This window comes from Loxodonta africana, chromosome 3 (genome assembly GCF_030014295.1).
Source record: "Loxodonta africana isolate mLoxAfr1 chromosome 3, mLoxAfr1.hap2, whole genome shotgun sequence".
NCBI classification, from domain to species: Eukaryota; Metazoa; Chordata; class Mammalia; order Proboscidea; family Elephantidae; genus Loxodonta; species Loxodonta africana.
In genome coordinates this window covers 196,955,923-197,532,638 of record NC_087344.1, presented here as the reverse complement: position 1 = coordinate 197,532,638, position 576,716 = coordinate 196,955,923, and the positions used below count along the sequence as shown (strand labels likewise).

The following is a 576,716-nucleotide window of genomic DNA, read 5'->3' as shown; positions in this document are numbered from 1 at the left end:
CTCTAAAACTTGGCCTTCAACATTGAGTAGCTAAAGCAAAAGGAAGAAATGATGAGGTAAAAGAGCTGAATAGAAGATTTCAAAGGGTGGCTTGAGAAGACAAAGTAAAGTATTATGATGATATGTGCAAAAAGCTGGAGATAGAAAACTGAAAGGGAAGAACATGCTTGGCATTTCTCAAGCTAAAAGAACTGAAGAGAAAATTCAAGCCTCTAATTATAATAGTAAAGGATTCTATGAGGAAAATATTAAACGATGCAGGAAGCATCAAAAGAAGACGGAAGGAACACACAGAGTCACTATACCAAAAAGAATTGGTCGACATTCAACCATTTCAGGAGGTACCATATGATCTGGAACCAATGCTACTGAAGGAAGAAGTCCAAGTTACACTGAAGGCATTGGCAAAAAACAAGGCTCCAGGAATTGATAGAATATCAACTGAGATGTTTCAACGAACAGATGCAGCACTGGAAGTGCTCACTCATGTATGCCCACAAATTTGGAAGGAAGCTTCCTCGCCAACTGACTGGAGGAGATCCATATTTATGCCTATTCCAAAGAAAGGTGATCCAAGTGAATGTGAAAATTATCAATCAATATCATTAATATCACACACAAGTAAAGTTTTGCTGAAGATCATTCAAAAGTGGCTGCAGTAGTATATTGACAGGGAACTGCCAGAAATTCAAGCAGGATTCTGGGGAGGACACGGAACCAGAGGTATCATTGCTGATGTCAGATGGATCCTGGCCGAAAGCAGAGAATACCAGAAAGATGTTTACCTGTGTTGTATTGACTATGCAAAGGCATTCGACTGTGTGGATCATAACAAATTATGGATAACATTGTGAAGAATAGGAATTCCAAAACATCTTATTGTGCTTATAAGAAACCTGTACATAGATCAAGAGGAATTAGTTAGAACAGAACAAGGGGATACTGCATGGTTTAAAGTCAGGAAAGGTGTACGTCAGAGTTGTGTCCTTTCACCATATGTATTCAATCTGTATGCTGAGCAAAGGATCTGAGAAGCTGGACTCTGTGCGGAATAGCAGGGCATCAAGACTGGAGGAAGACGCTTTAACAACCTGTAATATGCAGATGACACAACCTTGCTTGCTGAAAGTGAAGAGAGCTTGAAGCACTTACTGATGAAGATCAAAGATCACAGCCTTCAGTATGGGTTACACCTCAACACAAAGAAAACAAAAATCCTTACAACTAGACCAATAAGTGACATCATGAAAAATGGAGAAAAGAAGTTGTCAAGGATTTCATTTTACTTGGATCCACACTCAACACCCATGGAAGCAGCAATCAAGAAGTCAAAAGATGCATTGTATTGGACAAATCTGCTGCAAAAGACCTCTTTAAAGTGTTGAAGAGCAAAGATGTCACCTTGAAGATTAAGGTGTGCCTGACCCAAGCCATGGTGTTTTCAATAGCCTTATCTGCATGAGAAAGCTGGACAATAAATAAGGAAGAAGAAGAATTGACACGTTTGAATTACAGGGTTGGAAAAGAATATTGAATACACCATGGACTGCGAAAAGAATGAACATATCTGTCTTGGAAGAAGTACAACCAGAATGCTCCTTAGAAGCAAGAATGGCAAGACTATGTCTCACATACTTTGGACACGTTATCAGGAAGGATCAGTCCCTGGAGAAGGACATCATGTTTGGTAAAGTAGAGGGTCAGCAAAAAAGAGGAAGACCTTCAATAAGATGGATTGGCACAGTGGCTGCAACAATGGACTCACACATAACAACAATTGTGAGGATGGCACAGGACCAGGCAGTGTTTCGTTCTGTTGTATGTAGGGTCGCTATGAGTTGGAACTGACTCTATGGCACCTAACAACAACAGCAACAAAGAGCTTTGTAACACTTACCTGAGCAGGGCAGAGGCTAGGCTGAGGGGCTGAGGGCCAGTGAGAGGCCTGCCTGTTGGCACGGCTGAGAAGAGGCTGTCCTGATCGAAGAACTGTATCCTGAGCATTTCTTGATCCTGAATTGTAACCTGTTACTTCCCCAATAAGCCCCATAACTGTATGTATGGTCTGTGAGTTCTGTGTGGCCATTGTAATGAATTATCAAACCCATCAGAGAAGTAGAGAGTGCCATGGGAGGGACAGCTGGTGTCAGAATTGGTAAAAGATTAGAGAGAGGAGGTATGTCTGACCTCTGGCTCATAAGAATCAGCCTTGGGATGTTGACCTTGATTCTCCTTCCTCCTTGTGAAATTAGAACAGGTCAGATGCTCCTCCATGCCATTTTTACAGTTGGTGTCAGAAGCAGAACTCATTGCAATGGCTCCAGACTCATAGAAGCATGGGACTTTGAAAGAAAAAGAACAAACGGGCGTTAGAAGTGAAACTTTTAATTCTTGGATGGTTACTTTGGTTGTTATCTGTAATGACTGAAAGGAAAGTAAGAAATGTTATGCTCCAGCTGTGTAGAGAAAAGCCACATCTGGAGTGGCTTTAGGCAAAAGCCAGGCTGGTTAAAGAAGATGATTGATAGGGGGCCAGTGCCTTCTGGTCCACCCAACCAGAGGTCTAAGGCTATATACATATGAACGGGAAGCTAGTCAAGGTGTGGAGAAGACAAGATGAAACTGGAATGTTTTAAAAAGGGTTCCATGTTTATCTGAATGTACCATGGACATTGAATGTTTCTCATACCTAGTATTGTAAAACAGACCTAACATACGATGGAAATGATTATTGGGTATTACAGATAACAAAGAGCCTGTAACTCTGCCTTCAGCCAATACTTAATTGGATATGCTAAATAGGGAACTAGGATTTGCTCTACAGAAACACAGTCTGTTTGTTTCAATCCAGTGGCCCTGTGTATACAGTATTGGGGGCTTAGGTGGAAAACCTGAGCCCTACCCAGAATCCTTCCAGTCAGGAAATTTGCATTTGAAAAGACATGTAGACTCACCCAGAACTGCTGAAAGAGCAGGAAATTTGCATTTGAAGGAAGGACCTGGAGGGAAAAAAAATGACTGTTTTCCTTTTTGAATCTTGAGCAAGCAGTTGGATGCACTGAGGCAGGAAAAGTCAGCCCCCATCAGAAAAACTTCCTTCCTGGACCGAAAGTTAAAGGGAGCCAGCAAGCAGACAGAGTGTAACTCACTACCACCAAGAAGAAGAGATGGGAGTGGAAGAGTGCTCGCTTGTGGTGATCACCTGGGGCCATGAAATGAGTAGAAGTAGGGGAGGAGCAGCAATGAAAAGATGGGCTGAGTTTGGACATGTTCCATTGGCATCCCTTGACCTAGCCCACAGGGCTAAGGATCAGAGACAGAGAGAGAGAAGGGGCTGGCTGCTCTGATGTGCGGGCGGTTGTGTGGACTCCTGAGTTTACCGGTGCTATCCATTGACCTAACCCACAGGGGCTAGGGATGAGCTGACCAGAACCTGACCGAATGAGGAGAAAGATGTTTGACACTGTGAGCTGGTGTAGAAAAAAAAAAAAAAAAATGGTGTAGATTGATGAAATTTGATGGCTTTCTATGAACTGGACTTTGCTTATGGATGCAGATGCTCAAAGTTCCAACTGGTACAGAAGATTCTTCAGATCAAGGAACATGCTTGTCTTTTCAGAGCACTGGTTAGATAGGGACAGGCAATTTAGAAATTGACTATGTAAAATGGGGAGAGATAAAGACATGAAGTGGATCACTTACACACTTTCACGGATGTGCTTACACTCAGAATGAGGGGACAAGGGAGGATCCCCACAGAATAGATTCCTCTTTTCTTGACAGGTCTGGGGAAGAGAAAGCATTATATGATTCAGCTGTGAGTGTTGATTGTTAACAGGGTTATTTGTGGTGGTAAAAACTGTAATTATAGAAGCTGTAAGTGTGAAAGAGTGGACTTTTGGGAAGGTATTGCTGGATTCCGTTACAGTGGCCAAATCTAAAGTCGCTTAAAGGTTTTGTTATGCTGATACCTCGTGAGGCTCAGAGCAAAGGAATAATCTTTTCTCAGTTAAATTTTATCAGACAATAGAAAGAGTGAAGCTGAGAATGAATTTTGGAGAACCTGGCCAGATCAGATGGACACCAGCAGCAGACCTGAATGGCTGGTACCTGAGTAGCCTCACCCTGAGGACTCTTTGCTTTACTGAAGGACTAATGGTTAATGACTGTTTTGGACTGGTGAAGTTATTAGGAGGGAGAAGTTATCTTGCAAATATGAAAGAACCATGGCTAGAAAAGCCAGGGGATGGCCTGTGGTGCAATGGATTTCTTTTATATGGCCTTTCTCATCATGGTCTTTTAAACTCCACCAAATGACTGGGTGGGACTATGAAAATGAGGTGCTTGTGGCCCACCAAAGAGATTGGATAGCTTGCTAATAATGCAAATAAGGTGCATGGCACTCTTGCAGGGGTGGGACCATGCAAATAAGGTGTATGGAACACTAATGAGGGAATTGGTCAGTTTTGCCACCTCTTGAGGCTTAAAAACTGCCATCCAGAGGCAGACAGGGGGCACCTCACCACCAACAAGAAGAAGAGATAGGAGCAAAGCACATCCTCTGGGCCCAGGGTCCCTGCACTGAAAACTTCCTAGATCCAGGAGACAAAGAGACAGATCTGTAACACTGGAGACAGAGTGAGAAGTGGTGGCAGAAAAACGGAGGCAGCAGAACCAGGAGACCTGCACGAGATGTCAGTGGGGGTGCCAATCCGTGGAGCAAGAGAGCTGAGTGTCTTTGGGCGGAGTCTTCCTGGCAGAATGGGGTGCCTCTGGGCACTTGTTGGTGGAGCTAGGCTTGCTGACTCATAGAGCAAGAAAGCTGAGCACCTTCGGTCAGGAGGCTTACTGATAGAGTAGGATGCCCCCAGGGCAATTACTGGCAGAGCTAAAGAGCTTTGGAATACTAGTCTGAGCAGCGCAGAGGTCAGACCAAGGAGCCAGGGGGCCAGGAGGCCTGCCTGTGGAAATGTCTGAGTAGCGGCTCTCCTGATTGAAGAACTGTATCCTAAGTATTTCCTGATCCTGAATTGTAACTTGTTACTTCCCTAATAAACCCCATAACTGTGAGCATGATCTGTGAGTTCTGTGTGGCCATTACAACAAATTAGCAAACCCGGTAGAGAAGTAGAAAGTGCCATGGGTGGGGTGGGGGTGGCTGGTATCAGAGTTCATAAAAACGCTGAAGAGAGGAAGTACGTCTGACCTCTGCCTCACAGGAATCAGCCTTGGGCTGATCTGGATTCTCCTTCCCCCTTGTGAAGTTAGAGGAGGTCAGATGTCCCCATTACACCATTTTTTTACAGTACCCACCCTCTCTGAGCCTGTTTTCTCACCTTTAAATGGGGATAATTCTACCCAAACACTAAGCTCAATGGAAGAACTAAAATAGATAATACAAAAATGAAATCTATGAAAAACTTCAGCTAATGGGAACAAGACAAGGATGTTTGCTCTCGCCACATCTATTCAACACTGTTTTGGTGGTCCTAGCAGTAATAAAATTAGGAAAAGAAACAAAAGACATAAAGATTGGAAAGGAAGAAGTAAAACTGTCTTAATTCTCAGACAATGTGATCATCTACATATAAAGTTCTGGGGAATCTATACAAAATAAACTAAAACTAATAAACAAGTTGCAGAATACATGCAGAACATACAGGAAAAAATGATGTTGGTGGGAACCTCAAAAATCCAAACAATAGCCAGATCATTTAGATACCAAAAAGAATCTAAGACCAGCTGATCATGGCATGTACTCCATAACCCGTTTCATAAGCATCGTGTTCACTTTGCTTCGCACATGGAATATTAAAGGAAAAATTTAAGTCTTTTGGATGAGCAAATATATTTGTGAGATAAGCTAATTTGCACAGTCTGTTTCAATCATGCAAATTTATGAATTGATGGGTTCCTTCTGGAAGTCCTGCAAGAGACAGCTTTTCCTTGCAAAAAGCCAATGAACGACAGTACTAAACCAATGTTTCTTGTGGTTATTACCTATTTCTTCACAAGTCTGAGGGGAAAAAAAAGTCAAGAATTATTGACCTGCCCATACTATGATTGACAATTTTAAAAAATTGGTTAAATCTCATACAGTTCTCCAGTGGGAAGGACTTCCGTGTGTTTACATCAATAAATGAATTTTGCTTTTGTTAACAATAGATTATATATGAGAAATGAGTCTTCTTATTTATTTAACTAATAATTGAGCACTTATGAAAGAGAGATTTGAATGTTTTGCTGATAAGGATGCAGGAACTCATACGAGAAGCCATAAAAGTGATCTACATGGTCTCTAACATCACTAATTTTATATAACAGAAGTTTCAATTACTAGAATTGGAAACATCTGTATACTTCCCTGATCATAGTCTCTCTGTATGATACGCATTCTGACTATGATAGATTTTCTCGGCTCTAACTGCTTCAGCCTTATTCTATGTAAAAATCAGAGAAACCAAAGCTGGTTTTTTTTATAATTTTTATTATGTTTTAAGTGAAAGTTTACAAATCAAGTCAGTCTCTCACACAAAAACTTATACACACCTTGCTACATACTCCCAATTACTCTCCTCCCAATGAGACAGCCCACTCCCTCCCTCCACTCCCTCTTTTCTTGTCCATTTCACCAGCTTCTAACCCCCTCTACCTTCTCATCTCCCCTCCAGGCAGGAGATGCCAACACAGTCTCAAGTAACCACTTGATCCAAGAAGCTCACTCCTCACCAGCCTTCCTCTCCAACCCATTGTCCAGTCCAATCCATGCCTGAAGAGTTAGCTTCGGGAATGTTTCCTGTCCTGGGCCAACAGAAGGTCTGGGGACCGTGACCACTGGGGTCCTTCTAGTCTCAGTCAGACCATTAAGTCTGGTCTTTTTATGAGAATTTGGGGTCTGTATCCCACTGCTCTCCTGCTCCCTCAGGGGCTCTCTGTTGTATTCCCTGTCAGGGCAGTCATTGGTTGTAGCCGGGCACCATCTATTTCTTCTGGTTTCAGGATGATGTAGACTCTGGTTCATGTATTTTCAATCGCATCATATGCATGTGAAAGCTGGACAATGAATAAGGAAGACCGAAGAAGAATTGATGCCTTTGAATTGTGGTGTTGGCGGAGAATACTGAATATACAATGGACTGCCAGAAGAAAGAATAAATCTGTCTTGGAAGAAATACAAGAAGTACAACCAGACTGTGTCTTACATACTTTGGACATGTTGTCAGGAGGGATCAGTCTCTGGAGGAGGACATCTTGTTTAGCAAAGTACAGGGTCAGCGGAAAAGAGGAAGACCCTCAATGAGGTGGATTGACAGAGTGGCTGCAACAATGGGCTCAAGCATAACGATTGTGAGGATGGCACAGGACCGGGCAGTGTTTCGTTCTATTGTGCACAGGGTCGCTATGAGTCAGAACCAACTTGAGGGCACTTAACAACAACAATAACAACTGGTCATGTGCCCCTTTCTGTCTCTTGGGCTCGTAATTACCTTGTGTCCTTGGTGTTCTTCACTCTCCTTTGCTCCAGGTGGGTTGAGACTCATTGATGCATCTTAGATGGCCACTTGCTAGCGTTTAAGACCCCAGATGCCACTCTTCAAAGTGGGGTACAGAATGTTTTCTTAATAGATTTTATTATGCCAATTGACTTAGATGTCCCCTGAAACCATGGTCCCCAAACCCCTGCCCCTGCTACACTGGCCTTCGAAGCATTCAGTTTATTCAGGAAACTTCTTTGCTTTTGGTTTAGTCCAGTTGTGCTGACCTCTCCTGTATTGTGTGTTGTCTTTCCCTTCACCTAAAGTAGTTCTCATCTACTATCTAATTAGTGAATACCCCCCTCCCACCCTCCCTCCCTCCCTCCTCTCGTAACCACAAAAGAATGTTTTCTTCTCAGTTTAAACTATTTCTTAAGTTCTTATAATAGTGGTCTTATACAATATCTGTCCTTTTGCAACGGACTAATTTCACTCAGCATAATGCCTTCCAGGTTCCTCCGTGTTATGAAATGTTTCACAGACAGAAACCAAAGTTTCGATATGTAATTATATTTTATAACACACATTTGAAAAGATCTGTTCAAATAAAAATGTTTGCCCATTTATCACCTAAGATTATCACATACATCACCAGTAGTGTGCATACAAACTTGGGAAACATTGATGCAGTGGAAAAAGCACTATAATTGAAGTCAAATTCTCTAAATTAAATTATGGTTCTGATGCTTATAGTTACATGACTTTGAAAAGTCACTTAACATCTTTGGGCTTCAGTTTTATCATTTTTAAAAGGAACATATGTAACAAAAAGCATATTTGGTAATTATCAGGAACACCACCATATAACTAAATGTTGTTGTTGCTGTGTGCCGTCAAGCCGATTCCAGCTCATAGTGACCCTATAGGACACACTAGAACTGCCCCATAGAGTTTCCAAGGAGCAGCTGGTGGATTCAAACTGCCAGCCTTTTGGTTAGCAGCCTGAGCTCTTAACCACTTTGGCACCAGGGCTCCATATAACCAAATACTGTCACATACCTCGAGGCCAGCGTCTGCATTTGCATTTACCTACAAGCCAAGTGGAATCCAACGCAGTCTGAATAAAATTTTCCTAGTAGTTCAACTAGAGAAAAATTGGGGGAGAACTGAGTCACCTCAGGGCACACAGTAGCACAGGCATGCTGAGCTCAAAAATAATCTGCATTTTAGACATCAGCTATATTCAGAAACTTCACTTCTTTTAAAACGTGAATAATGCATGTGCCCAAGGAAGATCTAAATAATATTGCAGCATGCATTATCATTGCCAAAGAAAAGTTTTCTTTAAACTTGGATTCATTTCCTAGCCCTGCTGTAACAGATTACCACAAACTTTGTGGCTGAAAACAATGAAAATTTATTCCCTCACAGTTCTGGAGGCCAGAAGTCCGAAATCAAGATGTAAGCAGGGCTGGTTCCTTCTGGAGGCTCTGAGAGAAAATCCATTCTGTGCCTCCCTCCTCGTTCCTCGTTGCTGCCAGCCGTCCTTGGCTTGCAGCTGCATAACTTCTTCTCCATGTGGCCTTCGCCTCTGCATGTCTGTCTCTCATCCTCTTTCTATAAGAACGTTTGTCATTTATGATTTATTATAATCCAAGATGATCTCAACATCCTTAATTACATTTGCAAAGACCCTTTTTCCAGGTGCTGGTGGACATATCTTCTGGGAAGCCACCATTCAATCTACTATGTAACTATTAAAAGAATTCAATGTGATCACAATAACAGCCATGGATCAGTTGTCATTTTGACATTAGGACCATATTAGGCTTTATTAACAACACATTAAAAACCAAGCAATGTCACTTAGGGGATCTCTGGGTGAATGTGGACCCTGAAACCTCATAGCAGCACTCTATATGATCTACATTACACTTACATTTGACTTTCAATATGAAAATATAAAATTAGAAATTCTGAAAGGAAAATTTAGATATCACTGCATTTTTCTCATCATGACATCAGTGCTGTCACAATGACAGATCTACCCTGGTCCTACTCTTAGGATTCATACAGATCATGTACATGTAGGATATTTTGGTAAGACACATATATCAACATGTGATTGATACAGTCACCAGTAGAGATAAAGAGTAGGCTAAGTATGTGACCAGGAAAAAGAAAATTACTATAGCAAATTATGATTAGATATCAGATCTTTAAGACAATATCAAAGGTAGACAGTCTGCATCTTTATGATGATAGGAGTTTGCTGGTTCATTCTTGGACCTCAAAAGACACATGATTACAGCCCTAGAAGAGGAAGCAAGACCCATCACAGCTGTGATGAATGGAAATCTGGGCTTATTCACCTAGACCTTATGTATTCACTCCATCGCTAAGAATGCTTTTAAAGGCAGAGAACAAAAAACCCTCACTCATTTTGGCTTAAACAAAAAGGATTTGTATTTTTCCCTGTATTAAGATGTTCAGAGATTGGAAAGCTCCAGGGCTCCAACTCTTCTTCTCTGTGACTCTCCTGGTAGCAAGACGGCTGCAAACATGGCACCAATCACAACATTCAGAGAGAGAAAAGAGGTTGTCTCTCCTAGTGTGTCCTCCTCAGGAGTGAGAAAAACTTTCCCGGAAAACATTCAGTAGTGCCCACCAACAACACACTTAATTGGTCAAAACTGGGTTGGTCACATGATCACCCAATAAAAGACAGGCAAGGAAAATATGACTAAAACAAGTGGCTTAAACCAATCAGTATTAAACTCTGAGCAGGGATGGGGTTAGCTTCTGATAAGTTACTTGGAAAGAGATGAATAACTATGAGCAAGAAAGAAGGAAACTGATGTAAAAAAAAAAAAAAAACCTGTTGCCATCCAGTCGATTCCAACTCAGGACTCATAGTGACCCTATAGGATGGAGTAGAACTGCCCCATAGGTTTTCTAAGGAGTGCCTGGTGAATTTGAACTACTGACCTTTTGGTTAGCAGCCGTAGCTCTTAACCACTACACCACCAGGGTTTCCAAATTGATGCTAGGCAGGCATAAATGAATGAATGAATAAAATCATGTCTGCCAATTACCAAAAGGCATGAACTGGCCTTGAGAAGATGGTAGTTGATCAGTTGAGCACTATGGAGATTTAGCCATATTGTTTTTCATGTCTGGGAAGATCATCTGTTTTCTAATAATAAAGTGATTCCTTGCATTTTTTTATAATTCCATTTTATCTCCACTCTTGGTTTATTATACTATATATCTTAATATTTTTTAAGTGGTTGCTTTATAGCTTACAATATTTCTAACTCATCACAATGTACTTCTAAAATATTATACAACTTCAGGTATAACGTAAGAAATTTACAACAGTATACTTAAAATTTCCACTTCCAATCTTTGTGTTATTGTTTTATTTTATTATACCAGTTGCCACTGAGTTGATTCTGACTTATAGTGACCCTAAAGGACAGAAAAGAACTGCCCCATAGGGTTTCCAAGGAGCGGCTAGTAGATTCGAACTGCTGACCTTTTGGTTAGCAGCTGTACACTTAACCACTGCACCACCAGGGCTCTGTATTTTATTATACTTATAAAGCCCACAACACGTAGATATATATTTTTTTGCTTTGAACAGTCAATTATCTTTTAAAGAGATTTTAAAATAAGAAAAAAGTCTCTCATTTATTGATATATTCACCATTTCTTGCTCTCTATTCCTTTTTCTATATCTGGCTTTCCATCTGGTATCATTTTTCTTCAGTCCAAAGAACTTCCGTTAGTATCTATTTTAATGTAGGTCTGCTGGCAACAAATTTTCTAAGCTTCTGCTTGTCTAAAAATATCTTGATTTTGCCTTCATCTTTGGAAAATTTTTGGCATATGTAGAATTCCAGATAAGAGATCTAGATAAATGTTTTTTTGCTTGTTTGTTTTTGGTTTTTTTTTTTTTTTACTTTCAGAACTTTAAAGAGGTCATTGTCTCCTTGCTTGCATTGTTTCAGATGAGAGATTTTTCTTATTTTTGTATTCCTGTATGTGATCTTTCTTTTTTCTTTTCCTGTTGTTTTGTTGCTTTTAATATTTTCTCTTTATTACTGGTTTTCAGCAATTTACTACTATGTTCTTTAGCTTGGTTTTCTTCCTGTTTATCCTGCTTGGGGTTCATTTAGGTCCTTAGGTCACTGAGTTTGCAGTTTTCATCAAAATAAAAATCCAGCCCCTGTATTTTAAAATAGTCTTCTGCCCCCACCCTAGGACTTCAATTACGCACATATTATGTCACTTTATATTTTTGGACAAGTCACTGTGGCTCCATTTATTGGTTTGTATTGGTTTGTTTGTTTTTCAGCTGTTTTCTCCTTTTGGTTCAGTTTCGGTAGTATGTATTGCTGTGTTTTCAAGTTTACTAATCTTTTGTTCTGAAATTTCTAATCTGCTGTTAAGTCCATCCAGGAAATTTTTCACTCTGGATATTGTATTTTTCATTTCCAATGATTCCATGAGATTCTTCTTTTCATATCTGTCATTTCTCTTCTCATATTCATATTTTCCACAAAGTCTTTTTAAGACTCCATTTCTTGTTTCTTTTCTCTCTTTCTTACTTATTGATTGATTGGTTGATGAATTGATTGGGGCAATGTATTTTTTTTATTGTTGTATGAATGTGGAATCCTTGATTGACTTTTTTATTAATTTTATTCTTGTTATTATTGCGAATATACACAGCAGAACATACAGCAATTCAACAATTTCTATACGTACAATTCAGTGATATTGATTACATTCTTCAAGTTGTACAACCATTCTCACCCTCCTTTTCCAAATTATTTCTCCCTTAACATAAACTCACAGCCCTCTAAGCTTTCTATCTAATCTTTTGAGTTGCTGTTATCAATTTGATCCCATATAGATCGTTCTTAAAAGAGTGCAATGCTCAAGGCAGACTTTTTTTCATTAGTTAAGCTAAATTATTGCTTGGTTTTAAGAAGACTTCGGGGATATTTTTGGTTTAAGGTTTAAAGATTATATCAGGGCAATAGTTTCAGGGGTTTATCAGCTCCCATGGCTCCAGAAAATCAGGATGCCATGAGAATTTGAAATTCTGTTCTGCATTTTCTCCTTTTTGATCAGGGTTCTTCTACAGAATCCTTTATCGAAATGTTCAGAAATGGTAGCTGGGCACCATCCAGTTCTGATTTCATGGCAAAGAAAGCAGTTGTTCATGGAGGCAATTAGCCACACATTCCATATTCTCCTCCTATTCCTAACTCTTCTTCTTCCTCTGTTGCACCAACCAAAAAAAGACCAATCGTTGTACCTTGGATGGCAGCTTACAAGCTTTTTTTTTTTTTTTAATTGTGCTTTAGGTGAAAGTTTACAGCTCACGTTAATTTCTCATAGAAAAATTTATACACATATTGTTATGTGACCCTAGTTGCTATCCCTGTAATGTGACAGCACACTCCCTCTTTCCACCCCAAGTTTCCTGTGTCCATTCAACCAGCTTCTATCTCTTTCCACCTTCTCAATCCACTTCCAGACAGGAGCTGCCCGTTTAATCGCTTGTATCTACTTAAATTAAGAAGTACACTCTTCATAAGTATTATTTTATGTTTTATAGTCCAGTCTAATCTTTGAAGAGCTGGCTTCAGGAATGGTTTTAGTTCTGGGTTAACAGAAAGTCTGGAGCCATGTCTTTTGGGATTCCTCTAGTCTCAGTCAGACCATTAAGTCTGGTCTTTTTATGTGAATTTGAGTTTTGCACCTCACTGTTCTCCCGCTCCCTCAGGGGTTCTCTGTTGAGTTCCCTATCAGGGCAGTTGTTGGTGGTAGCTGGGTACCATCTTCTTGTCTTAGGCTGATGGAGTCTTTGGTTTATGTGGCCGTTTTGTCTCTTGGGCTAATATTTTTCTTGTGTCTTTGATGGTCTTTGCTTCAGTTGCATTGGGACCAATTAATGAATCTTAGATGGCCACTCACAAGTTTTTAAGACCCTAGACACCACACACCAAAGTGGGCTGCAGAACATTTTCTTAATAAACTTTGTTACGCCAATAGACCTAAATGTCTCCCCGAACCATGGTCCCCAGGCCCCCACCCCTGCTACTCTGTCCCTCAGAGTGTTTGGTTGTATTCAGGAAACTTCTTAGCTTTTGGTTTAGTCCAGTTGTGCTCAATTTCCCTGTATTGCATGTTGTCCTTCCCTTTACCTGAGATGATTCTTAGAGGCAATCTATATTCTTTCCGTTAAAAGTTGAATAAGATTTCCCACTGAACCCTTGGCTGAATACTAAGCTTTACATAGGAAGACTAAAACTCCTTAAAAAAAACAAAACAAAACAAAAAACTCCTTAAGACTGTGCAAATAAAATTTTTGGAGAAAGAACAACAACTGGAAAGATATAAAATGAGCAATTCTCAGTGCTCACACAGGATAGGCAAATTTCTGACTGTATTTATAGTAAACTAAAACCCAAAACCATTGCCACAGAGTTGATTCCAAGTCACAGCAACCCTATAGGAAAGAGTAGAACTGCCCAATAGGGTTTTCAAGAAGTGGCTGGTGGATTCAAAACTGCCAACCTTTTGGTTAGCAGCCAATCTCTTAACAACTATGCCACCAGGGATCCATATTTATAATATCTGTTAAAAAAAAAAAAAAAATTGTCATCTAGTCGATTCTGACTCATAGCTACCCTACAGGACAGAGTAGAACTGCCCCGTAGGGTTTCCAAGGAAAGATTGATGGATTTGAACTACTGACCTTTTGGTTAGCAGCCAAGTTCTTAACCACCATGCTGCCAGCGCTCCATATTTATAATGTTGTTGTTGTTAGGTGCCGTCAAGTCAGTTCCGACTCATAGCGACCCTATGCACAACAGAACGAAACACTGCCCAGTCCTGCGCCATCCTTACAATCGTTGTTATGCTTGAGCCCATTGTTGCAGCCACTGTGTCAGTCCACCTCGCTGAGGGTCTTCCTCTTTTCCGCTGACCCTGTACTTTGCCAAGCATGATGTCCTTCTCCAGGGACTGATTCCTCCTGACAACATGTCCAAAGTATGTAAGAAGCAGTCTTGCCATCCTTGCTTCTAAGGAGTATTCTAGTTGTACTTCTTCTAAGACAGATTTGTTCATTCTTTTGGCAGTCCATGGTATATTCAATATTCTTCACCAACACCACAATTCAAAAGTGTCAATTCTTCGGACTTCCTTATTCATTGTCCAGCTTTCACATGCATATGATGCGATTGAAGATATTTATAACAGCTGTTTGAAATTTTCCTGTCTACTAACTCCATCATCTCTGCCATTTCTAAGTCTCTTTCTATAATTTTTCTCCTGGTGATGTGTCACATTTTCCTGCTTCTTCACATATTTAGTAATTTTTTATTAGATGCTGGACATTGTGGATTTTATATCGTCAATTGCATTTTTGGAGTCTTCTTTTAAAGAAAGTTTAATTTTGTTTTGAGAAGCAATTACTTGCAGATCAGCTTGATCCTTCTGACACTTGTTTTTAAGCTTTGTTAGGGTGAACCTTGAATATGTTTCATTTAATGCTATGCTGCTAAATCTTTATCAACCAGCTACCCAGGGGAGAAAAGACCCTTATTTGTAGTATTTACTGATTTCTTTGATGTAAATACCACCACAATGACTGATTTCCAGCTACCAAAGTGATGTCACTGAAAGTAGAGTTGGGAAGAGGTGTGCACAGTTGAGTCTCACAAGCCAAAATGAGCCAGCTCCAACACACAATTGTGTTTACTCTGTAGTCTAGTTTAGACCTACTTTTAATGTATGACCGTTTGGGGGTCTCTATTGAATGGTGTTCAGATAGGTTTATCTACTCTAAATGGTCAGAAATTGAACATTTTTCCATCCTGTGTGAGCGCTGGGAATTGCTCATCTTACATCTTTCCAGTAGTTGTTCCTTCTGCAAAAATTTTATTTGCACACCCTTATGGAGTTTTATTCTACCTACGTAAAGCTTAGTATTCAGCCAAGAATTCAAGAGGAAACCTTATGCAGATTTCTGGATCTTTTTCTAGGTATAGCTCCCTTCTCTCTGGTACTCTGCCTTGCAAATTCAAGCTGCTTTGGCCCCCTGGAGGTCGCTGGGTGGCAAGAATGGTACTACTAACATAAAGGTTGGCAGTTAAAACCCATCCAGAGCTGCTACAGAAGAAAGGTCTGACTATCTGCTTCCATGAAGATTACAGTCAAAAAAAAACCTTTATGGAGCATTTCTACTCTGTAACATATGGAGTTGCCATGAGTCAGAATCAACTCAAGGGCAACAGGTTTGTTTTTATTTGTTTTTTTGGCCTCCCTGAACACAACCTCTGTCCCCTCAGCTCAGTGAAATGGCTATGATCTACTTGAGTTTCCACGTCTGAGTCACATTCCGGAAAGTACCTTTAGGCAGGTCTAACCTTGTTTGTTTCCTTTCTCTCAGAGATCATAGTTCTGTGCTGCCTGTTGTGCAATGCCTGAAAGAGTTATTTCATATATTTTGTCCAGTTTTCTCATTGTTCATGGTGGGAGTGCAAGTCTAGTACCAGTTACTCCATTGTGGCCAGAAGAGGGAGTCATCTTCAGTTACTGTTGAAGTAAAGCTGATTCCTTTCTTATAGGGACACGTCATATTTCTAATTTCATGTTTTCCTTTTCCAAAGGAGCTTATCTTATTTCCGTTTCCACAGAAGTCATCGGCTTGCTGCTCTTTTACCCTACTTTGCTTTTGTGGATGGATTTCCCATACACCCTGGAATGGACCTTGTGAGAGCAGCGTTCTGAAGCTTTCATCTGGCTTTCTGTCTCTCTGAACATCAGAACATTGATTGCTATACTCAGGCGAGGACCATTGGATCCAAAATTACCCATAACGGTATCTAAAGGGGCTCTTTACCTCAGAAGATTATGAAAACAGTGTAAGGACTAATCGAAAGTAACTGAAGTCACACCAACAAATGAAAATGAAGTACAATTATAGTTAGTTAAGCATAAAATAAAAATGCTTAACATTTGATTTTTTTTATATTAACTTCAAAGTCTTTCTAATGAGGAAAGTGACAGGGCAGGTGGGGGAAGGAATCTTTAACTAAGCATGCCTAGGAGGTTTATCTATGTTCTGGTACAATCTGGATTTTCCTATCCTTGTATTGTTCGGGCGTGACTGATCCCCTTCCAAGCGGACCATGCTGTTCTTGCTCCGTATGAATCTGTACTGGAATGGAGGTATCTATCAGTCCCTTTCTTACAAGATGCAGAAGTATTTTTCAGGCTTGTCTGAAAAGTTTCATCTATATTTATGATAAAGCCTTTAATAGCCAAAAGATATCAAGACAAGGCCTTGCTCCCTCTGGAGGTTCTAGTGGAGAAGTCATTCCTTGCCTCTTCCAGCTTCTGGTGGCTGCTGGTGTTCCTAGCCTTGCGGCCAAAGAACTCCAGTCTTCAAGGCCAGCATCTTCAAATCTCTCTCTGATCCATCTTCACATCTCCTTCTCCTCTGTGTGTGTCAAATCTCCTCTGACTCTCTCTTAAAGGACACTTGTAATTACACTGGCCCCACCTGGATAATCCAGGATAATCTCCTCTTGTCAACATTTTTAATTTAAACACAGCTGCAGAGATCCTTTTTCTAAATAAGGTAACATTTACAAGTTCCAAGGACTAGGGCATGGATGTCTTTTGGAAGGCCATTTATCAGCCTACTGTATGCGGGAGGCTTCATGTCTGTGTGTAGTCCCTCAATTATTGCTGAATTCTGTGAGACAAGACTTCTGGCCATGCTGCGGCACTTTGGAGATGACTTCTAAAGAAAGAAAAGTCCCAGGAAAAAATTAATTGAATAGAAATATGATGGTATAGGGACTCTGGTGTGAAAATATTAGGTAATATCCTTCCTAACTACAGTAACTACGGGTTTTTCTTTTCATTCATGCCAAGCCCACCCTGGTCTCTGTTTGTTACATGATCTTCATTTATTCTAGAACTGTTCTGCACAGCCTCATCCTTAAAAGACCCTAGATCAAGAAGACAATGCCCATGTTGTTGTTGTTGTTAGGTGCTGTCGAGTCGATTCCAACTTATAGCAACCCTATGTAAAACAAAACAAAAACACTGCCCAGTCCTGCTTCATCGTCACAATCTTTGTTATGCTTGAGTCCACCATTGCAAGCCACTGTGTCAATCCATCTTGTCAATGGGCCTTCCTCTTTTTCTCCTGACCCTGATGTCCTTCTCTAGGGACTGCTCCTTCCTGATAACATGTACAAAGTACCTGAGAAGAAGTCTTGCCATCCTTGCTTCCAAGGAGTACTCTGGCTGTACTTCTTCCAAGACAGATTTGTTCATTCTTCTGGCAGTCCATGTTACATTCAATATTCTTTGCCAGCACTATTATTCAAATGCATAAATTCTTCTTCAGTCTTCCTTATTCATTGTCCAGCTTTCGCATGCATACGAGGCAATTGAAAATATCATGGCTTGTGTCTTCAAAGTGACGTCTTTGCCTTTCAACACCTTTTCAGTAGATTTGCCCAATGCAATACATCCTTCGATTTCTTGACTGCTGCTTCCAAGAGTTGTTGATTATGGATCCAAGTAAAATGAAATCCTTGACAACTTCAACCTTTTCTCCATTTATCATGATGTTGCTTATTAGTCCGGTTGTGAGGATTTTTGTTTTCTTTATGTAGAGGTATAATCCATACTGAAGACTGTGGTCTTTGATCTTCATCAGTAAGCGCTTCAAGTCCTCTTTACTTTCAGCAAGCAAGGTTGTGTCTTCTGCGTATTGCAAGTTGTTGAGTCTTCCACCAGTCCTGATGCCATGTTCTTCTTCATATACTCTAGCTTCTCGGATTATTTTCTTAGCATACAGATTGAATAAGTACAGTGAAAGGATACAACCCTGATGTACATGTTTCCTGATTTTAAACCACGCAGTATTCCCTTGCTCTGTTCCTCTCGGTCTAAGTACAGGTTTCTCATGAGCACAATTAAGTGTTTTCGAATTCCCATTCTTTGCAATGTTATCCATAATTTGTTATGATCCGCACAGTCAAATGCCTTTGCAAAGTCGATAAAATACATGTAAACATCTTTCTGGTATTCTCTGCTTTCAGCCATGACCCATCTGACATCAGCAACAGTACCCTTCATTCCACGTCCTCTTCTGAATCCAGCTTGGATTTCTGGCAGTTCCCTATCAATGTGCTGTTGCAACCGTTTTTGAATTATCTTCAGCAAAATTTTACTTGTGAGTGATATTAAAGATATTGTTTGATTAATTTCCCCATTCTGTTGGATCATCTTTCTTTGGAATGGGCACAGATATGGGTCTCTTTCAGCTGGTTGGCCAGATAACTCTCTTCCAAATTTCTTAGCAAAGACGAGTGAGCTCCTCAAGCACTGCATCTGTTTGCTGAAACATCTCAATTTGTATTCCATTAATCCCTGAAGCCTTATTTTACACCAATGCCTTCAGTGTGGCTTGGATTTCTTCCTTCATACCATTGGTTCTTGATTATATGCTACCTCCTGAAATGGTTGGATGCTAACCAATTCTTTTTGGTACAGTGACTCTGTGTATTCCTTCCGTCTTCTTTTCATGCTTCCCACATCATTCAAAATTTTACCCATAGAATCCTTCACAATTGCAACATGAGGCTTGAATTTTTCCTTCAGTTCTTTCAGGTTGAGAAATGCTGACCATGTTGTTCTCTTTTTGGTTTTCTAAGTCCAGGTCTTCGCATATTTCATTATAATGTTTTACTTTGTATTCTTGAGTTACCCTTTGAATTCTTCTGTTCAGCTATTTTACTTCATCATTTTTTCCATTCACTAGCTGCTCCATGTTCAAGAGCAAGTTTCAGAGTATCTTATGACATCCATTTTGGTCTTTTCTTTCTTGTCTGTCTTTTTGATGATCTGTTGCTTCCTTTCATGTATTATGTCCTTGATGTCATCCCACAACGCACCTGGTCTTCGGTAACTAGTGTTCAACGCGTCAATCTATTCTTAAGATGGTCTTCAGATTCAGGTGGGATATACTCAAGGTCATATTTTGGTTCTTGTGGCTTTGTTTTAATTTTCTTCAGCTTCAACTTGAACTTGCACATGAGCAATTGATGGTCTGTTCCAAAGTCAGCCCCTGGTCTTGTTCTGATTGATGATAGTTCTATATCCACACTGTTTATTCCCTCTTGTACTGTTCTGATGTTGTTGTCATTTAAAGATTGATGCCTCCAGTTCCCTGTTGTAAATTTTTTAGTTTTGTTTTATCCTTGAGAGTTCATTATCTAGGTTGCTATCTGGCTAATGCTGTCTTACATGCTAGATTTGAGTTAATGCCTGATGTTGTTGGTTCTCTAGCTGAAGGATTCCCTTTAATAGTTTTGTGAGTTTGGTTTGGTTTTTATGTATTCTTTTAATTTCTGTTTATCTGGAAATGTCCTAATTTCACCATCATATTTGAGTGAGAGTTTTGCAGGATATATTTTTCTTGGTTGGCAGATTTTTTCTTTCAAGATTTTTTGTATGTCATCCCATTGCCTTCTTGCCTGCCTGGTTTCTGCTGAGTAATCAGAGCTTACTCTGTTTCCCCTTTATTGTTTCTTTCCACAGATGTAGTCGATTTGACTCCTGTGTTTTCCATTTGGTGAGGTCCACATGTATAGTCACCATTTATGTTGTTGAAAAAAGGTTTTTGCTATGAAGAAGTTGTTGACCTTGCAAAATTCTGTCCTTCAACCTCCAGCGACATTTCTATTACCAAGGCCATATTTTCCAACTATTGATCTTTCTCCTTTGTTTCCAACTTTTGCATTTCAATCACCAGTAACTATCAATGCATTTTGACTGCATGTTTGGTCAATTTCAGACTGCAGACGTTGGTAAACATCTTCAGTTTCCTCGTCTTTGGCATTAGCAGTTGATGCGTAAATTTGAATAATAGTCATACTAACTGGTCTTCGTTGTAAGCATATGGATATTATCACTGACGGTGTTGTACTTCAGGATAGATCTTGAGATGTTCTTTTTGATGATGAAGGTAATGTCATTCCTCTTCAAGTTGTCATTCCCAGCGTAGTAGACCATATGACTGTCTGTTTCAAAATGGCCAATACCAGTCCATTTCAGCTAACTAATGCCTAGGACATTGACCTTTATGCATTATATTTCATTTTTGACAACTTCCAGTTTTCCACGGACTTGGTACAGTCCATATTCTGATTATTAATGGATGTTTGCAGCTGTTTCTTTTCATTTTGGATGGTGCCACATGAGCAAATGAAGCTTCCAAAAGCTTGACTCCATCCACGTCATTAAGGTCTACTCTACTTTGAGGAGGAGCTCTTCCCTAGTCATATTTTGAGTGCCTTCCAACCCTGAGGGGCTCATTTTCTGGCATGATTTCAGACAATGTTCCACTGCTAATCATAAGGTTTTCACTGGCCAATTTTTTTAGAAGTAGATTGCCAAGTCCTTCTTAGTCTCTCTTAGTCTGGAAGCTCAGCTGAAATTTGTCCACCATGGGTGACCCTACTGGTATTTGAAATACCAGTGGCATAGCTTCCTGCATTACAGCAACATGCAAGCCAGTACAGTACGACAAACTGACAGACATCTGTCTTTTCATCCATTCCAGGCCCACTCTAGTCTCTGTTTGTTACATGGTCTTCATTTATCCTAGAACTGTCCTGCACAGCCTCGGCCTCAAGAGAACTTAGGCAATGCCCATAATCACCATTAATCCCCTGAGAGTTTAAGTGAGGGAAAAAAAAAATAGAGAAAGCAAAAAAGAAAGACTCTGGGGCACAGATGGATAGAGATGAGAGAATAATAAAAGAAGAAAACTAAAGGAAAGAAATAACTCCATCTGTAGGGGAATAAACCAGAAAAAAAAAAAAAAAAAACCCACTGCCGTAGTCAGCCAATAAGTGAAGAAGCATTTAGCAGGAACACAAAAGGAAAGCAGGAATGCAAACAGAAACCTGTATACCAATGTTTACAGCCACATGTTTCACGATAGCCAAAACATTGAAACAACTGAAATGTCCATCAATAGAGGAATGGATAAAAAAAACATGGTACATACATACACTGGATTACTACTTAGCCAAAACAAGAAATGTAGTCCTGATATATGCCACAACACGGCCAAACCTTGAAAACATTATGCTCAGTAAAATAAGTCAGTTGCAAAAGGACAAATACTGTACGGTTTCACTTATGTGAAATAAGCAGACATGTAGAAACCAATTATTAGTGGTTACCAGAGGTGGGAGGGAGGGGAGAAGGGGAGTTTTTACTTAGCAGGTATGGAGCTTATGTTAATGGTAGTAGAATAATTTGGAAAAAGATAGCGAGAATGGTTGCACAACTTAAAAATTATAATCAATGTCACTGAATTATTGTTATTGTTGCTGTTAGTCGCTGTTGAGTTGATTCTGACTCACGGTGACCCCATGTGTGCAGAGAAGAACTGCCCCACAGAGCTCTCTAGACTGTGACCTTTCAGAGGCTGATCACGGGGCCTATCTTCTAAGGCACTTCTGCGTGTGTTTGAACCACCAACTTTTGGGCTAGTAGTTAAGCTGTTACCCATTTGTGCCATACATGCAGAAATTGTTGAACTGGCGTATGTTTTGTAGTGTATATTTTCACCACAAAAAAAAAAAAAATGAGCAAGCATTAATGAACAACACAATACGATGTACTGGGCCTTGTTGAGGGAAACAAAACAAGCATGATATCATCCTTGCCTTCAGAGAACCTTCAATTTAGGATGACAAAAATGTACAACTATAACTATAAAAACCAAAACCAACCCCCCTGCCGTCGAGTTGATTCCAACTCATAGCGACACTCTACTATATGGTATTTTAATATAAGAACCATACGAAAGGGCCAAAATGATGTGCAAATTTAAAGGGAAGTTCACACCTAGCTAAATGGATCAGGAAAAGTTTCATGAAGGAAACATGTTGAGTGATACCTAGAATTAGTATAGAAGAAAGACTTTGAAGTGGTTCTTTCTGGTTTGGCTCCCTGCTGAGAATTTGCATTTCCACCCCAGATATACTGAATCAGAATCTACATTTTACAAGATCCCCAGGTGATTCTTATGTACCTTGTTCAAATATGGATTTACATGTTACATGGTCTTCATTTATTCTAGAACTGTTCTGCACAGCCTCAGCCTCAAGAGAACCTAGGCAATGCCCATAATCACCTGAGAGTTTAAGTGAGGGGAAAAAAAAAAATAGAGAAAGCAAAAAAGAAAGATTCTGGGGCACAGACAGATAAAGATATAGAAGAGATGGAAGAATTCACAGGGTTGTGTGGCTGAGGCCTCTATAAAGCCTTTGGTCTATAGTGGCCTCAGCTGAGAAAGCTCTCAGTGCAGTGGGGCAGGCAGTCTCTGGGTCTTTACAATTTCTCCTGCATTCCCCTACAGCAACTATTTCAGACCTTCCTTGAGCTACCTCCCCTCCAATAATTCTCAACAGAGGACTATTAGCAGGGACATTTCTGTCTTCATTGCCTAGTGCTGCTGTAACAAAATTACTACCATAAGTCGTGGCTTTAAAGAACAGAACTTCATTTTCTCACAGTTCTGGAGACTAGAACCCTGAATTCAGAATGTCAGCTCTAAAAAATCAAGGTCCTTCTTTGTCTCTTTCAGCTTCCAGTAGCTGCCAGCAGTCCTTGGTGTTCCTGGCCTGTAGAAGCATCTGCCTCTGTCTACACATGGTATCTTGCCCTGTGTGTCTCTTCTGTTCTTTGTATAAGACACCACTCAGAAAGGATTAAGTTCAGGACCCCCCCTACTCTGGTATGGCCTCATTAACATAACAAAAGAAAAGCCTTGTTTCCAAACAGGTACAAGGGTTAGGACTTGAGTATATATTTTGGGAGGACACAATTCAATCCATAACAATTTCCACTTTCTTTCTTCCATCTATGAGCCTACCTGCACCATCCTGCATCCCCCCCCACTTCTCTCCCAGCTCAGGGAGAAAGAGGTGCTCCTCTTTCTGTGGAAGGTCAAAGAACGACCACTTCACACCACGCTTTGAATTACATCTCTTTCCACCTCGTTAGGGACTTTGCTCTGTTCTAAATTCCCACTCTCTCTTATGTGAAGTGGTTAAGAGAATAGGCTTAGAGTTGAGTAGCTTGGGTTCAGATCTCAGCTCCACTCCCTTCTAGTTGTGACCATGAATATGCTCCCTCTATGAGCCTTGGCTTCCCTAACTGTAAAATAGGAATAGCAACAGCATCTAAGGAGCCCTGGTGGTACAGTAGTTAAGCGCTTGGCTGCTAACTGAAGGCGGGCAGTTCGAACCCATCAGCTGCTCCACAGAAGAAAGATGTGGCAGTCTGCTTTTGTAAAGATTACAGCCTTGGAAACTCTATGGGGTAGTCCTACTCTGTCCTACAGGGTCACTATGAGTTACAATTGACCGAACAGTAATGGATTTTTTTGGGTGAGCCCTGGTTTCCCTATTTGTAGAATGGGCTCGGCCATAGTATTTATTTTGCAAGCTGTTGAGAGGACTAAGTTATTACCTGTAAAACAGAGTGGAGTCCCTGGCCCTTAGAAGGTGTTCAGTGGGTGCCAGTATCTATCTTCAGCCTCCCCCTCGGTGGGTTCTTTAACCTATACCTCAAAAAATGTTCAAGCCACTTCTATCTATCAAAATAAAACTTCTCTGACCATCTCCTTCACAATTGGCTCACTCTCTCTCTACTTCTCTTTCTAACCAAACTTCTCAAGAGTGGTCCATGCAGGTAAATGTAGCGGCTTGAGCCACAAGAAGGGAAGCTGAGAGCGAGCATTGGACTTTATTTGGCAGGCTACGGGGACCTGCTGACTTCTGGCAGAGAAGTGGCCCTGTCAAAACTGTTCTTCTTCAGGTAGCGATGTGTGGCTGAGAACTCGTTATTATCTGGGAGAGATGAGCTTATGAGCCAAAAAGAGGCAGTGGCAAGAAAGGGAAAGATCTGTAAAAATCAATACGTCAAGTTGACAGACCTTGGCAACTGATGGGATGTGGGAGAAGAGAGAGAAGGAATTCTTCATGATGACTGCGAGGGTTCTAACCTGGTGGCTGCCTTCACTTAAACAGGGAGTGAGGAGAAGCTGGCCTGAGGATGGCTGATGAGCTGGCACTGGGACCTGCTGGGTTTGAGAAATGACACCAGACACCAGATGTCACTATACTCCCAGCTTGAAAATTGCAAAGCTGCCACTGAGCAACCAAAGGACCAGGGAAGACTATAATGATTGTCACCTCCTGGCTCCGGGCTGCTGGTCTAACTTCCTCTCTCCTGCAGGGCTGGCACAGAAACACCACAAGCATTAGAGATTCAAGGTGTGCTACCCATATCCTGCATTGCTGACGGCTTCTTAGGAGCCATATGCTCTGAAATTCCACTACTGAAGAACCAGTCCTTTGGGCTTTTAAGGATTTTGATCTTGGGGAAGGTAAGACCTTAAACCTGTGGTCACAAACTCATATGCCTTCAGGGGCCTGGTAGTATTGCAGGGAGAGGTGAGGTCTGTGGCAAACTGTTTAACCAGCTGCCCTTGAGTTGATCCCAACTCATGGCAACGCCATGTGTGTTTAAGAAGAACTATGCTCCACAGGGTTTTCAATGGATAGTTTTTCAGAAGTAGATCTCCAGGCCTTTCTTCTGAGGTGCCTCTAGGTGGACTCCAACCTTTCCGTTAGTAGCTGAGTGTGTTAACCGTTTGTACCACCCAGAGACTCCGTCATAACTAAAGACACTCAAATTCACAAATTAAAAACAGACAAGCAAAAAATATCACTGTGCTGGCCTAATTAAATACATCTGCAGCCCACCACTTTACAACCTAGGCCTTATGGCTTCTCACCCAAGGGAATGTGGACAGATACCTGACAGCAAAGCCTCGAATGTTTGGGAGACACACAAGGAGGGGGAAGGTCTTAGAAGTGGGATAAATTGAGACTTGGCCTATGAGGTCTTCTGTATACACGATTTGTTTCTCTCCCCTTTAAAGCACTCAGAATGCCCAGAGTTGGAGCACTCAGTGCTGGAGGCTCAGGGAGGCCAGGGCTGTGCTCTGTCCTCATGGGACCACAGGCCATTGGAGTAGATGATCTGGTTCAGTGGTCCCCAGACCACAGGCATTTGTGATTTCATATATCACCTGTGATCACTTAGCCCTTTTTGAAAAACAGATTCACTTTTTTAAACTCATTCTAAGCAATATCTATAAAATAGCAAGTTGTATGTGTTAGTTATTTTTTTTTTTTTTCCTAACACACTTTAAAACACAAAAATATAATCATTAAAATTACAAACAAATCTCTGGGCACCCCCTAAAATAGTCTCAAGGATCCCCAGTGGTATGCATGTCACATGCTGGGAAGCACTGACTCGAACCCCTCATTTCATGGGTGAAGACACTAAGAGAGCCTGAATGTAGCTCAGTGTTTGATAGTGCTGGCCCTAGAATAAACAAGTCTCAGTTTTAAATCCAGACTTGTGGCCTTGGTCAAAGTACTCACACTTTACAAGTTTCTGTTTTTTCCAACAATGAAATGGAGAAAGCAGCACCTGTCTCCCAGAGTTGCTTTGAGAATAAGCGAGAGCAAGTGTAAAGCACTCAGTCAGTGGTGCTTCGTGCCTGCTGCTGTCATTGCTTAGCTTGTTCCCACCCCAGAGTGAGCCAGTGGCAGGGCTGGGACCAGGATCCTCCCTCCTGCTGCCTAAACCAGCATGCGTGCTCCACAGGGAATAGCCCATCACCTCTGACAGACCAGCCAAATTCTCCTGGAGAAAGCCACCTGGCAGCCACTGCTGCTCCCTCTCCTCCGACCCACCTTCCAGGTATAGGCTGCACAGGATGCCTGGTGCAAGTAAGGTGTTAAAAGTTAAGGAAATCCAGAATACACAGGAACTGGGGGATGGGTCATGAAAAGCACAGAATGTCTGCCCTTCTCATGTCTCAAATATTCAACATTTTATAGAGCCACGGATGGCTTTACAAAAATATACAAAACAACTGTTTTCTGCGGGTACCCACAATCAGGAAACCTTGGTGGTGTAGTGGTTAAGAGCTACAGCTGCTAACCAAAAGGACAGCAGTTTGAACCCACCAGGCCCTCCTTGGAAACTCTATGGGGCAGTTTTACTCTGTCCTATAGGGTCGCTATGAGTGAGAATCGACTCGACGGCAACAGGTTTGGTTTGGTTTTTTGGTTTTACCCACATTCAAGCCAACTGTGTTGTGGAATGCACTACTCAAAGTCCAGTAAATCAAGCTGGTTGGCCTTAGCAAAGAATTCAGAATGTTAGGGCTGAAAAGACCACCTTTTTTTTTTTTTTACTTGGTAAATTTTTTTCTTTTTTTTAATCGTACTTTAGATGAATGTTTACAGAACAAACTACTTTCTCATTAAACAGTTAGTATACTTATTGTTTTATGACATTGGTTAACAACCCCACAACATGTCAACACTCTCCCTTCTCAACCTTGGGTTCCCTATTACCAGCTTTCCTGTTCTTCTAGTCCTTGCCCCCGGGGCTGGTGTGCCCCTTTAATCTCATTTTGTTTTATGGGCCTGTCTATTCTTTGGCTGAAGGGTGAATCATAGGAGTGACTTCCTCACTGAGCTGAAAAGGTGTCCGGGGGCCATGACCACCCTTTTCTAATCACTTATTGTTGTTGTAATGTGCCACTGAGTTAATTTCAACCTTATAGGGCAGAGCAGAACTGCCCCCATAGGGTTTTCAAGGAGCAGCTGGTGGATTTGAACCACCAACCTTTTGGTTAGCAGCCTGAGCTCTTAACCATTACACCACCAGGGCTCCAGAAATCACTCAGTCCAACCTATTCTCTTAGCAAATAGACAAAACTGAGGCCCAGGACTTTCCAGAGAAGCCAGTGACTTCCCAGGTTCACACAGTTGGAGTGGCAGCGCTGGGATGAGACACCGGGTCTGCCAGACCGAGACACCTCACTGCCCACCGCTTCCGTAGTAGGTTATTTTTTCATAGTGACACTTTTGTCAAGTGTCACTGTAGCATGTACGTGGTTGGAAAGCCTTAAGTAGTAGACTTCTAGAACAAGAGATGGCATGTAGGTGAGGGGCTGAAGTCCGGTTTTAAAAAGCTAAATGTTGGGAGGAAAGGGTATGAAGAACAGCATAAGCTTGTGATCAGACAACTGAGATCAAATCTAGTTTACCACTTGTTGTTGCTAGGTGCCATCAAGTCAGATCCGACTCGTAATGGCCCTGTGTACCACAGAACGAAACACTGCCCGGTCCTGCGCCATACTCACAGTCGTTGTTATGCTTGAGCCCATTGCTACAGCCACTGTGTCAGTCCATCTTGTTGATGATCTTCCTCTTTCTTGCCGACCCTCTACTTTACCATGCATGATGTCTTTTTCCAAGGATTCGTCCTTCCTGATAACATGTCCAAAGTACGTGACACGAAATCTTGCCATTCTTGCGTCTAAGGAGCACCCTGGCTGTACTTCTTCCAAGACGAATTTGCTCATTCTTTTGGCAGTTCATGGTATATTAAATATTCTTCGCCAACACATAATTCAAAGGTGTCAATCCTTCTTTAGTCTTCCTTATTCATTGTCCAGCACGTGAAGGGATTGAGAATACCGTGGCTTGGGTCAAATGCATCTTAGTCCTTAAAGTGATATCTTTGCATTTTAACACTTTAAAGTAAGTCTTTTGTAGCAGATTTGCCCACTTACCACTTACTGATTGTGTATTGTTGCCCTAGGACAGGTTGGTCAATCTCTCTGCTTCAATTTCTGCAGCCTGTGAGTAACAACACCCACCCTGTAGGATCCCTGTGAGGATGAGAGGAGATGCTTGTGCGGACCATATGAGGTGCTCAATCTGTTCAGCACCCCAGGGAACAAACACTTTATATTGCATGGTGCCCCCAGGGCTATGCAAAGGCAATGTGGAAGGGGACACTCTGAAAAAAATCCTGTAAAGGAATGCAATGTTTGAACAGCACAGGGTAGTTCAGGAACCACACCTATCATTTCGCTTTCAGATAACAGAGCTCTAAAGGGTGGCTCCTGGTGGGAAGGAAAAGTGGCAGGCAGAACCAGCCGGAAGCATGGTGAAACTGTTGAGAGGAGAAAAGGTTAGGAATGAGGGGGGCTCCCAAGATTAATTGAAACAAGCTTGAGCTGGATTTTCAAACGGAAGAAAGCAATTTTTTTAGAGGAAGGGGGAACAAGGAATGTCCGCAGGAGCTGGAAGTCTGAGGCGGTGCCGCCCTGTCTGAATCGCCATAGCTGCTATTTTAGGTGGCTCTCTCCTTGGATGAGAGTGTTGGCTCTCAGAGAACATAGCTGAGTTTCCTCCTGTCTGGAGCGAGGGGTCTCTGGGGTTTTCACTCAGGCCTGGATGTCAGGCTGTACTCGCGGCCTCACTCCGCTCCAGCAGCGCTCCGGATTTTTCCAAAGGAGCCCCGTCCCCTCTGCGCTCCAGGCAGCATCGCCCCGCGCAGCTCAGCCGCCGGACGTGCCTGGGCTGCGCTGCCAAAAACAGCAACAGGCTGGCACTGGCTCCAAAGCCCATTCTCCGAGAACACTTCAGGACGCGCTCAGGCTTTTGAAAGCTACCTGTTTAAAGTTTAGTCCCTGGAACGAAGCAAACCATCAAAAGGAAAAAAACTCTTCTACCTAAACTACAATCTGCAGACAGAAGGAGCGGAGAATCAAAAATGGTAGTTTCCTTTTTCACATAGGGAAACTGAGGCACAGAGAGAGTTCCTGCCAAGTTCACATAGTGAGTCAGAAACATTTAATAAATGATTACTATTTTGTCATTTATTCAACACTCAACAAATATTTGTGAATGTGACAAGCACTGACAAACATTTTACATACATCTCTAATCTCCACCCAGGGGTGGATTATCCAACAGAGAAGGTAAGCACAGTGTTCACCTTGCTTACCAGATCGTCTGTAGTAAACAATTTCATATTTTTTCTCCACATCAAAGACTCTATTTCTAGGCGTCGCTGGCATCTGTCTCTCTCCCAAACACACAGCACTTTCCTATGGAATCAAAGCCTCTTTTCAAATTTACAATCCCTGACAGGGGCGGATGACACCCCGTAAGCAAGGTAAAGGGTAAGCACAGGCGTACTTGTGCTTACTTACTATCTGTAGTGAACAATTTCACATGAGTTTCTCCATACCTTTGATGTGAAATTGTTCCCTATAGATGATCTGGTAAGCAACATAAGCACCATGCTTATCTCGCCTATTGGATAATCCGCCCTGTCTCCAGCACAGCAACTTGTAGAGAAATTAGAAAACTGAAGCTTAGAAAAGAAACCCTTGCCCAAGATCACCCACCTGATGAGTGGCGGAATTAGGATCTGAGGTTCCGAAGCCCCCACAAAGCTCAGATGAGAATCATCTCTCCTGTTCTCAAGTAAATCTTCACTTTTGCTTCAGTGCCTGGGTTTTCTCTCAATGCTAAGTCCAAGCCTTACCCTTTATTGGGAAACCCTGGTGGCGTAGTGGTTAAGAGCTACCATTGCTAACCAAAAGATCAGCAGTTCGAATCCACCAGGGGCTCCTTGGAAACCCTATGGGGCACTTCTACTCTGTCCAGTAGGGTCGCGATGAGTTGGAATGGGTGGGACCCTTTATTGAGCCTTCTGTGAACTTTATTTTCTTCATTATCTTTAGCCTAAAAATAGGAGGCGGTTGTTCGTTTCTGTAAGGATAAAGAATGGAACATGTGGTAAGCGCATAGTAAGCAGGGGAGGGTATTTGGATGATCCCCATGTTAGGATGAAGAAACTGAGGCTCACAGAGGGGAAGTGACTTGCCCAAGGTCAACAGTAAAAGTATTGTGGTGTCAGGATCCCACAGCCAGTCTGTCTGACCCCAAAGCCCATGCTCCCACCATAGTTGCAGGCTGCCTGACAACACTAAAATTATATCCATGCACCACGGTGAATGGAGAAAAGTATTCTGGAGAACAAATGTATGGATTAAACATTATCAGTGGCTAATCTACCAAATGAAATATCAACATCGAGCTTCACGTTAAATTTATTATTCAGGCTATTGACTGTAGGATGGGGAGGAGTCACAACTGGACGAGATCCAAGCCAAGCTGGAGGAGCAGAAGATGCCACCTGGAAATGTGGATACACAGGTACATTGCCCATGACACCCTTAGACACTGATTCGGGTTACCTCTTATAGGCAGGCATTTTCGCTTTTCCAAAAGATAATTTATGTTAAGTGAGTTTATCTTTGGAAGTATCAGGGAGATGGACAGAGAGCCAGCCATCGTGTAGAATATAGTGGGCACCCATTGATTGGTCTGGTCTGGCAGCACCTTCCTGGGAACTGCCCCTTTTCCTCAAGTTGCTTCCAAGGAAACTTCCCCTACTTTAGATCGTTGGTTCAGGACTGGGCATCTTGTTGGACCAGAGTTTCTTCCCTGGACATTTGGACTTGGGCCTGATGAGGAGAAAGCCTCATTCTCTCTTCAAGTAACTATGGACTGGACACCTTCTGTTTATTGTGTGGACCAGAGAAGTTCGTGACTCAAGCCAGTCCCATCTTGAGGCCCAAGGACATTAGGGCCTAGGAATCTGTGAGACACTCCTATATCACTATAATAAAGTCTTTTCCTATGCCTTCCCCTCTTTTTTTTCCCCTCAGCCTGGAGAAAGTGGCTTTGTTACTTACAACCAATAATCCTAACTAATACTCCTCCTCCCCTCTTACCCCCAAATCCAAAGAGTCAATCCTGTCAATTCTACCTCTTGTTTCCATCCCTTTCTCTTCATTTCCATGTCACTACCTTCACCAAAACCTTTCCATCTCCCCCTGAGGTCACCTTTTAGCAAAACAACAGAGTGGCACATCAAATAAAGGATATTACCTGTCAGTACACTGCTTCATTAAAAAACTATCTGTATCAGTGGTGCAGTGGGTAAAGTGATTGACTGCTAACCAAAAAGTCGGTGGTTCAAAACCACCAGCAGCTCTGAGGGAGAAAGATGTGGCAGTCGGCTTCCGTAAAGATTTATACCTTTGGAAACCCTATGGGGTCACTATGAGTCGGAACTGATTTGATGGCAGTAGGTTTGGCTTGGTATGAGACCAAAAAGTCAACATTCATTCTAAAGCAACAATGAGAAGATAAAAGGGTAGAGAAATTAGACTATTGGCAATGGAATGACCAGAACGGAATTAAAGAGAATGTTGGCACATTGTGAAAATATAACTAATGTCACTGAAAAATTTGTATAAAAATTGTCAAATGAGAACCTAACTTACTGTGTAAACTTTCACCAAAAACACAATAAAATATTATTAAAAAAAAAAAAAAACTTTCCATCTCAGAGGGCCAAGATGGCGGAACAGCCAGATGCTACCAGGGATCCCTCTTGCAAGAAAGACCCAAAAAATCAAGTGAAATGATTATATTTATGACAAGCTAGGAGCTCTGGACATCAAAGGCAAAGCTAGAAAATGGACTGAGTGGCAGGGAGAGGGAGAGACAATTCAGAAGCGGAGAGAAGTTACGGGACCTAAATTGCCAGGATATCTGGCACCAGCCCCAGGAGTGACTGCAGAGGGCTGGTAGTAGTGTAGTGTTCAGCTACAGTTTCCTCAGGGAGAAGCAGCTAGCTACACAGCCTACTCACACCTCCAGAACCAGAGCAGAATAGTGCTCTCGGAAAAGCTAAGTACTTGCGTATATTTTACCATGCCCCTCCCCGCCAGCCCCCAAGCCGGCGTCAGTGGCTGTTGATTTCCCTGGGCCTGAAATAGGCCCATTTGAGTGCCCTGAGCCATGCTCCCAGCCTTGGTGAAGGAAAAAATTCACAACTGGAGAAAAAGATAATTTGCCAGGTCCACTAACCTGGGGAGCTCAGGACAGAAGTGGCTCCTGTCCAGGCATAAGCGCTCCGTGGACTCTGACTACCTTTCTTCCCTGCATTGACCTGTGTGGGCCTATTTCAGGAGAATAGGCCCTTATTGGCAGATGGCAACTGTTTCAGCCGTACAGTAGAAAGGTGGGTGTTTGGTATTTGACATGGCTTAGCCTATTAAACAGAGTCCTCACCTTCCCACATCAGGGGCCTAAGGACTGGTGGCTCCACTCAGGTCACCCAGCCACCTGCAACAGGGGTCCAAGGATAACTGGTACCTCCCAGTCCTTACAACCAAAAGCACTGGGTGCCCATGGTCCATCTGCAGAACCCACCCACCTCTGCGCTCTGGGGAACAAGGACACGCCTTCCTCACAGACACTCAGGGGACAGTGCTCAGCCCCCTGCCTTGTTCAGGATGTAACTCCCTGCTGAAACCAGATACTGCTTGTTGTTGTTGTTGTTAGGTGCTGTTGAGTCGGTTCTGACTCATAGCAACCCTATGCACAACAGAACGAAACACTGCCCTGTCCTGAGCCATCCTTACAATCATTGTTATGCTTTAGCTCATTGTTACAGCCACTGTGTCAATCCACCTTGTTGAGGGTCTTCTGCTTTTCTACTGACCTTGTACTTTGCCAAGCATGATGTCCTTCTCCAGGGACTGATCCCTCCTGACAACATGTCCAAAGTATGTCAGATGCAGTCTCACCATCCTTGCCTCTAAGGAGCATTCTGGCTGTACTTCTTCTAAGACAGATTTGTTCATTCTTTTGGCAGTCCATGGTATATTCAATATTCTTCACCAACACCACAATTCAAAGGCATCAACTCTTCTTCCATCTTCCTTATTCATTGTCCAGCTTTCACATGCATATGATTTGATTGAAAATACCATGGCTTGGGTCAGGCACACCTTAGTCTTCAGGGTGACATCTTTGTTCTTCAACACTTTGAAGAGGTCCTTTGCAGCAGATTTACCCAATAAAATGCATCTTTTGATTTCTTGACTGCTGCTTCCATGGCTGTTGATTGTGGATCCAAGTAAAACGAAATCCTTGACAAATTCAATCTTTTCTCCATTTAACATGATGTTGCTCACTGGTCCAGTTGTGAGGATTTTTGTTTTCTTTATGTTGAGGTGTAATCCATACTGAAGGCTGTGGTCTTTGATCTTCATTAGTAAGTGCTTCAAGTCCTCTTCACTTTCAGCAAGCAAGGTTGTGTCATCTGCATAACACAGGTTGTTAATGAGTCTTTCTCCAATCCTGATGCCCCGTTCTTCTTCATACAGTCCAGCTTCTTGGATTATTTGCTCAGCATACAGATTAAACAGGTATGGTGAAAGAATACAACCCTGACGCATACCTTTCCTGACTTTAAACCAATCAGTATCCCCTTGTTGTGTCTGAACAACTGCCTCTTGATCTATGTAAAGGTTCCTCATGAGCACAATTAAGCGTTCTGGAATTCCCATTCTTTGCAATGTTATCCATAGTTTGTTATGATCCACACAGTCAAATGCCTTTGCATAGCCAATAAAACACAGGTAAACATCCTTCTGGTATTCTCTGCTTTCAGCCAGGATCCATCTGACATCAGCAATGATATCCCTGGTTCCACGTCCTCTTCTGAAATCAGCCTGAATTTCTGGCAGTTCCCTGTTGATATACCGCTGCAGTGGTTTTTGAATGATTTTCAGCAAAATTTTGCTTGCGTGTGTTATTAATGATATTGTTCTATAATTTCCACATCCGGTTGGATCACCTTTCTTGGGAATAGGCATAAATATGGATCTCTTCCAGTCAGTTGGACAGGAAGCTGTCTTCTATATTTCTTGGCATAGATGAGTGAGCACCTCCAGCACTGCATCTGTTTGTTGAAACATCTCAATTGATATTCCATCAATTCCTGGAGCCTTGTTTTTCACCAATGACTTCAGAGCAGCTTGGACTTCTTCCTTCAGTACCATCGGTTCCTGATCATACGCCACTGCTTGAAATGGTTGAACATAGAGTAATTCTTTTTGGTATAATGACTCTGTGTATTCCTTCCATCTTCTTTTGATGCTTCCTGCATCTTTTAATATTTTCCCCATGGAATCCTTCACTATTGCAACTCGAGGCTTGAATTTTTTCTTCATTTCTTTCAGTTTGAGAAATGCCAAGCACATTCTTCCCTTTGGTTTTCCATCTCCAGACAGACTAGGAAGAAGGACCTGGTAGTCTACTCCTGAAAAGCATTAACCAGTGAAAACCTTATGAATAGCAGCAGATACCGGTACCTACACCAAATAGCCCTGCCCCTCTAAGATTGTAGGACAGAGCCTGTACCACACATTTGATGATCAGCTACCTGGACACCTGAGCTGAATTCATACAAGAAAACTGAATGGACTCCTAGACTGATATACCTGAAAATGGCTGTAGCCACCTGGTGACAGGACATTAGAGCTTCAAAGGTGATCAAGCTAGCTCACTCAAGCAACCTATTTAGACATATCAAAACAAAACACAGCAAGAAGCTAGGATACACTAAGCAAACGTAAAATGAACTAATACAATAACTTATAGATTACTCAGAGACAACAGTCAATATCAAACCACATAAAGAAACAGACCATGATCACTTCGACAAGCTCTCAAAAGAAAGAATCAAGGGATCTTCTAGATGAAGGTGCATTCCTGGAATTACCAGATGCAGAATACAAAAGATTAATATACAGAACTCTTCAAGACATGAGGAAGGGGATCAGGCAATATGGAGAATAAGCCAAGGAACACACAGATGAAGCAGCTGATGAAATTAAAAAAGTTATTCAAGAACATAATGAAAAATTTAATAAACTACTACAAGAATCCATAGAGAAACAGCAATCAGAAATTCAGAAGACTAACAATAAAATCACAGAATTAGACAACTCAATAGAAAGTCAGGGGAGCAGAATTGAGCAAGCAGAAGGCAGAATTTGTGAACTTGAAGACAAAGCACTTGGCACCAATATATTTGAAGAAAAATCAGATAAAAGAATTTAAAAAAATGAAGAAACCTTAAAAATCATCTGGGACTCTATCAAGAGAAATAATCTACGAGTGATTGGAGTACCAGAAGAGGGAGGGATAACAGAAAATACAGAGAGAATTCTTGAAGATTTGTTGGCAGAAAATTTGATATCGTGAAAGATGAGAAGATATCTACTGTAGATGCTCATCGAACTCCACAGAAGGTAGATTTTAAAAGAAAGTCATCAAGACATATTACAATCAAACTTGCCAAAACCAAAGATAAAGAGAGAATTTTAAGAGCCACTAGGGATAAACGAAAAGTCACCTACAAAGGACAGTTAATAAGAATAAGCTCAGACTATTCGGCAGAAACCATGCAGCAAGAAAGCAATGGGATGACTTATATAAAGCATCAAAGGAAAAAAATTCCCAGCCAAGAATCATATATCCAACAAAACTGTCTCTCAAATATGAAGGTGAAATTAGGACATTTCCAGGTAAACAGAAGCTTAGGGAGCTTGTAAAAACCAAACCAAAACTACAATAAATACTAAAGGGAGTTCTTTGGTTAGAAAATCAATAATATCAAGTATCAACCCAAGACTAGAACACTGGACAGAACAATCAGATATTAACCCAAACAGGGAAATCACAACAATAAATCAAGATTTAAAAAAACGCTCACAACAGGGAAACAGCAATGTTATTATGTAAAAGAAGACAACAATAACGTAATAAAGAAGGACGAAGAAATGTAGTCATAGATCTTTCATATGGAGAGGAAGACAAGACAATATAAAGAAATAAAAGTTAAGTTTAAGCTTAGAAAAATAGGGATAAATATTAAGGTAACCACAAAGGAGAATAATTATCCAACTCATCAAAATAAAATACAAGAAAAAAATAGAGACTCAGCAGAAACAAAATCAACAATGACCAGTAAGAGGAAAAGACAATATATAAACTACTCAGCAAAAAAAATTAAGTAGGAAAAAGAAAGTGTCAACAACACACAAAAAAAGACATCAAAATGACATCACTAAATTCATATGTATCCATAATTACACTGAATGTTAATGGACTAAATGCAAAGATAAAGAAACAGAGAGTGGCAGGATGGATAAAAAAAACACGATCCATCTATAGGCTGCCTACAAGAGACACACCTTAGACTCAGAGACACAAACAAACTAAAATTCTAAGGATGGAAAAAATGTATCAAGCAAACACAATCCAAAAAGAGCAAGCATGACAATATTAATTCCTGACAAAATAGACTTTAAAGTTAAATCCACCATGAAGGATAAGGAAGGACACTATATAATGACTAAAGTGACAATATACCATGAGGATATAACCATATTAAATGTTTACGCACCCAATGACAGGGCTGCAAGATACATGAAACAAACTCTAACAGCATTGAAAAGTGAGATAGGCAGCTCCACAATAATAGTAGAATTCAACATACCAGTTTTCGTGAAGGACAGGACTTCCAGAAAGAAGCTCAATAAAGACACAGAAAATCTAAATGTCACAATCAACCAACATGATCTCATAGACATATAGAGAACACTCCACCCAACAGCGCCAAATATACTTTCTTTTCTAGAATAGACCACATATTAGGTCATAAAGCAAGCCTTAGCAGAATCCGAAACATTAAAATATTACAAAGCATCTTCTCTGACCATAAGGCCATAAAAGTGGAACTCAATAACAAAAAAAGCAGGGAAATGAAATCAAACACATGGAAACAGAACAATACCCTGCTCAAAAAAGACTGGGTTATAGAAGACATTAAACCAAACCAAACCAAACCAAACCAAACCCACTGCCGTCGAGTCAATTCCGACTCATAGCGACCCTATAGAAGATGTTAAGGGTGGAATAAAGAAGTTCATAGAATCCAAAGAGGATGAAAACACTCCCTATCAGAGCCTTGGGGACACACCAAAAGTAGTGCTCAGAGGTCAATTTATATCAATAAATGCACGAATACAAAAAGAATCAAGGGCCAAAATCAAAGAATTATACCTATAACTTGAACAAATAGAAAGAGAGCAACAAAAGAAACCCTCAGGGACTAGAAGAAAGGAAATAATAAAAATTAGAACAGAACTAAATGAAATAGAAAACAAAAACAATTGAAAGAGTTAGCAAGACCAAAAGCTGGTTTTTTGAAAAAAATAACAAAATTGATAAACCATTGGCCAGACTGACAAGAGAAAAACAAGAGAGGAAGCAAATAACCCGATTAAGAGATGGGATGGGTGATATTACAACAGACCCAATTGAAATTAAAAGAATCTTATCAGATTACTATGAAAAATTGTACTCTAACAAATTTGAAAACCTAGAAGATATGGATGAATTCCTAGAAACATACTACCTACCTAAACTAACACGAACAGAGCTAGAACAACTAATAAGACCCATAACAAAAGAAGAGATTGAAAAAGTAATTAAAACAAAAAACTCCGAACAACAAAAAAGAAGCTCTGGCCCAGATGGCTTCACTGCACAGCTCTACCAAACTTTCAGAGAAGAGTTAACACCACTACTACTAAAGGTATTTCAGAGCATAGAAAAGGACGGAATACTACCAAACTCATTCTATGAAGCCACCATATCCCTGATACCAAACCAGGTAAAGACTCCATAAGAAAAGAAAATTACAGACCTATATCCCTCATGAATGTAGGTGCAAAAATTCTCAACAAAATTTTAGCCAATAGAATTCAACAACATATCAAAAAAATAATTCACCATGACAAAGTGGGATTCATACCAGGTATGCAGGGATGGTTCAACATTAGAAAAACAATTAATGTAATCCATCATATAAATAAAACAAAGACAAGAACCACGTGATTTTATCAATTGATGCAGAAAAGGCATTTGACAAAGTTCAACACCCATTCATGATAAAAACCCTCAGCAAAATAGGAATAGAAGGAAAATTCCTCAAGATAAAAAAAGGGCATTTATACAAAGCCAACAGCCAACATCACCCTAAATGGAGAGTCTGAAAGCATTTCCCTTGAGATCGGAAACCCGACAAGGATGCCCTTTATCACCACTCTTATTCAACATTGTGCTGGAGGTCCTAGCCACAGCAATTCGGCTACATAAAGAAATAAAGGGCATCCAGATTGGTAAGGAAGAAGTAAAAGTATCTCCATTTGCAGATGACACGATCTTACACACAGAAAACACTAAAGAAACCTCAAGAGTTCAGCAGAGTATCGGGATACAAGATAACATACAAAAATCAGTTGGATTCCTCTACACCAACAAAAAGGACATTTAAATGGAAATCACCAAATCCATGCCATTTATAGTCAGCCCCAAGAAGATAAAATACTTTGGAATAAATCTTACCAGAGACGTAAAAGACCTGCACAAAGAAAACTACAAGACGCTACGGCAAGAAACCAAAAGAGACCTACATAAACGGAAAAATATACCTTGCTCATGGATAGGAAGACAACATTGTAAAAATATTTATTCTACCAAAAGCCACATATATATACAAGGCGATTCCAATCCAAATTCCAACGACATTTTTTTAATGAGAAGGAGAAACAAATCATCAACTTCATATGGAAAGTGAAGAGGCCCCAGATAAGTAAAGCATTACCGAAAAAGAAGAACAAAGTGGGAGGCCTCACTCTACCTGATTTTAGAACCTATTATACTGCCACAGTAGTCAAAACAGCCTGGTACTGGTACAACAACAGATACGTAGACCAATGGAACAGAATTGAGAATCTAGACATAATCCATCCACATATGAGCAGCTGATATTTGAAAAAAGACCCAAAGTCGGTTAAATGGGGGAAAAGACAGTCTCTTTAACAAAATGGTGCTGGCATAACTGGATATCCATCTGCAAAAAAATGAAACAAGATCCGTACCTCGCTCCATGCACAAAAACATACTCAAAATGGATCAAAGACCTAAATATAAAATCTAAAACGATAAAGATCATGGAAGAAAAAATACGGACAATGCTAGGAACCTTAATACATGGCATAAACAGTATACAAAACATTACCAACAATGCAAAAGAGAAACTAGATAAGTGGGAGCTCCTGAAAATTAAACACCTATGCTCATCCAAAGACTTCATCAAAAGAGTAAAAAAGATTACCTACAAACTGGGACAAATTTTTAGCTATGACATTTCCCATCAGCGTCTGATCTCTAAAATCTCTGCATGATACTGCAAAAGCTCAACTACAAAAAGACGAATAACCCAATTATAAAATGGACAAAGGATATGAACAGGCATTTCACTAAAGAAGACATTCAGGTGTTAACAACAGCAAAAAAAAAAAACTCCCAACACCAAAAAGAAGCCCTGGCCCAGATGGCTTCACTGCACAGCTCTACCAAACTTTCAGAGAAGAGTTAACACCACTACTACTAAAGGTATTTCAGAGCATAGAAAAGGACGGAATACTACCAAACTCATTCTATGAAGCCACCATACCCCTGATACCAAAACCAGGTAAAGACTCCACAAGAAAAGAAAATTACAGACTATATCCCTCATGAATGTAGGTGCAAAAATTCTCAACAAAATTTTAGCCAATAGAATTCAACAACATATCAAAAAAAATAATTCACCATGACCAAATGGGATTCATACCAGGTATGCAGGGATGGTTCAACATTAGAAAAACAATTAATATAATCCATCATACAAATAAAACCAAAGACAAGAACCACATCACCTTATCAATTGATGCAGAAAAGGCATTTGACAAAGCTCAACACTCATTCATGATAAAAATTCTCAGCAAAATAGGGATAGAAGGAAAATTCCTCAAGATAATAAAGGGCTTTTGCACAAAGCCAATAGCCAACATCATCCTAAATGGACAGAGTCTGAAAGCATTCCACTTGAGATCAGGAAGCAGACAAGAATGCCTTTTATCACCACTCTTATTCAACATTGTGCTGGAGGTTCTAGCCAGAGCAATTAGGCTACATAAAGAAATAAAGGGCATCCAAATTGGTAAGGAAGAAGTAGAAGTATCTCTATTTGCAGATGACATGATCTTATACACAGAAAACCCTAAAGAAACCTCAAGAAAACTACTGAAACTAACAGAAGAGTTCAGCAGAATATTGGGTTACAAGATAAACATACAAAAATCAGTTGGATTTCTCTACACTAACAAACAGAACATCGAGGAGGAAATCACCAAATCAATACCATTTACAGTAGCCCCAAGAAGATAAAATACTTAGGAATAAATCCTACCAGAGATGTAAAAGGCCTATACAAAGAAAACTACAAGACACTACTGCAAGAAACCAAAAGAGACCTACATAAGTGGAAAAACATACTTGCTCATGGATAGGAAGACTTAGCATTGTAAAAATGTGTATTCTGCCAAAAGCCATCTATAGATACAGTGCAATTCCAATCCAAATTCCAACATTTTTTAATGAGATGGAGAAACAAATCACCAACTTTATATGGAAGGGAATGAGGCCCCAGATAAGTAAAGCATTACCGAAAAAGAACAAAGTGGGAGGCCTCACTCTACCTGATTTTAGAACCTATTACACAGCCACAGTAGTCAAAACAGCCTGGTACTGGTACAACAACAAATACATAGACCAACGGGACAGAACTGAGAATCCAGACATAAATCCATCCACATATGAGCAGCTGAGTTTTGACAAAGGCCCAAAGTCAGTTAAATGGGGAAAAGACAGTCTTTTTAGCAAATGCTGCTGGCATAACTTGATATCCATCTGCAAAAAAAAAAAGAAACAAGACCCATACCTCACATCATCCACAAAAACACACTCAAAATACATCAAAGACCTAAATATGAAATCTAAAACAATAAAGATCATGGAAGAAAAAATAGGGACAATGCTAGGAGCCCTAATACATGGCATAAACAGTATACAAAACATTACTAACAATGCAGAAGAGAAACCAGATAACTGGCAGCTCCTAAAAATCAAACACCTATGCTCATCCAAACACTTCACCAAAAGAGTAAAAAGATTACCTATGGACTAGGAAAAAGTTTCCAGCTATGACATTTCTGGTCAGCATCTGATCTCTAAAAACAACATACTGCAAAAACACAAGTACAAAAAGACAAGTAACCCAATTAAAAAATGGGCAAAGGATATGAACAGGCACTTCATTAAAGAAGACATTCAGATACCTAACAGATATATGAGGAAATGCTCATGAGCGTTAGCCATTAGAGAAATGTGAATCAAAACTACAATGAGATTCTAGCTCTCTCCAACAAGGCTGGCATTAATCCAAAAAATACAAAATAATAAATGTTGGAGAGGCTGTGGAGAGACTGAAACACTTACACACTGCTGGTGGGAATGTCAAATGGTACAACCACTTTGGAAATCAATTTGGCACTTCCTTAAAAAGCTAGAAATAGAACTACCATATGATCCAGCAATCCCACTCCTTGGAATATATCCTAAAGAAATAAGAGCCTTTACATGAACAAATATGCACACCCATGGTCATTGCAGCACTGTTTACAATAGCAAAAAGATGGAAGCAACCAAGGTGCCCAACAAAGGATGAATGGGTAATCAAATTATGGTATATTCACACAGTGGAATACTACACATCGATAAAGAACAATGATGAAAACATGAAACATTTCATAACATGGAAGAATCTGGAAGGCATTATGCTGAGTGAAATTAGTCAGTTGCAAAAGGACAAATATTGTACAAGACCACTATTATAAGAACTCGAGAAATACTTTAAACAGAGAAGAAAATATTCTTCGATGGTTACGAGAGAGGGGAGGGAGTGAGGGAGGGGCTTTCACTAATTAGATAATAGATGAGAACTATTTTAGGTGAAGAGAAAGACAACACACAATACAGGCGAGGTCAGCACAACTGAACTAAACCGGAAGCAAAGAAGTTTCCTGAATAAACTGAATGCTTTGAAGGCCAGTGTAGCAGGGGTGGGGGTTTGGGGACCATGGTTTCAGGGGACATCTAAGTCAATTGGCATAATAAAATCTATTAAGAAAACATCCTGCATCCCACTTTGGAGAGCAGTGCCTGGGATCTTAAACGCTAGCAAGTGGCCATCTAAGATACATCAATTGATCTCAACCCACCTGGAGCAAAGGAGAATGAAGAACACCAAGGACACAAGGTAATTACAAGCCCAAGAGACAGAAACGGCCACATAAAGCAGAGACTAAATTAGCCTGAGGCCAGAAGAACTAGATGGTACCCGGCTACAACTGATGACTGCCCTGACAGGGAACACAACGGAGAACCCCTGAGGGAGCAGGAGAGCAGTGGGATGCAGACCCCAAATTCTTATAAAAAGACCAGACTTAATGGTCTGACTGAGACTAGAAGGACCCCGGTGGTCATGGTCCCTAGACCTTCTGTTAGCCCAGGACAGGAACCATTCCCAAAGCCAACTCTTCAGACTGGACTATGGGATAGTAAATGATACTGGTGAAGAATGAGCTTCTTGGATCAAGTAGACACACGAGACTATGTTGGCATCTCCTGTCTGAAGGGGAGATGAGAGAGTAGAGGGGGTCAGAAGCTGGCCGAATGGACATGAAAAGAGAGTGGAGGGAGGGAGTGTGCTGTCTCATTAGGAGGAGAGCAATTAAGAGTACATAGCAAGGTGTTTATAGATTTTTGTATAAGAGTCTGACTTGATATGTAAACTTTCACTTAAAGCACAATAAAAATCAAAAAACAAAAAAAAACCTTTCCATCTCATACCCAGATTTCTACAACAGCCTCCAAATCTGTCTCCCTTCCTTCAGCCTGATCCTCCAAGCCACTCTCTGGACTACTCCCAGGGCCATCCACTGGAACTCAAGCTTAATTATCTCCCTTCCTTCGGCCTGATCCTCCAAGCCACTCTCTGGACTACTCCCAGGGCCATCCACTGGAACTCAAGCTTAATTATCTCCCTTCCTTCAGCCTGATCCTCCAAGCCGTTCTCTGTACTACTCCCAGGGCCATCCACTGGAACTCAAGCTTAATTGTCTCACTTCCTTGCTTACAACATTTTCATGTCCCCTCCTCAAAGCCTTTGGCTTAAAATTCAAACTCCCCAGCACAGTACACCGGCCCTTGGGATCTGGCCCCGCTGATCTAACCTCTTGCTAATTTTCTCTTCTCCTTTCTCCACTGTAACCCCTGTGCTCCAACTTTACTGGCACTTTCCAATAACTCATCACATTTTTTCTTGCCTCTGGGCTCTGCCTGTCCTCTCGCAATATTTGTGCAGTCAGCTTCTATTCATCCCCAAGGGTCATGAGTAAATAGGAGTCCTCAGATCTCATTTCCAGGCCAAATGATGGTAAACCTCGGACTTGGCCTTCCTTTCTCCGCTCCCCCTCCCTGGGGATGTCCCATAAACTTGCCCTCCTGACTTCCCTGGGTCTTTCCACTACCACTTCTTAGCAAAACCTGCTCTCGTAGAGACCTGTTAGCAGTTATCTCTTCCCTGGTACAGATTTAAGGGAGTTCCTGGGTGCTCCAAACAATTAAGGTTCTTGGCTACTAACTGAAAGGTTGGAGGTTTGATTCCACCCAGAAGAACCTCAGAAGAAAGGCCTGGCAATCTACTCCTGAAAAACCAGCCATTGAAAACCCGATGGAGCATAGTTCTACTCTGACACACATGGGATCACTATGAGTTGAAATTGACTCCGCAGCAACTGTTTTTGTTTGTTTGTTTTAATGGATTTAAGGCAAAGAGTTACCTTTCCCAGGAGTACCTGCATTTAGACTCATTACTGAAGGCAATGAACTTTAAGAATTGAGCCTATTAAAGGAGTATTGGGCATCTGTGAGAAGGCGGGGGTGGCACGTGAATACCCTGAAAAGTCACAGCACACAATCTGTATCAGGGCTTCCCTGTCTATGAGCATGGGGGTCTCTTGGAACTAGGAGAGAAAGAGAGAGATAGATAGATAGACAGGTAGGCAAGTAGATGATTGATAGATAGATGGATGGGTGGGTGGACAGGTGGACGGGTGGACGGATGGACAGACGGACAGATGGACGGACGGACGGACAGATAGATAGATACAGAGAAGAGAAATACAATGGTATGTATAAAGCAACAGGCTGTGCATTGTACGCAGTGATCCTGGCCTATCAGCTCAGCATACAGTGGTTGCCAGGTGTGTCCTCCACAATTCTAGAGGACTCTATTCACATGGACTAGGGTGGGAATAACATCTCCTTGAGTTGGGCCATGCAGCAGCCTTGGGAAATTCCTTGGGAAAGGCAAAGGGTCTCTGTCCACCTACCCCTCCTTTGGTCACCACAGGCCAAAGAGGGCAGAAGCATTTCCCTGCTGAGTCAGGGCAATGTCATGTCCAGTGCAGGCCTCTGAGATGCCAAGTGGTCTGCAAACAGAGAATCATGGTTATCACTTTGTCTTTCCCTCTGCAGTCTACTCTCCACCACCAGAGTGATCCATGTCATCTGCAAATCTGACTACATCATTCTCCTGCTCAATGGCTTCTTGTTGCCTACAAGGCATGCTCCCAGCTCTCTGGCGTGGCACACAGGGACCTCAAGATCCAGCCTCTGCCCCCCAGCTTCATCTCCCATCACCCCTTGCCTCGTATTGTGAACTCCAGCCTCTGCCCACATCACAATGTACATATCTCAGTACCCCAGTTTCTGAGGCCCCCTTGGCCTGGAATATCCTCTTCTCCACACCTTCTTCCCCTGATCCCACCTCCCTGCTCCCCTTGTCCCTTAGTCACCACTGTCCTTTACTTCATCCCCGTAGGCTCTGCTCAGTTGTCATCTCCTCCCAGAAGTTCCTCCAGAGCACCCTGCCACCATCCTTCTCCCACAGACAGCCAGGCTGGGTCCCTCTGACCTCTGGGCACCCTGCTAATGCAGCTCCAGGCTATCTGGTACTAGTCTGTTTATGTTTCTCTCTCAGGGGACTGTGAGGTCCTTGAAGGCAGCATTAATGTCTTATTTGTTTCCTTGGTATCTAACACAGTACCTGGCTTGTAATTACTATACTCAACACATGCCAAATGAACAGATGAATGAATGAGTGATTAATTGAAGTAAATAGGCCATGACCTCAAATGTTTCCAAGGCCCATCTCGATTCAAAAAGTATTTTCAAATTCTAAATCACTCATACCTTACCTAAATCATCATCATAATACCCCATTGCAGTCGAGTCATTCTGACTCATAGCGACCCTATAGGACACAGTAGAACTGCCCCATAGGGTTTCCAAGGAGTGGCTGGTGGATTTGAACTACTGACCTTTTGGTTTGTAGCCAAGCTCTTAACCACTGCTCCACCATCATAATAGCTGACATTTATGGAGCACCTACTGTGTGCCAGGTAACATGCTAGAGTCTTTACACATGTTATTTAATCCTCAGGACAATCTCTGAGGTGGGTAATACTATTATTCCCATTTTATAGATGAGAAAACTAAGAGAAATTAAGCCACTTATGCAAGTTAATCCAGTTTGCCTACGGTGAAGCCAGGATCCAAACACAGGCAGTCTGACATCAGAGTCCCTGCTTGTAACCAGTATGTGATAAACCAACCCAAATGCATGGCCGTAGAGTAGATTCGGACTCACATTCGACTCATGGGATAGAGTAGAACTGCCCCCGTACAGTTTCCACTGCTGTAAATCTTTGTGGCAGCAGACTGCCATGTCCTTCTCCCACTGAGGGGCTGGTGGGCTCCAACCAACAACCTTTCAGTTAGCAGTTAGCAGTCAAGTGCTTTAACCACTGTGCTACCAGGACTCCTCCATTATATGATAACCCCAAGACCAAACCTGTTGCCGCAGAGTCATAGCCACCGTACAGGACAGAGTAGAACTGCCCTACTGGGTTTCCAAAGAGTGGCTGGTGGATTTGAACTGTCAACCTTTCAGTTAGCAGCTGTAGCTCTTAACCACTACACCTCTATACTACCTCCTTATTCCAGAAAGGATGGAAGTTGACTAAATCTTGATGGCCTCTCTTGCTTTACTCTCTTTCATCTCTCTCCCCAGACAGCAAGCTGACCTTCCTACCGGAAACCTGGAACATCGATCCCCATGGAGCAGGCGTTCTCTGGGATGCACCAGCTGCAGCGCCTGCCTCTCCAGTGCTGGCCAAGAAGTCTGGCCACAGAGGCCCAGGGGCCCAGCATTCACAACACCCTGCTTCCACAGCCTCGGCCCACATTCTCCGGTGAAGGTGTCTGAGCAGAGGTGCTTCAGAGACAGGCCTTTGGAATGAGTGCCCCCAAGAACAGGAACAGAGCCAAGACTGTGCTCTGGGTCTCTCTCCCTGATATCAGAGTCACACAGAGGAGGGGGGAAACATCAGGAAAAAGCAAGCTCCATGTCAACTGATTAGTGGAGGGTTGGAAAGATGTTAAAAGATAATACATTTCTGGACACGTTGAAACCATCACAGGGAGAGTGGCAGGAGTAATGATCTTTTGTGGAGGACATAGAAAATACAAGAACATAGAAATGTAGGCGACATTTTTTTTTTTTTGCTCAGAATCCAGAGACCCAACAACGTCTTTACTGAGTATATAATATGTGCTTGATAAACACATATCAAATTTACTTTAATTTGCTTGAAACCTACATTTTATTATGTAAAGCTTGGTTTAATAAAAATAATTACCATGGTTGGCATATTCAGACAAGTAAGTGTCCTTAACACTGGGAAAATTCAGGTAAGAAAAAGCTTTTTTCTTTACTAAAAGTATCCTCGGGAAAAAAACATTCTTTGGCACCCTTCCCCAGGATGACACATTTCTAATCTTTACAACATGAGCTCCTAAAAGGCAGACCTTGCCTTCTGCATCTCTGCATGCTCCACAGGGCACAGAGTGCCTGGCTTATAATATACATTCAATAAATGAGTTAAATTGAATTAAAGGAGAGAGAGGCTGTAGAAGATCAAAGGCAAAATAAGAAGGCAGCAAAGCAGAGTGAACAGGGGAAAAAAGACCTCATTCTCAGCTGTGCTTTCCATCACCCCTTTCCAGCATTTTATGGCAGTTCCCTGGCAGGGCTCCCACCCTGCGTGGAGCTGGGGAAGGGAGATGGCAGAATGATGTTGCTCCTGGGACTGTGCGCTGCTCTTTGATTCTGCGGCTGCGGGGCAGGTGCATTTGCTAAATTACACACCAGGGTGACAGGTCATTTCTAGCCACCCCATCCCCACCTGGCAAATGAAGCCTTGGTTTTTGACAGACAGGCAGACTTTTCAGAGCAAAGCCAGGAGGATCCCAGATAAACTGGAAAACAGATGCTCTTGCCAGTAGCGAACTTGGCTGGTGAACGGATGCAGCAGCTGAGGAACTAGCAACAAGAATCCAGCAATCTGCTGGCCAGCCAAAACTGGGGAAGGTCCTGGACCTCAGGTAGCTGAAGGGGCACACATCGGGCTTTCTGAAAGCCTGTTCTTCAAATATTTCCACAGTAAGTTGGAACCTGCTTCCTCATTTGTGAAAGGGGATGATATCACCTACTTCAAGGGTGTTTTGAGCATTGAATAATGTCTGAGACATGGTAAGCAGTCACTATAGAGTAACCATCATAAATATCATTGTCTCGGTGCCTCAATGACTTTAACACCAACTCATGGTGACTCCAAGTGCGTCAGAGTAGAACTGTGCTCCCCTGGATTTTCGATGGCTGACTTTTCAGAAGTAGATTACCAGGTCTTTCTTCTAAGGTGCCTCTGGGTGGACTGGAACCTCCAATCCTTCAGTTAGCAGCCAAGCACATTATCCATTTGAATTACACCAGAGAATCCTTCATCTGTTAATCGGGGAGAGAAATGCTTATTTTGCACTAATATGCTGAGGCTTGAGTGAAGTAGGGTCTGTAGGTTCTTAACAAAGGATGCATGGAGCTACAGTAAATCAACATGGTTGTTCTAAAGCCAAACCAGGCTCAGCTCAGGATCTTCAGGTCAGGTTACCAGGCTGGCAGGTGGGAGCAATGCCAGGGGCAGTGAGTGCATCTTGACTTCTGAAAGGTAAAAAAAAAAACTATACAAACCCATTGCCATTGCATCAATTCTGACTCATAGCAACCCTATGGGATGGAATAGAACTGCCCTATAGGGTTTCCAAGGAGCAGCTGGTAGATTCGAACTGCTGGCTTTTTGGGTAGTAGCTGAGCTCTTAAGCCTTTGCACCACCAAGGGAAAAATATCTCTCAAGAAATGCTTGTATATCTGATGAAGACATGTGGGATGGGCGCCATCACCATTAACTGCCTGAATGATCACACACCGAAAGGGTTAAGCAGTGGATCAATATCAGTATGGAGAAACTTTTTCTATCACGAGTCTAGAGCTCTGGAATCTGGCAACGTCCATATCAATATGGCTTTTTTAAATTAATAATTTAAATTAACACAGAAACTGTGCTTATTGAATTTAGAAATCACCCAAAACTGGGATGAGACCAAAACAGTGATTGACAAAACAGCAGGATTTCAAAAGGATGAAAAGAAAAGCCAAAGACACGATATTCAGTGAATAAACATGTAAAGGCTTGTACGTGGGCTAAAAAAAAAAAAAAAAAGCATAGCTGCAAAGCATAGGATGGAAGAAATAAGCATAACAGTTCATGTACAAAAAAGAAAAAGCTACATGAAAAAAATAAATCAATATGAATCACTGGCACAATGTGACTGCCAAAAAAGCTAAGGTAGCCTTATGCTTCATTAATAAAAGAACAGTGCCCGGAAAAATAGAAGAAATGATTTCAATATGCTCTAACATCTACTCAAACTGTAGCCTTTCTAGAGAAAAAATAACCGGAACAATGGAAAGTCTGGAAAGCCATATGGTTTGAGAAACGGGGATAAAATGGAGAGAAAAGGTGAAGAAAGTAAGCACAGTTAACTTGAGAAACAAGACACCTCTTAAGGTGGAGAGTTAGAAGGTATCTTCTTTCTATCTTAAGTAGAGAAATCTCTTTTGGGAAAGGTCTTAGACATCATCTGCGTAGGGCCATAGGACTGGACTATTGGTGGACTTTAAGAGGAGATATATTTCAGTTCAATAGAAGAAAGGACTCATAGTCATGAGATGGCCACCACAGCTCCAGGCATCATGACCGTGATCCAAGATGCTAAGTGGGGGAAGGATGGCACCAGAAAGCTCCTTTCTCCTATTTATTTATTTTATCAGGAAGCAAAATACTTCTTCCAGAAATAATTCATTCAAAATCACATGGCTACCCCTAGCTGCAAGGGAGACTGGGAAAAGAGAATGGCAAATGGGCAGCTGGGCCTGGCTTAAACCAATTATGATTTAGGTTTAAAAAAAAAAAAGGCCAATACCCTAAGAATAACGGGATGGAAAATAGAAGGAGCTTGGGTCCTTAATGACATCATTGAGCTGCTAAACCAAATTTGAAACTGCCCATCTCTAGTGTTCTTGAAATGGGAGAAAAATAAGTGCTTATTTGATTACTTGTTACTTGCAGTCAAATGCACCCTAAAGGATACAAAGAGGGTATTTATGAAGATAATTACGAGTACATCCAAGACTTCAACTTCCCTTTCCAGTTTATTTTCCACTATTCTTTTGATTATATTCCATTTTCTAGTAAAATAGCACTATTTGTAGTTCCCATTCATTCAAGCGATATTTACTGAGTGTCTGCTTTGTGCCAGGCACTGGTTATAATAGTGGATAAAACTAAAGTCCCTGCTCGTATGGAGTTTACAGTTTAGTGAAGAAGACAGGGACTGCGGAAACAATCCACAAAAGAATATAAAAATGCATCTCCCATAATTCTGTGGTACATAGTGATATGGAAGCATATAATAGAGAAACTATACTGCAAAGAATGGGAATTCCAGAACCCTTAATTGCGCTCATGAGGAACCTGTACATAGATCAAGAGGCAGTTGTTCGAACAGAGCAAGGGGACACTGAGTGGTTTAAATTCAGGAAAGGTGTGCATCAGGGTTGTATCCTTTCACCATACCTGTTCATCTGTATGCTGAGCAAATAATCCAAGAAGCTGGACTATATGAAGAACAGACATCACAACTGAAGGAAGACTCATTAACAACCTGTGTTATGCAGAGGACACAACCTTGCTTGCTGAAAGTGAAGAGGACTTGAAACACTTACTGATGAAGATCAAAGACCACAGCCTTCAGTATGGATTACACCTCACCATAAAGAAAACAAAAATCCTCACAACTGGACCCATAGGCAACATCAGGGAAAAGACTGAAGTTGTCAAGGATTTTGTTTTACATGGATCCACAATCAACAGCCATGGAAGCAGCAGTCCAGAAATCAAAAGACGCATTGCATTTGGTAAATCTGCTGCAAAGGACCTCTTCAAAGTGTTGAAGAGCAAAGATGTCACCTTGAAGACTAAGGTGCGCCTGACCCAAACCACGGTGTTTTCAATTGCCTCCTATGCACGTGAAAGCCAGACAACGAATAAAAAAGACCGAAGAAGAATTGACAGCTTTGAATTATGGTGTTGGAGAAGAATATTGAATATACCATGGACTGCCAAAAGAATGAACAAATCTGTCTTGGAAGAAGTACAACCAGAATGCTCCTTGGAAGCAAGGATGGAGAGACTACGTCTCACATACTTTGGACATGTTGTCAGGAGGAATCAGTCCCTGGAGAAGGACATCATGCTTGGTAAAGTAGATGGTCAGCGAAAAAGAGGAAGACTCTCGATGAGATGGATTGACACAGTGGCTGCAGCAATGGGCTTAAGCGTAATGATTATGACAATGACTCAGGACTGGGCAATGTTTCATTCTATTGTACATAGGGTTGCTGTGAGTCAGAACTGACTCGACGGCATCTAATGACAACAACAACAACCCTTGTGGTGGAGTCAGGGAAGGCTTGTCTGAGAAATTAACACCAAGCTGAGATCTGAATCTGCACATTCAGGGTGGTGGCTCAGTGCACGGCCTCTCTCTCTCTGTATATCACTGTTTTGTTGAAATTTCCCGATCACTCCAGTCCCATCTCCACCGTCACTGTTGTGTGAGATCCTTACTGACCTTTCAGTTATACGTGACCTATTTGTCCTTTGAGCCCCGTTGGATGTATATTCTCTTATTCTGTTTTGTAATCCACTTACCTCCTCACTCCCTCACCCCTCCCGGAAGATATAAACTATCTCATCTTTCCATTAAATGTCTAGGAACCTACCTTATTGTCTTGCACTTGGCCAACAGTCTGCATTTATTTTAGTTGAATTTTAAAAGTACATTTTATAAATATTTGCCACCACCTAATTCCAGAATAGATTTGATAGTTTGATGGAGAAGTGTGTGCGTGTGTGTGCGAGAGAGAGACACACACCCCCAAGCCCAGATGCCCAGAACTTTGTCTGAAAACTGGGATTTAAAACTATTAGAAATGCATTAAAGGGTTATTATTATACTTCTGTCAACTATCCTCATTTATATAAACTGAAATCTCTTTATATTATTACTTAGATTATTACAGTCCTTATTCCTTATCATAGGAGGCAAGGTGCTTGAATTCCAAGGATGCAGGATACCTTTCCCATCTCTGGAGGGGCCTGGCCCTGTTCAATAGTTCCAAGGCAAGAGGCGTCCTGGGAGGCACAGTGCCTTTCCTTACAGATTTGTTGATCTTGACCGTATGTCTACAAGAGTCACTAATTAAACAACATCGTAACTTAATCCCAGACTCTTATAACTGATCCAGTGACAGAGACCCTGAGATTTGCCCCGAATCATGACGATAAGAGTCGTTCAATAATTTGATTATCGGGTAGTAGATTCCCCCGTGGACACGTGTTAACTGTCAGAGATTTACAGCCATGCTCCTTATATTTAATATTTAGACAACACGGGAACACCCCAGCAGGGAGTTCAATAGTTATCCTCTGGGTGGAGGTATTACCAGGTTCTAACGCTGTGGCGGACGAAGCAAACGACCAATGGCGCAAAGTTCAAAGCTGCCACAGATCGAGCCACGGAAAAGAAATCCCCAGGAAGAGCAAACGCTCCTTCTCTCTTGCCTCGGGTGCAACAATAGGGGATGTATTGGCTCGGGCTTGGAGCGAGCCGAGGAGCTTGCCTTCCAACTCAGAGTAAACTCGCTCCTCTTGGCGAGGATGAGCACAAGGAATAGCCAAAGTTCAGGGCGCCCCATTCGGGGTAACTTCTCGCCGCTCACCATTTGCGGTCAGATGAAAGGACAGTGGCGCGGGTCCCACGTCACCCCCGGCTGGCGCGCGCGGCGGCTGAGCCCGAGTGGGGGGCGGGGTGGGCCGGCTGCCTGCCGGGGCCCCTGCGCGCTTCGCGGTCCTCCTCCTCCGCGCCGTCACTGGCTGCATCTCGGCTGCCCGGCACAATAGAGGCCCCGCCCCTGCCTCCGCCGCGAGCGCTCCGCGGCGACCCAGTCCAGCCGCTCGCCGCCCGCGCCGCCGCCGTCCGTCCCGCGCCCCGCGCCCTGCGCCCGGTCCCCGTGCAACCCGAGGCTCCTCGCCGCCCGCGCGGGCGCGCGCTGCCGCCTCCGCCTCCGCCCGGGCCCCATCCACCTGAGCCCTTTCCTGGGGTGCAGGCGCTCGGTTCGCCGGTGCCGCCTCCGCCTTCCCCTTCACCTCCTCCTGCCCCGCGCCCCGCTCTCCGCTGGGGCTGCACAATCGGAGTTGCTCGTGTCGCGAAGGAGATGCCCAGGGTCTCTGGGGCGCACCCTTCTGCCTCGCTTATCCGCACCCAGCTTTGGAAGGTGCTCTGAGCAGCCACTCTCGGGGTCCAACCAAGACACCCTCTGGCCTCAGTCCTTCCCAAGACCCCCGACTTCAGCCGTTCTCAGAAGGGGCCGAGCCCCCTCTTGTCGCGTCCCTCATGGCCAAGCCTCTGCTGCTGGTTCTCTACTTCGCTTTGGTTGTGGCTCAAGGCTGGGGGTCCAGCACTCCCCGCACAGGGACGAGCGAGCCCCCAGACGTGCAGACGGTGGTTCCCACGGAGGATGCGACTCTGCAAAACGAGGCGGACAACCAGGAGAACGTCTTATCTCAGGTAGGATGCGAAGCCCACGCCCTCCCCTCCTGCTCCGGGTGGTGGCAGGAGCCCCAAGATGGTCCTTGCTGAGAGGTTTTATTTATTTTTTGTGGGGGGGCTGGGGGGGGGCGCCGAGGCAACTGTTTCTTGGTCTGTTACCAAAGGGAAGGGCACTTGCTTTTCACTTGTCAGAATATTTTCTTACACGGAGGGACATGGGCCCTCCTCTCAAAATTATGGGGTCTTTCAAGGTCGTGGAATCAGGAGAAAGGAGAGGTGGAAGGAAAGACTCCACACAGCTCCCTGGGCAGAAAGAAAGAAAAAAAATCTTTGTGGTTAAAGGGTTGTGAAAAGTAGGGTCATCTCTTGTCTCTGCGGCTGTTTGTCAGGACTGGAATGTGAAAACAGGCGGCATGTTGGACAAAAGGCAGATGGTGTGGCCCATGGGGAAATACATCATGGCACAGGGTGAAACACTGGGCAGAAGCAGGGGGCGAAGACACAACAGCAACGTGTGATGAATGTGAGGTGCCCCCCCAAACAGATGGTTTGATGGATGAGACTCTGACACTCCATGTGTTGGGGAGATAGAACGGAAACGCAGGTCTACTCTGGTCTGGCAGACTGTCCGTGGGGGCTGAGTGACAGGTGATAGTGACTGGCTCTGTCATGTGCCAATTTACAAAATACCTTCACGTGTTTGATCTGACTCAGTCTTCAACACATCCTTAAACCCATTCTATAGATAAGGACAGTGAGGCTTGGCACATTAAAGTGCTCCAGTGGTGGGCAGAGCCAGGGCTTCTGATAGTCTTCAGCCCAGATGGCGTGACTGCAAGGAGCAGTTGTCTTTGGAGTGTTTATTTCATGGTCATAAGAGCAGGTGTGATGATGAGTGGCAGGTGTCACCCTAATTCTGAGGATGAAGGATGGCCAAGGAAGGCTCCCAGAGCTCTGCCTGCATCTCCGTTAAGCCCTCAGACTGAGCCTTGTCTCTTTCCTGCAGAGGGAATAATCAGCTACACTTTGGGGTTGATCAGATGCTGGTCTCCTCACCCTTCCTTTAGGTAATTATGCTAATATAGGCCCTATATTCACCTATACCCTCTCATTGACCCATAAATCAAAAAGACATAAAAATCGCCCACATTGGGGCTATGGAGCACCATCAACGAAAGCCTTCCTGAAACCCGTGCCTCCTAAAAGGAACGAATCCACCCAGGGTCTCTGAACAGGGTTGTGTAGGAATCTAGGCAGAGTTGCAGAGAGCAGACAGTCAGGATTTACTGTCAGCCCGTAAAGAGCCACTGCTTAAGTCACCCTGAACTAAAACTCCTTCTTCCATTCTGTATTTGACAACAGTCCTCAAACAAATAGTAGAAGAAACTCAACCTTTGCAAGGAAAACGTGAGAAGCCTTCTTCTCCCCAGGCAGCATCCCAGGAAGATTTCCGCTCCAAACAGCTCAGTGCCTACTTGCCAGGGTCATTCGTCAAAGGAAGGAACTCTTCTCTGTGCCTGAAAGGGAAGCCTAGGCTACCGGGATGCAGGGCCCTGTTGGAGAGGAGCCTTTCCCCCAGCAAGTGCCCAGGGCGGAGGCTCCAGAAAGCCTGGCTCTTGTGTGTTTTCATGCCCGCAGAGGCTGGCAGGGGAAAGCGCTCAGAAGGAAATGTTTAGCATTGTAGAAGATGCAAGCACTACCAGTTTGCTCTCCTGGGTTTGGCCTGGGGTTTGTGTTCAGAAGCTGTTCTTGGAGCCGAGTGAACCTTTCTCTGAGTAAACCTTACTGACTCCTGAGCCAGTCTCTCTCCTCCCAACTCCCTTTTTCCAACCCCCTTACCCACGAAATACCAAACCCATTGTCATTGAGTCGATTCTGACTTACAGCAACCCTATAGGACAGAGTAGAGCTGCCCCGTAGGGTTTCCAGGGAGCGGCTGGTGGATTTGAACTGCCGACCTTTTGGCCAGCAACCAAACGTTTAACTGATATGCCACCAGCACCCCCCTTACATCTCCAAATTCAACACATCCTTCAAGGCCTAGATCTAATGCTGCTTCCTTCGCGAAGTCTTCATGGTCCACTCTCTGCCCATTTGAGCTCCCACTGCATTTTATCTCTGCCTCCCTGGGCACTTACCACTCACTCCTTTGAGTGACTGTTGGGTATCTCTCCAGTGCTGTAAACTCCTGGAGAGCAGACTCTCTGCTCCATCTCTTTACCTCTCATAGCACCTAGCACAGTCCTGGCACATAGTTGGAACTCAGTTTAAGTGTTGAATGAATGAATGAGGATAGAAACAGGTCTTCAATTTTGAGTATCAGCTTTCCAGTCCCTCCTTCAACCCCTGTTCCTTTCTCTTTTTTAACTGAAACCTGGATTGTAGTGAAGGCCAGGGTTATTGGAGGAATGATGGGTCTCATCTGTTTTTTCCTTTAAATGATGAAAGGCTAAGGCCCCTTGAGAAATACACAGCTTTCCAAGACAAACCAAGAGAGCTAAACTCTGAGTGCCTTCAAGGAAATGTCAGAGTCAGCAGATTTTGTTGTGATGACCTATTCGCTCCATGGCTCAGAGCTGCCTGAGGTCTCTAGCTATGCAGGACGTGTGATGGAGTGAATGGAGAACCTTCTTCAGGAGCCGAGCTGACGCTTGTGTCTGCATACCCTCAACCCTCAACCCTTTCTTTCTCTGTCCAGTTGCTGGGGGACTACGACAAGGTCAAGGCCGTGTCAGAGGGCTCGGACTGTCAGTGCAAGTGTGTTGTGAGACCCCTGGGCCGAGATGCCTGTCGGAGAATCAATGAGGGGACCTCCAGGAAGGAAGACTTCTACACCGTGGAGACCATTACTTCAGGTTCATCCTGCAAGTGTGCCTGTGTGGCGCCCCCGTCCGCCCTCAATCCCTGTGAGGGAGACTTCAGGCTGCAAAAGCTACGGGAAGCAGACAGCCAGGACTTGAAGGTAGGCCAGTATGGGGCGTTGCCTTGGGTGAGATGGCCCTTTATACTAGCTAGGGACCCAGGAGGCCAGTAGGGGCTTTGCTGGAGACCACCGTGAGGCTTTGAATAGATGAGATGCATTTTAGCCTTTAAAGAGTCCAGGCTCTGGACCCTAGAGTGTTGTGTGTGGATCCAAGGCTGATGATCTGACAAACTGGTCATTTTCGTTCTGTGCCTGAAGGGGATACCTAGAGCAAAGTGTACCTGCCTCTCCTTATGGAGCCAGGGAGGCCAGGCCTGTGAGCAGTTGGCAGGCCCAGCGAGCCGAAAGCACTCAGTGTTCTCCAGGAGAAGAGCTGCCATGATTTGCTGTCAGCCCAGCATGTACCTTGGAGAGGCGAGAGACATACAGAGAGGAGTGAGCTTTCAGTGCTCAGCACCAGAGCTGGGGTGGCCCAGGTGGACTGAGGCCTGCTCTAGGCCCTCCATCAAGCTGTGATATGCTCCATAGGGCCCCACCTGGGGCAGCCCCATTGGTTGGCTTAGGGGATTATATAAGCCTGCACTTTCCTCTTCACGTGCCGTGTGGGGTAGTGGAATGAGCTTGGTTTTGAAGTCAGACAGACAGGTTCAAATTCTCACTCTGACACCACTTCCTGAGTAATCCTGCTCAAGTTATTTAACTTGCTTGACATCAGTTTCCTTGGGTAAAATGTGGGAATAATAACATCTACCTTATGGGGCTTTTTTGAGGATCAGTGAGATGACAACTTTTGAGTACTTGGCACAATGCCTGTCATATACTTGTTGTTAGGTGCCATCAAGTCAATTTCAACTCATATCAACCCTGTGTGACAGAATAGAACTGGCCCATAAGGTTTCCTAGGCTGTAATCTTTATGGAAGCAGATCATCAGGTTTGAACCCACTCATTGGCTCCGCAGGAGAAAAGACCTGGTGATCTGCTCCTATAAAGATTAAAAAAAAAAAAAAAATTACAGCCTAGAAAATCCCATGGGGGCAGTTCTACTGTGTCACGTGGGGTCACTATGAGTTGAAATCAACTCAACAGCACCCAACAACAATAGTTCGATGAAGATATCTAAAACTGAGTTGATTTGTTCTTGTAGAAGTCTCCCATTATCTTACCTAACTGTTCCAGAAGGCAGAACCAGCTATGCCATTGTGCTTGTCTATGTGACCACCTACACAAATGACAGTTTCTGAGGGTCCACCTCTCAATTCCTGGCTAGTGACTTCCCTATCGAGCCTCCAGACATGGAGATCTGAAAAGAAACGCTTAGCCCTGTGGTCTTTCTGCCCCAGCCCTGGACTACTAACTCTCTGTTTTGTTTCATAGCTCTCCACCATCATAGACATGCTGGAAGGAGCTTTCTATGGCCTGGATCTCTTGAAGCTGCATTCGGTCACCACCAAACTGGTGGGGCGAGTGGATAAGCTGGAGGAGGTAAGGAAGAGTCTGGGTTTCCATATCTTTGTCTTCATAAGGCCAAAAAGTGGATCAGACTTCCTACAATATTTTTTCAGAAAACAAGTTCACTCTTACTAGACTTAACCCATTCTATTCTTTGGAAAGGAAAAATATACATAAAACATTGACTCAAAAAAATGATGCCAAATTGTTGGAAACAAAGGGAATCCATGAAATATAAATGTGAATAACTTCATATATATATGTGTGTGTTTACATAGCCTGTAAACCAAACCCGTTGCCACTGAGCCGATTCCGACCCTGTAGGACAGACTAGAACTTTCCCATAGGGTTTCCAAGGATTGGCTGGTGGTTTTGAACCATGAACCTTTTGGTTAGCAACCAAGCTCTTAACCACTGCGCCACCAGGGCTCCATATCACCAATATATTTCTATTTTTACCTTGACTTCCAGGGAACTCAGCACCAAATGAAATGTAAAAGTTCAGTAACAAGTCATCTTCTTCCTGAGTATATGGTTGCTAATTTCCTGTTCTGGTTTTTTTTTTTTTTTTTTTAACTCTTCTGGTGCACGCCTTTGTGTGCATGTGTGTGTATAAAAATACAAATTTTTATAAGTACAAGTAATTTGTAAAAATACCACCACCCAGCTCAAGAAATAGAGCCACATGATATTTGGTCCCTTGATTGGGGGTTTAGAGTCATGGTTTCGTGGGACACCCCAGAGAATTGGCCTAATAACATGTTTAATGCCTCTGTTCTACCTACTAGCTCATTGCGTAGTGCCTAGGGCCTTAAAAGCTTACAAGCGGCCATCCAAAGCACAACAATTGATCTCTATTCGCCTGGAAAAACGGTGGCGTAGTGGTTAAGTGCTATGGCTGCTAACCAAAGGGTCGGCAGTTCGGATCCACCAGGTGCTCCTTGGAAACTCTGTGGGGCAGTTCTACCCCCTCCTATAGGGCCACTATGAGTCGGAATCGACTCGAGGGCACTGGGACTGGTCACCTGGAAAAACAGAGGAAGAAGGACAATCAAGAATAGGAGGAGGATATGGAATGTGTGGCTAATTGCCTTCTTTGCCATGAGACCAGAAGAACTGGTTGGTGCCCAGCTACCATTACTGAACGTTTTGACCAAAGAGTCCATAGAAGAATCCTGATCAAAAGGAAGAAAATATAGAACAAAATTACAAATTCTCATGGACTCCAGACTTTTTGGAGCCACAGAGGGTGGATGAACCTCTGAAACTATTGCCCTCAGATAATCTTTAAATTTTGAACCAAAAATATCCCCTGAAATCTTCTTAAAACCAAACATTAGTGTAGCTGAACTATTTTTAAAAAGGCCTGCCTTGAGCATTATGCTTTTTTAAGAACTATATGAGATCAAATTGGCAACAGCAACTCGAAAGATTAGATAGGAACCTTAGAGGGCAGTGAGCTTATGTTAACGAGGGAAGAACAACTCAGAAAAGGAGGATGAGAGTGGTTGCACAACTCAAAGAATGTAATCAGTGTGGCTAAATGGTACATGTAGAAACTGTTGAATTGGTGTATGTCTTGCTGCATATATTCTCAACAACAAAATAAAATTTAGAAGGGGAAAAAAAGAAATAGAGTCACATCAACACCCTATGAGCCCCTCACATGCCGTTTCCTACTCACGGTGCCCCCCGAGCCCATCAAAGCCACTATCCTGACTTTTATGTTAATCCTCTTCCTTGCTTTTCTTTATGATTTTACCATCTAAGTGTTCGCCCCTAAATACAATAGTTTTGTTTGTTTTAGAAGTCTAAATATACAGACTTCCAGAATATGTACGTGTATGTGCATGTGTGGTGGGGGTAATGCATCTCAAATCTATTTTGGAATAAGAAGAAATAAACATTATTACAGTCGAAGCTCTGAGAGCCGGAACTCGATAGGACTTATGCCAGTTGCCACTGGGGATGTGGGCAGAAATCTATATAAAAAAGAGGGATGGGAATCTTGGTCTTTTAAGTGTGGCTTCGGAATGAAGAAATTAAGGAGGGCAGCAAGTTTAAGGAATATGTCACCTGGCTCTGGACGCTGGTTCTTTTCTAAGTTTTCAGTCATAGGAAGTACAGTGGGAAAAACTGGTGCTAAAATTTGGGTCAGAGATAGCACAAGAGAGCTACTTAGAGCCTAAGTTGTATGTGGCAAGTGCTTATCCTAGCAGTGGATTATCAGGCCAGAGCCCTCTCAAGCTTGTCCATTGCTGTGTCAAGCCAGAGCCCTCCAAGGCACCAAACTCTCCTTTGTACACCGGTACCAACAGGCTGGCATGTTCCTCCAACCTGCCTGTGATCTGGTGGAGTTTGAGGAGGGGCACTTCTGTTTGTTGCCAACCTCCTGTTTATAAGAAGTATCACCCACGCCATTTTCCATGAGCTGTAAAGCAAACCCATGAGATGCAGTTATTTAGAAGTGGAAAACAGGTTTCTGGAGCTTTGTTTTGCTTGTTTTTTTTTTTTTTTTCTCTATAAGAACCTGAAATTGATTAAGATGTCAAGTTGGGAGACAGGGTAGTTTGGATGAGAACTTTGAAAGGCTCTTTGGCCATCAGCTGGATGTCAAAAATGTGCTTTTCTTGAAATTCTCACATATTGCATCTTTCAGTCTGGGGCCTGTGCAACAACGAGAGGCACTGCCACACTGGGTATAGGAAGCAGAGCAGCCTTCTCACTGGCTGCCACGGTGGCCCCTGAGGCTGTCTGCAGTAAAGTGAGAGGACAGTCTTGCAATGACAGAGTGTTTGAAGGAAAAGGGGGTTTTGATTGTGATATATACCAATATCTGGGAATGAATAATAAAAAAGAAACTGTTGGCTGCTTAATTAAGAAAGTTGTATTGGATGGAAAGACCTAGTTTTTCATATAACAGAATGAAGTGAAGACCTAAACCCAGCATTGCTTACTTGTTGTTAAAAAATTACTTGCCATCAAATTGGCTCCAACTCACGGTGACTTTATGTATCACAAGACTAAATGTTGCCTGGTCCTGTGCAATCTTCACGATCGTTGGTGTGTCTAAGTCCGTTGTCCTGGCTGTTGTGGCAATCATTGAGGGTTTCCTCGATTTTGTTGGCCCTCTACCAAACATAATGCCCTTTACTAGTGATTGGTCTTTCCTGATGACATGTCCAACTGTTTACTTAAAAAAAAAAAAAAAAAAAAAAGGAAAGTGATTGGTCTTTCCTGATGACATGTCCAACTGTTTACTTAGCTCCCTGAAATAACAGAGCCCTGTTAAGGCAATGCCTGGCAACAGGAAAGTCAAGGGAGAAAAAAGTAAGAAACTCAGGGGCTAGGGAGAGCTGTGACTGCTTTAGAGCAAATGAGGGGCAGCCCCCTATTACCAAATACCACTCTCAGCCTGAGGCCTCTGCAGTATGCAGTGTTCCTGCTCCAGTGACACCTTATCACTTTGATAAGGGCCTTGTCATCGTTCTACCAACTTATTACTTGAAGTGACAATGTAGCCTGCCTGTTCGCTGTTTCAAGTCTGTGATTTATTTTCCTAGTGGTTTAATTAGAAAAAATAAAGAAGGTTTAATTCCTCCCTCTCCCCGCAAAAAAAAAAAAAAGAAAATACTTTGAAACAGTTAACTAAGACAAAGCACTTGGGTTATGACCAAGGAGTGAGTGGGCCAAACAGTCCCAAGTTGCTTTGCCAAGAGAGCTGGGACAAAGATGACAAAGCATTGCAGATGCGAGGATTGGTTTCAGCACACTCCTTCCACTCCTGAATATGTTCCGAGCAAGTGAGCACCAGTTTCTTTTCCATTTTTTAAGGCTTGGCTCCTCCAATGGTGTGATGAAATGTTTTCTGAATATGGCCATTTGCTCTGGGACAGTTGGCAGGGCCACAGTCACTTCAGGTTACAAGGTCTGATGAGAGGGCTCAGGGATCTAGACACCCAGCTCTGTGGACAGGTCAAAGTCGGGCTCCCTGAGAGACCCAGGCCATCAGCACCTTGAGTCCCCTTCCCCAGTGTCAATGGCCAGATGATGAGATTGGGAATGGCCAACATCATTGTGGTACAGATGGGGAGTAGCCTACCCACCGACTTCGTGTGCTCTTGGAATGCTGCCTCATATTTAAAACCACCTTCTGACCCTTTCAGATGAGTTCAAAAGGAATTAAATCAGAGTCTAACACTAGAAAGTACCTCTGTTTCCCTTGGCCCCCAGAAATGTTCAAACTTGCCATGCCTCTTTGTAAGAGGATTGCATTCCCATAGGAACAGGGGTGACTGCCACCTCTTCTGCTTTCACCCAACCTTGGCAGCAACATGGGTCTCATTCTGTCTGGTGAATGCAACCTGGAAAAGATAGCGCCGGGATAAAACATGGAGCTCCTCAGCCACTAAAAAGGCATGGGTTGAGCTCTTCAAGGGCCACAACCTGTTTTCCATCCTAGCCCAGCAGCTGAGCCCTCCCTGCTGACAAAGATAGGCGTGTGGGTGAATTTGCAGAGTGGTGTCGTCTGTGCAGGCGCACAATCACTGGCATTTTGCCAAAATAATCTTGGTTACATCTCTTTCAAAACTATGGTATGTTTAGTAGCAAAACCCAGACATTTATAAAAATAACAATCCCCTATATTTGTATAACATTTTTCTCTTTTTAAAGCATTCCATATACACTAGGCCACTTGTTCCTGTGAGCAGGGCAGGGTGTAAGGCCTAAGGAAATTAGGTGACTTGCCTAAGATGATGGTGCTAGGGAGTGTAGGGCTGAGCTCAGGCATTCTGGTACCTGGTCCAGGGCTCTCTCGAATCAACCCTGTAATTTTCCTTGAATCACTGCTGTCTGCCTTGCAATCATTAGTTTTTCCTCAACATAATAGCTCTTCTAAGAGAATTTCTGAGCAGAACCATGGAATGTCCCATAAATCCAGTTAAATGGGATTAAAGTTGAGTTAGGGAAGGTCCCAGCTAGGGACAAGCTTGGGCTCCTGTTACTAGGGTCAGTGAGAGGTTTCCCAAAACCAGGGTGCTATGATATGACACGAAAGTCTTCAGGTAAGTCACAGGCTCCTGGGCCCATAGAGCAAAGCACGGTCTCTCAGCTTGAGGTCCAGCCCCCCATCTCCTGGCTTGTGCATACTGACTCTGTCTGACTCTGTCTGGAGTCTCAGTAATTGAAAAGGCAGAATGTCAGATAGATGGAAAAAACACTGCTTCTCCAGACTGGCTCTGCAGGAAAAGTGGAAGTGAAATTTTGCTCCTGGTCCTTGGATATTCTTGAATCCCAAGGGGAGTTCCTTGGAGGTCAGACAAAACAAAGGGGGTCAGATTGGAGGGGCATTTTGCCCAAAGTAAGATCAGCGCTTGGCAGTGTAAGCAGGCGTGCTTCCGTACACCTACCTCGTGTATATAGGAGGATGTAGGAATGGAAACTCCATTAGCAGATGAGAGAGGAAGGAAGGAGAGAGAAATGGAATCTGAACTGTTCACAGGCTCACATCTTGTAAAAATCAGCTTCAGGAGTCTTGCTTAGTGGAGTGATTTTTGTTAAACTTTTAAATTGTGAAAAATAACAAATACATAGAAGAGTGCATAAACAATGTATGTACAATTTACCACATTGTTATAAAATAATACACAACTAACACCCAGCTAGAGAAATAGAGCAACAGCAGCACCCCAAGAGTTCCCCACACCCTGTCTCCGAAGGAGTGCTGTCCTAACTTTCATCTTAATCATCTTCCTTGCTTTTTATTTATAGTTTTACCACCTAAGGCTGCATCCCTACATACAATAAGTTTGCCTGTTTTTTGACCTTTAAATATATAGACTCTGACAGAATTGTGTGTTGAGCTTCTTTCACTCAACTTTCTGTTTTTAATACTGACCTATGTTATTTGTCTTGTAGTTCCTTCATTTTTATTGCCATGTAGTTCTTTTCTACTGACGATGGGTTTGGGGGTTGTTTCCAGTTTTATAATTCATAATAGCCTCCTTGGGAAACCCTGGTGGCGTAGTGGTTAAGTGCTACGGCTGCTAACCAAAGGGTCAGCAGTTTGAACCCGCCAGGCACTCCTTGGAAACTCTAGGGGGAAGTTCTACTCTGTCCTACAGGGTCGCTATGAGTCGGAATTGATGCGAGCACTGGGTTTGGTTTGGTTTGGGTTAATAGCCTCCTTGAACATCCCTGTATGTGTACCCCGGCACATGAATACATACAGTTCGCTATGGTGTATGACTAGGAATGGAACTACTAGATCACTAGCTATGTTCGTCTTCAACTTTAGGAGGTATTGCTAAACTGTCTTCCAAAGTGCTAGTAACAAGTGTATGCTCCCTCCAGCAGGGGTGTGAAAGTTCCTGTCAGTCCACACATATTTTCACCGATACTTGGTATTGTCAGACTTTCTAATTTTTGTCAGTTTTGAGGCTGTGTCATTTCACTGTGTTCCAAGAACTTAACCCCCCAAACATCTTGCCTGTCCACCTAAGACAGGCATGAAATTCCATGGACATTCCTTTAGAACTGGTTCAGGAAGAAGAAACACCTGTGGTGATCAGCAGTCCAAGAACCTTTCATGTGGCGGACCCAGGCTGATCCTCTCCAGAGAAGGGGTGGGAAGGGAGAGGGGTACAGGAAGTATGGGTGTGTGTTGGAGTTGGGTGGGGGGTAGTGTGCACAGAGCATAGGCACCAGGAAAGATGGGAATTAGAAGCCCAGAAAGAGCCCTTAGCTTCCAAAGGGAAACCCTATCTTTGCATATAGGCCTGGCTATGAGACTGATTCAGCTCAAGAAAGGACTTTCACCCTGAGCTGAGTGTACCCAGAGACCCAGAGATTTGTAAGCTGCTGTCTTAGTCACCTAGTGCTGCTATAACAGAAATACTGCAAGTGGATGGCTTCAACAAACAGAAGTTTACTCTCTCATGGCCTAGTAGGCTCAAAGTCCGAATTCAGGGCACCAGCTCCAGTAGAAGGCTTTCTCTCTGTGTTAGCTCTGGAGGATGGTCCTTGTCATCAATCTTTCCCTGGACTAGGAGCTTCCCAGGTCCAAAGATGGACGCTCCTGCTCTTTTTCTTGTTGGTATGAGGTTCCCCACCTCTCTGCCCTCTTCTCTCTTTTATATCTGAAAAGAGATTGGCTCAAGATACAATCCAATCTTGTAGATTGAGTCCTGCCTCATTAACATAACTGCCACTAATCCCATCTCATCAACATCGTAGACATAGGATTTACAACACATAGGAAAATCATGTCAGATGACAAAATGGCAGACAATCACACAACAATAGGAATCATGGCCTAGTCAAATTGATACACATATTTTTGGAGGACACAATTCAATCCATGACAGCTGCTCAGGCTTAAAAATGAGTTCTGAGGGCAGCAGAAGCAGAGGCATTGGGTACAACACCATGTTGCTTCAGGAGCAGAATTATTACCAAAGTAGGAAAAAAGGACAACAGAGGGATGGATCATTAAAATGATCTCTTCTAGTAACAAGGCCTTAGCTAGATTAATGCATTCCCAATGCAGTTTATGCATGCATTTAATTTGCATAAAAATGCAAATCTTTGTGAAGAAACTCGCCAATCCCACTTAGAGCTGCAAGACACCTGTAAGCATTTATAAGTACTTGAACATGCTCTGACTGTGTACACGTGTGCCTTTGTATATGTGTGGGTGTGTGTCCCATACTGTTAAAATAGATGCATGCTTACAAGCTTCCTGCACGGTGATTTCTGTTGCCGACGCCCTGCTCCCTCTGCCTTCTTCTGGTGTTTATGACTCTTCCTTTCTCTCACACCTGCCTACTGGAGTTTGCAAACCTGGTCCGTGAGCATAGTTGGGCACCAGGGAACCTTGTGTGTCAGCTGCAGCCTTTCCTCCTGCTAATGTTGCATCCATGTAAGAGTTAAAGTCTATGAGGAGAGATTTACCAGACCTGGGAGGGCCCCTCCCCAGGATGTGCGGGCACAGGCACTGCTAAGGGCATCTCCCCTGAACCTGCAGATTTGGTGGCTTCTGTTTCTGATCTGGAAGGCATGACCAAAGAGCATTTCTGACTCTGGGGGTATATCTTTTTCACCATCGAATCGGAATTGGAAAATGTAACTCTCATTTGTGCAGGCCTGGCTGTAGGTTAAAGAACTTGTCTCCTCCAGGCTTCTTCTACCACCCACCCTCTACTCTCACCAAGACACCCCACGTGCTCACTCCCTCTCCCAATCAAATCTGCTTTCATGGAGTCATTTCATTCTTTTCCTTACTTAAGTGTGGCCTTGGAGAGGAGTATCAGGCACCCTGTCTGTCCCCAGTGTCCTCACTGGGGAAAAGGAGAGGGTTGGATGATATTCTAAGATACACATTTCAGTTCTAACATTATTTAATTCTTTTTATATCTTAATGAGTTCAAGCCAATATAGTCTCCTGGGGTTATAAATATTTCAAATCTGTTTCTCACTGTAGAATGAAAGACTTTATTCTTGGCTAAAGGGATTTGAGATCTAAGAGTCAGCCCTCCATATTCTGGCCTGAGAATGGCTTATGGGCCATGTGAGGGAGTTCGTGGCCATATTTCAAGGGGTAAGATTACCCCTTATATAGAAATTCATTGTCAGTGGCCCGGGACTTCTTGCTCTTTATTGTCTACTGCTCCTTCCAGACCGTGGACTCCTGGAGGGCAGCTTGGCTGTAAAAATGGCATGGCAGAGATGTCTGGCCTCCTCTAACTTCACAAGGGGGAAGGAGAATCAAGATCAACAGCCCAAGGCTGAACCTTATGGGGTGGAGGTCAGACATACCTCCACCCTGCAACCTTTTTGCCAAATCTGATACCAGCCGTCTCCCCCATGGCACTCTCTATTTCTCTGCTGGGTTTGATAATTCAGTACAGTGGCTACACAGAAATTACAGACCATACTCATGATTATGGGGCTTATTAGGGAAGTAACAGGCTACAATTCATGGTCAGAAACGACTTAGGATACAGTTCTTCCATCACTACAGCTTCTTCTCAGCCATGCCCTCAGACAGGCCTCTCTATGGCCCTTGTCCATTGGCCCCTCGGCCCCTCTGGCCCCTCAGGCCTCTTGTGGTGGCCTGGCCTCTGCTCGGGCAAGTGTTACAAAGCTCTTTAGCTCTGTCAAGTGCCCACAGGCACCCCACTCAGCCAGGAAGCCTTCTGCCTAAAGGCACTCAGCTCTCTTGCTCCATGGGCCAGCACACCCACTGGAGTCACCTCACTCTGGGGGCCAGGAAGCCCCCCGCACCCTCTTGCACTGGCCTTTTGGTTCTGCGCTGCCAGTTCTGTGCCCCATTTGCTGTCACTTCTTGCCATCTTGCACTGTCTCTGGTGTTATAGCTGTCTCCTGGGTCTAGGAATTTCTCAGCACAGGGATCCTGGGTCCAAAGGATGTGTTCCACTCCTAGCTCTTCTTTCTTGGTGGTAGTGGGCCCCCTCCCCATGCCCCTCCACATGCTTCTCTCCCTTTTATCTCTTGTAAGATAAAAAGTGTGACTCAAGGACGTGACTTGAATAAAGGTGGTAAGGGTGGTGACTGGGGTAAGGGTGGTGACTTGAGTCACACTCTCTAATAAGGCGGTGATGGAGGATACATCCCACCCTAACCTTTCCTTATTAACATAACAGACAGCTGTCTCCCAAATGGGACCATAACCACAGGCATAGAGGCTAGGATTTACAGCACATCACAAATGGAGAATAATTACATCAGATCACAAAATGGGACATGACAACATCATTGCATAACTGCGAAACCACTGAAAATCATGGCCCAGCCAAGTTGACACATAGCCTTAACCATCACGGGTTACATATATCTTATTTGCATAGTCCCACCCAATCATGTATTATAATGACATGTGCAAAGAGCTGGAGATGGAAAACCAAAAGGGTAGAACACGCTTGGCATTTCTCAAGCTGGAAGAACTGAAGAAAAAATTCAAGCCTCGAGTTGCAATAGTGAAGGATTCCATGGGGAAAATATTAAAAGATGCAGAAAGCATCAAAAGAAGATGGAAGGAATACACAGAGTCATTATACCAAAAAGAATTAGTCGATATTCAACCATTTCAAGAGGTGGCATATGCTCAGGAACCAATGGTACTGAAGGAAGATGTCCAAGCTGCTCTGAAGGCACTGGCGGAAAACAAGACTTCAGGAATTGATGGAATATCAATTGAGATGTTTCAACAAACAGATGCAGTGCTGGAGGTGCTCACTCATCTATGCCAAGAAATATGGAAGACAGCTTCCTGTCCAACTGACTGGAAGAGATCCATATTTATGCCTATTCCCAAGAAAGGTGATCCAACCGGATGTGGAAATTACAGAACAATATCATTAATATCACACGCAAGCAAAATTTTGCTGAAGATCGTTCAAAAACGGCTGCAACAGTATATCAACAGGGAACTGCCAGAAATTCAGGCTGGTTTCAGAAGAGGACATGGAACCAGGGATATCATTGCTGATGTCAGATGGATTCTGGCTGAAAGCAGAGAATACCAGAAGGATGTTTACCTGTGTTTTATTGACTATGCAAAGGCATTCAACTGTATGGATCAGAAACAATTATGGATAACACTGTGAAGAACGGGAATTCCAGAACACTTAATTGTGCTCATGAGGAACCTTTACATAGATCAAGAGGCAGTTGTTCAGACACAACAAGGGGATACTGATTGGTTTAAAGTCAGGTAAGGTGTGCGTCAGGGTTGTATTCTTTCACCATGACTGTTTAATCTGTATGCTGAACAAATAATCCGAGAAGCTGGACTATATGAAGAGGAACGGGGCATCAGGATTGGAGGAAGACTCATTAACAACCTGTGTTATGCAGATGACACAACCTTGCTTGCTGAAAGTGAAGAGGACTTGAAGCACTTACTTATGAAGATCAAAGACCACAGCCTTCAGTATGGATTACACCTCAACATAAAGAAAACAAAAATCCTCGTAACTGGATCAATGAGCAACATCATGATAAACGGAGAAAAGATTGAAGTTGTCAAGGATTTCATTTTACTTGGATCCACAATCAACAGCCATGGAAGCGGCAGTCAAGAAATCAAAAGACGCATTGCATTGGGCAAATCTGCTGCAAAGGACCTCTTCAAAGTGCTGAAGAGCAAAGATGTCACCCTGAAGACTAAGGTGTGCCTGACCCAAGCCACGGTATTTTCAATCACATCATATGCATGTGAAAGCTGGACAATGAATAAGGAAGACCAAAGAAGAGTTGATGCCTTTGAATTGTGGTGTTGGCGAAGAATATTGAATATACCATGGACTGCCAAAAGAACGAACAAATCTGTCTTGGAAGAAGTGCGGCCAGAATGCTCCTTAGAGGAAAGGATGGCGAGACTGCATCTTACATACTTTGGACATGTTGTCAGGAAAGATCAGTCCCTGGAGAAGGCAGAGTACAGGGTCAGCAGAAAAGAGGAAGACCCTCAACAAGGTGGATTGACACATTGGCTGCAACAATGAGCTTAAGCATAACAATGATTGTAAGGATGGCTCAGGACCAGGCAGTGTTTCGTCCTGTTGTGCATAGGGTCGCTATGAGTCAGAACCAACTCAACGGCACCTAACAACAACAACAACAACACCCAATCATTATGTGGGAGCCACAAAGACAACGGCTAGAAGGGCCTTATTAAGTAATTCCCTGCACCACACTGGGTCTGAGTCACTTTTGTTCCTTAGGTCTTAGCCCAACACCTGCTGTGGAATAGATGCTCAACAGCTGTTTGGTTGGGTGAGTGATTGAATGCCACAGCTGGCAGCCTCTCTGAACCGAGGCCGATCTCTGTTGGCTGTGGTAAGAGGGATTGTGTCGCGCCTGCTTGTCCTGCCATCAGGAGCACCTGCCGTGTCCAGCTGTTCCCCCAGGTGTCTTACCAGGACCTGGGGGCAACTGTTGTCTGAGGTGGCTATCCCAGACCATCTGGTCTTAGTCGTGTCCTGGAGTGCTCAGAGGGAGAAGGGCAGGGCGAGATGACCAGAACTCCAAGCCCCTCCACCATGGTCCAGTTACCCCCTCCTCAGTCACACGGGAGCTCCCTTCCTCTCTGCCCTCAAGCTTGCCATCTGCATCTGAGCCCCTGTGTCCCTCCAGCCACCTACTGGTGGGGCCTGACACCCCCAGGCCCTCCCAGGCAGCCCTAGCGTATATGGCAGTACATCCCTGCTGCCTGACTCGGGGCCGAAGTTTGGTGAGGCTGCAGCTAGGTGAGGTGTGTGTCTGTTGTGTCTCTTCCCATGAATACCAGCCTTGAGCTTTCGCCTTCCTCCCTGCCCCAGCCACACCAAAATTTAGCTCACCCTTCCTTTTCTACGTGTATATCTGCTGTGGAGACTCCCGGGGCTGGTCCTGCTCCGGGTTCAGCTTCACTTGACAGGCTCTGTTTTATGCCAGGCACTGTGACCTGTGTGTCACCTTACCCATTCCCCACAGCAAGTCTGCTGAGGAAGGTCTAGTGATTCCTTTCTTTCTCTAACCCAGGCCAAGAGAGTCTTCATCACTTGCCTTATGTGGTTATGTGATTGGGTGGGGGGGGGAGGGGTTCTACACCTGGCTTCTGGAGCCCAGCACCTGCCCACCATGCACATTCCTCTCCTGATTCTGGTTGGGAGAACGAGGCCATGCAGTGCCACCAGTGGCTCTGCACCATGGTCCCTTTGCCCACCAGTCCCAATGGCTTTGGCTTAAGCCACTACCCGATCTCACCCAGGCACACCCACATTTGTTCAACAGCTGGACAAGGTCAGGACGCAGTCTCTGCCCATGGAGCCCATTCCCCTGGTCTGTATACCCGGTTGTTTTGGCCCTCTGAGGCTCAGTAAAGCCAGGCTCTGCCATCTGTGCCTACAAGTGCTGGTGGCCAGCAGTGCCCCCGACTCCACCTGCATGCTGGTTCCCCACTTGTCCGGGGACCCTGCCTCATTTGTGTGCTTCCTCCTGCCTCGTAGCCATGTATCCAGCTGTACTCAGCACTGGACACTTGTCCCCATCTGGCAATGTGGGTTGCTGTTACCACGCACCCCTCAATCCCCAGCTGCATGCCCCTGCGGCACGCAGCACTTGTCCTATGAACACCCCTCAGGGTCCTTGGCTCTGTCTAGCCTAATGACTCATGACACAATTGTCAGCTCTTCATTTGCTCTTCCTCCCTCTTCTTTACTGGGCCAGGATGCTTGGCAGAGGCTTGCTCCTGCCAGATAGGCACTCTTCCAGCCCCCTCAGCCACATTGGCAGCACTGCTCACAAGCCACGTTGCATACACCATAAATGTCGCAGTTGCAGCTGTACCCCAGGGAAAGAGCCTGAGGCATGAGCTCATGGGTTCACCCTTCTGCCAGGGCAGGACTGAGAGCACCCTGTGTGGGCGGCATGGCCTGCACCTCCTGAGAAGAGCCCCACAAGAGGTCCTTGTGTGAGGAAAGCAGAGCTGGGAGGAGTGGGGGGCTCCACGAGGCCAGCACCCCCAGGGCTGGGAGTGGCAGGGGCAAGGAGGGGCAGCTGTTGCAGCTGCTCTGGGGACACCAGCTGGCTGGGCCGTGTGGGCTGATGGGGTTATGCCGCCACCAGCCTGCCGTTTATTCAGGCAGCTGGCAGGCTTTGTCATTCCCGTGAGGGTTATAAACTAGGTTGCTCCTCTGGGCTCTCAGTGCCAGGCCTGCCTCACACCCTCCTCTGTGGAAATCCAGAACCATGGCTCCTCACTGAAACCAGAAAGGGAACTTTGAGATTTAAAAATCAGTGAGAAGGGGGCCCTCAGGGACCTAAAAACTTCAAGACCTGGGGGCAGGAGCTAAATCTAAGGGGCCACCACTTCTCCTCACAGTGACTGCGTGTGGCCCATGATGACTGTCTCCAGGTGTTCAGGGATCAGGCACAGTCTTATTTTAAATAGTAAAGATATTTAGGTCATCGTTTCATAACATGGAGGAATCTGGAAGGCATTATGCTGAGTGAAATTAGTAAGTTGCAAAAGGACAAGTACTGTATAAGACCACCATTATAAGAACTCAAGAAATAGTTTAAGCAGAAGAAAATATTCTTCGATGGTTATGAGAGCGGGGAGGGAGGTAAGGAGAGAGAGAGGTATTCACTAATTAGATAGTAGACAAGAACTATTTTAGGTGAAGGGAAAGACAGCACACAATAGAGGAGAGGTCAGCACGACTGGACTAAACCAAAAGCAAAGAAGTTTCCTGAATAAATCGAATACTTTGAAGGTCAGAGTAGCAGGGTTAGGGGTTTGAGGACCATGGTTTCAGGAGACATCTAGGTCAATTGGCATAATAAAATCTGTTAAGAAAACATTCTGCATCCCACTTTGGTGAGTGGCGTCTGGGATCTTAATGCTAGCTAGTGGCCATCTAAGATGCATCAACTGGTCTCAACACACCTGGAGCAAAGGAGCATGAAGAGCATCAAAAACACAAGGTAATTATGAGCCCAAGAAACAGAAAGGGCCACATAAATCAGAGACTACATCAGCCTGAGACCAGAAGAACTACATGGTGCCTGGCTACCACAGATGACTGCCCTAACAGGGAACACAACAAAGAATCCCTGATGGAGCAGGAGAGCAGTGGGATGCAGACCTCAAATCCTCATAAAAAGACTAGACTTAATTATCTGTCTGAGACTAGAAGGACCCTGGAGCTCATGGTTCCCAGGCCTTCTGTTAGCCCAAGGCTGGACCCATTCCCAAAGCCAACTCTTGGACTGGACTATAAGATAGAAAATGATACTGGTGAGGAGTGAGCTTCTTGGCTCAAGTAGCCACATGAGATTATGTGGGCAACTCCTGTCTGGAGGTGAGATGAGAAGCCAGAGGGGGACAGAAGCTGGCTGGATGGATATGGGAATACAGGGTGGAGAGAAGAAGTGTGCTCTCATTAGGGGGAGAGCAACTAGGAGTATATAGCAAGGTGTCTATAAATTTTTGTATGAAAGACTGGCTGGATGTGTAAACTTTCACTTAAAGCACAATAAAAATTTTTTTTAATTTAAAAAAAAAAAAAAAAGATGTTTAGACCAAGCTACCAAGTCCACCTATCAGCATTTTCTAGGGCAGCCCTACGCTTATTGCTGGGAGCCCCCAGGTGGCATAAACAGTTAAGTGCTCAGCTGCTGTTATGGATTGCATTGTGTCCCCCCAGAAGTGTGTTGTAAACTCTAATCCCTACACCTGTGGATGGAGCCCTGGTGGTACAGTGGTTAAGCATTTGGCTAGTAACCAAAAGGTCAGCAGTTTGAATCTACCAGCCCCTCCTTAAAAAAAAAAAAACCATTGCTGCCATCAAGTCGATTCCAACTCATAGTGATCCTATAGGGCAGAGTAGAACTACCCCATAGGGTTGTCCAGGGAGTGCCCAGTGGATTCAAACTGCTGACCTTTTGGTTAGCAGCCATATCTCCTAAACACTATGCCACCAGGGGGAAACCCTGTGGGACAGTTCTACTCTGTCTTATAGGGTCACTATGAGTCAGAATCCACTTGAAGGCAACAGGTTTTATACCTGTGGATATAATCCCATTTCGGAATAGGGTATTCTTTTTTATGTTGATGAGACCATTATCAGTGTAGGGTGTATCTTAAGCCAATCACTTTTTCGATATAAAAGAGCAGGAAACCCTCGTGGCGCAGTGGTTAAGAGCTACAGCTGCTAACCAAAAAGGTTGGCAGTTCAAATCCACTAGGTGCTCCTTGGAAACCATATGGAGCAGTTCTACTCTGTCCCGTAGGGTTGCTATGAGTCGGAATTGACTCGATGGCAATGGGTTTGGTTTGGTTTGGCAAGGCACAGAAGAAAGCAAGAATAGGGGAAAGAGATGCCATGTGGAGATCTCCAAGGAATGCCAAGAAGAACCCTAGAGAAGCCGAGTCAAGGATCTTCCCCCAGAGCAAACAATGAAAGCCTTCCCCCATAGCCTGGCACCCTCAATTCAAACTTCTAGCCTCCTAAACTGTGAGAAAATAAATTTCTGTCTGTTAAAGGCGCCCATTTGTAGTCCCCAATTTGCGACGGGGTTCTGTTCTGACACCTCATTTTTTTTTTATTTTTAGTTTTCACTATTATTGTCTTTTATTATCAGTATCTTTATAAATCCAATCCGTGTCTGTCTTTGGGGATTGGAAGCATTACATATAAACTTACAGGTATGATGACATTACTAAATTACATGCTGCAATATAGTATGTAGTACATATTACTGATGATAAGATGTACCCAAAAAAATCCAAAAAACAAAAAACCACAGACAGTAAGAAGTGCAGGTTGTCGTCATTTGAGTACATCATAAGTCAGGGACTACCTGTGTTTCTGTCACAGCAGCACTAAGAAACTAAGACAGCTGCTAACCAAAAGGTTGGAGGTTCAAGTCCACCCACAGGTGCCTCAGAAGAAAGGCCTGGTGATCTGCTTTCAAAAAATCAGCCTTTGAAACCCTGTGGAGCACAGTACTACTCTGATATACATGGGGTGCCCTGAGTCAAGTCCATTCCATGGCAGCTGGTTTTGGTGGGCACACCTCAGTTCCCACCTGGGAGAAGCACCGTCGACCTTACTGAGGAGCTGCACCTGCCTCGGCCGTGTCACCCTAGTTTAGTTTCTTCACGGACTTGCCACTGGTTGATGCTTTCTTGTTTGTTTCTCCCTTTCTTCCCCCCCAATGGAGGGTAGTCTTCATCAGAGCAGGGTTCTCCTTGGTCTTGCCTGTGGACCCCTCAGCACCTAGAATGGAGCATATTACTGCATTAATGAAGAACGAAGTAACACATCACATCCCTGCCCCTTGTGGTGCAGCATTGCTGCCGGGTCTGAGAGCTCAGGGGGAGGCCCGGGATGTGGCTCTTCACAAGTGCTTGTGGACTCGCAGAAATGCTTGAATCTCACAGAGCCACAGCAGCTTTTCCTGCCAGCCCCAGAAAGGACTTGGCTTCTGGAAAACCACCTCTCTCATGCATCTCTTCCACTCTTCAAGCCGCTATACCCCAGCCTTCCTGTGTTTACAGCAGAGTTCCTCGAACTTTAATCATGTGGATGCAAACCTTCTGGAGATGATGTTAAAATGCAGGTTCCAATTCAGCAGGTCCAGGTGGGAGAGAGTCTGCATTTCTCGGAAGCTCCCAAGTGAGGCTGATGCTGCTGGTCCGTGGACCACAGCTGAAGTAGCAAGGATTTATGAGGGTCCAGCATTTCTACAAGGAAGCCCTGGTAGCGCAATGGTTAAGTGCTTGGCTGCTAACAGAAAGGTCGGTAGTTCGAACCCACCAGCTGCTCCACAGGAGAAAAGACCTGATGGTCTGTTCCTCTAAAGATCACAGCCTTGGAAATCCTCTGGGGCAGCTCTACTCTCTTCTGTAGGGTCACTATGAATTGGAATCGATTCAACAGCACACAACAACAACATTTCTCTTTTTCTCTGCATATGTATTTCCTCCATCATATACCCTGAGACCAAGCTACAGGTGTTTACTAGGCTCCTGTAAAAATGGTGTGAGACCAAGCTACAGGTGTTTACTAGGCTCCTGTAAAAATGGTGTAGGGGCTGTGTCTGACCTCCTCTAACTTCACAAGGGGGAAGGAGAATCAAGATCAACAGCCCAAGGCTGATTCGTATGAGGCGGAGGTCAGATGTGCCTCCTCTCTCATCCATCTTTACCAATTCTGACACCCACTATCCCTTCCAGGGCACTCTCTACTTCTCTGCTGGGTTTGATAATTCATTGCAGTGGTCACACAGGCAGTACTCACAATTATGGGGTTTGTTAGGGAAGTAAGAGTCACAATTCAGGCTCAGGAATTCTCAGGATACAGTTCTTCCATCAGGATAGCCTCTTCCCAGCTGTGCCTGCAGGCACGCCTCTCTGGCCCTCAGCCTCGGCCATGCTCAGGAAAGTATTACAAATCTCTTTTTAGCTCGGCCAGTAAGTGTCCAGAGGCACCCCACTCCGCCAGTAAGCCTACTGCCCAAAGGCACTCAGCTTTCTCACTCTGTGGGCCAGGAAGCCCAACACTCGGTCACCTGCCATGGTTTCTCTGCAACCGCACCTTGAGCTGTCTCCGGTTCCAGGAGCTTCTCAGCGCAGGGATCCTGGGTCCAAAGGACACACTTTCCTCTCCTGGCTGTTCTTCCTTTGTGGTGGTGAGATCTTCTCTTTCCTGCCTCTAGGGTCGCTATGAGCCAGAATTGGCTCGACAGCAATGGGGTGGCATGGCTCATTTCAAGCCCAGCAGGATGGCAAAAACTGACCAATCTTTTTGGTATCACACAGTCCCACCCAATCACTTGGGTGGCAGTTACAAGACTGGCTAGAAAGGCCACACAAAAGTGATCCATTGCACCACAGCTCCCTTGATGAGCTCAGTGCTGCTTGAGAACTGGCTGACTGACAGGACCCTCTCCCGGAGTTCTAAAGGGCCCAGCAAGGGAACTGAAGAAGCAAGGGCCGGGAGACTGGGGTTCAGCTCTGCCATTTTGTTTTATGATTTTATGACCTTGGACAAACCACATTCTCACTCTAGGCCACACCCTCCTCATCTGCAATATAAAGGGCTTGGGCTTGAGTTCTGGTTTCTATCCCAGCTATAACAGTCCATGAAAAATAACAGCCACTTAGTTTGTTCCAGGCACTTCTGCACATACAATTCATCTAATCCTCACAGCAACTCAGAGCGACAGTACTAGTATTATCTTCATTTTACCACTGGGGAAAATGAACCACAGGAAGTTTAAGTAATTTGTCCACAAGTCTCACATCTAAGCAATACTGCCTTTAGATGTTAGGCGTTGAACTTGACTGCTCCTGACAGCACCTATCAGGAATGACTGCACGCCCAGTAAGGCTACTGGTTCTGGGTATTCTTGAAGCAAGACCTCTTTCTCTTGAGCTTTAGCTCGCACTGTTAATCCTGTACAATTTAGTCAGGCTGGCTTAGCCTGGGCCCTGTGGAACACATCGAGCCCTCCCGGTGCAGAATCTGGCGTGCAATGAAATGCCATAAGGACAGCATGACCAGTGGTTCTGGTCCATTTTAACAAGCACCTAGAGGGCTCTCTGGGCAGGCCCCGTAGCAGCCGCCGGAGCCGCGGTGTCTGGCTGTCATGGTTGACCTGGATACTTACGTGTCCCCCTGGCTGAGAGCCACCATGGCTTCCCTCTTGGGCATTTGTGGCACTTCACTAGGCTGCGGGGCTGTGCCTGGCATTGTCTGAGCTTTGGCACTTCCCATGTCTGTTTTGTTAAAGGAAGATGGAAAGCGAAGACTTCCTCTGCTTTACGCGGTTGCTCCCTCTGGCAACCTCGTGAACAGGACCCAGAGAGGAAAATCACATTTAAAAATGCAGATGCTTATGAAAGCCTGAGAGTGGACGCCAAAGGTAGAGAGTGTTAGATCTCAGTGTAGCGAACTTCTCTAGAAATAACTCTAGGAGTAAGGGCATCTTTAAGCCTGTGCACAACCTTCCCTGATTCAAAGCCTGCTCAGCATTCACCTTCGCAGAAGTGCCTCGGCTACTCCCAGCCCACAGCGCTCTCTCTGCTCCCTGCCTCAACTCACTCACTTGGCACTTACACAGCCTGACATGGTTGGTCATCTCCTTCCCGCAGTGCGCTCCCTCTCCCAGGTACAGTTGTCACCACCTTCCCCAGGACAAGATCCAGGGTAGTTAGAGCCTGTCTCTCTGCCACAGCACACCTTAGAAGCAGGAACTGCTTCTCAGTGTTGTTGGCTGGAATATGGCTCTGGGCCTTTCTGGTATAAACCAGGCCTGGGACACGGCTCTTTTGCCAAGTGGGGGTCATTTAGGGAAACTTTTTTTGTAATAATTTTATTTATTTTGTTGTGGTTGAGAATATACACAGCAAAACATATACCAGTGCAACAGTTTCTACATGTACCATTTAGTGACATTGATTACATTCTTCAAGTTGTGTAACCATTCTCACCTTCCTTTTCTGAATTGTTCCTCCCCCCTTAACCTAAATTCACTGCCCTTAGGGTTGCTATCTAATCTTTTAAGTTGCTGTTGTCAATTTGATCCCCTATGAATAGTTCTTAAATGAGCATAATGCTCAAGGCTGACTTTGTTTTACTAGTTAAGCAAACTTCTGTTTGGTTTTAAGAAGATTTCAGGGGATATTTTTAGTTTAAGGTTTAAAGATTATCTCAGGGCAATAGTTTCAGGGGGTTATCCAACCTTCATGGCTCTAGGAAGTTTAGAGTCCATGAGAATTTGAAATTCTGTTCTACATTTTCCCCCCTTTTGATCGGGATTCTTGTATGGAATCCTTGATCAAAATATTCAGTAATGATAGCTGGGCACCATCCAGTTTTTCTGGTCTTATGGCAAAGGAGGCAGTTGTTCATGGAGGCAATTAGCCACACATTCCATTTCCTCCTCCTGTTCCTGACTCTCCTTCTTCCTCTGTTGTTCCAGGTGAATAGAGACCAGTTGTTGTGCCTTGGATGGCTGCTTGCAGAGTTTTAAGACCCCAGGCACTATGCATCGAACTAGGAGGTAGAGCAGAAACACTAAAGGATTATGAGGCCACGTAACTGGGATGTCCCATGAAACCATGACCCTGAACTCCAAACCAAGATACCAAACCCCATGAGGTGTTTGGTTGTACATAAGTAGCCTCAGCAGCTACTCTTTTGTTGTTGTTGTTGTAAATATATCCATCACACAGCTGTTGCCAACTCCACTTTTTACTGGCATACAACGTATTGACAGCAATTACAATAATCGACTGTGCAACCCTACCCTTCAACAACTTGATATTTTCATCACCATTAACCACCTCCCCCCCACCTTTTGCCTTCCTCCCACCCAATAACCACTAATAAGCTTTGTTCTCTATACATTTGTGGGTAGATAGGAAAGTCTGATGCCAGCCTATCAATTTTTTTTACATGAAAATGATGCTCTTATAGTGCTGGGGAATAGATTGAGCTCACTAGAGAAGTGAGTTAAGTAGATTTTTTTTGGCAACCTCTTCTAAAATTGTTTAGAAAATCCTTCTTTCATTAACTGAACTACCGGTTCACATGTACAGGGTGCAAGTGGATGGAACTTTTTGTCAAGTTCTTAATCGCTGGATAAGGGCTGTCTTAGTCGTTAGTGCTGCTATAACAGAAATACCACAAGAGGATGTCTTCAACAAAGAGAAATTTCTTCTCTCACAGTCTAGTAGGCTACAAGTCCAAATTCAGGTCATCAGCGCTAGGTGAAGGCTTTCTCTTCTTGGCTGTGGAGGAAGGTCCTTGTCATCAATCTTCCCCTGGTCAGGAGCTTCTCAGCACAGGGATTCCAGGTCCAAGGATGTGCTCTGCTCCCGGCACTGGCTTCTTGGTAGTGTGAGATCCCTGTGTCTCTCTGCTTGCTTCTCTTTTTTATGTCTCAAAAGAGATTGGCTTAAGACACTATCTAATCTTGTAGGTCTCATCAATATAACTGCCACTAATCCATCTGTAGGGTCGTAGGGTCCTATCTGTAGGGCTGCTATGAGTTGGAATTGACTCAGTGGCAACGGGTTTGGTTTGGTTTTTAATCCATCTCATTACATCATGGTGATAGGATTTACGACACATAGGGAAATCGCATCAGATGACACAAAGGTAGACAGTCATACAATACTAGGAATCATGACCTAGCCAAATTGACAGACATTTTGGGGGGCCCCAATCCAATCCATGACAAGGGCAATCTGTGTACAAATGACAGAAAAGGAGCTAGGTGTCCTATAGTCCCTGGGTGATGCAAAAGGTTAACACATTGAGCTGCTAACCAAAAGGTTGGAAGTTTGAGTCCACCCAGAGGTGCCTCAGAAGAAAGGCCTGGTGATCTAGTTCCAGAAAATCAGTCATTGAAACCCCTGTGGAGTACAGTTCTCCTGTGACACACCTGGGGTCACCACGAGTCAGAGCTGACTCCAGGCGTGGCTGGTTGGAAGGTGGCATTGGGCATTTCCAGCAGTGGGCTGTAGTGGAGTGGGCTGCTCAGCAAATGTAGCCTGGAGGCCTGTTCTCAGTCCTGAGCACAGAGCTGGGCACACTTTGGGGCCCAATCCCACGATGACTGGCTTTTCAGCCTGCCTGTCGCGTCTCCATGCTCTGAGCCTGGCTGCCAGCTGCCAGCTGCCACCTGCCTGTCCTCAGAGCACTTTAACCAGTCTTTATTTTAAATCTTTTCTCAGGAAGTTTCTAAAAACCTCACCAAGGAAAACAAACAAATCAAAGAGGACATGGAAGAAGTTCAGACCGAGATGAACAAGCCAGGCAAAGAGAACTGCACCACGAACGTCCTAGATAGTATGCCAGACATCCGGGCAGCCCTGCAGAGGGACGCTGCGGCCGCCTACACCCACCCTGAGGTACAGCCCCCGCCTCTGGAGCCTCTGATCACAGCTCCGGACAGCCTGATACCACGTCTCACCTTTGCATAGAGCTTTTCAGGTTCTGGTCCTTTCCTAGTCATGATCTCATTTCATCTATGCGATAGTCCTGTAAGTTTGATGGGGCAGGAAGTGACCCCACTCTACTTAACGCTGGAGCCAGGACTCAAACCTGGGCCTTGTGAGCCTTAGTCCCCATTCTTTCCATCATCCGCCATTGCACCTCCGTGAGCATCCCTTGTACTTACAAATAAGGGGTGGCATACTGCTAGCTTCTCTGGGTTCACACCTGCTGCCCTGGAATAGTTACTGATAGCACCCTCTCTCATGCTCAAATAACATCCAGTTTGGACAATAAGTTATATGGTCTCCCCCCATTTATAAGGCACTTTATAATTTACTCTGCACTTTCATAACCATACCATGTGGTCTTCACCACAGCTCTGAAAAGCAGGCCAGGCAGAGACCAGTCCTCATTTTAGAGATGAGGGAACAGACCCCGATATGCCCATGGCCTCCCCTGCTCAGCCAGGAAGTAGTGGCAGAGGGCCTCAAACCTCTGCCTCTTCTCACCCAGCTATGACCCTTGTTACCCACGGATGGAGTAGACGCTGTCTGATGTGATTTGAGAAATGCCAGGAGACCAACTTGCTTAAAAATACCTCCCCACTGGGTTCCTGTTTCTTTTGGCTCCAGTTAATACGTTACGTTTATGTGCCAACAGTGAAATGTGTTACCATTGAATGCGTTGGGTTCTCCCCTAAATCGATGTCCAAGAAACGGACACTAATTTGGGAGATAACCCAAAAGAATGGCAGGGGAAACAGGTAAATTTTTATGTCAGGGCTTGAAGAATATGGGATGCTAATTAGCAAGACAGGTGCAAATGGAGTGTTATAAAAGGGGTCCCTGGGCAACCGGAGCATAGCAGCACTTACAAGAGGCTTTGCTTACTTTGAGGAGCCCTGTCAGTGCAGTGGTTTAAGGGTTTGACCACTAACTGGAAGGTCGTCAGTTCTAACCCATCAGCTGCTCTGCAGGAGAAAGATGTGGCAGTTTGCTTTCATAGAGATTAAAACAAAACAAACAAAAAACCCATACCCCTTGCCATCGAGTCAATTCCAGCTCACAGCAACCCTATAGGACAGAGTAGAACTGCCCTGTGGGGTTTCCAAGGTGGAAATTCTCATAGAAGCAGACTGCCGGACCTTTCTCCCGCAGGGCAACTGGTGGGTTTGAACCACCGACCCGTCAGTTAGCAGCCGAGTGCCTAACTAGTGTTCCACCAGGGCTCTTCTTCCATAAAGATTACAGCCTTGAGAACCCTATGGGGCAGTTCTTCCCTGGCCTATAGGGTCGCTATGAGTTGGAATCGACTCGATGGCAATGGCTTTGGTTTGTTTTTTGCTTAGTTTAACTGGTTGCCGAGGTTTGGTCGTGGACGGCACAGCTGTGGCACGCTGGTACTGGGGCGTGGGTTTCAGGTGTGCCATTGAGGGGTGCCCTCAGTCTTGGGCAGTTGGACTTGGCATGGGTTGAGCGGAGCCTTGGACACCAGTGCTCCTGAGCTGGTTTCTCTGTATGCCATGATGTGAAAAAACACTGGGAAGCGTTGCTGTGTGGGACTCTGTGCCTGGGTCTTAAGAATTGGGGTAAGAGACGAAATAAGGCTGGTGTGTGGGCTTGGGACATCTGGGTAGAGAAACTCATCAGAGTGGTACCAAGCAGGCAGCAGCCGTGGGCTTGGGACATCTCAGGCGCGTGTGTTCTGCAAAGCAGGATAGTAGACTGATTAGGACTTCAGAGGCAGAAAGCACTGAAACAATTATGGCACCTCCCACTCCAATATGCAACTCAAAATAAAAACTATTCCAAACCATACAATAAGTATAAGGAAGGCCACTCATTTTCTGGCTTTTCCCATGATGACTACTTTGATGGTTTGGGGAAATATCATATTCCTTCAAAAATTATTTTTATTCTCTTTTTTGAGTGTCTCTGACTTGCTGGCTACCGAGGGTGTGTTTAGTCTACTTAGCAGGCCATCCCTGAGTGTTGGGCTCATAAACCAAAGAGCCAGAGAACTTTGAGCTGGAAGGGAATCGGGGGCCCCCGCTCATCATGCCTGGGGCACCACGTAGCTCATCACAGGCCATCTGCCATCCTTGGCCTGGCCAGCTGTCCAGTGGAGCCGGGTGTTGTTCCCTGCCCTCTCTGGCTTCCAGGTTCCCAGCCGGCGAAGCTTGAGGCTCCATCTGCTGTCTTGATGACATATTATGTGGTATGTTCAGGAACCCAGTTCAGATTTCCTGAGGGCAAACAGCAAACCAAATCAGACACACCGAACATGTTTTCTCCTTGCTCAGCAAAGTCCTTTCGCCTCCTCAAATACCCATTCATCATCCTGCTGAAGTTAGCACAATCCGTCCAAGCCGGGTGGTGGGAGGGCCAAGGGGCAGGAGGGCTGAGAAAGGGGGACGTGGTGACAGAGACCCAGGGGGAGGCTCTTCTTCTCCCTTTTCATTCCTCTGTCTCTTCGGTGAAACTTGGATGCCGAAAAGGGGCAACTGGGGTGTATGGGTTTGGTTGTTTATTTTCAGGGTTTTTGTAGATGAGGTCAGGGGTTTCTCAGAATGGTGAGTGGCAATTTGTTGGAGGCGTCTCTCCAAGAAGGCCTTTGCCCAGAGGCTGGCAAGGGGCCCTGGGGGCTGGGTTGGAGTGGAGAGGGCAGGGTGGGAGCGGGGACATCATGATGCCAGGAGTTTAAGTCATACAGCTGGCTTTTGGATTAACAGAAGGGAAATCAAAGCTTGGTGAGGGCTGCTGCTGCCCAGTGCAGCCTGTCTCCAGCGGATCCAAGGAAATTATATGTTCTCTGGCAAAGGCTGCCCATGGTCTTGCTCCATCTCCTTGGCTGGGAAAAAGAACTGCAGTTCCTGCCTGTCCCTGGGAGACTGGAATTAAAGACAGCTCCTGGGGTTTGCCATGAAAAAATGACAGCCTGCTTTTGCAATGCAAAGGGAAACCAGGGTTGGGCAATTGGATGCCTGCGGTCAAGGGCTGTGGCTGGGGGCCTCTTGTCAGCCTCCCAGGTAGCTTTCCTGGGAAGTGAGGGATCTCCCAAGTCTGCTGGACAGTAGCCAGACCGTGGCCCTGAGGGCCTGGGGAGGCAGGCAAGTTTTTGGATGGAAAACCAGTCAGTCCCATGATCACACTGTGGGAAGGGTGGCCTAGTGTAAGGAAGAGCACCAACTCTGGGTCCACTGAATAGCCATGACTTAATTAATACGCCTCTTGGCCACTTGATTGACTGTCAACCAAATTACTAAGTCACTCTGAGCCTCTGTTTCCTCATCTGTAAAATATTGTTATTGTTTTGGGGTATCGTTGAGTCAAATTTTGACTCATAGAGACCCCATGTGACAGGGTGGAACTGCCCCATAGGATTTTCTTGGCCGTAGACCTTATGGAAGTAGATCACCAGGTCTTTTTCCTACAGAGCTGCTGGTGGCTTTGAACTGCCAGTCTTTTGTTAGCACCCAAGCACTTAACCAACTGTGCCACCAGGGCTTCTGTCTATAGAATATGGAAGATAATATCTACCTTGGCCAGGTTGTTGTAACTTGTTGCCATCTAGTTGATTCCGACTCATAGCCACCCTACCCTGTAGGACAGAGTAGAACTGCCCCATAAATTTCCGAGGCTGTGATCTTTATGGAAGAAGACTGCCACGTCTTTCTCCTGAGGTTGTTAAAAGGGTTAAAGACAATATAAGGACTATGTCTGGCCATAATAAAAAAAAAAAATAGATGCTCCCTAAAATATCATCACCACCAGCCAAGTATCCCCTCCACCACTAGTTCAGGTCACCTCACCAGCAAGAAGGGAATTGAGGGAGGGGCGGGAAGCAGGAGTTGGGGGCTCTCCAGGGCAGTCAAGCACGTCTGTCTGTTACTTTAGGCAGGTCTTTGGTCCCAGCCAGAGGACACTGGCTTCAAGGAGCCGGTTACCACTGTGTGCTAGGGAGCAAGGGATGCGTATTTAGGAACTGCCATGTCTGTTGTGCCATCTGGACAAACCCTCTTGTCACGGGAGAGTGAATTGAGACTTGGGGGTGTGGTTGAGAGTGAGGAAGCAGAGTTTCTCTGGGCCAGATTTTAAAGGTCAAAACAAGAGCCTAGGTTTGTTTCCCCCTGGGCAATGTGAGAAAGTTGGCCACTATCGCAGGGCCCCTGCCAGCTAACAGTCAATGACCCTGAAGGTCCTGCTCTGTCCCTCAGGGCACTGCGCATCTGGGGACAGAGGTTTTGTTCCCAAGTGGGCTCTGCTGACGGGGGGGTTTCACCAAGGTCTAGAATTACAGCCTTTAGGATAGCTTACCAGCTTCTCCTGGTGAGAAGAGGGTTTTTTGTGGCTTAGATGGCTTTGTGGTTGGGTCATCTGAGTCATCATTAGGGCAGGGCCAGGCCCCTTAGGTGCCCACACAGTTTCCATATGGAGCCACTGCCCCTATGGGTTGCCTGTGGGGCCCCTGACTTTGAGAACAGTCAGCTCACAGGCCCTGTGTTCAAAGTTGTCTGATTTCAGAGGTGGGTGACAATGATCCTGGGAAGGGAGCATAACTGGACGGGCCAGGGAAGGACCCACTGACTGGATACACTGTGGACACAGAAGTCAGTCTTTGAGCAGCGGCTCTGTGGAGGACAGGGTGGCCAGTCCTTCTCCATGATCAGAATTGTCACTGTGACACCAAGATACCCAGATGCCAGGTCATGGGCCTGCGTATTTTAAAGTATCATTTGACTGGACACAGTCACAAATGTAGACAGTTCCTTGGGATTTGTTATGATTCAGCAATTCAGTTTAACAAATCTGAAAGAGGATCCACCCAGGGGAATCAAAGACGAATGCGAAGTGGTCTGTGCCCTTCGAGCTTCTCACAGGCTAGAGATAACCACATCCTTAAAGAATGCCTGTGGAAGGCAGGCGGGGACGGGTGCCATAATAGAGGCTAAGCGTTCACATCTTTCTCCACAGAGTGGCTGGTGGGTTTGAATTGCTGACCTTTTGATTAGCAGCCCAACACTTAACCAATGCGTCACCAGGGCTCCTTATAGAAAGAGTATATATAAAAAAAAAAGTAGGCAGTAAAAATAAAACCTTGTTCCTATCCCTGTGCCTCATTCATCCACTTCTCATCTCATCTGCCCCGCAGATAACATTGTTATTAATGTATATAGTTTTCTACATTTTAACAGTGAATATCTAGGTAAATATGAACATATTTAATTATTTTACACCTTCTTCCCACAAAGAGTAGCATAGAACGCACAGCAAAGCTTTTTCCACTTAATAATATAGTTCATATTTATTTCCATGTAAGTACTTAAATTTCTCATTCTTTTATTTATACCCGTTCTAAGTGCCTTACGTACAATAGCTGTATTTATCCTTTTCCAGTCCTGTGATGGAGAAACTATTTTTATCATCCTCATTTACAGATTAGGAAACTGAGGCAGAGAAGTTATGTAAGCTGTTGTTGGGTGCTATCCCGTTGATTCTGACTCACAGCGACCTCATGTGACAGAGGAGAACTCCCTCATAGGGTTTTCTTGGCTGTAATCTTTATGGCCACAAATCTTTCTCCCACAGAGCCACTGGGTGGGTTTGAACTGGCAGCCATTTGGTCAGCAGACGAGCATTTAGCATTGCACCACGAGGGCGCCTTTGTAAATGGCTTAGCTGCTGTTGCTTTATGGCCTTGGCTCCAACATGGTCCTCCTTGGCCACACCCTCTGTGAGCAATGACCTGACCTTCCCTTGTGTCCCCCCGGGAGCAGTATGAGGAGCGGTTTCTGCAGGAAGAAACCGTGTCCCAGCAGATCAACTCCATCGAGCTCCTGCACACGCGGCCCCTGGCCCCTCCGGAGGTGGTGAAGCCACAGCGGCCCCTGCAGAGGCAGGTCCACATGAGGGGCCGACCAGCCTCCAAGCCCACTGTCATCCGGGGCATCACCTACTACAAAGCCAAGGACCCTGAGGAGGAGAACGAAATTGAAGAGCAGCGTGAGTTGGGGTCCTCAGGGGTACCCTGGAAACAGGGCAGGGAGGGTGTCACCATTTGGACCAGAGTGTGGTAGAGATGCACTTCCTGAGAGCCACAGCCCCTTCTGCAGTCCAGCAACTGCTGTGGCCCCTCAAAGTCGTGAGGTGACCTGACTCCGTGCCAAGCTGCAAGTTATCCAGAGTTCTTGCTGAGTGGCCTCAACTCGCTTAACCTCTCTGGGTTTATAGAAGACCATGTGGCAGAGCATGCTGAGCTGCGAGGGGCTTCAGTGCCCTCCACTCCAGCCCTCTCATTTGCAGATGAAGACACCAAGGCTTGGAGGGGGAATGACTTGCTCAGGACCACACAGTGGGCTTCCCTGCCTGTTCCTCCCTCCTAAGGACCTGGGCATCCAGTCCAAGGCCTCCTGTTACCCATTTCCTTTTCTCTACCCTCCTTTTTTCACAGAAGATGAATTATCTCTTTGCCCATCATCTTCATCTTGTTTCCTTGACACTGGCTCTGCCAGTGTTTCTCCTCACCACTTCTTCCCAGATAGCCACTTGGCTCACCCTCTCACCTTCGTTAAGCCTCTGTTCTTATGTCCCCATCTCAACCAGTGCCATCCTGACCACTTACTACTGCAAGTTCCCCTTCCTCCTGAGTTCTCTGGACCCCCTTTAGCCCCCCTCTACTTTTTCTTTTTCTCCATAGCACCTTCAATTTATTGTTTAGTGTCTCCTTCATGAGACAGAAGCTCTGTGAGGATGGGGATTGTTGTTTTGCTCACTGATGTTGTGTGTGCTCCACAAGTATCTGTTGAATGAGTGGATGACTAACTTCCTCCCAGCCATCAAGTTTTATAGCCCATGACCCTGCATCCTCCAAGATGGCTACCAGTGACACCTGAGTCCTGGGTTGAGTACAGCAACGGTCTATCCACACATAGCCTCCAGGAAATAGTTGCCTTCTATCCACGCACCTTCTCACCTTCTTCTTCTAGCCCCTTTCATTCTAAAATCTCAGCTGGGCTCTATCTCTAAAGTGGGCTGTCATGTTGAGAGTGACACGCTCTTATTAACATGCCATATGCCATGCACTTTTGGTCACCTGAAGGTTGCCCCTCTCCCCGTGCTACAAATGAACCCTGTGTTTGTTTCACAGAAGATGAGTCTTTCAGCGGTGACAACGGAGTGGATTTGCTGATTGAAGATCAGCTCCTGAGACACAACAACCTGCTGACCAGCACCACCCGGAGGCCAGCAACCACCCATCACAGCACTGCTGTGACAACTGACCAGGGCACTCAGGCCACACCCCTGTCTTCAGCACTGCCGCAGGCCTCCACCTCCGCACCCAGCGTCACTGACCCTACTCTCCCTGCCTCGGATGAACAATCCTCAACAACACCCCAAACCACCTCTGTGATGCCAGATCCCACAGAGGAGGCTGTCCTTACACCTTCCACTCAGGGACCAGCTACCACTGTGGCACAGACAGCTACCCAGCCACCTCCAGCTTCAACTTCCCCAGCAGTGGTTCCTGGGGACGCATTTATGGAAGGTACCCTGGTGGCCCCCGTACCTCCCACCACAGTCAGGATAGACTCGCTGAGGAAAGATACTACTGCCTGGCAGAGTCCAATCCCTGCCAGCCCCACCCTGAGCCCTGAAGAGGAAGATGATATCCGGAATGTCATAGGTGAGTCAATCCCACCTGGCCTTAGGGCTTCTAGTCAGTTCAGTTGCATCCGCTGAGATGCTGCCAGGGACATCTGAGTCCTGGGAACAAGTTGAAAGCAGAAGGAGGAGCTAGATGGTTAAATTTCTTCATAAAGAAAGAAACGGAATTACACCTTTTAGTCAACAGGATGGTGTTCAGTATTTGAAAGGTGTACAATCAGCCTTAACATCTAGGGTTTAGTATTCAAAATGTTCCAGTGACAAGACAGAGAACCTCTTTGTATGTCTATGTAAGTATATAAATATATGTAAAGTATGTAGATAGATAGAAATAAATTAATGGAGCCAAGCTCTCACTGTCATTAATTAACTTGAGATGTGTTGAGTGCTTTCTGTGGACTAGGCTTTATGGTGAGTGTTAGGGTATTTGAAGATGACTCGGTCAAGTTTTCTACAGTAAGTTTACCAGGCCATGATACAACAAAGGATTCTTATTGGGGAAAATTCCGGAATAATGGCAGAGTGGGAGCAGGGCATAACCCATGCAGTGGGCCCAGGAAAAATCTCATGACCCTGGCCCTGGAGAGCATGGGAACACTGTGTATCATGTGATAAGTACCATAATAAAAGAATGGAGAAATAGAGAAATGCAAGAGAGAACACTAGCTTGAACAGGCAGCTGGGAAGGTTGAGGAAGCTTTTCTGAACAGGTATCCTTTGAGTTGGGTTTTGAAGGATGAATAGGAGTTTTGTTACAGAAACATGGAGAATGCAATTCTGGGACCTACATGGCCACAAAATGACCCTGAGAACAGTTTAACATGAGAGTGCGGGAAAGACAACTAGAAAATTAAAATGGGAGTTAGCTACAAAGTTCTCTTCCAAAAAAGTTAAACCTAGCAGCACTCATTAGGTCTCCATCAATAGTGATTGAAAACAAATACTATTAAATAATAATTTTATCAAAATACTTTTTGAAAAATACACTTGATTTGATAGAGAACATGATTTGCCTTCTACATCTTCCTGTCTTCCTATTCCCCATTCCCTTGGCAGTCTGGTTCTCTGTCCCTCCTCAGAGTAAGGTGTCAACTACTGCCAGAGACAAAGTGGTGGAAGGAACACCTGCCAGGAGCCAAACACCTGGGGTAAGGCCTGGTCTCTGCCACTGAGAGCTCTGTGACCTTGGCCAAACCCCTTCCCTTCGCGTAGTCTCTGTTGAAATGAGAAAAATTTGCTAAGGATGGTCTCCTCTGTACCACTCTATGGCTTTCTGCGGTAACTTTAACAAACCATGCTATAACAAGGGATCCCTACTGGGGAGAATTTTCTAAATAATGGCAAAGTGGGAACAGAGGAAACAGGGCAAAATCTCATGATCCCTGGCCCAGAGGAAGCTGAGCAAGAAGGCAGTTCTTGGCCCAAAGAGGTTGGGGTTGGAACAGAAGAGTCTTTTTTCCTTTCTTTTCCTTCTCAGCAAACTGGCCATAGAGTAGAAAGCAGATTTCTCAGTGCATGGATGATCAAGTTTCTGAAGCTGTTGGTCCTGCTCAGTTTCCACAGAATTCCCTGGGGTCTGAGCAGAGGCCCCCACTTCTGCACTGGCTCTGAAAGACCTGGGCTTTGCGCTCTTGGGAACACAGCCCCTGGGCCCAGTACTCCACCACCCCCTCTGCCATGGAGTAAGCTTCCCAGGGCCCCCATATCTCCACTGCTTCAGCTGTGCTTCACTACCACCCCTTTGCAGGTGCTGCAGTACTAGCAGGGAGCACCCACACACCTTGCATGTCCGCAAGTGATCATGTTTTCCAGCCTGGGAGCCTCATCCATCAGCGACTTCCTAGCCAGGACTGGAGTTCTCCACTGTCTCCATAGCCCACCTCCAGCCTGGGTTCCAGCACCCAGAGCCTCTCCCCAGCCTGCCTCCTCTGGGTTTTGCCACCAGCAAGCTCCTCTGGTACAACTCCTGACATGTACTTTTCTGAGGTTATTCAGACTCGCCCCCTTCCAGTAGCCTGACTGAGATGCTGACGCCCAGGCAGGAGAAATCCTTGTCCTGGTAGTCATTTACCTGGTGGTAGGAGCTGGGGTGGGAATGCATTTTCTCTTGATAGTCAATATTCTGTTTAACTAGAATTACATCGTCATGTAGAAAATATGAAGTTCTATGTCTCGGTTCCAGGTTCCACTTAAAGACTAGTCTGTAGAGTTTTTCAGAAGAGCTGGCATCCTTGCCTCTTGCATCTACTGCAAAAAACACAGGAACATGGACCCCGATGTAGTGTTTTCTTCAGATACCAAGGGGGTGGCAACATGAATGAACCTTGAAAATACGCTGAGTGAAATGTCAGTCTCCAAAGAGCAAATACTGTGTGCTCTCATTTAAATGAAATATGAAAATATATGCAAATCAAAAGTTATTAGTGGTTACCAGGGTATGAGGCGAAATCAACTGCACAGCAATGGGTTACCAGGGTAGGAAGGAGGCAGAAAGAGGAATTTTTTGCTTAGAGGGCATTGAGTTTATTTTAATGGTGGTGTAATAATTTGGAAAAGGACTGCAAGAATGACTGCACAACTTCAAGAACGTAAGCAGTGTTACTGAGTTGTGTGTGTAGAAATTGTCCAGTTGGCATCTGTGCTGTACATATTTTCACCACCATTTTAAAAAGAAGACGAGAAAAGGGAGTTGCTCGGAGAACAAGAAAGGTGTGGCTGTTCAGGAGATGTGGAATTTTGGAAAGTTTGTTTTCGGGCATCATTTGTAATCCTTTATCGCTGCCAAGCGCCTCCCTCTGGCTGGTAGCAGATGTGAGTGGGATTTCCTTATGGGAACCTTCCCTGCAGATCCCTGACTTCCCTACCTGGCCGCGTAAGACCATGACGGGCCAGCATGTCCTGTCCTAGTCGCCAGTTCAATAAAAACCACTTGGCTGAAACAGACACAGGCTACTGACTTGCTGCCTGCAAAAGCTGTTTGATAAGTCTGGCAATTTTGACTTTAAGCTGTTTCAGATGTAGTTTTAAAAGGGGGTTGCTTTTAAAAGGAACATTTGGTCCCGGGATTTCCAAACGTGGTTTTTGTCTCCCGTTATCCTCAGGGGATTTATAAAATTCTCAGAACAGCTTCAAAACCAAGTGAGTTAGAATGTGTTTTTGGTTGTGAGGACAAACATTTGGCTATAGGGGAGCTGTAGGATGGGGAAGGACAGACACAGGCAGCCATGGAGCCAGGGTGTGAAAGGAAGGGAGCGGTGCTCCGTCACCCGGCTGCTCAGGCTGCTGCCTGGGACTAAAACGTGTGCCTTGTGGTCAAGGCTTTGCAGACTCCTACACTAATGACTGCAATTACTGCTTCTTTCTCTCTCTTTTTTTTTTTTTTTAGTAGAGGCTGGTTTGGGGCAAGGGGTGGGGAGAGCAGACAAAGGGGACAGTCAGGATTATGACAATACCAGAGAGAGCCCTTCTCATAACTGGAGTCTAGGAAATATCCTGACCTGTGAAGAATGTCTGCCCTAAAAAGCATTCGACCTCACAGCCCCCCGGGCTTGGCCGGCCACCCGGCTGTGGGCGAGATGGCTGGCTCTATCTGCTTCGTGTCAGGAGGCTGGTCTGAGCCAGCTTGAGGACGGTGATGCCAACAGGGACAAGGCAGTGTTCCCCAAAGCCTCCTCCACGCCCAGACTTGGAACCAAGGATTTTCCAGTTGGCTGTCCCTCCACTTGACAGGCATCCCCCATAACTTCACAAACACGCTTCGGTCTCTGCCCTTGTGCTGGCTCATCAATCCAGTCCCTCAACGCACTTAATTCAGTTGTCTTATAACACAGGAAGCCCTGGCCCTAGATATGAGACTATAAATGGGAGACATTCCCTGTAAGTGGGTAAGAAATCAAGTCCAAGCCTTTTCTATAAGGATAACAGGTTCACTCCTTAGCCCATTCAGCACTGCTCTGGGCTGGGCTGTGAAGGTTCACAGTGTGTAGGAGATGGTCACTTCCAATAAAGGAGCTAACTCTAAGGGGAGTCCTGGGTGGTACACATGGTTAAAATGCTCAGCTGCTACGCTGAGGGTTGGAGGTTGCAGTCCACGCAGAAAGGCCTGGTGATCTAGTCCCCAAAAAGCAGCCACTGAAAACCCTGTGGAACACAGTTCTACCCTGACACGCCCGAGCACGAGTTGGAGTCGACACAAAGGTAACTAGCGGCAGTACGAGGAGGCAGGCAGGTGAGCGGAAGGGGCAGCAGAGCCTGTGCTTGGGCCGGCAGATGCGTGTCAGTCCTAACCCCACGCTCCGTCTTCATCATGAACTCCAGGCTCTTGGAGCAGACAGGGACTGTTCCAGCGGAGCAGACAGCATGTGCCAAGGTGTGTGGGTAGTTGGAGGTAGCCCACAGGAACTGGCATGGGGTACATAACGAGTGTGCCGGAAGGAATTCGGAAACCCTGGTCAGGGTGTAGTGGTTAAGAGCTATGGCTGCTAACCAAAAGGCTGGCAGTTCGAATCCACCAGGCGCTCCTTGGAAACCCTATGGGGCAGTTCTACTCTGTCCTATAGGGTCACTGTGAGTCGGAATCGACTCGACGGCAGTGATTTTGTGTTTTGGAAGGAATTCTGGGATCAGGAGGCAGGGCCCAATTACAAAGGGAATGAGAAGTCGGACTTAATTCTAATAGTGAGAGAGTCTAAGCAGAGAAATACTATTCAGATTCTTCAACTGAAGAAAAGTGTTGAGTGTTGTCGATGTGCAGGTGCTGTAGGTGTTGGGAATACGCAGCCCCAGAGCTGCGTACAATCTTGTATCTGAGACGGATACGTAATTTCAACTCAGGGTGGTGAGCACTGTGGTGGAGGAATGTGTAGGGTACTGTGAGGTGCTGTGGGACTGAGGGGATGGGCTCTGGCAGCCTGGGATTCTCTTTTGGAAGGAGATGCTGACCTAGCTGTCTTGAAGGCTGAGGCAGAGAAGGAAGGTGGCATTGACCTTGGAAGGACCAGAGCCAATAAAAGCACCATGGCTGGGGCTGGCTACATAATTTGTGAGGCCCAGTGCAAAATGAAAATGCAGGGCTCCGTGTTCATACAGCAAGGGAGAAAGTACCATTAAAGGTAGTGAAATATAAAGCTTTTTCTTTTCTCCTGTGGTCTCTTGCTCAACTTGTTATGGTGTTTTTTATTTGCTATTTCATGCCATTGTAGGTAAACAAAAATTTAATTTTGCCATTCATCTTTCTAATGTGTAATGCCAATTTTAAATGCAAATATAAAAGCATTTAATTTGTGTGTAGAATCACTGAAGTTACACAATCCATATTTCTTAGCTCTCACCAAAAAAAAACTAAACCCATTGCCGTCGAGTTGATTCCAACTTGTAGCAACCCTAGAGGGCAGAGTAGAACTGCCCCATAGGGTTTCCAAGGAGTGCGTGGCTGATTTGAACTGCCAACCTTTTGGTTAGCAGCTGAACTCTTAACCACTATGCCACCAGCACCTACACGCATATGTATTTTGTCCTTACCAGGACAATGGAATCGCTGCTGAAAACTGACTCAGCTGTTTTTATTTCATTTCTTGAACACACATTCTACTAATACTCTACCTTTGGCTTACTGATTAGTAAGGAAGAACTGAAAGGAAAGGAACTATGGGTTGCCCTATCTTTCCCTTTCCTTCTATGTCAACACTATCAGCCCAAGCGGTTGCCTAATACAGGGAAGTAATGGCACACAACAATGATGACTTAAGAAAGGATATGATAGGGTTCCTCGATCATTTGTGTTTCTGAGAACGTGATTGACTTCTTTCTGTGTTCAAAGCAATCTCCGGTTCTGATGGAAAGTGTGTCCTCTGGGTTGTCAGTCCCCCCTTAGGGAACTTAGAGGTAATACACTTACCTTGTATTCACTTTGAGTGATACTGAACTCCCACCACATAGCAAGTCCATTCGGAGTTGTGTGCTGGTGGGACATGGCAAATGCTCTGTGCAAATGTTATATGCAAATGATCTATGCAAAGGACAAGGAAGGTGGACATGCATAAGATGTGTTCTCCTCTGCTCATGTGCAGACTCCATTGTCTCATCAGACTTCATTTATAAAACACAAGTTCGAAGATAAAATTACTAAAAATTTCAAGACAACAACAGCAGAGCATTAAACCAAGCACGGGCCCTTCTGAGCTTGGGTCCCCGGTGACTGCACAGGTCACATGCCCATGAAGCCTTCCCTGAGCGTGGGCACCGTGGGGAATACAAGCAGCTCGGTATGAACAAGAGACCTTAAGCTGGCAACCTGAGGGCTGAATTCATCTCAAGATTTGTTTTTACGTTTTTTAACTTGAATGCACTCAGGTCAGGCTGCTCTTCCAGTTCACTACAGTCTCTGTTGCTGCCTGTTAGCTCACACCTCAGCCTGCTTCACTTGTTTTCAGTTCCTTCCTGGGCCCTGGAGACATTTGAGTTGGAGACCTGTGAATGAAGGTAGATGGCAAGAAGTAAGAATGGAGATCAGGAGGGGCCAGTGTGCTAGGCTAGGGACTTTGGGTTTCACCTGCAATAGTGATGGTACATTATCAATGGATTTAAGTGGGTGCCCATTATGGAAAGGCAGCTCAGTAACTACTGGGTAAGACAGGTTGACAGAAGACAGAGACAGGTGCCAGAGAGAACAACTGGTATAATGGGAGTGGTCGAGGCAAGAGGCAGTAAAGTCTAAAGTCATAGAGGTAGAGGGACGGGGCAGAGATGAAGAGGTAGGAGACAGAATGGCTGTGACTCAATGACCAGCTGAGTGTGGGTGGAGGAGAAGGGGACATCAGGGATGATGCCCAGGTTTCTGGCTTGGTTAGTGGGTGGTGTGCCATGCCTTTCTCTAGAACAGGAAATACAAGAGTAGTAGTCAGTGAACTGAAGCAAATAAATTCCACTTTAATTGTGAGTTTGAGGAATCTGTTAGGACACCCAGGAGAAAACCATCTAGTAGGTAATTGGATGAACAGCGCTCAGAAACCAGATCTGCACTGGAGACAGACACATCTGTGAGTCAAGGGTAAAAGCTGAGTTTGCCTAGTAAGTGTGGGAGCAATGAGAAGAGGCTAAAAGTGGAGCTCTAAAGAATGACATTTAAAAGTTGGGGTGGGGATAGGAGAGGTCAGCGCAACTGGACTAAACAAAAAGCAAAGAAGTTTCCTGAATAAACTGAACACTTTGAAGGCCAGCATAGCAGGGTTGGGGGTTTGGGGACCATGGTTTCAGGGGACATCTAAGTCCACTGGCATAATCAAATCTATTAAGAAAATATGCTGCATCCCACTTTGGAGAGTAGCGCCTGGGGTCTTAAATGCTAGCAAGTGGCCATCTAAGATGCACCAATGGGTCTCAACACACGTGGAGCAAAGGAGAATGAAGAACGCCAAAGACACAAGGTAATTATGAGCCCAAGAGACAGAAAGGGCCGCATAAAGCAGAGACTACATTAGCCTGAGACCAGAAGAACTAGACGGTGCCTGGCTATAACTGATGACTATCCTGAGGGAGCAGGAGGGCAATGGGATGCAGACCCCAACTTCTCATAAAAAGACCAGACTTAATGGTCTGACTGAGACCAGAAGGACCCCGGTGGTCATGGTCCCCAGACCTTCTGTTAGCCCAAGACAGGAACCATTCCCAAAGCCAACTCTTCAGACAGGGATTGGACTGGACTGGACTGAACTGGGTAGAAAATGATACTGGTGAAGAATGAGCTTTTTGGATCAAGTAGACACATGAGACTGTGTTGGTACCTCCTGTCTGAAGGCGAGATGAGGGAGTAGAGGGAGTCAGAAGCTGGCCGAATGAACACGAAAAGAGAGAGAGCAGGGAAGAAGTGTGCTGTCTCATTGAGGGGGAGCAATTAGGAGTATATAGCAAGGTGTTTATAAATTTTTGTATGAGAGTCCAACTTGATTAGTAAACCTTCACTTAAAGAACAAAAAAAAAAAAAGAAGTTGGGGCGGGGGCACAGTTCCAGATCCAAAGAGAAGTTCAGCTACACTAAAAGGACTGGACAACATGTAGGCATGGAACATTTGAGGAGCAGTCAAGTTGAGGGGTTGAGAAGTGCGTAGGCATTACGCATGAGTAGGGGAGCAGATGTGTTTGTGGAAGAGGCTCGCCAAGCAGCCTGAGAACAGCAGAACGGAAGGGAGGGTCTTGTTTGCTGATTAATTTTTTTTAAGGTGGGTGAGATTTGAGCAGGTTTATATGCTAAGGGGAATTTGAGACCTTGCTGACCTTTGAAGAAAGGCCAGCTTACCTCCCAGGACTATTGAAGATTCAGTGAGTTAACACCTAGAAACTCACCAGCATCTTTTGCAACCCTGCTTTGGGGAAAAGTTCTAAGATGAATTGCAGGCAGCACTGTCTCTTCTCTTAGAACTGCCTCCCATCTTTCTCTCATTACTCTTGACGAGGAGTAAACATGCAGAGTCTTCTTTCAAAGGCTGACGATTTGCTGTCAAGGGTAGGAGCAGCTGAGCAGCCCCAGATTCTCAGGTTGTGGAGATGGATCTGGGCCTCAGGGTTTGCTGACCTTCCGTTCTTATCCTTGTCAAACGCTACAAAGCCACGCTCACCTTTCCCACCGTTCCTTCCTGGGCTTAACCTCTCTGGTGCTAGCAGGTATTTGCTCTACCTGAGGGCATGTGGAGAGCGGTGCTGAGGTCCTGGCTAATGGAGACTGCGAGGCTGTAAGCTGGGACTCCCCTCTTCCTGCAGAAATAAGGATGCTGACCCTGACCCAAGAAGCTGGCTCCATTTGTATTAGTTTCCTACGCCTGCTGTAACAAATTACTACAAACCTAATGGTTAAAGCAACAGAAATTTATTCTCTTAGAGCTCAGGAGGGCTAAAATCAAGGTTTAGCTGGCTGGTTCCCTCTAGAGTCTCCAGGGCAGAATCCGTCCCTGGCCTCTTCCAGCTTCTGATGGCTGCCAGCATTCCTTGGTTTGTGGCTTCAATCATTCTAGTCTCTGCTTCCATCATCACATCACCTTCTTCTGTAGTCAAGTCATCCTCTGGCTCCCTGTTGTAAGGATACTTTTGATTGCATTTAGGGCCCACCTAGACAATGCAAGCTAACCTCCCCATATACAAAGTTCTTTTGCCATGTCATTGCTACCTGCTGTTAGTTGGCCCCCAACTCATGGCAATCCCGTGCACAACAGAATGAAACACTGCCTGGTCCTGAGCCATTCCCACGATCTGTTGTGGATCAGACCATTGTGATTCCTAGAGTTTTCATTGGCTGATTTTCAGAAGCACATTGCCAGGCCTTTCTTGCTAGTCCATCTTAGTCTGGAAGCTCAGCTGAAACCTCTTCAGCATGATAGCAATATGCAAGCCTCCACTAACAGATGGGGGTGGCTGTGCTTGAGGTGGATTGGCCAGGAATTGAACGTGGGTCTCCCGCATAGAAGTCAAGAGTTCTACCACTGAACCACCAGTGCTCCCCTTTTGCCGTAGAGGTAATATTCAGAGGTTCCAGGGACTAGGACACGGATATCGTTGGGGTCTGTTATTCAGCCAAGCCCCACCAGCATCAAGTGGATTCTCCAAGCACTCCTGTGAAGTAGGCAGTGCGTAATGTTATACCGAGGAAGTTAAAGCTCTGTAAGGTTGTGGAGGCAACACAGTTCTTGGAGTCAGAACTGTTATTTTAAATTGTGTTTTAGTTGAAAGTTTACAGTGCAAATTAGTTTCTCCTTCAAAAATTTTTTCACAGATTGTCTTGTGACATTGGTTGCAATCCCCTCACTGTATCCGCACCCCAAGTTGCCCACGTCCATTCGTCTAGTTTCCCTGTCCTTCCTGCCTTCTCATCTTTGCTTTTGGGCAGGTGTTGCCCATTTAGTTTTGTATATTTCATTGGACTGAGAAGCACGTTCCTCATGTGTGTTATTGTTTGTTTTATAGGCCTGTCTCATCTTTGGCTGGAAGGTGGACTTTGAGAGTGGCTTCGGTTCTGAGATAGCAGGGTATCTGGGGCCATAGTCTCAGGGGTTTCTCTAGTGTGTTATTTTTTTTGTGGATTTGAATTTTCTTCTACATTTTCCTCCTGCTGTATCCAAGCTCCTCTATGGTGATCCCTGTCAGAACGGTCAGTCGTGGTACCTGGTCACCATCTAGTTCTTCTGGGCCCAGGTGGGTAGATGCTGTGGTTCCTGTGGTCTGTTGGCTAATGTTTTCCTTGTGTCTTTGGTTTTCTTCATTCTCTTTTGCTTCAAACGTGATGAGACCAATAGATGTATCTTCCATTGCCGATCCCAAGCTTTTAAGACCCCAGACACTATGCACCAAAGTAGGATGTAGAACAGTTTCTTTACGAGCTATGTCAGCTGACTTAGATATGCCCCGAGTCCATGGTCCCTGGCTTTGCCTTGGTCAAATCGTGCTGACTTCCCCTTCATTGTAGTTTTGATTTACATTTCTTTAAAAGCTAATAATCAGGAGCATTTCCTCATGTGTCTGTTAGCCACCAGAAATCTTGTTTCGTGAAGTGTCTGTTCATATCGTTTGCCCATTTTTTAATTGGATTATTTGTCTTTTCTTTGTTGAAGTTTGAAGTATTTTATAGATTTTAGAGATTAGATCCGTGTCAGATATGTCATAGCCAAAAATCTTTCCCATTCTGTACGTTCTCTTTTTACTCTTTTGAGGAAGTCTTTTAATTAGCCCAAGGGTTAATTTTTAGGAGGTTCTAGTTACCTAGTTTATCTTCTGGTGTGTGTGTGCTGTTAGTTATGGTTTATATTGTATTCATGCCATGTATTAGGGCCCCTAGCGTTGTCCCAATTTTTTTCTTGCATGACCTTTATCGTTCTAGGTTTTATATTTAGGTCTATGATTGATTTTGAGTTAGTTTTTATGTACTGTGTGAGGTATGGGTCCTGTTTTATCTTTTTAAAGATGGACATCCAGTTTTGCCAGAACCATTTCTTAAAAAGACTCCTTTTTTCCCCAATTTAATAGACTTCGGTCCATTGTCAAAGATCAGCTGATGATAAACCAACCAAAAAACCAAACCCACTGCCGTCGGGTCTATTCTGACTCATAGCGACCCTATAGGACAGAATAGAACTGCCCAGTAGAGTTTCCAAGGAGCACCTGGCAGATTCGAACTGCCGACCTTTTGGTTAGCAGCTGTAGCACTTAATCACTACGCCACCAGAGTTTCCAGCCAATGATAGGTGGATGGATTTACATCTGGGTTCTCAATTTTGTTCCATTGGTCTATGTGTCTGTCATTGTACCAGTACCAGGCTGTTTTGACTACCATGGCTGTATAGTAGGTTCTGAGATCAGGTACCTCGAGGCTTTCTACTTCGTTTTTTTCTTCATTACTGCTTTGCTTATCTGGGGTCTCTTTCCTTTCCATATAAAGTTGGTGATTAGTTTTCCATCTCGTTAAAGAGTGCTGTTGGTATTTGAATTGGGCTTGCATTGTACCTGTAGATAGCTTTGGGTAAAATCGACATTTTCACAATGTTGAGTCTACCTATCCATAAGCATGGTGTGTTTTTCCATTTATGTAGGTTTTAGTAGCGTTTAGTAGTTTTCTTTGTATAGGTCTTTTATGTCCCTGGATAGATTTATTTCTAAGTATTTTATCTTTTTAGGGGCTATTATAAATGATATTGTTTTCCTGATTTCCATTTTGAAGTTCACTTTGTTGGTGCGTAGGAATCCAACTGATTTTTGTATGGCGATCTTGTATCTTGCTACTCTGCTGAATCTTCCTATTAGTTCCAGTAATTTTCTTGTAGAATCCTTGGGGTTCTTTATGTATACTATCATATTGTCTGAAATAGGGATGCTTTTACTTCTTCCTTTCTAGTTTGGATGCCCTTTATTTCTTTTTCTTGTCTTATTGCTCTAGCTAGGGCTTCCATCAAAATGTTATATAGGAGCTGTGATAAAGGGTATCCTTGTCTTGTTGCCGTTTTCGGGGGGAATGCTTTCCGCTTCTCTCTGTTGAGAATGGTGTTGGCTGTTGGTTTTATATAAAACCAAAACCAAACCCAGTGCCTTCGAGTCGATTCCGACTCTTAGCGATCCTATAGGACAGAGTAGAACTGTCCCATAGAGTTTCCAAGGAGCACCTGGGGGATTCAAACTGCTGACTCTTTGGTTAGCAGCCGTAGCACTTAACCACTACACCACCAGGGTTTCCTGGTTTTATATAGATGCCGTTTATTATGTTGAGGAATTTCCCCTCTATTCCTATGTTACTGAGAGTATATATCAGGAATGGGTGCTGGACTTCATCAAATGCCTTTTATGCATTGATTGAGATGATCATGTGATTCTTTTGTTCTATTTACATGGAGAATTACGTGGATTGATTTTCTAATGTTGATCCATCCTTGCATACCTAGTGTGAATCCTACTTGGCCGTGGCATATTATCATTTATATGATGTTGTATTCTATTGGCTAGAATTTTGTTAAGGATTTTTGCTTGTATATTCATGAGGGAGCACTGGTGGCACAGTGGTTAAGAGCTCAGCTGCTAACCAAAATGTCGGCAGTTCAAATCCACCAGCTGCTCCTTGGAAACCCTGTGAGGCAGTTCTACTCTGTCCTGTAGGGTCGCTATGAATCAGAATCAACTTGACGGCAATGGGTTTGGTTTGGTTTTGTGGTATATTCATGAGAGACATTAGTTTGTAGTTTTCTTTTTTTTTTTCTTTTGCCTGGCTTTGGTATCAAGATTATGCTGGCTTCATACAATGAATTTGGGAGTATTCCTTCCTTTTCTATATCCTGAAATAGTTTGAGTAGTACTGGCATGAGCTCTTTTCTGAATGTTTGGTAGAATTCTCCAGTGAAGCTGCCTGGGCCAGGGCTTTTTGTTGTTGTTGTTGTTGGAAGTTTTTTTTATTACCTCTTCAGTCTCTTGTAATGTGTCTGTTCAGATTTTCTCTCTCAGTTTGTATTAGTTTAGGTAGGTAGTGTGTTTCTAGAAATTTGTCAGTTTCCTCTAGGTTCTCAAATTTGTTGGAGCACAGTTTTTCATAGTATTCTTTTATGATCCTTTTCATTTCAGTTGGGTCTGTTGTAATGTCCTCCATCTCATTTCTTATTTGAATTATTTGCTTCTCCTCCTGTTTTTCTGTTGTCAGTTTGGCCAGTGGTTTTTCAATTTTGTTAATTTTCAAAGAACCAACTTTTGGTTTTGTTCATTCTCTCTGTTGTTTTTCTGTTCTCTATTTCATTTATTTCTCCTCTAATCTTTATAGTTTCCTTTCTTCTGGTGCCTATGGCCTTCTTTTGCTGTTCTCTTTCTATTTGTTTGAGGTATAGGGTAACATTTTTATTTCGGTCCTTTCTTCTTTTTTGATGTTTGTGTTTATTGCTATAAATTGACCTCTGGGCACTACCTTTCCTGAACTTTCAAATGGAAAGGAAGTCAAGGTTATATCAAGTAATAAAACACTGGCTCACACTTAGAGATAAAGGTAAATTTGAGGATAACCACAAAGAAAGTTAACAAACCTATTCATCAAAATAAAAAACGAAAAGAAAAACATAAAGACTCAGTAAACACAAAACCTATAATAATGAAACAGAAGAAAATCCACAAACAAAAGGAACTCAGCACAGGAAAGTAAGAGGAAAAAGAAAGCATCAGCGCCACAAAAAAAAAAAAAAAGGCAGAACAAATATCAAACGATGTGCTTTCATTCTCATTTGATTCTAGGAAATTTTGATTCTTTCTTTGATTTCTTTTATTACCCAGCTGTTTTTAAACAAGGTATTATTCAGTTTCCATATATGTGATTTTTTTCCCTTGGTGTTCCTGTTACTGATTTCTACTTTTATGCTGTTATGATCAGAGAGAATGCTTTGTATTATTTTGATGTGTATTTTATTGAGGGTTGCTTTGTGGCCTAAAATGTGGTCTATTTGAAGAATGTTCTATTTGCATTGCAAAAGAATGTATATTTTGCTGCTGTTGAGTGGAGTTTTCTATATATGTCTATGAGGTCAAGTTGGTTGATTTTGGTCTTTAAATCTTCTGTATCTTTGTTGAGTTTCTTTTTACATGTTCTTTCCTTTATCGAGAGTGGTAAAGTGGAACTATTTCTCTTTTCAGTGCTGTTTAGATTTTGGTTTATGTATTTTGCAGCCCTGTCTTTGGGTATGTAGACATTTATTAAGGTTATGTCTTCTTGGTGGATTGTCCCTTTAATCATTCTATAATGTCCTTTCCTGTCTTTTATGGTGGATTTTGCCTTAAAGTTTATTTTAGCTGAGATTAGTATTGCCAGTCCTGCTCTTTTTTGGTTTTTGATGTATTTTTTCCATCCTTCGATTTTTAATATACTTGTCTTTGTGTCTAAGGTGTGTCTCTTGTAGATAGCATATTGATGGGTCGTGTTTTTTTTAATCCATTCTGCCACTTTTTGTCTCTTTATGGGTGCATTTAAGCCACTTACATTCAATGTGATTATCAATAGGTATGAGTTTATTGCTGTCGTGTGTGGTTTTTTTTTGGTGGTGCTGATGTTTTCTTTTTCCTATTACTTTCCTGTACCAAGTTCCTTTTGTTTGTGGATTTTCTATTCTTTCATTATTACAGATTTCGCATTTACTGAGTCTTTATGTTTCTCTTTTTTTATTTTGATGAATAGGTTTATTAACTTTCTTTGTGGTTATCTTGAAATTTACCTTTATCTCTAAGTTCAAACCAGTCTTTTATTACTTGATATCGTCTTGACTTCCTCTTCATTTGAAAGTTCTGTACTGACACCATTTACCCCTTTTTCTTGATTTGATATTGTCATCAGTTACAGATTGGCGTCTCTGGCTCGCTGTTTTAAATCTTTTAGCTTTGTTTTATTGTTGAGAATTCTTTACCTAGTTTAGTGTCTGGCTGATGCTGTCCTGTGTCCTAGACTCAGGTTGTTGTCTGATGTTGTTGATTCTCTAACCAAGAGGCTCCCTTTAATATTTCTTGTAAGTTTGGTTTGCTTTTTATGAATTCCTTAATTTCTGTTTATTTGGAAATGTCCTAATTTCACCATCATATTTGAGAGAGTTTTGCGGGATATATTATTCTTAGTTGGCAGTTTTTTTTCTTTCAGTATGTCATCCCATTGCCTTCTTTCTGCTGAGTAATCAGACCTTACTCTTATTGTTTCCCTTTTGTGAGTGACTTTTCATTTTTCTTGAGCTGCTTTCAGGATTCTTGCTTTGTCTTTGATTTTGGCAAGTGTGATTACGATACGTTTGATGACTTTCATCTGGGGTCGATCTTTGGGGTTCATTGAGCTTCTTGGATGGTCAGCATTTTGTCTTTTATTATATTTGGGAAGTTGTTTGCCAGATAATCTTCAGCAGCCTTCTCTGTGTTTTTTGTTTTCTGTCCCTATTCAGGAACTCTGATCATGCACAAATTTTTGCTCTTGTTTGTGTCCAACGTAGCTCTTGGATTTTCTTCATTCTTTTCTCTGATTTTTCCTTAAACAAATAGTGTCCATGGATTTGTATTCAGTCTCACTAATTCTGTCTTCCGTTGTTTCAAATTTGTTCCTAAAACCTTCTATTGAGTCGTCTTATTTCTGAAATTTTGTTGTATATCTTTTGGATTTCTAGTTGCTGTTTTCATAGGATTTCTAATTATTTATTTTGACATTTTGTTCTTGAATTCTTCTATTGCTTTGTCTGTGTTTTCCTTGATTTTGGCTATGTTTTCATTGGTCTTGAGTGTGTTTTCCATGATTCTGTCTATTTTTTCCTTGTTTTCTTCTGTGTTTTCCTTGATCTCTTTCCTAATCTCTTGGAGAGCCTTAAATATTAGTCTTTTGAATTCCATAGCAGGTAGTTCCAATGCCTTTTCTTCTACCAAGAGGTTATCTGATACTCTATTATGGGTATCTTGCTGGAGGCATCTTGTCCTACTTTTTTTTATATGTTTTGTTATTGTCTGCTGTCTCTAAGTCATTAAGGTATTATTTTCTTTATTTGTTGATTGTATGTTCATTTGTTTCATACTGCTTTTTCGTTTCATTTTCATATGTCAGTTCAGGCAGACCAGGCATGCTTTGCTCCTTGCTTTTCTGTAAGCACGATAGTTCTCACCACCTTGTCTGGGTAGGCAGGACAACCGGCAGAGCCTACTTTGCTGTGCACTGGTTTGGTGAGGTGGCTGAGCGCAGGCAGGGCAGGTGCTGTCTGCCTCCTGATGTTGGTCCAGCGGTGTGGGAAGTGTTCATAGCCTCTCACATGATAGGCAGGGGTGTCAGATGAAGAGTGGTATGGGCTTGCTTCCCACCCTTGAGCAGATGATCAAGTAGCAAGAGGGGAGGAGTGGTGCAGACCTGCTGTAAAAGTCAGCCTGAGCACTGGGGGTGCTGTAGCCTTGGCAGCATGGCAGGGGCTGGTGGGAAGAGGGGAAGGTGGCATACAGGGCTTGGTTGGAGGGAAAAAGAAAAGAAAAAAGGAAAAAATAGCAGTGCAGCAGGGAGCTGGTGGGTGGGGGTGGGGCAGACCTGGGGCCTAGTGGGAAGGGGGGAGTTGGTGTAATTGCCTAGGTGAGAGGGAGAAAGAAAAATAAAAAGGAAGAAAAAAATGGCAGTGCAGTGGGGCTTTCAGGTGGAGCAGGGTGGACCTTGGGCAGTGGCAAGCTGGTGCACTGGTGGCATTTTATCTGTGGTGGTGCAGCAAGGGGCAGTGGGAAGGGGGTGGTATACGGGGAGAAAGAAAAGTCAGAAAGAAAAAAAGACCCCCCAAAATGGCAGCATGGTAGGGTCAGTGAGTGGGGGCAGGGTGGTCCGGGGGCCTGTGGGAAAGGAGGGAAGTGGCTTACAGGGCTAGGTGGGAGGGAGAAAGAAAAAAAAGGGTGGTGTGGCAGGAGTCAGCAGAAAGGGGGGTGAGATGTGTATGGGGCTAGGTGGGAGGGAGGGAAAAAAAGAAAGAAAAAAAGTCCACAAAGTGGAAGGAGGTGGGGCAGGTTCAGAGGGTTCTGGGAGCTTGTATTGTGGACCCTGGCAGTAGGGGCTGCTGGGATGGGGCGGAGGAGGGGGGCGGTTCCTGTGTATACTTACCGGAAGAATGAGAAGTGGGAAAGCATGTTTCTCTGGTTACCAGATGCTCTGTCTCCTGTTGGGAGCTCCGTGAAGTTGCCTTCCCATACATCCTGCCCAGGGTCATTGCTAGCTATGTTTCAAGATGGTCACACTGTGCCTTGTTAGTTGGCAGGCGTCCTCCACTCAGTAGCTCTCCCCGTTCTCTGTTTTCCATTAGTTTCTTCTACCATTTGGTGTTTTGATCTGGTTCTTTATCCCTTCATTTGATGCTCAGGGATCCAGGACTGACATTTGTATCTGTTTTACTTAGTTTTTCTGGTCTTTGCGACAGAGGGATGGCATGGTACATCTGTCTAGGGTGCGGTGTTGACTCTGCCTCAGAACTGGGTTTTAATTCTATAGTTTTGCCATTTCCTGAATGTAAGACTTCAGGCAATTTTCTCCTCCTCTAACCTTTTTGTTTCCTCATCTGTAAAATGGAGACAATAATATCTACCTTGCAGGGTTGTTGTAAGGAATCATGAGACAGTGTACATAAAGCATTAAGCAAACAAAAACCAAAAAGCCAAATCAGTTGCCATAGCATTGATTCTGACTCATGGTGGCCCCATGTGTTTCAGGGTAGAACTGACCTCTGTAGGGTTTTCATGGCTGTTAGCTTTCAGGTACAAATTGCTAGGCCTTTCTTCTGGGGCTTTCTCTGAGTGGGTTTGAACCACCAACCTTTTAGTTAGTAGCCCAGCGCTTAACCATTTGTGCCACTCAGAGGTGTCATTCAGGACCCAAGAAATCAAAGTTGTTGCTACGGTCATTATTCTGAGGATTCCAGAGACCTGCCCAAGACAACACAGTCAGTGGCAGGGCTGATACCACTGGCACTAAGCCCAGGGCACATTCTGCTACCAACCTTAGGGCCGTGTCATTGTAGAGTCTTGGTGCTGAGATGGGGCCCTGGGGATATCTGGGGGCTTCTGAGAGCAGCCCAGGACATCAAAATCCAGATGAGACCTGGCTTCTAGGAGCCTGTCTGCAATTCCTGGGTCTGGTCACACCAATACTATCCCCAGCCCTGACAGGTATGAGGAGCTGAAACACCTCACCTCACATGGGCATTTGTGGGGCTTTGGGGCATAGGCTGAGGTGCATTTGACAGGGAGTTGGTGTCCTTGCTGGGCTTTGACAGGAAAGGGGACATACGAAGATGCCCTCTGCATGGTAGGGCTCACCTCAGTGCAGATGGAGAACGGCTTCTCCATTAGCAGCCAAGCCACACTCAGTGGCCAGAAAGTGAGATATTTTCCGTCAGGCCTCTGCTGCTGCAGCTCAGACAGAAACTATTTTATTGTCTGAACAGATGAGCTCAGTTGTGGGGGAATGAGGCACTGGCTGGTAGGTACTGTTGTTTGCCTTATGGAGACTGAGTTCCTCCCTGCTCTGTCAGACCCAGACCTAATAAACCCCACATACAGCTGTGTAAACCCTGTCAACTGCACCCAACTATGGGCTTGCCTGGAAAACAATGTTTTTCCCACTTCCGCCCACTCGCTGCCCCAGACCCAGGGCCAAAGGCATAGCTGCAGGGCTTGGACTCTTCCTTGCCCACTTCTGGGGGAGCAGAAGGATGGCAGAGGGAACAGGTTTGAGCCATTTGGAAATAGGGGGTAGCCTGGAGTTGGAGAACTCTTAGTCCGAACTGTAGGCCTTTGCTACTTTAGTCCCAGGTAAGTGTCAGGGCAGTGGTGTCACTAGGGTTGGTCTTACCCAGTGCGGTAACTCATGGTATCACCCTCCCCATGCTAATTGCCACAATATTGTAGCCAAAACACCAAAAAAATTGGCAAAATCAGCAACAATAAAACACTAGCAGCAACGAAAACAACAGCATGTGCTTATAGTGTGTGTAGATGAAACCACATGATTCAAGGCATCGTTGTAATTGGGTAATAATGACAGCTCTAACCAGAGCACATTAGAAGGTTCAAAAAGTAAATTAGCATGAGTTTTTCGCCTTGTAGGTAAAAACCTACAAGGGCTTATGAAAAAAAGGCTTGTGGTTGTAGCTAACTATAGCAGATATTTCTGCTGAAACACTGCACAAAAATTTTATAGACAGTCATTTTGGTGTTACCCCCTCAGACAGTGTCACCCAGTGTGGTTTGCACATCTGTACAGCGGGTCTTGATGGCAGATGCGGAGGGTCCTGGTCCCAGCTGCCAGGATATGCTGGAGGAGGTCCCAAGGGCGGAATTCGTCTGCCTCTTCCACAACCCCCTCCATTGCCCTCTTCCCATCTCCTCCATTAACCCACTAGCGCAGGGACAAAAGAACATGTGTCCTCAGTCATGTGTGACTTGAAAATCATACAGAGCTATGTTCAATAGGTGTATACTATTGCAGGCTTTAGTCTTGGTCTAGTACTCAGAGTCATTCTAGTGGTCTTTTAGGGGCTCTGCTGGGCACCAGGTCACTCATAGTCACAGAGAGCCACTCGGAAGGGCACTGCTGAGTTCCTGCCCCATTAAAGCATACCTGACTCTTGAAGGAGCCAGAGTAAGCTCCTTGATGCAGGAAACTTGGTCTCTTGCCCTGCAAATCCCTGGCTGGGGCCCTGGCATCCTGCTCCAGGTTGTGAAGACATGGGCTTGAAGACAACTCTCTAGGACCCCGCAGCTGGGCCCCAGGAATGATATCCACTGCACAGTCAGGACTGGTCTCCACTATGACCTGGCCCCAAACTCCCACAGACAAGCCCCTCTGGGCAGCACAGAAGCTGGTGGAGGTTAGTGACCCTGGTTAGACCAGGCAGAGTCCTCACCATTGGTCACACTTCTCATCCACTGTGTATTCACCCACTATCAGAACTTCTGCTGAGTGCCCACTCTGGTGCCGGTTTGTGTCCTGAGCATCGAGAATGCAAAGAGGAAAAGCCACAGACCCTGCTCCCCTAGAGCTTATGCTATGGTTGTGTAGTGGATGTGGAGGGAGGAGAGATAGCAAGAATCCTTGAGATGTAAGACGACACATCCTGTAATAGAGGTACATTCACAGTGCTGTGGGAGCAAATAGAAGGATCAGTTGGCTTTTCGGAGGAAGGTGTAGTGTCAGAAAATAGAGGATTTTGGATTTTAGGTCTTTGAGGCACGTTTGTAGGATTGAGAAGCCAGAAAACAGCCAGAGCAAAGGCATGGTGGCATGAAAGTAGAACAGGGTGGTGTCATGGATTGAATTGTGTCCCCCAAAAATGTGTATCAGTTTGGCTAGGCCATGATTCCCAGTATTGTGTGGTTGTCCTCCATTTTGTCAGGTGATATGATTGTCTTATGTGTTGTCAGTCCTAACCTCTATGATGTTAATGAGGCAGGATTAGTGGCAGTTATGTTAATGAGGCAGGACTCAATCCATAGGATTAGGTTTTATGTTGAGTCAATCTCTTTTGAGATACAAAAGAGAGAAGCGAGCAGAGAGGACAGGCGACCTCATACCACCAAGAATGAAGAACCAGGAGGGAAGCACATCCTTTGGACCCAGGGTCCTGGCACTGAGAAGCTCCTGGACCAGGGGAAGATTGATGACAAGGACCTTCCCCCAGAACCAAAAGAGCAAGAAAGCCTTCCCCTGGAGCTGAGGCTGGCACCCTGAATTCAGACTTCTAGCCTCCTAGATTGTGAGAGAATAAATTTCCATTTGTTAAAGTCATCCACTTGTGATATTTCTGTTACAGCAGCTCTAGATGACTAAGACAAATGGGGACACTGAATAGCTCTGTAGGAGTACAGTATGGGTAATAGGAGTAGCAGGAGATGATGCTGGAAAGTTTTAGAGGGATCAGGTTATACAGGCCTGTTAAAGCTGCCAAAGAGTTCAGACTCTAGGTAGGGGAGCCAGCAAAGTTTTAAAGGGTGGGCATTATTAGATGGCTTTTTTGTACGATCATCCCAACACCACCATCTGCCTCTTCTCCATCAGGAAGGTGCAAGGACACCCTCTCCACAATCACCGGGCCGACCACCCAGAATACATATGGGCGGAATGAGGGGGCCTGGATGAAGGACCCCCTGGCCAAGGATGAGCGCATTTATGTGACCAATTATTACTATGGCAACACCCTGGTGGAGTTCCGGAACCTGGAAAATTTCAAACAAGGTATGTGTTGTGGTTCCAGCTCGAGGCTTCTTCCCTTCATGACTGTCCTCTGTTTTGACATGACCAGGTCTCTTTGGTGGTGACAGTAGATGAGAAGGGCAAAGACCTTCTGATGGTGAAAGGACCTTCCCTGGTAGAAGGAGGTCCCCCTTCTGCCCCTCTCACATTCCTGCTCTCTCATCTCTCAGCTCTGCCCCTCCTTCCAGCCCTGGGAGATGGGACAACCTGAAGTCCAGCCCAGAAGGCAGAAGGGCTGCACCACAGCAGTAAAACATCCTACTTTCCCATAGCTCTTGACCATTTGCAAGCCATGCTCATGTATATTAATACACTTGATCCTTGAAACAACTCAGTGATGCAAGCAGGAATTATTTCCATTTGACACGTGAAGATGCTAAGGGTCAGAATGGTTAAGTGATTTGCTACACAAAACTAAAAAAATATCGGGGCCAAGACAGACCCAGGTCTCCAGATTCCTAGTCAATTGCTTGTCTCATCCCTCTAGGCTGCCCCTCACTCTACTGCCAGGTTGTCTCTGCAGCATTGCCCTGAAGCCTCCTGCCTTCTCACATCCCACAGGTCGCTGGAGCAATTCCTACAAGCTCCCGTACAGCTGGATTGGCACAGGGCACGTGGTGTACAATGGCGCCTTCTACTACAACCGGGCCTTCACCCGAAACATCATTAAGTACGACCTGAAGCAGCGCTATGTTGCCGCCTGGGCCATGCTCCATGACGTAGCCTATGAGGAGGCCACCCCCTGGAGGTGGCAGGGCCACTCCGATGTGGATTTTGCTGTGGATGAGAATGGCCTGTGGCTCATCTACCCGGCCTTGGACGATGAGGGCTTCAGCCAGGAGTTCATCATCCTGAGCAAGCTCAATGCCGTGGACCTGAGCATGCAGAAGGAAACCACATGGCGCACGGGGCTCCGACGGAACTTCTACGGCAACTGCTTTGTCATCTGCGGGGTGCTGTACGCCGTGGACAGCTACAACCAGCGGAACGCCAACATCTCCTACGCCTTTGACACCCACACCAACACGCAGATTGTCCCCAGGCTGCTGTTTGAAAATGAGTATTCCTACACTACCCAGATAGACTACAACCCCAAAGACCGCCTGCTTTATGCCTGGGACAATGGCCACCAGGTCACCTACCATGTCATCTTTGCCTACTGACACCCCTGTCCCCCACAGGCAGAAGCTGCAGAGGGGCCACTAGCACCTTGTATGTATGTTTGTGAGTGTGTGTGTGTAGATGGGTACGCATTGTTTTTAAAATATATATATTATTTTGTATAATATTACAAATGGTAAAATGACAAGCTGGGTCTATTTTTTTTTTTTAACATGGATTGTAGATCAATCCATATGTGTATGTGCTGGTCTCATCCTCCACAGTTAATATTTTTGTGCAGATTTCTTCTTTTGACCAGTGACCATCTTCCTTCTAACCCCTAACCCCTCTGGCTCCCAGATCTCAAATGTTTAAAGTTTTCTTCATTTGGGCCTTGCAGGCAGACAACACCAGGAGCAGGAGTGAAGGAAGCAAGAAAGAAGTACTAAGTGGTGGGGAAAAAAAAAAAAAAAGTTTTATGTATTGGAGAAGTTTTAAAAAACCCAGAAAAATACCTTTTTTTTTTTTAATAAAGAAGAAATTTAAAATCACCTAAAAATGCTTTCTTGCTTATCACTGATATTCCTAGTCATGTGTTTAATCCAGAGGGCTGCACGGTGCGGTGTTCCACAGGGCCGTTCGGGGCACTCCACTGTGTTACCGTGCGGCTGCTTCCAAGGAGCTTCCCCACTCCTCCTGATCAGGGCTTTCCATGTGGACGATTTGTGATGAGCTGACCACTGTCCTCTCTTTGATTTTGTGATCTTGACCCTTTCAGTTCTCTTCCACCGTCAAGCCAGCTTCCTTGCTCTGTTCTGCTTTTTTTTCTGGTCGTTTCACCTAAGACGTGGGAACCTGTTCATTCCTTAGTCTGGCTTGGTATATCCTGGTGTCAGGCACTGTATTAGTTACCCGTGGTTGCTGTAACAAATTACCACAGACTGTATGACTTAAAGCAATAGGTTATTCACTCACAGTTCTGGAGACAGAAGTCCAAGTCAGTATCACTGAGCCAAAATCAACGCGTCACAAGGCTACCCTCCCTCCAGAGGCTCCAGAGGAGAATCCATGCCTTATCTTTTCCACCTCCTGGTGGCTGCTGGCATTTCTTGGCTTGTGGCCATATCGTTCCAGTCACTGTTTCCATCATCACACTGCCTTCTCCTGTGTGTGTCTGTGTCACATCTGCCTCTGCCTATCTTATAAGGACACTTGTAATGGCATCTAGAGCCTACCTGGATAATCTGAGATAATCTCCTCATCACAAAATCCTTAATTTATTCACATCTGCAAAAACCCTTTTTGCAAATCAGGTAACATTGATAGGTTCCAGGGATTAGGGCCTGGAGGTCAGTGTTCAGCCCACTGCAGGCACTGTTGAAAATACAAAGCTGACTCTAACCTTCTTCCCGCCCTTCCTTAAGATTTAAAATTCTCCCTTCTCTCTCCCTCTGTCTCTCCTCCCTATAATCTACTCCCCTACCTCATCCTGATCTTTACCTCATCCTGATTTTTACCTCATCCTGAAGATTCATCCAGGCTTTCCTTCCTGCACCTTCCCCTCCAGGAGTGGGCCTGAAACAAGGACCCTGAGGGAAGTGCTTAAGGACAGGGAAGAACTGCGCCTTCCCGTGCAGGGCTGAGACTTCTGTGGTGCCTGCTGTCCACAGCGTGATTTTTGCTCCACATTAGACAAAGTGGCGGACAGAAAATCTGAAAAGCCCTCAACAGGCTTCTGAGGTGGTAGGAGAGGAAGGACCAGGTGTGAGGATGTGGGAAGAATGGCACTTCCCTTTGTTCAGGGAGCAGCTGCTGCTTGGGGAGCCCTCTGTGTAGCCCCTAGGCTCCCTCCCCGCCCACACACACTCCCCATTCAGTCCCTGAACTGCCTGCATCTCCCCACAGGGGTGGATGCGCTTTAAATTTTCACATATTTCAAATTTCAAACATTTTCAAATAACAAATACCCAAATGGCTTCACTTTGTGTTGGGGCTGTTTGGGTCAAATTCTCCTCAGTAGGTATAAGTGCCTGTCAGGTTGGGTGGTGGGAGCGTTAAAAGGAAGGAGATGGTACATCCAGGGCATAAAAGAAGTTTGGTGGATGAAAGTGGCCGTAAACCCATTACTGTCGAGTCGATTGTGACTCATAGTCATAGACTCATAGCGTCTGATAGACTCATAGACTCATAGCGACCCTATAGGACAGAGTAGAACTGTCCCATAGAGTTTCTAAGGAGTGTCTGGTGGATTTGAACTTACAACCTTTTGGTTAGCAGTGGTAGCTCTTAACCACTATGCCACCAGGGTTTCCAAAAGTGGCAGTAGAGCTGCCATAGCTGAAGGAGGAAGACCCCTCCCAAAAATCCTAGGCCTTCTGTCAGGCCCTGGGTTGGAAACTGAAGCAGCCACCCAAGCCTGAGCCCTGGACAGGGCTGCTCTGAGGGGTTGGCTAAGCCACTAGGAAAGCCATTGGTGGGGAACAGAAATGGTATCTTACAGAAAGGCTGTCTTGATTTATCATCTGTCTGCCTATATAAAATGACATATTTAGCACTTACCAGATTCCTGGGCTAGGCTTGTCCTACCAGCCCCTCATGGGGCTCTTGATGTCAGTTGCCCAGTAGCCAGTGCAGGACATTCGTCCCTTAACCAGCTGTGTCCAGCCCCCAGCTCAGGCTCTGTGCTACTGTTCACTCGATGCTGGAGCCTCCAATGTACCCATTCTTCAGGTCTCTGATTAAGCCCCTACGGGCTGGGCTAACCTGCTGCGTCCAGAAAGGCCTCAGACCGCAAGGTTCCAGGGCAGGGTGGTCTATGAGGATAGGCCTCAGGAATCAGCAATCAGGGTCAGGGCTCAGTCAAGCCCCAGCTCTCTTGCAGAATAATTGGTTCCGGTTTTGGGAGGCCTGGCTGGCAAGCATGGGTCTCAGAACACAGGCTATGCCTCAGGGACAGTCAGACCAGGGCTGGGGAACTTGAAGGCTGGAGGGGCACAGCAAAGGTCAGGCAGGCAGTATTGACTAAGCCAAAGCGGGCAGCTTCCCTGACCTCCATGGCCAGGATCTGTGGGCCCTGGGACGAAGGCGGTCAGCGTGTAAGGCGGGCAGCTCTTCACCCCACGGGGCTGCAGGCAGCCGGGGTGTGGCTGACTCCAGGATCAGGCTCCAGCCTGAAGACTCACGTGGTCACTTTACTGAGCATCAGTTTTCCTGTTGTAGCTCCTCTGAGCCTCCTCCAGGCCCCCTCTGTAGCATGCTCTCACATCCTGATCCTCCAGTTTGGAAGGTATGTCAGGCAACTCCCACTGCTTGGAGTACAAAGAGCTGGGATGAGGAGCCGCCCCACCTGTTGGGAATGCCAGGCCCCTCAGCTCCTCAGAATTGCCAAAAGTCGAACTGCCCTTCAGGCCACTTGAGGAACTGCTGGACGGGCACCTCCCCGGCTCCCTGGGAGGAGGAAGCCAGAGGAAGAGGTCGCTGAGGCCTGCAGTGAATGACTGCAGGCCTGAAGCTGGGTGGTCGGAAATTATTTCCTGAGCACATCTCCAAGTAGTTTTCTCATTATGGGATTAAATTCAGGAAACATCAACACCTAGAGAATGAGTTTCTCAGAAGACTGAAGAGGAGGAACAATAGGCAGTTGTGCTCCACCAGTTGGTGCGGGCCTGACCCGAGACCCGAGACCTGTGACCTAACCTTCTCAGCCTCATTATCTCATCTGTAAAATCAGGGGCTATTTTCTGGCTCTCATATTTGCTGACTGGGTCTTCTCCAAGTTTTATAGCCCCTTGCCAAACTTAGAGCATTTTAACTGCTTGCCACTAATAATGAGGGGAAGTATATGTACTTATTTACTTTTTTTTTTTTTTTTTTAACTTTTAGAGTACTTCCCAACTGTCTAATTTCAAAAGTAGAGGAAAAGAAAAAAATGACTAACAATTTTCCTTCGGCTCTTTTTGCATTATTTGTACGCTTATTCATTCAGGAAATATTCATGGAGCCACTCTTTGGATACTGATTGAAAAAGACAAAGTCTTGCCCTCAGGAAGTTTATGTTCTAGTGGGGGAGAAAGAAAAGAAGCACATTTATGTATATGGTATGACAGCTGGAGGAACCTGGTGGCCAGAGAGGTTAAACGTTAGTGGGAGTTTCCACCCCCCAGCGGATCTGTGGGAAAAAGATGTGGCAGTCTGCTTCCATAAAGATTAGCAACCTTGGAAACACTACTGGCAGTTCTACTTGGTTCTGTAGGGTTGCTGTGAATCGGTATCAATTGTACAGCAGTGGGTTTCATTTTTTTTTTTATGATCAAACCCAAACCCGTTGCAGTCCAATCAATTTTGACTCATAGTGACCCTATAGTACAGAGTAGAACTTTCCCATAATGTTTCCAAGGAGCAGCTGGTGGATTCGAACTGCTGACCTTTTGGTTAGGACCCGTAGCTCTTAACCACTGCACCACCAGAGCCCTTTTTTTTTTTTTAATGACAGCCAGCAATAAAATAAGGCACGAAAAGGATGTACAGAAAGATAGGAGGGGACGGAGTTGACTTTTGTATACGCAGCTCAGAGAAAGCCCGTTTAATAAGGTGCCATGTGAGCAGAAAAAAAGATGGTGAGGAGCTAAGCATAAAAACTATCTGGAAGCAGACCTTAAAGGGCAAAAGCCCTTAAGAACTCCCTCCTGATTGTGCCACCCCAGAGGTCTCACTGACTCTTGGTGAGGCTAGTGGAAGTAAATGAATTAGTGAATACCAAACCAGCTCTAGGTGTCTGAAGACTCAATGTTTTTATCACTCTGCCCACGTGCATTTCCATGACTGAGCGCAAAAGCAGCAGCGTTAGTATTGATTTCAAGAGTTACAAATAAATTTTAGCAAGTAGTTAAATTTGCAGATATAGAATCAGCAAACAATGAGAATGACTCTACCAGCAACCATCCCAGGACACTAGGCAGTGAGAAAATTTATTCTGATGTCACTTAATATTCCAACACAGCTGAACACAATTGGGTGACAGCAGGCAGGTCTTCTTCAACTACTACCACTCGGGAGAGAAGGGTTGTTTGACATAGGAAACAGTCTCCAAGGTCTGGGCGTTTGTGTGACCTAGTATAAGTCACTTAACTTTTCGCAGCCTGGCCATTATCTGTAATATGGGAAAAGAAACGCACTCCACCCATAGGGAAGGTAAATTCAAGTAAGAAGCAAGCAAAGCAAGTAAAAAACTAAATGAAAACACTGTCCATTTTCACTGTCTAAACCTAAATTCCTTATTTTTATTCCCCAAACCAGCTCCTCCTCCTTTGAACTTCCCTAATGGTCTCCTGGTCCCCTGAGCTATAAGCTTGGGCGTCCCCTTTTTACTCCTTTCTCTCTGGTTCTCCACAACAGCTTAGCTACCAAGACCTCAGATATTCCTCCCCTCCTATTGGCACTACGGGAGGCAGTGGACTGTAGTAGAAAAACCCCAGTTCTGCCGTGTCTGGCTGTGTAATCTTGAACAAGACACTTAACTTTTCTGAGCTTCCTTTTCCTCACGTGTAAAATGTAGATCTGTCTTTTAGGCTGTTTGGGGATTTAATGAAATAACATATAAAGCACAATGCAAATAATAGGCACTCAAAATTTTATTTTAGTTTTTTTTTTTTTTAATTGTGCTTTAGGGAGGCGGGCACAAGATAACAGAGTAGTCATAAACCTGCCGTGGTCCCTCTTAAAACAAAGACCCAAAAAAACAAGTGGATTGATTGTATATGACAATCTAGGAGCCCTGAACATCAAAGGCAAAGTTGAGGAATCGGATTGAGCGGCATAGACCTGTGAGGGCCCATTTCAACAGCGTAGGCCCTCGTTAGTACAATACAGCAGGGTATACACCTGAAGTCTAACTTCAACAGTTTAAGCTATGTGGTGGAAAAGCAGCTTTGTGATGTTTGACAGCACTCTGCCTATTAAACAGGATTCTCACCTATCTACCTCAGAGGCCTGAGGACTTGTGGCTTCAGCCACACCATGTAGCCACCCTTGACAGGCATCCAAGGATAAGTGGTGCCTCCCAGTCCTTACAGCCAACAGCACTGGATGCCCATAGTCCGGCTGCAAAATCCACCCACCTAGGTGCTCTAGGGAACAGGGACATGCTTTCCTCACAGACACCCAGGGGCGGTTGTCAGTCCCATCTTGCTCAGTATGTGACCCCCTACTGCAGCCAGATTCCTGTCCCTACACCAATCGTCCCTGCTTGTCTAAGTCTGTAGGCGAGAACCTGCACCACACACTTGGTGACCAACTACATGGACACCTGAGCTGAATCCATACAAGAAAAGTAAATGGACTCCTGGACTCAAATACCTAGTAACAGCTCTAACCACCTGGTGACAGGACACTAGAGCTTCAAAGGCACCAATAATCAAACTAGCTCACTCGAGAAGCCTATTTGGGCATATCAAAACAAAACAAGAAGCTAGGACACAGTAAGCAAACATAAAGTAAATAAATACAATAACTTATTGATGCCTCAGAGGAAATAAGTCAATATCAAATCACATAAAGGCACAGACTGTGATAGCTTCAGCAAGCTCCCAAGGCAAAAAATCAAGAAATCTTCTGGATGAAGAGAATTTCCTGGAACTACCAGAGGCAGAATACAAAAGATTAAGATACAGAACTCTTCAAGAGATCAGGGAGGAGATCCGGCAAAAGGCAGAACAAGCCAATGAATGCACAGAAATAGCATTAGAGGAACTTAAGAAGATTAGAGAAGAGCATAATGACAAATTTAATAGGCTGCAAGAATCCAGAGACAGGCAACAAACAGAAATTCAGAAGACTAACAGTAAAATCTCAAAATTAGACAACTCAATAGATAGTAATTAGAGCAGAAGTGAGGAAATGGAGGTCAGAATTAGTGAGACTGAAGATAAAGCACGTGACACCAATTTATTTGAGGAAAAATCAGATAAAAGAATTTTTGAAAATGAAGAAACCCTAAGAATTATGTGGGACTCTATCAAGAGAAATAACTCTACGAGTGACTGGAGTACCAGAACAGGGAAGAAGAACAGAAAAATGAGAGAATTGTTGAAGATTTGTTGGCACAAAACTTCCCTGATATCATGAAAGATGAGAAGATATCTATCCAAGATGCTCATTGAACCCCATACAATGTAGATCCCAAAAGAAAGTCACCAAGACATATTATATTCAAACTTGCCAAAGCCAAAGATAAAGAGAGAATTTTAAGAGTGGCTAGGGATAAATGCCCCAATGTGTCTGTCAGTTTGTCACACTGTGGGGGCTTGTGTGTTGCTGTGATGCTGAAAGCTATGCCACCGGTATTCAGATACCAGCAGGGTCACCTGGAGGACAGGTTTCAGCTGAGCTTCCAGACTAAGACAGACTAGGAAGAAGGATCCGGCAGTCTACTTCTGAAAAGCATTAGCCAGTGAAAACCTTATGAATAGCAGCGGAACATTGTCTGATATAGTGCTGGAAGATGAGGCCCCCAGGTTGGAAGGCACTGAAAAGCTGACTGGGGAAGAGCTGCCTCCTCAAACTAGAGTCAACCTTAATGACGTGGATGGAGTAAGCTTTCGAGACCTTCATTTGCTGATGTGGCAAGACTCAAAATGAGAAGAAACAGCTGCAAACATCCATTAATAATCGGAACCTGGAATGTACGAAGTATGAATCTAGGAAAATTGGAAATCATCAAAAATGAAATGGAACACATAAACATGGATATCCTAGGCATTAGTAAGCTGAAATAGACTGGTATTGGCCATTTTAAATCAGACAATCATATAGTCTGCTATGCTGGGAATGACAACTCGAAGAGGAATGGTGTTGCATTCATCGCCAAAAAGAACGTTTCAAGATTTATCCTGAAGTACAACGCTGTCAGTGATAGGATAATATCCACACGCCTAAAAGGAAGACCAGTTAATACGACTATTATTCAAATTTACACACCAACCCCCAGGGCCAAAGAGAAAGAAATAGAATATTTTTATCAGCTGCTACAGTCTGAAATTGATCAAACATGCAATGAAGTTTTGCTACAGTCTGAAATTGATCGAACATGCAATCAAGATGCATTGATAATTACCGGTGATTGGAATGTGAAAGTTGGAAACAAAGAAGAAGGATCAGTAGTCAGAAAATTTGGCCTTGGTGATAGAAACAATGCCGGAGATCGAATGATAGAATTTTGCAAGACCAACGACTTCTTCATTGCAAATATCTTCTTTCACCAACATAAACGGCGACTATACACATGGACCTCGCCAGGTGGAACACGCAGAAATCAAATTGACTACATCTGTGGAAAGAGATGATGGAAAAGCTCAATATCATCAATCAGAACAAGGCTAGGGGCCAACTGTGGAACAGACCATCAATTGCTCACATGCAAGTTCAAGCTGAAACTGAAGAAAATCAGAACAAGTCCACGAGAGCCAAAATATGACCTTGAGTATATCCCACCTGAATTTAGAGACCATCTCAAGAATAGATTTGACGCATTGAACACTAGTGACCAAAGACCAGACAAGTTGTGGAATGACATCAAGGAAGCAAGAGGTCACTGAAAAGACAGGAAAGAAAGAAAAGACCAAGATGGATGTCAGAGGAGACTCTGAAACTTGCTCTTGAGCATCGAGCAGCTAAAGCAAAAGGAAGAATTGATGAAGTAAAAGAACTGAACAGAAGATTTCAAAGGGCCTCTCGAGAAGACAAAGTAAAGTATTATAATGACATGTGCAAAGAGCTGGAGATGGAAAACCAAAAGGGAAGAACACACTTGGCGTTTCTCAAGCCAAAAGAACTGAAGAAAGAATTCAAGCCTCGAGTTGCAATAGTGAAGGATTCCGTGGGGAAAATATTAAATGATGCAGGACGCATCAAAAGAAAATGGAAGGAATACACAGAGTCATTATACCAAAAAGAATTAGTCAATATTCAAACATTTCAGGAAGTGGCATATGATCAGGAACCGATGGTACTGAAGGAAGAAGTCCAAGCTGCTCTGAAGGCATTGGCAAAAAACAAGGCTTCAGGAATTGATGGAATATCAATTGAGATGTTTGAACAAACAGGTGCAGCGCTGGAGGTGCTCACTCATCTATGCCAAGAAATATGGAAGACAGCTTCCTGTCCAACTGACTGTAAGAGATCCATATTTATGCCTATTCCCAAAAAAGGTGATCCAACCGAATGTGGAAATTATAGAACAATATCATTAATATCACACACAAGCAAAATTCTGCAGAAGATCATTCAAAAATGGCTGCATCAGTATATCAACAGGGTAAAAGCTGCCAGAAATTCAGGCCGGTTTCAGAAGAGGATGTGGAACGAGGGATATCATTGCTGATGTCAGATGGATTCTGGCTGAAAACAGAGAATACCAGAAGGATGTTTACCTGTGTTTTATTGATTATGCAAAGGCATTTGACTGTGTGGATCATAACAACCTATGGATAACACTGCGAAGAATGGGAATTCCAGAACACTTAATTGTGCTCACAAGGAACCTTTACATAGATCAAGAGGCAGTTGTTCAGACAGAACAAGGGGGTACTGATTGGTTTAAAGTCAGGAAAGGTGTGCATCAGGGTTGTATTCTTTCACCATACCTATTTAATCTGTATGCTGAACAAATAATCCGAGAAGCTGGACTATATGAAGAAGAACGGGCATCAGGATTGGAGGAAGACTCATTAACAACCTGTGTTATGCAGATGACACAACCTTGCTTGCCGAAAGTGAGGAGGACTTGAAGCACTTGCTAATGAAGATCAAAGACCACAGCATTCAGTATGGATTACACCTCAACATAAAGAAAACAAAAATCCTCACAACTGAACCAATGAGCAACATCATGATAAACGGAGAAAAGATTGAAGTTGTCAAGGATTTCATTTTACTTGGATCCACAATCAACAGCCATGGAAGCAGCAGCCAAGAAATCAAAAGACACATTGCATTGGGCAAATCTGCTACAAAGGACCTCTTCAAAGTGTTGAAGAGCAAAGATGTCACCCTGAAGACTAGGGTGTGCCTGACCCAAGCCATGGTATTTTCAATCAAATCATATGCATGTGAAAGCTGGCCAATGAATAAGGAAGACCGAAGAAGAGTTAATGCCTTTGAATTGTGGTGTTGGCGAAAAATATTGAATATACCATGGACTGCCAAAAGAACAAACAAATCTGTCTTAGAAGAAGTACAGCCAGAATGCTCCTTAGAAGCAAGGATGGTGAGACTGCATCTGACATACTTTGGACATGTTGTCAGGAGGAATCAGTCCCTGGAGAAGGACATCATGCTTGGCAGAGTACAGGGTCAGTGGAAAAGAGGAAGACCTTCAACAAGGTGGATTGACACAGTGGCTGCAACAATGAGCTCAAGCATAACTAAGATTGTAAGGATGGCACAGGACCGAGCAGTGTTTTGTTCTGTTGTGCATAGGGTTGCCGTGACTCCGAACCAACTCGACGGCACCTAACAACAACAATAACAGGGATAAATGTAAAGTCACCTACAAAGTATAGTTAATAAGACTAAGCTCAGACTATCAACAGAAACCATGCAAGCAGGAAGGCAGTGGGATGGCTTATATAAAGCATTGAAGGAAAAAAATCGCAAGCAAAGAATCGTATTTCCAGCAAAACTGTCTCTCAAATATGAAGGTGAAATTAGGACAAATCCAGATAAATAGAAGTTTAGGGAATTTGCAAAAACCAAAACAAAATTACAAGAAATACTAAAGGGAGTCCTCTGGTTAGAAAATCAATAACATCAGATAAAAACCCAAGACTAGATTACAGGACAGAGCAACAAGATATCAACCCAGATAGGGAAACCGCAAAAATAAATCAAAGCTAAAGTGCTCAAAACAGGAAACAGAGATGTCATTATGTAAAAGATGATAACATTAAAACAAAAAAGAGGGACTAAAAAATGTAGTCATGGATTTTTCATATGGAGACAAGTTCAAGGCGATATAAAGAAATAAAAGTTTGGTTTAAACTTACAAAATTAGGGGTAAGTATTAAAGTAGCCACAACGGAAACTAACAATCCTACACATTAAAATAAAAAACAAGAAAAACATTAAGACTCAGCAAAAACAAAATCAACAACAATGAAAAAGAGGACAAGACAGACTACTAAAAAAACTACTCAGCACAGAAAATTATGTGTAAAAAAGAAACTATAGACAGTTTATATAATCATTATATAGGACACTACATAATGATTAAAGGGTCAATATACCAGGAAGATATAACCATAATAAATATTTATGCACCCAATGATAGGGCCCCAAAATACATAAAACTAACTCTAACAGCAATGAAAAAAGAGATACACAGCTCCACAATGATAGTAGGAGACTTCGACACAACACTTTCAGTGAAGAACAGAACATCCAGAAAGAAGCTCAATAAAGGCACGGAAAATCTACATGCCACAATCAGCCAACTTTATCTCACAGACATATACAGGACATTCCACTCAACAGCAGCCAAGTATACTTTCTTTTCAAATGCGTATGGAACATTCTCCAAAAGAGACCACATATTAGATCATAAAGCAAGGCTACACTGAATCCAAAACAACAAAACATTGCAAAGCATCTTTTCTGACCATAAAGCCATAAAAGTAGAAATCAGTAACAGAAAAAGCAAGGAAAAAAAATCAAACACATCGGAACTGAACATCTTGCTCAAAAACTACTGCATTATAGAAGACATTAAGGATGAAATAAAGAAATTCAGAAAATCTAATGAGAATGAAAACACTTCCTACCAGAACCTTTGGGACACAGCAAAAGCAGTGCTCAAAAGTCAATTTATAGCAATAAATGAATAACCTAAAAAGAAGAAAGGGTCAAAATCAAAGAATTATCCCTACAACTCAAACAAATAGAAAGAGAGCAGCAAAAGAAGCCCTCAGGCACCAGAAGAAAGCAGATAATAAAATTCAGAGCAGAATTATATGAAATAGAAAACAGAAAAACAATTGAAAGAATTAACAAGACCAAAAGCTGGTTCTTCAAAAACATCAACAAAATTGATAAACCATTGGTTAAACTGCCAAAAGAAAAACAGGAGAGGAAGCAAATAATCCAAATAAGAAATGATGCAATAGACCCAACTGAAAAAACTAGAGGAAATGGACAAATTTCTAGAAACACACTACCTACCTAAATTAACACAAACAGAGATAGAACAACTAAATAAACCTACAAAAGAAGACATTGAAAAGGTAATTTAAGACGGCCCAACAACAAAAAAGTTCTGGCCCTGGCAGCTTCGCTGCAAAATCTACCAAACTTTCAAAGAAGAGTTAACACCACTACTACTAAAGGTATTTCAGTGCATGGAAAAGGATGGAATACTCCCAAACTATTCTATGAAGCCAGCATAACCCTGATACCAAAACCAGGTAAAGACACTGCAAAAAAAGAAAATTACAGACAAATATCCCTCATGAATTTAGATCCAAAAATTCTCAACAAAATTCTAGCCAATAGAATTCAACAACATATCAAAAATAAATAAATAATAATTCACCATGACCAAGTGGGATTCATGCCAGATATGCAGGTGTGGTTTAACACCAGAAAAACTATCAATGTAATCCATCACATAAATAAAACAAAAGACAAGAACCACATGATCTTATCAATTGGTGCAGCACAGGCATTTGATAAAGTCCAACACCCATTCATGATAAAAACTCTCAGCAAAATAGGAATAGAAGGAAAATTCCTCAACATTATAAAGGGTATTTATAAAAAGCCAACAGCCAACATCATCCTAAATGGAGAGAATCTGAAAGCATTCCCCTTGAGAACAAGAACCAGAGAAGGATGCCGTTTATCGCCATTCTTATTGAACATCTCTAACCAGAGCAATTAGGCTAAAAAAGAAATAAATTCCATCCAAATTAGTAAGGAAGAAGTAAAAGTATCTCGATTTGCAGATAATATGATGTTATACACAGAAAACCCTAAAAAATCCACAAGAAAACTACTGGAACTAATAGAAGTGTTCAGCAAATTATCGGAATACAAGAAATACAAGATAAACATTTAAAAAAATCACTTAGATTCCTCTACACCAACAAAGAGAATGTCAAAAAGGATATCACCAAATCAATATCATTTACAATAGCCCCTAAGAAGATAAAATACTTAGGAATAAATCTAACCAGAGAGGTAAAAGACCTATACAAAGAAAACTACTGCAAGAAACCAAAAGAGACCTAACTGCAAGAAACCAAAAGAGACCTACATAAGTAGAAAAACATACCTTGTTCATGGACAGGAAGACTCAACATGGTGATGTCTATTCTATCCAAAGCGATCTATAGATACAATGCAATGCCAATCCAAATTCCAACAGCATTTTTTAATAAGGTGGAGACGCAAATCATCAACTTCATATGGAAAGTGAAGAGGCCCTGGATAAGTAAAGCATAATAAATACTACTGAAAAAGAAGAACAAAGTGGGAGGCCTCACACTACCTGATTTTAGAACTTATTATATTGCCACAGTAGTTAAAACAGCCTGGTACTGGTACAACAACAGATACATAGACCAGTGGAACAGAATTGAGAATGCAGACATAAATCCATCCACATAAGAGGAGCTGATATTTGGCAAAGGCCCAAAGTCAGTTAAATGGGGAAAAGACAGTCACTTTAACAAATGGAGCTGGCATAGCTGGATATCCACATGCAAAAAAATGAAACAAGATCTATATCTCACACCATGCACAAAAACTAACTTAAAATGGATCAAAGACCTAAATATAAAATCTAAAACAATAAAGATCATGGAAGGAAAAATAGGAACAACACTAGGAGCCCTAATACGTGGCATAAACAGTATACAAAACATTACTAAATACAATGTACAAACACCAGAAGAGAAACTAGATACCTGGGAGCTCCTAAAAATCACTTATGCTCATCCAAAGACTTAATAACCCAATTAAAAAATGAACAAAGCACATGAACAGGCACTTCACCAAAGAAGACATTCAGGTGGCTAACAGATACGTGAGGAAATGCTCGCTCACGATCATTAGCCATTAGAGAAATGCAAATCAAAACTACGATGAGAAAGGCAGGGCCAAGACGGTGGAGTAGTCAGAGGCTTCTGGTGAACATTCTTACAACAAAGACCTGAAAAAGCAAGTGACTTGATTACATTTGTGACAAGCTAGAAGCCCTGAACATCAAAGGCAACGTTAGAAGATGGACTGAGCAGCAGAGGGAGGGAGAGATGGTTCAGAAGCAGAGAGGAGTTGCCAAACCTGGATCGCCGGTATCCCTCAGGCACCATTCCCAGGAGCGTGTGTGGTGGGCTGGTGGTAGTATTCGGCCACAGTTTCCTCAGGTAGAAACAGGCAGCCGCAGAGCCTACTCACACCTCTGGAACCAGAAAAGAACGGTGCTCTCGGCAAAAGCTAAGTACTTGTGTATATATTACCATGCCCCCAGCCCCGAAGCCGGTTTCAGTGGCTGTCGATTTCCCTGGGCCTGAGACAGGTTCTGTTGCGTATACTGAGCCATTCTTCCGGCCTTGGAGAAGGAATAAATTTGCAACTGGGGAAAGATAATCTGCCAGCTCCACTAACCTGGGGAGATCAGGACAGAAGTGGCTCCTGTCCAGGCATAAATGGTCCCTGGACTTTGAATATTTTCCCCTCTGCATGGACCTGTGTGAGCCAATTTCAGAAAAATAGGCCGTTGTTGGCAGACTGCAACTGTTTCAGCTGTGTGGTAGAGAGGTGGGTGTTTGATGTTTGATACTGCTTTGCCTATTAAACAGGGTCCTCACCTACCCACATCAGGGGCCTAAGGACTCTTGGCTTTATTCCGGTCACCCAGCCACCTGTGACAGGGGTCCAAGGATAACTGGTACCTCACAGTCCTTACAACCAAAAGCACTGGGTGCCCATGGTCCTTTGCAGAACCCACCCGCCTGTGTACTCCAGGGAACAGGAACACACTTTCCTCGCAGACAGTTGGAGGACAGTTGTCAGCCCTCTGCCTTGTTCAGAGTGTGACTCCCTGCTACAACCAGATACCAGCACCTACACAAATCACCCCTGCCCCCCTAAGACTGTAGGACAGAGCCTGAACCACACACTTGATGACCAACTACCTGCACACCTGAGCTGAATCAATACAAGAAAACTGAATGGATTCCTAGGCTCATATACATGGTAACAGCTCTAGCCATCTGATGCCAGAACGTTAGAACTTCAAAGGTGAAAATAAGCAAGGTAGCTCACTCAAGCAACCTATCTGGACATATCAAAACAAAACAAGGCAAGAAGCTAGGATATGGTAAGCAAACATAAAATAAACTAATGCAATAACTTATAGATGGCACGGAGGCAACAGTCAATATCAAAACACTAAAAGAAGCAGACCATGATCACTTCAACAAGCTCTCAAAACAAAGAACCAGGGGTGCTGTGGATGAAGGTACCTTCCTGGGTTTACTGCATGCAGAATACAAAAGATTAATATACAGAACTCTTCAAGACATCAGGGAGGAGATCAGGCAATACTCAGAAAAAGGCAAGGAATACACAGATAAAGAAGTTGAAGAAATTAAAAAGGTTATTCAAGAACATAATGAAAAATTTAACAAGCTGCAAGAATCCGTAAAGAAACAGCAATTAGAAATTCAGAAGATTAACTATAAAATTACAGAATTAGACAACTCAGTAGAAAGTCAGAGAAGCAGAAATGAGCAAGTGGAAGGCAGAATTGGTGAGATTTAAGATAAAGCATTTAGCACCAATATATTTGAAGAAAAATTAGATAAAAGAATTAAAAAAAATGAAGAAACCCCAAGAATTATGTGGGACTCTATCAAGAGAAATAACCTACGAGTGATTGGAGTACCAGAACAGGGAGGGACAACAGAAAATGCAGAGAGAATTGTTGAAGATTTCTTGACGGAAAACTTTGTGATACTGTAAAAGATAAGATATCTATCCAAGATGATCATTGAACTCTACATAAGGTAGATCTTAAAAGCAAGTCACCAAGGCATATCATAATCAAACCTGCCAAAACCAAAGATAAAGAGAGAATTTTAAGAGCAGCTATGGATAAACAAAAAGTCACCTAAATAGGAGAGTCAATAAGAATAAACTTGGTCTACTCGGCAGAAACAATGCAAGAAAGAAGGCAGTGGGACGACTTATATAAAGCATTAAAGGAAAAAAAATTGCCAGCCAAGAATCATATATCCAGCAAAACTATCTCTCAAATATGAAGGTGAAATTAGGACATTTCCAGATAAACACAAGTGTAGGGAATTGGTAAAAACCAAACGAAAACTACAAGAAATACTAAAGTGAGTTCTCTGGTTAGAGAATCAATAATATCAGATATCAACCCCAGACTAAAACCCTGGACAGAGCGATCAGATGTCAACTCAGATAGGGAAATCACAAAAACAAATCAAGATTACAAAAATGCTCAAAACGGAAACAGCAATGTCATTATGTAAAAGAAGGCAATATTAAAACAATAAAGAAGGACTAAGAAATGTAATCATATCTTTGACATGGAGAGGAAGACAAGGTGATATAGAGAAATGAAACATAGGTTTAAACTTAGAAAAATAGGGGTAAATAGTAAGGTAACCACAAAGGAGACTAACAATCCTACTCATCAAAATAAAATACAAGAAAAAAAATAGAGACTCATCAGAAACAAAATCAAATACAATGAATAAGAGGAAAAGACAATATATAAACTACTCAGCACGAAAAACATTAAGTGGGAAAAAGAAGCTGTCAACAACACACAAAAAAAGATATCAAAATGACACTACTAAACTCGTAACTCTCCATAATTACGCTGAATGTAAACGGATTAAATGCACCAATAAAGAGACAGAGAGTAGCAGAATGGATTAAAAAAACACGATCTTTCTATATGCTGCCTACAAGAGACACATCTAAGAGACAAACAAATTAAACTCAAAGGATGGAAAAAATATATCAAGCAAACACAATCAAAAAAGAGCAGGAGTGACAGTATTAATTTCTGACAATATAGACTTTAAAGTTAAATCCACCACAAAGGATAAGGAACGACACTACATATAGTGACTAAAGGGACAATATACCAGGATGAGATAACCATATTAAATATTTATGCACCCAAGGACAGGGCCCCGAAATACATAATACAAACTCTAACAGCATTGAAAAGTGAGATAGACACCTCCACAATTATAGTAGGAAACTTCAACACACCACTTTCAGTGAAGGACAGGACATCGAGAAAGAAGCTCAATAAAGATACGGATGATCTAAATGCCACAATCAACCAACTTGATCTCATAGACATATATAGAACATTCTACCCAAGAGCAGCCAAGTATGCTTTCCTTTCTAGTGCACATGTTTAACATTCTCTAGAAGATCACATACTAGGTCATGAAGCAAGCCTTAGCAGAATCCAAAACATCAAAATGTTACAAAGCATCTTCTCTGACCATAAAGCATAAAAGTAGAAATCAATAACAAAAAAAGCAGACAAAAGAAATCAAACACTTGGAAACTGAACAATACCCTGCTCAAAAACAACTGGGTTATAGAAGACATCAAGGATGGAATAAAGAAAATCATAGAAACCAATGAGAATGAAAACACTTCCTATCAGAACCTTTGGGATATAGTGAAAGCAGTGCTCAGAGGTCAATTTATATCAATAAATGCACACATACAAAAAGAAGAAAGGGCCAAAATCAAAGAATTATCCCTACAACTTGAACAAATAGAGAGTAATGAAAGAAACCCTCAGGTACCAGAAGAAAGCAAATAATAAAAAGTAGACCCAAATTAAATGAAATAGGAAACAGAAAAACAATTGAAAGAGTTAAAAAGACCAAAAGCTGGTTCTGTGAAAAAATTGCTAAAATTGATAAACCATTGGCCAAACTAACAAAAGAAAAACAGGAGAGGAAACAGATAACCCAAATAAGAAATGAGATGGGTGATATTACAACAGACCCAACTGAAATTAAAAGAATCATATCAGATTACTACGAAAAATTGTACTCTAACAAATTTGAAAACCTAGAAGAAATAGATGAATTCCTAGAAACACACTACCTACCTAAGCTAACACAAACAGAGCTAGAACAACTAAATAAACCCTTAACAAAAGGAGAGATTGAAAAGGGAACTAAAAAAACTCCCAACAAAAAAAGCCCTGGCCCAGATGGCTTCACTACAGAGTTCTACCAAACTTTCAGAGAAGAGTTAACACCACTAACACTAAAGGTATTTCAGAGCATAGAAAAAGACAGAATACTCCCAAACTCATTCTATGAAGGCAGCATATCCCTGATACCAAAACCAGGTAAAAGCACCACAAGAAAAGAAAATTACACACCTATAACAAACCAAACCCAGTGCCATCAAGTCGATTCCTACTCATAGCGACCCTATAGGACAGAGTAGAACTGCCCCATAGAGTTTCCAAGGAGCACCTGGCGGATTTGAACTGCCAACACTTTGGTTAGCAGCCGTAGCACTTAACCACTATGCCACCAGGGCTGCGAAACACACCTATATCCTTCATGAATTTAGATGCAAAAATCCTCAACGAAATTCTAGCCAATAGAATTTAACAACATATCAAAAAGTGATTCACCATGACCAAGTGGGATTCATACCAGGTATGCAGGGATGGTTCAACATTAGAAAAACAATTAATGTAATCCATCATATTAAATAAAACAAAACACAAGAACCACATGATCTTATCAATTGATGCAGAAAAGGCATTTGACAAAGTTCAACACCCATTCATGATAAAAATTCTCAGCAAAATAGGGATAGAAGGAAAATTCCTCAAGATAATAAAGGGCTTTTATACAAAGCCAATAGCCAACATCATCCTAAATGGACAGAGTCTGAAAGCATTCCACTTGAGATCAGGAAGCAGACAAGAATGCCCTTTATCACCACTCTTATTCAACATTGTGCTGGAGGTCCTAACCAGAGCAATTAGGCTAGATAAAGAAATAAAGGGCATCCAGATTGGTAAGGAAGAAGTAAAAGTATCTCTATTTGCAGATGACACGATCTTAAACACAGAAAACCCTCAAGAAAACTACTGAAACTAACAGAAGAGTTCAGCAGAGTATCGGGATACAAGATAACATACAAAAATCAGTTGGATTCCTCTACACCAACAAAAAGGACATTTAAATGGAAATCACCAAATCAATACCATTTACAGTAACCCCCAAGAAGTTAAAATACTTGGGAATAAATCTTACCAGAGACGTAAAAGACCTGCACAAAGAAAACTACAAGACACTATGGCAAGAAATCAAAAGAGACCTACATAAGTGGAAAAATATACCTTGCTCATGGATAGGAGGATAACATTGTAAAAATATTTATTCTACCAAAAGCCACATATATATACAAGGCAATTCCAATCCAAATTCCAATGACATTTTTTTAATGAGATGGAGAAACAAATCATCAACTTCATATGGAAAGTGAAGAGGCCCCAGATAAGTAAAGCATTACCGAAAAAGGAGAACAAAGTGGGAGGCCTCACTCTACCTGATTTCAGAACCTATTATACTGCCACAGGAGTCAAAACAGCCTGGTACTGGTACAACAGATACATAGACCAATGGAACAGAATTGAGAATCTAGACATAATCCATCCACATATGAGCAGCTGATATTTGAAAAAGACCCAAAGAGTTAAATGGGGGAAAAGACAGTCTCTTTAACAAAATGGTGCTGGCATAACTGGATATCCATCTGCAAAAAAATGAAACAAGATCTATACCTCACTCTATGCACAAAAACATACTCAAAATGGATCAAAGATCTAAATATAAAATCTAAAACGATAAAGATCATGGAAGAAAAAATAGGGACAATGCTAGGAACCCTAATACATGGCATAAACAGTAGACAAAACATTACCAACAATGCAAAAGAGAAACTAGATAAGTGGGAGCTCCTGAAAATTAAACACCTATGCTCATCCAAAGACTTCACCAAAAGAGTAAAAAAGATTCCCTACAAACTGGGAAAAATTTTTAGCTATGATATTTCCCATCAGCGTCTGATCTCTAAAATCTGCATGACACTGCGAAAGCTCAACTACAAAAAGATGAATAACCCAATTATAAAATGGACAAAGGATATGAACAGACACTTCACTAAAGAAGACATTCAGGTGCCAACAAATGCATGAGGAAATGCTCCCAAGCATTAGCCATTAGAGAAAAGCAAATCAAAACTATAATGAGATTCCATCTCACTCCAACAAGGCTGGCATTAATCAAAAAAACACAAAATAATAAATGTTGGAGAGGTTGCGGATAGGCTGGATCACTTATACACTGCTTTGGGGAATGTAAAATGTTACAACCACTTTGGAAATCGATTTGGTGCTTCCTTAAAAAGCTAGAAATAGAACTACCATACGATCCAGCAATCCCACTCCTTTGAATATATCCTAGAGAAATAAGGGTCTTTACACAAACAGATATATGCACACCCATGTTCTATGCAGCACTGTTTACAATAGCAAAACGATGGAAGCAACCAAGGTGCCCATCAAAGGATGAACGGATAAATAAATTATGGTATATTCACACAATGGAATACTACGCATCAAGAAAGAACAGTGATGAATCCATGAAACATTTTATAATGTGGAGGAATCTGGAAGGCATTATGCTGAGTGAAATCAGTTGCAAAAGGACAAATATTGTATGAGATCACTATTATGAGTACTCAAAAAATAGTTGAAACAGAGAAGAAAATATTCTTTGATAGTTACTAGACGGGGCAGGGAGGGAGGGAGAGGGGTTTTCACCAATTAGATAGTAGATAAGAACTATTTTAGGTAAAGGGAAAGACAACACACAATACAGGAGAGGTGAGCACAACTGGACTAAACCAAAAGCAGAGAACTTTCCTAAATAAAATGAATGCTTCAAAGGCCAGAATAGCAGGGGCGGGGATTTGGGGACCATGGTTTCAGGGGACATCTAAGTCAGTTGGCATAATAAAATCTGTTATGAAAACATTCTGCATCCCACTTTGGAGAGTGGCTTCTGGGGTCTTAAATGCTAGCAAGTGGCCATCTAAGATGCATTAATTGCCCTCAACCCACATGAAGCAAAGAGAATGAAGAACACCAATGACACAAGGTAATTATAAGCCCAAGAGATAGAAAGGGCCACATAAACCAGAGACTACATCAGTCTGAGACCAGAAGAACTAGATGGTGCCTGGCTACAAACAATGACTGCCTTGACAGGGAACACAACAGAGAACCCCTGAGGGAGAAGGAGAACAGTGGGATGCAGACCCAAAATTCTTGTAAAAAGACCAGACTTAATGGTCTGACTGAGACTAGAAGGACCCCTGTGCCCATGGTCCCCAGACCTTCTGTTAGCCCAAGACAGGGACCATTCCTAAAGCCAACTCCACAGGTAGGGATTGGACTGGACTACGGGATAGAAAAAGACACTAGTGAGGAGTGAGCATCTTGGATCATGTAGACACATGAGACTATGTGGGCAGCTCCTGTCTGGATGGGAGATGTGAGAGGGCAGAGGGGGTCAGAACCTGGCTGAAAGGACACAAAAATAGAGAGTGGAGGGAAGGAGTATGCTGTCTCATTAGAGGGAGAGCAACTAGGAGTATCTAGAAAGGTGTATATAAGTTTTTATATGAGAGACTGACTTGGTTAGTAAACTTTCACTTAAAGCACAATTAAAAAAAGGAAAAAAAAAAGCCACAATGAGATAACTTCTCACCCCAACAAGGTGGGCATTAATCCAAAAAACACAAAATAATAAATGTTGGAGAAGTTGTGGAGAGACTGGAACACTTTTACAATGCTGGTGAAAATGTAAACTGGTACAAGCACTTTGGAAATGGATTTGGCGCTTCCTTAAAAAGCTAGAAATAGAACTATCATTTGTTCCAACAATCCCACTCCTTGGAATATATCCTGGAGAAATAAGAGCCTTCACACAAATAGATATATGCACACCCATGTTCATTGAAGCATCTTTTACAGTAGCAAAAAGATAGAAGCAACGAAGGTGTCCATCAAAGGATGAATGGATAAACAAATTATGGTATAGTCACACAATGGAATACTCTGCAATGATAAAGAATAATGACGAATCCATGAAACACCTCATAACATGGATGAATCTGGAAGGTATTATGCTGAATGAAATTAGTCACAAAAGGACAAATATTGTATAAGAGCATTAATATAAGAACTCAAGAAAAGGTTTAAACACAGAAAAAAAATTCTTTGATGGTTATGAGGATGGGGAGGGAGGGAGAGGAGTATTCACAAACTAGATAACAAATCAAGTCAGTGTCTCACACAAAAACCCAAATACACCTTACTACACACTCCCAATTACTCTCCCCCTAACGAGGCAGCCCGCTCTCTCCCTCCACTCTCTCTTTTCAAGTCCATTTCATCAGCTTCTAACCCCCTCCACCCTCTCATCTCCCCTCCAGGCAGGAGATGCCAACATAGTCTCAAGTGTCCACCTGATCCAAGAAGCTCACTCCTCACCAGCATCCCTCTCCAACCCGTTGTCCAGTCCAATCCATGTCTGAAGAGTTGCCTTCGGGAATGATTCCTGTCCTGGGCCAACAGAAGGTCTGGGAGCCATGACCACCAGGGTCCTTTAGTCTCAGTCAGACCATTAAGTCTGGTCTTATGAGAATTTGGGGTCTGCATCCCACTGTTCTCCTGCTCCCTCAGGGGTTCTCTGTTGTGTTCATTGTTAGGGCAGTCATCGGTTGTAGCCAGGCACCATCTAGTTCTTCTGGTCTCAGGATGATGTAATCTCTGCTTCATGTGGCCGTTTCTGTCTCTTGGGCTTGTGTCCTTGGTGTTTTTCAGTCTCCTTTGATCCAGGTGGGTTGAGACTCATTGATGCATCTTAGATGGCTGCTTGCTAGTGTTTAAGACCCCAGACGCCACTCTTCAAAGTAGGATGCAGAATGTTTTCTTAACAGATTTTATTATGCCAATTGACTTAGATGTCCCCTGAAACCACGGTCCCCAGACCCCTGCCCCTGCTACGCTGGACTTCGAAGCATTCATTTTATTTAGGAAACTTCTTTGGTTTTGGCTTAGTCCAATTGTGCTGACCTCCCCTGTATTGTATGCTGCCTTTCCCTTCACCTAAAGTAGTTCTTTTTTTTTTTTTAATAATTTTTATTGTGCTTTAAGTGAAAGTTTACAAATCAAGTCAATGTGTCACATGTAAGCTTATATATACCTTACTCCATACTCCCACTTACTCTCCCCCAATGAGTCAGCCCGCTCCCTTCTTCCAGTCTCTCCTTTCGTGAGAATTTTGCCAGTTTCTAACCCTCTCTACCCTCCTATCTCCGCTCCAAACAGAAGATGCCAACACAGTCTCAAGCGTCCACCTGATACAAGTAGCTCACTCTTCGTCAGCATCTCTCTCCAACCCATTGTCCAGTCCCTTCCATGTCTGATGAGTTGTCTTCAGGAATGGTTCCTGTCCTGGGCCAAAAGAAGGTTTGGGGACCATGACCGCCCGGATTCCTCTAGTCTCAGTCCGACCATTAAGTCTGGTCCTGAAGTAGTTCTTATCTACTATCTAATTAGTGAATGCCCCTTTCCCACCTTCCCTCTCTCCCCCCTCTCGTAACCACGAAAGAATGTTTTCTTCTCAGTTTAAACTGTTTCTCAAGTTCTTATAATAGTGGTCTTATACAATATTGGTCCTTTTGCAACTGACTAATTTCACTCAGCATAATGCCTTCCAGGTTCCTCCATGTTATGAAATGTTTCACAGATTCCTCACTGTTCTTTATCGATGCATAGTATTCCATTGTGCTAATATACCATACTTTATTTACCGATTCATCCTTTGATGGGCACCTTGGTTGCTTCCATCTTTTTGCTATTGTAAACAGTGCTGCAGTAAACATGGGTGTGCATATATCTGTTTGTCTGAAGGCTCTTATTTCTCTAGGATATATTCAAAGGAGTGGGATTGCTGGATGGTACGGTAGTTCTATTTCTAGCTTTTTAAGGAAGCACCAAATCGATTTCCAAAGTGGTTGTACCATTTGACATTCCCATCAGCAGTGTACAAGTGTTCCAGCCTATCTGCAACCTCTCCAACATTTATTATTTTGTGTTTTTTTGATTAATGCCAGCCTTGTTGGAGTGAGATGAAATCTCATTGTAGTTTTGATCTGCATTTCTCTAATGGCTAATGATCACGAACATTTCCTCATATGTCTGTTAGTTACCTGAATGTCTTCTTTAGTGAAGTGTCTATTCATATCTTTTGCCCATTTTTTAAGTGGGTTATTTGTCTCTTTGCAGTTGAGTTTTCACAGTATCGTGTAGATTTTAGAGATCAAGCGTTGATCAGAAATGTCATAGCTAAAAACTTTCCTAGTCTGTAGGTGGTCTTTTAACTCTTTTGGTGAAGTCTTTGGATGAGCATAGGTGTTTGATTTTTAGGAGCTCCCAGTTATCTAGTTTTTCTTCTGCAATCTTAACGATGTTTTGTACGACAGTGGTTGGGTTTATACTGTTTATGCCATGTATTAGGGCTCCTAACGTCCCTATTTTTTCTTCCATGATCTTTATTGCTTTAGATTTTATATTTAGGTGACAAGAATTATTTTAGGTGAAGGGAAGGACAATACACAATACAGGGGAAGTCAGCACAACTGAATCAAAAGCTAAGAAGTTTACTGAATACAACCAAACACTTTCAGAGACAGAGTAGCAGGGCGGGGGTCTGGGCACCATGGTTTCAGGGGACATCTAGGTCTATTGGCATAACAAAGTATATTAAGAAAACATTCTGCATCCCTCTTTGCAGAGTGGTGCCTGGGGTCTTAAACGCTAGAAAGCAGCCATCTAAGATACATCAATTGGTCTCAACCTACCTGGAGCAAAGGAGAATGAAAATCACCAAAGACACGAGGAAAATATGAGCCCAAGAGACAGAAATGGCCACATAAGCCAAAGACTCCATCAGCCTGAGACTGGAAGAACTAGATAGTGCCCAGCTACCACGAATGACTGCCCTGACAGGGAACACAACAGAGAAAACCTGATGGAGCAGGAGAAAGGTGGAATGCAGACCTCAAATTCTAGTAAAAAGACCAGAATTAATGGTCTGACCAAGGCTGGAGGAACCCCAGAGGTCATGGCCCCTGGACTCTGACAGCCCAAAACTAAAACCATTCCCAAAGCCAACTCTTCAGACAAAGATTAGACTGGAGTATAAGACATAAAATGATATTGGTGACGAGTGTGCTTCTTAGCTCAAGTAGACACCTGAGACTATGTGTGCAACTCCTGTCTGGAGGCGAGATGAGAAGGCAGAGGGGGACAGGAGCTGGTTGAATGGACACAGGAAACAGGGTGGAGAGAAGGAGTGTGCTGTCACATTGTAGGGAGAGCAACTAGGGTCACATAACAATGTGTTTAAGTTTTGGTATGAGAAACTGACTTGAATCGTAAACTTTCACTTAAAGCACAATAAAAAAAAATTGTGCTTTAGGTGAAATTTTATAGAGCAAATTAGTTTCTCACTGAACAATTAATACACATATTATTTCGTGACATTAGTTGCCAACCCTGTGATGAGTCAATACACCCCCCTTCTTGACCTCACTTTCCCCATTTCCATTTGTCCAGCTTCCTGTCCCCTCCTGCTTTCTGGTCCTTGGCCCTGGGCTGGTGTGGCCATTTAGTCTCATGTATTATTGTTTGTCTTTTGGCTATTTCAGTTTTTATTTTGAAAACTTCCAGTCATTCAAAAGAAGAGAGGAGTATAACGAATCCCCATATTCCCACCACCAAGATTTAAAAGTCATCAACATTTCATTACATTAGCTTCATCTGCTTTTAATTTTTTTGTTAAATATTTTAAATTAAATCACAGACATCATGATGTTTTACCCAAACACTTCAGTAAAGCATCTCTCAAATGAAGGATATTTTCCTACATAACCTTACACTATTGTTAAAAATAAAATTTTCATAATATTAAGTTTGTATATGAACTCACCAGCTTTATTTTTTAGTTCATGAACAGGGGAAACTCTGGTCTGGAAGTGAGATAAGATTTCTGAAGATTAAAAAACCTACAAGGACTCTCATATCCCACCCCATCAACCTTGCCACGGAAACAGGGCCAGAACAGTGTTTTCATAATAACAAAAACCAAAGTAAGCCCATTGCCTTTGAGATTTTGACTCATAGCGACCCATTTACCCTAAAACACAGCTTCCGGTCAGACCCTGGAGTCTCTGTGTCCAGGAGAATGAAAATCGTTTCTCACTGTTATCAACATAACAAGATTAACGTGGCTCATTAAAATCAGTTAACACTCAGCCCATAGTAAATTTTCCCAAATGTCTCAAAACTGTCTTGTACAATTGAGTCTTTGACTCAGGGTCAATCAATAAGAGTCAAAGACTCAATTGTACAAGACAGTTTTGAGACATTTTGAGTCACCCATTTATGGTTTTAACTCTGATTTAGGAAATAATATTGGAGTCATTATGTCCTAGACCATACAGAATGTGACCCAGCTGGAGCTGGACTCACAAGGACTCACCAGGACACATCAACTGGGCCCTAAAGACAATAGCTAGGACAATCTTGGAAAATATCTTTCAGGGAATCTTTCACATAAATTAATCAAACAGAACACAAAAGACTGTCTGGTCTTATCTTTTTCTCCCAGCATTCAGTGAATAGACAATTTGTTGGACCAATGAAGACCCTCCTGACTGTTACTGAAACCTGTACCAATGATTGTTAAGAAAGACAATTCAAAATGTAGGATCACAGTTTCTTCAACTGGTGAAAAGTTGAAGTTCCAGATGGTTTTCCCCATTTGTGATGTTACTATATACTGATGACTCTGTAATATTCCTTGGATTCAGGCAGACATGGCTGTGGCAGCATGCTTGTCAATTTCCAACTTTCGCCTTTTTGAATACATGCCAAATAAAACTTTCTTTTTGCTTTACTAAACTTTGTGATTTTTTACCCTACAACACCTCTTAAGTCGTAGTCTCTCTCTCTCTCTTAATAAACATTTTGGAATAATTTTAGATTTACAGAAAAGTTCCCCTATACTCTTCACCCAGTTTCCCCTAATGTTGTTATCTTACATAATGATGCAGTCAAAACTAGAAAACCAATATTGGTACATTAAAACCCAAACCAAACCCACTGCTGGCAAGTCTATTCCAACCCACAGGACCCTATTGGACAGAGTAGAACTGCCCCATATGGTTATTGGTACTCGCTGTTGTTGTTGTTAGGTGCCGTCGAGTCGGTTCCAACTCATAGTGACCCTACGCACAACAGAACAAAACACTGCCTGGTCCTGCATCACCGTTACAATTGTTGTTATGCTTGAGCCTATTCTTCCAGCTGCTGTGTCAATCCACCTTGTTGAGGGTCTTCCTCTTTTCCGATGACCTGTACTTTGCCAAGCATTATGTCCTTCTCCAGGGACTAATCCTTCCTGACAACATGTCCAAAGTATGTAAGACGCAGTCTCACCATCCTTGCTTCTAAGGAGGATTCCGGTTGTACTTCTTCCAGGACAGATTTATTCGTTCTTCTGGAGTTTCATGGTATATTCAATCTTCTTTGTCAACACCACAATTCAAAGGCTTCGGTTCTTTTTCAGTCTTCCTTATTCATTGTCCAGCTTTTACATGCATATGATGTGATTCAAAATACCATGGCTTCGGTCAGGCACACCTTAGTCTTCAAGGTGACATCTTTGCTTCTCAACCCTTCAAAGAGGTCTTTTGCAGCAGATTTGCCCAATGCAATGTGTCTTTTGATTTCTGGACTGCTGCTTCCATGAGAGTTGATTGTGTATCCAAGTAAAATGAAATCCTCGACAACTTCAATCTTTCCTCCATTTATCATGATGTTGCTTACTAGTCCAGTTGTGAGGATTTTTGTTTCCTTTATGTTGAGGTGTAATCCATACTGAAGGCTGTGGCCTTTGATCTTCATTAGTAAGTGCTTCAAGTCCTCTTCACTTTCAGCAAACAAGGTTGTGTCATCTGCATATTACAGGTTGTTAATGGGTCTTCCTCCAATCCTGATGGCCCGTTCTTCTTCATATAGTCCAGCTTCTCAGATTATTTGGTCAGCATACAGATTGAATAGGTATGGTGAAAGGGTATACTATTGCAACTTGAGGCTTGAATTTTTTCTTCAGTTCTTTCAGCTTGAGAAATGCTGAGCGTGTTCTTCCTTTTCGGTTTTCTATCTCCACCTGTTTGCACATGTCATTACAATACTTTGTCTTCTCGAGCTGCCCATTGAAATCTGTTCAGTTCTTTTACTTTATCATTTCTTCCTTTTGCTTTAGCTGCTCAACATTCAAGAGCAAGTTTCGAGAGTCTCCCCTGATATCCATCTTGGTCTTTTCTTTCGTTCCTGTCTGTTCAATGACGTCTTGCTTTCTTCATATATGATGTCCTTGAAGGTATTCCACAACTCGTCTGGTCTTCGGTCATTAGCGTTCAACAGGTCAAATCTATTCTTGAGATGGTCTCTAAATTCAGGTGGGATATACTCAAGGTCATATTTTGGCTCTTGTGGACTTGTTCTGATTTTCTTCAGTTTCAGCTTGAACTTGCATGTGAGCAATTGATGGTCTGTTCCACAGTCAGCCCCTGGCCTTGTTCTGACTGATGATATTGAGCTTTTCCATCATCTCTTTCCACAGATGTAGTCAATTTGATTTCTGTGTGTTCCATCTGGAGAGGTCCATGTGTATAGTCGCTGTTTATGTTGGTGAAAGAAGGCTTTTGCAACGAAGAAGTCGTTGGTCTTGCAAAATTCTATCATTCGATCTCCGGCATTGTTTCGATCACCAAGGCCAAATTTTCTGACTACTGATCCTTCTTCTTTGTTTCCAACTTTCGCATTAATCACCAGTAATTATCAAAGCACCCTGATTGCATGTTAGATCAATTTCAGACTGCAGAAACTGATAAAGATCTTCAATTTCTTCATCTTTGGCCTTAGTGGTTGGTGCATAAATTTGAATAACAGTCGTATTAACTGGTCTTCCTTGTAGGTCTATGGATATTATCCTATCAGCATTGTACTTCAGGATAGATCTTGAAATGTTCTTTTTGATGTTGAATGCAACACCATTCCTCTTCAAGTTGTCATTCCTGGCATAGTAGGCTATATGATTGCCCAATTCAAAATGACCAGTACCAGTCCACTTCAGCTCACTAATGCCTAGGATATTGATGTTTATGTGTTCCATTTCATTTTTGACAATTTCCAATTTTCCTAGATTCATACTTCGTACATTCCAGGTTCTGTTATTAATGGATGTGTTAGACTGTTTCTTTTCATTTTAAGTCATGCCACATCAGTAAATGTAGGTCCCGAAAGCTTGACTCCATCCACATCTTTAAGGTCTTTGAGGAGGCAGCTGTTCCCCAGTCATCTCTTGAGTGCCTTCCAACCTGGAGGGCTCATCTTCCAGCACTATATCAGACAATGTTCTGCTGCTATTCATAAGATTTTCACTGGCTAATTCTTTTCAGAAGTAGACTGCCAGGTCCTTCTCCCTAATCTGCTTTAGTCTGGAAGCTCAGCTGAAACCTGTCCTCCATGGGTGACCCTGCTGGTGTCTGAATACCAGTGGCATAGCTTCCAACATCACAGCAACATGCAAGCCCCCACGGTATGACGAACTAGTTTAGTATTAACCAAACTCCACCTGAGTCTCTTTTAATCTAACATAGCCTCCCTCTACCTCTCACCCTTTGTTTCATGTCATTAACTTGCTGAAGAACGTGTTGGTTGTCCTGTGGAATGTCCACCTTATTATGGTTTTATCTGATTGCTTCCTTCTGGCTTTGTCTGTTGTCATTTATTCCTCTCTCCACTATTTTTCCTTTGAACTGGAAGTGAGAACTAAAGACTTGATTAGATTCAGATTAAACATTTCAGGCATGAAGACTTGGTGCTCAATATTTTCCCTATGTGCCCTCCTTTCCACTGCCCTTCTTCAGTATCACCACTCTATGATGCCACGCTGCAAACACATCACACCTGCTGTATCTGCCTCCTGAGTTACCTCCCACTCCCACAAACCTGTGGAGCCCACGGCTGATTGAGCCCAGTGTTGCTTTGATCATGTCTCTGTACCTGTCATGTTGAATAAGCGTGCCCTCTGGGTTGTAATCCTCAACCAACTTTATTTTTTCCTAATATCCCTCTGTATTAGTTTCTAAGGGCTGGTACAAGAAAACTGCACAAAATGGGTGTCTTTTAACAAGGGAAATATATTGTTTCACAGTTCTGGAGGCTAGGATTCTCAATTCAGGGCAACAACAGGGCCATGCTCTCTCTGTCTGATCTAGGGGAGGATTCTCCCCTGTCTCTTCGAGCTTATGGTAGCCTCAGGCACTTCTAGGTGTCCCTTGGCTTGTAGATGTATTTTCATCTGTATCTTTTCTCTTTTACAAGAACAACACTCAGGTGGGATTAGGACCCACCCTACTCAGATATGACCTCATGTTAACTAATAACATCTTCAAAGATCCTATTTACAAAAAAGATTCACAGGTACTAGGGGTTAGGACTTTAACATAATTTTAGGGGGACACGACTCAACCCATAACACCCTCTATATTTATTTGGTGGACCTAGTTCTTTTCCGCTTTTGAATGAAAATTTGGGCTTTCCCTTTGACTTCTCTGATAACTCTGAGGTAATAAAAATCCTATGGTTAAATTAAAAAACACAGATTTATTTGAGTAGTTATAATGTCCAGTCAGTTTTAATCAAAATTCTGAACTTAATTACAGGTGGTCCCTCCTCCTTCCATTCCTGCGCCCTCATCCTTGCTCGGGCCTGTTGAAGGCAGGAATCTTGCTGCCAGTGAGGCAGAGACGAGGTTCATCTACTCTCCCAGACTGCTAAACTTAGTGTCTGCCCCTCTGGGGTTGAACTGGAGAGAGAGAAGAGGAAAGCGGGCAGGAAAGTTCTTACTTCCGTGATAAAGTCATGTGTCCTAGCTCTCTTGGTGGGTATTTAAAACTGTCTCTTGGATACTTTTATAGGTTCTTGGAAGAACACCCACCCCCACCAGTCTTTTTGCTAGGGATGGTTCATCATTTTCTTTGCACATGGACTAAAGAGTCTCTATTCTGGTTGGTTGCCCAACCCTTCCTCAGCCCCTAGGAATCTAGTGATACCTCTGGCTGCATTCTGCTGAAATCTCTTTGCCCTTCTTCATGGCCACTTGGATGGACCTAAGATGACCCCATGCATGATCCACATCTGGCCCACAGAAATTTTTCACACATTATTTATTCTGACAAAGCCTGGCAAGAGTTTCCCAGTTAATCTTTTCTTTATTTTATTGAAAAACAGCCAGATAGCCCATTATCTCCTTTCAGATCTCCCAAGTAGGAGTTAGTCAGGTCCACTGTGACCCCCAAACTACAAAGAACAGAGTAAGTGCCCCAAGTGGTCTACTTCAAGCCCTCTTCTCTTTGCCTTGAGGTGAAGGGCAGGACTGCTCCACCCCGGGGAGAGTGGTGGGACTCATCCCAAAGCTCCCTGCAAATAAATCCTCTTAGAATAAATTCCAGCTCTCCATTCTTTTACACTTTTACTGTGGATGCAGAGTTTAAAATTCTCTAAACATTTCTGGCTGGAATCCCTGGTGGCGTAGTGGTTAAGTGCTACAGTAGCTAACCAAAGGGTCAGCAGTTCTAATCTGCCAGGCACTCCTTGGAAACTCTATGGTGCAGCTCAACTCTGTCCTATAGGGTCAGGACAGCACTGGGTATTTTTTTAAACATTTCTGAATACCTCCTTGGTGAATTCGGCCTGTGGTCTGGCCCCTCCTTTGGAATGTTTAATCTATTGTCTCCTGAGGCCTCAGCGGAAATTCCCCCTTTCACATCCTATAACACTTAGGGGGTTCCCTCCTCCTGGAATGCCCTTCCCAGCCACCACCCTCCTTCTTTCTCTTCTTGATCTCTTATTCTGTCTTCAAGGTCCAGCTCAAACCAAGTCCTGTCCAATTCCCACTTAATACCATGTACCATACTGGCTACATTTGCCTTTTATTGCATTTATTTGTGAACAGGTCTCATCTCCTCAGTGAGATTTCTCTCTTTCCCAAAGGGCAGAGGCTGTTTCTTACTCACATGGGATTCTTGTGAATGAATGAATGAGGAATTCATTTTGGCCACATGAAAGTCAAGTTCAAATCAGTGATTTCACAAGCTGGAAGCTGACCAACACCTCAGGCCTTCCTGTGGAGCTGTTCTCAAATACTGTTTGTAGGTTTCTCAAAGTTAAGCCCACAGACTCAGTATGATACTCCAAAGATCAGGTGAACTATAATGTGGTTTTGAAACTTTGCTTAGTTAAAACTCAAAGAAAGCAGATTCCTGGACATTCTAAGTGAGGGTCCCTGCAGGGGTCAACAGTGCCCATCCACTGGCCCTCCTGGTCCCTTTCATCCCACCTTGTCAAGGCCTCAGTGAAGATAATGGGCTTCTTTCCCTATTTAGAACCAAGAAACACAGGACTATGTCCAGTTTCTCAAGCAGCTGCGAAATTAGCAGGAAATAGGGCCATCTGGGGTTTATATTGAGCACCAAAAAAAAAAAGTCAAACCCCATACCTGTTGCCATCGAGTTGATTCTGACTCATGGTGACCCCATGTGTTTCAGGGTAGACCTGCCCCATAGGGCTTTCTTGGCCATAATCTTTGTGAAAGCAGATTTCCAGGCCTTTCTTCCATGGTACTTCAGATGGGTTCAAACTGCCAAACTTGAGGTTAGTAGTCAAGTGCAAACCTTCCGAGCCACCTAGGGACCTTTTATGAGCACAGGAGAGAAATATTCTGTTCTGAAGCATTGATCCTGGGTAGGTTGGTGGGTGACCTTAGCCCTAGTGACTTCCCTTGGCTACACATGTGCACCCACGGTGTCTGGAACATCCCCCCACCTCCTCCACTATCTGCTTATTTTCTTAATCTCATTCCTCACTCTTGTGAAATCACAAAGGGACATCGTCTTAGTTTCTTAGTGCTGCTGTAATAGAAATACCACAATGAGTGGTTTTAAAGAACAGAGGTTTGTTTTCTCATAGTTCAGGGAGCTGGAAGTCCGAGTTCAGGGGACGGCTGTCTCTCTGTTATCTCAGGGGGAAGGCTTCTGTGAGTTTCTGTAGACCTGGCATTTTGTGATTCCTTGGTGATCTCCATGTGGCTGGTATCTCCCCCCTCCCCACATTGTGCCTACTTTTCTGTGCCTAATCTGCTCTTTTTGTACCCTCAAAAGTGAGTAGGCTTAAAACACACCCTACACTGACCTGTCTCCAGTAGCACAACAAAGAAACCCTATTTTCAAATGGGATCTCATTGACAAAAGGAGCCCCGGAGGCACAGTTGTTAATCTCTGAAAGATCAGCGTTTGGAACCTACCAGCTGCTTCATGGGAAAAAGATGTGGCAGTCTGCTTCCGTAAAGATCACAGCCTTAGAAACCCTGTGGGGCAATTCTACTCTGTCCTGTAGGGCTGCTATGAGTAGGAATCAACTCGGCCGCATGGGATTTGGTTTTTGTTTTTTACATCCACTGGTATAGGGATTAAGATTCCAACACATGTTTTGGGGGGACACAATTTAATCCATAGCAGGCACCAATAGAGGGTCTTGGATTCTGACTTCCCAAGAAGGTAGCTCGGTATGAATATTTGCTTTCTGAGAGCATTCTCATATTCCACATGAACTAATTCACATCACATGGCTAAGAGTCCTTTGCTGCAAGCAACAGAAGTCGACTTTTGCTAGCTTAAGCAAAAAGGGAATTTATTGGAAGGATACTACTAGAAAGTTCAGAAACTTAAAGGAAACCTGGTCAATCAGGCATGGGAAGGAGAGAACCTGGGCAGCTCTAGGGTACTCAGTAGCAGAACACTGTGAGTTGTCTTTTGAAGGTGCCCTTATGGGGGGACTGCTTAACCACCTGCAGTGCCCAGGTGTCTCCACTCAAGATACAAATTTCCAGGAGAGAAAGTGAGTGAGCTTGGGTGCCCAGCCTACCTTGGTAATTAGGGTGGGATTCTATGATTGACAGCTCAAACCTAATCACATCAAGTCAGGAAGAGCCATTCCCAGATGAAGAGCTGCTGAGCAGACAAAAAGAAAGAAAGAAACAAAACCAGCTGTCCACTACAAAGGTTTTCTTTAATAGCAGCCTCTACTCCACTAACATATTTGAATTATGATTCAATTTTCCAAAGCCCAGTTTATACTTGACTGTATGTGTAACTAATCAAATTTCTCTTTTCATACCAGCTGCTGGAAAGCTTAGGGCCAAATCATGGCTCATCCATGGCAAGCATGTAGGATTTCTATGGTATCCGTGTTGTCTTTGCCTCCTTCCTCCTGGTTCTATTTTATATTTTTGATGCTCCTTTTTCTTTCTCTCTAATTTGCCATTGTGGTGTATCCTGTGATTTTTTTTTTCTCCCTGGAATAAGGCAGAGTATTATTATAAATGAACAGATTATCTGCGACTCTGCAGGAATGCATTATGGTGTAAAACAAGGTCATCTGTACTGGCAGCTTTCCCATTGGAAGGTCTTTTTGTCTGGAAGCCAAAGGTTACAAAGACATCATGGCATGGTATCCCTGGAGTTCTCTACTTTTAAGGCTTTCCCAGAGTCATTAGATGCAAACAAGTTGCATCAAACTTTTACTGCCTAGTACTCCTATGTTTAGGGGAATGCAACTTGACCTATGATAAAACGAAATATCTGTAACAGGTCAGTTTATGAGAGAGAGAGCACACACAGGGAAGTCGGCTGAACCAGCTTGGTGTATGGCCCTGCTCTGGGGTTATTTTCTGTGTGGCCTCGGCTGAGCTCTCTCTTCCTGGAGGAGATTGCCTGACCTGAGAGCACCAAGGAAAATTTGGCAGTGCCTGGGGGAGTTAAAGTGCAGCCAACGATAACAGGTGCCAGGAACGGGCCGAAAAACTCTGGTGAACTTTCCAGAGTCACACAGCAACTTCAGTTATGGTTTGGAGAGGCAAGGCTGGGTTGGAGAGAAAAATGGGAAATCGGCCTGCTGCCCTCAGAAGGACTCCAGTTCCACCCTCCAAATTCTGTGGAAAGCTGGCTTTTCCCCACCTGAGTCCAGAAGCTAGGAGAGGCCCAGGGGTCGTGTTCTCATCAAGCCCTCTTGGCTGTAAAGAATATGAACAGACTCAGGCCATCTCAAGTAGAAGACAAATGGTTGTAAGAATATGAAAGACGGCCCGAGTATTCAGTGAGGCATGGCTGTCCTTCAGGGACTAGGACAGGAAATAAAGGACTGTGTCGATCTCCATTCCTCAGGGGCCCTCAGAGACCTTTCTCACTGCTTCTCTCCACTTACTCATCCTACATATGGCCCAACATGGCGGCAGAGCCGCAGTGAGCTCTCTGATCTTGAGTACCATGGTTCACTGTCTCTGTGTTTACTTGTTCAAACTCTCCACTTGGCCCAGCTCATCCATTCATACTGAGCAGTGAGTGTCTGGCCAGCATGTGGATAGACCATGTCCACCTCTGGTTCAGCCAGTTATGGTGTAAAAATGGTGTTGGGGCAGTGTCCGACTTCCCCTAACTTCATGAGAGGGCAGAAAAATTAAGATCAACCTCCCAAGGCTGATTCCTATGAGTTGGAGGTCAGACATGCCTCCTCTCTCCACCATTTTTATGAATTCCAACAGTAATTATTCCTCCCATGGTACTCTCTACTTCTGTGCTGGGTTCGATAATTCATTACAATGGCCACACAGAACTCATGGACCATACTAACTATTATGGGGTTTATTAGGAAACCAACACGTTACAGTTCAGGCTCAGGAACACTCAGGAGACAGTCCTTCCACCAGGACAGGCTTTTTTCATTTGTGCTAGTAGGCACACCTCCCTCTGGCCCTCAGCCTCTGCCCTGTTCAGGCAAGTGTTACAAAGCTCTTTTAGCTTTGCCAAAGAGTCTCCAGAGGCACTCAGCTTTCTCACTCCGTGGGCTGCGATGCCCACCACACCGCCTCCTGTGGTCATTTCTCTGCCACCACTTCTCAAGCTCTCTCTTTCTCTTTCTCCTGATTCCAGGAGCATCTCAGCACAGGAATCCCAGGTCCAAGGACATGCTCCACTCCTGGCTGTTCCACTTTGGTGGTGGTAGGATCCTCTCTTTCCCACTTCTGGGATGGCTCACCTCAAGCCCAGTGGGATGGCAAAATTGACAAATCCCTTTGGTAGGCCACAATTATCCTATCTTCACAGTCTCATCCAATCATCTGGGTGGGAGTTACAAGACTATGGTGAGAAAGTCCACACAAAATGATCCATTGTACCTCATATGGCTAGGAGGAAAGGTCATATAGTTTCCTAGGCTCACATCAGTCGATGTTGAGTCCACTCCAACTCATGGTGACCCCCTGTATTTCAGGGTAGAACTGTGCTCCATAGAGTTTTCAAAGGCTATGATCTTTCTGAAGTAGATTGCCAGGATTTTCTTCCATGGTACCTCTGAGTGGATTAAAGAGCCAACCTTTCAGGCTCGATAAATGTTAACTCCATTAGAGGGTGTCAATGCCGAATTTCCCTTAGTCAAAGGGCTACTGAAAGACCCTCAAGACCTTCAGGGTTTAGATATGCACCTGTCAGGGGTGCATTGGAAGGGATTCCTGAACCCCAGGTTCACTGGGCTCAATGCATCTGAGGACCATAGATGTATTCTGGTCACTGAAGAACAGCAAAGCTCTGTGACTTCCCAGGAAATACAGGTTCACTGTTTTCAGATTGACACCCGTGTATTCCTCCTAGGTAACTCCTCAGAGCTTGAGACAAGCGATCTAAGTTCAAGGAACCATTTGGTTTTATTCAAAACCAATCTCAGCATCAAGGTGGTGCTTTGAGATTCAGAAAGTTGTCCTTCAGCGGTTTTCCTTCTCCCTTGACACAATAGGCCTTTGCCACAGGAGGCTGCACTGGCCCCTCAGTGCACCTTCCCTACCTTGCTCAAGCTATCTGTCTTAGTCACCTAGTGCTGCTGTAACAGAAATACCACAAGTGGATGGCTTTAACAAAGGGATGTTTATTTTTTCACAGTAAAGTAGGCTAAAAGTCCAAATTGAAGGTGTCATCTCCAGGGGAAGTCTTTCTCTCTTTGTCGGCTCTGGAGGAAGGTCCTTGTCCTCAATCTTCCCATGGTCAGGGAGCTTCTCAGGTGCAGGGGCCCCGGTGCAAAGGACGCACTCTGCTCCTGGTGCTCTTTTCTTGGTGGTATGAGGTCCCCAACCCTCTGCTTGCTTCCCTGTCCTCTTGAGAGAAAAAAGGTAGTGCAGGCCACATCCCAGGGAAACTCCCTTTACATTGGATCAGGGAGTTGACCCGAGTAAGGGTAATGTTACAATCCCACCCTAATCCTCTTAACATTAAATGGCAGTCACAAAATGGAGGACAATGACAGAATCCTGGGAATCATGGCCTAATCAAGTTGATACACACATTTTTGGGGGGACATAATTCAACCCACGACACTATCCCTTCCCCAGCAGTTGTCTTTCCATCACTACTGATCGAATTCTATTCTTTCCTCGAGGCCTTTCCCAAAGCCCATCTCCCACAGGAAGGCCCTCCTGGAGTGCCATCCTCTCCTCCCGCTTCTTCTCCACGCCTCAAGGGCCTCTTCACCTGTGTCTTAGCACATATTACCTCTAGCCCGCCTCAGAGTTACTCTTGCCTGTGTGTTTTCCTCCCTAGACTGGTTGTTGCTGGAGGACATCTCTGGGCCCCTAGCAGGTGTCTTAGTTATCTAGTGCTACTATAACAGAAATACCAGAAGTGGGTAGTTTTGGCAGACAAATTTATTCTCTCACAGTTTAGGAGGCTAGAATCTAAAATCAGGGTGCTGGCTCAAGGGGAAGACTTTCTCTGTCGGCTCTGGGGGAAGGTCCTTGTCATCAGTCTTCCTCTGGTCTAGGAAATTCTCAGCGCAGGGACCCCAAGTCCAAAGGACACACTTCACTTCTGGCTCTTCTTGCTTGGTGGTAATGAGGTCCCTCTCCTCTCTGATTGCTTCTCTCTTTTATATCTCAAAAGAGATTGACTCAAGATATAACCTAATCCTGTAGATTGAGTCCTGCCTCTTTAAAACAGCTCTCTCTAATCCTTCCTCATTAACATCATAGAGGTTAGAATTTACAACACAGAGGAAAATTACAACAGATAACAAAATGGAGGACAACCACACAATACTAGGAACCATGGCCTGGTCAAGTTGACACACATTTTGGGGGGACACAATTCAAACCATAACACAGAGCTCAGCCACGGCCTGGCTCAGAGTACATGGACTAATGTGCTGATGTGTGGACTGCCACCAGCTCCGGTCTAGTCACACAGAAGGGCTTGGGGCCTACCTAATAGCCCCTGGAACGCTCCAGACTCCAGTGGCCCCTAGCTCACCCTGACCCTTCCAGCCCTCTTTGCAAGCAGAGACTTCTCCTCCCTAAAGAACTTACCCCATGCTGACTCCTCCTCACAATGGTCATTTCTGTTACGGAGGGGCTGTTTCCCTCGGCTTGCATTTTCAGAACAGAGAGGGCCTTCACAGGGATGCCCTGGGGGTTACAGCTTTCCTGCAGGACAGCCTGTCCTGCCCACTGAAGCTCTTCAGGCTCTTCAGGAGATGGCCTCCGGTCTACTCCCCTAGCTTCTCTCCTCTCCTCTGAAAAACAAGGGCCAGTGACTTAACTCCTGGGCTTTGCTGACTTCTAACTCTGGGGAAGCCGGTCCACTTCTGGTTCCTCAGACGGCCAGGTCCAGTGGTCAGGATGGATGGGAGGCTGAGCAGAGAAGGGAGGCCTGCCAGGGTGTGCAGAAGGGAGGTTCTGGACAGCTCTCCAACAGGAAAACCGCTGACTGGAAATTCTGAGGGGTGCAAAGGTGGCTCCCAGTCACAGGTTCAAAGTTTTATTGTGTCAATCCCCAAAGCACCTCAAAACTAGCTGGCAAGACCTTCCAGGGGCAAGGAGAGCTTGAGCAAAGTAGGGAAGGTGCACTGAGGGGCCCATGTAGCCTCCTGTGGCAAAGACCTGTTGTGCCCACGGAGAAGGAAAACTGGCTGGTAGACAACTTTCTTCATCTCAAAGCACTTTGCCACTGGTTTTAAATAATCCCAAATGGTTCCTGGATCTTGAATAGCCTCTATCTCAACACTCTCAGGAAAGCAGCTGGGGTGGGGAGAGCACCAGTCCCAGAATGGGTGGTGGGGTCTCTGTGCCTGCTCCACCCTGTGCCATCTCACTAGCAACGACGGGGACCTGCTGCCAGGCTTATGATGATGTGCTGACAATGGGCGTCAGCTGCCTCCTGCGACGTGGTTGGTAGTTTACCTGGCAGCTGGAGGGTTACAATCATATCTAGTCCTGAGAGGCCTCCTGAGCCTGCACAAAGTAGGTGGAAAAATCTTTCCTCCAGGAATTTAAGAGCATGTCTAATTGTTCTTGGTTTTGTCTGGAATTTTTTTTCTTTCTGTGACGCAATATTTGGATAGCTTTCCCTGAGAGAAGCCATAAGGGTACGATCTAAGAATCAGGGGCTGGTGCCAGGCTTTGGATAAGGTACCCCATCCCCCACAACACACACAGAAGCAGAGGCCCAGGTTTGAGATCTGTGGAAGCCCCATCCCGGGCCTGTCCACCTGTCCTGGGGGCACTGCCATTGCAGTCCATGCCCCTCAGAGAAGGAGGCTTCTAAGAGGGAGCGTCTAGCTTCCCTACCTCAGGCTCCTTCCTCTTGGCACTCTTCAAAGCCTGGAGGGGAGAGAAAGTTCAGGAGCAGGAACCTGCTGACATAATGTTCTGTCACTCTGCCTTGTCCTTTCCTGAGAGGGTGTTGTAGGCCAGGAGCAGGCCAGTCAGCCCTCTTGTGGGAACCTCTCCAACACCCGTGAGCCCAGAGCTGGGTGGGTTTGGGTCCACACTGAGTTTGTCTGTTCTTATTTTCTTAGGACTTGATTCCCTTTCTCCCTCTTGGCTTATCTTTTCTTCTGTTGCGTCAGGCTTCTTCTGGGTCAGCAGTTGTCCTCTTTCACCCATTCCTCATGCCAACCTAAGCCCTTCTCTCCTTTCCTCTGCACTTCTCACATCTTCGTTTTTTCCCTCAGCTCTCCAGAGGCCAAGAGGCCTGCGAGTGGAATCTCCCTCCCTTGTTTTATCTGGACTGGGGCCTCGCCCTCCCCTCTCCCTTCTCTCCTTTTCCCTTCCCCGCTTCTCCTCTCTTCCCTGCTCCCGCTCCTTCCAAAAATATGCTATTTAACAGAAAGTTCCATTTTCACAACCGTGGTTATTTTCCTGCATTTCCCCAGTTCTAACATCGCACAGGAATGTCTGACATCATCCCCACAAGTGAATCCAACGTTCGCCAGCCCTCGCCCCCACCTCTCTTCTCTTCTCTCTTTACCAGCAATCTGCTAAGTCTTGACTTGGTCTGATTATGCAAACGCTTTTTTTTTTTTTCTCATCTCTGGAACCCTGCCCCACCCTCAGCCTCTAGGGTTGTATTGCCCCATAAAAGTCAGAATGCCGCTGGCTAGTTCACTGGTGCCTAAACTTTGTTGCACGTTAGAATCGCCTGGGGAGATTTTAAAAATCCTTTGCCCAGGTCCCACTCCACACCAATTAAATCAGAATGTCTGGGGGTGGGAGCCAGGCATCGGTGTATTTTAAAGATCCCTAGGTGATTCCAGTGTGCGGCAGAGTTGGGGAACCACTGACATGGTTCTGTCCTGAAGGGGGTCAGAGCCTGCAGCCAATCGAATAAACCTCTGCAGCCCAGGGCACAGACCTGTCCTCAGAGTCCTGAAGGAGAGAGACAAGGTGGCAGGTCCCATCTCCTCAGTGGGGCCAGGAGCATTCCCTCTGGGGTGCCCCCTGCCAAGTGCACTTGGGCACTCTCCTAGCCATGGATGAAGCCCTACTCCAAGAAATGGATGGCGATCCCAGGAGTCCACCCTCCTCTGCAGCAGAAGGTGCTGGTTCAGGGCAGGACCTCTCAGCAGCTCAGTCCCGAGGTGAGCTAGGATCTCTCAGGTAGCCAGTGGCCAGTTCTGTCTCTCTTTCCTGGCTGCGACCCTGAGCCCTGGGTGGGCTCCTGACTTGGCTGAACTCGTGTGTCTGATTAAGGGCACAGTGAGATTTCCACTCTCGGCTGGCAGCCCTGATTCCCCGCCCTTGGCTGGGAGTGTGGCCACCCAGGGCGGCAGGAGACCATGTGATGCAGCAGAGATGGGAGGCTGTGGGTGCTCAAGATGGGACCTCTGTGGACTATCAAAAAGGGATTCCCCAAGAGAAAACTCTTTACTCTCTTTCCCTAAAACCCCAGCGATGGCAGCCATGTGATGCCTCCATCTCTCTTCAGTTCCGGTCTCTGCAGGAAGTCTCCAGCCTCTCTGCTAAGCATCAACCAGAAGTGGTTCTCAAAACTATCAGAATCCCCTGGAGGCCTTGTTGAAACAAATTGCTGCCACCTTCAGAGTCTGATTCAGTCAGTCTGGGGTTGGGCCACAGAATTTGCAATTCTAACAAGTTCTGTTGCAGTCTGGGGACCACACTTGCAGATCCGTAGTCTACATCCTCTTTCAGGTCCTCTTTCAATTTGCCACCGACAGAAGTCAGAGGGAAAAAGCAATAGGAAGAAATAAAGGGGGAAGGGGAAAGCTAAATATGTGTTGTCTGATGGAGGATGGCAGGGTTCTTGTCTTCTGTTTCCTTCACCATCCTGCCATCGCACTACAGCGCCTTGTGTCCTCAGTCCGCAAGCACCATGAATCTTCGCATACAGTGGTGTAGCTAGTCCATGCAAACACAAGTGGCAAAGGCTGTCTATCATGAACACTCCTGGAAGGACGATCTATGTCTGTGGCTTTTGAAAAGTTCAATAACTCAACTCCAAAAACGATTATTGATTTAGCCTAAAATGCCCAAAACCCCACGTCCAAAGTACTAAAAACCAGAAAACCAAACCCATTGCCATCGAGTGGATTCCGACTCATAGCGGTCCTATAGGACAGAGTAGAACTGCCCCATAGGGTTTCCAAGGAGCGGGTGGTAGATTTGAACCACCGACCTTTTAGTTAGCGGCCAAGCTCTTAACCACTGTGCCACCAGGGCACTGGGGATAAAATAGTGAATTAGAGGCTACAGGTTCCAGGCCTCGTGGTGCATCCTGTCCTACAGGGATGACAGACATAAAACAAGTAATTGTAGAGGTGGTGAGAGTCATGAGAGAAGTCAAGGTGCTGGTGTGGGAGCATAAATAAATAAGTAAACAAATAAATCTAAGAGTAGCGTTTCCTTCCTCGGACTAGTTTGTTGGTTCTGCTAACTTTATACCAGATTATAAACCTTGGGGAGGTGGAATTAGCCCCATCCGTGCTCCTAGTTGGAAGGTGCTCCTAGTTGCGCTCACCTGGGTGGTGACCCACAAAGCCATTTAAAAGAAGAGGTTAAACGCTTCAGCATCTTTCCTGCTCATGCTGTTTAAATTAAGATGAATTTTCAGTTCCCCCAGCCGAGGATTTGGTGGAAACAGTCTGGCTGGTGGTATGGGGGTAGCTGAAATTCTGTCTTCCTGGAGGCTGCCAGACTGGAGGGGGCAATGCGTTGGTCTGATGTGAAATAAGTAGCTCAGCTGAGAATTCCAGCAACTCCAGCAAACCAGAGACAGTGTGGTGAAATGCATCCTGTTATGTCCTGGGACCAGCAGCCAAGTGAGTGGGTGAGCTCTGTGGCTACGACAAAGACACTGGCCAATGAATTCCCCATCCCAAAGCTCTGCTGAGAGTAGCTTGTGTCTAATTAATGTTTATTCTTCAGGCTGACCAGAAATCCTACCCTCTTCTGGAAATTACCGTTACTGTCTGTGAGGACAGAAGGGTGACCACATAGAGCCGTGGAAGAGGATTCCTTCACATGTCTTTGAGGACAAGGACTTTGGTTCTGCCTTATAGTTTCTCACAGCTTAATGGTGCTGTCTGAGCTTGGTATAGCACTTGGAAGCTGTGGCAAAGGTTTAAGTTCTGGGGCCACTGCTCTAGCCCACTGCCCAGGCAGAAATGAAGCCCCAGATTCCAAGCTCCTTTGTGTGCCCAGGCAATGTTGCTAACCCTTGAGGAAGTCAAGCATGACACCTCGGAGATGAGCATCAGGGATGGCTTTTGCAGCTCTCTGTTCTGCCTTGGTAACTAGTTGATGTTCACGGAACTATGGGCTATGCCTATAAACAAATGAAAAGAATATTTTTCAGTTAGTTGTAGAAGGTCCTCTCATGTAAAGCATGAGTGATAGGAGTGATAATGCTGCAAACTCTGGAAACCCTAGTGGCATAGTGGTTAAAAGCTATGGCTGCTAACCAAAAGGTCAGCAGTTTGGATCCACCAGGCACTCCTTGGAAACCATATGGTGGCAGCTCTACTCTGTCCTTTAGGATCGCTATGAGTCGGAATCAACTTGACAGCAATGGGTTTTTTTTTTTTAACACTGCAAATAATTTAGCTTACGAGAGGATCCATTTATTAATATGGTATGTTGCAGTGATTTGAAAGATACGTCTTTCACTGCTGGACCAAAGTGTTTCGGTTTTGGAGCCAGAGATGAGAGACCTCTTTTATAAGCATCTCTCACCTCCTCATAGTCCAAGTCCAGAGTCCACATAAGAACTTAATTCTCCAGTGTGAACTTTATAAAGACAGTAGAGTCTATGATCACAAAAGTAAGCATGACATTCAACCCCTGGGGATGGGGTTGAATGTCATGCTTGGGCTCTTGGACATGAGCAGCGTGGGAGGGTTGGCAAAGTTTGGGGCCTTCATCTAGGGGAGGGCTCAGCTTGTCTTCACTCCACTGGGTGGGTCCAAGATGAGGCGTCCAAGGGGATAGGTCCAGGCAGAGAAGCGGGGCAGCAGCCCAGGATGGACTTACCACGCAGTGTGCATCGGCTATTTGCTTTCTGAGGGAATGAGTCGTTCCCAGAAAACCTACCAGCACTGTTGGGCCTTGTATCTTAGCTATGGCCCCCCCTCACGAACATGTTTCCACACCCTGGATGTAAGTGATGTGTGCATTGCTTTCTTCCTCTCTACCTTGTCTCCTGTTCCCATCCTTTATGGCTTTAAAGGGTGAGTGGCGATGTAGTATAGAAGAAAGAAATAAAATCAAGATAGACGATTTCAAACCTCAGCTCTGCTAGGTATTAAAAAAAAAAAAAAAAAAAGGTACTAGTTGTGATTAATTTCACCAGCGTGAAATGACTAAATGTGCCTGCCCGTTTAGTCATCTGTAACATGTGGATGGTGGTATCTGTATTATAAGTCTGCTGTAAAGCTTATGTGAGCTAATGCTTGTAAATGCTTAGCACAACGTCCAACAGAAGTTAGGTCTTCAATAAACATCAGCTATTATCAGTAACTGAACTAAGAAGGGAAGGAGTCTCTCCAGCAGTTGTATAGATCTCACTAATGAATGAGATGAGTGAAATATGCTTCCTAGGGTAAGCAAAACATCAGAAGTGACCTAAATTTCTAACAAAGGAGGAATAGTTAGATAAATTGCAGAGCAGATGCTAGAACAGCCCTCCATTTATAGCACTGTGCATTGTGTAACCCAAATGTTGGCTGTGGTTATCCTTTGAAATTCAAAAATTGGCTTCAACTGAATGCCACATACAGCGGGAAGTCCCAGTGGACAATCCCATAATGATTTGGTGGCACAGGGTGGGGGAATTATATTCATTTCTGTTGCCTCCACTGACTCTTCAGTTTATGAATTACATTGCAGTCTGGTTGGAGTGCTTTTTTCTTCACTAGTTATAGCACACTGAACCCCAACGCCATTCCTTCATTCCGCAGAATAACACTGACACAAAGCTATGTGTGCAGCAGGCTTTTACTGAAAGTCTGGGACAACAGAGAGGATTTACATTTTAGCACCACATTTATCCCAGCTTGTAAAAATCCTTTTGTTATCCTGCCACCAGGGAATTCGGTTTCTCATGAGCCGCCTCTCTGGATACTCCAGCCTCCAGTCATATGGCTTCAGTCCAACTTCCTCTTCTCTGCTGTTCAACGCCTCACCCTCCAACCTCTAACTTCTTCTGCAGATGATTTGGGGTCTCCTTCTAAAAGAGAGGGTCTCACTTTCTAAAGAAGTCTATTAAGTTCTTTTCTGAAACAAATGTAGTTTTGCTGCTAAAGAACCCTGATGTTACCCTAATTTTGTACTGACATATGCACTTACGGACCTGGCTCAGCAGGTTGGCAGTGAGCTCCTTTAGAGTAAGGACTTATGCTGGACCAATGCCTTGGGAGGCAGAACAATATAGTGGTTAAGAATCCATGTGCTACTATTCACAGTAGCCAAAACGTGGGAACAACCTGAATGTTCATCGACAGAAGAATGGATAAACAAACTGTGGCGCATACATACAGAGGAACACTGAGCCATAAAGAGAAATGAAGTCCTGATGCATGCTACAACATGATGAACCTTGAAGACATTATGCTGAGTAGAATAAGACATTCACAAAAGGACAGATATTGTATGGTCCCACTTCCGTGAAACATACAGAACAGGCAAATGTATAGAGATCAAAGTTTATTAGTGGTTACCAGGGGCAAGAGGGAGGGGAAGAGAGGGAGTCATTGCTCAGGGGCAGTGAGATTCTGTTCAGGGCGATGGGGAAATTTGGAAACTAATAGCAGCAATGGTTGCACAATGTGATGAATGTATTTAATGTCACTGAATTGTATATGTAAAAAAAAAAAAAAAACTGAAATAGCAAATGTTTTGTTATATACATGTATACTTACCACAGTTTTAAAAAAGAATCCATGTGCTGGAGCTAAATTGCCTGTGTCGTTAGTTACAGTCAAGTCAGCCTTTAATTCATGGTGACCCTGTGCACAACTGAACAAAAAGCTGACTGGTCCTGTGTCATCCCCGTGATCAGTTGGGGATTGGACCATTGTGATCCATAGGATTTTCATTGACTGATTTTTGGAAATGGATCACCAGGCCTTTCTTCCTAGTCCATTTTAGTCTGGAAGCTCCACTGAGGCCTGTTCAGCATCATACCATCATGCAAGCCTCCGCTGACAACGGTTGCTGGAGGTATGTTGGCCAGAATTGAACCTGGGTCTCCCGTATGGAAGGCAGAAAGTCTACCACTGAACAACCACAGTACCCATACTACTTACTAGCTATGTAGTTGCTTAGGAAAAGGGTTGTAGGGAAGATTTAAATAAGCTAATAGAGGTAATGCACTTCAACAGGAGCTGAGGCATTCGCTAGGTGCTCAGTAAATGCCTTCATTACTTACTCCTAGATGGCCCCCGGGCTGCCAGCCTGCAATGACAGGCTCCATGCACGATGAACTTGCCATTCCAAGCTGGGAAGAGGCCTTGGGTGAGACTGGATGTATGACTGAGTAACCCTATTTCCTGGTGTAGGACAAATGGGTTTTCAGGCTTTTTTTTTTTTTCTTAATTAGACTGTAGTTCAAATACCTTGACACAATACAGGAAGTCTTCACTTAACCAGGCTGGAGAAAAGAGCAGAAAGAGTTCAATAGTTCAGTCTAAAGGGTAACAGGCCACAAAACAATTTCAGGCTTCCTTTTTTTTCCCATTACTAACGACTTAATGTTGAAGATTCATTTTGGTACGTTTTTCCTCTTTTATATATAGAGCAAAACAGGACAAGTTTAAAAATTCTTTATTTGATTTTTAGACAAAGAACAGGTATTGCATTATAAAGATTTGCTTGAAAGGATAAAATAGTCTGTTGTCCTTGTTTCCTTACATATTTCAAACCAACATAAATATTAACAGAGAGAGTGGTGTAGCTTTCCTTTGCATCTTTGACACATTCTTAATTTCACATGGACACAACCTACGAGAGCAAATCCTAGCGAGATGGCCCCTCAAACACAACCGTCTCCTCAGATTCCCTCGGCTCCGTGGCTAAAGGACTGTTGGTCTGAGTCAACCGTCCTTGCCAACATCATAAGAACAAGAAACGAGCATCTCTAAGGCCAGTAGAAGTGCATAGTAGTTTTCATCTAAAGATCTGTTTTAGAGAGAACATCTACTCCATCCAGGTGACTGGCCTGGAAATCAGGGCTGAGTGTGAGTTAAAATGGCCTAAAATATATTTGCTATGAAAATCAACCCACTAATCTCAGTCTGGGATTAGCATACCGGGTGGTATGCCAAGTCTCCTGGTTTATTTAACTAATGCTCACAAACTTCATTGGGGCAAACAACACAATGGTTTGGTGTTTGTGGATCTTGGCAAATGATAAACTATGATTTATTTATTCCTTGGTTCCCAAGCCTTGGCGCCCTCGTGGTACAGTGGTTAAGAGCTTGGCTGCTAACCAAAAGGTCAGCAGTTCCAATCCATCAGCCACTCCTTGGAAATCCTATGGGGCAGTTCTACTCTGTCCTATAGGGTCGCTATGTGTCAGAATTGACTCGATGGCAATGGGTTTGGTTTGGTTTTTTGTTCCCAAGCCTACTACTGATATAATTAAAAGTCTTTTAATGTGCTGAATCCTTAAAGCTTGAAGTTAGTAAACCACTCATTGAAAATGGTCTTCACCACGTTACAGTGGTTAGCCATGACATGGTTCATTCATAGGATCAGACCTCCACACCAGATACCTTTGTTTTCATAATTCTAATGCATCTGACAGATAACACAGATATTAGAACCACTGAAAATCCTAGGTTTGTCCAAAATAAACTTTGATTTAAGCTTTAAAATATAAGCTAACAGTATACACTCCTAATTTCTTTTTCCAGGCAGGAGAAAGCTGCATTTCTTTATATGCATAGTATTCTTTTAGACTCCAGAAACATCTTTTTGCATAGTTCAGTATTCTGTTTCCTAGAGAATTAAAAATTAATTGCAACCCTCCACTTCTGGAGAAAAACAAAACAAAGCCCCAGGAATTCCCCCCTTCCAAAGATGTTATTAGGGATAGGAATGAAAATATCTTACATTTCATTCTCTCTTTTAGGCTTTAATTTTGTTTCTAAAATAAAAGTTGTACTTTGCATTCACAGTGGTAACAATGATCCTAAGTTTCTGTGCGTTAAAATGACTCAGGATTGAGGAAAATATCATTTTGGTAAGGAATAAAGAATCCATGGATGGCAATAAGTTTCTCCCAAATTTGGCAAGAAGCAGAGAGAGGTGAATAGTATGAAATAGCCAATAGTATGGAAAGTCTCATTTGAAGTTCAGTTCCTACAAGCCCGCTGAAGGAAGCCGAGTCGGCCCATCAACATGCAGTGGAAAGAGGGCCTTTGTGGACAGAAAGCTTCCGTGAGGTCAGGCTGAGCGGGGCATCCCATCTTAACTCTGGCTTTTAGGGTTGGGAAAGTAAAAGTGGTCACTTCTACTATGTTGTTGAAAGTGGAAGTTGCTTTGAAATTTTTCACTGTGTTACAAAGTCGGATACAAATTTATTTCCTGTGATGTTTCTGCTGCTTCAAAATCTGAGTTTAGTAAAATGGCAAGAATCACGAAATAGTCTGGAAGTCCCAAGCAGCCTCGTAGTTCTTGCTTTATTCACTCTATATGTCACAGCAGTAGGGCCTTGTCCGAATCTCACTGCTGTGACAGCTGGGGATACACGCCCAGGAAGAAGAATCAGGACCATATCTCTTTAAAAAAAATGACAGGAAAATCAGTTTGCATCCCAAGTTCCTTGTGTTTCTAAGTGATGTTTATTCAGAGCATGCAAGAATGACTCATGTGACATTGTTGCTTTCAAATACCTCCATGTTTACTTGATTAACAAGAAAAAGGCAAAGAAATGCCAGCTTTGAGCTAGAGCTTAAAAAAAAAAAAAATTAGAAGATGCTCTGAGCTTTTATGATCACGAGGGTTTTTTTTTCTTTTTTTTTTTTTACTTGTGAAAACACACACTCCTCCCAACAAGCTAAAGTTTCTACACTACAAGGATAGCAAACAATACATTTGTTCCAAGATCGATCCTTTTGCAAACTTCTAACTTTGGAAGGAGGCCTTGCTGGGTCCCTGTACTGCTGGGATGCAGACGGGATGTGTTAACGCCCAACGGGAAGAAGCTCTGAACATCTCACTCCGCAGTTAGCGTGAAGAAATACCCATTCGCTTACATTAAGGCTAAAACACGAGACTTGAAACCAGGCAGAAAACCTGTTTCCCTCAGTTTCCGCCACCGCCTCCCAACAGTGTAGAATGCTACAGTGGTCAGCCCAAAGAGCATTCGGCTGTCTAACAACACGCAGGCTGCCTCCTCCATGAGTTTATCTAATTTTCTCACAAGTATGCAAAATCCCACCTAAAAACTTAATAAATTAAAGAAATATATATATGTATATATCCTCCCAGTCTCCTAGTTGCAACCTCAAAAAGCAATCCTGCCCCAAAAAATGCAACCAGAAGGCAAGCTTAATTTATTAACCTGGCACAGCAATTTTCCATTTCCTAAAGGGCCTTGTGCTAGCACACAAACATTACAATAAAAACTTACTATCGTGTCAAAGGATTAATAATAGTTTTGATAGCAACTTAAAAAACAGAATACTTTGCACTTGTTAGTTGCCTTTCATTCACTTACTTCCTGACACTTTATCCCAGGGGGAATTCCATTCCCTCCTCCAAAAAGATCACTTCAGGAAAGCTAATGACAGCGAGCGGGTCAGCCCATGAAACGAGGAGGCAAGTCTCCCACGCTGCTTCTGATGGCCACTTCACAGCTACCCTTAACTCTACCACTGGGCCCTTCTAGAATCCACCTGCTCTTCAGCTGTGACTCCTTCCTAAGCATCAATCATGCTTTCACCTGTAAAAGAGGCATTAAGGTTGGCTAACGTGACATAAAGGAGCCCTGGTGGTGCAGTGGTTAAAGTGATCGACTGCTAACTGAAGGGTTGGGGGTTCAAACTCACCAGCAGCTCCCTGGGAGAAGGACGTGGCAGGCTGCTTCTGTAAAGATTACAGCCTTGGAAACCCTATGGGGCAGTTCTACTCTGTCCTATAGGGTCACTATGAGTCAGAATCAACTCAAGTACAGTGGGGCTAAAATGACATAATTGAAGTTGTCAGAATGACGAAATGGTAAAATAGTCACAGAAAAAGCCAGGAACGGAGGGATAAAGAAAAGTGCAGTGCTAAAAATAAGAAGTCCATGTAATGGGCTCTTCTTGTGTGGTTCAGTGCAAAGGAGAGGAGGGAATCTCCATTTAGAGTCACTCCGGGCACAGTGATCACTTCTACAGGCAGTTCCCGGTTCCGAAGGAGATTCGTTCCTGTCTCTCTTTAAGCTGAATTTGTAGGTAAGTCAGTGCTATATATTTTTCCTTTCTATGCAGACAGAGCCCTGGTGCATATGCGTACGGAGCCCTGGTGGCATAGTAGTTAAGAGTTTGGCTGCTAATCAAAAGGTCGGCAGTTTGAAGCCACCACCTTGAAAACCTTTGGGGGTAGTTCTACTCCATCCTATTTGGTTGCTCGGAGTCAGAATCAATTCAACAGCAACGGGTAAGGTAGAGGGTATGCATATAAAGAAGAGCCCTGGGGGCGCAGCGGTTAAAGCAATGGACTGCTAACTGAAAGCCTGGTGGTTCTGAACTACCAGCTGCTCTGCAGGAGAAAGATGTGGCAGTCTGCTTCCGTAAAGATTTACAGAAAACCAAAGCAAACCCAGTGCCGTCGAGTGGATTCCGACTCATAGCGACCCGACAGGACAGAGTAGAGCTGCCCCATAGAGTTTCCAAGAAGTGCCTGGCGGATTCAAACGGCCTACCCTTTGGTTAGCAGCCATAGCACTTAACCACTACGCCACCAGGGTTTCCAAAGATTTATAGCCTTGGAAGTTCTAGGGGGTCCCTGTGAGTCAGAATCAACTTGCCAGCAGTGGGTTTGTTCTTTTGGGTATGCACGTAAAATACTTAAAAAAATACTTCCAAACCACACAATGTTTTCATGAGTGTCACAAAGTAGTGTGTGTGTTCGTTATTATGAACCATTTCATTTAACTCAAATTTTTAATATAATAGGTTTTATGGTAGTCCACTCTTAAGTATGAGTTGTCAGTAAACCGGACATTCGTAACCTGGGGGAATGCCTGTATTGTGATAACTTACGACAGTCCCAGTCAATTAGCAGTGTGGGGACAACCAAGTTGCCACTTCCTACTACCCAGGGTCACAGCGTCTTGTTTGGCTGCTTTACATTACAGAATGAGAAGGCGCCGGGCCAGGAGAATGTATTCCCTCTAACCTAAGGTCTTCTAGGCATTTGCCTTCTATTCCTTGGTGGCCATCAGAGAGGTAAGAGTGGTCCTCAGGGAAAACGGTTCTTGATGGCTCTTGTTTGAGGTCACCCAGGAGAGCCAAATCAGGGGGGAGAGCTGCACTGACTCAAAAACGGTTTGTCCATGTGGACAGAGAGGAAGGCTAACGAACACTCAAACTGCAGATGACCAGGTAACGGAGCACCCCCCACCCACCTCACCACTGCTTCCCCCCGCCTCACAGAAGTCACACTGATTTCCTTGGAAAGCGTCACTAGATTCTGCAGAGAGGCGTCCCCATCCAGAGAGTCAGAAGCTTTGGAGAGTCTTCAAAATCACTCAGGAGCCAGGCCTGATTTCACAAGCAGAGGACTAACCAGCTGCGTGTAACCCTTGAGAGGCTGATATAATCTCCCCATACTTGTCTTGCAGGGAGGAAGAGGAACGACTCAGGCGGGGTGGAATGGGAAGGGAAGGAAGCCGGCAAAGGCAGCTCCCATTCGGGTGGGAAGCAGTGTTTTCAGAACGAGGTCTAACAAGAAACTGACAAGTTCTGCGAGAGGAGAGGGAAGAAGGCTCACTTTATATTTGAAGCTAGAACATCAGTGAGGGCAACGCTGCCTGGGATCCATTTCTATGAATTCACCAAACTAAATATAACTTGTCTACTATGAAGAAACCCTGGTGGAACCCTGGTGGAGTAGTGGTTAAATGCTACAGGTCCTAACCAAAAGGTCGACAGTTCAAATCCACCAGGCACTCCTTGGAAACTCTGTGGGGCAGCCCTACTCTGTTCTATAGTGTCTCTATGAGTCAGAATCGACTCGACGGCAACGGGTTTGGTTTGGTTTTGGTTTACTATGAAGGAAAAAGCAGGCAAAGTACAATAAAACATAAGGAAACATGGTAGTTGTTCTTTACATGGGTGGACAGAAGAGTTAATTCTTCCACTCCCTTTTCAGTGGAGAAACTGAAAATTTCTGCCACATTTGAGACTGCACCCTCTCAGCAGGAATCCAAGCTTGCCTGCCTGCCCTCTCTTAAGGAATACTCGTGCATTCTGAAAAGAAGTTCTTGCCTTGCTGAGTGTAAAGTCCTCTCCTTGTCCCTTAGCCGACTTGGGTGTCATCATATGAATAGAAGCTGTGTAGTGGGGTGGGGTGGGGTGGGGCTCACTCTGGCAGCAAAGGGAAGACGAAAGTATATATAGTACTCATACTTGGAGGCCCAGGGTTCTCAAAAATTAACAGCTGCCCTGGTGGCCCAGTGCTTAAAGGCTCAGCTGCTAACCAAAAGGTCAGCAGTTCAAACCCACCAGCCACTCCTTGGAAACCCTATGGGGCAGTTCTACTCTGTCCTATAAGGTTGCTATGAGTCGGAATCAATTTGATGGCACCAGTTTGGTGGTTTTAATCTCAAACTGCAGTTCAAATTCAAACTTTCAATGTTTTTAACACATGTATTGAGGGAGCTATCTCCTCTTTCAAAGCCTCACCACTAACCCTTCCCTTCTATTTCATTCTCTCAAATTTGCTACTTCTCCCCGTTCCCCCAATGTACTTACTTCTATGCAGTGTCAGCAGCATGGGGTGTGAACCACAAATCTCAAGTAAAAGTCAACTGTACCAACTGGGGATTTTCCCTTTTACCTAAAGCTCCAAATTGTTTTGACTCTTTTTGGGGTGTTGTTTTGGCTGCTGTGGTTTTGAAACTTGTCTTCTCAATATAGAATGAGTTTGCATTAAATTAACAAAAAAATTCAGTCAATGGAAACATCTGAGCACTCAAGTACCATACAGCTTTAAATAAAAACCACTTTATCAATAAGTGACATGGCAAAGAAGGGCAGTGGAACTTATCTGAAAGATGACAATTTAAACAAAAAACAAATACAAGGGATAAGCAGCTTACAAAGGTACAGAAAAAAATTTCACCAGGTAACACTGGAAGAGGCAGGGCTGAATTTGCCACTGGAGAAATGCTGTTCACTTGCGTCTGAATTCCAATGCCTTCCAGGTAGATGGGTAGATGGTGAAAAACAAAGCAATTCTTTTTTTCTCTCTCTACCTGGTGAATTCCATTACGAGGCAGTTCTCTGCTTGCCACCGAGAAGGCAGAAAGATGCAATTCTTGCCCCTGTGCTCTGGTTTGGCGGGGTCCCACTCTTAGTTTTCCAGTGTAGCCCAATGTACTATTGTAAAGACTCAGGGATGGTGCTGACTACGTGGGTTGCCTCCGTGGCCGCTGGAGGGGAACCAAAGAAGGTGTTGGTTTGGTTCCTCTGTTGATCTCGGAGGTAAGGAGGAACCGACGAGCTTTTAATGTGGAGGATCCTGGTGTCCATCACCTGACAGTCAATCTGCATCATTACTTCATAATCCTGCCCATTGATCACGTTCTCTGCAGAGAGGAAAATACACAAAGAATAAGCACTCAAAAGAATGTGTATCTCTGCCAGTAGCTTCAACCCCAGAAGGACATAATGAGCTTTAGGGGTATGGACTGTCAATACGCTTTAAAGGGTGCAGACGGACTTCATCAGTCACTATGCAGAGCCACAGCTGGGCTGGAGCTGGGCTGGCTTGTCCTCTCTTCCATTCTAGTTCCCGAACAACCTTCGCTGGCTCAAGACGGGCGAAAGCCCCTGCCAGGGTTAATATCAGAGTTTCTGTTCACAGATGTTACTGTCTCAGATACTTTCCATGCAGTGTATCACATGATCGGGACAAAAGGGACACAAGAGGATTTTACTGGGGAGGAGACGGGGAGAATATTTAACCCTTCCTCTTCCCCTTCAACAATGGGAAGGAATAATTGTCAATAGGATCAACACACCATGTGAATGGTAAGGAGCCCTCTGCCAAGAATGGCTGGCTCCTATTCACTGGTGATATTTCTAAGCTCATTAAGGGACTCCCAACTATGAATTTAAGGGTTTGTCTTGGAGGGTAAGGTACTGTTAAAGACTGACAACAAGTTATACTCTTCCAACAATTATGCTTTTCCCCAGAGATGCTATCACTTCCCTTCCATACTACCAAACCCGTGGAATCAATTCCGGCTCATTGCGACCCTACAGGACATAGTAGAACTTGCCCCATAGAGTTTCCAAGGAGCGCCTTATGGATTCGAACTGCTGACCTTTTGGTTAGCAGCCATAACACTTAACCACGACGCCACCGGGGTTTTCTTCCACACTACAGTAGTCTCTAATTCCAGAGTCCCTGATCCCAGGCACGGAGAGACAAGGACATTTCCAATTTGGGATTAAAGGAGTGCTGTAGGTCCGCTATGTGTTGATGGCTCACAACAACAACATAGGTCTTAGAGGTAAACTAGAGCCTATTTTCAGCAGGGAACCGTTACTCATTATCATGAATTTAAAATATACTGACACATAAAACCACTTGTCACGGAGCTGATTCTGACAACAACCCCGTGTGTGTCAGAGCAGAACCGTGCTCTACAGTGTTTTCAACGGCTGATTTTTTGGGGGTAGATCAGCAAGCCTTTCTTCTGAGGTACCTCTGGGTGGACTGGACCCTCCAATCTCAGTCAGCAGCTGAATGCTAACCATGCCATCTATACAGACACATACTACATTCCATTCCTACTTCCTAAGAAGGTGAAAGCTATTTTCAGGGAAGAGCCAAATTATTTCCTGATTTGTAATTCTGGGTGGTCATTTTCCAACTTGTAGTCAATGAAACTGGGCATAAAACTGAAGAGATGATTATAAATAATGCTTTTGAAATCCAGCTGAACAATCGCAGCAATAGTTAGAAGACGTGGGAGACTTGGAAGAATGCTGCGTAGTCAACGTGGCGTTCCAGTCCGCACTCTGAGCCGTGAATCTGGAGCTGGGCGTGGGGACCGGAAAGAGCAGCTGCTGGCAAAGGCCCGGCCTTGCTACGAAGATGAGATAGAGCCAACCAGTGGTTTTAAAAGTAAACACTTGGCTTCTCTAGAGCAAATAACTGAATTTAAAAGCAGAATTCTTTCTATTCCATTATCTTTTCCTTCGACATTGCGCATGCCAAGATTTATAAATCAAGAGGAGAATACTCAAAGTCTGACATTTGATCTTTAGATTCCTTTGTTATGTTTGGAAAAACTGAACCATAGAGCTTGTCACTTAGGAGTCTAGGAAAGACTTTTGGAGATCATCTGGTCCGGGGTCTAATTCACAGGCTTTGGGAAGTCTCTAAGTTCCCCTGAAATTGTATGCCAAATTTTATTTGTGCGTGCATTTTTCAGGAGAGAGGGTTCAACAGATTCTCACTGGGGTGTGTGAGCCCCAAAATGTTAAGAAATACTAGACAGATCTAACAACCTATCAACTTTAAGTATCCTGAGCAGATGATACACAGGCCGTCCCTAGGTTACCAATGTCCAACTTACGGACAACTTGCACTTAAGAACAGACTGCTATAAAACCTACTATATTAAAAGTTTGAGTTACATACAATGGTTCGTAATAACGAATACACAATTTTGTGACACTCATGAAAACTGTACGGTTTGGAAGTGTTTCTTAAGTATTTTATATGCATAGAAACGTAAAATATATACTATATACTACGACAAACATTTGACTAACTGACGCTAAAAAAGAACTATACGTACCTGTTCCGACTTATCTACAAATTTGACTTAAAGACAGACTTTGGAGTGGATCTCATTTGTAATTCTGGGACCGCCTGTAGTCTATTTTAAAGCCAATGGAAGATTTAATTCCTCCACTTCTATTGGTCAGTTTTCAGTTCCAATGTTTAAAATACTTTCCACTGAAGATAAATTTCCCACTATAAGTCTCGTGGAAACCCTGGTGGCGTAGTGGTTAAGTGCTACAGCTGCTAACCAAGAGGTCGGCAGTTCGAATCCGCCAGGCGGTCCTTGGAAACTCTATGGGGCAGTTCTACTCTGTCCTATAGGGTCACTATGAGTTGGAATCACCTCGACGGCAGTGGGTACAGGTCTCGTAAATCTCTTCCACTACAAGTGAAGCTGGTTACCTCCTCTTCTAGCCTTGCTGGAGATGGTGAACAGCTGGTTGCTGCTGCTGCATGTTTACTAACCCTACCTATTCTTTAGGACCATTGTTGTGGAAACTTAACTCCAACCTTACAAGTCCTGCCCTCTGCGATGACTATCAAATCACTTGCTTATTTTACAGAATTAAATCTGCATGCCTATAGGTTAGCTACTTTCTTCTTTCATGTGTTTCCCAAAAAGTAGCAGGTAGAAGTAAGGCAACCTGCTAATGTGTTTGGAGTCATTTCACTCAGAACACGTGACTGAGTTCAGGTTTCAAGGTGCCATGCGAGCCTTTTCCTTTTGGAACCACGGACTCTCTCCATTTCAGAAAAACTGAAGGACTGTGTGTGCACGCATGTGTTGGGGCACAGAGGAGCAAATAATGGAAAACACATGTATAGGGACATGCAATACACATTACTAATTTTTACTGCTTTCCTGGATTAACTCAGAATCCAGATGACAGCTTAAGATCAAAACTGGCCCAAATCACCTGCAGAAGTCATTAGGGCACACGTGCCTGCTACGTTTCAACTGATAACTGGCACTCTTTGATGCCTCTAAAATCAAGAAGAGATGGAAAACATGGGCATCTAAGTTTGGACATCTTGAGAGAAAACTAAAGCACTGACCTGTCTCTAGAACTCAAGAACCCCTAACTGTGGCTGAAATGGTACTGTCCTTTTCAGCCCAACGAGGAGGGTACGGCTAGATACACTCTTGCTGGTTTCAAAATGGGTACTGTTCTTCATACCTCTGTTTTGAAGGCAACAACTTCTAGGCCGAGAAAACTATGAGCATTGCTAGAAAACTCTACCAGATAGGATGCGAATGCTTTAAGCTGAATTCAGGGATCTGCTTCCGAATGACACATTGTATACTTTACTATCTGGAGCGACCGACATCCCATAGAGTCCCAAATTAGCCATTACCTCTAAAAAATATTTTAAGGGGCCTAGCAACATTCTTTGGTCCATTCCGTGGCACCTTATAAAAGGGTTCTTTGGGCACTTCAGTACTAGCCCCTTGGATGGTTAGGGAGGCAGTGTCACCATTAGTGATGAGGTTCTAATGATTTTAACTGAAGGAGAACAGACCAAGAAACAACTGATGATAACTCATCGTCTTTGTAGGCTCCCTCCACTGGGCTGTCAGGCATCTGTTGACATGGTGTGGGTCCAGGAGCAGCAGACAGGCTCTAAAACACCTCCTGATATGGTGGATGGAACTCCAGTTATTCTTTACTTTAAGGCTTTGAGCTCTGTTAATAAATGACTATCCCTGGAAAGGGCACCTTCAACTGTTGCCTACAATTTGCCTCAGTGTGAACAAAAAATATCAGAGCAGGTTCTAATTGGGGAATAGGAACTTGACTCTGGTGGGCTGGGTGAAAGGAGAGGAAAGGTCCCTGAAGGAAAGCAAAGGCAGGGGTATGGGCAGCTGAGGATGGGCCGCACTGCATACCTTCACTGAGGGAGGACCTGGTTTTCATTGCTAATGTGCAACAGCCTAGAAAAATGACCAAAGACTAAAGCTCAAGGGTTTTCTGACAAGAGTGAAAATGTAAACATCAGACTGAGCATTGTGTGGACTGAGTTGTGTGAAAAGAATGCTGAGCTAATCTTGCAAATGCGTACGTAATGAAAAAAGACTATGATCATTTGGAAAAATAGAAACAAGAAAAGTAAAAATTTTCAACGCTCACCCACCCCCTGCTCACAGCAAATGAGTGGCAGAAAGAATCACAGGCTGCTGTCTTACGTGTTTGAGGTCTTACAAAGTACACAGAAAAAGTCAGAACACTGATCTGTGCCAGGGGAAAAAAAACACTAAAATATAAAATACATCGAATTCAAATATATTAGGCAAATAAAAATGACGAGAGATGATCTATAATGATTTCAAACATGAGCACTAAGATGTGATTCCAAACGCTTAGAAGGGCTGGGGAAGCCAGGAAAAGTGTCTGGATGTTGGTGGTGGAAACATTCTAGGCAACGTGGAACTTTCAACCGCCTGTAAACACACAATAACTGAGTTACGAATGGCCTGCCAAGGGGCTGTTAGGCCGGTCGAGCTGGGAGATGACTAACAACACACAAACCTTGACCATAAGCACAATTAAATATCCAAAAGCTTCACATAAAATTTAATTAAAAAAAGTGACAAGACGTGACCTCTGCTTTACAAAGAAGCAAACATGGTAACATAGATATCCACTCAGAATTAGACATTAATCCTACTGAGACGCTGCTCTGGGTTGGCTGGGCTGGGTCACAGGCAGTGTGGCCAGTGCCTGTGCCTGAATCCAGTGGGCTGTGCTGTGTGTATGTGGCGGGGCGGGGGGGGGTCACTGGAGGAAGATAAAAATCCACCCATTCATGGCCGTAAGAGATACCTTTAACAGAAACACACACGCACAAACAGAAAACAGAAGGGAAAGGGAGGTGGCAACACAATGGACAATGAAGTGGTAAATGTCACATTTCTGCCATGGCTTCTGTGAACCTCCATAAACTGACTCTGTGTGCCTAGCCAATCTTATCCCCTAGGATTTTCAGCCTGAGTCCTGGTTTTAAACATCTTAACATGCCACGTTTTGCATCTCTGCTTGGGAAAAAAATCTCTTTCTCCTCTTGGCATCTCAGTCAAATTCTATTAACCCTTTAAGGCCCATTTCAAGTCCCACTTCCTCTAAGAAACCTTCCTCAAGAACACTGATAGTGATCCCTCCCCTTACAATCAATATGTAAATGTTCCATTTGATTGAATAAGGTTAAGAAAAGAGATTTGGCTCCTTTTAAAAAAATGCCCGGCAAAAGCCAGGATGGGGTGAAATGTCGAGGTGCGGAGGGGGGGCGCTTGGTAAAACCGGAACCACTCACTCATCTGCTGGGAAGAACAGTGAATGAATCAGTAATAGTCATACTGCAGATGGAAACACCATAAGGGCTTCCAACTTGAAGAGCTTGTCTGGAGACACAAGGTAGAACACACGCAGAAGCAAAGAGCGCCTAGCAACAGCCACGCAAGGCGGTTTTGCTTTTTGCCATAAGAAATTAAAAGCAGGGTTTCTCTGACAGGGGTGAGGCAGGTGGGGGGATTTAGAGCTGGGAGTATCCAAAGTCAAGGAGGGAGGGAAGAAATGGAAAAGAAGGAGAGAGACAGAGAAGAGAGAGAGGGGGGCAGACAGACAGACGGACACACATACACACATACACATTAAGTGTAACACAAACCAGAACTGTCTTAAGTATTACAAGGGTGTTATGGACACTGGGCAATGGGGATTCAGATGAGAAACAGAACTTATCTAGTTAGCAGATACGATTTCACACGAAAAAAGATGTGTGTGCCTAAAACAGTGTTTATAAAAACTACCAATCCCTACAGGGTGCCTTTTTAGGGGTCACGAAGACTGAGGGTCCTAGCAGAATTTAGTGGACAGGGCCCAGGAATGCTGAACATTCTATAAAGCACAAGGCAGTACCATACAACAACTGTCCTGTATCTCATATGATAGTCATGTGGGTAAAAAACTCAATTATTATTGTATTAGTTTAGAACGTCACTGTTTTACATTTAAATATAAAGTACTTTTACATGGTTTTTGTATACATTAAATTTCCAGGAATAAAACTAATGAATAATTAAATTTAATAAACATATGGTGCTTCTATGCAGTTAACACTGCCCATCTAATTCTCACAACAGCCTCTTAAGTTAGGTATGATTATTATTATCGCTATTATCGTCCCCATTTTGTAGATGAAATGAAGCGTTTAGCAGCCACTTGGCTGGTAAACGGTGCAGCAGGAGATCCAAACCTAGGCAGTGTGGCTGCACAGTCCATTCTTTAAGCCATTCCGCTCTGCTGGGAATACTGGTATTTTTTTTTTTAACTCAACCAGTAATTGTTTATCATTTCAGAAAACCACAACACCTATGCAAAGATGCTCTTGGTATTTGAGTTGCTATCACAACACACTAATCAGTCTGTATTTACAGCTGATGCACTCATGGTGATAGTATGGAAAGGTGCAAGCATCTGGCTTATTCAATACTTCTTCTAATGCAATAAAAAAACCAAAACCAAACCCAGTGCTATCGACTCGATTCCGACTCATAGTGACCCTATAGGACAGAGTAGAACTGCCCCATAGTTTTGAAGGAGCGCCTGGTGGATTCGAACTGCTGACCTCTTGGTTAGCAGCCGCAGTACTTAATTAACCACTATGCCACCAGGGTTTCCTCTAATGCAATAGACACCTTATAATGTAGGATAAAAAAACCCACTGCCATCGAGTTGATTCCGACTCATAGAGACCCTATAGGACAGAGGAGAACTGCCCTGTAGAGTTTCCAAGGAGGGCCTGGTGGATTCGAACTGCCGACCTCTTGGTTAACAGCCGTAGCACTTAACCACTACACCAAACTGAGCATTATATATTCACTCACTCAACCTTTATTGAACTCTTACCACCTGCAGGCACTGGGGACACATTAGTAAACAAGAAAAAAAAAAAATCCCTGCTCTCATAAAGCTTAAGATAGAGCTTACATTCTTGTAAAAGGAGACAGTAAGAAGGTGGAGACAGAAAATAAGTAAAATATGCAGAATGTTAAATAAGTGCGACAGAGAAAAATGAGGACTGGAAGGTCCTTAAGTAGTGTGTGTGTGGGAAGTGAGGTGGGGAGTGGTGTGCAGTTTTAGACACAGTTACCAGCGAAGACCTCACTGAGCAGATGACCTCTGAGGAAAGACCTAAGGAGGCAAGGGGGCCACGCAGCCGTCTAGGACAGAGTTGTGAACCCGTGTCTGAGGTGCCAGGAGGACGTTATAGTGGAGAGGGCCAGCAAGTCATAGCAAACAGGGTGTGGGCTGACATTTGGCAGGAGAAAAAGGGTTAGAGCTGTAGATATGGGAGACAAGAGAGGTGGGAGCCCTGAGACAAATACTACCATTCTTGGGGACAGAACGATGTGAACACCTGTTAACAAGGGTGGACGTGAAGGAGGAAGAGACCTGGCCTTTTGTAGATCGCAATCCCACGTCCTCTGGGGGCTGTTCCACTCATTGTCGCCCTTTTCCTGTAGGTCCAACTTCACTGCTTCCTGTCTGAGAACAAGGATTATTTTCCCTTGAGGGGGGAGGTGAGGGTGAAGATGGATTTTGATTTTACAGAGCATAGTTATTGGGGAGTGTTTAACTCATATAGCCTCAAACTTCTTGGTAACATAGTGGGTTAGTTTCTCACTTGGGAGTGAGGGTGGCATTTGAGGCTTGTGGACACTTTGCAATCCCCGGAGTGGGGCCATTTTGGATGACAATAATGAGTGGAAAAGGGACCCCTGGAGCTGAGGAGGTCAAGGAAGTGGGAAACTAGATAGTGTCACGGCGGCGTAGCAGGCAGAAAGAAAACCGAACTGAGTCACAAGAACTGAGTTTAAGTTCTGCTTCTGCCTCTAACAAACCTATTTCTTCAATTAGTAACAGAGTTGGAATAGATTTATTCTTTCATCAAATCTTCATTGCTTTTTTGCTTGGCTTTATGGGGGAGAAAAAGATGATACCCTAAAGGAGCTTATTATCTAGCAGGAGAGTGCAAAAGTACCTACAATCTGACGAACTTCTGAGTACTCCAAGTTCTACCTCTGGATCAAGCTGGACCACCACAAGGCTCTTCATTTGAACCAAATTAATTTAACTCTTTGCAGGATCACTTTCATTGAGCTGCATTTACAAAACATAGCTACAAGAGCTATATAAAATGTGCCTATGTTTACTTAAAAATTGTTGTTGAGTGTATAACCTTATTGTGAGAAATCTGTTTTGTAATTTATATAGAGAAAACTTCTGTTTTCAGGAATGAAGGCTCAGAGTCAAATACGAAAAATGAAAAATAACTAGCAAATAATGTGATATTTTTTGGCTTCCTTCCTTTTTTTTCTAATTTTCAACAACAACATGCAATGTTTTTATAGTTGAGGAAAAGTTGCTTTTAATTAAATATACAAACAAAAAGGCAACTAAAATGATCTCTTTGTGAGGATGTTCTACAGCCCTGGAGTCAAGCTGCATGAGCTGGAATCCTGGCCCCGCCCCTTACTAGCTAAGTTACTGTGGTTAACTTTGAACCTCTCAGTACCTTCAGTCGTAGAATGAGGACGGGAAGAATCTCTCTCTCAGGGTTGCTGTAGTGCCTGGCACAAAATAAGCCCCAAATACATGTCAGCTATTATCTTCTTCACTGAAGTTGTTATCATTACTATTCGAATTCTACTTTTTTGTTGTTGTTGTTGTTCTTATTTTCTACTTCGATTTCTATTTGACTATTTAAGATACATAAAATCTTTTGTGTAAAGGGGGCAGGATATAAATTAAGAAATTACATGAATAAACACACTTAAAGGAAAAACCCAAAGTGTTATAAATGTGTCTGTCCAGATGATAAAGCTTGCTGCGGGCAAGCACACCCTGAGCCTGACGTGTGCTGGGTTCTCAGAAAACACCCCTGGGGCTGCACTGAGCACCCCCTGTATCCCGCCCTTACTAGCATCTATGATCTGCTTTCACTCCCTTTGCTTGAGGGGAAGAGTTGGTAAAGGTGCCAACACCCATTTACGTAAGCAATATTAACCAACCAGTTGCCATCAAGTAGGTTCCAAATCACGATGACCCCATGTGTGTCAGAGTTGAACTGCACTCCGTAGGATTTTCAATGGTGGCTTTTTTGGAAGATCACCAGGCCTTACCTCCTAGGTACCTCTGGGTGGACTAAAATCTCCAAACTTTTGGTTAGTGGCTGAGCATGTTAACCATTTACACCATCCAGGGACTCCAAGTAATATTACCCAAAAAACCTGTTGCCGTCAAGTTAATTTCAACTGCTAGCAACCCTATAAGACAGAGTAGAACCGCTCCATAGGATTTCCAAGGAGCCACTGGTGGATTTGAACTGCTGACCTTTTGGTTGGCAGCCAAGCTCTTCAATCACTTTGCCAAGCAATATTAAACCAAAAAAAAAAAAAAAAACCCCGCTGCCATCAAGTCGATTCCGACTCATAGTGACCCTATAGGACAGAGCAGAACTGCCCCACAGGGTTTCCAAGGAGCACCTGGTTGATCTGAACTGCCAACCTTTTCTGGTTAGCAGCCATAGCTCTTAACCACTACGTCACCAGGGTTTCCAGGCAATATTAAACACCAAACCCAGTGCCATCAAGTCGATTCTGACTCATAGCGACCCTGTAGGACAGAGTAGAACTGCCCCATAGAGTTTCCAAGGAGCGCCCGGCAGATTCAAACTGCTGACCCTGTAATTAGCAGCCATAGCTCTTAACCACTACGCCACCAGGGTTTCCAGGCAATATTAGGAAGTATAAATTAAAAAGACTCATTTCTTGTACTAAAAAAAAAAAAAATAACAGAATATATTTTGCACGCTGAAAAAAATAACCTGGCAAATCACCCCCAATTTCCAAACAGACATTTTAGTTTGAAGTTTAATTCAGTTCACTTACTCCTAACCCCTTTTTTTTCTTAATGCTGAAGAACTCTGTGGTTTCATCAGATTACTAAGAGTACATTTAACCCAACTCAATTTCTAACCCTCATTCATTCATTCAACAATTATTTGAGCACCTATTATGTGCCAAACACGGTTAGCGACTCTCATAAGCACTTAGCCCTAATTAGACAGAGGAAGGGTTTTCTAATAGAAAGTGGACACCATGTGATGAGTTCACAGAACGTCAGTCAACACTTGCTGAGTGCTTTAAGAAACCGAGAAGTACAGGAGAAAATGAGGTTTCTTCCCTTGAACAGCTTACCTAAGAGCTGCAAAACAGCAGAATTGCATTTAAAATACTGGTAAAACATCAAACAAGTGCATTTCCTCAGAGAGGCCTTCTCTTACTACCAAAGCTCAAGCAATGCCCTCAAATCCTCTCTGTTGTTTTCCTTCAAGGCCTTTGTCACAATGTGTAATTATACACTGGCTTGTTTACTTGTTTAATAATGTCTGTCTCCTCCACGAGATCACTGGCTCCATCAAGTCAGGAAACGCGTCTGTTTTGCTCACTTTGGCACCCAGACAGTGAAAAATACAGAACACAACCGTCAGTGATAGGAAGGCTGTACTTTCACACTTACTAGTCATGTCATCAGGAAATACTTTGCTTTCTGAAGGTTCCAAAATTCTTGGCCCCAACTTGAGAAGGTGCCACCCTAGAACAGTTCCAGAAATGGTGGTAGCAGCGAAGAATTTCTAACATCCTCAAGCACAATTTTAGATAATACCGTATGAAGGCCTTGCCTCTTAAAGACGGCCAAAGTCATTTTTCTTCAACCTCAAGCTTATCTTTTTAGTTCATAACCACCAAAAACGGCTCTTTTAAAGGCAACCAGATCAAATTCGTCCCGAGAAATTTAGGAGCCTATGCTACAGAGGTCTAGGTTATTTATGCTCAAGTTCCTATTTTCTCACAAGTTCAGCTCCTCTGGGGCTTCTTATAGTCACCTAGGATGAGTTCATGGAATCTGGCTAATTCATTACTGTTCTAAAACTGATGATATTAGAAGACTTGGCTTTTCTCTGGACTGGCTAAGCTCTTTCCCTGAGAATGCTACCCATGACTGTGGGTGTTTTTTTCCTTAGATCAGAGAAAAGAGTAACATTTCATTTATCTCAAACACTTCCTAAAACAGCATTAAATGAAATATGACTAACAGAATTATTATTCATTTTCTTCAAATTGAGTTTCTAATTACCAAACCGACATCTGATTATGCAATTTCAATTAGTGCCTCAAAAACTGAAATCTCTGAACTTCAGGTATCCATGGCAACAAAACGACTTCTGAGAAGGATGGGTTGAGGTTAAAATTATTCTGAAAGATAAGAGAACCAGACCTGAGACTGAGTCATTGTTTAGAGTGTTAGCCTGGGATCATGGGCCCAGCCCGAGGGGACAGCCAGTAACTTTCCTGCTTCTGATACTTAAATCACTGGCACAAAGTACTAGAAAACTTACCCATGGTGGTCACAATCTGAAATTCAACACCCACAAAAACCTGGATGCTCAGAAGCCTTTCTCTAACATCCAGAACCCATGGAACAACTACCCTGCAGGCAGAATAAGAACCAAGCTTCTCTGGAATTACTACTCTTGGGTGAAAAAAGCACTCTTTCGTCTGAAAAAATACAGGGCTCTTTAACTGGCATTTAAGATCAATGTGTAAGAATTATACATTCTTCTCAGAGCTTCAACATGGCTTTCTCTCAGTATTTCTGCCCACTGTGTTGGGCAGACTCAGCTTCTACAAGAATCACTGGCTCAGAATTCTAGAGCAGGAAAGAACCTTAAAGGGTAATGGGGCCTGAGACCACCAAATTATTCTCAGCCTATTAAAAATTTCTGGTATATTCTTTATTCATAAAGTGGAATCTAAATTATTTTGAAACAGTAGTCACACAAGATCAGATATATTTTTTTAAAAAATGAATTCAAAGGCTCTTAACAACTGCCAATAGGTAAAAATGAATTACAAAAAATAGCACCATAATTTTAGCCTAAGAAGCAATAAACTGAGTTTTCTTCTATGTGAGTCAGAAAGCAGCTTGTGTCAGCTCACTGGAGGCAGCTTGCATGTTTTCAGTTGGTTTTTTTATAGGAGGAGTGGTGTCTACCTGTCTGTTTCCCCCCTTCCACACCTGCTCAGGAACAAAGCCTGTTGGAGGGTACACAGACAAGTTAGGAAGTCCCGCAAGCCCCTAAAGCTTCCCTTAGACAACTGCTCCTGAAGCTCAATTTGGACACACTCGTAGGAGGAAATTACACTGAACGTCAGCCCCTTGAAGGTAGGCATTTTTATCTCTTTGTTCACTGCTGAATCCCCAGAACTTGGCACACAGAAGGCACTCAATAAATACTTGTTGAATAAGTGAATGAAAGAGGCTTTGGTTGTGTGGAAATGGCCCCACAGGTCGCTAACTCAAAAGAGGTGTATGCAGGAAGTGCTGTCCTCCTCCGCTACAGCCAGGCAGCTGAACTAGGCAAGAATTAAAGTAAGGCAGCTGCCTCAGGAGAGACAGGCTGTCTATAGGGTCAGTGTGTAACCAGAGAATTCCTTCTCCCTCAAAAGAATGTCGGGGTGGAGGTGGCAGTGGAGTGGAGACCAGGCTCACAGGCAAGTGTCCTCAATGTTATCTGCCACTCTAGGTCTCATTTTCTCTGCTGAAATGTCAGCAGTTCTCAGTCTGCATTAAACTTGGCTGGTTGTCAATCACGTAATTTCAGAAAAGCCTAGACATCAGAGTACATTCACATGTTTACTTCCCTGGGTTACCTACAACTGACAGTTTTGTAGACTACGTAAGTGAAACCAAGAAAACACGTCTCCGTACAGGTGTCTGGATCTATATATAGCTCTATGGCTCCATTTAAGCTTTGCAAATACAGCCCAGCTTACAGTCAAGTTTCATTAACAATAATAAAAAAAAAAAAACCCAACCCACTGCCATCGAGTCAATTCTGACTCATAAAACCCAACCCACTGCCGTCGAGTTGATTAGACTCATAGCGACCCTATAGGACAGGCTAGAACTGCCCCACAGAGTTTCTAAGGAGTGCCTGGTGGATTTCAACTGCTGACCTCCTAGTTAGCAGCTATAGCACTTAACTACTATGCCACCAGAGTTTCCTCATGAACAACAGAGAAGACCAAATACATATCGAGAATCTGAGATTGCTAACTCAATCTCAACCTTAGCTAAAATCTAATCAAGCACTGAGTTATTTAAGATACTACTTTTTAAAGGAATTAGAAATTTTTAATGTATATCTCTTGGACATAGAGGGCTTTTTACAACTAATAGGTTTTTTTTTTTTTTAATCTTAATTAATAGATTCGTGCAGACACCACTCTCAGGCAATATAATCACGGAAGAGAAATAACTAATCATTGCCTAATTTAGCTCAGAAGAACGCCCTGGCAACCTACATCTGAAAGATCTCAGCTAATGAAAACCCTGTGGAGCTCAGTTGTACTCTGAAACACACAGGGTCACCAGGAGTCAGAATCGACTCAATGACTACTGTTTTGGCCTATTTAGACACTCTTGTAAGTGGTGCCCCTTGGTAGTACAAATGGTTTAGGTAGTTGGAATACACCCAGAGGCACTTCATGAAAACGTCTAGTGATCTACTTCTAAAAAGTCAAACCAAAAAAAACCTGTTGCCGCTCGTCGATTCTGATTCATAGAGACCTCATAGGGCAGAGCAGAACTGTCCCATAGGGTTTCCAAGGAGCAGCTGGTGGATTCAAACTGCCGACCTTTTGGTTAGCAGATCACAGTGTTGAAAACCCTATGGAGCATGGTTCTACTCTGAAACACATGGGGTTGCCATGAAATGGAATCGCCTTGATGGAAACCGGTTTGGTTTTTGATTTCTAAATGACTGAAGCTCACTTTGGCATTTTCAATGTTTACCTTACAGATGATGTAATCAGAAAACATTTATTTTTGAAAAAACAGAAGGATTTTCCTCTTTGTTACTACTGAAAACCAATCTAGTAAAGTTGTCTCGCAAGGAACTGAAAAAGGAATGATGACTCGGATAAGAAGTGGTAGAGAATACATGACTGAATAGCTAGCAGGGGTCTCTACCAAGCATAATTAAGGCACTGCTCTGCTGTGAACTGGTATCTCATACCAAAGAAAGTTAGGAATGTTCTGTTATTCTTCTTTCAGATTCTCAAAAGAAATGGCTTAAGGACTGTAGAATATTTCTTACTTTCATAACACAAAATTGTTGCCCTGGTGTTGCAATAGTTAAGCACTTGGCTGCTAACTGAAAGGTCAGTAATTCTAACCCATCAGCAGCTCCATGGAAGAGAAGACCTGGTGGTCTGTTTCTGTAAAGATTACAGCCTAGGAAACCCTATGGGCAGTTCTACTCTGTCCTATAAGGTTGCTATACATGGGAATTGACTTGACAACACACAACAACATGCAATAACTTGGAATACACTATCCTACACATTGAATAACGTTTCCATTTTAAGAATTCTGATACACTATCAAAAAAGTCTACAAATAGCACCACTTACAAATGAACAAATCCGTATCTTCCCCAATAGTTTGAATTTTGAATTATTACAAAATGGGACAGAGACAAGGATCTGTTGCTGTGCTTGTACTCTTATTCTCTGAGCCACAAAAAGGAATTTCTCTTCTGAGCAGGGAAGCGATTTGTTCTCAGTCCTATTTTTAATGGGTTTCTTTCAGAAAATGGAAGTGGTCATATTTAAAAGCTTACTGACTGGGTAAGTCCTAAAGGCCAGAATTCAAATGGTATTTTAGAAAATTAAAAAGTGAATTAACCATAAAATTGCTCTGATTCATAAATGTCACAACTGACTTGCTGGGGAAAGAATAAGAACTGGGAGGAGGGATAACACCCAGGAAGGAAGCCCAGTGGAGAGAAGTCTTTCACTCTCATTTGCTTACAAATCAAAATCACAGGAACAAAAAGTGTTTTTTGTTTGTTTTATAAGAGCTGCCACATTGAAAATTGAAAATACTTAAAGAAAAATGAGCATAATTGAGTAAATGTCACATTCCAGTGCTCTATTCAGCTGTTAAGGTGACAAACACTGCCGAAAACCAAAACCTAGGCGACTCAAAGGCACCTAACAACAGCAGGCTTGCTCCATCCCCCAAGGCCCCTGTGGAATGTATGCAACACACGTTCTGAGAATAGCTTTGAGACCAAATTCCCAGAGATTACTGGTTGTAACTATGATCCTCAAACCATAAAGAGATTCTTTATCAAGGATGTCATTTTGATTTTTTGAACTCCAGAGAATTTCTCACGCTTTCTCATGGAACAATTTCTAATAGGTGTCACAGAGATGGCAAAAATAGTCTTTCTAAAGGAGCCATAGTTGTGCCACAGGAGTGCTAACATCAGAAATAAAATGAAGGCGGATTCTTCCCCAGGCTCTTCCTACATTCCCTCCTGTTTGTTAAAGACTCTGCAGCTTTGAAGTTGTATAATATTTTGGAAGTAGACTGTGATGAATTAAAAATATTGTAAACTCTAAAGCAACCACTTAAAAATATTAAGATGTATAGTATAATAAACCAAAAGCGGAGATAAAATGGAATTATAAAAAAATGCAATAAATCAGTTTATGATTACAAAGTAGACACTCTCCCCAGACATGAAAAACAATTATGGTTAAATCTCCATAGTGTTCAACTGATCAACTACCGCCTTCTCAAAAAAGACCAGTTCAGACATGATTTTATTGGTAATTGGCAGACGTGATTTTATTCATTCATTCATTTATGCCTGTCTAGCATCAATTTGGAAACCCTGGTGGCGCAGTGGTTAGGAGCTACAGCTGCCAACCAAAAGATCGGCAGTTTGAATCCACCAAGTGCTCCTTGGAAACCCTATGGGCCAGTTCTCCTCTGTCCAACAGGGTTGCTATAAGTCATAATCGGCTCAACAAGAACGGGTTTGGTTTTGGTTTTGATAGCAACTCATGTCAATGGTTGGGTGAGAGACAAAGGAAACGTGCTCATAAAAGCAGCTGGCTACTGGCTAAATGTTCCAGGGAAGTACCAGGCCAGGGACTGTGTTTAGCTGAGACATTTGCCCAAATTTCTGATTATATGTGCTCATTCATTGAACTAGCATTCATTCTGCTCCAATTGTCTGCATAACAGTTTTTATCCTTAGGCAGTTTACAATCAAAGTTTGTAGGCAAAATACATTTGGGAAGAAAAGCACTAAGAATGGCCTACAAGATAGGATATGAAAAATTATAGGAAAATATAACAATATAGGTATACAGAATATAAATTAACATATGGTGCTATGAGGAACCTGTGCATAGAAAAACATGCAGTTGTTCGAACAAAACAAGGGGATACTGTGTGGTTTAAAGTCAGGAAAGGTGTGCGGCAGGGTTGCACCCTTTCACCATATTTATTCAGTCTGTATGCTGAGCAAATAATCCAAGAAACTGGACTATAAGAAGAAGAAAGGGACATCAGGATTGGAGGAAGACTCATTAATAACCCATGATATGCAGATGACACAACCTTGCTTGCTGAAAGTGAAGAGGACTTGAAGCAGTTACTGATGAAGATCAAAGACTACAGCCTTCAGTATGGATTATACCTCAACATAAAGAAAACAAAAATCGTCACAACTGGACCAATAAGCAACATCATGATAAACAAAAGATTGAAGTTGTCAAGGATTTCATTTTACTTGGATCTACAGACAATGCCCATGGAAGCAGCAGTCAAGAAATCAAAGGATGCATTGCATGGGGCAAATCTGCTACAAAAGACCTCTTTAAAGTGTTAAAACGCAGAGATGTCACTTTAAGGACTAAGATGCACCTGACCCAAGCCATGATGTTTTCAACCACATCATATGTACAAAAAAGCTGGATAATGAATAAGGAAGATAGAAGAATTGATGCCTTTGAGCTGTGCTGCTGGCGAAGAATATTGACTACACCATGGACTGCCAAAAGAACAAACAAATCTGTCTTGGAAGAAGTACAGCCAGAATGCTCCCTAGAAACAAGGATGGCAAGACTCTGTCTCACATACTTTAGACATATTAACAGGAGGGACCAGTCCCTGGGGAAGGACATCATGCTTGGTAAAATACAGGGTCAGGGAAAAAGAGGAAGACTCTCAACAAGATGGACTGACACAGTGGCTGCAACAATGGGCTGAAGCACAACTATCATGAGGATGGTGCAGGACCAGGCGGTGCTTCGTTCTGTTGTACATAGGGTCACTATGAGTCAGAACTGACTTGACGGCACCTAACGACAACAACATCTGTTGTTCTGTTGTGGAGGATAATTACAATATTTTCCAGAGAAAAGTCAAATCCAAGTAGATGTACTGTAGGGATAGGATGGCTTTTTGGAAACTGCAAGACTTATTTGTGAAATACAAACATATTATCTGGTACAGAGACAAAAGTAATGGTTATAATAAATAAAAGAACTTCTGTCCAAATTAATAGAGCAACCTTTAGTCCAAATGCAAATATAAATGGGTTTAGGGATAAGAGGAAGAAGAGATTAATTCCTTCCAGAAGGCAGGGAAATGATGGAAGAGAAAGGCAACTGAGGGTGCCAGTGCTCTGTTTGCTAACAAAAGTTTTAGCTCACATTACTGATCAAATCCAAACTTTGGTCATTAACTTGTCATTCTTACTTTCTCAAACCTGCTCTATCTGACTATGGTTTGCAGGTTCACCTGCCACAAACCATTGTACAAAAGTATAATTGGACTGGCAATCTTATGATGTTGTGCATTTAATAACTAATGTTTTTAAACATTTATAATGAGCTTGCAAAGCTGCCTCCTGCTCATAAAGGCCTACCCATAATCTCCAAATAACTGCATTTTGCTCTCTATAGAGGGAATTTTTACCAAGGAAATTAACCAGGCTCTGAGATACAATGCAAAATGCTACATTTAACCTTCTTTGCCAAACTGTCGGGATAACTACCAGCCTGAATTTTGAGGCCTGAGAACTTGTGTGTGTGTCCTTAATTCAGAAGGGCAAAGGGTGCAGGGCCATGCTGCAGATGTACTTCCTTTCCTGACCCATGCATCTCTGTTCCCGATTTAGTTCCCAGGCCTTCAGTGGCCTTGCCTTCTGGTTTGTCTGCCCCTTGGTTAACTCTGAGGAAGCAGCGGTTAGGGTTTCCCAGAAGCAGAGCCTGCATGAGATGATCAGTATGTTTGCCGATTTGGCAATGTAACACAGAAGCTGAAAACCCTCCATTTTGCACAAGGTTACGGGGAAGAATCAAACACGTATTGGGTAGTCTATGATTAAAGTGGAGTTGCACAAATACCCATGCAGAGCTCTTCTAAGGCTCACAGCTCATCGGCTAACTCTGCAAAGCCCTGTGTGCTTAGAATTGAGTTAATTAAAAAGAAAACTGGGCACTTCATCCATTTTTGTAATGGATTCAAAGTAAGTTAGAGCTGTGGGAGGCTTTGAAAAGATACAGCCCCTAATTTCACAGGTTAGGAATCTGAGGCTCAGAAAGTATCTGTGTTAATATTTTAAGTCCTGTAGCCCTGTTGTCATTATTCCTGCTGCTTGGAAACTTAGGCCTAAGGAAGGACTAGACTACACCCCCTATGATATAGTAATTGATGAAACAATTGTTTTAAAAGTGTAAACTACATAAGAATTATTCACAATTAACTAGGTTTACTTTATAACGTTGTTGTTGTTGTTCTTAGGTGCTGTCAAGTTGGTTCCGACTCATAGAGACCCCCACGTGTAACAGAACAAAACGCTGCTTGGTCCTGCGCCATCCACAAAGTCTTTGCTATGTTTGAGCTCATTGCTGCAGCCACTGTGTCAACCCATCTCACTGATCTTTCTCTTTTTTGCTGACCCTCTGCTTTTTTTTCTACTTTACCAAGCATGATATCCTTCTCCAGGGACCAGTCCCTCTTGATAACATGTCCAAAGTACGTGAGACAAAGTTTCACCATCCTTGCTTCCAAGGAGTACTCTGGCTGTAATTTCTTCCAAGACAGACTTGTTCATCTTACTTACAACTTTTCCTGGATTTTGGCCCAGCTAAGTTCCAAACTGAAAAAGCATGCAATGTTGGATCAGAAGACCAGTGTTAGTTTTAGCTCTGATACTTTTTGCCATGTCCTTCTGGGGGAAAATCACTTAACCTTTGTGAGTGCAGAGCAGTGAATTTCTTAATATGGCCCTTCTAGCCATAGTCTTTGTGACTCTCACACAATGACTGGGTGGGACTATGCAAATAAAGTGCTTGTGGCCCACCAAGAAGACTGGACAGCTTGCTGCTAAAGCAAATAAGATATATGGAAGCTGATGATTAAGGTTATGTGTCAGCTTGGCTGGGCCATGATTTTTCAGTAGTCTGGCAGTTATGTAATGATGTAGTCATCCTCCATTTTGTGGTCTGATGAAATTGTCCTCCATTTTATGATCTTATATAATTATCCTTCATTTTGTGATGTGTTATAAATCCTTCACTTAACCTTTGTGACTGCAGTGCAGTGAATTTCTTAATATGGTCCTTCTAGCCATAGCCATACTCCCATACAACGACTGGGTGGTACTATGCAAATAAGGTGCTTGTGGCTCATCAAGGGGATCAGACAGCTTGCTGCTAACACAAATAAGATATATGGAACCCATGATGGTCAAGGTTATGTGTCACCTTGGCTGGGCCATGATTTTTCATTGGTTTGGCAGTTATATAATGGTGTAGTCATCCTTCATTTTTGTGGTCTGATGAAATTGTCCTCCATTTTGTGATCTGATGTAATTATCCTTCATTTTGTGATATGTTGTAAATCCTATCCTCTAAGCTTATAGTTGGAAACCCTGGTGGCATAGTGGTTAAGAGCTACAGATGCTAACCAAAAGATCAGCAGTTCAAATTCACCAGGCACTCCTGGGAAACCCTAAGGCAGTTCTACTCTGTCCTATAAGGTTGCTATGAGTTGGAATTGACTTGACGGCAACATGTTTTTTTTTTTTTATGCCTGTGGTTATGGTCCCATTTGGAGGTGAGCTGTTATCTTAATGAGGCAGGATTAGTGTAGGGTATATCTTGAGTCACCACCTTACTAGAGGGTGTGATTTAAGTCACCACCCTTACCACTCTTATTCTAGTCATACCCTTGCACTGCTTTGCTCAAGTAAGGGGAGTTTCCTTGAGGGTATGGTCTGCATCCAATATATATATATGAATGCTCTGGCAAAGCTCTCTCTCTTGCTCTGGATCCCGCATCTGGCTTGTCATCATCTGACCTCTGGTTCTTGGAACCTGGGCCAGCAGTCTATCATCTGACCTGATCCACCAGCCTCCACGGCCTTGTGAGCCTATTGTCTGACCTGCCAATTTGGGTTCGTCAGCCCCTTCAACCATGTGAGTCAGCAGAAGCCTCCAGCCTGACACCTGACCCACAGGTTAGGGACTTGCCAGCCATTTCCTTGATGGTTCATGAGTTTTGTTAGACGTTGCAGAAATTACAGAACCCAAAGACAGGAAAGAGAGTACTGGGGCAAGGAGGGGTAGTTGATGTGTTAGAGGTGATGGAGTGATACAGCAGTCTGGAAAAGATGGACGTTTGGGACATCTTTAACCTCCATCTCATAGGAACCAGCTTTGTGTTGATCCTTCTAAAAGAAATTACTCATTCAGTGACCTTAAATTTTCTAACCATTTGCATTTATCAAATATTTACTTATTATCTACTATGTGCCAGGCTTGTTCTAGGTGGTGGAGATTAAGAAGTGAATAAAACAGACAAAAGCCCTATATTCACGGAATTTGCAATCTAGTAGGAAGGAGGGGGCAGGCAGTCAACAAGAGAAGTAAGTAAATATACGATATATTTGAACATCATAAAGACTAGGGACAAAACTAAAGCATGGAAGGAGGATATGAAATGTTAGGGGCTGAATTAGAATTTTAGAAAGAGTAGTCAGGAAAGGCCTCACCAAGAAGATGATTTTTTGTGAGAACGTGACTTTTTAGTTAAGACCAGACAGAATTGAGGCAGCTAGCAATTGTAGGTATCTGGGGAAAGGGCATTTCAGGCAGAAGGAACAGGTTGTATAAAGGTCCTGAGGTGAGAGTGTGCCCACAGTATCTGAAAATAACAAGGAGGCCAGTGTGACTGGGGCAGAAGACCAATGAGGCGGAGAGTAGGAGGAGGTGAGGCCAGAGAGGGATTGAGGGGACCAGATTCCTTATAGATCATACGGCTTTTGGTCTTTACTTTAGTTAGATGGGAACCAACTGGAAGGTTTAAGCAGGAGAGTCAGGAGCTTACATTTAAGAAGACTTTAACTACTTTCTTACTTATTAATTGCAAAGGGTATGACAACCACCCATATTTCCAAAGTTCCTAAAAATTAAATGTTTGTGGAAGAGTATACAGGCTGTCAAGTGCTATAAAATGCAAGTTACTGGTTTTGTATGAAGTCTGTGTGGCACAGTGGACAGAAGTCAGGCTGTGAAATCACAGACACTTAGAAGCTAGCAAGTTTTTCTAACTTCATCTGTAACACAGGGATATTAATACCTAACTTGTAGGGTTGTTTTGAGAGTCACACATACTTATGTAAAGTGCGTAAGACAGCATGCAACACATACTTTTCAACGTAGCAAGACTGAAAGCAATCATTGCATTCTAGGGCATTGGGAAAAGCCTTGGGAATCAGAAATCCTGGGTCTAGTTCCTGGCCTTCCACTGCCTGATGGTCTTATGGAGAGGAAATCAATTGCATTCTCCATAGGCCATTCATACTCTCCCTTTCTTCAATGCACAGAGGTTACAGTGACTGCCTTTTCCTATAGTAGTGTGAGTGGTAAGGAGTTAATGCTTGTAACACCACTGTACGAGAGGAGATACTGCAGAGTGTTTCTACTGTTAACATAAGTGTGACTAAGACTTACACTAAGGAGACAGTGAAGGAATCCAGAGGAAAATGCCATATTGGAAACAACATGGGATTGATCTATTTATCCTGAAGACATAATCCAGAGTCTTTTGAGTTCCATGACTCAGTATACAAAAGAAAGAAGAAGAAGACAGGCTTGTAGCAGCAGATCTCTGTCACACAGTGAAAAGAGTTCCAGAGAAGAAAATTTGGCAGCTATAAAACTTTCTTTATATCTTCATTTAGTGCTAAGAAAGCACTAGAACATTTGGGAAATTTCCTATCTCTGTTTCATTTTTATGATAAGTTATCCCAATCAGCTTTTTGTAACTTAATACTTCTTACCAGAATACTTAGCATCTCTTCTTTCTGGACTTCTTCAGTGAATACGCTGGGGCCCTTCCTGGATAAGACAATTGGAACCACCACAATAGCTTCTATGGGAGCCAGGCTGAGGGCTGATAACTGGGTTGGGGTATCACTCAGAAAAATGTAGGTCATAAACTTTCTCAAAAGAGCCCACCTTTTTTTTTTAACAGTGGAGAAGGCAAGTCCAGGTCTACACAAATTCTTCCACAGACCAAGAGTGACTTGCTACTTTTACACTGCTATTAGCTCACCTACTCAAAATATCACCAAATACAGAAGGCTACCCTAGACTGCAGCTGGGTGTCACAAACCTCAAACAACTGTAAAGTGCAGTCACCACTTATGTTTATTCTTTAATAGGCATTATGTAATCTTAATGACCACTGCTCGTCTGTCAGTTTGTTGTACCGTGGTGTCTTGTGTGTTGCTATGACGCTGGAAGCTATGCCACTGGTATTTCAAATACTAGCAAGGTCACCCATGGTGGACAGGTTTCAGTTGAGCTTTCAGACTAAGACAGGCTAGGAAGAAGGACCTAATGATCTACTTCTAAAAAAAACTGACCAGTGAAAACCTTATGAAAGGCAGTGGAACACTGTCTGGTATAGTGCCGGAAGATGAGCCCCTCAGGTTGGAAGGCATTCCAAATACAACTGGGCAAGAGCTGCCTCTTCAAAGTAGAGTCAACCTTAATGACGTGGATGGAGTCAAGCTTTTGGGACCTTCATTTGCTGATGTGGCACAACTAAAAATGAGATGCAAACGTCCATTAATAATTGGAATATGGAATGTATGAAATGTGAATCTAAGAACATTGTGAGTTGTCAAAAAATGAAATGGTAAGCAAACAGACTGATGTCCTATGCATGAGTGAGCTGAAATGGATTAGTACTGGCCATTTTGAATCAGACAACCATACAGTCTATGATGCTGGGAATGATAAATTGAAGAGGAATAGTGTCAAATTCATTGTCAAAAAGAACATTTCAAGATGCTTCCTGAAATCAAATGCTGTCAGTGATAGGATAATATCCATACACCTACAAGGAAGACCTGTTAATACGACTACTATTCAAATTTACACGCCAACCACTAATGCCAAAGATGAAGAAACTGAAGGTTTTTCTCAACTTCTGCAGTCTGAATATGATCAAATATGCAATCAAAGTGCATTGATAATTACTGGTGATTGGAATGAGAAAGCTGGAAACAAAGAAAAAGGATCAGTAATTGGAAAATATGGCCTTGGTGACAGAAACCATTCGGGAGATCACATGATGAAACTGTGCAAGACCAATGATGTCTTCATTGCAAATACCTTTCTCAACAATACAAATGGTGACTATACACGTGGATCTCACTGTATGGACTACACAGGAATCAAACCGACTATATCTGTGGAAAGAAATGATGGAGATGTTCCATATCATCAGGCCAGCATCCACTGCAGAACAGACCATCAATTGCTCATATGCAAGTTCAAGTTGAAGAAAATTAAAATAAGTCCACGAGAGCCAAAGTATGACTTTGAGTATATCCTACCTGAATTTGGAGACCATCTCAAGAATAGATTTGATGCACTGAACACTAATGGTCAAAGGCCAGACAAGCTGTGGGATGACATCAAGGACATCATACATGAAGAAGGCAAAAAGTAATTAAAAACACAGAAAAGAAAGAAAAGACCAAAGCAGATGTCAGAAGAGACTCTGAAACTTGATCTTGAAAGTAGAGTAGCTAAAGCAAAAGGAAGAAATGATGAAGTAAAAGAGATGAATAGAAGATTTCAAAGGGCAGCTCTAGAAGCCAGAGTAAACTATTATAATGAAACGTGCAAAGACCCAGAGTTAGAAAACCAAAATGGAAGAACGCACTTGGCATTTCTCAGGCTGAAAAATTGAAGAAAAAATTCAAGCCTCCAGTTGCAATATTCTCTGAGCAAAATACTGAATGACTCAGGAAGCATCAAAGAAGATGGAAGGAATATACACAGACATTGTAAAAAAAAGAACTGGTTGACATTCAATCATTTCAGGAGGTAGCATGTGATCAAGAACCAATGATACTGAAGGAAGAAGTCCAAGGCGTTGTTAAAAAAACAAGGCTCCTGGAATTGACAGAATACCAGTTGAGATGCTTCAACAAATGGATGCAATGCTGGAAGTGCTCGCTCACCAAATTTCTTAAAATTTGAAAGACAGCTACCTTGCCAACTGGCTGGAAGAGATCCATATTTGAGCCCATTCCAAAGAAGGTGATCTAACAAAATGTGGAAATCATCGAACAATATCATTAATATCACATGAAAGTAAAATTATACTGAAGAGCATTCAAAAATGGTTGCAGCAGTCATTGTCAGGGAACTGCCAGAAATTCAAGCTGAATTCAGAAGAGGACATGGAACCAGGGATAACATTGCTGATGTCAGATTTTGGCTGAAGGCAAAGAATACCAGAAAGATGTTTACCTGTGCTTTATTGACTACGCAAATGCATTTCACTGCATGGATCATAATAAATTATAGATAACATTGAGAAGAATGGAAATTCCAGAACACTTATTTGTGCTCATGTGGAACCTGCATATAGACCAAGAGAGAGTCGTTCGAACAGAACAACCGGATACTGTATGGTTTAAAATCAGGGAAGGTGTGCATCAGGGTTGTATCATTTCACCGTACTTATTCAGTCTGTATCCTGAACAAACATTCTGAGAAGCTGGACTATATGAAGAACAGAGCATCAGGATTGGAGGAAGACTCAGTAACAATCTGCAATATACAGATGACACAACCTTGTGTGCTGAAAGTGAAGAGGACTTGAAGTACTTGTTGATGAAGATCAAAGACCACAGCCTTCAGTACGGATTACACCTCAACATAAAGAAAACAAAAATCCTCACAACTGGACCAATAAGCAACATCATGATAAATGGAGAAGACACTGAAGTTGTCAAAGATTTCATTTTACTTGGATCCACAATTAATGTTCACAGAAGCAGTAGTCAAGAAATCAGAAGATATATTGCACTGGGCAAATCTGCTGCCAAAGACCTTTTCTTTAAAGTGTTAAAAAAGGAAAGATGTCACTTTGAAGACTAAGGTGCATGTGACCCAAACCACTGTATTTTCAAATTGCCTCATATGCATGTGATAGCTGGACAATGAATAAGGAAGACTGAAAAATAATTGATGCCTTTGAATTATGGTGTTGGTGAAAAATACTGAACATACTGTGGACTGCCAGAAGGATATACCGTGGACTGCTAAATCTGTCTTGGCATAAGTACAGCTAGAATGCTCTGTAGAAGCGAGAATGGGGAGACTTCGTCTCATGTACTTAGACATGTTATTAACAGGGATTGGTCTCTGAAGGACATCATGCTTGGTAAAGCAGAAGACCCTCAATGAGATGGAATGACGAAGTGGCTGCAACGATGGGCTCAAACATAGCAATCATTGTGAGGATGGCTCAAGACTGAGTGTTCTGTTCTGTTGTACATGGTGGTGGTAGGAGTTGGAACCAACTCAGTGGCACCTAACAACGACAATCTTAACAAGGGGCCCTGGTGGCGCAGTTGTTAAGCACTCAGCTGCCAACTAAAAGATCGGCAGTTTGAACCCACTAATTGCTCTGCAGGAGAAAGATGTGGCAGTCTGCTTACGTAAAAATTACTGCCTAGGAAACTCTATGGGGCAGTTCTACCCTGTCCTATAAGGTCCCTAAGAATTGCAATAGACTCAATGGCACTGGATTTGGTTATTGGTATGTAATCTTAATAAACCTATGAATATGGTCAATTCACCCTTTATTTTTTAAGCAGGGGCTAAAATAATTCAGTATACAGCACAGCAGATCTCAATTAATCGAACATAATAAACAAGGGTATTTTTTAGGTATACAAGGCAGGATTGATGTTCTCCCAGTGGGTGTTTGCTTATATGATCAATATGATTCAGTTACATAAATATTCACTTAGCACTTGCTATGTGTTATGTGCTGGGTGCTGGAGAAACAGAGATGAGTTAAGACCTGACCCCTGATCAAGGCATTTATCATCTAGTAAGAGAGACAGCTATGTAAACAAATACAAAAAAACAAACCCATTGCCATCGAGTCAATTCTAACTCATAGCCACCCTACAGGACAAGTTTCAGCTGAGCTTCCAGACTAAAACAGACTAGGAAGAAGGACCTGACAGTCTACTTCTGAAAAGAATTAGCCTATGAATACCAACAGAACGCTGTCTGATATAGTGCCAGAAGATGAGCCCCCCGGGTTGGACGGCACTCAAAAGATGACTAGGGAAGAGCTGCCTCCTCAAAGTAGAGTTGACCTTAATGACGTGGATGGAGGAGAGTTTTTGGGACCTTTATTTGCTGATGTGGCACGACTCAAAATAAGAAGAAACAGATGCAAACATCCATTAATAACCAAAATGTGGATATAAGAAGTATGAATTCAGGAAAATTGGAAATTGTCAAAAATGTAATGCAACATAAACATCAATATCCTATGCATTAGTGAGCTGAAATAGATGGGTACTGTCCATTTTGAATCAGACAATCATATGGTCTACTATGCCAGGAATCACAACTTGAAGGGGAATGGCATTGCATTCATCGTCAAAAAGAACATTTCAAGACATATCCTGAAGTACAATGCTGTCAGTGATAGGATAATATCCATATACTTTTTTTTTTTTTTTACAAGGAAGACCAGTTAATATGACTATTATTCAAATTTACACAACAACCACTAAGGCCACAGATGAAGAAACTGATGATTTTTACCAGCTTCTGTAGTCTGAAATAGATCAAACACCCAATCAGGATGCATTGATAATTACCGATGATTGGAATGTGAAAGTTGGAAACAAAGAGGAAGGACTGGTAGTTGGAAAATATCGCCTTGGTGATAGAAAAGATGCCAGAGACTGCATGATAGAATTTTGCAAGACCAACAACTTCTTCATTGCAAATACCTTTTTTTCACCAACATGTGACTATAGACATGGACCTCACCAGATAGAATACGCAGGAATCAAATCGACTAAATTTGTGGAAAGAGATAATGGAAAAGCTCAATATGATCGGTCAGAACAAGGTCAGGGACTGACTGCAGAATAGACAATCAATTGCTCATATGCAAGTTCAAGCTGAAACAGAAGGAGATTAGAGTAAGTGGACAAGACCCAAAATACAACCTTTAGTATATTCCATCTGAATTTAGAGACCATCTCAAGAACAGATTTGACGCGTTGAACACTGATAACTGAAGACCAGATGAGTTGTGGAATGACATCAAGGACAGCATACATGAGAAAGCAACAAGTTATTAAAAAGACAAGAAAGAAAGAAAAGACCAAAATGGATGTCAGAAGAGACTCTGAAACTTGCTCTTGAACATCGAGCAGCTAAAGCAAAAGGAAGAAGTGATAAAGTAAAAGAACTGAAGAGAAAATTTCAAAGGGCAGCTTGAAAAGGCAAAGTAAAGTATTACAATGACATTTGCAAAGAGCTAGAGATAGAAAACCAAAAGGGAAGAACATGCTTGGCATTTCTCAAGCTGAAAGAGCTGAAGAAAAATTCGAGCCTCAAGTTGCAATAGTGGAGGATTCTATGGGGAAAATATTAAACGATGCAAGAAGCAACAAAAGAATATGGAAGAAATACGTAGTCATTATACCAAAAAGAACTGGTCGATGTTCAACCATTTCAAGAGGTAGCATATGATCAGGAACCGATGGTACTGAAGGAAGAAGTCCAAGCCGCTCTGAAGGCACTGGCGAAAAACAAGGCTCCAGGAATTGACGGAATATCAATTGAGGTGTTTCAACAAAGAGATGCAGCGCTGGAAGGGCTTGCTCATCTATGCCAGGAAATTTGGAAGACAGCTACTTGGCCAACTGACTGTAAGAGACCCATATTTATGCCTATTCCCAAGAAAGGGGATCCAAATGAATGAGCAAATTATCGAACGATATCATTAATATCCCATGCAAGTAAAATTTTGGTGAAAATCATTCAAAAGTGGCTGCAGCAGTATATCAACAGGGAACTGCCAGAAATTCAGTCCAGATTCAGAAGAGGACGTGGAACCAGGGATATCACTGCTGATGTCAGATGGATCCCGGCTGAAAGCAGAGAATACCAGAAAGATGTTTTATTGACTATGCTAAGGCATTCAACTGTGTGCATCATACCAAATTACAGATAACATTGTGAAGAATAGGAATTCCAGAACACTTAATCATGCTCATGAGGAACCTGTACATAGACCAAGAGGAATTTTTTTCTAACAGAACAAGGGGACACTGCGTGGTTTAAAGTTAGGAAAGGTGTGTGTCAGGATTGTATCCTTTCACCATACCTATTCAATCTGTACGCTCAGCAAATATCCAAGAAGCTGGGCTGTATGAAGAAGAATGGGGCATCAGGATTGGAGGAAGACATCATTAACAACCCGTGTTATGCAGATGACACAACCTTGCTTGCTGAAAGTGAAGAGTACTTAAAGCACTTACTGATGAAGAGCAAAGACTACAGCCTTCAGTATGGATTACACCTCAACATAAAGAGAACAAAAATTCTCACAACTGGACCAAGAAGGAACATCATGCTAAATGGAGAAAAGATTGAAGTTGTCAAGGATTTCATTTTACTTGGATCCACAAACAACACTCATGGAAGCCTCAATCAATAAACCAAAAGAAGCATTGCATTGGACAAATCTGCTGCAAAAGGCCTTTTTAAAGTGTTGAAAACCAAAGATGTCACCTTGAAGCCCAAGGCGTGCCTGACCCGAGCCATGGTATTTTCAATTGCATCATATGCATGTGAAAACTGGACAAAAATTAAGGAAGACAGAAGAACTGATGCCTTTGAATTGTGGTGTTGGAGAAGAATACTGAATATACCATGGACTGCAAAAAGAATGAACAAATCTGTCTAGGAAGAAGTACAACCAGAATGTTCCTTAGAAGCAAGAACGGTGAGACTACGTTTTATATACTTTGGACATGTTATCAGGACAGATCAGTCCCAGGAGAAGGGCATCATGCTTGGTAAAGTACAGTGTCAGCAGAGAAGAGGAAGACCCTCAACGAGATGTACTGACATAGTGGCTGCAACAGTGGGCTCAAGCATAACAATGATTGTGAGCATGGTGCAGGACAGGGCAGTGTTTTGTTCTGTAGTCCACAGGAACTGACTCAATGGCATCTAACAACAACAAAACAAAGTCCTGAGGCAATGTGCTGGGCAAGATGCTGCTGAGTATAAATTGTGAGGTGGTAAGTGATGATATGAGGCTGAAGAGGTGAGATGGGATGGTTCACAAAGAGCTTGGACTTTATCCCAATGGCAATGGGAAGCAATGGAAAGGTTTTAAGGAAGGGAGAAACAGGATCAGATGCGTATTTTATTTAAATAGGCCACTTTGATGGTAATATGGAGGGTAGATTTGATGGAAGATGAAGAACTGATGATTCAACCTTAAATTTTATACGCTCTGACATTGTTTCCTCTGGGATAATAGGTCTATCATCTTTGTCTTGTATCTTCCAGTTAAATATACACAACAAAGATTTTTAATGTATGTCCAACATTGTAAAACATATTCCATCTAACGCATGCGTCACCGTCTATCCTTATTAGGCCTGGTTTGTCTCTAATGAACGTCACTGCTGTATAAGCCCGAGGTGAGAGAAGAATCTCAAAAAGTCAAATATGGCTCAGTCTACTACAACATCTCCTTAAACAAGGTTTTTATTGTTTTAAACATTCAGGAATAGGCTGTTCAATAAGAATTTGGAGAAACAAGGGATTATCAAAGGAATATTAAAGTTTGCCTTTAAAATTCCTACATTGCTTCCTATTTAACTAACTTGTGTTACACTATTAAAGAGCACACATACATATTAAGCCTCTTCTGTGGCTATGGCTTTTCAGAAATTACAAAATTAAAACATAAAACAGTCGTAAGTGCTTTCTATTGGAAGGAGCTAAGTGGTTGAGAGTAATGGCAAGTAGGAAAGAAAATGGAAGCAGAAAGGGAACTATAACAAGGCACCTGGCATAGACTTCTTTTTTTTACTCCTTATGACACCCTATGAAGTACCTATTACAACCCCCAATACTAAGACATAAGAAATCTAAGTCTCAGAGATTTACATAAATTCTGGGGTTTCTTCATTATAACAGCCAAACCTATATTGTAAGTGATATACCATGTGATAGAATGAAATCACCAAGGCCAAAGACTTGAGGGTTAAGTTCTAAGCCCTGAGGTATTTCAATGGTGAGGGCTTGGGAGAAGAGAAACAGTCAACAGATGAGACTGAGAAGAAGCTAGTGACAGATGAAAAAATAAGACGAAACAGGAGATCATAGTGTTTTGGAAATCAAATGAATAAAGTGTTTCAAGATGGTGTCTAACGTTTCTGAGAGTTAAGATGAGGACAGAGAAGAGAACTGTCAAGGATGCAGGTGATGGTAGCTTTGAAACAAGTGGTTTCAGTGGAGCGAATTTATGTAAATTCAGTGGAGTTATGACATGAAAGCCTATTTGGAGTGCATTAAAAAAAGGAGTAGAGAAAGGAAATAGCAAGTATAGATGAGTTTTTCAAGGAGTTTTTGCTAAAGAGAGTAATAGTGGAAGGGAGAGTGGCAGGAGGGGAAACAGACTGTCAAGGGAGGATTTTTTTTTTTTAAAGTAAGTATGATTATTATCAAACTTGCTCTAATTACAAGTTTAACTAAAAAGCAAGAGCTCTGAGATACAGTAGGAAGTACTTAAAGTTTTCTCTGAAAAGGTAAATCAAACTCACATCTTAAAGGAATGACAAGCTTACCTCATAATAAACTGTTTAACTTGAGACCTTAAAGATCACATTAATAGTACAAATGCTACTACAACAATAAAAATGGGGGGGGGGTAGTTTATAGGATTTCTTTCTATTTGGAAATCAGTCCCTGCAATTAAAAAAAAAAAACAAAAAACTCTTCTTCAGAAACTCTGACATGACTTTCTTCTACTAACTTTTCCTCTGTACCTTGTATTTTTGGTACCAATGGATAAAAACTTTGTTTTACTTTTTTCATATGAGAAATATGACTATTTTCTAGAAATTCTGATACTTCTTTCTCTTGGATTCACATCTTAGGTACTGTGAACATCACTAACATTTAGTAGATACGGAGCTGGGGGAAGAATCCAACGGTTCACACAATACTCCATATGTACAGCCAATTGCTCCTTTAGATGTAATTCTAACCTATTCAATTAGGTGAGTCCAGAAGCCAAATCAACAATTGCCATTAGCCAAAAGAGTCCCATAACTTCTATTAGTAGCACAGAGTCTCATGGAATACCTTGAACAAAAATGAGAGCTCAAGGGTTTACATGAAGGATCCACAGACAGTGAAGGAGATGGGGAACATGCATTCTGGGCAGAGGAAACGGTATTTACATACCGAAATACAAAGGTATGTTCAGAGAACAGCAAGGAGGTCACTATGATAAAGAAGAGAAAATGAAGGTGTAGTAGGAGAAAATGAAGGTGTAGTAGTAGAAAATGAAGGTGTAGTAGTAGAAATGAGGTTAAAAAAAAAGCAGCATGTGTGTGGCACGGAGGGATGCGTGGGATCACAAAGTCATGCAAACAATTGTCAGGGCTTTAGCTTTTACTCTGAGTGAGATGGAAAGCTATTGGCAGGTTTTGAACAGAGGAGTGACATGATATTTATGTTTTAAAAGCATCACTGGATTGTTGTGTTTGGAAGAGACTGAAGAAGTCAAGGGTAAAAAGCAGAAGATGTTCTGACACTACTGTGATATCCAGGCATGATATGATGACAGTTTGGTCAGAGGTGATGGTGGACAAAGTCAGAAGTATAATTCAGGATATATTTTAAAGTAAAACCAGCAGAATTTGCTGAGGGATTAGATGTGGGGTGTGTGACAGAAAGAGAAGTCAAGGATGACTCCAAGGTTTTTGGTTGAGCAATCTGAAGGATGGACATGGCATTAACTGAGATGTGAAAACTATAGGAGGAGAAGGTTGGCATTTCCTTTGGATTAGTCAGGTGTGAGCTGCCTAAAAATCATGTAAGTGGAAATACCAGATAGGCAGTTGGATATACGAATCTAGAGCTCAGGGGTGAGGTTGGGTCTGGAGATATAAATCTCTTTTCCACTACGTACTTTTAACACAGATTCAAATGTGAACATTGACCATGTGCTAATAAAGTACACAGCTAACTCACTGTCAAAATTAGGATCCCAAAATAGCTTGACAGGCTAAAAAAAATGAGCAAACCCTAACAAGCTGAAATTTACTAGGTCGATCAAGTAACCCTCTTGAGCATTATTTTCCTAGGTGCTCTATGTGTATTATAAATGTGGGCATGTTATTTATGTGGGTGTATTATTTATAAAAAATATGGTAGATGTTTTCTCTGAGGTCTAAGAAGACAGAATGAGGGCCAATATTTGAAAAGTGCCAATTCTGGAGCAATAAAAAAAAGTGATTTCTAACATTTATAGTTGTCTACAGAATGGACTGTTTCCACATAGAATCAACTCCCTTTTAACAGGTGTTTGAGCATTGCCACTAGTTACTGAGAACCTTTTATGAATGGTTTCATATGCTGGACATATTATTAGGCACTTCATAAAATATATTAAATTATTCCTCATTACAACCTCACAGAGGAAATTACAGATTGGAGAAAAGCGAGCAAACCACACAGGTAAGGAAGAGCTGGTGTTCCCACCTACGTCCATCTGTCTCAAAAAATATACGTGCTTGTGTATAACTCTTTCTCTCTGGATGCTTTTAAGTCCTGTAGGGTCATTATGAGTCAGAATCGACACCATGGCAATGGGTTTGTTTTTTTGGTTTTTGTAGAGAGCTACAACATTTTTATGAGTGGCATGTAGTAATTCTACCTAGTCTAAAAGTACCTGTTAGACTAAAGAGCTTCGTGACAACTTTGTACCAATGACTGAAACCTGTCTGCATCTGTCTTTCTTCACAATTGAGAGCAGCACGCATCAGATTTCTCTGTGAAGTCAGATTCAGGCAGCCCCGGATTATGAATGAGTTCTGTTCCTAAGTGTGTCTTTAAGTTGAATTTGTACATAAATTGGAACAGTTAGGTATGGTTTGTGTCTAATGTCAGTAAGTCAAATGTTTGTCTTAGTATATAGTGTATTTTTCTACGCATAAAAAACATTAAAGAGACACTTCCAGATGTACGAAAACATCTTTAACATAATAATATAGTAGTAATAATGTTTTGATGTCTGTCAAAAAGTAATGCCTGTTTGTTATTACGAATGAATTTTAATATAATAGGTTTTATGGGGTTGGTTCGTAACTACAGGTTGTATGTAAGCTGGACGTTTGTAACCCAGGGACTCCCTGTAATGGAAGGTCACCTGGAAGGAGGACAGGAAGAGAAGTAATGTTATTTCTGGCAAGAAACTTCCTAGAGTGGTTAGCACAATAGGTGGGAACCTAAGAACAAAGCAGAGAACATGAAAGCTAGTCATGACTCTTCCCTGCCCCTAGAAAACATGGGTTATCTTAGGAACACAGGGTTAATGGTCTCAGTGATAGAATGATCTTACTCCTTGGAAAACATGGTATTCATAACATGCTAAGTACCATGGGGAAACCCCGGTGGTGTGGTGCTTAAGAGCTATGGCTGTTAACGAAAAAGGTTAGCAGTTCAAATCCACCAGGTGCTCCTTGAAAACCCTATGGAGCAGCTCTACTCTGTCCTTTAAGGTTGCTATGAGTCAAAATTGACTCGACAGCAACTTTTTTTTTTTAAGTACCATGGGGACATATTTATTCTTTCCATAATCATGTGAAAAATACAGGGAAGAGAAAAAAATCCCTCAATCTTAAGAACAAGGGGAAAAACAAATAGAAGAGAGCTTAGAAGAAGCAAAAAGACACAAATCATAATTACCATGGAAAGAACTTAGAGTTGAACCCACACTCTTGAAACCCACACTCCTGAGAGTTATGGGGCTTTGGACAGAGGGCGTTGGCCACACATTTTCCTTAAAGGGCCTTTGGGGAACTATGTGGTGTACCCAGCAAAGGCTCTGACAACGCTACTAGGCAATGCCTGTGAACTGAGGGAGCCTTGGGGGCGACAGCACACAGGCATATTTCACTTTTAAGTATTCACTCCCTCCTCTAGCTGAGCCCCAATTATCACTGGTTTTCATTCTTTTTTGAAAACAAAAAAAACCTTATAAATTTTATTTCAAAGAAAATTAAAACCTCTACAATAAAAATATGCAAATGACAAATAAAAATATTAGCAACAAATATGATTTTAAGGAGTCAGTATCACTAATATTAAAAAGAGAGCATATAAGTACTTCTTTATATTTTCCAACTTTTTAAATTTTTATTTTGTAATAAGCATATATATAGGGTCGCTATGAATCAGAATTGACTTGATGGCACCAGGTTTGGTTTTTTTTTTTTTGTTTAATGAGCATATACCTTTTTTTTTTCCACTGAGAAAAACAATAAAGCTGTTTTTTATTTTTAAAAAGAAATACTTAACTATGCCCTACTTCCTCCAGCATATAACTCCCAATACTTAAAGGAACCAATGAGTAACTTTAGATCACACCATCACAACCCCAGTAGTTCTCAAAGTTTGATGTGCTTAAGTTTCATCCAGAGATGTTTTATTGTTGACCTCAGGGGTAAAGAAACTTGGCTTGTGAAGAAGTATCTTTTTTTTTTTAAAGTGGTTTTTATTCTTGATAAAGAATTTCCTGCTACTTCTTTAGTTCTTCCTATTTTTATCAAACTATTCTCTATCAGGTTTTGGGTTGTGAAATGTTTCTATTAAAGGGGTATGGAGGAAGGCAGCAACAATTTATTGGCATCATAAGTCAGAGGGAAGATCTGGTTTTTATGTAGCTTTAAAAACCACCGTCGTCGAGTCGACTCATGACAAAAATGATCTAAACTGTTAGGTGGCTCACGAGTGGTGGCTCAGATTCCAAGGAGACCTTGTCTGAAACAGAAGCACCTGCTTGGATGGAACTTTTGCTCTGTGTGGGGACAGAGTCCTCCTTCTCATTAAAAGGACCTGTTTGTGGTATCAACCATTGTGTCCTGACGAGCATTTTTCTTCACAGACCAGCATGTGTTATCCCCACAACGACTGAAGACTAATTAGCTCCCAGCACTTGCCCCCGTGCTCGATCAGTGTTTAGTTTCCAACGTTGCGCTGCGGATCGTTTCACAGAGTTTTCGGGTGGCTCATTTCCATTGTATGTTTCTCATTCGTATTCATGTTACTCCTTAATATACTGGTCCGTATATAAAAATCAAGCCTTTACTTTCCTTATGTGATGATAAGAACTGACATCATATTTTTACAGGTAGTCACACAGATTACTGTGAACCTGTGAGGGAAGTCTTAGTACAAAAGCTGGCCTTAATCAAGGTCTTACTTTCTTTTTTCAACTGCGTTCACTAACTTTCTGCTCTCTGAAACTTATTTTCATGATAGGATCAACGGACTTAAACCCGGGACTGCCAAATTCATCAACTTACAGGACTGGAGGAGTCTTTACCAGACTGACCCACTTACCCACAATAACATCTCTGCGGTCTCTACAATGCCCTCAGCACAGATGGCCGAAGAAAAAATATGTATGAAGAAAACCTCATATACATTCCAGAAAACACAAAAACCAGAATGGCCACAACAACAACAAAAATGGCTTTAAAAGAAAGCCTAGGTTTTGGGTAGGCGATAGAGACAGGCAGAGGAGCTACCCTGACATGAACTCTGAAAAATCCACAAGCCTTCTGTATCGAAAGGTAGAAACAGGAAGAATAGTTCATAATCTAACTGAGAATGCAAAGATAAGTGAATTGCAGTTCAGGAAGGCTGACCCTGTACATTCCTTATAACAGTTAGGTAAATAGAAAGGCTAATAGCAGATGTTTTACATTTAAACTCACAGAGAGATACCTCCCTGTGCTAAGTAGAGATAATCACAGAGTAACCACGGAAACTCCACTGTCCTCCATCCACATGAAATGTGTGTTCATAATGGAAGCATTTCTCATGAGCAAATCTCCAAGGTAAAGCCAATAAAACGGACAAAAGCTACATGCAAAGAGTTGAACGAGGCCCTTTAAAAGTGAGGTCAACTAAATGGTCAAGAAAAGGTAATGTGGTTTTATTTTTTCCCAAGGCAGATTATTTGTCATCTTCTCTAGTGTCCTGTGTTCTGGTTAAGAACACAGTCCTAATCTTTCTTCCTGGTTCAGATCGCTATCACCTCATACCTGAAAGTTCCTAACTGTGGCCCCGGCAAAACCACGTCCAACTCAGCCTCTGCCTAACATACAAGTCATCTTGTACACTGTCAGGAGATTAATCTTTCTCAAACATCGTTTTTATCATGCCCCTTGCCTTTGGTGGTCCCTTCTATATTGTGAAGGGTGGTAAAGAAATGCCTCTGTATGAAAGTGTTGCTGGAGCAAGAAATAAAGTGAAAGAGGGAGCCATATGATGACCCATGGAAAGAGGTTCCCAGGAAGGTGGAAAACAAGTACAAAGGTTCTGAGGCATGAATGAGCAGGCAGGTTGCAGACTAGCAAGAAAGCTTATGTGCTGCAGTGGAAGGAAGGCAGGCCAGTGATGGGAAATGAAGTTGGAGATATACAGATTAGTTGAGCTATAGAGGCTAAGGCTGGGAACGTGGTCTTTGTTACAAATATAATGAGAGTTTTTGAGTAACTCAAAAAACCCTGCTGAATGAACGAATTATTAAAGTCCCTTTAAACACCAAAACCAAGCCCATTGCCATCAAGTCAATTCCGACTCACAGCGACTCTGCAGGGCAGAGTAGAACTGCCCCATGGGGCTTCTAAAGAATGGTGGGTGGATTCGAACTGCTGACCTTTCGGTTAGCAGCTGAGCTCTTAACTACTGTGCCACCTCTCCCTTTAGAACCACTTATTTTGTTAAATCAGGAATGAAGTTTATATGAAGAAAAATATTCTTTTGCATGTGGCACATATTTAAAGTAAAATCATCTTTCCATTGGCCAAAGTTTTCCATTACTAAAACTGAATAGTAGTAGTCTTTCCAAAGTCATGGCAAAAAATGAAGTTACACATAAATTTTTTTCTTCTAATTGTGTCTTAAAATTGAATGCCTTCACTTGATTAAAAAAATGGGTTACTAATAGTAAATAAATATTTACAATAAAATTCAGAATTAAGATTATATATATATTTTTAGGATGAGAAACATGCGTGTAATATATATTTTCTAATAATAAAATTATTACTTGTTTACATGACTGAATTACATATATCAATATTCTAAGAACACAAAAACAACATTTTAGGTGCTCCATGATTGAAAAACAGATTCACCGAGTATGACAGGCAGCCTCGAAAACGAACTCTAGTGATCTACGCATCCTGGTATTCACACCTTTGGCATTCTCTTCCACTGACAGTGGGCTAGACCTAATGGCTCACTTCTATTAAGTAGAATATGGCAAAAATGACAGAATATTGCTTCTGGATTAGGTTACTAAGAGAATGTGGCTTCTATCTTGGGCACTCGCTTGTTCTAAGAAGCCAGTTGCCATATGTGAGCTGCCCTATGGAGATGCCCACAAGGCAAGAAATTGAGGGAGGCTTCTGGTAAACATCAGTGAGTGTGTAGTTACCAGTGCTGCTATAACAGAAATACTACAAGTGGATGGCTTTAAGAAAGAGAAATGCATTCTTTCATAGCCTAGGAGGCTAGAAGTCTGAATTAGGGGCACCAGCTCCAGGGGAAGGCTTTCTCACTCTGTGGGCTCTGGAGGAAGGTCCTTGTCATCAATCTTCCCCTGGCTTAGGAGATTCTCAGAGCAGTGACCCTGGATACAAAGGATGTGCTCTGCTCCTGGCACTATTTTGTTGGTGGTATGAGGTCTCCCTGTCTCCCCGCTCTATTCTCTCTTTTATAGCTCAAAAGAGATTGACTTAAGATACAACCTAATCTTGTAGATTGAGTCATGCCTCATTAACATAATGCCTCTAATCCTCCCTCATTAACATCGCAGAGGTATGATTTACAAGACATAGGAAAATTACATCGGATGACAAAATGGTGGATAATCATACAACACTGGGAATCATGGCCTAGTCAACTGACATACCTTTTGGGGGGACATAATTTAGTCCGCAACAGTGAGGAGCTACAACCCTCAGACCAACAGCTGCCAAAGAACTGAATCCTGCTAACAACCACGCGAGTGACCTTGGAAGTGAATCCTTCTCCAATTGAATCTTCAGATAAGACTGCAGCCCCAGCCCACAGCTTGATCACAACCTCATAAGAAACTTTGATCCAGAGGCACCCAGTGAAGGTACATCTGGATTTATAAATAAAAGAAACCATGAAAAAATACAGTATGTATATTGTTTAATGAGAAGCTAGTTTGCTTCGTAAACCTTCACCTAAAAAGTACAATAGAAAAAAGAAAAAAAAAAGAATAAGGTTTGCTCAAGAAAAAGAAAAGACAACCCACAGAATGGGTGAAAATATTTGCGAATCACCGATCTGATGAGGGCTTGTACCTAGAATGCTCCCACCTGGAGACACATCATTGATTCCATTGAACTAGAAGCTAAGAATGCCACCAGGCCAATTTGGGCTCCTTATATCTCTGGATCAACAGGTGATGAAGGGAATTACTATACTGGCTGGTGTGATTGATCCTGATTACCAAAAGGAAATTGGATTGATATTACATAATGGAGGTAAAGAACAGTATGAATGGCATTCCGGAGATCCCTTAGGGTGTCTCTTAGTGCTACCATGCCCTATGATTAAAGTCAATGGAAAACTACAGCAACTCAATTCTGACATGACTACTAATGGCCCAGACCCTTCAGGAATGATGGTTTGGGTCATCCTACCAGGCAAAGAACCACAACCAGCTGAAGTGCTTGCTGAGGGGAAGTGGAGTACAGAATGGGCAGTGGAAGAAGGCAGGTCTAAAATACCAATTACAACCATGTGACCAGTTGCAGAAAGGAAGGCTGTAATTGTTATGGGTATTTCTGCTTTGTATGTGTACATCAAATATTTTTGTTTTCTTATAAAATGTAAGATGTAAACAGGGCTAGTGCATTTTCAGTTGTATGTGTGTTCATTGTATCATGTTAGGTGCAAGTATGATTTTATAATTGTTTTTACTCAGAGATTATGTATGGTTTAAGGAGATGTATACAGGTGCCAAGCTGACCAGGGGTAGACTGTGATGGTTAAGGTTGTGTGGCACCTTGGTCGGGCCGTGATTCTCTGTGGTTTGGCAGTCATATGATGTTGTGATCACTTCCATGATAAGATCTCTGATATAATGTGATCACATCCATGACAGGCACTGCTGTGAGTAGCCCATCAGTTGAAAGGGAGTTCCCTTGGGCATGTGGCCTGCATCAAATATAAGTGGACATTCTGTCAAGGCTTGTGGGCTTTTGGTTGCTCTAGATCCTACATCTGGCTCCTGTTTGTCTGACCTCTGGTTCTTGGGACTTGAGCTAGCAGCTTACCTGTGGTCTTGCCTGGCAATCTTGGGATTTGTCGATCTTCACAGCCTGTGAGCAAGAGCCCTGCTCTCTGACTTGCCAATCTTGGGTTTCCTAGCCCCTGTGGCTACATGATTCAGGAGAAGCCTCTATCCTGACCCACGGACTTGGGACGTTCTAGCCTCTATAACCATGTGAGCCATTTCCTTGATATAAATCTCTCTCTATATGTACTTATATGCTTTACTGGTTTTGCTTCTCTAGAGAACCCAGCCTAAGATCCAGTGGTTGTGGGGAGGGGAAGATGGGAAGTGAATGCTAATGGGTATGGGGTTTCTTGTCGAGGTGATGAAAATGTTCCAAAATTGATTGTAGTGATGGTTGCACAACTCTGAAAATACTTAAAGAACAACAAATTGTACACTTTAAATTGTACACTTTAAGTGATAATAAATGTGAAGAATCACATTTTTCATACTGAAATAAAACTATTTTTGAAAGAAACAACATTCCAACTCATTATTATAAATGCAATTTAAACATCAAATGTTAAACAAGGTACTGTGGCTTAAAATCTATTTGAGAAAAAGATTATTGGAACTAGGAAAGTAAAAACTCTCATAAAGATAGAAGCCAAAAATAATGACAAATTCAATGAGTATTTCCCCTGTTGCAACTTGAATGCCTAAACCATATTGCGTGGGAAAATACAATTGTTTAAAAAATAATTGGGAGGCAGACATTTCATTCTCTGAGCCCATGGAAACTTACTATCATCAAAAATAAGCTTGTGATTTATCTGCCTTCTAAAACGTGCCATCAATTTGAGTAAAAACATTAGTTGTCAGTAGCCTATCCAGTAGAAGTTACAGAGTTTTGGAACCAGGAGAGATCATCAAAGATCACCAACCTCAACCTTCTCATTTTATAGATGAGGACACTAAGGACAAGAGACATTAAATTACTTGTTAAGGGCCACACATCTGGTGAAGGAATGAGCAGGAAAAGAACTGAGGGGTTTTTGACTTCAAGTCTGAGTTTTTTTCCTGGACATCATGCTGAGACAAATCTTTTCCAGAGAGATGATAGTTCTTATACCTGCACAGAGCAAATGGACCTCAAGTTGACTTATTAACTTTTTAACTTCTGAGAACACAAGCCTTCCACTAACTGTGTTTTTGTCAAATGTTTAGAGAAAACATGTTTTTCTTTTCTTTTTTAGTGGTATAAGGCCAAATTCACTGTATTTCTCCTTTGTGCTGTTGTTTCCTGCTTCTCATCTCCTGCATTTAATTTAGCTTTCTCTGATTATTCAAAATGCCGACAGAAGTTTCTGGCCACTTAGTATCTGACTGTCTTCCTAGGTTTAGATAATCTCCTGCCTTATGAGTCAGAGCTCACCTCCCACGATAAAAGTTGAAAGCACCAGTTACTTTATTCCATAAACTCCTTGTAACTAGGGTATGAGCAAGTGCCCTAGGCTCCGCCAATCAGATTCACCAGCTCCAGACTGCATGACTAAGAAGACTCCAGTCTGGAATGGGTGATGGCTCTGGCAACATTGATATCTAGCTTCAGTGATAACTATTTCAAGAGCCAACTGTGGCCCTGGTTGGGGAGTTGGGTTCAAGATCAGTGATGTCAGTGGTACAAGTTATGTTCTATGACCAGCTCTGTGGTGTAATTGGGGGTTTTGTTTTTTGTTTTAAGGGGCCTCCAAATCTTATTCTCTGGCACTCAAAGCAATTTTGCTTAAGTTACCCAGAGTTAGTTTTTGTTACTCAAAACTAAGAAAACTGACTGACATAAGCTGACAAGTAGCAGCTAAAAAAATAATGCTCTACCATATTGCGAGTTTACCTTGGGCAAGGACTATAAGTAGTGTTCATATTTGTCTCTCTCAGCTCATAAGACAGTGTCTAGCACTTGGCAGGTTCTTAATAAATGTGGAATTGAATTGGCTATATACAAAGGTGGAGCCCTGGTGGCACAGTGGTTAAGAGCTTGGCTGCTAACCAAAAGGTAAGCAGTTCAAATCCACCAGCTGCTCTTTGGAAGCCCTATGGGGCAATTCTACTCTGTCCTATGGTGTCACTGTGAGTCGGAACTGACTCAACGGCACCCGATGACAGAAACAATACACAAAGGTACTACTTATTAGCCACATGCCAAATGAAGCTTCTGGGAAAAAAGGGAGGAGGTAGCATCAACAGGATCAACAGTATATTTACTAGAACATAAGAATAACAAAATCAATCAAACCCAGAGCAGAGGACGGGAGATTTTTCATGTTCATAGCCCAGTTCTTCTATGAAACTTTCTAGCCATCTTAGTCTATGTACAAGCCAGTCTTCCTGGGAAAACACATGGCTACATCTACAGAAATGCAGACAATAAATTCATTAGCCAGAAGAAACTGTTTACTTTTACTATTAAATGGTATGTTTTGTTTGAACGTAGAACTGGTCTGTTGGTCTGGGACAGGCTAGTTTAGGGAAGAGGCTAACACTTGCTTATTAGAAAATTAAAAAAAAAAAAGCCTTTTGTATGTTTAAATGCCAAGGGAAGAAAAAGCAAACTTTGAAATTAATGTCTGCTAAATTTGGATGGAGTGAATTTACCTAATTAAAGCACGTCAGACGCCAAGAAAGCTGTAGCTTAGTCTCCCAATTAGTTTCTCCATACTTTAATACAGTGGTGAAAAGTCTTCTGTTTATCATGGAAGCTCCAGGGAGCTAGCTTCTAAGCAAGTCTACTTTATGACTACAAATACTTCATCTTTTTGTTGGACAAGCCAAATTGTGTGCTTGCTATTAAATATTTACAGCTGAGTGGATCATAAATACAGTAGCTGTTACTCTGAAATTATGGTAACATTAACTGTATTTAGTTCTACTGCCTTCACTTAGTAACAAATTGTGCTTAAGGGAGAAGCTGAAGATTCTGTAAGGCCTACAGAAAACTGACTGCAAAGGGTCATGCTGAGAGGAAAGTTCAGTTATGGTTCTCTTAATTTCTCAGCCCGCTCAGCTGTACCAAAGGGATCATGCCTCTCACAGAGGTGTTGCGAGGCCCAGATGCAATTATGTATGTTAAAGAACCTAGGAATGAGCTTAACATACATGGGAGGTGCTCAAGAAAAGGAGAACCGAATCTGGATATGCATCTTAAAATCATGTAGTAATATAGGCAATTGATGGTTAAAAAGTATTTTGTTAAAAAAAAAAAACCTCCAAAATATTTTAAACTATCATATATTACACCAAATAAACCTTGTAAATGATTAACTTGATTTATTTCTAAGACCTCATTATTTCAAAAGTGTAGCTTATATACTATTTTTACTCATAATTTATACCATAATTCTTACTTCATTTAACCCTAGATGTTACTGGTTGAAAACGGGAAAATTTATGTAAATATCTCACTGTCAATTAGGGTGATCGTTGCTTCAAAAAACTGTAAGGTATGTGGCACTGCTAATTATTTTCTCCTGTATTTGCTAATGCATTATAATTTAGCTTAAAGTCACACAGTAGTCAGTGACAGAGTGAGTCTGTCTTCTATCAGAAGGCAGAAATGTCTTCTAATACATCATGTCTCTCCTTTCCCCTTGTCAATGACTAGGTCATTCTGCTGTCAAATGTTAAAATGACTTAGGTTCTTAAAGAATGTCCTTGGTGGTGTAAACAAATTACATTTCACGTTTAACTACAGTGCTGTGCCTGGAGATCTAAAGAACTGGGTTCCAGCCACGGCTCTGTTGGCGGCTGGTATGGATGTTACCTGCCCCAACTTTTTTTCTCATCCACATCATGGAGTAGTTGTGACTGTAATTTTTCTCCCAGCTCTAAGATTCCTCATGATCTATGAATATCCTGTTCCTCAGTAAGACTATTAACACTCTGAGGGCATGAATCATGTCTTATTCTTCTTTTATAACCTATATATTCCTTAGCATAGCTCTCTACACTGAATATTTTATAAAATTGACCTGTAATTACATTATACTGTAAAATCAAATATGGGACCAGACTGTCACATCTTATAAAAACTAAGCAATGACTGCAAAGTAACCACTACTTAACATTTATAATGGGGTCCTAACATTTTACCTTTTAGTCAAGCAAATGCTTCAATTACCTGTTCTAGGTAATAGGAGGAGCCCTGGTGGCACAGTGGTTAAGAGCTCAGCTGCTTCCCAATCAGTTGGCAGTTTGAATCCACCAGCCACTCCTTGGAATGCTATGGGGCAGTTCTACTCTGTCCTGTAGGGTTGCTATGAGTCAGAATTGAATCAATGGCAGTGAGTTTGGATTTTGGTTGGGTAATAGGAAGCTGGGGGTAATGACTAACAGGATAGTTTCTATGTGAAGTATTCTGTCCTCTAATCTCCATAAACATCAAAATATCACAGACTTCTAGACTTCCTCTTTACACACTGGCTAGCCAACATGGTCCCAATCATCTCCACCTCCTGAAATTCACACCCTTGTGCAGTCCCCTCCTACAAAGGTACCACAGTTAATCTGTGCAAACAATAGCTTGAGGCAGAAAGGATAGTATCACTTCCCACGTTAGGTTTAAAAGACTGTGGTTTCCATTTTGGGAGCTCTCTCACTCACTGTCATGGATCGCTTGTCAACAGCCCCATGGAGAGGCCATCATGGTGAGAAGCAGAACCAACAACCACATGAGTGAGCTTGGAACTGTGTCCTTTAGCTTCATTCAAGTCTTTAACCCCAGACTGACTGCAACCTTACGAGAGATCTGAAGCCAGAGCCACCCTGCTAATGTGCTCCTAGATTCCTAACTCTCTGAAACTGTGTGTGATAACAGACTTTTTTTATTAAATTAAGCTGCTAAGTTTTCTTACCTAGGTAATAGATAACTAATATACACACAGAATCCTTTTTTATATGAAGTGTCATCATTTCTTACCTAGATGATTATAATGCCTTCCTAACTGCTATTCCTATAAAAGCATATTCCCTCTAATCTATCCTGTACATTGATGCCAGAAAAATCTTTCAAAACATGATTCTATTCGTGCCCCTTCCCTGCTCAAAATCTCTCAGTAGTTCCCCATTACTCATAACTGGGTTATTTGTCTTTTTGTTGTTGAGTTATAAGAGTTCTTTATGTATTCTGGATACTAGACTTTTATTAGATATATGATTTGCCGATATTTTCTCCCACTTTTTAGGCTGTCCTTTCACGTTTTTGATAATGTCCTTTGACACACAAAAAGTTTTCAATTTTGGCTAATTTCCAACTTGTCTAGTTTTTCTTTTTTGTTCAAGCGTCCAGTGTCATAACTAAGAAATCATTGTCAAAATTGAGGTCCTGAAGATCTAACCCCCCTCCACGTTTTCTTCTAAGAGTTTTATGGTTGTAGCTCTTATATTTAGGGTTTGACCCACTTTGATTTAATTTTTGTATATGTAATGGATTGAATTGTGTCCCCCCAAAATATGTGTCAACTTGGTTAAGCCATGTGTAGTTGTCCTCCATTTTGTGATTTTCCTATGTGTTATAAATCATAATCTCTGCCTGTGGTTACAAGGATTACTCAGGTCACCTCCCTGATCCAAAAGGGAGATTCCCTGGAGTGTGACCTGCACCACCTATTATCTCTCAAGAGATAAAAGGAAAGGGAAGCAAGCAGAGAGGTGGGGATCTCATACCACCAAGAAAGCAGCACCAGGAGCAGAGTGCATCCTTTGGACCCAGGATCCCTGCGCCTGAGAAGCTCTTCAACCTTGGGAAGATTGAGGACAAGGATCTTCCTCCAGAGCTGACAGAGAGAGAAAGCCTGGAGCCGATGCCCTAAATTTGGACTTGTAACCAAGAAGACTATGAGAAAATAAATTCTTCTTTGTTAAAGCCAACCACTTGTAGTATTTCTGTTATGGCAGCACTAGATGACTAAGACAGTATACGACGTGAGGCAGGGGTACAACTTCATTTTTTGCATGTGCATATCCAGTTGTCCTCCCATTACTCTTAGGATAAAGTCAAAACTCTGCACCATATCTTACAAAGTCTTCACGATCTGGCTTCTACTTGCCTCTCTATCCACACCTCACTGCCTGTCCACTTTAATCCTATTTACTGATTTTCCAAATAGGCTAAGTATTTGTCTGTCTCAGATATTCCTATTTATACCGTTCCCTCTGCCTCAAATGCTTCATCTACTAGGCCAATCTTACTTATTTGTCAAGATTCAGTTCAAATATTACTGTCTATGTATGTTATGTAGGAGTAGGAGTCCCTGGGTGGTGCAAACAGTTAACGCATTCAGTTGATAACTGAAAGGTTAGAGGTTCAACTCCCCCCCAGGGGGTTCCTCAGAACAAAGGCCTACTGATCTACTACCAAAAAATCAGTCATGAAAATCCTGTAAAGCACAGTTCTCCTCTGACACACAAGGGGTCACCATGAGTTGGAATCAACTCAACAGCAACTGGTTTGTGCGTGTGTGTTTATTTAATTACATCTTTCTTGGCTACAAAGCATAGTGCCTGATTCACGCGGCTGTCTTATACATTTAATTTGACAAATATTTTTTGAGCACCTGCTGTGTGTGGTTGTTGTTAGGTGTCACTGCGTAGGTTCTGACTCGTAGAGACCCTACGTACAACAGAATGAAATACTGCAATTGAGCACCGTCCTCACAATCGTTGCTATGTTTGAGTGCATTGTTGCAGACACTGTGTCAATCCATCTTGCTGAGGGTCTTCCTCATTTTTGCTGACCCTCTGCTTTACCAAGCATGATGTCCTTCTCCAGGGACTGGTCTCTCCTGATAACATGTCCAAAGTATGTGAGATGAAGTCTCACTATCCTTACACTTCACCATAATTCAAAGACATCAATTCTTCTTCCGTTTTCCTTATTCATTGTCCAGCTTTCGCATGCATATGAGGTGACTGAAAACACCATGGCTTGGGTCAGGAGCACCTTAGTGCTCAAAGTGACATCTTTACAGTTTCATACTTTAAGGAGGTCTTTTGCAGCAGATTTGCCCAATGTTGCATCCCTGAGCATTGATTGTGGATCCAAGTAAAACGAAATCCTTGACAACTTCAATATCTTCTCCATTTATCATGATGTTGCTTATTGGTCCATTTGTGAGGGTTTTTGTTTTCTTTATGTTGAGGTGTAATCCATACTTCATCAGTAAGTGCTTCAAGTCCTCTTTGCTTTTATCAAGCAAGGTTGTGTCATCTGCATAAAGTAGGTTGCAAATGAGACCTCCTCCAATCCTGAAGCCACGTTCTTCTTCATATAGTCCAGGTTCTCAGATTATTCGCTCAGCATACAGATGGAATAAGTATGGTGAAAGAACACAACCCTGACACACACCTTTCCTAATTTTAAACCATGTAGTATTCCCTTGTTCTGTTCGAACAACTGCCTCTTGGTCTATGTACAAGTTCCTCATCAGCAAAATAAAGTGTTCTGGAATTCTCATTCTTTGCAATGTTATCCATAATTTGTTATGATCCTCACAGTCAAATACCTTTGTATAATCAATAAAACACAGGCAAACATCTTTCTGGTATTCTCTGCTTTTAGCCAAGATCCATCTGATATCAGCAATGATATTCCTTGTTCCACATCCTCTTCTGAATCCAGCCTGAATTTCTGGCAGTTCCCTGTCGATGTACTGCTGCAGCTGCTTTTGAACGATCTTCAACAGAATTTTACTTGGTGTGATATTAACGATACTGTTCAATAATTTCTGCATTCTGTTGGATCATCTTTCTCTGAAATGGGTACAAATATGGATCTCTTCCAGTTGGTTGACGAGGTTGCTGTCTTCCAAATTTCTGGGCATAGACAAGTGAGAACCTCCAGCGCTACATCTGTTTGTTGAAATATCTCAGTTGGTATTCTCTGTGTTCCTGGAGGCCTATGTTAGGCACTGATTTTGTAAGGCACTAGGAATAATGAAGTAAATTAAAGAGTCCCTAACCTTAAGAAGCCTGCAGTCTAGCATGGAAGTTAAGACAATAAACTACTGATTACGAGTGAGATGGTTCTTACAAAAATAAGGGTGTTTAGAGTATTCTGGTTAGAAAAAGTGGGGGTAGGAGGCTAACCTGCTCTATGGGCTTAAGGAAAGCTTCCCTGGATGTTTGATGAGTAACTGATTTAATAAATAACTCTACCAACAAAATGTTTAATCAGAATAAAAACAAGGTCCTAAATTTCAGTCCAGAAATCCAAATCAGCAAGCAAAATGAATGAGTTATGGCTGGGCAGTAGTATAACTGAAAAACATTTATGGACTACACTTGACAGAAAGTACAATGAGACAAATGTGTGATGAAACAGGGGTTGGGGGAAGCGCTTTGGTATCACAAATAGAAATATATTGTATAGAGTTCAGAGATGCCCCATTATGTTCAGCATTCATCAGACCTCTCTAAGACAAGAGAACGACCAGAATTGAGGCATCATAAACCCAGGTCACAAGGAGAAGAGCTTCTGCAAATTGGAAGGTCAGTATCGGTATATGAAGATTCAGAGGAAATAGAGAGTGCAAATAGCTTAAGGTCTGTCATGTGAAGAAAGATTATATTTACAAATAACCCTATGGGAGTAGAACAGCAGGAGAGAATCCAGACACTGGAAGGAAGTTAGCATGAATAAACTTTACTAAAGGCCTTTCTAACCCTGATATTCTATCGCTCAAATATATGAATATTAATGTGTCTCCTTTCTTTGTTCTAGTCTATAGTGATGCCAAGTAGATTGTATTTTCTACAATGTCTTGTCCTATATAGTAAAAAAAAAATAGGTAGAGTAAATCCAAAGAGATAGGCTTTAGGTATCTTAAAAAAAATAAAAAAAAAAAAACGTTGCCGTCAATTCCACTCATAGTGACCCTATAGGACAGAGTAAAACTGCCCCACAGAGTTTCCAAGGAGCACCTGGTGGATTCGAACTGCTGAACTTTTGGTTAGCAGCCATAGCTCTTAACCACTATGCCACCAGGGTGATTATATGGCCTCCTAACAACTCCTTTGCTAACAACAAATTATTTTACAGTTTACATTTGTCTCATCATGTAATATAAATTTTATATTTAAGGAATACATTTGTTTTTGTTAAAATCTACAACAAATCTAGAGGAAAACATCTCTATGAATATTTGGTTGAGTTCAAAGACAACTCTCGCCGAGGTACTGAAAGGATGCCCAAAGCAAAAGTTCTCTCTCAACACATGCACACCTGATTAACAATCAGTGACCCCACAGCAACTAGCGACAACAACAATTCATATCTTCAATTTCAGGGCTCTAGATTCAGAAAAATATAGATTTCTTAGGACTCTCTAAACTTCACTTATAAAAGTCCACTAGGAGGAGTATTTCCCGATGCGAACAAAAATTACAATGTCTTTGACATGCACATCATGAGATGTTGCTGGCCTATCACCCCACCCCTAGTTTGCAGATGTATTAAACAGTAACAACAAAAAATTACGGAAGTGCTCAAAGGAGTATGGAACACTCCACGGAAAGTTAGGATCTCTCATGTCTTCAGTTAGTATCATTGCAAGAGGGAATATACAGAGGAGTTGAACCTGGGCTTACTAAAAAGTTCTTCTCAAAAACAGCAATCAGAGATTATGTGAAACGGTTTACTCTTCTTACAGACTTCACAGTTCCTTATTTCTGGGTACTAAGATAAATTTATTCTGAGGAGTTGGATATGTGTGTAGTAAAGAAATAATTCAGATTTAGAGAGTTAGTAGGAGGTTCAAATCAACTTTGTTGCCTTAAATAGATGCTGTTCTCTAGTTTTTATTAGCTGAAAGCTAAACCATCTGTTTGGGTAGAAACAGATCTGTGTCACAAGGGAGAGAGGGAAAGTGATCTCACTGAAGGCTACTGGGACTCTCTGAAGGTCAACTAGGTACAATGGGCCTCAGCAATTGGCTCCTTCGGGTCAAGGAAATACTAATATCCTAAAAGATGCACACAAACTGGTCTAATCTAAACCTCTGGGGCCTCATGAATGTTCCCATAAATAATTAATAAATCAAATACAAAAAATACAAACTATTCATGGAAAAAATTACCTGTGCAACTGCCAATAAATCTCAGCACAGTGATAAATATTTCAAGTACATAAAGACAGCTCCATCATTAACTGATTTTTTGTTTTTAAAAATCTATTTATTTTCAGGTTTATTTTGTAAAAGAGGTTCAGAAGAAGCTAAGCTAAGTGGGGATAAGCTAACAGTTTGGGAGGAGTTAAAAATGGATACCTGGATGGCTGCAAGAAATAAAAAAAGGAAACAACCAGAGGAAATGAGGGAGGCAGGAAACACCTAGAGGAAAACTATTTTATGTGAATTATAAAAAAAAGCAAAAACTTCCCAACACAAAAATAAGAATATACTATAAATTAAGCATCTCACTAGAAACAGGCTGGAGAGAAAGAAGAGACAGAGATAAACACAAAAAATGCAACACAGAATCCTTACCCTCGAGGTGATGACCTTGAGTACGTAGCATTAAGACGAAGCAGTAAATGAGAGGTGATTACAGTAAGTTGTTGTTCGTTGTCGTGGAGTTGATTACCACTCATGGTGACCTTGTGTGTGTGTAGAGTAGAACTTCTCACAGCGGTGACCTTTCGGAAGCAGATTGCCAGGCCTGGATTCCAAGATGCCTCCGGGTGGGTTTGAACCTCCATCCTTTCAGCTGGTAGTCAAATGATTAACCGCTTGCATGACCCAGCCACTTAAGTATGTTTAGTGGAGGGAAAGATTACTCAACGACCTCCAGCAGTACTCTAGTGGCCCACAGAAGTCAGGCAGAGCTTTATAGGGGTGGGAGGATTTCAGCTGGATCTTAAAGGATGCGTCAGAGATACTCAGGCAGTATGGAGGAAAGAGGGTAGGCAATCCAGAATATGGAAATCGCATGTGAAAAGGCAGCCAGTGTGATCTCTTTAAATATAAATCAGATCAGGTCTTTTCTCTATTTAACCCTCCTTAGAGCCTTCCCACTGCACTGAAAAATCCACTCCTTACCATGGCTTACAACTCTCTCCCTGGTCTGACACCACCTCTCCCTACATCGCCCCAACACCGGCCTTCACTAGCCTTCTGACAGTTCCTATAACACACTATTTGCTGGCTCAGGGGTTCTGCTCTCTTGCTGCTCCCTCTATTTGGAATCTTTCGCATGTAGGCTTTTCCCAGTTGTTTCTTCTCATCCTTCAGGTCTTGGTTTAACTGTTATCTCCTCAAAGAGGCCTTCTCGGATCACCCAATCAAAAGGGGCCCTCTCTACCCCCACCCCCATCATTATAGTCCCATCAAGGCATCTTGTTTATTTCTTTCCCCTAGATTACCACAAGCTGCAATTATTTTGTTTGGATCGTTACTGTTTGTTTTCTTCTACTTGAAGGCTCCAGGAAAGCAGAAAACTATGTATACCTTACTCTGTTGACATGCCTAGTGTTTGGCATAAACTTGTTAGTTGCAGTCGAGTTGGCTCCAACTCATGGCAACCCCATGCATAACAGAACAAAACACTGGCCGGTCCTGTGCCGTCTTCATGATCATCGCTATGTTTGAGTGCATTGCTGTACCTATTGTGTCGATCCATCTCATTATTTCCCTTGTTTTTTGATGATCCTCTACTTTACCAACCACAATGTGTTTTTCTAGCCATCATCGCATCTAAGGAGCGCATTCTAGTTGCATTTCTTCTAAGGCTGATTTGTTTGTTCTTCTGGCAGTTCATGGTCTTCACTAACACTGCAATTCGAATGCATCAAATCTTCTTCCGTCTTCCTTTTTCATTGTCCGGCTTTCGCATGCATATGAGGCAACTGAAATGACTATGGCTTGGGTCAGGCACACCTTGCTCATCAAAGTGATACATTTGCTTTTTAAAACTTCAAAGAGGTCTTTTGCAGATTTGCCCAGTGTAATACATTGTTTGATTTCTTGACTGCTGCTTCCATGGATATTGACTGTTGATCCAAGTAGAATGAAATCACTGACAACTTCAATTTTTCTCCATTTATCATGATGTTGTTTATCAGTCCAGTTGTGGGGATTTTCATTTTCAACATGATTGGCATGAAGTAGGTAATTGGTAATTAAAATTTTTTGAATAAACTAATGAACCTAGACTCAGAGGACCATGAATACAGCAGTCTGGTTGGAACTGAGTTGAAAAGGTAGCTTGTGGACAGCTTGTCCTGGGCCTTTAATACCAGGTGAAGGCATTTGGATTTCATCCTACAGACAATGAATATCCATTGCTGGTTCTTGAGAAGGACAATGATGTAATAAAAGTAGTATGCAAGGATTATTCATTATGGTAGCAGTGTAAAGAGTGGATTATAGTGATTAAGATGGCAAAAATAACAAATTAAAAAGATCAGTTAAGATACTACTGCAACAATACAGACAGGAGGTTAACCTTAGTAACCCAAAGCATGGCCAAGGCAAAGCTAAAAACAAGGAAGACAAGCAATGAGAGGGAGCACAGCTTTTTTCCTTTTCTCTTCAGATACCTACTCTGTATTTCTTGCCCCCACCCCATCTGCATAAGCTTTGCATATTGTAAAAGCATGGGGGTGGTGAACGAGAAGGAATCCAAGACAACAATACAAGAAAGAAGTGGACGCTAACTTACGAGGAGGTTGGGGTATCTAACAAAAGAGGAAAGAGAAAACTGAATTTGTCAGTCACTTGGTGGCACTTTGTTATATGAGTTACCAAAAAAGTCCACTGATGCCTTCTTAAATTCAAGATGCTTGAATCTAACGCTAGTCCTTCCCATCTTAACCATTTTTTTTAAGAGCAGTACTGGTCTCTAAGTGTTCTGGTCTCAAAATCATGGAATCAGCTTTTACTTCTTTGTGCTTCATAAACCATTAGTTGCCAAGTGCTATAAATTTCTCCTTTGAAATTGTTCCTTTCTGTCCATTCCAGGCCTTTAATTACCTCACTCCAAGACTCCTGCGGTGTCTCTGCCTTATCTTCTCTGCAGCTTCAACTCACCCTATGCTTCCTCCTAGCTCATCTCCCTTCCTAGTTTTTTCTATTTCCAGATGACAGCCTGATTAATAGTCTCCTAACAGAGGCTTTGCCATGTTGTATTTATGTTTCATAGCTTAAAGCCACTTCCTTAAGTCATTAATGACCTAAATCATCTGGCTGCATCCCGTGCAATAAACATTTATTCTCATGTTTCTTCTGCATGAACCTTCTCCTTACTATCTCCTCCCAGATACCTTATTCGATCCCAGCTTGGCTCATGACAAAGTGCAGCAGCAATCTGCTGCTGTTAATTTGTCCACCCCATATCCTCACTAATACCAGTTTTTTGTTTTTTTTTTTCCAGATCAGAATGTACCTAGTTAAAACATTACATTTCAGAGTATCCCTGGAAGGTAGGCATAAGCACGTGACACAGTTTATGTCCAATGAGACAGAACTAAAGGTCTGCTAGCAATTTCTGGAAAATGGTTCCTTTCGTGATAGATGCTATGCCTTCCTCCTTTTTCCTGTCTGGAATACAGATAAGATGGCTTGAGCTGCATTAGTCTAGGAAAGGCCATGGAAATTGCAACAACCTTGGTGTTAGCATCCTTAAATTGTCCAACCAACACCAGCAACTGAATTGATTCACTGCTGTGAATTTTTCTCTTTCCCTATATATATGATGGGATTTGAGGAATGGAGCCAAATCTTACCCAAATTTCAAAGATAAATGGGGTCACAGTCTGCCTCCTTTAGGTGGTTGTCGTCTCATTAGAATACTGGCAAAGGTCAGTCCAAGGGTTTAAAACAGAAACTTGGGTCTTTCTTTACAAAAGTGCTTGCTATTGTAGTTAGTATGGTGAATGTTAATTTCCATCATCTTACTTGCCAATTATATAAAATTAATGGACCTGTGTATATGCATTGAGAAAAAAATCTTTTATTCAGATGAACAGTGTGATTTTTCTCCTTTTCTTAGCAGAAATTCTCAGTGTGGAAATTTTACTACTGGTTTTAGTAATGAGTCAAAAGTCAGAGAACTATTTGATTATGCCCTTTTTAAAGAAAAACCAAAGCATGGTTTTCAGAAGACTCCATTCACTCAACTGTCTGTTTGCAGTTATATAATCATGAAATGGAATGAAACGCAATAAAAATGGAAGGCCGTAAATACATTTAAGAAATGAGATACCTGCAGGCTCTGAATGAGAAATTAATTTGTAAAAGTAACGCACAACCCCTAGGTTGCTTAGGCAACCAGCCTGCTTACGCAGAATACGTCTAAAATAGGACAGTTACCAAATAGATGTGTTTTGGGATGATCACTTCAACAAAACTGTGACCATCAAAAGCAGTTGTATCAACAATCTCTTATCATTAAAACCCACACGTTTATTTGGTTGGTTTGCTTCCTGCCCTCGCGTTATGATCTCTCCAACTAAAAACGTGGTTCACGTGCTGGCAGTGGCATTTGTGTATGATTGGTAGTTTCTCTAGACTTCCTTTACCTGGAATTGTTTTGAGACTGAACATAATTACAGCTGAGCCTTGCAGTCATTTGTTCACCTACTTGGACCCTTAATGATAGGCTAGAAATAAAGTACCAGCTTTGTCCATTTTTATTACCTGTCTACCACAGTAACTTAAATTATATGGCACACAGAGAGAAGGAAGCTAGTGAAAAAAAATCAAGGAAAGTGTTGGCCAAATGATGGAATGTGCTGATGGCTGTGTTCAGGCTGTTCATTCCCTGATGAAAGATGTCTGCAAAGTTGCTACCATTAAAAAAAAAAAAAGTCTTCTATGCTCTATCTTGTTGAATTATAATCAAGAGTGAAAGAAAGGAAATGTGTAATTTTACCACAACATAAGTGGAAATCATTTAAAATCAGGAGATGTTGACTTATAGTACTATTAATAGAACTTCCAGAATTCTTTTTAAAAGTAGTAGTAACTTTTAGTTCATTATCCACTGTTCTGCCAATCATGCATCATTTTTAAAAGCCTTTTCAAAGCACACTTAGTACTGTATTTTACTTCAATAATCCTTGATGCGAAGACTTCCTCAGTCATAAGAAAGACAAACTTCTTTTCTTGCAATACTAACATGTTTTTACTCTCTTACGAGATAAAGGAAATTGAATAATAAAGAGAACATAGAATGAAGGGCAATAAATAACAAAAGTAAAAATGGCATGGGTTGGTAATTTCTTAAAGGTATAAATTTCACACCCATGTCCTACACTGTTTACGTAATTCTAATTTAAACTTTTTTCCACAGCTCAAAACCACAAAGTAGAATCATCGTATTATAAAGACTATTTATTGACCTGAGGATACATTACTTTGCTAAAATTGGGAAATCAAGTTCCTCTTCCCAAACATCCCCATCCAGTATACTACATAAACCAATACAATCTGCCTTTCTGTCTCTACTTACTGTCCTTTGCCACCTCTCTAAAATTCTACAGGCTCCACCAAATCAGAGGGACGTATCACCAAATCTAAAACCTGTTTTTCTTTCTTAGTTTTATGTAACTTTTGAACTCAGAAATGACAGAAAATACATTTTATTCAGCTTTTCAACCCTTTCTATTGCTCAGGATAAAAACCCTGATATCGGAGATGTCTTTACAATGTCTTTATCTTTTCAGTGAACAAGTGCCCAAATTTTTCATGCCTATTATACACCTCAGATTATAAATTATATAGTTATCGTATGACTTGTTAAATGCATATGCCCAGTAAGCCAAGAAATCTATTGCTGGGTCTTCCTATAGGTGAGTTTTTGCATGTGTTTTCCTTTGTAGAACAATTATTGAAAAGGAGGTTAATAATTTCAATGTGCTTTTCACTGTGAGCACCAAATCTCAATGTGGTAGAAAGGTAGCCCAGTACACATTTTAATTCTTTTACATTGAAACAAATTAGACTGGAGACCTATTTGGAGTATATAGCAAGGTGTATATAAATTTTTGTAAGAGAGACTGAGTTGAGTTGTAAACTGTCACTTAAAGCACAATAAAAATTAAAAATAAAAAAAAATTAGACTATCGAAAACAGGGCCAAGGTGGTGGAATAGCCAGATGCTTACAGCAATCCCTTTTAAAACAAAGACCAAAAAAAACAAGTGAAACGATTGATGACATTTATGACAAGTTAGGAGCCCTGAACATCAAAGTTAGAAAACGGACTCAGTGGCAGGAGGAGGGGGAGATGGTTCAGAAGCAGAGGAGTTGCCGGACCTGAATCACTGGGATCCCTCAGGCACCATACCCGGGAGTGGCTGCAGCGGGCTGGTAGTAGCGTATGGCTGCACTTTCCTCAGGGAGAAGCAGCCAAGTGCACAGCCTACTCACACTTCCAGAACCAGAGAAGAACAGCGTTCTCAGCAAAAGTTAAGCATTTGCATATATTTTACTGTGCTCCCCCACCCCCCAAGCTAGCCTCAGTGGCTGTTGATTTCCCAGGGCCTGAGACAGGCCCTGTTGACTGCCCTGCACCATTCTCCCAGCCTTAGAAAAGGAATAAATTCACAACTTGGAGAAAAGATAACTTGCCAGCTTCATTAACCGGGGGAGCTCAGGGCAGAAGTGGCTCCTGTCCAGGGTAAACGGTGTGCGGACTGTGAATACCTTTCCCCCCTGCATGGACCTGTGTAGGCCTATTTCAAGAGAGCAGGCCCTTGTTGGCAGACTGCAACCATTTCAGCTGAGTGGTGAGAGGTGGGTATTTGATATTGGACACTGCTTTGCCTTTTAAACAGGGTCCTCACCTACCCACATCAGTGGCATAAGGACTGGTGGCTACACTCAGGTTAACCAGTCACCTGCAACAGGGGTCCAAGGATAACTGGTACCTCCCAGTCCTTACAACCAAAAGCACTGGGTGCCCATGGCCTGTCTGCAAAACACACCCGCCTGAACGCTCTAGGGAGCAGGGATGTGCTCTCCTCACAGACAGTCGGGGGACGGTTCTCAGCCCCCTGCCTTGTTCGAAGCATGACCCCCTGTTGCAACAGATACCGGTACCTACACCAATCGCCCCTGCCCCTCTAAGACTGCAGGACAAAGCCTGTACCACATCTTTGATGACAGGCTACCTGGACACGTGGGCAGAATTCATACAAAAAAAGTGAACAGACCTCTAGACTGATACACCTGATAACAGCTCCAGCCATCTGGTGACAGGATGTCAGAGCGTCAAAGGCGAAAATAATCAAGCTAGCTCACTCAAGCAACCCATTTGGGCATATCAAAACAATGCAAGAAGCTAGGATATAGTAAACATAAAATAAACTAATACAATAACTTGTACCTGGCTCAGAGAAAACAGTCAATATAAAGTTACATAAAGAAACAGATCACAATCACTTCAACAAGCTCTCAATACAAGGAACCAAGGGGTCTTCTGGATGACAGTTCCATCCTGCAATTACCGTATGCAGAATTCAAAAGATTAATATACAGAACTCTTCAAGACATCAGGAACGAGATCAGGAAATGGATCAGGCGATACGCAGAACAAGCCAAGGAACACACAGATAAACCAGTTGAAGAAATTAAAAAGGTCATTCAAGAACATAATGAAAAATTTCATAAGCTGCAAGAATCCACAGAGAGACAGCAATCAGAAATTCAGAAGATTAACAATAAAATTACAGAATTAGATGACTCAACAGAAAGTCAGAGGAGCAGAATTGAGCAAGTGGAAGTCAAAATTTGTGAGCTTGAAGATAAAGCGCTTGGCACCAATATACTTGAAGAAAAATCAGACAAAAAAAATTTTTTAAATGAAGAAACCTCACGAATCATTTGGGACCCTATCAAGAGACATACCTTACAAGTGACTGGAGTACCAGAACTGGGAGGGATAACAAAATACAGAGAGAATTGCTGAAGATCTGTTAGCAGAAAACTTCCCTGATACCGTGAAAGACAAGAAGACATCTATCCAAGATGCTCACCAAACTCCACGTAAGGTAGATTCTAAAAGAAAGTCACAAAGACATATTAGAATCAAACTTGCCAAAACCAAAGATAAAGAGAGAATTTTAAGAGCTGCTAGGGATAAAGGAAAAGTCACCTACAAAGGAGAGTCAATACGAATAAACTCAGACTACTCAGCAGAAACCATGCAGGCAAGAAGGCAATGGGATGACTTATATAAAGCACTGAAAGAAAAAAATTGCCAGCCAAGAATCATATATCCAGCAAAACTGTCTCTCAAATATGAAGGTGAAATTAGGACATTTCCAGGTAAATAGAAGGTTAGGGAATTCGTAAAAACCAAACCAAAACCACAAGAAATACTAAAGAGAGTTCGTTGGCTAGAAAACCAATAATATCAGGTATCAATCCAAGATTAGAACACTAGACGGAGCAATCAGAGGTGAACTCAGACAGTGAAATCACAAAAATGAATCAAGATAAAAAAATGCTCAAAAGAGAGAAACAGCAATGTTATTATGTAAAAGAAGACAACATTAAAACAATAAAGAGAGTAAGAAACGTAGTCATAAATCTTCCACATGGAGAGGAAGACAAGGCAATATAAAGAATTAAAAGTTTGGTTTAAACTTAGAAAAATAGAAGTAAATATTAAAGAAACCACAAAAGAGACTAACTATCCTACTCATCAAAATAAAATATAAGAAAAAAATAGAGACTCAGCAAAAAAATCAAGGGATAAAAAGAAACTGTCAACAACATACCAAAAAAGCCATCAAAATGACAGCGTTACACTCATACCAATCCTCAATTATGCTGAATGTAAATGGACTAAAAGCACCAATAAACAGGCAGAGAGTGGCAGAATGGATAAAAAACACGATCCTTCTATATGCTGTCTACAAAAGACACACTTTAGACTTAAAGACACAAATTAAAAATCAAAGAATGGAAAAAATTTATCAAGCAATCAACAATCAAAAAAGAGCAGGAGTGGGAATATTAATTTCTGACAAAATAGACTTTAAAGTTAAATCCACCACAAAGGATAAGGAAGGACACAATATAATGATTAAAAGGACAATACATCAGAAGGATATACCAAAAAAACCAAACCAAACCAAACCCAGTGCCATTGAGTCGATTCTGACTCAGCAACCCTACAGGACAGAGTAGAACTGTCCTATACAGTTTCCAAGGAGCGCCTGGCGGATTCGAACTGCCGACCCCTTGGTTAGCAGCCATAGCACTTAACCACTATGCCACCAGGGTTTCCATCCAGGAGGATATAACCGTAATAAATATTTATGCACCCAATGACAGGGCTGCAAGATACATAAAAAAAAAACTCTATCGCCACTGAAAAGTGAGATAGACAGCTCCACAATAATAGTAGGAGACTTCAACACACCACTTTCGGTGAAGGACAGGAGATCCAGAAAGAAGCTCAATAAAGACACAGAAGGTCTAAATGCCACAATCAACCAACTTGACCTCATAGACACACAGAACACTCCACCCAACAACAGCCAAGTGTACGTTCTTTTCTAGTGCACGTGGAACATGACCTCATATTAGGTCATAAAGCAAGCCGTAGCAGAATCCAAAGCACTGAAACATTACAAAGCATCTTCTCTGACCATAAGGCCATAAAAGTAGAAATCAATAACAGAAAAAGCAGGGAAAAGAATTCAAACACTTGGAAACAGAACAATGCCCTGCTCAAAAAAGACTGAGTTATAGAAGACATTAAGGATAAAATAAAGAAATTCATAGAATCCAATGAGAATGAAAACACTTCCTATCAGAACCTTTGGGACACAGCAAAAGCAGTGCTCGGAGGTCAATTTATATCAATAAATGCACGCATACGAAAAGAAGGGCCAAAATCAAAGAATTTTCCCTACAACTTGAACAAATAGAAAGCAACCAAAGAAACCCTCAGGCACCAGATGAAGGTAAATAATAAAAATCAGAGCAGAATTAAATGAAATAGGAAACAGGAAAACAATTGAAAAAATTACCAAGACCAAAAGGTGTTTCTTTGAAAAAATTAACAAAATTGATAAACCATTGGCCAAACTGACAAAAGAAAAACAGGAAACAAATAACCCGAGTAAGAAATGAGATGGGCGATATTACAACAGACCCAACTGAAATTAAAAGAATCATATCAAATTACTATGAAAAACTGTACTCTAACAAATTTGAAAACCTAGAAGAAATGGATGAATTCCTAGAAACATACCACCTACCCAAACTAACATAAACAGGGGTAGGACAACTTAATAGACCCATAACAAAAGAAGAAAAGATAATCAAAAAAAACCCAACAAAAAAAAGCCCTGGCCTGGACAGCTTCACTGCAGAGTTCTACCAAACTTTCAGAGAAGAGTTAACGCCACCTCTACTAAAGGTATTTCAGAGCATAGAAAAAGACAGAATACTCCCAAACTCATTCTATGAAGCCAGCATATCCCTGATACCAAAACCAGGTAAAGACACCACAAAAAAAGACAATTACAGACTTATATCTCTCATGAACTTAGATGCAAAAATCCTCAGCAAAATTCTGGCCAATAGAATTCAACAACATATCAAAAAAATAATTCACCATGACCAAGTGGGATTCATACCAGGTATGCAGGGATGGTTCAACATTAGAAAAACAATTAATGTAATCCACCACATAAATAAAACAAAAGACAAGAATCACATGATTTTATCAATCGACGCTGAAAAGGCATTTGACAAAGTTCAACACCCATTCATGATAAAAACTCAGCAAAATAGGAATAGGAGGAAAATTCCTCAACATAATAAAGGCATTTATACAAAGCCAACAGCCAACATCATCCTAAATGCAGAGAGTCTGAAAGCACTCCCCCTTGAGATCGGTAACCAGACAAGGATGCCCTTTATCACCACTCTTATTCAACATTGTGCTGGAGGTCCTAGCCAGAGCAATTAAGCTAGTTAAGGAAATAAAGCGCTTCCAGATTGGTAAGGAAGAAGTAAAAGTATCTCTATTTACAGATGACATGATCTTATACACAGAAAACCCTAAGGAATCCTCAAGAAAACTACTCAAACTAACAGAAGAGTTCAGCAGAGTATCGGCATACAAGATAAACACAAAAAATCACTTGGATTCCTATACACCAACAAACAGAGCATCGAGGAGGAAATCACCAAATCAATACCATTTATAGTAGCCCCCAAGATGACAAAATACTTAGGAATAAATTTTACCAGAGATGTAAAAGACCTATACAAAGAAAACTATAAGACAGTGCTGGAAGAAACCAAAAGAGACTTACATAAGTGGAAAAACATACCTTGCTCACGGATAGAAGACTTAACATTGTAGAAATGTCTATTCTACCAAAAGCCATCTATAGATACAATGCAATTCCAATCCAAATTCCAACGACATTTTTTTAATGAGATGGAGAAACAAATCACCAACTTCACATGGAAGGGAAAGAGGCCCCAGATAGGGAAAGCATTACTGAAAAGGAAGAACAAAGTGGGAGGCCTCACTCTACCTGATTTTAGAAACTATTATACTGCCACAAGCAGTCAAAACAGCCTGGTACTGGTAAAACAGGTACATAGACCAATGGGACAGAACTGAGAATCCAGACAGAAATCCATCCACATATGAGCAGCTGAGTTTTGACAAAGGCCCAAAGTCAGTTAAATGGAGGAGACAGTCTCTTTAACAAATGGTGCTGGCATACCTGGATATCCATCTGCAAAAAAAAGAAACAAGACCCATACCTCACACCATGCACAAAAACAAACTCAAAAGGGATCAAAGACCTAAATATAAAATCTAAAATGATAAAGATCATGTAAGGAAAAATAGGGACAGTGTTAGGAGCCCTAACACATGGGATAAACAGTATATAAAACATTATTAACAATGCAGAAGAGAAACCAGGTAACTGGCAGCTCCTAAAAATCAAACACCTATGCTCATCTAAAGACTTCACCAAAAGAGTAAAAAGATTACGTACAGACTGTGAAAAAGTTTTTAGCTATGACGTTTCCGATCAGCGTCTGATCTCTAAAATCTACATGATCCTGCAAAAACTCAACTACAAAAAGACAAATAACCCAATTAAAAAATGGGCAAAAGATATGAACAGGCACTTCACTAAAGAAGACATTTAGGTAGCTAACAGATACTTGAGGAAATGCTCACAATCATTAGCCATTAGAGAAATGCAAATCAAAACTACAATGAGATTCTATCTCACTCCAAAAAGGTTGGCATTAATCCAAAAAACACAAAATAATAAATATTGGAGAGGTTGTGGAGAGAATGGAACACTTACACACTGCTGATGGGAATGAAAAATGGTACAACCGCTTTGGAAATCGATTTGGCGCTTCCTTAAAAAACTAGAAATAGAACCACCATACGATCCAGCAATCCCACTCCGTGGAATATACTCTTGAGAAAAAAGAGCCTTTACACGAACAGATATATGCACACCTATGTTCACTGCAGCACTGTTTAGGATAGCAAAAAGATGGAAGCAACCAAGGTGCCCATCAACCCATGAATGGGTAAATTATGGTATATTGACACAATGGAATATTACACATTGATAAAGAACAATGATGAATCCGTGAAACGTTTCATAACATAGAGGAATTTGGAAGGCATTATGCTGAGTGAAATTAGTTGCAAAAGGACAATACTCTATGAGATCACTATTATAAGAACTGGAGAAACAGTTTAAGCAGAGAAGAAAATATCTTTTGATGCTTACGAGAGTGGGGAGGGAGGAAAGGAGAGAGGTATTTACTAATTAGTAGAGAAGAACTATTTTAGGTGAAGGGGAAGACAACACACAATACAGGAGACAGACGTCAGCACAACTGGACTAAACCAAAAGCAAAGAAGTTTCCTGAATAAACTGAACGCTTTGAAGGCCAGAGTAGCAGGGGCGGGGATTTGGGGACCATGGTTTCAGGGGACATCTAAGTCAACTGGCATAATAAAATCTATTAAGAAAACATTCTGCATCCCACTTTGGACAGTGGCGTCTGGGGTCTTAAACGTTAGCAAGTGGCCATCTAAGGTGCCTCAAAGGATCTCAACCCAGATGGAGTAAAGGAGAATGAAGAACACCAAAGACACAAGGTAATTATGAGCCCAAGAGACAGAAAGGACCACATAAACCAGAGACTAAATCAACCTGAGACTAGAAGAACTAGATGGTGCCCGGCTACAATGGATGGCTGCCCTGACAGGGAAACACAACAGAGAACCCCTGAGGGAGAAGGAGAGCAGTGGGATGTTTGTAAAAAGACCAGACTTAATGGTCTGACAGAGATTAGAAGGACCCCAGAGGTCATGGTCCCCAGACCTTCTGTTAGCCCAAGACAGGAACCATTCCCAGAGCCAACTCTTTAGACTGGGATTGGACTGGACTATGGGATAGAAAATGATACTGGCGAAGAATGAGCTTCTTGGATCAAGTAGACACATGAGACTATGTTGGCATCTCCTATCTGGAAGGGAGACAGAAGGTGGAGGGGGTAAGAGGATAGCCAAATGGACACAAAAATAGAGAGTGGAGGGAAGGTTTGCGCTGTCTCATGAGGGGGAGAGCAATTAGGAATATATAGCAAGGTGTATATAAATTTCTATATGAGAGACCGACTTTAGCAAACTTTCACTTAAAGCACAATAAAAATTAAAAAATAAAAAAAATTAGACTATCCTTGTCAATTGCTTCTAATCACATAAAAAATTAAAATAGGAAAAGACCTAGAAAAATGATTAAATACTTACAAATGAAAAATAAGAAATCCACTAAAAGAATGATATTTTAAATAACTTCAAAAGAATATATACATCAAAAGAAAAAATCTTTTCACATGACCACAAAGCAATGACCAAATAACATTTACCTTATTTATTGTTTCATTCAACACATACTGAAAAAATTCAAAGCATTGCTGTATACTGTATACTGTTCTCAATGAATCTGCATAACCTTAGAGGGAGGGGTATGATGTTTAAGTATAAAATCTATCTTAAATTCTGGAGTCTAAAGTATTTTCAATAGTCACACATCTATCTTTAACACTGAAATAAACATATAATAATAAATCAGAATATATTTTACACAGTGTATTTAAATTCTCACTCTGCTATACAGCGGTTGTATAAATGGCAAATTATTTTCTTGAGCCTTAATGCCTTCATCTGTAAAATGAACGATAATGCGTAGTTGATTGCATTAGCATAGATACAAAAATGCCTCATCTTGCAATGTTTCCCACGCCAGCCACTGTTCTGGATGCTGGGGAAATACAATGGTAAGCGGTAAACATGGAAACAAGAGTCCTGTCCTCACAGAGGAGGAAAAACTGGCAATGCTGATTGAAAAGGAGATGTAAGAGGAAAACTAGACAAGCCATGGTATCACAAAAGCCTAGAAAATAAGTGTTTAACATGCAATGGAAATGCTACAAATTGTACACAAAGAGACTGACTACAAAGGGGCACGAGAAACTTTCTCAAGTAATGAAAACGTTCTAACATGAATGAGGTGGTGGTTTCATGGCTTCTTATATTTGTCAAAGCTCATTAAGCTATACACATGTAAAACTGGTGAATTTTATTGTATATACCCAGTGCCGTTGAGTCAATTCCTACTCATAGCGACCCTATAGGACAGAGTAGAACTGCCCCATAGAGTTTCCAAGGAGCGCCTGGAGGATTTGAACTGCCGACCATTTGGTTAGCAGCCAAAGCATTTAACCACTACGCCACCAGAGTTTCCATTATTGTATATATGTTATTGTATATACATATATGTATGTTATTGTATGTACATATCTCAAATCTGATTTTTTTAAATGTGTATGTCATTAAAGGTTAAAAAAAGGCAGAGGAGCTGTTCTAGATGAAAGGAAACTAAAGAGGTGTGGTGGATGAATGCAATGTAGAATCTTTGGATTCTGGATTAAAAAAAAGCTATAATGAATACTTGGGGGGTAAATGTGGAAATTATAATATGGGCTATATAATAAACTATATTGTATCAATGTTAAACTTTTTAAAAAGTGTTTTTAAATCATTTTATTATGGTTATGTAGGAGAAGGTCTTTTTCTTAGGAGATGAATGTCCAAGTATTTAGGGGTAAAGTGTCAAGATGTCTGTAACATACTTTTAAAATGGTTCAGAAAAAAATACACGTGTGCATATACGGACATATGTACAGACACACAAATATAGGCATAACAAATGTAGAAAAACATTAATTGGTGAAATCTAGGTAAAGGGTCTCCAGACGTTCATTAAACTCATCTTTCAACTTTTCTGCAGATTTGAATTTTTTTTTTTTTTAATAAAAATTCGAGGATTAAAAAAAAAAGGGAACAGTCAGCCATGTCAAATATTGTTGAGTGCTCAGGTAAGATGAGAATGGGGACACGACTTTTGGCTCTGTCAAGGTATTGGACAATAACGACTCTTTTGCAAAAGCATGTCAGTGGAGTGAAGAAGACAAAGGCTTGGTAAGAGCGGACAGAGGAGAGAATTGGAGACAAGGAAGTGAAGACAGTGAGTACAAGAAACTCTTTCAAGAGTTTTGCTATGAAGGGTAGCAGAGAAATAGGATGTGAAGCAAAGGGAGTCTCCCTCGACCAAAGATAATATTAAGACATTTCGTATGCTGGTGGGAATGATCTAGAAGAGAAGAAATTGATCATGGAGGAGAGAAAGGGCATGATTTCAGAGGCAAAGTTCTTAAAACTGTAAGAGGGGCTGGGATCCAGGTTTCAAATGCAAGGGGTGACCTTAGATGATGATGATGACAATTGACAATGGTAGTAACTCAGCAGTTAACCCAAGAAGAGCTAGGCCCTATTCAGAGTATTTTTACTCATTAAATTCTCACACCAACTCTAAGAGGAGGATACTATTAATACCTCCTTTTACAAATGAGGAAGCTGAGGCATAGAAAAGTCAATTAACAGTTAACTTGCTCAACCACACATATTTAGTAAGTAGTAAATCTGGGATTAGAACCTAATGGAAGAGCCTTCTCTTCTAGTGCAACAAACGGAAGGCAGAGTTTGGGTGTAGATGCAGCTGGGCTGGTGGAACCGGTCGTCAGGTAGCTCTTGTATGATTACATCTATTTCCTCAATGTAGCATTTGGTGACTTCATCAGATGAGGGGGTGTGGAGATTTGAGAAGAGAAGCCGAGAATTCTTGTTTTAGACAGGAGGAAAGTGAATTTACTAGCAATGATTGGCACTGTTGACTGACCCTTTGAAATTAAAGGTCGTAAATTTTAAATGACTCTACTTGTCATGCCTGGATAATATTTTCGAGCAATTTTAGCTGCTTGAGAGTAAACCTAAGATAAGAGGATAGTTTGGTTTAACTACTGTTGGGGTTTTACCAGACAAATGGGACCTAGGGGAGAAAAAGGGTTTGCATTCAGTGGTGATAGTATGGGTTCATGGAATCTAGGCTAGGTAAGGAGAAATATGTGGCCATAAAAGATGTAACAGATGCTGAAAAAGTGGTAGTGTCAAAGGATTGGAGATTTGTGAGGTCAGAGAATAGCTGGAGCACAGGTATTAAAGTAAGAGAGCTGGAAGGTTAGGAAGTAAAAAGGAGTGGGATGTTTGAAGAGAAGATTTCAAAGAGTATGCCTTTTGTCTTAGTTACCTCAAAAAACCCACTAACCCACTGCCTTCAAGTCGATTCCGACTCATAGCGACCCTATAGGCCAGATATCCAGTTATCTAGTACTATTATAACAAAAAATACCACAAGTGGATGGCTTTAACAAACAGAAATTTATTCTCTTACAGTTTAGGAGGCTAGAAGTCCAAATTTAGGGTGCCACATCCAGGGGAAGTCTTTCCCTCTGTGCTCAGCTCTGGGGGAAGGTCTATGTCATCAATCTTCCCCTGGGTCTAGGAATTTCTCAGCACATGGACTCCCAGTCCACAGGACACACTCTGTTCCCAGCTCCTCTTCTTTCTTGGTGGTTGGAGGTCCCTATCTCCGCTCGCTTCTCTCTCCTTTTATCTCTTGTAAGATAAAAGGTGATGCAGACAACACCCCAGGGAAGCTCTCCTCACATTGGATCAGGGCTGTAATCTGATTAAGGGTGTTACATTTCACCTTAATCCTCTTTAACATAATCTAATCTTGCCTCACCAACCACAGGCAGAGATTAGGATTTACAACACATAGGACAATTACATCAAATCACACAATGGAGGACAACCACACAGTACTGGGAATCATGGCCTAACCAAGCTGACACATATTCTGGGGGGACAGAATTCAATCCATGACACCATTACTGATGATGATGAAGTCTAGAGTACAATCATGTGAATGGAAGGGCAAGGTGGCACAGAATAAAAGATGATTGATCAAAAGAGGCCAGAGTACTCAATGCATCTTCTGTGTGGATGTTGAAGTTATTCAGAGAGATGACAGAGGCAGTGGTGGAGAGTCGTTGCTGAGTGCAGGATGACAGCAACAAAGAAGGGTAAGAGGATTAAAGCCTGATGATACACACTTAAAAGATGTTAGCGGAATTGAAGGAGAGATAATTTGAGCTGTAGTGGGGAGTAAGGATGCCACCCATCCTGCCTGCAGGCTCTGAGGCACATGAGGTGGGGAAGAAAAATTAGGCTCCAATTTGGGAAGCATCCGCAGAGCAAGAAGGTAAAGGAACTATTCAGAGAAGAGGCTGAGGACGTAGCAGAGTACTTGACACATGGCATATACTCAACCGATATTTTTTTAATATGAATCTTAATTTTTCTGATAAAAATAGAAGTCTACTATATCCTAAACAGGAAATTAAAAAAAAAGAAAAACAACTTATGAAACAGATAAAAAGAAAATGATCCTCTAATGGTTGTATTTTTCAAATCTAAGAGACTCATCTTCAAAAATTAGTCCTTTGGCCAAAATATGCAAAAATCAAACAGCAGCTTATTGTTTTTGTCTTAATATAAATGTATACCTCACCACTATAAAATAAAATCAGGCATTCTCTTGTAAAAGAACTCGATATTGGAACAAAATCAAATGAATTATGCCTTGATGAAGCTTAGAAGATAGTCCTTCTGAGAATGAGCTGATCAGAAGTTAAATGTGTTCCAGTCCAAGCAGAGAAACCTAGGTAACTCTGAGATGAAACTAACGAAATTTGCTAAATAAATTTTTTGAAGTATAATATAATGTACTTGGGAATATAACATATTGTCCTTCTTCAGGTAATAGTGTGATTACTCCATGAATGGCTTTAGAGGTACGTCTTTAGCGAAGGAAGATACTTCTTTATGTTATAGTTTTATTTCTTAAATTTATTCTGAATGTCTTTGTTAGACTAAGGAAATAATTCTCTTGTGCTTTAACAAAGAACATTCACATTTTATTTTAAGTCTATAAAGCTGCATCATAAGAATTCCTAATAAGCAGTCTTTTTTTTATATGGCTCATAAAATTCTATAGTCTTCTGTGGTCTTAAAATGTATAATAGAATATCTAATACTTGCTCCCTAAGACTAAATCTTATTGAAATTTATCCCGGATCCCAGTGTTTTGTTTTACTCTATTTTATAATTGTATTTAGTAGTTTACTTGTGATCATCAGCCAGAATGTGAGCTGATTCACTGTAGGTTAGTTCAAACAGCGTTTCATTTTCATACACACCATTAGATTCTTATCACTAGACAGAATATTTACCAGTACTTCCATTATGCCAGATAATAGGACTTTAGAAGGATGGCCAACACTCCTGTTTTCAACAGAGTTTAACGTCATATGTCAAAAAAAGCAATTAGCCAGTAACTTACACTGTGCTCATTTACAATACACAGTTGGCATTGGGAGTAAGCTATTTTTGATTCTTCATGAAGAACCCAGCTGAAAGAAATGTCTCCTTCATCGAATTTCCTTAGGACTTTGTATACTCCTCACGGGACTTTCTGTTTGGATTACAGTGATTTCTGTACATGTCTTACCTTTCCTTCTATAAGCTGGTACGCTATTCCTTAAGACCTTTGGATAGCCTCCAAGTACTACAGTATTATTTGTATGTTTTTTAATACCTAGTACTACCAATAGAACAAAATGCAACAGTAACACTATTAATATCAAATTCATCAGCATTATGGATTAAATACAAATAGGCTTCTTTGGTTTTGTCTGGGAATCATATCACCACTTTGAGTTCCAAAAATCTAACCTACCAATCCACCGTCAGAACACAGCGGGGACTTCTTCTACCGCGTGTGTGAGCAGACAGGTCCCTAACAACACGTCTGCACGGCAGTCAGTATGCCAGCGTCTCCCAATTCATAAATACAAGAGAAGTACTTTTTTTTCTTTTAAAAATATGGTAATTAAAAGAAAAGAGTGATGGAATTTAAAAATAGTATTTTTGTGAAAACACTGGAAAATGTTTAAAAAACAATGGCATGGATGTACCTCTGCCAAGTGAACACTTTAAATGTTTCAGTTAATCCACAGAATTTTGGTTAGAAAAGGAATCTCGTGTCATTCAGAAATCAAAATTTCAACTTACCATTTATGTTTACAGCCGGCAAGACAATGGACATCTTTGGTCTTGTGGTCTTATTATGGGTAGTAGCCGGTAACAGCAGATGATCCTAAAATCGACAAAGAACAATCTGTTCATATGTTAGCTCTAGAAAAGGCCAGGTTCAGGGTTTCCAGGAAGCCAACACTTCATCGGTCATAAAAAATGACAGTTTTTATCTGAACGTGACTTAGAGGTAATTAACTACAAATCATCTTAGGATCATTCGCTCATTAATACAACAAACATTTACTAAGTGTCTACCACCACTAGCTACTGTGCAGTAGTCTTGGAATACTCCTAGGCTCTGATAACATATTTTTTTCATCATTCATTCAACAAACTATCAAAAAAGTAGGATTTGATATGGATGAGGGTGATAAAAATTCAATGCAATTTAGCTCAAAGTCAACGTGATTATGAAATTCAACGATCAGCAAAGCTAGGGAAAAAAATCTAGAATGTGAAAATCAAATTGAAATTTATGTACATGATCCGAACTGTGTAGAAAACATTCCCAGTAACTGCTTGCGCTTTACGTAATTCAAGGCAACATTCCCAAGAGAATTAAAACAGAGAAAACAGATGAGTGAAGTTGCTCTGTTAGAATCCCAGCATTGCAGCATGGGAGTTTTTTTGGGAGAGGGGGAAGCACATTGTTAAGACACAAAGCTCACACATTTCTGAGATATTTTGTAAGACATATTATAACCAAGAAAAAACATAATTTGCTGATCTTCATGTCATAAGAATTATAAATAGCTTAACTCCTATAATTAACATACTGTTCCAGGGTCCCTAAAATTGAATAAGTAAACAAACCAAACAAAGCTTGCAAGCCCCAAATTAAGGCCATTGTAAAAATAAACACACTTAAATTCTATCAGTCATGGGTTAAGGTCAGGTTTAGACTTAATTCTGAGTTTCCCGCTGCGGTGCAGATGCCCCGCTAAATGACTTGTTTTAAAACATAATCTTCTGAACATAATGTCTCCTACTTTATATCTTCAATAAATTCAAACAAAGTAGTTACTTTTGCAGCAGGAAGCCAAAAAACATTATTTATGAAAAGGAAGTATTGCATCTTGAATGTACAAATATTACAGTTAACCTGCCTTACCTCTAATTTAAAGGTTGGCAAACTAGGGAAAGAGCCTATAATTTCAAGTGTTTGTTTACCAAGAGGCCCCAAGACCTGAGCAGCAGGGAACCGAAGGTGGTATACTACAGACTCCAGTATCGCTTTACCTTATGTTTTAAAATACACATATGATTGGGAGAACATAGATGCTTCATTTAACATTTATCTTCACTTCCTCAAATTAAATGTTCCTTGAACTTAACAACAATGAATCCTGAATTATTTTTTTGTCTCTAACTCTATTCATCTCTTTTTTAGTAAATCATTATTCCTATTAGTTACATCTTTGAGTGACAAAAACCAAAACCAAACGCGTTGCCTTCGAGTCAATTCTGGCTCATAGTGACCCTATAGAGTAGACTGCCTCATAGGGTTCCCAAGGGGTGGCTGTTGGATTTGAACTGCAGACCTTTCGGTTAGCAGCCAAGCTCTTTACCACTGAACTTTATTTAATCAACCAATACATATTTACTGACTTCTTACCACTCATTTAAAAAACGATTACTGAGCACAGTGCCCTCCATGTATTCAGCACTATAGAAGGTACTTTCTTTTAAAGAATAAAAATCCAGATTTTTACTTTTATTGGAGGAATAGTGCAAACTAAGGCAAAAATAAGCTATCTGTCCCCAATATCTGTTCTCCTTCTTCTGTAACATTAGAATAGAAATAGGACCCCCCTTTTTTTTATATTCAGTTGAGCACAAAGCCAACCAGAATAAAGACTATATTCCTTGGCCTTCTTTGCAACCAGGTGAGGCCATACATGATACTAACTTCTGGTCAATGGGCTGTAACGGGTAGTGGTGCATGCAACTTCTTTAAGGTGGAGGGAGTGGAAGGCACCCCTTGTTCTTCCTGCTAGCTAGAATGCAGATATGACTGCTAGAGCTGGAGCAGCCATCTTGGACCACGATATGGAAACTTTCAGTTGCAGATTACGGCTTAACCAGACAAAGATCTAGGGATCTTGATGATCAAGGAGCTACCACAAAATCCCTAGAACTTATACACGAGAAGGAAATAAAATTATAACTTGCCTAAAGCACTATCATTTTGGATTTTCTGTCACTCATAAAAACCAAAAAACCAAACCCACTGCTATCAATTACGACTCACAGTGACCCTAGCTAAACCTAGTTACTTATTTATAGTATAAATATGTGAAACAATACTAAAGGTATTTAGTCAATAGTTAAATTAATCAAGGACAGCTTTACCATTTTCCAACAAGATAAAAATACTATTTGTTATTTAGCCTTCTTGATACTCTGTTCTCCCCCCTCCCATTTTAAACAATATTAATGAACTGGCAGAGCAAATTCAACCCTGGAAAGGCAGAGGAGCGATTTGATGAATTTGAACAAAATTATTTCCTTGCAATTACGTCCAGCTAAAATAATCCAACTCCATTGCTGGGGTAGGGAGGCAGACAGCTAGTGAATGAGGATAGGTGGGCTCTGGGGTCAGAGATCGAATGACGCCCAGGGAGGGCTTCCAGTCTGGAGAAGCAAACTCAAAGGAGGCAAAGGGAAGGTAGACCACTGTCCCCAAATAGAAGAAGGTGCTCAACTTCAGCTCAGTGGGTAGGATACGACCCAGACAAACTGACAAAGTGGTTTTCTTAAGCCCATTTATTATTTTTTATTTTGTTGTTGTGAATATACACAGCAAAACATACACCAATCCAACCATTTCTACACTTAAATTTAGAGACGCTGACTACATTCTTTGAGTCGTGCAACCATTCTCACCCTCGTTTTTTGAGCTGTTCCTCCGCCATTAACATAAACTACACTGCCCCCTAAATATTTCCTATCTAATCTTTTGAGTTGCTGTTGTCACTTTGATCCCATATTGTTTTCATTTTATTTTATTTGCTTTAGATGAAAGTTTACAGCTCAAGTTAGTTCCTCATTCAAAACTTTATACACATGGTTGCAACCTTCACAATGTGACAGCATTCTCCCCCTTTCCATCCTGGTTCCCTGTGTCCATTCATTCAGTTCCTGTCCCTTACAGCTTTCTCGTCTCGCTTTTGGGTAGGAGTCACCCTTTTGGTCTGTATATTTGATTGACCTAACGTTCCTCACATGTGTTATTCTTTTATAGGCCTGTCTAACCTTTGTCTGGGAAGTGGGCTTAGGACTGCCATCTAAGATACATCTATTGGTCCCATCCTATCTGGAACAAAGGAGAATGAAGAAAATCAAAGAGACAGGAAAATATTAGCCCAGAGGGCTAAAGGACCACATGAACCAGAGCCTCCACCATCCTGAGCCCAGAACGAGATGGTGCCCCGCGACCACCACTGACTGCTAGAACAGAGATCACAACAGAGAGTCCCAGACACAGCAGGAGAAAAAAGTGGAACAAAATTCAAATTCAGAAAAAGAGACCAGGCTTACTGGTCTGACAGACAGCGGAAGAACCCCTGAGGTACAGTCTGCTAATTTAGAACTGAGGCCCATTTATTTTTAATGCTACCTCTTTGGACTTCATATTTCTCCTTCTACTGCATGAGACCCTCAAGACAACTCCCCTATGTGCTCTGCCTCCCCACATAGGCTCCCCATACCCAGCAATGCTCTGCACAGGCACCCTTCCCAAGGCAGCCAGGATGGACAACTCCACCCGCTTTTTCTATAAAGCTTTGTTTGAAGTGGTTATGATAAACTTCTCGCCATTAAGGCTTGGTGCCTGCCACCCTTACGTGATACATACATGGGAGACAAAGCAGACAAAAATAGGCATTTAATAAAAAATCTAACTCCAACAAAAGTTTAAAAAGGAAAGACAAAAACAGAAGAAGGATGTTACCATAAAGATACAAATATTTTGGCACTGTCATTCAAAACTAAACCACTAATTTTAAGACCTCTTCAGCTGGACTACAGAAAAGGCTTTGTAGACCTCAGATACCACCGGATATCTTCAGGGTCAAAACTATGTGGATAACACTTTGTTATTCTTATTCCCAGAAGAAGTCAGAGAAACATTGGGGGAAAACACTCAAAACATTTTCTGTGAGAATAAAGCAACAGTTTTCTAGTGTTGTGCAATACTGTACACACACACACACACAAAATGCTATTTTCACACAGTTCTCACAATGCTGTCTTCCAGGCCATTTAGTTAGAAAAAGCTGATACTAGTGCATAACACAGCATTCAATGTTACCTGTTTCTTCTCTTCTTAAGAAAGCAAAAGTGTTGGAGACTGACTTACCAAAAGAATGGGACCACATTTTATTCAGCTGAAGGTTATAGGTATAATTTACAATGTTGTCAAATGTTGCTTCTATATAATCCGTCTACAGTAGTACCATCTTAACTGCTCTCTACTTAAACTGACTTATTGATCAAATGGCTCACCCCAAAAAACTTAATTGACTTACCATACTAAATGTTCATGACTAGTTGTGGTTTCTCCTAAAATGACTTGTGCTAATTGTATTCATTAGTATAATTTGGTAATTTAACAAAACAGTATGTAAACTGATAAAATATAGTGTGAAAAGAAAGAAAGCGACTTGATAATTTTTTTGTCTCTCAGACTGCAAGACAACCATAAAAGACTAAGAAAAAAAAATCATAATAGCATACACGCAGGTTGCTTAACAAGTATCTCTAAGGTCTTACTCGAAAGTAACTGTAGCTGATATTGGAAATTATGGCTGATGCATTGTAAGTGTAGTGTATGTAAGAAAGGCAACACGAAACTCTAAACAGCGGACCTGGGCTTAAAGAAAAGCCATTGGCCTTGCATCAAAAACTGGCAAATAAATGCACATTTATAAAATAAAATAATAGTTAAGATATGTATCCTTTCAGAAAAAATAAAGTGATCCACTGCTTTAACCAGTTTTTTTAATTAACAGACCATCTATTCGTCCTAACTGTACTGGGTAAGATGGCTTCTCCTGTATTTAGAAACACTGACTTAAAGTCAGAGCCCTTTATCTTTGATAGAAAGGGTGTATTTAATGTCTAATGATGCCCCATAGACGGAGGAACTCAGTCTGTAACAGGCTGCACTTCTGGCCCTGAACAGCTTCCACTTGATTAATATGGACCTCTGTTAGTCAAAAAGTTTTGCATATCAGGTCCATATTAACCACAAATGGTCTCTTACGTTTTATATTTGGCCCATATCTACTGGATTCCAGAGATGGGGTTGGTTTTTCTAACATAAAAAACTTCCAAAACCAGATCAAAGGTTAAACATAGCATCTATCCTTATCTCAAAAATAGCTTGGTATTAAATTTTCTCTGTTCCTATCCTAAGGAGCTTTTGTTTTCTACTATCACTCTAGCACGTTTGCCAACAGTCCTTCAAGCTGCCAAACAAATGGAAGAGCACATCGAACCTTAAAACAAAGAGGGCCAATGCAGCAATCAGAAATAGGCCTTTCAAAATTATTTGTCTAAGTTCGCCATATTCTGAACAAATGTTGTTTTCTAGTAGTTATACTAACTGTTGGTCAGCCACCAAATGTGTCCATTCTCTAAAGCAATTAAAAAGCAAAGGCAATTAGGATATTTAAAATCATTAAAATACACAGGCACTTACACATGTACAAAAATTAAAATTGCAAAAAAAAAAAAAACTAGGGGTAATAAAATTGAGTAGAAAGTAACCATTTAAAAAGAAATATTAAAATGTCTATGATGTAGGACTTCTCATCATCGTAAAAACATAAGCAAAGTACATTACTCACCCCGGAACTAGAAACAGTTAATATAAATAGCTAGTATGAATGCAGTATTTGTGCCACTAATGCACGCAGTAAAACTAAGACCAATAAAAGGAATGTAAAGTTTGCATCTGCACCATCAGTGGGAATGTCAGCCAGAAATGTCAGGCCACAGCAGATGGCCCAAGAGTGAGCCAAGGTTTGCAGTCTGACAAGATGAAAATTTCAACACTTAGTTCAAACCTGATAATGCTGACAAGGTCACCAGAGGAAAAATTAGCTTGAAATCCTAACAAGTACAAGCTCAAGTCTTGTTTTAAGATCCAATTCTCAAAAAAAAAAAAAAAAATTTTTTTTTTTTCTCATATCAAATGCTGCAGGGAGCCCCAAACCTGATCAACTGACCTCGCCTGCCTCTTTTATTCACCCAAAAAGTATTCGTTTGAACTACACAAAACCACTGCAATCTGGTAAGGTTCAACCTCGTCGGTACCTATGCCTCTTTTTTAAAATCAGAAATTAATCTTGAATTTCTTGATCAAAACTGTTTCTTATAAACACTTTCCCGAGAATAAGACAAAGCATTCCAAATCATTCTCTCTTGCTGAGAGTCTTAGGGAAAACATTTTTAAACTAGGTCAGGATTGTTCTTCCCAGAGAAAACTCTGATACAAAATGTTAGTTACATGCTTTGGACAAGTACAAGACCAGGAAGTCTGTGGCCTTGTATTTCATGTTATTTCATTTAATAACTTGAGCTAATCAAAGTTCAAAACACAGTCAGCTATCAAAGAGAGCTTTTTCAAAGACTCAGCAGTACGCAGTTTAGGGAAATAAATTAGGACCCCTGAAACTTGTTATCAGTCATCATTTGTTGAGTGTCAACAGAGTGGCAATCCAAAAAAATGTCTTATTAAGTAAGGAAAAAGATCAAACACTAAAGACAATAAAGAGTTCAACCACATGAGTCTGTCAGACATAATGTTTACAAGATGTTTCATTTTAGAAAATTCATTTTACTCAGGGCTACTGGTAGAAAGTGAATTTCCCAAAGATTAAATTATGCCCTACAGATATGCTACCAACATAAACCATAGGGGAATGGGGGAGAGGGTCTGTGGTCACAGCAAATTGAGCCAATAAAAGGAAATGTAAAGTCTGCGTCTATATTATTAGTGTGAATGGTGAAGAAATCCTGAGAAAAGAGATACTAGGAAATACTTCTAAATTCTTAAATATAAATATGTAACAATTGTTTTTAAACTTTTTGTTGGAAAAAAATGTTGGATTGAAACAAAAAAAACTTACTTCTTTTAAAGTGCTAGGCGAAGGCTATGTAAGAGCTGGGACAAATTGATGCCAGAATAGTCTCAAATGTCACATGTGTGTTAAGCAGCATGGCAGGTGTGAAGGGCACACAGGGAGATATTCCAGCTGACTCTCTCATAATCAATGATTCTACAGCTTTCTGGAGGGGGGGAAGAGGGGCCTCACGTCTTTGATATTTCTAGGCCATTTCTCCTTGCATGATCCTCAGTGTCTGGATATTCTCCCAGGCTCCACAATAGCTCTTGGTCCTTTTTTTTCCCCAAAGTATTCCTGATCTTGGCTTCACACACACAGAAACAGGGAAGACTGTAAAATGTCCCTAAAGTACATTTTAGGAAAAATTGGTCTTGACAAGGCAAACTACAAAGTAGAACAAACAAACAAAAACTACCCATTGCCATCGAGTCAATTCTAACTCATAGCAACCCTATAGGACTGAGCAGAACTGCCCCACAGGGTTCTCAAAGCTGTAATCTTTACGGAAGCAGACTGCCACATCTTTCTCTTGTGGAGCAGCTGGTAGGTTTGAACTGCCAACCCAAAGGCTAGCCGCTGAGCACTTAACCACTGCGCCACCGAGACTCCTTACACAAAAACTGTCCCTTAAATTTCTCACAATGCTCCTAAAATTTTAACCATATTTAGTAATAATCTGATTCATCTACCTTAATAAACAAAAATTTTTCTAGGGATCTTGGGTTAGCAAAATAGCTGAACAAAACACTTGTTTCACATTGGAATCTGGGCCTTATTGCCAGCTGCAATCCTGCTTAAGGATGGAGGTATGATACTATATAGACCTGTTCCATAATCTGTAAGAGTTCTCTCTTCATATCACATAGGGTATACTTTACAGAACCTAGTATAGTTCTCTTCATTCTTATCATAAATAGAACAGCAAGTTTTCAGTTTCCATTCAGTTTTAAAATACATTTTTGAGATATAATGCATTTGTACAAAATAACTGAAAATTCTGTTTTCCTTATGTTTGGTCAAGTACTTACTGTTCTAAGAAAGGATTTCATCTAAACTTCAGGTAGTAATGGCTTAAGAGGCAAACTAAAGTATGCTAGTATTAATTTTAAAATCTACAATAATACATACCCTTCAGCAAACATTTACTCTTATGGGCAAAGAAGTCTGGATCAGAAGGGGACACCGTGCCAGTATTGGGTCCCTCTAAAACAGAAGCTCTTAATGAAGGATACATACCAGAATCACTTGTGGGACTTTATAACATAAATATTAACCCCCCACCTCCCAGAAATTGATGTAAGTCTGAGGTGAGGCCAAAGTTTTGTATTTTTAACAAGGACCCATGGTGATTCTGATGCAGACAGCTCTAGGACCTTACTTTCATGAGGACTGGCCAGCACGGTATAGACAGAGATTGAGAGCATGGACTCTGGAGCTAGACTCTGCCTGGGTTTGGGCTCTGCCTCTACCACCTAATTCTAGCTGTGTGATCTAATGCAAATTCCTTATTCTCTCTGTGCCCTTGTTTTCTCCTTTGTAAAACAGAGATAACAATACCTATTGCATGGATTGTTTATAAAAATCAAATGTTAGTATCTGTAAAGCACTTAGAACAGTGGCTGGCATGTAGAAAGCGCTATTTTAAGTGTTGGATACTTTTTTAAAAAAAAAAAATTTGAGATCTGTCAGGAGACTCCTTGAAGAACTGAAGTGGGTAGCACCGGCATGGATACGGATACGGAAAATACCTAGAGTTTGTTCCCCTAGATTTATTCCCCTCACCCTCATAGCTGAGAGCCACTGTTCCACTGCTGAATAAAGGAAAGAAGGTGAGAAGTACTTATGACTGATCCAAACTCTTAAGTGTAGAAATGAAAGCTCTTTATAATTTGGTCCCTACTGACCTGGCCTCTTTCCATCATGGCTTCTCACTATTCCTTTCATGAATACTAGTACCAACTGTCACACATGATATTCTCTACAAATTCAACCAAGAAAAGAAGTCACCCTCATATTTCACTTCCCTTAGTTTAAAGGATGATGGGGAAAATAACTGAGGTATGAGCATTCAAAGCTGCCACACTATCTTGTTTCTTTCCTAAGGTGTTTTTTGTCTGTTTGTTTGTTTTTTAGTGCTGCTGGATTGTGTGTGTGTGTGACTGGGAGGTAATAAGTAGAAAAGAGATTTCCAAGAAGCTAAATTGGTTTATATCAAAACGGTATGACGCTGTCAGCAGAGTAAAAAGGTCTAGAAGGGTGACAAAGATGGGTAAAGAGGGCCAGCTTAAGCTGTAGCCTTTGTGTAAGAGAAGAGAAACTGAGGCAGTGACTCTATGGTGTGTGTTGGGGTGGGGAGAGGAGGGTGAGGACAGAGGGCTGGAGAAATGAAAATCTTAGGACATTTTGCTGTCGTTTGATTTAGTATTTGCCTTGCAGTATCTTCAAGTGCCTTCATTAAAGGCCTACATGACTTATCAAGTTTTCAAGGTGTTAGGTTTGTATTTCTTGTGGATATGCCCCCATGGCAAAATCAGCCTAAAACAAGCCAAGCTATATATATATATATTTTCAGTTTTATTTGAATTACACAGATAAGGGATATTTTCCTCATGGAGATTCCACGATGGTTTTCTGGCAGAGTAATACCTTTAAAAATCAAATTAAATTCTAGCACGCACACACAAAAAGATCTCACAGGCCTAGTTATTTGAAGAAACTGGACAGTCACTATCTGTGCAACACCTACCTTCTCTGTTCCCTCCCACTGTCGGGTGGGCTGCCTTCCCAAGCCCTGGTCTGGCCTAGTCAACTCAGCTCTTGCTGCAGCCTGAGTAGTTCTTCCCCACTCTCAACTTAGTCTGCTCTCCTATGTGCAGTGTTTTCTCTTTCCCCCTCCGAGAGATCATGTTGTTGCTAATCACCGCCAAGTCAGCCCCAACTCGTGGCGACCCCACGCACAACAGATCGGACTATTGTAGTCAGTGTTTTCATTGGCTGAATTTTCAGAAGTAGATCACAAGGCCTTTCTTCCTAGTCTGTCTTACTCTGGGAGATCTACTAAAACTTGTTCAGCATCATAGCTACACACAAGCCTCCGCTGCCAGGTGGCGGCTGTGCTTAAGGAGCATTGGCTGGGAATCAAACCCAGGTCTCCCTCACAGGACGTGAGAATCCTACTTCTGAATCACGACTGCCCTCTGCAAAGGGTCATAGCTAATCCTAACACCCATCCAGGTCTAGCTGAGACCAATCTCACCTCTAGAAATGTGGTCCTACTATTAGGTTCAATAGTGTTGCTTTTCATTTGCTTCTTGTGGTTTGATCAGGTTGCCATCATGACCCTAATGTAAGTAATAGGGGTCAGAGAGGATATGGGGAGAGACGAGAACATTTAAAGACCTATACAGTAAGTTATGAAGCAGGGAAAATGAAAGCCAAGCTTTTAATCTGGTACACTCAATATTTAATATTCGCAAGGTAAGCCAAGGATCATATTCCTGAGCTTACCAAATAATTTTCATTTTGATCATGTGAATTTCTAATTATTTTCCCCAAATTTTTAAGACTTGGTACTTTGTACTAGCTGTTGATTTCAGCTACACAGCATTCAAATATCTTGTCTATATGGAGGTTTTACCATTTTTCTGGAGGAAATATCTCCAACTACAGAAGTTTGAAAAGGGAAGATATAATTTCTCTCCCACCTCTAACAACTGGGGCACAGACATGAGACCAAAGCTTGGCCAATCAGATACTCCTTTAAAGTCCAAAAGCTTGGGCATTAGTGAATAAAGACTCAGAGAGATTTACATTATTCACAGAACCAGGGCAGGCCACTGGGAGCAGTGCAAGCAGCAGTAGAGGTGTCCACTGGTGTGGTGGTCCTTCTCACCAGAATTCCTGAGCTGAGAAGACAGCTGTATTTTTTGCAGCATAGTCTCCTTTGGTTCCTGATTCTCCAGCCTTCCATGGAGTCTATAAACTGACAAACAGCCTTCTAATAAATTCCTTTGCGCTTAAGTTAGAGCAGGTTTCTATTATTTACAACCAAGAACCATGGTTGGTCTCGTTCTGGAATTTCACTTCTGACATATTTGATATTGCTAGTTAATGTCTGACCTGACAACTTAAAAAACATTAATTTTAATTAGATGAATCATGGCATTATCTTTTTGTTTGCTGTTGTCCTCAAGTCAGCTCTGACTCATGGTGACCTTATATATAACTTAGACAAATAAAAAATAATAGACTGAGCCGTAAATCAATGAACCTCCCTTTCTCCCATTTGATCCACAAAGTAATGAAAATTGACTTCTGTGACCATCACTCTATTGATACTACTCTCATAAATATTATACTCTAATTGTCAAATCCACTTGATTCTTTCCAGCCCCCACCCTACTTTCTCTCTACAACTTTTGACGCTTTCAACTTTGCATCTCCAAACTCTTGGTTCTCATCCTCCCCCAAACTTTTTCTTCCCCTCACTGCCTTCTCTTCCACTCATGTCTCACAATAAATACTGGTTTCTTAGGGTCTGTGATGGTGAAGGATGTGTGTCAACTTGGCTAGGCCATGATTCTCAGTGGTTTGGCAGTTATATAAGGATGTAGTTTGGCAGTTATGATGTAATTTGGCAGTTGTGTAATGAGAGTTATCCTCCATTTTGTGACATAATGTAATCAACTCCACGATGTGATTTGATGTGATCGGCCAATCAGTTGTATGGGGAGTTTCCTCAGAGGTATCGCCTACATCCAATGTATATGGACGTTGTGGCAAAGCTCAATGGCTTTTGTTCACTCTGGATCCTGCATCTGGCTCCTCACCATCTGACCTCCTATTCTTGGGACTTGAGCCAGCAGCCTGCTATGTTGCCTGCTAATCTTGGAATTCGTTGACCTCCACAACCTGAGAGTCAACAGTCTACCGTCTTACCCACCAACCTTGAACTCACAAGCCTCCACAGCAATTGAGCCAGCAGTCTGCTGTTTGGCCTGCCCATCTTGGGTTTGTCAGCTCCTGCAGCTATGTGACTCAGGAGATGCTTCCAGCCTGACCACAGACTTGGGACTTGCCAGCCTCTACAACCCATGAGCCATCTCCTTGAGATAAATGTATATATATACACACTACACTAGTACAGCCTAAGACATTTGGTGCCAAGAGTGGTACCAGAGAAACGAAACTGTAAGGATGAGTTTTCTAAATTGGTTCTCAAATCTGGCTAGTCTTAATGACGATGATTCTGCTTCCAGTAAAGAGGGCACTGCTAATCCATGGCTTGAGGTAGCAATAGAAATACGCAAAATATCACAACCAATAGATCAAGTATTGGTACGAGGTGAGGCTCTGGGTGATCACATGTTTGATACCTTTCCACAATTTTGTCAGAATGAGAATTATAAGGGAGCTGGTTAGTTGGTACTACTTTCACTAGACAAAGTGGTGAAAGAAAGAGAAGGCTTTAGAGTCACAATTCAAGTGCCACATAAATGATCTCAAAGTTTCCACTTGTGCCTTGAAAGAAAGCCTTATTTCTTGCAGTAGGAGAGTTGATGTTGCCGAAAACCAAACCCAGAGTCTCATAATAAGAGAAGCTGAAATACAATACTAATAAAATTCTGAACATTGAATGGTACCTTAATTACAACGCCAACTGAATTCCCATCCTTGAAGGTATATAGTGAGGGTACTGACTGGGAAGAAATGGGATTCTGAAACTAGGGATGAGGACATATGGGCAAATAATCAGGAAGCTGGGGACAAGAAGCCCCTAAATTCCATTGAATCACTCCTGCCAACGGAACTAGCCTTTTCACTTTCCTCTGAAGAGAACACTCCATCTTTGTCTGCTAAGCCCCCTCCCCAGTAAAACCATTAGCCTATTCACCTCCAACTGATGAGAAAAATTCAGCTGTGTCTGAAGAGCCTTTGTCTGAGATATAACCTGGGGCAGTGTCTGAGTCATAGCCCGGGGAAGGGTCTGAGTCACTGCTTGGGCCACTATCTGAGGCTGATGGCTTACATGACACTGCTGAATGTTCTCAAAACACATTCCCATCACCCATTTTTACTTCTAGGTCTGTATAACTAAAGTCCCAGTGAGCCCCAAAAGGTGAAACGAAAGTGTGACCCAGGAGGAGGTATGCTACACCACCAAAAAACTACCTGACTTTTCTAATATGTACAAACAGAAACCTGGGAATATGTATGGGAATGGCTGTTAAGGGTGGAGGATAATGGTGCAAGGAACATAAAGATGGATCAGTCCAAGTTTATTGTCCTACTAAGCACAGATCCTTCATTCAGTGTTTCAGCTTCAAGAAGTTTGGAACAGACCTAATAGTTTATTTGGCTTGGTCACTAAAGCATGGATTACACGGTGGCCTGCACGAAATCAAGTTGAAGTACCAGACCTGCCTTGGTGTACTGTAGAAGAAGGTATCCAAAGGCTTAGGGAAACTGGCATGGTAAAATGGATTGATCAGGTTAGACCCACAGACCCACACATGGAGTGCTCAGAGGACACGCTTTTTGCTACAACAGAGAGGAATAAATTTGTGAAGGGAGCCCCAGCATCCTTGAAAACTACTGTGATTGCTATTTTATAAGTCAGATTGGACAGTAGGAACTCTCCTAACTGAATTAAGACACCTAGCTACAATGGGGCCAGCTGGACCCTGCGGTGGTAGGGGCCGAGTGGCGGCATCCAATCAACAAAGTGGGTGTGGTTACCATGATGGACAGCAGAGTCAAGGCAGTAATCAGAGTAGTCTGACCTGTATGGACTTATGGCATTGGCTACTTAATCATGGTGTCCCTAGAAGTGAAATAGATGGGAAATCTACTATACATTTACTTGATCTGCACAAGCAGAAGAATTCTAGGTCAGGCAAATGACAGTCTAACTCAAATTACCAGAACAGAGAGTCACCGCCACTCCATCAGTTCCCAGGCTTGAGTGAGTTTACAGATCCACAACCACTTGAATGAAGGGGAGGCTGGGTCTCTTTGAGGAAGGACCCCATTACACCTTCAAAAATTTGTACTGTTAATTTTTCTTCCAGCCTTCCCCAAAGGGATCTATGGCCTTTTCTGAGAGTAACTGATCACTGGAGCAAAAGGAAATGATCAGAGCTTTCGGGGATTACTGGATAACGGCTCTGAACTGACACTAGCTCCAGAAGACCCAAAATGTCACTGGCCCAACAGTCAGAGTTGGAGGTGTATGGACGTCAAGTTATTAATGGAGTCTTAGCTCAGGTTCGAAGCACAGCAGGTCCAGTGGGTCCCCCAACCCATCCTGTAGTGATTTCCCCAGCTCCAGAATGCATGATTGGAATAGATATACCCAGCATCTGGCAGAACTTCCACATTGGATCCCTGAGAAGTTGTGTAAGGGCTACAATGGTAGGAAGAGCCAAGCAGAAGCTGTTAGAACTGCCCCACCTAGGAAAACAGTAAACCAAAAGAAACACTACATTCCTGAAGGGATTGCAGAGATTAGTGCCACCATCAAGGATTCAAAAGATGCAGGGGTGGTGATTCCCACCACATCTCCACTCAACTCACCTATCTGACCTTTGCAAGAAATAGATGGATTTTGGAGAATGACAGTAGATTATCGTAAACTTAACCAGGTGGTTACTCAAACTGCAGCTGCTGTTCCAGATGTGGTTTCATTGCTTGAGCAAATTAGTACATCTCCTGGTACCTGGTACGTCGCTATTGATCTGGCCAGTGCCTTTTTCTCTATGCCAGTTTTGAAGGAACACCAGAAGCACTGTGACTTCAGCTGGCAAGCTCAGCAATACACCTTTACTGTCCTACCTAAGAGATATATTAACTTCCTAGTCCTCTGTCATAATTAAGTCTGCGTGAACCTTGACAGTCTTTACTTCCACAATACATCACATTGGTCCATTACACTGATGCCATCATGCTGATTGGACCTAGTAAGGAAGAAGTGTCAATGACTCTGGACCTACTGGTAAGACATTTGTGTGCTAGAGGGTGAGAAATTAATTTAATAAAAATTCAGGCACCTCCCACCTCAGTGAAATTTCTAGGGGCTCAGTGGTGTGGGGCATGTCAAGATATTCCTTGTACAACTAAGCAGACCCATAACAAAAGAAGAGATTGAAAAGGTAATTTAAAAAACTCCCAACAAAAAAAAGCCCTGGCCCGTGTGGCTTCACTGCAGAGTTCTACCAAACTTTTAGAGAAGAGTTAATACTACACTACTACTAAAAGTATTTCAGAGCATAGAAAAGGATGGAATACTCCCAAACTCATTCTATGAAGCCAGCATATCCCTGATACAAAAGCCAGGTAAAGACATCACAAAAAAAGAAAATTACAGACCTATATCCCTCATGAGTAGAAAAAAAAAAAAAATACAGATGCAAAAATCCACAACAAAATTCTAGCCCATAGAATTCAACAACATATCAAAAAAATAATTCACCATGACCAAGTGGGATTCATACCAGGTATGCAGGGATGGTTCAACATTAGAAAAATGATCAATGTAATCCATCATATAAATAAAAGACAAGAATCACATGATTTTATCAATCGATGCTGAAAAGGCATTTGACAACGTGCAACACAGATTTATGAAAAAAACTCTCAGCAAAATAGGAATAGGAGGAAAATTCCTCAACATAATAAGGGGCATTTATACAAAGCCAACAGCCAACATCATCCTAAATGGAGAGAGTCTGAAAGCATTCCCCTTTGGGATCAGGAACCAGGCAAGGATGCCCTTTATTGCCACTTTTATTCAACATTGTGCTGGAGGTCCTAGCCAGAGTAATGAGGCAAGATAAGGAAATAAAAGGCATCCAGATTGGTAAGGAAGAAGTAAAAGTATCTCTGTTTGCAGATGACATGATCTTATACACAGAAAACTCTAAGGAATCTTCTGAAACTAACAGAAGAGTTCAGCAGAGTATCAGGATACAAGATAAACATACAAAAATCGGCTGGATTCCTCCACACCAACAAAAAGAACATCGAGGAGGAAATCACCAAATCAATACCATTTACAGTAACCCCCCAAAAGATAAAATACTTAGGAATAAATCTATTAAGAAAACATTCTGCATCCCACTTTGGAGAGTGGCGTCTGGGGTCTTAAATGCTAGCAAGCATACCCACAGTTAGTAAGCAAAGATGCCAAACTGTTGCTTTCTAAAATGTTAAAAAATAAAATTATCCAGAAAAGCTTTAAAATTTCCCTGAGGTTTTTCCCAACTCTTGCTATTATCTGTGACATTCAAAAGCATAGAAATACAGAATACATACTGAACTAAGAGTTGATAACCAATAAACAGAAAATATGGCCCCAACTTACTTCTTCGATCTTATCTTGTATAATATTCCCTGAATTCTAATGAACTCAAATGATTTCTTTCCTTTTACACCACATTCTTTCCTGTATTCTTGACTTTGCAAAAGTTCCCTGTATCGAGAAGGCCCTTTATTCCGGGCTGTGAACACCTTTTCACCTTACATGCCTTAGCTCTTAAATTTTGTCTTTGAAGGCTGTCTTGATCATCTCTCTCCCCATTCCAAATCTCAAGTCCAAGGTAGGCAATGTTCTTAAAGTCTCCTATCACATTCAAAAAGTCAACCAAAATATAATGGAAATTATATTAGACAAAAGCACAGAATCATAGAGCAGGAGGAGACCTCAGAGATTGTGTAAACCAGGCCTTCATTTTTTCAAAAATCAGGCCCAGCTGGGATTTAGATTCAACTTTGTCAACCACAATTTTATTCTAATATACCAACAATACCCAAATCAAAATAAGTATGTATAAAATGACCAAGAAAAATGGCAATGGGGCCTTTAAAACGGAAAATAAACTTCACTCATGGAAGATAGTTTATCAAATTGCTAAGAGTGCTTACCTGTGTTGGTTTCTGGGATGTCCCTAATAAAAAGAAATATCCAACAACAACTTAACAAACATAATTACCTATCAAGCTATATGTGTCTAAAAAAAACTGTTGCCCCTCTCCTTATATATACTCCTGTTTTTCCTTCTTTGCTGCGTGATCAGGAAGCATACTATCTTTAACATTACTCCAAATCATGTCAGATCAGAATGCGAAATATACTGGGGAAAAGCATCATCATAGATAATCTTTATAGTCTCTGGTTTATGTGAATGACAAATACGTAAATATAAGAAAGCAAGAACTTTAGAGACAGTTGTAAACAAAGGTGAGTTGAGATTCTGTGGCATCCATTTAGAAAACATTGTTTCAATACTACTGACAGGACCCTAAAAATGTAGCTGAATGAACAAGTCTAACAGATACATTAAAATGTTAAAATTGAAGTCACACTGGCGATTGATAATAATCTTACATATTAGTAATTATCCTTGTCTGTTCAAGTCATGAAGAGTGGGCATTGTCTTAGGAATCTGTGAATTTATTATCTCCACGGCTCCTAAGGCCCCACCTTGCTCATGAATAGAATTGTTAGATGATCTTTGTTCACAAAGATAAAATAAATGCATTACTCTAGTGTGAGCAGACGATCAAAGGATGATCTAAGTATGATTTGATGACAACTCTCAGAGTAAAAAACTTCTATAGAAAATAAAAATCACACCAAAATAAAACGGTAAGCTAAAATTATAGTAGTTTTAAACCACTAAACATCAGATAAGTCTGTAACTTAGTTGTTAACTATTTATAAACGACCCAAAAGCAAGTCTAAATCTGGAAACAAAAAACAGCTGCTGATTGCTACCCACATCAGTATTTCCAAAACTATGGCTCAATTAAGACATAATTAAGTATGCTGAAGGAAAAATGAAGAAAATGTCCTGGTCATTCAAGATGAACTGGCTTTAAAAATGACTTCATGTAAGTATATATATATACTTCACATATATGACAAGCAGGAAAACCTGTTTTATATTAAGTAAGAATAACATTTGTTGGTTAATAAGATGGAAGAATAAAGAGTTGACATAGTGCTCTTTCTACTGTAATTTTATACTAGACATCATAAGAATGTTACAAAGAGTGTACACCAACAGTATTCTCAAACATTGGTTAATAATTCATTAATACTAATCGTGAGTGCAAAAACATGAAGAGAGAGAGCTTTATGAACAAATTAACAGATAATAAATCCTCAGGATATGTTCATCAACGGACCAGTTCAATTGAGGGTTTAATGAAATAATACAACTTCTTGACATTACTGTCCCAATAAGAGATCAAGATTGTACCTGAGAAGAAATGTTGAATCAGCCATTAATCTGACAGTGCTTCTTACTGAAGATACTAACCCCCACCTCATAAGCCTCATTATAATGGCTACGAGGTCTCTCTTCACGCCATCTGTTAATTATCATTAAAATATTATTATAAAAATTTAAGAACTAATTTTGAAGTAAATTTAGAAATCAGTGAAGTTTCAAAGAGATTAAACAACATAATTAAGGGAATAGCTGTATTCTGGCATCTATTTACAAAAAGGAATACTACTGTTCTTCCTGTATAAACATACGGTTAAAATATCCAAATTAATTTTAAAGATTAAGCATAACACTACTATGCTAAATCTCGAATATATTTTCTAGGAATAACTTTTAAATTAAACATTTTAAAATAAATTTAAATGATTTCTGAGGTAGATACAGAAATGATAAAAGGAATATGAGTAATATAATATTTCTGACCATGCCAGATTAATTCCGATAGCCACAGCTTTTAACAAAGTTTTCATTTTTCAAATTTGGCATCAATTTTTACATTTTTATTTATGTATTTTTTATTGTACTTTAGATGTAGGTTGACAGAGCAAACTAGTTTCTCATTAAACAATATACATGTTGTTTTGTGACACTGGTTACCAAGCCCACAGCATGTCAACATTCTCCCCTTCTTGACCTTGGGTTCCCCATTACCAGCTTTCCTGTCCCTCCTGCCTTCTCGTCCTTGCCCGTGGGCTAGTGTGCCCATTTAGTCTTGTTTTGTTTTATGGGCCTGTCTAATCACTGGCTGAAGAATGAACCTCAGTAGTGACTTCATTACTGAGCCAAAAGGGTATCCGGTGGCTAAATTTTCCATTTTCTTATATAGCTGAAGATCATTAGTTTTACATAAAACTTTTGCAGAATGTACATGTCTTAGTTAATGCATAAGTTTATGCTTCTATGTGTGTACTTGCAAAGCAAACAATTAGCAAATACTTTAAAATTAAGGAGATGGTCTTTTAATAAACTATAATTATTTGCTCGATTTAATTAAGCTACTCTGACTTCATTTATTGCCAATACCCTTGAATTTCTTTATGAAGGTCTGAATTTCATATTATTATGCTTTCATAAAATCCCAGGCTCATTCAACACTTTCATACATAATATAAAAACATTAATAAAATATATATATATATCATAGTCATAAGATTTAAGTTCAAAATTATTTTCTTTCTAAAAATATAAACAGAAATTATGTTTATAAGTAACATTTTCTTTCTTCCTACCATTGTTTTGTTGTTAAACTTCTTATAATACAGTGCAATGATGTAGAATCAAAAAACAAAAAATTATATTTGACTTACTGGCTTCTTATTGAAAATATCGACCCCCAGCTCATGAGGTTCATAAAAATGGCTAAGTGGTATCTTTCTGTGTCAGCTGTTTGTTAATTATTTAGAAAAAAGAGTTGAGTATTACGCCTCTGCAGAACAGCAACCATATAGTCTGTCAAATTTCTTCTAAGAGAAGTATAGGGAGTGAGCTGTAGTTAATGGGTGTATGTAAGTAATGGGTTCAATAATTCTAGCATAAAACATAGAAAAATAGCAGGGAAATTTTTCACCAATATACGAGAGGCAGAGGAGTAAGTACTGGAGTCTTAAGTTCACTATATTTATTCTATTTATGAAATAATTTTCAACCAGAATGTTTTAAGTCTTTATATTTATTACCAAACAATAGGGAAGATGAAAGGAGAATTGATGCATTTGACTTATGGTGCTGGCAAAGAATATTGTCTATACAATAGATGGTCAGAAGAACAAGTCAGTCTTGGAAGAAGTACAGCCAGAGTGCTCCTTGGAAAAGCGAGGATGGTGAGACTTCGTCTCACGCACTTTGGACAAGCTATCAAGTGGGACAAGTCCCTGCAGAAGGACATCATGCTTGGTAAGGTAGAGGGTCATCAAAACAGAGGAAGACCCTCAATGAGATGGATTGATACAGTGGCTCCAACAGTGGGCTCAAACACAGCAATGATTGTGAGGATGGCGCAGGACAAGGTGGTGTTTCATTCTATTGTACACAGGGTCACTAGGTCTAAAAATGGCATGGCGGAGGTGTCTGACCTCCCCTAACTTCACAAGGAGAAGGAGTATCAAGATTAAAAATCCAAGGGTGTTTCCTATGAGGTGGAGGTCAGACATGCCTCTTTTCTTCGCCATCTTTACCAATTCTGACACCAAATGTCCCTCCCACTGCACTTTCTACTTCTCTGCTGAGTTCAATAATTTATTTTACTGGCCACACAGAATTCACAGTTATGGGGTTTTTTAGAGAAGTAACAGGTTATAATTCATGTTACAATAAACTTAGTTCTTCAATCAGGACAGCCTCTTCTCTGCTGTGCCTGTAGGCATGCCTGTCTCTGTCCTACTAGCCTTTGCCCTACTCAGGCAAATGTTACAAGGCTCTTCTAGTTCTGCTGGTAAGTGCCCAGAGGCATTCCCCACTAAACCAGAGGTCTTAACCACTGTGCCACCAATATCCATATTACATTCAATTAAACACATAATCCTAAACATAACCCTTTTTAAAACACTCCAGTTGCATCTTCTCCACCCCTTGACTATCTTCCCACTTACATGCATATGGCCTTGGGCCCTGACTAGGTGGAACCAGAAGACCCTGGCCCCCTATTAATCATCCCATTTAACCAGCATGGCCCTTGCTGCAAGTCACTTCAGATGCAGCTTTTCTCCCCTCAACTGCAACGTAATTTTCCCTTCAGCCATTACAGGTAACAACAACCAAAGTAATCATCTAAATATCAAAAGTTTCACTTTCCAAGCCCCTCTGTTCTTTCTCTTACAAAGTCCCATGCTTTCATGAATCTGGAGCCACTGCAAAGAATCCCACTTCTGACGCCAACTGTAAAAATGGCATGGGCATGATGTCCTCTAACTTCACGAGGGTTAAGAAGAATCAAGAACAGCCCAAGGCTGATTCCTACTAGGTAGAGATCAGACATGCCTCCTCTCTCCACCATCTTTACCAATTCTAACACCAACTCTCCCTCCCACGGCACTCTACTCTGCCAGCAAGTCTTCTGCCCAAAGGCCCTCAGCTTTCTTGCTCCATGGGCTAGGAAGCCCACAGAAGCGCCCGGAGGCACCCTACTCTGCCAGCAATCCTCCTGCCCAAAGGCCCTCACCTTTCTTGCTCTGTGGGCTCTTGCCTGCTGTTTATCTGTCACTGCTTCTCGCCGTCTTTAGTGTTGAAGCTCTCTCTCTGTCTCAGTCTCCTGGTTCCAGGAGCTTCTCAGTGCAGAAATCCAGGGTTTAGAGGACATGCTCTGCTCCTGTCTCTTCTTTCTTGGTGGTGGTGAGATCCTCTTCCTGCTCTGGAATTGCCGCTCTTTTAAACCTAGCAGAATGGCAAAACTGACCAATCCCCTTGGCGAACCACAATTACCTAATTTGCATAGCCCCACCCAGTGGGTGGGAGTTACAAGGCCATAGTGAGAAAGGCCACACAAAAGCAATCCACTACACTGCACTATGAGTTAGAACCAACTCAATGGCACCTAACAACAACAACCAAATAAAACTTAATAAAGCTAAGAGAATTCCTGAAGTAGCTAAGAAATGATTTAACTTTTAAATACAGAGAGGTAAAGCATTATGCTCATGATCATAGGGACTCAGCTTTAAAACGCATGTTTCAGGTTTTTTCACTCTTTGATCTACTAGGCTATTTCTCTTTAACTCTTGGTTAGAAAAATGGTGATAGAGAATTACTGATGCTCTTAATGGAATAAGAGAGTTGTTTTCAAATGGGCTTGTGAAGCGTGAGGATTCAGTACAGATGTTTGGAATAACTTGCAGCTGTTGCAGGGTGAATAGGCTTAATGAAATCACTGGGAATATTGAGGGAGGACTGCCTGAAGTACTTGAAAGCATTTACATTATTGAGATATGAAAAAAAAATGTATAATTAGAAGCCAGAAAATACTGAAAAGCTTAACTGGCCTTTGTTTCATACTGAGTCAGATTTTCAGAAGTCTCTTATCATTGGACACACTTGCACTTACCCACAGACAAGCTCAGTTGTAGCAAACTGCCTCAATTACCATATGTCGTATAAGAAGAGGTAGAAATAATTTTCTTTTGTTTGATCCAGTTTTGGTCTAGTTCAATTTAATTCAAAATACTTTTCTAAACTTACTGTATATAAAACACCATAAGGGATAAAACGGCAAATAAAAATTCCTCACTGTTCTCAAGAAATTTATAATCTAATAAAGATAATGATACATATACATAAAAACAATACAAAGAATGCAATAAGTAGTATATAGAAGTATTAGCGGAATTTAATGGAATCATGGGAATTGAATCTAGCGCTCAAACGCGGCTCTTTGAGAAGCAGCCTGACTTTGCCTGGAGGAACGTTTAGGCACCAGAAGTACACTATTCTTTTCATCCAGGTAAAAACACTAGCTGCGACGTGATGGATGTAATTAAAGCCACTGAGTTGAACATGTAAAAAGTGCTGGAATGGCAAATGCTTTGTTTTACGTATATATATGCTTACTATAATAAATAAAATTAAAGTTAAAAAAATAGGGACTGGGTAAATGTCTCAATTTTCATAATAGGATGAAAACCTACCATCTATTCAGTTTCTAAAGCATACAGTTGTTATTGTTGTTGGATGCCTTAGCAATACAGAATAGTAGTACTTCAGGATCTCACCAAAAGCCTGGATAAGAAACATAATATTTAGAAGGCTTGTTTAAGGGGTATGCTAGCCTTCCAATTCTTCAGGGAGTCTAAATTCCCAGATCAAGGTGGACTTTCAGAAGGCTTAGGTCACGTAGTTCAGACTATCTTTGAATGGCTTTTACTGAATTGTACTTTATGGACCAGATGATAAATCCAGTAAAATTTTACTAAAAGTGAAAAAGTCTATACTTAATGCTCTATACCAGGCAGACCATTTACTTACCTAAAGATTATGTAAAGAAATCAGAAGCACAATCTCTAAATTTATATGTTAAATGTAACTTTATTTTCTTCATAAAAAATGTCCCTTAATAACTAACCCGCCCCCCCCAAAAAAAAGAAAGAACCCAGGAGCTTCAACACCTCTAGTTCCATATCCACCAGAGAAAGAGTTTTTCTACAGCACCAGTGATGCTGTTTGTTTTGGAGGACTGTGCTACTGGAGTAATGTAGGAGGTTTTATACCACTATAGGAGGTTTTGGCTCAGCTCCAAGACTCATCCCAGTTATCCTAGAAATCTTAGCTCTAGAGCAGTGCTGTGTAATAGAAATGTAACGTGAGCCATATATGCAAACCACATACGCAACTTAACATTCTGTGGTGGTGTTTGTTGTTGTCAAGTGCCGTCAAGTCGGTTTCAACTCACAGCAACCCTATATGTACCATAAAAAGAAACACTGGCAGGTATTGCGCCATCCTCACAATCGTTATGCTTGAGCCCATTCTTGCAGCCACCATGTCAATCCATCTCATTGAGGGTCCTCCTCTTCTTTGCTGACCCTCCACTTTACCAAGCATGATGCCCTTCTCCGGGGACTGATCCCTCCTGATCTCGCCATCCTTGCTTCTAAGGAGCATTCTGGTGGTACTTCTTCCAAGACAGATTTGTTCGTCCTTTTGGCAGTCCACGGTATATTCAATATTCTTCTCCAACATCACAATTCAAAGGCTTCAATTCTTCTTTAGTCTTCCTTATTCATTGTCCAGCTTTCAAATGCTTATGATGCAATTGAAAATACCATGGCTTAGGTCAGGTGCACCTTAGTTTTCAAGGTGACATCTTTGCTTTTCAACACTTTAAAGAGGTCCTTTGCAGCAGATTTGCCAAATGCAATGCGTCTTTTGATTTCTTGATTGCTGCTTCCATGGCTGTTGATTGTGGATCCAAGTAAAACAAAATCCTTGGCAACTTCAATCTTTTCTTCATTTATCATGATGTTGCTCATTGGTCCAGTTGTGAAGATTTTTGTTTTCTATATGTTGAGGTGTAATTCATACTGAAGGCTGTGGTCTTTGATCTTCATTAGTAAGTGCTTCAAATCTTCTTCACATTCAGCAAGCAAAGTTGTGTCATCTGCATAATGCAAGTTGTGAATAAGTCTTCCTCCAATCCTGATGCCCCGTTCTTCATTTAGTCCAGCTTCTCAGATTATCTGCTCAGCATACAGACTGAATAGGAATGGTGAAAGAATACAACCCTGACACACACCTTTTCTGACTTTAAACCACACAGTATCCCTTTGTTCTGTCGGAACAACTGCCTCTTGACCTACGTACAGGTTCCTCATGAGCACAATTAAGTATTCTGGAATTCCCATTCTTTGCAATGTTATCCATAATTTGTTATGATCCACACAGTCGAACGCCTTTGCATAGTCAATAAAACACAGGTAAACATCCTTCTGGTATTCTCTGCTTTCAGCCGGGATCCATCTGACGTCAGCAATGATATCCCTGGCTACATGTCCTCTTCTGAATCTGGCCTGAATTTCTGGCAGTTCCCTGTCAATATACTGCTGTAGCCACTTTTGAATGATCTTTGGCAAAATTTTGCTTGCATGTGATACTAATGATATTGTCCGATAATTTCCACATTCAGTCAGATCACCTTTCATAGGCATAAATATGGATCTCTTCCAGTCAGTTGGCCAGGAAGCTGTCTTCCAAATTTCTTGGCATAGATGAATAAGCACTTCCAGCGCCGCGTTCGTTTGTTGAAACACCTCAGTTGATATTCCATCAATTCCTGAAGCCTTGTTTTCCGCCAGTGCCTTCAGAGCAGCTTGGACTTCTTCCTTTAGTACCATCGGTTCCTGATCATATGCTACCTCTTGAAATGGTTGAACGTTGACTACTTCTTTTTAGTATAATGACTCCGTGTATTGCTTCCATCTTCTTTTGATGCTTTCTGCGTCATTTAATAATTTCCCCATAGAATCCTTCACTATTGCAACTTGAGGCTTGAATATTTTCTTCAGTTCTTTCAGCTTGAGAAATGCCGAGCGTGTTCTTCCCTGTTGGTTTTCTATCTCTAGCTCTTTGCACATCATTATAATACTTTACTTTGTCTTCTCAAGCCGACCATTGAAATCTTCTGTTCAGTTCTTTTACTTCATCATTTCTTCTTTTTGATTTAGTTGCTTGATGTTCGTGAGCAAGTTGCAGAGTCTCCTTTGACATCCATCTTGGTCTTTTCTTTCTTTCTTGTCTTTTCAATGACCTCTTGGTTTCTTCATGAATGACGTCCTTGATGTCATTCTACAACTCATCTAGTCTTCGGTCATTAGTGTTCAACGCGTCATATCTATTCTTGAGATGGTCTCTAAATTCAGGTGGGATATACTTACGGTTTTATTTTAGCTCTTGTGGACTTGCTCTGATTTTCTTCAGTTTGAACTTGAACTTGCATATAAGCAATCGATGGTCTGTTCCATAACTGGCCCCTGCCCTTGTTCCAGCTGATGATATTGAGCTTTTCCATTATCTCTTCCCACAGGTATAGTCGACTTTAATGACGTAGATGGAGTAAAGCTTTCAGGACCTTCATCTGCTGATGTGGCATGACTCAAAATGAGAAGAAACAGCTGCAAACATCTAATAATAATCACGATCTGGGATGTATGAAATATGAATCTAGGAAAACTGGAAATCATGAAAAATGAAATGGAATGCATACACATTGATATCTTAGGCATTAGTGAGCTGAAATGGACTAGTATTGGCCATTTTGAATTGGACAATCAAATAGTCTACTATGCCAGGAATGACAACTTGAAGAGGAATGGTGTTGCATTCATCATCAAAAACAACATTTCAAGATCTATCCTCAAGTACAATGCTGTCAGGGACAGGATAATATCCATAGGCCTACAAGGAAGACCGGTTAATATGACTATTATTCAAATTTACGCACCAACCACTAAGGCCGAAGATGAAGAAACTGAAGATTTTTATCAGCTTCTGGCAGTCTGAAACTGATCGAACGTGCAACCAGGATGCATTGATAATTACTGGTGATTGGAATGCAAAAGTTGGAAACAAAGACGAAGGACTGGTAGTTGGAAAATATGGCCTTGGTGATAGAAATAATGCAGGAGATCGAATGACAGAATTTTGCAAGACCAATGACTTCTTCATTGCAAATACCTTTTTAACCAACATCAACGGCGACTATACACATGGACATGACCAGATGGAATACACAGGAATCAAATCAATATTTTGTAGTATACACAATAAAAAGGTAAGAAGAAACAGGTGAAATTAACTTTAATAATACATTTTATTTAACCCAATATTTTCAAAATATTATCCATTCAACATAATCAACATAAAGATTACTCACATATTTAACTTCTTTTTCATAGTAAGTATTCAAAATCTAGTGTGTATTTTACGCTGACAGCACATCTCAATTCCGACTAGCTACATTCACGGAGCTCTAGAGCATAAACTTTTGTTTGGAAATTATCCTTTCAGGCTTCCTCCACAACAGAAAACTACAGCTCCTCTGTGGCCCCCCTTTATTTTATAGGTTATTAGGAAGAGCACCCATCAGTAATAGTTCTTTGGTGGTGGAGGTTGGGGTGGGGGGCTGGTCAGGAGAGTATGTATTCCTTAAATCCAGATATTCAAAGTGAAATAAACCAATGCTTGTCCTACACCTCTCCAGCCCTGACCTGACCATCTTCAAATGGTCCAAAAGCACCATCCTCCAAATGAAATGACACTGCCGATGGTACAGAACACCTTCTCGGATGGATATGGAACTGGACACATTGAAGCTACTGGGTTGTTTTTTTTTCCTTAAGGGACATTTTTCATGAAGAAAATAAAGTTACGTTTAACATATAAATTTAGAGACTGTGTTTCTGATTTCTTTATATAATCTTTAATTAAGTAAAAATCTTACCACTCATTCTGGTTTAGAAACATTTCAGCTTCTCTTAAATTTCACAGAATAAAATAATATACCCCTTCGAGGGGATGGTATGTTAATTTTAATTTCTAGAACCCTTTTTCATCATAATTTAATTTACTGATAAATTAATAGGTAGTGTAGTGAAAAAAGCCCTAGCCTGAAATGGAAGATGATTTGACTTCTAGTCTGTCACAAACAAGTTGTCTGATGCTATATAACTCTCTGGGTTTAAATTTCTTCATCTATAAAATAAGGGATTGAAAGTGTATCTCTAAATCCTATAATCTAACTTGGAAACAATATATTCAAAATGCTTTAGACTTAATTTTAAGCAAACATTGTTATTTCCAATGTACTACTGTAAAACTTTGTAAAAGAGATTAGAGACAAAGCTAAAATAAATGGCCAAATTGGGGAAGCCACCTAATTCTCTTGATTCTAGGTTGAATTCCCCTTCACCAGCTCTTGCTAGCTTACACCAATAAGTAAAAATAACATTTGATATTTTCTATGTGAGAGAATTCATTAAATCCAGTTTATAGTGAAACATTTTAAATTTGGATGGCTGCCATCAAGCCCCACTGATAAAATTCTGCTCACTCACTTTTAAGAACTTGAAGACTCATGGAAATAAAAACACATTGCTGTCAAGTCGATTCTGACTCATAGCAACCCTATAGGACAGAGTACAACTGCCCCATAGGGTTTCCATGGAGCAACTGGTAGATTTGAACTGCTGACCTTTTGGTTAGCAGCCAAAAGCTTAACCACTGTACCACCAGGGGTCCTCATCAAAATGACGCAAAGAAAAAACATATACAAATGTATACTTGTCTTACACAGAGCACTCATTATTACTGATGAAAACACAAATCATAAAACACACATATATACATGTACATATACATATCCTGCAGCTCACAGATAATTTCAATTCAAGGTGGAAAGATACACATATATGTTGCCAGTATTGTTTTCTAATGCAGAGTACAGGGTGGGTCCCAGCAACTGTTTCTAAAACTGACTGGGTTCTTGGTTTTTTCAAGATGAGTTAAAGAAAAAAATGCAATGTCAATGCATAATAGTATCTTTTAGAAATGTTTAAATGTGTTAAGAGGAAGTAGGATCCCCTCCTACTCAAACCAAATTATGTAAGCAGGAACAATTCATCATATTAATAATTAGTGTAAGACAAAGTAATTGCATTCTTGTACATATTTTATAGAGTAAAAAAAATTTGGGGGGGTAAGCATTAATAAAATGATCACGGGTATACTGCTAAAACTATTATGGAATCCCATATGAAAAGCAGAGTAACTTAATCACCTAGACATTACCACAGATATAGGCACATACCCTCTTGGCTACTTACTTGATCTCTATTTTCCTCAAACTAGTGAAAATGTCTGTCTCAGACAATATCTTTCTCAGTTAGGGAAAAGAGCTTTAAGAATCATTGAAAGATAAGATGAAACCGCGTCGCTGTTGAGTCAATTCCAACTCATAGTGACCCTATAAGACACAGTAGAACTGCCCTATAGAGTTTCCAAGGAGCAGCTGGTGGATTTGAACTGCTGACCTTTTGGTTAGCAGCCAAAAGCTTAACCACTGCGCCACCAGGGCTCCACAAGACAAAAGGGGTTTATCTATTTGCTCTCTGAATTTGGGATATCAGCCAAATGGCATTATAGTATTAGTAGGTCTGATCTAAATATGAAAGCCTATCCTCTACAAAAAGTATGCATGTGCTATGGTGCAATTATGTAAAAACATACATGCATTGTTTAAAGTAAATGAAACATACACATTTCAATAATCTGTGTTAAATTAGTGGGTTATTTATGATTTCTCTTTTTGTTTTTCCAATTTCTGAGTGTTGAGGTAGTCCTTCTGAAATTAAAAAAATATTTTAAACTGTTCCCACAGTTTTGTATTAATGGCTGGGACCACTTGATAAGAATTCTATAGAAATATGTAAACCTAAAGACTACAGAAAAATGTTGCCTCTAACAACCAAAGAATTTAAAAGCTGAAAATTCAGTAATTAAAAAAAATATTAAGCTCAAAAGTTTGAGAATTCTAAAATTAAGCCTCCTCTATGTCATTTATGTGGTTTAAGACAGGTATTTACTTAGTACTAAAAACCAGACCTACTAATTCAAGAGCTTCTAATCAAATTTTAGCTAGTGGCTTTTATGAAATTACAAAAAAAAATAAATAAATAACTAAAGTCATTTAATTAAAAAATGAGTTTTTAAAACCATTTCCAAAAAATAAAACATCAAAACACACATACACTCAGTTTGGCTTGTCTTTTAAAAAGGAACAAAAAAGAGGCTTTAAGTCTCTTGTACTAATAATAGGCAAATGACTTACACTGAATACTATGTTTTGACACCAGTTTCTAAAGTAGGCTTATTATTACAAAAGCTTTTCCAACCGGTCGCAAGAAAGGGAAAAATCACCAAGAGATTAACTTTTGCAGAAGGAAGGGACTTTATGAATGCATTCCAGTTCCAATTTACTTAGATATGGTGTTAGAAGAGGGGAAAAAAATGAAAATACCAAAAATCTTTAACTACAAAGGACATACATGTGTTTCTTAGTAAAAAGCATGTGTGTGTATTAGAGATAATTTATTCCAACCTAGCACAGGGTTTGACAGTTTAAGAGTAAAAGGAACAAAGCAAAAAATGATGTTATATTATGTAGGGGACAGGTATTTTAAACTTTACGTGATTAATGATGGCTGGAAAACTAAGCAACATTTACGCCTCCTTAAAGTGTCCGTTACATACTCCTAATTAAATGCCTGTCAAATGGTATGAACTGATGTAGGGTTTCTGGCACTCTTCTGAATGAGATATACCGCCTTAAAAGGGAAACAAGAGAACTCTTGAAGGAGAATTTGAAGTGCTTCCTATTAGGCAATGTCTTTTTTTTGTTAGAGTTTTTTTTTTTAAGGTCAGAATTGAAAGACCAGGCTTTTTAGTAGTTTCACAACAGAATAAACTTGTTTTACCTCAATATAATTTTTCTGGAGTCTACTCCGAAAATAAAGTTTCAACTAAATCACTTAAAACGTGTTTTTCTAGACTACATAGGTTAGAAGAGACAAATATTCACATCCATTTTAGTAACGATGGAGCCAAGTATAAGACACATTGTTAATACAACTGTAGATAAAATAAAAAACAAGAGTGATTGGAAAAAGAATTTTATTTCTCAAATTAATTCACTTTATCCATGAAGAAATACAGTCTTTCCACTCAGGTGAGACAGATAAGAAAAATGAGAAAGCAAAAGAACCGCTAGGAATCATTAGTTACTCCCCAGACAAGCACTGACACCAACTCACAATGCCTTAAATGGATATCACTGCTGCCTTAGAAAACAGAAAGCTCACCAGCGTGTAGTATAGTTCAAACTCAGAAATATTAAGAAAAAAAAAAAAATGCCCCTCCAAGGAAAAAAAAATCTCTGCTTTACCTCTTAAACAATTCTTGCTGTTATATAGGAAATGTTTTTACAGAAGCTTTTAAAGTCTGTAAAACAAATATTCGTGCTGGTTCTCACTTAGGAATGAAAACACATTGTTGAAGAGAAAATCCTAAAGAAAAGTCTCACTCTAAAGTGATTTCACTCATTAAATGGGGAAATTGGCGCGGGGCGGGGGGCAAAAGTACCAATTAAAACACATAAAACTAGTCATGTTATCACCTTATCTACAGCAAGATCTATCCCACGTGTCTGTCAGTTCGTCATGTGGTGGTGGCTTCCATGTTGCTGTGATGCTGGAAGCTACGCCAGTATTTCAAATATCAGCAAGGTCACCCACAGTGGACAGGTTTCAGCTGAGCTTCCAGGCTAAGGCAGACTAGGAGGAAGGCCCTGGTGGTCTGCTTCTGAGAAGACTAACCAGTGAAAACCTTATGAATAGCAGGGTCACAAGGTAAGCCCCTCAGGTTGGAAGGCACTCAAAATACGACTGAGGAACAGCTACCTCCTCAAAGCAGAGTCAACCTTAATGACGTGAATGGAGTCAAACTTTGGGGATCTTCATTTGCTGATGTGGCATGACTCAAACTGAGCAGAAACAGCTGCAAATATCCATTAATAATAGGAACCTGAGATGTACAAAGTACGAATCCAGGAAAATGGAAATTGTCAAAAACGAAAGAGAACGCATAAACATTGATATCCTAGGCATTAGTGAACTGAAATGGACTGGTATTGGCAATTTTGAATTGGACAATCATATAGTCTACTATGCTGGGAATGATAAATTGAAGAGTAATGGCGTTGCATTCATCGTCAAAAAGAACATTTCAAGGTCTATCCTGTAGTACAATGCTGTCAGCGATAGGGTAATATTCATATGCCTACAGGCAAGACCAATAAATATGACTATTATTCAAATTTATGCACCAACCACTAAGACTTAAGATGAAGAAATTGACAAGTTTTACCAACTTCTGCACTCTAAAACTGATCAAACATGCAATAAAGAAGCATTGATAATTACTGGTGATTGGAATGCAAAAGTTGGAAACAAAGAAGCACTGGTTGTTGGAAACTACAGCCTTGGTGATAGAAATGATCCTGGAGACCACAGGACAGAATTCTGCAAGATCAACAACGACTTCTTCACTGCAAATACCTTTTTTCAACAAAATAAATGGCGACTATACACATGGACCTCACCAGATAGAATATACAGGAATCAAACTGACTACATCTGTGGAAAAAGATGATGGAAAAGCTCAATATCTTCAGTCAGAGCAAGGCCAGGGGCTGACCAGAACAGACCATCAATTGCTCAAATGCAAATTCAAGTTGAAGCTGAAGAAAATTAGAACAAGTCCACAAGAGCCAAAGTACAACCTTGAGTATATTCCACCCGAATTTGGATATAATTTCAAAAATAGATTTGATGCACTGAACACTAATGACTGAAGACCAGATGAGTTGTGGGATGACATTATTGACATCATACGTGAAGAAAGCAAGAAGTCATTAAAGAGACAGGAAAGATCAAAATGGATATCAAAAGAGACTCTAAAATTTGCTCTTGAATGTAGAGTAGCTAATACAAAAGAAAGATACGATGCAGTAAAAGAGCTGAAAAGGAGATTTCAAAAGGCAGTTCGAGAAGACAAAGCATTAAAATGAAATGTGGAAAGACCTGGAGTTAGAAAACCAAAAGGTTCAGCATCTCTCAAGCTGAAAGAACTGAAGAAAAAAATTCAAGCTTAGAGTTGCAATACTGAAGGATTCTATGGGGAAAATATTAGACGATGCAGGAAACATCAAAAGTAGATGGAAGAGCGGCCATCTAAGACACATCAATTGGTCTCAACCCATCTGGAGCAAAGGAGAATGAAGAACACCAAAGGCACAAAGTGATTTAGAGCCCAAGAGATAGAAAGGGCTACATAAGCCAGAGACCACATCAACCTGAGACCAGAACTAGATGGTGCCCAGCTACAACCAATGACTTCCCTGACAGGGAACTGAACAGAGAATCCCTGATGGAGCAGGAGAACAGTGGGATGCAGACCTCAAATTCTCGTAAAAAAGACCAGACTTAAGGGTCTGACTGAGACTAGAAGGACCCTGGAGGTCATGGTCCACAGACCTTCTGTTAGCCCAAGACTGGAACCATTCCCACAGCCAACTCTTCAGACAGGGATTGGACTAGACTATAAGACAGAAAATGACACTGGTGAGGAGTAAGCTTCTTGGCTCATGTAGACAGATGAGACTATGTGGGCAGCTCCTGTCTGGAGGTGAGAAGAGAAAGTATAGGGGAATAGGAGCAGGCTGAATGGACATGGCGAATACAGGGTGGAGAGAAGAAGTGTGCTGTCTCATTGGGGGAGAGCAACTAGGAGTACATAGCAAGGCGTATATAAATTTTTGTACGAGAGACTGACTTGATTTGTAAACTTTTACTTAAAAGCACAATCAAAAAAAAAGATGGAAGAAATACACAGTTACTGTACTAAAAGAATTGGTTGCCGATCAACCAATTCAGGAGGCAGCATATGATCAAGAAGCAATGGTACTGAAAGAAGAAGTCCAAGCTGTACTGAAGTCACTGGCCAAAAAAAAGGCTTCAGGAATTGATGGAATACCAAATGAGATGTTTCAACAAGCGGATGCAGCGCTGGAGGTGCTCATTCGTCTATGCCAAGAAATTTGGAACACAGCTACATGGCCAAATGACTGGAAGAGATCCACATTTGTACCCACTCGCAAGCAAAATTTTGCTGAAGATCATCCACAACAGTTGCAGCAGTACATCGTTGACATGGAACTGCCAGAAATTCAAGCCACATTCAGACGAGGACATGGAACAAGGGTTACCATTGCTGATGTCAGACGGATCTTGGCTGGAAGCGGAGAATACCAGAAAGATGTTTACCTGTGTTTTACTGACTACTGTAATGGATTGAATTGTGTCCCCCCCAAAATATCTGTCAACTTGGCTAAGTCATGATTCCCGGTACTGTATGACTGTCTACCATTTTGTCATGTGATGTGATTTCTCTGTGTGTTGTAAATCCTATCACTATGATGTTAATGAGATGGATTAGTGGCAGTTATATTGATGAGATCTACAAGATTAGATAGTGTCTTAAGCCAATCTAAAAGAGAGAAGCAAGCAGAGAGACACAGGCACCAAGAAAGCAGTGCCAGGAGCAGAGCAGATCCTTTGGACTCAGGGTTCCTGTGCGGAGAAGCTCCTAGTCCAGGGGAAGATTGAAGTGAAGGACCTTCCTCCAGAGCTGACAGAATGAGAGAGCCTTCCCCTGGAGCTGATGCCCTGTATTTGGACTTCTTTACTGTGAGAAAATAAATTTCTGTTTGTTAAAGCTATCCACTTGTGGTTACTTCTGTTATAGCAGCAGTAGATAACTAAGATAACTATGCAAAGGCATTCGACTGTGTACATCATAACAAATTATGGATTACATTGCGAAGAATGGGAATTTCAGAATACTTAATTGTGCTCGTGAGGAACCTGTATGTAGATCAAGAGGCAGTCTTTCAAACAGAACAAGGGGATGGCAACACTATGTCTCACATACTTTGGACATGTTATCAGGAGGGACCAGTCCCTGGAGAAGACATCATACTTCGTCAAATAGAGGGTCAGCAAAAAAAAAAGGAAGACCCTCAAGAAGATGGATTGACACAGTGGCTGCAACAATGGGCTCAAGTATAACAACAGTCATGAGGATGTGCAGGACCCAGCAGTGCTTCGTTCTGTTGTACACAGGGTCACTTATGAGTTGGAACCAACTAGACGGCACCTGATGACAACAACATAGCAAGATCTAAAGGTAATTTTCTTTATAACAAAGAGCTATCTTATCCTATGCCTATAAAGATAACGTGAAAAGGGGGGAAAAAAAGGTGGAGTTACAAAAAAGTTTTAACAATAGATACTATACTCTTATATGCTTACCTAGTTTCAGTGTCCTGTATTTCATAGAAAAGAAAGTTCAGTGGGAAATATATTCTCATCTCTTACACACACAAAAAATTAATTTCTGATAATGTTCCCACAGAAAACTAATTTAAGAAATAATTTGTTGCCTGCAAGTATTACTATAAAATATATTAAAAGGTTAAGGTCACACCTTAAGTATGTATAACCAAACTAAACCCATTGCCATCAAGTCGATTCCAACTCAAAGCCACCCTATAGCACAGAGTAGAACTGCCCCATGGGGTTTCCAAGGAGTGGCTGGTAGATTCAAACTGCCAACCTTTTGGCTAGCAGCCCGAGCTCTTAACCACTGAGCCACTAGGGCTCACAGATATGTATACAGTCTCAAAAATATCATGAGGATTCAGGGCACAGGCTGGTTAGTGAAATGAGAGAAAAAAAAAAAACCTGTAAATTGTACACAGGAATACTCTCATTCCTATACCTAAAAAGGCATCAGAAAGTAATTCCTCACTCTTTTTCCAAATTTGTATTATGTAACTTTCACAGATGGTGTTTTCGAATTAGAAATATCCTCAGATAATACTAACACCAGAACAAAGGCACTCTGAATAAATATATTTCAACTGGCTAAAATATCTGACTCATTAGAAAAGATGAAATTCTGAGCAAAAACCGTTACGCAGAAAGGATTAATGACATTACATCACAAGCAAGATATTCTCTCCAACGCATGGAATGGCTCACTGTGCAGTAATTTACCTTATCTGCAACGAAGGGCTACTAATCTGGAAATGCGAAAAACTTTAGAAATATCAACAGTACAGATCACCGCTGAGAAGACAACAATGGCTTCCCCTCAACTAGGCAGCAAAAGTAGGTGGGGGAAAAAGCCCCAAATTCACATTTTAAAGTCTTTAGATTTGAACAATGACCCATATAATGTGAAAGGGAAACGCTAAAGAAGGCATATAAGAAATATCTTGAGACAAACAGGAAGGGAGTTGAACGTCAATGCATGGGAGAAAAAAGTAAATGTAAAATTAAGCTTAAAAGATTTAGTAGGATCTAAAAATTTTTTTAATGAGATAGATAAACGGATATACAGGAGATGCACTAAAGTGTGTGTAAAGAGAAACTGGAAGGTGCTGAGATGGTAGAAGACTGTGCAAGGAAGGTTTTTCCACAGATTCCTCTTCTTTCTAATGGAGATGTGGTTGTCTACTTCTTCGGAACAATTAAGATCTATTACTCTGTATATGCCCATTTTTCTTACACATCAGAGTTGAAAAATACCAAGGCCATGGGTAAAACTGAGGAAGGGGAAACATACATCTAAAAAATTAAAGTTCAGATAAGCACACGTAGGCCATCATAAAATGTTATAACCAAGTTTTATTTCAATCTGCTAAATTTGAGGCATATAATGACCTGAACGCATCCCTTTACACGCCTTTCTTTGCAAAATACAAATGATGGTAGAAAAGAAGCATTTCCGAGGTTTCAACAAGGTAACACAGAGCGGAATCTTATGAAAAAAGCTTCATTTAACTTTCTCTTAAACTGTTTTTTTTGTTTCATTTTTTTTTTTTTTAGGATAATACCTACGTCACCAATGCCATAATAAAGAAATCTTGGCCAACATTCCTCCACAAAGCTGCTTTTAAAAATGGCAGTCATTTCTCTTTGGACAACCTTACCACCTTCTACCAGATGGTTTGCCTCGATTCTCCTCTCCGAAGGAAAAGCAAATCAAAATTAAACCAAAAGAGGATTCAGGAGAAGGACAGGCTCTATTAGATTCAAACTAAACAGTAACACACATTTCCAGTCATTTCATCACCTGTAAAAAAACACCTGTAGAGTCATTAAAAACAGCCTTCTAGCTGCCGAAACTGCTTGGCCAACTCCTGATGGCAAGGAGGGTGGAGAAAGTTCTCAGTATAGGTTGTCAGTGTTGGTGCTCCGAGGAGTCTTTATCTTCTCGATGTTTTTGAGGATTACATCATGTAAGGTGGCATACTGGTTCCGAACGTGCAGCAGAATCTGGCGCACACTCAGGTACTCGTTTTCGTCGACCTCGGCTACAGTGCGGCGGTAATCTTCCACCTGGGGGTACTTCACGATCTTGGAAACCAGTTTGGCCCGCGTGTTGTAGTAGGTGGAGAAGCGGCGCAGATAGGAGGCCGCCGTGCTCTCCACCGTCCACAGCTGGTCCACCGTGTCTTCCTGGATAGACACCCCGAAGTTGTTGCCATCCTCCACCTTCGGGATCAGCAGCTGCACCCACATCCGTACCGTGTTGCATTTCTCTCTCAGCAGCTCGATCTCAGGCTTTACCCGCTCAATCAGCTCCACCAGATGCTGATTGCTCCTCAAAAGCTGTCCCTCGCCCCCCGGCAGTGCTGGTACCTTGGTCGCGGACTGGGTCTGCAGAGACTGCGGCTCCCGGTTGGGGCCATCCCCCACGGTGTCTGTGGCCGCAGGGGGCTCGGGACAGGGCACCGAACGGATCCTGGACAGGTCTTGCAGGCGGAGCTCCTGGACCCGGCTATCCAGTTCCGACAGCTTCTGAGGGAAGAAGGTGGACACCAGATCCTCGGCCTCCTGGGCGATGCGGGCCCGAAACGAATCCACCTTCCCCTGAACGTCCTGCTCTAGCTTCAGGGGGGAAGCCATGCCCTCCCCCGGCGTCGAGAGTTGGGGCGGAGACGACCTATGTTTTCCTTTTCGGCAGGCCTGGCCTGCACCTCCGCCGCCACGGCCAACTCCCAACAGACCACGCCCTGCCACGCCGGAAATGACGTGCACGAGAGAGGGCGCGGGCGCCCGGCCACGTCCTCGGGGCGGCACTGTGGGACCAGCCAAGGCTCCATGTCGGTAGGCTGCAAGGGGCTGGGTGCTGCAGTATCATAGACAACGGCTCAGGGGAGACCAGGTCTGGTCTAGTTCCCGGAGCCGCCTCTCTCCTACCTACTGGCCTGGCTAGTGGGAAGCCAGAGCAAGAAAGGCCAATTCCAAAGCACTTAATCGATACGCATTGTGAAGACTGAGCAATGACAAATCAGTGTACTTTACATAGAAGTTCCAGGAAATCCGCAGTCCCTGGGTCCAGAACACAGGATCTGTTCTGAAAGGCACCACACTAAATGGGCTCTCCAGAGCAAGGCTCACATTTGGAGAGAGCCTCGGTCATAGTTTTACAGGGAACCAGGACCTAATCCATGCTGTTCCCCTTAGAAAATCAGAAGTAGCTCACTTAACTGGTATTTTAATCAAGTTAGCAGACTTTTGAGATGTTCTACAGCTTACTTCAGAAACCCTGGTGGTATGGTGATTAAGAGTTCGGCTGCTAACCAAAAGGTCCGCAGTTCGGATCCCCCAGGCGCTCCTTGGGAACCCTATGGGGCAGTTCTACTCTGTCCAGTAGGGTCACTATGAGTCAGAATTGACTGGATAGCAATGGGTTTTTTTGGATATGGCTTTATAAAATTCTTGGTCCACAATAGAAATGTTAAACGACTTGTCTTAAAACGCACCCTTTTGGGGGCAATTAACAAAATTTGAATATTGACTGTAAAGTATCAAGGTCAAATTTCCTGAGTTTGATAACTAGTGTGGTTACACATGAGAATATCCTTGTTTTTAGGAAATACACATTATAGTATTAAGGGATAAAGGGGCATGATGTATTTAACCTACTCTCAGATGGTTCATAAAACGTGTGTATAAAGAGAATGATAAAACGTGAGGAGATGGTAAAAACTGATCAATCTGCATAAAGGATATATGGGAGTTCAGTATTACTCCTGTAAGATTTTTGTAAGTTTGAAACTTTCAAAATATGAAGTACAAAAACTCTTTTCCTGAAAGGTTTCCAGAACCATAAAGGCAAAATCTGTAGCCTTCTAAAATTTCAGCCTACTTACTTGTATTTGTTATCCTTCCCCTGAAATGCTCTCCTTTTGTTCTTTGCACACCGTGCACTTAAGTTCTTATACTAGCCGTATTAAAGTTTATTTCAAAAAGGAGTATTCTAAAGATGCTATAATACAGTTTTTTATGTAACTGTCACCTCTATTAGATTGTAAACTCCTTCAGGGCAGGGCCAAGTATCAATTTGTTTCTGCTACATCTACTACAATGCCTCCCATGGAGGAGGTGGTCAATACACGTCTGATGAAATGATCCTGAATAAGATTTTAGCTAAGCATAACTTCACATAATCTAGAACGAATAGGAAAGAATCAGCAAGACAAACGTGTTACACGTTGGGTTCCTGGCAAGCAGACTCTGAGAGATTGCTTACAGAAAGTTTATGAGTATACCTGAAAGTACCTGTGGAAGCGAAAGGACAGAGCAAAGTGAGATGGTGGACTGCAACAAAATCCCAAGAAAGGCCTCAGTTGACCACAAGGGGATCTGGGAATGGCCGTTCAGAGTTGTCCTGAGTTGGAGACAAGGCAATTCCTGAAGAGGGACCTGGGCAGCGCAGCATAGTTTCAACTACACATGTACCGTATTAAGATAATTATACCAACACACTAGCAGTTTATTTAAGTCAACCATGTTTAGCCCCAATTAGGAGTTGGAAATTCAAAGATGGTTTCTGTGCTCAAATCCTGTAGGAATGTAACAAAGAAAGTCTTACGGGAATGTGACAAAGAAGAAAGCAGTAGAAGAAACTTTATTTTCAACAATGTAGGAGGGAAGGGGTGAATGCTGAGTGTATATGTATGTGTATGCGTGGGAAATGAAGGCATTTAGGGAACTGCAGAAAAGTTGGATCGTAAGGGAAAGTAGCAGGAAATGAGGCAGGAGAAGCAAGCAAGGACTGGTTCATGGAGCCAGGGCCCTGTTTGCCCTGCTTATGGAGCTTGGATTTAAGAAAAGAGAATGAAGGAATTTAGGAAAGGGAAAAATACACACGTATAGATGATCTGAATGGTGGAGGTGGATCTGAATAAGCGACTGATTAAAGGAAGAGAGATTGATACCATCATCCAAATGAGAAAGTGTGCCTCATTTCAAGTAGTCGCAATGAGGATGAAAAGAAATGTCAATAGAGTTTTAGGAAGTAAAAACAGTACTCAGTGATAGTTTTGGATAGGGAGAGATAAGAAAAGGAACAATTCAAATATATGTAATTTTTTCCTTATGCAAAGAATTTCTATTTATTCTTAAATTAAGCCTCTTTCAAGAGATGAATTAGATATACATGTATTTTTACACAGATATATTTGCAGTCAAGCTTGGAAATTTAGGGCTATCGAACAGAAAAGGAAAATAAAATCTTGAAACAGGTCCACAATTTTCCCCATTTTCTTTACTACTTTAGAATTACTATGGAAATTTTCTTTTATACAATTACAGTTTAAAAAGTCTTCAAAGGTATATATTTTAACAAATGGTTACTCTATTTTCAAAGAGTAAATATTTCTAATTGCTCTTTTAAAGAAGCGGGGAAGTTTCCACTTAAATCATGAAACTGATTAATACAGCCATTTATATGAAATTATTTTCTTTAGTTGTCTGATGATAGAATATAAAATTCTGAAGAACTTCAGCTGTTCTATTTCCTGGTATGATGTAAGAGTTTTATTTACTCATGTTTCCTGTCCTTGTTACTAAGAGTAGCGGTTGATAGGAAAATAACTGCTCCTAATTTTTCTTCCCCCATCAATCATCAGCAATCAGCAGTTGTTTTAAAAAATTCTTTATGAATTTGTATGCCCAGATCTGCCCCATGAAATTATACTGAGCGCCAGTCAACAGGTGGAGGAAGGCCAGGAACAGCTGTGTATTGTCTTGTTTAGGGGAGTTTCTCCTTTCTCCACAGCCCAGCAGGGTTCATCACGTATTGATGCTAATAACTGACACACGGTTCTTCTTTTAGGAGTATCTACAGATTTACAGATTGATTTATCCTTTAAGTATCTCCACACTCTAAAACTAGGCCCCACAAAGAAGGGATTCTGTGGTCCTATGTGTGAGTTCCACTTAGGAACTGTTGTTGTGTCAACTACTGGACAAAAATGTAACCCCGAGAGAGGGATTGGGATTCAGTCCTTCAAAATACATTTTTCACTGATTGGTCTCTATAAAAGTTAAGAGAAATATAATCAGTGGGGGCTAAAGTCTAGGTAATCTTAAAACTCTGGTGGGTGGTAATATTTATCTCCTTATATTTACAAAATCCTCATCTCCGGGTTTTAAAGGATTTTAAGTTATCTAGCCCAAATGACTTCATTTACCACTCATAAATACTTGCTTGTGTGTATCATAAAATGCTTTTTATTCTTTATAGTATTTACATACACTATACATAGTCTTAGTTTTACAATGCAGTTACTGAGTAGTTAGAGCCGATATCTAAGATAGACAACTGTATCACCTTCCCTTCCTTCATCCTTCCTCCTAGACTGCTGTAAAATAAGAAATGCAGAGACACTCAGTGCCATGTTACTTTGTCAACTGTAGCTGCTAATTCAACGTCTCCAGAACTCAGTCTCCAAATCCAGTATGTAGGCATGCTTTTAGGTGAAGAGGACTGGCAATGCAGCAATGTGCTTAAGGCTATGGAGTTAGCCTAAACCAAAAAACTCAAACCCATTGCCATCAAGTTGATTCCGACTCATAGCGACCCTACAGGCCAGAGTAGAACTACCCCACAGAGTTTCCAAGGAGCGCCTGGTGGATCTGAACTGCAGACCTTTTGGTTAGCAGCTGTAGGCCTTAACCACTATACCACCAGGAGTTAGCCTACCAGGTTCAAATCCTGGCTTTGCCAGTTACTAGCTGTGTGACCCTTGGTAAATTATTTAATCTCTCCGTTCTTCATTTTCCTCATCTATAAAATGAGTGTTATAATAACAGCCATTGCATAAAGGTTGTTTTGAGGATTAGTTAATAATATATAGTTTTATTTAAACAAAGTGGCCTGAACATAGTAACTGCTCCATAAATGTTGGTTGTTATTGATGGAGGTCTCTATATCAGCACTCCAAAATCTCCCCTGACCCCTTGAAATGGGGCAGAACTATGAGTTCTAAACAAACCAACCAAGATGTAATGGTCTTATTCACTACCTTGTTATTTAGTAGTGATGGCTAATTGTGCTACTGAGTTAAATATACGTAATTTTCTAAGAAAACGTTCTTGTAATTTCTGAGATGATCAGTGTTTAGAGACTGTATCACAGAGGTCACAGGTGAAGTAGAGCACGAAGTTCATTGCCTTCCTTGGCTGGAAAGTGCACTCCTGAGGAGAATCCCTCCGGCAACACCAGTGCCGGCTGCTGCAGAGTCTGTTCCAACTCATGGTGACCCCATGTGTGTCAGAGGAGAACTGTGCTCTACAAGGTTTTCAGTGATTGACTTTGGGGGAAGTAGATCACCAGGCCTTTCTTCTGGGGCACCTCTGGGTAGACTCAAACCTCCAACCTTTTGTTAGCATTGAAGGACATTAACCATTTGTACTACCCAGTGGTTCCTTCTGGCGATAGCCATATATTTACTCATTAAGTTCATATTATTTTATCTTACAAATTACATGGTTGGTATATCTTGGAAACAAAGATGTCTACACTCAAGGTTCCTTAAGATCATTGGTTTTAACAAAAAAATCTACTGATTTCTGGGTTCTAGATTTTTAACTTTTTAAGATGCGTTGGCCAGTGACTCTCCATCTAAGACACCAATGGCTTCATTGTTTATAAAATCCCTTTTACTGGGTGAACAATGAATCCTCTAGTTGGTGTTTCCCAAACTGGAGTCCATCAGTTCCCTATAAGTATTGATTTTGATAACAAAAATAACTGCTGTAAGCATATTCTAGATCGTATTATAACATAATTCACTTTTCAGCCCAGCAATTATATTGTTTATGTATGATTATACCAAGTACCAATACTTTAAATGAACAGAGAGGAGCCTATTAGGTAATAGCCTATTAGGTTATCCTTCTCCCCACCCCCAAACAATTGTTAAATCAGACAGAACAAAGGTTACTTAGTGGTTCAAACAGAGAAAACCAAAGGAAGAATTAAGTTATCACATAGTATTCAATAGCATGGAAATGTTTACTTAATAATTTAAAGTAACTGTACCATAAGAGTACTACCTTCTTTTGTTAGTAGTACCTATTTCAGAAAAACATAATCTATTACATAAATTAATACTGGTTTGAATTCTATTGGCTTTGTAACTTTATGTTTAATTTATACAATTATTTAGTTTTTATAGTTGTAGAGCTAGAAGTATAATATTTTTCTAGAGCTTTGTTTTATGTTTATGTACTTAATAAGTGTCATGGATTGAATTATGACCCCCAAAAATGTATGTATCAATATGGCTGGGCCATGGTTCCTAGTAGTGTGTGGTTGTCCTCCATTTTGTGATTGTAATTTTATGTTAAAGAAGATTAGGGTGGGATTGTAACACCCTTACTAAGGTCACATCCCTGATCCAATATAAAGGGAGCTTCCCTGAGGTGTAGCCTGTACCTCCTTTTATCTTACAAGAAATAAAAGAAAAGGGAAGCAAGCAGAGAGGGGGACCTCATACTACCAAGAAAGTAGCACCAGAAGCAGAGTACAGAGCGCATCCTTTGGACCTGGGGTCCCTGCACCTGAGGAGCTCCTTGACCAGGGGAAGACTAGACAAGCAATCTTCCTCCAGAGCCGACAGACAGAGAAAGCAGTCCCCTGAAGCTGACCCCCTGAATTTGGATTTGTAAACTAGCTACTAGACTGTGAGAGAATAAATTTCTCTTTGTTAAAGCCCTGCACCTGTGGTATTTCTGTTATAGCAGCACTAGATGACTGGGACAATAAGCATTTTAATAATAACTCAATGCTGGAGGAAAATTTCTTCTTCTAAAAGGGGAATATAACTCAAGTTTGAGAAACACTGTGCTTGTAAAAGTCCTCCCCTAATTCCTTGCGCAAAGAGCTACAGAACTGTCTTCCTTAAATGTATGTCTGATTACATTTCTGTCTTCTACAGGATAAGAACCAAATTCCTTAAGCATGGGCCACAAGTTCCTTCCTAATTTGGATCCTGCCATCTTTCATCTCCCAGAACCTACTTTACATGCCAACAACAGTTCTCTCCAACTTCTCATGCCTTTGTATTCATACTCACCTCTCTGTGTGAAATTCCACACTGCTCCACCTTCCTCCCACCCTCGACCTTATTCATTCCTCTACAATCAACTTGAGTTGTTCCTTTGAAAAACCTTTCCTGATGCCTTCTCCTCTCTCCTATACGAAGTCCAAGCTCCAGCCATAAGTTAAATAGTGTAATGACATTTACCTCACAGAGTCGTTGAAAGGATTAAATGAAATAGCATATAAAACAGCTATGACAATAAATGCTTCATAAATAGTGGCAGTTTTATTTGTAGTGTCAAAGTATTATGCACATATCTCCTTTACAGTCCTTATCAGTGTTGTAAATTCTGGATTTACAACTCACTTTTCTCCACTATAATAAATTCTTTGAGGACAAGGATTTTATAATAATCATCTACATACGCCCTATGGTAGCAGGGTCTGGTAACAGCAAGTGTTCAATGAATGTTCATTACTGAATGAATGAATAATGAACTAATGAAGCAAAATAGGACAAAATTTTATCAGACAGTACCTGACCAGCAGAAAAGACAGGACTATCAGGAAACGTGTTTTTTTCTCTTTTCCCTTGAAAAACTGCTGAACTGTGCTACATCATGTAAAAGTCCATTCTGGAGCTCTAATTGTCTTTTGGACTGAACTCTTTCGGGATTTATAAAGGAAAGCTACCCCAAAAAACCACTGCCATCAAGTTGATTGCAACCCAGAGCGACCCCACAGGACAGAGCAGAACTGCCTGTAGAATCTTTATGGAAGCAGACTGTCACGTCTTTCTCTCACAGAGCAGCTGGTAGGCTCAAACCTCAGACCTTTTGGTTAGCAGCCTAGCTCTTTTAACCACTGTGCCACCAGGGCTTCTTAAAGGAAAGGTGGGAAATACATTTCTTTTTTTCTCTCATCAGCAGCACGCAGAGGTTTATATTCTGCTGCTCACTCTGGTAATATGTAGATTTCTACGAGTTACAGAGTTGCTCAGTTTTAAGAAACAGCCCTCAGTTAAATAACTGGGGTTCGTCTATAGAACAGCAGTCATGCAGTCCTACGTGTTTGTGCAAAATGGATGTGCTGGGGAGTACTAGCGACATACACACCAGGAGTAAGGGCGATGGTGGCTCTGACTCATGCTCCCACTGGTTATTTATAGCTGCGTATTAGCATGGGATTTGTTTTCTTTGGCAAAAATACAAGATTTCAACCAACTGAGAGAAGAAGATGTAAGAAAATACCTAAGCATAAAACTTCGGCAGCTGAATAATAATCCAACTCAACAGGCTCCCCAGGGGCCGGTGCAAGCTGAAATCAGCCCAGAATTACAAATTTCATGAGCTGCAGATTTTTACTGCTAAGACTAAGCAGTGCTTAACCAAGATTTCATTCCTTTACAGACACTTCCATTTATAATTCCTAAATTCACTAGTTGGGACTAATTTTTTTAGATTAGTGTACAAAATATACACAAAGAGTTTCTAATTTATCTAAATTTCACCAGCAACAGTCAAAAGCATAGTTAAAAAACGTAAGCCAAAGAATTTTTATGCTTTGACCTGAAAAAATGTAATTTCTCAATGTTCATTTAAAATTACTCTGATTTTCCTTCTCAGCACCTATTATAAACTGGTGTTCTGTTATATATTTATCTGTATATTTGTTTAGTGTCTGTCTATATTAAGCTCTGGAAGAGCAAGGGCTTTGTCTGTTTTGTTCATTGCTGGATTTCTTACTGGGAGAACAGCCTGGAACATAGCACTACTTAATAAATATTTTATTGGCTGAATGACGGTAAAATTGATTCAATCTCTTGATTAAATAATAATTCTTTCAGGATAGCTGTAGTTGGAAAAGTTTTTTTTTTTTTAATTATAAAAATCAGGCTTTTTTTAAATTATAAGAATCAGGCAATTATTCAAATAATTAGTTACAACTTAGTATGAATAAAGTTTTTCGGGTATTGAAATCAGTTCTTAAGAGGTTTGAGCAAAGAAACCTTTTATGCTCTAAAGATATTTCCCATTTATGTTTTCTCTTAGAGAACAACAAGAGAGGTACTACGAGGTCAAAAAAGTTGTGAATTTTGGTATTCATCCCTACCATTCACCTTTTTAAATTAGGGGTATTTGTTTCAAAATTAAATCCAAGATTCACATTTTGGTAGATGGAGAATATGTCCCCCTAGCTTTATATTTTAAAATCAGGTCAACTGTACAAAAATGCTATAATACAAATAAAAGTATAAATAAAAACAACTGAGTCTGGACTTATTTTGGTACTAACAAGTATTTTGCATAAGGAGATACTATGCCTTCCCTAATCTAATCGGATCACAAAACTGGCAAAATAATCCTAGGAGGGTAATAGCTTTCAAATAACCACCAATCATATATGAACAGAAATTAGGTTGACTCTTTCTGTAAGGTAGGGTATTCTATACATACTGACGTATTTTATTTAAAAAAATACGCAAGATAACTAAAAAGGTGACCCAAAGCACCTAAACCAAAGTGAATCTGCTTTATCAGAATAGGCTTGAACTGTTTTGTAATTTGAATTCAAATTATTTTACTACTAACCTTTGACCTTAATAACCTATAGATATCAATTATCTATCAAAATGTCAGGTAACAGACTTTTTCTAAAAATAAGAAACAAAGAATTGCAACCTTGTGCAATTAGATCTATTAATAATTACTAAACTTAAGCTGATGTCTTTTAAAATCTATATATGATACTGTGTATAGCTTACTAACAGTTCTAAGAGAACAATAAAGACTTGGTTTGTTCTACAGATGAAAAAAATGTCTATTACATCTTCTGGATGAATACATGATGTATCAGTTGTATCTGCTCCTGAAATTTATATTGATGACTCCTATCTGCCATCAGTATGAAAAGGTGGGATTAAAAACTACATAGTTTCTTTCTACTAAATCCATCAGACTGAATGGCATGTAGTCAACTTGAATAAACTCTTAAAAGAGCTGAAAGCCTGGTATATCTGCTATTCAGTTTTCTATATGTAATCTAAGTATCTAGTTTCATTGACATGTGAAATGAACAATGGATTAGAATCAATTCAAGAAATATTTCAAAGAACTTTAAAATCACTTTTTCTAAAGGTTATGAGAAGAGATTATGGGTTATCCAGGGAGATCCTGCCTATCCTCCTGTTTGGAAGAGTGACTCCCTTTCCCCGCCAAAAGGGGAAAAGAGTAGGCCTAAATTCTCTAAATCAAGCCTTCATAAACCCAGTTAGATAATAACATATAAACCACTGTTGTCAAATCTTGCAGTTTTAATACTCACTCTTTCCAAATGTGCTAATTTTGTCTTCTCTAAGTCTGCTATTGATGAATGATGAGGAAAATAATAGCATTAAAATGAATCTTTATGGGAAGTTGATGGTGGGAGTGGGAGATCATGGATGGTTATGCTACATCTAATGAAAACAAATCTCCGCATCTTGCGAGTTCTTCAGACTCTAGCCTAAGTTTCAAAGGTCAATCCCCTGATAGAGAAATGAACATACGTATTGTTGTTTGGTGCCACAGAGTTCCAACTCACAGCAACCCTCTGTACAACAGAACGGAACACTGCTCAGTCCAGTGCCACCCTCACATTCATTGCTGTTTCAGCCCATTGTTGCTGCTACTGTGTCAATCCGTCTCGTTGAGGGTCTTCCGCTTTTTTGCTGACCCTCTACTTTACCAAGCATGATGCCCTTCTCCAGGGACACGTCCCTCCTGATAATAGGTCCAAAGTATGTGAGACAAAGTCTCACCATCCTTGCTTCTAGGAGCATTCTGGCTGTACTTCTTTCAAGACAGATTTGTTCAGTCTTTTGCAGCAGATTTGCTCAATGTAATACGTACGGTGCTAGTATTCGACTTATTGTTTCACTTAAACTTAACAACCCAGGAAGATGTAACTATTAATATTCCTGTATTAGAGAAAAGGACACTGAACCTCTGAAAAGTATTTCCCTAAAGTCTTTGAGTTTGTAAGCAGTAGAACAATGCTGGTTCAAACCCATGTTTATCTGACTTCGAACCCCAAGATCCATGGTTGCCTATAAAAAATGCTGCATCAGCACCCAAAAAGTTATTTTCTCCACTAAGCTAAAAAGTAATGACTCACAGCTAAGTAGAAAAAAAACTTTTTCCTATCTCTGAATAAGGCTACAAGAGGCTACAGGATAAACTATCTATATCACGTACTATTTTCTGCTCTTTAAGCCAATCCACAGAATATGTGTATATGTATGTATGTATATACACACTCATATATATATATATGTATATTTTTAAAAGATTCTGTCAAGGATCTAATTCCACAGCTCTCTTTTGCTAAACAAAGAAAAGCCACCAGTAGATTCGACAACAAGTAGTAGTAGGAGCCTTATTTTTAGTTCCTCTTTCACTTTTCTGAGTATTTCCTAGTGCTGTGATCTATATAAGCACATGTTATGTGTTAGTTTAGTCTCATCTGGTTTCTAGAATCTTGGTTTGGCAATATCTCCTGCTACCCATTACACTTTTGCTATAATTTTCTACAGTATATATTATGCTTCCAAAGAGTATATAAATAACATTTCATTGGCTAAGTATAAAGACTGGAAATTTGAGGTTGAAGAAGTTCAATCACAGGATTCTGTCTTAGGAAGTTTCAGCAAAATGCACAAACTAACAAAAAACAAGGATAACATGCAGAAAACTGACAGTGTGGTGTAACATTTTTAACATGGCTTTGCTTTAATTCTCCCTTTAAAAGTTGTTGAACTAAAACATGGCATTGAATGTCATACATTACTGCATACCCATATGCAAAAAAATGAACTTTGATCCATTCCTCACTCCATATACAAAAATTAACTCAAAATGGATCACAGGCCTACATGTAAGACCTAAAATTATTAAACTTCTAGAAGAAAATATAGGAGAAAATCTTTGTAACCTTGGGTTAGGCAAAGATTTCCTAGGACAACAAAAGCATAATTCATAAAAGGAAAAAAAACGGCAAATTAGATTTCATCGAAATTAAGAATTTCTGCTCTTTGAAACATTGATAAGAGGATGAAAACACGAGCACGGACTGGGAAGAAATATTACTGTCACATATCAGATAAAGGGCTTGCATCCAAAATATGAAGAAGACCTGGTGGCACTATGGTTATAAACTCAGCTGCTAACTAAAAGGTCGGTAGTTCGAACCCACCAGACATTTGAGGAGAAAAGACCTGGCAATCTGCTCCCTTAAAGATTAAAAAAAAAAAAAAATTTTTTTTTTTTTTTTTTTTTTTTAAGATTACAGCCTAGGAAATACTATGGGGCAGTTCTACTCTGTCCTATAGGGTTGCTATGAGTCAGAATTGTTTTGACAGCATACTACAACAACAACTATAATGTCCAGAATATATAAAGAACTATCAAAATAAAATTATTAGAAGGCAAACAACCCAATAAAAAATGATCAAAGATTTTAACAGGACTTCACCCATAATGATATATGGGTGGCAAATGAGCATAAGAAAAGACGGCCCACATTACTAGTCATTATGGAATCACAAATTCAAACCACAATAACATGTCACTATACATCTACTGTTTTTCTTAGGTGTCGTCGAGTGGATTTTCGACTCAGACCCCATGTGAGATTAGAACTATCCCATAGGGTTTCCTAGGCTGTAATCTTCCTGGAAGCAGACTGTCAGGTCTTTTTCTTGTAGAGCTGCTAGGTGGATTTGAACCACCAACCTTTCAGTTAGCAGCCAAGCACTTAATTATTAGGCCACCAGGGCTTCTTGCACACTTATTCCAAAACCAACCAAACCTGTCGACATCAAGTTGATTCTGACTCAGGACAACCATACAGGACAGAGTAGAACTACTCTATAGGGTTTCTAAGGAGCATTTGGTGGATTTGAAACGCCGACCTTTTGGTTAGCGGCCGAACTCTTAACCTCTATGCCATCAGGGTTTCCTACACACCTATTGGAATGACTAATATTAAAAAGACTAGCCATATCAAGTTGTTATGAGTATGCAGTGAACTGGAACTCTCCTAAACTGCTGGTGGGACTGTAAAATGGTACAACCACTTTGGAAAATAGTTACTTAAAAAGTCAAACATAACACCTACCATATAACCTAGCCATACCACTCCTAGGTGTTTACCCAAGAGAAATGAGAGCATATGATGCCACAAAGACTTGTACGTGAATGTTCACCATAGCTTTATTTGTAGTATCCAAAAGGGGAAAAACAACAAATGTCCACCAACAGATAAATGGATAAACAAATTGGGTTATACCCACACAACAAAGTATTACTCAGCAATAAAGAGGAATGAACTACTGATACAAGCAACAACAGACATGCATCTGAAAATAATTATGCTGAGTCAGAGAAAACAGAGAGTACATAATGTAGCATTCCTTTATATAAAATTCTAGAAAATGTAAACTAAGTTACAATAACAGGAGTAGGTATATGGCTGTCTGGTGACCGGGAAAGCAGGTAGGGAGGGATCACAAAGGGGCATGAGAAAACTTAAAACTTTCAGAAGTGATGGACATGCTTGACTCTGGTGATGGTTCAAGGAGATATACATGTGTCAAAACTTATCAAATGTGCCATTAAATATATGCAGTCTATTACATGTCAGTTATACCTCATTAAAAGAGAGAAACAGAACTTCTGGCAAAGGCAGCTGTTTGATCCCAGGCTTAACCCTTCCCAGAAGCTAAAAACTCATGATAAAGACCATTCTGGGCAAAGCTATGCTAAGAGTTTTAAAATAGCAAAGTTAGAAAGTACGGAATTGCAAATAAGTAGATGAACCATAACTAGCCTCTATGCAGACACACAAACTTAATAAATCAATTCAAACTAAAGTCTGGCTTTTAGATAGCCTGCTTTCTACCAATCAAGTGAATGACAAGCAACCATTTTAAACTGGAAAAAAATCCCAATTTGGAGAAATTCCCTACCAGTTTGTACCATATATAAACTGATCAAAATTGTAATATGATAAGCTCATCTCTTTGGAGAAGAGTCTCTGTTCTCAACAGTTTTCTCACTCAATAAAGCCATTTAACTCCAATTGACCCGATCATGTTTTCCTTCCATAACCTCAATAAAGCTGTTTAAAAAAACAAAAACAAAAACAAAAAACCCTAATCTCTGGTGGGGATGGAAACACACTAAATATGTCGTAACTTTGGCGAAGGGTAAGACAGTACACAATACTGGGGAAGCCAGCACAACTTTTCCAAGGTAAGGTCATGGAAGCTCCATAGACACATTAACTCCCTGAAGGACCAAATTGCTGGGCTGAGGGCTGTGGGGGCCATGGGCTCAGGGAATATCTAGCTCAACTGGCATAACATAGGTTATAAAGAAAATGTTCTACATTCTACTTTGATGCGTAGCATCTGGGGTCTTAAAAGCCTGTGAGCTGCCATCTAAGATACGCCACTGGTCTCACCCCTTCAGAAACAAGGGAGAATGAAGAACCCTAAAGATACAAGAGAAAGATTAGTCCAAAGGACTAATGGACCACAGCTACCATGGCCTCCACCAGGCTAAGTCCAGTACAACTAGATGGTGCCCAATACCACCACTGACTGCTCTGACAAGGGTCACAATAGAAGGTCCTGGACAGAGCTGGAGAAAAATGTAGAACAAAATTCTAACTCTCAAAGACCAGACTTACTGGTCTGACAGAGATTGGAGAAACCCTGAGAGTATGGCCTCAGGACACCCTTTGAGCTCAGTAATAAAGTCACTCCTGAGGTTCACCCTTCATCCAAAGATTAAGCAGGCCCATTTAAAAAAAAAAAAAAATTAGACTAAAGGGGAACAACAGCCCAGGAGCAAGGACTAGAAGGCAGCAGGGAACAGGAAAGCTGGTAATAGGGAACCCAAGGTCAAGAAGGGAGAGTGCTGACCTGTTGTGGGGTTGTTAGCCAGCGTCATAAAACAGTATGTGTACTAACTGTTTAATGAGAAGTTAGTTTGTTCTGTAAATCTTCATCTAAATTACAATAAAAAAATGCATATATATAAGGAAAAAAAAAACAACCCTAATGTTCACCTTAAAAAACACACACACATAGCACTTGTGAGGTGCACTTCTGATTCTACTTGGGATCCAGAGATGGCCTTTAAGGCAACCTGCATGTATAACAAAGCACTGCATAGCATACAGATCTTCACTATCAGTTGTAATTATAAACTATGGTAAAGTATAAGTCTTGGTCTCAAATATCAGAGAACTAACTTCAAACAAGCTGCAAGGTTTACTTTTTACATTAAGAAAATCAGAGCCTTCCAAGTGGTCTAGTTCCCTGATTGCTATGAAGGCTAACTCCTCAGAAGGGGATAAAACAGAAATTCAAGGCAAATGCAGAATATTCAAATATGCCTGATTACAACAGCATAAAATTAGAGCCTATTTTGAAAATGATAAAGAATATGCCAAAATGAAAACAAAATAATATTAGGTTCCAGCTACAAATTCTTGAATATTTTCTAGCTTCCGACAGGTAGAACTGAATAAAAGCGTGAGGGGAGAGAAGGAAGAGAAGAGAAAGAAGAGAACCATGGCAAAAAGATATATTATCACTTTTCCTCACAGCATCTCAAAGATTGATGACAGTCAAAGATTTCAAAGATGAATAACGCTGTTAGCAGAAAGAAAACAAGCTACTGCATAAAGATGTAAATAGTACAGTTGTGCCTATCATACCTTCTGGAATATTTCTGATTTCATGAATGATAATGTAGTAGCTCAGGTAAGGCATTTCAGAGCACTCAGGTCTCAGCTTAGCTGTTAGTCTCCAGGAAGATTTCCCTGCACAGGACAGCCCTTCCCTTTCCCCCATACTAGTTAGAGTGTGTTGTCACAAGACTTCGTATTTACTTCAATCACCACAACCATCATACAGTATTGTATGATCCTGGACAGAACTGGAAAAAACACAGAACAAAATTCTAACTCACAAAAAAAGACCAGACTTACTGGCCTAACAGACACTGGAGAAAACCTGAGAGTATGGGCCCCAAACACCCTTTTAGCTCAGTAAAAAAGTCACACCTGAAGTTCACACTTCATCCAAAGATTAGACAGGACCATAAAACAGAACGAGTCTCAAGGGGAACACCAGCCCAGGGGCAAGGACTATAAGGCAGGAGAGAATGGAAAAAATAATGACGTAAAAGAGCTGAACATAAGATTTCAAAGGGCAGCTCAAAAAGACAAAGTATTACAATGAAATATGCAAAGACTGGGAGTTAGAAACCAAAAGGGAAGAACACACTTGTTATTTTTCAAGTTGAAAGAACTGAAGAAAGTATTCAAGCCTCTAGTTGCAATACTGAAGGATTCTATGAGTAAGATATTGAAAAATGCAGGAACCATCAAGAGAAGATGGAAGGAATACACAGAGTCACTGTCCCAAAAGGAACTGGTCAACATTCAACCATTTCAGGAGGCAGCATATGATCAAGAACTACTGGTACTGAAGAAGAAATCCAAGCTGCACTGAAGGCACTGGAGAAAAACAAGGCCCCAGGAATTGACAGAATACCAAATGAGATGTTTCAACAAACAGATGCAATGCTGGAAGCACTCATTCGTCTATGCCAAGAAATTTGGAAGACAGCTACCTGGCGAACAGACTGGAAGAGATCCATGTTTGTGCCCATTCCAAAGAAAGGTGATTCAGCAGAATGCAGCAATTATCAAACAATACCATTAATATCACATGAAAGTAAAGTTTTTTTGAAGATAATTCAAAAACAGTTGCAGTAGTACCTTGACCGGAAACTGCCAGAAATCAAGCTGGATTCAAAAGAGGACCGGGAATGAGGGATATCATTGCTGATGACGGATGGATCCTGGCTGAAAGCAGAGACTACCAGAAAGATGTTTACCTGTGTTTTATTGACTATGCAAAGGCATTTGACTGTGTGGATCACAACAAATTATGGATAACATTGCAAAGAATGAGAATTCCAGAACACTTAATTGTGCTCATGAGGAACTTGCACTTAGATCAAGAGGCAGTTGTTTGAATGGAACAAGGGGATACTGGATGGTTTAAAATCAGGAAAGGTGTGTGTCAGGCTGTATCCTTTTACCATATTTATTCACTCCGTATGCTGAACTAGTAATCCAAGAAGCTAGACTATATGAAGAGGAAAGCAGCATCACACTGGGAGGACGACTCATTAACAACTTGCAACACGCAAATGACATAACCTTGCTTGCAGAAAGTGAAGAGGACTTGAACCACTTACTGGTGAAGATCAAAGACCACAGTCTTCCATATGGATTACACCTCAACATAAAGAAAACAAAAATCCTCACAACTGGACCAATAAGCAACATCATGATAACAGCGAAGAGATTGAAGTTGTCAAGGATTTCATTCTACTTGCATCCACAATTGACACCCATGGAAGCAGCAGTCAAGAAATCAAAAGACGCGAGGGACGGAGGAAGGGACGGAGAAGGGTATTCACTAATTAGATGTTAGATAAGTTTCATTTTAGGTGAAGGGAAAGACAATACACAATACAGGAGAGATCAACACAAATGGACTAAACCAAAAACGAAGAAGTTTCCTTAATAAACTGAACACTTCAAAGGCCAGTGTAGCAGGGGCAGGGGTTTGAGGACCACGATTTCAGGGGACATCCAAGTCAACTGGCATAATAAAATCTATTAAGATAACATTCTGCATCCCTCTTTGGAGGGTGGCATCTGGGGTCTTAAATGCTAGCAAGCGGCCATCTAAGATACATCAATTGGTCTCAACCTACCTGGAACAAGGAAGAATGAAGAATACCAAAGACACAAAGTAATCATGAGCCCAAGAGACGGAAAGGGCCACATAAACCAGAGACTACATCAGCCTGAGATCAGAAGAGCTAGATCGTGCCCGGCCACAACTGATGACTGCCCTGACAGGTAACTCAACAGAGAAACCCTGAGGGAATAGGAAAGCCGTGGGATGCAGACCCCAAATTCTCGTAAAAAGACCAGACTTAATGGTTAGACTGGGACTGGAGGGACCCCCGGAGGCCATAGACTCCAGACCTTCTGTTAGCCCAGGGCAGGAACCATTCCCAAAGCCAACTCTTCAGACAGGGATTGGACTGGAATAGGGGATGGAAAACAATACTGGTGAAGAACGAGCTTCTTGGATCAAGTGGTCACATGAGACTATGTTGGCATCTCCTGTCTGGAGGAGAGGTGAGAGAGCAGAGGGGGCCAGAAGCTACCCGAATGGACACGAGGAGAGAGAGTGGAAGGAAGTACTGTGCTGTCTTATTAGAGGGAGAGCAATTAGGAGTATATAGCAAGGTGTATGTAAATTTTTGTATGAGAGATTGACCTGATTTGTAAACTTTCACTTAAAGCACAATAAAAATTAAAAAGAAATCAAAAGACGCATTGCGCTGGGCATATCTGCTGCAAAAGACCTCTTTAAAGTGTTAAAAAGCAAAGATGTCACTTTGAGGACTAAGTATGTGCCCGACTCAAGCTATGGTATTTTGAATCACCTCATATGCATGCGATAGCTGGACAACAAATAAAGAATACCGAAGAAGAACGGATATCTTTGAATAACGGTGTTGGTGAAGAATATCGAATATACCCTGAACTCCCAGAAGAGCGAACAAAGCTGTCTTGGAAGAAGTACAGCCAGAATGCTCCTTAGAAGCAAAAAGGGCAAGATTTTGTCTAACATACTTTGAACATGTTATCAGGAGGGACCAGTCCCTGGAGGAGGACGTCACGCTCGGTAAAGCGAAGCATCAGTGAAAGAAAGGAAGGTCCTCAACGAGAGCATTGTTGCAATAATGCGTCTAAGCATAGCAACGATTGTGAGATGGCACAGGACTGGTCAGTGTTTCTGCTGTACACAGGGTCGCTATGAGTTGGAACCAACCTGACGGCACCCAACAAGAACCATAATTCGTCTTTTTTTTTTTTTTGGATTATAAACTAGTGCAGACGCTACGTTTTATTCATCAACTGTAATCCTACATCAGGGATGCTGTTGCTGGGATTTCACTTTAAACTCTCTATGTTGCAAGCTGGCATCTCACTATAGCTTGATACTCCTACTATACTTCTCTGATAGGCTCACTATCCCACTTGCTAAGACAACTGCTTCAGACCTGCGCCTCTCTCCTCAAATTTCCCACACCTTCTCCAATAACCTCATTCTCAGCAGGTGATATCACATTGAGCTTCACTGGGAGAACAGAAACGATTAGACGTTTCTTCTCTTCCTCGCACCAAATCTCCTACCTATGAACCCCCCTTTCCTCTACACAAGAGAAGACAGATTCCACCTTCTACCAAAGAGCAATCCTTCCTCCCCCTTGTGATCTGAATTTCGCCTTCTTGCTGCTTCCCAAGGACTTCATTCCTTTGTATACCCCTTATTCCTACCTACTCGCTCATTTCTTAAAAATACACAGTTATTATCCAGGGTTTTAAAAACCCTCCCTTCTCTTTATTCCTTTTACAGGAAAAATTCTTGAAATAGTTATGTTGTCCTCATATCCTTACCACCTAATCTGTGCTTCATCTAACTTCTACTCCATCTCATCACTGAAGAGCTCTTGTCAAGGATCCCAATGACTTTCATGTCGACACATCCAGCGCATACTTACTTTCATCTTACCTGATCTGTCAGCAGTATTCAGGAGCCAACCACTCCTTCCCTCTTGAAAAGGTCTCCTGTCTGGGCATTCTTGGCTTTCCTCCTACCTTGCTGGCTGCTCCTTTTCAGTCTCCTTTGCGGGCCCATCCTTCTCTAATCCAAGCCCTAATTCAGTCCTGGGCCCTTTTCTCCCTCTACACTCTATCTCTAGTTAATTATATTACTCCAGTGGATTTAAGTACCTATCAGTGGATAATTCCCAAATTCACCTTCTTAGGTCAGATTTGTCCTCAACATCAGTCTCTGACTCTCAGAGCTAACTGGCTAGTTGACCTAGTCCCTTGAGAGTCTCATAGACATTTTAAACTTAATGTTTGTAAAAAGAACTCTCAATTTGCATCCCCAGCCTATTATCCTTCTCCCTCGACCCCAAATCTTTTCCATCTCAATAAATGGTAACACCATCTACCTAGTAACTCAAGCGAGAAATCTGAACACATCTAACATATCTGTAATTCCCACTGATACTATCTGCAAAATATATTTAGAACCCATTTATTACTCCATGGCCTTCATCTATTGCCTGGACCACTGAAAAAGACTTCTAATTGGTCTCTCTGCTCCTAAGCGGTTTTCCTCTAGTCTATCATCTCTGCAGCAATAAAAGTCACCCTACAAACTAATTCATGCTATTCAAATGCTTAAATCCCTTCTTTGGCCCTCAGAATAAGATCCAAACTCCTTACCAGAGCTCACAATGTCTTGTACGGTCTGGCCGCTTCCAAACTCTCCAACCTCATTTTCATTACTCAGCCTCACTCTTCATTCCATTCATTCACTAACCTCCTGCTACACTGTTTTGTTTTGTTTTGTTTTTTTAATACCGCAAATAAAGTTCTTTCCTGACTTAGGGCCTTCATACATGCTCTTTCCTTTGCCTGGAAACTCTCCTCTCCCTGCCTCCACCCCCATGTTTCAGATCTCTTCACTATGCTTATCATAATTTGCTAAATATTTTACTAATTTATCTGTTTACTTATTTTAGTTCTGTTCAGCACCACCAACTAAAACGTAAACTCCATGGGTAAAGAGGCTGTGTCTGTTTTATTTATCATCAGAAACTCATTAAATAGCTTTTGAGTAAATACTTGCTGAATATATGAATAAGTAAATCTTAAGATATAAAGCTTTCCATGACCTAGACCTAGTAACGGATTAATGGAGAAGTTTTGAAAACACATTATTATGGAGTTTAGTTACAGGGACTTCACTATTGAAACTCGCCAAATACAACAAAAACCTAAGTAACACTTTGTGTCTTGTTTTTCAATAATTTTTTTTTAATTTCTAAATTTTATCTAAAACTATTAAAGTTTAATATTGTCTTATAAAATAAAATCCATTTATAATGTATTTTTTCTCCTATATTTAAGGATGAATCACTGACTCAAAAATCCACGACGCTAAAAAAGATAAAATTGATAAAGCAAAGAATTCTGTGGCAGAATCTACTCCAAAGAAACTGGTTAAAACAATCTATAAGAAACAGTCACATGTTGAACACTATCTTGTTTTACAGGTATTAATAATTAATCTTATTCCCTCTGAGCAACAAAGCGTTTCAAATGCTATTCTGGTGCCGGTTAAGCTCTGATGTCATTTTGAGACCAATCATGTAGAGTTGGAAGAAAAGAAACTCAATATTTTAAATATAAACATGATGAGTCCTTTAAAAGTCAAAAATTGTTACGGCTTTTCCAACTAGAAATAAGGAAGCCACTGAGGCATCATCTAACAGGGTAAGTTATCATGATGCTTTGGCCAGGGAAGCACATACAACACCTGAGAGACTAATAAAACCTTGAATAGGTGAACTTAGTCCACGCCAGATGGAAATCACGGTACTGCTACTTTTCAACCATACAATAACTCACCAAATTGAAGTGTTAGCTGCAAACGTGAGAGCTAATATCCTGATTGCAGAATTATGCTTTTATTTCACCAATGGAAGAGTCTACAGACTTGTTTTCCTTGTAGTTAGTAACAAAGAAACGCTTGGCAACAAGCACAAGCGACACTATTCCGTGTTGAGCAACTTTTTTGAATCTCATCGTTTGCCACGGAACAACCGTGTGGATACCGACACTGACGGTGCAGAGGCAATGCCGGGGCAGCAGACTGTATTATACTTCCCTGTGTTCGTCACCGCCCATGTTCACAAAATAAATGAGTGGATAAATAAACACCAGTTTAATTTAAGAACGTCTTCGATGAAGCAATAAAAATTATTAATTTTATTAAATTTTGACCCTTGAGTAGACTTCTTTTTAATATTGTACATGACAAAATGGGAAATATACGTAAAGTACTTCTGCTGCATACTGAGGTACGACGGTTGTCTGGGAAAAATCCCGTTTAACTGTTTCGAGCTGTGAGCCGTACTAGCTAGTTCTTTCATGGAACGCCAATATATAGTTGAAAGAATGACTGACAGAGAAACTGCAGGTATTCAGACTTGGGGATTTGATACTTTTTTTGAAAATGAATTGAGTAAGCTTGCCATTTTAAGAAAATCGACCGATAAAATTTTTGACAATGATAAAATTTGAGCTTTCAAGAGGACTACAAACTTGTATCTGCTACCATCAGCTTAACAATCCTTAAAGTCTTTTCTTATGAGATCTGTGATGGTATCGAAGTGTGATTTTTAAATACCGTATAATGAAATGTACCAGTATTTGGAAGATCTTCATAAGTCAGTGAACCAATATTTTCCCAGTAACCAACATGTGATATTACGAAATCACTTATGGGTAAAAGATCCATTCAAAGTGCAAGATAAACCAATGGATTTTCATGTGTCAGAGAAGGAAAAGTTCACTGACTTAGCTTCCATATTGCAAGGAATCTTTAAGAAACTACCTCTTTTTGAGTTTTGGCGTAGCACCAAAGAAGAATATCCACAATTATCTGCAAAAGGCTATTAAATATTCCTTCTTTATCCAACGTCTTATCTGTGTGAGGCTAGATTTCTTCATATAGTTCATCTAAAAAAGAGGCAGATTAATGCAGATGCAGATATGAGCATTCAGCTGGCTTCCATTAAGCCAGAGATAAAAGAAATTTGCAAAAATGGAAAAGCTGTGCTGCACTTCTCACCAATGTTTCTTTGGGTTTTGGAAAATACTAAAGAATTCTGAAAACAAAAAGTTTGAGAACCACTAATCTGCATCAATCTACGGATCTCCACTCTCTTAGCATTCAGCCGGGTCTTGGGCCTGATGGCAAAATAGGAGCTGAAAGGTCAGAGTTAAACATACAGAAGATGAGTGGATAAATGTCTGCCTACATAACTCTAAGCTGCAATTTCCTTATTTCAAAGTCAAAGGGAAAATTTTTTTAATTATATATCATTCTCTTTTTAGTTCACATTGCTTGTACTTCGACCACAACAAATACTCAGAAGCTACTAACTCATAGCACAGTTTAGACGGAGAATTCAATCAGCCTCTTCAAGGGACTTCAAAGTAAAGATGTGACACCCTCCCTCCAAAGACTCATTCATAACAGAATAAGAGTTATTGCATTTCTACTCAATAAAAAAAAGAATCCGAAAACAAATAGCTGTATAACTTAAACTGAATAAGAGAAGTCTGTTCATTCTGCAGAGCCCTGGTGACACATGGTTAAGTGCTATGGCTGTTAACCAAAAGGTCAGCAGTTCGAATCTACCAGCTGCTCCCTGGAAACCCTGTGCCGACTCGACAGCAATGGGTTTGGTTTATTCTGTATGATATTTTTTAGTTTACTTTTTTGACATTCATTTCTGGGTTTATTATACTCAGACACACTAAAATCCAAACGTGTTGCTGTCGAATCATTCCGACTTATAGCGACTCTATAGAACAGAGCAGAACTGCCCCAGAGCGTTTCCAAAGAAAGGCTGGTGGATTCGAACTGTGGATCTTTTGGTTAGCAGTGGAGCTCTTAACCACTGGGCCACCAGGACTCCATAATCAGACATAAATGACTCGAAATAAATCATTCAAAAGACAGTCCCTGGAAGACTCAATAATTTAAACTGACAAGCTTTACTTGAATACTTTCCATATATAACTACTGTGTGGAGGATAAAATGCTAAGACATTCACATTCTTCTAAGAGGGTATGATAGACACACATCAAAAACAGGCCTCTTTAGCGCATGGGTGGTTCAGTGATAGAATTCTTGCCTGCCACACCGGAGGCCTGGGTTTGATTCCTGGCTCATGCAGCCCACTGTCCCCTCTGGAAACCCTGGTGGCGTAGTGGTTAAGAGCTACACCAGTCAACCAAAAGGTCAGCAGTTTAAATCCATCAGATGCTTCTTGGAAATCCTATGGGGTGGTTCTACTCTGTCCTTTACGGTCACTATGAGTTGGAATTGGCTTGATGGCAATGGATTTGGTTCGGTTTTGGCTATAGATATAGTTATGGAGCGTATTCATTCTGCAGCTTAAGATGACAACACAGTCTGTTTAGCACCCTAATTGAAAGATAATCTTCTCTGTCCATATACTACTAAGATCAGTGTTTCATCTTACAAACACGAAGATCCTAAATCTCCCCTAAGTTTCTCACATGCAAAATGGCACCTCGCCTTTTAAAAATGCACCTGAAATCACTAATTTTCAAATACTGATTTCTAGATTTACCATAGGAAATGGATAGCCTCAAAAAAAAAAAAAAAAAAACTCAAGAAGAGCTGATTCTCTATCACATTATGCTCATACTACAAACTAATTAGAATAATATGATGTCAAATGGACATTCAGTATCCAGTTGCTTCACTTGTTCATTCATTCAATATTTACTGAATACCTGCTACCTGCCTGGCACTATGCTGGGTGCCAGGGATAGCGTGATGGTTAACACAGAGATGATTCTTGCCCTCAGGGTGCTTACAGCCTAGCAGGGGAAACAGATATTAAACAAACAATTACATAATTACATAGTTGGGCATATGCTAAACTCCTATTCTCAGCTAATCATCCATCCTGCTAAGCTACCAGCGTGATTCCCAGCCTATGAATTGGAAACTCCTCAAAGCCTACCCATAAAATGCCCTTCATAGTAGATCAGCAGCAATAGCTTGAAATAATATCACATAATTATTAGCCTTAAGATTTTTCAGGAAAAACCAACTAAGTGTCAGTGTTCAGATTTGCCGGTGGTGTTAAAAGTTAAATAAATCAGAGTCCAAAATGAACAAATCATTGCAAATGGGAGGGCAGGGGATGACATGAGTGTGTCAAACCTTAGTCCTGAGTCAGATCATAAATCATCAGCTTTCCTAATTATAACAGCTGCTTCCTCCATAATTAAATTTTGTGACATCAACAAAAAGTACGTACCAAATTTTGTTTAGATTTAAAATCATTTAATAGGCTATTTTGCTAGTTTTCTGACTTGTATATGAGGAAAAACTCTAAGATGATCTACATAAAAATTAAACTAGAAATTGTTCTATCAACTTTTATACTTTAAAAACCCTTTACCATTATCAAGAAAACAACTATTTAAGATTTAGAAGACTTTTTATGCCTCAGAAAGATTTTAAATATGATTTTACTTTTTTTAAATCTGGCTTTAATTCCATACTCCCTTTCACTTTTCTTTGTAGTCCTACTGCAAATCAACAAACAAAAATTGTTCAATTTTCTGTATGTTTTGCTTTAAACACAAAAACACGAATACAGATGAGGAAAAAACCTTGACTTGTTTTTCTTTAAAACATCTGTCAAGAATAAAACTTATGCTGTATTCTTATATTTATACATATACAAATTAACCACAGGGCCTCTATCTACCTCATACTTTATATCTCCCCTATCCTTGAAAACAGAAGGCCTGGTGGCACAGCAGTTAAGTACTTGCCTGCTAACCAAACGGTCAGTGGTTCTAACCCACCAGCTGCTCCAAGGGAGAAAGATGTGGCAGTTTGCGTCCATAAAGATTTATAGCCTCGGAAACCCTATGGGTGGTCCTATTTTGCCCTGTAGGGTCACTATAAGTTGGAATCAACTTGAGGATAATGGGGTTTTTTTGGATCCTTAAAAAAACCTTAGTTCTCTTCCCTTTAACTGCATTCATGCTATCTCCCCTTCCCTTCAAGGCCAAATTTACCAAACCCAACACTTCATTTCCTTCACATTCTCTCCTAACGGCCTCTACTGTGGATTTTGTTCTGACTACTCTACCGTAACTATAATCTCAAGTTACCAATGACTTCTAAGTTTATACAAGCCAAATGGATTTTCTTCAGCAAGCTCTCTAACATCTGATAGCGCTGACCATCTCCCTTTTGAACTATTCTTCCTTGACGTTCATGTTTTAAAATAAACATTTCTTGATTTGTTTCCCTTCATCTGCACTATATCATTCCAATCCTCCTTCTATATCTCTAATAATTTCTTCTGTTTCCCTGCTGGCTCTTGTTTCTCCCACGCTATTATTTTAAGTAGCATAAGGACTGGTTTTCCACAGAGCTTTATCTGTAGTCTTGTTCTCTTTTGGAAAATGAACCTGAAGAAACTCAAAGTATGTTTTGAACAGACAGATCAATGGAATTAAATTCCAAGTTGACTACTTTGAAACACATGACATTTGGATATAAAAGTCCTAGAAAGGCAATATAGCTAAGTCATTAGGAACACAAGATACTGGAGCCAAGCTGCCTAGGTTACATTCTGTCTCTGTTACCTTGGACAAATCAGTTAAACTCTCTGTGTCTCACGTTCCCTATCTGTTAAGTGAGGATAAGAATTACATTGACCTCATAGGGATATCTTGAAGATTAAAGATTGACAGATGTAAGCACCATACAAGCATTATTAAAAAAATAACAAAACCTCCAGCTCTTAAAAAATCAAACTCATTACTTTGTGGGCACACTTTGTAATTTGACATTTTGTTGTTTCTTTTAAGGTTGTTTTTCAAAACCCTTAAAATGTACTAACTCTACTAGACTGAATGATTTCAGTAACTTCAGTGAGTTTACACAAGTACACACACACAGCTTTAAGAAAACTACAGAATACTAGAGGTAGAGCAACAATTCGAATCTACTTTATCATTGTACAGATAAAGAAACTGAAGATAAGAGAGACTAAGTGCTTTGTCCAAGGTCACAAAGGAAATGCACTGAGTGGCAGAACTGCAAAGAGAATGCAGGTCTCTACAGACTGCATCTATGAGTTGTTTAATTAAAAACATTTTTTCCCACATAGCCATGATGTGAAGAAATATTCTCTCTTAGGAAGCAGTTCTGATTTGGGGAAATATTTTCTTCGCTCTTTAGGAAAAATCTGAAATTTGATGAAAAGAAAACCAGCAGGACTTTAGGCTATCGATTATTAAATCCCACCATTTCTTCAGTGTAACTTCAAAACTCTTTCAGAACTGACTCCATTTCACAGCTAAAAAGGTCCATCTACATCAAAGTAGATTTTTTTTTTTTTCATTTCTTCCTTTGTTTCTACAAATTCTATCTCTAGTAATCTTTTGAACAGCAGGACATAAAAATAAGGTAAAAGGGTCCAATACGCAATTAATGGGTCTGAGCAGTTAACGGCTGTTTAGGTCTTGCTCTGCACAGAGCATGCACTGCACCGGACTCTGCAGAAAGACAAAACAAAACGAACAGACTTGGTCCCCGCCCGGGGGAAACATGCAACCTAAAAAGGGCATTTAAACATGAGGAACATATGAAAAACACATTATAAAATAAAAAAGACTACTAATGAGCAATCGGAAAATTCTCCTGCTCCGATTTGTGCATCATCCTGAGAATTTTGGAGACTTGAAATTATTCATGAGTTTTAACAAATTCTCTGTGTCCACGGCTATTCCATACACAAGTCTAGTTACACAGACTACTGAAAATCGTTTATCAAAAATAAAGCAAGTTACTTTAGAGTTTGCGATTTAAAAGTCCAAATAGCAACATTTTAAATGTTCAGTTTAGCAATCCATTATACAGTCAAGGAACAAATGACTAAATCCCCTAAAACCACACAAAAGTAACTCATATTTAACAAGATTTTCAAGATCAAAAGTTTCTTGTCTCAAGTATCTGGCACACCAGATACAGAATCCATAACAAAGCTCATTTACACAAAAACAGTCTTCTCTATGAGAAGTTCTAGGGCAACAATGATTAAAATAGCGCCGATTTTGGCTAAACTGCTTCCTTTTTAAGACATGGTAAATACACTTTTTTTCCAGCACGTTGGAAATTTCAGATATTGTTTAAAACAGAAACTAGATATCTCAAGGTCTATTTATTCTATTCCGGTTTGAAATCTGGTGCTATATTATAATCTTTCAGACCATTAATCTTCAGTGTTACAAAAGTGTAACCTAATAAAGCAACTAATTTATAACCAAGTAATTAAAAAACAGAAAATTCTGAATTGTTACAAAAATAACTCCAATAAAACTGCCCAGTAGATCTGGCAAAGAAACATGGTTAGCTTTGAAGGGCTAGAGTAATTTTGCCACTTACTAATCTGCAACTTTAATCTGCAACACACACAAAAGGAGGACAAAAACGTAAAGAAAAAAACCACAGTATTCGAGTACATCAGTTATTGCCTAGTTCTACTGGAGTCCCTAGGAGGGGTGAGAATGGAAAAACACTAAACAGACAATAGATAAGCGGTAATTTTGGTGAAGGGTAAGACAGTATACAATATTCTGAGTATTGTCACCAAAAATAAAAAAAGAAGGTAAGTTCTACAAATTAACTAACAAATAAAAATGTATGACCTCCAATTCATAACCAATTTTATATCTTTAAAAAGAAATTTTCAAATGTATATGTGTGTGTGTGTATATATATATACACATATATATATATACACATATATCATTTGAAAATTGAAAATAAATATATCAGCCTATGGAGCACCGTTCTACTCTGATACACATGGGCTTGCCATGAGTTGGCGTCAACTCCATTGCAATTGGTTACTGGTTTCTACTGATTACCATTTCTGTGTCCTTTGTCTCAGTTTTCTCATTCATAAGACGAAGAATACCTACTTTCTTATATGGAAGAAACTGCCAAGATTACGTATGTGAAAGAGATTCATAAGACATAAAGGTCATATACATTAAAGATTTTAGTATTTGAATATAAATGAAATAAAATTAAAAAATGGCTACATAAAGAACATGTTGCTGAGGTAACCATTAAGTAAACCTTAGTTGAGCAGATACTCAGAGCTCTGCTCTATATTTTGTAATGTGCTTTAGACCTAAATGAGAAAGTATACTTTAAATTAAACTAAAAATTAATTAGGAAAGTCTTCCAGAAAAAGGCTTCTTTAAAGTATCTCTTCTGAGATAAGACTTTTTAAAGTGCAACTATCTTCCAAAATTCATTTATTCACTTTTTTTTTTTTCCTCTAGTTAGAGAAAGAATTTGGCTGAAAAGCCTTGAAAGGGGAGATAAGAAAATGGCCAAACTCCAAGATCCATGTGTATGCTCAATTGTGAAGTTTCAGAAACTAAAGACAGAGCTGTATCCTTTTGAAGTAGACCTTATAAACTGACAAATTTCCTTTGATTACTAAGGAATCCTCCTGCTTGTGAATACACACACACACACACACACACACACACACACAACACATAAATTTCTAAGAAATAACATACATCAAGGAATCATCATAGCATCCTTCTAAGCATGAATTAGGTATTAATCTAGGAAATGTCACTGCTACTACATGAAATTCTTTTTTATAGCCATCATGGGAATAAACCTTTGCAAACATTCTGAACAAATAACACCACTAGTCAACTTTTCTACAACAGTCAGTCTTTCCTATAGTTTCTCTTTTAAGTTTCTGTCTCATGCTGGTTGGATCTATACAGACACAAGGCACCATCCCCTCTCTACAAAAGAAGGTGTAAGGTCTAACAACAATCCACCCCCAAACTGCTTCTGCTAAATATTAAAAAATGAGGATGCAAGTACCTCAAATTTCTACCTATCAAAATAGAAAGTTGCTCAAGATTTCCCCCAGATGAATTCTTTAGCTCTAAAGCTTAGGTTCACAGACAGGAAACAAAGCTGCTGCATCTCTGGCTACGGCAACCCTAAACCGTGCAAAAGAGTGGTCCTCTCTAACTGAGCCCTCGGCCAGGACTCAGCGCTGCTCGCATTACTACTTCTTGGATCAGTAAAACAGATTCAAATTTCTTTAAGCAAACAGATGTAAAAATACCTTTTGAAAGATTATGAAAAACAGTAAACTTCCATCACTTGTGACTTCCCTTAGTGAACCACACCTAAAATTACACCGAGCAGTAAACACTGTGTGGCTGGCATTGGGCTGAGTGTCAAGGGTGGTAATAAAGAAGCATACAATGCTTTCTGCCTTTAAGAGGCTGACAAAACAGATGAGAAGGCAAGCTTTGTAGATCAAACAATTAGGGACCAATAAAAGAGAGGATTTAAAACAAACTGGGTTGTGTGGTGCAATAAATAGTTTATTAAGCTCTAAGATCCTACCACAATCATTTTCTAAGAAGAAAGGACCTAGGTTGTTCCTTCTGCATAAAGTTGCTGGCTTACAAAGCCAGAAAACGCATTTCATGAAACCAACTCTACCTTCCTGATCACAAATAAACAGACCATGGATTATGAGCCAAGGCTGCCTAGCGATACTACATAAGGAAAATTTAAATGAGCAACGTGTAAAAAGGACTAAAGTAGAACCACTGAAGCTGCGGCTGAATCAGGAATGTAAACGAGCCACTATCCCAATTCTCCATGAGGACCACTGTACATTCCAGTCTATGAAGCACGGCACAGGACGATGACTTGGCTCCTGAGCCAGTTTCCTGTGCTGCCTCAATTCCCCAAGTATCTTACAATAAGTTCCTATTATTTAAGCTTCTTGGGTATGTCTCTTCCTTACAATCCATGCTATGTATGTGAAACTGCTAATAAATTTTTTATAAGAGACAAGAAGCAGTGACATATCCAAATATAGTACTGTATCTAAAATACATAAAGTACTCGGAGAGAGAGAGAAAACATCACCTCTGAGACACTCATATAGCTATAGCTCAGGTTCTCCTGTTACATTGTGTTTGTATTTGAAACAAATGAAAAGACACTTTCAAGTGTCTACTGTTGATTTGAGGGGCAGGTACTGTCCTATAAAAGAAACAAAATGTGTTCTACAAGAAGGCATTCATCTCATTTGAAAAAGAAATATCAAACAAGAGTAGAGATAAGGGGGACAGTGCTGTCATACTGCGGGGATTGCAACCAGTTTCAGAAAGCAATTTGTGCATAAATTTTTGAATGAGAAACTAACTTGAGCCATCAACTTTCATCTAAAGCACAATTATATATATATATACACACACACACACACATATTTATACATACATATACACACACATATATATAAAAGCAGTACTGTGTTGTGAAGGGGTTTTAAAGTCCGAAGTCAGTTGACTTTGAGATACAGAGATCAACCTGGTAGGCCTGATTCAGTCAGTTGAGTCCTTTAAAAGCAGAAAGTTTATCCAGGTGGCAACCAAAGGGGAAGTCAGAGAGACAAGATGCTGTTGCTGGCTTTGAAGATGGAGAGGGGCACATGAGAAGGAAGCGGTGGCCTCTAAGAATGGACAGCAGACCATGGCTGACAGCAATGAAATGGGGACCTCAGACCTATGGCTGACCAGAAGACTGCCAACAACATGAATGAACTTGAAGCAGATTCTTCCCCAGGGCCTCCAGATAAGGGCCCACTCCAACCTGGTGTTTGGCCTTGTGAGACCCTGAGCAGAGAATTGGACTTCTGACCTACAGAACTATGAGCTAATAATAACCCAAAACCAAAACCACTGCCGTCGAGTCGATTCCGACTCATAGAGACCCTATAGGACAGAGTAGAACTGCCCCACAGAGTTTCCAAGGAGCGCCTGACGGATTCAAACTACCAACTTCTTGGTTAGCAGCTGTAGTACTTAACCACTACACCACCAGGGTTTCCTGAGCTAATAATAGACAAGATAATAATAGTATTATGTTAAACTGAAAAAAAAAAAAAAAGAGTAGACATAGTATGGCAAACTAACATTCACAACCATTTAAATCAAAGAGAGCCTGTTCTTAATGGGAACTTCCTCAGGAAGATGAAGAATTCCTTTTTCTAGATACTAGTGGACAAAAGAGCCACATCTAAGGATGGGATTTCAATGCTTATTGGAGTTACAGATAAAGTATCATTTTCCTCTCTTTCTTCTCAATGTTCTCTTTATACCCCCTTGGAATCACTTTCTTATCTAACTTTGAGCTTTCCTGATTATATTTCTGTCCCATGCTATTGCATTCATTTTGTTACAGTCTTTAATCCACTCCTTCTCTCCCTCCCTAAACAGAACATTATAGAACACATAAAGAAGAAAATAAATATTAAGCTTAATTGAATTTTTTATTAATGTATCAGTTATACCACACTCAAAATGACTTGGAAGTTTGAGAAAAAGTTATTCTCTACCCTAATCCTCTAAATCATACCAAAACAAATCGAGGAGAGGAGAAAAGAGGAAAAATACAGGAAAACATGAATACACAGAACTGAACAAATAGAGGAGGTGATTGTGTTGGAGGCAGAAGTTCTTAAAAGAAAGTCAAAAGAACAGAAAAAAGTTTGAACCTTAGTCAGGATTCCCAGGTTCATAAATATTCTTCCTTGCTGACCTACAAGAGGACCTCAACCATTACTCAAATGTGAGTTTGCCATTCCCAAAGCCAACTCTTCCAAACTGGCATTGGATTGGACTATCAGACAGAAAATGATACTGGTGAGGAGTGAGCTTCTTGGCTCCAAGGAGACACGTGAAACAACTCCTGTTGGCAACTTCTGTCTGGAGGCGAGATGAGAAGGCACAGGGGGACAGGAGATGGATGAACAGACACGGGGAATACAGGGTGGAGAGGAGGAGTGTGCTGTCTCATTAGGGTGACAGCTGCTAGGGGTACAGAGCAAGGTGTGTATAAGTTTTTGTATGAGAGGCTGACTTGATTTGCTAACTTACACTTAAAGCACAATAATTTTTTTTTTTTTTTAAAGTGAGTTTTCTTTGGAGGAAATCATTTCAGCAGCTCAATTTTAATAAGGTTGATGGGTGCAGGAGTGTGGGATACAAGCGAGTGTAAACTGGGGAGAGAGGTGGTATATGAAATAACAGCATAACTAAACAGTCAATGGCTGCCTCTAGTTCTTTAGATACTAAAATACTCTGTTAAATACATATCCAAATATAAAACTATATAGCTTGCTTATTGGCTCTGTTATAAATGTCTGGTTTATGCTAAGTAGCATCTGGGACTCCCGAATCTCTACATCTCTGAGTGCAATTACACAGTAAAATCAATTACAATTTCCTTCTTTCCAGCAATGAAATTAAGAATGTAAGTTGGAGAAAAGATGTACACCGTTCTGCACAAGAAATGATACCACTCACCTTTTTGATGCAACTGTTAGAAGAATATTTTATATTGAAAGATGAAAGAAAAGACCAAAAAAAAAAAAAAAACTGTTAGAAGAATATTTTATATTGAAAGATGAAAGAAAAGACCAAGTATGACGTAATTCGTTGCCTCTCTCCTTTTCATTTTAGCAAGAGCAAAAAGAACCAAAGAGCAGTTCAGCTATTTAAGAACTAAATTCCTGCCCCATGACATAGTTTACAATCATCATGATAAAATTAACTTCCTTCTTCCTACTGTAAAAACAGAACAAAAAAACCATGTGGACTCTCTAACTACCATCGCCTAATTAAGTTCAGGTTTACCCTCACTTTTTCTTGATAAGGTTTACCTTTACATTCCTAGTATAAAACACCAAGATGGGCTAAATCAGTAATTAGGAAGTGAAAAATCAAAACAGAAGTGAAAGATAGTTCTAACAGTTTTCCTGAACTTAAGAAAGACTGGTTTTCTAGAGCATCAAAGAGTTAAGAGGGGGAAAGAAATCAATAATTTCCCAACAGCACTTTTCACAGCAAACTAGTGAGAAACAGCTTTTACAAATGCAAGCACTGGAATACATAATGTTTATAAAAATAGTCTCTTTAAAGTTGGGATTATTTTCTCTGCAGCAAATATTTGTTCTCTTACCTAGAAAAACATTATTAACCATGACTTCAATCCCTCGCTTCACAACTGCTACTTCTAATATATACCATACTGTTTTGATCAAATAATACAGAAGTTATCTTAAATCTAAGCAAACTATTCCACTTTTTGAGTGTTAAAAACATTCTTCTGTGGTAATGTCCATAACGTATACTTTAACACATTCATTTTTAACACCCACCAAGTCTCTTCTTCATAGTGCTTCATTTTTAAAAGTTTGCTTTTTTTCTACCGTAAGCCTAACTGTGCCAACGCTAGGGCATATACTTAGTTCTCATCAGCCGATACAGTTGGAATCTTGCTGAAATTCTGTTCTCAGCTGCCCTCTTGCTGCTGAAAATGAACCTCTGATCCTGGCGCAGTGTAGAAAGAGACGAGTTATGACTGAGAGAAGAAGATGAGCACAGGGAATTGTGTGAAACGGCAGAGACCTGAGATACCATTATTAAATTATTCCAAATACCTGAGCATATTTGATAAATCACTGAAAATATACGAAACTTCCACCCTCCCTAGTCTTCAGGTACCAAGGTTGTCTGGTCCTAAGATCCTGAGCTGACAGATATTTATACCTTAGGAAAAGAATGAGCAAGTTAGAGTGGTGACAAATCATCAGAGAATGAATTTCTTTTCTCCACTTCAGTGTATGCTTATTTCTAAACACCCCCTCTTAAAAAAATAACAAAAAACTTAGGATTCAAACCACGTAACTCGTTCATCTATTCCTGTTTAGCATACAGCACTCTAACAGAGATATTCACATGGCTACTCTATAAACAATATATTTTCATTTTATAGGAAAAGAAGATGAATATAAATAGCTATGTATCTCTTCCAGTTAGTCTAAGCAACCCGAATGTTCAAAAGTGCTCTTGTAAACATTTACTTTTGCATAAGCTGATCGATTATCTAAAATACTCTTCAGCAACAGGAGCAAATGTTTGATGAAGGAGAGACAAAAGATGAACAGCGTCTCAGGAACATAGGTGCAAACATTCCACAATTAATATATTAATCAGCCCATGATTCATATTAAACCTACACTTTAGAACCCCATTTCTCAATCACCAATTAAGGACACCATTAGAAAGCCGAAATAGAAAATGTATAATTTTTTACATCTCCTTTGGTTATAAACAAACAGTATGGCTATACAAATGATAAAGAAAAAAAAATTAGTAAGTAGTTTATCTTTTCTAAATATAAGATAGTAGACGCACATCAATTCTATGTTCACCTTCATAAAGCTGAACAGCTAGCTCAATGCCAAGCCTGTATTACAGAACTCAGACAGTTCCATGCACACACAGGCAGTCCCCGGGTTACAAATGAGATCCATTCCCTAAGTCTGCCTTTAAGTTGAATTTGTAAGTAAGTCAGAACAGGTACATACTTTTCTTATTTGGTGTCAGTTAGTCAAGCTTCTCTTAGTATACAGTATACATTTTACCTTTCTATGTATATAAAACACTTAAACACTTCCAAACTGCACAACGTTTTCATGAGCATCACAAAGTAGTACATGTGAATCATGGTATTTAACTCAAGTTTTTAATATAATACGCTTTATGGTCGTCCATTCTTAAGTACGAGTTGCCCATAAGTTGGATGTTCTCAACCCCAGGGACTTTCTGTAACTTATTTTACATTACTTACTATCATCTCACATCCACAGTATTCAACCCAATGTCTTGTACATATCAGGTACTCAAAAATACTTGCTTTATTCTTTCATCAATGAACTTACCCTTCGAAATGACACAACGTAAAATGTGTCTCCCCTTCTGCGGATGGCTTCAAAGAAATCTTGATAACTTCTGGGTGATGCATAATATACTTGTAGCTCATTTCCCGAGTTCCTGCTAAAGTAAAAAATAGGCAAAGTGTTCTTGAACTAAAGAAAACTGTTCTCTCAAAATACTTCCCATTCCAAAACTATTAATGTCTGAATTATAAGAATCTCTCTCAACCAAGTATCAGTAGTACTTTGGTGATAATTTTTATAATAATACTTTGAAAAGCCCCAAGACCAGGATATTTATAAGATCTAATTACTAAGGCTAAAATTCTCATTTCTGAATTAAAGCTCTAAAATGTACTAGTCAAGTTGCATTGCAAAGCATGGAAAAATAATAAAAGTATCAGAAAATAGGTTGCCACATGAGTTTGCATGTTTCTAAATTCTTTGGTAGTCAAATTTAAGCATGAGGAAAAGTTATTTTTCACCACTCTTATCAAATCTGTGAAGAAACACTTGCCTACAAGGCTCTACGAAAGGTGGAAAGGGCTTTGAATTCCAGTTCTACACCTCAAGTGGGCATTGATGAAAAAAAATCAACCTCTCGAGAAACCTCAGTTTCCTCCTCAAAAATAAAAGGACAATCACATAAACCTACAGGACTGATATGGGGATCAGGGATGTTGTATATGTGAAGTGCCAAGCACATGTCCTGTTACATACAAGTCACTCAACAATTGCTAACCACTGATACTAAAAGTGCCGTATCAGTGCCTTGACAAACTTAAAAACTAAAATTATAACACCTCATACTACACTTACCCCAAAGGATACATTCAAATGGTATTACTATAGTTAATACAATATTTCCAAGATCTCTTACTGTTCAGCACAATAAGCCAACATCTAGAACAGTTAAAGTGATCCTATACTGTTTCGTTCTTCTCTAAAGAGAAAACCTATGTTTCAATCAAACTTGGGATTTTTTTTTTTTAACTTAAAAGGAGAAAAAACTGACCTAAAGGGAAATTATAAATGAGTCATATGTACTTCCATTTGCTCACTAGGCTATTTCTGCTTGTATGTTGAATATAATTCACTATAAACATTACTTGGTTAAGAAATCATATCTCATCATAGCCATGCATCAAAAATATAGACATTTTTTACAAATATACACGTAGTAACTGAAATGAATAAAAACACCTTTCGATTTAAATATTTATACAGATAATTTACATAACACATATAATTTATATGTTATATCAATCTTCATATACATCCCTCCCAGGTGCCGGGAATACTATCTAGCACACAGTAGGTTCTCTGTAAATACCTGTTAAATTAATATATTATCTAATTTAATCATTACATTAACTGTGCAGCCAGAATTTCGTAGATGCGGAAACTTCAACTAAGTTACACTGCTCAAGCCCACAGAGTAAGTAAATGGCAGAATTATGATGTGAACTCTGCCTGACTCTAAAGCTAACTTCTTAAACACAACACTATATTGCCTCCCACATTATCTTTCCTTTTAGTTAGGTGTGTCTCTGTCAACACATTTAAACCTCTCTAACTATAGCAAAAAAAAAAATTTTTTTTTTAACTATAGAACTCTCTTGGGAATCTTTCAAAATCTTAAGTAGTATCAAACAGTAAACAATACCTTTTAAGTCAAACAGCTAGGGTCTGAATTCTGATTCTGCCACTTACTGGTTCTATGATTCTTAAACTGACAAAAAGCAAATGACTTGCCCAGTTTCCGCACATATAAAATAGAGCCACAGTATCTACTTTTCAAATTATTATATGGATTTAAAGATAAAACTCATGCAAAGTGCCCAGCAGAACACCTGGCATTGAGCAGATACGCAAAAGATAATATTCCCTTGCCCTGGGCTCATGAAATAGACGCAAATTAAGGACAGGAGAGCTACGTGTTTTTAAGATTTTCAGAAGGATTATGACTGACCAGTGTTTTGACTAAATTTGTACTTCAGAGATTCTGGAGAGTTAACCTTTTGAAATTACCTGGCTTTACTCCTACTGCTCAGAAATAGTATATGTTCTGCGGACCAATCTACAGTCACAGGTGAGAGTAAACGTAAGATGGAAAGGAAGTAAGAATTTCAACTTTACTAAAATACTGGCTATTTTATTTCCTGGCCAAGAGCTCCACACTCTCTTACCCGATACTAGTGGTTTCTGTATATTGGACAGCCATCAGCTGAGAATTTGAGCCCTGTTCCAAAGCACCCTGGGAGGAAAAAAAGAAAAAAGTTTTATGGTATATACTGAAATTATATGAAGATTTTCCAATACTGACTCAATCTACAGTCTATTAATAAACTCTTACTAAAGTATTCATAGTTTTATCATGAATATTGCATACATTAAGTTCACATATCTAAACACCAACACAAAATTAAAACCTTTTTGGTTACCTTCCAGGCTGAGGGATGTGTCTTATGGAGATTAAGACATTTAAGGCACTTCCCATAAAGTTTAAAGAAATACAGGCATACCTTGGAGATATTGCAGGTTCAGTTCCAGACCACCACAATAAAGTGAACATTGCAATAAAGTGAGTCACACAAATTTTTTGCTCTTTCAGTGCATATAAAAGTTATGTTTACATTATACTGTAGTCTATTAAGAGTGCAATAGCATTATGTCTAAAAAAGAAATGTACATGCCTTAAGTAAAAAATACTTCACTGCTTAAAAATGCCAACTATCATCTGAGCCTTCAGTAATTCGAAATCTTTTTGCTGGTGGAGGATCTTGCCTCGATACTGATGGCTACTGATTAATCAGGGTGGCGGGTGCTGAAGGTTGGGGTGGCTGTGGCGATTTCTTAATATAAGACAACAATGAAGTATGCTGCATCGCTTGACTTTTCCGGTCATGGAAGATCTCTCTGTAGCATGTGATGCTGTTTGATAGCATTTTATCCACAGCAGAACTTCTTTCAAAATTGGAGTCAATCCTCTCAAACCCTGCCGCTTTGTCAACTAAGTTTATGTAATATCCTAAATTCTTTGCTGTCATTTCAACAATGCTCACAGCATCTTCACCAGGAGTAGACTCCATCTCAAGAAACCACTTTCTCTGCTCATCCATAAGAAGCAACCCTTCATCCATTAAAGTTTTATCATGAGATTGCAGCAACTCAGTCACATCTTCAGGCTCCACTTCTAATTCTAGTTCTCTTGCTATTTCCACCACATCTGCAGTTACTTCTCCACTGAAGTCTTGAACCTCTCAAAGTCATCCATGAGGGTTGGAATCAACTTCTTCCAAACTCCCATTAATGTTGATGTTCTGACTTCCTCCCATGAATCTTAATGGCATCTAGAATGGTGAATCCTTTCCAGAAGGTTTTCAATTTGTTTTGCCCAGATCTATCAGAGGAATCATTATCTATGGTAGCCACAGCCTTACAAAATGTATTTCTTAAATAACAAGACTTGAAAGTCAAAATTACTCTTTGATCCATGGGCTGCAGACAGGATATTGTGTTAGCAGTCATAAAAACAACATTAATCTCCTGGTACATCTCCATTAGAGCTCTTGGGTGACCAGGTACATCATCAGTAAGCAGTAATATTTTGAAAGGAGTATTTCTTTTTGAGCAATAGGTCTCAACAGTGGGCTTAAAATATTCAGTAAACCATGCTGTAAAGAGATGTACTGTCATCCAGGCTTTGTTGTTCCATTTATCGAGCACAGGCAGAGCAGATTTAGTATAATTCTTAAGGGCCCTAGGATTTTCAGAACAGTAAATGAACACTGGCTTTAACTTAACGTCTCCAGCTGCATTAGCCCCTAACAAGAGATCAGCCTGTCCTTTGAAGCTCTGAAGCCAGGCATTGACTTCTCCTCTAGCTATAAAAGTCCTAGATGGCATCTTCTTCCAATATAGGGTTGTTTCATCTACACTGAAAATCTGTTGTTTAACTTGTCCACGGTAAGGTCATGGAAGCTCCACAGACACATCCAAACTCCCTGAAGGACTGAATTACTGGGCTGAGGGCTGTGGGGACCATGGTCTCGAGGAACATCTAGCTCAATTGGCATAGCATAGTTTATAAAGAAAATGTTCTACATTCTACTTTGGTGGGTAGCATCTGGGGTCTTAAAAGCCTGTGAGTGGCCAGATAAGATACTCTATTAGTCTCACCCCAGCTAGTGCAAGGGAGAATGAAGAAAACCAAACATACAATGGAAAGATTAGTCCAAAGGACTAACGGACCACAACTACCACAACCTCCACCAGACTGATTCCGGCCCAACTAGATGGTACCCGGCTAACACCACTGACTGTTCTGACAGGAATCACAACAGAGGGTCCCCCAGACAGAGCTAAAGAAAAATGTAGAACAAAACTAACTTTTAAAAACAGACCAGACGTACTAGCCTGACAGAGACTGGAGAAACTTCGAGAGTATGGCCCCTGGACAACCTTTTAGTTCAGTAACGAAGTCACTCCTCAAGTTCACCCTTCAGCCAAAGATTAGACAGGCCCATAAAACAAAACAAGACTATAGATGCAGACCAGCCCAGGGGCAAGGACTGGAAGGCAGATAATAGGGAACCCAAGGTCAAGAAGGAAAAGTGTTGACATATCATGGAGTTTGTAACCAATGTCACAAAACAATATGTGTACTAACTGTTTAATGAGAATCTAGTTTCTTCTGTAAAACTTCATCTAAAGTACAATAATAAAAAAAAAAAAAAAAGAAAGAAAGAAAACCTGTTGCTTGGTGTAGCCACTTTCATCGATTAGCTAGATCGTCTGAATAACTTGCTGCAGCTTCTACATCAGCACTTGCGGCTTCGTCCTGCACTTTTACGTTATGGAGACAGCTTTTTCCTTAAACCTCATGAATCAATCTCTGCTAGGTTCAAACTTTCCTTCTTCAGCTTCCTCACCTGTCTCAGCCTTCGCAGAACTGAAGAGAGTTAGAGCCTTGCTCTGGGTTAGGCTTTGGCTTACAGAAATGTTGTAGCTGATCTGATCTTGTATCCAATCACTAAAACTTTCTCCATATCAGCAAGAAGGCTTGTTTCACTTTCTTGTCATTCGTGTTCGTTGGAGCAGCACCTTTAATTTCCTTCGAGAACTTTCCCTTTGCACTCACAACTTGGCTCTTTGGCACAAGAGGCCTAGCTTTCAGCCTATCTCAGCTTTCAACATGCCTTCCTCACTAAGCTTAATCATCTCTAGCTTCTGATTTAAAGTGAGAGACATGCAACTCTTCCTTCCACATGAACACTTAGAAATCATTGTAGGGTTATTTATTGGCCTAATTTCAATATTGTCCTGTCTCAGGAATAGCAAGGAGAGGGACAGAGAGTGGAGAACAGCTGGTCAGTGGAGCAGTCAGGATATACACAACATTTATCAATGAAGCTCGCTATCTTATATGGGCGCAATCCATGGTGCCCCAAAACAATTACAAAAGTAACACTCAAGATCACTGACCACAGATCACCGTAACAGATAGTTTGAAGCACTGTGAGGATTACTGAAAAGTGACACAGAGACACAAGGTGAGCGGTGCTGTGGGGAAAACGACATTGACAGACTTGGTCTAGGCAGGGTTGCCACAAACTTTCAATTTGTAAAAAACACAGTATCTGCACAGCACAATAAAACAAGGTATGCCTGTAGCCGAAAAGCTTCATCCAAGCCGTGAAAGTATTATGACCAAGCCATATAAATAACAACTTGTCTGTCTAAAATAATTACGTTCTCAATGAAAAGTTCACAATGAAACTAGATCCTATTGTTTACTGAGTTAAACAAAAAGATCATCATGTCTAAATACACTTATAAAGGAGCCCTTGTGGCACAAATAGTTAAGCACTCAGCTCCTAATTGAAAGGTTGGTGGTTGAAGCTCACCCAGCAGCTCTGCAGGGGAAAGACCTGGCAATCTGCTTCTGTAAAGATTACAGTCAAGAAAACCCTATGGGGCAGTTCTACTCCGTCACATGGGGTCACTATGAGTTGGAATTGATTTGATGGCACCCAAGAACAACAACAAGTACATGTTTAGACTAAACCATCATTAAAGAGATGGCACAGATAACTCCTGTAGCAAGAAAACAGCCTAATATGGAGTCGATTCCAGCTTACAGCGACCCTACAGGACAGAGCAGAACTGCCCCATAGGGTTTCCAAGGAATGCCTGGTGGATTCGAACTGCTGACTTTTTGGTTAGCAGCTGAGCTCTTAACCACTGCACCTAGTGACCCACATATGCTACACTGGAAACCTACTTGCCACATACCATCTCTTTTGTACTATGCCTCCTTATATTCCCTGGCAGTTTTGTAAGCTGATCTTCAACAGAGTTTTGGAAGGGTATCAGAGTTCAAGGACACCTTATCAAGTATTATTACATTAAAGAAGTGTCCTTACTATTACCCTGGTCAAGCAATGGCTTAATTAATCATTTAATGATCAGACTCCTGCTATGTTCATTACTGTGTCCATCCATCTATCCTTCAGCAATCTAACTTTTATAGAGCACCTACTACATGCACCTGGGCTACAAAGCTGAACACTATTATGTCTTTGCTCTCAATTTAACTGGGAAGACAGATATGTAAAAACAATACAATGTAAAAATGCTAAAACAGAAGCATGTACAAAAAATTAAGGAAGAAGGGGGCAATTTTGTTTGGTAGATAGGACCAATACACAGAGATGAATACTGGGGCTTCCAACTGCTGGCTCTGTAATAAGTAAAAGGTTTTATTTCACAAAATCAAATGCAGGTCTTGCATACAGCAGGCATTCAATGAATGTTTGTTAAACAATACGGAAAAAAAGTACCAATAAAATGAAAAGAAAAAGAGAAACAAATATACTTAACAGAATACTGTACTTATTGGCATGGTTATTAAGTAAGGTGTAAATAAAACCAAAATTAAATTTAGCTCGTTTATAAATGTAAGGTTTAGAATGAAAAGATTAAACAGCTGAGGAATTTCAAACAATTTCTGCTACTTTGGTACATATGAAATTAATACAGAAGTCTGAAGGAAGCTAGACTTCTTTCCCCAATCTCAAAAACGGGTGGATAGGCTTTAAGGAAAGTTGAGTTACAGAGACATTTTAAAATAAAAACCACTGCCGTTGGGTTGATTCCAACTCATAGCAACCCTACAGGACAGAGCAGAATTGCCCCACAGTGTTTTTGAGGCTGTAAATCTTTACAGAATCAGGCTGCCACATCTTTCTCCCATGGAGCGGCTGGTGGGTTAGAACCACCAACCTTTTGGTCAGCAGCTGAGCACCTAACAACTGTACCACCAGGGCTCCTTACACAGACATTGGGCAAACAGAAATCTGATATGGCATTTACCTGTCTAAGATTCACACAAATTAATAAAGGAATCTCTGAAAAACTGGCCATGAAATTTTGTATTTTTGGCTATATGGATTCATCAAAAGGGCAAATCAACAAAAATGTGAGGTAGATATTTACATAGAAATGACAGGGATGTTAAAATCCTCAACTACGTTACAGATTTGTCTATTTTTCCCTTTAGTTCTTGTATTTTCACTTTGTATATTTTGAAGCTTTGTTATTAGGGGCCTAAACATTTAGAATTTTTCTCTCTTCTTGATGAAATGATCCTTTTATCATTATGAAATTTCCTTCTAGGTTTCTTATAATACCCTTTACCTGAGTCTACTTAACATAGTCAGATTAACACCAGCTTTCTGATGCTTGATATTTGCATGGTATAAATACTTTTTCAACCTTTTATTTTCAACCTGTGTCTATATATTTGAAGATATTTCTTGTAAACAGCATATAGCTGGATGCTGCTTTCTTAAAAATCTAGTTTGACAATCTCTACTTTTTAATTGATGCATTTAGTCCATGAAATTTAATTATTAATATGGTTGGATTTAAGTCTATCATCTTGAAATATATTTTCTATTTATTCTACTTGTTCTTTGTTCTTATTCCGGCTTCTTTTGGGTGAATTACATATTTTTTAGTATTTCATTTTTATTTCTTGTATTAGCTTTTTAGCTGTACTTCTTTGTTGTATTTTTTGGTGGTTGCTCTAGAGAATATACTTTAATCTTTAAGTCACCACAGTTTGCCTTCATATATTATTTGCACAATATAAAAACTTTATAAGAATAACTTTATCTCCCTCCCTCCCTTTGTGTTTTTATTGTCTTAAGTTTTACTTCTATATAACCTATAACCTGTACAATAAATTGTTATTTTTGCTTTAAGAAGATATTTTAAAGACATTTAAATACACACACACATAAAATAAAGATATTTTTAAAAGGCCTCTTCTGGCGTTCTTCCTTCACGCTAATCTGGGGTATTACCTGGTATCGTTACCCTTAGTTTAAAAAACTTCTTTTAGTATTTCTTACAGTGCAGGTCTACTAGGGACAAATTCTCTCAGCTTTTGCCTATCTGAAAATGTCTTTTTCTCACCTCATTTTGAAGGATATTTTCACTAATTTGCCCCTTTATCTATTCTGACAACTCAGAGCCAAGGAAGAAGAACTATGAAATAGGATAAGCCCAATCAAGGATATAATGCTAAGAAATGATAGAAATTTCAAAGAAATGTCAATTCATTAAGTTTACAGAATACCTTATAAGACTTTTGGATCCTTTTAGCACCTGAAAGAGGTGACTATGAGGGAAAAAAAAAAAATGAGGAAAAGGTAGGCTAAAATGAAGAAAAAAGACAAAGCAGAGGAGTTGCAGGCTTTCTACGCTGAGAAAGAACCAGAGGAATTGCTATGTTTAGTACTGACAACAGCACTAACAGAATGATCCTTCCCCTTCTGACTGACCAAGGTTTTCTTTTACCCTGGTCAAAGATAGAGTTATCTCTGTCATTCTCTTTGATGTAACAGATAAGATTCCCACATTTCTGTCAACTGTCTAAGCTTCCTACAGAAAGCTGTACGTCTGAAATAGCAGAAGAAAACTTTAAATTATAAATCCCCTGCAAATGTACAAAGGCTATGACACTAAAACGAAATCATTTTCCTTGCGTTAGAATTCCTTCAAGATTAAAGTACACCAAGCATCCCTCCCGCAGTAAACTCTTCATTCATTTATCCAATAAACAGGAACGAACGCCATGAAAAATTATATCAAAAGATAAAGCAAGAAGCTCACCTAGGCCAAGAATTTTAATGTAGTTTTTCATAAAGTCCATTATACCAGTTGTGTAGGATTATCTACCGGCAATTATCCATTCCTGCCTCCTTCTGTGCTCTTCTGTACAGGAAGGGCTGGAAACCTGGAAATTATATTTCCTGCTCATTTTTGCCATTACAATTCTGGATATAATCTAGGTTCTGCCAGTAAAATCACTTGTGCCAGGTTTGGAAAGCAGAAAGGGAGGTACAGTCCATTTTTTCCCTGGCCAGGGTGGCAGCTGATGTGTTGGCTTTGGCAAATATGAGTTTTGAAGTACCAGACTCCATATTCCAATGTCATGCAGCAGCTCTGGGGCTCTGAGGTACTGGTGGTGTTGGTAGTGATTTCCTATAGCCTCTAACCAATAAAGCTGCCACAGCAGATAAGCAAAAGGTCTAGAAAGGCCCAGGGAGCCACATACTAGATCACGATAGAATAACAGAATGTCAGAGCCTGAGTTCATGTACAGTCTAGAGCGCGTCTAGACTAACCTTCATTATTTTATAGATGAAAACAATCCCAGGATTGTTACAAGTTACTGTTTATTGCTATCCTTTTACTATGCTTTTAAAACACATCATGTACTGCTTCCAATTAGTCTCCAAATAAACAAACAGCTAAGGTGTTTCTACTGGCATATAAACATGTAAACCTGGTGAGATATTTCTGATCCAAAAATAAACCCTCTTTTGGGCTCTGTTTTTTTGGGATCACCCTGAAATAATTTCTCCACCTCCTCATCTATTATTACTTCCTGAATCCATTTCAGTCAGGCTTTTGTCATCATACTCCAATGTAAAGGATTTTGTCAAAATCACTAACTTCCATGATCAAATTCAATGATTATTTCTCAGTTCTCATCTTACTCAGTACCTCTTAGCCTCTGTAACAGTTAATCACTCCTTCCCTGAAAGACTCTGTTTCAGTTTTGGGACACTACTACTCTACAGTTTCTCCTGCCTCACAGCCAGTCATTCCTCTTCCTTCTTAAGTACTGGTTCTTCCTCCTAGTCCCGTCTATAATGCTGGATTTGGCCAAGGGCCCGGTCACCCACTCGCTTTTCTTTCCTCTTTACTTTCTCCGTAGGTAATATTACCCCAAATTAAACCTCCAGTCCCAGCCTCTTCCCTAAACTCCAGACCTGAATATCTGATTGTTCACTTGACTTCTTCTTTTGAATGTCTAATAGCCATGTCAAACTTAGCACGTCTAAAACTCTTGATTCCTGCCTCCAACTCCTTCTTCCCTGACCTTGCTCATCTCAATAAAAGGACTTGCCATTCAACCAGTTCATAAGGTATAGGAATTATCATTGATTGCTTTTTATTTTACATCAGCCATTTCTATCAGCTCTACTTTCAAAATATATTTGGCATCCAAGTACTTTCCTCCACCTCCAAATCTACCATGCTAGTACAGGCCAAAATGATCTCTCACTTAAGACTACTCAAATTACTTCTTAGCTGGCCTCCCTACTTCTACTCATGCCTTCCACCATGGTCTACTCTAAATAGCAGCTAGAGTGATTTTTTAAAAACATAAATCAGATTAAGTCACTTCTCTGTGTAAACCTTTCCATGCCTTCACTCATACCTAGCGTGAAATCCAAAGTTCTCACCTTAGCCCGTGAGGTTCAGCATTATCAAGCCTCCACTGCCTCTCTCACCCCATCGCTTAGTCACTATATTCCAGTCTACTGAACCCCTTGATGTTCCTCAAATATTGAACTATTCCCTCCTGCGTGGCTTTACATTTGGTGTTCCCATTGTCTGGAAGTTCTTTCCCCAGATTTTCTCCTAGACCTTTAAATTGCTACTCCTTCATTTTCTGCCTATGACAGAAGCAATGTTACGTTCTCCCTAAACCCTCTCCTTCTTCCTGAGCACACAGCAATGCTACATTTTCTCAGTCTCCCTCATGGCAGTTTAGCCAATGTGACAGTTTTGGGCAACTAAACATTGGCTAATGTCTAGGCCTGATGCCTACAACATTTCACATAATTTTCCAAGCTGTCTCTTCCCCAACGCTCCGAGTTAGCAGCAAAGGATTTCGAGTTGTTGAAACCACACTTCGGAAGGAATCTGGACCCCTTAGTCACTGCTTGGAGAAAAGCTGTATCAGACTTTGTGTGAGAAAAAAAATATTCCATTAAGCCACTGAAATTCTGGGGCTATATGTTATGACAGCTAACATTAATTACCTAAACAATATCTTACTCAACTGGAAGCTCTTTGAAGAAGCCTTCTCTGACCACCCAATCTAAAATAGTCACTCATCTCTCAATTCAAACTTGTAACCTCCTACCTTGCTTTTTTTTTCTTTAGAGAACTTATCTCTACTCTTGAGTATATCGTGTATTTATTTACTTGTTTGTTGTTTGTCTCCTGCTGGCATATAAGTTCCATGAAGATGGGAGCTTGATACGTGTATGTGTATATACACACACATACGTATGCACGTATAGACACGTGTATACACATATACATACCTACATGAATGGACATGTTTGCATGCAAGCGCACATACACACAATAATCGCAGGGTCTAGAACACTACCTGGCTCTTTATCACCACCACAGGTAATGTTTGGTGAGAGCTTACAAAGTGCTGGTTGCTAGTCTAAGTGCTTTAGAAGTAGCAGTAAATATCTGATGAATGAAGGGATGACTATTAACAGTGCTTTGTGGCAAACAACATCGAGATGAAAGCTCTGCTAAATAAGCTCCCTTTCTTTAATGTTTGCATATATACTTTTCACCCTTTTATTTTCAACCTGCGTCTTTATATTTAAAGTGTATTAACTCACAGTTGTACACATCTAAGTTCACAAATGCCCTCATGGAGATGTGTCTGCCATCATTTCCAAGCCGTCCCCGTGTTTCAATACCCTTTTTTTGAAAAGTTCTGGAGCCCTGGTGGTGCAACAGTTAAGCGCTCAGCTGCTAACTGAAAGGTTGGTGGTTCAAGCCCACCCAGCAACTCTGTGGGAGAAAGACCTGGAAATCTGCTTCCATAAAGATTACAGCCAAGAAAACTCTACGGGGCAGTTCTACGGTTACACAAAGTCGAAATCGACTTGATGACACCTAACAACAGCACCAATGAGAACAGAGGAGATATGCAGTGTCGTTTATTATATCATTTGTGCAAAAAACATCTGATACAGATGTTCACACACAGGAACCTTGGCTTCAAAGCAAATTTGAGGGAAAGAGCGAAAAACAGCACCATGCATAAGCAAGACCTGCTAGTGCTATAAAAGCTGAACTAGTGCTACTGAGCCTGGGAGGCAGGGAAGGAGGGTAGAACTAGTGCTACTGAGCCTGGGAGGCAGGGAAGGAGGGCTGAACTAGTACCACTGAACCTGGGAGGTGGGGAAGGAGGGCGGAACTAGTGCTACTGAGGCTGGGAGGCGGGGAAGGAGGGCTGAACTAGTGCTACTGAAGCTGGGAGGCGGGGAAGGAGGGCTGAACTAGTGCTACTGAGCCTGGGAGGCGGGAAAGGAGGGCTGAACTAGTGCTACTAAACCTGGGGCGTGGGGAAGGAGGGCTGACCTAGTGCTATTAAACCTGGGAGGCGGGGAAGGAGGGCTGAACTAGTGCTACTAAACCTGTGAGGCAGGGAAGGAGGGCTGAACTAGTGCTACTGAGCCTGGGAGGTGGGGAAGGAGGGCTGAACTAGTGCTACTGAACCTGGGAGGCGGGGAAGGAGGGCTGAACTAGTGCTACTGAGCTTGGGAGGCGGGAAAGGAGGGCTGAACTAGTATCACTGAGCCTGGGAGGCGGGGAAGGAGGGCTGAACTAGTGCTACTGAGCCTGGGAGGCAGGGAAGGAGGGCTGAACTAGTGCTACTAAACCTGGGAGACAGGGAAGGAGGGCTGAACTAGTGCTACTGAGGCTGGGAGGTGGGGAAGGAGGGCTGAACTAGTTCTACTGAGCATGGGAGGCGGGGAAGGAGGGCTGAACTAGTGCTACTGAGGCTGGGAGGTGGGGAATGAGGGCTGAACTAGTGCTACTGAGCATGGGAGGCGGGGAAGGAGGGCTGAACTAGTGCTACTGAGCCTGGGAGGCGGGAAAGGAGGGCTGAACTAGTGCTACTGAGGCTGGGAGGTGGGGAATGAGGGCTGAACTAGTGCTACTGAGGCTGGGAGGCGGGGAAGGAGGGCTGAACTAGTGCTACTGAGGCTGGGAGGCGGGGAAGGAGGGCTGAACTAGTGCTCCTGAGCCTGGGAGGCGGGAAGGGAGGGCTGAACTAGTGCTACTAAACCTGGGAGACAAGGAAGGAGGGCTGAACTAGTGCTACTAAACCTGGGAGACAGGGAAGGAGGGCTGAACTAGTGCTACTGAGGCTGGGAGGTGGGGAATGAGGGCTGAACTAGTGCTACTGAGGCTGGGAGGCGGGGAAGGAGGGCTGAACTAGTGCTCCTGAGCCTGGGAGGCGGGAAAGGAGGGCTGAACTAGTGCTACTAAACCTGGGAGACAGGGAAGGAGGGCTTCAGTGGCAGCGACAGCCTCATCAGAAGCAGCAGGAGGTAGCAGAAGTGGCTGAAGCGAAAGCTCCCCAGATCTTCCAGGGAGATAGCAATCCCAGCTAGGGAAGCCTTTCAGCAAATATTCTAAACATTATTGTCGTGGATTGAATTGTATCCCCCCAAAACATCTGTCAGCTTGGCTAGGTCATGATTCCCAGTATTGTATGATTTTCTCCCATTTTGTCATCTGATGTGATCTCCCTGTGTGTTATAAATCCTACCACTACAAGGTAATGAGATGCATCTCTTTTGAGATACAGCAAAGAGGCCAGCGGAGAGACGGGGGGACCTCATACCACCAAGAAAGCAGTGCCAGGAGCAGAGTGCATCCTTTGGACCCAGGGTTTCTGTGTGGAGAAGCTCCTAGACCAAGGGAATATTGAAGACAAGGACCTTCCTCCAGAGCTGACAGAGAGAGAAAGCCTTTCCCTGGAGCTGGTGCTCTGAATTTGAACTCCTAGCCTACTAGACTGCGAGAGAATAAATTTCTCTTTGTTAAAGCCATCTACTTGTGGTACTTCTGTTATAGCAGCAATAGGTGACTAAGACAATTATCAAAGGCAAGTAGAAACATACCTGAAGGATACGGGTTTTCTGTTGATTATTTGTCATTCTTCTCGACTTGGTCCTTTCCACTTCGTGTCTATGAACCCAACCTCGAAGTTCATGATTTAACCTATAAAACAGCTTAATTAATCAAACATATTTCAAAGAAGTAAGTCTCATCCCTTACCTGGAAGTGAATTTAATCATATTCTGCAGGTTCCAAAGAAGACCCCAAGTAGCTGATGACTCAGTATTACTTTTGGATTTGAAAAAGCTAAGACAGTTAATATTAAAAGGTATCTTTAATAAGACATGCATACTTATAGAATACTGTTGTTGTTAGGTGCCACTGAGTCAGTTCTGACTCATAGTGACTCTATGTACGACAAAACGAAACACTGCCTGGTCCCGCGCCATCCTCACATTCGTTGTTATGTTTGAGCCCATTGTTGTAGCCACTACGTCAATCCATCTCGTTGAGGGTTTTTCTCATTTTCACTGACGCTTTACTCTACCAAACATGATGTCCTCCTCAATTATGAATGCAAAAAACAAAAACAAAAACAAAAAAAAACATACCTAATAAACTGCCAAATATAAATATTAGCTGCAAAGATTTTTCCACAAAAAAGGTATTTCCAGTTTCTGCTCTTGGGCGTGTGCACACAAACATCTGAGATACTGGAGAGAATTTAAGTTATAGGACCCCTAACAACAACTGAATGCATGAAAGTCTTTGAAAAACACGGTCTTTTGGAAAAAGAAAAAGAATGAACTAAACTGCCAGGAAAAAATCAATGCACTACAATTCAAATTTTCCAACATTGAAAATAAAAAAAGGCTACTTCAAATATAACTGTCATTTATTTTGCTTACCTTTCAGAGCAGTTGGGAAGACATAAGACTATGCCTATCAAAGCACAGGTGACTACTACCTACCATAAGAACACTGAGGCAGTTTTGGGGGTCAAGGTTAGGATCCAAAATCACAGGAAAAAATTCAAGGGTGAAAGTTGATAAAGAAGGGTACACTAATGGGAAAGTATCTCCAGAATCACATGTCTTCAAATTATCATCTTCCTAATTTGAGGAAAATGGCACCTTCTGCTATGAACGTTACCATCACCAACCCTAACAATTACCTTGAATTTTTATATTAATATTCTATAGTTTTCAAATATTAAAACATATTTAAATATGTAATGCTAATACCATTACTTGAAATAGACTCACTACCATCTCTACCAGGTTGGTGGGGAAACTGAATATACCTATATAATATACCTATATGATACACCTATGGTTCTCCAGCAAGTAATTCAGAGGCTTCTCTCAGCTACTTAGTCAATCTGAACAAATACTGTTCTAGTTCCAAAGCTAAACACAGGAACCCATTCAAATATTCCTGCAATAATCTACAACACTCACCTGAGAGACTCTGTTGTGTTGATCAGGGGCTGACAAGGAGGTGGAGGAATATAGAGTAGTGGCTCCTCAGTGAGAACCATCAGAGCCTTGTCATTTGAAACAGAATGGTCGTACCTGAAATATACATGCACAAGTTTATTCCCTTGAGTCTTAAATTCCTAAGAAAAAGTTTGCTGCCAGAAACTCATTACTACTGTTCACTTTTCCTGGAAATAAAAATACAGTAAATAGAGCATACCCTGAAACAGAAGCAAATACATTAGAAAAGAAGAAAGTATAGACTATAGAGCACAGTCATTTTCCAGTTTTCTACAGAGAGATCATGGTAATTCACATCTATACAGCCACTGGCTATCAAGTAATTATTATGTACCAGACCTGGGGATACAATGATAATACATGGCCCCTGCCCTCAATGAACTCAGAGCAAGGTGTACACATGCTGCTGGAACACAGGATGTGACACAGTAATGGCGGAAGTTAGGAGAAAGACCACCTGTGATAGGAAGGGCAGTATTTATCATGCAACCAGTTTTCGTTTATAATTCTGTTTTCATTTATAATTCCATGATAACAAAGCTGAATTATAACCTTTGAAAAGGTGTGGAGGTGAAAAGAAGCATAAAATATTTGTCAGGAGAAAAGTGAAAGAGCTGAAAAGCTGGATATAAATTTTAGAATTATGTGGCACCTAAATCACTAGGATAATGCTAGCAGGATATTATCCAGTTACTCCATTGGCATCAAAAAATACATGTTCCTAACCACCAAGCTAATTCATATCCTAGGGAATGAGGAATGCTGTGGTAGTAAACTAGCTGGAGGTAGAACAGGGAGAGGAACCTAGAGTTCCACTGTGGCTTTGTAAAATCTGAAATGTTAAAATAGAGATGTCAAGGAGACTATTGGATACATGATTTTGGAGACCCAGAAGAGAAGTCTGGACTGGAAACATAAATTTGAGAGTCAACAGGATATACAAATATGGATTATGTACTAAATTATAGATGAGGTCACCCAGGCAGAAAGAAAACAGAAAAGTTCACAGTACCAAATCTTGAGATTTGGATAGAACAGGTGCCCACAAAGAAGACTGCAAAGCAGCAGCCAGTGAGGCAGGATAAAAACTAAAAAATACAGTAACGCAAAAGGAGAATGTTTCAAGGACGGCGTGATCCATGCAGCCAAATGTCGAGAAGGTCGAGTAAGATTGAGACAAGTTTCCATTAAGTTCGGCAACGCTGAAATCACTGCCATACCTGATGAAAATAATTTTGGCAAAGGTGAAAACCAACTCCGAGGGAAAAATTAGAGATTTTTATGTATGCCACCACACACAGGGAAAAGAAGAAAGAACTGAGGGTTTATAGAGCATTCTTCCCTGCAACTTGGACCAGCAACTTTCCTGATGTCCTCTCTTCTGGCTATTAGGATTGTGTGAAGAAAACAGAGGTGCTGGTACACAGATAATGATGACATTCGGAAGCAGATCAGATTAAAATTAAGTGTTGAGGGGAAAGAAAAGGAAATCTCTCTTGTACTTGGTAATGTACACTTTTCTGAATACCTATAAGGAGAGGCTTCTTGCCATGTTAGAAAGTCAAGAACAAAGACTTGCCATATATGTATTATCTTAAAAATTGTGTCTGTATACTTAAAAATACAAACACTGTAGTCCCATCAGAAAAGCCCAAAACTGCTTTAGAAAATATATTTCTGATTTATGATTTTCTTTCCATGTGATAAACTCTAGTAATGACTTCTACACATCTGTGCTGACTGGCTTTGTTCTATCAGCCAAAAATACTCTTTGGGAAAGAAAAAAAAAAAAATCTGATAGGAGAAACACCAGGGAAGAGACTGGGAGGAGATGAAGAAAAAAGGAAAGAGAAAATCTAAGCCAACGTGCAATCTGGAGACAATTAGACCCACACTAACCCTGAGAAGGTTAGAGTTCTTATAATGCTTGCAAACCATTCTATGTCAATAGAAAACATTTCAGCCAATAAATCAGTACATTAAGGGCCAAGGCTACCAAGCTAGCATGAATGAGAATTCATGGAATAAAGACTGTTGCCTTATATGTAGGCTGACCACCCTTTCCCATTTACCCAAGATTTATGCCTGATGTCCTGACTTAACTATTACTAGGCACTACCTTTCATTCTTCAAAGCATTAGCTGATAAACTATATGGTCATCTTATTTATACATCACACAGTTCTCAGATTGAAAAAATATATGCAGTTAATTATTAAACGACAGGTAAATACGGTATTATAAACTATGGGATTAGAACCAATTCCTTTTTTAATTGAACCAGTTCTTAAAATTCTCCTAAAAAATGAAACATGATATAAAACAAGTTGTATTAAAAATAAATACAGGTGTCATGGCTGAGCATAAATAATCCTAAAATTCAGTTCAAAGCAAATTCTTATTTGGTGCTTTCAAATGTTTCACAAACATTTTTCCATATCTTTTATTCAGTATTTATAATGATTAAAAACAGCATCGAATTAATGGAGTTCAAATCTCCCAAGTTGCTCAGTAATAATCTTAGGTACTTCAAGAGACTTGCATGGAGCCAAGAAGCTATAATCTTTTCTGTTTCTTACCAAGACCAGTAACTCAAATATGCACAGGCAACGCCGACTTGAGGGGGTGGGGGCCGGCAGCAGAGAGATGGCTTGCATCTCATGTGCTACTTTGAAAGCTGATAAAATTACAGCCTGAAATTCACGGAGACCTATGGCATGAACTAATATGATCAGAATACTATGCAGTAAGGTAAGTATGTTACCTTACTCTAATGTACACAAATAAGTGAAGGCTTCTGTTTTTTTAGTTAGTGCAAAATAAACAATACTCTTGTAAAAACAATACTCTTGTAAACAGATGTTACCTGAACTGTAACATCAAGTACCTAACAAAAAACACTTGTTCTATCTTTTAGCAACAAGCTGTGCATACCTAAGCCACACACTTACAACCCTCACAAGTCTAAGGGCTGTTAAATTTTAAATGTGACTTTTGATGGATTGCATGCGGAGAACAGAAGAACTCAAAGTTACGTAACACACAGGGAAAGCCCGAACAAACTACTTAGGGAAATTACAGGCACTATTAAACTCTAGCGATATCAGGGAAACTGTTACATGATCACTGTGATTGCTCTTCCAGGACTATGGCATAACTTTGGCGCATAAAAAAGCTGAAACTTTACGTGTTTTCCAACATTATGACAGCTATCACGTCCTACATTGCATTATAGTTACTACCATATAATTCCTTGGATCGTCCACAGCACTGAACATAGTGCTTTATACACTGCAGGTTCCTGAAAAAAAAAAAATACCAGCCTTTTTTCTAGCACAGCAAGATGGAGATAAGGCTACAGGACTATGACAATAACAAGCCTACAGAACTAGGATAATAATTTCATTCAACAGTATGAGTGTAACAGGATAAAAATCACAAGAATGTCTCCCTTGTGGCCCCTGGCCTGTAGAACCTTAAGAGAGTTAGTAATATACAAATCATTAATGACTTTCAAGCAATGTACAGTGTCATGGCTGCCACGCTATGGACTCCCTTTGCCTTGTTAGTAAAGGACCTGGCTCCATTCAGATCTAATAAAAATTCTAAATAGCACAGGGAAAATATTTACCAAAAAGCATACAGCTTTGAAAATGTTCACTATGATCTTCTTTTAGTTACCGTAAGATAGAAATTGTATTTTTGTACAATTGTAAGTCTTTCGTTATTGATAAGCAATATGGAATTTACCAAGTCAGTATTAAGTTGTAACGGGGGAGGAAGATTCAGGAAAGCTCACAATAAATAAGTATAAGTCATTTTACCTAATGATTGCAAATAGGGTTAACCGTATCAATCAATGGACAAAGTAGCAAATATTAAATACGTTATATGTACAAACATAGGAAAAAGAAAGTAACTATATTGAAGTATTTTACATACAATATAACATTTATATACTGTATGTGTTTCAACATATATATTAATGCATTCAGTCTGAGATTTTAAAGGTCACATCTCTACAAGAATTCTAAAACTGGGAAAGGTTTCAAAATAAATGTATTCATAGGACTGATCTTAACAGTAAAATTTATTAACTGGCCTCAGTAACTTTTCTACTCCACTAGACAAAATTTTGCATGAAAGATTCAGATGTGAAATTACATAATTCTCTATTTTTATTTTATTACATCAATTAGACAGATACATGCCATCTAACCTGTAGCTGTTTTTCCTGATGATATCATCTGATGTGTCTTGCACCTCTTTAGCAGAAAATCCCAAAAGATGCCTCCTTTGATTTGCAGGCTTCACATCAGGATTCACTCTCCTGGAATCCTGCTCCAACATGCTGAAAATAAAAAATATGGGGCACTAATTAAAATAAGTTACACACATGCATGCTATATGTAGCTCTGAAGCAAATCAGAATGTCTCTATAGATCCATGTAACACAACAAGAATGCTAGGCATAGGAACAAGCCAAGCAGTGTATTGATGTGGTCAAATCCCTAGCCTGGTACTCTGGACATATCAAAAACAATTCTAAAAATAATTCTTATAGGTATAAAAGCACCTTATTTATAAACTTTCCTAAAAGGCAGTGTTGTATATGTTTTAAAAACTCTATAATCACGTTATATATACATATAATATAGGAAATAAATATAATATACATTTAAACAAATTTTAAACTCAGATAATAACTGAAATAAGAAGTCTTCTTAGATGCTGCAAACTGATGTTTTCAATTTTAAACTCAGAATAACTGAAATAAAAAGTCCTCCTGAATGTTGCAAACTGATGTTTTCAATGAGGGAATATTTGAAATGAGAATTACTTTCTTTGTCAACAGCCAAATTCATTAGCCTTTCACAATGCCAGAAGGCAGGCTATCAAATAAAGTCAACAAAAATTTATTTTAAAAATATTTCTACTTTTATACACACACCCATGTTTACTGCAGCACTGTTTACAACAGCAACAAGATGGAAGCAAACAAGGTGCCCATCGACGGATGAATGGATAAATCAATTATGGTATATTCACACAATGGAATACTACACATCGATAAAGAACAGTGAGGAATCTGTGAAATATTTCATAACATAGAAGAATCCGGAAGATATTATGCTGAGTGAAATTAATCAGTTGCAAAGGACAAATATTGTATGAGACCACTATTATAAGAACTCGAGAAATAGTTTAAACAGAGAAGAAAATATTCTTTGATGAGAGTCGGGAGAGAGGGAGGGAGGGAGCGAGGGAGCGAGGGTGGGGGCGAGGGAGGGAGAGGGGTATTCACTAATTAGATAGTAGACAAGAACTATTTTAGGTGAAGTGAAAGAGAACACACAATATAGGCGAGGTCAGCACAACTGGACTAAGCCAAAAGCAAGGCAGCTTCCTGAATAAACTGAATGCTTCGAAGGCCAGCGTAGCAGGGGCGGTGGTTTGGGGACCATGGTTTCAGGATACATCTAGGTCAATTGGCATAATAAAATGTATTAAGAAAACATTCCACATTCCACTCTGGAGAGTGGCGTCTGGCGTCTTAAACCCTAGCACATGGCCATCCAAGATGCATCAATTGGTCTCAACCTACCTGGATCAAAGGAGAATGAAGAACATCAAAGACACAAGGTAATTATGAGCCCAACAGACAGAAAGGGCCACATAAAGCAGAGACTACATCAGCCTGAGGCCAGAAGAACTAGATGGTGCCTGGCTACAACCGATAACTGCCCTAACAGGGAACACAACAGAGAACTCCTGAGGGAGCAGGAGAGCAGTGGGATGCAGACCCCAAATTCTCGTAAAAAGACCAGACTTAATGGTCTGACTGAGACTAGAAGGACCCTGGAGGTCATGGTCCCCCGACTTTCTGTTACCCCAAGACAGGAACCATTCCCAAAGCCAACTCTTCAGACAGGGGTTGGACTGGACTATGGGACTGGTGAGGAGTGAGCTTCTTGGATCAAGCAGACCCATGAGACTATGTGGGCAGCTGCAGTCTGGATGGGAGATGAAAGGGGAAAAGGGGTCAGAAATTGGCTGAATGGACATGAAAATAGAGAGTGGAAACAAGGAGTGTGCTGTCTCATTAGGGGAAGAGCAACTAGGAGTATATAGCAAGGTATATATAAATTTTTGTATGAGAGACTGACTTGATTTGTAAACTTTCACTTAAAGCACAATAAAAGTTTTTAAAAAACTTCTACTTTTATTTACATGTAAAACTTTTCTATTTATTTCTTTTTTTCCCACCTTCCCTAATACTTTCATCCATCAAATTATGCCCTCTTGATGGGCACAAGTATTGCGGCAAACAAATACGTATACACACGCATACATACACGGAGAGAGAGAGCGCGTAAGCAAATGTTTCAACCTATTGTTGCAGCTGCCGTTGTCAAACCATCTTATCGTGGGTTTCCCTCATTTTCGTTGACCCTCCACTTTACTAGCTCAAAACTATGAACCACTGTGAGGATGGCGCAAGACTGGGCAATGCTTTATCCCGTTCTACATAAGGTCGCCATGAGTCGTAGCCTACTCGACAGCAACTAACAACAAAAAATTAAGCAAATACTGCAACAGTTATTTAACACTTTTAACTCATTAATCACGTGCTTGGAAACTTGGCTCATCAAAAAGATTTTTTTTTGTGTGTGCTTTTTTCATAATGCCACGCACAGAATTTACACTAGTCATAATCGTGAAATTCAACACAAAGGGAGTCTCCCCAGGGACGCACAAAAGAAGGGATGCGAGATTCTATCTAGAGAGATGAAGTGGAGGAAGAAAGGAAGGGTGATGAAAGAGAGCAGTGAAGGGCCCTCTGGTTCTAAAAGAAAATGACTTCTGTTTTGCATAGTTTGTCTCCAGATTTGGGGGAAGCAGGGTTAGGAGAAAACAGGAAGCAGTTATATATCTCTAGAATATTTTTCTTTTATTTCCCAATTCTCCTCAATTCTCTGCTCCCAGAATCACTGCTACCTAGTGGTTCTCACATGGGATGCCGTAGCACTCTTTCATACCGCACACTCTTCAGAGGTGTACCACCAAATTATGACCACTGTGTAAATTTAATTTTGTTACCACTAAGGCTATATTCTGTTACAACTATATTTTCAGACAGAATGTTTACCTGAGCAGTCACACAAAGTATAAAACTTAACACAAATGATGTCAGAGACCTAGTGGAATGTCTAACTGAAACTTAGGACAACTTAGCCTAGTGACTATTTAAGAAAACAGGAGAGAAGTAGTAAACGATAATAATTTTAAACATCAAACGAAGTGTGTGATGATAACTTTGGAAATTTTTTTTCTTCTTTTTGAAATTTACTTTAAAAAAAAAAAAAACTGTTTACCTTTTAATTCTTTTCAAGTGTGGTGCCAAAATTCTACTTATAAAAGTATGCTAGGAACAAAACAACGTTAAGCGCTTCCCCCTCAGTTTACAGAATCTCATCTAATTCAACCACTCCAGTTCATTAGTGAAATCTCCATGTAACAGCACTCCTGTTTGATGGTAGAACTCCCTCTACGCCTTCAAGGACCAGAAAAAGGAACTCTACCACCGTGTTAAAGAATTTCCCCTTGAATTAAAGGAAAATTTTCTTCCTTATAACTTCTACCTTTTGGTCCTAGTTTTGGAGTCTGGCTACTCAGGACTAGTCTAAGCAAGCCTTTTTCCAAAGACCAAATACATCTAACATCCCTCTATCCTAGGCTTTCTTTTTCAAGGCTCTAGTTTCTTGGTTCTTTCACACATTCCTCTTTGCAGCACAGTCTTAGGTCTTTTCACCATATCTGGTCATTCTCCTGTCAATTCGCTTTTCGGAGGTGGGGCTCAGAGCTGGCCACAGTATTTCTCAGGTAGTATTGGGTTTTATAACCACTGTAGTGTTCTAATGCTATTCTTCCACTAATGCAGCCTAATACCTGTAGGCTTTTTTGGCCGTTACATCACACTCTATTTATGCTGAGCCTGGTCAAATGAAAACCCAAAGTATTTTTCTCACAAGCTGATTTTGCACCATTACCTTCCCTTTCTCCCCCCACCTCTAATTCTGAATTTATGTAACTGGGCCTTTGAATCCAGCTGAATAATTTACATCAATTTCTTTTAAACATCATTTTGCCTACTAATCAGTCAAGAACTTTTAAGATCCTAATTAGCAAAATAAACTATCCTTCCAACCAAGGACCAGCATGTCATTAACATCATCACCTACTGTGTACTAAGGAATGAAGGCTCAAAGGGAATTGAGACTCAAAGAGTTAAAACAAAGTCATGCTCTTAGTAAGTATGAAGCCAGGATTTGAATCCAGGATTGGAACTCTACTACTGCATTCTATTGACAGTGTTTCTGAGAATGACTGACTCATTTATTCAACAAACATGCTCTAAATTCCTGTTATATTCCAGGAACTATATTTGATGCTAAAGATTCCAAGATATAAGTCAATTTACAGTGTCTGTGTGAGAGGGGAACGGACATAGATAAAAGATCCTAGAGTGATCAGTGCCATAATATGGGTTTCTGCAGCGTGCTGTGGAAGCATACAGCCGGGGTACTGTATCTTTACCGAGAGGATCATGAGGTCATCTTAACTATTTTATTCTTAGAAGTGATCCTGACAATAAAATTAACTGGCTTCAGTAACTTGTCTGTAGTAAATAAACTGGTAAAAAAGGAAGATGTGAGTGAGGGATGGCATTTCATGCAGGTAGGATAGCATATGAAAAAGGACATAGGCATAAGAGGGCGTGTTTTGTTTAGGGAAGTGCAAGGGAGAGGTGAAGTTAGAGAGGGTACGTGGGCCGTTATATGCACATGTTAGCACACAGTGGGAAGGGGGTCATCTCAGAGATACAGGGAAAAGAGAGGAGACTATAACACACAAGGCTAGATGCTGGATGGCCTTGTATGTCACACTATCAATAGCTCTAATACTTTATTCTATAAAGGAAACAAAACTGGTATGCTCGTTCTTGTTTTAATTTTGGCTCCCACTTATTGTATCCCTTCCTATACCAGGGTCTTCTCTATGAGTCCCTAGTCTAATGGGGAATCTACCTTCTTTGTTTTAAAAATTGGTACTGTATTTATCTCCCATTTATTTAGTCTACTTACTGATGACCACTGCCAGAAAAACAGCAGATAACCAGAACAGTTCCTCTGTTTTCCTATTTCCTTGGCAGACCCCCTTAACAACACACATGGTCACTTGCCAAGTCAAAGCGACTGCTATGGCTTCTAGGAGCAGCTTCTACATGTTTCTGTCCTTGAATCCCACTGTCAACTAGCAATTAACACATTTTGTTAGCTCCTCTAAATTAGGATGCACCTTCGTCTTGCACAGGGGTTTTCAAAGTGTGGTGCCTGGACCAATCTCACCCCAGGCCTGCTTAACCAGAAACTGTGGGGCTGGAGCCTAACAATCTGTTTAACAAGCCATCCAGGTGAGTGTGATACACACCAACATTTGAAAAACACTGCTCTAAAAATGAATTCTGCTTTTCACAACCTCTTTCCTACCTTCAATTCTCTAAAACTTACATGGTTTTCACAGTGAATCCAAAAGAAGTAGAGAGTCTGGGAAGAGGGACGGGGGAGTTAGAGAGGAAGGAGGGATACAGAAATGCACAACAAAAATGGTCATTTGTATGGTCTATGGGTGACATAAATTAAAATAGTTTTTTTCTGGGTCAGAATTATTAATACTTAAAGTTTTTAAAACCCCTTCTTATTGATCATTGTTATTTCAGTGATTTTACTGCCACTATGAAAACCAGCATTTCAATTCATAATTTATACCTGTGACAAGCAAATGCCCTGAATTCAACGATTGAGTTTAGTCTACTTCATCTGTACCTGGGTGGTGCTATAGCCATTTAGCAGCTACACTTGCTTAAAATCAGTTTTGATGTTAACTGGTTTGGCTCATAAGCAGTCACTGCTTTTCCCTCTCTCCAGGCTGGTAATGATTACCATAGTGCAATGACAGCAACCCCTTACCTACAACGACTTTAGTAACTTTTACCTCTTTATAGTCAAATGATCTTCACAAGATTTCCATTACACAGAGCATAATACAGAGTATGGGGCAAAATTACTCACTGGCCCATAATACATTCTGAAAAGGTATTATATTAAGAAGTTTTGTAAAGAGTCTTTTATAAAGTTTCATTTCTCTTTGGTGGTTGTTATTTGGCCTCCATCCCCTGTTGTTTCATCAGCTGCCATCAAATTGGCCGCCAGCTCATGGTGACCCCATGCACAAGGGAACTGGACTACTGGGGTGCAAACGGTTTTCGCTGGCTGATTTTCGGAAGTACAATCACCAGACCTTTGTTCCTACTCTTAGTCTGCAAGCTCCAATGAAACCTCTTCAGCATCACAGCAACACGTAAGCCCCCACTGACAGCCAAGCTGTAGCTGTGCTTTAGGGGCACTGGTAGGGAAGAGAACCCAGGTTTCCCACAGGAAGGCAAGACTTCTACCACTGAGCTACCACTGTCCTCTCCATACCTACCAATTGCTAATTTAAAAAAAAAATTTTTTTTAATGAAATTTCTCTTAAGCTAAATTACAAATAAGCTGATTGTCCAATTCAGCTCAAAACAAAAAAAACTATAAATGATCAAAACCTTTGAAATGACCTACAAAAACTAATTTTAACAATCTGAATAACTGCAGATTTGTATTTCCCTTGTTTTTATTAATATTTGAAGACAATGAAAGTGCTTTATTTCACTGCCAGAATTCAAGATTGTCTTAGTATAACTGTGACACCACAAATATTGAGAGGAATCTGACAGTCCTTGCAGTGGCCAAATGTAGAAAAGAGTGTGAGAAAATCATGGTTGATATGAACTTTTAGATTCTTGGCATGAGTGTCTCTGCATCACTCAATGTCCTTTTTTGTTAATTAAAAAAAAAATTAAATTTCCAAGAGTGCAAAGACATGACTCAGAGTTACAGTAAGGGTTATTATTACAGTGATCATTTATAGTTCACAAAGCTGATAAAGACACCCTGGTGGCACTACAGTTAAGCGCTCAGCTGCTAACTGGTTCAAACCCAGCCAACAGTGCCACAGAAGAAAGAACTGAAGATCTGTTTCCTAGGAAACCCTCTGGGGGCAGTTTCACTCTGTGACACAGGGTGGTTATGAGTTGAAATCAACTTCATAGCACCTAATAACAACAACACAACAGCAACAATATTGATAAACCAATCTAACCTAACAATACTTATAACAATTAGCTTAAGTCAGGTTCTATTCAGTATTTTTAAATAAACTCATAAAAATTATGAAAACGGAAGTCTGTCTTTCTGATCGGAAACATGCTACTCCAAGAGAGACACAATAATTTTAAGCCACAAAATAATCATTACACCAATAAACCTTGCTTAGATGATGGGCCAATGGGCCTGAAAAGTATACATTAGTAAAACACAAATGATTTCAATTTCCCCCCAAAATCTGGAAAAAGTATCATAAGAACTGTTACTTTTTCATTTATGAAATTCTAAAAGCTAACAACTATTTTAGACTATTCATGATGCCACTTAATCCTTAAAATATGATTTTCAGATACCCAATTTTCATACCAAGTGGCTGAACAAAAAACGGCACACTTCCAAGTCTATTCTATTCATTGCAAACCTGCTTTCTTATGGAACGAGTAGATCAACCTTAAATTCAAGCCATCTCAGCAGTAAGAATCCTAGTGTTTCTCATTCCCAAAGGAACTCCACATGCTACTGTTGCTCTATTGCTCTGGAAACTACACTTGCAAAACTGAAATTATTTTAAGCTGAAAGGAGCATGGAGACGGTCAGGTCTTACTGTGGGAAAAAGCACAAAAGTCAGGCAATCTGGGTACAAGGTGTAACTCTGAGACACCCTGCTTGCTTAGGCTTGGGAAAGTTGGTGAATTTCTCTGAACCTCCAAATCACATGTAAAATAGGAAAGGTAACAAATATTTTATAAGGTTTTTCTAAGACTAAATGAAATGACAGATGTGAACATGGTTTATAAACAAAAAGCAGTGCTGTGTGTCCCAAAGATGACACAGAGCAGTTAAGCGGCACAGCTTGTTTTCCTGCCTGCCAGGACTGGGCTTTTCTCAACATACCAACCAGAGCAATCCTTTTAAAATCTAAGTCAGATGGGTGTGCCTCTCTTCTGCTCAAAACCTTCAGATGGCTCCTATCTACATCACAGTAAAAAGCAAAATCCTTACAATGACCAAGGCTTTATATCATTTGACCCCTCCTTCCATCTTATTTCCCTAACCAGTGGCATCACTGGGGTCGGGGGATGCCCCACCTGACACTGTCAGAGGGTGGGACACCAAAATAACCCCAGAGTCCACAGGTGAGCCTGCGCTGCTGAGCAAAGGGCTGCCAAGGCAGTGGCATCACCAGGGCTGGTATCGCCCTCCCCCATTACCCGCCAGTCAGGGTGCAGGCAACTAGGCCTCAATACCTGCCATTCGGCAGAGAAGAAGGTCTCTGCCTTAGCCAATAGCAGAGCAAAGGAGCTGTGGGAAGGCAGGGCCAGGCCAGGCTTCTCCACCCATGGGAGTGTGGGGGTGGGGTAACACCAATCCTAGTGATGCCACTGTCCCTAACACTATCTCCTACTATAGGGTCTCTATGAGTCGGAATGGACTCCATGGCAGCGGGCTTGAGTTTTTGTTTTGGTACTCTCCTTCTCCTCCTACTGCCCCAATAGCGCACTGCTTAAGAGCTAGGCTGCTAACCAAAAGACCGGCAGTTGGAATCCACCAGCCACTCCTTGGAAACCCTATGGGGCAGTTCTACTCTGTCCTATCGAGTCGCTAAGAGTCCGAATGGACTCCACAGCAGTGGGTTTTTTTGTTGTTGTTTTTTTTTTTTTTTACTCTCCCCCATGTTCACTTTAGCTCCAGCCATACTGACATCCCTGCATTTCACGCAAAGCACGCTTCCAGGCCTTTATACTGGCTGTTCCCTCTGCCAGGAATGTGCTTCCCTCAGATATCCATATGGTTACCCTGTCCCCCTTCCTTTAAGCCTTGGCTCGAGTATCTGCTTTACAATGACCATCCTAAAGGCAGCCCCAATAACCACACTCACACTTCTAAAATTACCCTATTATACTTTACTCCTATATTCAAATCATTTACAATTGTATCATTCTACTGATTATTTTTATTATGTGTCTCTCCCCACTAGGATGTAAACTAGGGTTACAAGGAAACATTCCACTTTTCTTATTTTTTTTAATAACATATAAATGAATTTTGTACACCATGCTGCCTCCTGTCAAGACAAAAATTAAGATCTTCATTTTAGGAAAAATAACCCACAACTCAAGAATGGCAGGTGGTGAATTTATTATTACACCGTCTCCAGGTCCCAGAACAGGAAATTACATTAATTTTCATTGCAACTGAGGCTAAAGAAGGAAAGAATGGGAGTTCTCAAGAGTTCTCCAAATCTTAAAAAAGTTTTTTACTTACTATATACTGAATGGCTAACAATTTGATGATTTTTACAGGCTAGTAATAACGGTGGATAATTTACTGGAGACAGAAAAGTGGCTGAGTGAAGAAATAGATCTTCAAGTCAAGATTAAGGAACCCTCTAAACAGCAGTTTTCAGAGCCAAGGATTACCAGATCCTGGGAAGAAATATGGACTTTACAATGGCAGTTTGTCAAGTGAGCCAATGTGTACAAGGAAACAACGTGAAAGTTTTTCATACATTCAATAAACAATTATTAAGCAAGCATCATTCTCATAGGTGATGCTCATTCTTGAATAGCAGTGGAACATTGTTATACTGTGGGAAGATGACGAGCCTGTCATGTTGGAAGGCACTCAAAATTCCACCAGGGAAGAGGAAGAGCTGCCTCCTCAAAACAGAGCTGACAACCTCAATGATGTGGATGGGGTCAAGCTTTCAGGACCTTCATCTGCTGACATGGCACAACTCAAAACGAGAAGAAAGCTGCAAACATCCATTAATAATTGGAATGTGCAATGTACAAAGCATGAATCTAGGAAAACTCAAAAATGAAACAGAATGCATAAAGATCAATATCCTAGGCATTAGTGAGCTTAATGGACTGATATTGGCCATTTTGAATTAGACAATCATGTGATCTACTATGCAAGGAATGAAAATTGAAAAGGAATGGTGTTGCTGAAAGTGAAGAGGACTTGAAGCACTTACTAATGAAGATCAAAGACCACAGCCTTCAGTATGGATTACATCTCAACATAAAACAAAAATCCTCACAACTGGATCAATGAGCAATATCATGATAAACGGAGAAAAGATTGAAGTTGTCAAGGATTTCATTTTACTTGGATCCACAATCAACAGTCATGGAAGCAGCAGTCCAGAAATCAAAAGACACATTGCATTGGGCAAATCTGCTGCAAAAGACCTCTTTAAAGTGTTTAAAAGCAAAGGTTGCACTTTGAGGACTGAGGTACACCTGACCCAAGTCATGGTATTTTCAATCGCCTCATATGCATGGGAAAGCTGGACAATGAATAAGGAAGACTGAAGAAGAATTGATGCCTTTGAATTATGGTATTGGCAAAGAATATTGAATATACCATGGACTACCAGAAGAACAAACAAAGCTATCTTGGAAGCAGTACAGCCAGAATGCTCCTTGGAAGCAAGGATGATGAGATTTCATCTCACGTGTTTTGGACATGATGCTTGGTAAGGTAGAGGGTCAGTGAAAGAGAGGAAGATCCTCAATGAGATGGACTGACACAGTGGCTGCAACGATGGGCTCGAGCACAGCAACGATTGTGAGGATGATACAGAATTGGGCAGTGTTTCATTCAGTTGTATATAGGGTTGCTATGAGTCGGAACCGTTATGATAGAACCCAGCAACAACGGCATTCTTGAAACCCAGTCGCTATCCAGTGAGGCAACCCAAGCAGCTTGTGGAGAGGACCACATGAAGAACTGAGAATCTCAGCCCACAACCTGGCTCGGGTCCCAGCTGAAAGCCAGCACTTGCTGGCCATGTGAGTAAGGCATTTTGAAAGTGGATCCTCCAACCAAAGCCACACCAGATGACACTCCATGAAGCAAAGAATAAGCTAGCTTTATTGAGCTCTGCCCAAATTACAGATTTTTTTTTTTTTTTAAGCAAAGTAAGTGACTGTTGTTGTTTTAAACCTTTAAGATTTTGTGTGGCCTGTTACACAGCAATAGATAACTGATACACTGTATTTATTAATCTTTGAAAAGTTTGTGTGCGAACAACTCTTTGGAATCGCTTCACTTGAAAAAGGCACTTCTTGATCTTTCTAAATACCAGAATAACATGGGTATAAATTTGAGTGCAATCTCTCTTCTGTTGTACTTGTCATCAAGAGAGTCGATTCATAAAACACCTTCCCCTTTCACAGCCATTTTTAACCTTCAAGGGGACAGGCAAATATACTGGATGAGAAGTCTGAACTCTTCTTTCTGCAAATGCCCACCTCTTTTTTTGTGTGTGTACTTTAAGTGAAAGTTTACAAATCACATCACTCTCTGATACAAAAATTTGTATACACCTTGCTATATACTCCTAGTTGCTCTCCCCCAATGAGACAGCACACTCCTCTCCACCCTGTATTTGCGTGTCCATTCAGCCAGCTCCTGTCCCCCTCTGCCTTCTCATCTCCCCTTCAGACAGGAGCTACCCAAATAGTCTCACGTGCCTACTTGAGCTAAGAAGCTCACTCCTCACCTGTATCATTTTCTGTCTTATAGTCCAGTCCAATCCCTGCCTGAAGAGTTGGCTTTGGGAATGGTTCCTGTCTTTGGCTAACAGAATGTCTGGTGACCATGATCTCTGGGGTCCTTCTAGTCTCAGTCTGACCATTAAGTCTGGTCTTTTAAGAGAATTTGAGGTCTGCAACCCACTGCCCTCCTGCTCCATCTGGGATTCTCTGTTGTGTTCCCTGCCAGGGCAGTCATTGGTTGCAGCCGGAAACATCCACTTCTTTCTCTCTGCCAGAGTGGCTGTTGCTCTATTAGTAGTTAAGACAAGGGCCCCAGAGGCAGACTGCCTGGATGTGAATTCTAGCTCTGCCACATAATTGCTGAGACTTCGGTTTCCTTGTCTGTAAAATGGTGATAAACAATACATACCTGAATGCATTAGGAAGAATAAATGAATTAATTTATACAAAGTGTTTAAGGCTAGTACTTGCCACAGAGCAACTGTTTAATAAAAGCTCAACATAACAAACACACAAAAACACTTACCTTTACCCTGTACGGATGGTATCAATACACAGCCAACCTAGATTATTCTAGAACTAATTATGCTCACCTTTTTAATTCATAGTCTTGTTTCCTGTTTTATTCTCACTTATTTCTCATTTATAAATTTACCAAAAGAATGGAAAGAAAAACAAAAGGAAATAATGCTGCCTTACTGAGAATTTTAGTAAAAGGACTGAGATAAAAACTCAAACTGGCATAAGTTTTATCTGTACAGTCCTTAATTCTAGCTGCTCAGGTCATGGCTTGTGATAAACTGGCTGTGGAGGTGATACACTAATGCCAACTTATGTTCAGAACACACAGATATCAATAAGTATAAATATACAGTATATACCCATAATCAATTCAACCACACTAGCCATAACTCAATTAAAAACAACCTGCAGGAGGACCCTTAAAACAAATGTTTGAAATGATTAGCGAAATGACAAAATAGTCCAAATTTAGAGATTAAAAAAAGGGATCAATTGCAAACTGCCTAGAAACCTAAATGATACATAATAATTACATATACAGTATAGTTTTTCGTACATTCAAAAGTTCCAAAGTTCTATGCCACCTTCATATTAGGCTAGACTATCACTTATTACACAGTAAAGTTGCTTATTCCTTTTATTATTTATGTTTTGCAGAACTTACATAGCATGATTCTGCCTGGATATACTAAGCACTGAAAAGGGTGGCTGAGAAAGATACTTCAGATGAACCATCCACATATTCTATGTTGACTAAGACTGTGGTCTAAAGAAAATACCAAAGTCCTAATTTATACTCATCTGGCCTAGTTTCTCACTGATCTCTCCTCACAAGACAGAAAGCAGCAGAAGTGGCCACACCATCCCCTTTTACCTGCCAAAGTAACATTCAGTGACTTACTAAAGGTAAAAAAGCACTCTTCTCTTCATTATAGCAACTGAAATCTAGGGGAAAAGATAGCCAAGAGATACAAGATAAAGCCACTGAGGTACTCTTTACAAGCTTCCTCATATACAGTTCACATGAAGGCCAAAACTAGAGAAAATCATCAACAGAATTTTCCATACCCTCAAAACCCAGTCTAGTGCTTGATAAACTCTATGCCACTTTTTTCAAACAAAGGATGAAAGCTACAGAGGCCAAAAGATTTTTTTCAAAAAGATAAATAAATTAGACTACTTGGATAAATGACTGTCCTTGGCTCTGCTACCCTTCTGCTCTCCCGGACTCAATAACACCTGGCATTTAGATGTATTTCTTCAGTTTACGCATCACTTTGATAAATGTGGAAAGTACTTTTAGCCAAGAACTTGAATTAGATTTCATTTAAAAATCTGGCTGAACAAAATCATGTATACTTGGTGGTTTGAATTCTGACATTTAAGTTATTCAGTAACTTTTAACCTACTGCCAACAGTGATATCATACAGCAAAATGTGCTCAGCAACTGAATAGGAGAAAAAAAAAAAATTGGAGCCAGATTTGGGGACAGGCTCATCTCAAGATAAGAAGCTAGAATTCTTCCTGTGAAATAATAAAAGGCTGACAAACTTTGAGAATGCTGGAATAAAGATATTTTATTTCTAACCAGTTCCAGACAACTCAAACTCAATGCCATACGCTCTGTGGTCGCCTTTGCCTTAGAACATAGTCTCATATGAAAACCACCGAGTAAGCTGGTCCTTAAGTAATACGGTTTACCCTGCCTCATCCAAGTCTGATGTCTTAAACTACAAAGATTTCAGTCTGTGAGGGGACAGCACCTAACCCACAACAAATAAGGAAAAAGCAACATCAGTTTCAACCATTTAATTTTTTTTTGAAGACCTAGCATATTTAAAACCTCCTTGGGAAGCTGGGCTATTGTTTGCAGAAGAGGAGGATGTTATGGGTTGAATTGTGTCCCCTCCAAAAAATATGTTGAGTCCTAACCCTCTGTACCTGTGTTATGTGACCTTATTTGGAGCTAGGGTCTTTGCACATGTAACTGCATTAAAATGAGGTCATGCTGGATTGTGATGGGCCCTCAGTCCAAGGACTGGTGAGGTCATACTAGATTGCAATGAGCCCTCAATTCAAGGACTGGTGAGATCATACTAGATTGCAATGAGCCCTCAATCCAAGGACTGGTGTTCTAGTAAGAAGGCCATGTGAAGAGAACACAGGGACATACACAATTTGAAGATAGAAGCAGAAATTGGAGTGATATGTCCACAAGCCAAGGAATGCCAAAGATCGCCAGAAACCACCAGAAGCTAGAAAAGGCAAGAAGGCTTCTTCCCTAGGGCCTTCAGAGGGATCAGGGCTCTGATGACACCTTGATTTTGGACTTCTGGCCTCCAGAGCTGTGTGGGAATAAAATTCTGTTGTTTAAAACCACTCAGTTTGTGTTAATTTGTTACCGTAACCACAGGCAACTAATACAAAGGATGAATGTGGTGACCTTTAAAATAGAAAGGGGAAAACATAACAAAGGAATCTATAAACTGCAGTCCTATGTGACAGGAAGTTCTCCTCACAGGGTTATGCTGTCCATAAATTATATAAGGCAGACCTATTAATATAGAGGTATCTGTCTAGAAATTTAATAAAATGTCCCTATGTACATTATCTTCTTCTAATTTAATGGATTGAGCACTCTTGCAATTTCCATAGGGGTTAATGTATGGAAAGAAAGAAATACAAAACTATACACAGGAGTTTTCTACAGTAGTTTTCTGGACATACTTTGGAATCACCTAGGGAAAATGTTTTGTTTAAATTCAAATGCCCCACATCCATCCTAGGAGATTTCATGCAGGGATCCTGAGTCGGGCTCAGTTAGCTCTCTTTTTAAGATCCCACAGTGATTACAACGTGCAGCCAAGGTTGACAACCACTGTGAAAAAATTTAACAAAAAAAGTCATCCAAACAAAACATCAGGCAAATTTTTCAGATAAAACCTGTAATTCCTACCCTTACTCAAAAATCAACAAAGCTGAGAACATTGTAAATCTAACAACAACAGATTGCAAGTAGTATTTAAGATAGATGTTTCTCCAACTGCTCTTAATCACCCAGTCTTATAAACAAACAAGTATTTTTAGCACAACTTGTTGCTGGTTAAGCTTTATGTTGCTAACAGAACCTTTTGAAACTCTTTTCTTTCCATTAAAATTAATCTATTTTTCCTTTCTTTCCTCTTATCTCCACCCACCCCCCTTTCTTAAATTAATTTGACTCTCTCTACCAAGAAATATTTTCACAAGTGTCTGAAAAGAACACTGCTCATGCTCCCCACTCCACCCTATTTCCTAGACCATGGGCTAGCACAACAATGCTATCTGAGATTTACATCAATCTTTGGGGAGTAGAGCAGAGTTAAACTTGGCACAGTAGTTAAGGGCTCAGGCTGTTAACCAAAATATGGGCAGTTCGAATCCACCAGCCACTCCTTGGAAACCCTATGGGGCAGTTCTACCCTGTCCTATAGGGTCGCTATGAGCGGAAATTGTATCAACTCTACAGCAATGGGTGTGGTTTTAGTTTTTAATGCAAAATGGTCTCGAAGTACAAACTTACACACACACAAGCTTAACTCTCAAACAGAAAACATCAACACAGAGTATCGATGAAAACCACGCCTCTGGTATGACCAACATCAAGTGTGATCTTTGAACACTTCTTTAAGGAAGTAGGAACCGAAGAGGAGGAAATTCTAAAGATTAAGCAATTAAGCTCCTTCCCCACAAAGAAAATACGTCTTCCCCGACCTCATAAAATTTAAATGTGGTAACTATCTGTATCCTGTCCAATTTCAACAGTTAGACGATTCAGTGTATTTAGAACAATTATAAGAAGCTATTTTTTATGTTTATAATACAAAAGTATTTTTTTTTTTAATGTTTATAATACAATAGTAGCAGTAATGAGATAAAGAGACCAGCTAGGAAAACTGAAGTATCTTAGAAAATGTACAACCGGAAAAAAGTAAGAAAGTTTAACCAGTCATATAAGGCCCAAGATGTGAAAAGACTTTTTTAAACTTTTTTTTTTAATCCTACTGTGGTAAGCATGTATAACAAAAAATTTGCCATTTCAAACATTTTCAAGCATACAATTCAATGACATCAGTTACATTCACCATGTGATGCAACCATCACCATTATTTATTTCAGAAGTTTTTCATCACCCCAAAACTAAAACTGAGTATCCCTTAAGCAATAATTCCTCATACCCCGTTCCCCTCAGCCCCTGGTACCCCACTACACTTTTGTCTCTATGCATTTGCCTATTCTAGATATTTTTGTTATTGTTGTTTTCATTTTAAGAAGCTTTGTAGATTTTTACGAATATATGCTGTTGAGATCTTCTTTTGAAGAAATAATCTATAATAACCCAGCTCCAGCTTCTAAACTCTGGAATTCCCAAGGAAGGTAAGTCATCTGACGCACAGCCGGTGAGAGGGTCCCAAGTATGAAGGGGAATAAACACCCCTACAAGAATTTCATTGATTCCATACATAGGACTGGGAGTCAACCCTGCGCTGGGTACAGGAAAGGGTGCCTTTTGGTTACGGCAACAAAATGCAGCCCCTCAGCTGTACCTTTCCCACACCTTTTAAACGTCTTCTATTTCCGGAGGACATCAAACACTCAGAATGGAGAAGAGAGGCCAGCTGTTTACACTAAAACATGATCAGGAATTAGCAGCCCCATAAAGGATGCTGAGAACCTTTCTAAGGCCAGACCAATTTCCTGGAGTCAGGCAGTTGGCCTGGGATACCCCAGGACAGAAGAGCTGGCACAAAAGAAAGAAGAACAGGATTGGAGCCAGAAGACTCGAGGTCTGGTCCCAGAGCTGTGAGACCTGGATCAAATCTGCACACTTCTTTCACTTCTATGAGCAAATGTCTGTAAAGTCCCTGCTCTGTTTTAGGCAAAGCATTTTGGCTCAGATGAAAAACTTGTCTATAGCTGCAGCCTACTGTTTCAGCCGTATCTCTTATCATTCCCCACCACATATCTTAAGCTCATTTACACTGAGTCATTCATTTAATCACCTAACCACTCATTCAACAAATATGTATTAAAAAAAAAAATGTATTAAGCAGCTACAATATGTCAAGCCCTAATCTAAAAGTCACGTGTGCTCTGGCCCTAGCTGACAGCTGCTTATTGCTAGTAAAAACCCTCTTCTTTTACCCCTCTACGTACATGTCTGCACACAGAAGTCCCTCTGCCTGGAGTGCCCTTCTCCCTTGTCAGCCTGACAAAAGCCTTCCTCAGCAAGTCAGTGCAACATTTATTATCTACTAGGATTAGGGCCTAGGAAGCCCTATGGGGCAGTTCTACTCTGTCATACAGAGTCGCTATGAGTCAGAATGGACTCGACAGGACACAACAACATATGCTACACACACTGTCAGGTGCTGAGGATATAAAAAAGGAATAAGGCAGTTTCCATTCTTAAAAAACGAAACAAGAGTCTATAGAGACAGATATACCACCAAATAACTAGTAAAACTGGCTAAATGCTAGGTATGTAACAGGATGATTTGTGAATACCAGGAAGAGACAGTACTTAGCACAGCTTAGGGGAGAGTTAAAATTGCTCAATGCCACTTTTGAACTTTGAAATAGCAATTCTTGCTTTTCTTTATAGTCTACCACATAAGTATGCATCCATATTGTATAGATTTTCTGATCTGAGCTTTATATAAATGGAATCATACCATAAATATTCTTCTGGAATTGATTTTTCCACACAATAATATGGTGTACCCTGCAAAGTCTGATAAAAAGCATTTTTATTACCATCACCAGTAATAATTTCATTATAATCTCTTCTTTGATTCATGGGTTATTTAGAATTGTACCTACTAATTTCTAATAGCCTGGGAGTTTTTAATTATCTTTTTACTTTTGATTTAGAGCTTAATTGCACTGACAGTGTGTCCCATATGTTAGGTTCTTTGAAATGTGTTAAGACTTTCTTTATGACTCAGTACAAGATTAATTTTTTAATATTTTCCATATACAGCTGAAAAACTGTATGTATGGATAGATGTAGTGTTCCACATATGTCCACTAGATCAAACTTAATAACAGCAATATTCAAATCTTGTATATCCTTGCAGTTTTTTTTTGTCTGTGTGCTCTACCAATTACTGAGAGGCAGGTATGTTAAAATTTTCCACTGATGGTGGACTGTCAATTTTTCCCTGTAGTTCTGTCAATTATTGTCTCCAAGCTATATTATTTGGTACACACTAATTTAGTATGATTATATCTTCCTGTTAAACTAAGTTTGTGATCAATATGTAGTAGACTTTTTCTAGTAATGCTTTTTTCCTTAAAGTCTATTTGTTTGATATCAATAGAGCTACTCCAGCTCTCTCTTGGCTAGTATTTGCTTTAACCATCCTTTGACTTTCAACCTTTTTGTATCCTTATACTTGTAGGTGCTTCTCTTATAAATAACATAAAGTTGAACTTTGCTTTTATTTCCCCTCCAGTCTGACAATCTTTGCCTTTAGTATAAATACAGAGGTCAGACCATTGTCGCTTATCATGATTACTGACAGTACCCCAGATTCATTTCTGCTATTGTATTTTATAAGTTTTTATACTCTAGTAGTTCCTTTCTCTCTCTTACCATGCTTTCTTTTGGATTAAGTCCCCCAATCCTATCCCATGTATTTTCCTTTCACTAAGTTTTGAAATGATACATGCTAATTACAGTCTGTTAGAAGGTACCCAAAAATTTTAAGATGACGATTTGGAAGATTTCAGGCTATTTATTTTGTAGAATGTCCCTCAACTTGGGTTTATCTGATGTTCTTCATGACAGAATTCAGTTTCTGCATGTTGGTCAGGAATACCACAGAAGCAACACTGTGCCCTTCTCGGTTCATCATATCAGGAGGTGCGAGACGTCAGCACGTCCCGTTACTGAGGATGGAACTTCGATCACTTACTGGGTTGTGGTGCTCTATAACCTCACCTCTCCTAACGTGGCTCACGCTTTCTACCTCTGTCTTTCTGTGTTCTATTCTGTGTAATTTCTTCAGGTCCATATTTCAGTTCACTCTTTAAATGTGCCTATTTTGTCATTTTAACCTCTACACTGCTTTTCTAATTTTAATTTATTAATTATTCTATTTCCATGCATTTTCTCATAATTTCCTGGTCTTTTGTTCCTTTGTCATATTCTAATTCCCTCTTTTATTTGGCACTTTAAAAAATATATATATACATTTTGTAACTGATAATTTAAATACCTCTAGTTTTGTTTTTTTTTTTAGTTTCTCAAAGCCTGATTCTGTAGTTTATTACTCCCTCCAACTCTTGCTCGTGGCGGCTTTTTTCCTGGTCGGAGCTGAGGGCAATGAGCTCATGATCGACTGGAACTTTAACTGTGGCGGTTTTTTGAGGATGAAGGTTTAAAGTGTCTGACTCTGAGAAGAGTTTGCAATTCCTTCTACTAGGCTCCTCCTGGAGGTACCACCAACACAAACACAACGAAGTTTTTGGCTTGGTGTTCTTGGAGGTCACACCAGTAGTGTAAATTCAGGCTCAAACCTGCACAAATTGGGGCTTGTGGTAAGAACTTTTCAGGGAAGCCTTTTTATTTCCCCTCTACTCAAAGGCAAAACCGAGATAGGTACTTACCACACAGTCTCCCTGTGCAGTAGGACAACCTGTTGTTTTTTATGTTTGTTTGTTTGTTTGTTTTAGCAACCAAGAATGTCCTTCTTTGGAAGCACCAGCTTTATTTGGACAGGAAGAGAAGAGTCTCAGTTGCGACATCCCATCTTGTTTAGATCCAGAGCTTTCTTTCCTATCCCCAGACTCTAGACCACCAAGCATCAGGAAATAACTTCAGGATAAGCCCTACTTCCAATGCTAGCTTACACTTATGGGTTCATATTTTTTTTTAAATGTCTGGCCTCCAAAGAAGTTCTTACTTTGCCTACAGTTCAGCTGTACAATAAAAGTTTTTGTTTTTAAATCCAGGTTTTTCTGGTCTGCTGAACTGCAAAGAGTTTCTCTGAACATCTAGCCCACCATATGCTTATGGCTTCCTGAAGAATGGTAGTGGGGAAGAAAAAAAAAAAGCTTTATGATATAATAGAAAAATAGAGTTTGTAAAAGTAATTTTAAAAAAGAGACCTGGATTAAATTTTGGGTTCTTTGACTTTCATAAAATATGACTAATAATCACAGAATCAATCCCAAGAGGGATTAAAAAGGGTTTCCTACCAATTCACGTCTGTCCTGTTTAGCTATTCCCTGCTGCCTGGACTTACTACTTTTGTAGAGCACTCAGGGTGGGCCAGCTCCTTGAATCCTGTGCCAAAAATAACTGGATGCCTTCTTTATCATCCATACAACATCAATAAAGCCAGAAAAATTAAGCCTCTTAAGTCTGTTTAGTTTATTTTCTTTTTCTGTGTGATGACTACTTAGTAACCTGAAACTCCTCGAACGAGTCAGTCTCGCTGCACATTACTTTGACAAAACTCTCTAACTTTAAATGTAAGGCGTATTTACATTTCATCACCAAATGTCTTCAGGAAATGTTTCTTCAGGCATATCTATGTTTGGCAAACTTGTGTGTCTCACATAATTTTTTCACTTGGGTCCATACATTTGGGTCAGGGCAGACTTTAGTCTTTCGTGGGTTTTGATATTTCAGTTTGTGCCAAATTTTGTCTAGAAGAAATAGTTCTCGGTTTCTATGAGTGTCAGAGCCAGTTCTTCCCTATTTCCTTCTTGGTATCTGGAGATATGCCAATTTGTTAAGAGTACATCTATTTCTTATCCTTCTAGCTCTTCTCCTTGTTGTTTTTCTTCAATCTAAGCTTTTTAACATGTTTTCAATTTGAATAGTTCCCAATAGTCCCACAACTTCTTGGCTTTCTGTTCCTGCAGCCTTCGCACAGAGACAGACACAGATTTCCTCTGGTGGTGACTCAACATTTTCAAGTACTTTAACTTTTTCTTATTTTTAAAGGTCCTTTTTATACGGCCCATCTAATAGTTCTTTGTTCATCTACTCTTTCCACAACAGATCGATCGACCTACTCACGGAGCTGAGATTCATCCCCACTGCCCACTTTAGCAGCTGTGAAGATCATTAGTTCATTTAAAATGTGTTTGTCAGGGTCTTTTTTCCCCTCATATCTCTATTGACTCATGAGGGCTTCCAGAACAGAATGTCTCCCCCAGCCCCATCCTCACTTCCTGCAGCATAATCCAATCTTCTTTCCTACTCATTGAGCAAATGCTATTGCATAATGCCTCCCATGATTGCTCTTACCACAGTTCTTTATTCTGTGTTCCCTCAAGAATATGTCCACATCTTTATATGACATCTACATAATTCTTCTTCACACTATAGTTGTTTACATATTCGCTTCTCCTATTAGACTATACTCTATTCATGTTTGCGTCCCTGGCTCTTTGCTCAGAACCAGGCAAAGAGTAAGCGCTGTATAAATATTTGTCATAAGACTGGTTGAATAAATAAACGAGTGCCCCATATAGCTTCATACAGTGTGCGTCAGGGCTGTATCCTTTCATCATACCTATTCAATCTGTATGCTGAGACACGATCCGAGAAGCTGAACCAGATGAAGAAGAACAGGGCTTCAGGATTGGAGAAAGGCTCATTAACAACCTGCATTATGCAGATGACACAACTTTGTTTGCTGAAAGTGAAGAGGACTTGAAGCACTAACTCAGGAAGATCAAAGGCCACAGCCTTCAGTACGGATTACACCTCAACATAAAGAAAACAAAAATTCTCACAACTAGATCAATAAGCAACATCATCATAAATGGAGAAAAGACTGAAGTTGTCAAGGATTTCATTTTACTTGGATCCACAACTGACACCTATGGAAGCAGCAGTCAAGAAAGCAAAAGACACATTGCACTGGGCAAATCTGCTGCAAAAGACCTCTTTAACAATAGATAAGTGGCAACTATGGTGAAGAGTAAGACAGTATACAACACTGGGGAAGCCAACATAACTTACACAAGGCAAGGTCATGGAAGCTCCACAGACACATCCAAACTCCCTGAGGGACCAAATTGCTGGGCTAAGGACTGTGGGGACCATGGTCTTGGGAACATTTAGCTCAACTGGCACAACATAGTTTATAAAGAAAATGTTCTACATTCCATTTTGGTGAGTAGCGTCTGAAGTCTTAAAAGCCTATGAGCGTCCATCTAAGATACAACACTGGTCTCACTCCTTCAGGAGGAAGGGAGAATGAAGAAAACTAAAGATACAAGGGAAAGATTAGTCCAAAGGACGAAAAGGCCACATCTACCATGGCCTCCACCAGACTGAGTCCCGTACAACTAGATGGTGCCCGGCTGCCACCACCGACTGCTCTGACGGGGATCACAATAGAGGGTCCCAGACAGAGCTGGAGGAAAATATAGAACAAAATTCTAACTCATAAAAAAAGACCAGGACTTACTGGTCTGAAAGAGACTGGAGAAACCCTGGGAGTATGACCCACAGATACCGTTTTAGCTCAGTAACGAAGTCACTCCCGAGGTTCACCCTTCAGCCAAAGATTAGACGGGCCCATTAAAAAAAAAAAAAAAAAAGACCTCTTCAATGTGTTGAAAGCAAAGATATCGTCTTGAAGACTAAGGTGTGCCTAACCCAAGGCATGGTGTTTTCAATCGCCTCATATGCATACAAAAGCTGGATGATGAAGAAGGAAGAAGAAATGACGTCTTTGAACTGTAGTGTTGGAGAAGAATGTTGAATATACAATGCACTGCCAAAAGAAGGGACAAATCTGTCTTGGAAGAAGTACGACCAGAATGCTCCTTAGAAGCAAGGATGGCAAGACTATGTCTCACATACTTTGAACCTGTTATCAAGAGGGATCAGTCCCTAGAGAAGGACAACATGCTTGGTAGAGGGTCTGTGTAAAAGAGGAAGACCCTCAACGAGACAGACTCACACAGCTGCTACAACAATGGGTTTAAGCATAACAATGACTGTGCGGATGCCATAGGACTGGGCAGTGTTTCATTCTGTTCTAATTTGGGTCACTATGATTCAGAATCAACTTGAGAGCGCCAAACAACAACATACAGCCTCAGATGAGAAATGAGGAACTAAATCCACATACAGTTTTTGATAAATAGCAAACAGGTCTATATTTGCTCTGAGATGAACCCTGTATTGTCTATACAAGAAAAAAATAATTGGACAAAATGATCTGAGACCTCATGGCTGGGATAAATATAAACAAAAAAACCCATTACCATCGAGTTGATTCCGACTCATAGCAACTCTATAGGACAGAGTAGAACTGCCCCATAGAGTTTCAAAGGAGCACCTGGTGAATCTGAACTGCTGACCTTTTGGTTAGCAGCTGTAGCACTTAACCACTACACCACCAGGGTTTCAGGATAAAATATACATAAGAAAAAACTTAATAATATCACAAAGCAAGACATTAACAAGTGAAAGAATATGTCTGTGAAAAATTGTAAAACTGATGAGGACAGGTTAAATAAAGCAATACCAAGAATGGCAGTGGGGAGAGCTTCCTGAAATCATAGATAAGATAAAAAAAAAAAACATATGCTGAAAGAGAGGACAAAGTTCTTTCAGTATAGGGAATGCCATACATAAAGGTACAAAAGTAGGAATTAACAAATATATGCAGATATATGGCAAGCAAGTTAGTTGTAAATAAATACTGGAAAATGTTTAATGTTTTTTTTTTTTTCAATGTTTAATACTGCAAGTGGGTTCATAGCAACTCATACCAAAGGAAAGGATTTTTCGGTCAAGACTGAAGTAATTTTTTGAAAAGGAAATACAACCAACTAAACAAAAAAACCAAACCCACTGCTGTCAAGTCAATTCTGACTCATATCGACCTTACAGGACAGAGCAGAACCGCACCATAGGGTTTTCAAGGAGCGGATGGTGGATTCAAACTACAGATATTTTGGTTAGCAGCTGAGCTCTTAACCACTGCACCACCAGGGTTCCATGTAGCTAAAGACATACGAAAAAAATAACAGTGCTTATCAGGGAAAATAAAACCCACTCATTCATTCCACATATATTTATTGAGTGATTACTTTATGCATGTACTGTTCTAAACACTGGAAAACAAACCAATACAAAAATCACTGCAGAGAAAGAAAGAAAAAAAATAAATAAGTAAATTACATAGTATACTAGAAGGTTAGAGGTGCTATGAATAAAAGTAAAAGAAGAAAGAGGACAGAGAGTTTAGGGGCAGGAGCAGAAGCCAAAATTCAAAGAAGTAGTCCAGTACGGCCTCAATGAGGTGGCATTTGAGCTAACACTTGAAAGAACGGTATTGTGTTAGGTAAGGTATGGCAAAATGGATACTCCTTTACCTTGCTGGCAGGAATGTAAACTGGCACAAACTTTTTGCAAGGTAATGTGGCAGAATCTATCAAATTTTCAGATATTCCTGACCTCTAACTCTAGTCTACTTCTAAGATTTTACCCTACAGAAATAGAGTGACTAAAGGAATAAACGAACCATTGCTATCTGGGCAAAAATAAGCATGTTACATGATACAGGGATGAGAAAGACATGGACTTATTACTGGAAATAATCTAAATACTCATCGAGAGGGGATTGTTTAAGTAAGTTATGGCAGCAGTTCTGAAAGTGTGGTCCAAAGAGCCCTGGACATGGACATATTACTGGAAATAATCTAAATACCCATCAGGAGGGGATTGGTTAAGTAAGTTATGGCAGCAGTTCTGAAAGTGTGGTCTAAAGAGCCCTGGATATGCAAACTGAACTCTTCCAAAGGATTAGCTAGGCTCTCCCTTTTCCAACTATCTACCTGAATGTGGATTTTATTTCTTTATTTCAACCAAAACAACATATCCATCAGATTGCATAAAGGAACCGGTATGAAAATCCAGTTGGCTTCTATTAAGTCAGACATCAAAGATATTTGCAAAAATCTAAAACAATGCTATTCTTCCCATTAAATTTTTGGGGGTTTGGAAAACATTTCCATTTTTCATAAAATTTTTATTTATGTTAACGTAATCATTTATTACTGCTTTTTAAAAATGAATTAATAAATAATTTTAATCTGTTTTAATTTCTAATACAATTAATATTGATAAAGGTAACCCACATAATTAAAAGCTCTTGGAGATTCTCAATAACTTTTAAGAATATAAAAGGGCCAAGACCAAAAGTTTGAGAACTGCTAAATTATGATATATCCATACTATGTAACCATTAAAAATGAAGCACTGACATATTTTTAAGTAAAAAAGTATGTTCCTGAATAATACATGTATGATCCCCTTAGTAAGACCAAAATTTTAAAACTATATACATATAAACACACATTTACATATGCTGTTTATGCTACATGAAATGCTCTCCTTGCATCTGGCCTAACCATTCCTAATTCTTCTCTTAGATCTCAACACAATTATCACTTTCTCAGGGAAACCTTGCCTTACTCCCCTAACTAGGTCAAACGAACCTATTATATGGTCTCATAATAGCACATACCTGACTTGATATTATGAGACCATTTAACAGGTATCTGACATAGTTACAAATCTGCATTTGTGTAATCATTTGATTAATATCTATCACCTACAGTAGACTATAAATTCCACGAGGTCAAAACCAACATGTTGGTTTTGCATGTTGGCCTACAGTCCCAATACTCCTTATTCCATCTGAGTCTCCTTCCCTGAGTCCACCTAATATTCAAGCTGGTGTTCTCCACATTCTTGTTACTCATCTTTCTCTACTTGTTCTCCTTGGATAATCCGCATCTACTCTCTGTCTCTCTCTCTCTCCCCACATGTATACACACCTCCCACACACACAAACACACCCCAATAACTCCCAATAGCTCATCAGTATCATAAACTTTCCACACCAAAAATAAAAATTTTTGTCTTCCATCATAAAACTATTCCTCTTTCTATGTTTGCCACCTCAGATAACAGAATCACCATTCAGTCCTTCGAGATAGAAATTTTGGAATTATCTTTAGCTTTCCTCTTTCCCTCCTCATGTCCCACATGTCATCAAATCCTACTAAGCCTATCTCAGAGACGTACCCTGAGATAGCTCATCCTCTCCATCACCACAGTCTATCATCTGAAATACATTAACAGTCTCCTTATGGTGTCTTGCCAGTGGTCCCTCTCCTCAGTCCAGTTCATTTTCAATACCAGCCTCAGAGTCATTGTCAATATACAAACCTGAAAATGTACTGAGCACCTATCAATACGATATGAACCTTCTCCTCAAAAAGCTCGTACTCTCCTTTATATTCTTTTAGTACTTTGTTCATACAACCATTATTACACTTACCGCACTGTAGTGCAGTCATCCATTGACATGTCTCCCCTCCCAGCTGGATCATGAGATCTATGAAGGCATGGCCACTGCCTGAGTCCTTTCTGAATTCCCAACGTGTGCTGTTGGGAATGTATTTGTGTGTTGAATGTGCTGTGGTAAGCGGGAATTGGAAAAAAATGCTCTCTAAGATCCCTTTCAATTCTAATAATCTATGGCTCTACTCACAACAGCATTTCTAAAGCTGTGATTAGCTAAAAATTTGTACCAGAATCACCCAGAATGCTTAAAAATATTTAGACCTGGGTCCCACTCCAAACTTACTAAATCAGAAACTGATTATTTTTACTCTAGCTGCTTATGTTCTAGTGAGGGAGGAAGTCAGGCAAGTGCCCCGAGATCACTGATGCTCAACAACTCTGAGGTAGGGATTATAATTACACGTATGCATCGCTTAACGTCCACTATAAATTCTGTGAAATAAGACATTACGTGATTTGGGCATTGTGCAAACACCATATTATATACAGGAGAGAGGCACCAAGGACGATCACTGGTCGGACCCAGGGCCCATGCCACAGAGGCTCCAAGGGACTGCACAAAAACTTCGGCTCCTCCACCACAGGTCCCGAGGAGTCGCTGCCAAGTTTCCAAGAGCCATGCCCAGCCCCTGCCCACCCACCACTGCCGTACCACCATCCAGCCAGCTAGTTCCCTTCCCTTCCTGGCCTCCCTGTCTGTTTTCCCCTACCCCCACCCCAAAGGCTTTAAATTCTTCCATCCCAGCCCATCCCTCCTTCGCCTTCTCCCCAGGTTGCGGAGGAGCCGTGGCCTCAGGCAGGTATTAGGCGCAGGTTGCCCAGGCTGAGTGGGGCAGTGGCCTCGGCAGGGCACCCCCCTTGGTGGCTTTGGTGACGTCTGTGAGGTCCCTTCCTGAGGCATGCATTGTGGGACAGCCAGCCACAGATGGGCGCTGGGACCCCCTACCCTGCTGCCCCAGGCCTGGCCTGGGCACAGGACCGGAGAGCTAGTGGGAGACAGATTAGGTTTCTGTACTTAGCAAAGTATATTCGCTATGTCCCATTCTCCCATCAGGATAACCTTAAGGGACCATGGACATAGGTGGGGATAACCTTATAGGACCATGGACGCATATGCGGTCAGATGCTACCCAAAGGGATGTTAAGCTAAGCATACTTGTATTATTATTATACCCATTTTAAAGGTAAGGAAACTAAGGCACAGAGAGATCAAGTAACTTGCCCAAGATTACAAAACTACCAAATGAAAGAGCTAGGATTTGAACTCAGGCAGTCTGACTTCAAGGCCCATGCTCTTGCCAGGGGTGTCTGATAATTTAAGACCGCCTCTATTAAAAAACACGAATTTTCTGCCAGAACTAGCTGGCGGCATAGTGGTTAAATGCTATGGCTGCTAACCAAAGGGTCAGCAGTTGGAATCCACCAGGTGCTCCTTGGAAACTCTATGGGGCAGTTCTCCTATAGGATGACTATGAGTCGGAATTGACTTCACGGCACTGGGTTTGGGTTTTCTATTAAAAAACATGAATTTCCTGCCAGAATTAGTTGGAGGAGAAGGAGAAGAAGAAAGAACAGAATCCTGCTTTCTTCTTTCTTAAATATTATCTCACTGAGGAGAATAAAACAAATCTGTTTCTCTCCAGCTTATGACTACAGCTAAAAAATAGTAAGATGAGAATTTAAATTTTTAGCATTAGTATCCAAAACAAATATCCATGGACTCACCTCATTGGTCCATAGTTCAGGATTATAAATGCCAACACTACCATCACACAGACAGCTCTTCGCTTTGGATTAGGGACTTTAAGCCTCTGGTTCTAAAGGAAATAACCATATAAAATACAATTATATTATACGTTAATCTCACAAAATGCAAAATCTAAGAATTTTCCCTCGTTGCCAGTTATGCGAATACTTTTTCTTATAAAAAAAAAAACACAACTCAAACATTAGAAAATGTTTTCAAAAAGCTAGAGTAGAACCACCCAAGTTCCCTCTTCTAGTAGAGAGAATAAAAGAGACAAGCGGAAGAAAAGAGACAGCAGTTATTCTGTTGCCTCCTCTCCCAAAAGAAAAGAATTCAACAATTTTACATTTTTATCGATCCCCAATGAATTCTGAGACATTGCAGTAGTTTGTCTCTCTGTCTTTTAAATCTCTGTTTTTCAGTAGCACAGTGGAGTATTTGGATGTGCTTGGGGCAAGACAGGAAGACAAGTGTAGGATACCCTACTCAGGAGGCACCTATTTGGTTCAGGACAGCATTGTAATGGGAAATCTTGACAGCAGCAGGTTTCATTAATGGAATTGGGGATAGTAACCTTCTTGAGACCAACATGGTAACAGATGGCAAATAAAAAAAAAAAATACTAGTGGTCAGGGGACAGAGGAAAGACAAAAACACATATTTATCTTGTATTGTTTTCTTTTTTAAAGCAGAAGACCTGGCTGGACTATCTAGGAGCCTCAACATGATTCATTTAGTCAGAAAAGAGGGCGTGAAGGTAATGCCCTGGAGAAATCCAGGGAAAGGAGACAACTTCTCTATGTAGATTGGGAGGTACAATTCAAAAGGTCCTTTTCCAAATGCTTCATCTTCACCGCAAATGTTTCAGAACCTACCATACCCTTGTTTTTCCTAGCATTGTTATTTCACACAATATAAACTAAAATGTAAAAGCTTCTCAATTGATTTATCAGGAGAAAAGAACAACCCCCCTCCTCCTGGCTCTATCACTGACACCCACCTCTGATACAACTTCGTCCAGCTGCCGCTTCAGTGACCCATTCTCTTTCTTCAGTTTCTCATTCTCTGAAAGGGCTGCCTTTAGCTTTGCCTCCAACCCTAACATATATTCTTTCTTCTTCTTGCGAGACTGACAAGCTGACTCTCGATTTTTAATCATACGTTGTTGCCTCCTTAGCACAGCAATCTAGGAAAAGTTAGAATGATTCTGGTTAGATCAGAAGATACCGATTTTTACAATTACTTTTAAACAACTATTGTTCAAAACTCAGTTACTAGCTGTTTTAAAGCAAGTATTTAAAAATAACCACTCAAGCCTGGCTACCACCAATGACCGCCCTGATAGGGAACACAACAGGGAGTCCGGACAGAGCAGGAGAAAAGTATGGAGCAGAACCCAAACTCACACAGAACGACCAGATTTAATTGTCTGACTGAGACTGCAGGAACCCCCAAAATTACGGCCCACGGATGCTCTGTTAACCCAGAACTAAAACCATTCCCGAAGCCCACTCTTCAAAGATTAGACAGGACTATAAAACAAAAAATAATACACGTGAGGAGTGTGCTTCTTAGTTCAATCAAGTAAAAAAAACCACAAGGCCAGATGGGCGGCTCCTGTCCAGAGGCAGGATGAGAAGGCAGAAGGGACAGGAACTGGTTGAATAGACACAGGGAACCTGGGGTGGGAAGGGGGAGTGTGCTGTCACATTGTGGGGATTGCAAATAATGCTACAAAGCAGTACGTGTACAAAATTTTTTATGAGAAATTAACTCGAGCTGTAAACTTTCACTTAAAGCACAATAAAAAAAATACCACTCAAACTAAATTAAAAACAGATGATTAAATAAGGTTTTCCACATCTGTCAGTGTGCTGTACTGCGGTGGTTTACGTGTGGCTACAATGCTGGAAGCTATGCCACCGGTACTTCAAATACCAGCAAGGCCACCCATGGTGGACAAGCCCACGGAGGACGGGTTTCAGTAGAGCCTCCAGACTAAGACAGACTAGAAAGGCCTGGCCATCTATATCTGAAAATTAGCTAGTGAAATCCTTATGGATCCCAACAGAACACTGTCCAACTCACTTGCTTTTGACATGTCATCAGGAGGGATCAGTCACTAGAAAAGGGTATCACTTTTGGCAAGTAGAGAGCAAAGGAAATTCTCAGGGAAATGCATTGGCACAATAGCCACAACAACGGACTTGAACATACTGGCGATTGTGAGGATGACACAGGCCCAGGTCGCCATGAGTAAGGGTTGACTCATCAGCACCTATCTAAATCCTAAAAGTTAAGTAATTTCTTCTGGTATTTTTTAAGGCTTATTTATTCACCCCCCAGTTTTCCCTTAAGAAATTCCTTCAGAACATGCCTTTATGAACATACGTATATACACATACACCTTTAATCTAACGTCTCTGGTCCTGATATAACTGATGGTGCTTCAGAACCATATATCCAGTTACTTCTCCTCGTGGAGTCACTATCACTTCAAATTCAGAATATGCAAACTGAACTCATTATCTCCCTCTACCTAGATTTTTGTGTCTATTCATTTCTATCAGTGGTAACTATCTCTCGGGATATAAAGAAATAAATGACTATTAGCTATTATTTTTCTTTTATTCTGTATATTTACTCCTTCTCTCAATAAATATGTATCCGTATATGCAAATGAACAGATTTCTTTCAGTGAAAATGTGTTTGTTATTCCTTTCTCTCTTCCCAGTACTACTCCCCTAACATAAGCACTCATGACCTCATCCTCCTATTTTAATTGTCTTCAGTCCCTTCGTATCTGCCATTTCTAAGATAACTTCCCCCAAAAAAGAAAACATGTTTAGTTTGCTATTCCATTCTAATGAGCTCTCGTGGCACAGTGGCTAAGAGCTTGGCTGCTAACCAAAAGGCTGGCAGTTCAAATCCACCAGCCACTCCGTGGAAACCCTACCTACAGTTCTACTCTGTCCTATAGGGTCGCTACGAGTTGGGATTAACTCCATGGCAACAGTTTTTTTTTTTTTTTTCTTCTGGTTTTATCTCATTGTAAAAACAAACTAGACATTGATAGAACAAAAAAAAGGACCATGTGATCATCTCAATGGATGTAGAAATGGCATCTGACAAAATTCAACATCCTTTCATGATAAAAAACATTCAGCCAACTGGGAATAGAAGCGAAATTCCTCGACATGATAAAGAACACTTATGAAAAATCAACAGATAACATCATATTCAATAGTGAAAAACTGAAAGCTTTCCCCCTAAGATCACGAATAAGACCCACCTTTCACCAATGTTATTCAACATCAGACTGAAGTTTTAGCCAGAACAATTAGACAAGAAAAAGAAATAAAATCAATCCAAATCAGAAAGAAAGAAGTAAAGCTAACTCCCTTAGGAGATGACATGATCTTATGTATACAGAAAATCCCAAAGAATCCACAAGCTACTAGACCTAATATGTAAATTCAGCAAAGTGGCAAGATACAAGATCAACGCACAAAATTTAGTTGTGTTTCTATACACCAGCAATGAAAAATCTGAAAAAGAAATTAAGAAAACAATTCCATTTATAATAGCATCTACAAGAATAAAATACCTAGGAATGTATTTAAGCTGAGAGGCGAAAGATTTGTACATGGAAAACGATAAAACATTGCTGAAAGAAATTAAAGAAGACCTAAATAAATGAAAAACATCCTGTGTTCATGGATTGGAAGACTTAATATTGTTAAGATGTCAACACTATCCAATGCAACCTACAGATTCATCGCAATCCTATCAAAATTTCATCAGTTTTTCTTGCACAAACAGAAAAGCCAATCCTGAAATTTATGCGCAATTTCAAGGAGCCCCAGATAACAAATATAATCTTGAAGAGAAGGACAAAGTAGTAGGACTCCTACTTCCCAATCTCAAAGCGTAGTATAAAGCTACGTTAACCTACAATAATCAAAACAGTGTTGTACTGGTACAAAGGTAGACATACAGACTAATGAAAATAAAATGAACCCACACATCTATGGCCAGTGGATTTTTTTTTTTTTAAGAAATCTATAAATCTTCACTGCAGGATATAAAAGCAAACATAAGAAAATAGAGAGCTTCAGATAATCCTTGCTTTGCCTGGTTCTGGTACGTACAAATCTCAATTACCACAGTTCAGTTAAATAACACTAGTCCCCCAACAACAAGGTTCAAATTTCAGTTACCATGGTATATATATTAGCGGTGAGTAACTGCATAAAGCACAAACTTCACCATTAGCTCTTCAGTACACAAATCACTACATAAATAACATATGGCCAGTGATTTTTGACAACCATGCCGAGTTCATTCAATGGGGAAAGAATAGTCTCTTCAGTAAGTGGTGCTGGGACAACTGGATCTCTACATACAAAAGAATAAAGTTGGATCCATAGCTGATATTATATATAAAAATTAACTCAAAATGAATCAATACCCTAAAAATAAGTACCAAAACAACAAAACTTTTAGGAAAAAACGGGGAAAGCTTTACTTACAACAACAACAAAAAGAAAGAACACCTGCTGGGGCTACTTATGTACAACCAAACATCTCATGGGATTTGGTTCCTTGATTTGGAAGTTTAGCATCATGGTTTCATGGGACATCCCAGTTAATTGGCCTAATCACATGTTTAGTGCTTCTGCTCTGTCCCCTAGTTCACTGTGTAGTGCCTGGGGTTTCAAAAGCTTGCAAGCAGCCATCCAAGGCACAAAAATTGGTCTCTATTCGTTGGAGCAACAGAGGAAGAAGGACAGTCAGGAACAGAAGGAGGATAAGGAATGTGTGGCTAACTGCCTCCATCAACAACTGCCTCTTTTGCTATGAGACTAGAGGAACTGATGGTGCCCAGTGACCATTACTGAAAATTTTGATCGAATATTCTACAGAAGAATCCTGATCAAAAGGGAAAAATGCAGAACAGAATTTCAAATTCTCATGGAATCAATAGTGTCTGGAGCCAAGGAGGCTGAATGCACCCCTGAAACTATTAGCCTGAAATAGTCTTTAAACTTTAAGCCAAAAATATCCCCTGAAGTTTTCTTAAAACCAAACAATAGCTTACCATAACTAGTAAAGAATGAAGCCCTGGTGGCACAGTGGTTAAGAGCTCAGGTTGCTAACCAAAAGGTCTGCAGTTTGAATCCACCAGGAGCTCCCTGGGAATTCTGTGGGGGCAGTTCCACTCTGTCCCATAGGATCGCTATGAGTTGGAAATCGACACAATGGCAATGGTTGGGTTTTTTTTTTTTTTTTTTTTTTTAGTAAAGAATGTCTGCATAGAGCATTGTGCTATCTATATGGGATCAGGAAACCCTGGTGACGTAGTGGCTAAGTGCTACGGCTGCTAACCAAAGGGCTGCCAGTTTGAATCCGCCAGGCGCTCCTTGGAAACTCTATGGGGCAGTTCTACTCTGTCCTATAGGGTCACTATGAGTTGGAATCGACTCGATGGCACTGGGTATGGTTTTTTGGTTTGGTTATATGAGATCAAACTGACAACAGCAACTAGAAAAATTAGAGAGAAACCTTGGGGGCAGTGAGTTTATCCTAAGAAGAGAGGAACAACTCAGAAAAGGAGGGTGAACTTGTACAACTCGAACAATGTTATCAATGTCACTCAATTGTATGTGTAGAAACTGTTGAACTGGGTAAGTTCTGATATGCATATTCTCAACAACAACAAAAATAAACTATTTAAAATAAAAAAAGAACTACCATGTGGCCCAGCAAGTCTGCTCTCAGGTATTCCACTCCCCGAAGACTTGAAAGAAAGAGCTCAAACAGATTTTTGTACAGCAGTGTTCATCACTGCACTATTCACAAGAGCCAAAAGAACAAAACAACCCAAGTGGGCACAGAGAAAAGAGCAGGAGGCCGCCCCGCATGGCAGCTGGACGTAGCGCCCCCACCAGCAGAAGTGAGTGGAGGGCGGGCAGTGCAGCCCAGCTTCCCCTAGGCTGCCTGAGGGAGGGGACCTTCCCTGAGGGAGGGGGCACTCCACAGATGTTGCCACCATGCTCGCCACCTCATTAATGCACGAAATAGCCAGATAGTGGATTTTTTACTGTTGTCGTAAATGTGGAATAATAAGTTAGCCGGTAAGTGAGGAGCAGGTGTACAATGGAATATTATTTGGCCATAAAGAGAAATGAAGTTCCAATACAAGTCATGAAATGAGTGAAGGAAGTCAGACACAAAAAGACAAACATTGTATGATCGCATTTATATGAAATACTGTATCTAGAATAGGCAAATGCAAAAAAGACAGAAGTTTATTAGTGGCTACCGGGGACTGGAGAGAGCAGACAACAGAGATTTATGGCTTAAAGGATACTGAGTTTCTGTTTGGGGTGATGAAAAGCCTTTAGTGATAGAAAGTGGTAACGGCTGCCAACACTGTGACTGTAACTGAAGTCACTGAATTGTACATCTAAAAGATGGTTTAAATGGCAAATTGTTATATATATTCTACCACAGTAAAATAAAAAAACAAACCGGTCACGCATCTAGGCCTTCAAGGCCCTCCATAATGTGACCGCCCCTACCTAGCCATACCTTCTGCCCATTTCTCACAACGATTCAAATCACACCCTCAACCTTACCAGTCAAGGCTACTGTATGATCTATACCCATGTCTAACTTATTTCTTCATTTATACTGTATATTCCCATTTGGAACGCCTTCTTTTCCACCATCCCAACTCTAAGGGCCTTCCAAAGTCCAATTATTCTAACCCATTCTGATGTGTTTAATGTCTCTGAATTTCCTACATCTTTTTAATTTGGAAAATACATCTGAACACTCCAATGGTTTCAATTATTTCAAACACTGTTTCAAGAAGGTCTATATTTCCACCTAGATTTTACACCTTGAAAGCCAAAACAATGTCTAATACTAGTTTTTTAACACCCACAGTATCTACAATAATCAAAACTTACTGAGTAGAATTATTTTTATGTTTTCTAAAAAGCACCATATAATAATATTAAATTGACTAGTATAAGTATATAGATGGTTGAATTACTGACTTCTTTATGTTTTGTGGAGCCCCAGGGTGGTACAAACTGTTAACACACTCAACTGCTAACCTAAAGGTTGGAGGTTCAAGTCCACCCAAAGGCACCTTGAAGAAAGGCCTGGTGATCTACTTCCGAAAAGTCAGCCACTGAAAACCCTGTGGAGCACAGTTCTACGATGACACAGCTGGGGTTGCCCTGAGTTGCAATCAACTCGACGGCAACTAGTTATATGTTCTGTAATGTGCTTTAAAAAACAAAATTTTACCATGAGGTGTTCAAAAATCAGTTCTTAATGAGACCAATAAATAAAGCTAAGTAATTCAGCATCAACATTTTTAAAAATAACAATAATTTCCATTCCAACACTACATTTCCTAGAAACAGAGGTATACCAAAGCCAACCAGGCAATTTCCCAGCACCAAATACTGTCAACAACCTTTCAATCAGAACCCACAAGGGGGAAAAAAAAAAAATTACATGATATGTCAAATAAGAGTATTTTTTTACTTTTTTTAAACTGAAACTTCACAAGAATGCTGAACTCTTATAACCATCATCTATAAAATTTCCCTGTAGAATACCTATTCTACCCTTCAGCAATGCTAAGCATACATACATACACACACAACAGTAGCCGCAAAAGCCATGATTTATTATTCATCAAGATCAAACTTTTCTCTGGACGACGCCACTTTGTTCAATCTACTGTTATTTTTAGTGATCTTCATTGTCACGGAGGATGCCAGGGCCCATAATTAATACTAGAGTGCTGAAGTACACAGAACACTGAACAAGCACATAAAAGAGAAGGTTCCCAGATGGAACAGTTTATACTAAAAGTTAGATAAAAGGCAGCCTTACTTTAAAGCCTAATTACTCCATGCAATTTGAGGAGGCTTACAGATGGCACACCATTTAGAAAATTTCAAACAAGGATTAGGCATTTCTATAAATAATAAATGTACCTGCATATTATACAGGGTTAAAGTTTCAAAGGCTATCAATTCACATGCCTTCTACTAAAAATATGAAAACCACCTGTGATTAAATATTTATTCTTCCCCAAAGAAAAAGACACACTATAATCATCCTGAAAAATAAGTAAACATTCAATACTACCATTTAGTATAGAGAATAAAGAGTTAAAAATAAATGAAACCCACAGGCATCACCAAGCCCATGGTGTCAAAGTTATGTATCACAAGCTATCTTCAGCTATCTGAATATATAATATTTAAATTATTGTGCACTTCCTAGCCCCCCCCCCAAAAATTGTGATTTTCAAACTACACACACACACAATTGTGGTGTTTCATATTTTGCAGTGGGCAGCAGGGTGGTGATAATTTTGCTTTTCCAAAGGAAAAAAAAAAAAGAGCTGCACTGTAATAACTGTTTTGTAAACTGATTTTACACATACAAAGTATCATGACCATCTTTTAACATGCAACAACACTGGCAGCATATGGACATCCCAGCCACAGCAATCAGGGAGGAAAAAGAAAGAAAAGGCATCCAAATTCATAAGGAAGAAGTAAAAGTATCCATATTTGCAGATGATATGATCTTATAAACAGAAAACCCCAAAGAATCCACAAGAAAACTACTGGCACTAAAAGAAGATTTCAGCAAAGTATCAGGATACAAGCTAAACGTACAAAAATCAGATAGATTCTTTTACGCCAACAAAGAGAACTTCGAAGAGGAAATCACGAAATCAATAGCATTCACAATAGCCCCCAAGAAGATAAAATACTTAAGAACAAATCTAACCAGAGATGTAAAAGACCTAAACAAAGAAAACTACAAGACACTTTGGCTAGAAACCAAGAGATCTATATAAGTGGAAAAACATACCTTGCTCATGGATAGGAAGACTCAACATTGTGAATATGTCTCTTCTACCCAAAGCGATCTATAAATACAATGCAATCCCAATCCAAATTCCAATGGCATTTTTTTAATGAGATAGAGAAACAAATCACCAACTTCACATGAAAAGAAAAGAGGCCTCAGGTAAGTAAAGCATTACTGAAGAAGAAGAAGAACAAAGTGGGAGGCCTCACACTACCTGATTTTACTTTTTTATACCACCGCAGTAGTCAAAACAGCCTGGTACTGGTACAACAACAGATACATAGACCAATGGAAGAGAATTGGGAATCCAGACATAAATGCATCCACCTATGAGCAGCTCATACTTGACAAAGGCCCAAAGACCATTCAATGGGAAAAAGGCAGTCTCTTTAACAAACGGTGCTGGCATAACTGGATATCCATCTGCAAAAAAAATGAAACAGGACCCATACCTCACACCACACACAAAAACTAACTCAAAACAGATCAAAGACCTAAATATAAAATCTTCAAGGATAAAGATCATGGAAGAAAAAATACAGACAATGCTAGGAGCCCTAATACATGGCATACACAGAATACAAAACATTACTAACAATGCACAAACACCAGAAGAGGAACTAGATAGCTGAGAGCTCCTAAAAATCAAAGACTTATGCTCATCAAAAGACTTCACCAAAAGAGTAAAAAGACAACCTACAGACTGGGGAAAAAAATTTTGGCTATGACATATCCAATCAGGGTCTAATCTCTAAAATCTACAAGATAGTGTAAAACCTCAACAACAAAAAGACAAACAACCCAATTAAAAAATGAGCAAAGAATATGAACAGGCAGTTCATCAAAGAAGACATTCAAGCAGCTACAGACACATGAAGAAATGCTCACGATCATTAGCCATTAGAGAAATGCAAATCAAAGCTACAATGAGATATTATCTCACCCCAACAAGGCTAGCAATTAATCCAAAAACACAAAATAATAAATGTTGGAGAGGTTGTACAGAGACAGGAACACTTTACACTGCTGGTGGGAATGTAAAATGGTACAACCACTTTGGAAATGGATTTGGCATTTCCTTAAAAAGCTAGAAATAGAAATACCACACAATCTGGCAATTCCACTCCTTGGAATATATCCTAGAGAAATAAGAGCCATCACATGAATAGATATACGTACATCCATATTTACTACACCACTGTTCACAATAGCAAAAAGATGGAAACAACCTAGGTGCCCATCAGTGGATGAATGGATAAACAAATTATGGTATATTCACACAATAGAATACTATACAATGATAAATCCACGAAACATAACATGGATGAATCTGGAAGGTATCATGCTGAGTGAAATTAGTCAGTTGCAAAAGGACAAATATTGTATGGGACCACTATTATCAGAACTCAAGAAAAGATTTAAACAGAGAAGAAAACACTCTTTGATGGTTATGAGGGTCAGGAGGGAGGGAGAGGGGTATTCACTAACTAGATAGTAAAAAAAAAAAAAATTATCTTAGGTGAAGGGAAGGACAATACACAATACAGGGGAAGGCAGCACAACTGGACTAAACCAAAAGCTAAGAAGTTTCCTACATACAGCCAAACACTTCAAGGGACAGAGTAGGAGGGGTGGGGGTCTGAGGACCATGGTTTCAGGGGACATCTAGGTCAACTGGCATAACAAAGTTTATTAAGAAAATGTTCTGCATTCCATTTTGGTGAGTGGTGTCTGAGGTCTTAAAAGCTAGCAAGTGGCCATCTAAGATAATATCGATTGGTCCTAAACCACCTGGAACAAATGAGAATGATCACCAAAAACACAAGGAAAATATGAGCCCAAGAGAAAGAAATGCCTCAAACCAGAGACTCCATCAGCCTGAGACCAGAAGAACTAGATGGTGCCTGGCTACCACCAATGACCATCCTGACAGCGAACACAACAGAGATTCCCTGACAGAGTAAGAAAAAAATGGGGTGCAGAACTCAAATTCTAGTCAAAAGACTAGACTTAATGGTCTGACACTGGAGGGACCCTGGAAGACATGGCCCCTGGGCTCTCTGTTAGCCCAGAATTGAATCCATTCCTGAACCCAACTCTTCAGACAAAGATTAGACTGACTCATAGCGACCGTATAGGGACAGAGTAGAACTGCCCCATAGAGTTTCCAAGGAGCACCTGGTGGATTTGAACTGCCGACCCTTTGGTTTGCAGCCATAGCACTTACCCACTACTCCACCAGGGTTTTAGACTAGACTACAAGATATAAATTGATACTTGTAAAGAGAGTGCTTCTTAGCTTAAGTAGATACATGAGACTAAATGGGCAGCTCCTGTCCAGAGGCAAGATGAGAAGGCAAAAAGGGACAGGAGCTGGTTGAACGGGCACGGGAAATCTGAGATGGAAAGGAGGAGTGTGCAGTCACATTACAGGGAGAGCAACTAGGGTCACATAACAATGTGTGTATAAATTTTTGTATGAGAAACTAACTTGAACTGTAAACTTTCACCTAAAGCACAAAAAAAAAAAAAAAAAGAATGGCAGCATAGTATTTCAGTTACCTTGATGCCCCATGTTGTTGTTGTTAGCTGCCTCAGAGGCGATTCCGACCCCATGCACAACAGAAGGAAACACTGCCCGCTCCTGCACCATCCTCACAACCGTTGTTATGTTTGAGCCCATTGTTGCAGCCACTGTGTCAATCCATCTTGTCAAGGGTCTTCCTCTCTTTCGCTGACCCTCTACTTTACCAAGCATGATATTCCTCTCCAATGACTGGTCCCTCCTGATAACATGCCCAAAGTATGTGAGACACAGTCTCACCATCCTCGTTTTCAAGGAGCACTCTGGCTGTATTTCCTCCAAGAGAGACTTGTTCGTTCTTTTGGCAGTCCGTGCTATATTCAATAATCTTCTCCAACACCATAATTCAAAGGCATCAATTCTTCTTTGGTCTTCCTTATTCATTGTCCAGCTTCACATGTGCACACGAGGCAATTGAAAATATCATGGCTTGGGTCAGGCACACCTTAGTCCTCAAAGTGACATCTTTGCTTTTTAACACTTTAAAGAGGTCTTTTCTACAGCAGATCTGTCCCCATGCAGAACGCAGTTTCATTGCGTTGACTGTAGATCCAAGTAAAATGAAATCCTTGACAACGTCAATCTTTTCTCCATTTATCAAGATGTTGCTTATTGGTCCACTTGTGAGGATTTTTGTTTCCTTTATGTTGATGTCTAACCCATACTTTGATCTTCATCAGTAAGTGCTTCAAGTCCTCTTTGCTTTCAGCAAGCAAGGTCGTGTTATCTGCATATCGCAAGCTGTTAATAAGTCTTCCACCAATTCCAATGCCACATTCTCCTTCAAATAGTCCAGCTTCTCAGATTATTTGCTCAGCATACAGATTGAATAAATCTTTGACGAAAGGATCCAACCCTGATGCACACCTTTCTTGATTATAAACCATGCAGTATCCCCTTGCTCTGCTCGAATGACTACCTCTTTCTTAGTCTATGTACAGATTCCCCATGAGCACAATTAAGTGTTCTGGAATTCCCATTCTTCACAACGTTATCCATAATTTGTTACGATCTACACAGTCAAATAACTTCGCATAGTCAATAAAATACAGGTCAACATCTTTCTGGTATTCTCTGCTTTCAGCCAAGATCCATCTGACATCGGTAATGATATTCCTCGTTCCACATCCTCTTCTGAATCTGGCTTCAATTTCTGGCAGTTCCCTGTCGATGCAGTGCTGCAACCACTTTTCAACGATCTTCAGCAAAATTTTACTTTTGTGTGACATTAGTGATATCATTCAATAATTTCCACATTCGGTTGGATCACCTTTCTTGGGAATAGGCACAAATACGGATCTCTTCCAATCGGTTGGCCAGGCAGCTATCTTCCAAATTTCTTGGCATAGATGAGTGAGCACTTCCAGCGCTGCATCCATTTGTTGAAACATCTCAATTGGTATTCTGTCAATTCCTGGAGCCTAGCTGCCAAGGCCTTCCTTGAAACTTGCACTTCTTCCTTTAATACCATCGGTTCTCAATCATAATGCTACTTCCTGAAACGGTTGAACGTCGACCAGTTCTTTTTGGTACAATCACTCTGTGTATTCCTTCCATCTTCTTTTGATGCTTCCTGTGTCATTCAATATTTTGCCCAAAGAATCTCGTAATATATTTAATTAATCTCCTCTTTTTGAAATTATTATAGTTTTCCAATTTCTTTAAAATAAGTCTCATCATTTGAGGCTCATCATTGTTAGAAAGTAGCAGAGCCAAGGCTAGAACTTAGGTCAGTTGGCTAAGTCCAATGCTAGTTATACGACAGCTCCACACTGCCTTTAAATAGCAAATAGGAAGTCCTGCATCACAACATGGAACTCTAACCTCAGTGAATTGTATGGATACTTTACGTGCCTGTTTGAAAACAAAGGCTTGGTGGAATTGTATCTGGAAGCTTAGCCTCTTGTATTAGCAATCTGAAAACATGAAATCAATACTCTGGCCCATTAGTCAACTGACACATCTCCCCTGTGGACGTATCGGATGATTTAACATAGACTGAAATGAGTGAACAGCTGGCCAGTCCCTACTTTTGATCATCTTGACTTCAGACAACTCTCCCAGCTAGCATTGTGCCTTGGAAAAAGAAAATATTCTCCCTTTAGTGTCACTACACTATAAAACGTGGTGTTTCATTATTAACCAAACGTATACACGACTATAAGAAAAACTTACGTAAAAGGAGATCTTTCGCAAACTGACAAGTTCCTTTTGAAGGCTGGATCAATACAAGAGTCAAAATTCCAAGTCTGTTCCCGTTTTGTTTTTAATTTTAAAAGCTGTATAGACTGATAAACACTATATTATATTCTCTTTTTACAAACAAAATAGACTTAGACCTTTATATCTGTGATGTTGCTAAGAAATGAGCTTAAGTCCTGAGTGGCTATAAATTAAAGTAATATTAAAATAAGAGCTCTAGTGGCGCAATGGTTCAGCACTTGGCTGTTAACCAAAAGGTCAGAGGTTCAAATCCGCCAGCGGCTCCATGGGAGAAAAGACTTGGCAATCTGCTCCCGTAAAAGTTACCCACTGACTTTGAGTTGACTTTGACTCATAGCGACGATACAACAGGACAGAGTATGGCTGCCCCATAGGGTTTCTGCTGTGAGTTGGGACTGACTCGACGGCAACAGGTTATAGGGTTTCTGAGGCTATCATCTTTACAGAAGCAGACTGCCACATCTTTCTCCTTGGAGCAGCTGGTGGGTTCAAACCACTGACCTTTCAGGTAGCAGCCAAACACTTAACTGCTATACTACCAGGCTCCTTCTATAAAGATTATAGCTTAGTACTACTCTGTCCTATAAGGCTGCTGTGAGTCAGAATCTCTCAACAGCCAACAACATTTTCATGCTAAGAAATACATTCTAACGCCTCATGAAAATTCAAGCCACATCAAGTATCCATAGCCTATGGGTGAATCACTGGTTTCCTGCACATCTTTCTGTCAGTTCCCATTCTTGTTTATAGATACATTATTTATAGACGCATTCTAAAAACCATGTACAGCTGACATCATTAGCAAAATTCAACTTGTGGCAACCCTATTTTAAACACTCAAGTAAGCAAAATATTTTAATTTTATTTCTCTTAAGAATCTTAAGTACACGCCTTTTTTCTCTTAAACTGTGTAAAGCTGAAAAGGGAGGAATTTAAAGTTATACTACCTCTCTTCTCAACCCACTGACAGGTAGCCAAAACTTTACTCTTTTCTATGAAGTTTTTTTGGTGGCATAACAAGTTCCCACTCACCAAATATTAAATACAGAAGCTTTGTTACTGGTAACACAAACCTCTTACTTGGCGAAATCAAGGAACATTCTTCATCCTGGAAACTCCTTTTTTTTTTTGGCTAAAAGATGGTTTTATGATATATAGTATGACTTTCAAAGTGAGAAAGGATGATAGACAAAGTCTCTGCCAGATTGTACATCCATGCTGCCCTGTCCAATCTCATCTACTGTATTCCAGTAAAGAAACAAACGCAGGAGGATCCACTAGAAGTCCTGAGGACAGCCACACAGTGGGCACAGTATCTTAAAGAATGGAGGGACCTGAGTCTATACACAGGCATCTTCAAAGTATTCTCAGGGAAATTTCCTGTGTTCCGCTTGTCCCTAGAAATATCCTAGCTGTATACATCAGTAAGTCAGTAAATGATAACGTGACATTGGGTATCAGGTGGCCTTATTTCTTGCCCAGCACTGAAAGATCTTAGGAAAATCACTTCTCCTCCATGTGTCTACTTACATCTTAGAAAAAAAGAAAGAGGTAGACCAGAAAAGCGTTTTTGAAACTGCTACAACCCAGTATCAGGTTGTGTGATCAATTTAGCGGATCACAGCAGCCTTAAAAAAAAAGTAACAGAAAAATACAGGAGAGAAAAGAAAACAGAGTGCTCTAGATGTAGTACTATATCTTGAGACTGTATGTATGTGTGATGTAAAACACATTTCTTACTGTGGATTGTGGGCAAAAAAGTTCAGTTACCCCATCAGTCCTCTAAAGAACTTGTCCGATTCAAAAATAAAATGGTTTTAGTATTGATGCTAAACATGCAGACTTAATTCCATGTAGCCTAATGATGACTACTGTATCATAAAGCATGGATGACATTAGCTCTGCTGTAAGTTTTACTTGATACCACACCAAATTGTTCAAGTAAGTTCAATCTTCACACCTTGTCTCTCATGATTTAAAATTACCTGCTCCAATTTTTTTTTTTTTAATTAAGAGAATACATTTGTAGATGGGGAGAAAAAGCAGCAGCAAGTTTAAAAACTTAGGTAATTTGAAGTTTATACTGCACCAGGGCTACCCTGAAAGTGAAGCCCATAAACAGAGCACAGTGTAATGACAACGGCTCTGTGCTAAGAGAAGGCCTGGGCTTGAATCCTACCTTCGTCATCACATCAAATGGGCACTGGACATGATGGTTCTTTGTAAACTATAATGTATCATACAGGTGTAAGTTTCAACAAAAAAGAAATATCCCACAGCTATGAATAAACAGAGAGAGTAGATGAAGAGTCATTAATTCCATTCAACGAAGCACCTCATAGCTGCTTTGGTAAGCTGTGCGACTAAAGCAATACTGAAAATATCTGTCCCCATTCCAGCTCCTATCTTCACAGATTTCAAATAAAAAACCAAGACTAATAACAAACAAATGAACAAAAAGAAAGAAAAATCACGAAATCTCATTTAGTCACCATAGAAGCAGAAAAACAAACCCCAAGAATAATAATCTGATTCACCCTCCTCTGAGGTCCCTCAAAGTCTGCTCTTCACTCAGTACTTATCAGGGCTCTGATTCACCTCAAAGGGCTGTTAGGAGGTTTACAGTGAGTATTTGCAAGCTGTGCATTCCAAAAAGTGCCTGGAACATAGTATTTAGTCAACATTAGTCATCTTAGCAATATGGCCTTGGCTAAATCACTTAACCAATTGAATGCTTCAACAGTAAAACGCAAATAACGAACTATTTTACAAGGATTTGGCGAGAATAGGACTGTGAAAATAAATGATTTACGGTCCAATACAAATGTGAAGTGCTTATCAAAAATACAATAGAAAACAGCTGAATTCTTCAAAAGTATCAATGTCAAAAATTCAAAAGCTGTGGAAATGTTCTAGATGAAAAGAGACTAAAGAGACATGACAACTACATGCAGTACCTCACTCTAGACTGGATCCTATACTACACGGGTAGAAAGGACATCATTAGGTCAACAGACAAAACTGTAACATTGACAGCTGGTTAAGTATTTTATCAATACAAATTTATGAAGTTGATAATTGTAGTGTGGTTATGTAAGAGAATGTTAGGAAATGTACACTGATTTAAAAAATACACCCACTCCTCACTTATCCACATGGTTAGGTTTCAAAGACCAGGCTCTTATGCAAAAATTGGTGTTATGCAAAAATGGAGGGTTTCTTTTTCCGTTTTCAGACCAGCCACTTGTCCAATTTTTTTTTCTTTAGGAAGCATGATCATAGAAATAATAACAGCTTTTTTTTAAGATTTACTGATGTGCTCATCACTGTGATGAGTCCAGTTATGGATTATTTTTCTGTGGAGAAGCAAGCTTGGAGGAGACAAAGCTGGATAAAGCTGGGCTATGTGACTGGAGGGCTCATGGCCTAATCACTTCACCGTCCTCCTGTGCTGGGTCAGATCCTCCCTTGCGAAGCTGCCTTTAGGGCTCCACCCTACCCCTGCAAGCCCTGTGTTCAGGATCCCTGAACCTGGCAAGTCACTGAGGCTCGGGGCTTCCTGTGCAAAATAGTCAGTGGATTTTTTATGGTTGTTGTAAATGCAAAATGTCAGATAACGAGATAGTGGGAAATCCAGGAGTAGGTGTAGTCTCATTTGGGTTGACAAATGTAATATAACCGCCCTATCTCAGAGTGGCTGACAAGAAATTTCTGAATCAACAAAGCTAAGATGAAAGAACAATAAGGGCTATTCCAGAGAAGAAAGCCACTGTAGAAAAGGAATCTAAGCCCATTAGAACTTTCTGAAGTACTGCATTCTGTTGACGCGTTGCTCAAATTATGAAAAATTAAGATACCACAAGAATAAACACACCTTTCAAAAATCTGTGACAATGATTTTTTAGAAAGCAAGGAAATAAGTGATATGATTTCTGACAGCGATAGCTGCTATGAAGAAAATAAAGCAGGGTGTATGTTTCCCACTGCTGCTGTAACAAATTGCCACAAATTTCGTGGCTTAAAACAATACAGATTTATTCTCTTATAGCTCTGGTGGTCAGAAGTCTAAAATCAAGGTGTCAGCAGGGCTGTATTCCTCATGGAGGCTTGGGGGAGAATCTGTTTGTTTTCAGCTTCTAGGAGCCATCTGTATTCCTTGGCTTGTGGCTCCTTCCTCACATCATTTAAACCTCTTGCTTCCATTGTTATATCTACTACTAACTCTGATCCCCTTATAAGGACCCTGTGATTACACTGGGCTCACCTAGATAATCCAGGATAATCTCCCTACCTAAAAATCTTTGACCTAATCACATCTGCAAAGTTCTTTTTGCCATACAAGGTAATATATTCACAGGTTCTGGGGATTAGGGCATGGACATCTTTAGCAACATACCACACAGGTAATATGATAGAATTAGCAAGGCAAAGAGGGGAAGAACATTACATGAATGGTTAGGAAAAACTTACCAAAAAATCAAATCTATGAAAGAAGAAAAGCAATGGAGATTAATTTAACTCAGAGAAGAGACAATAAGTTATTTAGTAATAGCCTTCAAAAGTATGTTTTTTGTAGACAGACCAAAGTAAAAAACAAACAAACCAAACCTGCTGCCGTTGAGTCTACCCTGACTCATAGCAACCCTACAGGACAGAGTAGAACTGCCCCATATGGTTTCCAAGGAACAGCTGGTGGATTCGAACTGCTGACCTTTTGGTTAACAGCCAAACTCTTAACTACTGCGCCACCACTGTACCACTGAATACTAGTAGAAAGCACAGCTTCTCATATAATTATGATTTCCTTAATATCATCCTTCCATTTTGTGCCAGATGACAGTCTAGGGAAGCATTCATATGAGGAAAAACTGGAGAACTAACCTAAGCACAGTGATATCGACACACATTTCCATCTCAACAGACTCACTCAGCAGTCATTGGTTAACGGCTAGACTAATCTGCACGATCACCCCAAAGTTAACCATAAATCACACAGCTGTGTTTTCACACTAACAGGCACAGAGACACTATCTTCTCCCCAAGATGACATCAGCTAACCAACTTCCAACACTGTGATGCACATGACAAGGGCAGCTCTGGTACATCTCTGCTGAGGTTTCTGGTGTTGCTGGTCCCCTCTGTCCTTCCTGAGGATATCTCAGAAACACCAAGGATGCACTAACCACCACAGCACAACCCGGCTTAAGTAGGAATGCCTCTCCCCTCTAAAAAGCTCTACATTACTAGGGTTGAACTGGTCTGAAATTCTCCACTATGCTCCTAGAATATCTCAGTAGAGGTGCTAGAATTCCAAACTGGCTCCAGGACCTGGCACAACCCCCGAACATCTCCAGGGCAGAGGTACCTCTCCTAGAAAGCACCTGGGGCATTAGGGGTCTGTCTCCCTAGAATAAGTCCCCAAACCAAAACCAAACCCAGTGCCCGTCGAGTCGATTCCGACTCATAGCAACCCTAGAGAACGGAGTAGAACTGCCCCATAGAGTTTCCAAGGAGCGCCTGGTGGATTCGAACTGCCCTCCCTGGTTAGCTTCCGTAGCACTTAAAACACTATGCCACCAGGGTTTCCAGAATAAGTCCTCAGGGGAAGGGAAATCAGAGAAAGAAAAGGGAAGTGTTTCACCGTTTATTAAAATGTAAATCAGCATCCCTTTAAAATAATTATTTTTTAACCTTCTCAAGATGCCAAACTAAACAATATGGGATGATAAAGGATGCTGAATTTGCCACAACAAAAATCTATCCTAATGCAATACAACCAGAATGCTCCTTAGAAGCAAGGATGGTGAGACTGCGTCTTACATACTTTGGACATGTTGTCAGGAGAGACCAGTCCCTAGAGGAGGACATCATGCTTGGTAGGGGGTCGGCGGAAAAGAGGAAGACCCTCAACAAGATGGACTGACATAATGGCTGCAACAATGGGCTCAGGCATAGTAACGATTGTGAGCATGGAGCAGGACCAGGCAGTGTCTCATCCTGTGGTACAAAGGGTCGCTATGAGTCGGAAGCAACTCGATGGCACCTAACAACAACAACAATGCAACACATCAGGGGGAAAAAAACTTTCTATTTACTTTCCCTTCCAAAGCTACTGTAATCACAAATGAAACTTAACTGCCAAAATCTTTATTCAAGATAAATCTTAGAAGCCCCAAGCCTTCATCTAAAGAGAAACTAGAAATATTTTAGCAAAACATTCTTTGCAAATGGTCCCAAAAAAGTAGCACAGAACTAGTTTTTTACTGAAATCTGGGTAACTTTTCGGATCTCTAAATCCTTCCTGTTGAATTTGTTCTGATGGATTTCTATACTTGAAAAAAAAAAAAAGAAAGAAATATTAGTTACTAAAAAGTGTCTATTCATTGCTTATCTTCTTAGATCTAAGCAGCCACGTAATTTACGGGGATTCAGCATGCACTTTGACCTAACAGAGGACCTAGTCTCAGGTGTTATAGATAAAACAAGCAGCTTAAGTGTCCGCAGAAGTTGGGCTTTTTTTCTGAAACAGAACACAGATATTCTCTATTTTTCTAAGAGTTGCTTTGAATTGCAAACAGATTATTTTAGACTCATACTTTTCTTGAGAGACACTCCTCTAGGGGTTTCTTATAAGCTGCGCTCCTACACGTGTTGCTGGGTATGCCAAGAACGCAATGCCCCGACTGCTCTTTACCCAGGCTATTTCTCAGGGTTGTGTTTGTAGCAGGCAACCACGAGGGATGAGGTAATGTCTCCCTCTGCACAAGGAGGAGGCTTGCTTACTGCTTGTTGTAAAAGTGCTAGATTCTCCAAGCTGCAAGAGTCTTTTTCACTGCAGTAGAGGAACACTTGTGCGTGGCATCTCCCTGGACCCATACAGGATCACCCCCAAGGACCTGAAGGTAAGGGGAACTGACGCAAAGATGCTGATGATCACGCTGTTGGTTGTGCTGTCAGTAATAAAGTCCTCTGTCTCGGACTCAGGAATAACATGTCTTCTGCCAATATCCATGAAATAGTAGCATTCTAACTTATTAGCTTGTTAAGTATAACAAAATCAAATCCTAGACCCAACAGTTTTCTCTCAGGAGTGACTAGTTCAGTCCCCAGAGCAAACCAAAAAAAACCAAACCCACTGCCGTCGAGTCGATTCCGACTCATAGCGACCCTATAGGATAGAGTAGAACTGCCCCATAGTTTCCAAGGAGCGCCTGGCGGATTCAAACTGTTGACCTTTTGGTTAGCAGCTGTAGCACTTAACCACTACACAACCAGGGTTTCCGTCCCCAGGCCTGCCCACAGAAAACCGCTAGCCTATACATTGAGTACAGGAAATATCGATAATGAGATCACTCTAACTTAACTGTATAACATTGTTCCTAAAGAAAAAATACAAAGTTGCAATTTTATATGCCAGAAGGTTCCCTTCACACCATTTCTATTATCTGCAGACTGGTAGAAAGGGAATCCCCTAGCACCTAGATTCTCAGGATGGTTCCAGTGACCCAGGGCAGGGACTCCCAAAGGGCAGAGACAGAGAGGGAAGGGGTCAAGGTTATCAAATAAGTAACTAGGAAGGGGATGCAAGTTGATAAAGGTTTTAGAAGGTGCTCAATGAGGTGAGTGGGCTGGAAGAGCTGGGGTCTCAGTATAGCCTGTACCCCTTAATCAACCTTCTATCTCAGGTTATTTCTATTTCTGAACGCCATCCAATCCTGTTGCTATTGAGTCGATTCCAATTCATAGCAATCCTACAGGACAGAGTAGAACTGCCCCATAGAGTTTCCAAGGAGCACCTGGTCGATTCGAACCGCTGACCTCTTGGTTAGCAGCCGTAGCACTTAACTACTACGCCACCAGGGTCTGCATTTCTGAACTAGTTCCTGATTAGTCTCTTTCCATTGTTCCCACCTACTGATTTCCATCAGGGTGTTTACTCCATCTTGGCCTACTGTGGATGGTACAGAATATAATTTTGCCACTTTTTTCCTAGTCTCTTGTCCCAAAAACCAAAACAATATAACTCCATAACCTTGAAACCAGGGCAACACCATGTATTCATGAACCTTATGGGATGATGATAAGTAAGTGGGAGTAGTGAATGCAATGTAGATTTTAAATGACTCGTTTTCAAGCCATTGGTTTGGTATCCAGCAACATTCAAAAACCTTTAAAAAAAAAAAAAAGATAAGCATGCTTTCTTATGGGCTCGACTTTGTAGATCCAAGATTGCCATTTACCAAGAAATTGCATAAGAGAATTTCTACCCTGAAATGAGAGACTACGCTCATTTTTTCCATCAGGACCAGAGCCAAAAGCAAACCATATTTCTTTTAAACTTAGGTGAGGTTTCTAAGAGTTGACGCTCAAACAGAATAGATTTACCAGCAAAAGGCAGGAAGAGTGAGATTATAATTTGAACCAGGCAAACTGTTCCATAACAGAAAATGTGGTTCTTAATGCAGTTTGCAGAATATGGTATGCTAAAAATGCTATTTATGGCAGTAGCAGATCTCTAGAGGGTGAAACCAGCCAAACAAAAGAACCTAAAAAGGTAGAAAAAAGATGCCATGTCAGCATTACAAACCCACAAAAGACCGATACACTTCTGTTGGCTGAATTACAACCTTTTCACCACACTTTAAAAGAACATAAAGTACATGGGGAAAAAAAATCCTTCCTTTTTGGCCATTTTGAATTAGGAATTTATATTAATTCAAATTTATCCTAATTTAATAGGACTTGAGTCTAACAAACACATGCACTGTTGAGGTCAACTGAGTTACTAACACAGGAGACGACACAAGCAGATCAAAATTCTCTTCTGCAGTTCCTTCTGGAACAGATTTCCTTTTGGGTTCCTGAGTGACTTGGCCAGCTGATACGACACACTGATGCTTCTTTAATTGAAATAAACATTTAGTCAAAACCTGTATCAGAAAACTCATCCTGAAAAGGTTTGGCTCACTTTGTGGAGTGCTGGCCAGGGAAAACTACACACAGGACCCTCAATGCAGGTTGATTATTCTAATCATCTTTAGGTCTCTCCCATCAAATACACAAGACTTGAATCCTTCTTTTATAGTGCTGTCGACTCCAAATTTTGAAAAGTAATGAGAAGGCTAGCCAATAAATATTGCTAAAAAATTAAAAAACAAAAGATAACATTTGTTGGTTCTATACTTTTTCATCTCACACATCCCCAGTTCCTCAGTTGACTTTACACTCAACAAATTTACAGAGCACGCTTAAGGGTAGAAATGCAGAACAGATATGGTCTTTAACACCAAGCAACTAGAAAAGAATGTCTGGCTAACAGACCAACATAAAATAATTAAAATATGTTTAGAGTACAAAATTGGTCAGCTACATAAAATGATGACTGCCAACATTAAGATGCTCATCATTCAGATATTAAGCCTAGAAGAAAAAAAGACAGCCTCCTCTGGTTGTTAAACACAACGAGAATGTCACAAGTTCCTAGGATTAAAAGGTACCTTTCTACACCTTTTATGCACTACTTCTAGAGAAGCCCTCTGGAACAACCCATAACGATTCTCCTATTTTCCATAAGATAACCTTCATTTCCGGAAGATGGCTCAGCTCCCAAGTCTACATTCAGTCCTGTCTCCTCCAGTTTACTGACTCGTTCCAACCCTTACATGGCTCCTCGACCTCTAGCAGGGTTTGGAGATCCTTCTCCCAATTCTAGCTAGGTTCCTCTGGATCTTCCCATGATCTAGATACCATAATTCCGTAAATTCTACATAGACTAAGATTATGTTCATTTTTTGGCAACTATGACACAATGTTTACCTATATTTTTAAAAAGTTCTCATTAGTCTTTAGCTTTTTTACATGGCTAACATATTCCATAATAAACATTTCAAATATTTATTACATACAGACAACTTTCACTTAGGAGTATTACAGAAGAAAATTTAGGTTCATAATTTAGAAAGAATTTAAGGGATCATTTTAAAAAACATTTTTTCATGATTCTTAACATTTCTCAATCTCCTGTGAAAAGCATACTCTTTTTTTTTTTTTATTGGTCATACAACCTTTTAATTGATAATACCCTGTGCTCACTCCTCCCACCCCCAAGAATTTTAAAGCAAATCTCAGCACCCTAATAATTTCATCTGCAACTGAAACACATAATGTGTATTAGTACTTAACATACCATAAGCGAAGAGGCCTGGTGGTGCAATGGTTAACTGCTCAGCTGCTAAACTAAAGGGCGGCACTTTGAACCCACCAGCCACTCCACGAGAGAAAACACCTGGTGATCTGCTCCCATAAAGATTACAGCCTAGGAAACACTATGTGGCAGTTCTACTCTGTCCTATAGGGTCACTGTGAGTTGGAATCAACTGAATGGCACACAGCAACACGCCACAAGCAGTGTGCTTACCTTTTTTACTCCTCAAAATAAACTCACACAATAGTCAAGCTTATTTGTGGTAATACATTCATTATCCTCCTCCATGTCTTGGTATACACTGTTTTCAATGCCTTTAGAAATTATCGGATTCTTATTCTAGACCTTGGATATTCTGCTCTCATGAAATAATATTCCTTTTTTGTGGGTTTTTACAATATCGCTGATGGAGGTTACTTGGCTGTGCTTATGTAACAATGGAACAATTTCACAAATGAATGGGCCGCTGATGTGCTGGTCAGAATTTCTGTTAGATTAGATAGCAGTCTATTAAGCAACTCTGCATAACACACAGGCTTTTAAAAATACTTTGCAATACATGAAGAAAAGGTGAAGTAGCAATATTAACAATCAGTGATATCCAGTTTCAAGGAATTTGTTATTTTATAGGGTTTGTAATCCCAATCAAAAAATTTCGAGGATCCACTGTTACACTCATTATTTGACTTTTACTTCCATTAAACTTTAGACCCATGATGTTCAATTATTGTTTAGTACATACCATGGGACATTTTAAATCACTTTGAAAGGCAGCAAGAGTTAGCTGGCAAGTGCTGTAACTGGTTTGGGGGAGTAACAAACTGAGGAAATGCTCTGTGATTTATCACTTATAAGAAACTTCTACAACATGCTAGAAAATCTGAAGGTTTGCAAAGATAGGAAAGTATCAAATAGTCATTAAGAGAAAGAATTCCTAAGAGGGGCAGGTCATTGTTACGCAATGGTGAAAACCTTTCAGAGTCAAGGGAGATGCTAAATATAAACCCTGCCTAAAAAATAGTCTACAGCCTCTGGGGAGTTGGCAAAAACATTTCAATCAGGAAACATGAAAGAATCCTGTGAAATAGTGGACAATTTTTTTTTCGGGGGGGAGTAAGTTGAAGGGGTGATGAAAGGTTTCTAAAGGATGAATAAAGCTGGAGGTATACATCCTTCACTTTTTGTCAAACCACTTCAGACATTTTAAAACCCTTTTCACTTAGATTCTAATATAAGCCTTTCCCTAATTTTCCACCAAAGGCTGGACGTGCAATTTCAGTACACTCTTTTACTTAATGATATAACAAACTTTAAAAAACAAAAACAAAATCATGAAGTTTTTTTTTTTTTTTAAATCAGACATTTAAAAAGCACTGCGTTTCAAAACTTACATCTGAACCCACACTTCTCATGGTGCTTTGTAGGACAGGTTTAGACACGGAGAGTTTTCCATTCACTGAGGTATTCGCCACAGGGGCCGGGACCACGTTCACCACATGATTAGGTAGCTGTGTGGCTCCCCCGGAGACAGCAAGGACTGGCTGAGGAGGAGGCAGGACTCCAGGTGCCTGGAGCTGTACCACGGTAGGCTGAGAGAGCACAACAGTCTGACCTGCATTAAAGAAACAGAACAGGAATCAGAAGGTGTGTGCCTACTGGGGCAGGGGAAGCAGTTCAATGTTTGTGTGTCTTCTACAGATAGAACAGGTAGGGACGGTCACATTGAGGGATGTGAAAACCAGAAAGCCAAGCCAGCTGCAGTCAAGTCAATTCTGACTCATAACGACCCTAGAGGACAGAATGGAACTGCCCCACTGGGTTTCAAACGAGCAGCTGGTGGATTCAAACTGCCAAACTTTCGGGTAGCAGCCTGAGCTCTTAACCACTGTTTCGCCAGGGCTCTGAGGAATTTGAAACCACCAAATAAAACACGATCAATAGTACCACATATTCATAGTGACTTTTGTTTTTGTTGTGCTTTTAACGCAATCAGTTGGAATCATTCCCTTTGACATTACCATTAACGATATATTTTTCTATTTCTTTTTCTCAACTATACACATTTCAAATTTGCTAAGTTATACATAGATTTGGCTAAGTATTAACCTCTAAAATGTATTAGTGCTAAACAGATTTTTCATATTTTAAATAACAAATCTTTTATGCCGAATACAGAGAACCATGTATTTTAAATAAACAGGGTTTACGACACACACAAAACCAAAAATAAATTTATAATTCTTCTTTAAGAGTAAAAAGGCATTATATTTTCAGGCAATTTAATGTGACCCATGTAAAACTTGGCTCAGTATTTCAAAGTATCAGAGAACACTAAAATCAAAACAACGCTTCAGAACACCTGTTTGTTAGGAACATTTGTCTTAGCTAAAAAAGATCACTTTTACAAAAGCAAATGTTTCAGATTGCCTCAAAAAGCATACTAAGTAACAGTATTTGATTAATACCACTTTATACCAGATAAATTAATAAGAAGAAATACCTAAAAAATAACTTCATACATTTTTCATTCTTACAATTTACTTGGGTATAAATGATCACTAAGCATTTTTATCTTGTCATTTTCCCTTGACTAACTTCTTTTATGAAATAAAAACATAAAATGGGGAAATGACTCATAAGCAGATGTAAATATGCTTTGGACAAACGTGCAAATGAAAAGTAATTAATACATAAAATAAACAGCATATGACCAAGTGTTAGACCTTAACATTTATTTTTAAGTTAAATTAAGAGTAATAACTTAAATAAGTTTAAATGACACTTATTTAGTAACACTTATGTGTTACTTAACACATAGTTATTCTGAACTACAAAAGGCACCCTCATCACAATGTAAACTTAAACCAGGGGTTCTCAGCCCTTTTTAATATAAGGACTTTTCTTTAATATCAAAAAATCTCATGGTCACACAAGATGATCATGGTTGTCCCTTCAGTTTCTGTGAATTAAGAAAATATATGATGAGAAAAGACTATTAAAAATTTAGTAACGATTTAAAACGAATTTTTAGTTGATTAATCAGAAGTGTAGCAACAAAAAACTGAAAAACAGCAGTACGAAGCTATATGAAATAAATTCTTCAGTCTACAGAAAGTGTTGACACAAATACGGATTTGCAGACGCCTTGCAAAACATCACAGTCTACCCCCACTACCCACAGCCCAAGGTCCACAGTCTACAGGCTAAGAACTACTGACTTAAACCAATACTTCAAGAAGAAGTACTATAGGACAGCAGTGCTCCAAAGCCTCTGAGTTTATAAAAAGTATCATAAAGAGACCCCAAAAAACTAAACACTGTTCAATGAACTTTTGGGACTATTAAAAGAACAGAGGAGCTGATCAACATAAAAAATTAAGCCACTTCAAAGAAAGGATTCTACTTCTAGCTCCGGTCACAGATGCAAAGCATTGGCAGATAACACAGAAATCAACATGCAGATGAAAGTTTTGTAATATTTCTCAAAGCTAAGTAAGAAGAGCAATCTAAGTCTGTACTGTCCATTGCCTAACTATTACCATATCCTTGCTGAGAGAACTGCATCACAGAGTGAGGGAGATAAAGGAATACCAAGGTAAGGTCATAAGGTCTATGTACCAAATGTGGCTCCAAGTCCTGCCAGGCCAGTGCTACGTCCTTTTTTTTCTGTAATGCACATCAGGCTCTCTCATCCCAAAGTGCCCAACTATCATGAAACTACCTGGCAACTCTATCAAGGATCCTCTAAATGAAATGCTGCCATTTACATGATGGAAGGGGTCCAATGTAATGAACTTGCCAACAGGTTGCTGGCCAACTGCCCAAAGGAACGGTGTCACATCAGAGACTCAGCATTGGTCTCTGCTGCTGGTAAATTGGGCGCTCAGCAGTGGCTGTAGCCAAGTCAACCTTGGTGAGCGAAAGGCCATATTGCTGAGCCCATGCATAACCTCCATCCCAGCCACTATGGCCATATTGTTCATGAGCCCACTGGGCAATGACAGGATGTGTCATACTATCCACTTGATTATTAAAATCCTCCTCTGTCGAGGTCACCTTTGGTGAGCACTCACATGAGACACAAATATCTTCACTTCTCTGGACCATTCCAACAGGTCTATTATGCCTCTTCCCCATACCACGTTGTCACCAAATTTTCCTTCCAAGTTCCTTCCAAGCCCCTGACCATCTAGACAAACCAGTGGCCACATCCTACAAATGAGTATACAATTGTACATCTGGCCATTTCTCTTTCCAGGCAAAGTAAACAACCAGATGCACTGCTTGAAGTTCTACCCACTGGGAAGATTTCCGTTCACCACTGTCCTTCAGGGAAGTCCCAGAGAGGGGCTGCAGTGTTACTGCTGTCCACTTGCGAGTGGTGCCTGCATATTACACAAAGCCATCTGTAACTCAGCACAAGTCTTCTCTTCCTCAGTCAACTGATTGTAAGAAACTCCCCACGAGGCCATAGGTACAGACTGGGAGAGGAAGGTAATGTGATAGGAGTAAGTCAATAGAATTTAGTGGCTCTATGTCCCCAGGTTCCTGATTATCTGCCCACATTTCCCCATCTCAAGTTTCAGGATCCCATTTCTTCCAAAATCAATGCCCTCACTTTAACTTCTGACACCATTCAAGCTTGGAAATTCAGTTTGTGATATAACTCAATTACTCTTAAGACTCTGGGTTTGGTTTTTGGCAATATCAGCTCTGTTAGAGTGACAGAATAGATTAAAAAAAACAGGATCCATCAATATGCTGTCTACAAGAGACACACCTTAGAAACAAAGACAAAAACATATTAAAGATCAAAGGATGGAAAAAATATACAAACTACAAACAAAAAAGGGCAGGAGTAGCAATACTAATCTCAGATAAAACAGACTTTAAAACAAAATCCATCGTAAAAGACAAGGAAGGACATTACATAATGATTAAAGAGACAATCCACCATGGGGACATAACCGTAATAAATATCTACACAGCCAAGGATGGCTCCAAAATACATAAAACAAACTCTAACCATGCTGAAAAGAGAAACTGACAGTTCCACAATAATAGTAAGAGACTTCAACACACCACTCTCAGTAAAGGACAGAACATCTAGAAAGAAACTCAACAAAGATAGAGGAAATCTAAAGGCCACAATCAACCAACCTGATCTCATAGACATATATAGAACACTCCACCCAACGGCAGCAAAGTACATTCTTTGCCAACACACATGAAACGTTTTCCAGAATAGACCACATCTCAGGCCACAAAGCAACCCTCAACAAAATCCAAAACACTGAGATAATACAAAACACCTTCTCTGATCACAACGCCATAAAAGTAGAAATTAATAACAGGAAGAGCAAGGAAAGAAAATCAATTACATGGAAACTGCATAACACCTTCCTTAAAAACCACGGGGTAACAGAAGAAATCAAAATGGAATCGAAATATTCCTAGAATCAAATGAGAATGAAAACACATCATACCAAAATATCTGGGAAAAAGCAAAGGCCATGCTCAGAGATCAATTTATAACAATAGACACGCACCAAAAAAAGAAAGGGACAAAATCAAAACGTTAGCTATACAACTTGAATAACTTAGAAAGAAACCAGCAAAAGAAGCCCACAGCCACCAGAAGAAAGGAAATAATAAAGATCAGGGCAGAAATAAATGAAATAGGGAATGGAAAAAAATCAACAAAACCAAAAGTTGGTTCTTTGAAAGAATCAACAAAATTGATAAACCACTGGCCAAACTGACAAAAGAAAAATAGGAGCGGACACAAATAACCCAAATAAGAAATTAAATGGGGGACATTACAACAGATTCAACTGAAATAAAAAGGATCGTAACAGTTCTACTCTGTCCTATAGAGTCGCTTTGAGTCGGAATCGACTCGATGGCACTGGGTGGGCTGGGGAACAGAGTACTATGAAAAACTATACTCCAGCAAATTTGAAAACCCAGAGGAAACAGGAGAAATTTCTAGAAACACATTACATACCCTAAACTAACACAAACTGAGGTCGAAAACTTGAACAGATCCTTTTCAAGAGAAGAGGCTGAAAAGATATTCAAAGGTAAGCTGGATCCTCTAAAGAAGTAAAACCAGTCAAGCGTATAAATATATAGAGAGAGATATATCAAGGAAACGGCTCACCCAATTGTAGGGGATGGAACATCCCAAGTCTGTGGATCAGGATAGAGGCGTCTTCTGATTCAAGCACCTGCAGGGGTTTGTGAACCCAAGATTGACAGGTTGGAAAACAGGGCTCTTGTTCACAGGCTGTAAAGATGGACGAATCCCAAGATGGGAAGGCAAGACCTCAAGGCTTCTCCTGATTCACGCAGCTGCAGGGGCTGGTGAACTCAAGATCAGCAGGTCAGAGAGCAGAGCTCTTGCTCACAGGCTGTAAAGATTGACTAATCTCAAGATCGATAGATAAATTGCTAGTTCAAGTTCTAAGAACCAGAGTTCAGATGAAGAGAAGGCAGCTGCAGGATCCTGAGAGGGCAAAAGCCAGAACATCCACTTATATTCGTATGCAGGCCACATGCTCAAGGAAACTCCCTTTCAACTGACTGGCTACTCAGCAGATCCCATCATGGGGGCGATTACATACAAACACTGAGAATCATGGCCCAGCGAAATGGACACACAATCTCAACCATTACAGGTAATAAAAAAAACTCCCAACAAAAAAAAATCCCTGGTCAAGATGGCTTCACTGGAGAATTCTACCAAACATTCAGAGAAGAGCTTGCACCAGTACTACTCAAATTATTTCAGAACACAAAAAAGGAAAGGATACTTCTGAATTCATTCCATGAAGCCAGCATAATCCTGACACCAAAATCAGGCAAAGACACCATAAAAAAAAGAAAATTACAGACCATCATCTCTCATGAATATAGATGAAAAAATTCTCAACAAAATTTAGCCAATAGAATTCAGCATCATATCAAAAAAATAATACACTACAACCATGTGGAATTCATACCAGGTATACAAGTATAGTTCAACATCAGAAAATCAATTGATATGATCCACCACAAATAGAACAAAAGAAAAGAATCACATGATCAACTCAAAATGCAGAAAAGGCATTCACTAGCGTTCAACATCCATTCCTGATAAAAACTCTCAATAACATAGGAACAGAATGGAAATTCCTCATTATAATAAAGGGCATCTATATAAAACCAAAGCCAGCATCACTCTCAATGGAGAGAGACTGAAAGCATTCCCCCCGAGAATGGGAACAAGATAAGTATGCTCTTTATTGCCACTCCTATTTAACACCGTGCTGGAACTCCTCGCTAGAGCAATAAAAAAAAAAATTTTTTTTTTTTTTTTATTGCTCTAGCAAGGAGTTCAGGCAAGAAAACGAAATAAAGGCCATCTAAATTGGTAAGGGAAACCCTGGTGGCATAGTGGTTAAGTGCTACAGCTGCTAACCAAGGGGTCGGCAGTTTGAATCCACCAGGCACTCCTTGGAAACTCTATGCGGGCAGTTCTATTCTGTTCTGTAGGGTTGCTATGAGTCAGAATCGACTCGATGGCAGTGGATTTGGTTTTTGGTTTAAATTGGTAAGGAAGAAGTAAAACTATCCCTATTTGCAGATGATATCATACTATACATAGAGAACCAAAAGGACTCCACGAGAAAACTACTGGAGCTAATAGAAAGAGTCAGCAGAGTGGAAGAATATAAGATAAACATAAAAAAATCAGTTGGATTCCTATACACCAATAAAGAGAACTACAAGCAGGAAATCAGGAAAGCAATACCATTTACAATAGCCCCTAAAAAAAATAAAACAATTAGGAATAAATCTAACCAGGGATATAAAAGACCTGTACAAAGAAAACCACAAAGCACTACTCCAAGAAACCAAACAAGACCTACATAAACTGAAGAACATACCATGCTCACAGATAGGTAGACTCAACATTGTGAAAATGTCAATTCTACCCAAAGCAATCCACAAATACAATGCAACCCTGATCCAAATACCAACAACAATCTTTAACGGGATGGAAAAACTAATCATTAACTTCACATAGAAAGGAAAGAAGCCCTGGATAAGTAAGGCACTACTGAGGAAAAAAAATAAAGTAGGAGGACTTGTACTACCTGACCTCAGAACCTACTATACAGCTATCGTAGTCAAAACAGCTTGGTACTGGTTGGTACAAGGACAGACACATTGACCAATGAACAGAATCAAGAAACCAGATATAAATCCATTCACCTATGTGGTCTTTCACAAAGGACCAAAATCCATTAAATGGGGAAAAGCAAGACTTTTTAACAAATGGTGCTGGCAAAATTGGATGTAAAGCTGCAAAAAAAAATGAAACATGACTCATACCTCACATCATACACAAAAACTAATTTAAAATGAATCAAAGACCTAAATATAAAACCAAAAACTATAAAGATCACAGAAGAAAAAATAGGGTCAATGCTTGAGGCCACATCATACACAAAAACTAATTTAAAATGAATCAAAGACCTAAATATAAAACCAAAAACTATAAAGATCACAGAAGAAAAAATAGGGTCAATGCTTGAGGCCCTAATACACGGCATAAATAGCATACAAACCATAACTAACAATACACAAACACTAGAAGATAAGCTAGATAACTAACTGGGATCTTCTAAAAATTAAACACTTATGCTCATCAAAAGCCTTCACTTTCAAAAAAGTAAAAAAAGGACCTACAGACTGTGGACAAAATTTTGGCTATGACAAATCCGACAAAGGTCTAATCTCTCAAACCTACAGGAAAATCCAACTCCTTTACAACAAAAAAACAAATAATACAATTAAAAAACGGGCAAAGGGTATGTATGAACAGACACTTCACCAAAGAACACATTCAGGCAGCTGACACATGAGGAAATGCTCATGATCACCAGCCATTACAGAAATACAAATCAAAATTACCATGAGATACCATCTCACCCTGACATTACTGGCACAAATCAAAAAAACAGAAAATAACAAATGTTGGAGAGGCTGCAACCATTTGGAAAACAATATAGTGCTTCCTTAAAAAGCTAGAAATAGAAATACCATACAACCCAGCAATTCCCACTCCTAGGAATATATCCTAGAGAATTAAGAGTCATCGCACAAATAGACATAAGCATACCCACGTCCACTACAGCATTATTCACAATAGCAAAAAATGGAGACAACCGAAGTGCCCATGAAAAGATGAACGGATAAACAAACTATGGTACATACTCACGATAGACTACTACGCAATGATAAAGAGCAATGATGAACCTGCAAAACATCTCACAACATGGATGAATCTTGTGGGCATTACGCTGAATGAAATAAGTCAATCAGAAAAGGAGAAATACTATATGAGACCACTATTATAAAAACTCATGAAGAAGTTTACACACAGAAAGAAATAATCTTTGATGGTTAGTAGGGAGGACAGGGTTGCGGAGGGAAAACTACTACTGAGACAATAGATAAGTGGTAGCTTTGGTGACGGGTAAGACAGTACACAATACTGGGGAAGTCAGCACAACTTGATCAAAGCGAGGAAATGGAAGCTTCGTAGACACACCCAAACTCCCTGAGGGACAGAACTACTGGGCTGAGGGCTGGGAACCATGTTCTCGGGGAACATCTAGCTCAATTGGCATAACGCACTGTATAAAGAAAATGTTCTATATCCTACATTGGTGAGTAGCGTCTGGGGTCTTAAAAGCTTGTGAGAGGCCACCTAAGATACTCCGCTGGTCCCACCCTGACTGGAGCAAGGCAAAAATTAAGAAAATCAAAGACACAAGGTATCTTAGCCATTTAATGCTGCTGTAACAGAAACACCACATGTGAATGGCTTTAACGAACAGAAATTTATTTCTTCACAGTAAAGTAGGCTAAAAGTCCAAATTCAGGGCATCAGCTCCAGGGTAAGGCTTTCTCTCTGCCGGCCTCCTCATCGATCTTCCCCCAGACTAGGCGCTTCTCTGCACAGAGACCCCTCGTTCAAAAGATGAGCTCTGCTCCTGGCACTGCTTTTTCAGTGGTATGAGGTCCCCCTTCTCAGCTTGCTTCCCTTTCCTTTTATCTCTTGTAAGATAAAAGATGGTGCAGGCCACACCCCAAGGAAACTCCCTTTACATTGGATCAGGGATATGACCTTAGTAAGGGTGCTACAATCCTACCCTAATCCTCTTTAACATAAAATTACAATTGCAAAATGGAGGACAACCACACAATACTGGGAATTATGGCCTAACCAAGCTGATACATATTTTGGGGGGATCACAATTCAATCCATGACACAAGGGAAAGATTAATCCAAAGGACTAATGGACCACAACTACCACAGCATCCACCAGACTGAGACCAGCACAATTAAGATGGTACCCGGCTACCACCCCTGGCTGCTCTGATAGGGATTACAACAGAGGGTCCAGGCCCATAAAACAAAACGAAACTAAATGGGCACATCAGCCCAGAGGCAAGGTTGAGAAGGCAGGAAGGGACAGGAAAGCTGGTAACAGGAAACCCAAAGTTGAGAAGGGGAGAGTTTTGACATGTTGTGGGGTTGGCAACCAATGTCACATAACAATAATAATTGTTTAATGATAAGCTAATGTGCTCTGTAAGCTTTCATCTAAAGTACAATAAAAAAATCATTAAGAAAAATGCACTCTAATAGAAAAATTAACAAAGACATAGAGAAGAAAAAAAAATCAGCTCTGTTCCTACAAGAAATAAGGCTTTCTTTCAGGGTGCAAGTGGCAACTTCGAGGTATTTTATGTGGCGCTTGAGCTGTGACTCTGAGGCCCTGAGCTCATCTCTTTCTTTCGCCACTTTGTCTAGTGAAAGTAGGACCAATTAATCAGCCTCCCTACACTTCTCATTCTGAAAAAATTATAGAAAAGTATCAAATATGCAATCATCCACAGCCTTGTTTCTCACAAACATCTGATCCATTGGTGGTGATATTTTGAGTATTTCTATTGTCACCTCACACCATGGGTTAGCGGTGCCCTCTTTAGTGCTGCAGGTAGAGTCATCAGTGCATAAGACCAGCGAGACTTGAGAACCAATTCATAAAACTCACCCCCACAATGTTGTTCCCCTAGAATCACTTTGGTACCAAATATTCTAGGCACGTTTAGGTGTAAGACAGTATGAGGGAAAACAACTCAACTTCTATTACAATGGGTTTAAGTAAAGGAACAAAAGGTCTCCTGGTGACCTGCTAAACACTGACCTGCTAGATGCTGACCAGACAACAAACCCGCAGCGTAAAAGACTGTTTGGGTCTTAAACAGTTAACAGCTGAACACAGCTACTACTGTTCTAAGGTGGGAACAGTTGAAAGGAACACACCAAAAGGCTCTTTATCCATGTCAGCATGTTCAAAATCCTCTTTGGCGTTACATGCAAATCCTCCTTAACGGAATACGGCTGGATTCAATGCTGGATGCTCCTGACTATGTATTACTCACTGATTTTGATAGTCAGTCCTTCCTTTTCAACTTCCTTCAAAGATTTCAATCTATGCATCAAACATGTATTGAATGCCTAGTTCATGTAAAGTGGTACAGCTGTGTGACTTTCAGCAAATTATTTCTCTTTGTCTTAGTTTTCTCATATGTAAAAGGGTGATAATAGCATCTCTCCTTGAGACAAGGTTTAAGCAGGATAAAGCACTTAGAACAGTGGCTGGCACACAGTAAACAGCTTAAAGGTTAGCCATTATTATCATTACTACTTATCTCCTTTTCTATAGAGTAATAGCTTTCATAAGGGCATTAAAACCAAAAACACCAAACCCATGGCCATCGAGTCAATTCTGACTCATTGTGACCCTACACGACAAAGCAGAACTGCCCCACAGGGTTTCTAAGGAGCGGCTGGTAGATTCAAACTGCCAGCCTCTTGGTTAGCAGCCTAGCAGCTGGACGCTTAACCACCTCGCCACCACTAAAAGAAAAAACATGTTATTATTTCATTAGTTCTCACAGTTACTGCAATTGAATTATGTCAATCTGTTAACGCCCCAATTAGACTGTGAAGGTCTTGCAGATAAACACATCTCATCTTTTTTTTTAGAAGCAATATACCATAGTGATTCATTATCTAGCCTCTGAGCCACACTGCCTGGGCTCAACTTCTGGCTCCACCTCTTACTAGCAGAGTGACTCGGGGCAAGTCATTTTACCACTATTCCCCGTTTCAATAATCTGCATCATTATCATCCACCCAAAAGCCCATGATAAAAATATGGAAGTCATCCTAGATCCTTTCTCTGTCCCTCATCCCACTTCCACATCATCCAGTTACCAAGGCCCATGATTCTACACTTTTTTAATATCTCCACCCTCCATCTTTCACCGAAATCCCAGGATTTTATCACCTCCTACCTGCACTGGAAACCCTGGTGGTGTAGTGGTTAAGAGCTACAGCTGCTAACCAGAGGGTCGGCAGTTCAAATTCGCCAGGCGCTCCTCGGAAACTCTATGGGCAGTTCTACTCATAGCGTCCTATAGGGTCGCTATGAGTCGGAATTGACTCGACGGCACTAGGTTTGGTTTTGGGTTTACCTGCACTACTCGTAACAGTCTTAAAGAGTATGTAAGATTTAAGTATGCTGTTTTTGCAGTTAGGTGCCGTAGAGTCAATTTTGACTCATAATGAGTCTGTGTGACAGAGCAGAACTGCCCTGCAGGATTTTCTTGGCTGTAATCTTTCCAGAAGTCGACTGCTGAGTTTTTCTCCTGTGGAGCAGTTAGGTGGGTTTGAACTGCCAACCTTTTGGTTAGCTCCTTGGATATAGGTACAGAAGTAAGCAAAAGATGTTCCCAGCAAGCAGAATGATGGGAGTCAAGAAAATAGGAAAAATAAGAGAATTTAAGAAACAATGACCAGATTAGTTAGGTTAGAAAATGGGGTTTATAGAAAGGAGTGATATATAACATAAAATTAGAAACCGAAACTGGAGCCAAACTGTGGTGCGTTTTACATTACAAGCTAGAGAATCTCAACTTAATCTTGTAGGAATTACTTCTTTTTTAATGGCAAAATATGTACTACTGGAACTTGGATCAACAAAATGCCTCTCCTATATTGCCCTTCTTCCTCCCTCTCAGTTCTCAAATAAAAGTACTAATCTAGTGGCGTCAGAAGCTAACACCAGGAGGAAGGATGCTGGTCAAGACCATCAGCACAAAGCTGATTCCTATCAGGTGGAGGTCAGACATACCTCCACTCTCCAGCTTTTTCATTTCCGACACCAGCCATGCTATCCACGGTACTCTCTACTTCTCTGTGGTGTTCAATGATTCGTTATAATGGCCACACACAACTCAGACATACAATTATGTGGCTTACTGGGGAAGTCACAGGCTACAACTCAGGATCAGGATCAACTTGGAAGTAACAGGCCACAACTAGGGTACAACTCAGGAAGCAGGACACAGTTCTTCAGTCAGGACAGCTTCCAAACAAGACAGCTCTCAGCTTCTTCTCGATCATGCCCACAGGCAGGCAGCCCTTCTCTGGGCTTCTCTCAGCTGTGCCCACCGTCAGGCCTTCTTGGCACCTCTGCCCTGCTCGGGCAAGTGTTACAGCTCTCTAGCTTGACCAACAAGTGCCCGGAGGAACCCCACTCCACCAGCAAGCCTCCTGCCAAAAGGCATTCAAGCTCTTTCTCACTCCCTGGGTCAGCAAGCCCACTGCATCTGCCTCGCACCAATCTCCTGGTTCCCGCCACTGCCACTAGTACTACTCCCACCATTTCTCTGCCACTGGGCTCTGCTGTGCTTGTTGCCACTTTTCGCCGTTTCTCACTGTCTTGCGCCATCTTCAGCGTTACAGCTCCCTCTCTCTCCTGTGTCTAGGAGCTTCTCCGTGCAGGGGCCCCAAATGCAAAGGGCGTGCTCTGCTCCAATTCCCTTAGAAAGCCAGTCACTTACTTGCATAGTAGTCAACCAATTCCCGCAAGGTCACATAATCCTATTGGGTGGTTTTACATACCCTACTTGCGTATCAAACTAACCTATCCCTGCAAAATGTGTAAAATAGGCCAATCACAGGGGAGGCTGCAGTCCGGCCAATTACTTTTGGCAAAATTTTAAAACCAAGTATAAAGGCCATATGTAAAGAGAAACCCATCACACCACAAAGACACACACATAAATATGTATGTTATAATAACGTTAACTTCTCTAGATTGTACTATAGAAACAGGCAAGGTATAGTGCCTAGCATCAGCTCACGAAAAAAATAATAATAATAAATACAGTCTTCAGATTATGGGAAAGCACCGAAGTTCTGAGTAATCAATGATTCAGGTTTCTAGAACCTGATATACTAACTGGTCAGAAGAGTTTTCTTCTTGCTACACGCAAGACCTTCCAATGGGTCTGCCATGATCAAATTCTTAGGAACACCCCCTGCTGCTTTGTACACTAGTCACATTAATGCCAGATTTTAGTTTTTATAGACATGCTTTAAGCAATAACTATAATGAGGTTTTTCACAAGCTTAAATTCTTAGCCTTTAAGAAGACACAGACCCTTTTGAGAACCTGATGACAGTTTTGGAGATTCTTCCTAGAAAAATCTACAAATGAACACACACCGAATTTGCATTTCATTTCAAGGAATTCATGAGCCCTCAGCACCCATTCACAGATCACAAGAATCCCTCTTACAAGACTGCTATTTTTCACGTATGAAAGACAGCAGTTTTCATCCTGCAAAGGGGGGTAAGCATTTCAAACTGTTTTGGGTTTTGTGTTGGGGGTTTTTGGTAGGGATTGATGGATTTTCATTTCATTGATCCATCCACTCCCTCACCTAGCTCTTCTTTTTATCAATGTCATATGACCAAGGAACACAGCAAAGGTAACAAAGTATCTGGGAATCAAATTTATGACCTTGCTCTCATTAAAACCATGCTCCAAAGAAAGGAGCTAACTATCAACAGCTGGAAACATAACCATAAAACCAAATGTAACATTGGTATTTAGTTACAACACATAGCCCAATTACACCTAGACCTACCCTGTGTCATCAAGCTAAATCCAGAGAAAAGAATGCTGCACGAGGTCTCTTGTGCTCATGTCTATAGATGACAGTATGAATACAATGATGAACAGTCTGCCTAAGAGATCTCTATATCCAAATGCTTTCCATATCTGAATAGTACCTAATCCTCAAACTTGAACTTCTTGCAGAATTATAGGCATGTGAGGCCACCTGGTGGACAAAATAGAAACACACAACTCTAAACTAGTTCAAGGCAGAGGTCAGGTCACTTTAGAAGGGCCCAGGTCTCCTCTTAATGCCCAAGTTCAATATCCTGTTTACCACACAATGTGGCCTTATCAGAGATTACAAGCCTGATTCTGTTGACAAAACACTCATCTTAGACCCAAAACAGACCCTATTATTTCAAAGATTGATCCCTTCAGTAAAAAAAAAAAAAAAAGAAAGAAACTTCATAGTCACAAAAACCTCATAATAAAACGACACCAAGAAAGTTTCCCAGATTTGCTGTGGGGACTATGGTCTTGGGGAACATCTAGCTCAACTGTCATAACAGTTTATAAAGAAAATGTTCTACATTCTACTTTGGTGAGTAGTGTCTGGGGTCTTAAAAGCTTGTCAACAGCCATCTAAGATACTCCACTGGTCTCACCCCATCAGGAGCAAGGGAGACGGAAGAAAACCAAAGACAAAAGGGAAAAATTAGCCCAAAGGACTAATGGGCCACAACTACCACAGCCTCCACCAGACTGAGTCCAGAACAACTAGATGGTGCCCAGCTACCACCACTGACTGCTCTGACAGGGGTCACAATAGACGGTCCCAGACAGAGCTGGAGAAAAACGTAGGACAAAATTCCAATTCACAAAAAAAAGGCCAGACCTACTGGCCTGACAGTAACTAGAGAAACCCCGAGAGTATGGCCCCCAGACACCCTTTCAGCTCAGTAATGAAGGCCCTCCTGAGGTCCACCATTTAGCCAAAGATTAGAAAGGCCCATAAAACAAAACAAGACTAAAAGGGCACACTAGTCCAGGGGCAAGGATGAGAAGACAGGAGGGGACAGAAAGCTGGTGATTGGGAACCCAAGGTCATAAAGGGAGAGTGTTGCCATGTGGTGGGGTTGACAACCAATGTCACAAAACAATATGTGTACTAATTGTTTAATGAGAAACTAGTTTGCTCTGTAAACCTTCATCTAAAGTACAATTAAAAAAAAAAAAGTTTCGTTGATTTTCTTCTTCATTGTTGTTGTCGTTAGGTGCCGTTGAGTCGGTTCCGACTCATAGCAACCCCATGCACAACAGAACGAAACACTGCCCAGTCCTGAGCCATCCTTACAATCGTTATGTTTAAGCTCCTTGTTGCAGTCACTGTGTCAATCCACGTCGTTGAGGGTCTTCTTCTTTTCCACTGACCCCGTACTCTACCAAGCATGATGTCCTTCTCCAAGGACTGATCCCTCCTGACAACATGTCCAAAGTATGTAAGACGCAGTCTCACCATCCTTGCTTCTAAGGAGCATTCTGGTTGTAACTTCTCCTAAGACAGATTTGTTCATTCTTTTGGCAGTCCATGGTATATTCAATATTCTTCACCAACACCACAATTCAAAGGCATCAATCCTTCTTCAGTCTTCCTTATTCATTGTCCAGCTTTCACATGCAAATGATACAATTAAAAATACCACGGCTTGGGTCTTTAATCTTCAACACCTTAAAGAGGTCCTTTGCAGCAGATTTACCCAATGCAATGCGCCTTTTGATTTCTTGACTGCTGCTTCCATGGCTGTTGATTGTGGATCCAAGTAAAATGAAATCCTTGACAACTTCAGTCTTTTCTCCGTTTATCACGATGTTGCTCATGGGTCCAGTTGTGAGGATTTTTGTTCTCTTTATGTTGAGGTGTAATCCATACTGAAGGCTGTGGTCTGTGATCTTCATTAGTAAGTGTTTCAAGTCCTCTTCACTTTCAGCAAGCAAGGTTGTGTCATCTGCATAATGCAGGTTATTCTTCATTAGCAGTAGTTAAATGAGACCAAAAGCCTTAGAGACATGTGTTCCCATGTTAAAACTCAAGAAAAAAGAAGTATCAGATCTGGATAGCTATCCCCCTTATTAGGATGAACCAACAGTTGCCATTTAGGTCAACTCTGACTCGTGGTGATCCCATATATGTCAGAGTAGAACTGTGATCCATAGGGTTTTATGGCTGATTTTTCAGAAACAGATTGCCAGGCCTTTCTTCCACAGTGCCTCTGAGCAGACTCAAACCCCCAACTTTTTAACTTTTTAGTTAGCAGCCAAGTGCATTAACCATTCACACTACCCAGGGACTCCTTGTTAGGGCAGGAACCACATGTTAGTCGTCTCTGTAACAGCCTCAGAGCCAAGGACAATTTCTGACAGACACCACATGCTCAAAAATGATAATCTGAATTAAAACAAATCATATAACACAAGCCTTACTGCCCTCCAATTTAAAAAAAAAAAAAAAAAAACACTGCTGTCGAGTTGATTCCAACTCATAGCAACCCTACAGGACCAGTTAGAGCTGCCTGCCCCATAGGGTTTCTGAGGCTGTAATCTTCAAGGAAGCAGACTGCCACATCTTTCTCCTGCTGAGCAGCTGGTGGATTCAACCACCTTTCAGTTAGCAGACAAGCACTTTAACCACTGTGGCACTAGGGCTCCTTCCAATTAAATACGCACAGCCTCAAATTCCACTCAGGTACCTTTAGTGGGTGCAGGCTGTATACTGATAATCGGTTGTTGTTTTGCCAGTGGTAGAAGTGTTGGTAGTGTCTGAATAATGATGGCTTTTGCTGGAACGCTGGAGTTGTTGGTTTGAGTCTTGGGTGTTGCTGGAAGCAATAAAGGCTTGGGCTGAATTGAAGGTTTTGAATTCATCTGAATTTTTTTCTTTGGAGTCAATCCATTATCTGGAGAAAAACCAAGCAAGCCACAAATCAATCTGAAGGTAATTAGACAAATCACAGAAAAAGGATTGTATTCACACCTTTCTCTACATATTATCTTGACCTCTGAGTAAATACCTTTAACTTAAACATAGCTACTCTATACCCTACTGGACTAAAGAAAAGCCATGAAATCTGAGGCCTTCCTTTGTAACCAAGCATGAAGCTTTGGGAAGGGAACACATGAACGGGGGTAACATAGCTGAAATTACTAAGTAAAGCCTAGAGGTGAATGAGGTAACAAATGTGACAGCCGAATAACCCTCATACCCAACATCTCTAACTTTAGAATCTCTCCTGAAGGTTATGGGACCTAAGTCTATTTTAAAGTACTTTTCACCTAGAAAAACAGAGACAACCAAAGAAGACTATTTCTTCCCTTTCCTCTCTACACTGAATCATCCATTAAAAAAACATTAGGTCCACTAATTTAAAACCACTAAGCAATTTAATAAACATAATGCTTAATCTAATTACTTTCTTCTAAAAATGGCAAGCAATTTAATAAACATAATGCTTAATCTAACACTTTCTTCTTAACTCAGGTTAAAAAAGTAAAAATAACAGAAGTTAGGAGAAGAAACAATACCAGTTTTGTTCCTAGGACTAATGACGGGCTTATCTTCCTTCAGTAGCTCTGTTGAGGAGGGGCTATTAGAGCTTTCACCATATAAGGAAAGGGGAGACATCTGGGAACTAGAAGACAAATCCAACTCCTCCTGTAGCAAAATAAAACACAAACAATTCATGCATAAGAGTGCCATCCTTGAGTAGCAAAATGCTTAGAGAGGCAAGACACGTATGTAAACAAAGAAACGCTTCAAGGCATCTTCAAGGCAAAGGTGTGATGTGTTAGAGACTACATCTATATATTAAGCACTAAGGCTGAATAAATCAACATTATCCATCACTACTAAAAGAAAAATAACTCAAAATACAGAGTATGTCTATGCCATCATCTTATAGTAAAAATACGAATCACTGATTTGCATCCACATTGCCTCCCACAATCTTTTTATCTTACTTGGTTCCTAGTCATACAAACATTTAGTATCACTACAAAGCTACAGTTAAAATGTCAATATCCTTTTCTCACAATTTCTTTTATTCAGTCTAATAAGAAGCTTAAAGCTCAAAGGAAGACAAACACTGAAAGGAGCATTTTTTTTTTTTACTTAATGAGTGAATTGATAATGTAGAGATATATAAAGATAATGTCAGTATTTTCCAAAAGTCTTCTTAGCATTTTTGGTCGATCTCTTTCATTTTGTTAAAATAAACCTAGCATAGGATAAAAGTAAAACTAAAAAAAAGAAAAAGATGGCATATACAATAACAGAATGGGTATAATCTCTACTTAATACTATTTTTAAAATAACCTACAAAATTATTAGAACATTTGTTTACTCTCAGGATAATGTAAACCAAAAAACCCAGTGCCGTATTGTAGGCCCTCTTAAGTCAAGAACCCGGAAGTCAGAAAGGAAGAAGAGACAGATTTGAACACATAAAAATTAAAACATTTACTAATGGACCACAACTACCGCAGCCTCCATAGGACTGAGTCCAGCATAACTAGATGGTGCCCGGCTACCACCACCGAGTGCTCTGACAGGGATCACAATCGAGGGTCCTACACAGAGTTGGAGAAAAATGTAGAACAAAATTCAGACTCACAAAAAAAGAGACCAGACTTACTGGTCTAACAGAGTGATGCTGTGTTCATCTCACTGTATCATAGTAGATGGTGTACGATTTCATTTGTCCTGTTACTGATGTTCACTTTGATCAGGTGATTAAGGTGGCATCTGCCAATCTACTCCATTGTGAAGCTTCTCTTTTTTCCCTTTGCCATAAATAAATATTTTGTGGGAAGGTACTTTAAAATTAGGTAAAAAATCCTGTTCCTTATCAAACTTTAAATTTATTCATTTATTTGTTTATATCAGTATGGACTCATGATTTCCTATTTTATTCAATAGGGTATAATCCATGACAAACCCAACTGAGGGGCATTTGATAAAATACCTAGCCTCTAATCTCCAGAAGTGACAAGGTCATGAAAGTCAAGGAAGAATAAAGATCTGTTTCAGACTGAAGGAGATTAAAGAGACAAGATAACCAGATACAATGCATGATTCTGAACCGGATCCTTTTTCTAGTCTAAAGGACATCTTTGGGACAAGTGGCACAATCTAAATGGGAGTTAAAGATTAGAGGACAGTAATGTATCAATGTTTATTTCCTGATTTTGATGGTTGTAACGTGGCTATGTAAGATGGTAACAGGATTATGGGGGCCGAAGTGGTGGACCACCCAATAGATAGTAGACATGTACTAACTTTGATGAAGGGAGAGATAATACACAATACGCAGGAAGTCAGCACAACATAATCAAGGTAAAGGAAGACACTGAAAGGTACTCAAGAGCAAACGTCAACAACAGTAAAAACTAATATACATACACAATCCTGCAAAAACAAATAATAATGTACGAGTAGATACACAGGTAGACATATAAGCTGAACAAGGGTGGGAGACCACATACATATATATGTGTACATGCTGCATATACCCATGTGTGCAACAGTGTGACAGGGGACACAGTCATGAAAAGTTCTTAGCCATAACCAAACACCTTCTGGGACTGTGATACTGGGCTTGAGGGCCAAGAACCATAGTCTTGGGGACATCTAGGTCAATTGGCATATCAGAATCCATATAGACAATGCTCTACATCCTACCTTGGTAAGCAGCAAATAGGGTCTTAAAAACTTGTCAGTGGCCATCTAAGACACAATAATTGGTCTCTTCCTGTTTGGAGCAAGGACGAATGAAGAAAACCAAAGACTCAAGGAAACAAGTAATCCAAATGACTAACAAACCACATGAACCATGGCCTCCACTTGTCTAAGACCAGAAGAACTCAATGGTGCCTGGCTACCACTACCAACCACTCTAAACCAGGACCACAATAATAGGTTATGGACAGAGAAGAGAACTGTAAAACAAAATTCAAACTCATAAATAATACTAGACTTACTGGTCTGATAGAGACTGGTGGAACCCCGAAAACTACGGCCCTTAGACACCCTTCAAATCTGGAACTGAAATCACTCCCAGAAGTATGGGAGAGTAGCTTCACAAAGTTCCCAGCAGGAGACAGAGCACCTGCTCCACACATCATAACCTCCTCCCTCCTTCCTGCCTACCTGCACCATATGCTGAACATCACACCCCCGAGCAGCACAGACACAGCCTACCGGAACCTGCCCAGACTGATTCCCAACCCACCCTGCTGGCCCTAGTATGTGCCACAAACAACCCATCCCAGCCCCTGCCCATTAGCTGGACCTGCTCTGCTGCACCATAGCTGAGCAACTGGACCTGCCCACTGGACCAGGAGGTGAAAAGTATGGTGACCACAGAAGAGTAAAAAACAAACAACACACAACCTGCCTGCTCATACATAACCAAAATAAAACAAACAGATCTACAGTCAATAAATGAAGAAAATAATTACTGAATGTCCTAAGGACAGCAGACAATGTCAAAACATATTAAAAAACAGGACGGGATGGTTCCAGTAGGAGTCCAAAATAAAACACCAGATGACTTTCCAGTAGAAGAAAAGCACTAGAACTACCTGATAGGGAATTCAAATCTCTAATATTCGAGCTATCCAAGAGTTGAAGTAAAAACCAGACAAAAATGAGGAAAAAATATACAAATTCATGGAAAAAGCAGACAAAACAACGGAAGAATTCAGGAAAATAATACTGGAACAAAAGGCAAAATAAAATCACAACTACAAATCATACAAAAACAACAATTAGAAATCCAAAAGATAAAAAGATTTCAAAAATGCACAGTGTCATAGAAGGGCTGAGGTTTGAAATGATGAATACAACTCTGTTTGATACTCTGTTGGATACAACTCTGTTTGAGGAAAAATCAGAAAAAAAGAACTAAGAAAAATGAAGAAACCCTGAGAATTATGTGAGATACAATCAAAAGCAAAAATTTACAAGTGATTGGAGTTCCAGAACAGGGGGAGAAAACGAAAAACACAGGGAGGATCGTTGAAGAATTGCTGACAGAAAATTTCCCTAATATCATGAAAGATGAAAAGCTGACCATCCAAGTAGCTCAACGAACTCCATACAGGATAGACCGCAAAAGAAAATCACTAAGGCATGTCATAATCACACTCACTAAAACCAAAGACAAAGAAAAAATCCTGAGAGCAGCTCGAGAAAAACAAAAAGTCACATACAGAGGAGAAACAATAAAACTAAGCTCTGATTATTCAACAGAAACCATGCAGGCAAGGAGGCAATGGGATGACATATATAAAACCTTGAAAGGAAAAAACTGCCAACCAAGAATAACATATCCCGCGAAACTCTTGTTCAAATATGACCGTGAAATTAGGATACTTCCAGATAAACAGGAACTAAGGGAATATATAAAAATCAAACAAACTTAAAAGAATTATTAGAGGGAGTCCTTTGGTCTCAGAACAAACAATGTCAGACCACAGTCTGAATCTAGGACACAAGATTGTATCAGCCAGGACTATCCAAAACCAAAAGAATTACAACAGAGAACCAGAGAGGTTAATCTGTAAATGACAACAACATCAGAACAATAAAAGAGGGAATAAACAGTAAAGATACAGAACTTTCTAACGGAGAGAAAGGCAAGGCGATACCAAGTAATAATAGACTGGTTCAAACCTAGGACAATAAGGGTAAATTTCAAGGCAACCCACAAAGAAAAGTTAACAAACCTACTCAACAAAATAAAGAAGAAAAACATAGTCTCCATAAAAATAAAATCTACAAAAACAAAAGAAATCCATAAACAAAAGGAATTCAGCACAGGAGAGTAAGAAGAACAAAGAAAATGGCAGCACCACAAAAAAAAAAAAAAAACACTACGAAATGACAGCAATAAACTCACACCTATCAATAATTACGCTGAATGTAAATGGCCTAAATGCACCCAAAAAGAGACACAGAGTGACAGAATGGATAAAAAAACAGGATCCATCAATATGCTGTCTACAAGGGACACACCTTAGAAACAAAGACGTTAACTTTATTAAAAAACAAAGGATGGAAAAGAATACATCAAGCAAGTAACTACCAAAAAAGAGCAGGAGTGAAATCACTCCGTGAGATCACACTATAGCCATACAATAGACAGGCCTATAAAATGAACAATAACACCAGTGAGGAATGTACACCTCAGAACAATCAACTATACGAGACCTAAAGGGGAGCATTTGCCCAAAGGCAAAGTTCAGAAGAACAGTAAGGGCAGGAAAGCTGGGCAAATGGAGACAGGAAACCCAAGAAGAAAGGCGGGAGAGTGCCGACACATTCAGTGGTTTGTAATCAACGTTAAGAAACAGGTTGTGTGTAAATTGTTGAATGGGAAATGAATTTGCTCTGTAAACTTTCACCTAAAAAATAAAATGTTCCCGAAAAAACTTAATCTTGCAATTCAAAGGGCGGGGGGGGAGAAATACCCTTTGTAGGAAATAGAATCTATGATATTTGGGGGTGAGAGGGCCATCAGGATGGCAACTTACTCTCAAATGGTTGGGGGGCGTGAGGGGGAAGTTCTTTGCAACTTACTTGCAACATGTCTATAAATTTGAGATTGTTTCAAATTTCCTTCTTTGAAAGGAAAGAAGGAAATATGAGTGAATTCTTTTACAACCTGTGAGTGGGAAAAGCCCTCCTTTTGAGTGAGGAAAAAAAAATAAATAAAAGGGAAGACTGATAATTCAACTATAAGAAAAAATTATGACTGGGAAAAATAACCACTATCAATAAAGCTAAAAGACAAATTGGAAGAAAATATTTATAACTTATTTTACAAACTAAGTACTAATAACCCTAATATTAACCTACAATATTTGAAAAGAAAAAGACCAACACAGCCCAATGGAAAAATTGAGCAAAATATGAAATGACAGTTTACCAAAAAAAAGTCCTTAAACATATGAAACATATGAACAGATGCTCAACTACACTTAAAATAAATACAAAATAAAACATACTGTGTAGTGATGATGGGAAAACAGACCCTCTTACATACCACTTGTGAGAATATAAAATTGCACAACCCCTACAGAGAGAAATTTGGCAATATCTAGCAAAATTACATACGTATTTACCCTGGTCTCAGCAATCCCACTTCTCAGAACATATCCTGACAAAAATATGAAATGAGTCTAGAAAAAACTGAAAACTAACACAAATGTTCATCACTAAAGAAATCATTTAATAAAGTATGATATAACCACACAATGGAACACAAAGCAGCCATAAAAAGGAATGAAGAAGATTCTGTATATTGACATTGGAGTTATCTCCAGGATATAGTGCTAAGTTAAAATACACAAGGAGAAGAACAGGGTATATTACAGTATGCTACCTTTTGTGTAAAAAAAGGGTAGAAAGGACAATGATAGGAATAAGACTTCTCCAAATACACCTTGTTATATACTTTTGTCTTCAAAATTAAACAAAATTTCTAAAATTAATTAATCTGGAGAAACTAGGACCACAGAGAACTTCCAATAGTGGTAATCAGAGAAAAGTTTCAGACAGGAAGTAATTTTTGAACTGGATCTGAAAGGTTGAGTAAGAGTTTTCCAATTAAAGAAAAAATGGGGCTATTGCAGGAATAAAGAAAAGCATGTGCAAAAAATCTAAAAATGTGAACAGTGCCTGGCAGAGTTGTTGAATGAGTGGAGAGCTTAGGAGCTCTCAGGCAGGCACTCTCTCAGGGCTAAAGCTAAGGGAAGTGTGAAGGTAGGAATGGACAGAGAGAAATGAGACTGAAAAGGGAAGCAGAGGCCAGATAGTGAAGGGTCTAGTACACTAGGAATTTGAATTTCATCCTTGTAGAGGTTGGGAAGTCATCAAAAGGTTTTAAGCAAAGGATTGACACTGTCAAATCTGTGATTTTGAAAGGTCTCTCTTTGAAGATCCCTCTGTCAAGAAAGGTTTGGGGAATTGTCATGCAGAAAGAACAGCTAAAACCCTATCGACTTATGGAACAACCAGAACACAATTAAAGAGAATGCTGACACAATGTGGAAAATGTAATTAATGTCATTAATTAATATGTGTGAAAATTTTCAAACAGGAACCTAACTTGCTGTGTAAACTTCCACCAAAAACACAATAAAATATTATTTAAAAAAAAAATACTATCAACTTAATACAGATGAAACAATGATGTCTTCCCATGGAAAAATAAGATGGATCCTAGAAATATTAAGTAGATAATATCACCAGAATTTAGTAAAACCAGATGTAGAGGCTGAAGTAATCAGGGCTTTGAACCAGTTTGAACTGGTTAAGTCATGGCCAACAAAGCAAACTGAAAGAGACCTGATTTTTTAAAATTTGGGTGATCCGGAACCATAACCAGAATGGGAAAAACTATGAGTCGAAACCCTAGAACTGGAGATTCAGAAGAAGTGTATTAAGCCCCTTCAGGAGCCTGATACATAAGACTGGATTACTGCCAGGCTTCTTTTTTTCTCTTTGAAGAGAGCAACACACATTCAAAGCAGTGCAGCTGGCCGCCATCTTTGAGCGGGGCACCACTGTTTCCAACTCTGCAAAATCTCACAGGACAAGAGATTTGGCTGATACGCAATTTATACACTGCCCTTCTTTTCTAAGAGGGAGATTAAGTTTCTAGTAGGGCTTCGACTATAATTTTTCCCGTTCTGGTTATGGTCCCTGTTCACCCAAATTTAAAAAAATTCAGGTCTGTTCCAGTGTCACTTCCTCAGCCATGAGTGAACCAGGAAGAATAGGTTCAAAGCCCTGGAAGTAATGAAGATATCTCAGTCAATAGCAGAATAATGTACTGAAATGTTCTCATATTTTACCTTTCCCCATTTCAAAAACTACCTAAATCCTGCTGAGGTACTGGCCTCGGGGATTTTATCTGGATGGAGAGCAGCAGCTTCTTAAGGAGAGAGCTACTAGACTTGTAAAATCCTTAGCCCATTCAAGAGGTAGCGCTAGGCGTTCCTGAACCGAAGAAACTGTTCTATCTTCTGTGGCTAAGGAGCTACAAAAACAGACCATCTTTCATTCTTCCATATCCTCAATGGGAGGAGGAAGGGTGGCAGGAGAAAAGACAGTAAGTCAATAAATAAGAAAATATTGTATACTGATAAAGTATAATGAAATTATGAAGGCAAGAGAGTAGAGAACAGGAGGCAAACCAACGAGGCTAACAACCTTCTTGTTCCCATAAGGCCCTTCCTTCCTTCTGTTTTCTCAGGATTAAATGAGAAAGTAAGTATAAAGGATCTGGTTCATTGTTGTTGATGCTGTCGAGTCGGTCTCTAACCCACGGCAACCGCACGCACAACAGAAGAAGATCGGTGATCCACAGGGTTTACGTTAACTGCTTGTTCGGAAGAAGATCATCAGGCCTTTCTTCTCAGCCCATCTAAATCCGGAAGCTCCACTGAAGTCTGTTCATCAAAGCAACACGTAAACCTCCACTGACAGCTGGGTGGTGGCTGTGCTGCGTGCTGCAGTGGCTGGGAATCAAACCCGGATCTCCCAAATGGGTGGTGGCTGTATGCGTGCTGCGGTGGCTGGGAATCAAACCCGGGTCTCCCAGATGGGTGGTGGCTGTGCGCGTGCTGCAGCGGCTGGGAATCAAACCCGGGTCGCCCACACCGAAGGCGAGAATTCCACCACTGAACCACCACTGTCCCCTGGCTCACAGTAAACACTTAATAAATATTAACAGCCCCCTCATAGACATATTTTCCAGATAGCATTATAACTAAATTTACTGTAAAAGATTGCCTACTTACAGGAACATGCTGAGTTGAAGAATAAGAGTCCACAGACTGAGGAGATGAGACTGAACAACTTGAAGAAGCTGGAGAAAGTGGCTGAGTTTCCACCTTAATATCTTTAACTGAAAAATAAACAGTAAAAAATTTCCCCACTGGACAATATAAATTCAGAATAAAATAAACAACAAAGGGAAAATCTACTCTTAAAATTCAATCAGATACGGAAGCTAAGGTCACCAAAATATATTATTAAGTGCAAAATGCAAAACAGTGTACCTATAAGCTTGCATTGTGTAATAAATCATGTGTGTGTGTATATATGTATAAATCTGCACTAACACTCTGGAAGAATAAACATAACAAATTGGTAACAGTGAGTGTCTCTGAGGCGCAGAAGCTGGCCGAGGGATAAGAACATAAGAAGTTATTTTTCTATTGTACAGACTTTTGTACCTTTTGAATATCATACCATATGCAAAAATATAGATTAAAAAACAACAATAATAAATTAACAAAAAAATATAAGAAACAGGAAAGAATTCTTTTGGAAAACACATTTGACAATACAATTAAAACTCATTAAAATGTTCCTACCTTTTGAACTATTAATTTATTCAATACAAATGTACTAAGCAACTATGTGCCCAGTACTGTTCCTAGGTGTCAGCGATGTAACAGGGGTAAGGAGTGGGATGACAATCACTCTGCTAACTGTTTATTCCAAAGTTAACCACAAAATATCTACCACCTCAGATGGAGCCCAGAACAACTAGATGATGCCTGGTTACCACCACCAACTGCTCTGGCAAGGATCACAATAGAGGCTCCTGCACAGAGCAGGACAAAAATGTAGGATAAAATTTGAACTCACAAACACACACACACAAAAAAAAAAACCAGGCTTGCCGTCAGAGACTAGAGAAACTCCAAGTGTATGGCCCCCACACACCCTTTTAACTCAGCAATGAAGTCACTCCTGACGCCTACCCTTCAGCCAAAGGTTATACAGATCTAATCTTCCATCAAAGATCATACAATAACGCACATGAGAGATGTGATTCACGGTTCCATCACGTATACGAGACAAACGGGCACATCACCCCAGAAGCAAAGACGAGAAGGTAGGAAGGGACTGGAAAACTGGATGAATGGAAACAGGGAATCTGGGGTGGAGATGGGGAGCATGTTGACGCAATGCGGGGTTGGCAATCAATTTCACGGAACAATTTGTGTAATAACTGTTTAGTGAGAAACTAATGTGCTTCGTAAACTTTCACCTAAATCACAATTTTAAAAAAAAAAAGGAAATGCAAAAAATACATACACACACACACACGCATATATATATCTAGCACCTCTCAGGATCTTCTGCAATGGGATCTTGCTACTCCTCCATCAAGAAGCAGAGACTCTTACCCCTTCCCTTGAATCTGAGTGGGCTTGTGATGCCTCCAATCAAGAGTATGGATGGAAGTGATGTGTGAATTTCGAGGTTGTCACATAAGGCCGTGCTGCTGCTGCCTTATTTGCTGGAATACTTGTGCCTGGAGCCCTTGAAGTCTGACTACCCCGAGACTACCATCCTACGGGGCAGCCAAGCTGCACAGACAGGCCACGTGTAGGCACTAGCTGGCAGTCAGTCTTCCAGTTATTCCAGCTCAGGTGTCAGATATGTGAGTGAAGAAAACTCGAGATGATTCTACCCTTCAAATGGTCCAGTCAACCCTAACCTTCAAATCTTTCCAGTTGAGCCCTTGAAATCATGGAGATAGAAAAGCTATCTCTGCTGCACCCTGTACAAATTTCCTTGTCCACAGATTCCGTGAGCATAAAATGGTTGCTGTTTTAAGCCACAAGTTCGTTACACAACAATAATAACCAGAACACTGACCTGTGTAGCCCATATCCTATAGAAGACAGGAAATGAACAAGGAAAATAAATACTAAAAATGAATGGAAGAGAAAGTGCAGGAATCGGGAGGACTGCAATTTAGGTGGGGGAATGCTCTGGTTAGTCACCCATTGTCTCTTAGCTCTAAGTCCACCTCCCATAGTCTGTATAGAAACTATTAATACCTTTCCCAGCTGGCCTTCTCAGGTTCTGTCAGTCAGGGACACTAGAAGGATGCTAGAAGGTAAGAAAGAAGAGGTTTCTCCAGCCTCCTGTCAGCTTCACCCCAGCAGGGGCGGTTTGCCCCAGGTTCCAGCTTCTTTTAGTACACCCATGCCTCACCTCATCAGGCTCTCTTAAAGAAACTAGCAGCAGGTGGGCAGTGTCCCTTATGGTGAAATGAGTTCCTTTATGTGGCCTTTTGCCTTGGTTCTTTGACAGGAGGGTGGAGGTGCAGCTTGGGAGATTTTTTCCCCTGAGCTCTGAGGAGTTGTTATCTTTGCCCTAGTTCTTTGTGAAGCAAACTTGAGGGACCTCCCAAAGTGCTTTGTACTCCAGAGGGTTTGTTACTTTTCCCTGAGGGAGAAGCCCAGTATCTGCCAGCAGAAAATGTAACTTTTGCACAAGACTGAGTTGACTGACATCTCACGGGTAATAGAGGATTGGCTGAACTCTGGTTTGGTGAGGGAGGCCCCACCTTTTAACTGATGAGAACTGGGATAGAGAGAGAGCTAAATGCAGAGGTTTTAGAAAAGCATATTAGTTGACAGGAGCTGGGCGGAGAGGATGTCCTCTGGGACACAGAGGCCTCTGCAGGCCTGGTAAAAAAGGCTGCAACTGAGAAAGCTCCTGGCTAAGAGCTGGGCCGGTTAGTTTAAATAGCTACAGCTGGGAGAGATGCCAGCTGAGAGCTGGACTGACAGAAGCAGAGCCACATGGGAGCCGAGCAGTCCTCGCTATAAGGTGAGCCAGTTAGCGGGAGAGAGGCCAGCAAAGAGACTGACAGCGAGGAAGTCTGACAGCGGGGAGGCCTGACAGCAGAGAGGCCTGGCAGCAGCAAGCAGCTAAGGTTGCTGAATGAGCTGCTACACTGGCAATGAGCTGGGCCAACTTGCAGTGGAGAGGCCCAGGCAGACAGCAGCTGAGACCACTGTCCTGGTTGGAAGCTGACCTGCACTGAAAGAAGGGAGGGATGTGCTCACCACTTCAGGAGAGCCTTCCAGACCTTGCCTGTGTGCCTCCTGACCCTGATTCCACGTTGCTCCTGTCACTACCAAGTTGATCCTGATCCTGATCCTGATCCTGAGTTGTAGCCTGTTACTTCCCTCATAAACCAGATAACTGTGAATATGGTCTGTGAGTTCTGTGTGGCCACTGCACAGTGATGTGAGGGTAGGATGCGGGGGTGGGACAGCTGGTGTCAGAAATGGAAACGAAAAAGTTGGAAAGCAAAGGTATGTCTGACCTCTGCCTCAGAGGAATAAGTTTTGTGCTGATTTTGATTCTTATCCCTTATGAATTTAGACAATTCATTTCACTACCACACACCCCTCCTCAGAAGTCTGTGCATCAAATACATAGGCCCTCTCCTCCAAGCTCTTAGGTTCTGGTAACCCCTGCCTCTTCCCTCTGATTCCCCAAGCCTATCTGATTCCCAGGTAGGCAAATCTCTTATATATTTGAATTATATTATTTATAATGCAAAATCAATATTTCTATTTGTGATATGAATTTTTATTCATTTATTACACTGCTGAAACATAACTATGAAATTCTTTATGTCCATTTCAGCAAGAAATGTACCTATGCACTGTCATACCAGAAGTGGATTACTTGTCCCTGGAATCTTTTAACCCAGCAAAGTGTAGCCCAATAACCCCTCCTAATTTTGAATATCACTAAACTACAAAATAAAATGGATCCATTTAAAGCTTTTACCAATGAGACACATCATTACCTGTACAATATTGATTGTTGATGTCCCAAGTATCTGAGTCCCAAGGCATCAAATCAAAATCAAAATCAAGATTATCAAAATTGTTCTCCTGTAGGTTTGAAATAAGCAAAAAGAATATTAAAAGACTAAAATAGATACATCTTGAAATCAAGCTATAAGACACAATTTGCCATAAATAATATATGCTATTTTTTTTTTTTTTTATTACCCAACCTAGTAAAAAGAATTTTCTAAGTCAACCCGGTGTGTTAAGAATACATCTTGGATAACCTAGAAATAAACCAGTTATTTGGGGCACAGCAGTAACAACCAGGACGGAGGTAACAGATTCAACAGCTGAAAGATTTAGTTGGCTTCATTCTTTCCTGTGGCATCAGACCATCACAGGAGTCACAAAATTTATGTCTTTCGTGATAAAAGACACCTAGCAAAATAAGTTTCCCCATTATTATTAGGGAAGACAAGTCAAAGTAGATGCTTATTCATAACATCATCTCTATATACAATGGGAGGAATACAGGTATATCCAAAAGACATGCAGGCATCATAAAGAGACTCTGAACTTCAAATTTGCCAAAATATTAAAAATGGTTATAGTGCAAGGAAGAGATCCATGTGAATATGGGTAGTTTTCTTCCTTTTTCTACTCCTCTGTACTTTTCAAATTTCTAAAATAAACAGATTTTACTTTTATTAATAAAATTTTTTTTTAATCTTAGATAAAACTAAGTTTCTCAAGTAGGAGTCAAGAAACTCTTGGGAGGACTCCATTTTCATTGAGGTGACAATTTTTTTAATTTAAATAGAAGCATATCCTGGATCCTCTGGATGACCACTTGACTTTACATACATACGTAAGGAACTGCCACATGATTTCAGAACCCTCATGTGAGTCTGAAGTCAAGATGGTACCCAACAGTTCTATTTTAAAGTGTCTGGGTTACGGAGCAAGAACAGAAATAAATTTAATACGTAAATAAAGCAATAAAATCAAAACACAGTCAATATAAATGTAATGTGACAGATAATAAAACAGCAATAGAACAGAAAATAAGCCACAGGCAAAAAGTAAAGATTAATCTAGTCATTATTAGAAATGATGTTAATAATTTCTAGAACAATATTATCACTTCAAAATGTCTATTATGTGCTTTATTTTTACATATAATGTCACAGAAACAGTTAAGAGTCGAGAAGGGAAACTGTTCTCCTTTCCTATTGCCCTTAACTAAGTAAATGTTGACACATGAGCAGATGTTCACATTAAAAAAAAAAAAAATCATGAAAGAATTACTTTTGAAATCAATTTCCTTTCTTTTTTCTCTTATTTGAATCTACACATCAAAAAATTAAGCAGCCTTACACTTTCAGCAACCAAAAAACCCCTAAGTTTTCTTCATATGAGTAAATTTAGCAATGATGCTTACCTGAGTGCTTAGCAATATCCTGCAACGTGTTCAATAGTGGGCGTGACCTACTTCAAGGAACCTTCTGACTCAGTACTCAGCCGAAAAAAATCAAATACCTTTTACAGCATAAGAATTTCATCTGGTTGTAAATTTAACGGGCCCATTTTACATGAAGTGAAACATACTGGCACTTGAGTACTCCAGCTCTTCAATAACTTATCATGGGAAATTCTACTTCTAAATGAAAGAATGATGATGCAATTTTAAAGCTAAAATGGACCCTGAAAAATCATCTAATCATTTTATAATAGAAAAACTAAGGAAGAGAAAGATTAAAGGACTTGTGTAAGGTAACAATGTTAGTTATCAAATGAGAACCATATTGCCCTCAATCTTTTCAATTCACCACACTGTCTCTTGATGTTTAAGGCTCTGTAGGATACGAAAGAATATCGGTTGCTTAGGCAATCAGTCAATATTAAACACCAATTTAATCAACAGACCACATTCTAAATCATCTCACAGATTAAACAAAACCGTTGAAATTTGATTCACTGATTAAAAAAAAAAAATCTCATGTGCGTCAACTCTTCTATTGATTCACAGTTTTCTGAAGCTAACTAATCAAGCATTACATATTTTTATACTCAGGGTAATAGGAGCTTTAAAAAAATGGTAAAAGTGATAAATATTCAATCATGATTAAGTGCATATAAAATCACTCTGCTCACTTAAATTACTTCCCAATTGAAACAGCACCTCATCCATTAAAGAATAAGACAAAATAAGAGCTCTTTGTAGCCCAAACAGCTTCATGTGTACTAATTCAGGAAAAAAAAAAAAACCTAAGATATTTTTGAGAACTCGAAATGTTGCTATAATAGCTTTTACACTGGCTTCTAACCACCCAAAAACAAAAAGGACAATCTAATTTTCAGAGCTTTCTACACTACGAATACATAGCTTTTAAAAAAGAGGATGGTAAATTCTCCTTGACTGGATCTATGCCTCACCTTCCTCCCTCACATATAGCTCTTAACGCTGTTTCCCTTCAGGAGTAAACTATCTGTAAAACCAAGAAGTAGGGAGTTAAATGACTTTTCCAAGGTCACCCACCTCTGAGGCCAAAGGTGAAATTAGAATACAATCTCCTCATTCCACAACCGACGCAATATCTACAACCCTACATTTACTAACTATAAAACGGCAACTAACTTTCATATTTAGTGGTAAAAGTTGCTTTAACTTAAATAACCTAGCCTAAACCTATTGTCTTGAAACCTATCTGCAATAATTAGAATAAAGACTAAAATCTTATTATCCAGTATTTCTCTGCTGCAGAATACTTACGGAAGTTTCATTTGCTGCATCCAGTTGCAATTCAGCAGTGTCCATGAGATAACCAAGTTCAGCAAACAGGGCAGAATCTTTGGACAAAAGAAAAGAATAGAGATCAATCATCAATTCAATGATTTGACAACCAAATCAATACTGTATCCCTATGTTAGCTCTATGAGGGTCTCTCATTAGCAATTACTATAATTGATAAACTCTTAACAGTGTGGATGATAACCAATTCATAGCTGATTTCTAATTTATGTATTGTTTTCCACATAATTTTTATCTTGTGAACTAAACCTTTCCACCAAGAATTAAAAAACATTTCATGTCATATGCAATCTTTGACTAATTGGTAATGACTTTCTAGAACATTACTAACAAGAATTTTGAGGATATATCTGACCTAAGAAGAAATAACAAAAAATGGCTGATCAGCAATGCTAGTAAGAGGGGACTATAGCAGCACACGTGCTTTGTGATGAATTACTTAATATGACCCTTCTAGCCACAGTCTCCGTGAATCCAACATAAGGACTGGATGGGGCTATACAGATGAGGTGCTTCTGGCCCACCAAGGGGATCAGATAGCTTGCTAATGATGTAAATAAGGTACATGGCACCCTTGTGGGGGTGGAACCATGCAAATAAGGTGTAAGGAACCCTAACGAGGGGATTGGTCAGTTTTGCCATTCCCACTAGGCTTAAAATGAGCCATCCCAAAGGCTCAAAGAGGGGACCTGACCACCATGAAGGAGAGATGAGAGTAGAATGCATCCTTTTGACCCAGGGTTCCTGTGCTGAGAACCTCCTAGACCCAGGAGACAGAGAGCTGTAACAACAGAGATGGCATAAGACGACGAGAAGCAGTGGCAGAAAAATGGCAGCAGAACCAGGAGACCAGTACGAGATGGTGCAGTAGGCTTCCCAGCCCACAGAGCAAGGTAGTTACAGTGGGTGTACCAACCCATGGAACAAGAGAGCTGAGAGCCTTTGGGCAGGAGGCTTGCTGGCAGAGTGGGGTGCCCCTGGGCACTTACTGGCAGAGCTAAAGGGCTTTGTAACACTTGCCAAAGCAGAGCAGAAGCCAGGATGAGGGGCTGAGGGGCTGAGAGGCCGAGGGCCAGAAAGAGGCCTTCCTGTGGGCACGGCTGAGAAGAGGCTATCCTGATTGAAGAACTGTATCCTGGGTCGTTCCTGATCCTGAATTGTAATCTGTTACTTCCCTAATAAACCCCATAACTGTGAGTATGGTCTGCGAGTTCTGTGTGGCCACTGCAGCGAATTATCGAACCCAGCAGAAAAGTAGAGAGTGTCGTGGGAGGGACAACTGGTGTCAGATTGGTAAAAAGGTTGGAGGGTGGAGGAATGTCTCATCTCCACCTCACAGATTAAGAACCAGAGGAAAGAGATGCATGAAAAGCTTCTTTCCCACATCCTGCTGTTCTACAAATGACTCGATGTATGGGTGGGTGAGGATAAGAAGTAGGCACAAATAGTTCTAAGTTTATAAGCATATTAATTAAAAAGTAGAATCTGTAATTGTCATGACTGTGTAAAATCCCCAGCTGTGCTCTCCAAAGACAGAGATGGCAATTTCCATTTTAACCTCTATTTCCTGTTTACTTAGAGGAAATTAAGGCCCTTGTGAATAAATAAGAAGCACTGGTGGCACAGTGGTTAAAGTGCTTGGCAGCCAACTGAAAGGCTGGCAGTTTGAACCCATCGACCACTCCACGGCACAAAGATGTGGCAGTCTGCTCCTGGAAAGATAAGATTACAGCCTTGGAAACCCTAGGAGGCAGTTCTACTCAGTCTTATAGGGTCGCTATGAGTTGGAATCAACTCAATGGCAGTGGATTTGGTTTTTCTGGGTTTGTGGATAAATGCATACCATCAGCCCACAGGTCAATAACGAATATAAACAGGCGAGTGTGAGTGTAGTAAGGTTTTTAGTGTAAGTAATGTTAGTGTGCTGCATGTAATAGTTAAGGCATCGAAAAACAAATTCAATTATTTCCAAAAGTAATTTTTTCACTTAAAATAAAGCTGGATAATGCTCTGCTTTTCACCATTCAATAGTTTAAAAATAACAAGGACGAATAAATAAACGCAAATTGTTCCTTTCAACACAACGTCGGATATTTTAAAAGCTAAGGTGTTAGGGATAAAAGGTAATAAAGAATGGTAGATATGCTCAGAATTTTTCTGTCACTACTTCAAGGGATAACAAGAGCAGTAGTTTTGTACAGATAATATAAAAAGGTACATTTAATAATCTGCTATAGTTTAACGAACTTCTGAAATACCCTTGGTTTTAGAATTAAAATTAAGACATTTTATAAAACGTAAAACAGCATGTTTGACTTAGGCGGCTGATGCTGCTGACAGTGACGCTCCTTCCCCCTCCTTAGAGGAGCTCAGATGCCCCCGCCGTGCCATTTTTACAACATGTGTTGTGTATTTGCCATCCAGGCCTTAAATTAAGGGTACAACCAATTTTCTATCTAAACAGTACAGGACCCACTCACATAAACCATTCTATTTATCATAGCAAATTTAACCATAACCCAGTTTCCTACAGAAGTTTCATTATAAAATATATGGAATCAGAAAACATTCTTCAATAGACTGGATAGAAATTTTTTTTGTAGAAAAGGGTAAAAGTGATGACAAGGACAAAAACTGCTGACTACCGTAAATCTGAAAGTTCTGTTTTTTCTAACACTTTTAGAAACTCAAGCACTTTATCATATCACCGAAACTGTTGTGGTGATTTCCATAGGTCACATGCATGAGAACTATTCTATCAGTCTATTATTAACTTGGCTAAGGCATTTCAAGAGGTGGCATATGATCAGGAACCGATGGTGCTGAAGGAAGAAGTCCAAGCTGCTCTGAAGGCACTGGCAAAAAACAAGGCTCCAGGAATTGAAGGACTATCAATGGAGATGTTTCAACAAACAGATGCAGCGCTGGAGGTGTTCCCTCGTCTATGCCAAGAAATATGGGAGACAGCTTCCTGGCCAACTGAGTGGAAGAGATCCATATTTATGCCTATTCCCAAGAAAGGTGATCCAACCAAATGTGGAAATTATAGAACAATATCATTAATATCACACGCAAGCAATATTCTGCTGAAGATCATTCAAAAACGGCTGCAGCAGTATATCGACAGGGAACTGCCAGAAATTCAGGCCAGTTTCAGAAGAGGACGTGGAACCAGGGATATCATTGCTGATGTCTGATGGATTCTGGCTGAAAGCAGAGAACACCAGAAGGATGTTTACCTGTGTTTTATTGATTATGCAAAGGCATTCAACTGTGTGGATCATAACAAACTATGGATAACACTGTGAAGAATGGGAATTCCAGAACGCTTAATTGTGCTCATGAGGGACCTTTACATAGATCAAGAGGCAGTTGTTCGGACAGAACAAGGGGATACTGATTGGTTTAAAGCCAGGAAAGGTGTGCGTCAGGGTTGTATTCTTTCACCATACCTATTTAATCTGTATGCTGAACAAATAATCCGAGAAGCTGGACTATATGAAGAAGAACAGGGCACCGGGATTGGAGGAAGACTCATTAATAACCTGCGTTACGCAGATGACACAACCTTGCTTGCTGAAAGTGAAAAGGACTTGAAGCACTTACCAATGAAGATCAAAGAACACAGCCTTCGTATGGATTGCACCTCAACATAAAGAAAACAAAAATCCTCATAACTGGACCAATGAGCAACATCATGATAAACAGAGAAAAGACCGAAGTTGTCAAGGATTTCATTTTACTTGGATCCACAATCAACAGCCATGGAAGCAGCAGTCAAGAAATCAAAAGACGCATTGCATTGGGCAAATCTGCTGCAAAGGACCTCTTCAAAGTGTTGAAGAGCAAAGATGTCACCTTGAAGAATAAGGTGCGCCTGACCCAAGCCATGGTATTTTCAATCACATCATATGCATGTGAAAGCTGGACAATGAATAAGAAGACCAAAGAAGAGTTGACGCCTTTGAATTGTGGTGTTGGTGAAGAATATTGAATATACCATGGACTGCCAAAGGAAAGAACAAATCTGTCTTAGAAGAAGTACAATCAGAATGCTCCTTAGAAGCAAGGATGGCGAGACTGCGTCTTACATACTTTGGACATGTTGTCAGGAGGGATCAGTCCCTGGAGAAGGACATCATGCTTGGCAGAGTACAGCGTCAGCGGAAAAGAGGAAGATCCTCAACGAGGTGGATTGACACAGTGGCTGCAACAATGAGCTCAAGCATAACAATGATTGTAAGGATGGCGCAGGACCGGGCAGTGTTTCGTTCTGTTGTGCATGGGGTCGCTATGAGTCGGAACCGACTCAACAAAACCTAACAACAACAACAAGGACAAGTACACCTCCCCAAACTAAAACAAAATAGTCTACAGCAAAAGATTTCATACGCATCAGTAATAACAGGCTATTCATACAATTATCGGAAAATGACTACCTTAAATTCAGCGGCAGAGCTGAAGAACATGCCTATAGATGACTGCGGTTATGCACTTTAGTTACAGGGTGAAAGTCCCTGAAAGAGTGCCCCAGAGCTCTCTATCTGCCATCTCCCACTTCTTTCCTCCCATTCTTTCTTGAACCTGCTTCATCAAGCTCCCCCATACAGCACTATTACCAATGTCACCAATGATCTCCCCATTGCTAAATTCAATGGTATGTTTCAGTCTCATCTTATTTGACCTGTCAGCAGCATTTGACACAGTTGATCAGTTGAGCCTCTCATACTAATTGAATCATTTTCTTCACTTGGCTACAAATACCATACTCACTCAGTTTTCCTCCTACCTCATTCTTTGACTTAACAACTCCACATCAAGAAATTTACCATGCAGATACACCTTCACAAATTGAAACAAGATATAGACAAAGTTATTCACTCAAGTTTTATTATTTATAATAGCAAAATGTTGAAAACAACCTCAGTGCCCACCCACAGGGCACATGCAAACACTGGAGTTCTATGCAGCTGTTAAAAAGAAGAATGAGAAAGATCTCTATGAACTGATATGGAATGATTTACAAGTTATAATGTTAAATAAAAAAATGAAGATAAAAACAGTATATATTATAATGCATATATTACAGTACATTATATGCTACATTTTGCATAAGAAAATAAAAATAAGAATTTTTTTTTGTTTTTTGCAAAAAGAAACATAGGAAACATAAGCCAGAAATTAATAAATGGATACCTAAAGCGGATGGGATGGGGGGTGTATGCTGGATGGAGGGTCAGGGATAAAGTGAGACTCCTAAGTGTATCTTTTTAGATTTTTTTTTCCTTTAACTTTCAAGTCATGTAAATGCTTTACATATGAAAAAAATAAAATTATATAAAAAATAATTTAAACAGCAAGTGCTGAAATTGAATACAAACAGAAACAAATGATACTAACTTTGCATCAAATTGATAATATAACAACACTGAAAAAAAGAGTTAATTTAAGAAATACAGTACCCTACAGTAAAATATAGGGGCAAAAAGAACTGTAAAGAAGTTCTAGGTAGGTTGTTATTGTTAGTAATATTAGTGTAACCCATTGCCATCAAGTTGATTTCGACTCATAGTGACCCTATAGGACAGAGTAGAACTGCCCCATAGGGTTTCCAAGGAGTTGTTGGTGGATTTGAACTGCTGACCTTTTGGTTAGCAGCCAAGCTCTTAACCCACTCTGCCACCAGAGCTCCAAAATTAGTGCAGTAATTCTGAAATTATTTGGAAGTGTACTATATATATAAGATACAAAATAAGTAAATACACTGATATGATTGTTGCTGCTAGGTGCCAGCGAGTCGATTCTGACTCATAGCGACCCTATGTACAGGAGAATGAAACGCTGACCGGTCCTGTGCCGTCCTCACAATTGTTGTTATGCTTGAGCCCACTGTTGCGGCCATCGTGTCGACTCATCTCATTGAGTCTCTGACCCTACACTTTACAAGATTTTCACACAGGGAGAAGAAAGGCTGTCAGTCTTTATGGGACCAGACTGCCATATCTTTCTCCTGTGGAGGAGATGGTGTGTTAGAACCACCGACCTTTCAGTTAGCAACCGAGTGCTTTAGCCAGTGTGCCACCAGGGCTCTTCAGGAGAGGAGATACAAGTATATAATAGAAGGAAATGAAGTAGAACCATGTGGTATTGCCTTTGAACTGTATTAATATGAATTCGTGCTTTTAAAAATATATCTAGCACTGGCAATACAGGGAACCAAAGAAACCCCTGTGGCGTAGTGCCTAAGAGCCATAGCTGCTAACCAAAAGGTCAGCAGTTCAAATCCACCACGCGCTCCTTGGAAACTCTGTGGGGCAGTTGTACTCTGTCCTATAGAGTTGCTATGAGTCAGAATCGACTCCACCGCAACAGGTTTTTTTTTTTTATTAAGGCCAGGAGGGAAAGGGAAAGGTGGAGTCATTGTTTAGGACTCACTGAGTTTCTGTTTATGGTGATGGTAAGAGCCCTCGTGGGGTAGTGGTTAAGAGCTATGGCCGCTAACCAGGAGATGGGCAGTTCAAATCCACCAGCCCCTCCTTGGAAACCCTATGGGGTAGTTGTACTCTGTCCTATAGGGTCACTATGAGGTGGAAACAACTCAACCGCAACGGGTTTGGGTTTTTTGGGTTTTATCAGTGATGGCTGTACAACATGGTTAATGTAACTGATGTCACTAAATTGTACACCTAAAAAATGTTACGTTGGCAAATGCTGTGTTACATATTTTTTACAATTAAAATTTCCTTGTTCTTCGAAGATACATGTTGAAGTATTTAGGAGCGAAGTATCATAAAACATCTGCAGCCTGCTTACAGATGGTGGAGGAGGGAAGTGTGGTTAATACCGAGAGACAAAATGAGTATGGCAGGATATCAGCAGTTGGTAAATCTAGATGAGGCAAATACAGGTTATCACTGTACTGATCTTTCACCTTTTCTGTGGTTTTGAACACTTAAAAAACTGAAGGTGGGTAGATAAATACACTAGTATACTTACAGAACATCCCAGAAAAATCCATGTTACAGATTGAATTGCATCCACCAAAAATATGTGCTATAACTCCTAACCCTGTGGATGTAATCTCATTTGGGAATAGGGTCTTTTCTTCATTATGCTAACGAGACCGTATCAGTGCAGAGCCTCTTTTAAACCAATCACTTTTGAGATATAAGAGAGCAGATTAGGCACAGAAGGAAGTAAGCACAGATGGGGTAAAACAGATGCCACGACACCTGGGTATCACTAAAGAACCCAGGAACAGACGCTGAAAAGAGACCTTCCTCCAGAGCCAAGAGGGCCAGCAGAGAGAGAAAGCCTTCCTGAACCCAGACTGCTAGCCTCCTAAACTGTAAGAAAATTAATTTCTGTCCATTAAAGCCACCCACGTGTGGTATTTCTATCACAACAGCACTGTTGCTGTTGCTAGGTGACATCGAGTCGGTTCCGACTCATAATGACCCTATGTACAACTGTACAAAACACAGCCCAATTCTGTGCCATCCTCACGATCGGTGTTATGCTTGAGCCCATGATTGCAGGCACTGTGTCAGTCCATCTTGTTGAGGGTCTTCCTCTTTTTCACTGACCCTCTACTTCACCACGCATGATGTCCTTCTCCAGGGACTGGTCCCTCCTGATAACATGTCCAAAGTATGTGAGACGAAGTCTTGCCATCCTCACTTCTAAGAAGCATTCTGGCTATATTTCTTCCAAGACAGATTTGTTCATTTGTCTTCTTCGTTGCGCTAAGAAACTAAAACGATCCATGAGAAACTGGCTCTAAAGTATCCCTAAACCTATTTCCTTCCCCTATATCCTTTTTGCCAATCTCAGACAATTAATATTTAGAGTTTCCTTAACAGTGGTTGGTTAAGTGCTCAGCTGCTAACTGAAAGGTCGGTGGTTCGAACCCACAGCTGTTCTGTGGGAGAAAGGTGTAGCAGTCTGCTTCCGTAAAGATCACAGCCTTGGAAACCCTGTGGGGCAAATCTACTCTGTTCTGTAGGGTCACTGTGAGTCGGAATCAACTTGATGCCAATGGATTTTGGTTTTTTATTTTGTTTTGCTTTTTATGGTTTAACAGTGGTAAACTATAGTAATTACTGATTTTAGTCTGCTCAGCAAGCTTTCTCACTGCCCCCTACCCTTGGCCATTTATGTATTCATTTATTCCTTACGGGTTTGGTAAGATGAGAACCGGCCTCTGGATTTTAGCAAAGTGCAAGTCAATGGTAACCTTAAAAAGAGAAGTTTCAGCGGAGTAGTCAAGCAAAGGAGAGAAGGGAAACTGGGGTCGGTAGGTATGGGCAATTATTTGAAGGAGTTCTGCCATAAAATAAGAGAAATGCAAAGGCAACTAGAGGGGAAGTAACTTCTAAAGAGAGCTGTCCCCACCCCCGCCCCCACACACACATCCTCCCATATAAGACAAGTAACTACATATTCTTTGCTAATAGGGATGAACTAGTAAAAAGAGGGGAAAATGATGACACAGGAAACAGAAGGAAGAATAGCTTAAGAAATATTCTTGAATAAGGGATGAGGGATCTAAAGCACAAGTGGAAGAGGCTGACTCTAGCTAGGAGCAAAGGGCCATCCACTCAGAGCAACGGAAGGGAAAGCAACTAAGCAAGTGAGTGGATAGATGAGGCAGTAGGACCTTCCTTGTGATAGATCTCTTTAGTTGGAAGGGAGTTGGAGGTTTGTAGAAAGATATTTTATAAAATAATCATTAAAGTTAGAGGACCAGGGAAATGTGAACGGCCAGGTAACACTTAAAGGCCTATTTCAGGTTAGCATCATGAATTTAAAGTAGACCAGTCAACATGGTTGAGTTGTTTTGTTTTGTTTTTCCAGCCACATTTAGCTACACAAGTACAGATGGAATTGGATTTAACCAGGACCGTAGTTCATTCCTGGTGGCTCAACGGTTAAGAGCTCAGCTGCTAACCAAAAGGTCGGCAGTTTGAATCCACAGCCGCTCCTTGGAAACCCTATGGGGCTGTTCTACTCAGTTCTATAGGGTCACTAGAAGTCGGAATCGACTCTACAGCTCTAGAGCAATGGGTTTGGGTTTTTTGTAGTTCATCAAAAGAGAACTACAAAGCAAGAGAGGGACAAGGCTATTGCGGGTGTGAGCAAGGGAATGATTAGGATGATTGCCTGTGGAATTTAAACTGGTTAAGGGGGAAGTGATAACACAAAGGAATAAAGGACAGTGAAAAGGTGGTAGAATCTCAGTAGGGTTGAAGAACTGTTGGAATTGGAACACTAAAGAGTAAGAACTGGTAAGACAGGAGGTAGTAATAGTCAGAGCGGGGTGTTTGAAACTGAAATTAACTCAGGACAAGGCTCGGAGTCATTACCAGAAGAGGAAATGGCTGAGACAGGGTGGAAGGCAAGATCACTGGTGGAGAGGATCAAGAAATATGATATCAGGGTATTAGAGGGTTCCTCTCTGAGGAACTGAAATCATGCAAGAATCATGACAGAAGTAGTATTGGAGAATGTGACACTGAGCTAGGAGCTAAAATTTTTCAAAAAGTGAGGAGGGGGTGATCCAGGAATCAGTAGATGACTGCAACAGGGAGAAGGAAAAGGTGGTAGATTCTGACAATGTGAGATTTCAACCGGGATGTTTTTAGGGAGCAGTAAAGGAGAATAAGGTGCCCTGGTGGTACAGTGGTTAAAGCACTGGGCTGCTAACCAAAAAGTCTGCGGTTTGAACTCACCAGCCCCTTCTCAGGAGAAAGATGTGGCAGTCTGCTTCTGCATGGATTTCAGCCTTGGAAGCCTATTGGGGCAGTTCTACTCTGTCCTATGGGGTCACTGTAAAAATGACTTGGCGGAGTCATCTGACGTCCCCCAAATTCAGAAAACAGAAGGAGAAATCAAGATCAGCAGCCCAAGGCTGATTCCTATGAGGCAGAGGTCAGACATGTCTCCTCTCTCTGCTTATCTTTATCTGACATCAACCGTCCTTCCCACAGCACTTTCTGCTTCTCTGCTGGGTTCGATAATTCACTGCAAGGGCTATACAGAACTCACCAACAATACTCACGATTACGGGTTTTATTAGGGAAGCATCAGGTTACAACTCATGATGTCTCTCTCTCTCTCCCTGAACAGTAGCAGTGAAGACCAAGGAAGACACCAACCCCACCTTTGGGGTCCTAAGGTAAAAAGCTTTAAGAATGAAAATAGCCACCACTCACCAGGGCTTTAGGGAAAGTAGTGTCACCAGAGGAAGGCCAACTTTCAAGAGGGTGAAGGGAACTTTCACAGAAGAGACTGAAGATATAAAAGAAACCACAGGGGCAGATGGAAGCTTCTGATCTTGGCACATACACCTTATGTGTGGCAAAGAAGTGGTTTTTGCACAAATGCAAGCAAGCTAGCAAGCAAGCAAACGAGAGAGCAAGAGTGAGAAAAATAAAAAAAAAAAAAAACTAGAGAAATGTACATAGAGCAGTTCCCATTAGCTTTTAAAATATTTCATCAAGGAATCAGAAGATGACTACAATGGGGAGAAGGAGAAGGTGGTAAATTCTGACAATGTGAGATTTAAACCTGGATGTTGAAATCTCAAGGCCCATCTTTTATTATTATCATTTTGAAGTGATATCTAGATAATACTGTATAGTCTTTCCATGAATTGTTTTCTATACAAAACAGTAACACTTTCTAGGTACCAAAGGCCATCACAGTACACCTAAGTATTATATTCCCAATAATATGCCTATGTGATATACACTAGAATTCTGTACTCATGACTTTGCCAAATGCCTGAAAATTTGCTATTTTATAAAAGGAGAGGGAAATGATCTCATGATGAAAACAAAACAAACAAAAAAACTTTCTGCCACAATTTAAAACAAAATCCCTTACTTTGAATTTACTTGTCTTAACTCTTTCATTTCTCTAAACACTTGTTTTTGTACATCCCCAGGGCTAAGAATGGCTTTTACATTTTTAATGGCTGGAAAAAAAAAAATCAAAAGAAGAACACAAGAGAAAAGATACAAAATTCAAACTTCGTTGTTCCTAAATATGGTTTTGTTGGATTGGAACACAGCCATGCTCATTTGTTTGCATTGTCTCCATCTGCTTTTGCACTACAACAGAAACCACGTGACCCCCTTTACAGAAAAAGTTTACAGGTCCCTGCTCTGAATGATTCAGATTTCATCACCCAATTTCAAGGGAAAAAGAAAAGCTCACCCTAACACAGGCTGTCCAGAGCAAATCACTTTATTTAAATTATATAAAGTTGTTAGTCACAGGAACTACGTGATCTTATTTTTAAATTTTAGCTGGCTAGCTTCTAATAAAAAAAGAAAAAAATAACTTCTAATATTTAAAGAAAAAAAAATTTTTTTAATGAATCAGTGAAGGCCTTAAACCCTCAAAACAGATACTCCCAGAGAACAAATTGATATTTACTGAGAAACACTAACAGATAGTAGTATTTCACTTTAATGCCTGCGAAATCTGTCCTATTTACTTAACACCTAAGAAAACAGAATTAAAGTGTTCAACTAAGAAGTAACTGTTTTAACAGTCTGGAAAAGAAAGCCTGGAGAACTCTGGGAAATGAGCACATTCAGGGAGGGGCAGGATACCTGAGAGAGTTGAGTCAGTGAACCAACTACAAAGAACTGAATGCTCTCTGTTAAAGATCAAGTTGTTTTCATTAAGATTTGGAATAATTGACCAGATTAGTCAGGAAAATGCCTGTGTATCAGAACACAAAATATAATAAGAAACATAATGAAAATACAATAAGTTAACAAACCGAGAGAAGAAATCATAACTATGAAATGCAGTAATACAGATTTGTTCATAACTGGGGGGGGCGGTTCTCAGGAAAAATCAAATCTATAAAGATAATTTAGAAAAACCATTATAGAATAGTGACTAGGGGCAGAGGCTCTGGAGGCAGACAAACCTAGCTCTGATCCTGCCTCTGCCACTCATTAGCTCTGAGATCCTGGGCATTTGCATTCATCCTCTCTCAGCCTCAGTTTCATCAACTGTAATATAATAATACCTACCTCACTGAACTGTTGTGAGGATTAAATAAATAATGCACATAAAGGGCACAGCATGGTGCCTGGTATAAATAAAATGCTAAACAAATGGTAACTATTATTATGACTACTATATTTGGCTTGAGAAAATGCACAGGCAATAGTCTAAATTTTTTTCCAGCAACTCTAGAAAACTGACCCAAGGATTGAAGTAAATCTCTAACAGAATATAATTTTAGAGAAGTTCTGCCTTGGAAAATCAAAAGAGGGCTTTAGTTCAAATAAATAGAATTAAGATCCCACTGGCCACTAAGAACGCCAAGGGGGAAAGCTGAAGATCAGTCTGGGATCCCCCCAAATTCCAATGAATCGTGGAGGCTTACTACAGGGCGACGTACACAATCCCAAATTCACACTGGAACCCAAATACAGTGTTAGTATTGTGTCTTGAAATCAAGAGAAGAAAAAAAAATCCTCTAAACACTTGGATGACAAATAAAGCTTCTCCATTCTCATTCCAACTACATCATATCCCATTCGCTGTCCCCGGCCACCAAAACCAACCAAACAAAACATGCGTAACAAGAGAATTCAAAACTGTATCTGTACAGCTGCCAGGATCTTATCAGCTTACAACTGTTAGTTAGGTCAAGGGACTCGAGGTCAGGTGCCTGGGTGTTTTGCTACTCGGCCAAGATGGACAACAGCCTAGACCAACAATGGAAGTTGTGAGATGAGGATTTCCTATATACATTCACATTCTGTCTCACACCACACACACGTACAAACACACTCCACAGCGATCACCGCCCACATCCCCCACTCTGTGAAAATAGTTTGCAGCCTTTTTGGTGGTCGCAGACATCCTGCCCAACGTTTCCTCGCAACGTCAAGTTTTCGCCCCACAAAATGATCACCCGGTACTTTCCCCAACGGGAAATCTGGTACTTTTCCCAACGGGAAACCAACGTTGGAAAACGGTAATAATTCCAACTAGGCAACACTTTACTGTCGCTGTGTCCAGGACCGAAACCGACCGATTCTACTAGACTCTTCCACTACCAAGGACGGGAGGGAAGAGTGGCCCGTGCTCCCCAGGCAGGGTTAGTCCACACCTGTCACCACGAATGGGCGGAAGTAGGGAGGAAAAACCCCGGAGAAGTGGACCCAAGCCACCCCTGGTACATCCTCAGATCCCACTCACCCCAATCTTCCTCCGGCCTGTGAGAGAGGTGATGTCCCGGGCTAAAAGGCGACTCCATGGTGCCGGCAACGCCAGCCGGCTTCACTAAAACACACGTTCCCTTAGCCTGGAACTCGGTGACTAATATCTAGGACGGCGGCGGTAGGCGGACAAAATACTCCGTAACGCTGACGAGACGGTGGCCGAAAGAAGACAGTTTCTACTGCACTTGAGGCTTGTGTAAACCAGAAAAGGGAACGTCCGGAGCTAAGCTAATATAAACCAGTCTCTGGGTGAACATTTCCCTTTTGGAGTTTTCAGTACTTTTCTATCCCGTCCTTTTAAGGGGAGACACTGAACGCACAGCTTTAGTTAAACAAAATGTATTGATAATATTTGAAAATGAAAAGTAAATCCCTTTGCTGAACAAATTGGCTTGTTCCAGGGACATGTTTCTTAATGCCACCGACTAGATATCTCCTAAGTAACAAAATTCGGGACTAACAGGGTACATTTGATTTAATTTTTACTAATAATTCGCTATCAATGTAAAATTCTCCATATACATAAGTCTGTGTAAAAGAAAAACACGAACTGTTTTTCCACAATCGTTAGTTGGAAATGGCCCTTACTGGTACAGTGTCTGAAGTAAAAAAAAAAAAAAAAAAGTAAGCAGTGCTATAAATGATATTTCTAGAAAGCCTACTTAAAACATTTTAAACAAAGCTAACATAAAATATAACAAACTCCCCGTGACCAAATATTTCCTTAGGATGCATTTCTAAAGCATAACATTGAGTAGTGAACGCTCGAGAGCCTACACGAAACCCTACAATAAATTCCCAATCCTTTTGTTACTAAAATTTAAGATTACAATTTTGACTTGCCCAGGAAACAAAGCAGTTTACTGAGAAATTCACACCCATCCAAGTGAAAATACTATATAGTATTTCTTTTTAAAGCATTTCAGCGGCCAGTGAATATTTAAAATACTCTGCCCTACCAGGAAAAAACACGTATCCCTCTAAGACCAAGTGGGTATCTCTCCCATGGTTACTAACACAACAGAAGTGCTTCCCAGAATTCTCCAAACTCCTCGTGGCTAGATGATTACACCAAGTTACATAATCCACAGCGTACAAATAGCCCTGGGACCCAAGTCCAGGAAAATGTCAGGAAACCGCCTTACATTAAAGTAATTCCTTCTGTCATCAGATAACTAGTTTTCATTTAAGATGAATTTTGTAAGGCTTTCTCACACAATGACAAATTCAAAACTTGAGAGAAAAATAAAATCAGCTACTTTTTTATTCTGCATCCACCACACACCTGAAAACCAGAAAACCAAACCCAGTGCCATCGAGTCGATTCCGACTCATAGCGACCCTACTGGACAGAGTAAAACTACCCCATAGAGTTTCCAAGGAGCGCCTGGCGGATTCGAACTGCTGACCCTTATGGTTACCAGCCGTAGCACTTAACCACTACGCCACCAGGGTTTCCCCACACACCTTAATCAACTAAAAAAAAAAAAAATCGCCATGACTGAACTCCAGCAAGTTTTCCTTATTTTTTAAGATTTTAATTTTTATTCGGAAAACCAAAAACCAAACCCGTTGCCGTCGAGTCGATTCCGACTCATAGCTACCCTATAGAACAGAGTAGAACTGCCTGTGGGTATCGTTAAAGTCCGTTTTTATTTTTGCTTTTACCGTGTTTAAATACATGTTTACAGATACATACATTTAGTGTTGTTTTAGGTTTCAAATGTACAGCAATGTACCATACTCAATAATGTTCTCCAAATCACTTTTCTCATTCATTACTTTTTTAGGTTCTGTGTTTTTTGTGTTTTAAAGAGCCCTAGTAACTCAACGGTTAAGGCTCGACTACTAACCAAAAGGTTGGTGATGGGGTCAACAGCCACCCAGTGCAGTAGCCCCCTGTGTCACCACCACTCCCCGCCAGGGGTGGGACGGACCGGCCCGCGAACCCTCCCCGCCGCGTGCCGAGCCATCCTGCCACGCCCCACCCCCGCGCCGAGCCGAGCGCCGCGCGGTGATGTTCCCTCCTCCCGGCCCCGCCCCCCGCGGCCCCTCCACGCTCCCATTGGCCGAGACGGAGACGCTCTCCGCCCCGTGGCTGGCGCTGGAGCCCGGCGGCTCGCACCCTGACTGGCCGCTGATCAGGCGGTACGAGCTACCGCACGGGGTGGCGGGTGGCCCCTCCCCCGGCGGCTCCGGCCCGGTAGCGGTCACCACAGACCCTGGGGTTATTTTGGTGTCACCCCCTCTGATTGTCAGGGAGTGCAATCCGCATCCCCTGTCCCCTAGTGACGCTACGTATGGGACCCACCATCGGGTTCCTACGGAGACAGATTTGGAAATCTGCTGCCGTAAAGACTGTAGCCAAGAAAACCCTATAGGGCAATTCTGCTGTCACATGGGGTCCCTATGATTATAGGCTAGAAAACCGGATGGGGCAGTTCTACTCCGTATAGGAGTCGGAATCCACTCTGCATCTAACATCTGCGTTTTAACTGTTATATGGTATTTCCTCGAAGGATATATCACAATTTCTTTTTCCATTTCCCTACTGATAGACAGTGGATTATTCCCGATTTTTTACTGTTACATAAAATATATCTTTGAATGAGTCTCCTTGTGCATGTATGCAAAAATGTCTTTAAGATATATGCTAAGATACATGCTGGGTCATAGAGTAGGCAAATTTTCAATGTTAATACTGGCCAAGTTATACCAGTTTACCCTGTAATAGTGATTTGAGTTCTCTTTGCTCAACATTCACAAAAACATTAGATATGGTCTGACATTATAAATATTTGCCTTAGTGAAGGGTGTGACCATAATTTACATTTCCCTAACAATTCCCTAGCAGCTATGGCTGCTAACCAAAAAGTTGGCAGTTCGAATCCACCAGGCTCTCTTTGGAAACCCTATGGGGCAGTTCTACCCTGTGTTGTTATAGGGTTGCTATGAGTCATAATCGACTCCACCGCAACGGATTTTTTTTTTTTTTTTTTTTTTTACAATTAAAGAGTGGTGCATTTTTTCATGTTTATTAAACCAGGTGATTTCCTCTTCTGTGAAATGCCATTCTTACCTTTTCTAAAGTTCGCTATTGGTTTTCTTTCTCTCAATGATCTGTAGATCTTCAGATAAAACCCAAACCCACTGCCATCGAGTCGATTCCTACTCATAGTGACCTTATTTATTTAACCATTGCAAATATCTTCTCCCAGGTGACACTTGTCTTCAACTTTTTGTCCTCTAGGTTTACAGATTTTGTCCTCTTTTTGTAGGTTTTAGTTTCAATGTAGCCAAATTTATCATTTTATTATTTATTATTTTGATTATGATCTCTGCTCTTTTGCGTCTTGCTTAAGAAATCCTCCCCATCCTGAAGTCATTAAGTTTATTTTCTATTCTCTTTTCCTAGTTTTATAGTTTTGTTTTTTACACTCCCCCCTCCCGGCCCCCCCACAATTTGGTTAATCCTGGGATATTGTAACACTGTTGATATAGAACACTAATCTTGTCCAAAAATCTTGCTAAATTCTGTTATTCCAATATTTTCTCTGTATGTCCTCTAAGATTTATCCTTAAATTTTATTTAACATTTTTATATTTTTAAAAAATAAAGTTTAACATGGAAATTTTTAAACAAACACGAGAAACAATACGACTCCCTTTCTTCCTAGCACCCAGCCTCAACAATTTGTCATTTTATCTATTCCTTCTCCCCCAGACATTATTCACCCAAAAATACTTCAATATGTATTTCTAACAGATAAGCCATGTTCTTTGCCTTTTTTTAACATAAATACATCATTATATAATCAATAAATTTAATAAGTCCTTAATATTATCTAATACCTATTACATGTTCAATTTTCTATCTCAGAAGTGCCTTTCTATAGTTGGTTTATTCAAATCAAGATTCAAATATGATTGTCACGTTGCATTTGTTTCATATGACAAGTCTTTCCCCATGCCATCTGAAGAGTCTAAATCATCTGTCCTATACAATTTCCCACTTTGTGATTGTTGTTGTTAGGTGCCATAGAGTTGGTTCCGACTCATAGCTACCCTACGTACAACAGAACGAAGCACTGCCTGGTCCTTTGCCATCCTCATCATCATTGCCATGCTTAAGCCTATTGTTGCAGCCACTGTGTCAATCAATCTCATTGAGAGTCTTCCTCTTTTTCCACGACCCTCTACTAAGCATGATGTACTTCTCCAGGGACTGATCCTTCCTGATAACATGTCCAAAGTATGTGAGACAAAGTGTCACCATCCTCACTTCTAAGGTACATTTTGGCTGTACCTCTTCCAAGACAGATTTGTTCTTTTGGCAGTGCACGGTGTATTCATTATTCTTCCCCAACTTTGTGATTAGGCTGATTTTATCTTCATGGTGAATGCTGTTAACAAATTACAGGCTGGTAAATCTAGAGGCTTTACTGAGTTGGTATTTCATTTGTTTTTGTTTGCTTGCCTGTTCTTGCAAGAATAATTCAGAGGTGGTATATACATCAGGAAGCACATAACTCCAGTCCCACTTCTAAAGATCTCAAGATTTATCAGTTGAGTTCAGGTTTTTTTCTAAGTCTTATACCTTATTTCCGCTCCCCCTTGTTTTATAACGAATAGGGCCTGTAGTACAACATTGAAGACAGGGACAAGAGTCGGCATCTTTAACTTGTTCTCAACTTTAACAGGAATGTTTTTAAAGTTTTACCATTAAATAAGATCTTTTTTTCCCCTGTAGATTTTTCATATACTCTGAAAGACCAGTCTGTCAGGAGGCTTGTGTGTTGCTATGATGCTGAACAGGTTTCCACAGAGCTTCCAGACTAAGACAGACTAGGAAGAAAGACCTAGCAATCCACTTCCAAAAATCAGCCAATGAAAACCCTGTGAATCACAACAGTCCTATCTACAATCAGTCATGGGGATGGTATTAGACTGGGCAACATTTGGGTCTGTTGTGCATGGGGCTGCCATGAGTCAGGGGCCAACTTGAGGGCAGCTAACAACTACTTCCGGTTCTAGTCACCAGCGTGTTGTTTTTTTAATAAAAAATCGTGTTGATGTTATTCAATCCTTTTTCTTGAATCTATTCCTTATTCACTTTCAATTTATACTGTTGGAAGAAAAATGAAATTTGAAAGAGAACTTTACATATAGAGGCAATACAGTTCTCTCTAGGCCAGAGCCCCTGCCCTGGGCCCACACTTTGGAGGACTCTACTCTGGCCTTCTACTGGCTGTCTCTCCCCATAGAGTAAGAATCCCTGATGCCAAGACAATGCGCCCAACCGGAGCCCATGCCCCCTTCTAGACATGCTTCTGATGCCAAAATAGCCCAAATTGCTCCGAGTCTAATTCTAGGGCTTGCTCAGGACTCTGATCTCACACAGGTGAACTGCACAACAGTGTATGCCAGGGGTAGACAGAGCTTCAGCATGTGAGGTAGGGAGCCCACACATATGTTTGGTGCAGAACAAATTCAGGGGTGGGGACAGAAAGGGGGCAACATGGAGGTCAGGGGCCAACTCTTCCTGCATTGCCATGTTTTGTCATGGAACTCCATAGAGTCAGAGAATTCTGAACACAGAGCGGGCCTTCCAGGTTGTTATGAAGATATATTTGTCAAGATAAGAGAATAAAATATTTAAGTTACACAGCTTCATTTATAATTTTAAGAGACAAATACTATGTGGTCCTCAATTTATACTCTTGTTCAGAATCATGCAAATGTTGATGGGGGACCTGACTAGTGAATTTACAACTCAGTTAAAAATTGCATTTCATCAATACTATTAGATTTTATAATTTGATCAACATTTTCAATATATTTTGAGACCATATATATCACCTTGAACAGTAAACCCAAACATTAGAATACAGAGATCAAAAACTCAGATTGCGCTCAACGATTTAATAGCAACGTAACTTTGAGGAACTGCTTTAATCTTCTAAGCCTCATTTTCATCTGTAAAATGGGTATAATAAGAGAACCTATTTCATAAGGTTGTTGTAAGGCCTAAATTAGAAAATACATATAATGTGCTTAGCACAGTGACTGGCACATGGTGAGTGCTCAATAAACAGCAGTATTTATTGAGGAAAACTGTTGAATGCTCTTAGCTGGACGCTATTCTAAGTTCTTTACCTACACAACACATAAAATTCTCATAAAACCCAGATCTGGATACTACTGTTATCTCCATTTTATGTAAGAAGGAATTAAAGTTAATGTAAATGATCTTTAAAACAACCCTGTTGGGGGGTAGAACACATATTAAGCCCATTTCCCAAAGAAAACTGACTCTCAATTTTCAAAAGACCTGCTCACTTTCAGAAAGATGGTGATCAGCAGAGCCAGGATGAGAGCACATTCTTCGGAGTGCTACTTTATTACTGTTTTCATGGCACCACATTGCTGTTGAGATAATATTGCTATTTTCAATAAATGTATACATCTAAATTGTTAAAGTTGATATCCCTAAATGGATTATTAAAAAGAAAGGGCTCTATTTTTTATTTTTTAAAAAAGAACAAAAGCACAGATTTTTTTTTTTTTTTTTTTTAATCTCATCTCCCAAAACCAAACCATTAGAGGACTTTAAATCTGAAACTTTTGCACAGTGGATGTTTCACAGAACTTCCAAATCTACGCAGAGAAAAGTGAGATTTTCCAAAATCATTCCTCACTGGCAAATACCAGTGATCTTTTTAAACAGGTTATTGTCTTGTCTCGCTCTCCTGGCTAGAACATAAGCTATAAAAAGGCAGAGGCTTTATCTGGTTTATTCACCACCGTATCACCTACAGTAGTGCACATAATAGATGCCCAGTAAATACTGACTTTACAACTGTAAATTCAAATGAGATCTACATAATTCTCTGTGCTAGGTGCTACGGTGTGCTATGGGCAAGCATTAACTGGAGCCATATGAAATGGCTGCTATTCAATTATTTTTCACCTACAAAAACAGCAGTTTTATGTAGTTCAATCTCATTTTTTTTAAATGCTTTCTGAAGGATAATATAGCAAAGAGTTGAACAGATTTTGTGAAAGGTAAGATAGAAATGGAGGAAGATTTCAAGTTCAGATTATACTACATTTACTAGCAGTAGTTTTAGAAAAGTATTCCTTTCTTAATACACTATGTGGTTTTCTGAGCAGAATATCAGACCCAACAGGTATTTTGTTCCTGTCATAGTTGACCAGCTCGTAATTTCCTTTCAGTGCCAGTCCTGGGCCGCGGAGCTGGCACTACTCTACCGTCTAGTGGGAATGGACGACAGAGGCGTGCCTCGTGTCTACAGCAGGCCCCTCTAGCGAGTCTCCAGGTTACTTTTGGAGGGGAAGGGTTCAATTTTTCTTAAAATCTCTACCCACAGTGTGTTCCCATTAGATCCATGCCCAAAGTCAGACCCTTTTGTTCTTGGCCCACAGTAAATCCTTTTGCTTTATTTGTGAGACAAAGGACTCAGCAGATGATGAGAAAAAAACACAATAAAAAAGCAGAGGATTTTTATGTATCATTTATTCTGGGAGAGGCTGGAAGGACACAGCAACCTTGGCTGACAAAACTAACCTAAGGACAACTGTCAGCTTTTAATAGTAATAACTTATATTCTCACAAGAAAAGATTATCATATGGAAGTTGCTAAAGATTTCGGGTCCTATGTTGAGATTTTCTCAAGAATTGTGCATAAAACTCCTACACACTTCAAAAATTAAGCCAGGCATTTCTTTTTCAAACAGGATCATTATTCATTTTTTTCTTTTACATTTAAAAGTACTCCTATTTTTTGTTTTACGAATTTGTTTTCTTTATCATCATTAGAAACACACCTCACATTAATACATTTCTTTATGTAGGTTACCTCAAGAGGTATCTCAAACATACTTTTCCAAGCAATTTATATGACTGAAATTCTTAAACAGTAACAGAAAAACCACATTTTTATCAGTGGCTTTCGGTATAACTATCCAAGAAAAATTCAGACCTCCTTAAGATTTTCTAATATCTCTTAAAAAAATAAATTTCAAAATATGGCCAAATAACTCAGCTTTACATTTCTGGAAGTAAAAGAATATCTATTTAAACATGACTTTCTAATTTTTGTACATAGTTCAGTCCATCCAGATCTTAAGATCACAAAACTAACATTCAAAAATCAGAACTTTTTAAAATATAGGAAACAACATATCTAGGGGTAATGCAAATTCTAATGCCAAATGAAATACAATGTACATGATTAAAAAGCTTCCATTTCTATACATTCTACCTGTACAATAAACTAAGAAAGCACAGTTTCCAAGTCACATCAAGTGATTTTATCTCCTCACATTTCAAATGAAATGTTGATGACCTAAAAGCTAGAAAATCTGTCATGAAGGACAATATGCAATGGAAGCACATATCAATCATCAGCAAGTTTCTTTTGAAGCTATCAAATGTCACAAGTCTACATTTTTCTTGTTTGTGATCCCAAAACAGGCAGCATTTTTATTTCATCCACTCTATTCTTGTGTACTTGAAAAGCAGGTGTTATCCATCTACCACAAGAGCACTGTTCGCCATACCAGTTGAAGGAACCCAACTTGGCACTGCATTTTGGGCAAAGAAGCTAAAATAAAGCAAATGTGTTACATCATTCAGCCACATTTGTACAAAACAGATGACTACCTTTGGCACTATGTAGCATAGAAAAACAGGGAACAAGTGGCTTCTGTCTTCAAGGAGTTTACAATCTAATCGCTGACAAAAAAAATGGCAGACTACAATAACTGTGTAAGAGGCATGTTGCACACAATTAATTCCAGCTTGAGGGCAGAAAGGTAAAGCTTGAGAGATGATCAAGAAAGGTTTCCTGGATGTGGCATATATGTATAGCTTTTAAATCAGTCTGCAATTTAAGATTTCAAACTAGAATCATCCTGGCTAAACGATACAAAAGCATGTTAGGATTTGTTCAGATTCTCATGTTCTATTACTAACTGATATTGATAGCATATAAATTAGTCCATCTCAGATTCCCAGCTATTTAAAAACAAACAAACAAGCTGATACCCCAGTAAATCAGAAAAATCTAAAAAACCTCAATAAGTCTGTCGCCTTCTAATGTATTTACAGCATTGTTTTTTACATTCAGTTCTTTAATTTGTACATGGTATGAGATGGAAATTTTTATTTTTAATCTTAGGCCATAGAAAGCCTGGACATAAAACTCAGAAACCATAAAGGAAAAAAACTGACAGATTTGATTATATAAATATCTTAAATTTTAATATGACAAAATATACCCCAAAGTGGAGATACACAACAGACTACAGAGAATATTTACGATGCATTAGATGAAGCATTACTATCTAGAACATATAAAGAGCTCCTACAAATGGATTAAAAAATGACAAATCCCACAGGAAAATGGACCAAGACTGTCAAGGCAGTTCACAGCAAAGAAGGTATAAATGGCTGATAAATATATAGATGTTAGATCTCAGTAATAATCACGAAAATTCAACTTAAAGCATTTCAGGATTAATATTTTTCACCTTACAGATGGACAAAACTCGCTAAGTTTTATAATATGCATTAAGCCAAGTGTATGAGGAAAATGGGTACATGCAGTCAAACTGTTGGTGAAAGGCAAACTGGTATGGGCTTTTTGAATGTAAGCCTGAAATGGTACTAAAACTTAAAATGTACACTCTTCAAGCCAGGAATTCTACTTCTAGGTACACAGTCTACAGAATAATTCAAATATGTGTACAAAGAAAAAAACAAACCAAGCAAATTGCCACTGAGTCAATTTCGACTCAAAGCAACCCTATAGGACAGAGCAGAACTGTCCCATAGGGTTTCCAAGGAGCGCCAGGGAGATTCGAACTGCCAACATTTTGGTTAACAGCCGTAGCTCTTAACCACTACACCACCAAGGTTTCCAAGAAGCATGCACAACTGTGATCTAGAATCTTTCACAAAATAATGTTTTTATATCATGCGTGTATGTGGGTGTGTGACTGTGTGTGTTCTCCAGGTTAAATAAAAACAGCAAGCCAAAAATGTACAAACAACAAAAGATAAAGGTAGATACAGGACTCCATCAAAATTCAAAGCTCTAATCCTACAAACAATACCATCAAGATACTAACAAAAAGTGAAAAGATAACCCGTAGAATGGGAAAAAAATCTTTGTCTGTAAGAGACCTATTTGCAGAATATATAAAAAATATGTAGTTAACAATAAAACGTTATATAACCCAATTAAAAAATGACCAGTGAATCTGAACAGACATTTCTCCAAAGAAGGCATATAACTGGCCAATAACCACATGGATCCCTGGTGGCGCAGTGATTAAGAGCTTGGCTGCTAACCAAAACGTCAGCAGTTTCAATTCACCAGCCGCTCCTTGGAAACCCTCTGGGGGCAGTTCTACCCTGTCCTATACAGTCGCTACATAAAAACATCTCAACATCATTAGCCATTAGGAAAATACAAGTCAAAACTACACTGAGATACACTTCATACCAACTACGAAGGCAAGAATCAAAAAGACAGATAAAAAGGTATTGACGAGGATATGGAAATTGGAACCCTGATACATTGCTAGTAGGAATGTAAAATGATACAGCCGCTTTGGAAAACACATTGGCAGTTCTACAAATTGTTAAACATTGGGTTACCATATAACCCAGCAATTCCATTCCTAGGTATTCACCCAAGTGTTATGGATTGAACTGTGTCCCCCAAAAAGATATACTGAAGTCCTAACCCATATATTTGTGAAAGTGACTTTGTTTGGAAATAGGGTCTTTGAAGATCTACTTTATCAGTTAACATGAGGTCATACTTGAGTAGGATGGATTCTAATCCAATCTAAGTCGTGTACTTCTAAAAGAAAAGAGACACAAAAAGACAGAAAGAGGAAGGACAGTCATGTGAAGATGCATCTGTAAGACAAGGAAGGCCTGGGGTTACCAGAAGGTGGTAGAGACAAGAAAGGATCTTCCGCCAGGGAATTTGGAGGAAGCATGGACCACCTGACCCACTGATCTGGACTTCTGGCTTCCACAACTGTGAGACAAAACATTTCGAATTAAGCTCCAAGTATGTGGTCCTTTTTTACAGCAGCCCTAAGAAAACAATACACCAAGAAAGATGGAAACATACATCTACCCAAAAACCTGTGCATGAATGTTCGTAGCAGATTATTTATAATAGCTAGAAAGTGGAAACAACCCAAATGTCCATCAACAGATGAAGAGATAAAGAAAATGTGGTATAACCATACAATGAAATATTATTCAGCAACAACAACAAAAAAAAGGAATGAAGTACTGAAACATGCTACAACATAGATGAACCTCAAAAACATTAACCCATTGCCGTTGAGTCAATTCTGACTCATAGCGACCCTTAGATCGAGTAGAACTGCTCCATAGGGTTTCCGAGGCGAGGCTGGTGGATTCAAACTGTCAGTCTTTTGGTTTGTGGCAGTAGCATGCCATAGCCCTTAACCACTGAGCCAGCAGGGCCTCAAAATTATTAGGCTAAGCGAAATAAGGTAGTCACAAAAGACTATATACTGTATGATTCCATTTATATGAAATGCCAGAATAGCCAAATTTATAGATACAGAAAGTAGATTAAGTTGCCTGGGGCTGAGGTGGGGGGAGAAGAAGAGGGGTTGGAAGAAATGAGAAGTGACTGCTAATAGGTATGGGATTTATTTTTGGGATGATGAAAATATTCTAAAATTGACAAAATTCTGTGGATATACTAAAAACTACTGAATTGTATACTTTAAACGAGTGAATTGTACAGTATGTGAATTATATCTCAATAAAGCTGGTTTTCAAAGAGCAGCATGGTCTAAAACCTTGGGTTTAAATACAGAGCACCATTTTCTAGTCAAGATACTAAATAATGTAACTTTCCTCATTTATAAAATCTGAATAGCTAATTAATATTATTTGTATCCAAATAGGGTCATTTATATTCCAATAAGGTAACATAGTGAAAGGTTTCATCAAATATAAAACACTATACAAACATCTAAGATTATTATTATAGAATGCCTTCAAATTACTATCAAAGAAACCTAAAGGAGAAATGTAGCTGCCACATGGCCTTCATATAAAATGAGCTGCGTTTTTTAGAATAAGAAATGAAAAAGAACCTCATAGCAAACATACTAGAGTCAAAGATCAGGGCAAAAAAAGAGAGACAGAGATACATGACACCAAAAAAGAAAAAGGGATGAAAAGGAAGAAATTTTAACATCCTTGATTCGACCTACTTGCTACAAAGTTCAAGTTTTGTTAAATACACTCTAATTAGCTTAAAAATAAATGATGTTATTTAGTCTTGGGGAAAAAAAAAAACCCATTGCCATCGAGCTGATTCCGACTCATAGTGACCCTTTAGGATTGAGTATAACTGCCCCATACCGTTTCTAAGGAGCACCTGGTGAATTCAAAAGGCAGAACTTCTGAATAGCAGACCACTATGCCACCAGGGTTTTCTCTTTAGTCTTCTATTTGGAAAAACATAAGTAGCCTCAAAAAGAATTTATTAACTTAGGCCAATGGCTCTCAACCAAAAGTTGTTCACTATTTTTGGTCAGTTGCTTTTTGGAATTAATTTATTCTCTATAGGTTCTTACCCACAATAGAGAGAAATATAATTTTCAGAAGGAATGGAGTAAAGCAGTGGTTAAAACTGGCTTAAAATAAAAAAGGGAACAAAAGATAGTTGATAAAATAAAATTATAGAAAATAAAATGTGTTCTCACCTGCCCATCCATCACTCCCAACAAAATGGATTCCATCCACTGTACAGGTTCAATGAAATAAGATGTACATTGAGCCTGACTCCCTGTTGTAAGCATGAAAGATGGTGTCATTCTCTTGTGAGCAAAGGCTATGGGACCACTTCCTTCATTATGATCCAAAATGCTAGAACTTCGAAATAAGGATCGCCTGTAACCTCCAAACAAACACAGAACATTAATTACTAGTTCCCAAAAGGATGAAATGTGCAGTGTTTCTTGGTAGACAAAATCATATAACATTGATTATGCTACTGTTATTCTCAACAATCCCTACAGTCTGTACTCTTCCTTTAAAAGCTTACTTTTTTTTTTTGGTATATATTTTTTGATTGTCCTTTAAGTGAAAGTTTACAAATCAAGTCAGTCTCTCATAAAAAAATTTATATACACCTTGCTATATACTCCTAGTTGCTCTCCCCCTAATGAGACAGCACACTTCTTCTCTCCACCCTGTATTCCCTGTGTCCATTCAGCCAGCTTCTGTCCCCCTCAGCCTTCTCATCTCCCCTCCAGACAGGAGCTGCCCACCTAGTCTCCTGCGTCTACTTGAGGCAAGAAGCTCACTCCTCTCCAGTATTATTTTCTATCTTATAGTCCAGTCCAATTTCTGTCTAAAGAGTTGGCTTTGGGAATGGTTCCAGTCTTGGGCTAATAGAAGGTCTGGGGACCATGACCTCCGGGGTCCTTCCAGTCTCAGTCAGACCATTAAGTCTGGTCTTTTTTTACGAGAATATGAGGTCTGCATCCCACTGCTCTCCTGCTTCATCAGGGATTCTCTGTTGTGTTCCCTGTCAGGGCAGTCATCGGTTGTAAAAAACATACTCTTCTTAAAAGCAGATTCAAATTTCTGTATTATTCAATTAAACAAATTCTTCCTAGAGAGATAAAAGAAACTGAAACTTTCATTGCATTTTAGCTACTAAGGCAAGATGAAATCTGCAGAGGCTACAAAAAATTTTACCTGCACTTTCTACATTTGTAGAGAACCTCATCTTTCAATCCTTGTGAAATGGTGGTTGGGTCAACAGCAAAGAGTTCCTGAGGTAAATTCTGCAATTCTACATGACAAAATTACAACATATTCATTTGTCAAAATCAACTCTCTGCATTTCCAAACAAAATTCAGTTAATGTTGAGAAATCAGCATGATGTAGGACACAGTAATGAAGTCCTTGGGTTCTGGGCACAGAATGCCTGATTTCAAATCCAAGCCCTGCCATTTATAAGACATATGACCTTGAACAAATTATTTCTCTCTAAACCACAGTTTCAAAAGGAAAACAACAGTGCCTGTCTTGAGGGTTTGCCGGTGATTTAGAAAATAATATTGGAATCATTATTCTCAGTCCTTCAGCATAGAGAATGTGACCCAGCTAAAACTGGGCTCACAAAGACTCAAGCACTCACAAGGACACATCAACTGGGCCCTGAAGTATAAAGACAACAAAACCAAAAACCAAACCCACTGCCGTCGAGTCTATTCCAGCTCATAGCAACTGTATAGGACAGGGTAGAACTGCCCAATAGAGTTTCCAAGGAGTGCCTGGAGGATTGGAACTGCTGACCTCTTGCTTAGCAGCCATAGCACTTAACCACTACACCACCAGGGTTTCCTATAAAGACAACAGCTAGGATAATCTTGGAAAATATCTTTTAGGGAACCTTTCACATAAGCCAATCAGAGAGAATACAAAAGACTCTCCACTCTTATCTTTTTCTATTAGCATCTAGTGAGTAGAAAATTGTTGGACCAATGAAGACTCTCCTGACTGTTATTAATGCAACCTGTGCCAACAACTGTTAAGACAATTCAAAATGCAGACTCACAGTTTCTAGCCAATCTGTAAAAAGATGAAGCTTTCAACGGTTTTGCCCATTTATAACATTAATATATACTGATGGCTCTGTAACATTCCTTGGACTCAGAAAGACATGGCTGTGGCATGCTTGTCCATTTTCCCACTTTCGCTTACTGTCTGCTGTTCTCTGGATTCGGGCAGATATGGCTGTGACAACATGCTTGTCCGTTTTCCCATTCTTGCCTCTTCTCTAATATTCCTTGGACTCCGGCACACATGGCTATCGCAAGCATCCTTGTCTGTTTTCCCGCTTTTGTCTATTCTGTAATATTTCCTTGGATTCAGGCAGACATTAACTTTGGAAGCATGCTTGTCCAATTTCCCACTTTTGCATCTTTGAATATATGCCAAATAAAACTTTCTTTTTGCTTTACTAAACTTTGTGATTTTTTTTTTCCCTACAACAATGGAAAGGTTTAGTGAGGTAATGTACCTGAAGTGTTTAGTTCCAGAGTAAATGGCATACAGAAGGGACTCAATACATATTAGCAATTATTATTACATACCTGGATACTTCTCTGAAACCTTTTGTAAACGATATTGCTTATAAATTGCACTAGAGGTATCCACTTCATATCCCATTACTTGGTATAATTTCAGTTGCCACTCGAACCCCTCATTCATCCTATAATGACAAATATAAAGTTCATTTTTCTTGAAATGAACTCACATCACAAAAGCAGAAGTACTAACATGACGAATAACTCACTTCGCCTCTGGACTGACAGTCCTGAGGTCTTCATATGCCTGTTCAAAAGTAAGTTGCTCAGTCTTCATCATGAAAGCAGTCGCTACAGCAACACTTCGACTGACTCCTGAATGACTGAAAAAAGAGACTTTCAAAAGAAAATAGCAGTAATTAAAAAACAACCCAGTGCCCTATTAATACAAAACTAGGTCCACTTCCTGTTTGCTTCTGCTTCTACTCAATAAACCTCTTATCTCCGAAATACTACCAACGTATAAGAGAACAAAGGTTGAATTAAGAAGGTACACATATGTGATTTAGCCCTGGCTGCATGACGGTTAAGAGCTCGGCTGCTGACTAAAAGGTCAGCAGTTCAAATCCACGAGCCGCTCCTTGGAAACCCTATGGGGCAGTTCTACTCTGTCCTACAGGGTCGCTATGAACCAGAATCGACTTGATGGCAACAGGTTTGGGTTTTTTCAAATAATCTTAGACTCAGCAACTACTGTGTATGAGGCAGGCACTGTGCTAGGCACTGGAGAAAGAAAGGATAGAAACAACGTTAGATGTGAAGCAGTCAGTTAAGTCATTCATTCATTCAGTATCTACTGAGCTCTTATTACACACCTAGCACAGTTGTAGAGCTAGGAACACAACAGTGAACAAAACACATAAAACTCCTGCTCTCATGGAGCTTATTTACTAATGGGAAGGGAATGAAAATAAATACAATATTTGATATACTCTGATTATCAGAGTATGCAACCTTAATATAATAGGATAAGTAATACAAAGGATTTCTATGTCTTCATATAAAGGACTGTTAACATCTCCCTAAAATTTCTAAATAGTTTTTTAAAAAAGAAAAAAAATTCCTACTGTGACCTTAATATTGCCCAACATGTTTTCTCCTTTTCAGAATGGGCAAGCTTGACATAACTAATGCCATGATGAACCTTTACGTTTTTTTTTCCTGCCTGCCTTCTCCTTTCCACATATTTTTGTTAATGACTTTGTTTTGTTCTGTCCTTCCACCTGTGTGTGACTTACGACCCACCTCCCCCAACATGAGATCAGAGCCCAGATGTCTGGCATGTATCTCTTTAGTCTGATAAGGAGTCTTTTATAATTACCTTGTAATGAATAACTCATCCAGCTATGCCATCTGCCAGCTATGTACCATAAGATACTCCACAACCCTTTCAACAGCAATATATAAACTCTAATGTGAAACTGCCTTTCAGGGCTCCATAAAGACAGCCTGCACTGCAGCCAGACTGCCCGTTGAACTCCTAAACAAACTTTCTCTTTCTGACTTGGAGTACGTTTCATTGGCTCCACTGCTCTAGGGCATGGACCCTAATCAGGCAACACTAACCTTATAAAAATTCCCTATAGTAAGGCAAATTTCCATTTGAACTTTCCTAGGATCTAAAATTTGGGGACATCTATTACATTAAAAAACAGGATTTGCCAATAGGTAGTAAACCTAAACCTAAATCTGGTCCTATTCCTAAATATACCATTTATACCTAGATACACCATTAAAATGGTATGATGCCTATTCCCAAGAGCTTAAGTTTTATGTTACCAAAATGGAGGCTATCTTTCATTTCCTAATAAGTTTTGAATGCTAAAACACTGCCTAGCAGATAGTCGTTGCTGTTGTTAGGTGCCGTCGAGTCGGTTCCGACTCATAGCGACCCCATGCACAACAGAACGAAACACCGCCCAGTCCTGCGCCATCCTTACAATCATTGTTTTGCTTGAGCTCACCGTTGCAGCCACTGTGACAATCCACCTCATTGAGGATCTTCCTCTTTTCCGCTGACCCTGTACTCTGCCAAGCACGATGTCCTTCTCCAGGGACTCATCCCTCCTGACTACACGTCCGAAGTATGTAAGACGCAGTCTCGCCATCCTTGCTTCTAAGGAGCATTCTGGTTGTACTTCTTCTAAGACAGATTTGTTCATTCTTTTGGCAGTCCATGGTTAATTCAATATTCTTCACCAACACCACAATTCAAAGGCGTCAACTCTTCTTTGGTCTTCCTTATTCATTGTCCAGCTTTCACATGCATATGATGTGATTGAAAATACCATGGTTTGGGTCAGGCGCACCTTATTCTTCAAGGTGACATCTTTGCTCTTCAACACTTTGAAGAGGTCCTTTGCAGCAGATTTGCCCAATGCAATGCGTCTTTTGCTTCCTTGACTGCTGCTTCCATGGCTGTTGATTGTGGATCCAAGTAAAATGAAATCCTTGACAACTTCAATCTTTTCTCCATTTATCATGATGTTGCTTGTTGGTCCAGTTGTGAGGATTTTTGTTTTCTTTATGTTGAGGTGCAATCCATACTGAAGGCTGTGGTCTTTGAACTTCATTAGTAAGTGCTTCAAGTCCTTTTCACTTTCAGCAAGCAAGGTTGTGTCATCTGCATAACTCGGGTTGTTGATGAGTCTTCCTCCAATCTTGATGCCCCGTTCTTCTTCATATAGTCCAGCTTCTCGGATTATTTGTTCAGCATACAGATTAAATAGGTATGGTGAAAGAATGTAACCCTGACGCACACCTTTCCTGACTTTAAACCAATCAGTATCCCCTTGTTCTGTCCGAACTACCGCCTCTTGACCTATGTAAAGGTTCCTCATGAGCACAATTAAGTTTTCTGGAATTCCCTTTCTTCACAGTGTTATCCATAGTTTGTTATGAGCCACACAGTCAAATGTCTTTGCATAATCGATAAAACACAGGTAAACATCCTTCTGGTATTCTTTGCTTTCAGCCAGAATCCATCTGACATCAGCAATGATATCCCTGGTTCCACGTCCTCTTCTGAAACCAGCCTGAATTTCTGGCAGTTCCCCGTCGATATACTGCTGCAGCCGTTTTTGAATGATCGTCAGCAAAATTTTGCTTGTGTGTGATATTAATGATATTGTTCTATAATTTCCACATTCGGTTGGATCACCTTTCTTGGGAATAGGCATAAATATGGATCTCTTCCAGTCAGTTGGCCAGGAAGCTGTCTTCCATATTTCTTGGCATAGATGAGTGAGCACCTCCAGTGCTGCATCTGTTTGTTGAAACATCTCAATTGATACTCCATCAATTCCTGGAGTCTTGTTTTTCGCCAGTGCCTTCAGAGCAGCTTGGACTTCTTCCTTCAGCACCATCGGTTCCTGATCATATGCCACCTCTTGAAATGGTCGAATATCGACTAATTCTTTTTGGTATAATGACTCTGTGTGTTCCTTCCATCTTATTTTGATGCTTCCTGCATCATTTAATATTTTCCCTATGGAATCCTTCACTATTACCACTCGAGGCTCGAATTTTTTCTTCAGTTCTTTCAGCTTGAGAAGCACCAAGCGTGTTCTTCCCTTTTGGTTTTCCATCTCCAGCTCTTTGCACATGTCATTATAATACTTTATTTTGTCTTCTCGAGAGGCCCTTTAAAATCTTCTGTTCAGTTCTTTCACTTCATGAATTCTTCCTTTTGCTTTACCTGCTTGACGCTCATGAGCAAGTTTCAGAGTCTCCTCTGACATCCACCTTGGTCTTTTCTTTCTTTCCTGACTTTTCAGTGACCTCTTGCTTCCTTCATGGATGATGTCCTTGATGCCATTCCACAACTCAACTGGTCTTCGGTCACTAGTGTTCAATGTGTCAAATCTATTCTTGAGATGGTCTCTAAATTCCAGTGGGATATACTCAAGGTCATATTTTGGCTCTCGTGGACTTGTTCTGATTTTCTTCAGTTTCAGCTTAAACTTGCATATGAGCAATTGATGGTCTGTTCCACGGTCGGCCCCTGGCCTTGTTCTGACTGATGATATTGAGCTTTTCCATCGTCTCTTTCCTGATTTCTGTGTGCTCCATCTGGCAAGGTCCATGTGTATTAAAAAAAAAAAAAAAAAAAACCAGTGCATGTGTATAGTCGCCGTTTCTGTTGGTGAAAGCAGGTATTTGCAATCAAGAAGTCCTTGGTCTTGCAAAATTCTATCATTCGATCGCCGGCATTGTTTCTATCACCAAGGTCATATTTTCCAACTACTGATCCTTCTTTGTTTCCAACTTTCGCATTCCAAATGCCAGCAATTATCAATGCATCTTGACTGCCTGTTCAATCAATTTCAGACTGCAGCAGCTGATAAAAATCTTCTATTTCTTCATCTTTGGCCCCAGTGGTTGGTGCGTAAATTTGAATAACAGTCATATTAACTGGTCTTCCTTGTAGGCATATGGATATTATCCTATCACTGACAGCGTTGCACTTCAGGATAGATCTTGAAACATTGTTTTTGATGATGAATGCAACACCATTCCTCTTCGAGTTGTCATTCCCAGCATAGTAGACTATGTGATTGTCCAATTCAAAATGGCCAGTACCAGTCCATTTCAGCTCACTAATGCCTAGGATATCCATGTTTATGCGTTCCATTTCATTTTTGACGATTTCCAGTTTTCCTAGATTCATACTTCGTACATTCCAGGTTTCAATTATTAATGGATGTTTGCAGCTGTTTCTTCTCATTTTGAGTCGTGCCACACCAGCAAATGAAGGTCCCGAAAGCTTTACTCCACCCACATCATTAAGGTCGACTCTACTTGAGGAGGCAGCTCTTCCCTAGTCATCTTTTGAGTGCCTTCCAACCTGGGGGGCTCATCTTCCAGCACTATATCAGGCAATGTTCCGCTGCTATTCATAAGGTTTTCACTGGCTAATGCTTTTCAGAAGTAGACTGCCGAGTCCTTCTTCCTAGTCTGTCTTAGTCTGGAAGCTCAGCTGAAACCTGTCCTCCATGGGTGACCCTGCTGGTATCTGGTGGCATAGCTTCCAGCATCACAGCAACACACAAGCCCCCATAGTACAACAAACTGACAGACACGTGGGGGTAGCAGATAGTAGTTGCTCAATAAAATAATCCAGGGAAGAGCAACACTATTTGTTAGTATATTCACTACAGATATCCTAGGTGAAGATTTAAAATAAAATGTTTCAATGCAGTTTAAAGGAACGACACTTACTTAAGTATAAAATATAGTACTACTGTTTTGTATCAAGCAGGGAAATTCACATTTATTCGTTCAACAATAGCTTAATGAAAAAGAGGGTGAGTTCTGGAATCAGGAAGTATGGTGGTGCTAATATGTCTGAAATCCTTTGGCATTTCTCCCTTCAAAAGATGGGGTCTAATTTCTCTCCCCTAAATGTGGGCCAGACTTAGTGATCCCTTCTAATGAACCGATTGAGGCAGAAGTGATGTTATTTGACTTCTGAGGGAAGTTCAATAAAAGGATAGCTTCTGCCTGGTATGCACTATCTCATCACTCTCTGTGAAAAGCTCACCACCTTGTCAGGAGGACACTTAAACAGCCTATACAAAAAATAATAGTCGCCATCACGTCAATTCTGACTCGTTGACCCCATGTGTGCAGAGTAGAACTGCTCCAGATGGTTTTCAAGGCTGTGACCTTTCAGAAGCAGATCGCCAGACCTTTTCTTCAGAGACACTTCTGAGTAGGTTCAAAATGCCAACCTTTTGGTTAGTAGTCTAGCACGTAAATGTGCTGAGACTCCTTAAGCAGCCTATAGAGAGGCCATTTGGGAAGGCCCTCCAAGCCAATAACCAACATTAACTTGCCAGCCATATAACTGAGCCACATTGGAAGCAGACCCTTCAGTCTAGGCAAGCCTTCAGATGACTGCTGCCTTATGCAAAACCCTGAACCAGAAATACCTAGTTAGGCCATTCCCAAATTCCTGGTCCACAAAAACCGAGATAATAAATGTTTATTAAACCACTCAGTTTTGGGGTGTTTTGTTATGTAGCAAGAGAGAACTAATACAGGATGCCTGGGTACAAATTCCGTCTCTGGCACATAGTAGCTACGTGGCAGTTACATAACTTCTCAATAGCTTAGTTTTCTCATTTGTAAAATGAAGAATACATACCTCATTAGGTTGAGGTTTAAGTAAGTGTAAAGCATGTACCAAACCAAACCCAGGGCCATCGAGTCAATTCCCACTCATAGCGACCCTATAGGACAGAGTAGAACTGCCCCATGGAGTTTCCAAGGAGCGCCTGGTAGATTCGAACTGCCAGCTCTTTGGTTAGCACCTGTAGCACTTAACCACTACGCCACCAGGGTTTCCTGTAAAGCATTTAATAAACCATAAATACAAGCTATTAATATTTATTGAGCACCTACCATGTGTTAGGCACTGGAGACACAGGGATGAGAGTCAAGGCCTTAGCGTTCATGCTTGCCCTGACTACTACAAAATTTAGAATTAGAAATAAGGTGCAAGGCAACTGATTTCTCTTTATATATGGCCTTTCTGGAGCCCTGGTGGCACAGTGGTTAAGAGCTCAGTTGCTAACCAAATGTCGGCAGTTTGAATCTACCAGCTCCTCCTTGGAAACCCCATGGGGCAGCTCTACTTTGCTCTATAGGGTGGCTATGAGTCAGAATCAGCTCGATGGCAACGGGTTTGGTTTTTCTGGTTTGGCCATATGTATGTAGTTCTATGTGTAGTTCTGCTAAGATGATTTCCTAGGCCACAACCTTGCAAAAGGATTAGTTAGTCTACTATACAAATAAGGTATATAAAATGCCTGCAATTATCATGCAAAGTAGGTGACTGCGGGCTACTGAGATGATTGGTCAGTTTTGCCGTCCTGCTAGGCTTAAAAGAACCAATCCCACAGAGGCTGGTGGGGACCTCACTACCATCAAGAAGAGGAGTTGGGAGCAGAGTTTGTTTTTTGGATCCAGGGTCCCTGCGTTGGGAACCTCCTAGACCCAGGAGACAGAGAGAGCTGTAACACTAAAGACAGCACGAGACAGCTGCAGCAGTACAAGTGGTGGGAACCAGGAGACCAGTGCGAGACAGCTGTGGTGAGCTGCCCGCCCCACAGGGTGAGGCAGCTGCAGTGGGCTTGCTGACCAATGGAGTGAGAGAGCTGAATACCTTCAGACAGAAGGCTTGCTGGCAGAGTGGAGTGCCTGTGGGTACTATGTTGGCAGAGCTAAAGAGCTATACCACTTGCCCGAGCAGGGGAGACCAGGCCCAAGCAGCCCTGCAGCAGAGGCTGAGAGAGAGGTCTGGCTGTGGGTATGGCTAAGATGCAGCTAAGAGCTGCCTTGGTTGGAAGCTGTCCTGATTGAAGAACTGTAAAATGGTATGGCAAGGGCAGCACCTGACCTCCTCTCTTCATAAGGGGGAAGGAGAATCAAAATCAACAGCCCAAGGCTGATTTCTATGACGCGGCGGTCTGACATGCCTCCTGCCTCTCCGCTCTTTACCAATTCTGACACCAACTGTCTCTCCCACAACACTCTCTACTTCTCTGCTGGGTTCAATAATTCATTGCTATGGACACACAGAACTCACAGACCACATTCACAATTATGGAGTTTATTAGGAAAATAACAAGTTACATACAATTTAGCTTCAGAAATGCTCAGGATACAGTTCTTCCATCAGGACGGCCTCTTCTCAGCCATGCCTGCAGGCAGGCCTCTCTCTGGCCCCTCAGCCTCTGAGCCTCTCGGCTCACCCTCTGCCTTGCTCAGGCAAGTGTTACAAAGCTCTCTGAGCTCTGCTGGTAAGTGCCTGGAGGCACCCCACTCTGCTAGTAAGCCTCAGCCCAAAGGCACTCAGCTTGCTCACTCTGTGGGCTGGGAAGCCCCATCGCAGCCATATCGTGCCAGTCTGATTCCTCCCATCTCATGCCACCACCTCTTGCTGTCTTCTGTGTTACAGCTCCTTTCTGTCTCCTGGATCTAGGATGTTCTCGGCACAGGGATCCTGGGTCCAAAGGACGTGCTCCACTCCTGGCTCTTCGTTTTTGGTGGCATTAAGATCCTCCCTTCTCCAACTAAGTCAACTAACATAATAAAATCTATTAACAAGATATTCTGCATCTCACCTTGGAGAGAGGCGTCTGGGGTCTTAAACACTAGCAAGCAGCCATCTAAGACGCATCAATTGGTCTCAACCCACCCAGATCAAAGGAGAATGAAGAACACCAAGGACACAAGGCAATTACAAGCCCAAGAGACAGAAAGGGCCAAATAAACCAGAGACTACATCAGTCTGAGACCAGAAGAGCTAGATGGTGCCCAGCTACAACCGATGACCGCCCTGACATGCAATACAACAGAGAACCCCTGGGGGAGCAGGAGAGCAGTGGGATGCAGGCCCCATATTCTCATAAAAAGACCAGACTTAATGGTCTGACTGAGACTGGAAGGACCCCGGTGGCCATGGCCCCCAGACCTTCTGTTGCCCCAGGACAGGAACCATTCCCAAAGCCAACTCTTCAGACAGGGATTGGACCGGACAATGGGTTGGAGAGGGATGCTGGTAAAGAGTGAGCTTCTTGGATCAGGTGGACGCTTGAGACTATGTTGGCATCTCCTGCCTGGAGGGAAGACGAGAAGGTGGAGGGGGTTAGAAGCTGAAGAAATGGACACAAAAAGAGAGAGTGGAAGGAGGGAGCAGGCTGTCTCATTAGGGGGAGAGCAACTGGGAGTATGTAGCAAGGTGTATATAAGTTTTTGTGTGAGAGACTGACTTGATTTGTAAACTTTCATTTAAAGCACAATAAAAATTAAAAAAAAAAAAAAGGTCCTCCCTTCTCACCTATGGAATGGCTCATTTTAAGCCTAGTGAGATGGCAAAACTGGCCAATCCCTTCATTAGGGTTCCAAACACCTTATTTGCATAGTCCCACCCCCCACAAGGGTGCCAAGTACCTTATTTACACTATTAGCAAACTATCCAAATCTCTGGGTAGGCCACAAGCACCTCATTTGCATAGTCCCACCCAATCTTTCGGTGGGAATTATAAAAACTACAGCTAGAAGGGTCATATTAAGTAATTCACTACACCATAAGGTCTGTATCCTGTTACCTCCAAGTTGATCCCGATCCTGAATTGTAACCTGTTACTTCCCTAATAGACCCCATAATCATGAGTATGCTCTGTGAGTTCTGTGTGGCCACTGCAACAAACTGTCAAACCCAGCAGAGAAGTAGAGAGTGCCATGGGAGGACGGCTGCTGTCAGAATTGATAAGAAGGTTGGAAAATGGAAGTATGTCTGACCTCTACCTCATAGGAATCAGCTTTGTGCTGGTCTTGAATGTCCTTTCTCCCCCTGAAGTTGGAGGATGAAGACTTCAGGCACTACCACATTACATAAGGTAAACACTACGTTTATCCACTACTGTACATAAGCTATGAGTTGGACTCGACTCAATGGCATTGGGTTTGGTTTTGGTTTTGGTACATAAGGTAGGAGCCCTGGCAGCACAGTAGTTAAACGTTTGGCTGCTAACAGAAAGGTCGGCGGTTTGAACCCACCAGCCGCTCCAAGGGACAAAGATGTGGCAGTCTGCTTCCATAAAGATTTACAGCCTTGGAAACCCTGTGGGGCAGTTCTATTCTCTCCTGTAGGGTCACTAGGAGTGAGGATTGACTTGACGGCAATAGGAGAGAGTACATAAGGTGCAGATTTATACATTCATTCATTTAACCATTCATTAAGCAACCATTTACCAAGTGACCACTGCATTAAGGGCTCTAAGGAAACAAAGGCAGTAGAAAAGTCACTGACTTTACAGCATTTATTTTCTTGTTGAAGACAGGAACACATAATGTTGAAAGATTGATAAATAATACAGGAATTGGGGGTAAAAAAGAAATTAAAGTCACAAATGAATATTTAAAAAAAAAAATACAAATTTATTTTGAATGAGCCAGCCAGGAAATTTAACTACTAATTACTGCATGTAATTAATCAGATTTTAATTACACCACCTTACAGTCATATCAAGGAGCCCTAGCAGCACAAAGGTTAAGTGCTCAGCTGCTAACTGAAAGGTCAGTGGTTAGAACCTACCAGCAGCCCTGTGGGAGAAAAGGCCTGGCGATCCACTCCCATAAAGATTACAGCCTAGGAAAGCCTATGGGGCAGTTCTACTCCGTCCTACAGGGTCGCCAGGAGTCAGAATCAACTCAGTAGCATACAACACAACACAGTCATCACAATATGAGGTAATGGCCTAGTTTTACCTTAAGTAAGGTGGCCTTTGTTCTTGGCTCCAGGAAAATAAGCCTCAGAGAATTGGGGTGCCTTGGTCTGGGACTTCTAGGCCACACCTGAGAATCTGTGCTGGCAAGTTGGGGCTGGACAGACCAGATAAGACTCATCTGGGAAGCCAATATCAACCAGCCTCAGGAGGCATGATTTAGCCTATTATGCAGGACTGGCCAATAAAAACCCTGAACACAAAGGTTTAAAGGGCTTCCACTCTCAGGAGGATAGCACCTGTCACTTGGGACATGGAAGCTCCATGTTGGGAACCCTCCCAGACCCTGCCCTATGTGTCTCCTCATTTGTATCTTTTTTGGCTATACTAAATCTGTAGGCATAAGTATTGTAGTCTCCATGAATTCTGCAAATTATCCAGTGAATTCTGAACCAAAAGGGGCAGTGGGGACCAGTAGGTCAGAAGGTCGGGGTGTTGGGTGGACTCCCAAGCTGGTGGCTAGCGTTCTGAAGGGGTAGTGGGAAGGCAGTCCTGAATTTGTGGCCAGCAGGTCAGAAGGTTGGTGCATTGTGTGGACTCCCCGAACTTGCAGCTGGAGTCTGGCATCTGCCTATTTGGCAGTGTGAAGAATGGTTTCTTTTTAACTTGTGAGTTCTAACCTGGCTCCAGGTGACTAGGGTCAGAGAATGCCGTGGGGCAGCTAGCAACGAGGATGGAGAAGTGGGAACATGAGGATTTGGGGGATTAAATTCATCCTGATCCTTACCACGCATTCATTTAACAAAACTTAGGTCCTTTCACATATGCCGTATGATGCTTCAGCGACTCAGGACAGCACTGCATCTTATTTTAGAGATGAAGAATCTGGGGATCAAAGAAATTATGTGACCTGTCTAGAGTTACACAACTTGTAAGTGATGACATTGTTAAGAGTTCGGTATCTAGTTAGCGTACAGAGAGAGAAATAACCATCTCTCCTACATTTTAGGAGTCCCTGGGTGGCACAAACGGCTAAGTGCTAGACTACTAACCTAGTGGTTGGAAGTTTAAACCCACCCAAACACACCTCAGAAGGCCTGACATTATGCTGCCAAAGTGTCACAGTCTTGAAACCCTATGAATTGCAGTTGTACTCTGCACACACAGGGTTGCCATGAGTCAGAATCAACTCAACAGCAGCTAACAACAACCACCTCCCACGTTTTAACCACACTGATCGTGCCCCATCACATCAACCTTTGGGGTAGAGAGCAAAATCATTTGTCGGAATATGTTTCAACCACTGTATCTCTTCCCTGGGGCCCCTTCTCTCCATCGTCACTGCAATTGCAAAAGGCCAGAGCTGCATCACATCATGTCTTGATGACCGTGTTACATCGATTCTAAGATGCACATTTTCTATATTCCCAAATCTCTGAAACTGTGTCTTACAACTGATGTGGCCCGACAACAACTGTGACAGAGCGGTCACTGCTGTGCACAGAGAATCTTTAAGAAAAGATGCAAAAGATTTAGACTCTGAATGTGAAGAAGTTTTAGGAATATCTTAACTAATTTGTGTTGCTTCTACAGTATTTTCCTTTTTATGTGTGCTTCAGAGCGATCCATGGCTTCAGAATGTCAAATTGTGTCTAAAAGAACTGCAATATTGAGTATAAAATTATCATTCCCAGTAAGAAGACATATAAGTCTCTCAGACTCATCTCCCCTCCCATGAATCGATTCTACTACGTAAAACTTCCTTTACAACAACCTCCAAGAGAAATGTACTTTTTACCTATCAGATGGGCAAAGGTAAAAAGATTTGATAATTCATTTACTGGAAAGGATATGAGGAAACACAGACTTTCTGCGTTGCTGGTGGAAGTGTAAAATGTCAGGGGTGTCACTAGGGTTGGTGTCACCCAGTGCAGTAACTCATGGTGTCACACCCCCACGGACAGGGCTGGCCACCTAACTACCACCACCCCCCACCACCGCGCCCCTCCAGCCCAGGGTGGTGAGGCCCAACCTCCTCCTACCCCTAGGCAGGGCCAAGGGCTATGTGTTGTGCTGCCCGGCCCCCCCTGGCTCCTACCCCAGCAGGTCCCCGCAGCTCCTCGCCTCTCCTGTTGGCCAAAGCCAAGACCCTAGCACAGCCTGGCTGCCCGCACCCTGACTGGTGTGTGACTGGGGGCGAAGGGGGTCGGGGGGGTGTGATGAGTTACCACACTGGATGACAGGTAACACAAACCCTATGATGCCACTGCCGGCGGCCCCTCCTCGGCAGTGCTGGCTCACCTGCCACCTCTGCTGAGGACCCTGGGGTTATTTGGGTGTCACCCCCTCTGACACTGTAACACTGTAAAATGTTAAAGCCTTTACAGAAAGCAATTTGGCAACACCTATCAAAACTTACAAATGTACATACCCTTTAATGCGACTATTCTAATTCTGAGAATTTCCCCTGTAAGTATACCCATAGATGGATAAAGTGAGTAAGATAAGGTTGTGCCTCTTTGTAGAATATTGGAATTAATTTAAATGCCCACTAAGTAAGATAAACAGGCGTAATTATGATAATTCATAAAATTGAATAAATAACTGTAAAAAATGAAGTTCTTTGTGTACTGATATGTGACAATCCTTAATATGTTTTAGTGAAAAAAAATGTGGAGAACACTGTGATGACATAATGACATCTGAATAAAACAAAGAGAAGAGAGCACACACAAGTGCTTGCTTTAGCATGCATAAAGCATGTCTGGAAGGCTAAAAACTGTTAACGTTCATTGCTTCCAGGGAAGGGACTAGGTGCTCAGGTAGCAAAGGGGAGAGAATTTTCATTGAATATTCTTTTACTCCTTTTGAATTCTGAACTATATTACCTATTCGAAAAGAATTAGATTACTTTTTAAAAAATGTAAAATGACTTTAGAACAAATCCAAATTCCTTTGCTCTTGGCATTCAGGGCCCTTGAGATCTGGTCACAGACTTCTTTCAATTTTATCCATCGCTATCTTCTTTCCTTTAAATAAACGATTAGAACAAGTGCTGGCACACAGTAAACCAAAACCAAACAAGTGGAATCTGACTGATAGTGCCCTACAGGACAGAGTAGAACTGCCCCATAGGGTTTCCAAGGAGCAGCTTGTGGATTCAAACTGCTGACCTTTTAGTTAGCAGTCCAGCCCTTAACCACTCCACCACCAGGGCACACAGTAAGTGTTCAATAAATTTAAACTACTGTCATCATGCTTCAATCCAGTCAAAACAAGATTACCTAGGGATTCCCAAATACCCAGCAAGATTCTCTATCTTTTTGCCTTTACTGCAACCTACTCCACTCTTCCCCTGGCTCTGACGAGGGATTCATTAAATACTAACCCAATTCTTCTCTCCCCAGTTCTCCCCTTCATCAACCACCCGCAGTTTCAGGAAAAACACTGAAAATCTCCTCTTCCTCTGAAGTCTGAATAATCTTAAAAAATAACTCATTGCCATCGAGTCAATTTCGACTCATAGGGACCCCACAGGACAGAGCAGAACTGCCCCATCGGGTTTCCAAGGAACTGGTGGTGGATTCGAACTGCCGACGTTTTGGTTAGCAGCCAAGTTCTTAACCACTCTAAGTACACAAGTAGCATCCTAGTCTGCCTTTCGTTCATCGTGGTGGGTATCTGGGTTTTCCTAGAGAGCTATAAACTCCTTAGGGACAGGGCCTTTGCAATTTATTGAACACAACAAGGAGATACTGCTGGTTTAAAATCAGAAAAGGTATGCATCAGGGTTGAATCCTTTTACCATATTTATTCAATCTGTATGCTGAGCAAATAATCTGAGAGGCTGGACTGTATGAAGGAGAACCAAACATCAGGATTGGAGGAAGACTCATTAACACCCTGTGAAATGCAGAAGACATAACCTTGCTTGCTGAAAGTGAAAAGGACTTGAAGCACTTACTGATGAAGATCAAAGACTACAGCGTTCAGTATGGATTACACCTGAACATAAAGAAAACAAAAATCCTTACAACTGGACCAATAAACAACATCATAATAAATGGAGAAAAAATAGAAGTCGTCAAGGATTTCATTTTACTTGGATCCACAATCAAAGTCCAAGGAAGCAGCAGCCAAGAAAATAAAGACCCATCACATTGGGCAAATCTGCTGCAAAAGCTTAAAAGTGTTAAAAAGCAAAGATGTCACTTTGAGGGCTAAGGTGCGCCTGACCCAAGCCAGGGTGTTTTCACACGCATGCAAAAGCTGGACAACGAATAAGGAAGGCTGAAGAATTGATGCCTTTCAATTATGGTGTTGGCGAAGAATACTGAATATACTATGGACTGCCAGAAAGATTTTGTCCCGCTTACTTTGGACATGTTATCAGGATGGACCAATCCCTAGAGAAGGACATCGTGGTTGGTAAAGTAGAGGGTCAGGGAAAAAGAGAAAGACCCTCACTGAGATGGACTGATACAGTGGCTGCACCAATGGGCAGGACAGGGCAGTGTTTCGTTCTGTTGTACATGAGGTCGCTATGAGTTAGACCGACTGAATGGAGGGCACCTAACAACAACATACAAAAACAAAACAAAACCACAGTGCCTGCTGAATGAACCAATACATGAATGAATGACAGCATGCACACCGTCAGGGGCTCGCCTCCTGCCCCTCCCCCATCCGGACCCACATCTCCCACGGGAGGGCGTGGGAGGAGGTTCCCGAGGTCTGACCGCCTCTGGCCTCCCCAGGGGGCCTCAGCGGAAAGGGGTATCGGGGGAAGGCCGGAGCAGGGTAAAGGGATGCTCTCCCGGCAAACCTAGCCACTCACCAGTGCACCAACACTGCGCGGCCCTCGACACGGGCCTGGCCGATGAAAGCCACGCACCGGTCTAAGTGACTGAGCAGATCGGTCTCGGGCTTGTCCAGCGCTGGCACAAAGAGGCGCCGTAGACCCTCGATCCCGGCCTCTGTCTTGAAGCTCGGTTCCTCCGAGTCCACCGTCAATACGGCCGTGATGCCCGCCTCCCTCAGCCGGTCCGGCTCCGCGACGGCCGCAGCCCCACCCAAGTAAAGTCCTGGCCGCACTTCCAGCACCTGCCGAGCGGAGCAGGCCCCGCTCGTGCTCTGGCTCCCGGGCTCGGAGCCATTGCTCCGGCCCTGAGTCTCCAACATGGCAGCGCCCAGAAGCCAGGCAGCCGTGGGCCTTACCATCGAGTAGGGCGGGTGGCTAGAACGTTCTTCCTTTGGAGTCCGCCAACGTGAGCGGCGCAACAGCTCCCTCGGAGGACCAAGTGGACCCTGGGAATGTGGACTTACTGGGGAAAGTGGTAATAACCATTGCAGGGGCAGAGCTCAGCCTCTTTCAGTGTGGTGCTCAGAATCGCCCACCCTCAGCTTGGTCGAGGATAAAGTTCTCCATTACAGGGTTTATCAGGCTTTTAGTGTTGAGATTTTCAGGAAAGAGACAACAGGACTCAGTTTTGAAATGGTCTCACCAACAGAATCGGCAGCATTATTTAATACATTTGAAGTCAAGCTTTCTTTTCAGGGCTTATGAAGCCATTTATTATATTTCTTGTCTTGTATTCCCACCCCCCCTCTTTTTTTTTTTTTTTTTTTTGGCCCAGTTTTATATTGGGCTGTTAATCCTTTTCTTGTTGATGTTTACAATTTTTATATTTTGGCGATATTAATTCCATCTTTCGTATGGCAGTGTCTTCCAGGAAAAGACCGACCACCAGGAACCCACCTTAAACAAGTTGAATTTCTCACTCAACCACGAATGTGGAGAACCTGTTACAGGGCTTGCGCTTCTGATAGGTGATTTTGAGAGGATTTAAGGTAGCAGGCTGTGCTCTGTATTGGATGCTGTCAGGAAAGGGAAGTGACTAGAAACAGGCTAAAGCTGTAATTAACTGGTCAAGAAGTAGCAGTCATTCATTTTTGCCAGAATAGTAGTTATGTTTGGTGTTTTGTGGCTTGGACAGTGTTCATGTTTTACCTGAGTTCAGCCATGATTACAGAGTGCTCTTGTTTTTGTCTTGCTCCATCGTGGTCACAGAGGCCTTGTCCGATGTTGATGTTCTGTGAAACTGTTCAGCAGGAAAACACCAATACCTAGCTCTGCGTGCCTGGCCAGATGTAGTAACACCAAGGAAAACCTAGCTGATAGTACCAGGACAGCTCTTGGATGTCGGGGATGGCTTTTCTCTTTCTCATTTTTAACTTTGTAATTGTCAGAGTATCCCTGGGATGGAAAAGACAGTCTTTTTAACAAATGGTGCTGGCAAAGCTGGATGTCCACCTGCAAAAAAAAGAAACAGAACCCATGCCTCGCACCATACACGAAAACTAATTCAAAATGGATCAAAGATCTCAGTATAAAACCAAAAACTATAAAGATCATAGAAGAAAAAATAGAATCAATACTAGATGCCCTAATACACAGCATTAACACGATACAAACTACACTGCGCGACCCTCGACACGGGCCTGGCCGATGACAGCCACGTACCGGTCTAAGTGACACACAAACTCCAGAAGATAAGCTAGATAACTGGAATCTTCTAAAAATTAAACACTTATGCTCATCAGAAGACTTCACCAGAAGAGTGAAAAGGGAACCTACAGACTGGGAAAAAATTTTGGCTATTACAGATCAGACAAAGGTCTAATCTCTAAAATCTACAAGAAAATCCAGCACCTCTACAATAAAAAGAAAATCCAGTTAAAAAATGGGCAAAGGAAATGAACAAACACGTCCCCAAAGAAGACATTCAAGTGGCTAACAGACCCATGAGGAAATGCTCAAGATCACTAGCCATTAAAACCAAAAATCCCATAGCCAATGAGTCCAGCTCATAGTGACCCTATAGGACAGAGTAGAACTGCCCCCACAGAGTCTCCAAGGAGCTCCTGGTGGATTCAGACTGCCAACCTTTTGGTTAGTAGCCATAGCACTTAACCACTGTGCCACCAGGCTTTCCCACTAGCTGTTAGAGAAATTCAAATCAAAACCTCAGTGAGATACCATCTCACCTCCAGCATTTACTGGCACAAATAAAAAAAAGAAAATAACAAATGTTGGAGAGGCTGTGGGGAGATTGGAACTCTTATGCACTGCTGGTGGAAATGCAAAATGATACAACCATTTTGGAAAACAATACGGTGTTTCCCTAGAAAGCTAGAAATAGAAATACCATATGATCCAGCAATCCCACTCCTAGGAATATATCCTAGAGAAATAAGAGCTTTCACATGAATAGACATATGCACACCCATGTTCGTTGCAGCATTGTTCACAATCGCTAAAAGATGGAAACAACCTAGATGCCCATCAACAGATGAATGGATAAACTATTGTACATACAATGGAGTATTACTCAATGATAAAGAACGATGATGAATCCGTGAAGCATCTCACAACATGGATGAATCTGGAGGACATTATGCTGAATGAAACCAGTCAATCACAAAAGGACAAATATTGACCACTACTATAAAAACTCATGAAAATGTTTACACACAAAAAGAAACAACCTTTGATGGGCAGAGTCTAGTTTAGAGATGGGAGACAATTATTGAGTCAAGGGATGCCAAGAGCCTCAGGTACTGGCAGAGAGGGTGAAGAGGAAGGGAATGTGTTTACAAGCTATTATGAAGGTGGAGGAGAGAAGGCTTTAAGACCAAATGCATATGAGAAATTAAAGGAAGGAATCAAAGACGACTAGTTTTCTGGTTTGAGTAATTGAGTGGAATGATGGTGTCCTTTACCAACATAGGGAGTAAAGGAGGAGGATCCACTGGGGAGAAAGTAGATCTAGCTTGGAAAATGTTGAATTTGAGGTGCCTCCATGAGACTCCAAACTAAAGATGACTGTGGCGTGACACACTCAGAAAACAGGTCTGATCATCAGCATATGAGTGGATTAGAATTGATCAGATTGCCTAGGATAACAGTATAAGGTAAAGATGAGAAAAGAACTGAGAGAAAATGCTGGAGAACATTAAGGTTTAAGGGACATTAAGAAAGAAGCCCACAAAGGAAAAGAGAAGTTGTAGCCAAATAAATAATAAAGATAAATACAAAAAACATAAAACTGAAGCCAAGGCTAAGTGGTACCACAAAGAAGTCAAGTGCCATGTGGACTAAAAAGGTCCCATTGGATTTAACAATCACGAGGTCTTAGCATCCTTAGTGAGGGTAGTTTCAGTGAGGTTGTTGGGAGTGGGGTTGGGAAAAGGGAGCCCAACTGCAGGTGGGTAAAGAGGGAGTAGGAAGTGGGAAAATGGAGGCAGTGAAAGATGGTACCACAGCTAAAGGGAGATGTGAAGTTGAAGGAAGTTTTGTTTTGTTTTTTAATAGGGAAGACTTGAACTTTTTTAAAGGTGTGGGGAACTAGCAGAAGATAGGGATAAGTTAAAGATACAGGAGAAAGAGGAGTCTTTGAATGAATTGGGTGGAGGATGGGATGGAATCCAGAGCCAGGAGGATTAACCTCCACGGTAACCAGAGGAAAGGGGGAAAGAATGAGTGAGATTGTCAGGAGGTTCAGTGGTTTGGTGGCAGAAGTTCTCTTCTGACAATTTCTGTTTTCTGGGTTAAGGAAGAATCTAGTCGATATGCTGGGAGTGAGGATAGGGGTTTGAGAAAAATAGCCAGTTTGAGGAAAATCTGCCTGAAGAGAGTGGAAAAAACGGGAATATTCTCTGAGGAGAATATATGCCAGAAGTGACTGGAGGGCCTGGGCAGATGAGGGCCCAGTCAGTGTTCAGACCACAAATGTAAAAGGTATCTGTACAGTAAAGGGTTAAGTCATCAGGCCAGGGTCCCTCAAGCTCTGCACGTGACAAAGAAAGCCCTGTCTTCAGGAGGACTGACACCTCACTGAGATCTGGGAGATAAGCTCTGAGCCCTTGGAAAGTCCTGCCTGATAAGAGTGTTTTTGTATGCCTGAGGCTGTGGGCCACCCTGCATCAGTTTGGCCAGGAGGTGACCTAAGGTGAATGCCTGTGTTTGTGGGCCCACAGCAGCCATCAGTTTGACCTTGGTCTTCCTTATTCATTGCCCAGCTTTTGCATGTATATGAAGTGATTGAAAATACCATGGCTGGGAATTGCAACCAATGTCACAGAGTAATATGTGTATAAATTTTTGCAAGAGAATTAACTTGAGGTGTAAACTTTCACCTAGAGCACAATTTTAAAAAAAAAAAAAAAGGAAGAAGAAGAAAGAAAGAAAATACCCTGGCTTGGGTCAGGCACTCCTTAGTCCTCAAAGTGACATCTTTGCCTTTCAACACTTTGGAGAGGTCTTTTGCAGCAGACTTGCCCAATGCACTATGTCCTTTGATTTCTTGACTGCAGCCTCCATGGGCATTGATTGTGGATCCAAGTAAAATAAAATTCTTGACAACTTCGATATTTTCGCCATTTATCATGGTGTTGCTTATTGGTCCAGTTGTGAGGATTTTTGTTTTCATTTATTTCAAAAACGTTTATGTATAATTGAAAGATATATACCGAACTGTTACTAGTGCTTATTTCTGAAAGCTCACACACATATTATGAGGGGGACTTGCGTGCTAAGCGTTATATACTTGTTTCTTGTAGATTTTATTTATTTTAACCAGTACGTATTAAAGTTAATCACTATTAGCAATTACAGATATTTACACTCTGGAAAAAAGGGGGGAAAAAAGAAGCTATTAAGGGTACATCCCCTGGACATTTTATTAAGGTATTCTCATCATTCTTTCAGCTTTATTAGTTGTCTATTGGAAGTGAGATTTTTCCCCCTCAGCTTCCCAAAATGACTGTAAGCTCCTTGACTAGCGGGAGGTGCGGGACACGTCTGAATTGTTCTTGAATACCCACAAAGCCTGGCTTGGTGCCTGTCTGCGTAAAAGCCAGCGACTGTGTGGACAAAAATGCCTCAGTGAATTCCTGCCACGAAGGCAGTTTACCAGTTTCTGTATTTGTGTTCTTAGGCACTGGGTGGCACTATTTGCCTGTTGAAAGGCATTTTAAAAAGAAAAATGCTGTCTTTAGAAGTTTTTCTCCGTCACGAGAGGTAAGAGGCTTTTTGTCAAAAGAAATAAAAATTTCTAACTTTATAACCAGCGAACCTGCAGTCTTGATAAATAAAAATGATAAATACTAAGCAAAAAATTGTTACACGGTAAAACCTGTGAAAGCGGGAACCTGTGTAAGGCAGAAACCTGTCAAAGAAGGAAAATTCAAATGTTGTCCACTAATAGTGAGCCATAGAAAAGTGGTATGACTCCACCTGTCAAAGGTGGAAAACTTGCAAGACCCGGGAAAACGAGGCCGTCCGATTGAGTTCTGGCTTTCACAGGTTTCACTGTAATTGCTAAGAAATCATCAAGAATGTGGTGGCTTGCATCTTGAGACACCCGTCTCAGTAGCATGGCCTGATCACGAGAGAATACATTTCACCCAGCCTTCTCACTCTTAGATTTTTTTCTCAAAAAATTTTGGCTTCTAGAGCATAGTCAGAGTCCCTGGGTGTTGCAAACAGTTAAACACATTACAACAAACTGAAATGTTGGTGCCTTGGAAGAAAGGCCTGGCAATCTGCTTTCAAAAGGTCACAGCCTTGAAAACTCTATGGGGTAGTTCTACTCTGCACCCACGGGCTCACCATGAGTTAGCATCAACTCGAAGGCAGCTGACTACAACAGAGTATAGTCACATATATGATTTATCATCATTGTCAAGGATATTCGCAGTAAGCACATATCTGTGCTGAGCAATTAGCAGGGAATTTCCCTTCTTCTGCTCCTTCACTGTCCCCATCACAGTTCAAAGACAAGTTCCTCTTTCTATTCCCAGCATGTTGCCAGTGCCCTCCTACACCCAATGGGCTATCAGTAAATGTTTGCAGGTTTTGACAAGTTGCTGGTGTATCTGACCTCCTCTAACTTCACAAAAAAAAAGTGAGAAAATCATCAGCAGCATCAACAGCCCAAGGTTGATTCCTGTGAGGTGGAGGTCAAATATACCTCCACCCTCCAACGTTTTTACCAGTTCTGACACCAGCCATCTCTCCCACAGCACTCTCTACTTCTCTGCTAGATTCAATAATTTGTTGCAATGGCCACAGACCATACTCACAGTTACAGGGATTATTAGGAAAAATGACATGTTACAATTCAAGATACCGTTCCTCCATCAGGACAGCCTCTTCTCAGCCATGCCCACAGGCACCTTGGCCTCTCGACCTGACCTCTGCCCTGCTTAGGAGGGTGTTATAAAACTCTTTAGCTCCACCAGCAAGTACCCAGAGGCACCCCACTCTGCCAGTAAGCCTCGGCCTGAAGACACTCAGCTCTCTCGCCCTGTGAGTCAGCAAGGCTAGCTCCATGAACAAGTGCCCATGGGCACACCACTCTGCCAGGAAGCCTCCTGCCCACAGGCCCTCAGCTCTCTCTCTTCATGTGGCAGCACACCCACTATAACCACCTTGCTTCATGGGTCGGCAAGCCTGCGCCGCCATCTCACACTAGCCTCCTGGTTCTGCTGCTGCCATTTCTCTGCCGCCGCTTCTCATCATCTTGCAGCATCTCCACCGTTATAGCTCTCTCTGTTTCCTGGGTCTAGGAGGTTCTCGGCGCAAGGACCCAGGGACCAAAGAACATGCCCTGCTCCCATCTCTGCTTCTTGGTGGTAGTTGGGTCCCCCCTTTTCACCTCTGGGATGGCTCATTTTAAACCTAGAGGAAATGGTGAAACTGACCAATCCCCTCATTAGGGTTCCATATACCTTATTTGCACTGTCCCACTCCACAAGGGTACGGTGCATCTTATTTGCATTATTGGCAAGATGTCTAATCCCCTTGGTGGGCCACAAGCGCCTTATTTGCATAGTTCCACCCAGTCATTTGGTGGAAGTTACAAAACTATAGTGAGAAAGACTATATAAAAGCAATTCACCACACTGCAACAATTATGTTCTTAATGAGACACAAGACCTGCAATGGTTAAGAAGATACACATGAAATGTACTTTGAGGCCCCTAAATAAAAATATCAAATGAAAATATAATGGGCGATAATAACATGACTCTACTCTGAGTGTGTTTGTGAGTAGAAGTTGGGTACCTAGATAGTGATAATTTCAGACTTGGCAAAGGGAAAAGGACACAGTCTTTGGAACCAGAGAAAATCTGGTTCTGAATCCTGAGCTGCCTCCAGCCTTGCTACTTACCAATGTGTGATTATGTGCCACTAGAATGTAATTTGATTTTTTCAAGTCTCAGTTTCTTCTTCTGCCAAACTGGAATGATTATCGCCACATTGCAGAGTTGTAATGAGAACTAATCTGTCAGCATGTCTTATTAGCGGGAGAAAGAAATTCCAAGCTCAACGACTATACCAACGGCTGCTCAGAGAGCATGCAGAGCAGGAGAGCCTGGTGGGGGAGTAGCCTGGAGAAATGGCTGCCAACAACCATGATGAGGAAGCTGTTGAGCAGAGATGGAGCTCAGCGGTCATGACAGTTGGGGTAAAATGGATTCTAACTACTTGCTCTGTCACAGCCACATCCCTAAGTCCACTTATTACTTTAGGGGTCTGCGACTTCGTAAAGATGTGTCCTCCTTTCCTAAAAAGGCACCTATTTTCAAGGTTCTTAGGAGGTAATTTTAGCTCCACAGAATCCTGGGACCAGAGATGATGGAGAGGAGTTGAAACACCCTCATTGCATAGCAACAACTTGGCCAACTTACTCAGCAACTCTCCCTGCCTTACCCACAATGTCTCACCACCCAACATTTTTGTCACCTCAGCACATTGTGCTGCTGTCCTTCCGGGAAACTCGGGGACAGGAACTGCAACTGGTTGATGACATTTGGGTATTGCTTTTGGTTCCTTTTTTAGCCCAAGGAGAAACTGGTAAACAGAAGATCAAATGGATGGAAACAGGGAAACCACAGATGTTCCCTATTCTGTCTCAGGGGTTTGTTGGGTTATATTTTGTACAACCTCATTCCTCCCCAAGCAAACAAAATGCAGGGAATGACCACAGGTCCCCTTCCCAGTGTGTAAACCTTTGGGGCTCTTTTGCCCCAAAGCTTAGTCCACCTCTGTAGCAGTGTATTTTTAGTGGAAAGAGCTCTGGACTTGTTTGCGTAGTTTCTAGATTTAAGTTTTGATTCTGTCAAGTTTTAGCTGAATGACCTTGGCCAACCAGTGAAACCCTCTGAACTTCAGTGTCTGCACCTAAAAAAGACAAAGCCATTAATTCCTGCTCTAAATATTTCCTAAAGAATTTTAAACTATTAAAATCAGAAATCCTGTAATCTTTTGGTTAGCACACAGAAGTCCACGTGTTGTTTCTAAATCGTTCAAAATGCCACTCCTCGCCCCTTCCTGACCATCACATATATCCCTCTTGATCCTCCAAGTGTGTTTTACATTCTCTAACTCATCTCTTCCAAAAAGCATTTCTTTACCTACTCCATCTGACTCCTTTCCTACCAAGTGTTCCTTACTGACCCCCAGCCATGAGAACTGAAAATAAATATTGCGCCATTTTAAAGCGTTCAAGTTGGCAGGAAGCTCCTGCCCAAGCAAAGAGGGAAAAACTAGACTCCAGTTTTCAACAGAAGCACCTTTATGTGGTCCCAAAGCGATGAATTTTTTAAAAACTGCTTAAAGAACCCCTTGATTTTATTTTAGTTCATTCGTTCTTTTTTCTTTTTTACCCTCTATTTTTTTATTACAAGAATGAATATTCTTTTGCTACTTAAAGTCTTTCATCTAGAACATTATGCTTTTCAAGTTGTTGGCTTTGATTTTGTGTGTGTGTGTGTGTGTTTTAGTTATTTTACTTTCACTTCTCTTTTTTTTCTCCTCTTTTTTTTTTTTTTAGGTAAAGGTTTACAGAGCAAATTAGTTTCTCGTTAAACAATTAATACAAATATTGGTTTGTGACATTGGTTGCCAATCCTGCAACGGTCAACACTCCTCCCTTCTTGACCTTGGTTTCCCCGTTTCCATTCATCCAGCTTTCCTGATCCTTCCCGCCTTCTCATCCTTGCCCCTGGGCTGGTATGCCCATTTAGTCTTCAATACGTGGTTGACATATATGTATGATTGTTTGATTTACAGGCATGTCTGATCTTTGGCTAAAGGGTGAACCTCAGGAGTGAGTTCGGTACTGATTTAAAAGGGCATCTGGGAGCCATACTCTCAGGGTTTCTCCAGACTCTGTCAGACCAGTAAGTCTGGTCTTTTTCTGTGAGTTTGAATCTTGTTCTACATTTTCTCCTGCTCTGTCTGGGACCTTCTATTGTGATCCCCGTCAGAGCAGTCAGTGGTGGCAGCTGGCACCATCTAGTTGTGCTGGACTCAGTCTGGTGTAGGTTGTGGTAGTTGTGGTCCATTAGCCCTTTGGATTAATCTTCCCCTTGTGTCTTTGGTTTTCTTCATTCTTTCCTGCTTCCAACAGGGTGGCAGTTTATTCATTCTTGCTCAGGACTGGGGACATAGCACTGAATAAGACAGGAAAGTTAGCCACAAGTTTCCACTATATAAACAGGGATATAGGCACCCAAACCATGTGCTACATTGACAGTATGGACAAAATGCTTTAGGGGGGGTTCAGGCAAATAAATAATTCATTTTCCCTGGAGTAAATGGGGAAGAATTCTCAGAGGAGATGGCATTTGAGTTGGGTGTTTCCCACAGGTAAAGGAGATGAGAGATTAAGGGGCTGGGGAGGATGATGGGAAGATAGAGAGCCCCAAGGACAAAATCAGAGACGTGAATTCAAAGACACTGATTGCTCAGTTTGCTAATTTGTTAATATATTTCTGCAAAAAGGGGGATTTGTTTTGAGACTTCACAAGCTACCCTGGGATATGTATTCAGTCACGTTGGCCACATCTAGCCTTTAAAGGGGTCATGCAGAGTCCCAGCCCTGTCCAAGGAAAGGGCTCCTACGTGTCCCTCACAGACTTTATGTCACCATAGCTCTTTGACAGAGGGGCCAGACCCAAACCCACTGCTCTAGAGTCAATTCCAACTCATAGCCATCCTATAGGACAGAGTAGAACTGCCCCATAGGGTTTCCAAGACTGTAAATCCTTACAGAAGCAGACTACATCTTTCTCCTGTGGAGTGGCTGGTGGGTTCAAACCACTGACCTTTTAGCCCCACCTGCTTCTGTGCCTTCAAGGTATCATTTCTGTAAAGTTGCCTTCAGTTCAAAACAATGTTCTAAGGCAGAATACTGCAGGAACGGCTTGTGAACCCTTATAAAAAGCAATGCCCACTAGATGTCAGCATGAGTTTACCAAGAATAATAATGCCTTGATAGCCTGTTCCCTTTTTGACGGGGTGACTAGGCTGGTTTCAATCTGAATGCTCAAAGACTGAATTGTACTTACCTCAGGCTTTTGGACAGATCTTGTGGCCCCAATACTCCCCAGCATGTTTTCTCCTTTTTCAAAATGGGTGACTTAGAGCTTGACATGACTAACGCCATGATGAACCTGTAAATTTTTCTCCTTCCTCTGCCTGCCTCGTCCTTCAAGTACCTCTGTTAATGACTTTGTTTTCACCTAATGTTAATGACTTTGTTCTTTGTTTTAAACTGATGCAAATAACCTTTTGTTCTGTCAGACCACCTGTGACTTACGACCCCCACAGGAAAATCAGAATCCAGGTATCTGATATGTATTTCTGATAAAGAGTCTTTTGTCACTATCTTGTAATGAATCACTCCTCAGGCCAGGCCGTCCGGGGACTACAAAGACACTTCTGGCCTTCATAAGATTCTGCATAAGCTGTAATGTAAAACTGCTCTTTGGGACTCCATAGAGACAGCCTGTGTTGCTACCGGGACCCCAGTGGTATACACATATCTCCTTAATAAACTTTCTCACTCTTTCTGACTTGGAGTCTGTTTCATTAGCTTGACTGTTCCAGGGCACAGACCCTAATCTGGTAAGAATCTCCTTATGGACAGGGGAGTTTATCTTGAAGAAAACCTGGGCATGAGATAAGCAATGACAAAAGAAACAGGAATTAGATTTGTTCTGGGCAACAAAATGCGTACAACAAAATCACTTTGCCAATGATTTATAAAGAAATTTCTAGTTGCCAGGGCTGTCCAAAGATAGAGCAGGCTGCTCTGGGAAGGTAATGAAGGCCTCATCCTCAGGCCATATGTCAGAAGTTTAGAAGGGTCTCAAGACTAAATAAGCTTTAAGTTTTCTTCAGATTTTTCGGAACCTCCAAGTCATCTTGGGAAATGTAAGCCTTTAGTCTCAGAGCACACGTAGGATCAAACATAACAATTTTTCTAGGTATTTTTTAGTTTACTTTCCTAGAGTTCAGGACGTATTTTATATCATATCAATCCTAACACATAACTTTTTAACCACATCAGTGAAATCAGAATGCATCTTGTAGTTGCCATTTTGTTGAAACAGGCCACTCAGCCATATCTTGAACAGTACCTGAGCCAATTTTTTTTTCTTTTCTTCTTTCTCTTCTTGCCCTCCCCTAGCCCATCCCTGCCTCCAAGTAAGATCCTGATATTAGCTCCCCAAATGGTTAAGTGTTAACTAATGTTTCCTCTAAGACTGTGGAAAACAAGTGATATTGATCTAAGCCTGTCAAATAAGAAGAAGGATGGCGCCAGCCACCCCCTGAGCCAATGGGATAATGGCAGGAAAAGATCAACATGTGTGAGATAGACCAACCACCAAAACCAAACAGAAGAAAAGGAATGCACATTCCACAAGTTCCTAAAACCCATATCCCCTTTTCCCTATAAAACGCCAGCTGGATGACAGTTGCTCGAGACAGACGGCTTTAAGAGGAGATCGTTCCCTCTGTCTCCATACACCGGTATATCTAATAAAGCTCTTGCTACACACCTCACCCCGTCTCTAGAATTGGCCATTTGCGGTAGGCGGCTCTAACTCACGATATTGCGGTAACATTGTCCTAGTTTTCATCACTTACATAATAAATACGAACATTAAAGTGCCAACCTGAAAAGTTACAGAATGAGTGTGAGCAACTTGAAAGAAACTTCTAGAGACAACAGCGAAAAAATCTGTTAGTTGTGGGTGTGGTGAGGTGGATGGTGAATCAGACCTGTTCAGCAGCATTCCTAAGGCAGGAATGAAAAGTAAGTTCACTCTAGGTCATTGTAAAGCCAGCATAGCAACAATGCCTGTTACTTCTTCTCCTTCTTTTTTTTTAATTTTATTTATTTTGTTGTTGTTGAGAATATGCACAGCAAAACATACACCAATTCAAAAGTTTCTACATGTACATAAAATTCAGTGGCATTGGTTGCATTCTTTGAGTTGTGCAACCATTCTCACCCTTCTTTGAGTTGTTCCTCCTCCATCAACATAAACTTACTGCCCCCTAAGGTTCCTCTCTGTTGTCAATTTGATCTTATATATACAGTTCTTAAAAGAGGATAATGTTCAAGGCAGACATTCTTTACCAATTAAACTAAACTACCGTTTAATTTTAGAAAGTCGTCAGGGAATATTTTTGGTTTAGGGTTTAAGATTATCTCCAGGCAATAGTTTCGGGGTATCTGTTACTTCTTTAACAGTTTCTTTGAAGAAATGTTGCATTACGAATGCTTTTCATAGCAAAGAAGATGATACAGGAGTGAGAAAACTTGGACATTGATAAATACAAGACAAAAAGTAATTCAGTAAAGTCAGGCTCTGAATGTGAAAAAGTTTTAGGAATACGTTAATCAATTTATTTCACTTGTATTTTCCTCTTTATGTACATGTAAGAATGATATATGATTTAAAAATCTATTTCTAATTAAGTCTAAAAGACATTGTGTGGTGATTTGGGCGTGTTTTTCCTTCTTTAGTGTATCCTACGGATCAATGGCATTTTAGATTCGGTGGATCAATGGCATTTTAGATTCAGTGAATTATAGTCGTAATGTTACCAATTGCCAACCTGACACAAAGGGTTCTTGTCTTTTCCCGAGTAAGAATATACACGAAAGACAAACTTTATCTTCAGCAAGCTTTATTTTGCTTGAGTCAAGCAAAAGGAGTTGGCGGGGATCTAAGCCTCTTCAAACGACTGACTCAAAAAGGGAAGCAAGGCTAGGGCTTGTATGGGTTTGGTAGAGACAATAAAGTAATGAATATTTAGTGGGCTCCTTACAAGGGGCGGGTACTTCTCAGAATGGCAGTGTACGTTTATTAGGTTGTACGTGCATCTGGAATCTAACATGGAACCCGCTATACTCAGGATGGAGTCCTCTCGGCAGCCCTTGGCATCACTTATTACGGGATACAGCGCAAGCGCACTTCATCTTCGGCACTACATCGTCATCTTTGGAGGGCTAAAGAAGGTCAAACAGTAGTCACACTCTGCTCCTCTGGGCATATGGAGCCTGCAAAGGAGGAGAAGACTAGCAAGACACTAAGAAGGAGATAGTAATTCACCAGCTGCCCCAATCCTATCTCATGTTGACAGGGTGGGTTCCTGTTTACCCAACTTCTAGATGGTAATCTTTTTAAAAGCTCTTTTGTTTCACCAGCACAGTTAACCCTATCTGTCTCAGTAATAACAATTTTCTGCTTTTTATGTGTCAGTCTCATTACTTATATAATCTCATTTAATCCTTCTAGCAATTCTGTAAGGCAGATGCTATGCTGTTCTGTTTTACAGATGAAGAAACAGAAGTTTCTGGTAAGTAGTGTTGTAGGGGAAAAAAAATCTCAAAGTTTAGTAAAGCAAAAAGAAAGTTTTATTCAGCATATATTCAAAAAGACAAAAGTTGAGAAGCGGACGAGCATGCTGCTAGAGCCATGTCTGCCCAAGTCCAAAGAAATATTAACAGAATAGACAGAAGTGGGAAAACGGACAAGCATGCTGCCAGAGACATGTCTGCCCGAGTCCAAGGAGGGCTACAGAGTCATCAGTATATATTAACATTACAAATGCGCAAACCATTGAAAGCTTCATCTTTGCACAGATTGGCTAGAAACTGTGATCTTACATTTTGAATGCCTTTCTTAACAATCATTGGTACAGGTTTCAGTAATGACAGTCAGGAGGGTCTTCATTGGTCCAACAAATTTCTATTCACTAATAGAAAAAGATAAGAGTGGAAAGTCTTTTTTGTTTTGGCTTATGTGAAAGTTTCCCTATAAGACATTTTCCAAGATTATTCTATCTATTGTCTTTATACCTCGGGGCCCAGTTGATGTGTCCTTGTTGAGTCCTTGTGAGCCCAGCTCCAGCTGGGTCACATTCTCTATGCTCAAGGACAATATTATTTCCTAAATCAGTAATGATAGTGACATTTGAATCCCAGTCTACTGACTCCTAAACCAGGATTTTTAACCTCTATAATCTGTCAATAAATACACGGGAGTTCATGGAGCGAGGATCTGTCTTGTTGGTAACATTGCTGGCCATGGTGTCTGATGAGGTTTGTCACACAGCTGAAAAACATCACCCAGGAAGGGTGTGCATCTGTTCCGAAGGCCCCCCTGGCTCCAGGTCATCCTGGCTGCTGCTGCTCCAGGCTGGGCAACCATGTTGCTGCAGCTTGTGGTCTGCGAGGGGCAGTGTACAGGAAAAGCAGGATGGGACTTTAAGGGAAACAGGACGGAGATGGCTTTCTGGGAAAATGCCATCACAGTCATAGGTGCTAAGTAGTACCACACACATTTTATTGCAGCACAGTTTAAAAATTTAACAAATGAAAGAGTAAAAATAAAAAAATTAAAAATACAGACTCCAGAGATGCTCTAAAACAGGTAAGTTAAAGATCAGGAAAAATAAGGTCACAGACTTAAACAGCCAGCAAACTTCTTGAGTGTGGGGAAGGGAGGAGGGCAGGGGTGGGGTTGGGAGAGAAAAGGTTTATGTGACCAATCCACTTAAAAATGCTAATGCCATTGCTTCCTCTCCCAAGATGCAAAACTCCAAAGTCAATCAGGAGGCCGGAGAAATTCTTATGAACATTCAGAAAAACTTGTATTTTAATCTGGTTAACAATAATCAGTGTCATTATCATCATCATCATCATCACCATCATAAGTATAATAGTAAATAATAATAACTAGTAACAACAATAAAAAGGAAATCAGTGGAAAGTCAGGAAAAATGTAAAAAAAGAAAAATTGGAATAACTTACTGTAGCTGAAGACCAAAAAAAACTCACTGTAAAAAAACAAAAATAAAAATAGCCCAGATCAGAAAAATGGGATGTGCAAAAATGTCAAATCAGTAAATTTCATTTCTTTTCTCTTTCCAAAAGTAGCTTCAACGAAAACCGCAAGGGTAAAGTTCTCAGTAGCAAACAAGCAAAGCCCTTTTCACATTATCATGCAATCTTAAAAATATAGGAGGAAGTAAAGAGGTCAGTTTATGAGAGGCTAAAGGCTCCTTCCTCCTCTTAACCCAACTGCTGCAGAAAAAACAGAAATAAATTTTAAAAATTACATCTTAAATCCAGGTCCCATTTTTTGAAACAATTAAAAAAAAAAACTTGCAAATTTGCTGTAGTGCACACCAAGTTGCATCATTATGTTTAAAATGTCTTTATAAAATCAATTTTGGAATGGGAATGTGTGTGTTCTGGAAGGGTGGGGAAGGAAGGTTAAAAATCAAAGCTGAGCTCTAGTGAGTAGGGATGGGGTTCGCCTTGCTGCCCTCAAGCAAAGTTCCACGAATTTATGTATTTCAAGTTAATTGTAACCAGGAGGGGGTTGGGAGAAGAGATTCCATTATCAGTCTCCTACTCCCAGGTTCTAGGTGAAGAAGGCGACTGCTGCTCGAGGTCGGCAACAGGCCGCAACCGCTCTGTCTTCGCCTCTTCACAAAACTGAGTGGAAGAGATCCATATTTATGCTTATTCCCAAGAAAGGTGATCCAACCAAATGTGGAAATTATAGAACAATATCATTAATATCATACTCAAGCAAAATTTTGCTGAAGATCATTCAAAAACGGCTGCAGCAATATATCGACAGGGAACTGCCAGAAATTCAGGCCGGTTTCAGAAGAGGACATGAAACCAGGAATATCATTGCTGATGTCAGATGGATCCTGGCTGAAAGCAGAGAATACCAGAAGGAATGTTTACCTGTGTTTTATTGCCTATGCAAAGGCATTCAATTGTGTGGATCATAACAAACTATGGATAACACTGCGAAGAATGGGAATTCCAGAACACTTAATTGTGCTCATGAGGAACCTTTACATATATGGATCAAGAGGCAGTTGTTCGGACAGAACAAGGGGATACTGATTGGTTTAAAGTCAAGAAAGGTGTGCATCAGGGTTGTATTCTTTCACCAAACCTATTTAATCTGTATGCTGAGGAAATAATACAAGAAGCTGGACTATATGAAGAAGAACAGGGCATCAGGATTGGAGGAAGACTCATTAACAACCTGTGTTATGCAGATAACACAACCTTGCTTGCTGAAAGTGAAGAGGACTTGAAACACTTACTGATGAAGATCAAAGACCATAGCCTTTAGTATGGATTACACCTCAACATAAAGAAAACAAAAATCCTCACAACTGGACCAACAAGCAACATCATGATAAATGGAGAAAAGATTGAAGTTGTCAAGGATTTCATTTTACTTGGATCCACAATCAACAGCCATGGAAGCAGCAGTCAAGAAATCAAAAGACGCATTGCATTGGGCAAATCTGCTGCAAAGGACCTCTTCAAAGTGTTGAAGAGCAAAGATGTCGCCCTGAAGACTAAGGTGCACCTGACCAAAGCCATGGTATTTTCAATCAAATCATATGCATGTGAAAGCTGGACAATGAATAAGGAAGACTGAAGAAGAGTTGACGCCTTTGAATTGTGGTGTTGGCGAAGAATATTGAATATACCGTGGACTGCCAAAAGAATGAACAAATCTGTCTTGGAAGAAGTGTGGTCTGAATGCTCCTTAGAGGCAAGGATGGCGAGACTGCATCTTACATACTTTGGACATGTTGTCAGGAGGGATCAGTCCCTGGAGAAGGACATCATGCTTGGCAGAGTACAGGGTCAGCGGAAAAGAGGAAGACCCTCAATGAGGTGGATTGACTCAGTGGCTGCAACAATGAGCTCAAGCATAACAACGATCGTGAGGATGGCCCAGGACCGGGCAGTGTTTCATTCTGTTGTGCATGGGGTCGCTATGAGTCGGAACCGACTCGACGGCACCTAACAACACAACAACAACATACTCTGCCACGTGTAGGTCCAAAGCTCCAGTAATTAACTTGGCTATTACAATTTAACACAACACACTACAGTAATATTTACTATTAAAAGATGGGAGAATGATCACCTACTATATCACTCTAATGAGACTTGGCACTTTTGAACTGAAAAAGGCTGAAGTATGTTATGCCAAATGTTTAGTCTCAAATGTTAACTGTATCAGGGATGTATATTTATATGAGGCCTCTTATGAATAAGATGTCAAACACTGAAACCAACTATTTTTACAGGTGTCATAGCTGGGGAATAAACTAAACCATATGGGCTAACTGTAGTACATGTTGGAAATTTGGTGAAGGGCTGTGATGGCTTGGAATACAAGTTCTAACGGGCAGAAAATCTGTGTTTAATAAGAAAGTATTCTCAAGGGTAAGAGTCCCTGGGTGGTGCAAACTTAAGTACTTGACTACTAGCCTCGGAAGACAGGCTAACGATCTGTTTCCAAAAAGCCACAGCCTTGAAAGCCCTATGGAGCAGCTGTATTCTGCATACATGGAGTTGCCATGAGTCAGAATCAATGTGACAGCAACTAACAAAAACAACATGGTCAGAAGTGTATTTCCCTGGGTTAGTAGTGGCCAGCTAGCAAGGAATTCAGAAGCTAGGTTAGCATTACAAATAGGGACATTGACTCTGGGGGGACTGCACTGCCAGGCTGCTGCATGACACGAGGGTAGTAATGCTATCAGGATCCGATCTTTAAAGAGTAAAAAGATTCTCATAGGTTTAATTGAGAAACAAAAGTACAATAAAGTGCATTCTCTTCAGCAGGTGGGAGAAACAAGCTCTCTCATGCCTAATTAGTGGAAATGAAAACTGGTACAATCTCTTTGAAGGATAATCTGGTGATATCTATTAAAATAAAATAGACACGTGTCCCTTGACCCAGCAATTCCCCTTCTAGGAGTTTATCCTATAGATATATTCAGACATGTGCAACATAATTTAAAACAGGAAAAGTTTAGAAACAACTTAACTGTCCATCAGCAGGCACTGGCAGATGTTATCTCTCCAGGAAGCTGTTTCTGAAGTCCCCATGTTGGGCTTAATGTTCTCTGTGCTTCCAAGCACTCTTAGCAACCTCTGTCTTTAAAACCTCTAATAATGAAAGAATTTGTTTGTCTATCTCCCCCGTGCAGTTATTATTATTTCCTTCTGAAGGCCTGCGCAGCCCCCACTAGAGGCTGAGGCAAAAATATATGCAAAGGCACAGAGTCATGAAAGAGGATGGTGTCTTGGGGAAAGAGCTTATGGTCAGTGTGGCTGCAGGATACAGTGAATGGGCATGGGGCGAGTGGGCATGGCAGATGATGTGGCTGAAAATGTGGGTAGGGCCAGGTCTTGAATGGCTCTATATGCTGTGTTAGGGAGTTTGGACCTTAATCTAGAGGATTTGGTTCACTATCTTAGGAAACAGTCACAAGTGTAAAACCCAAACAGTTGCCCCTTTCTACAGAGTAAAGTCAAGGGAAGAAGCTGAGACTCTGGGAGAAGGACAGAATGAGAGAAAGGCTGAGATTCCAATGAAACTTGCCAGGCTCCTTTCTCCTGTCCGATAGAGGATATTTGAGTTCCTTGTCTAGTATCTCATATGGACACCAGCAGGTTTAGGGTCAGGGGTCTCAGTTTAACTCTGTCTGAGTTTGAGACATGGAACTGATCAGAGGGCCAGAGAGAAGCATCTTCCTCCTCAAGCTTCTCCAACATTTTGGTGCCATCCTTGCTACTTGGGAATGAGCTGCAAGATTCCTCTTGAGCAGCCTGAGCTAGCTAGCCTTCTGTTTTCCCTAAATGCATGTTGAAATTTCAACCAGAAGCTGGATGAGAATGGAGGTGATACTTTCTTAGCACAGGCCTTCCTGGGAGATCATTAACGGATGGGGCCCTCTTGTATGAAAACCGGAGGGTTCAAAGACAGTGGAGTTTACAGGGCATGAAAGATAATTCCCCTCTATACATACAGAAAAGTTGAATCATGAATGACTTGCACTCTCACCAGAAAGTCCTCGTTCTTTCCCAGTGTTATGGGCTGAATTGTGTCCCCTAAAAATGTGTGTCAACTTGGCTAGGCCATGATTCCCAGTTTTATGTAACCGTCCATCTTTCTGTCATCTGATGTGATTTTCCTGTGTTGTAATTACTACCTCTATGATGTTAATGAGGCAGGACTCAATCTACAAGACTAGATTGTATCTTGAGTCAATCTCTTCTGAGATAAAAAAGAGAGAAGAAAGCAGAGAGACAGAGGACCTCATTACTACCAACTAAGAGCCAAGAGCGTGCATCCCTTGGACCGGGGGTCCCTGCACTGAGAAGCTCCTAGACCAGGGGAAGACTGATGACAAGGATCTTCCGCCAGAGCTGACAGAGAGTGAAAGACTTCCTCTGGAGCTTGCACCCTGAATTTAGACTTCTAGCCTCCTAAACTGTGTGAGAATATACCTCTGTTTGTTAAAGCCATCACTTGTAGTATTTCTGTTATAGCAGCACTAGGTAACTAAGACACTCACCTTCCACATACCTAGTTCTAAATTGGGGTAGGTGGCAAGACAGTAATTAGGATGCTGTGGTTGCTACTACGGTGTGAATAAAGGAGCTGCTGCCACGCGAGCTCTGTTGTGAGTGGCTCTTTCACTTTTTTGTACTCTTAGAAAATGATCAACTGATTTTTGTTAGTTTTTAATGACCTGAGGCTCTTTGATTACTAATCCTCTTGGTATGAATGCTTGTCACTTCTTATCTATATCAGGGATGACAGAAACCTCAGGGGAACAAAATCAAAATGAAGAAAGAGACTGGCCACTGGAGTAGAATGGAGTTAGCCAGGTGAGGCTTCCTGGGAGGAGAGTTCTAACAAGTAAGATGAACCAGCATTATAAAGCTAGAAATCAGAGCCACAGAAACCCTTGTTGCCAGAACCTCAGTACTAAATTATAAGGATCTGGACATACCTTCTCAGGGCTAAGCAAGTGTCCACTGAGATCATTCAGTTTATTTAACTCTTCATTTCTAGTTTTAAGTTAGCATCCCTTCCAGAAAGACATATTGATGCTCTCAGCCCAGGAATGCTTCCAAGTATCCAAACCTTGGGTCGACAGGCTAACAAACATCTTGACAAGACTTTCAAGATCTGATCCCTTTCTACATCTCTGTATTTGTTTCCTACCACCCTCACTCTCTCCCTAAAATATGCCTAAACACACACACACACACACACACACACACACGATTTTCCAACTACTCCCAATTAATTGCAGCTCCACTAACATACTGGGCTCTTTCACTTCTCCATGCCTTTGCATCCCTCTGCCCACATGCTCTACACTCCACCCCCCAGTCTTTCTCTCACATCCACTTGGTGAATTCTTGCCCTTCCTTCAAGGTCCAGCTTCATTCTCTGAATTCTCCATGTTTCATGGAGTGCTTATCACTCTGCATTGGCATTTATCTGTGTGCCTTTCTGCCTCCCTCACTAGATGTGTGCTCCTGTGTGGGGCAGGATTGGGCTTTAGTCAATTGTGTAATTGAAGTGATTTCAAAATACTAATATGGTGGCGAACAATACTGAGAAGAACATGACGAAGGATGTTGATTTATCTTGGTGAATCACCCAGGAAGAAATGGGAAACAGGGTTGTGACTGAATGTCTACCAAGTACAAGTAAGGTTGGGGTCCAATGAGAATGAGATATCCTGAGGACAAGTCACACTAGCCCTCCAAGAGCACCAATGGCTCCAGCAGGCAGTAAGGGGACCAATGAAATGTGGCTTGCAGGAGACGTGCCCCAGAAATTGCAATTAAAATGACCTCTCACTTTTCTTCCTTCTGGAATTGAGTGACAGTGAAGTCACCATGTAGGATGGGCGATGGATCCATACGTGTGTGTGTCTAGGTATGTTGGTGTTGGAATGGCTCTTGGGGAAGAAAAAAATCTGTTAAAAACTAGAATTCAGCAATCTTGAGGATTTGTCTTAACCTTTCTTTAAAGAAATTTCACAATACAAATGGTGCCGCGTATTTAATTTATCACAAAGATGAGCATGGCCTGTCTGTTGCTACCACAGCCCATCAGTCTGTCTAGTTACATTTGGGCAGGGGGTGCATCTGGGAGAGTCTAACAGAACTCTGACCCTTATAACCCAAGAATTGGAGGCCAACGCACAGAAATATCTTTTCCTCTCTAAAATTGAATAAACCATGACAAACAAACAGTTGCCACGGAGTTGATTCCCACTCATGGTGACCCCACATGTTTCAGGGTAGAACGGTTCTCTGTAGGGTTTTCAAGGCTGTGGCCTTTCAAAAGCAGAACCAGATTGCCAGGTCTTTCTTCCAAGGTGCTTCTTAATGGGTTCCAACCACAAACTTTTTGCTTAATAGTCAAGGGCTTAAACGTTCGCACCAAACAGGGTCTATAAAAATGAACAGATGATTTTTTTTTTTTATTGTGCTTTAGGTGAAAGTTTACAGGGCAAATTAATTTCTCATTCAAAATTTTATCCACAAATTGTTTTGTGACATTGGTTGCAACCCACGCAATGTGCCAGCACTCTCCCCGTTTCCACCCCGTGTTTCCTGTGTCCATTCATCCAGTTTTCATGTCCTTTCCTGCCTTCTCATCTTTGGTTTTGGGCAGGTGTTGCCCATTTGGTCTCGTATACTTGATTGAACTAAGGAAAACATCCTCATGCGTGTTATTGTTTGTTTTATAGGCCTGTATAATCTTTGGCTAGTCCAGCGGGACTATAAGAAGAAAAATGGGGCAACAGGATTGGAGGAAGACTAACAACCTGCATTATGCAGATAACACAACTTTGCTCACTGTAAATGAAGATCCAAGATCACAGCGTTCAGCATGGATTACACCTCAACATAAAGAAAACAAAAATCCTCACAACTAGACCAACAAGCAACATGATAAATGGAGAAAAGATTGAGGTTGTTGAGGATTTCATTTTTACTTCGATCCACAATCAACACCCATGGAAGCAGCAGTCAAGAAATCAAAAGACACATTGCATTGGGCAAATTGGCTGCAAAAGACCTCTTTAAACTGTTGAAAAGCAAAGATGTCACCTTGAGGACTAAGGTACACCTGACCCAAGCCATGGTGTTTTCAATCACCTCATATGCATGCAAAAGCTGGACAATGTACAAGAAAGACAGAAGAACTGACACCTTTGAATTGTGGTGTCGATGAAGAATATTGAATACACCACGGACTGCCACAAGAATGAACAAATTTGTCCTGGAAGAAGTACAAGAAGAATGCTCCTTAGAAGCAAAGTAGCCAAGTGTTAACTTTGGACATGTTATGAGGAGGGATCAGTCACTGGAGAAGGACATCATGCTTGGTAAACTAGAGAGTCATTGCAAAAGAGGAAGACCCTCAATGAGATGGATTGACACAGTGGCTGCAACAATGGGTTCAAGGACAGCAACGATTGTGAGGAGGGTGCAGGTCCCAGCAGTGTTTCGTTCTGTTGTGCACAGGGTCTCTGTGAGTTGGAACTGACTCAGTGGCACCTAACAACAGCAGTCTTTGGCTGAAAGACGGACTTCAGGAGTAGCTTGAGTTTTGAGTTAGCAAGGTGTCTGGGGGCCATAGTCTCAGGGGTTCCTCCAGTCTCTGTCAGACCAGTAAGTCTGGTCTTTTTTTCTGAATTTGAATTTTGTTTTAAGTTTTTCTCCTGCTCTGTCTGGGACCCTATACCGTAACCCCTGTCAGAGTGGTCGGTGGTGTTAGCCAGGCACCATCTTGTTCTTCTGGGCTCAGGCTGGTGGAGGCTGTGGTTCATGTGGCCCATTAGTCCTTTGGTCTAATGCTTGCCTTGTGTCTGGTTTTTGTTTTTTTTTTCATTCTCCAGAGGGGATGGGACCAACAGATGTATTTTAGATGGCCACTCACAAGCTTTTAAGACCCCAGACACTACTCACCAAAGTAGGATGTAGAACATTTTCTTTAGAAACTATGTCATGCCTATTGACCTAGATGTCACCAGAGACTATGGTCCCCAGCCCTCAGCCCCAGGAACTCAGTCCCTCAAGGTGTTTGGATATATCTATGCAGCTTCTATGACTTCGTCTTGGTCAAATTGTCCTGACTTCCCCTATATTGCGTGTTGTCTTTCCTTTCACCAGAGTTAACATTTGTCTACTTTCTAGTTAGCGATTTCCCCTTCCCACCCATCCCCTCCCTCATAAACGTCAAAGATTGTTTTTTTCTGTGTGTAAACCTTTTCTTGAGTTTTTATAATAGAGGCCTCATACAATATTTGTAGTTTTGTAATTGACTCATTTCACTCAGCATAATGCCCCTCAGATTGATCCATGTTGTGAGATGTTTCATGGATTCATCATTGTTCTTCATTGTTGCATAGTATTCCATTGCGTATATGTACTGCAATTTCTTTAACCATTCATCAGTTAATGGGCACCAAGCTTGCTTCCATCTTTTTGCTCTTGTGAATAATGCTACAACGAACATGGGTGTACGTATGTCTATTCATGTGACAGTTCTTATTTCGAAAGAGTGGGATTGCTGAATCACATGGTATTTTTATTTCTAGCTTTTTAAAGAGGTGCCATATTGTTTTCCAAAGTGGTTGTATCATTTTACATTCCCATCAGCTATGCAAAAGAGTTCCAGTCTCCATACAACCTTGACAACATTTCCTATTTTCTGTTTTATTGATTAGTGCCAGTAATGTCGGGTGAGATGGTATCTCATTGTAGTTTTGATGTACATTTCCCTATTGTCTAATGATCTAGAGCATTTTCTCATGTGTCGCTTACCTGCCTGAATGTCTTCTTTGGTGAAGTGTCTGTTCATATCCTTTGCCCAGTTTTTAATTGATTATTTGTCTTTTTGTTGTTGAGGTGTTGAAGTATTTTATAGATTAGACCCTTGTTGGATACGTCGTTTGCCAAAAATTTTTTTCTGAGTCTGTATGTTCACTTTCTACTCTTTTGGTGAAGTCTTTTGATGAGCATAAGTATTTAACTTTTAGGAACTCTCGGTCATCTAGTTTTTCTTCTGGTGTTTCTGCATTGTTAGTTATGATTTGTACTTTATTTGTGCAAAGTACTAGATCCCCTAGTGTTTTCTTTATTTTTCTTCTATGATCTTTATTGTTTTAGGTTTTATATTTAGGTCTTTGACCCATTATTTGTTAGTTTTTGTGTATGGTGTGAGGTATAAGTCCTGTTTCATTTTTCTGTAGTTGGACATCCAGCTTTGCCAGGACCATTTGTTAAAAAGGCTGTCTTTTCCCCTATTTAATAGGCTTCAATCCTTTGTCAGCTGACCATAGGTGGATGAATTTATGTCTGGCTTCTTGATTCTGTTCCATTGGTCAATGCATCTGTCCTTGTACCAGTACCAGTCTGATTTGAATATTGTGGCTGTGCAGTAGGTTCTGGGACATGGTAGTGTGAGGCCTCCTACTTTGTTCATTTCCTTCAACAATGCTTTGCTTATCTGGAGCCTCTTTCCTTTCTATACAAAGTTGATTAGTTTTTTCATCTCATTAAAGAAGGCTGTTGGTATTTGGATTGGGATTCCATTATATCTGTAGATCGATTTGGGTAGAATTGACATTTTCACAATGTTGAGTCTTCCTATCCATGGGCAAAGTATGTTTTCCCATTTATGTAGGTTTCTTTTGGTTTCTTGCAGTAGTGTTTTGTAGTTTTTTTTGTATAGGTCTTGGTTAGATTTATTCCTGGTTAGATTTACTCCTAAATATTTTACCTTTTTAGGGGCTGTTATAAATGATACTTTTTCCTGATTTCCTTTTCAAAGTTCTCTTTATTAGTGTATAGGAATCCAACTGATTTTTGTATGTTTATCTTGTATCCTGCCACTTTACTAAACCTTTCTGTAAGTTCCAGTAGTTTCCTTGTAGAATCTTTGGGGTTCTCTACATATAGTATCATATCATCTGTGACTAGGGATAGTTTTTCTTCCTCCTTACCAGTTTGGATGCCCTTTATTTCTTTTTCTTGTCTTATTGCTGTGGCTAGGACTTCCAGCACAATGTTAAATACAAGTGGTGATAAAGGGCATCCTTGTCTTGTTCCCATTCTTAGGGGGAATTCTTTCAGCCTTTCTCCGTTGAGAATGATGTTGGCTGTTGGTTTAGTACAACCAAAAAAGAAAGCCAAACCAGTTGCCGTCAAGTCAATTCCAACTCATAGTGAACCTATAGGACAGAATAGAACTGCCCCATAGGGTTTTCAAGGAGTGGCTGGTGGATTCGAACTGTTGACCTTTTGGTTAGCAGCCTGAGATCTTAATTAGTGCACCACCAGGACCTCAATTGGTTTTGTATAGATGCCCTTTATTATGTTGAGGAATTCCTCTTCTATTCCTATTTTATTGAGGGTTTTTATCAAGAATGGGTGTTGGACTTTATCAAATGCCTTTTCTGTGTCAATTGAGATGATCATGTGATTCTTTTCTTCTACTTTACATGGTGGATTACATTCATTAGTTTTCAATGTAGAATCATCCTTGCATACCTGGTTTGAATCCCACCTGGTCATGGTGTATTATTTTTTTTGATATGATGCTAAATTCTACTGGCTAAAATTTTGTTGAGAATTTTTGCATCTGTATTCATGAGGGATATGGGTCTATAATCTTTTTTTGTGGCACCTTTGCCTGCTAACCAAAAGTTTGGCAGTTTGAATCCACCAGCTACTTCTTAAACACCATAAGGGTATACTCTACTCTGTCCTATAGGGTTGCTATCAGTCTGAATTGACTCAACAGCAACAGGTGCCTGGCTTTGGTATCAGCGTAATGCTGGCTTCATAGAACAAATTTGGGAGTATTCCTTTTGTTTCTATGCTCTGAAATAGTTTGAGTAGTACTGGTGTGAGTTTTTCTCTGAATGTTTGTCTTATTGCTGTAGCTAGGACTTCCAGCACAACGTTAAATAGGAGTGGTGATAAAGGGCATCCTTGTCTTGTTCCTGTTCTCAAGGGGAATGTTTTTAGCCTCTCTCCATTAAGAATGATGTTGCCTGTTGGTTTTGTATAGATGCCTTTTATTATGTTGAGAAATTTCCCTTCTGTACCTATTTTTACATTGATTGATTTTCTAATGTTGAACCATCCTTGCATACCTGGTTTGAATTCCACTTGGTCATGGTGTATTATTTTTTTGATATGATGTTGAATGCTATTGGCTAGAATTTTGTTGAGAATTTTTGCATCTATATTCATGAAAGATGTTGGTCTGTAATTTTCTGTCTTTCTTTCTTCTCTCTCTCTTTCTTTCTTTCTGGTGTTTTGCTCTCAGGTTTATGCTGGCTTCATGAAATGAATTCAGAAGTATCCCTTCCTTTTCTATGTTCTGAAATAGTTTGAGCAGTACTGGTGTAAGCTTTTCTCTGAATGTTTGGTAGAATTCTCAAGTGAAGCCATGTGGGTCAGGGCTTTTTTGTTGTGTTGAGTGTTTTTTTTTTACCTTTTCAATCTCTTGTTAGGGGTCTGTTCATTTTTTACATCATTTTGTGTTAGTTTGGGTACGTAGTGTGTCTCTAGAAATTTGCCCATTTCCTCTAGATTTTCAAATTTGTTGGAGTATAGTTTTTCCTAATACTCTGTTATGATCCTTTTTATTTCACTTGGGTCTGTTGTAATGTCCCCCATTTCACTACCTACTTGAGTTATTTGTGTCCTCTCCTGTTTTTCTTTTGTCTGTTTGGCCAGTGGTTTGTCAATTTTGTTGATCCTTTCAAAGAACCAACTTTTGGCTTTATTGATTCTTTCTATTGTTGTTCTGTTTCATTTATTCCTGCTCTGATCTTTATTATTTCCTTCATTCTGGTGGCTGTGCGCTTCTTTTGCTGTTCTCTGTTTGTTCAAGTTGTGCAGCTAATGTTTTGAATTTGTCCTTTTCTTCTTTTTTGATGTGTGCATCTATGGGCATAAATTGACCTCTGAGCACTGCTTTTGCTGTGCCCCAAAGGTTTGGGTATGATGTGCTTTCATTCTTGTTTGATTCTAGGAATTTTTTTTTATTTCATTTCTGATTTCTTCTATTACGCAGTGGGAGTTTTTTTGTGTGTGTGTGTGTGTACTTTAAATAAAAGTTTACAATTCAAGTCAGTTTCTCATACAAAAACTTATAGACACATTGTTATGTGACCCTAGTTGCTGTCCCTATAATGTGACAGCACACTCCTCCTACCTGTATTTCCTTTGTCCATTCAAACAGCTCCTATCCCCCTCTGCCTTCTCATCTCACCTCTGAACAGGAGCTGCCCACTTAGTCTCGTGTGTCTACTTGAGCTAAGAAGCAGACTCCTCACCAGTATCATTTTATGTCTTATAGTCCAGTCTAATCCTTGTCTGAAGAGTTGGCTTTGGGAATGGTTTTAGTTTGGGGCTAACAGAGAGTCTGGGGGCCATGTCTTCTGGGGTCCCTCCTGTCTGAGTCAGAGTATTAATTCTGGTCTTTTTACTAGAATTTGAATTCTACACCCCACTTTTTTCCTGCTTTGTCAGGGACTCTCTGCTGTGTTTATTGAGACTTTGTTTTCCTTCTTTATTTTAATGAGTCATTGGTGGTGGCCGGGCACCATCCAGTTCTTCTGGTGTCAGGCTGATGGAGTCTCTGGTTTATGTGGCCCTTTCTGTCTCTTGGGCTCATATTGGCCTTGTGTCTTTGGTGTTCTTCATTCTTCTTTGCTCCAGGTGGATTGGGACCAATTGATGCATCTTAGGTGGCCACTTGCTTGCTTTTAAGACCCCAGATGGCACTCACAAAAGTGGGATGCAGAACATTTTCTTAATAAACTTTGCTATGTCAATTGACCTAGATGTCCGCTGAAACCATGGTCCCCAGACCCCTACCCCTTATCTAGTGGTTTTTAAGCAGGGTGTTTGTCATGGACTGAATTATGTTCCCCACAAAATGTATCAGCTTGGGTAGGCCATGTGTGGTTGTTCTCCATTTTGTAATTTTCCTATGTGTTATAAGTCATAATCTTTCCCTGTGGTTACAAGGATTAGGGTGGGATTATAACACCACCCTTATCCAGGTCACCTCCCTGATCCAACATAAATAAATTTCTCCTTGTTAAAGCCATCCTCTTGTGGTATTTCTGTTATGGAAGCACTAGATGACTAAGACAGTGTTATTCACTTTCCATGTAATTGGGTTTTTTTCCTTGTTCTTCCTGTTGTTAATTTCTACTTTGATGGCATTGTAGTCAGAGAAGATACTTTGTATTATCTCAGTGTTTTGGATTTTGTTGAGGGTTGCTCTGTGACCTAAGATGTGGTCTCTTCTGGAGAACATCTCATGTGCATTGGAAAAGAATGTGTACTTTGCAGCCGTTGAGTGGAGTGTTCCGTATATATCTATAAGGTCAAGTTGGCTGATTGTGTCCTTTATATCTTCTGTATCTTTGTTGAGTTTCTTTCTAGATGTCCTGTCTTTTCTGAGAGTGGTGTGTTGAAGTCTTCTACTATTATTGTGGAACAATCAATTTCTCTTTTCAGTGATGTCAGAGTTTCTTTTAAATATTTTGGAGCTCTGTCATTGGGTGCATAGATATTTATTAAGGTTGTCTTCATGATGGATTGTCCCTTTAATCGTCATATAGTGCCGTTTTTTGTCTTTTACGGTGGATTTTGTTTTAAAGTCTATTTTATCTGAGATTAGTTTTGCCACTCCTGCTCTTTTTTGGTAGCTGTTTACTTGATATATTTTTTTCCATCCTTTGATTTTTAATAAATTTACTTCCTTGTTTCTAAGGTGTGTCCCTTGTAAACAGCATATTGATGGAGTGTGTTTTTTCACTCATTCTATCACTCTCTGTCTCTTTATGGGTATATTTAGGCCATTTACGTTCAGTGTAATTATTGATAGGTGTGAGGTTATTGCTGTCATTTTGTAGTACCTTTTTATTTTTTGTGGTGCAGAGGTTTTCTTTGTTCCTCTTACTCCCCTGTTCTGAATTTCTTTTGTTACTGGGTTTTTTTGTCATTTCTTTTGTTTTTGTAGATTTTGTTTTTATTGAGACTTTGTTTTTCTTCTTTATTTTAATGAGTAGGTTTGTTAACTTTCTTTGCGGTTGCCTTAAAATTTACCCTCATCTTCCTAGGTTTGAACCAGTCTATTATTACTTGGTATATCAACTTGCCTTTCTCTCCACTAGAAAGTTCTATACCTACACCATACATTCCCTCTTTTATTGTTCTTTCATTATTGTCATTTACAGATTAACCTCTCTGGTTCCCTGTTGTAAATCTTTTTGTTTTGAATACTCCTTGAGAATTCATTTCGTAGGATGGTATCTGGCTGGTGCAATCTTGCATCCTAGATTCAGGCTGTGGTCTGATGTTTGTTCTCAAATTATAGGACTCCCTTTAATAATTCTTGGAAATTTCATTTGGTTTTTACATATTCCCTTAATCCGTTTATCTGGAAATGTCCTAATTCCATCATCATATTTAATGAGAGTTTTGCAGGATATATTATTCTTGGTTGGCAGTTTTTTCTTTCAAGTTTTTATATAGTCATTCCATCGCCTTCTTGCCTGCATGGTTTCTACCGAGTAATTAGAATTTAGTCTTACTGTTTCCCCTCTGTATGTGACTTTTTGTTTTTCTTGATCTGCTCTCAGGATTCTTTGTGTTTGGCTTTAGCGAGTGTGATTATGATATGCCTTGATGACTTTCTTTTGGATCTATCCTATATGGGGTTTGTTGAGCTTCCTGGATGGTCAGTTTTTCATCTTTTGTGATATTAGGGAAATTTTCTGTCAGCAACTCTTTAATTATCCCCTCTGTGTTTTCCATTCCCCCCGCCCCCCCACCCCGTTCTGGAACTCTGCTCACTCATAAATTTTTGCCTTTGATGATATCCCACTATATTCTCAGGGTTTCTTCATTCTTCTGATTTTTCCTCAAACAAAATGGTATCCAAGTATTTGTGTTAAGTTTCTCTGATCCTGTTATCCATTGTTTCAAACCTCCTCCTCAGACCTTCTATGACACTGTCCATTTCTGAAATCTTGCTGTCTTTTGGATTTCTAATTGTTGTTTTTGTATGATTTCTAGTTGTGAAATTATTTTAACATTTTGTCCCTGTATTATTTTCCTGAATTCTTCCATTATTTTCGGTCTGTATTTTCCATGAATTTTTTTGCCTTTTCCATGAATTTTGTCTGCTTCAAATCTTGGATACCTCTGAATATTAGAGATTTAACTTCCCTATGTAGTTCTAGTGCCTTTTCTTTTACTGGAAAGTCATCTGGTGTTTTATTTTGGATGTCTTCTGGAGTCATCTTGTCCTGTTTTTTAATACGTTTTGATATTATCTGCTGTCTCTGGGACATTCTTTTAGTTATTTTCTTTTAGTTATTTTTAGTAGTTATTTTCTTTGTTTACTTTGATTGTAGATTCGTTTATTTCATCCTGATTTTTTGTTTTATTTGGTTATGTCTGAGCAGGTGGGCTGTACATTCTTTGTTGTTTGCTTATCTGTGGCCAAAACACTTTTCACCCCTTTTCCAATGAGTAGGACCCATCACTCAGGTATAGTGCTCAGGGCAGGTTCACCTGAAGGGGAGGGGCTGGAATGGGTTGTTTGTGGCGTGTACTGAGGCCAACAGGGCAGGCCAGGGGGTCAGTGTAGGGCAGGTTCTAGTAGGCCACGTCTGTGCTGCTCGGGGGCTTGATGTTCAGCGCACGGTGCAGGTAGGCAGGAGGGAGAGGGGAGGTTGTGATGTGTGGAGGTAAGATGGGTATGGGAAGGAACAGAGAGAAGAGAGAGAAATAGGAGCCAAAAAATAAACAAAGTGCTGAGGGAGCTTGCTGTTGGAGTGGAGAGAAAAGAAACTAAGAAATGAAGTAAAACAAAAAGGGAAAGAGGAAAAAATAAATATAAATTAAAAACAAAGGAAGAAATGTCCCCGGGGATCCCATCAGCGACCACGGAAGTGGCTCCCAGGCCTCGGGGCACAGCCTGTCTAGAAGGGGCAAAGATGACACAAAACACTAGGTATTCAGGAGTCAGAAAAAGAAGGAAAGCAGAGAAACAGAGAATTGAAGAAAAACAAAAAGAAGAAGGGAAAGAGAGACTAAATTTTTTTTAAAAAAGGCCCTCAGGGATCCTACTGGTGCAGCTGTGTAGACCCAGGTAGTGCCTCTCAAAGCCAAGTAGTACAGCCTGGCTAGACGGGACAGAGATGGCACACAGCACCAAGTTATTCAAGACAGGAAAAAATGGTAAGTAGAGAGAGATGAGAATCTGAGAAATGAAGAAAAACGAAAAGAAAAAGAAAAATGATTAAGAAAGAAAGCCCCAGGGATCCCACTAGTGTGTCTCATTCACAAGGGAAGTAGCTCCCAAGCCACACAGTATAGCCTGGTTAGAAGGGGCTCCAAAGCAGCATAAAGAAAACAAACAAACAAAAATAAACCTCAGGAACCCCACCAGCGTGGTGGTGCAGACTGGGGAAGAAGTTCCCCAGCCTAGCGGTGCTTCACAGCCTGTCAAGAAGAAACAAAGATGGCACACTGAGCCAGGTGTTCAAGAGAAAGGAGGAGGAGGAGGTGAGAGATAGGGAAGAAACCAAAAGAAGTAAAAAAAAAAAAAAAAAAAGCATCATCAGCTACAATGAAATAGCACTGAAGGAGCCAGCTGGTGTGGGCAGGAAGAATCTTTGAGGCATGGAGCTGGGGCCTCCTGGCCAAGCAGGGAAGCAGCAGGGGCCAAGCAGGGGCAAGAAGGGTTGGGGTGGGAAAGTGTGCATTGCTGGTTACCAGGTGCTCTGTCTCCTGCTGGGAGCTCCATGAAGCTGCTTTCCCGTACTCCTTGTCCACTGATCTCCGACAGGAGTCCAAGATGGCAAATCCAAGCGGAGTTAGGTGATAGGGAACCTCCGCTCCTATCTCTCCTTGCTCTCTGTTCTCTGTTTCTTATTCCATTTGGTGCTTGGTTGAGTGCTTTATCTCTTCATTTGACACTTTGGGCTCCAGGACTGATGTTTGTCTCTGTTTTACTTAGTTTTTTAGGTCTTTGCTATTATTTTTTTTTTAATTTTTTTTTTTTTGCTATGGAGGGATGGTGTGGTGCTTCTATCTATAGGTCATGTTGGCTCCACCTCCGATTTTGTTGATCTTTTCAAAGAACCAACTTTTGCTTTTGTTGATTCTTTCTATTGTTTTTCTGTTCTCTATTTCATTTATTTCTGCTTTAATCTTTATAATTTCCTTCCTTCTGGTGCCTGTGGGCTTTCTATTTGTTTGAGTTGTAGGGCTAACGTTTTGATTTTGGCCCAGTCTTCTTTTTTAATGTGAGCATTTATTGCTATAAATTGACCTCTGAGAACTGCCTTTGCTGTGTCCCAAAGTTTTTGGTATGATGTGTTTTCATTCTCATTTGATTCTAGGAACTTTTTTATTCCCTCTTTGATTTCTTCTATCACCTAGTTGTTTTTAAGCAACGTACTATTCAGTTTCCATGATTTTTTTCCCCTTGTTTTCCTGTTATTGATTTCTACTTTTATGGCATTCTAATCATAGAATGCTTTGTATTATTTCAATATTTTGGATTTTGAGAGTTGCTTTGTGGCCTAAAATGTGGTCTACTCTGGAGAATGTTCTATATGTGCTGGAAAAGAATGTATACTGCTGTTGAAAGGAGTGTCCTATATATGTCTATGAGGTCAAGGTGTTTGATTGTGGCCTTTAGATCTCCTGTATCTTTGTTGACTTTCTTTTTAGATTTTCTGTCCTTTACTGAGAATGGTGTGTGTTGAAATCTCCTACTATTGTTGTTGAACTATTTCTCTTTTCAGTGCTGTTAGAGTTTGTTTTATGTATTTTGGAGCCCTATCATTGGGAACTAGGCCAATAAGCAACATTTTGATAAACAGAGAAAATATTGACATTACCAAGGATTTCATTTTATTTGGATCCACAATCAATGCCCATATGAGCAGCAGTCAAGAAATCAAACGATGTATTGCACTGGGCAAATCTGCTGCAAGAGTCCTCTTTAAAGTGTTGAAAATCAAACATGTCACTTTGAGGACTAAGGTGCACCTGGCCCAAACCATGATATTTTCAATCACCTTATAGGCATCCGAAAGCTGGACAATGAATAAGGAAGTCCAAAGGAAAATTGATACCTTGAATTATGATGTTGGCAAAGAATATTAAATACACCATGGAATGCCAGAAGAATGAACAAATCTGTTTTGGAATAAGTACAGCCAGAATGCTCCTTAGAAGCAAAGATGTTTTTAAACAACTTGTTCTTAAGTAAGGTGTTACTCAGTTTCCGTGTATTTGATTGGACAAATCTGCTGCACACACTGCGGACATGTTATCTGGAGGGACCAGTCCCTGGAGAAGGAAGTCATGCTTGGTAAAGTAGAGAGTTAAATAAGATGAACCTCTATGAGATGGACTGACACAGTGGCTGCCACAATGGGCTCGAGCACAAGAATTGTGAGGATGGCATAGGCCTGGGAAGTGTTTCATTCTGTTGTACATAGGGTTGCTATGATTTGGAACCAACTGAATGGCACTTAGCAACAGCAAAGACCAAATGTTATTTTGGTGGATTGTCCCTTTAATCATTATGTAATGTCCTTCCTTGTCATTTATGTTGGATTTTGTCTTAAAGCCTATTTTATCTGTGGTTAGTATTGCTACTCCTGCTCCTTTTGGTTACTGTTTGCTTGACATATTTTTTTCCATCCTTTGACTTTTAACATGTTTATGTCCTTGTGTCTAATGTGTGTCTCTTGTAGACAGCATATTGATAGGTCATTTTTTTTTTAATCCATTCTGCCACTCTCTGTCTCTTTATGGTTGCATTTAAGCCATTTACATCAGTGTTTATTGTATGAATTTATTGCTATCTTATTGTGCTTTTTTTTTTTTTTTTTTGGTGCTGATGTTTTCTTTGTTATTTTCCTGTTCTGAGTTCCCTTTTTTTTGTGTGTGGATTTTCTTTTCATTTCTTTTATTTTTACTAATTTTGTGTATACTCTTTATGTTTTTCTTCTTTTTTATTTTGATGAATAGGTTTGTTAACTTTCTTTGTGGTTACCATGAAATTTGCCCTTATCTTCCTAAGTTTGAACCAGTTGTTTATTACTTGATAACACCTTGACTTCCTCTCCATTTCAAAGGTCCATACCTACACCTTTATTCCCCCTTTTATTGTTTTGATGTTGTCGATATTTACAGATTGATGTCTATTTCCCTATTTTAAGTCTTTTAGCTTTGTATTGTTATTGAGAGTTCTCTACCTAGGTTGGTATCTGGGTGATGCTGTCTTGTGTCCTAGACTCGGTTTGTTGTCTGATGTTGTTGGTTCTCTAACTGAAAAACTCCTTTTAATATTTATTATAAATTTGGTTTGCTTTTTATGAATTCCCTTAATTTCTGTTTATCTGGAAATGTCCTAATTTCGCCATGGTATTTGATAGTTTTGCAAGATATATTATTCTTGGTTGGCAGTTTTTTTTTTTTCTTTCTTTTAAGGTCTTATATATGTCATCCCTTTGCCTTCTTGCCTGCATAGTTTCTGGCAAGTAATCAGAGCTTAGTCTTTTTGTTTCCCCTTTGTAAGTGACTTTTTGTTTTTCTCAAGCTGTTCTCAGGGTTCTTTGTCTTTAGTTTTAGCAAGTGTGATTATGAAATGTCTTGGGGACTTTCTTTTGGAATCTATCCTATATTGGGTTTGTTGAGTTCATGGATGGTCAGCTTTTCATCTTTCATGATCTCTGGTAAGTTTTTTGACAGCAAATCTTTGACAATCTTCTCTGTGTTTTCCATTTTGTCCCTGTTTTGGAACTCTGAAACCACACAAATTTTTGTTCTTGATTGTGTTTCATGTAATTCTTAGGTTTGCTTCTTTTTTCTTCATTCTTTTCTCTGATTTTTCCTCAAAGTGGCATCCATGGATTTGTCTTGCATCTCGCTGATTCTGTCTTCCAACTTTTCAATTTTTCTCTTAAAACTTTCTATTCAGTTGTCCATTTCTGAAATTTTGTTGTATATCTTTTAGATTTCTAGTTGCTGTTTTTGTATGATTTCTAATTATTCTTGTGTTATTTTCCTGAATTCTTTCATTGCTTTGTCTGTGTTTTCCTTGATTTTGACTACGTTTTCGTTGGTTTTGTCTGTGTTTTCCATGACTTTGTCTATTTTTCCCCCTTTTTCCCCCTGTATTTTCCTTGATCTCTTCCCTAATCTCTTGGAGAGCCTGAATTCCATGTCATGTAGTTCCAATGCCTTTTCTTCTACAGGAAGGTTATCTGATTATTTTGGTCACTAGCTGGAGTCATCTTGACCTGCTTTTTTATATACTTTGATATTGTCTGCTGACTCTGAGACATTAAGGTATTATTTTATTTATTGATTGTGTGTTCATTTGTTTCATCCTACTTTTTTGTTTTGTTTTGATATGTCACAGTGGATGCGCAGGGTGTATTTTGTTGCTTCCTTATCTATGGGTACGATAGCTCTCACAACCTTATCTGGGTGGACAGGGCAGCAGCAGACAGGGTGAGTCCACTTTGCTGTATATTGGTTTGGCAAGCTGGCTCAGGGCAGACTGGGCGGGTGTTGTCTGCCTCCTAATATTGGTCCAGCAGTGTGGGAGCATTCACAGCCCTTTGCCAGATGGGCATGGATGTCAGATGGGGAGTGGTATAGGTTCGCTTCCCACCATTCAGCAGCTGAACGGGTTGTGTGGGCCCAGTGTGGCAGTGAGCCTGAGCACGGGGGGGGGCACTCTAGCCATGGTGGTGTGGTGGGGGCCGGTGGGAATGGGGGGAGGTGGTGTACAGGGCTAAGTTGGAGGGAGAAAGAAAAGAGAAAGAATTTTCAAAAAGGGGGGGCAGCATGGCAGGAGATGGTGGGTGGGAGCTGGGTCGACCTGGGGGCTGAGGGGGGTGTGAGGTGGCATACAGGGCCAGGTGGGAGGGAGAGAAGAAGTAAAGAAAAAAGAAGGCAGCATGTTGGGGGCCAGTGGGTGGGGGTGTGGTAGACCTGGGGCAGCAGCAGGCCGCTTTGCTGGTGGCACTCTATCCATGGCACTCTGTCCATGGGGTCACTGTCGGGGCAGGCAGGAAGGGGGGAGGTGGCATATTGGGGTAGGTGGGAGAGATAAAGAAAAGAAGAAAAAAATGGTTGCATCTTGGGGCTGATGGGTAGGGCTGGTACACTCATGGCACTCTACTGTGGCACGGTGGAGGCAGGTGGGAAGGGGCAGGTGGTGTATGGAGCTAGGTGGCAAAGAGAAATAAAAGTAAAGAAAGAAAAAATGGTGCCATGGTAGGGGACGGTGAGTGAGGGGGCGAAGAGGAGGGTCGGTGGGAAAGGAGGGGAAGTGGCTTACTGGGCTAGGTGGGAGGGAGAAAGAAAAGGAAAACAGAAAAAAAATGGTGGTAGGTGGGGGCTGGGAGTGGGGTGGACCCCTGTGGGTGAGAACCCAGAATTTTGACGATATAAACTCATGAGTAGAAGAACTAAAAGTCTTTTTAATACTAACAGAGAGTAAAGTCACTATGAATAATTACAATTTTATGTAAAATATTCTAAAGCGCTTAATTCACTCAATAAATATAAGTACGAAGAAACTGCCCGTACTGGAAAGGCTTGTGTGAAGCACTCAGGATGACTAAATTCACTTCCAAATGTAAACCTTGAAGTAGTAAATAACAGGTTTCTATTTCCTTCCTCTATTCTGTGAGATAAAGAAACAGACCTAAGGGAATGCCTTGTGGCTACAAACTGCTCATCTGTGCTGCTTGTAGTTGAAATTGTCAGCCACTACACTGCATGGGTGCTTCCTTAAAAGCCACAACAAAACAAAGGGAGGCAAACAGAGAGGGAACTGGCTTCTGAAAACCAGAGATGGCTTAGGAAGATTACCACTGAGAGACCAGGGGTGAATGATCCTAGAGAGGGAAGGGTAGACGCCCGCCTCAGCTCTCCACAGTAGTGGTCTCCAGCTTACTGCTGCTCACAGCTAAGTGGAAAGTGGGGGTCTCTGGTGTTCCCGTCAGCTCCAGGAGAGCCTGTGGCTCCTTTAACTCCAGGACCACGCGGCTCAGAAGGCCTTTGAGCAGCTGCATTTCTCGGAGTAGAAGGCCCACGTCGGGTTTCAGGGCTCTGGCTGACTGTTCCAAGGGCGTCGGTGGAGCGCAGGCTGGAGGTCCAGCAGTAGGGGCGCTGCCCAAGGGGAACAGCAGTCCCGATGAGGTGGTGTTTGGGATGGAGGTGACAAATGGGACCGATTTGAACACCGGAGGCTTTCTGAAGGAAAGTGGCTTGTTAATGGGCGCCAAGGCTGCGGCCTGTGGAGCAGGCACGGTGGTGAATTCCAGGTCCAGAGAACCTGTGAATGTAACACACAAAGTAGCGCGTGGCTGAACTCGATCCCTCTTGATCCACGGGTAGGGGAGAGGCATGAAGTTGGAGGAAGGCGGTGGAATAGACCCTCCGAACAAGGCCGCATTACCCAATAAGCAAGGTATGCACGAACCCAACTGTGCCTTCCCACCAGTCTGCAGTGCACAATTTTACCTGTTTCCCATCATGTCAAAGATGTGGTGAAATCCCTGTGAAATTGCTCACCACAGGTTAGCAAGTAAATACAAGTAAGCCTTTGCGTACCTTGCTGAATGCAAGCCAGTGCATACCGTGCTTAACCAAAAACAAACCAAACCCAGGGCCGTCAAGTCGACTCCGTGCTTAAAAAAAAAAAATTTACTGACTGGTTAATCCGCCCCTGATTCGGAATGTGCTAGAGTGGGGGAGGGGGTGAAGAAAGAGGAGACAGTTGGAAAAGGGGAAGTGGAACGCGAGGACAGCTCTTAAGCCCCGAAACCACTGTCACTCACCACGCCCTGGGAGCTGCAGCCAGGGGCTGCGTTTCCGGACACTGCGGGTGGCAGTAGCCGCCTCGCACCAGTGAGATTCGAGCTCTTCAACCTCGGGCTCCGGGACAGTGTACTCGGGGCCCCAGTCAAAGCGGCGCACGACCCGACTGTACTTGTAGAAGGCAAACTGCAGCGGCGTGTCGTGTTTCTGCGGGTGCAGGCGCGTCTCGCAGCGCACCGCCACCCCGCCGGGAGCCGCGCCGCGGGCCTCTACCCGGCCTATCACCCGCAGCACCGGCGCCTGGAACAGCTCTGCGAAGAGGGCGCCCCAGTGGCGGAGGACTCACATGAGGCTGGCACAGGGGTGGGGCGGGGCAGGGGAGAAACCAAGTCCCTCTTGTCCACCGCCCGCGACCCCTCTATCTTTCCCGTTTCCCTCGTGGGCTTCTCACCGACCCGGAGACCAAGAGAGGTTCCGGGAGGCTGTGTGCGTGCATGGAGAGTGGGAGAAAGCCTTCTGAAATGTGGGGCAGGAGACCGAGTTCAAAAGGGACAGACAAATCTTGAAGGGAGGCAGGAACCAGGCCCGACGCTTCTGCGCCTCATCCTAACTGACACCCGCCTGTAAGGCGAGTGGCTGAGCGAGCCTCGCTGGACGCTCTGGAGCGGTTCCCTCCCCCCAGTTTCACAGCGCCCCCTATCGCCGGTGCTGCCAGCCTGACTACGTATGCGACCAGAGCTTTGCCTCTATGCGGGGTCACAACTGGAATAAGAAGCGAGGGTATGTGTTTGGGCGGGGAGGGGGACGCCCACCCCACGCGGCGTAATGGCCAAGCGCACCAACATTGAGGAGGAGCCAAGATAGCTTCCGCCTCCTAAAAGAGAAACCTGACACGTTCCAATTCTAGGACCTCCTCGCCTGGTTCCTGTCCTAGAATTTCCCAGTGCTCGTTTGCCCCTTTCCCGGGGCCCAGGCCTCCCCCACCTTGCACGGTCACGGCCACCTTGTCGGAGAACATTGGCGCGCTCTCCACCGGGATACGCATGGTGCCCGAGCACTGGTAGCGCCCACTATCGCTGGTGCGCGCCTGTGGCACGGTGTAGTTGGTGCTGGAGTGGAAATAACGCACCGCCTGGCCATCGCGGTAGTAGTGAAGCTTGTAGACGACCTTGTCGTACCAGCCGCGACAGCGCATGACCAGAGACTCGCCTTCGAACACCGCAGCATAGGGCACCTGCAGGATCAGCCAGTCTGCAACAGACACCACAGGCACGCCTGACTCCAGGAGAAAGCCCAGCCCTAGGTGCTCCCTATTCTTCTCCCCTTCCTACTCTGCGCCCATACATACTCTCCCTCCCCTCCCCACAAGCCAAGTCCCCCGTTCCGCCATTCTTGGGCGAGGAGGCCTTCCCTGGTGGTGGGCACCTGAGGAATCTTGTGATGCGGGATGCATTAGAAGGTGAGTGGGAAGCTGGGTGGTGTTGACTCAACTAGGTACTAGGGAGACAAAGATGTCTGAGACTTGGTTCCAGCCTCAAACAGCACTGCCCGTAAGAATTAAGTTTAAACTTTTCGGGATGGCATCAGTGCCTTCTTGACCTGGCCCCAGCTTACCTCTGCAGCACTATCTCAGGATTCTGTCCTTCCAGGTTTCTGCTTTTCTCTTCCCACCTTCCACTCCTGACAGGCTAAGTTCCAGCCACACTGAACTCCTGGGAGAACTGACCCTTCTCTGAGCTTTTGTACCTGCTATTTCCTCAGCCAAGAAAACCCCTCTTCACCTGGTCAGGAGGGTGAGAGGGCCTTTGGAGTGACTCCCCAGTGATACTTGAAGGGTTTTAATACAAGAAGAGCAGTAACAATCATTTGTTCATTAAGGCATAGGACTGGCTACTACATGGGGAATATCATGTAATTTTAGCCTGGTAGGCCATACTTTGCGTTGAAAACTTAAAGACAAGCCTTTCTGCATCTCCCACGTAGTGCTATGCAGGCTGGGTCCAATCAACCAGTATACACAGTATGAACCAGCTTACACTAAGCAAGGTATGCACAGGTTTAATTGTGCTTATTTACTAATCTGTAGTGCAAAATTTCACATGGGTTCCTGGCACTACAGAATAGTAAGTAAGCACAAATAAGCCCCTGTGTAATCAGTCCCTACGTGCAGGCCCTGCCTATTCCAGACACTGAAGACAGGCCTCAGTGTGGTCCTCTTTTCTTGCCTAGATGGGAGCAGCCCAGTGCCCTCTCCCATAGGAGGGCCCAGTATGGCCAGAGAAGACACATGATGCCCCTCCCCTCGTGTTTAGACCACTCACCATTGGATACAGAGAGGTGGATGGGGTCACTGACAGGTGCTCCCCGTGTCTGGCATCGATACACCCCTGGTGTCTGCACCTCAATGCTCCTCTTGTGTGAGGGCAGAAGCAGATGGCCCAAATACCAGAGAGTGCTAATGGGTCGGAGCTCTAGGAGCAGAGGTTGGTACCCATCACACCGCAAGGTGACTCGTTCGCCCTTGAAGATTGTAGTCCAAGGTGGGTGTAGAGACAGTATGGGCTTCTCCAGAGTAGCTGAGGTGGGGGAGTATGGAAAAGAGAATCAAGGTGAGCTACTCAAACATGCGGTCTGAGTTTGGGAAATCTTAGGAAACCCAGCTTCCAGGACCCAGCCCATGCTACTAACTCATCCTTACAGGGGGAGAGACCACTTTCATTGGGCCAATCTATCAGTCAGAACCCAATTCTACCGGCAAACAGAGTCATGGGGATTGAAGATGAATGGGAAGAGACGCTATCCCAGAACAAACAAAAAGTGTTGTGTCTACCCAAGCAGATCACACAGAGGGGTGGGAGGGAAGATTATGGAGAATTGGGATGAGGGATGTGTAAAACTCACCAGCTTGTCTACTGCCTGGAACTGCAAAACAAGAAATAAAACAGAGGAAGAAGGAGAGTCAGGAATAGGAGGAAGATGGAGAATGTGTGGCTAATTGCCTTCATAAACAACTGCCTCCTTGGCCATGAGACCAGAAGAACTAAATGGTGCCTGGCTACCATTACTGAACTTTTTTTTTTTTAATTGTGCTTTAAGTGAAAGTTTACGATTCAAGTCAGTTTCTCCTACAGAAACTTATACACACATTGTTATGTGACCCTAGTTGCTCTCCCTACAATGTGACAGCACACTCCTTCTCTCCACTCTGTATTTCACATGTCAATTCAGTAAGCTCCTAACCCCCTCTGCCTTCTCTCCTTGGCTCCAGACAGGAGTTGCCCACATTGATTACTGAACATTTTGATCAAAGATTCTACAGAAGAATCCTGATCAAAAGGGGGGAAATGCAAAAAAGAATTTTAAATTTTCATGGACTCCAGACTTTTTGAAGCCATGAGGCTGGATGAAACTCCAAAACGATTCCCATGATACAATCTTTAAACCTTAAACCAAAAGTATTCCCTCAAGTCTTCTTAAAACCAAACAATGGTTTAGCTTAACTAGTGAAGGATGTTTGCCTTGAGCATTATGCTCTTCTTTTAAGAACTATATGTGATCAAATTGACAAAAGCAACTTGAAAATTAGGTAGGAATCTTAGAGGGCAGTTTATATTAATAGGAGAGGAACAACTCAGAAAAGGAGGATGAAAATTGTTGCACAATGCAATATAATCAATGTCACTGAATTGTGCATGTAGAAACTGTTGAATTGGTGTATCGTTTGCTGTATATATTCTCAAAAACAACAAAAAATAAAGTTAAATAAATAAGAAAGGAAGAAAAAGTTGGAGATGAAAGGAAAGAAAGGGACTTTCACGACAATAGGAAAGACCGAATGGTATTAAGACCTATTTTTCTTCTCTGCTTCTAGTTTCTCCAACTCTGAGAAAGGCCCCTCATCCTTACACCTCCAAAAGAAGATAATGGATTACTTGGAATTTTCACACAGAAGTGTTTCAACACACGCACACACACACACACATACTCATACCCCTTGTCCCACCCTCTATCCCACCACCCAAAGTCCTTATTTCTCCGCAACCTCACTGAGGACTCACCCAGGAGCAGGAAGGCTGTCAGTGCCCACATGATGGATCTGCCTGCAGCAGCTGAAGAGGGAGGGAGACGTGGTGGCATGGGATGAGAGAGAGAGAGAAAAGGTGGCCAGTGCCTGACCACTGAGCACTGGGAGAGTTGTTAACCTCTCTCACCCATTCCTAGCTCCTGAAGGTGGTGGATTGGAGAGAGTGGGAGACAGGTTAGATATATGTGTCCACCCTCAGGTATTCCAAGCACCAGGTCCTAAAGCCACCTGATATCTCAGGCCAGCCTCAACTCCTGCTAATAGGTCAGGCTGCCAGCCTGGTTTATAGAGAAGGCCAGCAGATTCTGTGCCCTCTGCAGCACATTAAAAATCAAAACCAAAGCCACTGTCGTCGAGTCGATTCCAACTCATAGCCACCCTATAGGTCACAGTAGAACTGCCCCATAGGGCCACAGAAAACTCCAGGCTCTGGCAGGTGACCCTGCAACCCTCAAGCTCTCAATGACATCCCACTCTCTTCTCTCCCCTCACTTTCCACCTGGCCCTGTAAGCCTCATCTAAGGAAGACATATCCTAACGTCCTCAAGATCTACCTAGGGCTTTTTTTTTCTGCTCACTCACTGATAACTGTCATTATCCTGAGGCTGTAGGGTTTCCTGTACCCAGAGCTCACGTCCTCCCACAGATAAGTAGACAGAAAGGCATGACTCACCAATCAACTCTTCAGGGCCACCGTCTCCTAATTCCCCAGCCAAGGATAGAAATGCAGTGTGTTTCCCCTTCCCTTCCTGAAAACTTGAAACCAAAAAAAAACCCAAACCCATTGCTGTCAAGTCGATTCCAACTCATGGCAACCCCTTGTGTTACAGAGTAGAGCTGCTCTGTAGGGTTTTCCTGGCTGTAATGTTTAAGGATGGAGATTATCAGGCCTTTCTCCCTTGGTGTCGTTTGGTGGATTCAAACAACCTACCTTTAGGTTAGTAGTCACAGTTTGCGCCACCCAGGGACCTCCTGAAATCTTAACCTCCCCCCGATTAGAAAACTCTTCTTTACCTACTCACCCCAATAATCTCACCTCTACTCACTTGTTCCTTTCTTCCTTCCTTCCACCCGTCCCCTGCAGCCCCACGCAGCCACTGTCCAGTCCTAGGACTCCTTATTTGCAGCAGAGAAGTCACTGTATCAAAAGCATCTCAGATCAGAGCTCTGGCTCTACTTGTGTTCTCTAAGTCATGTGACCATATCCTGAGCAACAGGGGAAGCTGAATTTTGGTGTAAATTCTTAATGAATTTTCCAACCTGATAGTATATCTCCTTGAGCTCTGTTCTGTCCTCCCTCATAGCTGTTTTGAGGCAGGGCATCTCCTTCTCTTGGAGCTCTGGCAGGAGGGATATCAGTTATCAGATGCTGCTAGCTGTCTCTAAGATAGCATCTTCCCCTCTTGCTTGCTGATGCCCAGAGTTCCACTCAGAGAACTCCCTCATTTTATAGCTTAACATGCTAGTCCCTGTTAAAAATAAATTCTTCTTAAGGAAATGTGACATTAAGGTATGCTGGCCACTTCTGATTCTGGTTTGAGAGTAAGTTTTGATAAAAGAGAAGTAGAGTCTTGTGGATCTGAAAAGCAGGGAGGTTCCTTTTTTTAATCACTTTTTTATATTATTATTATTGAATTTTAGATGAAGGTTTACGGAACAAACTAGTTTCTCATCAAACAGTTAGTACACACATTCTTGTATGACGTTGGTTAAAAACCCCAAGACATGTCAACACTCTCCCTTCTCAACCCTGGGTTCCCTATTACCAGCTTTCTTGTTCCCTCCTGCCTTCCAGCCCCTGCCCCAGGGCTGGTGTGCCTCTTTAGTCTTGCTTTGTTCCATGGGCCTGTTCAATCTTTGGCTGAAGGGTGACCTCATTACTGAGCTGAAAGGGTGTCCAGAGGCCATACTCACAGGAGGGAAGTATTTTTTAAGTTGTCCAGGAGTAGGGGAGGGAGAGCAGAACTAGATGCTGGGAGCAGAGACCACGAACTGCCTGGTTTAGGAGTGTCTAGGCTAGGGCATGCTTCTGTGTTTCCCCACAACCTGCCTGACTCCTCACTCCAGGCCAGTGTGGGGCTCCCCCATCATCTGCAGCCTATTTGTGATGGTTAATGCTATGTGTCAATTTGGGTAGGCCATGATTCTCAGTGGTTTGGAAGATATTATGTAATCATCCTCCATTTTGTGATCTGCTGTGAACAGCCAATCAGTTGAAAGGGGAGTTTCCTTGGGGGTGTGGCCTGCATCCAAAATATATAGATGTTTTGGCAAAGCTTATGAGCCCTCTCTCTTGATCCTGCTCTCGTCTCGTGGTCTGACCTCCAGTTCTTGGAGAGGCCTTCAGCCAGCCACTTGACCTGCAGATTTTGTATTCACCAGCTCCCAAAACCCCTGAGCCAGCAGCCTGCTGCCTGACCTGAAGATTTTGAGTTCACAGATTTGGGAATTGCTAGCTCCCACAATTGTGTGAACCATTTCCTTGAAGTAAATCTCTCTATATGCATTTATATATGTGCTTCACTGATTTTCCTCCTCTAGAGCTGTTGTTGTTGTTAGGTGCTTTTGAGTTGGTTCTGACTCATAGCCACCTAATGTACAACAGAACGATACGCTGCCCGGTCCTACACCATCCTCACAATCATTGCTATGCCCCGGCCCGTTGTTGCGGCCACTGTGTCAACCCATCTTATTGAAGGTCTTCTTCACTTTTGCTGACCATCTGCTTACCAGGGAGCCCTGGATGGTGTCCTTCTCCAGGGACTGGTCCCTCCTGATAACACATCCAAAGTATTGAGAAAAAGTCACACCAGTCTCACTTCTAAGGAGCATTCTGGTTGTACTTCTTCCAAGACATTTGTTTGTTCTTCTGGCAGTCCATGGTATATTCAGTATTCTTCACCAACACCACAATTCAAAGGTGTCAATTCTTTTTCAGTCTTCCTTATTCATTGTCCAGCTTTTGCATGCGTATGAGATGATTGAAAATGTCATGGCTTGGGTCAGGGACACCTTAGTCCTCAAAGTGACATCTTTGCTTTTTAACACCCTACTTTTGCAGCAGATTTGCCCAATGCAATGCGTCCTTTGATTTCTCGACTGCTGCTTTCATGGGCATTCATGGTGGATCCATGCAAAATCAAATCTTTGACAACCTCAGTCCTTCGTCTGTTTATCACGATGTTGCTTATGGGTCCAGTTGTGAGGACTTTTGTTTTCTTTATGTTGAGGTGTAATCCACAATGAAGGCTGTCCTCTTTGATCTTCATCAGTAAGTGCCTCAAGGCCTCTTCACTTCAGCAAGGAAATTTGTTTCATCTGCATATCGCAGGTTGTTAATGAGTTTTCCTCCAATCCTGATGCCCCATTCTTCTTCCTATAGTCCAGCTTCTCGTATTATTTGCTCAGCATACAGATTGAATAGGTATGTGAAAGAACACAACTTGGACACACACCTTTCCTGATTTTAAACCACGCAGTATCCCCATGTTCTGTTTAAATGACTGCCTCTTGGTCCATGTACAGGTTCCTCATGAGCACAATTAAGTGTTCTGGAATTCCCATTCTTCACAATATTATCCATAATTTATTATGATCCACACAGACAAATGCCTTTGCATAGTTAATAAAACACAGGTCAACATCTTTCTGGTATTCTCTGCTTTCAGCCAACATCCATCTGACATCAGCATTGAAATCCCTGGTTCCACGTCCTCTTCTAAATCCGACTTGAATTTCTGGCAGTTCCTTGTTGATGTACTGCTGCAAAATTTTTCTTGCATGTGATATTAATGACACTGTTTGATAAATTCCACATTCTGTTGGTGCCCAAAACATTGCCCCTCCAGCAGGCCTTCTCTCAAAGGCTGATGTCTGCACCAGGCCACCACCTGTACAATAAGGATGCAATGCAGCTCTCACCTTCCCCTTAGTCTACACAAACTTACTCTACTTTGCCTTCACATCCCCTAGAACACAGATCTCAGCCCCCTCACTGGATTCCACAAGAGATTCAATAACACCAAGCATTCATGCGTTGCATAGTCTTCCCTGAAAAGCTATGGAGTTCCTGATAGGGTTCAGGTCACACAGTGCTCGGAATTTCATTGAAAAATATCCTATCCAACGTTTCTTTATTCTAGGCTCTCCTTTGCATTTCCCTCATGTTAAATCTTTTGCCGCATCCAGGATTTTCTCCCCAGATTTTTTAACTCTTCACTCCTTTAGTATGCAGGTCCCTCGTGGTGCAAACTGTTAATGCACTTGGCTACTAACCAGAAGGTTGGTGGTTTGAGTCCACCCAGGGGCACCTTGGAAGAAAGGCCTGGTGATCTACTTCTGAAAAATCAGCCATTGAACATCTATGGAGCATAGTTCTACTCTGATACACAGTTGACTCCACAGCAAGTGTTTTTGTTATTCTTTTTTAATATACAGAGAAATTTAGCAATTACCTTTTGTTACTTTGCAATTCTTTGAAGGCTATTATGACATAACTTTTAAACAAGATATGCCCTCAACTGACAAGAATTCTGGGGAATAAAATGTTGTTGACATTGATGATGATGGTAATGCTGCTGCTGCTGTTGACAAGGATGGTACCAGCTCACTTTTAAAGTGTGCCTTAGTGTGTGGCAAATCCCATGCCGAGTGCTTGACAGGCATTACTTTATTTAATCCTCAGAACCGTCCTTTGAGGAGGATAATTAGTACCCTCATTTTAGATGTGAGGGAACTGAGGCAATGGAGTTGGGATTTGAATAGAAGCCTGTCTCACTTCAAAATCTTCTGTGCTCCTTTGCTTTCTCTCCCACTCACCGCCTCTCCCTTTCACCTTGCAGGGGTTTGTCTTAGTTATCTAGGGCTGCTATAAGAGCCACACCACAGGTGGATAGCTTTAACAAGGAGAAATTTGTTCTCTTGTAGTCTAGGAGGCTAGAAGTCCAAATTCAGGGTGCCAGCTCCGGGGAAGCCTTTCTCTCTGTGTTGGCTCTGGGGGAAGGTCCTTGTCATCAATTGTCCCCTGGTCTAGGAGTTCACAGCACAGGGACCCCGGGTCCAAAGGATGCGCTATTCTCCTGCCTCTTTTTTCTTGATGGTATGAGGTTCCCATTTCTCTCTGCTTGCTTTTCTCTTTTATACATCAAAAGAGATTGACTTAAGACACAACCTAATCTTGTAGATTGAGGCCTGCCTCATTGACATAACTACCACTAATTCCGCCTCATCGACGTCATAGAGGTAGGATTTACAGCATATAAGAAAATCAGGTAAGATGACAAAATGGTGGACAATCACACAATACTGAAAATCATGACCTAGACAAGTTGACACATATTTTTTGGGGACACAGTTCAATCCATGACAGGGTTCAAGGTTTTGCTCATGATAGACTGTCATCATTGGTCTCTGCAAGTCCCGCCTTTTATTTTATTAGTTTTCACCTTCATCCACACTACTATTCTCCTCCCCTCTACATAAGCAGCCACTATATGTTTACTGTATGTTACAGTATATGTATATATATATATGTATGTATGTATATACTAGCCTGTTCCCAAGAAAGGTGATCTTACCGAATGTGGAAATTATCGAACAATATCATTAATATCACAGGAAAGTAAAATTTTGCTGAAGATCCTTCAAAAGCAGCCGCAGCAGCACATTGACAGGGAACTGCCAGAAATTCAAGCTGGATTCAGCAGAGGATGTGGGACCAGGGATATCATTGTGGATGTCAGATGGATCCTGGTTGAAAGCAGAGAATACCAGAAAGTTGTTTACCTGTATTTTATTGACCATGCTAAGGCATTTGACTGTGTGGATCATAACAAATTATGGATAATATTGCAAAGAATGGGAATTTGGAACACTTAATTGTGTTCATGAGGAATCTGTACATAGATCAAGAGGCAGTCATTAGAACAGAACAAGGGGACACTGCATGGTTTAAAGTCAGGAAAGGTGTGCATCAGGGTTGTGTCCTTTCACCATACCTATTCGATCTGTATGCTGAGCAAATAATCCGAGAACCTGGACTTTATGAAGAAGAATGGGGCATCAGGTTTGGAGGAAGACTCATTAACAGTCTGTGTTATGCAGATGACACAACATTGCTTGCTGAAAGTGAAGAGGCCTTGAAGCACTTACTGGTGAAGATCAAAGACCACAGCCTTCAATATGGATTATGCCTCAACATAAAGAAAACAAAAATCCTCACAACTGGACCAATAAGCAACATCAGAATAAACAGAGAAAAGATTGAGGTTGTCAAGGATTTCATTTTACTTGGATCTACAATCAACACCCATGGAAGCAACAGCCACGAAATCAAAAGATGCATCGCATTGGGCAAATCAGCTGCAAAAGACCTCTTTAAAGTGTTGAAAAAGCAAAGATGTCACCTTGAAGACTAAGACGCACTTGACCCAAGCCATCGAGTTTTCAATCACCTCATATGCATGGGAAAGCCGGTCGATGAATAAGGAAGAATGACGCCTTTGAATTGTGGTGTTGGTGACGAATATTGAATATACCATAGACTACCAAAAGAATGAACAAATCTGTCTTGGAAGAAATACAACCAGAAAGCTCGTTAGAAGCAAGATGGCAAGACTACATCTTAAGTACTTTGTACATGTTATCAGGAGGGATCAGTCCCTGGAGAAGGACACCATGCTTGGTAAAATAGAGGGTCAATGAAAAAGAGGAACACCTACAACAAGATGGATTGACACAGTGCCTGCAATAATGCCCTTAAGCATAACAACAATTGTAAGGATGGTGCAGGACCAGACAGTGTTTCGTTCTGTTGTGTATAGATAGGGTCGCCTTGAGTTGGAACCAACTCAACAGCACCTAACAAAAACAACACATATATATAAAATAATAAAAAGATACATACACATACACACATACATATATATGTGTATATATGTATCTATTTATCCTTAAGAAATGTTTGGTGTTATTGTATGTGTATTAATTTACATAAATGGTATTGTGTCATTGCAAATATTTTCTCATTTACTTTTCAAAATTAACCCATTTTAAATATTTACTCATGTTACTGTACATGCACCTTCCTCATTACTCGTGAGTGCTCCTGATAGCCCATAGTGTCCATCCACTACACATTCTTTGTCCGTTCGCAGTTATTGTCCAGTGCTCATCTGCCACACACAATGCCACGATGAATATCATGGTACATGTTATCAGGGATAAGTACATTAATATAGTTAAAGGGCTTAGAACAGGACCTGCCACATAGGAGGCTTCATGTCACTTAGTGATGATGATATGGTGCTCCCCTACACCTGTGGAACTGTTTCAGTGGGGTATACACCTGGGAGTAGGGTTGTAGGATCCTAGCTGTGAGTTTATATGCATGCATTCTCATTTCAAAACCCAGATTTAATCCATCAGCCGGTCCTGATGACTCCGCCTTCCATAGATATCTTTCTTTACAGTTATTTCTTCACTTAGTAGCCAGAGAGATACTTCAGAAGTATAAATCATATTGTGTTTGTTGTTGTTGTTCGTGGGATCCCCTGAATCCTGCAGATCCCATGCACAATGGAATGAAATGCTGCCCAGTCCTACACCATGGCCGTAATTGGTTTTGAATCAGACTGTTGTGATCCATAGGGTTTTCACTGGCTGATTTCCAGAAGCAGATCACCAGGCCTTTATTCCTAGTTCATCTTAGTCTGGGAGCTCCTCTGAAACCTGTTCAGCATCATAGCTACACACAAACTTCCGCCGACAGACGGGAGGTGACTGTGCGTGACGAGTACTGAGCAAAGATTGGCAGAGGATCAAGCCCGGGTCTTCCACAAGGAAGGCAAGAGTTCTACCACTGAACCACCACTGCCTCATCACTCTGTGCCTCAAAATCCTCCTAAGGTGCACTCAGAATAAAATTCAAGCACCTTCCCATGGTCTACAAGGCCCTACCTATGTGGCCTTTGCCCATAACCTCATTTCCTGTAACTTCTCCCTCGCTCACCCTGCTCTAGTCACACTGTATTTGTAATACAATTCCTGGAACATTTAATGCTTATGCTTGCTCCAGGGTCCCACTTGCTGTTCTCTCTGTCTAGAAGATTCTCTTTCTCCTCCTAGATCTTTGTAAGGCTCACCCCCTCATTTCACTCAACTATGCCTCCTCAGAGAGACCTTCACTAACCACCCTATCTAAACTGGCATCCCCTTGCCATCATTCTTGCACCCTGTATTTTGTTTTGTTTTTCTTTGTAGCACTCAACACTACCTAATGTTGTATTTATTTGTTTGTGGTAGATTTCTCCCTATTAGAATGTAAGCTCCATGGAGGCAGGAATTCTTTCTTGTTCATTGCTGCATCACCTAGAGGCACGTGCTAAATAATTACATGTGGAGTATATAAATGCAGGAGCTGAAGAGTGTGAGATTGCTCCCAAAAATGGCTGCTCTAGTTTACATTCTCACTAGCAGTGTACAAGGGCTCCTGTTTCTGCTCACTGTCATCAACACTCGGTATATCCCGACTTCCTAATTTTGCCAAACAAAATTTTTTTACCCTAAATAAGAACATTTTAAAAATTATCATTTATGGCTGCAAGCTTTTCGATAAAAAAAGAGACACTTTACTACCAATGAAGTATAAAGAACATAATTTCAGATTAAAGAGCATTCCTTCAAATTGTATGTCGTTAGCTTTATGAGAAATTCACATTCTAAGAGTGAAAACTAACGGTACTTGTCAGAAAGCTAGCTTTCAAGAGGCTCTCTGCTATTAACCTCCATATTCCTCCTTGTCACTCTTGTCCATTGGGAAAAAAGAGGATTGATATTTGTAGTGAAATGAGTCCCTTCATGTGGCCTTTTGCCTTGGTTCTTTGGAAAACAGCTTGAGAGATTTTTATCCTAAGCCCTGAGGAGTTACCTTTGCCCTAGTTTTCTACCCCAGAGGGTTTGTTACTTTTGTCCAGGTTGATTGACATTTTCTGGGTAAGCTGTAAAAAAGTGTGGTTTGATATTTTTTTATCTAGCCCTGGCCTGCAGCCTGCTCTGTGATTGGTATGCTCCTTGCAGAAATTGGTCAATAGGCTATGCAAATGAAGAGACTATAGCATACTATGCAAAGGAAATATCTGTGGCTTACGGAGAGGGGATTGGTCAGTTCTTGATCCTTGTGGAAGGGCCATGCCTTGAAATTTACAAGGAGTTTGCTTATATATGCAGCCAACCCCACAGAGATTGGAAGAGGCAGGAAGCAGACGGAAGCAGAAGGAAGAAAGAAGAGAGAAGAAGCAGAGAGAGTGGAGGCAAGGCACCTCCTAAAAGAGCCGTAACGCAGGTAAAGTGTTGTAATGCTGAAGAAATGACAGGCCCTGAATGGACCCCATGGCAGAGTTGGCAATGATGGCAGGGAGATTGAAGGCAGAGAGGCCTGTCCTGAGGGAGCTGAGAAGAAGCCTGTCTTCAGGTGGCCAAGAGAAACCTGTCCTGAGGGGCCAAGAGAAGTATGCATAGCTGAGAGGGGTCATACACAGCAGAAAGAAGGGCCTGCTTGTTTGCATGGCCAAGGGAAGCTGAGAGAGCTGTCTTGCACCGAACAAGGGAGGGATGTGTTCTCCACTTCAGGGGAGCCTTCCTGATCCTGATCCTGATCCTGATCCTGATCCTGATCCTGATCCTGATCCTGATCCTGATCCTGATCCTGATCCTGAGTTGTAGCCTATTGATCCCGACCCAGAACTGTACCCTGTTACTTCCTTAATAAAAAATTTAACTGTAAGCATGGTCTGTGTGGCCATTGCAACAGATTATTGAACCCAGAAGAGAAATAGGGAGTGCCATGGAAGGGACGGCTGGGTACCAGAATTGGTAAAAAGGTTGGTGAGTGGCGGTACACCTAACCTCTAACTCTTAGGGATCAGCCTTGGGCTGACCTCGATTCCCATTATCCCTCCTGAAGTTAGATAAGTTCTGACAGTACTGCTATCCATTTACAGTACTATAAGGGAAGAAGAGGCACCTCTGTGTGCTTCCAGATCTGCCATCTAGTCCGCCTACTCTTACCATCTTTCTGTGTCTTTGAAGGTCCATGAAGATAGTTATGTTGTTTCTGAGCATTAATATGCTTTTAAAAAGAAATTTAGTATATTTTACCTACCAGTTACATATGTTTGGAAGAAAAGAGATTTAATGCAAATTCAAAAAGTCTTTTTGATTATAAATTTCTACATATATTACAGCATAGTTTCTATAGTTTCTAGAGGGGAAATAATTCCTATTGCTTCTTCTTGCACATGTATAAAGGAATAAAGGAACATGTAGCTTAATAAACTTAGACTGTTAAAAATTATCCAATCAAAAGTACTAAAATGATTAACCTGAAATTGAGGGATTATTTTGTTATGGATAGAGAATCGATTTAGGAACAGAAAGATAAATGGGTCCTTCTCTTCAGAGATGTGTAAAAATATGGATTTCTCGGGGATACTGTCAGGCTAGGCCTTAAGAATGATCTAGTCCAGCAATCTTTATAGCGTGTTCTGCAGACCCATGGTGGTTTCCAAGAGCCTTTCAGGGGGTCTTCAAAGTCAAAGCTATTTTCATAATAATAATAAAGAAAAAACTATTGCTGTCAAGTCCATTCTGAAACATGGTGACCCTATGTGTTACAGAGTAGAACTGCTCTGTAGAGTTTTTTTGGCTGTAGTCTTTACAAAAGCAGGTCACTAGGCCTTTTCTGTGGTGCCACCTTTCATAATAATATCCTGTAGTTGTTGAATTGATTCCGACTCATAACGACCCTATAGGACAGCGTAGAACTGCCCCCTAGGGTTTATAAAGCTATCATCTTTACGGAAGCAGACTGCCACATCTTTCTCCCGCAGAGCAGCTGGTGGGTTCCGACCACTCACCTTTCAGTTAGCAGCTGAGTGCTTAACCACTGTGGCACCAGAGCTCCTTTTCATACTCGTACTAAGAGTTTATTTGCCTTTTCACTGGGCTGACACTTGCATTGGTGGTACAAAAGCAATGCGGGTTTGGAGAAAAGGTGCTGGCTCCTTAGCACAATTTGAGGCAGTGATGCCAAAATGTATTCTTCACCATAACCCACTCAAAGAAAAAAAAAAAAAAGAATTCCTTGATAATTCCTTGATGACGTAGTAAAATTAGTTTTTAAAAACCTCAAGTATACGTCTTTTTAATATGGTGACGGGGATGGAATGGGAAGTATGCACTTCTGCTCCACACTGAAATATGATGGCTGTCTCGAGGGAAGGCACTTGTGTGATTGTTAGAGTTCTGAGCTAAACAGGCTGCTCTGTCCATGGAACTCCATTTTGAATTGGAAGAGTGACTGACAAACAATGGTTATTTGAACTTGGGTATTTAGCAGACATTTTCTCAAAAATGAAGTTAGTCTTCCACTTCAAGGAAAAAATCTGGCAGTAATTATTGCCAATGACAAAATGCAAGCATTCAAATGAATTTGGGAAAATTAGAACTCTGGAAAATTTGTGTTTGTGACTGTGATCTTAATGGCTTCCCAGTAATTAAAGACTTTTCCAACGACATGGGTGGTCATATTAACAAATGTGATTCTTAAAATATCGTATATCATGAAACGGTGCCGACATTTGGAACATCTACATAACATCGTGAACCAATATTTTCAAGATGATCAATGCATACGTAGAAGATCCATTTAAAGTCTAAGAAGGACCAATAGATTTTAATGTAACAGAGTTAAAACATTCACTAATGTGGTTTCAGATTTCATATTACAACTAATGTTTATGAAGCAACCTCTTAACAAGTTTTGGTGTCACATCGAAGAAGAACATCCATAATTATCTGAAAAGAATCTTAAAGTTCTCCTTTTTTCAGCTATGTCTCTGTGTGGGGCCTGATTTTCTTTGTAAAGTTCAGCTGAAACAACATATCACAACAGATCCCATGCAAAAGCAGCTATGAAAATCCAACTGCCTTCTACCAAACAAAAACATGAAACAAAGCCACTCTTCTCACATTTTTTGCTTTGAAAGATAGTTATTTTTCGTAGAAATATGCTGTTTATGTTGATGGATTTATAATTGTCATTTTCAGTGAATTAATGAATGAATATTGTAAGCATTTCTCAATTTTAATTGCTAATATGGAAAATATCAATGAATATAACCCACATAAATGTGAGTATGCTCTTTGAGGACTTCAGTAAGTTTTAAAGTATGAGGTGTCCTAAAACCAAAATGTTTGAGAACTGCTGATCTATCCAGACACTTCAACAAGTTAGTCACTGTCATCAAGAAGAGTTTTGAAAAGAAGAAATTTAGGCTGCACTTATCTAAAACAGGAGTCCCTGAGTGGCGCAAATGATTAAGTGCCCAGCTCCTAACTGAAAGGCTGGTGCTCTGTCCTACCCAGAGAGACCTCAGAAGAAAGGCCTAGCGACCTACTTCAGAAATGTCACAGCCATGAAAACCAAATGGAGTGCAGTTCTACTCTGCAACACACGGACTCACCAGGAGTCAGACTCCACAGCAATTTTTTTTTTTTTAATCTACTTTGCAACCCATGGAGTTGTAGACATTGCCTCATGTGTGCTGGGGGGAGCAGAGGATCATCCCTGATTGAGAGCTGCTGCACTAAATCACCTCTGTTTCTTCCCTTTAAATCACTAGGTTCTGGTCTGGGTGGCAGAAGGAAATGTCTGGTCTACGGGAGCAGGATTATGCTATAATCCTAAGAGAGAACACGCAATTACAGTTAAACTCTGATTATCATTTTGAGCAAATTTATTTATATTAACCTATCTCCATTATTCTAACAAAACTCTGGAACAAATTGTAAAGCTATGCATATGTGCAGGACAGAAAGAAGAAAAACAGATGAGTTGGATTTATTGGGGTGGTTAAACAATATTGTGGGTAAATTGTTTACTTTTATTTGGCATGAGCCTTTGTGGGCTCAGGCTTCCGGTGGCCAGACAAGTCCCTCAGCTCCATGACTAGGTGTCCCAGAAGAACTTTCACCTCCTGTACCTGTTTGAGAAGCATGCCCATCTGGTGATGCAGGTGGGGGTCCGGCACCACCAGATGAGAACATAAACATGGGTTCTCAGAAGAAGAGGTGGTTAGAGGAGCCTGAGGTCCTGGGGGTTCCATAGAAGCAGTTTCTGAAGCAGCTGGCTTCTGAGGATCTGAAGTCAAGGTGGGGGATGCAGCAGAGCTGGAGAGTCCTGGATTATGGGGCAGAAGGCACAAAAAGGATGAAAGCTGACTCTGGGACTACCCTTATCTCCCGGCTCAATCTTTTTTTGTTGTTTGTTTTTTGTGCTTTAATTGAAAGTTTACAAATCAAGTCAGTCTGTCATACAAAAATTTATATACACCTTGCTATGTACTCCTAGACGCTTTCCCCCTAATGAGACAGCACACTCCTTCTCTCCAACCTTTATTGCCTATGTCTATTCAGCCAGCTTCTGTCCCCCCTGCCTTCTCATCTCCCCTCCAGACAGGAGCTGCTCACATAGTCTCGTGTGTCTACTTGAGCCAAGAAGCTCACTCCTCACCAGTATCATTTTCTGCCTTATAGTCTATACTCCAATCCCTGTCTGAAGAGTTGGCTTTGGGAATGGTTCCTGTCTTGGGCTAACAGAAGATCTGGGGACCATGACCTCTGGGGTCCTTCTAGTCTCAGTCAGACCATTAAGTCTGGTCTTTTTACGAGAATTTGTCCCTGCTCAATCTTTCTTATCCTTTGAAAGTGGCTGGGGCCCAATGGCAATAAGGACTCGATGGCTCTAGTCTCTTTGCTGGTCCAAATTTGAATCTAAAGTTTGGCCACCTCTGCTTGGAAATCTCCAGTGATGAGGCCTCATCATTAGACAGTTACAGGTGTTAGCCAAATCCTCCTCTATCAAGGCAGAATCTTGTTCCCTGCAGCACAGGTATGGTAATATAAATGCCATTAGTTTCATTCCTGAGGATTCTAGCTTTCAGGTTTTTGAGGACACCTCTGCTGGCCACTTGAGTCAGCTCCTCTTCAGGACAAACCTCTTGAGTTCTATTATTTTTCATATGACACGGCTTCGATCCCCGCCCCCCCCCCCCATCGGCCTGAATACCTCCTCCAGGTATATTTTAGGTCAAGCGGATCCTAGAACTGAGCACAGACTCCAGACTATCCCTATCCTTGTTCTAGATTTTATTTCTCTAAGTGCCCAGAGATCGGGTTGGAAACATAATGTCTGGGGACAGTAGCTATGGAGCTGGCTCGGGGCTTCGTTTGGTGAAGTATGCACATGGCTCAAGGTGTAAGTTCTCTGTGCTTTTTTCCAGCTCCAGAGACTCTGCCTTATAGTTCCTGCCTTCTCCGCATCCCTTCCTAGCCTGCTCACACTGAACCCCAGTTGTGCACCCAACCGCCCTACCTCCCTTCACACGTATACATACACAGACAAACACACACCAGATAAAACACATACACAAACTCACCCTGCACCCTGATCTCCAACTGAAGGCTCTGTTTCAACACATGGTTGTCCTCAGTGGCTGCCTCACACCAATAGGATCCAGAGTGCGACTCTGAAGCTGTGGGGATCTTGAATTCTGAGGAGATGCCCCTGCTGCGCACTGTCCTGCCATCCTTGTAGAAGGAGAAGAAGAGGCGTGTGCCTGACCTCTGTGGGGGCAGCTTTGTCTGACAGCTCAGGGTCACCGGGCCCCCCTCTTGGGGCTCAGCCGAGGGTGTGGCAGTGAGAACTGGGATTGGAAACAGCTCTGGGAAGAGAGAGGTGAAAAAGAAGAGCTCAGCCAGTCTACATTCAGGTGGACCCATGATAGGTGAAGGACTCAAATCACACTTTCCTTTCTCTATTTCCTTCAGGAATAGGCTTTCTTAGGAAAGTTCCATTTGGATGTTTCAAGTTTTCACTTTTCAAATAGGCAATAAAAAAAAAAAAAAATCCAGAGACGGGAAAATCTGAGAATGGTCCAGACATCCAATCGGTAAGCACTGAGAAGCATATGTCTGGGCAGTAGGAAATGTGCTGGACTCAGAATGGGCTGATGACTTGAAAAGACAATGCTGAGGTTCTGCTCCTCCAGAAGCCCAACCTGGATATTTGATTCGGTTTCCAAATCCAAAATACAATCAACACAGAGTAATACATTTGTCTTGCAGTATACAATTTACAAAGCACTGTAGGAATGTAACTTAATTCTTGCCACTGCCTGTAGTGGAGTCTGCTCAGGCCCTCCATTCCACAGATGACAAAATAGAGACACAAAGGGGCTTTGCAAACAGCCTACAGTTGCTTTTTCTAAGTGGAAATGCTTGGACAAACAGCTAGGTCACCTGACTCTTAGGCTAATGCTGTTTAGTCTAGTTGAAGATTTTAAAACATTTAAACCATTAACCTGCTGCTTAAGCCTTCAAAGATCTTGTCACCTCCAGGCCAAAGAGGAACAATTTTGGGCTCAGTGTCTCTCCCCACCCACCTTTACCACCATGACACCGGCCCTAGCTCTCACCTTGGACTATGATGGCCACGGAAGATGCTGTTTCTGGGCTCCCAGGACCAGGACTGTTGAAGATGCCACTACAGTGGTAGTGTCCACTGTTTGCCTCTTGCACCACAGCGATGGAGAATTCTCTGTTAGGTCCAGGGGGACCCAAGGCTGATCCATCCCGGTAGAAGGTGACCTGGGTCAGTGGCCAATCTTGCCAGGCTCGGCAGCGAAGAATCAGTGAGTCCCCTTCAAACACAGGCCTGGATGGACCTTGGAGGATCAGCCAGTCTGTGGCCCAGAACAAGAGCTGAGTGTCACCTACTGCCTCCCTTGGGAACTCCCCAGTGCTACCCACAAACAGATCCCCCTAAACTCTTTCTGAGGTTCCCGGTTGAAGTGTGCAACAACTTCTATACTGCTTAGGACTGAGGCCACCCTAGCTACTGTGGGCTGAAGACAGGGAAGAAACTATATCTTCCCCTGGCCATTTCCTGGAGACACCTTCCTAAATGGGCTGTGGGCCTGAAAAGAGAGGTTTGGGGAACAGGAGAAGGAGCAGGCCACCACTGGTCAGCCCTGCCTAGGACCTCACCGTAGGACACAATCAGATGGAAGGGTTTACTGAAAGTGTAGCCCTTGATCTGGAAGCCATCTTCTTCTGGGTCAGTCAAGTCATCATCAGTGTGCCAGCTGCTGTCCTGGGTGCTGGCAGATTCAGGGGCTGTGGCTCCTTCACATTGTTGCATCTCAAGACTGGCAGCTGAATGGGGCATGGCTCAGGGAGGGAAAGAAAACAAAGCTGGGACTTGGAGAAAAAAAGACAAGGACTCCCCCTCCAGAAAGATTCCACCCTGTCCTGGGGGAATTATCACTTTTAGAGTGAGAGCGGGAAGACCCAAAAACTTTTTTCCAAAAGACATTATGGGTCTCACAGATGGATGGATTTGACCTTGGTTCCTTGGCATATTAGTACTCTCAGTGAATAGACCATGGTCTGGGGAATAGGGATGGAGCGGAGAATGGCAGAATGATGAATTCATCAGCATGACATCCAGCTGTTGGGGCCAAAGACAGGGTGACCCTAGAGCAGGCAGACATAGGACAGGAGGAAAAGGGAGATGATTCTAACATTCGTTAGGTGTTTAACATGAGCCAGAGACTGCTAGGCACTTTCACGTATTGTCTTATTTAATCTTCACAAGCTTTCCAGCTATGTGATTTCATCCCCATTTTATAGAGCTTAAAGAAAAAGGCTTAGAAAAGTAAATTAATTTACCCAACATTTAAAAATAGTGTAATAAATGGGGCAAGACAGTCAGGTGTGTCTGAGTCCAAAGTCAGTATTCTTTTTGCTTCACTGTTTAGACATGGTCTACTTTAACCCTTCAGACTTGCAGTACTTCAGACTTTCCTTGGGGGCTTTCTTCCAGATTCTCTCTTTCCCAAAACTGACTTGGGTCTTCAGCCTTGAATATGTTCTCTACCATATAGCTTTCAATAACTAACTGAGACTCTCCTCCTTTGTTGCTTCCCTGTCAGTTTTTCATTTTTCAAGCACCTCTACCTTGGTGTCTTCTATTCCTTGAACTTTTCCTGGCAGCAGTAGAGCTCCTTCCATGTCCTTGCCTCAATCCCAACCTTCTACTCCCAATATGTACTTTTTTTTTTTAAGAATTCTGTATCTCTAGGTTGAAATTCAGACTTACAGGTTTCTCACGACATCCGATTAACCTATATCTCCATGGCTGACCCAGGCAAGTTAAGTGATATTTTTCCCATTCCCTTATCTGCCTTAATCCCTTTCTTCCTCTTCTAGCCCTATGGCCACTTGACATGTGCACACTTCTTCCTTCTGTCCTTTCCTGCCCATACGCCTTTGTTCTCTTCCACCCCCAATGACCCAGAATTCTTTAACTTTGTAACTTCCCTTATCAAGGCCCCTCCCTACTTCCTAATTCTTATCACATCCGTACCAGCTGCTTTCTTTAGATTGTCTCTTGGCTCCCTTCACTACCCTGCTACCTCTTTTCACTTCCTCCACTGTCATTACCTGGACTCAACCTCCTCATCTCCTTTTTTTCCTTTTTTAAAATAAAATCTTGTCGGACTACTTCTACATACCAGGAACGTCCATTCAGTAAACCTTGGGTGGCAGGTATTATTAGTCTCATTTTACAAATGAGAAAACTGAAGCCCAGAGATATAAAAATTACTTTCCCAAAGTGGCGTAGAGCTAGTAAGTAGAAGAAGGGTTTGGAATCAGAGAATCTGATTCCAAACCTGGAGTTCTTGCCACAATACCATAGCTGTATTTTACTACAGTCACCTAGTCCTGTTTCTATGAGTTCAATAAAACAGTTCAACAAAATTATTAGGCAGGGACAATGCAGGTGCTGAGATTTCAAATATGAATAAGACAAGGTTAAAAACAAAACAAAATTTAAAAAATTATCCTGGCCACAAATAACAAAAGTTCAGTGGAAGACACAGACATACAAAATGATTATTCCAGCATGAGGAGAAAAGTAATAAGAAAGAAGGATTACAGGTAGCCATAGGAGCAAAGAGGAGGGTTCAAGAAAGTTTCCCTGGTGACAGTGTCAGGTATGCTGCTTTAAGGACACCTACAAGTTTGTAAGGAAGAAGGGAGTAGAGTCTTAGAGAGAACTCATTTCAGGCAGAAGTAGCAGTATGAGAAAAGCCTTGGTGACAGGTAAGTGTCTCTTGTATGAATGTGTAAATATAAGCAAGTCAGTATTATTAGAGCATAGATTTCAAGGCTCATAAGTTTGGAAGTAGAGGCTGAAGAGGTTAAACAGAGGCCAGCCAGGTCATGGTGGCCCTTGTGTACCATGACAAGGAGTTTGGGGTGTGAGATTTGAACTTTAGAAATCATTCTAGCTGCAGGGTGGAGAATTCAATTCGAGGACACAAGACTGAGACAGTAAGATTAGTTACGAAGTTACTTGTACTAGCCCAAGTCTGAGATGACAAGGGCTTTTTCTGGGATAGTATTAGTAATGATTCAGGGAAGAGAATTTTTGTCAAACTTGATGATTGATCATATGTAGGGATGGGAGAGAGGAGTCTAGGTTGCTTCCCAGATTTCTGTCCTGGATGCCTAGTGTATGCAGTGCCATGAACTGAGATCAGAAACAGTACAAGAAGAATTAGAAGAAGTGAGGTCCAGGAGGACAGATGAGTTTAGCTCTGATCGTATTGTACTGAGGTACCTGTGAGGCATTCAGGTAGATATGTCTTGTGGGAAGCTTGATGTTTGAAAGTAAAGCTCAAAAGCATGGCTAGGGTTGGAGATATGATTTGGCACTCTTAAGTATACGGTTATAGTAGTAAAAATTACACAGAGAAATAAGCAAACTAGGGAAGCTATATGAAGAAGGGAAGAGAGGCAAAGATGTAACTGTAGAGAACACCAGTTGTTTAAGGGGAAGAGAAGATAAGCCACCAAAGGGACCAGCTATCATATTCTTTACATTTAAATTCTCACTAAGCCTCTGGGAAAATTTACTCGCTTGAAGCCTAATCAGTGATTATTTAGAATAGTTATAGTTCCTGGGGAAAAAGTAACATTGGGTCTGCTATGTGTACATGGAGTATAAGGAGAAAATGGCTCCAGGGCAGCTGGAGAGTAGAGAAAGCCAAGAAAGAATAAGCTAATGACATTGCCTAATGAAGCAGAAAAGTCCAGCAGGATAAAAGCTAAAGAGTGTGTAATGGTCCAGTCAATATGGAGGTCATTGCACCCTAGGCAAAACTGATTCCAGTGGAAGCTGGATTGCAAGCATGGAGAAATGAGTGATAAGGGAGGAAGTGGAGATAGCGTGTGTTCACTACTCTTTCAAGAAACTTTTCTGAGAAAAGTAAGAAAAGATCTGAGATTGTAGCTAGATAGGGTATCATAGAGGGGACTTTTGGGATAGAGAAGGCTGAAAGAGTTTTATCGTTGTAGTCACCCAACACTGCCTATCGAACTCCCTTTGCGTCCTTCCTCTGTACTCCTTCAGAGGGCCAAAATTCGTCCATATTTTTTTTCCATTACATCATTTCCCCAAAGTCAGGCATATCTCCATTCTCACACCAACATTCAAACATTTTACTTACCCAGTAGCATCGGGGCTGCCCAGAACATAACAAGGAAAAAGTAGAGGGCCCAGGCCATGAGAACACAGTCCAGCTTCATAGTGACTGTGTTTGGGTCTACTGCAACGTCCAATGCACTGATTTTCTTTAATGTGAAACCTCTCAAATTAGAAAAGAGGAAGTAAATCTAACTGTCTCATCTTGCATCGGAGGCCTGTTTTCAAGTTTGTAATTGGCTTTCATCATTCAGATTTGATCAGGTTGGTTCCAGTGTCATCTACATCCTTAGGTTATGGATAAAATGATAAAACGCCAATTGTTCAAGAATTCCCTCACAGAGCTCAGAGATCCTTCAAAGCCTGTAATTGTCTGGTGTCCAGCTGACCTTCACATACACTCAGGGAAAGGTCAGTGCAATAACCCTCCATTTCACTAGTGGGGCAACTGAGGATAAGAGGTGGGTGGAACATTTGTTGGAAGCTACACAGAAAATCACAGAGTGATGATGAGAACTCAGGTGTCCTGTCCAATCCAGCTCCAAACCCCACATGTTTCTAGTGAGCAAAATGTAGCAAAACAGAAGGGGAAAGAAGTGTGGTAATGGCAGCAAGTCTGATATCAGATTAGTACGTTGTAGGCTTCAGCCACCTAAAGCCTAAAATAATTTGCACACAAAATTTCCTAGACTTGTATCTCAGCTCCATTTCTGCAGACTAAGGCTGTTCAGTCAGTGGAAATCTGAGTATACGGCAAAGATAGGCCCCTGGGAAAGAACAAAGGAAAAATAATCTAATTCCAGGGGACCCCACAGTAAGCCCAGGGCTCAGGTTTATGATCGAAGCTCAAGACACTGATCCTGAGGAAATTAGAGACAGGACGCATCTGATAGCTTGAGAAACCTGAGGAGACTCAGGAATAGGGGCAATATGGAGGCTAAGCATCTCTCTTCAGCTCTAAGTGGCCTTGTAGGAACCAGTGTCCCTGCTTCCAGTGCTTGCTGTTAGATTGAGGTCTTCTCAATGGTAGGGCCCATGCCAGTTTTCACAGTGACTATCCTTCTTCCTCTTTTCCCATCATAACCCCCACCAGGTCTCCAATTGGTTATTTGTAGATGATAAAGAATGGCACAGACAGGAGCCATCACAAGTGGGGGGAGGCCGTCCGCTTGAAGGCAGAGGGAGGGACATGACCCTTCAGCTGTGCAGAAACCACAGATCGGAGCAGACACATCAGCAACGTGGGCACGAGGGATTGGATATTTCTCAATCTAAAATAAGCATTTAGAATAAATTTTCCATTATTTGAGAGGCATATGTTTTTGTGGTCTTGGCCCCAGAGAATACAGAAGGGGTTGAATACAGGGGGAGGCAGTGAGGCAGTAAACCATGCAGTTGATGAGACCAAGCAGCCTCAGATGAAGAAGAAAAGTCTAGGCCAGCCCTCAAAATTAAGTAGATGATGTGTTTAAATGGACCCCCACCCAACACTCCCTAAGACAAAGAATCTCAGGGTTAGACAGGTCTTTAATGGGTTTCCAAACCAATCACAAAATCTTTTCCTTCTCAACCTAGCTATCCCTTTTCTTTACCTGTGCTTACCATGTGCCTTACCTGGATAGAGGCCCTCCTCTATGCCATCTGCGTCAACCCTCACAGAACCCGCTCTCAATACGAAGAGCAAGAAGGGTTCTGAAGATCTGGGGTGAAACTATCGTACTCTTTACATTTAAATTCTCACTAAGCCTCTGGGAAAATTTACTTGCTTGAAGCCAGATCAATGAACTATTTAGAATAGTTATAGTTGCTGGGGAAAAAGTAACATTGGGTCTGCTATGTGTTTATGGAGACAGAGGTTCAGTTCATGGAGTCAGTTCCTCCATCAGGATCGCTCTAGTACCTGCCCTTGTCCCAAGATCAATTAGAGCTTTGATGCCATCCTCAAGTTCTCTTGGCTTGTCACTGTTTTTTCTTATTTTTTAATGGAGTTAGTAAAAAATATACACATATTAGATGTGAAGATAAAAAAATGATGAAATGTATACTCTCGTGCCCTCAGTTTAAGATACAGAATATTACCATTATCATTGAAGTACCATGTACCCTGTCTGATTACATCCTCTTCCCTCCCTATCAAAATCAGCCATAATCCTGATCTTGTGTTTATCACTCCTTTTATTTTATGATATTAATAATTTTGCATGATCTTTAATTTTTATTAATGAAATTATACTGTACCTATTCTTCTGAAACTTGCTTTTTTTTAAACTCAACATATGTCCCCGAGATCCAACCCGATGTTCTGTTATTGTTGTGTGCCGTTGTGTCATTTTCAACTCATAGCAACCCCATGTGACAGAGTAGAACTGGCCCATAGATTTCCCTAGGCTGTAATCTTTATGGAAGCAGATTGCCAGATTTTTCTCCCAAGGAGCCGCTGGATGGGCTCGAATCACTAACCTTTCAGTTAGCAGCAGAGCACTTAACCATTTGCACCACAAGAGCTCCTGATGTTCTGTGTAGCTATAGTTAATTATTCCATTATGCGATTATGCTACAAATTATTCTATTGACAATGGGAATGTGAGTTATTTTTAGGTTTTTGTATTAAAAACTATGTCTCTTGTACCTAACCGGTAGGTACAAGAGTGGAATTTTCATATTCATTTGTGCTGTGGTATTGTTAGGTGCTGTCGAATCAGTTCCAACTCATAGTGACCCTATGTACAACAGAATGACACACTGCCTGGTCCTGCACTATCCTCACAATTGTCGTTATGCTTGAGACCATTGTTGCAGCCACTGTGTCAGTCCATCTCATTGAGGGTCTTCCTCTTTTTGTTGACAGCCTGTCTACTTTACCAAGCATGACGTCCTTCTCCAGGGACTGGTCCCTCCTGATAACATGTCCAAAATATGTGAGATGAAGTCTCACCATCCTTGTTTCTAATGTGCATTCTGGCTGTACTTCTTCCAAGATTTGTTCATTCTTCTGCCAGTCCATGGTATACTCAACATCCTTCACCAATAATAATTCAAAGGTGTCAGTTATTCTTCAGTCTTCCTTATTCATTGTCCAGCTTCATATACATATGAGGCAATTGAAAACACCATGGCTTGGGTAAGGCACACAGTCCTTAAAGTGACACCTTTGGTTTTCAACACTTTAAAGAGACCTTTCACAGCAGATTTGCCCAATGCAATGTGTTGTTTGATTTCTTGACTGCTACTCCCATGGGTGTTGATTGTGGCTCCAAATAAAATGAAATCCTTGGCAATGTCAATATTTTCTTCATTTATCATGATGTTGCTTATTGGTCCAATTGTGAAGATTTTTGTTCTCTTTGTGTTGAGATGTAATCCATACTGAAGGCTATGCTCTTTGATCTTCATCAGTAAGTGCTTCAAGTCCTTTCATTTTCAGTAGCCAAAGTTGTGTCATCTGCATATCTCGGGTTGTTAATGAGCCTTCCTCCAATCCTGATGCCACATTCTTCTTCATATAGTCCAGCTTCTGAAATTATTTGCTCAGCATACAGATTGAATAAGTATGGTAAAAGGATACAACCCTGATGCACACCTTTCTTGACTTTAAACCACACAGTTTCCCCTTGTTCTGTTCAAACTACTGCCTCTTGATCTATGTACAGGTCTCTCAATGAGCACAATTAAGTGTTCTGGAATTCCCATTCTTCACAGTATTATCCATAATTTGGTATGATCCATGCAGTCCTATGGCTTTGCATAGTCAATAAAACACAGACAGGAGTTGGAGCCAACGTGGGGTTATAGACAGAAGCACCATGCCATCCCTCTGCAGCAATGATTTGAAAAACTAATTAAAACAGATACCAACGTCAATCCGGGAAACCTAAGCACCAAATGAAGGAATAAAGAACTCGATTAGTCCCCAAATGGAATAAGAAACTGACAGAGAACAGAAAACAAGGAGAGCTATGGAGTGGAGGTCCCCGACCAGCTAATGTGGCCTGATTTACCATCTTGGACTACAACCACCAAAGATTGAAGAGAGATGGTACAGGAGGGCAACTCCACAAAACTCCCAGCAGGAGACAGAGCACCTGGTAATCAGAGATACATGCTTTCCCACGGCCCCACCCCCTTCCTTCTTCCCAGCCTCTGCCACTTTCCAACAGGCCATGGTTGCTCAGCTGGAGGGACGCCAGCTGGCCCCTTCAGTATCATTTTTCCTTTTTCATTTTTTGTTGGTTTGTATTTTTGTTTGTATATACATGTATATATATATACACACACACACCACTTATATATATATATACACACATATACATACATATATATGTATGTGTATATAGATTTGGCTTTTTTTGTTGCTTGTTTCTCTCTCTCTTCCTTCCTTTCCTTTTTCCTGCCCAGCCACTTGTGCCACTCCCTCCCCCTCTTAATGAGCTGTGATTTTTTGGTTTATTTGCTTTGTTCTTTTTTGGTTTTTGATATATATTTTTTCTTTTGCATTTTTTGTTGCTTCTCTCTCTCTCCCTTCCTTCCTTTCTCCTTCCCAGCTAGCCCCATATGTCATTCCCTCCCCTTCTTAACAGGCTGTGATTTTTTAGTTTATTTGCTTTGTTCTTTTGTGTGTGTGTGTGTGTGTGTGTCTTCTCTGTCTCTTCTTTCCTTCCTTTCCTTTTTCCCACCATTTAGCCCTGTGCATCGCCCCTGCCTCTTTTGGAGGGGCCATTCTGTGCAACTTGGTTGAAGAGTCACTGTACACAGCCTCCCGGGTCTGCTCCACTGTCACCAACTGGCTCCCTCACCACCTTTTTATTTATTGTTTGATTTGTTATTGTTTCTTCTCTCTCTCTCCCTTCCTTCCTTTCCTTTCTTTCATTCACCCAGCCCCATGAGCCACCCCCAACTTCTTGGTGGGCTGCACTGTACCGCTTAGCTGGAAAGTCTCTGGCATATGGCCTCCCAGGGTCTGTACCGCCACCACAGGCCAGCTCCCCTCAGTGCCATATTTTTTTATTTTTCTTTATCTTTCGCCTTCTCCTTTTCCTTCTCACTCTCACTGAGGCCCTACATTGCTTCTGTCCATTCCTGATGGGCCATGCCATGCCACCTGGTGAGAGAGACATCAGCTTGCCACCACCCCAATTCTGCTCTGCCCCCCAATGGCTAGCTCCTCCATCACCATGTTTTTGTTGTTGCTGGGTTTTCTTCTTTACTTTTTATTTGTTTGATTGTTAGTTTCTTCTCTCTCTTTCCCCTCTTTCTTTTCCTTCCTCCTGCCCACCTAGCCCTACACACCACCCACGCCCCTTCTCAACAGTCTGAGGCACACTGCTCAGGTAGAGAGCCAGCAGCACTCGACCTCTGTTATGGATTGAATTGTGTCCCTCCAAAATATCTGTCAACTTGGATAGGTTATGATTTCCTTGTTTGATTGTCTGCCATTTTATCTTCTGATGTGATTTCCCTACATGTTGTAAATCCTATCACTATGATGTAATAAAATGGATTAGCAGTAGTTATATTGATGAGGTCTACAAGATTAGTAGTGTCTTAAGCCAATCTCTTCTGAGATAGAGAAGTGAGCAGAGAGACATAAGGACCTCATACCACCAAGAAAGCAGCACTGGGAGCAAAGCACATCCTTTGGATCTGAAGTTCCTGCACTGAAATGCTCCCAGACCAAGGGAAAACTGATGACAAGAACCTTCCTCCAGAGCTGACAGAGACAGAAAGGCTTCCCCTGGAGCCAGCCCCTTGAATTTGGACTTCTAACCCACTGGACTGTGAGAGAATAAACTCCTCTTTGTTAAAACCATCCACTTGTGGTGTTTATGTTATAGCAGCACTAGATGACTAAGACAGCTTCACTGGGTCTCTCCCATCCCCACTTACTGAATCCTATTGCACCGCCATTTTATTTACTTTTTAAAATTTTTTAAATCCATTATTTGCTTTTCTTTTGGTTTTGTTTCTCTCTCTTCTTTCTCTTTTTTCACCCAACCACTTAGCTCTGCATATCACTTCTTCTCCTTTCCCTTCTGCCTATCTCCACCAGGTGTGGAGTGACATGCCCATAAATGGAACTGATCCAGTCTCCCAGGCCTTGCACTGCACTGCCCTCCACCCTCACCCTGCCACCCCCAGTGTGTGCTGTAAACTACCCATCCCCATCCCTCCACCCCCACTGGTCCCTCTCTGCTGCCCATAGCTGAGTGACCAGCCGTGCCCATCTGGACAAGGTGGTGACAAGTATTGTGCCCACAGGCGAGCAAGCAAAACACACCCATCCCACCTGCCCAGACGTAATCAAATGAAACAAAAAAGCAGGACGAAACAATAAAATCTACAATCAATAAACAAAGAAAATAGTTTCTGATTGTTCTGCAGACAGAAGAGAGTATGAAAACATTAAAAAAGCCAGAAAGGATGACTCCAGGATGTCACCAAAATAAAATACCAGATGGCCTTCTGCTAGAAGAAAAGGCACTAGAACTACCTGACAGGAAATTCAAAACTCTAATATTCAGGGTTCTCCAACAGAGAAAGGAAAATACAGAAAAAAAATAAGTAAAAAATAGACAAAATCATGGAAAAGACAATACAATGGAAGAATTAGGGAACAAAATGTCAAAATAAATAAACAACTAGAAATAATACAAAAAGAGCAACTAGAAATCCAAAAGATAAACAGCAAGATTTCAGAAATAGACAGAGAATAGAAGGTTTTAGGAGAAAATTTGAAACAATGGAAGACAAAATCAGCAAAATAGAAGACAGATTCTTGGATGCCACTTTGAGAAAAAATCAGAGAAAGAATGAAGAAACCCTGAGAACGATAAGGGATATAATCAAAAGCAAAAATTTCTTGTGGTCAGAGTTCCAGAACGGGGGGCGGGGGAATAGAAAACACAGACAGGATCATTGAAGATGTGCTGACAGAAAACTTCCCTAATATCATGAAAGAAGAAAAATTGACCATCCAAGAAACTCAACAAACCCCGTATAAGATGGACCCCAGAAGAAAAACACCATGACATTTCATAATCACACTCACTAAAACCAAAGACAAAGAAAGAATCCTGACAGGAGCTCCAGAAAAAGAAAAGTCACATATAAAGGGGAAACAATAAGACCAAGCTGTGATTATTCAGCAGAAACCATGCAGGCAAGAAGGCAATAGGATGATATATATAAAAGGTTGTAAGAAAAAACTGCCAACCAAGAATAATATATCCTGAGAAGTGGAGCCAAGATGGCAGAATAGACAGACGCTTCCCGCGAGCCCTCTTTACAACAAAGACCCGAAAAAACGAGTGAAATGAGTATATTTGTGACAAGCTGGGAGCCCTGAGCATCAAACGCAAGCTTAGACAAAGAACTGAGGGGCAGGGGAAGGAAGAGACCATTCAGAAGCAGAGAGGAGTTACCAGACCTGAATCGCGGGGAGCCCTCAGGCACCATTCCTGGAGTGGTGGCGGCAGTGGGCTGGTCCTAACGTTCGGCCACAGTTTCCTCAGAGAGAAGCAGCCAGCCACACAGCTTACTCACACCTCTGGAACCTGAGGAGAATGGCGCTCTCGGCAAAAGCTAAGTACTTGTGTATATTTTACCGTGCCCCACCCCCACCCCCACGCCGGCCTCAGCAGCTGAATCTCTGGGCCTGAGATAGACCCTGGTGAGCATGTAGAGTCATCCTCCCAGCCTTGAGGAAGGAAAAAATTTGCAACTGGGGGGAAAAGATGATTTGCTAGCTCCCTTAACTGTGGGAGCTCAGGACAGAAGCAGCTCCTGTCCAGGCATAAACCATCTGTGGACCTTGAGCACCTTTCCTTTCTGCATGGACCTGTGTGGGCCTATTTTGGGAGAACAGGCCCTTGTTGGCAGGCTCCAACCATTTCAGCTGTGTGGTGTAGAGCTGGGTGTTTGATGTTTGACATTGCTTTACCTATTAAACAAGGTCTTCACCTACCCACATCAGGGACCGAAGGACTGGAAGCTCCATTCAGGTCACCCAGCCAACTGCAACATGGGTCTAAAGATAATGGGTACTTCCTAGTCCTTGCATCCAAAAACTTTGGGTGCCCATTGTCCCTCTGCAGAACCCACCCACCAGCACGCTCTAGGGAACGGAGACGCGTTTTCTTCAGAGACACTTGGGGGTCGGTTCTCAGCTCCCTGCCTTGTTCAGAGCATGATCCCCTGCTGTAATCAGATACCGGTATATACGCCAATCACCCCTGCCCCTCTAAGACTGTAGGACAGAGCCTGTACCACACACTTGATGATCAGCTACCTGGAAACCTGAGCTGAATTCATACAAGAAAACTAAATGGACTCCTAGACTGATATACCTAATTACAGCTCTGGCCAGCTGGGGACAGGACACCAGAGCTCCAAAGGCAAAAATAATGAAGCTAGCTCACTCAAGCAACCCATGGGGTATACCAGAAGAAAACAAAGCAAGTAGGTACTACACAGCAAGCAAGCATAAACTAATACAATAACTTATAGATGGCTTGGAGACAACCCAGCCAAAAATCCAGTGCTGTTGAGACAACAGTCAATATCAAGTCACATAACGAAACAGACCATGATCACCTCAATAGGATCTCAAAACAAAGAACCCAGGGATCTTCTAGATGAAAGCACATTCCTGGAATTACCAGATGCAGAATACAAAAGTTTAATATATGGAACCCTTCAAGACATCAGGAAGGAAATGAGGCAATAAGCAGAACAAGCCAATGAACACACAGACAAAGCAACTGAAGAAATTAGAATGATTATTCAGGAACATAATGAAAAGTTTAAGCTGGAAAAATCCATAGACAGACAGCAATCAGAAATTCAGAAGCTCAACAATAAAATTACAGAATTAGACAACTCAATAGAAAGTCAGAGGAGCAGAATTGAGCAAGTAGAAGCTAGAATTTCTGAACTCGAAGATAAATCACTTGGCACTAATATATTTAAAGAAAAATCAGATAAAAGAATTAAAAAAAATGAAGAAACCTTAAGAATCATGTGGGACTCTATCACGAGAAATAACCTAAGAGTGATTGGAGTACCAGAACAGGGAGGGATAACAGAAAATACAGAGAAAATTGTTGAAGATTTGTTGGCAGAAAACTTTCCTGATATTGTGAAAGATGAGAAGATATCTATCCAAGATTCTCATCGAACTCCAGATACGGTAGATGTTAAAAGAAAGTCACCAAGACATTTTATAATCAAACTTGCCAAAACCAAAGATAAAGAGACAATTATAAGAGCAGCGAGGGATAAACAAAAAGTCACCTACAAAGGAGAGCCAATAATAACAAGCTCGGACTACTCGGCAGAAACCATGCAGGCAAGAAGGCAATGGGATGACATATTTAAAAAATTGAAGGAAAAAAATTGCCAGCCAAGAATCATATATCCAGCAAAACTGTCCCTTAAATATGAAGGTGAAATTAAGACATTTCCAGATAAACACAAGTTTAGGGAATTCGTAAAAACCAAACAAAAACTACAAGAAATACTAAAGGGAGTTCTTTGGTTAGAAAATCAATAATATCAGGTAACAACCCAAGACTAGAAAACTGGGCAGAGCAACCAGAAGTCAACCCAGACAGGGAAATCCAAAAAAACAAAGCAAGATTATTAAAAAAAAAAAAAAAAAGCCCAAAACAGGGTAACAGTGATGTTACTATATAAAAGAAGACAATATTAAAATAATAAACAGGGACTAAGAAATGTAATCATACACCTTCCATATGGAGGAAAGATACAGCGATACAAAGAAATAAAAGTTAGTTTTAAATTTAGAAAAATAGGGGTAAATAATAAGGTAACCACAAAGGAGACAAACTACCCTACTCATCAAAATAAAATACAAGGGAAAAATACAGACTCAGCAGAAACAAAATTAACAACAAATATGAGGAAAGGGCAATATATAAAGAAAATCTACTCAGCACATAAAATCAAGTGGGAAAAAGAAACTGTCAACACACAAAAAAAGACATCAAAATAATAGCACTAAATTCATACCTATCCATAATTACCCTGAATGTAAATGGACTAAATGCACCAATAAAGAGACGGAGAGTGGCAGAATGGATTAAAAAACAAGATCCGTCTATATGCCGCCTATGAGAGACACACCTTAGACTTAGAGACACAAACAAACTAAAACTCAAAGGATGGAAAAAAAATATATTAAGCTAACAACAATCAAAAAAGAGCAGGAGTGGCAATATTAATTTCTGACAAAATAGACTTTAAAGTTAAATCCATCAGAAAGGATAAGGAAGGACACTATATAATGATTAAAGGGATAATACACCAAGAAGATATAACCATATTAAATATTTATGCACCCAATGACAGGGCTGCAAGATACATAAACTCTATCAGCATTGAAAAGTGAGATAGACAGCTCCACGATGATTGTAGGAGACTTCAACACAACACTTTCCGTGAAGGACAGGACATCCAGAAAGAAGCTCAATAAAGACACGGAAGATCTAAATGCCACAATCAACCAACTTGACCTCATAGACATATACAGAACACTCCACCCAACAGTAACCAACTATACTTTCTTTTCTAGTGCACATGGAACATTCTCTAGAATAGACCACGTATTAGGTCATAAAGCAAGCCTTAGCAAAATCCAAAACACTGAAACATTACAAAGCACCTTCTCTGACCATAAGGCCATAAAAGTGGAAATCAATAACAGGAAAAGCAGGGAAAAGAAATCAAACACTTGGAAACTGAACAATACCCTGCTCAAAAAAGACTGGATTTATAGAAAACATTAAGGATGGAATAAAGAAATTCAGAGAATCCAATGAGAATGAAAACACTTCTTATCAGAACCTTTGGGACACGGCAAAAGAGGTGCTCAGAGGCCAATTTATATGAATAAATGCACACATCCAAAAAGAAGAAAGGGCCAAAATCAAAGAATTATCCCTACAACTTGAACAAATAGAGAGCAACAAAAGAAACCCACAGGCACCAGAAGAAAACAAATAATAAAAATTAGAACTGAACTAAATGAAATAGAAAACAGAAAAACAATTGAAAGAATTAACAAGAACAAAAGCTGGTTTTTTGAAAAAATCAACAAAATTGATAAACTGCTGGCCAAACTGGCAAAAGAAAAACAGGAGAGGAAGCAAATAACCCAAATAAGAAATGAGAGGGGCAATATTACACCATACCCAACTGAAATTAAAAGAATCATATCAGATTACTATGAAAAACTATACTCAAACAAATTTGAAAACCTAGAAGAAATGGATGAATTCCTAGAGACATGCTACCTACCTGAACTAACACAAACAGGTAGAACAACTAAATAGACACATAACAAAAGAAGAGGTTGAAAATGTAATCAAAAAACTCCCAACAAAATAAAAAGCCCTGGTCCGGACGGCTTCACTGCCAAACTTTCAGAGAAGAGTTAACACCACTACTACTAAAGGTATTTCAGGCATAGAAAAAGACGGAATACTACCAAACTCATTCTATGAAACCACCATATCCCTGATACCAAAACCAGGTAAAGACACCACAAGAAAAGAAAAGCATAGACCTATATCCCTCATGAATGTAGATGCAAAAATCCTCAACAAAATTCTAGCCAATAGAATTCAACAACATATCAAAAAAATAATTCACCATGACCAAGTGGGATTCATACCAGGTATTCAGGGATGGTTCAACATTAGAAAAACAATTAATGTAATCCACCACGTAAATAAAACAACAGAGGAGAATCACATGATTTTATCAATTGATGCAGAAAAGGCATTTGACAAAGTTCAACACCCATTCTTGAGAAAAACTGTCAGCAAAATAGGAATAGAAGGAAAATTCCTCAACATAATAAAGGGCATTTACACAAAGCCAGGAAATCCTGGTGGCGTAGTGATTAAGTGTCACAGCTGCTAAGAGGTCAGCAGTTCGAATCTGCCAAGCGCTCCTTGGAAACTCTATGGGGCAGTTATACTCAGTTCTATAGGGTCGCTATGAGTCGGAATCAACTGGATGGCAGTGCGTTTGGTTTTTTGTTTTTTTTTTTTTAATACAAAGCCAACAGCCAACATCATCCTAAATGGAGAGAGCCTGAACGTATTCCCATTGAGATCGGGAACCAGACAAGGATGCCCTTTATCACCACTCTTATTCAACATCGTTTTGGAGATCCCAGCACGAGCAATTAGGCTAGATAAAGAAAGTGCATCCAGATTGGCAAGGAAGAAGTGAAAGTATCTCTATTTGCAGATAACATGATCTTATACACAGAAAACCCTAAGGAATCCTCAAGAAAACTACTGAAACTAATAAAAGAGTTCAGTGCAGTATCAGGATACAAGATAAACATATGAAAATCAGTTGGATTCCTCTACACCAACAAAAAGAACGTTGAAGAGGAAATCACCAAATCGATACCATTTACAGTAGCCCCCAAGAAGATAAAATACTTAGGAATAAATCTTATCAGAGAGGTAAAAGCCTTATACAAAGAAAATTACAAAACACTTTTGCAAGAAACCAAAAAAGACCTACGTAAGTGGAAAAACATACCTTGCTAATGGATAGGAAGACTTAACATTGTAAAAATATCTATTCTACCAAAAGCTATCTATAGATTTAATGCAATTCCAATCCAAATTCCAACAACATTTTTTAGTGTGATGGAGGAAAAAATCACCAACTTCATATGGAAGGGAAAGAGGCCCTGGATATGTAAAGCATTACTGAAAAAGAAGAGCAAAGTGGGAGGCCTCACTCTACCTGATTTTAGAACCTATTATATCACCACAGCAGTGAAAACAGCCTGGTACTGGCACAGCAACAGATACACAGACCAATGGAACAGAATTGACAATCCAGACATAAATCCATCCACATATGAGCAGTTGATATTTGACAAAGGCCCCAAAACAGTTAAATGAGGAAAAGACAGTCTTTTTAACAAATGGTGCTGGCATAACTGGGTATCCATCTGCAAAAAAATGAAACAAGACCCATACCTTACCCCATGCACAAAAACAAACTCAAAATGGATCAGAGACCTAAATATAAAATCTAAAACAATAAAGATCATGGAAGAAAAAATAGGGACAACGTTAGGAGCCCTAATACATGGCATAAACAGTATACGAAACATTACTAACAATCCAGAAGAAAAACTAGATAACTGGGAGCTCCTAAAAATTAAACTCCTATGCTCATCCAGAGACTTCACCAAAAGAGTAAAAAGGTTACCTGCAGGCTAGGAAAAAGCTTTTAGCTATGACATTTCTGATCAGTGCCTGATCTCTAAAATCTACATGATACTGCAAAAACTCAACTACAAAAAGACAAATAACCCAATTAAAAAATGGGCAAAAGATATGAACAGACACTTCACTAAAGAAGACTTTCAGGTAGCTAACAGATACGTGAGGAAATGCTCATGATCATTAGCCATTACAGAAATGCAAATCAAAACTACAATGAGATTCCAGCTCACTCCAACAAGGCTGGCATTAATCCAAAAAACACCAAATAATAAACGTTGGAGAGGTTGTGGAGAGAATGGAACACTTATACACTGCTGGTGGGAATGTAAAATGGTACAACCACTTTGGAAATCGATTTGGTGCTTCCTTAAAAAGCTAGAAATAGAACTACCATACGATCCAGCAATCCCAGTCCTTGGAACACATCCTAGAGAAATAAAAGCCTTTACACAAACAGATATATGCACAACCATGTTCACTGCAGGATTGTTTACAATAGCAAAAAGATGGAAGCAACCAAGGTGCCCATCAATGGATGACTAGATAAATAAATGATGGTATATTCACACAATGGAATACTACACATAGCTAAAGAACAGTGATGAATCTGTGAAATATTTCATAACATGGAGGAAACTGGAAGGCATTATGCTGAGTTAAAGTAGTTGCAAAAGGAGAAATATTGTATGAGGCCACTATTATAAGAACTCAAGGAATAGTTTAAACAGAGAAGAAAATATTCTTTGATGGTTTCGAGCGGGTGGAGGGAGGGAGGGAGAGGGGTATTCACTAATTAGTAGATAAGAACTACTTTAGGTGAAGGGAAAGGCAACACAAAATACAGGTGAAGTCAAGGCAACTGGACTAAACTAAAAGCAAAGAAGTTTCCTGAATATACTGAATGCTTCGAAGGCCAGCGTAGCAGGAAGGGGTTTAGGGACTATGGTTTCAGGGGACATCTAAGTCAATTGGCATAATAAAATATATTAAGAAAACATTCTGCATCCCACTTTGGAGAGCGGCATCTGGAGTCTTAAAAGCTAGCAAGCAGCCATCTAAGATGCATCAATTGGTCTCAACCCACCTGGACCAAAGAAGAATGAAGAACACCAAGGACAGAAGATAATTATGAGCCCAAGAGACAGAAAGGGCCACATAAACCAGAGACTACATCACCCTGAGACCAGAAGAACTAGATGGTGCCCTGCTACTACGGATGACTGCCCTGACAGGGAACACAACAAAGAACCCCTGAGGGAGCAGGAGAGCAGTGGGATGCAGACCCCAAATTCTCGTAAAAAGACCAGACTTAATGGTTTTACTGAGACTAGAATCACCCCGGTGGTCATGGCCCCCAGACCTTCTGTTAGCCCAGGATAAGAACCATTCCCAAAGCCAACTCTTCAGACAGGGATTGGACTGGACAATGGGATAGAAAAAGATGCTGGTGAAGAATGAGCTTCTTGGATCAAGTAGACACTTGAGACTATGTTGGCATCTCCTATCTGCAGGGGAGATGAGAGGGCAGAGGGCATTAAAAGCTGGCAGAATAGACACGAAGAGAGAGTGGAGGGAAGGGGTGTGATGTCTCATTATGGGGAGAGCAATTAGGAATACATAGGGTTTTTGGGTAGCAAGGTATATGTAAATTTTTGTAAAAGAGACTGACTTGATTTGTAAACTTTCACTTAAAGCACAATAAAAATTAAAAAAAAAAAAAGAGCAAAAAGAAACATACAGACTTGGGCGGGGGAGGAAATTGGCTATGTCAAATCTGACAAAGATCTAATCTCTAAAATCTATAGGAAAATCTGACACCTTTACAATAAAAAGAATATCCAATTAAAAAATGGGCAAAGGATATGAAAGGCATTTCATTAAAGAAAACATTCAGGTGGCTAACAGACACATGAGAAAATGCTCTCAATCACTAGAGAAATGCAGATCAAAACTACAGTGAGATGCCACCTCACCCTGACATTACTGGCATGAATAAAAAAAAAAAAAAAACAGAAAATAACAAATATTGGAGAGGCTTCAGGGAGTTTTAACTCTTATGCACTGCTGGTAGGAATGTGAAGTGATAAAACTATTCCAAAAAACGATATGGCGCTTCTATAAAAAACCAGAAATAGAAATATCATATGACCCAGCAATCTCACTCCTAGGAATATATCCTAGAGAAATAAGAGCCATCACATGAATAGACATATGCACGTCTATGTTCATTGCTGCATTATTCATAATAGCAAAAATATGGAAACAATCTAAGTGCCCATCAACAGATGAACGGATAAACAAACTATGGTAGAAACACAGAACGCAATACTATGCAACGATGGAGAACAATGATGAATCTGCGAAACATCTCACAGCGTGGATGAACTTGGAGGGCATTATGCTGAGGGCAATAAGTCAATCACAAAAGGAGAAATACTGCACGAGACTAGTATTATAAAAACTCATGAAAAGGTTTACACAGAGAAAGAAACAATCTTGCATGGTTACTAGGGAGGGAGGGGTGGGGAAGGAAAAACACTAACTAGGCAGTAGATAAATTTTAATTTTAATGAAGGATAAGGCAGTACACAATTCGGGAAAGGCAGCACAACTTGACCAAGGCAAAATCATGGAAGCTTCATAGACGCAACTAAACTCCCGGAGCAACCAAATTAATGGGCTGAAGGCTGGGCACCATGGTATTGGGAGGACATCCAGCTCAATTGGCATAACAGTTTATAAAGAAAATGTTCTACATCCTACTTTGGTGAGTAATGTCTGGGGTCTTAAAAGTTTGTGGGCAGCCATCTAAGATACTCCACTGGTCTCGCCTGGTATGAAGCAACGGAGACTGAAGAAAACCGAAGACACAAGGGAAAGATTAGTCCAAAACACTAATGGACCACAATTTCCTCAGCCTCCATTACACTGAGTCCAGCATGACTAGATGGTGCCCGGCTACAACCACCAACCGCTCTGACAGGGATCTCAATAGAGGGTCCCAGTCAGAGCTGGAGAAAAATGCAGAACAAAACCTCTAACTCACAGATTTACTGGTCTGACAGAGATTGAAGAAACCCTGAGAGTATTATCCCTGGCCACCCTTTTAACTCAGTACTGAAGTCACTCCTGAATTTCACCCTTCAGCCAAAAATTAAGCAGGCCCATAAGACAAAACGAGACTAAATGGACACACTAGCTCTGGTCAGGGACAAGAAGGCAGGAGGGGACAGGAAAGCTGGTAACTGGGAGCCCATGTTCAAGAAGGAGAGTGTTAACATGTCCTGGGGTTGACAACCAATGTCACAAAGTAATATGTGCATTAATTCTTTAACGAGAAACTAATTTGCTCTGTAAACGTTCTTCTAAAGTACAATTTAAAACAAAATAAAACCAGGTAAACATCTTTCTGGTATTCTTTGCTTTCAGCCAGGATCTATCTGACACCAGCAATGACATCCCTGGTTCCACATCCTCTTCTGAATCCAGCTTGAATTCCTGGCAGTTCCCTGTTGAGGTACTGCTGCAGCCATTTTTGAATGATCTTCAGGAAAATTTTACTTGCAAGTAATATTAATGATATTGTTGAATATTTCCCAAATTTGGTGGGATCACCTGTCCTGGGAATAGGCATAAATACGGATCTATTCCAGTCGGTTGGCCAGGTAGCTGTCTTCCATATTTCTTGACATAGACCCAGTGAGTACATCCAGTACTATGTCCATTTGTCAAAACATCTCAGTTGGTATTCCATCAATTCTTGGAGCCTTGCTTTTCACTGATGTCTTCAGTGCAGCTTGGACTTCTTCCTTCAGTACCATGGGTTCCTGATTATATGCTACTTTCTGAAATGGTTGAACATTGACCAATTCTTTTTGTTATTGTGACTCCGTGTATTCCTTCCATCTTCTTTTGATGCTTCCGGCATCGTTTAATAGTTTCCCCGTAGAATCCTTCAGTATTGCAACTCGAGGCTTGAATTTTTTCTTCAGTTCTTTCAGCTTGAGAAGTGCTGAGCGTGTTCTTCCCTTTCAGTTTTCTATCTCCAGATCTTTGCAAATGTCATTATAATACTTTACTTTGTCTTCTTGAGCCGCCCTTTGAAATCTTCTGTTGAGCTCTTTTACTTCATCATTTTTTCCTTTTGCTTTCGCTACTTGACGTTCAAGAGCAAGTTTCAGAGTCTCTTTTGACATCCATTTTGGTCTTCTCTTTCCTGTCTTTTTAATGACCTCTTGCTTTCTTCATGTATGGTGTCCTTGATGTCATTCCACAACTCATCTGGTTTTTGGTAAAATCTATTCTTGAGATGGTCTCTAAATTCAAATGGGATATACTCGGGGTCATATTTTGGCTCTTGTGGACTTGTTTTAATTTTCTTCAAGGTCACCTTAAGCTTGCGTATGAGCAATTGATTGTCTGTTTCACAGTCAGACCCTGGCCTTATTCTGACTGATGATACTGAGGTTTTCCATCGTCTCTTTCCAGAGATGTAATCAGACTGATTCTGTGTATTCCATCTGGTGAGGTTCACATGTACAGTTGCCATTTATGTTGTTGAAAAAAGGTACTTGCAACGAAGAAGTCATTGGTCTTGCCAAATTTTATCATGTGATCTCCGGCATCATTTTTAACACTAAGGCCATATTTTCCAACTATGATTCCTCCTTTGTTTCCAAGTTTTGCATTCCAATGGTCAGTAATTATCAATGCATCTTCATTGCATGTTTGATCTATTTCAGACTGCAGAAGTTGGTAAAAATCTTCAATTTCTTCATCTTTGGCCTTAGTGGTTGGTGCGTAATTTTGAATAATAGTCATATTAACTGGTCTTCCTTGTATGTATATGGCTATTATCCTGACACTGACAGCACTGTAGTTCAGGATAAACCTTGGAATGTTCTTTTTGACAAGGAACGTGATGCCATTCCTCTTCCAATCATCATTCCCTGCACAATAGACCATATGATTGCCTGATTCAAAGTGGTCAATACCAGTCCGTTTCAGCTCACTAATACCTAGGCTATCAAAGTTTATGCATTCCATTTCAGTTTTGATGACTTCCAATCTTCCAAGATTCATACTCCATACATTCCACATGCCAATTATTAATGGATGTTTGCAGCTGTTTCTTCTCATTTTGAGTCGTGCCGCATCAGCAAATGAAGGTCTCGAAAGCTTGACTCCATTCAGTAATTAAGGTTGACTCTACTTTGAGGAGGTAGCTCTTCCCTAGTTGTATTTGGAGTGCCTTCCAGGCTGAGGAGCTCATCTTCCGACACTATATCAGACAATGTTCTGCTGCTATTTATAAGGTTTTCACTGACTGATTTTTTCAGAAGTCAACTCCAGGTCCTTCTTCCTTGTCTGTCTTCATCTGGAAGCTCAGCTGAACCTGTTCACCAAGGGTGACCCTGCTGGTATTTGAAATACCAGTGGCAAAGCTTCCAGTATTATAGCAATAGGCAAGCCATCACAGTATGACAAACTGACAGACATGTATTGACTTATAGAATTCTTCATACATTTTAGATACAAATTCCTTGTTAATTATATGTGTTACAAATAATTTTCCAATTTGTGGTTTTTCTTTTCATTTTATATATGTATTTTTAAAATAGCTTTATTGAGGTATAATAACACACATTAAATGCACATATTTATATTGTACAATATGATGAATTTTGACGTACATATACACCTGTGAAACTATCACCACAAACAAGATGATGAACATATCCATCATTAATGAAAATTTCCTTGTGCCCTTTAGTAATCCCTCCCTCCCCACCCACCTTACTCAGGCAACTAACAATCTGTTTTATATCATTATAGTTTAGATTGCATTTCCTAAAATGTTGTATAAATGGAATCATACAGCATTGTGGGTTTTTGTTTTGTTTTTTGTCTTGCTCCTTTTATTCAGCATACTTACTTCTGATTCATCCATGTTGTGTCTATCACTAGTTCCTTCTATTCTATTGCAGAATGATATTCCATTGTGTGGATATACCACCATTTGTTTATCCATTCACCTGTTGATGAACATTTGGGTTATTTCCAATTATGGCTACTTCAAATAAAGCTACTATGAACATTCATGTACAAATCATTGTATGGACATAGGTTTTCGTTTTTGGGGGGGAAAATCCCTGGCATAAAATGGCTGTATCATATAGGTGTAGGTGTATTTTAGGTAGGTGTGCATTTAATTTCAGGAGACCTGGTGGTTAAGAGCTCTGGCTGTTAATCAAAAGGTCAGCAGTTCAAATCCACCAGCAAGTCCTCGGAAACAGCTCTACTCTGTCCTGCAGGGTTGCTATGAGTTGGAATCTACTCGACAGCAAAGAGTTTTGTTTGCGAAAAAATAAATAAAACTGCCAAACTGTTCTCCAAAGTGGTTGTACCATTTTACAATCTCACCAACAGTGTATGAGAATTCCAGTTGCTAGACATCCTTGACAACACTTGATATGGTCCTTTTTTTCTTTTTTTAATTTAGCTTTTCTTGTGGGTATGTCGTGGTAACTTATTATGGTTTTCACTTGGTGGTACAGTAGATAAGAGCTCCGGCTGCTAACCAAAAGGCTGCCAGTTCAAATCCACTAGCCACTCCTTGGAAACAGCTTTACTCTGTCCTATAGGGTCACTATGAGTCAGAATTGACTCAGTGGCAACAGGTTTTGGTTTCTTTTCTTTCTTTTAAATGATGAATGATGTTAAGCATCTTTTCATGTAATTTTTACTAGTGTATACATTATTGGGTTAAGTACCTATTTGAACATTTTGCATATTTTTTAAAAAGTGGGTTGTTTGCCTTATTATTGAGTTGTAAGAATTTTTTTTAATTCTACGTATGTGTCTTTTTTTCAGATAGATGTTTTGCAAATAAGAGGTTAAGTCAAAAAGTATTGTTATTAGGGTTCCAGTTCATACATGGATGGGTTTGTTCCAAACAAAACATGTTTAAACATGTCTCTTCTATCAGTGCATGGTTATAGACAAGTTCTCTCAGTAATACACTTAGCTTAGTCTCATTAGAGTGCCTTCAAAAAAAAGGATATTTTTTGTGCCATGGAAAAAAACAATTTTGAGGTCAGGGAAACATCAAATTTTTAACAAAATTCAAATGGACATCTTCCCAAATCATTGAAGCTTTGCAACAAGTTTATGGGAATGCTGCCCCACATAAAACAACAATTTTTAGATGGATCAAGCATTTTAAGGAAGGTTGAGAAGACCTCAAAGATGAGCCAAGAGAGGGAAGACTGCTCAGAAGGGTTGGAGCCAGTTTTTTTTTGGATTCCAAAGAGGATAATCTTGATAGATTTTCTCGAAGGACTCAGGATGATCACTGGGGCTTATTATGAAGAAGTTCTAAGAAATTGAAAACTGCATCAGTGAAAAAAGCCAGGAAAGTTGTGCCGAGGAAATTTTTTCCATCACGACAATGCACCTGCTCATTCTTTGAGGGTAGCAAGCGCAGTCCTACAAGAATTTTATTGGGAAAACTTACTCCACCCACCCTACAGCCCTGATCTTGCCCCTTTGGACTTCTTTCTGTTCCCAAAACTCAAAGAACATTTAAAAGAAACATGAACTGAGTCCCTCAAGGATGCCAAAACTGTCATTTTCATGTGGTGTAAATCAAAGTTCGCAGAATTCTTTGGGAATGGGTTATTCCATTACCCATTGCCTTTAAGTCGATTCCAACTCACAGTGACGCTTCAGGACAGCGTAGAACTGCCCCATAGGATCTCCGAGGAGCAGCTGGTGGATTCAAACTGCTGCCGACCTTTTGGTTAGCAGCAAAGCTCTTAACTACTGTGCCACCAGGGCTCCTTGGGGAAGGGGTAGAGATATGGAAACACCACTCTCAGAAGTGTATAGACCTAGATGGAGGGTATGTCAGGAAACAATAACTTCACATTTTGATATTTTTGTTTAATAAAGGTTTCTATGATTTTGTAGCAATATTTTTGACTTACCGTCGTATTTCTCCCAAAATGTCACTTGCCTTTTCGCTTTCTTATCATTGTCTTTTAATGAGATTAAGATTCTCTGTTGTTTTCTTCTAGAAATTTTGTAGTGTTAGCTCTTACATTTAGATGTGTAATCCATTTCGAGTGAAGGTTTATATATGGTGTAAGTTAAGGATTGAGGTTTAATTGTAAAATATGGCTACCAATTGTTTCAGTACTATTTGTTGAAAAGATTACACTTTCCCCCGTGGAATTGCCTCAGCATCTTTGTAAAACATAAATTACCCGTATATAAACAAACAAACAAAACTCCTTGCTATCAAGTCAATTCCAATGCATAGTGACCCTATAGGACAGAGTAGAACTGCCCCATAGATTTTCCGAGGATGGGCTGGTAGATTTGAACTGCCAACCTTTTCATTAGCAGCCGAGCTCTTAACCACTGTTGCATCAGGGCCCCTTAACCATACATAACTGAAACAAACAAACCAGTTGCCGTCAAGTTGATTCCGACTCATAGTGACCCTATAGGACAGAGTAGAACTGCCCCATAGAGTTTTCAAGGAGCACCTGGTGGATTTGAACCAGCCACCTTTTGGTAGGCAGCAGTAGCACTTGACCACTACAGCCACCAAGGTTTCCTAACTACTATATATAAGTGAGTCTATTTCTGGACTCTCTTCAACTTTGCTATTCTTTTTAAAATTTCAACAGCTATTTCATGTAAATCTTTGCATTTTCATATACATATTTTGTACTTCCATATAAACTTTAGAATCACTTGTAAATTTGTACCAGAAAAAATCATGCTGGGACTTTGATTAGGGTTACATTGATTCTATAGATCAATTTGGAGAGAACCAGGTCTTCCAATTCATAAACATTTTTCTCAGCAATGTTTTGTAGTTTTTAGTATAGAAGTCTTGCACATCTTTTGTCAAAATTTATCCCTAAGTATTTCATATTTTTTATTCAATTATAAATGGCATTTTTTGAAAGTCCAATTTCTTATTGTTCATTGTTAGTATATAGAAATAGAACTGAATTTTTTTTATATTGACTTTGTAAACTCGCTGAACTCACTTATTAGTTATAGATTTTTTTTTGGTTCCTTTGGAATTTTTACATAAACCATGTCATTTGTGAATAGGGAGAGTTTTATTTCTTCTTTTCTAATCTAATATGCCTTTTATTTACTTTTCTTGCCTTTTTGCACTGGCTAGAACTGTCAGCATTATGGAATAAAAGTAGTGAAAGCAGACATCCTTGCCTTGTTTCTGGTCTTAGAGGGAAAGAATGCAGTCTTTCATTGTTAAGTATGATGTTAGCTGCAGGTTTTTTGTATATGCCCTTTACCAAGGTATGAGAATTTCCTTCTATTCCTAGTTTGCTGAGAGTTTCTATCGTAAATGGATATTGAACTTAGTTAAATGCTTTTTCTATATCTGTGACGTTATAGGTTGACTTGTGTCTCCCAAAAATGTGGGTCAACTTGGCTAGGCCATGATTCCCAGTGTTATGTGGTTTGTCCTCCATTTTGTGATCTGATGTAACTTTTCTATGTGTTGTAAATCCTAATCCCTGCCTGTGGTTAATGAGGCAAAATTAGATTATGTTAAAGAGAATTAGGGTGGAATGCAATACCTTTACTAAGGTCACAGTCTTAATCCAATGTAGGGAAAGTTTCCCTGGAGTATGGCCAGCATCACCTTTTATCTTACAAGAGATAAAAGAGAGAGAAGTGAGCAGGGAGTTAGGGACCTCATACCACCAACAACGAAGCTCTGGGAATGGAGCACATCCATTGGACCCGGGGTGCATGTGCTGAGAAGCTCCTAGACCAGGAAGATTGATGACAAGTACCTTCCTCCATAACTGACAGAGAAAGAAAACCTTCGCCTGGAGCTGGCACCCTGAATTTGGATATGTAGCTCCTAGACTATGAAAGAATACAGTTCTGTTTGTTAAAGCCATCCACTAGTGGTATTCCTGTTATATCAGCACTAGATAACTAAGACAGATGATCTTTTTTTTTTAGTTTGTTAATATGGTGACTTACATTGATTGGTTTTCTAATATAAAACCAACCTTGGATTCCTGGAATAAACCATACTTGGTCATGATACATTATCCTTTTTATATACTTTGGGTTTAGTTTGTTAAAATTTTTTACATCTATATTCATGGGGAATATTGATCTTTAGATTTCCTAAGTTTTTGCCTAGTTGGAAAGCATTCTTTTCTCTCCTATTTTCTGGAAGAGTTTGTGTAGAATCAGTATTATTTCTTCCTTGTTTGTTAGAATTCACCAGTGAAGCAATCTAGGCCTGGAGTTTTCTTTGTGGGAAGGTTTTAATAATAAATACAATCTCTTTAGTAGATATAAGGCTATTGAGGTTATCTATTTCTACTTGAATGAGCCTGGATGGTTTGTGTCTGTCAAGGAATTTGCCCGTTTTAAATAAGTTGTCAAGTTTACTGGCAAAAATTTTTTCATGATATTATTTTATTATCCTTTTAATGTCTATAGGAGCACTATGGCTTTTATGGCTAGTGGTTACTGTGTTGCACAGTACAAATCTATAGGATCTGTAGTGATGTTGCCTCTCTTGTTCATAAGATTTGAAAATATAATGCAATACGCAAAGTTGTTCGTGACATCCTGACTTGGCCTATTTGTGTGTTTCTTACAAGGGAAGGAAGGGGAGAGGGAGGGGGAAGAGAAGGAAGATAAGAAGAAAAGACAGAAGGAAGCAAAGAGAGAGGGAAAGAGAAAGGAAGAATGTATATTCAGGACCAGTTTCAGGTTGCTCAAGTAGAAGCTGGAAGTTTTCAGATCAGCCAGATGTGAATTGGCGTGCCCCTTTCTAGTACCTTTTTCATTTGTCATTAAAATTTTAGAACACATTAAAAAGTATGCACAAAAATGCTCTGAGCTCTCCCATGTGCCAGACCTCTCACTCTACTGATTATCTTCCAGAGAGTAGTCCCCAGATCCCCCCCAAAAAACCAACCCTAGCCAAGGATTGAACAGGCCCATGGAACAAAACTAGTCTAAAGGGGCGCACCAGACCTGGGGCAGGGACTATAAGGCAGGAGGGAACAGGAAAGCTGGTAATAGGGAACCCAGGGTTGGAAAGGGAGAGTGTTGACATGTGGGGTTGTTAACCAGTGTCATATAACAATATGTGTACTAACTGCCTGATGAGAAACTAGTTTGTTCTATAAACCTTCATCTAAAGTACAATACAAAACTGGGGGAAAAAAAAAAAAACCGTTACCCCCATTTCATTAAGAGTATGGGAAATTCACCAAGCTATAACATGGGCCTCATTTTCATAAACAAAGAAAACTCATATCTGGAAGATAGTGCCCTGAGCTATCCCTTCAACCTGACTACTGGCAACAAATAAAGGAATTAAGGATATTTCATAGAGGACAGTGCCCTGGGTCCTTCCTCCACGGAAACAGAAACTACCGGAGATTGTTGAGCTACAGACAATACAAAAACAAAACAATTTTTTCTTACTTATTTTGCAACAGATCTACAGATTCATTCAGCAAAATGTCTCTGTCTTAGGTATCTAGTGCTGCTATAACAGAAATACCACAAATGGGAGGCATTAACAAACAGCAATTTATTTTCTCACAGTTTAGGAGGCTAGCAGTCTGAATTCAGGGTGCTGGCTACAGGGGAAGCCTTTCTGTCAGCTCTGGAGGAAGGTCTTTGTCTCTTTGAGTTTCTGCTCCTGGGCAATCTTCGTGTGGTTCAGCACCTATCTTCCCTCATCTCTGCTTCTCTCATTTGCTTGTTTAATCTCTTTTATATCTCAAAAGGGATTGACTCACGACAGGCCCTGCACTAATCTTGCCTTATTAACATAATAAAGACAACCCATTTGCAAATAGGATTATAACCAAAGGCACAGAGGCTAGAATTTACAGCACAAATTTTTTGGAGGGCACAATTCAATTCACAACAGTCTCCTAAATAGAGTTATTTTGAGTTGATGAGAGGTAGATCACAGAGGCAGGCAGGCAGGCTCCTGCCAGGGTCCAAGATGAAAGTCTATTTTCTCTCTCTTTGCTACTTTATTTGGGACAGCCAGTTTTTTTTATTTTTTATTATTTTTTTTGCTACTTTATTTGGGACAGCCAGTACAGGGCACAGCCTTCAGCTCTCAACTCCCCCATGGATTTGTTAATTAATTGAAATAAATCTCCCAGTTCCTCTGTTGAAGTTTGAAATCAAGGTGTCAGAAATGCCCTACTCTCTATGAAGGCTCTAGAGGAAGATTCTCCCTTGCCTCTTCCTAGCCTCTGGTGATTCCTAGCAATTCTTGGCTTTCCTTGGCTCGTAGATACATCACTCCAATCTCTTCCTGTCTTCACATGGCAGTCTTCCCTCTGTGTCTCTTTGTCTCTTTTCCTCTTTTTACAAGGGCAGGAGTCATATTGGCTTAGGCCCTCTCCCTAATCCAAGATGACCTCATGTTAATTTAACTGATTACATCTGAAATGACCTTATTTCCAAATAAGTTCACATTTACAGGTACCAGGGGTTAGGACTTCAACATATCTTGGGGGGGTGGGCACAATTCAATTCATTTTATATTGTTTGGAAACAAAGTTGTAAATTAACAGAAGAAATAGTTAAAAGAATTGAAAAAGTTTGCCTATTGGAAGTAGGAATGAGGGGACATAAGGAAAGTATCGAGAAACAGCTAACAGCTATTTCTTGTTACATGCTTGTCTTCTATTTTTCTTCTCAAATTATGCATGTGTATTACTTTGATAGAAAATATAGTTTAATTTTAAAAAACCAAATTAGGCACTGTCTTCAAACATATACTTGGCACTCATACAGAAAAATCATACAGAACACATGTATTGACAATTGTGCAATACGAGTATAAAATAACAAAAAGATAGTGTTCTTTCTCCTTGGAAATTAAAAGAAAAAAAAAAACTTACCCTTCTAAATAAGCCTTGGGTTAAGAATAAAGTAAAACTAAAATTACAGATTATTTAGACACAAACAATGAGAAGAGTGCATATCAAAATCTAACGGACATGGCCAAAGTAATACTAAGAGGAAAAATTATAGCCTTTTGTAAGTATGCTTTAAAATAAGAAGTTTTAGAAATAAACAAAATGAATAGTACAGTTACTCTAAATAAAGCAGAGGAAAGAAATAGATACGTTAGAAAACAAACAGAAGGCAAAGACTTGATCAATAAATCGAAAGTTGTGACAATACTCAGGGACAAATTACCCAGTAAGCAAGGTAAGCACAGGTGTACTTGTGCTTACTTACTAATCTGTAGTGACCGTCATAAACCCAACTTCCCTTATCTTGGCCAAGAATAAAATCCAGAGATCCAGGCATCCCCAAAGAATAAGATAGAATTTTCCAGTCAAGCTATAGATCAACTCATTCTCCAAGCTACTTTAAGTAAAAAAGGGAAATTTTTGAAAGAGCATAGGTAGCTGACAGAAGGGAATGGAAAGTTGAAGGACCCCTGGAATTGCAGGAAATTGCAGATTCAGGGGTGTAGGAAGTTGGTCTCTTCTGGGCAGTGCCACCGGGATGAAAGAGCATCCTCTGCTTTCTGTCTTAGTGTCACTCTACTCAAGATTTAAACTCCAGAGGAAACAGCACCCAATTCACCCAGCTTGGAATACTCTCTCTTGGAGTCCGAGGTGAGGTCGGCCCACCTAATCACATGGACTGAGAGTCGAGCTAGAGTTATTTTGCCAAATCAAAACTAGAACTCTGTTACCAGAATAAAGGGATATTTACGCTGCATAAGGGAACATTAACAGAGTCCATTATAATCAAATTGGCAAAAATTAAAAATGCCCAAATTTGGCAACCGTTTCAAGAAATATGCCTAACATACTTTGGGAGGACACGTAAATTGCTTTTTTAAGACAGTATGAGAGTAGCCTTTGAGCTAAAAATTCTACTTCTAGGAATTTATCCTTCAGAAATAGTCATACATGCAGTCAAAAATATCATCCAAGAACATTGTTCGTTGCAGCATTGCATATAATCATGAAAAACTAGAAGCATTTGAAGCATGGGTTTATACTATGGAATACTATGTATTTCTTAAAAGAAAATATTCCTTAAAAAGAAAATAGTGTCATGGGGAGTTTTCCAAAACATATTGTTAAACGAAATAAGCCAACATAATAATATGTAAAGTATGATCCCATTTATGGTTTTTAAATAACTACGAATATGTGTTAAATGAATTTGTAAAAATCTAGACATATACACCAAATTTTCAACAGTGGTGTCTTAGGCTGGGTTCTCTACAGAAGCAAAATTAGTGAAGCAAATATATATATAGAGAGAGAGAGTTATATCAAGGAAATGGCTCATGTGCTCGTAGAGGCCGGAAAGTCCCAAGTCCGTGGGTCAGGCTGGAGGCTTCTTCTGACTCATGTAGCTACAAAGGCTGGTGGACCCAAGATCAGCAGGTCAGTCAGCAAGCCTCTGGCTCACAGATTGTGGAGGCTGACAAATCCTAAGATCAGCAGGTAAGCTGCTAGCTCAAGTCCCAAGAACAAGAGGTCAGATAAACAGAAGCCAGCCACAGGATCCAGAGGGAGCAAAAGCCAGTCAGCTTCTCCAGAAAGTCCACCTATATTAGGTGCAGACCACAACCCCAAGGAAACTCCCTTTCACCTGACTGGCTGCTCATAACAAATCTCAGCATGGAAGTCATTACATTACATCAGATCTCAATGTGGAGGTGATTACATCATTACATAGCTGCCATACCACACCATAACTGCCAGACCACTGAGAATCATGGCCCATCCAAGCTGACACACAATCTTAATCATCACACTACACCCCTTGTCACTATGGCACCCATACACATCTGTAAATAAAGACAAAAAAATGCACTAGCCCTGTTTACATCTTATAGAACAAAAATATTTGATGCACACATACAAGAAAGAAATACTCATAACAATTACAATCTTCGTTTCTGCAACTAGTCATGTGGTTGTAGCTGGTATTTAGTACTACTTTCTTCCACCAACCATTCCATATATCCTTTCCCCTCAGCAGGCACCTCAATTGGTCATGGCTCTTTGCCTGGTGGGGTGACCCAAACTTTCATTCCTGGAGGGTTTGGCCCATTAGTAGTCATGTTGCAACTGGGTTGCTATAGTTGTCCATTGACTTTAATAACAGGGCATACTAGTACTAAGAGATGTTCTTAGGGATTCCCTTTATTCCAGACATACTCTTCTTTAGCTCCACTATATAATAGCAATCCAATTTCCTCTTGGTAATCAGAATCAATCACACCAGCCTACAGGGTAACTCCCTTCCTTGCCTGTTGATCCAGAAGCATGAGGAGCCCAAAATGACCAGGTGGCGTTCTTAACTTCCAGTTCAATGGAATCAGTGTTGGGTCTCCTGGAAAGAGTATTCCTCCTTTTGGAACTAAGACCTCTAGACCCCCATAGCATAGGATCACAGGGACAGGAAGAAAACATTTTGCAAGTGGGTCACTAGAGGTAATAGTGAGTGCTGCCACTCCCATTTCCACCCTTTGATTCTTGGACCCATGAATCTGGGCTATGAGAAAAACAGCACCATGTATTGGATTCTTGTTTAGAGCATAAGCAGCCTCCTGGAGAACATTGCCCCAATCCTGCAAGGTATTGCCACCTACCTGGTACAGTAATTGTGTCTTTAGAAGGCCATTCCATTGTTGTATCAAGCCAGCTGCTTCAGGATGATGAAGAACATGGTAAGATCAGTGAATTCCATGAGCATAGGTCCATTTCCACATTTCATTTGCTGGGAAGTGAGTTCCTTGATCTGAGGCAATGCTGTGTGGGATACCATGATGGTGGATAAGGCATTCTGTAAATCCATAGATGTCAATTTTGGCAGAAGAATTACGTGCAGAGAAGGCAAATCCTTATTCAGAGTAAGCATCTGTTTCAGTAAGAACAAAATGCTGCACTTGCCATGATGGAAGCAATCCAATGTAACCAACCTGCCACGAGTTTGCTAGCTGATCACCTCGAGAAATGGTGCCATATTGGGGACTCAGAGTTGGTCTCTGCTACTGGCAGATTGAGCACTCAGCAATGCCTGTAACCAGATCAGCCTTGATGAGTGGAAATCCATGTTCCTGAGCCTGCACGTAACCTCCATTCCTGCCACCATGGCCACTTTGTTCATGAGCTCATTGGGCAATGATGGGAGTGGCTAGGGAAAGAGGATGACTGAGTTTCAGAGAATGGGTCATCCTATCCACTTGATTGTTAAAATCCTCCTCTGCCAAGGTTACCTTTGGTGAGCATTTACATGAGACACAAACATCTTCACTTCTTTGGCCTCTTCAGAGAGGTCTATCCACATGCCTCTTCCCCATAAATCCTCATCTCCAATTATCCAGTCATGTACCTTCCAAGTCCCTGACCATTCAGTCAAACCATTGGCCACAGCCCATGAATCATTATACAATCTCATGTCTGGCCTTTTCTCATTCCAAGCAAAGAGAACAACTGGGTGCCCTGCTCAAAGTTCTGCCTATTTGGAGGATTTCCCTTTATGAGTGTCTTTTAAGGGAAGTCCCAGAAAGGGGCTGTAGTGCTGCCCCTGTCCACTTTCGAGTGGTGCCTGCATATTGCATAGAACCATCCATAAACCAGGCTTGAGTTTTCTCTTCCTTAGCTGATCATAAGGAATTCCCCATGAGGCCACAGGTGCATACTGGGAGATGGAAAGTAATGTGACAGGGGTAGAGACCGTGGGCATTTGAGCAAGCTGCTTGTTCCTTCAGGTCCTGCTTGGGCCTGGTCTCGTATATACCACTTCCATTTAATGATGGAGTGCTGCTGTGCACATCTGACTTTATGACTCAGTGGGTCAGACAACACCCAGTTCATGATAGGCAGCTTAGGCCTCATGGTGACTTGGTGGCTTATGGTTAAGTGTTCAGCCTTTACTAAGGCCCAGTAACAAGCCAAAAGCTGCTTCTCAAAAGGAGATTAGTTATCGGCAGAGGATGGCAGGGCTTTGTTCCAAAATCCTAAGGGCCTGTACTCTGATTCATCGGTAGGGGCCTGCCAAAGACTCCAAACAGCATCTCTGTCTGCCATGGACACTTCAAGCACCATTGGATCAGTCAGATCATATGGCCCAAGTGGCAGAGTGGCTTGCACAGCAGCCTGAACCTGTTGCAGAGCCTTCAATTTGTCTGAGTCCCACTCAAAACCAGCAGCGTTTTGAGCCACTTGATAAATAGGCCACAGTAGCACACCCAAATGAGGGATACGTTGCCTCCAAACTCCACAGAGGCCCTCCAGGTGTTGTGTCACCTTTTTAGTTGTGGGAGGGGCCAGACGCAGTAACTTATCCTTCACTTTAGAAGGAATATCTCCATATGTCCCACACAACTGGACCTCCAGGAATTTCACTGAGGTGGAAGGCACTTGAATTTCTGTCACATTAATTTCCTCCCCTATACCATGCAAATGGAAACCCTGGTGGCGTAATGATTAAGAGCTACAGCTGCTAAACAAAAGGCTGGCAGTTCAAATCCACCAGGCACTCCTTGGAAACCATATGGGGCAGTTCTACTCTGTCCAATAGGGTCACTACGAGCCAGAATTGACTCAACAGCAACGGGTTTGTTTTTTTGTTTTGTTTTAACATGCATATAGGATCTCTAGTGGCACAGTGGTTAAGCATTTGGCTGCTAATGAAAAGATCAGTAGTTTGAACCCACTGGCTGCTCCTTGGAAACCCTATGGCATAGTTCTACTCTGCCCCATAGGGTCGCTATGAGTCAGAATTAACTTGATGGCAGTGGTTTTTCTCTCTTTTTTTTTTTTTTTTTTGGTTTAGAAAATGTGATGGTTAAGATTGTGTGTCAACTTGGCTGGGCCATGATTCTCAGTGTTTTGGTACTTGTATAATGTGATCACTTTCCTATTGAGATCTGATCACCCCCGTGATGGAATCTACTGAGTTGTACTGGTGCGGGTGGGGCCTGCAGTGGCTCACAGCCCCCTCAGCCTTCATCTCTCCACCCTTCACCGCCTACTTCCTTCCTGCTCGCCTTGCAAAGGTTGTTGGCTTGTTCTGGATCCAACAGCTGTCTCTTGTCTGACCTCTGGTTCTTGGGACTTGAGCTAGCAGCTTACCTGTCCATCTTGGGTTTCGCCAATCTTCACGGCCTGTGAGCAAGAGTCCTGCTCCCCAACCTACCTGTCTTGGGTTCACCAGCCCCTGCAGCTAAGTGACTCAGGAGAAGCCTTGTGGTCTTGCCTACTGACCTAGGGGATTCCTCAACCGTCACAACCTGTGAGTGGGATCCCTGCTCTCCAACCTTCTCATTTTGGGTTCACCAGCTTCTGTAGCTTCGTGAACTGGGAAATGACTCTATCCTGATTCAAGGACTTGGGATGTTCCAACCCGTACAATCATGCGAGCCGTTTCTTTAATATAAAACTCTGTATATATATATTTATACACATTACTGGTTTTGTTTCTCTTGAAAACCCAGCCTAAGACAGAAAACAAATGTTCTGCTGCTATTCGTAAGGTTTTCACTGACAGATTTTTTCAGAAATAGACTGCCAGGTCCTTCTTTCTAATCTGTCTTAGTTCGGAAGCTCTGCTGAAACCCGTTCAACAAAGGTGACCCCATTGGTATTTGAAATGCCGGTGGCAAAGCTTCCAGTATCACAAGCCACATGCAAACCTCCCCAGTATGACAAGCTGACAGACTACATGGTTTAAAACCAAGAAAGGTGTGCGTCAGGGTTGTATCCTTTCACCATACTTATGCAATCTGTATGCTGAGCAAATAATCCGAGAAGCTGGACTGTATGAAGAAGAACGGGGCATCAGGATTGGAGGAAGACTCATTAACACTTGCAATATGCAGATGACACAACCTTGCTTGCTGAAAGTGAAGAGGACTTGAAGCACTTATTGATGAAGATAAAGACTACACCCTTCAGTATGGATTACACTTCAACATAAAGAAAACAAAAATCCTCACAACTGGACCAATAAGCAACATCATGATAAATGAAGAAAAGATTGACATTTTTAAGAACTTCGTTTTACTTGGATCCACAATCAACTCCCATGAAAGCAGCAGTCAAGAAATCAGTTGGTGTATTGCATTGAGCAAATTTGCTGCCAAAGACCTCTTTAAAGTGTTAAAAAACAAGATATCACTTTGAAGACTACAGTGCACCTGACCCAAACCATGATATTTTCAATCATCTCATATGCTTGTGAAAGCTAGACAATGAAAAAGAAAGGCCAAAGGAGAATTAATGCCTTTGAATTATAGTGCTGGTGAAGAATATTTAATATACCACGGACTGCCAGAAGAACAAACAAGTCTGTATCAGAAGAAATACAACCAGAGTGGTCCTTGGAAGCCAGGATGGCAAGATTTCATCTCACATACTTTGGACATGTTGTCAGGAGGGACTAGTCCCTGGAGAAGAGCATCATGCTTGGTAAAGTACAGGGTCAACAAAAAAGAGGAAGACCCTCAATGATTTGGATTGAAACAGTGGCTGCAACAGTTGTCTCAAACATAACAACGATTGTGAGAATGGTGCAGGCCAAGGCAGTGTTTCGTTCTATTGTACCTAAATTCACTATGAGTTGGAACCAACTTGACGGCACCTAACAACAACAACAGCACCACAAAAATGTCTTACCAATAAGTCTACAGTCATTGACACTTCTTCCTTACTAGGTCCAGTCAGCATAATGTCATCAATGTATTGGACCAGTGTGGTGACTGTGAAAGGGAAAGGCAATCAAGGTCCTTGAAGACTAAATTATGACGTGGGGCTGGAGAGTTGATATACCTGTGAGGTAGGACTGTAAAGGTATATTGCTGGCCTTGCCAGCTGAATGTGAACTGCTTCTGGTGGTCCTTCAGAACAGGTATAGAGAAAAAGACATTTGCCAGATCAATAGCTGCATACCAGATACCAGGAAACGTATTAATTTGCTCAAGCAGTGAAACCACATCTGGAACAGCAGCTGAAATTGGAGTCATGACCTGATTAAGTTTTCAATAATCCACTGTTATTCTCCAAGATCCATCTGTTTTTTGTACAGGCTAAATAGGTAAGTTGAACGGGGATGTGGTGAGAATCACCAACCGTGCATTCTTCAAGTCCTTGATGGTGGCAGTAATCTCTGCAATCCCTCGAGGAATGCAGTATTGCTTTTGGTTTACTATTTTCCTAGGTAGGGACAGTTCTAATGGCTTCTACTTTTCCTACCATAATAGCCCTTACTCCACTTGTCAGGCATCCAATATGGGGATTCAGCCAGTTGCTGAGTATATGCCAATTATGCATCATGGAACTGGGGAAATCATTACAGAACGAGTTCAGAAACTCACTGGATCCACTGTGAGCCAAACCTGAGCTAAGTCTCCATTAATAAACTGACCTCCATATACCCCTACGCTGACTGGTGGGCCACAATGACATTTTGATTCTCCTGGAAGTAGTGTCAGTTCAGAGCCAGTATCTAGTAATCCCTGGCAAGTCCGATTATTTCCTTTTCCCTAATGAACAGTTACTCTTGTATAAGGACATAGCTTTCTTTGGGGAAAACTAGGAGAGAGATTAACAGTATAAATTTTTGGCAGTGTAGATGGGTCCTTCCTCAGTGGGATCCGGCCTCTCCTTCATTCAAGGGGTTGTTGCTCTGTAAACTGGCTCAAGTCTGGGGTTTGATTGAGGAGCCATGACTGTCTATTCTGGTGATTTGTGTTAGACAGCTATTTGCTTGACCTGGAATTCTTCACTTGTACAGATAAAATAAATATTTAGCAGGTTTCCAATCTAATTCACTCTTAGGAACACCATGACTAAACAGCAAACGCCATAAATCCATATGAGCCAGATAATTCTGATTATCGCTTTGACTCTGATGTCCATTATGGTAACTACACCCACCTTGTCTTTGTGGATTGAGTTCCACCACTTGGTCCCTACCACCACAGGGTCCAAGCAGCTCCACTGTAGTTAGGTGTCTTAATTCAGTTAGGGCAGTTCCCACTGTCAAATCTGACCTGCATAAAATAGCAAACACAGCAGTCCTCAAGGGTGCTGGGACTCCCTTCACAAATTTGTTTCACACCTTTGTGGTAAAATGTGTGTCCTCTGCACTAGCTGCTCTGAAAAGCCATCTTTGCATTGTTCCTGATCCAGCTCCGCGCTCATGGCAGCCACCTTCACCGCATGCCTCCTCCACCCCCACAGACTCCGGTAGCTTTCTCATCCGCCCCCTAGTCTTCATCTCTCTGCCCTCCACCATCTAAATCTTCCTGCTCACCTTGCTGGGGTTTTTGCTTGTTCTAGATCCTGCAGTTGGCTCCTGTTCATCTGACCTCTGGTTCTTGAGACTTGAGCTAGCATCTTGCCCGCCAATCTTGAGATTCGTCAATCTTCACAGCCTGCTACAGCCCTGCTGTCCAGCCTGCCAATCTGGGGTTCACCAGCCCCTGTTGCTACATGAATCAGGAGAATCCTCTTTCCTTCCCTACTGACTTGGGATGTTACACCCCCTAAAAACCACGTGAGCCATTTCCTTGATATAAATCTCTCTCTCTCTGATACATATATGCTTCACTGGTTTTGCTTCTGTAGAGAACCCAGTCCAAGACGAGAATCAATTTAGAAAGCTCATCTGTACAATTTTGTTTCTCTAGAACCACTGTTGGTACCTGTCTTAGGCTGGGTTCTCTAGAGAATCAAAACTAGTGAAGTATACAAATATATATATAGAGAGAGAGGTTTATATCAAGGAAATGACTCGCGTAGTTGTAGAGGCTGGAAAGTCCCAAGCCTGTGGATCAGGCTGGAGGCTTCTCCTGACTTGTGTAGCTGCAGGGGCTGGTGAACCCAAGATTGGCAGATCAGACAGCAGGGCCCTGGCTCACAGGTTGCAGTGGCTGACGAACTCCAAGACTGGCAGGTAAGCTGCTAGCTCAAGTCCCAAGAACCAGAGGTCAGATGAATAGAGCCAGCTGCAGGATCCAGAGCAAGGAAAAGCCAGCCAGCTTCTCCAGAAAGCTCACCTATATTGGATGCAGGCCACACCCCAAGGAAACTCCCTTTCAACTCGTTTGCTGTTCATAACAAATCTCATCATGGAGATGATTACATTATATCAGAGCTCATCATGGAGGTGATTACATCATTAAATACCTGCCAAACCACATCATAACTGCCAAACCATTGAGAATCATGGCCCAGCCAAGTTGACACACAACCTTAACCATCCTAAGAGGTTACCATAGAGAAGGAATAGGACAGGGGAAGGGGTTATTGAGGGCAAAAGAGAATTTTCACTTTTTACTCTTTACATTTCTGTATTATTTGAACTTTTACGATAAGCATGAATTTTGGCCCAAGTGTGCTTATGAACATGTAAATTTTTTAAAATACATAAAATAGCAATCACAGCAGTCCTCAAGGATGCGTGTCGCCATGGGCAGGAATGTAGATTGATATGTCTTAGGCTGGGATCTCTAGAGAAGCAAAACCAGTAAAGTGTATAAATATATAGATAGATTTATATCAAGGAAATGGCTCACGCTGTTGTAGAGGCTGGAATATCCCCAAGTCTGTGGGCCAGGATAGAGGCTTCTCCTGACTCACATAGCCGCAGGGGCTGGTGAACCCAAGATCGGCAAGTCAGAGAGCAAGGCTGTTGCTCACAGGCTGTGACGATCAATGAATCTCAAGATTGGCAGGCAAGACTGCAGGTAAGCTGCTAGCTCAAGTCCCAGAAACCAGAGGTCAGATGAACAGGAGCCAGCTGCAAGATCTAGCGTGAACAAAAAGCCCATGAGCCTTGACAAAATGTCCACTTACATTTGATGCAGGCCACAAGCTCAAGGAAACTCCCCTTCAACCGATTGGCTACTCACAGCAGATTCAATTATGCAGGTGATCACATTATATCAGATCTCATCATGGAAGTGACCACAACATCATATGACTGCAAAAGCACTGAAAATCATGGCCTAGCCAAGTTGACACACAACCTTAACCATCACAATATGTTTTAAATTTTAGCTTTGATCATTTGTTTTGAGGGTTGATGAGTAATTTTAATTATCTTTTTTTGCTTACTTGTATTTTTTATTTTATATGAAGAATGTATTCTTTGTGTAGTAAGATAATTTACAAGTAAATAAAAGGAAATAAATGCTACTATGTAACTTATGGAAACCCTGGTGGCATAGTGGTTAAGAGTTACGGCTGCTAACCAAAAGGTTGGCAGTTCAAATCCACCAGGTGCTCCTTGGAAACCCTATGGGGCAGTTCTACTTTGTCCTAAAGGGTCACTATGAATCAGAATCAATTCAATGGCAACAGGATGTAACTTACAAGAGGCCCTGGTGGTACAATGGTTAAGCCTTCAGCTGCTAACCAAAAGGTTGGTAGTTCGAACCCACCCAGTAGCTCAGTGGGAGAAAGACCTGGTGATCTGCTTTTGTAAAGATTACAGCCAAGAAAACCCTATGGGGCAGCTCTACTTTGTCACACAGGGTTGCCATGAGTTGAAAATGGACTCAATGTCACACAACAACAATAACAATATAATTTATAAATAAAGACCATAGATTGCTACTCTAAAATTGGGCTAAGAATATATGAAGACGGAAATAATAAAAGAAGAAATACAGATGACTAATATATGAAAAAAGGCTCAACTTTACTAATAATCTTAAAGTCTCTAATTCCAACACACAGAGTTTAGCATAAAACAGGCCCTCAGTAACCCAGTACTGTAGTTACCATTCTTTATTATTATTACAATATGAGAGCACGAAAGGTAATTGTGAAACTATAAAATATGAGTATCATAGGAAGTTATGATAACTACTCAACAGAGGAAGCCGTTCAATCCTGAAAACACGAAGAGCGTTTGTTGCACAATGATGCTGTGCTAGGCTTCCAGGAACAGAAAGCCTCTCCAAGAAAACCCAGAAAGCTGCCAAGGATGACTTTTCCAAGAAGCTCATCTCCTCCTGGTAACTCTAATGGGAGAACAGCAGAGCCAGAATATTCAGCAGTTCCCACTGGTGGCTCGTCTTAAGCTTAGCTTCCTGAGAACTCGCGTCGTAAAACAAAGCGATTGTTATTTATTTATTTTGTGAGCGTGCTTTTTTTTTTAGTTATTGTATTTTATTTTTTTATTGTATTTTAGATGAGGGTTTACAGAACAAACTAGCTTCTCATTAAATAGTTAGTACAGATACTGTTTTATGACATTGGTTAGCAACACCACAATATGTCAGCACTCTCCCTTCTTGAACCTGGGTTCCCTATTACCAGCTTTCCTGTCCCATCCTACCTTCTAGGCCTTGCACCTGGGCTGGTGTGCCCTTTTAGTTTTGTTTTGTTTTATGGGCCTGTCTAATCTTTGGCTGAAGGCTGAACCTCAGGAGTGACTTCATTACTAAGCTAAAAGTGAGCCAGGGGCCATATTCTCAGGGTTTCTCCAGTCTCTGCCAGGCCAGTAAGTTTGGGGGTTTTTTTGTGTGTGTGAGTTAGAATTTTGTTCTGTATTTTTCTCCTGCTCTGTCTAGGACCCTTTATTGTGATCCCTTTCAGGGCAGTCAGTGGTGGAAGCCAGGTGTCATCTATTTGCACTGGACTCAGTCTGGTGGAGGCTGTGGTAGTTGTGGTCCATTAGTCCTTTGGACTAATCTTCCCCTTGTGTCTTTAGTTTTCTTCATTCTCGCTTGTTCCTGAAGGGGTGAGACCAGTGGAGTATGTTAGATGACCACTCACAGGACAAAGCGATTGTTCTATTTGCAGTGGCAGGAGACATGGAACCAAGGGTACAGGTTTATTGGAAGGAGGTTATTCAGTTTTAAGAAGAGGTGCACTAACCCTACGCTCCACATCCCTATCTCCCCTCTTCCCCACCTTTTGTCCGTCACTACCTTCCCAAGATTCTTATCACTGAAGACAAACAGACTCCAGATAGGTCAGCCTACACCGCAACTAACACAGCCTTTAAAAGGTAAATTTTAATAAAATACTGTAAACACAGTCAATACATGATTTTTACAGAAAAAGAAAGAAAATAAAAATTACTGGTAATTCCTCCTGAGACAACCACTTTTAATATTTTGGTATATGTTAGTCTGTTTTAACATTTCTGAGATCATATGCACACTTACATATATTTTCAACTTGGAAGGTAACAACAACCTATAACGTAAGCGTTTCTCTTGTTTGCGACTACTGTTCTTTTCTTTCTTTTTTTTTTTTTAAATCGTGCCTTAGGTGAACGTTTACAGCTGAAGTTAATTTCTCATACAAAAATTTATACACATATTGTCATGTGACATTAGTTGCAGTCTCTATAATGTGACAGCGCACTTCTCCTTTCCACTCCTGGTTTCTTGTGTCCATTCAACCAGTTCCTGTCTCTGCCTTCTCATCCTGCCTCCAGATAGGAGCCACCATTTGGTCTTGTGTATCTGCTTGAACTAAGAGGCACACTCTTCACAAGTATTATTTTATGTTTTATAGGCCAGTCTAATCTTTGTCTGAAGAGTACGCTTCGGGAATGGTTTTAGTTCTGGGTTGACATAGCACACGGGGGTCATGGCTCGGGGTTTCCTCCCGTCTCAGATCATTAAGTCTGGTCTTTCGATGTGAATTTTTGTTCTGCTCCACACTTTTCTCCTGCTCTGTCAGGGACTCTCTGTTGTGTTCCCTGTCAGGGCAGTCATTACTGGTAGCTGGGCACCATCTAGTTCTGGTCTCAGGCTGATGGAGTCTCTGGTTTATGTGAATCTTTTGTTCCTTGGGCTAATATTTTCCTAGTGTCTTTGGTGTTCTTCATTCTCCTTTGCTCCAAGTGGGTTGGGACCAACTGATGCATCTTAGATGGCCACTCCCAAACTTTTAAGACCCCAGACACCACTCACCAAGGTGGGATGCAAAAAATTTTCTTAATAAACTTTATTATGCCAATTGACCTAGATATTCACCAAAACTTTGGACCCCAGGCCCCAACTCCAGCTACTCCATCCCTCAATGGTTTTGTTGTGTTCAGGAAACTTCACAGCTTTTGCTTTAGTCCAGTTGTGTTGACTTCCCCTGTATTGTATGCTGTCCTTCCCTTCACATATACTATCGTTTAATAAAATTTTTATTGGTTGTATGGAGTATAAACAGAAAGGTCTTGATGACAAGAAGTGCTTAGGCACAAATGGAATCAGTACAGTCAATCATCTGGGACCGTATTGTTAGTGGCTTTCAGAACAGAGAGCTTCAGAACTCATGTAGATAACTCTGAAAGAGTCCTTCCCCTTTCCTGGATCTGCAGCACTCCCGTGTCCTCTCCAAGGGAAATTCAGGCCAGGAGACATCAGATTCTAGCCTCTCTCATTCTTTTCCCCAAGTCCCAGGGCAAGACAGTACAGACTAAGTGCTGTTCTCGTAATCCGGGGACCCTGTTTCTTCCTCTGGACCTTCTGGGTGTTTGAGAAGTGAATAGGTGATTGTCTTCTCAGCCTAGAGAAAGCAGAAAAGAACAATGAGGATTCACAGACAGGTCACAGGAAAGAAGGCAACAGAGGAGGAATCAGGGGAGAGTGGAGAGGGAGAAGGAAGAGAAGATAGCTGGGATGGCTCACCTCAACTTTGGCAGCATCCTCAGCATTAGTGAAATGGGCTGTGGGCAAAAAGAACAGAGATCAGCTGGGGCACTGCTGTAGAAAAGGGCCTATGTATGCAGCTGCTCAGGCCACAAACGTGACTTGAGAAAAAGGCCTCACCAATTTCAACCCAGGCATGTAGGCCAAAAAAAAAAAAAAAAAAAGGCCAAGAGCTGAGTAAATACGGCCTCATTCACCACCCACCCTCACAGCATCCCCTACTGGCCACACTGGCAAAGGGAAGTAGTCATTCTTTTCAGAGAATTGCTGAACTCTCCTGGAAGCAAATCAGGCTGCTTCAGAGATCTGAGATATTAGGGAAGAAGAGTTAGCAGTATCAGAACGAAGTAAAATCCAGATTTTTGCTGACCGCAAACTTCAGGGAGAGAAGGCTTTGGACAATTTCCACATGGGCCAAATGTAGTGCATCTTTGTTGGAACTTTGAAGAGTCTGATACTTACTCTATGATATTAAAAAGAAAGAGAGAGAGAGAACAGGGAAATGAAGATCTTTCTCAGGTAAGCATTCAAAATGTACCAAATACCTTGCCTGCTTTTTTTTTTTAAACCAATGAACTCTTTCACTTTGCCAGTGTGAAAAGCAGCCTCAGTATCTGAAAATCAGCACCCCTCAGGATGCTGGGGAGGAGCCTAAAACAATGCATCTAGTCTTTTCACTTATGCCCTGGACACAAAGAGGCCCTGTTTGCCATCAGCCCCGGTGCCTGGCTGTGTAAATGCCTTGTGAAAGATGTTTACACCAGCATAGGCAGAGCCAAACATCAAGGCAGCTAATCCAGTGGTGCCTGGACTTTTCTATATCTGATTTGGTCACAGTGCAGACCCAGGCCCCTATCTCCACTCAGCCTGGCCAAGGGACATAGAGGCCTTGCTCAAAGCGCAGCTAGGCAGGTGCTACTTTGCTCAAGCTCTCAAATTTGTTGGCTCTGCTCCGAGTCATACTCCAGCCACCTGATGTGCAGTCCTCATGGCCTCTTTCCCCTGCTTGTTTCTACTACCCTTGAAAAAGCTCCAAGCTCTTTCATGCTTTGGTTTTAACTAGAATCAAGAAGTTGCCTGGACTACTCTTTTTGAACACCCCCATCTGGGCCAGGAGTTGTACAGTCACTGACTCTTAGGCCTTTAGACATGAAAGGTCTTTGAGTTCATCCAGGCCAATCCACTCACTTCCTCAGAGAGGTGACTAAATTCTGTGAGGAAAGTGGCTTACTCAAGATTCTCTTCAATGACGATGACAGAGCTGGGGCCAGGCCCATAACCACTAAACCTACACAACAGGGCACTAAAGCCAAGCTTTGCCCCAAAGTAAAGCCAAGAACTTCCTCAAGCCCAAATCACCTCTTAATGTTCCACTAAGAGGTAAGCCCAACCACTTGCGCCTCTATTTCTCCACAGAAGCAGATTCCTCAACAAGTCTAGGGTTTTTTCCTAGGACCTCCTTCTCCTTTCCTCTTAGAATCCTACCTCCTTAATCCCATTCGCCTCAGCCTTAAACTCCTAACCCCTACTCTTTGCCAGCTGTGCCAAAGCCCCACAGAAAGACCCAAGTATCTCTAGTTTCCTGCTCTGAACATATGCCTAGCATTCATGACCCCAGAAATTTGGACACAGCCTGCCTCCGGCTATCTAGGCACAGGTGCTCCTCATTGCCTCATCTCTAACGAGGTCCTCTGTAGGCCTAGGAGTTAGACTCAGAGCTGACCAAGCGATTTGAGCCCCTGCCCTCCTCCCGCTGCCCCTCCCTCTCCTGTGTTCTTGCTGGCTCCAATCCATCTGGCAGCCCTAGTGGGGCATCGCTGGGCCCCTAGAGTAGGAGCTGCACTCACCTCGTTGCTCAGGGAGGGTCTCTCCCATTTCCCTGTGTTCAGGGTTTCCTGGGTAAGCTAGGAGGGGCACATAGGAAGTTAGTAGGGTTATGGGGTGGCGCCTGAGTTTTCAGGATGAAGGACCCGGGGCGGGACTGGGTTAGAAACAACATAGACCTTTCCATCTCACAGATGCCTCCTCTCCTCCCCACCCCCAGCACACACCACCCCCACTCCTACCCTCGTCTCTACCCCCGCCCAGGGGTTGCCCTGGCCTGTAAATGGGCTGCTCCAGAGAGAAAGAAATCTGGAATTTTGGGAACTCCTGGGGTTTGGCTGGGAGTGTTAGAGAGGCCTCTCCATTGCCTCTTCCTTTGACTTGCTCTGTCTTATTTAAAAAAACACCTCTTTTGCCCTCTCAGTATCCTCTCTGTATCTCTCAGTTTGCTTATCCGTAACTGAGGTCCTGGCTATGAACCAGTTGCAAAGTTTCCTATGCAGAATTAGTATTATTATTTTCTCTTTCTCTGTGGCTTCAAGTCTTTTTTTTTTTTTTTTCTTTCCTTTACTTTGTCTGTGTCCCAATGTCTTTAGCGCTCTTTCTCTCCTCAGGAAACGTGAATTGTGATTATTTTCTTTAGATTTCTTTGGTAGCCTCGCTTTTCCCTCAGCTCTTCTACATTAATACCAAGGAGGAACAAAGCTGCCCTCTAAGAGCGAAGTTCTTCAGCTGGCCAGTCAATGAAGAAGCATTTATTGAGCAACTTGCTGTGTGCCATGGACTGTGCTAGGTGCTGGGGAAACCAGGGAGGAAAAGAGAGAGATGGTTTCTGCCCTCAGGGAGCTTACAGTCTTGCCATCATCACCTTTGGAATAAAGCTCAAGTTCCATAAGGTGGACTAGGTGGCCTTCATGACTCGGCTTAGCTTCATCCATTCTCTCTATCTGTCTCATGACTTATTGTTTTGACAGCATCAAACTGCTTGCAATACCATCCTTACTCCTCCCGCGGCCCCCATCCTAGCCCCAGTGCTCCTCATTTCCATACTTTTGTTTCCCATGCCTGGAATGTTCTTCCGGACCTCTTTGCCTGCCTAACTTCTACCTTCAGTCATCCCCTCCTTCATAATGGTTAATAGCTTGTACTTATGTGCTATTTGCTATGTACTAGGCCCTGTTCGGAACTCTGGTGGCACATTATTGGTTAAGCGCTCAGCTGCTAACCAAAAGGTCAGTTGTTCGAACCCACTAGCTGCTCTGCAGGAGAAAGATGTGGCAGTCTGCTTTCATAAAGATTACAGCCTTGAAAACCGTATAGGGCAGCTCTACTCTGTCCTATAGGGTCACTATGTGTCGGAATTGACTCAACGGCAATGGTTAGGCATCTGTTCATGCACTAGCCTCGTTCATCTTCATAACAACCCTGTGAGGTGGATTCTATTAGTGTCCCTGGTTTCCAAATGAGGAAACTGAAGCACAGGGAGGTTAAGCAACTTACCCAAGGTCACACAGCTGGTGAGCTACTGAGCTGAGATGTGAACCTAGGCAGTCTGACTCCAACACATGTGCTTCAATCACTGTACTGTATTTCCTCCCCCATGAAATCTTCTCTAACTGGCCCAACGCATGCTGGCTCGTGTGTCCTCCTCTGTACCCCCATCATAGCCTTTGGATGTCTCTAGCATTGCTCTTACCCCATCATATTATACTTTTCCATTTGGAATTCTGTCTCCCCCACAGTGTGGACTTCCTTATCTTGGTCTCACCCACAGCGTCTAGCACACTGCTTAACACATAAGCAAGTTTATTCAATGTTCGCCGGATGAATGAAATATGAGGCTATATCTGAATGCTAAGAATTATCTAGTCCAAAGACAGAATTTCTGCCAAAGGCTAGGGTTAGGGTCTTGCCCAAGTGGGAACTGATAATAAGAGGGGCCAAGGGAACCACAAACCTGAAATCCGCTTTCGCCTGAGGCAGAACAAGGTTACCACGGCAGCAACAATGGCCACTACAGCAATCCCCGAGACCACAGCCACAACAATAATCACCACTGAAGAGCCGCTCGCGTTGTCAGACTCTGGGGGAGAGAGACCTCAGGACAGGCAGTATTATTTCTGTCCCACCTCCACCCTCCCCATCCTTCTCCAATACTATGCCCCAGTCCTTGTCACCTGTAGTTATTTTGTGTCTGGGTCACTCACAGGTGCAACAGTGTCTTCCTCTAAACCCCACCTGCACAGGGTTCTATGGCTGGGGTTGTGCCTCCCCACACCCAGGTGTCCGCACCAAACTAATAAGGCCCTGGCACACTGGCGAGCGTGCAGAGGCAGAGAAAAGTGTTCCTCTTAGCCCTTAGGGCAGCAGGGAGGGTAGCCTTCAAAGGGAGGCACTACGGCTGTTTCAAGCACAGCCCTGAACTGCTCAGGACATGTCATGCTTTTGGGAGCGAATGGGTGTAACATGAGGCCTGAGAAGAGACCAGGCAAACCTCATCTCTTAGGAATGTCAGGAGCTTAGTGAACTGCTGAGAGAGTCCCACTGCTGTCCTTAGTATGGAGCCTGCATTTCAAAGAGGGACAAAAGCCTTATCACCCATCACCTGGAAGCGGAAGAACTCAGGAGCCTTGATATAGAGGGCTCAGAGATGGGGCCCCTACTCTTTCCCCTGGCCAATACTTAGGAAGGCCCCCACATTTCTTCTCCTTGACTCTTTGGCCCAGTGTCTGATTTTGCTGCTGTGGCATTTCTGAAATCTTCGTGTAGGCCCATGTGACTTTAGCCCTAAATGTCCATTCTCTCCTCCCCCTTCCTACATTTTTTTTTTTTTTTTTTGCTCATTGCTACTGGTTCTTTGTTGTTGTTGAGAATATACGCAGCAAAACATACACCAATTCAACAGTTTCTACATGTATAATTCAGTGATGTTGATTACGTTCTTTTGAGTTGTGCAACCATTTCACTGCCCTACATCTTGACAAAGTTCCACGTACCTTGGACAGTGATGGCCACAGGCTGCGATGTCTTCAGCTGCTGCCCCATCATTGCCGTGCAGTGATAATCTCCACTGTGACTGTGGTTTGCTTGTGGGATGGAGAAGTTGGTATTTTTACGGAAAAATATCTTGGATTTTCCATTCTGGAAGAATGTGACCTTGTACAGAGGCCTGTTCTTCCAGCTGTGGCACCTGAGCACAATGGGCTCCCCTTCCTGAAACACCAACTGAGGGGTCTGGAGCAACAGCCAATCTGAAAGACACAGAGAGACCACAGGACCCGGAAGGTCTTGGCTCAAATCTGAGATCGAGACCAGCCTTACTGGTGAGACATGATATGTGGTGGGAAGAGGTCAAGTTTGGAATCAGACAGTATTGGTCCCTAATTCTGATGTCATCATTTATGAACTCAGTAATACTGGACAAATTATTTAACTCTGGAGGCCCTGGGTGGCTCAAATGGTTAAACACTTGACTACTAACCAAAAGGTTGGTGGTTTGAGCCCACCCAGATGTGCCTCAGAAGAAAAACCTGGCAATTTGCTTCTGAAAGGTCACAGCTTTGAAAACTCTGTGGAACACAGTTCTACTCTGACACACATGGGATCGACATAAGTCAGAACTGACTTGATGGCAACTGGCTTGGTTGTTTTGGAATTTAACTCTTCTGAGCATTAGTTCCTCAGCTGTGAAAATGGACACAATAATACTATGCATCTACAATGGTTCCTGGGACATGGTAGTCGCTCAGGATATGCTCATCTTTTCTTTTCTTTTCTAGGAGGAGGCAGGAGATGAACCCAGGTAGAGCACTGTTCTGAACCCAACATGCCTCTGCAGGAAGGACACAAGAGACCGCTGAGATGCAGTCCTTCCCTGAGGGAATGAGAGGAGACAGCAGAGACAAGATAACACATGCGGACACAGACACAGACAGCAGAGACTTGTGTCTTTGGGGATAGTAGGAAGTCATGAACATCCAACAAACGTTAGCTTATTTGATAAATGTTAGTAAATGTGGAGCTTTGTGTCAACAGAGTCTTTATCTGAAGCGTCACAGATATGTAATTAACCTGATGTGCACTTTTGAGGAAAGTCTGGGAATCAGGCAAGGGGGTGGGACCAAATGAAGAAGAATAATGACAATATCCATCTTCCTCACATCATAGCTTTTCTTTATGGAGAACCTACTTTGTGCCAGGAGCTTTAGAAAACCATTAATCTGTTCAGCAAACATTTATTGAGTTCTGCCCCATGTCAGGGGCTGGAAAGACAAAGATGGATAAGACACAACTTTAACCTCAAGGTGCCCAGAGCCTGGTGGAAGAGAAGGACAAGGCACAGAAGAGTACTGAGCACTATAACAGCATGAAGAAGGGGCGAGGGAGGAGACAAGGAAGCTGAGACTCAAGCGTTCAATAAATTCATCATGGTTATATGACCAGTAATTTCCAGAGCTGGATTCAGTGGTGGCCTGATGCCAACCTTGTATTTTTCTTCTCTGCCATTAGAAGGGAAACATTTTTATGGAGTAGGGATTTCCTTCTGCTTTTCTCACATGTCCGTGGTCTTATGATCTTTCTTAATCAGGATGAGGCAAAAACAGTCATTAATGTATTCTGAGGAATATCATAGAAACTTCCACCCCTGCCACACACAAAAAACGGAAATGAGTGGTCAAAAACCGCTTCCAGCAACTCACAGCACTGATTCCCAGTACAGGCTCCTCCACCCCCTTTTCTGGAAACCTCTGCAAAGTAAGCAGGTTGCATCTCTCATTATCCTCCCAGACCCTCCCCAGGTTGCCCTCCACTGACCGGAAAACACGTCCAGCTGCACAGGGTCGCTGAGGCTGGTCAGGCCTGTCTGGCACCTGTACTCCCCGCTGTCGCTGACAGTGGTCTTAAAGCCGTAGCTGGGCTGGACCTGAGTTGGGATGGGGCTTCCTCTGTGGAACCACTGGGTGGCGTTTTCCCCAGGGATGTGGGCCCCATGGCACTTCAGAGTCACGTAGTCGTCTTGGAGCACAGGGGTCCATGGAGGCTCAAGGTTCACCACCGCCTTCGGGAGATCTTCTGAGGAGCAGAGAGAGGGGGAAACATGAGGGAAGGAGACTGAGCGGGCCCTGCATGTCAAACAAAGAAGCACCTGTGGTCCTACTGAGGGCAGCAACGGTGGAGCCAGATCCAGGGCTGCTCTGCAACTGAAGGCAGTTCCTCTCCCTCACACATCCCACCATGAGGCCGGAAACCCAGTCCCCTCAGGGAGCTTCACGGCTCCTCAGAAGCAGGAGGCGTCGAGTTAACTCCAACTCATGGTGGCCCCGTGTGTTTCAGAGAAGAGCTGTGCTCCACAGGGCTTTTCAATGGCTGTGATCTTTTGGAAGTAGATCGCTAGGCCTTTCTTCCAAGGCACCTCTGGGTGGATTCAAACTGCCAACTTTTCAGTTTGTAACTTTAACCATTTGCATCGCCCAGGGAAGAATATATAGATGTATAAAATCTCCAAGGGATATTCTAACTAGTTCCTTCTCTCTCCCTCTCTCTGTCTCTGTATGTGTGTACTTGTGTGTCTGTCTCTCTCTCTCTCTCTCTCTCTCACAGACACACACCCATACACATCCCACACATGATACTCTCTTGGGACTCGCTTTTCTCCCCTGTAAACAAACTCTCTCCAGGGCTGACTGAAAACAAGCGTGTGCATCTAGTGGAGATGTCAGGCTTGGGAGTCAGACATCAGCTTTCTGTTGTGACCCAATGTCACTCCTTATCCATTAGGAAGGAGGTCAGGATGGCCCCTCCTGATACCAAGTACAGAGGAGACTCTGTGGCCTCAAAAGGATAAAAAGGGAGGGAGAGATTCTGGAAGGCAAGTCTGAGGAGCCCTCCCAGCTGGGCTGAAGTCCATGCAAGGTGAGTAGTACATAGAAAGAAGTGCTCAGCAAAGTCCATTGCACCAAGCTACAACCAGAGGCATCTTCCCCTCTCTCTGTGCAAGGGAACAGGCCTCAAAGCCTACAGATCTGTGCAAAGTAGAGGATTTATCAACACACGGGGACAACCTAAGCAGATCATGTGATTTTGCATGAAGCTGAAATTAAAATTACCAGGCTCTTGATTTTATTTGGAGAGAGGAAGGCAGTTGAACAAGAGAACAGAGTTCTCATTTTCTGTGACAGTAGTTGTGATATCTCACCACAAAAGAATCACAGGGGTTGGAGCACCTGGGGACATAGCTGCCCATCACCTGCCTCCCTGGGAGGAGGGGAAGGAGAGAAAGAGAAGGGGAAGGGCAGCCTCTGGGAGCAATGGCCCTTTCCTGACCTTGGTGCACAGGGCGCTGGGGCAGAGGAGGTGTGCAGCTGAGGAAGAGAGAGGATGTGGGTTGAGCACTTACCAGATGTTCCAGCAACAGGAACTGTAAGAGAGAAAACAAAATCAGTCCAGAGCCTGAGTCACAGTACCAAGACATCTCTGCCCAGGCCAAGAGCCTGGGTCTAGAAGATACCCCCATCCCACCTATAGCAAAGCCCTCGCCCACCATTCCGTGACTGCCTGGATGAGGTACACTTTCAAAAGATTAGGGGCTCCTTCCCCAACAACAGAAGAAAATGAAACAAAATGATATAAAGCTCTCTCCCACCTATTTTATGACACTTTCATTTGGTTTAACATTCTTGAATGATTGAAATAAAATATCTCTGAAAGAAGATCTTTGTCTAGCTTCACATGTACTTTATGCCTCATTGTAATGATTTTGTGAGAGTCTGTCCTGAGAGCAGGGCGGACAGGTGAGGGGTAGACAAGTGTTGAGCAGAGGATCCATGATCACTGCAGAAAAAATAGAAAGTACACACAAGCTAACACTTTGACATACATCCTTTGGGATTTTTTTCCACGAAAACATACTTGTGATATACACGTTCGGCCATACATAAATGACAAATGAGGATATGCTGTAAAAACTGTTCTCTAATCTGATTTTTCACTGAGCAATATAAGGTTCAGTAGATTAGTTTGTTTCTATGTTGTCATTTGTAATGACTGTACTATATCCAACTTTTGGGTCTCCTGTGTTTAACTTAACATGCCTATTGCTTAAAATTTTGATCATAACAATTTTTTGCTATTATAAATACCTGATAGAATAAAGGGAGACTGACTGCAAAAGGATACCTCAGTGGGGGGAAGGGGGTACCACTGGGTGATGGAAAGGTCTTCTCAAGGGAAGACAAAGTGTGAGCTAGGAAGGCGGAATAGAAGAGTTGGGGGGGGTTTATGGGCACTATTATTGGGTGAAGGAGTCCCCGGATAGCACATATAGTTAAGCACTCTACTACTGACTGAAAGATTGGCAGTTTAAACCCACCTAGAGGTACCTCAGAAGAAAGGCCTGGTGGTCTGCTTCTAAAATGTCACAGCCTTGAAAACCCTGTGGAGCACAGTTCTACTCTGCAACATATGGGGTTGCCATGAGTCTGAAATCAACTCAATGGCAACAGGTTGGTTGGTTGGTATTGTTGGGTGAAGAATTGAAGTTATTTCCTTAGCTGAATTACGGCCCAATGTATGTGTGTCTGGATGTTTGTATGCCCATTGGTGGAGGCTTTCACTTGTGTCTGTGCTGAGAAAAAGTCAAGAAGCTTCCAAATATGTGTACATTTGCAAGGACAAAAGTTAAGTATGGAAAGAAATCGAAGCAGGAGCAAGGAGTGAGAAAGATGTTGTAGGGAGAGTGTTGGCTTGGGAGTTTGGAGAACTATATTCTGGTCCTGATTCTGCCATTGTCTTGATGTGTACACTTGGACCAATCACTCTGCTACTTTGTAAAAAAAAAAAACAAAAAAACCCCAGTGCCGTCCAGTCGATTCCAACTCATAGTGACCCTATGCTACTTTGTAAAAAAAAAAAAAATTTTCCAGTGTAAATCAACAAATCTGCATGGGCTGCCTATTGTTCTACAATGTATGCTGAGTCCCCCTAAGGGAAGTATCCCTGCTTTCACTGAACCAACAATGGGGAGATAAAAAACATGTATAATCTAAGATAAGATAAATGTGCTTAATGCCATTAGAAGAGTATGGATAAAATGCTATGGAGCTTTAGAGGAGGAAAATATCCCAAGGCTCTGTATTTGGTAGGATTCGGGGTTGGTAAGGTAGGGAATCCCATGGACCTTCAAGACTTGGTAGGATTTTGACAGACCGAGAAAGGAAGGCTGTGTTCCGTTGGAAAGACCAGCAGGTACTTGGCAACATTCCCGACAAATTGCAGTCCAACCTCTGCTTGAATTCTGGTCTTTGCTTAAACACCTCCAGTAATGAGGGACAAAGCTGAAAAGGGAGCTAGGAGTCATACTCTTGAGGGTTCCAAATGCCAGGTGATGTGACAATAAGAGCACAGACTGTAAATGCTGACTCCACCCACCACTACTAAGAATTCCTTAACTTCTCTGTGCTTCAGTTTCCTCATTTGTAAATGAAGATTATGGCAGTACCTTCACGGACCGTTGTAAGGATTGAATGAAATAATCTAAGTAAAGCATTTGACTTACTTGCTTCCTGACACATGGTAAATTTTAAATAAATATAAAGTAATTTTTTAAAAAAGTTTGTTTTTTAGTTTAGTGAACCATGGGAAGTTACAAAATTTTCAAGTAGAAACTGACAATGCTGTGTCGGATAGATTGGAACCAGGGAAATACCGAAGAGATCAGTTAAGAAAGAGGCTACTTCAGTGATCCAGAATCAATCTGGATGGCCCACCCAACACCTGGCCTTTTTTTAGTTCCTTCAGTTTTCCTTCCTTCATTGCCAGTGACCTTTCTCCCATACATGGGCATACATACATATGCCCATGGTTTTCCCAAGACCTTGGCATCACTAGAAACTGTACCACCTCCAAAATCAAACATCTCATGTTTTAACTACAACCTCCTCTTCTTTCATTTCATATGCTCCATTATCCTCACAGTAATTATCTTTGATCTCATTAAGAATTAAGCACTGACTACCAAATGACCCAGCAATTCCACTCCTAGGTAGATACTCACAAAACTTGAAGGCAGAAACTCAAACAGAGACTTGTACACCAATGTTCATTGCAGCACTATTCACAATAGCCCAAAAGTGGAAACAATCTAAATACCCATCAACAGATGAATGGATAAACAAAATATGGCACATACTTACATACAATGGAATACTACTCAGTATGAGAAATGAAGTCTTGATATATGCTACAATATGGATGGAGCTTGAAGACATCATGCTGAGTGAGATAAGACAATCACAAAAGGACAAATATTGTATGGCCTCACATATGCAAAAAGGCAATAAAAAGCAAATGTATAGAGACTAAAGTTTATTGGTAACCAGTGGTTACCAAAGTTTATTAGTGGTTACAAGTAAGAGAAAAATTGCATTGATTAAGGGTAGGATTGCACTGTTCATTACTGTAAGTGCTGTCAGTAAGTTGTACATCTGTAAAAAGTTGAATTGGCAAAAGTTGTGTGATACGTATATTTACAACAATGACAAAAGAAAGAAAGAGTAGCTGCTGAGGCAGCTTATGTACAACCAAACACCTCATGGGATTTGGTTCTTTGATTTGAATGTTTAGGATCCTGGTTTCATGGGACATCCCTGTTAATTGGCCTAATGATGCGTTTAGTGCTTCCGTTCTACCTCCTAGTTCATTTGCATAGTGTCTGGGGTGTTAAAAGCGAGCAAGCAGCCACCCAAGGCACAACAATTGGTAGCTCTTCACCTGGATCAACAGAGGAAGAAGGATAGTCAAGAATAGGAGGAAGATATTGAATGCATTCTTAATTGCCTCCTTTGCCATGAGACCAGAAGAACTGGATGGTGCATGGCTACCATTGCCGAACACTTTGATCAAAGATTCTGTAGAAGAATATCGATCAAAAGGAAGAAAACTCAGAACAGAATTCCGAATTCTCATGGACACCAGACTTTCTAGAGCCCTGGAGGCTAGATGAAACCCCAAAACTATTGTCCTGAGATAATCTTTAAACCTTAATCCAAAAATACCTCCTGAAGTCTTCTTAAAACCAAAAATATAGTTTAGTTTAACTAGTAAAGAATGTCTGCCTTGAGCATGATGCTCTTTTAAGGGCCCTCTGTATACGATCAAAGTGACAACAGCAACTCAAAAGATTAGATAGTAACCTTAGCGGGCAGTGAGTTTACATTAAGGGAGGAAGAACAACTCAGAAAAAGAGGGTGAAAATGGTTGCACAATTCAAAGAATGCAACCAATGTCACTGAATTGTTCATGTAGAAACAATTAAATTGGTATAAGTTTTGCTGTGTATATTCTCAACAACAACCACCTCCCCCACCCTGAAAAAAAGCACTATCTTTCCACCCATATCTGCCTTCACCTCTGTCCTCATCTGGTTTGGATTCTATGATTCATTATTATAATTACCTCCTTGAGAGTCCTCTTAATTCCCTTGCCCTTCTCCTGATCCATCAAATTCCCCTTATTCTCCACGCCTGGTGTCTCTGTAAATCTACTATCATCATAGACAAAAGGACACTCAACATGACAATGACTCTGACAGTTTTCTCTCATAAGCTTGCTTTGCTACTCTTGGTAGTGACACTCATCTTTTCCTCACAACTCCCTTTATCAGGTTGAATAGTGCTCTGACAAAACTCATGTCCACGTGGAACCTCAGAATGTGACCTTACTTGGAAATGGGGTCCTTGCAAGATGAAATTAGTTAAGATGAGGTCATACTGAAGTAGAGTGGGCCCTAATCCAATGATTGGGGACTTAATAAGAAGAGAAAACAAATGCACAGAGACAGAGGGGGGATGTCATGTGACAAGAGAGGCAGAGATGTGGTGATGAAGCCACAAGCAAAGGAATGTCAATGATTCCTGGTAGCCACTAAAACTAGGAGGGGCATGGAATGGATTCTCCCTCAGTGCCTTCAAAAAGAAACAAACCCTGCTAACACCTTGATTTTGGACTTCCAGCCTATAAAAAGGTAAGAGAATTATCTAGCATGTGGTAATCTGTTTTGGCAGCCTTAGGAAATTAATAAACATTTCCCAAACCTTCCTGTCTTACCCTCTGCCTCATGTTCCCTCTCACTTTCAGCTGGTGGCTTCCTTCAGGCTTCAATGAGAAAACAAAAGCAATCAGATAGGATATGTAGCATCTTCCCCTAGCTCAATCTACTAACCTACCTGCATCTTCACCCATGTTCTCCTTCCCAGCTTTTTAGTGAGAAAGTGTCTGGCCTCCTATCTACGGTCAGTGTCTACACATATTCCCTGGATCTCATTTTCTCTCAGTCTCTCAAGGATGTCCCTCTCTTAGTTATTCCTTTTCTTTTCTGCAACATCAATTTCTCCTTCTCTGTTGGCTCTTTCTAATTAACATAAACATATTCCAGGATCTTCCATTAAAGAAAAACCCTCCCCTGACACCCACCCCCATATTCTTCCAGCTACTACCCCATTTCTCTGCTCCCTTTCACAACCAAATTTCTCAATTTTTTTTTTTTTTTTCCTGCATAATCTGTCCTCGTTTCCTTTTCTTCCTACTTAGTGCTCTCCAATTTGGACTCTACTCTCACCAGCCTTCTAAAACTTTTTTTTTTTTGTCAAGATCTCCAATGACCTCCATTTTGCCAAGTTAAGTAGGTACATTCTATTTCTCTCCCAGTCAGAATTGACTCAATGGCACACAACAACTTCTCCATATCAGTGTATATTTTCATAACTACCCAGTTATTCATACCCCAAACCTGTGAGTCATCTTTTTTTCCTCCTTTTCCCAACCTCATCCCCCTTCACACCAGCAAATCCAGTTGACTCTACTTCCAACTTAGATCTTGAATCCGTCGACTTCTCTCCATCTCCATGGTCACCACTGGTTCAGGTCATCATTAGCTTTCTCTTGTACTAGTGCAACCATCTCCTAACTTGTTTTTTTTTCTTCTCTAGTTCCCCCTTATAAACCATTTTCTACAGAGAAGCTAGAGTTCTTTTTAAAAAATAAAAGCGGTTAATGTACTATTCTGATTAAAACCATTCAATGGTCTTGCACTGCTCTTAAAATTAAATGTAGAAGTCCATGAGGGACCTGACCTAGTCCCTGCTCACCTCTCAAGCCTCTCTCCAGTCCGTCTTCCCCATTTGGCTCAAGTAACACTAACCTTCTTTAAATTAATTAAACTTGGGGCTTTTGGGTTTGCTCACCCTTTATCCTAAACATGCTTCCTTTGCCTCTTCAGACGACTAACACCTTATCATGTTTAAGGTCACAGCTTAAAAGTCTCCTCCTGAGAAAACTCTTCCCATCCATCCTATTTATTAAGGCTGCGCCCTCATCTCCCCTTCAACAACTATTCTGATCACAATCCCCTGCTTACATTTTCATAGGACTTATTTGTTTGTTTGTGTATTGCCTATTTCTCTCAGTGGAATGTAAGCTCAAAGGGGGCAGTAGCCGTATTAAGTTTATTTACTGATGCTCTATAAATCATTCTCTGGATGAATCTAGGTGGGAGATAAGGCAGCCCAAAGTTGGTCTGGCAATATGAAGTGAAGAAGAGGACATGGATGTGAGAGAAATGGCTCTTGATGAGATGTGGGATGATATAAGTGGTTGATTAGAAGAAAGGTAGTTGTATTCACACAAGTATAAATGTTAGGAGAAGATGAACATTTGTAAGGGGAAGATGATGAGTTGAATTTTGAACATGTTTTGTTTCTAAGCTGGCAAATCAACTCGGAAGTGCCCAACCAACAAGGGGAAATGTGAAATTGTGCTTGAAAGAGTAAGCAAGAGAGATAGGTTTGGGGATTGTTGATCCAGAAGTGATAGGTTAAAACCTGAGTATGTAGGATTGGCAAGCGGACAGTGCAGGAGGAAAGCAAGTAAAGAAGAAGGAGAAACAGGAGGAAGAAAAGAAAGAACAAAGAGGTGAATAAAAGAGAGAAAAGTCTCCAATAATGATTTGTGCACTCTAAAATTCAACAAATAGTAGTGAATACAACTAAGTTCACACCCAATGTAGTCATTGTGAAGGATTCAAAGACCTTGTGCTTAAAGTCACGAAGGCTATCTGTACTGTTGCCTGATATATCCCCAAGTCATAGAATGGTGTCTGGCACATAGAAGAATTTATATGAGGTTTAAACAAGACAGTTTGAAGAATCAGCGGGAGCAACGGTGTTGAAAGCAAGGAAGTACAGTTTACACATTGCCTGGCTATAGAAAAAGGTCCGTTTGGGTACAGTGGAGAACATGGTTAGAAGGGTAGAATTGAGGCTTTGTTCAGTAGACAACAGAGCAACACTCAAGGCATTTATGAAGTGCTGGGGTTTTTTTTTAGTGACAGTCACAACTGCGCTTGAAGATGTGAGCAGAATGGATTTGAGAGAGAAGAAACAGGAGTGATCAAGACCTGATCAGAGGGTGTTAGTAGGTATTTGGTGACTTAAGAAACAGGCAAGGGGAAGAAAGTACAAAAGGTCCCTCCCAAGAGTCTTGCCCAGGTGACTAACACATTAATGGCACTGTCAGCAAAGATGGAGAAACCCTTTGCCTCTCCAGGCCTGAGCTACCTCACATGAAAAATGAGGCAGTTTGGTGCTCACTCGCTTTACGTTCTATGCTATCTTAATCCACTCCATTTGCACATAGGGGAATGTGCTGGCTTCCTTGCTTTCACCCACCGTAGCCCAATATCATCTAGCACTGAGGCTGAGGGATCCCAGAAGTGACCATATTTCACTAGCAGTCATAGCACATAAATTGGGGGAATGACTGCATGCCTTCCTCTGGGGCCATCCTGAGGTGAATGTCAAAGTGGAAACCCCAGGAATTGAGTTTGGGGAGACAGTCTTGGCAGTAAAGTTCTGGCCTCCACTAGACTCTTCTTCAAATCCAGCGTCATCAGTCCCTCTCCACTGGCCCACAGCTGAGAACATGGTCAGAAAATAACCCTCTATCTGGGCCTAAAAACCCAGCGTTCTCTCTGATCAGAGCCAGAACCTACCCCATGATCTGTACCATGAAAGGAGGCATGTGTGATTTCTCTGGTCCCACAATCAACGTTTCCAGAATTGTCCAGGTGTTTGGATTCTCTGAGGCCCAGTTCCCTGGATAACCCAGACCCTCCCATGCTTCTGCCCAAGGGAATCTCCTTACACATAAAACAGGCTTCTGTGGCAGGAAGTGGTTTGAGAGGCACAGAGAATGACTATTGCACTCTCTCCAGCCTACCCCCCAACTGAAAAAACAAAACAAAACTTAAAGCTTCCTCTCTGCATCCCCTCGTCTAAGGCATGATGTCTCTCTCCGGCCTAAAATTTGGTCCCATGTGAATCACAAATTTCTAAGGAGGGGAAACACTCTGGCTGCTCGCTAGTCATTCAAGTTCTGGGACTTTCCTCAGAGTAGGATACTATATGTGGACTGGGAGAGCATCAGGGCCCTGGGTGCCCAGTGAGATTGAGTAAAAGATGCTAACGAAGAAAAAACTCTGCTAATTTCATGATTTGCCAAGGACCACAGAGTTGTCAGAGCTGCTCTTCATGAGCCTGCCATCACTCTCCTGAGTTTCCTGACACGCTTCCCATGCCACCCCTCAACAGTGCCCAAGCTCAGCCTCAATTAAGGTGGCAGCACCCTGAGCTAAGAAAGTGCACCTGCCTCTCTTGCTGCTCTACCTCCCTCTCCAGGAGGCAGGGAGCTGACTTACCCAGGAAGAGCAGAGCTGTCCACAGCAGCATATGGCCCAAAGGATGGGAGACTGTGCCATCAGTCCAGTCACTCTCACCAGCTGAGAGGGGTAGGAATGAGGGGGTTCCCATCACTCCCTGCAGTGGGCTAGCTCCAACAGCTCACAGTCAGCACAGTAGGCCCGGGCTGCTTTCGAAGCTTGAGAGATTCCACTCAGAGAACACACAAATTCTGGAACTCAAAAGGGGAAGTGAGAAGAAATGGTCTGTTTTATTATAGGCTCCTCCCCTCCCACCCTCTTTCCTTTCAACTGTTCCCTCCCAGAAGATTCAGGATTCCCAGAGTTAATCTGGCTCAGCCCAACTTCCAAATTCAGAGAAAGTTGAGAAACTGGGAAACAAGTCGCTCTGCTTCCTCTGGGGCCACAAGCTCGCTGGGGCTCTGGGGAAAGGAAGAGAATGGTCCTCATCGTCAGCTCAGAACCTCCCGTGTCAGGCGCTATCCTGTCTAGAAAAGACGATGGAGGAGAGTGTGCAGGCGATTTCCTCATACTTTCGGGTCCATTTGGAGACCCAGGCACTGAAATCCGGGCTCCTCCTGAAATTGAGTATAGGTGCTTGAAGCCACCCATCCTCATTCGATTTTGTCTATCATCATAAACCCTGACTCACTTTTGGGTTGTGGAACAAGAACAGGGAGATATGTCAGGATAGCAATAGGATGACCACAGGCATCCTCATTATTATTCCATTTCTTTATTCATTCATTCAGTACCTATTGAGCACCAAATTGTGCCTCTGTCCTGGTTCTTTACCTTACTGATTTTTGCCACCATCATTCCCATCACTGTGGCAATGGTGAAAGAGCATGGGCTTAGGAGCCTTACAGGTCTGGGTTGGAATGCCAGGTAACTTCTCAGAGATTCAGGTTCCTCATCTGTAAAATCGAAGATGGTCATGCCTACCAAACAGCTTCAGGTGCAAAGCTTCTCAATTTCTGCACTTCTAACATTTTGGGACTGATAACAGCTGTTATGGACGCTGTCCTGTGCATTGCAGGCGTTTAGCAGCATCCTGCCCTCTACCCACTAGATGCCAGTGGCATCTTCCCACCTAGCAAAAACATCTCCAGACGTTAGCAAGTATTCCTTGGGAAGCTAAATCACCCCCAGCTAAGAACCACTGCAGTCAAGGAAAATTAAAAAAGAATCTGTGTGCTGTGAAAGTGCCTGGTGCATGTGGGTGTCCAATGAATGCTGGCTTCCTTTTCTTGCTTTCTGTCATGTGTTCACCCTCAGCACCCCCAGAACATGAGGTGCTCTGGGGTTTCTTTTGGGGACTTTAGGGCCCTCTCCTGGGACCTCTTGCTCAAGAAATAACATTGTAGGTTCTCATCCTCACTCTGAGGTCCTCAGAAACCTTCAGTAACCACACGTTTTTACTGCTACTTTTCACTCTACCCCTTCCAAATCCTTCTTTAGCTCTTAGCTGATTTTTAGTCAAATTCTTTTTTTTTTTAACCACTGATGAGAAAATAATGAGCTGACATCAATACTTTAAAAGTGTCATTAGAAAAAAAAGCACAGAGCTATATATAGTTAATACACTAAGAAACCAAAATTAATAGCTATTGTCGCCATGAGTTGGAATCGCCTCAACGGCAATGGGTTTTTTATGTAAGCACGTGAATGCTTACTGTGGAGGAGGCACCTACTTATGTTATCTCTAACTCTTACCACAATTCCAGAAGGAAAAATCTATCCTCCCCATCTACACCTGAAGAAACTTAGTGTCAGAGCAGTTAAATTGACTTGTGTAAGGCTACATGGTGAGTGGAATATGAAACCAGACCTTCCTGATTCTAGAGCCGCCACACTTCCCACAACACTAGAGCCTCCCAAACAGTGTGCAGGGGCCATCAACAAGCCTTGAGAGAGTTACAGATGGGCTGAGCCACTGAGTCTCCCTCAGCCCTACCATGGCTGGGTAGGGCCAGCTGTCCCTGGCTGCCAGCAGCCTCATTTGTTTATACCAGTACGGTATGGTTTTCTCTGTTTGCCATGTTGTGAAAATGGTCAGGAAGCCCTGCATTGCACCAGGCTACTTCCCTGAATTGTCTCAGGCCCCAGATACCACCAGCAGCTCTGTCAGTGAGATGAAAGTACTGGACAAAATATTTAGGAAGACTTATAAAAAGCAATATGCACAGAGTCAGGGAGGGCATTTCCAGGGCCACTAGGCCAAAACAGAAATAGCCTCTTTCTATTAATCTGCTGGGAAAAGAAAAAAGAAAAAACAAAATACAAGGAGATGTTTCCAAAAGAAAATGGTTACAAATATAGGGACATGCTATTTATTGAAATGTGAGATACGCCAATGAGAAAGGAGAAA

The 576,716-nt window shown here is 41.3% G+C and overlaps 7 protein-coding genes and 1 long non-coding RNA gene across 10 annotated transcripts in view; 2 read left to right on the top strand and 6 right to left on the bottom strand.

Annotated features, from left to right (window-relative positions):
* Positions 1–53,087: 53,087 nt before the first annotated feature.
* OLFML2B (olfactomedin like 2B) lies at positions 53,088–110,910 on the top strand. Its single transcript, XM_003415205.3, has 8 exons — positions 53,088–53,534; positions 56,215–56,478; positions 57,816–57,923; positions 80,149–80,325; positions 86,187–86,412; positions 87,557–88,093; positions 109,109–109,285; positions 109,865–110,910. Exons 1-8 carry the CDS (start codon positions 53,361–53,363, stop codon positions 110,464–110,466), a joined length of 2,265 nt encoding a protein of 754 aa, XP_003415253.1. The 5' UTR covers positions 53,088–53,360; the 3' UTR covers positions 110,467–110,910.
* Positions 110,911–163,722: 52,812 nt separating this feature from the next.
* On the bottom strand, positions 163,723–425,690 carry ATF6 (activating transcription factor 6). Its single transcript, XM_023554220.2, has 16 exons — positions 425,488–425,690; positions 412,216–412,292; positions 409,457–409,544; positions 405,624–405,730; positions 397,341–397,470; positions 396,509–396,715; positions 380,115–380,335; positions 355,797–355,982; positions 354,775–354,866; positions 326,579–326,710; positions 322,322–322,435; positions 320,924–321,023; positions 308,798–308,865; positions 306,615–306,729; positions 234,014–234,098; positions 163,723–164,326 (listed from the first exon to the last, which is right to left on the bottom strand). The coding sequence occupies exons 1-16, from the start codon at positions 425,543–425,545 to the stop codon at positions 164,118–164,120; spliced, it is 1,989 nt and encodes a 662-aa protein (XP_023409988.1). The 5' UTR covers positions 425,546–425,690; the 3' UTR covers positions 163,723–164,117.
* On the bottom strand, positions 234,105–306,608 carry LOC135230825 (proteasome activator complex subunit 3-like). Its single transcript, XM_064282877.1, has one exon. The coding sequence runs from the start codon at positions 271,529–271,531 to the stop codon at positions 270,791–270,793; it is 741 nt and encodes a 246-aa protein (XP_064138947.1). The 5' UTR covers positions 271,532–306,608; the 3' UTR covers positions 234,105–270,790.
* Positions 425,691–432,100: 6,410 nt separating the features above from the next.
* Positions 432,101–456,176, bottom strand: DUSP12 (dual specificity phosphatase 12). The gene is made up of 6 exons (XM_064282876.1): positions 455,779–456,176; positions 440,916–441,029; positions 440,713–440,831; positions 439,309–439,405; positions 438,309–438,495; positions 432,101–434,137 (listed from the first exon to the last, which is right to left on the bottom strand). Exons 1-6 carry the CDS (start codon positions 456,159–456,161, stop codon positions 433,976–433,978), a joined length of 1,062 nt encoding a protein of 353 aa, XP_064138946.1. The 5' UTR covers positions 456,162–456,176; the 3' UTR covers positions 432,101–433,975.
* Positions 456,177–467,944: 11,768 nt separating this feature from the next.
* On the top strand, positions 467,945–486,032 carry LOC135230824 (uncharacterized). Its single transcript, XR_010321582.1, has 3 exons — positions 467,945–469,453; positions 469,608–469,668; positions 477,934–486,032. It is a non-coding gene; the product is annotated as an uncharacterized LOC135230824 (long non-coding RNA).
* A 6,228-nt stretch (positions 486,033–492,260) lies between these two features.
* FCRLB (Fc receptor like B) lies at positions 492,261–500,179 on the bottom strand. Its single transcript, XM_003415017.4, has 8 exons — positions 499,437–500,179; positions 498,850–499,314; positions 498,151–498,201; positions 496,994–497,014; positions 496,414–496,668; positions 495,077–495,343; positions 494,113–494,403; positions 492,261–493,607 (listed from the first exon to the last, which is right to left on the bottom strand). The coding sequence occupies exons 2-8, from the start codon at positions 498,959–498,961 to the stop codon at positions 493,195–493,197; spliced, it is 1,410 nt and encodes a 469-aa protein (XP_003415065.2). The 5' UTR covers positions 498,962–499,314; positions 499,437–500,179; the 3' UTR covers positions 492,261–493,194.
* A 10,587-nt stretch (positions 500,180–510,766) lies between these two features.
* Positions 510,767–517,951, bottom strand: FCRLA (Fc receptor like A). Its single transcript, XM_010594905.3, has 5 exons — positions 517,811–517,951; positions 514,281–514,463; positions 513,710–513,976; positions 512,672–512,956; positions 510,767–511,413 (listed from the first exon to the last, which is right to left on the bottom strand). The coding sequence occupies exons 1-5, from the start codon at positions 517,887–517,889 to the stop codon at positions 511,118–511,120; spliced, it is 1,110 nt and encodes a 369-aa protein (XP_010593207.1). The 5' UTR covers positions 517,890–517,951; the 3' UTR covers positions 510,767–511,117.
* A 38,378-nt stretch (positions 517,952–556,329) lies between these two features.
* Positions 556,330–576,716, bottom strand: part of FCGR2B (Fc gamma receptor IIb) — a 78,586-nt gene continuing 58,199 nt past the window's right edge. The window contains exons 3-11 of one of the 3 annotated variants that reach the window (XM_064282872.1): positions 575,141–575,262; positions 574,346–574,557; positions 565,994–566,014; positions 564,412–564,669; positions 562,593–562,847; positions 561,554–561,694; positions 559,620–559,676; positions 557,752–557,789; positions 556,330–557,629 (exon numbers count right to left, since the gene is read on the bottom strand). In XM_064282872.1, the coding sequence (XP_064138942.1) occupies positions 557,540–557,629; positions 557,752–557,789; positions 559,620–559,676; positions 561,554–561,694; positions 562,593–562,847; positions 564,412–564,669; positions 565,994–566,014; positions 574,346–574,457 (972 nt within the window). In that variant the 5' untranslated portion in view covers positions 574,458–574,557; positions 575,141–575,262 and the 3' untranslated portion in view covers positions 556,330–557,539. Of the gene's footprint in view, positions 557,630–557,751; positions 557,790–559,619; positions 559,677–561,553; positions 561,695–562,592; positions 562,848–564,411; positions 564,670–565,993; positions 566,015–574,345; positions 574,558–575,140; positions 575,263–576,716 lie in introns of those variants that run through there. The other 2 variants (XM_064282873.1, XM_064282874.1) reach the window with 2 other exon arrangements.

Coding starts and splice junctions, on each gene's coding strand:
- FCRLA (XM_010594905.3), bottom strand. CDS start 517,889: ATGAAGCTGGACTGTGTTCTCATGGCCTGGGCCCTCTACTTTTTCCTT. Junction 514,464..517,810: donor GGCAGCCCCGATGCTACTGG/GTAAGTAAAATG, acceptor TCCCTCCCTGAG/CCATGCCCCATTCAGCTGCC. Junction 513,977..514,280: donor CCATCTGATTGTGTCCTACG/GTGAGGTCCTAG, acceptor TCTGGGCCACAG/ACTGGCTGATCCTCCAAGGT.
- DUSP12 (XM_064282876.1), bottom strand. CDS start 456,161: ATGGTAAGGCCCACGGCTGCCTGGCTTCTGGGCGCTGCCATGTTGGAG. Junction 441,030..455,778: donor CGCGCAGTGTTGGTGCACTG/GTGAGTGGCTAG, acceptor CTCTTTTTTCAG/TCATTCAGGAGTCAGTCGAA. Junction 438,496..439,308: donor TACAAATGTAGAAAGTGCAG/GTAAAATTTTTT, acceptor TGGAGGTTACAG/GCGATCCTTATTTCGAAGTT.
- FCRLB (XM_003415017.4), bottom strand. CDS start 498,961: ATGGGTTTGGGTTTTTTTTTGGTTTCAAGTTTTCAGGAAGGGAAGGGG. Junction 498,202..498,849: donor TGGCCCTGAAGAGTTGATTG/GTGAGTCATGCC, acceptor CTCCCTCTTCAG/CTGCTGCAGGCAGATCCATC. Junction 496,669..496,993: donor TCCAGGCAGTAGACAAGCTG/GTGAGTTTTACA, acceptor CCCCCACCTCAG/CTACTCTGGAGAAGCCCATA.
- OLFML2B (XM_003415205.3), top strand. CDS start 53,361: ATGGCCAAGCCTCTGCTGCTGGTTCTCTACTTCGCTTTGGTTGTGGCT. Junction 57,924..80,148: donor GAGTGGATAAGCTGGAGGAG/GTAAGGAAGAGT, acceptor ATCTTTTCTCAG/GAAGTTTCTAAAAACCTCAC. Junction 109,286..109,864: donor CCTGGAAAATTTCAAACAAG/GTATGTGTTGTG, acceptor CACATCCCACAG/GTCGCTGGAGCAATTCCTAC.
- ATF6 (XM_023554220.2), bottom strand. CDS start 425,545: ATGGAGTCGCCTTTTAGCCCGGGACATCACCTCTCTCACAGGCCGGAG. Junction 396,716..397,340: donor TAGTCCTAGGAACAAAACTG/GTATTGTTTCTT, acceptor GTTTTTCTCCAG/ATAATGGATTGACTCCAAAG. Junction 322,436..326,578: donor ATCAGGAAAAACAGCTACAG/GTTAGATGGCAT, acceptor TGTATATTTCAG/GTACGACCATTCTGTTTCAA.
- LOC135230825 (XM_064282877.1), bottom strand. CDS start 271,531: ATGGCTTCCCCCCTGAAGCTAGAGCAGGACGTTCAGGGGAAGGTGGAT.